General features: G+C 39.8%; 1 protein-coding gene across 1 annotated transcript; it reads right to left on the bottom strand.

Moving 5' to 3' along the window:
• Positions 1-106680: 106680 nt before the first annotated feature.
• On the bottom strand, positions 106681-546640 carry Hmcn1 (hemicentin 1). Its single transcript, XM_036202400.1, has 107 exons — positions 546209-546640; positions 439244-439314; positions 425398-425556; positions 424315-424437; positions 383208-383379; positions 380527-380633; positions 371658-371778; positions 370497-370760; positions 368368-368512; positions 364795-364916; positions 359981-360256; positions 338313-338454; positions 336696-336823; positions 334443-334556; positions 329654-329812; positions 317037-317231; positions 315172-315267; positions 313828-313955; positions 311927-312071; positions 308874-308986; positions 307210-307369; positions 306407-306575; positions 303174-303301; positions 301553-301825; positions 300238-300333; positions 297399-297593; positions 296319-296449; positions 296008-296155; positions 293892-294018; positions 291374-291528; positions 283919-284197; positions 283167-283448; positions 281995-282103; positions 280977-281146; positions 279528-279682; positions 275992-276115; positions 263834-263935; positions 262754-262930; positions 261720-261871; positions 260352-260475; positions 257112-257287; positions 248649-248745; positions 244007-244129; positions 243155-243316; positions 241076-241357; positions 238756-238923; positions 236076-236189; positions 235081-235167; positions 233984-234175; positions 232690-232863; positions 230218-230331; positions 225524-225669; positions 222353-222503; positions 220629-220823; positions 218675-218788; positions 214721-214908; positions 213158-213254; positions 204605-204766; positions 202982-203095; positions 202664-202866; positions 202281-202362; positions 202040-202171; positions 201367-201516; positions 198725-198884; positions 195764-195888; positions 195385-195568; positions 194706-194803; positions 191763-192041; positions 184950-185146; positions 181335-181416; positions 179610-179746; positions 178432-178573; positions 177211-177355; positions 176712-176839; positions 176232-176388; positions 173186-173307; positions 172844-173008; positions 170493-170600; positions 169842-169979; positions 169581-169715; positions 165685-165954; positions 161349-161539; positions 158301-158514; positions 156156-156290; positions 155226-155416; positions 153258-153339; positions 150371-150640; positions 149739-149909; positions 149449-149619; positions 145200-145370; positions 144554-144724; positions 143936-144106; positions 143616-143786; positions 141415-141564; positions 140676-140813; positions 139461-139582; positions 138518-138755; positions 131564-131626; positions 130298-130417; positions 129711-129845; positions 126722-126835; positions 125704-125829; positions 123639-123767; positions 119765-120115; positions 115763-115882; positions 109520-109646; positions 106681-108013 (listed from the first exon to the last, which is right to left on the bottom strand). The coding sequence occupies exons 1-107, from the start codon at positions 546474-546476 to the stop codon at positions 107647-107649; spliced, it is 16908 nt and encodes a 5635-aa protein (XP_036058293.1). The 5' UTR covers positions 546477-546640; the 3' UTR covers positions 106681-107646.
• Positions 546641-565649: the final 19009 nt, after the last annotated feature.

Genomic DNA, 565649 nt, shown 5'->3' with positions numbered 1-565649 from the left:
TTTGTATGCTATATAATTTCCTGCAAAATCCATTTTACTTGAATACATTTAATTGAAGTTCTTTCTAAAATATTCTAACATAGAAAAAACAAATTCCCAGTGTTTACAAAAATTATATACTAAAAATTAGATTTATATTATGTTAAAGAATAAATGGCTGGTGATAAAGTGCTGATACTGGATAAGGAGATATAAACCGTTTATTGCAGAGGACACAATTGTGAATGTAGAAGATGCTAAGAGCCCGTGAAAAACTAATAAGCAAGCTAAGCAAAGTCAAAAGACATAGGACAAAACCCAGGTTAAGGACTTATTAATGATGTGCATAAATAAAAATGATTGAACTTTCTAAGAATAAATGGTTCATGCATTGAATTCACTGATTTATTCATTTTCTCTTTCTTTCATGTTTAAAAAAATAATTTGTTGGGGATGGATGGGAAGGAGGCTGGGGCAGTGGGAGGAAGGATGAGAGTGGGATCTGTGGTTGATATGTAAAAATGAATTAAAAAATAAATAAAAAATTGTTACTTTTTAAGTGTATGGGTGTTTTTTGCTCGAGTATATGTCTGTGCACCATGTGCATGCCTGTTGGTAGACAGGGAGTCCAGGAGAGGGCATCAGATCCCCTGGAACTGGGGTTACAGAAGGTTGTGAGCTGCCTTGTGGATGCTTGAGAGCAAACCTGAATCCTCTGCAAGAGCAGTGAGTGCTCCTATCCACTGAACCATCTCTCTATAGGTATCATTCTGACCTAGACCAACCATGTAGCACAGACTGGTCTTGAACTTGCAGAGATCCTGCTGTGATCCTCAGCTTTCAAAGCACTGGGATTAAAGGCATGAGTCACCTGGCTTCACTTATTCAGTTTTGATGAGCAATAGGATTATCAAGTAGTGATTATACATTCCAGCCTCAGGATTAGTTACTGCAGATACATTTGGGTGTGAGAGGAAACCTCTGTTTTCTAAGATCTCTTGGACAAGTCAGAAATAAACAGTTCAAATATTGTGACTGGGCAAGATCATGTGGTCAACAGCTGAGGCTGGGCTTTGCCATACGTAAAATCATTGTACACATCTCAGTCTTAAAATTCAATTCCCTACAAGTCTCTGAGTTGTCTAGACCTTGGTTTCCTAGTCTTTGTGTAAAGGAGTAGCAATAATTCCCATTATTGTTTGGCATTGTAGAGATACATGAAAGACAAGACAGAATTACACTGAACATGTGATGGAGAGCCTTAATAAAGTATGGGTGTGGTTATGATTATTATTCTAGAACTTTACCTGGCTGCTATGGAAGCATAATTACCAGCTCTACCTGAAGAATTCCTCACAGATGACAGACATGTAATTTGGAGCCTGAAGGTCCCTAGGTTTAAGAACAAGGAGAGTAGCCAAACATTATAAGAGGGGGGAATCCATAGCCCCCTCTTTCACACCTCTTACCTAGTTGCTATTTAGTCCATAATAAAACTTTGGAAGGTTAGAAACAAATGACCTAATAATCATATCGACTTTTCCTAATGAACTATGTTACTACATGGCAATGTGTTTGTGATTTTATTGACCAGCCTGGTGATCTTATGGCAGTATGATTACTATTAAACCTATCTGGCACTTTCAGCTGACGTATAGAAAGGTTAAATATCTTGTTCAAGATCATGAAGCCAGAAAGCCATAAAATAGTGAATATTTTTAACTCAGACCTGTCTGACCCCAAAGCTCATGATTTTAACCAATTTAATGCCCTTAGGCTGTCACGCTTGATCCCTATCTTCTTTGTGCTCCTATACAACTCTGTTTGTATCTTTTCAATGATATCTCATTCCTCAGTGTCCATCTTTCCCACTATAGTATGAGGAAGTCAGAAGAGGGCATTAGAAGGTCTGGAGCTAGAGATTCAGGAAGTCGTGAGCTTCTTGATATGATGCTGGCAATCAAACTCTGGTCCACCGGAGAAGCAGCAAGTGTTGTTTACCACTAAACCTTTTCTCTAGCCCCAGGTTTTAGAATGTTTATCTCTTGTTCATTTTCCAAACCTTGTGTGGTTTCTCCATGTAACGGATAGTATTGTAGTTTTTTTGTTGTTGTTGTTGTTTTGTTTTTGTTTTTTTTCTGTTAAGCTAAGGCCCCTTGCTTCAAATAGACATTTTACTGTCTTGGCTCTGGTTTCTAATCTATGTTCTTATAGCTTTGTGATTATTCAAGTCCACATCTCTTGGATTTCCGAATACTGAGACATACTATAATATGTGGCATCTCAGACAAAAACATTACAATCTGATTTCACAGTGGCCTACAGCATGAGTAATTCCCACAGAACCATTTAAGTGAGTGAAAGTGAATCTGGGTGCTGTAACTCAGTGTGACAAATACTTGAGAACTGGGAAATACAGAGAGTGGGCGCAAAGCTGGGTGGGGTTGAAAGACCACAGCTAGGTGGGACAGGAGGAGAAACTCTCAAGAGACATTCAGTGAGTCATTCTGAGACTGGAATACCAGTCTGTTCAAAGAGATGCAGGGGGGTTGGGGGGGACAGGGGAAGCACAATTCTGGCTGATTGTCCAGCATTGCCTAATGATTACCTTAACATCACTTTCTCTGTGTTGATGGGTAATTCCTGCTTCTCTGATCTTTCAGCTTTTACTCTGATATCTGACTCTGGGTTTTTATTGATAAGACCAATTAGGATCAAGCTTCAGCCAGGCCTTTGTGGCCTAGGCTTCAAATCTCAACCTCAGGCTGAGGCAGGAAGAGCATTCAATCTATTAATGAGATTCTGTCTCAAAGATAAAAAGTAAGGGTGAGGCCTGGAGAGATGGCTCAGTGGTTAAGAGGACTGTTCTTTCCAGAAGACCCGGGTTTAATTCCCAGCACCCATATGGTGGTTCACAGCTGTCTGTAACTCCAGTTCCAGAGGATCCTACTTTTGGCCACTGTGGACATCAGGCACACATGTGTTGCACAGGCATACATGCAGACCACACACATATACATAAAATAAATATTTTTTTTAAGTAAAGGATGGAGAAATGGCCTACCTAGTAAAGGCTAGGCTAATAACCAACAATAAATAGTTAAAACAAAGTGGGTAGGAGAGAGGACAGCACTGGAAATATAATTAGTTCTCTCTCTCTCTCTCTCTCTCTCTCTCTCTCTCTCTCTCTCTCTCTCTCTCCCAGTGGTAGAGTGCTTGTCTATCAAGCCCTGGTCCCTAGGTTTAATTCCCAGTACTGAGGTACAGGAAAGGGATCCTGTTCCAGGATTTGAACATTTCCACCCAAATCAGCAAGAATAGGGGGTCAGCTAGACACCTGCTGGGTACCTTAATCAATGCAAAGTAGGCATAAAGTTAAACAAAGCAAGACAAAACATTGAGGTAGCTCTGACTGTTATCCTCATTTGACAACTAAGGATGCATGCATGAAACTTCCAGTAACTTTCTCTGTGAAAAGGTCAGGAACAAGAGTCTCATGTACATTTGTCAGGAAAAATGTAGATTTCTCTTACTCTTGATTTTCAAGAGAAACACTGAGTTACTAGATGGACCTGATGAGGTTTGGGGGTAATTTAATCTTTTTTCTTTCAGTTAAAAGTGGACATATTTGCCCCTTTTGCAGCTGTGTTATCCTGATGACTCTAACAGAGCAGAAACAACTCTAAACCTCGAGTTTTCTTTTTTAGGTAACTGTGAACAAACTTAAAGAAAAGCATTCATCTAAAATTTTCTATCATGAGCCAGGTGGTGGCAGCACACACCTTAATCTCAGCACTGAGGAGGCAGAAGAAGGCAGATCTCTGTGAGTTCAAGGCCAGCCAGGTCTACAGAGTGAGTTCCAGGACAGCCAGAGCTACACGAAGAAACCGTGTATGGAAAAACAAAAACAAACAAACAAACAAAAATTCACTATTCTACCTGTATAAACTGATGATATCACTTCTCCATGGTATGGTTAAGAGGGAGACTTTTATAGTGGATACCAGAGAGAGAAAGAGAGAAAGAGAGACAGAGACAGAGAGACAGAATAAGAGAGAATTGCTGTGGGATGTCTTTCTATATGCTGTGAATATGTGTGGTTCCCATTGGATAATAAATAAAGCTGTTTTGGCCTATGGCAAGAAAGCTTACAGCCAGGTGGGAAATCCAAGCAGAGATACAGAAAGAAGGGTGGTGTTGGGAGAGACACCACCACCAAAGGAGCAACAAGGTATCAGCAGGCCTGTAATGCCATGGCTGCATGGCAACATAAAGATTTATAGAAATGGATTGATTTAAGATGAAAGAGCTAGCTAGCAAGAAGCTGAAGTCATAGGCCATACAGTTTGTAATTAATATAAGCCTTTGAGTGATTGTTTTATAAGAAGCTGCAGAACTGTGGGGCTGGGCAGGACCGAGAAACTTCTGGCTACAGAGAAGAGAGAGAGAGCAGACAGGCATCTGGAAGAGTCCAGAGCTGGGGGGAAAAAGTAGACTGAACGTATCTGTTAAGTCTCACAGGCAGTGTACAGATATAGAACTGAACTCAAGCTGGACTATAAAAGGGTTTCTGGTGGCTAGAGGTTAGATAAAAGGCAGCCTTCCTCAGGAACTTATGAAACAGGTTCCCATTTGCCTAATGGAATCATCTTCCTCCCCTATAGCAGAAAGGTCCAGAGGCACTTATTAGCATTTCAAAGCACATGCTGGCCTCTAGGCGCCCTCAGTATCACGAGTGTTGTACAAATCCTAGTTGGTCTTATAGTAAAAACCTGAAGCCAGATATTGGGGTAAATGCTGAAAGATCAGAGGAAACAAGCCACAGGCACTTCTCACCTCACCAACTCCTCAGCCGAAAGGGGAAGGTCCTGTCTCCATGCATCCTCAGACTCAATACTCCTGAGTCCTGCGCCAAAAGGACTGAGTTTGTGTCTCTTCCCACCTTCTATACCTTTTTCCGCCCAGCCATATCACTTCCTGTTTCAACCTTCCTAGTGCTGGGAAATACAAAGAGAGCACGCCCGCTTATGCTCTGTGATACCTAAGATTTTGCCATAGTTTACACAGACTTTTATATATTTGTACATTTGAACTCTAGAGGAGGGAGTCATAGAAAGCTTTGAGGCTCCTCAAAAGTTTTATAATATACATCTTATAACTAACTGCTTCCCTAAACCTTTTTGTAAAATGTATTATGTACTTTTTTAGTGGCCAGTAGAAACAAACAGCTTTTCTTGACCCTAATTTCTATAAACTCCATGAACCTATATAACATGTATGGTATTTTTCCTGAATGATCTGATTAACAAATGAGCTATGAATTGTTTTGTTTTGTTTTTTAAATTTATTTATTTATTATGTATACAGTGCACATAATCCTGCAGGCCAGAAGAGGGCACCAGATCTCATTACAGATGGTTGTGAGCCACCATGTGGTTGCTGGGAATTGAAGTCAGGACCTTTGGAAAAGCAAGCAGTGCTCTTAACCTCTGAGCCATCTCTCCAGCCCCAAGCTATGTACTGTTTTAAAGAGACATAAAAAAGCACACCTTTATAATTAAATTGGAGTAAAGGCAATAAATTTGTAGGTTTATTTTCCTATATTGCCTTTATGACTTCTTTCCTTCCTTCCTTCCTTCCTTCCTTCCTTCCTTCTTTCTTTCTTTCTTTCTTTCTTTCTTTCTTTCTTTCTTTCTTTCTTGCTTTCTTTTTATGATTGAGCACAGAGCCTTGCACATAGTAGGTCAAGTATTTGATCACTGAGCTATCCCCACAATGACCATTTATGATGGCATAGTATTTCAATTCTTACTTAACATTATTGACATTTATACAAGTTATTCAACTTTTGGGCTAGTAATAATTAATGTTATAATGAACTCATTTTTTTATGTAACTAAAATTGAAAATTATCTTTAAATTATTGGAAGTGAGGTTTTATAATTCTTAACAAGGTACTGTCAGAGTATTTTGTTGTTTAGACTGCCAGTCCTTCAAAGGCTGGTAGCAAAGGTTTTCACAGATCAGCAACAATCGATATCAGGTTGAATTTGTGAAACTATAGGGCTGCTGTCCTCAGGGTGACAAGCATTATGAAACTTGTTCATTTTTACTTCTCCTTTTCCCCAACAATGGAAGTGGGTGGTTTGCGCGCACACACACACACACACACACACACACACACACACACACACACACACACACTTCATTCATCACAGCCATTAGTGGCAGGAGACTGTGACTGGTGGATGTGATTCTGGGGGTCATAAAACCCGACAAATTTAGGAAAGACATGACTTCTGAGGGGATTTTCCATTGAGTCTCCCCCAGATCTCAGAAGGGCAAGGCTCAGCTTCCCACAGAGTTGCTGCAGCAACTGCCTCTGCTGTGGTTCCCATTTTCTTATCGTAAAGTATGTTACAGATCTGACTGAGCAGATGAATAGGGAAGGTCAAAGCTTAGGCAAGTAGCCAGAGATTAATTTCTCTCCTGCTCCTTTTATCTCTTCTGTGTTTCTTATAGAAGAGGAATGTGGGGGGGATTTAAGAAGAATATAAATGCAGGGCCAAGAAAGATAAGCTCTGGAGTAAATAAATGGCGCAGCCTTCCTGAAAACCAGCTGTTGTATCTGCGAAAAAGCGCGTAGGAATCCCAGGGGCAAACAGGTAGAGAGAGCAATTTATACAGATGTCAAGGTGACCAAAAGGCCTCTGAGTCTTCTGGGACACCAACTGCACCACGTGGGCTCTGTTTTTGCATCTAGACAGTCAGAGTCACAGGAAAATACAAAGAAAATGCTTATTATATAATGTAACAGCCTGGAAAACTGCTTTCCTGAGCACCAACTCAGTTTATATCCCTGTGCTGCCTTTCAGAGCAAGGTTGATTTTGTTAAAAGCAAGATTTTGATAAGCCCTGGGGAAAGTAGCAACTGGCCAACAGGCTGAGGCTCTGCATCCCCTTAAAGAAAGGTCATGTAGGCCAGTGAGATGGCTTAGTTGAGTAAAGGTGTCTGCTGTGAAGCCTAACTTGAGTTCGCTCCTCAGGACCCACTTGGTGGGAGGAGAGAATCAACTCTAGCAAATTCTCCTCTGACCTCCATATCTGTGCTGTGGTGTGATGCCCTCTTCCCCACAGTGCACAAATACGTAGATATATGCAACAAAAAATTCTTAAAAACAAATAAAGGTAGTTGGAGGTGGAGGAAGTGAATGGTAGGTTTTGTTGCAGAGTGGGGAGATCTGGCATGGAAAGACAATAAAGCTAAAGAGGAGATTTAGATAGATTGAGAAAGACAGCACTGATGAATGGAAGCCATAAGCCATGGGGTATGCAGTACAAAGTCTCCTGTCGTTCCTTACAAAGCTTTTAATGAACCTCAATATTTATAAAAGCTTTTGATATCAATGGAGTTAGTATGGTGATTATGAACATTAAAAGTGGGTTCTCAGGCACACATTTTATTTATGATTATGGTTAGCAATGGTCAAAACGAGAGCAAGAAGAACTTTAAAGATACTAAATAATGAGATCACATCTATAGTGTACTCACTGGAGAAAAGGATGTCCTGCTTTCAGAAGAGGAGGTCAAGCTAAAGCCTAAAGACTCAATACAGTAGAGAAGACAGGTAACTCATGCATTTGAGAAAGGCCACTGCTTGGTGCAGTCTTGGCTGAGTAGACGAGGCAACTAGAGAGCATGGATAAAGGTATCTAAGAACCTAAGAGAGCAATCTGAGTTTTTGTTTATATTTCATCTGACATTAAGCAAAACAATATGTCATCATAATCTATAAACAAACCCAGCAAGTGAAAGCTTTGAGATACAGAAACTGTTTTAAAGGAAAAAAAAAAAAAACTGTGTTCATGGACTGTGTCCAATTCCTTGTTTTCTGTCAGTGATTCTTATAAATGACTCGCTGTCACAAATGGAATCATGTCTACTGGACAGAGTGACTCATTGAAGGGATGATGGGAAGTTCGTCAACAAGCTACAGCAACTTTTGGGTAATGGGTCACTTTATATCTTCTGGCGATAGCTGCCCGCCCTTGCCCTCTGCTTCTAGAATTTCACCTGGACATCCTGATCCTGCTTTCCTGGATCAAGGGAAGTCAGGCTCCATTATGACTTTTAAAAGACTCTTACCGGAAGCAAACCAATGAATCAAAGACTCAACGGGTGACCTAATTGCTAGTCTAGGCTTCCAGCCATTGGCAACCATTCACTCTTCAGATTTCTTTTTAGAAGTTGTGACTGCTAATTATTTGCAGCTGTTGCTGAGCTTGCTGGGGCAACCTGATTTGCTCACCCTAGGAGTCTGGCTGGCCAATGGCTTATGTGGAGTTATTGATCAACACCCATGAAAATCAAAGATCAGGGAAATATGGACATTGTGTGAGGGGTATCCTAAGAGAAATCTCAGTACACATATGTCTTTTGCCTAAAAGCAGCCAATTTTAGGACTGTGTGCTTTAGAGAGCCTCAATGGGGAATTGCCCAACGTAATAAAAAGTAATGATCATGGAGTGAGGATTCAGGAAGGGGAGGTTGAATCACCTCTCTGAAGTTTGCACCTAGGAAAGCAATGGCTCCCAGTTGACTGGCTGGAGGAGAGCACAAGCCTGCCTCTTTGGTAGTCCAAGAGCTAATGAGCACTCCTATGTTTTTAAAAAATAGATATTTAAGTATGTTCAAAACTGTAAGTTTTATAGTTTATGTTAAGGTAGACACACCAGTCTTTCAGAAAGTAGATAGAACCAATTCATTGTGTATGTGTGTGTTGGGGGGTTAATTTCAGTTTAGATGTCTGATCACAGATCACAGTCTATTATGAAAGTCATGGCAGAAACTATGGCAGGGATCTGGCTGCAGGAGCTGATACAGAGGCTATGGAGGGGTGCTGCTCACTGGCTTGCTCCCCATGGCCTGCTTTCTCAACAATCCAGGACCACCTATGGGTGTGGTACTCTCCACAGTGAACTGGACCCTCCCACATCAGTCATGAAGCAAGACAGTACCCCATACACTTGCCTACAGGCCAACTGATGAAGACATTTTCTCAGTTAAGATTCTTTCTTCTCAGGTGCATCTAGGTTTGTGTGAAGTTGCCAAAAAACAAAAGCAAAACAACAACAACAACAAAACCCAATCATTACAAGAGATATCCAATCCTTTTCACCAGAAAAGAAAGTCAGAGTGGATTTTCTACTAAAAAAAAACAAAAACAAAAACAAAAAAGATGGGAAAAAATTAGTGAGCCTATTCATTCTTACTAATTCCTTACATGGTCCATGGGAAGTTCGCAAGGGAAGTCCTGGAACAATGATACAGAAGGAAATCACACTGTTTTTTAAAAGTGAAATTGCACTTAATTGGCCATCTTCCATGAATTGAAGAGATACTGTGCCAACTCATCCTTGACTGTGTGTTAACATCCTCAGAGCTGAGGAAGGACCATTCTCCACCACACATTGAACTGCATTCTAAGTTTCCTAATTGTGTGGCCTTTCTTTTAGATCTATTGCTTTCTCCTCTTAAGAAAACCTGCTGTCTGTTACTGTTAGGTATCAGCCTTCAGAGATTCTGACCCATTCTCAGAGCTGTCCAATTGCCAGTGTCTGCCATTCCTGCCAAGAGGAATGTGGAAACAGAGCAATATGACTGACAAGGTTAAGTATTGCCTCCTTCCATCTAATATGATTATCAACAAAAAACCAATTCCTTATTGAAAGAATTCTCTGAACAATTTCTCAAAGTAAATTATTTTATAGAGTCAAATTTCATTTCAAGCTTGCTACAAAGAAAGGTCTTTGAAAAGACCAATTGAACAATTTTTTCTGTCAGAATGAAGATTTACTATGGAAAAAAAAAAGAGCCCACATGGTTATTAGTGGGTTCTGGTAACAAGAGTAAAGAACAGAACATCGTCAGACTCCTTGAGGGACCAAAGGTTACAGGTTATCAGGTTACCGCAAAGGCTGTTGGGCAAAGGGTGGAGATGGCAAAAAGAGGCTCAAAATTCATTAAAATCTACCAAGTAGAATTTTCATTTCTCTCCATCAGGAGCGGCTAACCACATCAGACCGTAACTCCTGGCTCAGGCCAGGACTAACACTATTTACCTTGTGTGATCCGATGGTTGTTTTGTTGTTTACTCCATTTGCGTTTTTGGACTTTACTTGTTCAACTAAGCAGAAGACACCTACATTTACACATCGTACAGAAATGTGTAAGTTGAACTGTAGCAGCAACTTTTATCACAGCTTCCCTGAGGACATTTGGTAAGACGGACTTCTCATCTTGGCTCTAAGCTCTGGGGACAGGACACACCCTGTCCTCTACTCAACAGAGTACTCAGAATTAGAAGCAGGTTTCCTGACTACTGGACTATCAATTTATATCATAAAACAAGGCACAGTAGCATAATGTTTATCGGCAAATGCAGACACAATGAACCACTTAAATATGAATTCACTCTGTGATACCTAAGATTTTGCCACAGTTTATACAAATCAGCAAAATAACACAAAAGAAGTAGTATAGATGAAGTGGGTGTTTTTTTTGTTTGCTTTTTTTTTTTTCATATAGGCTTAAAAGGCTATTTGTCTACATGCTGTGCACTAACAGGGAACTAAGAATTCATAATCTAGTTGGTACATTGTCAATTCGAATTAATTTTGAATTTTCCAAGGCTACTGAGAATATTTGTATGAAGAGTCTTAGGATACAATAACTGAATGGAAGAGTTTGCTAATAGCTAGCTATGGGGACTTAGCTGGATTATTTAACCACTTTATATCAGGAAGGATGTAGAAGGATGATAGAGTGATCCCCACAGGTTGTACACACAGAAAGTTTAACATAATAATATCTGTATGCTCATAGCATTCATTGTCATTGTTGTGTGACACTATTTTTTTGTATAACATAATTCTTTATTGATTCTTTGGGAATTTCACATAACGAATGTACCCCAATCCCTCTCACCTCCATATCCACCTCTCACCACAGACTCCCAGTTGCAGCAGGACCATGGACCCAGACATGGCCCTTGACAGCCGTTTGGCCAGGACATCACCATGGCTCCCGTGGCATCACAGGCCACCCAGATCAGTATGATCCCAGAGAAGTATGATTCTAATTAGTCTTATTAAATAAAAATCCAGAGTCAGATATTAGGGTGAAAGCTGAAAGATCAGAGAGGCAGAGCAGCCAACCACTAGAGACTTTCTTTCTTTCTTTCTTTCTTTTTCTTTCTTTTTTTTTTTTTTTTTTTTTTTTTTTTGGTTTTTTGAGACAGGGTCTCTCTGTGTAGCTTTGGAGCCTGTCCTGGAACTGGAACTCTGTAGCCCAGGCTGGCCTCAAACTCACAGAGATCCACCTGTCTCTGTTTCCCCAGTACTGGGATTAAAGGCGTATGCCACCACCGCCTAGCTGAGACTTCTTACCTCTATGAAATCTCAGACCCAATGAGGGAGATCCTATCTCTTTGAATCCTCAGACTGAATGGAAGGCCAAGATCCTGTCTCCACCATCTTATATTCCTATCTCCACCGCCTTATATTCCTGTCTCCACCTCCCGAGTGCTGGGATTAAAGGTGGGCACCACCACATCAGCTCAGGGGGGTTCTTTTGTTGTCGTTGTTCATGTCAAATCATCGATTCTCTTCTCCATTCTCCATAGCCTTCCCAAATATTCTATGATAATGATTATATTTCTTGCAATAATCTCTAAACAGTGCTACATATGTCTTTTCAGCTTAGCCATCTATTTTCTGTGACCCATTATGATAAATACAAAACAAACAAACAAAATCAAGAACCTAGAATTCGAAACTAATCACATTGGCCACCATAAAGTTTAAGATGTATTTTTAGGTTAACCAGGATTAAGAGTCTCTTCAATCACACACTTGCTCTAAGTAGAATGTAAACCGAATGATTCGGTAACTAAGCTCTTTATTATGAAATATGTGCAAGTGGGGTCTGTACACATCACTCATTGTCCTACTGCTGCATTAAATCAGGGTGAAGAGTGGATAAGAGCAATGACTGGAATGTTTGTTTCTCCTTCACGTTCATATGTTGAGATTCTAACCCCCAAGGTAATGGTGTTTTGTGGGTAATTTAGGCCATCAGGGTAGACCTTTCATGAATGAAATTAGGTCCTTCACCAACAGGAAAGAAATCTGAGGACACTCTAGGCGGCCTACTGCCATGACACTACATAATGACAAGATGGAGGTCTACACTTGAAACTGGTGCCTACATTAGCTGTATAACAAATTATACACAAACTCTGGTTATGCTGCATAAATCTGTAAGAATTATTTTTTGAAAGCAATTACTGTAGCTTAATCAGTACAGGAAAACCAGACCAACCAACCACCCACCACCACCAAAAGGTAGAATGTGAGTTGTTTCTTTTCTGGTGAAGCAGAGTGCACCCTTGAGATAAAACTGAAAAGCATTCCCATCTCTGATGAGTAATTTTATGAAGTGTCTGTGGCAACTGGAAAAAAAAAAGAGACAGAATGGAAAGTTTTTCTGGAAACAATCTAGGTAGTGCTGTCTTTTTAGCCTCACCATCCAAAACTGATCGCCCACTTCCACATTTGGAAACTCTCAAAATGTTACTATGAGAGATTGCACTGTTAGCATCCCATAAGGCATGACCATTTCCCATAAGGCATTATCCCTTTTTGTTGAGGATGTGGCACATATCTGCTTACCAAGTCTGTGGGCTCAGAAGCAGAGCTACTTCCTAACAGAAAGGAGAGAAGGGAGCTGGGACAGATTCTTAGCACTAGTGCTCTGTGGGAGGAGTCTTCCTGGCAGTCTCCGTTAGTCTCCATCTTGAATAGATCTAATGATGGGAGCTTCTCACAGGGCTCATCAAATTGAGACTGAGGGAGAAAGGAAGATGGAAAATTAAGGGACGAGGAAAGGGGAAGAAGCACCTCCCTCCAACTAAGAATCTACAGCAGTGGTTCTCAACCTGTATTAGACACTTACATAATGATTCATAACAGTAGCTAAATTACAGTTATGAACTAGCAACAAAATAATTTCATGATTGGGAGACACCATAACACAAGGAACTGTATTAAAGGGTCACAGCATTGGGTCAGTTGAGAACCATTGATCTATAGCTCTAACACAACTGAAGGAAGTTGAAATTCCCTATAAAGACTTTGCTCTGCTCCTAAAGGCGTACCAAGCAAAGATGATGAAAACAACACGCTGCTTACTCACAGCACCATGCCCCCCATGAAGTCATCTAACAATGTCACTTACAAAAGAAAATTCTTCAAAAAAAAAATAAACCAGCTTGTGTATTTTTACTTAATTTTTCAACTTTATTTAACTTTTAACTTAACCTTTAAAACTTGTTAGAAACCACACTTTTTGAACAGCGAGACCTAAGGAACCCACAGAATTGTATCTATGTCATGTGTGACCTGAAGATTCCAGAAAAAACAAACAAACACTCATGTTAAACGTTCTTCAAAGCCTGATGACTGATGAAGACCAGGGATCATGGCATGCTAGAATGTTACACATTGAGAGTCAAATTATCTTGGACTATTTTAGCCCTTAAATAGCCACTTAACCTTTGGGTGTTACCTAACGTCCTTGTGACTAGTAGGTAAACTCTTTTGGAATGCATAAAGAGACCCTTAGCACCCATTACCCAAAGGCGAAGAGAGATCTGAGGCCTAAGAATGATTTCCCATTGTGCTGTAATCTATCTACCTGGAGTACTGACCAACAAATTTAAAAAAAAAATAATGTGTTGATTTATGACTTTGTTCTGTGGCTATGAAATGGTTGAAATGTGGCATTTGGCATAACCTAAATCTGTGTTCCTGGACGATGCTCACTAATCTATTATTCTCTTTGGGGTGAGATCTGGAGTTTCGCATTAACAACAGCCCTGGTGATGACACCTAAGGACATTCCTCTAAACACCGTCACTGAAATCTAAAGCTGAACTCCCCTTTATCATAACAACCTCACTATTTGACTTCAGTCAGCTTGTCCTGAAATTCTTTTGTGCCAGGGAATCAAGGTTCAGGCAGAGTGAGGAAAGGAAGATGTCTCCTTATGCTGCTGGTAGCAGCAGCTGTGCCTCTCCCCCCAAACTTCTTACAGGACCATCATTGTGTGTTGGGAAGGAATGGTTCCAACACAAAGTCCTAAGCCAAAACTGCACACTTCTAAAAATTCTGAAGCAAAAGGTTCTCTATGAAGAGTCAGGTCCCCATTTCCTCTCAAGACTGTCCCAATGCCCCTGTCGGGAATATCAGGAGCTCCACACTCTGGTACTGGTTGACCCTACAGCCTCATCACTGATGCTCTCTCTCCCCTTTTGACACTGTCTGTACTGAAAAGCTCCTGCTTTCTCCGGTTCTCCACACTCCTTCTCAGTCGCCCCTTTCTTTACAGTTGTTCCCATCTCACAGCTGGATTTTTCCCATTTACTCATGACTTGCTAGTTGAGCAAAGGTTCCATGAGGCAGCTGATGGATGAAGGACCTGGTGCTTTGAGATATGTAATATGACCTTTACAGCCTGTCCTTAGATGTCCATTCCACCTGGAAGTCATCTGCTTAGTTGGTTCATCCATGCACTGCCAGAGCCCTGTGCCAACATCTTCCAGTTACTACACTCTATTCCTCAACTCCAGCTTCAGCTCCCATCACCACACACACACACACACACACACACACACACACACACACACACACACACACACACACACTACTCAGGGATTGCTGACAACTGAGCCCAAACCTTGTTCCTCCCCATCTATGTGTCAGATCTTAGTGCTTAGGCATTTGCCAAGTAACTGAAGAAGTGCATCTACCAGAAGCACCAAAATAAATTCTAAAATCCACCCCACCCTCCTCTTCTGTCCTATTCAGAATATTACTTTTTATGACTTTTTGGTTTTTGAGTGTTGCTATTGATAGTCACCTAAAATATATAAAATATATCTTTTATGTTAAATTGTACCATGAGATGTAGATACAGGCTTAATTATAATTAATGAACTGATTTAAATTTTGTGGTCTTGAGTGCAGAGGCTTTCACACACATGCTCCAGGGAGTATGTGGCGATCAGAAGACAACAAGAGGTAGTCAGTTCTCGCCTTCCCTGTCATCAATCTATCTATTTATTATGTTCCCATTTTGTTAAACACATTAAAATCCATTACTATTTAATTTTTATGTACATTGTGATGGACTTGAAGCTAAAAATCAATATTTTAATTTTGTACGTCCCAAATAACTATCACAGGGTTGACATAGTAGAAACTCAAAAAATACTTAGTAGATTGTGAAATGTGCCAAAAGGACAAATCAAGCCCTTCCAAAGAGAAAGAGTGCCAAGGCATCTGGGCATCTCCAGAAACCAGAGCATTTTACCATGTCCTGTTAAAGGTACTGCAGGCAGATGTGCCCCACAAAAAGGCCAACAGCAGGCTAACAAAGGGTAGACCGTGGCTCAGTACTCAGAAGGTATAACTCGATGACCTAGACTTTTGCTGAGAACAGAAAGTAGGATTGTTGGTTTAATAATGCATGATTATAGTGCAGTAATGGAGCTAGGCTTACTGGTTTCTTCAGGGCCGTTTTTCTGATGAAGTTTCAAGCTTGGGGCTGAGAAGCAAGCTTCTTCATTTGTTTATAAGTGCACTATAATAATAAGCATCTCTGCTCTGAAAGCGATTCTTGATTTTAAGCATGCATTTAAAGTGAAAACGGTGAATGATACCTAGCAAAAGAATAGCATGCAAAGAGTCAGACAGAGGCCTTCACTCTTGGCTTCCTTCAGCCTTTTCAGAATTTTGCTAATGACTCCCATGTCTGTGCCAACTTTCAAGTCCTTGCAACTGGTTTCTGGATGGACTCACATCTCTGGTTTTCTATTATGAAAAACAGTCTAATATCAAGCCCTTCCATGGGGAAAGATTGCCAAGGCATCTGGGCTTCGCCAGAGACCAGAGCATTTTACCATGTCCTATTAAAGGTGGTACAGGCAGCTGTGCCCCGCATAAAGGCCAATAGCAGCCTTGAAACGCAAAAAGAGAACATAAATGAAACCAGTCTGGGCCTCTTCACAGTGAGGGTGTAGCTCCTGGGATGCAACAAACTGCCTTGTGTGTGCTGTGATGTCCAACTGACACCCTGAGTTTCTTTGTTCTCATCACGGTCTTTTCCTGCAGGTTTATGTGGACCTTTTCTATGTGCTTAATGTGTAGCGTGGCTTTCCAAAAGCGAATAGTATGGAAGGCACTTCCAGTGCCTGTTAGGATGTGTCCTGCTCTCAAACATTAGCATGACTCCAAGTCACCTGAAAGTGTAAAACCTGACCTGCTGTCCCAGTTTGGAATGAAGCCCAAGGCTAGACTTTTCTGACAAGCACTCATGCTGTGGGATGGTCCTTCTGTACGCTGTGAATGTGTGTTGCTCTCATTGGTTGATAATAAAGCAGTTTTGGCCAATGGCGAGGCAAGATACAATTAGGCAGTACAATCAGACTGGAGACTGAGATGAAGAAGAGTGGAGTCAGGGGGATGTGAGCCAGCTGCCAAGCAAGCAGGACTTGTAGAAAATGAGATAGCAAGCTCTGAGCCATGTGACGAAACATAGATAAGAATTATGGGTTAGTTTAAGTGTAAGAGGTAGTTAGTAATAAGCCTGAGCCATCAGCCAGACATTTAATTAATACAAGCTTCTGAGTGATTATTTGGAAGCAGCCGAGGGATGGGGCAGGACAGAGAAATCTTCTGTTTACACACCCAGGTTATACAGATAGTGCAAGTCTGGGGAATATTTTGGAGATCACTTGCTTCATATATTGTACACAAACTATTTTTCAACTCCTGAAGAAGCAAATGAAAGCCTAGGTCTCATTACATTGAATTTATTGTTCCCCTACTATTTATTCCCTATTAGCATTTTTTCAGAAGTGTAGACTAAGAATGACTAACTACCCATTGAAATGCTCCAAAGTCTCACGGTGGCTTATTGTGGAAAGGATGTGACTGGCGTGGCAATGTCCATTTTCAACCACAGAGAAACATGAACTTACAGCATTTTATTGCTTCACATTGTGTCCCAAGATGATTCCTGCTCCAGCCTCCTTATAGAATGTGCTGCAATTTGGGCTTCAGAAGGTAAATGCATATCTGTTTAGGTTGATTTCTTGTTTTAATTTTATTTTTGAAAATGTATTTCTTTATTGGAGACAAGGTCTCACTAGGTATCTCTGGCTGGCCTGTATAAACTAGGATGGCCTTGAACTCACAGAGATCTACCTGCTTTCTGCACCATGAGTGCTGAGATTAAAGGCATACACCATAATGCCTGTGTATTTTTTTTTTATTTTTCTCATATATTAGCATATAATTATACACACTGATGGATTCCCCTATGGCATTTTATATATACATTTGAATGTCATTTCCCCTCCATTGCTCTTATGCCCTGTTTCTCTCTCCCTTATCCTCATATGTCTCAAATAGTCCTCCTTTCTCCTCCATGCCCTTTCTTTCCCTGAAAATTTCATATATGAGAGAAAACACATGATTCCCATTTTCTGAGTCTGGATTATTTACCTAATGACAGTCTCCAGTTCCACCCATTTGTTGAAGAAACTGACATTTCCCTTTGTCAAGATTCACATGGCTGTAATTGTGTGGGTTGATTTCTGGGCCCTTTATTGTCTATGTTGTGTTTTATGCCAGTACCATGCTATTTTGTTACTCTGTCTGTGTAGTTTAATCTGAAATAAGGTTTTGTGCTAGCTCCAATGTTGCTCGTTCTGCTTAGGGTTATTTTGGTTATGCAAGCTCTTCTCTGATTCAATTTCAGGATACTTTATAGTTTTATGATAAATGTCAGTGGTATTTTGATGGCATTTCATTGAAGGGTCACTTCCAGTAATGTGACTGTTGGAAGGATATCCGCTCTGCTGACCTCTCGCTCCTTCTGTGTTCAGCAGCCTCACAGTAGAGGACTTTCTCCTTCTGGGTTTATTCCTAAGTATTTTCTTCTCTTTGAGCTATTGTGAGTGAGTTTTTTCCTGATTTCTTTCTCATGGAGTTCATTATTGGGATACAGAGAAGCTACTGACTACTTATGTGGGTTTTGTATCCTTCTGTTTTGATGGATTTGTTTAACAAGTTACAAGATCTTTTGGTACAGTCTTGGAGTCTTCTAGTTACAGGGTCATGTCATTTGCAGATGGGAGTAGTCAGAATTCATCCTTTCCTATGTATGTCCCTTCCATTTCCTTCTTTTTTTATTTCCTTCTTTTGACTCCTTACTTAATTTGATTTTCACTTGCTGTGTTGAATGACAGTGACAAGCGTAAATATCTTTGTTATCCCTGATTTTAGACAAAAGGCTTTCATTTCTTCCCATTCAGTATGATGTGAACAATCACACATTTGTGTTGTGTTTTTTTTTTTTTTTCTTTTTGAGACAGGGTTTCTCTGTGAAACAGTCCTGGCTATCCTGGATCTCGCTCTGTAGACCAGGCTGACCTTGAACTCACAGAGATCCAACCGCCTCTGCCTCCCAAGTGCTAGGACTAAAGGTGTGCACCACCGCTGCCCGGCTTGGGGTGTGTATTACTTACTATGTTGAACTATTGTCCATCCATACTAAATTTCTTCAGGACTTTTACCATGAAGGATGATAAATTTTGTGAAATATTTTTTCTGCACACATTTAAGTGATCATATGACTGTTGTAGAATATTATTTTATGCTGTGTTACTTTTGTTTATATTGCATTGTTTGACTCTGTGAAGCTGTGTTACTGTGCCTGCCTAAAACATCTGATGGTCTAACAAAGAGCAGAACAGTCAATAACGAGGCAGGGGAAAAGATAGGTGGGGTTGCCAGGCAGAGAGGATAAATAGAGGAAGAAATTTGGAAGGAGAGGAAGAAAGAGCAAGATAAGGACAGGAGGATGCTTGGAGCCAGCCACCCAGCCACCCAGCTGCCATGGAGTAAGAGTGGAAGTAAGATATGCAGAAGTAAGAAAAGGAAAACACCTAGAGGCAAAAGGTAGAGGGGATAATTAAGGGAAGCTGGTAAGATACAAGCCAAGCTAAGGCCAGCATTTATGCAACTATTTCTTTTTCTTTTTCTTTTGGGGGGTTGTTTTGTTTTGTTTTTTGAGACAGGGTTTCTCTGTGTAGTTTTGGTGCCTGTCCTGGATCTCGCTCTGTAGCCCAGGCTGGCCTCAAACTCACAGAGACCCGCCTGGCTCTGCCTCCCAAGTGCTGGGATTAAAGACGTGCACCACCACCACCTGGCTAGGCTGGCATTTATAATTAAGAATAAGCCTCTGTGTGTGATTTATTTGGGAGCTGGGTGGTGGGCCCCCCAAAGAGCAAAAACCAACAACAACACTTTGATGCTCCAAGGTGGGGCTAGAGAAAAAGAGAATCCAACAACATGTGACTTGTTTTGTACTGTATTATTTCCATTGATTGACATACATTGAACTATTTTTTGTAGCCCTTGAATGAAACAAATTGATCATGGTGAACGGTGTTTTTTAATGTGACATTGAGTATACTTTACAAATAATTTTTGCACTTGTTTTCATCAAGGACATTAGCCTACAGTTATCTTTTGTTTGTGTGTGTAATTTTCTGGTTTTGGTATCAGAATAATATTGGATTTACAGAATAAAACAGAAACGATTTCTCACTTTCTACTTTGTGGAATGGTTTGAGGAACATCAGACTAAGATCTGGTAAAGTCAGCAATGACTCCATCTTGTTTTGAACTTTTCTTTGTTGGAAGGCTTTAGATTGTGATGGGTGATGGTGCTCTGCATGCTGTGAATGTGTTACTCCCATTGGTTGATAAATAAAATGCTGATTGGCCAGTAGCCAGGCAGGAAGCATAGGTGGAATAAACAGACAAGGAGAATTCTGGGAAGAGGAAGGCTCAGTTAGGAGTCCCCAACCAGACACAGAGGAAGCAAGATGTGAAGACAGAACTGAAAAAAGGTACCAAGCCACGTGGCTAAACATCAATAAGAATTATGGGTTAATTTAAGTGTAAGAGCTGGTCAATAAAAAGCCTGAGCTAACGACCAAGCAGTTTTAATTAATATAAGCTTCTGAGCGATTATTTTATAAGCAGCTGCGGGGTCTGTGGGGCTGGGCAGGACCAGAGAAAACTTCAGCTACAAGACTGCCTATTTAATCTCATCACTTGCTATTCATTTCCTTGGACTTTTATATTCTCTTGGTTCTGCTATTCATTTCCTTGGACTTTTATATTCTCTTGGTTCCATGTTGGTTGGCGTTAGCTGTCTGTTTCAGGATATTTGATCATAGTGTGAACTCTGAGATTGCATTATTTAAATAAAATCAGCCATAGGTCAAGAGGTGGAGCAAGCAAGTGGTTGACAGGAAGTAACTATAGAGAGTGAAGGAAAGTCAGGAGGTTGGAGAGGGAGGTACAGGAAGTAGAAGGGAGGGACATCTGGTTGGAGGAGTTTTGTTTCAGATGGCATAGGAGAAAACTTTCTTTCTAAGACAATGGTGGAGGAGGAATGTCAGCCGGTTGCTTTCTCTGCCTCTCTGAGCTAGCAGGTTTTCACCCCAGGATTTGGCCCCCAAGTCTTTATTGATAAGATAAAAGGACAGATACTTAGAACAACATTTGCCTCCCTGTGTGAGGGGCTGAGGTGGCAGCAGTGGAACATGAGGGCTCCCCAGGACCTTGGCCTCAGCCGTGAGGTGATGGCAGCTGTGGAAATGCAGTCAGGAGCTAAAGCTGCTATAGGATCAGGTGCAGCTGCAGGGCCACAGATGAAAAACAACAGCTATCTAAAAGGTGATCCATTTCTGCTAGATATCATTGGTATATGTTAGCTAGTGGTGCTCTGGCTTTCATGTCTATATACTATCCCTCATTGTTTGTAAGTCTCTTGTTAATTTGGATTCTTGCTTTTGGTAAATTTGAATAGGAGAGAATGCATCATTCTTGCTCACGCCTTTAATCCCAGCACTCAGGAGGCATAGGCAGGCGGATCTCTGTGAGTTCAAGGCCAGCCGGTCTACAGAGCGAGTTCCAGGAAAGGCGCAAAGCTACACAGAGAAACCCTGTCTCGAGAAAAAAAAAAAAAAAAAAAAAAACAAAAAAAAAAACCCAAACAAAAATCAAAAGAACAACTCTTTGTGTCATTGTTCATTTATATTGTCTTTTACAACATTTCTGTCTTAGGGGTTTTCTTTTCTTTTCTTTCTCATTCTGTGAAGAGACACCATGACCATGGCAACTCTTACAAAGGAAGACATTTAACTGAAGTACCTCATAGTTTCAGAGGTTTAGTCCATTATCATCATGCCAGGGAGCATGGTGGCCTGCAGGCAGACAATGGTTCTGGTGAAGGAGCCGAGAGTCCAACACCTTACAGGCAACAGGAAGCTGACTGAGACACTGGGCAGTATCCTGAGCATAGGAAACTTCAAAGCCTGCCCCCACAGTGACACATTTCCTCCAACAAGGCCATACCCACTCCAACAAAGCTACATCTCCTAATAGTACCACTCCCTATGAGATTATGGGACCAATTACATTCAAACTACCACATTCCACTTCCTGGCCCCTATATGCTTGTAACAATATCAATGAAAAATGCATTTAGTCCAACTTCAAAAGTCCCCATAGTCTACCACACTCTCAGCAATATTTTAAAGTCCAAAGTTCAAAATCTCTTCTGTGATTTATGCAATCTCTTAACTGGAATCACCTGAAAAAAATCAAAACCAAAAAGCAGATCGTATACTTCTAACATACACATTACTGTTCCAAAATGGGGGAAGGGAGCACACCAAAGAAATGCTGAACAAAAGCAACACTGAAAAGCAACTGGGCCAACTCCAAATTGTGACTCTCCATGTCTAATGTCAAAATGCTCTTCAGATCTCCAATACTATTCAGCTTTGTTGACTGCAACACATTTTTTTTTCCCTTGGGCTGATTCCACCACTCTCCATTAGCAGCTCTCCTTAGCGGGTATCCCATGATTCTGGCATCTCTAACTTCTTGGGTTCTCCTATCCTAAATCCAGGCTTTAATATCACAGCTTCCCAAAATGGTATCTCTACTAGGTCTCCATTCTGGGTCACACCTGACACATGCTTGGCCTCAGTGGCTTTCTTTAGTCTTGGGGGCAAATTCCACAACCTGTTTCTTCTATTGTTAACTCTAAAGCCAGAACCACTTGACTGAAGCTGCCAAGTTCTGCTGCTTGCTGGGGCTGGAACATGGCCCCATCATGCAATTGCATCCTTACCAGCCTTCTGGTTTTGATATTTTCACTGCCCAAGCTTGGCTGTCTGTTAACTTTCTCTGTAGACCAGGCTGGCCTCAGACTTAGAGGTCTTCCAGCCTCTGCCTTCCAAGTGCTGGGATTAAAGGCATGTACCACCATACCTGGTTCTAAATTTTTCTTTAATTCCTTTTTACAAATTGAAAATGTATCTAGTTGGGATTTTGCCCTGAGGTTACCACTCCCTTTATTCTGTTTCTTTCTTTTTTTGTTTTTTGAGACAGGGTTTTTCCATGTAGTTTTGGTGCCTGTCCTGGATCTCACTCTGTAGACCAGACTGGCCTTGAACTCACAGAGATCTACCTGGCTCTGCCTCCCAAGTACCAGGATTAAAGGCACATACCCCCCACCCCCACCACCCACCGCCTCCTTTATTACATTTCTTAATCTGTTTATCTCCTTGAACAGAGAACTTAGCTCATTCCACTTTCTGGTGCCCTTTTTCTCCTCAAATATTTTTTCTTTCTCAGCTTTTTCCTTTTCATTATAAATTTTAATCAGTGTTAACATAGCATTAACATTAATAACCACACAACATGCTAGGCTGTTTTGAGATTCCCTCTGCCAATGGAATTAATCTAAAACTCTTCACTTTAACATCAAGCAGACTATTTGGACAAAGGCAAAAAGCAGCCACATTCTTCACCAAAATACCACAAGACCAGTCTCTAGGCCACAGACTAACATTCTTCTCCTCTGAAGATTCTTGATCCCCACAGTTCATCAAATCACATTCAGCACCACTGTCTTCCATGCTCCTGCTAGTATGGCCCATTAAGTGGTTCTTAAAGCATTCCATTACTTTCCTAACTCAAACTCCCAAAGTCAATATTAGTTCAAACAAAAACATGGTCAGGATGGGTACCAACTTCTTAGGGTTTTTATTTCTGTGAAGAGACACAATGACCATGGCAACTTTTATAAAGGAAAATATTTAATTGGGGTGCCTTGTTTACAGTTTCAGAGGTTTAGTCCATTATCATGATGAGAAGCATGGCGCCATGCATGGTGCTGGAGAAGTAGCTAAGAATCCTGTATCTTACAGGCAACAGGAAATCAACTGAGACACTGGGCAGTATACTGAGTATAGGAAACCTCAAAACCTGCCCCCACAGTGACTCACATCCTCCAATAAGGCCATACCTATTCCAACAAAGCCACACCTCCTAACAGTGACACTCCCTATAAGATTATGGAGGTCAATTACATTCAAACTACCACAACATCTCCACTAATTTCAGTTCTGATCCTCTTTACTTCTTTTCTTCCAGTAGCTGTGGATTTTGATGCCAACTTCCTGTGCTAATGGATGCTTCTTTGTTCTTGGGGGCCTATGAGCCTGCCCACCCCCAAGGGAACAAATGCTGAGGACTATTTGCTCCTTTCTATTTATGGTGTCACTCATTAGTGTGAGTGTCTTGGGACTGTTGTTTTATTAGAAAAACCTTGTTTCCTTGCCCACATAAAACCCTAAATCTCTTTTCTGGAGTTTACCCTAGAAAGATGAGTTTACTGGACTGCCTGGGATTTGCTAGGGCAGAGCTCAGGTGTGTATCAGGGCCCAGGGTACCCCGTGAAGATCATATGGAGATCAGAGTGGCAAACTGTACCAGGAGAAGGAGCAGAACTGTTGTGGAATAGAATATTTGTTTAACTGTGTAAAACTATGTGTTGCATTTGTTTGTGCTGCAGAGTAATTGTCTAACTCTGTAAAGATGTGTTGCTGTTTCACTTTGCCTGCCTAAGGCACCTGATTGGTCTAATACAAAGCTGAACAGTCCATAGCTAGGAGAAGAGAGATAGACAAGATTGGTGGGCATAGAGAAAAGAGGAGTGGGCTAGCCAGCCGGGGGCCAGACAGACATTGAGGAAGCAGGAAAGCTGGATGGACAGTACATAGATGAAGTAAATGAGCCTCAGGGCAGCACATGGATTAATAGAAATGGGTTAATTTAAGTTAAAAGAAGCTAGTTAGAAACAAGCCTAAGCTAAGGTTGCGCATTCATAATTAATAAGTCTCTATGTCATGATTTGGGGGCGGGTGGTCCAAGAAAGCCTGTTGCACAGAACATCCCTTTACTGTCCACGACTATTGTTGTTGAAGACTCAATAACTGTTCGTAGTTGTGCATGTCTGCTAGGTGTGTCTATCTTCTTTGAATAGCTGTCCTGGGAAGCCGGTCTTAAGAGGAAAGTAGCTCATTTCAAGTAGGAAATTGTTGTTTGATTTTGCTCTTTTGGGGGACCCACCACCCAGCTCCCAAATAAGTCACACATGGAGGCTTATTCTTAATTCTGAATGCCCGGCCTTAGCTTGGCTTGTTTCTTGACAGCTTTTCTTAACTTTAAATTATTTCATCTCTCTTTACCTCTGGGCTTTTTTTTTTTTTTTTTACTTACTTCTCTATATCTTACTTTCTTACTCTGTTGCTGGTTGTGTAGCTGGGTGGCTGGCCCCTTGCATCCTCCTCCTTTTCTTCTCTTGCTCTTCCTTTTCTTTTCCAGATTTGTCCTTCTATTCTCTCTGCCTGGCAGCCCCGCCTATCCTTTCTCCTGCCTTGCTATTGGCCATACAGTTCTTTATTAGAACATCAGGTGTTTTAGACAGGCACAGTAACACAGCTCCACAGAGTTAAACAAATGCAACAAAACCAAAAGTAACACACCTTAAAAAACTATTCCCCAACAGGAAATAGTCTCTACACAAAAGGTATGCCCTTCTCTATGGTTGTATTCCTTCCGTGGACTTTTATTTTAGCAATGATTCCCTCTCATTCTTCCCTGGCATTCTACCTTCTAAAGAAAAGCCACATCTAAATGATGTTGCTAAATAACCCTTCTTTAGAATTGTAGAACACAGGGCCTCCAGTGACCTCTGGATAACATCAGAAAGTATAAAGCACCTTCTTGATCTTGTGTTCCAAATCTCAACTGACGCATTATATGTAAAGTGATGACAGATTATACTGGCAGAAAAACATGCTATGTCTGTTTAAAGAGATTATAGTGTTCCAGGGGGAAAGGAGGTATATTCCCAGATGGCACTGCAGTACCCACTGCAGTACACAGCCTTCCTGCCCACTGGACCACTGGACTCGCTTTCCCTCCCTATGAAAGCCCTGGGAGTCCCTGAGCTCCTGAAGATGGAGTTTGCGGATGAGAACCTCCTGGTGGTTACTTGTCCTTTGTAACTAAATACTCAACAAAGACAATTTAGTGAAGGAAGAGTTTATACTGGATCACAACTTGAGGGTGCAGTCTAACCTGTCGAGGAACTCATGGCAGCAGGAGATGAAGCATCCTTCAAGGCCTGCACAAAATTCTCCAAAGGAAGAGGCATAAGGGATCAATCATAACACATAAAGAGAATCATTAAAAATGAGAGTAAAAAGGTGCTGGAGAAATGTGGTTTGCAATATCGAAATGCTGGAACTTTGTCAAGCAGCCAGGGTCGTCATGCGGTCCACGCCACCGTACCTTTTGATGTTCGGACCAGCAGTGTGTGTCGCTGTGGCTGTCGTGAGAGGCAAAGTTACAGTCCAAGTTTTAATTACTAGGTCGAAGAGATCCATGAAACAAAAATGCCCAAGGACAGATAGGGCCTGAAATGCTGGAGGCTGTTGTTTATGGGAGATAACAAGCCACACGTTTCCCCTCCCCCAAACAAGTTTGTTTGACCCATCTGCACCAGATGTGCTTGGCCACATGTGGGCGGGAGGCACGTAGACAGCAAGTACTTCAGGATGTACATACACTTGCCCCTGACTGGGTGTACGTCAGGATGTATGCTTGCTCCTGATTGGATCTGATAGGACACACTTAAGGGGCTGCAAACTGTAATTACTTAAAGCTTGCTTCAAATTTGGATTTAAACTGTAATAGTGGTCTTGTTCTCAACCCTTGGGATTACCACTGCCCCTCAACCCTGCTGGCACTTGTTAATGTCATCTACCTTACTGTACTGACCCAAGTGTTGTTTTGCTGTGGTGGTGATTTGTATTTTCCTGAAGCTGATGATGCTGACATTTGTTCCCCTGTCCTTTACCGCTATCTTCTTTGGAGAAATGAATACTCAACAATTTTGTCCTCTTTAAAATTGAATTGTCTTTATTACTGCTGCTTCTAATCACTTTCATAAATATTCTTCGGGTTAATTTATAGAGTCCTTGAAAAGTAGATTTTTACAGTTTTTGCTAGTATTTAACAACTTTTATAGAGGATCTGATTTTCCCGGCCTCTCTGCTTTTACAGAAATGCTTTCCAGGACAGATTTTATAGAGTCTAGAAGCTTTTGTTTTTCAAAAGCATTTTGAACTATGGAATTGTGTCTTTACTCTCAAAGTAAATCATGGCATCACTTGCCTCTAGCTAACTTACTTTTCAGTGAACACATGATTTGAATAAAGACAAATGACAAAATCATCCACTGAAAATATAACTTCCTCAACATACAGTGGAGCTATTGACCATGGAGAGCTTGTTAAACAGAAATCCCATGTTTTTGTATTGATACTAGGAAATATGTTTGCTATAATGCTACCTTCACAAGGAGGAAAAACATTAGTGGTGATATATATTTATTTTATAGTAAGAAACACTTGCTGGTTTTTATAACACACTGAAATCTAAATGTCTTGGTTTTTGTTGGCAGAGAGTATAGGCAATATAAAATTTTAATAAAGGTTGTAATTCTCCCATAAATTTACTAGTTCCACTGACAACTAATTACTCTGTTTGGGCATTTTTTTGCCCTTTAGAAAGATGTGATTTTAAAAATTGGCACAATTGGTTTAATTTTTAAAATCGGTTGACACGCCATCAGTGTTTAACTGGTAAGCAGTCATAGTTTGCTTATAGAACTTTAGATAGTTGGAAAGATACCAGAGGCAGGCTTGCTAATATAAATTGGGGTAAAAATGAGTCCCCTCTGCCCTTCAAGATCTTTTTAAAAGAGGATTGTTTTGCTTTTTGTGGGTTTGTGGGTATGGGGGGAGGCATCTGGACTATAAATAAAATGAACATAAGACAGACTGATAAAAAGAAAAGTGTTAAATTGCATATATGCACATGTAACTAATTTTCTATAGTGTAATTAATAATTTTCTCTCTTAAGGGGTCTGTCTGGTCCATTCTTCCAGTTAAAGTTTGAAAATCAAAGAGCATATTCTTCCTTTTGGAACCCAGAGGAAAGCAGAGAAAGCCTAGCTTCGCTTGCTTTTAGTGAGTTGCTTTCATCTCCTCTGTTAGAAGCTGCCTAACTAAACAGTGAAGTCATGGGCCCCTGCTTACTTTACAATAAACACCTCCAATACTCGATCGAATCAGCTGTTTTCCTTAGAAATTTGGAGACAGCCTTTTCTAGCTCAAACTGGTTGAAGCCTCCAACCACTTCTTGTGGACCTGAATATGTTTTAATGGACAACCCTTTCAAGTTAAAGGATCAAATCTCCACCATAATGTTTTCGGGGTCTTAGGTCAGAAGTCTGACTCTCAGGTCTCAACACGTCAGATTTGCTGTCTGTCAACTTGAGAGTCCAATCAGAAAAAAAAAAAAAAAAGAGTGCAAGAAATCTGAAAGCTTGCCTCCGAGGTGCGAGCAACAGCCTGTAGAACGGAAGCACTGAATTTGGGAGGCAGGAAACAGAATTGGCCAAACTGAAGCTGTGCTAGTCATCACCTTAAGTCCAGTTCTACAGGGTTCTGCTGTTGCCCAGGAAACCACTGACTGACGGGAGATTCGTCCCGAGTGAGATGACTGCTCCTAGTCCGCAGGCAGCATTGTTCCCATCAGGAGATGACTGCGTCCAGAGCTCAGCATTCCTAGAATCTGAAATGTGCTGGGGAGGAGAAATGATCCAGAAGAGCAAAGTGGATTGAGTCAGAGCAATGACTGGGGCCTCTTTCAGCCTTAGGGAAATAAATGACCAATGACGGAGACTTCCAGGTGTCATGGCACTGATCTGTAACAAGTCAGGGTCAAAGCTGGCAGTTATAATGTTTCTGTAAATCCTAAAACATCCTACTCTTAGCCTGATGTCTTCAGCCTGCAGGAAAAGGAGGGAGATTAGGACATTTTAGGATAATCAGCCATACACTACCAGTTTTATATTCCTCAAATGAATAACATATCATTATTCAGAGGAATCTGAACTGAAGTTTAAAGTAATAAAGGAGACGGTTGTAACTTGAAGGCAGAGATGCAAATCTTTGATTTTTTTTTTTTTTTTTTTTTTGCAGACACAAGGGAAGTCACTGCTTTTAGCAAATGTTAGTCTTGCTGATGTTGCTATTTTTTAGCATGTCTCCTAGAAGAGCCACAAAGGATATGAATTTGGATACCACTGATGACCTTACCTTTCTGTAGCATTCTAAATGCTCTTTTAATAAAATATCCTGGTGCCAGATATTGGGGTCAATGCTGAATGATCAGAGAGACAAAAGAACAAGCCATGTCTTACCTCATGACTCCTCAACCTGAAAAAGCCTCTTGCTGAAAGAGATGCTTCTGTCGAAAAGCCTTTCCTTCCTGTCTCCTCACGCCTTATACACCTTTCTCTACCCAGTCATCATGTCCTGGGATTAAAGGCGTGTGTGCTTTCCAGTACTGGGATTAAAAGTGTGTGCCACCACTGCCTGGCTCTGTTTTCTCTCATAGACTGAATCAATCTCATATAGTCCTGGGTGGTTTTGAACTCACAAAGATCCAGACAGATCTCTGCCTCCTGAATGCTAGGATTAAAGGTGTGTGTCACCACTGCCTGAGCTCTGTGTTTTAATCTAGTGGCTTGGGATCTTCAGGCAAGTTTTATTAGGGTACACAATATAACACCCCACCTTTCCTTACCCACAATCGCCTTTCCTTACACTTCTGTCTAACCAGCTTCCTTCTTAGAGGTCAGACTCATACACGTATGAAAACAAAAACAAAACAAAACAAAAAACCAACCTTTTTTTTAGATTGTAGACAATTTATTTTTATTTTTATTATTAAGAAATTTTCTATTCATTTTACATACCAACCACAGATCCCCCTCTCCTTGCTCCTCCCACCCCCCCTTCCTTTCCACCCAACCCACCCCCCATTCCCACCTCCTCCAAGGCAAGGTCTCCCATGGGGAGTCAGCAGAGCCTGGTACATTCAGTTGAGGCAGGTCTAAGGCCCTCCTCCCTGCACCAAGGCTACACAAGGTGTCCCACCATAGGCACCGGGCTCCAAAAAAGCAGCTAATGCACCAGAGATGGATCCCAATCCCACTGCCTGGGGAGCCCCTAAACAGTTCAAGCTAAACAACTGTCTTGCCTATCCAGTCCCATGGGGGCTCCACTGCCATTGGTCCACAGTTCATGAGTTTCTACTGTTTTGGCTGGCCGTCTTTATGTTTTCTCAACATAAAACACAACCTTTTACCAACGTATGCTGCGTCAATCAGACTTTACATCAACGTGACAAATACCGAGAGACTCAGCTTAAGGAGGAAGGATTCATTCTGGGTCTTCCTTCCAGAAGTATCCGTCCACAGTGGTCTGGTTCCATTGCTTAGGCCTGAGCTGAAGAATGACATCATTGCAGAAAAGGAGTCATGGAGCAGAGACCCGCAGGCAGCTGGGAGGCAGAGGGAGGAAGGAGCGGAGCCCCTTGACTGACTTCCTTCTGGTGGGCCTCACTTCCTCAGTTTCCCACCCTCCTCTGGAACAACTCTAGTGAGTGTTTCATCTGCAAACCTTAGCAGATTCTCTTTATTGATGTAAATTCCATTTGCAAAAGGGGGTAGCCGGAACGAACGTCTAGGCTCCAGCTTTCTTTACGATGTCCTGGGACATGCCGGATGGCGCGGGTTTCAGGAGTGGGCTAATGTGGATGGCTCCTGGGCTCTCTGCTCTAGGTTCCTGGGAGAATTGCACTATCCTTGTGAGTTGGCTAGCCCTGGGAGGGGCTGTCTCTCAGTCCACCAGGATTTTAAGATGTGAAAAAATGATAAAATATGTAATACTTACAAAAGAAACTGTGATCAATGCAAGTGAGCCAGGAAGATCCATCCAGCTACCTTTGATTTTAAGTTGGTTTATAACAGGTTTGGCCTTAACATTCAACATCGATTGTCAGGGTTCTTTAATATTTCTACCATCTACATTGTTTAGCATACCACAAAAAACCTTAGTATTTTCAAAGAAATCTTTATAAGTTCTTCTTTGTGTAAAAATATTTTTGGAGGGACCGGGCAGTGGTGGCTCACGCCTTTAATCCCAGCACTTGGGAGGCAGAGTCAGGCGGATCTCTGTGAGTTCGAGGCCATCCTGGTCTATAGAGTGAGATTCAGGACAGGCACCAAAACTACGCAGAGAAACCCTGTCTTGAAAAAGCAAATAAATAAATAAATAAATAAATAAATAAATAAATAAATAAATAAAATATAAATAAATAAATAAATAAATAAATAAATAGACAAATAAATAAATAAATTGGGGAGCTGGGGCAAATCATTTTTTAAATCTGTAACTTTAAAGATATAATTAAAATAAGGTTTATGTCTCTAAAATCAACAGAGTAGGCTTTTGTCTGATTGTAGGCTACATATTTTTTATTTCTAAAAACCCCTTGTTTTTGAAAACAATAGATATTTAAATAAGTCCCCTGTCCTTGGGGAATGTTCTTATGGCTTAGTTATGCAATCAATGGTGTCATCTAGTGGCAATTCACTTAAATTTCAACTAGATGTCCCAGAGGGCTGTGCCAGATTACTAGGGTATGACTAAGCAAAATTCCTCCAAATTTAACGACTGTCAAATGACAGTGAGCAATTATTGAAATAATTATAGACTTAAAGGAGGTTTTAAGATAATATTATGGCGAGGGGTAACTATAACACTGAAGACTTTTTGAAAACCCATGTAGAAATGTACTACTGTAAAAACTTCCTTTAAAATATATTTTAATATATAAATTATACATACACATACAAATTTTAAATGACGTTATCTTATAATGAGAGACAAAACCCCAATAGGACAAAATGTGCTATCAAATAAAAACCCTAGTACCAGGAATGGGTTACTCCTTTTTAAATTGTTGGCTAATGGGATCTCATAGCCACTCCTGCCTCCCAACAGTACAACAGTACAAGCTATTGTACTTGGTTGCTCTTTAGAATTTGACAGTAAGATTCTGTTGCTGGAGACAACACATACTTGAAGAAATCATGAAGAAAACAAAATCATGAAGAAATCAAGCTGGTACTCATCTGGAAGCTTCATCCCTCTTGGCTAGCTTTCATAATGTAGGGAGGTGCCATGCAGGCTACTAGGAGATAAAAGTAATCATTTGTTTCAGCCAGCTGTGAACCTTTGAGCTACAGTAGTTATTGGCCTGATAAGAGATGTCCAATCGTGCCATAGTGGTACGAATGTTATAGGAATAACCACCCATACTCTAATTTGATCTAAGGACTGATCCATGAGATGGAACCCATGCCTGTCATGGTTAAAAGGGCTGAGAACCTCTGGCTATATAGGTGATAGGCCCTAAGGGAGAGCCTACTAGTATTAGTTTGCTAAATGGACATCATACTAGAATGACTCCTGATGACTTATTGCTATACTATAGACCAATATATCGTTCAGCCCTCATCAGAGAAGTTTCTTCTTGCAGTAGATGGCAGTTAACACCAGGACCCCAAACTGGTCAATATGCAGAGATAATAGACTAGGATGGTCATTTTGATAGAGATGTCCCATCTATAGCTGAGTACTTACTTACTCGGTCTCCAATTCTCTTCAAAGTATTTGACCAGTTATGCATTTCTGCATTGACCTCTGTCCACTTCAAAAAGAAGCTTGGGAGCAGCCCAGGTCTATAGGTATAAATATAAATATTTACAAAGCAGTTCGAAAATATGGCTATTAATCAAAATAGCAATAGTAACTTCTACCTTGTAGTACCAGGTATGAAAATTCCTTCTGTGTAGCAGGTCTCAAATCCAGTTAGAAAGCAGCTAGTTACCCCATAGTGGTTCTGACGCTATTGCACTAGTAGGCAAATCTTGTCTGTCAGGTCAGTATTATGGTATGCAGGGTCTAGGGCTAGGTAGGATCGTTGATGTCTTGCCACCAGAAGCTTGCATAGCACCTTCTATGCCATGAAGGCTATTGAGGAAGTTTCCAGGTTTGAGACTGATTTCTGTATGTCCTGCTATCAAAGTGTATGGTATCTTCAGCAATAGGGTCTTACCATGGAGTTACAGTAGGTAACAAAAGGCAATGGCAATAGCCTGTGTTGTTTTGGAGACCTTTATGGCCTTCCTGGCCAATATGTTATAAAGAATATCCATACTTTGTACTCTGATTTTCATTCAACAACCCTATAGTCTGGGAGCAACATTGTTTACCCATGAAGGACAATTCTGTCTGAGCTCTCTCTCTCCTTTTAAAAATTATATTTTGAAATGAGCTCACTAACTAGTAGGTTTGAATAAGGCTTTTTCAGATATTGTTAGTTTTGGTTAACCCATCCCTACTACCTCCTTTTCCCAGTTTCCCCACCACATTTAACCTTTAACCCCTATGTTCCCCTCTTCTTTCATATCACATGTATTCCATTACACACACATAGTTGTATTTTTTTAATTGGGTAGTGAGGCCACAGGCTTCCATATAGCTTTTTGTACACTTTTCTTTTGGGTTAGCCTTCCCCTTATCTCTGGGTCCCCCACACTTCTGCACCCTTCCTTGCTTGCACCTTTCCACTCCCAGTATCCCACCACTCTACGTTTGTTCTACTGATAACCTGTTCTCTCTCCTGCATTAACACATCTCCCTAACACACACACACACACACACACACACACACACACACATGCACACACACCAGGCTCCTTTCTGGCTTCCACACGTGCTCCAATTAAACACACAGAACAAGGGACTTGGAGATAGAATCTGCATATGGGAAAATATACATCATCTGTCTTTCACTTTTGGAATTTTATTGTTGCAAGAAGATTGTAAAAATGAAATCATGTCGTATGTAACACTTTGAGTCAGCAGTATGGGTCCCTGAAGACATGAGGATGTTTTCAGTAAGTTCAACGGTTTGTATTTGTTTGCTTGTTTGATTTTTATGGCTAGGGAGTTTTCCATGGTATGAATGTACTGCTATTCCTTCCATCATTTGTTGAAAATTTTCACCTCCATTTCCTTTTTCCCCAAATTCACACAAACATTCCATTACAATACTGTGAAAGTTTTCTGCTGTCTCCACTTTTCAGGATGCCTGGGCATATTCTTGAGTCATATAATAAGTTACAGTTGTTTCTTTTTTCAAGAAATTGTCAGATTATTTTCCAGATTGATCATATGGTTTAATTTTTACATACAATCTCTAAGCAATCCAGTTTCTCTGTGTCTTCACCAGCATTTGATCTTGTCACTGTTTTTTTAACTTGTATCGTAGACATATCCAAATAACAGACTGTGGTTATGATTTGTGTTTCTTTAATACCCAATAATGTTGAAAATCTTCCCACATGTCTGCTCGTCATTTGAAAATCTAAAAGCAGCCAAGACTTAGGCAGACCATGAATAACCAAGGACTTCCGTGTTTTTCAGAAGTTCCTGCAGAATCTGCTAATGATGGTTTGAAACCAGATTTTAATAAAAGAGAATGCTCAACAGCCGTCATCATGTCTGGCTGATGACCTTTTAGAGTCCCGAGCTCAAAATCCTGTACAGAAGGTAATAAATCCCTGAAAAAGAAAAAAGAAAAAAAAAGCGCATGCCATGAGAAAAGAGGCAATGAGTATCACACATGAGGGGGAAGGAACCTCAAATTCCCCCTCTTTGTCAGCAAGCAGCCTTCCCCCCTCTCCTTTCCTATAAATGTTCCCTATGTACCCACCTACTGATCAGAAAAGTGGATTTGGACCTTTGCATTCTCCATGGCCGACTGCGTAGCAGCTCCATTCTTTAAAACGGTCACAACATATGACACTCATAGTACGGCATCAGCGCACATCAGGTAGCAAGCCTTTGCTCAGCACCACACTCTTTTCAAGAAAATTTATCTTCTTGTCTTTTATCTCTTTTCTAATGGATTGCTGTCTGCTGTTGTATTTCAAGAATTTTTATTTTATTACTATTAATTTGTTTGTTTCTCTGTGTAGCCCTGGCTGTCCTGGAACTTGCTCTGTAGACTAGGCTGGCCTCGAACTCTGAGATCTACCTGCCTCTGCCTCTTGTTGCTGGGATTAAAGGCATGTGCCACAATGCCTGGCTGAGAATTATCTTTTTATTTATTTTTATTAAATGTTTATTTATTGTATGTTTGTGTGGGGGCACTCACATGCCACACACAGAACTCAGAGGACAACTTTCAGCACTTGGTTCCAGGATCAAGCACATGCTACCAGGCTCAGTGACAAGCTGAGCCATCTTGCTGGCCTTGAGCATTCTTTGTATATTCTAAGCATGAATCTTTTGCAAGGTTTGTGGTTTATGAATATTTTTTGTTTGTCTATAACCTCAGTCTTCATTTTGTTAATGGGATCTGTCATCACCATTTCTAATTTGCATGAAATCCAGTTTATCTATCACCTATTTCTTTCATGGGTCATGTTTACATGGTCAAGCCCATCCCATCAACATTTTGCCAATATCTAGTCCTGAAGATGTTGTGCTACATCACTAGGATATGACTATTTGGGTTTCACTCAGATTCTTGTCTTTCATCAAGTTTGGGGAGATTTTGCCTATGCCACCAGACCTGGCTGCTGGGGACATGCTTTAAAAACATCAGTCAGCTCAAGTCACATCTCTGTGACTTCATATCAAAGTGAAAATAAAACCAAAACTTTTACTCTAGCTCTGGATCCCCCTGTCCCTGTCCCCTCTCCCCCGCCCCAGCTCTGGTCCCCCCTAACCCTGGTCCCCTCTGGCTCTCGTACCCTCTGGCTGTGGTCCACCCTGGCTCTAGTTCCCCCTGGCCCTGATACCCTCTGGTTATGCTCCCCCTGGCTCTTGTCCTTTCTGGCTCTTCCTCTGCTTCCCACTCTCCTCCTTGTTTCTATGCTATTGCCTGTACAGGCAGGCCAGAGAGTCCCACCCCCGCCTCCATTTTTGTTCAACTCTGCCTCTAAAGAGGAGCATTTAAAATAAGAGTTCCATGTGGATAAGAACTATCTCTCTGATCACTCACTGTGTATTTTCAGCAATTGGAAGAATCTTCATTGAGTGAGCAAAGGAAAGAAAGTACCTCGCAATAAAACTTGATGCAGGATTTGGAAAAAAACAGAGCAATGAATGAAGACTAAACTGAATAAGCAATCTTCAAGTTCAACACACAAGTTAAAAAGTAAGACAAAATAAATGAAAAGAAAGCAGAAAAAAGAAACAAAAGAGAAGGTTGTTGGAAAAGATGGTAAAAGAAGGCCACAGCTACGGTCTGCAGAGAAAGCTAAAACATGATTCTCTGCAGTGTGGTTTGCTGCTCATGGGAGGGCTTCAAGGCTGAGGCTGGGAGGAGGAACATTAGCTAGAAACAACACAATGCATGGGGAAATCTAAACATGATGGGGCTTTAGAGAGAGAGGAGAGACTTCACCTTAAAGACTAGAGAGCAGCTTTAGCAAGAGTGAAGTGTGTGTGTGTGTGTGTGTGTGTGTGTGTGTGTGTGTGTGTGTGTGACAGAGAGAGAGAGAGAGAGAGAGAGACAGAGAGACAGACAGACAGACAGACAGACAGAGACAGAGAGGTCACTCTCTATTCCCTTTGTTATGTATCAAATGCTGGACTAAATCACATGATATGAAACTTCTGGCCACTTCTAAAAGGTTAATAAAGTAAAAAGCATGTAATAAAGACTAAAGCTTATTTGTTGGTAAAAATTTGAATATCTCTACTAAAATCACGGAACATTAAAAAAAAAAAGGCCTCTTACCCACTCTGAGGAGTGGATGGGGGTATAGTGGGAGGGACGTGAGGGGAGGGAGGGGGAACTTGGGTTGGTATGTAAAATGAAAAAAATTTTAATAAATAAATATATTTAAAAAAGGCCTCATACTTTCTTAACTATTTGGGTTGTAGTGAAGGTTAAGTAACACAATAACATTGTAAAAATGAAAAGAGCAGAAGAAAGAACTGTCAGTTCTATATTTAAGAGAAGCAAGTTGGTGATAACTGTCAGCACTGAGGAGCATGCACCCTACAGTGGGAAACAGTACCTGTCTCCTTGTTACCTCTGTTCCAGTGGGAATTTGGCTCACTGAATGTCTGTCTTCTAATATTCAGAGTCTCTGTAGACCAGCAGTATCAGTACCCCCTGTGAGCTCATGGGAATTGCAGAATTCCCAGCTGGACTTCAGACCTTCTGTCTCTCTAGTAAGATTCCAGAAGCTGTGCCTTACATGACTTCCAATCCTACAGACACTATGTTTTTCATTCCTGGTTTACTTTGCTCAGCTCTGCTTTGGAATAATCCTTTTGTATACTGTGAATATGTATTAATCTTATTGGTTTAATACAGAGCCAACTGGACAATAGCTGGGCAGGAAAAGTTTTGGAGATAGAGCCAGATTGAGAGAATGCTGGGAAAAAGGAGGGTGGAGTCTAGGGAGTTGCCAGCCAGATGCTGAAGAAGCAACATGGGAAGTTCATAGATGAGGTAAATGAACCTTGAGGCAGCACATAGATGAATAGAAATGGGTTAATTTAAGTTATAAGAGCTAGCTACAAACAAGCCTAAGCTATCGACTGAGCAGTTACAATAATTATTGTCTCTGTTTGGTTATTTGGGAGTGGCTGGTGGGACAGAGCATTCGACAGGCAGCCTAGACAGAAACTCCTTCTACACAAGTCCTTTCAATAACTTCTCACCTGGAGCTTAAACCTTGCCAACATTTTGGACTGCCCCAGAAGCCTCCTCTGCATCCTCTGAGTACTTGTTTCTCTTTCTGGGTGACATTTGCTTAAGGTCATTCTTAAGTGTTGCTGGTACGGCCACTCAGTGTGTGGCTCCTCTTCTGACCCACAAAGTTCTTGGAGGGCCATATCTCTTTTGTCTGCTCTTGTTTCCAATGCACAAAGCCTGACTTATGGAGTAAGGTAAACAGATGAAGGTCTAATCAAATGATACCTTTATCCTGGCTATTGAAAAGACTTATCATCGTAACTCAAACTATGCTTAGTTATATAGTATATACATGTGAGATTACAATCTAAAATGAAAATCCCCCTATTGTCTTAAACAAGGTTTTCTGTTTGTTTTAAGAAATAACAGTTTAAACTGGTGATTATGTATCCTGTGTGATCTTGGAGTCATCTGTAGGTTTAAAACATTCCAGCACAGAGCTCCATCCTCAGAAAGTCCAGTCTCATCGGCTCAGGCTCTGATGAAAATGGCCAGCCTGACATTCACATAGGTAGGCTCTCAAAGATAAAATTAACACAAAATAGCCAGAGCTGGAGAGACGGCTCAGTTGTTAGAGTGCTTGTTACTCCACCAGAGGACTGAAGTTTGTTTTCCAGCACCCATGTTAGATGGCTCACGACCTTCTGTAATTCTAGTCCCAGGGGATCCGATGACCTTTTCTGAACTTCCCAGACACCTGAACATACACAGAATATACTTGTGTGTGTGTACATGTGCATGCATGCATGCACATACACACACACACACACACACACACACACACACACACACACACACAAATGAAAATAAATCTTAAAAAAAATGTAAAATAATGGTGACCTCAGTGCAGTTTCTACAAGCCACCGTGGCTGGGCTGTGCCTGCCTGGCATTCTGAATCAGGACAACTTCTTTACTCTCTCTTCTGTCCTTTAACTTTGGATGCAACCAGAGCTACCCATGCTTTTTCTGATAGTTTGGCCTTTTTTCCATTCTTCCTGTGAAGCTCTCCTCCCTGTGATGTGGCTGCCTGCTTTCATGTGGCTGATCACAATGCCCCTTCACTCAACTATGGGTATAATGAGAAAAAGAACCACAAGAGAGGACCCTTATTTTCCTCACATCACCTGGTGACCATGAAGTGACTTCCCACGCTTTGTAGTAACACCAGAACCTCAATCATGATAGGCAAAAAATGCTTTACTTCTGAGCTATATCCTCAGACTGAAGGTATCTTTCTTCCAATAGTTTATGTAGGTTTTCTAGTTTTGTTGTCTTCAGAGGAAATCTTGGTCTGCTATTCTTGAAAGCACAAATCTATATCATAAACTCTTTTGAATATTAAAAAATGATAATACTATATGTAATGTGGTATGGAATTATGTATCTACATAATATTATGTATATATTATGACATAGCCAGAGTACGGCAGTTGACATATTCATTACCTTAAACACTTGTAATTTCTTTGTGTTGGGCATGTTAAATTATCTTCACCAGCTGCTCTGAAATATATAGTTAATTGTTGTTAATCATACATTCTTATTTTTAAAAATGAATTATATTCTCTTACCTTTAAAGTTGTCACATGACATTAGTAACTTAGATATGCCATATGCTTGTTATCCATAAGCATGAGCTGTGATCCAGTGTCTCACTTCCTGGATCCTTGCTGGAGAGTCAAAGCCATGGACTCTAGCATAATACTTCACATTTTATTAAAGGCCATCTCCCAGCACTCGCTTCGTCTTGGGGATGCACAACTCACTTGACCCACTGTATTTTCTCCTATTTTCATCTTCTTCAATTTAGAATCTGATGCTTCACTTCTTAATTAATCAGACATCCGAGTACTCATGGGAAGGAATGCCAGGTATGAACCACCCCAAGTTGAAATACCAAGTTACTCGCTTAGTCTTTGTTTTCGCAAGCCTTGTCATCAAGGAAGATAGAATGTTAGTGGTAATTTTGGAGACATTACTTCATTACAATTGGAAGTGAGGCTGTACTTGGTTTCCTTTCCCCAGACCGTGTGTGCCACTGGGCACATTTGTGAAAAGAAGGTTTATTCATAGAATCAATGTCATTTTACCATTACAAAATCCCCAAATGGGTGTGACAACAGGCACTTCCAACCTCCTAGTTGAAATAGAATTTTCTTTACCAATTGTCCACTGAAATTAATTTACATTTAAATTGAGCTAACAGATGTCTAGAGTTTGAAGAAAAACACCACTTGAAAGCATGAGACTGATGTAGCAGAGGTGGAGTCTTTCCAGTCTGAAGCCATTTTGTAGTGTGATTTCAGGATGACAAAATAGGACTTTCCAGAAGACGTTTCATTCCTCCTGCCACAGGTTTTTGTCCAGCTTGGGTTGTGAGTACTTCTGAATCTAGACCAATATCAGGAAGGGCCCTAAAAATAGATGATTTCCCAGCTGTTTTTTCTCGATACAGACAAAACACAATCAACTAGAAATAGGCACAGCGTTCCCTTAAACAGAAAAGGGACACACTTCAGAGAATGAGAGAGACATGCTGTTAACTGAAATGCTCACAGTCATCTTACTGACCGGGCAGACAGAGCAGATGGCATGCTGTTAACTGAAATGCTCACAGTCATCTTACTGACCGGGCAGACAGAGCAGATGGCATGCTATGGATGATAGTAGCTAAGAAGATGTTAAATATGGGCATTAATTATTTTTAATCTATTATTTTAAATTATTACTTACTTTTGTAAATGAGAAACAGCAAAGAAGTGGCAGATATGGTCATATGTTAAAAAGTTTGAAATGTGTCTCTAGTCACTCTAAACTTTATGAAAGAAGAATAATTTACCAAACAGAAATCACATCCATTTATGTGTTTCTTATTATACTATTTGCAATAGCCAAGACGTGAAATCATCCTTAATACCCCCACCAGCGAATGACTGGACAAGAGAAGTCTGGCATATACACATAGTGGAGTATTGTTTATCCAGGACAAGATTTTCCAGCAGACAGGATAAAACCGTATGGGAGTATATTAAGAAAAATAAGGTACACAGATACCACAGGATTCCTAAAAGTAAAAGACAGTGAATAGTAACTACCAGAAGCTGGGATGGAGTGGACCGAGGGAAGGAGAAGGTTGGCTAAGAGGTAACAACGCTCTTAGGCAGGTGAACTATATTCTAGCGGTCTCTAGGACAGCAAGGCAACTATAGCATGTGATAAGACAATCTGTATTATACAGAGAAGTAGAAGAAGGGGATTGGAAAGCTCTGAAGAAGCAATTAGACACTGGAAGGATCCCTCTTACAACCAGTACGCTTTGTGCACACGTACTGAAATACCACACTGGACATCATAAGTATGTACAATTATTATGTACTGATTGATGAGAACAAGAAAAGAAAAAGAGATCGCTCATGGGCTCCAGCAGACAGACCATGAAATTGTGATTGCTGCATGCTTGGTCTTTTCAGTCTGCCTGGGAGAAGAGTCTTTGTTCATTCCTTCCTATAGATGAACACACCAAGAAGACATGCCTTCTGCGGTTTCCATAAAAAGCTGCTGAGGGAGTAACATGACTGACTTTTCCGGTAGTGCTGCTGTGAACATGGCTAGCTAAGAATTCATAATCGACAGGTAGTGGCGCATGCCTTAATTCCAGCACTCAGGAGGCAGAGGCAGGCAGGTCTCTGTGCATTGGAGGCCAGCCTGGTCTACATAGTGAGTTCCAGAACAGCCAGGGCTACACAGAGAAACTTTATCTCAAAAATACAAACAAACAAAAAACAGTTTATTATCCTATCATCAAAAAGTTCCCATAAAATTGTGAAGTGACTCTATTTTAGTAAAGATGCATCATCAGTCTTGCAAAAAGTATTAAGGAAAACTATTATGATTTTTAGCACTTTTAGATATTTATGAATAATTCTTCTTAGTCTCTTTCAAGGACGCTGACATTTAGGATTACATGTTTTCTTAAAAGGCATTTGACTCTGAGTCATGGATGATGTACTTGCTACAAGTTAGTGATCTTTCACAGTCACCACCAACCACATGGATGACCAATTTAATACCACCTTGTGTGGGTATGTCAATGAATGAAGCTGCTCTACCCTTATAGTGCAGATGGCGCTTTGGGGTCCTATTACTGTTGTGACAAAACACTCTAAATGCAGTAGCTAAAGCAACACTTAATTAGTACCCCACAGTTCGGTGGTTGGGTGTCTGCAGCGGGTCTGCACTGCTCAAGGTATGAGCAGAGTGCATTTGTCTTTGAGGCCCCAGGGGAGTACTTCTCTTTTTCCTGTTTCTGGAGACGGCTTCGCTTCCTTTCCTATTTCCTGCATCACTCCAAACTCAGCCTCTACCATCACATCCTTCTCTCCGGGATCTTCCACCCTCCTGTTAGATGACCTGCATGACTATAGTGGTCCCACTGCCAAAGGTAAACACAGCCGGACCTTAGTGAAAATGTTGAAGACGGATTTTTATTGAGCAACTCTTGGAGGCAGAGGATGCAAAGCCAAATGCAATTCTAACATGTGCAGAAGCGACTGTGTATTCTACAGGGAGCAGGAGAGAGAGGGGAATGTGGGTGGTGGAAGACACAGAGGCGCCTGAACCGGTAATGGGGAAAAGAGCATCAGTGAGGGCCATTAGCAGAGAGGAGCCCCAAAGCTGTGCTGTGACATAGGGCTGTCAACATGAAGATTAGCCGTGAACCAGATGGGGAAGGCATTCAGCAATACATCAGCAGAGAGCAGCGACCAAATTATAGTGAGACCCTTGTGACCCCGTCACACAAGTATTGTTGACAATTTTCTTTATTTAAATTTCAGGAACACAGGTCATTTCCCCAGGCATGTATGTACATAAATATGACATGCCTATTTAGCATTGATGAGCCGCAATACGCTGTCATCTAATAATGACATATCACTCACAAGTAACTGACAAAGAGTGTAAAGGTGAGAGCCAAACATTTGGAGATGACAGATTATTTCTCAGATTGAAGTAGTCTACAAAGATAAGTGATTATGCCATCACCCAGGCACAGGTACTGACTGTGAAGAGACTCATTCTTAAAATAAAAGAAACAGGGAAAAGAGCGCAGTCAAGACATCTACATGAGCCTCTCAGAGCTGGGCTGTGGTGGCGTATGCCTTTAATCTCAGCGCTTGAGAGGCAGAGGCAAGTGGATCTTTGTGAGTTCGAGGCCAGCCTGGTCTACAGAGTTCCAGGACAGCCAGGACTACACAAAAGTTTCTCAGATGTCCCCATGCTTAATTCAGCATCTTACGCAAGCTAAGAAATTCAAACCTGAAGTTGAAAAGAACCATGGAATTCCAGAATCCTTCAAAATTCAATCATTTTCTTTGGTAAATAATGCATAACCAACTAAACCCAATTTTTCGTGAAGATTCTCCCTTTTTCATAGCTTGGAGAGAAACAGGGAATTAACTATCCTTTACAATCTGTTTCTGCCATGACCCAGCGGTACATTTCACGTGTGCATTTCACATTTCTTACTTAAACAGTAACTTCTCAATGTGTCCACCCCATTAGAAACATTTTCTTCCTCTTCAGTGAATGACATCATATCCTCAGGCGCTCAGACCATGCTGAATCTTGCTTCCTGTCACTGTCCAAATCCAGACCCTTGGGGATTTTTTTTTTTCTTGTTTATTTTCTGTCTGCTCTCCTTGAATGTAAGCTCTGAGAGAGCAGAGATCAAGTCAGTCAGCCCTGGGTATGAACACATCCTAGTGTCTAGACAGAGTAGGTATTAACTGTGTATTTATTAAGTTAAGTATTAGAAACACTGTTTTGTATACATGTGTAACCTTATATGTGAAAAATGTCCCCCTCTTATTAAACATAGATTCTTTTCTCATATAATATAATCTATGTAGAGTTTGCCCTGCCTCTGTGCCTCCCAGTTCCTTCCCACCTCCTCTCCCATCTGGATCCACTCCCTTTCTGTCTCATTAGAAAAGAATATGTGAAAATTTTAATAGACTATTTTGAGGAGTTTTCAATTCACAGAAAAATTGAGAAGAAAATACATTTTTTTTTTTTTATTTTTTGGTGCATCTTCTTGGTTGCTTTTAAGTTTTAATAACGGGAATAAAACTGAAATAAATAGCCACATACAGACTTTTCTGGGGGCACTTTTTGTTTTTAGCTACTTTGGGTAAGATTTATTTATTTTATTATCTTATGTGTATGAGTGTTTTGCCTGCTTGTATATATGCACCACTTTCATGCTTGGTGCCATAGAGGCCCAAAGAGGAAATCAGATCTTCTTGGATTGGAGTTACAGATGGTTGTGAGCCATCGCATGAGGGCTGGGAATCAAACCTGGGTCCTCCACAAGAGCAACAAGCTTTCTTAATCCCTGAGCCAACTGAGACCATCACATTGTTCTCTTCAGTGACTGAACCTTCCTGTGTTTCCATCAGCTCTGAACAAAGCTTCCTGTTATTCATCATGCTTACCAGCAGGTGGCGTAGCCATTGTTCCTAAATTTGGCCATTCTAATAGCTTGCTTTAATTTGCATTACCCCACTTTGGCAGTCTCTTCTGATTCTCATTAACCACTAGTCTCCATCTTCTTAGAATACACTAGTACAGTCTTTGGCCCGTTGGCCAGTTTGTTGCCTTATTCTTTGTTAGATGAGATCTTCAAATGGACAGAAAAGTGTGAAAATGAAATTCATAATGATTTATAATCTTGGAACTCAAAATCACTGTTAATATTCTGACATATTCTTTATAAAAAAAATACCTCAAAGAGAAAACACTGTCATACTCTTTGCAACAGATTCCTGAAAAAAATGATCTAGAACATCAAATAAAAAATATATGGTCTCTAAGATGAATTGGAGCATTTCACAGACTGCCTTAACTCCTCAGGAATGCGCCTTGTGGGCATCTGTGTCTCCAAGACCTTCAAAGGTAGTATCATTTATTCATATTTTAATTTTGGTTGTTTGAAAACCTTAGGCTGTTCCTCTGTAACCTTATAATGCAACTCTGAGATTGGTTCTCCTTTAAATTCTTCTGACTGAGTCTGAATATCTCTATGATCTGTTTTAATAAGTTTTTCTAAAACTTGTATCTTCGCACTCATATTAGCCAACTCTTTTAGTTTAGATAAAACAAAAACGATAAAACCAATAATGTTTATAATTGACATTATATAAACCCCATCTAAATTAATTATCCTCTCATTTAATTACTCCATTTTCAAACCATCCAGCATATTTATCATACAGATAATACAGACCCAACTGCCTCCATTGTCATAGTGTTTCCCATTTTTTAATGTAGGGAAAAAAACTCTCTCTTTTACCTAATTCCTCCCTGTAAGAATTTCCAATTGTCTTACCCAATCTGCCGACAATGACAATTCAGAAGATGGTGAAGTGTGGGGCTGACTCCCCTGCATAGAACAGTAGAAGCTAGAGCAGTGTTCAAGGCAGCTACATAGTATGGCAGCAGCCCAAGGAGGGGGTCCAGGGAAACCCCACAACCCACCGGGAGAGAAGAAGCCAAAGAGCCATCCGTCTGCACAGGGGAATGTGCAAAAGCAGCTAACTCCTGCAGTTTTTGGAGCCCAAAAGCCTATGGAGTTTGCTGCAGATAGGCTGCAACAGAAAAATCCCAACTCACTCAGAAGCTTGAGGGAAAGAAAGGAAAACCTTAGCTGGCAGGGTAGTGACTCTGGCCACGTGAATTCGTGCCCCAAAAGTTGGACGCCAGATATAGCGCAAATCCTAATTGTTCTTAAAACCCAGAGCCAGATATCACGGTAAATACTGAAAGATCAGAGAGACGAAGGGGCAAGCCATGGACACCTCTTCCCTTCCCAACTCCTCACCCTGAAAGGGGACTGAGTTCTTGTCTCCGCCTACCCTATATTCCTCTCTCTGCCCAGCCATATCACTTCCTGTTTCCTTCTCCCTAGTGCTGGGATTAAAGGTGTGTGCCACCACAGCCTGGCTGCCATGATTAACTAGTGGCTAGCTCCTCACTTTGATCTCCAGGCAAGCTTTATTTGTTAGAGCACAAACAAACTATCACCACATACTCATTCTGAGTATGTTCTTGATCACTAGAAGAGGGGCTACTCCAATGCTGTAATCTCTTCTTTAGTTCTTAAAGCATACTGTCAAATTACCATACAGAAGCATACTTTAGCCCAGTAAACTGAACATGAGTGCCCAATTCATTATATATGTGATTATATATGTATACATACCTTTTATTGCTAACTTAATAATGTTTTCATTATTTGAATTTTCAGTGTTTAATCACTTAGTGGTGGTGTGAATAGTCTTCCTAATGTTTTTCTCATTGATTAATATGGCTATTTAATTAAAATATTATCAAATAAATATATTATACATTATATATATATATATATATATTATATCCTCTAAATAATAATAAAATAGAGCTCCCTATGTCTACAATTTAAATTATGGAGTAGTACTTTGGAGTCTGTGAAGCCTCTTGCATTTCCTACCCTGATGTACCAGGCATCTTTCTGTGGCTGCATTAGACACTTGGGACACACAATGTGTAAGGAGGAAAGTTTTGAATCTTGGTTCTGGAGGTTTCAGCCATGGTCTCTTGCTATGACTGCTTTTTGCCCTGTGATGAATCAGAGCATCATGTGAGGAACACAGGGCACAGCAGAGGCACTCATCTCGTAGCCAGGATATGGGAATAGAGGAAGAGTGAGGGGCTGGAGGCCCACTATTCTCAGTGTCACCCCCATTCACCTTAGACCTCCCAGGAAGCCCTGCCTCCTAAAAGTTCCACCCTCTTTTGACAGTGCTGTGAGGTTCAGACTAAGCCCTGCATGTGTCTTTCCTTTTTTTCTCTGCTCTTTTCTTCTTTTTCTTTTCTCATATTTCACCTTATTTTTAAATTTTTACTTTATTTTGTTCTGAGTAGAAATGTTTGCCTGCATGTATGTCTGTGCACCATATATGTATCTGGTGCCCAGGAAAGCCAGAAGAGGGCGCTGAATTTCTGGGGACTAGAGTTAGAAATGGTTGTAGGCCACTGTCTGGGTACTAGGTATCAAACTCGGGCCTGCTGGAAGAGCAGCCATCTGTGCTTTGGACAGCTGAGCCATCTCCTCAGCCCCCCTCATGGTTTTTGTTTGTTTTGCTTTGTTTTGACTATAAAGAGCTGGCTGATCTCAAACTTGTGTGGTGATTCTTATCCTTCTGCCTCTCAAGTGCTAGGGTTACAGTTGTGGACCACCCTGCCCAGACAGACTAAGCCTTTAGTACATGGGCCCATGTAGCAACATGATACCATTTGTTACTTCATTCTACCCTGGTGAACAATTACATTATTATAGTTTTTATCTATTTCACTTGATGCAGTTTTAGACACTGTACGCATATCTTCTGATACAGAGCAGCAAAGGACATATATTTAGCAAGGAATAGCTGGATGTAGAATGCATGCATGTCTAGTTTTATTAGGCAATCTCAAATTTTTTTCCAAATGTGTCTTAAAATATACACCTGCTCTTGTGGCTATCCCTAATTAGAACTGGAGTTAGAAACACTTATTCATGATGCATTTTATTTTTAAAATAAGTGTCATCTCATTCTTTAATGATCTTAAAACAATAACCAACACAGAAACATTTGTTGCATACCTCTTATTGGTATACATTCTCAATACATTTTACACTTAAAACACACCAGAGCTCCTTGAACTGATTCCAGGTCTGGGATAGAGAATTCATGAAAATGAACTGTCCCTCTTTCTTTCTTTCTTTCTTTCTTTCTTTCTTTCTTTCTTTCTTTCTTTCAACAATGCTTCTTTTTTTCTGTAATTAAGAAATTTTTTATTCATTTTACATACCAACCACAGATCTTCCACCCAGCCTCCCTGCCCTCCAACTCATCCCCATACCCTCCTCCAAAAAGGTAAGGTCTCAGCAAAGCCTGGTACTTTCAGTTGAGGCAGGTCCAAGCCCCTCCCCCTGCACCAAGGATGTGCAAGGTGTCCCACCAGAGGTAATGGGTTCCAAAAAGCCAGCTCACGTACCAGGGATAGATCCTGATCCCACTGCCAGGGACCCCTTAAACAGACCAAGCTACACAACTGTCTCACTTATGCAGAGGGCCTAGTCCAGTCCCCAAGAGGCTCCACAGTTGTTGGTCTAAAGTTCATGAATTCCCACTAGCTTGGTTCAGTTGTCTCTGTAAGTTTCCCAATCATGATCTTAATGTTAAAAAGTGGCCTACAGAGCTATACAGAGAATTCTTAACAGAAGATTCTCAAATGGCCAAAAAATACTTAAGGAATTTCTCAACATCCTTAGTCATCATGGAAATGCAAATCAAAACTACTCTGAGATACCATCTTATACCTGTCAGAATGGATAAGATTAAAAAACACTGACGAAAGTGTTGGAGAGGGTGTGGAGCAAGGGGAACACTCCTTCATTGTCAGTGGGAGTGTAAACTAGTGCAGTCACTTTTGAAATCAGTATGGCAGTTTATCAGAAAATTGGGAATTGATCTACTCAAGACCTAAATGATACCACTCTACTAGGATCTTTTTAAAAAGAAACTGGCCAGTAGCTGGAAGACTCCTGCTGGCAAAAGTTGGTATCACTATTATCAATACTTACCATCAGTACCTAGAGTATAGCAACGGGGGAACAGCACACTGAACATATTTGTGCTCTCAAACTCATCATGATGCCAAAGCATGAAAAACACCTCAGCACTTAACTTTGGGAGTTTTAGTGAATTTTTCACTTGAAGGGAGCAAATAAAATGAAAGGTGGGTTTAGCCCGATTTATCTGCATGAAGCATTTCTTAGTATGGGCACACACAATAAGGCCAGGGCCAGCGAGATGGCTTATCAGGTAAAGGCTCCTGCTGCCAAGTCTGATGACCCAAGCTTGATCCCTGGAACCCATGCGGTAGGAGGAGAGAACTGACTCCTTCAAGCTGTCCTCTGATCTCCATAATATGCCATGTTGCCTCATCATCAATAAATAAATACATCAAAGAAATTAAACTAAAAAAGAAGCAAAAAGACGGAGGAAAGGTGATCTCATTAATGAGGAGCAACTAGAAAATCATATTCACTGATTTCAGAGTGCAGACCCAGATCTTGTTTGGAAATCAGTGAAGCAGGGCAGGGTGGTTGCTGTTCATCATCTTTCCTCCCCCCTGTTCCCAATGCTGGGAGGCTGAGGCAGAAGGATTACTGCCAGTCCAGGGCAGTAGAACCTTGTCTTTGCCCTGACCCCTGTAGTAAACACGTGAGTAAGTTAATATTTGTGAAATAGCCAAGTAAGCTTTAGTCAATTGGTTTTTAGTGGTACTGAGATATTTAGTGTTGAAATAACATGCATAATTTGCCTAGAAATCATCAGGAAGTCAGGGGGAAATGATCATGGATATAGAGGGTGCAGGATAGTTGAGGAGCTGACAAAGGATGAAATCAGATGATTCTCAACTCTTCAACTTCACATTGTTTGTAAAAGTCATTTTCTGAATCAATGTAAGAGGGCAACCCCGCCCCCCCCCCAAAAAAAAAACCCAAGCAAGTCATCAATGCCTGAACCTGACTCCAGTCTCCACTTTAGATAGACCAGGGCAGTAGCAGACCCTGAGAACAATTAAATCTTCTCTAGGCAAAGCTGAACAAGGATTCAGGACAGGCAGAGCAGACTGGACCACATCTGAGTGCTGTGCAGGAAGGGCACAGAGGTGGAGCGGGGTGGGGTGGTAGTGTCCAGAGAACCACATCCTAGATTCTCTAAAGTTGGTTCTCCCTAACCCAGTGGGTACAGCCAGGCATGTCACTGCACTTCTATGAGTCTCAGCTGCTTTATCTGTAAGGTCTGCTTTAACTTTTATGTCCCTTTAGAGAGTCTTTCCAAATTCTGCAGCATGTGAGAGTCCACACACTCGGACGGCCAGTCTTATGCTGCATCTTGTGAGTTACTATTATTTTTTTTCCAACCAAGTAATCCCTTCAACCTTTACATGGAGTATGTGTGTTTCTCACTGGCCCCTGAGCTGACTGGTATGCTCATGCTGCTCACCTCCCCAGGAAGCTCAGCTAACAATACCTGACCCAGGTATTGTTCAATACCCCAGGGGAGCACATGAATCCTATTGTGATTTTAAACTACACATAGTTAAGGAAAGTTACTGTAAACTGAAATCATGTTTTTATTGTTGCTGTTTCAGTCACTAGAGGAGAACCTGGCACTGTTCTTCTAAATGGACCTAGTGTTAAACTGACTCCTAATAACTTATTGTTGCCCGGGCAGTGGTGGCACATGCCTTTAATCCCAGCACTCAGGAGGCAGAGGCAGGCGGATCTCTGTGAGTTCGAGGCCAGCCTGGTCTACAAAGTGAGTTCCAGGAAAGGCGCAAAACTACACAGAGAAACCTTGTCTCGAAAAACCAAAAAAAGAAAAACAAAATTTATTGTTATACCCGTAGATTACTGAATCTCTCAGTCCTCATCAGAGGAGGCCTATTTGCAGTAGATGCTGATTAGCATAGAGACCTACACTGGCCAAGGTCCGGAGAATAAAAGACTTCAGAATGCTTATCCCTAAATGGGAAGTCTGTGTCATATCCCTCCTCCCAAGGCTCGGAGATCATTGTGGAAGGGTGACAGACTGGAAGAGCCAGAGGCAGAGGATGAATATAAGGAAACAGTGTCCTTCAGACACAACAGGCAAGCTGCTCATATGAATTCACAGAGACTGTGTCAGCATGCAAAAGCCTTGTGCAAGCTCAAGCCGGACCAAATCTCAGCATGGATGAGGGGAGGCAGACATAGAAGTCGTACCCCTAGCCAAGGAGATATTGGCAATGATAGCCGCCGAGAGAGGGACAGTCAGCTTTAAGAATGTTGCCACTGGAAAATGGCTCAGTGGTTAAGTGTGTTGCCTGCTCCTCTAGAGGACCTGGATTCAATTCCTGGTCGCCACATGGCAGCTCACAACTGTCTGTTACTCCACGTCCATGGCACCAGGCATGCATGTGGTATATCTGTATATACAGGCAACATACTCATACAGGTTAAATAAATAAATAAATCTAAAAAGAAAGAAAGAAAGAAAGAAAGAAAGAAAGAAAGAAAGAAAGAAGGAAAGAAGGAAATGTTGTCCCTGGTTGTCGACCACACTCCATTGGAAGACCACATAGCTGAGAATAAATGGGCGACAGAAGAATTTTACAGGTTAAAAAAATAGACACAAAACTGAGTGGTAGGGAATGGGGGCAAATCTGGGAGAAGCTGGGGAAAATGGTGAAAAAAAAAGAGCGAAAAAAATTCTGTTCTTGAGCAACAAACAAACAAAGAAAACCCATAGTTTTCCCACCCTTGCAGAATTCAGGATTACAAAATAGAGACTCATACAAACATAAATGCCTTTCAGCGGAGTGGATGTGTGGTGTGCACATGTCATGGATGCTGGGGTCAGTGGGAGGAATCAGGGTACCTGATCCCCCAGGAAATCACAGATAACTTTGCTACATTTGAAATAATCATTGTGGCAACAGCAGCTAAGCTAGTGATCTGGAGAAAAAGGCTGTGTGTGAAACCTCACGCTGTCATGTGTGAGAAAGTGAACTGCCTTCTCCATGCCTTCAGTTCCTCATTGTAAAGTGCGCCTTTTCCTCAAGGCTTTTGTGAGGATTAAGTTAACATGTGCAGAGCACCTGAAACAGTGCCTGTCTCGGCATAAGCACCGGGATTTTTATTAAATCACAGCCTACGATACTTTGGTTAGTATGCATTTTGAGGGAATTAATTCTGCACACAACTCAAACACTATGAGGAGGCATGAATCTCCTCTATTTATGAAGAATTATAAACTAAAGAGAATGTGCAAGGCAAAGCAAATAATTCTGAGGGAAAATGAAACAAATGGAGATAATTATAAAGATACTTCTGGAGGGAATTCACATTAGGTTGAAAATGAGGATGAGTAATTTAATTTGACATATTTTAATCAAATGTCCTGAATTAGAAATCACAGCTAAATATACCCATGATGCAACCTTGTTAGCTGGAAATGCACAAATGTATTATCACAGATAAACAGGCATTTTTTTCTTTATTTTCCAAAACAGATGTCCTGAGTTTCAAAGTTATTTGTGCAAATACATGACTTGAGAATATTAACATTGTCCCCTCCTCACATGAATGGAAATCGTGTCACTGGAGAACTGTGCCCTCCCTGGTCTATATTTGGGAGAACACTTTCAGATGGCTAGAACTTGAAAACATGAGACACAGTTCAGAAGGTTAAATCTTGCCCTAATTAAATCATGGTCACCACATGCTCTGCCAATCATAACAAAAACATGTGGCAAAATATTTGCAATGGAGAGCAAATGTATTCCTGGGGGACCTTGAAATGCCCTGGGATCACAGAAATGGCATCTTAGAGGAAAGCGTGGATGATTGAAACTTTAATGATGTTAAATAAATCAGAGGCTGGGTGGGGGGTGGTGACAAAAATGTGAGAGGATACTTTTAGTTTAGGGTAACATTTTAGATACGGAGAAGTGATACATCTTATGAAAACTACACACTCTCGGTCTTATGTAATTGTGCATATATATTCCTAAAGAACAATGCTAAACATAGGCAGATACTCATCCAGGAAGGCAAATGTGAAAAAAAAAAAAAGGCCAATCCCTCAATCATGATAGGGTGAGCTCCTCGAATGTCTGCTTTCCTTTCTTTCTGTTACTTTTCAATTTTAATTTAAAAATGTATGAATCACAAGGAAGATGATTTCAGGACTGTATTGAACATTTAGAATACAGTCATCTGTTCTTTGCGATGTCTTGACTTGGCAACCTGCATTTTAATGATTTGTTTCTGAAAATACAAGCTCCCTCTCCTCCCCCTCCCCCACTCTCCAGAGGTTTTCAACACAGAAGAACATCTTGTACTTTATTACTGAAGGGGAAGATGATTTTAAAATTACAGATGAGCTTGTACCTTGTATATTTTTTTCCTCCTAACGCCTACCCCCTAGCAATAAGACTTCTACAGAAACCAGAAAAATGTGGTGTGACTTGAGGGATGCTGTGGCACGTCTCTGGGATGTGTTAAATTGTTCATTCCTTCCTTCATTCATTAGATACACAGACCACACAAAGAATGGGTAGAGTTATTGATGAGCCCTGCATTAGGGATGAGTTTAACAGCACAGTGTTTGTGAAAAATGGGAACCCAGGATGGGGTCCAAAGAGGGCAGATACCATACAGTATTAAGCTATTGCTTTTGCCTGTGGTTGCCTCCCACATCTGGGAGGCAAGTCCTCATTTCTTAAGATACTGTGTACTCAGGACACAGAGCCCAGAGGACCTGAGATGGACTCTTCCAGGAGGACTAGCTTTCATGGTACCAAAAGGTTCCAAAGGAGAGAGGCAAGCAAAAGTCCTACCTGGTTATGACATATGAGTTATGACACAGTGGCACAAAGACCTTGGTAGTAACAAACAGCTCTCTTGTTGGAGTTAAGGCTCACTTGACAAGAGGAAACTCATGCCTGGTATTGGAAACCTATCCAACTACCCAGGGGCTAGTGCAATCATGGATCTTGGAGGAAAACCTACAACTGCCACTTTACTGAGTGAGCATACTTCTTAACTACATTCTGACCATTTGTCCTTATACCCACGGATGAGTGTACAGTCACGCCCATCAAAGAAATTTCTTTTTGCAATAGACAGAGATCATCGCAGAACACCACAAACAATGAAACTGCAGAGTATGGAACCAGTTCTAAGGGATGCGGATATAGCACAGCTCCTGCACCTCAGGCTCAGAGATCACTGTGGAAGATGGGGCAGGAAGATTGCAAGAGCCTGAGGAACAGGGAGTTTGCTCTGTCGGAGAAGGTACACTCATGAAGTCTGGACAACATGGCTGCCTAAACAAAACCACCTGAACACCAACAGATATGCTAACAGGGAAGGAGGAAATCTCACGGGGCCTCAAACCAAGATAAAGAACTGCAGGCAGCCAAGGCATGCCGAGAGTGGGAGAAACAGTCTTCCCCAGAGAAGAGGACTCCAGTTGGCTATCCAACACCAAGTAGACAAATATATGTTTTCATGTAAAGATATGTTACACATTACAATATATAATATAAATATATACACTATTATATAGACTGAGCACATTATATTGGTGTATTTAGGAACACACAAACACGCATAAATATAAAAACAAAGAAAAAAGGTCATGATTTTGAAACAAAGCATGTTTCAAACACAAGAGGGTTTAAAGTGAGAAAAGGTAAGGGGAAATAATGTAATTCCATTTTATCATCAGAAATTATTTAAAATAAAAAAATCATAAAAAATCCAATACTCCATGAACAGTCACTGAGCTTTCAAAATCCCAACACATGTAAATATTTGCTTATGATACCCTCAGATTTGTTCATTCATTGAATCTAGTTTGTTGGTTTTCCATTGCTCTATGAGATGACAGAAGAATTTCCATTTTTAATGTTTATTTATCTTTGACAAGCCTTTTATGCTTGGGCACAACACATTTTTTCTGTTATTTTTCTGTAATGTTGGCAACCAAACTTATTCTACTGTTACTGTGTGATTTCTGCTTCACATAATTGGACGTTTGAGCTCTTTGAAAAGAGTACACATTATACAGACACAGAGCGTTTCCCACAAGCTCTCCTGAGAATGTGATGTTTAGTAACTTCTTGACTTTTACGAGACACACAGAAATAAATAATATTGAAACATTTCAATTAAAAAACAAACAAACAAACAAACCACAGACTGGGGGCCAATGAGATGCTGACCCAGTAAAGGCACTTGTTACCAGGGCGGACGACCTGTTTGACCCCTGAGGACCTTAGGAAAGTTGTCCTCTAACCTCCATACGCATGCCACGACAGAGGGAGCTGGAGAGCTGGCTTGGTGGTAAACAGCAATTACTGCTCTATCAGCATCTTAGAGTTTCGGTGCCAGGACTCACCCACGGTCAGGCAGCTCTCAAATGCCTGGTAACTCCTGCTCCGAGGGATCCAATCTCCCCTCTGGCCTCCACGAGCTCCTGCACACACAGACAGACACACATAGATAAATAACAATTAAATTAAAACAAGAGAAAGAGAAGAAAAAAAACGTCATAGCCTGGGGGCTGGGGAGATGGCTCCATGTTTCAAGTGCTCGTTGTACAAGCAGAAGGCCTGGGTTCAGATAGCCAGTACCTACAGAAAACCTGGCTATAGTGGTTTCTATTACCCCAGTGCTCAGGGTGGGCAAGGACAGATGGATGCTGAGGGCTTGCTGGCCAGCCATTCCAGCCAAAATGGTAAGGTCCAGGTTCAGAGAGGGACCCTGTTTCAAAAAAACAAACAAAAAAAAACACCCCCCCCCCAAAAAAACAACAAAAAACAAAACAAAAAGCCATCAAAAAAAGAATTCCGAGAACTATAGAGGAAGACACCCAAATAGACCTCCTGCCTACACACACACACACACACACACACACACACACACACAGTGCAACATGATTGAAAATAATTTCCTTTTGCCTTTCTTTCTACCTGCTTTGTGTGTGGACTCCTTAAGCTCACTTGCAGACTATGGGGGTTCAGTGGTAAGGGTGCTGCTTTTGTTGACATCAGCTGTCCACATTCTTTGTTGCTTTTGTATGCAACTGTGACCTGAGGAGCTGAGGAGTCATTTCATGAAAGCTTTCTCCTTCGGGGCTTGTTTGTATGTCTCCGCATTAAGAATGGCATAGGACAGGTTAACAGCCACTTGGGAACAGCTGGGAGAAATCCTTTAATTCTGGAAGAAGGGTGGAATTAAACATTTGCATTCAAAATGGTAGTTCAAAATGAAGAGGTATCAGATATTACATCTAAGTAGCATCAGTTCTCCTTGGCAAGGTAAAGCACCTGCAGGATAATGTGAGGGAGAATTCCAACTTTGAAAGCAGTCCATTTCCTTTTCACTACGCTGTTTGTATTGGCTGGGATTCAGTTCCATGATGTGCTGGTTATTTTCTGTTACCTAGACTGGGGCACTGAGTGCCAAGACCATTGGCCAAACTTTATTCTTCAGGTTTCTCTGAAGCTGTTTTTGGGTGAGGTTGACTTCTAAATAAATGAGCAAAGCAGGTTGTCTTAGATACAGCTGGATCTCATCTAATCAGTAGAAGGCCCAAATAGACAAAATGGTGGACTCTTCTCCAAGTAAGAGAATTCTCCTGCCTGCCAGCCTTTGAACTGAAATATAGCTGCTTCCTGATTAGTAGTAGCCTTAGAACTGGGATATTGGGCTTTCTTGGTTCTGCAGCAGCTGACTGATTTTCAGAACCAAACTGGGAAATGGTCTCTGCAGTCCTTGGACTGCCCAGCCTCCATGATTGTGCGTTAATAACCTTTTTAGATTATATTGGCAGGCACTTAAGGTAAGCGCCCCCCTCCACCCCCCCCTCATGGCTGCATGTAACAATACAGGATTGATACAAGAGTGCATGTGTCTGGGAAGATGAGTAAGGAGACTAGTTCAGCTAGCCAGCCTCAGTTGTATCTAGGAAGGCTGGACCAAGGGATGCACATTTGGCACTGGAGCAGTGACACTATCAACTTAGAGGACAGTGCTGTCATGGGAAATTATTTTTCAGCAGTGACTCCTGTGTTCCCAAGTGGCTGTTAACCTGTCCTATGCCATTCTTAATGCGGAGACATACAAACAAGCCCCAGAAGGAGAAAGCTTTCATGAAATGACTTCTCAGCTCCTCAGGTCACAATTGCATACAAAAGCAACAAAGAATGTGGACAGCTGATGTCAACAAAAGCAGCACCCTTACCACTGAACCCCCATAGTCTGCAAGTGAGCTTAAGGAGTCCACACACAAACTAGGTAGATCCCTGATAAGACTTTCAAGATCTTTGCAAAAGAAACTTCAACAATGGCCATTTGTCTTTTCCACACTCAGTTGGAATGAAGATTAAGCATTATTGATTTAATGTTTTAGCTATTTTTTTTTTTAAATAGCAAACCCAAAATGTCAATGCCTTTTCACAACTAGCTTTCTCTTTCCCACATGGGCCAACAGACAAGGTTAGCCTGGTCTAGGCTGGGCTTGGTTCTATGCTATAGGTTGGATACAAACACAGTTCAGCAATATGTTTTCTTTTTGGAAAAAGACAGAAGTGAGACAAGACAGGAGAGGCTCCAGAACACTTTGGGTAAATAGGTGGATAGGTTCGTGGGTGGATGGATGGATGGATGGGTGAGTGGATGGGTGGATGGGTAGATGGGTGGATGGATGGATGGAGGGAGGGAAGGAGGGGGGATGAGTAGGTGGATGGATGGGTGGGCAAAAGTAAGAAGAAAATGATGTGGATATGGGAGAGGTAGAAAGGGGAGATGGTGACTTTATTTTGATCCTGTTTTAAGTCTAGGTCACAGAAGTGGAAGTATACTGTGTGATGGAGACACAGAGGACACACCATATTTATATGCTGCATCACCACAGTCTATGTACAGGGTCTTTCACTGATAGTTGTCCTGTCCCATGTGCATCTCACCCCAATACCATGGCCAAGGAATCAGATAGTAATAGGGGTTTTCCGTGAGGTTGTAAATGGAACTTCATTATGAAGATATGGAAAACAAACACTAGGCCAAGGTGACTAGGAGAGCAATTAAGGTAAAGTTTGACTTCCTAAATATCTGCATATTGATTCTAGGCAGAGATTTCAAAGCTTGAAAAAAGCAGGAACATGTACTTTATTAAGATAATACTCAATGTGCAGACATCAGGTTGCAAGATAAAATGCAGGCTACTCAGTTAAATGAATTATGGATAAAAAGATTAATGTGTTCTTAAGATGCCCCAGGTATGATATAGTATATATTAACAGTAATGGCTATTTATTGTTTATCTGAAATGTTTCTGCTTCCTTAATCTGTCAATTCCACATAGACGCCATTTCTCCAGGAAGAAAGTTGTGTTGCCAAAGTTAAATACAGCAGTTGCAGCACCTTTCTGCTGGTGCTGCAAGAAGTCACCACAAATCCAGTGGCTTGAAACATAATTTGATTTTCTTACAGTTCGGAAGTCGGAAGTGGATTTTGCTGAGGTAAAATCAGGGTGCTGTCAGTCCCACACACCACCTGAGGGCCCTGTGGATGACTTTATCCCTCATTCTTTTCAGCTTCTAGAAGCCTTTTGTGCTAATTGTTTCACACATATCCATTCATCTTCAATGTTGGTAGCATCATGAGATCCTTATATTCCTTTCTTCTCTCTTCCTCATACGGACCATAAGGTAACAGTGAGCTCACTGGGATAATTCTGGATAACTTTCCCAACTCAAAATCTTTTATTTAATCCACTCACCAAGTTTTCTTTATTACATAAAGGAACATATTTGCAGGCCCAGGATTAGAACATAATCATTTTTGAATTGATTCATGCATGCTAGGAACTTTCTAAAAATATTAGATTCATGGATATCAAGGCTATGCCAAATAGACTTGATATATTACATATCGTATATCATCTCTTGTTTCAAAACTGAGATTTTCCCCTCAGTTTTGTTTGGCTATGTGAAGGCAGACTATAAAGTACTGATACACTGGCACTATAGTAATGTACAGATCCAGACAGGTTGGTGTGAGGAAACTCAAATATTCTAGGGTACAAGATGGTCTTGAGCCATAATAGGCCATGAAAGGATATGATGGGGTTTGAGGCCAGTGGAAAAGACATCATTTACAGAGGCCCTTATGTTACCAATAGGATGCTACCAGAGCTATGGACATCAGCAGGTACTGTGATGTACCAAGAAGGAATTCTGAAGAATAATCATCTTGTGTTTACCTTTCCCTCCCCATCACCCTTTCTTTGCTTTTTCTCTTTCTCCTCTTTTTCCTGCTTCCCCCCTCTATCTCCCCCTCTCTCTTCCCATTCCTTTCATTTGCCCTCTCCCTGTCTCCTCTCCTGTCCTCTCCTGTCTTCTCTTCTCTTCTCTTCTCTTCTCTTCTCTTCTCTTCTCTTCTCTTCTCTTCTCTTCTCTCCTCCTCCTCTTCCTTCTCTCTCTCTCTGTGTCAGAGTCTTACAGCATAGCCTAGGCTGGCCTTGAACTCACTATGTAGCTCAGGTTGACCTTAAGCTAACATCTTCCCATCTTAGCTTCTTAAATGCCACCACCACATCCAATCTTACTTAACTTTTTCCTTTCTTTTCTTTTAGTGTTTTGGATAAAACACAAAGAAATGAGTTTCACGTGCCCTCTTCATACAGATACATGATTATATTTTGTTCTCTTTTGCCCTCTCCACAAAGCCTTTCCACCACCCTTCCTGGCTCCCTTCCTCCCTGCATATAGCTCCCTCTCTCTGCTCCCATGACCTGCACATCCCACTCGGCTTCCTAGTTCCCATCTCTCTCCCTTCAGGTGCTGTCTCCACTTTCATTCTCCCCTTTATATTTTAATGTTGTAAAAACATGTACATATATATTTAAATAAACATCTACATTAGAGAGAAAACATACATGGTATTTATTTCTTTCTAGATCTGACTTACTTTATTTAACAAGATGGTGTCCAGTTCCACCAATTTTCTTCTTCTTCTTCTTCTTCTTCTTCTTCTTCTTCTTCTTCTTCTTCTTCTTCTTCTTCTTCTTCTTCTTCTTCTTCTTCTTCTTCTTCTTTCAGAGCTGAGGATCGAACCCAGGGCCTTGTGCTTGCTAGACAAGTGCTCTACCACTGAGCTAAATCCCCCAGTTCCACCAATTTTCCTGTGGATGTCTTAATAATTTTTCTTCACAGAAATAAAACTCTAGTGTGTACATGTACCACACTTTGTCTACCTGTTATCTGATGATAGATATCTAGTCTGCTTCCATATCTTGGCTATTATGAGTAGTGCAGCATAAGGATGGCTGTGCAGGTTTGGGTGGGGTAGGCTATAGAGCTGGATTATATGGTAGTTCTATTTAGTTTTTTTGAAGAACCTCCATACTAATTTCCACAGAAAAGTCTTTTCTTTTAAAAAGAAGCATTAAAGGAGAATTTAGAGAAAGTGACTAACACACTAAATCAGAATGATGCAAAGGCATCATATGAATTTGTTAATTTCAAATAACTAGTCAATTTCTCTAGTTGTTGAGGTAATCAAACATACTGTGTCAGGCAAAGAAAAATAGTTACTTTCAGTTTTTAATAGATTGTGATCATATAACAGTTCTGTGAAATACCTGTCATATTCTGGTAGTGTGGAAGATGGTTTCACCTACTCTTTCTTTTCTCTGTGTGTATTCATGTTCTTGTGAGTGTACACATGTTCATGTGTATTTGTGGGTGGCAGGATGCACATGCATGTGTGTGTACATCCATGTAGGGGCCAGGAGTTGATGTCAGGACATCAAGCATCTTTCCCCACCTCTCTTTTTTTTTGTCTGTTTTAGACTAGGTCTCTTTCTGAACCCGGAGCTCACCAGTTCAGCTATGCTGGCTGGCTAGCAAGCCCCAGTGATCCCCACGACTATCTCTCCAGAGCTGGGATCACAGGCGTACACTGCCATACCTTCAGTCCAAACTCAGGTCCTCATGTTCCCACAGCAAACATGTTAGTAACCGAGCCATCTCCCCAGCCCCCTACAGTGTTCCCTGTACTTCCCACTACTTCCCTTGAAGGTGGGCATTATATCTACTACTCTACATCTGCAGAAACTGAGGAGTTTTCCTGCCTAAAGTGCAACAGCTTAGTATCAGACTCAGAATTTCGATTCTGGTTTGTTCTACTGCAAGACATGTTGGTTCTTTGTATCATGCTCCTAAGACATTCTCACACAATGCTTGAAAAGTTCTGGGTTTGTTGAACTGGGTGTGTTGGTGCACATCCATAATCCCTGAACATTGGAGGTAGAGAGAGGAGGATCTTGGGTTTTACAGGAAGAGCTTGCTTTAAACAAGACGGGGTGGGATGCCAGCTAGACAGGTTTTAATCAGTTAGCTGGTCTCTGTTCTCCTGTGGATGAGAGTCTTGCTGGTCACCTGCAAATTTCCTTCAGCTGTGTGAAAATAAGTAGGCAGCAGTTGCTTAACAAGGATAACAATGTCTCTCTTAAGAGGAGTACATCCCTTGCTTTCCATTGTCCTTATAGCCCATCCTCTCCTTCTTCCATGTAGCTTGTTTTCATAAGAAAATTACTTTTAGGCAATACATTCTGAATGTTGACTTTCCAGTGTTCTTTTGTTCTTTGTATAGAAAACCTTCAAGGGTATTTTCTTTCTTCTTCCTTTTCCTGCCATTTAAAAATATCAGGATCTCACTTTCCAAGGCATCTAGGAATTAGAATTTCAAGCCACTGACCAGAAAAAAAAAAAAAAAAAAAAGGCGTTGACCTCTGGTTAGATCCAACCCGATGACATAAACTAAGACCATCTTTGCTCTGCTTCAAATTTTTTTTTTTCTGAACACACCCAGATCCCCAAGGTCTTGATCTTTTCTGGGCTCCCAAGCATCAGTTTTGTTAAATAACAAGAGATTACAGAATAAGCCCAGCCTAGATTTCCAGAAGCATTTCTAGCTGGGGGCATGGCTTCTATTTAGGGCATTGACAAGCAATGTCTTTATGTGTTTGTGTGTTGTTATAACAACATACCAGAGGCTAAGCACTTTATAAGCAGAGGCTTATCACGAGGTTATGGCTCATGATTCCACTGGGTGAAACTTGCAAATGGTGTGCTGGCTGCATCACAAAATGGTAAAAAGGCACTCACATGGGCAACTGGGAAAGAGAATGGAGAAGTCCAGGCTTTTCCTTTTTATAACAACTAATCTACGAATACCAGCCCTGACCCATTCCCAGGAGACAGAGCTAATCCATTCAAAAAGGGACATTTAACCTGTTTATCACCCAGTAACCCCATCATAAAGGCCCCACCATGCCAACACTGCCACACTGATGACCATACACTCACCTTTACAGGACAAATTATATCCAACCACAGGAGATAGTGAAATTCACAATCATCCTCAGATATTTTAGAAGTTAAAGATTATTGATCCTGGTTGTCTCTGTTGAATAATTCAGAGAGAGAGAGAGAGAGACAGACAGACAGACAGACAGAGACAGAGAGACAGAGAGAGAGACAGACACACACACACACACACACACACACACACACACACAGAGAGAGAGAGAGAGAGAGAGAGAGAGAGAGAGAGAGAGAGAGAGAGAGAATACACTTCAGGAAATGCAGCGAACCTTTCCCAGGAAATCATTTCACAGAAATACACAAAGGGCTGTGGAAACACTTTTAGTGGTTTCTTTTCAATGTTCAGCCTGGAGCTTTCTTTAATAAGGAACTCTGTGATTTGCTGGTGAGGGGAGACGGCAGGCTTGTAACTTAAGCATTGACTAACACAGAAAAGGAAGATGAGCCTGTCTGGAAAATTCAGGCAAACCTGGGTTTCAGTACCAACCTTACCACTTTCTGGTATTGATATCACTGGTTGTCAATGACCTAACTTTTTACAAACTTTTTAGATCCTAGGTTTTCCCAATGATGAACTAATAAATGATTCAATCACTAAATGATTTAATAAGGCTCTTTTTAAATGCTACTATGAAGATTAAATAAAATTATAGACATGACCTAGACCATAAAAGAAGTTCAATAAATGGGAGGCACTGTTGTTGCTTTTCTAAAATACGTTTTTTTTTTTTCCCTTGAGGCAGGATTTCTTCATGTAGCATTGGCTGTCCTAGAACTAGCTCTGTAGACCAGGCTGGCCTTGAACTCATAGAGATATGCCTGCCTTTGCCTTCCAGGCACTGGGATCAAAGACACGTGCCACCACTGCTCAGCTCTACAAAACTTCTTGACATAGTTGGTTTAATCTATTTTCAAGGGAAGGAGGAAAAGATTGGATGAAGGAATGAAGGAAGGAAGGCAGAAAATTAAAAAACTTGGAGATTATTTATCAGTCTGATAGTTTTAAGGTTTTAAAGGAATAAACACAGCATCCAAAGAGATTAAAAAAATTATTGCCAAATCTGTACTTATCCTAAATCTTGTCATCATAAAATCAAGGTGCTTTGTTTTAGAAGAAACCCCCAGTGGGAATCACCTAGTCTCTCTACAGTAAAACTCTGAGTCTATAACACTTGCTTTGTCAAGACGACATAGTCATTGCTGGTGAAAGACAATACACCTTGTCAATCTAATAACAATCAGTATCAGAATTATCTTGTTACCTGTATAAAAGAAGGTTCTCATAAAACTATTCATCTTAAAAACTAATGATTCTAAGATTATCTTTAGCAATTAAAATCTTGTTTCATGAACAGGAGGTTTTGCTATTGCATTATCCTCATTTTAAAGATGGGGCACATGAGATCTAGAGAAGTTCAATGTGGGAGCTGTAAGAATATGCCATCAGAGCTCTAGCTGACATCAGCTTTTCTCTGATTCAAGCTCTGTGTTTGTGTGTACATAGATCTCTCTTCTCTGGGTATAATAGAGATATTAAAGCAGCCCTGTTCCTGGGAGACCCTGGATGTTCATGGCCATGTTGACTTTCCTAACTTGATCATCACTTCCTTCTCACCCTCTGCTCAGGTACTCCGATTTGCTCTGCATTGTGATCTGGTGGCTCTTCAAACTTGTGTCCATTTTCCTCTACAGGTGGCAATCTTTTCAGAATCCCACTCACTAATAGTTAGCTGTTATCTGCAGGAAGCCTAGAACACATACCTGAGTGAACATCTCAAATGGCTTGCCCAAGGCCACACAGTGAATAGGTGGGCAAAATTAAGTCACATGCTGGGGCTACACCACAGAGTGGAGTGAATAGTAGGAACCAAGATTGAAACAGTGGTAACCAAAACCAAAATATTTTATCTAGGTCTTCTTAGGTAGGGTTGATTAGACTGCAGTTAATAATTGCCAAGGGATCTTAATGTAGAGATTGGTTAGTGAAACCCAGCTATGGAGTTTTAGTCTTTATGAGTTCCCTTTTGGAATTTGTATGCCTTTTGTTACTCTTAAATGTCACACAGTTCAAGTAACATTTGAGTTGACACACAATCCTTGTTGTAGTTGATTAAGGTACTGCCATTTTGGTGTTAGAAGGTTGGAAACACAGGAAGGAAGGACCGCGAAGGGGGCGGGTATTCATCTTACTACTGTGGCTGTGTCTCCAGACAGCCCACTGGGGCCAAGATGAGTCCTACAAAAGCACTGAGGGTTGAGAAGCCAGTTTCATTTTTTGGTTTGCCTCTTCTGAGGGTTCAAAAACTACACCCCATATTACAGTTGAATTACAATGCATGTTGGTTACCCAAGGCCAGCCAGCTTGAGGCCAAGATGTGGTTAAAAGAGTCATACTGCTGCATGCTTTTCTTGCAGTTTTTATGTTCCTTCCACTAGGTGGGTTACTTTGTACACTTACTTGTAATCAGATTCTAGTTGCACTCTTAACTGTGTGACCCTGAGAAGTCCGTCGGACCTTCTGAATCTTACATTTTTTTACTCTGCATGAAATGGGTCACTGTGAGGGCTAAAAGGAGAAACAGAAAGAAAGAAAGGTGGGAAGGGAAAAGAAAAAATAGAGAAAGGGAGAGAAGAAGGGAGGGGGAAGGAAGGAAAAAAGAACGAGAGAGAGGAAATAGGAATTGCTCTAGCCTATTGCCTTTCTTCCAGGTCCTCTCTTTGCATCGATGTTCACTGTTCTCTGGAGTCACCGAACTGCTCAGCCCATTCATTGGTGCTGGGGAGTCTTTACTTAGCTTGGCCTAACCTTCCTTCTATCTTTGCATGGCTTCCTCTTTCTCACCAGTCCTTGGGGTGGTCCTCTCGAACTTTCCGACACAGTAGGGGGCATTCACCAACCACTTTTGAACCTGATTTCATTTTCTTTATAGCCTTCATTCTGGAAAGTGATGACGTAACTTGTGTGTTTATATCTTGTTTCAGTGATTCTCCCAGTAGGCTGAAGGATCTGAGTGGTTATAGGTTTTAGTTTGTTTTCATGGCTAAAAGTGTGCACTTGGCACATGGTAAAAGGCCATTAAATATGTTTGTATGGGAAAGTAAATGAGTGAATGGCACTAATGTGCTTAGGCTCAAAGTGGGCCTTATGAAAATATTAGCGGCTTTCCGTTCTGAAGTCCCATGAAAGACTACCCATGATTTTTTAGTTCAACTGCTTTTCCAAGAATATGTACATTTAAAAAGAGGGTGTTGAGAGACATTTCCATGAGGCAGTGAGGAGGAAGGTGGCTGCCAATAATTGGCAGTTTCACCCAGGGTCCTGTAACTAGTGCCTACTCTTTCAGTGGGGATGCTTACCCTTGTCCCTTATCCATTAGCTATTTAGATGTCACCAGATGAAACATGGTCAAATGTGTTGATAATGTTGACTTTTTACAGATCCTATGAAACAGTCTTCCCCTCTGTGTATGCTTACTTCAAAAACCACCTTTCTTCCCGTGTCCCTGATAAGCCTTCCTTGTCTACTCGTGGGAAGCTTAGACCTACAGTCTCTAAATTCTCTTCTTTGTAAGCAGTTAGAAGAACATTTTTGCCTCTGTTGATCAATGGGGTGGAAGTGTTGGTTAACTACACTGTTGTCAATGAATTCTTCTCTCCCCAAGGCCCATAAACTTTGCCTGACTTCGTCCAGTGGGCCCACCCCTCCAGAGAATAAGTCAGCCTTAGTAAAACATTCTTTGAACTTCTGTCTACCTAGGCCACCCTGCCTTCCACTTTCTCACATCTGGTTCTTCCCCATTAATGGCACTCTATAAAATAACACTCACTGAAGAGTCTTGTAAGTCTTAGAGTCCTGGTGGTCTCTATCCTCATGTGGCAGCAAGCTCTGCTGTCCTTTGTGTCACAGCCCCCACAGCCTACATACATTTTCACCTTGCCCGCATCTGGATTTGTTTTTACGTAGGAAAAAAAAAATGTCACTTTCTGATGGCTCTATGGGGATGACTTGGGCCAGCCACTGCCTAGTCATAATTCCACCTTTGGCCTGTCCATGTTGAATATATTGTCTACCTTTCCATCCCCACTGTCACCGTCCTTTATAGGCACTTGCCCAGCATCTGCTCTTGCCTGGGTCACTAACGGACTGGCTTGTGTTTGGGTTTGTTCCTCCTTAGTTTCCATGCTGCAACTGAAGTGACGATCCTAAAAAGCAAGCTGGAGCGGGGCCCTGCACAATGCCCGCTGTGTTGTGTGTGCAACTCAGACTCGTCTTGGCGTACTTTTCCCTTTCCCTTAATCCACCTGAGCAGGGAACTCTGCCCTTCCCTGCCTGGGGGGCTGGGGGGGGCGAGGCTTGCAGCATGGCTCCCCATATTTTTGTTTTTTATTTTTCCAAAAGTCCCATAGGAAAGATTCTGTGAGGCATTCTGGCAGTTCTGAGGGAGTCTCAGTGGGGAACCTGGCAATGGGTCGTGTCCCCGGGGAAAAAGAAAATACAGTAAAAGGCTCTGTCTGGGAAAGGTGACAGTGTTCTGAGGATTCCAATGTCCCCAGGGCATCTGAAATGGACTCCACATCAAGAGCTGGTATACAAGGGCGGGGGCCAAGTGAGAACCTGGGCAAAGCCAAGGCCAGAAGGCAGCACACCGTGGGCGCCAAAACGCAGTCATGCAAACAGCAGGTATCTGTAGTAGGAATCTTAAAAGGTCTTATTAAATGAAATCAAACCCAAGGCCAGTTATTGGGGTGAATATTGGAAAATCAGAGAAGCAGAACAAGCCACAGCTATCTCACCTTGCTAGTTCCTCAGGTGATTCTGTTTCCTTAGGCTGGAAGCTTCTGAGTCCTCCTCCACATGAATCTCAGCTGAACTGTCCTGCTCCAAAGCCTGAATACTAAACCAGCCAAATGCTTAACTAACTTAGTTCCTGATCCTCACGCCTTATATACCTTTCTGCTTTCTGCTATCACTCCTTGGGATTAAAGGCTGAATTTCTGGGATTAAAGGTGTGTGTCACCGTGCCTAGCTGTTTCTAAAGTAGTCTTGAACTCTGAGATCCAGCTCTGCCTCCCAAGTGCTGGGATTAAAGGCGTGCACCACCACCGCCCAGCTTCTGCTATGGCTTGCTCTAACCCATTTTCTAGCCACCATTTCTGGCTCTGTTTTAGTGGCTGTCTGTTCTCTGACTCCAGATAAGTTTATTTTGGGGAACACACAATATTTTGGGGCAACACAATACCACAGGTATCTGGGAGTCAGCAAGACTTCCTCTTCTACTGAATCAGTTCTAACAGTTATTTCACCTTGGAGCTTCAACTTTTTTGAAGATTGTGATAAAGAAAAAAAATCTTGTTGTAAGGAAAATACCCAACTCTGACTGAGTATGAGTCTCACACTGACAGTAATATAAGCTGTGACTTAAATAGATGTGATTGTGGCCATGATGAGTCAGGCGTGTCAGAGGCAGGCCCTGTTGGGGTAGATGCTTGTCAGCCGAGATGAGTAGATAAACTCTGTTTAGACCCAGACTCAGAGAAGAAATTTGTTTTCAGCTTCCTCAAAGGAGACTGAGTTGCCTCTCAGATCAATAAATCCGTAATAACACCAGCAGCACACAAGCATTCTGTCTTCTTGGTGCCAGCCTCCCATGGGATCACTCTATAGGTTTTCTTTTAGGTGATTGGGACCATGTGCCTATTTGTCCAAGACTTTTTATTATTCTCTACATCCTTCAATTTTCAATACTTTTTAGGTCTTTAGGCATGAATTTTGATCATGTCATAGCATGATTCATGCAATACGTTATTTTTTTTTTATTGTGGTTTTGATGGGAAGTTTCTTATTGGCCAAAACAGAGTGATGCTTTGTGTGTTCATAAACAGCACAGTGTTGCTTGACAATCCACTCATAGGAACTGGCATATTTTACAGTGGTTATATATTTTCCTTTATTCTTAGTGTATAGTATTGTACACAGCAATGGCCTTCACTGTGGAATTTTACATATGTATGCAATGTACTTTCATAGTAGTCAGACCCTCTCTGAGGAGGAATTCTAATTTCCAAAGTTTGTTTTCTGACATATTCAATGTGAAATAACAATTGTTGCTTTAGCTGGTCGTTGGTGGCACACATCTTTAATACTAGCACTCAGGAGGCAGAGGCAGGTGGATCTCGGTGAGTTCGAGGCCAGCATGGTCTACAAAGCGAGTTGCAGGAAAGGCGCAAAGCTACACAGAGAAACCCTGTCTCAAAAAACAAACAAAAAAAAAAAAAAAAGAAAAAAAAATTGCTGCTTTAGTTAGCCTCCTACATTGAGCATAGATGTCTGTGCATGTATTCTGAAAATAGCAAACCGAGTATTTGATTAGATTCCAAAGCAACGAAAATTAACTTATAAGGCTATCTTAAATGTTTCAACTCAGAGCACACAAAAGGCAATGATTCCACCAACCTAATTAAATGTGATCATTCACAGATGTGCATGCATGGTGGGTTTCAATGTATGTGGTGAGGCTTAACAGAATTTTTCCTTGGCTTCCCGTAGGTCTCCCACCTACTTCAGTATAAGATTACTAAAGAGTATGATATCTCATCACTTTAAATAGTCACACAGTTGCAGATAGTTGATAGTTTATTTTTAATCTGTGGTATGATACATTTTGGAAGTTGACATTTAAAATGGGGATATAAAAGAATTTGATAACCTCAGACTTTTAATTAAATACTCGGTGGCCAGAACACTATACTATATAACTGTGCCTAAATTTATGCTAAAATGACATTAAAGTGTGCTTGCATGAACATTTTTATGAAAATCCAGCTGTTTTTGGTTAATCAGTTAAGGGTTGTTATTTGATCCACCGACTCTGTGAAGTGTTTAGAAGGGGCTGAGTGTAAAGGAATGTGTTATAAAGACCAGAGACACATTCCTGGGCTGCTAGAGTCCTGCCTTAAATTGCTGAGGATTAGCTCCTTGACTTCCCAAGCCTTTGAGGTCATTGGCTGCAGTACTTGCCTCAGTTTTACTAAAGCAGGACGGGTGGGACCCTGCCCACTGCTACCATGTACTCACCATGTGTGAGTGTAGCCTCAGTTTCCAGCTTCATAGGCTTATTGAGTCTCAGGTGGGCAACAGTTGTATTTCTTTTTTGAAAAAAGACTAGATGTCCAGCATTGGTCTGCAAGTAGGTTAAAATACTCGCTTCTTGGGTATAATGACACAGGAAGAACTCAGGTGAATACGAATGTCACTGAAGAATTTGGGGGTTTTCTTAGAACCCGTAAGGCATTTGTCTCCATTTGTCCACCAGGTAATCCTTATCAGGTAAAATACAACAAGATAGTTGTCCAGTTTTGTATAAATGGAAGTCCATTTCCTTAGCTATAATCTGGCTCCTAGTTTAGAATTGATATAATAGTTTAACTCAATAAGTCAAAATTGGCTTTAGCTATGGCTTAAAGAAAAAAAAAATCATCTCAAAGAATAGTTCTGTATATGTACTGTGCTGATAGTGTTGATTTATTTAAACTAGGCTACATTTCCTAATTTTCTTCAATGAAGAGTTTCGGGTTAGTGTGGGTCAGAAAAGACATTTTGTAGATCATTTGGAAGATGATATGTAAGCAGCATATTATTATATTTGTTGTTATATTTGGATGACCAGGCAGCTCCCACACATAGTCCTGGATCTGCCTGCTCATCTTGGCATGGGCAGCTGGACATAATTAGCTCCCAAGGCTTCCTTGGTTTCTATACCTGGAGCAAGTGCAGTTTTAGTTTAATGGTGAAGACTACTAACTGCTGCTTGTGTAGCCTGTTGACATCCATGAAGTTAGAGGGTAAGAGGTTGTAGGAGACCAGCATAGCTCCTTGTTCATTTTTAATTCACAGCTATCTTTTCCTCCCCAATGCCACCCTTACTGACCTCAGACACAGCAACAGATATTGAAAAAAAAAATGGAAGAAATTAAATGTGTTTTTTCAGTGTCCACAATCACATGCAGTCAAATATTTACAGCACACTCCTACTGAAAACCTAACCACAGCTGAATTTACTTTTCTGGAGAAAATGCCACTCATACAATTTGTATGTATTTGGGTGCCCCAGCCTGTAGCCAGAATTCCTCTCCCTAAGAGAGTTTAGCTCACAAGGAGGTAAAATTCAGGGTCTATATTGAAACCACAAGACTGCTGATAGATGAAGCGACAGGAAAATAAAAAGAATCTGAACAGAAACCAACAAATGTTTTCCTAATTATGATGATTTTTTAAGAGTTCTTTTGCTATGGAAACAGGGCTCTCAACTGATTTTGTGGTAGAGACATATTTTAAAATTTTTGACTAATTAAAAAGTTTAATTTGTGTTTGTTTTTGCTTGTGTGTGTGTGTGTGTGTGTGTGTGTGTGTGTGTGTATGTGTCCTATGTGCACCAGTACATGCAAGTGCCCTCCGAGGCCAAAAGAGGGTATCAGATTCCCTGGAACTGGAGACACAAAAAGTGTTTGTGAGCTGCCCAATGCAGGTGCTGGGAATCAAACTCAGTTCTCTGGGAGAGCAGCAAGTACTCTGAATCCCTGAGTCATCTCTCCAGGCTTAGATACATCTTTCTCTTTCTCTTTTTTACTTCATTTTCTTTTTTTCATTTTTCTTTATTAACAAATTTTCTACTCACTCCACATGCTATCCACAGACTCCCTCCCTCCTCCCACCCCCAGCCCTCCTTTCCAAGCCACCCCGCATCTCCACATCCCCCAAATTGAGGTCTCCCATGGGGAATCAGCAGAGCCCAGGACACTGAGCCTACCCACTGCACAAAGGCTGTGCAAGGTGTCACACCACAGACACCGGATTCCAGAAACCTGCCCATAGACCAGGGACAGATCCCGATCCCCCTGCCTGGGTACCCCCCAAAGAGTTCGAGTCAAACAACCATCTTCTGTAGATACATCTTTTTAAAACACAAACCAAGACTCAAGCTAGAAAGACTGGACAAGCATGTGTTGCCCTGGATTTATGAGTTTTGCTGATGGGTTACATTACATGCTATTGGAAGTGGGAAGTGGGTTCAAGGCAAATTGGACCCAGACAGTTATTGTTACAGAATCCTATACAAGTCTCTTAACCTCCCTGAATCTTGTTTGTCTTTTTGTTGTTGTTGTTTGTTTTAGTTTTGTTGTTGTTGTTTTTTGCTTTTTTAAAGACAGCTTCTCTGTGTAGCCCTAGATGTCCTGGAACTTGCTCTGTAGACTAAGCTGGCCTTGAACTCAGAGATTTGCCTGCCTCTGCCTCCAAAATGCTTGGATTAAATTCATGTGCTACCACCACCTTGCCTTGAACATTGGATTTCTGATGTGTGAAGTTTGGTGAAAACATTATAAAATTCTTAGTGTTCCAAAATTGTTAAGCCAAAATGATACAAACAGACAAATAGAGACCTGAAAGTGGAATTTGTCAGGCACCACTATTGCCAAGTTCTAGCTGTCTATGTGTCACCATTTTTTTTGTTTGTTTGTTTTAAAGTTAGGGTGGGACCATGATGTTGTCTTCATTGCTTCTAGAATGTTGTGAGGCCTTAATGCTGAATACTATTTGTAATACAATGCATGAAGAATGCCCAGAGGCATACTTTGCTTCCTTATCTAACATACCTAAATTTGATCTTCACTATAGTTTCCCTTCTGGTATTCAAAGTAGGCAATCAGTCCACTATGTTTAGAAATAGAGCAGTACTGCATGAATACTATGTTTGGCCCAATGTTCAGGTGAAGAATTTCTCATCTGCAGATCTCTGGTCTGATACACTCAATTGTGTTAACCTCCAGTAGATGTCGCCATCAGAACACACAAACTGCTCTGCCATGCTCCGCTGAGGCCTGCAGACCCTGAGCAGATGTTCACCACCCTCTTGGAGGTCAGTGAGGTGGGGTTGGTCTCCAGATGACATTCCTCGACATAGAGCTCTGCTGGCTACACTTGCATCCAAGAGTAGAAAGAGAGATTGTGGAAAGCTCCAGTAAGGATGCTTTTATCTACAAGAATGGTGTCCCTTGATTGAAGGAATTTGAAGAATGCCTCTCAGAGAATTAAACATCATTAAAAAATGTTGCTTGGCTGTACACTAATTATCTCCAGCGAAGAAAAGCTGGGGACTGAACAGCATGGGAAGGGTATTGACTTCTTGCTTTTGTATGTGTCATTTGTAGTTTTTTCTTCATTAGTAAATAATCTACCCCAAAGAAAAGATTAAACTATTGTCTGGCAAAGTCTTGACAGTGTACTATTTTCCTTGAATAATTGTTCTGCTACTGATTAATGAAATTTCTATTTTTGGAAAAAAATGATAATACTGTTGGCTTTTTATTCTGCAGAAGTCTCTTACCCATTAATTTGTATTCATTAACTGGAATATTTACTATTCATTGTTGTGTTAGAAGTTGTAAAAGTGTTTGGAACCTTGGGCTTACACAGGGACATTTTGCTCAGTCTGGAAGGAGGGGACTGGACCTGCCTGTACTGAATCCACCAGGTTTAAATGACTCCCCAGGGGAGTCTTGGCCCTGGAGGAGATGGGAATGGAGGGGAGGGGAGGGGGGGAAGGTGGGGGTGGGGGCGGGAGTGGGGAGGACAGGGGAACCCATGGCTGATGTGTAAAATTAAAACACAAATATAAAAAATTTTAAAAAAGAAAAAAAAAAAGAAGTTGTAAAGGTGCCAGCATGGCGTGGAATCAAATTCACTCCATTTCCTAGAGTCTCACTAACAAGGAACAGGTTGACTTCAAAATCATCCTTGTTTAGTTTATAGTTTCTAGGCAGAGCTACAAATAGATAGGCTCATAATATGGTGCACACATTGTTATTTTATAAAAGTGAACATTTACTGTACATACTGGCAAATCCAAGTGCTCCTTTCTCGGCAGCATACGTTGGTGCAACCTCTTTTTAGGGCAATCCCATGTTGCTAGGTCTCAGGAGGCTCATAATTCCACAGCTAGAAATCATTAATAGGTGACAACGATGTATGTAGAGAAAGCTTTAGCTAGACCTACTGATGTTGGAGAAAAATAAGGAACAAAGAGGATGATTAGCAGTCACCCCTGCATAGGAGCAGGGGTGGGGCACAGGCGCACTAGTGGATGGCACTGGGACAGAATCCTGCCTGTCCTGGTGCCTTTAGGTTACTTGTATGACTTGAGTTCTGTGTAAGGTTCCAGGAGAATGGCAACCAATGGGTTCTCTGCACTTTCTTTCTTTTTTTTTTCTTTTTTTCTTTTTTTTTTTTGGTGTGTGTGTGGAGGGTGTGGATAAGGCACTGTGGAGAAGTAACACTGCACACAGTGTCTGTAATAGGGGCGAGCCTAATCAGACTGACTCCAGGTTCATTTTCAAGTGAGAGTGTTGTAAAGACCAAAGGAGAGCATCATGGCTGCTAAGACAGCCCTGCTGGGTTAAGTCAGGGATTCAGTCCTGGGATGCTGAAAGAGCGAGCCAATGAAATCAAGTCAGCTTCAGAGATCTCTGAGAAAGAAGCAGAGAGTGGCTGCCCAGCTCAGGACGAGTAAAGATTGTTTCAGTCTTAAAGACAAAGACGGTTCTGAAAGTATTAGCTTTTGAATAGAGAGTGAAGCCCCTGAACTCTACCTGTTAGCAGATACGAAGGTAAATCAGTCTCACCCTACCCCTTTGGATCCTCTCCTAAGACTGTTGTGACAAGATGCCACAGACTGGATGCCTTGAAACAATAGATATCCATCCTCTCCCAGTCATGGAGACTCAAAGTTCAAAATCAGGGTACAAACAAGCCACACTTCCTCTCAAACCTGCAGAGAAGGTGCTGCCCTTATCTTCAAGCTTCTTGTGGGGCTGTTAGACCTGAACACTTCTCAGCTTAGAGCAGCACCATGGCTTCTGCCTCTGGTCACTTGGTGTTCCCTCTGTGTGTCATTCTATCCAGGTTTTCCTTTTCTTATATGAGAAAGTCATATTATCAGGACTCTCCCTACTGACATTTTAGCTTACATTGGAAAAGACAGTTTCCCAATAAGGTGACATCCATAAGCCAAGGACTAAGGCTGCAATTGGAGGGAGAGGGTGTATTGCAATGCATGATAATATCTTATTTGTTCTTTACATTACTTAGTTTTCTTCTGAAATCTATTCATTTTTATTTTTTAAATTAAAAAACACATTCTTAAAATTTATGTTTTTACCCACAGATTTGTGCTGCTCTCAGTTTCAGCCTGAGAAATGTCTTTTATGCAGTGAGTAGTGACTGCAGAGAAATGGTCAAAGTGCTGAGTATAGAAACTTTGAGTGCAGGTCATCTATGTCAACCTCGTATCATCCAAGTCTCAAGGAACTTCTCAGAAGAGGGAAGGAAACAATGGGGGATGGTAAAGAGAGCTGGGAAATGCTGACTCCTGGATATAGCACTGCTGTCGCACACACCAACTCTCCAGAACTTTGGTTACTTGCACAAGACTTGTACAAGATCAAGCCAGTCAAACCTCTTGGCAGCTGATGACTGTTAAGAGGGAATAGCCAGTCTCCTTTGGAGATGTGGCCTCTAGTAGGTTGTTTATGTCCCAGTGGATGTACATATGAACAGCATTAACTGGACCTGGACCTGGGTGGGGTTATTAATAACCAAAGAAGGAAATAAAAAAAGGATGTGAATCTGGGAGGGGTATAGAGTGTGAACAATAAGTAGGGGTTGGAAGAAAATAGTAGTAGGTGAATATGATCAATATATATTGGATACATGTATGGAACTTTCAAAGAATAAAGATCCTTTAAATTTTTTTATTACTTTTATTTATGGTGTGTGTGTACATGTGGAAGTCAGAGGACAATTTGTGGCAGTCAGTTCTCTCCTTCCATGTGAGTACATGGATTTAACTTAGATCATCAAGCGTCTACCTGTTGAACCATCTCATCAGCCCTAGAATGCATTCTTGATTCTACTCCACCCTGTATCCATCTCTCCTACAACTACCCCACCTATGAGTCTTAAAACTTACAATCTTTCTTTAGTAGTAATAACAGGAACAACTATTTCTTCCACATGTGGATGACCCAACATAGAATTTGAAATTGACAAATGAAATAAAAAGGAAAAAAGTTAGTGTTGAGCTTAACGAAGGGCTGAAACACTCAGTTGTCTGTCTGTCCATCACTCCTTCTTTCTAGTCCTCAGCTTCCTTGTGTGTAAAACGAGCTCTGTACTCCCTGGCTTGAAAATTAATAACCCGTGTGCACAAACCAGAGGATCCAGCAGTTGGGAAGCAGAGCCTGAGGGCTAGATAGCAGGACAGTCAGAACAAGCTAACACCAGGCACACTGGAGCCGGAACCTAAACCACGTTGCCTCTTTATTTCTCTATTGGAGCGGGCACACCAACAACCTTCCTGTCATGTTGCTGGCTCACACTTTCCAGTCTGTTCAAACCATGTGTCTGAAGCAACTTCCAAGAACAGGGGCGCTGTAGAAGCCACAGTTGAATAGTCTATCAGGCACACAGCCAAGGGCCGCCTCTAGGTCTGGTCACTGTTTCCACTGGTTTCAAAGGTGCCTATTTTCCATCTCTATACCACATTGCCAAAGAGATAGAAACAATGAAGTGTTGTTCTGAAGCACACAGAGACAGTCCTGCATCAAATACATGCCCTTCTTTGATCCCGCGAGCCAGATACTGTTATTTGGATGTCAAGGGAGCCATGACAGAAGGCCAGTGAGCTGCAGGGGTTGGGCTGGGAGTGTGTCAGCTGAGGACAGATGCATGTGCCTGCCTGTCTTAGGCGAAGGATAAGGAAGTTCCAGTTCATTTGCCCTAGAAACCAGATGTGGGACTTGGTTTATGGGACTGAAGCTACAAGGCGTAAGAAAGGTTTAAGAGTCTTCATGTTTTGAGGAATAATACCCTGATGACAGAGAGCTAAATGAATGCCTACGAGGATTGTTCGTTCATTCTTCTTGTCTGTTTTGAATGAAAGCTGGCTTCTGTGTTATCCGGGAATAAAGCTACTTGCAATTATTTTTTAAAGCAGGGACATGCTTATCGTGATCATGCCAATTAAGGAAGTTCTACAGGGGCTTTTGAACTGGTGTAGTAGAGTGTAGGATTTTTTACCTGCCTATTGCAATGGCTTCCTGAACGCTACCAAAGTGTTCTTTCCTTCTATAATTCTACAATTGTTATTAATGTTGGCCTTTGACCAGAAATAAAAATTTCTATTGAAGACAAGCATCCTGTGCATCCACTGGGCATAGACCATGTTGGCCCTTCAGTGGCCAAGTCCAGGTTTTGCCAAGAAACAGTGGTCAGGCAATCTCCATAACTAAGAGGAATCAAATTCCTGAGCCACGGTAGTACAGGTTTTCTGGTGCCAGTAAGTCCTCTTCTGCTCTCCTGCTCTCCTAGACCCCCTGACAGGCTCCAGTTATAATCCTACTTGGGAACAAGGAGACTCAAACACCCCAGACTTCTTTACTGCCTGGAATAATAGCATTTTGCTTTAGGGAAAAGAGAAAAGAAAGAAAAGAAAAGGAAAGAAAGAAAAAAAAGAAAAGAAAGAAAGGAAAAGAGAACTGTATCGAATCACAAATCTCCCCATTCCTAAGTTTCCTCTAACACCCCTCAGTTGGGGTTGATCTCAATGAATTCAGCCTTCACTGGACTCTTGAAACAAATTCTGTTCCACATTGCCCTGGAAATAATGTTACAACTCCCTCAAACAATTCATGGGAAACATTCTGTTTTTTCTCTGCTTTGTTCTCCCGCATTTAGCCATATGGAAGTACTCACTCACCTAGGAGTCTCACTATTTCTTTAGAGAGTGATTGTTTTCATGACTGTTTGGTTCAGTCTCTTCCCCTTCCTCACCTCCTGTGCACCAGTTGACCATCCATTGCACTCCAGAGCACAAGGATTAAAAGCTAGAGGTGACCGGATTTATATCCAGGCTTGATGTTGTCATTATTAAGTGTGAGAAGCTTACATCACTGGTTTTTGTTTCACTGTTAATTGGCTGTAAACTGGGGACAAATTGCAAGACCTATTTCGAAGACAGGTCATGAGCTAACACAGGTTGTGCATGTAAAGCCCGTGTCTGGCTCAATAAAGGTTAATTAATATTATGAGGATTCAGGTGCTCGCTTGGCTGCCATATTTCCCACAAACCCATTAGTCCTGGTTTAGTGTCCTTCTGTGTAGCCTAATTGTACCTCGTTCTTTTCTTCATTATGTCTCTTGTCATGCAATGTTGTCATTTGGGAAAGAAGGCTACAATGACATGAGCTGGAGCCATCTGATCTGTAGATAGCTAGCTCTGCCCCAGAGGGGAAGCTCATCCCTTCCCCACCATTTCCTAAACTCACTGTTTCAGTCACTTGAAGAATTCTCTTTAGAGTCTCACATCGGTAACCCGGAAAGATATCACGTGACTGTGTTGAAATGAGAAGATGGGAGGGACGACATAGAGCTCTGCTGGCTACACTTGCATCCAAGAGTAGAAAGAAGAGATTGTGGAAAGCTCCAGTAAGGATGCTTTTATCTACAAGAATGTGTCCTTGATTGAAGGAATTTGAAGAATGCCTCTCAGAGAATTAAACATCATTAAAAAATGTTGCTTGGCTGTACACTAATTATCTCCAGCGAAAGAAAGCTGGGGACTGAACAGCATGGGAAGGGTATTGATTCTTGCTTTTGTATGTGTCATTTGTAGTTTTTTCTTCATTAGTAAATAATCTACCCCAAGAAAGATTAAACTATTGTCTGGCAAAGTCTTGACAGTGTACTTTTTCCTTGAATTATTGTTCTGCTACTGATTAATGAAATTTCTATTTTGGAAAAAAATGATATATATGTTGCTTTTTATTCTGCAGAAGTCTCTTACCCATTAATTTGTATTCATTAACTGGAATATTTACTATTCATTGTTGTGTTAGAAGTTGTAAAAGTGTTTGAACTTGGGCTAACACAGGGACATTTGCTCAGCCTGGAAGGAGGGGACTGGACCTGCCTGTACTGGAATCCACAGGTTTAAATGACTCCCCAGGGGAGTCTTGCCCTGGAGGAGATGGGAATGGAGGGGAGGGGGGGGGGGGAAGGTGGGGGTGGGGGCGGGAGGGGGGAGGACAGGGGAACCCATGGCTGATGTGTAAAATTAAACAAAATATAAAAATTTTAAAAAAGAAAAAAAAAAGAAGTTGTAAAAGGTGCAGCATGGCGTGGAATCAAATTCACTCCATTTCCTAGAGTCTCACTAACAAGGAACAGGTTGACTCAAAATCATCCTTGTTTAGTTTATAGTTTCTAGGCAGAGCTAACAAATAGATAGGCTCATAATATGGTGCACACATTGTTTATTTTTATAAAAGTGACATTTACTGTACATACTGGCAAATCCAAGTGCTCCTTTCTCGGCAGCATACGTTGGTGCAACCTCTTTTTAGGGCAATCCCATGTTGCTAGGTCTCAGGAGGCTCATAATTCCACAGCTAGAATCATTAATAGGTGACAACGATGTATGTAGAGAAGCTTTAGCTAGACCTACTGATGTTGGAGAAAAATAAGGAACAAAGAGGATGATTAGCATCACCCCTGCAACAGGAGCAGGGGTGGGCACAGGCGCACTAGTGGATGGCACTGGACAGAATCCTGCCTGTCCTGGTGCTTTAGGTTACTTGTATGACGTGAGTTCTGTGTAAGGTTCCAGTACAGGAGAATGGCAACCATGGGTTCTCTGCACTTTTCTTTTCTTTTTTTTTCTTTTCTTTTTTTTTTTGGTGTGTGTGTGGAGGGTGTGGAAAGGCACTGTGGAGAAGTAACACTGCACACAGTGTCTGTAATAGGGCGAGCCTAATCAGACTGACCAGGTTCATTTTCAAGTGAGAGTGTTGTAAGACCAAAGGAGAGCATCATGGCTGCTAAGACAGCCCTGCTGGGTTAAGTCAGGGATTCAGTCCTGGGATGCTGAAGAGCGAGCCAATGAAATCAAGTCGCTTCAGAGATCTCTGAGAAAGAAGCAGAGAGTGGCTGCCCAGCTCAGGACGAGTAAAGATTGTTTCAGTCTTAAAAGAAAAGACGGTTCTGAAAGTATTAGCTTTTTGAATAGAGAGTGAAGCCCTGAACTACCTGTTAGCAGATACGAAGGTAAATCAGTCTCACCCTACCCTTTGGATCCTCTATTAGCTCCTAAGACTGTGTGACAAGATGCCACAGACTGGATGCCTTGAAACAATAGATATCCATCTCTCCCAGTCATGGAGACTCAAAGTTCAAAATCAGGGTACAACCAAGCCAACACTTCCTCCAACTGCAGAGAAGGTGCTGCCCTTATCTTCAAGCTTCTTGTGGGCTGTTAGACCTGAACACTTCTCAGCTTAGAGCACACCATGGCTTTCTGCCTCTGGTCACTTGGTGTTCCTCTGTGTGTCATTCTATCCAGGTTTTCCTTTTCTTATATGAGAAAGTCATATTATCAGGACTCTCCCTACTGACATTTTAGCTTACATTGGAAAGACAGTTTCCCAATAAGGTGACATCCATAAGCCAAGGACTTAAGGCTGCATTGGAGGGAGAGGGTGTATTGCCAATGCATGATAATATCTTATTTGTTCTTTACATTACTTAGTTTTCTTCTGAAATCTATCATTTTATTTTTTAAAATTAAAACACATTCTTAAAATTTATGTTTTTACCCACAGATTGTGCTGCTCTCAGTTTCAGCCTGAGAAATGTCTTTTATGCAGTGAGTAGTGACTGCAGAGAAATGGTCAAAGTGCTGAGTATAGAAACTTTGAGTGCAGGTCATCTATGTCAACCTCGTATCATCCAAGTTCAAGGAACTTTCAGAAGAGGGAAGGAAACAATGGGGGATGGTAAAGAGAGCTGGGAAATGCTGACTCCTGGATATAGCACTGCTGTCGCACAACCACCTCTCCAGACTTTGGTTACTTGCACAAATCTTGTACAAGATCAAGCCAGTCAAACCTCTTGGCAGCTGATGACTGTTAAGAGGGAATAGCAGTCTCCTTTGGAGATGTGGCTCTAGTAGGTTGTTTATGTCCCAGTGGATGTACATATGAACAGCATTAACTGGACCTGGACCTGGGTGGGTTATTAAATAACCAAAGAAGGAAATAAAAAAAGGATGTGAATCTGGAGGGTTATAGAGTGTGAACAATTAAGTAGGGGTTGGAAGAAATAGTAGTAGGTGAATATGATCAATATATATTGGATACATGTATGGAACTTTCAAAGAATAAAGATCCTTTAAATTTTTTTTTTTTTTATTTATGGTGTGTGTGTACATGTGGAAGTCAGAGGACAATTGTGGCAGTCAGTTCTCTCTTCCATGTGAGTACATGGATTTACTTAGATCATCAAGCGTCTACCTGTTGAACCATCTCATCAGCCCTAGAATGCATTCTTGATTCTACTCCACCCTGTATCTATAATAGTTTAACTCAATAAGTCAAAATTGGCTTTAGCTATGGCTTAAAGAAAAAAAAAATCATCTCAAAGAATAGTTCTGTATATGTACTGTGCTGATAGTGTTGATTTATTTAAACTAGGCTACATTTCCCAGTTTTCTTCAATGAAGAGTTTCGGGTTAGTGTGGGTCAGAAAAGACATTTGTAGATCATTTGGAAGATGATATGTAAGCAGCATATTATTATATTTGTTGTTATATTTGGATGACCAGGCAGCTCCCACACATAGTCCTGGATCTGCCTGCTCATCTTGGCATGGGCAGCTGGACATAATTAGCTCCCAAGGCTTCCTTGGTTTCTATACCTGGAGCAAGTGCAGTTTTAGTTTAATGGTGAAGACTACTAACTGCTGCTTGTGTAGCCTGTTGACATCCATGAAGTTAGAGGGTAAGAGGTTGTAGGAGACCAGCATAGCTCCTTGTTCATTTTTAATTCACAGCTATCTTTTCCTCCCCAATGCCACCCTTACTGACCTCAGACACAGCAACAGATATTGAAAAAAAAAATGGAAGAAATTAAATGTGTTTTTTCAGTGTCCACAATCACATGCAGTCAAATATTTACAGCACACTCCTACTGAAAACCTAACCACAGCTGAATTTACTTTTCTGGAGAAAATGCCACTCATACAATTTGTATGTATTTGGGTGCCCCAGCCTGTAGCCAGAATTCCTCTCCCTAAGAGAGTTTAGCTCACAAGGAGGTAAAATTCAGGGTCTATATTGAAACCACAAGACTGCTGATAGATGAAGCGACAAGGAAAAATAAAAAGAATCTGAACAGAAACCAACAAATGTTTTCCTAATTATGATGATTTTTAAGAGTTCTTTGTGCTATGGAAACAGGGCTCTCAACTGATTTTGTGGTAGAGACATATTTTAAAATTTTTGACTAATTAAAAAGTTTAATTTTGTGTTTGGTTTTTTTGCTTGTGTGTGTTCCATGTGCCACAGTACATGCAAGTTGCCCTCCGGAGGCCAAAAGAGGGTATCAGATTCCCTGGAACTGGAGACACAAAAAGTGTTTGTGAAGCTGCCCCAATGCAGGGTGCCTGGGAATCAAACTCATTCTCTGGGAGAGCAGCAAGTACTCTGAATCCCTGAGCCATCTCTCCAGCTTAGATACATCTTTCTCTTTCTCTTTTTTACTTCATATTCTTTTTTCATTTTCTTTATTAACAAAATTTTCTACTCACTCCACATGCTATCCACAGACTCCCTCCCTCCTCCACCCCCAGCCCTCCTTTCCAAGCCACCCCGCATCTCCACATCCCCCAAATTGAGGTCTCCCATGGGGAATCAGCAGAGCCCAGGACACTGAGCCTACCCACTGCACAAAGGGCTGTGCAAGGTGTCACACCACAGCACCGGATTCCAGAAACCTGCCCATAGACCAGGGACAGATCCCGATCCCCCTGCCTGGGTACCCCCATAAGAGTCGAGTCAAACAACCATCTTCTGTAGATACATCTTTTTAAAACACAAACCAAGACTCAAGCTAGAAAGACTGGACAAGCATGTGTTGCCCTGGATTTATGAGTTTTGCTGATGGGTTACATTACATGCTATTGGAAGTGGGAAGTGGGTTCAAGGCAAATTGGACCCAGACAGTTATTGTTACAGAATCCTATACAAGTCTCTTAACCTCCCTGAATCTTGTTTGTCTTTTTGTTGTTGTTGTTTGTTTTAGTTTTGTTGTTGTTGTTTTTTGCTTTTTTAAAGACAGCTTCTCTGTGTAGCCCTAGATGTCCTGGAACTTGCTCTGTAGACTAAACTGGCCTTGAACTCAGAGATTTGCCTGCCTCTGCCTCCAAAATGCTTGGATTAAATTCATGTGCTACCACCACCTTGCCTTGAACATTGGATTTCTGATGTGTGAAGTTTGGTGAAAACATTATAAAATTCTTAGTGTTCCAAAATTGTTAAGCCAAAATGATACAAACAGACAAATAGAGACCTGAAAGTGGAATTTGTCAGGCACCACTATTGCCAAGTTCTAGCTGTCTATGTGTCACCATTTTTTTTTTGTTTGTTTGTTTTAAAGTTAGGGTGGGACCATGATGTTGTCTTCATTGCTTCTAGAATGTTGTGAGGCCTTAATGCTGAATACTATTTGTAATACAATGCATGAAGAATGCCCAGAGGCATACTTTGCTTCCTTATCTAACATACCTAAATTTGATCTTCACTATAGTTTCCCTTCTGGTATTCAAAGTAGGCAATCAGTCCACTATGTTTAGAAATAGAGCAGTACTGCATGAATACTATGTTTGGCCCAATGTTCAGGTGAAGAATTTCTCATCTGCAGATCTCTGGTCTGATACACTCAATTGTGTTAACCTCCAGTAGATGTCGCCATCAGAACACACAAACTGCTCTGTCATGCTCCGCTGAGGCCTGCAGACCCTGAGCAGATGTTCACCACCCTCTTGGAGGTCAGTGAGGTGGGGTTGGTCTCCAGATGACGTTCCTCGACATAGAGCTCTGCTGGCTACACTTGCATCCAAGAGTAGAAAGAGAGATTGTGGAAAGCTCCAGTAAGGATGCTTTTATCTACAAGAATGGTGTCCCTTGATTGAAGGAATTTGAAGAATGCCTCTCAGAGAATTAAACATCATTAAAAAATGTTGCTTGGCTGTACACTAATTATCTCCAGCGAAGAAAAGCTGGGGACTGAACAGCATGGGAAGGGTATTGACTTCTTGCTTTTGTATGTGTCATTTGTAGTTTTTTCTTCATTAGTAAATAATCTACCCCAAAGAAAAGATTAAACTATTGTCTGGCAAAGTCTTGACAGTGTACTATTTTCCTTGAATTATTGTTCTGCTACTGATTAATGAAATTTCTATTTTTGGAAAAAATGATAATACTGTTGGCTTTTTATTCTGCAGAAGTCTCTTACCCATTAATTTGTATTCATTAACTGGAATATTTACTATTCATTGTTGTGTTAGAAGTTGTAAAAGTGTTTGGAACCTTGGGCTTACACAGGGACATTTTGCTCAGCCTGGAAGGAGGGGACTGGACCTGCCTGTACTGAATCCACCAGGTTTAAATGACTCCCCAGGGGAGTCTTGGCCCTGGAGGAGATGGGAATGGAGGGGAGGGGGGGGGAAGGTGGGGGTGGGGGCGGGAGTGGGGAGGACAGGGGAACCCATGGCTGATGTGTAAAATTAAAACACAAATATAAAAAATTTTAAAAAAGAAAAAAAAAAGAAGTTGTAAAGGTGCCAGCATGGCGTGGAATCAAATTCACTCCATTTCCTAGAGTCTCACTAACAAGGAACAGGTTGACTTCAAAATCATCCTTGTTTAGTTTATAGTTTCTAGGCAGAGCTACAAATAGATAGGCTCATAATATGGTGCACACATTGTTATTTTATAAAAGTGAACATTTACTGTACATACTGGCAAATCCAAGTGCTCCTTTCTCGGCAGCATACGTTGGTGCAACCTCTTTTTAGGGCAATCCCATGTTGCTAGGTCTCAGGAGGCTCATAATTCCACAGCTAGAAATCATTAATAGGTGACAACGATGTATGTAGAGAAAGCTTTAGCTAGACCTACTGATGTTGGAGAAAAATAAGGAACAAAGAGGATGATTAGCAGTCACCCCTGCACAGGAGCAGGGGTGGGGCACAGGCGCACTAGTGGATGGCACTGGGACAGAATCCTGCCTGTCCTGGTGCCTTTAGGTTACTTGTATGACGTGAGTTCTGTGTAAGGTTCCAGACAGGAGAATGGCAACCAATGGGTTCTCTGCACTTTCTTTCTTTTTTTTTTCTTTTTTTCTTTTTTTTTTTGGTGTGTGTGTGGAGGGTGTGGATAAGGCACTGTGGAGAAGTAACACTGCACACAGTGTCTGTAATAGGGGCGAGCCTAATCAGACTGACTCCAGGTTCATTTTCAAGTGAGAGTGTTGTAAAGACCAAAGGAGAGCATCATGGCTGCTAAGACAGCCCTGCTGGGTTAAGTCAGGGATTCAGTCCTGGGATGCTGACAGAGCGAGCCAATGAAATCAAGTCAGCTTCAGAGATCTCTGAGAAAGAAGCAGAGAGTGGCTGCCCAGCTCAGGACGAGTAAAGATTGTTTCAGTCTTAAAGACAAAGACGGTTCTGAAAGTATTAGCTTTTGAATAGAGAGTGAAGCCCCTGAACTACCTGTTAGCAGATACGAAGGTAAATCAGTCTCACCCTACCCCTTTGGATCCTCTATTAGTCTCCTAAGACTGTCGTGACAAGATGCCACAGACTGGATGCCTTGAAACAATAGATATCCATCCTCTCCCAGTCATGGAGACTCAAAGTTCAAAATCAGGGTACAAACAAGCCACACTTCCTCTCAAACCTGCAGAGAAGGTGCTGCCCTTATCTTCAAGCTTCTTGTGGGGCTGTTAGACCTGAACACTTCTCAGCTTAGAGCAGCACCATGGCTTCTGCCTCTGGTCACTTGGTGTTCCCTCTGTGTGTCATTCTATCCAGGTTTTCCTTTTCTTATATGAGAAAGTCATATTATCAGGACTCTCCCTACTGACATTTTAGCTTACATTGGAAAAGACAGTTTCCCAATAAGGTGACATCCATAAGCCAAGGACTAAGGCTGCAATTGGAGGGAGAGGGTGTATTGCAATGCATGATAATATCTTATTTGTTCTTTACATTACTTAGTTTTCTTCTGAAATCTATTCATTTTTATTTTTTAAATTAAAAAACACATTCTTAAAATTTATGTTTTTACCCACAGATTTGTGCTGCTCTCAGTTTCAGCCTGAGAAATGTCTTTTATGCAGTGAGTAGTGACTGCAGAGAAATGGTCAAAGTGCTGAGTATAGAAACTTTGAGTGCAGGTCATCTATGTCAACCTCGTATCATCCAAGTCTCAAGGAACTTCTCAGAAGAGGGAAGGAAACAATGGGGGATGGTAAAGAGAGCTGGGAAATGCTGACTCCTGGATATAGCACTGCTGTCGCACACACCAACTCTCCAGAACTTTGGTTACTTGCACAAGACTTGTACAAGATCAAGCCAGTCAAACCTCTTGGCAGCTGATGACTGTTAAGAGGGAATAGCCAGTCTCCTTTGGAGATGTGGCCTCTAGTAGGTTGTTTATGTCCCAGTGGATGTACATATGAACAGCATTAACTGGACCTGGACCTGGGTGGGGTTATTAATAACCAAAGAAGGAAATAAAAAAAGGATGTGAATCTGGGAGGGGTATAGAGTGTGAACAATAAGTAGGGGTTGGAAGAAAATAGTAGTAGGTGAATATGATCAATATATATTGGATACATGTATGGAACTTTCAAAGAATAAAGATCCTTTAAATTTTTTTATTACTTTTATTTATGGTGTGTGTGTACATGTGGAAGTCAGAGGACAATTTGTGGCAGTCAGTTCTCTCCTTCCATGTGAGTACATGGATTTAACTTAGATCATCAAGCGTCTACCTGTTGAACCATCTCATCAGCCCTAGAATGCATTCTTGATTCTACTCCACCCTGTATCCATCTCTCCTACAACTACCCCACCTATGAGTCTTAAAACTTACAATCTTTCTTTAGTAGTAATAACAGGAACAACTATTTCTTCCACATGTGGATGACCCAACATAGAATTTGAAATTGACAAATGAAATAAAAAGGAAAAAAGTTAGTGTTGAGCTTAACGAAGGGCTGAAACACTCAGTTGTCTGTCTGTCCATCACTCCTTCTTTCTAGTCCTCAGCTTCCTTGTGTGTAAAACGAGCTCTGTACTCCCTGGCTTGAAAATTAATAACCCGTGTGCACAAACCAGAGGATCCAGCAGTTGGGAAGCAGAGCCTGAGGGCTAGATAGCAGGACAGTCAGAAACAAGCTAACACCAGGCACACTGGAGCCGGAACCTAAACCACGTTGCCTCTTTATTTCTCTATTGGAGCGGGCACACCAACAACCTTCCTGTCATGTTGCTGGCTCACACTTTCCAGTCTGTTCAAACCATGTGTCTGAAGCAACTTCCCAAGAACAGGGGCGCTGTAGAAGCCACAGTTGAATAGTCTATCAGGCACACAGCCAAGGGCCGCCTCTAGGTCTGGTCACTGTTTCCACTGGTTTCAAAGGTGCCTATTTTCCCATCTCTATACCACATTGCCAAAGAGATAGAAACAATGAAGTGTTGTTCTGAAGCACACAGAGACAGTCCTGCATCAAATACATGCCCTTCTTTGATCCCGCGAGCCAGATACTGTTATTTGGATGTCAAGGGAGCCATGACAGAAGGCCAGTGAGCTGCAGGGGTTGGGCTGGGAGTGTGTCAGCTGAGGACAGATGCATGTGCCTGCCTGTCTTAGGCGAAGGATAAGGAAGTTCCAGTTCATTTGCCTAGAAACCAGATGTGGGACTTGGTTTATGGGACTGAAGCTACAAGGCGTAAGAAAGGTTTAAGAGTCTTCATGTTTTGAGGAATAATACCCTGATGACAGAGAGCTAAATGAATGCCTACGAGGATTGTTCGTTCATTCTTCTTGTCTGTTTTGAATGAAAGCTGGCTTCTGTGTTATCCGGGAATAAAGCTACTTGCAATTATTTTTTAAAGCAGGGACATGCTTATCGTGATCATGCCAATTAAGGAAGTTCTACAGGGGCTTTTGAACTGGTGTAGTAGAGTGTAGGATTTTTACCTGCCTATTGCAATGGCTTCCTGAACGCTACCAAAGTGTTCTTTCCTTCTATAATTCTTCTACAATTGTTATTAATGTTGGCCTTTGACCAGAAATAAAAATTTCTATTGAAGACAAGCATCCTGTGCATCCACTGGGCATAGACCATGTTGGCCCTTCAGTGGCCAAGTCCAGGTTTTGCCAAGAAACAGTGGTCAGGCAATCTCCATAACTAAGAGGAATCAAATTCCTGAGCCACGTAGTACAGGTTTTCTGGTGCCAGTAAGTCCTCTTCTGCTCTCCTGCTCTCCTAGACCCCCTGACAAGGCTCCAGTTATAATCCTACTTGGGAACAAGGAGACTCAAACACCCCAGACTTCTTTACTGCCTGGAATAATAGCATTTTGCTTTAGGGAAAAGAGAAAAGAAAAGAAAGGAAAAGAAAAGGAAAGAAAAGAAAAAAAAGAAAAGAAAAGAAAGGAAAAGAGAAACTGTATCGAATCACAAATCTCCCCATTCCTAAGTTTCCTCTAACACCCCTCAGTTGGGGTTGATCTCAATGAATTCAGCCTTCACTGGACTCTTGAAACAAATTCTGTTCCACATTGCCCTGGAAATAATGTTACAACTCCCTCAAACAATTCATGGGAAACATTCTGTTTTTTCTCTGCTTTGTTCTCCCGCATTTAGCCATATGGAAGTACTCACTCACCTAGGAGTCTCACTATTTCTTTAGAGAGTGATTGTTTTCATGACTGTTTGGTTCAGTCTCTTCCCCTTCCTCACCTCCTGTGCACCAGTTGACCATCCATTGCACTCCAGAGCACAAGGATTAAAAGCTAGAGGTGACCGGATTTTATATCCAGGCTCTGATGTTGTCATTATTAAGTGTGAGAAGCTTACATCACTGGTTTTTGTTTCACTGTTAATTGGCTGTAAACTGGGGACAAATTGCAAGACCTATTTCGAAGACAGGTCATGAGCTAACACAGGTTGTGCATGTAAAGCCCGTGTCTGGCTCAATAAAGGTTAATTAATATTATGAGGATTCAGGTGCTCGCTTGGCTGCCATATTTCCCACAAACCCATTAGTCCTGGTTTAGTGTCCTTCTGTGTAGCCTAATTGTACCTCGTTCTTTTCTTCATTATGTCTCTTGTCATGCAATGTTGTCATTTGGGAAAGAAGGCTACAATGACATGAGCTGGAGCCATCTGATCTGTAGATAGCTAGCTCTGCCCCAGAGGGGAAGCTCATCCCTTCCCCACCATTTCCTAAACTCACTGTTTCAGTCACTTGAAGAATTCTCTTTAGAGTCTCACATCGGTAACCCGGAAAGATATCACGTGACTGTGTTGAAATGAGAAGATGGGAGGGATGCTTGTGGAAAGTTTTGTTCTTTCCCTTCCAGGCTAATGGGACTTCTTTTCCCACATCACTTCACTACAATGAATGGGAGATGCTCCACTCTGAAGTGTGGACCATTCTTCATCTTCTTTTTGTCTTTACCAAATGCTCCTGTGCAAAATGATACATGCTTTGCCGAGTTCATTATGATAGAATTTTCTCTCTTCCAATTCATCCAGTGGTGATCTATAGCCAGCTGTGTGCACCTCCTAGACAGGCACATCTCTCTTACCACAACCTTGTACCACTGCTTCTAATGTTACTAATCACATACTGGAAAGGTCCAAGGTTACACACAGAATATATTAGCAGCGGTAATCTTTTGGGGGCAAGTAAGTGCTTCTCTTCCCTTTGATATTCTAGGAGGGAAGAGTGAAAAGTTTGATCTGTGTCTGAACAAACATGAAAAACACAGGAAAGGCACTCAGCTCCTCCTCCTCCTGCTTCTTTGGCACAGGCTCTCATGTTTTCAGGTATCCAGTCTTGAATTTGCTATGTCACAGAAGATGGCCTTGAACTTCTGGTCTTCCTGTACTCCGAGTCCCTTCCCTCCCCTCCCCACCGCAGATGCAGTCTCCGAGAGCTTCAAGACTTGAATTGCAAAGCCCTGGTAATCAGAATGTGGGAATTTTGAAGGTTTCAGAAATGTGTGGGTTGTGTTGGTCAGGGCTTGTACCCACCACTGAATACCCGACACCAGCAACTTAAAGGAGGAAGGGTTAAATTTAGCTTATTGTTCAGAGGTTTCACCCCATGGTCAGCTGGCTCTGTTGTTTCTGGACTGTGGTGAAGCAGAGCTTCATGGTAGAGGGACATGGCAGGGCAGAGCAAAGCCACTCCCATCATAGTGACCAGAAAGCAGGGCACAGAGAGAGAGGTGGGAGAGAGAGAGGAGAGAGGGGGACATTCTCTTGGTCCCATCATCTCATCCTCTAATGTTTTTAGTACTTCTCAGAGTGACTGAGCTAACCAGGAAACAAGTTTTTACCACAAGATCCTGTGGGGGACATTTTCCACACCCAAGCACAAATGAACACAGATGTTTATGCCTCAGAAAAAAGCATAAACCTTGATCTTGAACTTCCAGCTTCCAGAAATATATGTAAATCTGATGTTTAAGCCACCCAATCTGTGCCACTTTGTTATGACACCCCTAAATAATGAAGGTGATTATTGATGAGCACATAGTCAGTCCTCTGTGTATGTATAGAAGAAGACCCTGACATGCTTTGATTTGGAGATAAGATTTTAAGAAAGACAGAAGGGAATAACTCAGCTAAGTGTGAAAGAATGTGCAGCATGTACCGAGTCCTCTCACTCATAAGGGATCAGCTCTCATGACAGAAATGACCTTTTGAGGCTGAAAAGATAACTCAGCAGTGATGAACAATTGTTTCTCTTCCAGAGGACCTGGCTTCAATTACCGGCACCCATATGGTAGCTCACTACAATGTGTAACTCCAGTGACAATGACCATGACCCCCTCCTCTGGCCTCCCCAGGCACCAGGCACACACACACACACACACACACACACACACACACACACAGACGGCGAATAGACATATGTGTAGGCAAAACCCTTACACACATAGAAATATAAATAAATCTTTTAAAAAGGGAGCTTTTCATGTGCTTGGTATATAGTAGGACACCTTGGACCCACCTGGCCTATCCTACAGAAAGAACTTAGAAGAAAGAAACAGAAGCATAGCTGGAATCATGCACACACCTTTAATCCTAGCACTTGGGAGGATCATGCCTGTGATCCCAGCACTAGGGAGGTGGAGACAGGAATATAAGTCTGGTACAGACAGGATCTCACCCCCCCCCCCCCAGCCCCCATTCTGTTTGAGGATTCGTAGAGACAGGATGCCCTTTTTAGTCTGAGATTTCATAGAGGTAAGAAGTCTCTAGTGGCTGGCTGCTCTGCTTCTCTGATCTTTCAGCTTTTACCCTCAAAATCTGATTCTGGATTTTTATTGTTAAGATTAACTAGGATCTTGATTCAGCCTATGGATTCTGATGATAAGACTCCTACATAAGCATTGATTTGTGTTCATTTGCCTATTGAAATTTTATTACCACTTGACTATTGAGTTGTCTATATACCTTATTTACTTCTTGTCTTAGTTACTGTTCTATTAACCATGAAAAGACACCATGACCAAGGGAGCTTGTTTTTTTTTTCTTTTTTAAAAGATTTATTTATTTATTATGTATACAGTATCCTGTCTGCATGTGTCCCTGCAGGCCAGAAGAGGGCACCAGATCTCATTACTAGTGGTTGTGAGCCACCATGTGGTTGCTGGGAATTGAACTCAGGACCTCTGGAAGAGCAGTCAGTGCTCTTAACCACTGAGCCATCTCTCCAGCCCCAAGGCAGCTTGTTAAAGAAAGCATTCAGTTGGGGTTGGCTGACAGTTTCAGAGGGTTTAGTGCAATAGTATCATGGCAGAGAGCATGGCAGCAGGCAAGCAGGCATGGTGCTGGATCAATGTCTGAGACCTTACATCTTGATCCATAGGCACAGGCAGAAAGAGATCAAGACCGGACCTGTCATGGGCTTTTGAAACCTCAAAGCCCACCATTAGTGCCACATCTTTTACAACAAAGTCACACCTGCTAATTATTCTTAAATAATCCACTAACTAGGGACCAAACATTCAAATATGTGAGCGTATGGGGTCCATTCTCATCCAAACTACCACACTACTCTTCCAACTGAATCTCTTCTATTTGTTGATTCCTAAAAGATCCTACCTATGCTCACACTGATTCACCCTGATGAGAGGAAATTGCTGATATGATGGTCAAGTACACAGATGTTAGTAGATATTGATTATAAGCAATGGGAAGTTCAATGAAATGCAGAGAGGAGTTAAAAGTGTGTGTGTCTACTCTGGCCTCTTTATACTTTGAATCTCCTTTTACAGTTACTATTTGTCTTGAACTCTGAAGTACATCCTCCATATTACTGTGAGATGTATGTATTTCCTTAGAAAAGTTTAGAAGAAAGAGATAAAATATCCTTTAGTCTGATCTTAGCAAGCACTTGGGTTACTCAAAGTCTGAATAGCAGTTGTCCTAGGTCACAGTGAGCCTACATGAGTGATTGAGGCAAAATACTCAACTAGCAACCAAGATCATACATTTGCCTTAGCTTTCCAGCATTCTCTCCAGAAATGGGTTGAGTGGCAAGTTTGTTGAAGATGCTGGTTGCTGGCTTAGGATCATGTCTGAATCCTCAACAAGCACTACTACAGGCCACAAAGAAGACAAGCAAATCCTAACAGAAGATGGGGGTAGAGGGTGGGGAGGTGCAGATAGATGAGGGGAGTAGCCAGCAGGAGGGCCAAGGTTATCGAAGGGGCTTGAGGAGCTCTCCCAGAATCCACAATGGAGAACTTGCAGGTTCTCAGGCTGCATCTCTGAGAATAGAAAATTTGAAACAGAGCCTTGGCTGAGTGTGGTGACTGGAAAACTACAATCACTCTGAGCAGTTATATGCTCTGCTGCTGCTTGCTTGGCAGGAAATTTTCTGACTCAGTGGAGAGGTGATCCCACTCTGAAAATGTTGGCTGCAATGTGTCCCCACTAAGGAGCCCTGGAACACAGCAGTTATTCAGCAGGCTGGTCATTGAGGGTCACTTGATGTTTTGAAAATGTGTTTTAGATACCCGCGCAAGTCTGCTGGTACATTGTTCAGTGTCCCTACAGAGTTGGAGGAGCCTGTGGCCAAGGGCCATGTCAGGCACTGCCTGTACACATGGAAATACTTTGTTTAGGGGCCTGAGCCAGAGTATGATGAGCTGGTCTCTATCCCACTATCTGACTCAGAGGTGGAAATGCTTGGAAGCATCAGGACATTGTGGGCTAAAAGATTCACAGACACTGATGGAGCCCACAGCCCAACTGGACAAGAACAAAGGGATTCTGCTAACCACATTACTAGGGTCAGAGCATGGGCCTGATAGCCCTGGCAACCTATGCCCAGTCTTCTATACTCAATAGGCCAATTATTGAAAAAAAAAAATGAAAAGCAGAAAAAATGGGCCACATTGGGAATATGAACAAAATGGTCCTTGGTTCTCTAAATTCATCTTTGGGGTCTGGACTTGAGGTTCATGTTCAACAGGGTGTCCATTATCTTCTCCCCACTCTAGTCTCTCCTGCAAGGCAGTCAGACAAGGTGTTGGAGCGGTCTGAAATCTCTTTCTGGAAGACAAGTTCCTTGCTTGGCTGAAATGAGTTTTCAGCCTTTTCCTTTACTCAGCACAAAACACCTGGAGAAATGTCACTCTCTTGGGATGTATTGTCTCAGTGGTCTGACAGCCAAAGGAAGTGTCAGCAGTGAGGGGACAGGGTCACAGCTCCAAGCTGTGTGCTCTCTGCCTCAGCAGCTTGAGGTGTTCCCTTAATCTTTCAGAAACCTTGACTGAGAACACCGAGGTGCTGGGCTTTGATGCTAAAGACAATCTGAAGCAGAGCTGGAGAATTTATAATGACACTGAGGAAAGCTCCATGGAGGAGAAGAAAAGCACACCCAAGAGCATGGGCAAAGTGTCCTAGGGAGGACTGCACGCAGGACTTTGGAAGCTTTTTAAGAATTTCATTGCTCAATTGGTCCTTAATTTCCGAGGACCTACCCTTCCACTTTATCTTCCTCACTAATTGATATCACAGGTTGGATGACAGGTTGGCTGTGGAGCCTTGCTTCGGAATTCAATCGGCTAAAATAAAGACTAGGAACATCTAAGATTACAGAGTATTTAGGACATGGCTTTCACTATTAATGGGGTTTCTGATGAGAGTCCTACAAAAATGCAGGCTTATAGCTGGGAAGGGACAAAGACCTTTAGCAGTTGTTAATTATGCTGGGATTCTTGCTTTACTGTTGGTGAAGGGTTCGAACCAGATTCCAGGGTTGGGGGCTCCTTTCCATTCTCATGTCCCCACAACTGCCCTGTTTTTCTTTCTTTCTTTCTTTCTTTCTTTCTTTCTTTCTTTCTTTCTTTCTTTCTTTCTTTCTTCCTTCCTTCCTTCCTTCCTTTCTTTCTTTCTTTCTTTCTTTCTTTCTTCTTTCCTTCCTTTCAAAGATTTATTTATTTAATATGTATACAGCATGTTTGCCTGCAGGCCAGAAGAGGGCACCAGATCTCATTACAGATGGTTGTGAGCCACCATGTGGTTGCAAGGAATTGAACTCAGGACCTCTGGAAGAACAGTCAGTGCTCCTAATCTCTGAGCCATCTCTCCAGCCACCCTGCCCTGTTTTTCTATTCTGCCTCAGGAATGGCACATGTCTCCTTAACTTTTTATTCTTGCTAGGACAGTTACAACAAGAGTGCATAATGGGCAGCCACCAGCACCAGAAAGTCAGGCAGGAGCCAAATATTGGGGTTGTTCCATTGTGTTTGAGGAATACCAGGAAAGAAAACAAACAATTGTTTTGCTGGGGCATTGCTATCATCCAGAATCTTCTTGGCGCAAAGTCTTCTCTATGGAGTCTGAGTCAAATACACTTGTCCACATTTCTCCACGTGGATCTGCAGACCCACTGTTACTCTGTAAAGCAGAATTAAAATGACCTAAGTGCTCCACACAAAAACAAACCTCAAGGAGAGGGGGAAGAAGACATTGTTTTCTTTCCCTTTTCTATGTATATTGGGTTAAGGTATAGTCTGGATGAATACAAGGCATGATTTTATTTCTTCCCTTCTCTCCCCTCCCTCCCTCTCCCTTCCTTCATTTCTCCTTTCTTTCTTTTGATAAATAAAGCCAACCCTTCCCTTGTACATAGTTTTTTGTTTGGTTTTGCATTAGCACCTTCCCTGCTGTCCATCACTCCCCTAAGCTGCTTTATCATACGTGACCAAGGCAAACACAGCAGTCAGGTCAATTCCACTCTTCCACTAAGAACTGCTCAATTTCTAACATTTTATCTCTTAATGTCTACACCATTCTGTGGATAGAACAAGAGGCAAAATAGGAAATTAACAGCTAACAACCTTTCCAAGGGCTTAGTAGGGAACATGTTTTTGGTTTTGAAGGCAGGAGTAGTAGTATCCAGATCTTCATCTTCAAGATGGGAAGGCTGAGGTCCAGTGAGGCTCGGAGAGATGGAACTGCCTGATTTTGCTCTCCGCAGTGGAGCTACTTGTGACCACAGGTGATCTCGTGCTTCACACTTTCGATCATGGTGATATTCCCAAATTGACTCATAGATTGAACTCCATTCCTTTGAAACTGTTATGGCCTCTTTTACAGAGATATAAGCTTATTCTAGAATTTATGTAGAGATGCAAAGGACCGAAGATAGGAAAAAGAACCTTGTAAAAAAGGGAAAAGGTTAGATCCCACACTTACTGATTATATACAGTTTCCTATAAAATTATAGCAATCAAATGCTCAAATGAGACTTTATAATGACGCTATGGCAAGTTGATGGAGAAAGATAGCCCTTTCCAAGATGATGCTGAGATGACTGGATGCACATGGGATAACTTTAGGCCATGACTTTTTAATTACATAAAATTTTAGCTAAGTATAACTAAGCTTAAGTGTAAGAATTAAAATTCCGATCCTTTAGAAAAAAACTCAGGGGACATCTTCGTTACCTTGAGTTAGATAAAGATTACTCAGTTATAACACCACTTGTGCAATTCAAGAAAATCAAACTGAAACTTTTATACTTCAAAAAACCCCATAAGGAAAAGATAAGCCACAGAATGAGATAGTGTATTTTCCAATCAGATGTGCAGTAAAGTTTCTATATAGAGCATACAAAGAACCATGGCAACATAGCAGCAAGAAGACCCGCAACTCAGCTCAGTATTGACAAATTCTTTGCATAAGCATCTCACCAAGGAGAACACCCAAATGGTCAAAATGCAAATAAAAAGATGCTTAGCGTCATGATTCATTAGAGAAATGGAAATTAAAATGAGGATCAATTTTAATCTGAAGGTCAGAACAGTTATAAAAAGTAAATATTGGCTATCACACTGAGAAACTGGAACTCTCAGCATAACTGAGGAGTTGAGTGAAAAACAGGTGCAGTCACTTTGAAAAACCGTTGAGCAATTTAAATTCAAAAAGAGATTTATCAAAGGACTCATAAATTTGACTCCTAGGGTTCTATTTCAAGAGGAATGAAACGTATTTTTACACAAAATATTGCAGGTGAATTTTCGTAGGTGAATGACTCAAAATAGTCAAGAGCCAGAAGTGACTCAAATTTCCTTTAGTTGAAAAAAAATGAATAAATAAAAATGATATGGCATGAAATGTGAGAACTATTGAGCAATAAAAAGGGGGAAAAAGGGATACAGCCAGAAATCAGATTAGCGGTTGTCTAGGGTGAGAGGTAAAAGACGAGAATAACCACAAATGGATGTTTCTGGAGTGGTGGAAAACATTCCCAGATAATATCATGGTTATAATTCTTAACTCTGTAACTAGCTAATCACTGACTATTATCCTTAAAATAGACAAAGTACCAGGCTTTACAAATACTGTTAAAAGGGATAGAGAACTTTAATGATTTTTTTCACCCATTTTTTCTTTCTTTCTCCTTCTGCCTAGAATCCGTCTTGTACTTCTTCAGGAACCGCTGTTAGTAGTACCATCAACTAATCTGTTGTCTCAGTAGCTTTTGTCACGTATGCAGCAATCTGAAGCATGCACACCCCTTTCCATGTCAGTAGCTGACATGTCAGTAACACATATGCAAGGTGTCTGACCTCTGTCACGCAGTTCGCAATACTTGCCGGTTTTCACGTGGATGTTTGTGATGTGTTTCTCCGATTCTGTTTGCCGTGGTTTCATTAAACAGCTCTTCTGTTAGATCTTGCCATCACGAAAGGAGAAGCACAGAAGTGATCTTTCTCTGCTGTCACAGTGGCAAAGATTTACTCATTTCTCATGCTGAAGTTGCTGCACAATCCTAGTTTTAATTTGGTGGATGTGCCTCTTTTCTCAAACTGTGCAAATCTTTCTTGGACTGTAAGTCAACATATCTCTATGTATTTTTGTTCTCATGTTTTTACATGAATGTCATTAGGCATTAATTGTACACTTGGAAAATTACACAAATGAGGCAGAAATGGCCATAATTTTTAAATTTTCCACTCAGCATTATCTCCACTAAGCCTTTAAATACTCCTAATTTTTCCTGTCTATTTTTCACAGGGACAATAATTTATCTCCATTTTTTTTGTGGGGGGGGGAAGAGTCTGGAGACCGGGTTTCTCTGTGTGGCTTTGGAGTCTGTCCTGGAACTCACTCTATAGACCAGGCTGGCCTGGAACTCACAACAATCCACCTGCCTGGGCCTCGAATTAAAGATGTGTACCACCACTGCCTGGCTGTCATCCCCATTCTTACATCTAAAACTCTCAATGGCTGGCTTTATGGACTCTTCCCTGCACTTTTATGGACATTTCCCTACCTATTTGTGTAGCCTTTCACTCTTGTGCACTGAGTTCTGTTCTCCCTAGTTTTGTAGTAGAGTCCTGCCACCAGTATCAGGATATTTAGAGATAAAGTTTCTAAAGGTGATACGTGGCTTACATAAGGTTGTTAGGGTGGACTCTAATTGAAGAAGACTTGTGTCCTTAGAGAAGACGAAGACACACCAGAGAAGCAAACCAAAAGAAGGCCTGAGTGAAGACACAGTGGGAACATGGATGCCCACAATTCCATGAAAAGACTCGGGCAACTTGACTTGCCAGCACCTTGATGTGGGACTTTGAGCTTCCACAACTGTAAGAAACACATTTCTGTTGTTTAAGCTACTTGGTCTGTGGTCTTTCATTATGGAACCCCCAGAAGAAAAAAAGCACAAGTTTTGTTTATCTGCACATTCTCTCTTAGGCTTTAGATCAGTGGTTTTCAGTCTATTGGGTCATGATCCCTTTGAGGGGTCTACAACACTTTCACAGGGTTCAAATTTACAGTCATGATGTAACAATAAAAATAGTTTTATGGCTGGGGGTCACCACAATGTGGGGATCTATATTAAAGTGTCGCATTGTTAGGACAGTTGAGAACCACTGCATTAGATGCTTCTTGTGCTGCACAGCCCCTTGCTTTATCAATGTTTTCTTCTTTACCTCTGTCTGTACTCCCAGATAACTTTTGACTGTTTCTCCTGTTACAGGCAGAGTATAAAACACAATGTTTCCTCTACCACCAAACACGCCACCATTATTTCATGGATTTTGGAAAAAGAATCCCTTTGTTGGAGGGGGGAATTTCTGAGTGAACATGTAAAGACTGAATGAAATCCAGGGTGAATGTATATTATTGACATGGGCTTAGCCATGCCAAGAACCCAATGTCTCAAACCCATGGAGGTGGCAGGCTTTCCCTGGGTCAGGTTGAGAATGGCAAAGTCTTCCTCTGGTCGAAGTATGAGTATTTATGAATGATCAATTCATGTGCGCAAAAACTAGCAACTGTAGCTTCCTCTTCCAGAATGTTTGCATCCCGAGACTGCTCCACTACAGAGAACTGTCTTGGCCAGCTAGCTCTTGTCCTTCTTGTGCTGTGCATATTAAAAGCAAGGAAGTTCTGGGTCGTGTGACATAGTTAGAGCCACTTCCTCAGGATGCACAGAACCTGTCTGACTGGAGCATTTCTGTACGTGTGTCTGTGCACCTCTGTCTTGTCTTCACTGTGGTGCTTCCCCTAGTCAGGTTTCCAGGTCCAAACTGTGCAGGACAAGGCAGATCCCTTTCTTACATTTTCTGCTCCTAACTGCCACAGCACCTTTTGGCAAAGATTTCTGTTTCATTTTCTTTTTCACGGTTATTGCTATTAAGTTGAGGATGACAAGACTTAAATGTGTGGGAACTTGTGAGAAATCTCCAAGGGAGGGAGTGTGTCTTTTCCCTCTTTCTTCCTCTTGCCATCTAAATATATGCTTTTTCTGGCTTCTGCCTGTTAGACTCAAGACTACCTTCTCCTATTTTTTCTTGGCATAGACTTTTAATAACTATCATGATGATTTATAATTGTATTCCAGTGACTTCTCACTGGGATTTAAATGTCTTCGTCTTTGCGTTTTTCATGTTTTTCAGTGAGCCTAACACAGTAGAAATTCAAAACATAATTTCTGAATGAGTGAATAAGTATATGAATAACTGAATGACTTGGGTGGTTTTGATTATTGTAAGCTATAGCTTCTTTTTCCATCTAAGTTCATTCCTTCAATTTGCAAGATATCCTTGCATTTAGTGTGTGGGGGGGGTCATAGAGCAATCATAGTGCTCTGTGCTAAGAGCAATAGGATACATGTCGTGAGTGAACTGTCAGAAAGATAGACAAACACCGTGTCTTTCCACAATGTCAGAATTTGTGGAGCAACAGGAAATTCACAAGGTACATCCCCTGGAATGCAGCAGGGGCTATACAGTTGAGTGTGACTCCAGAGATAAAAGGGCAGGACCAAGACAGGTGCTTGGATGGATGGAGAGTAGGTCCATACGGGTGAGCCAGAGGATGGGTGAATGGAAATTCAAGTAAGTTACATCCACAGTGGAAACTAGGCTGAGCTGAAACCTCTGCGACAGTTGGGACTTTTCTGCCTATTGGTCCTTGACAGGTGACAGTTTGGTACTAGGCTATTCAGCTCTTTAAAAGGTCTGAGTGGTGACAGCTAGGGTATTCACTTGCCTATGGTGGGACACCTGGTGCAAAGGGCTTGGACTTGCCTCTCCTGGATGTGCCTCCCCATGGGAGGCCTTGCCTTCTTGTGGGGGAGAGTGGGGGTGGTTTGGGAGGGGGCGGCTGAGGGTGTAGAAGGAGGGAAGAGGGGGATCTTTGATGGGTGTGTAAAATGAATGAAAGAATTTTCTTAATTAAAAAAAAGGTCTAAGTGAGGCAGCTGTTTCTTTTCCTTTATATCCCATGTTTAATATGTTTTGGGGTCTGCTTTTCCTGGAATGATTTTTATACGCCCATGTTTATGTGTAGTCCCAACTCCACCCCTATAAATTTATAATGTAATATCTTTCTACTCCAAAGAATAAGTCATCCATCAGCCTGTGTGCCCAACTGATGGTGCTGTGTATATGTGTGACACCATTACATGGAAAATAGCACATAGAAGAGAAGTGTTGGAAAATAAACATCACAAAGGATCCAGTGCATCCAGTCACAAGAAACGTGGCGGAGAGCCCCTAACAATCAAAAGGGCTGTCTTTTGATCTTCTGTGACAGCTAGAATGTCCCAAGTCTTGAGCGGCCTCTTATAAACAATTATTTACATTGCCATTTTTGTCTTTATTTTAATTGACGTAATTTTTTTATGGTTTAAAAAACCATAAAAAAAAACTCCATGCATAAAGAAAGTAGAGCTAAATTTCACTGGTGATATCAAGTCTCATTTTCTCAATTTCTTGAGAGGAGATTGAAGAACCAAAACACCCCCATTTCAAGCATGCCCCTCACTCCAGCTTAAAATAGGCATGAGTTTTGAAATTTTCAGAGCTGCTGATGTAGGTCCCAGGAACTCAAAAGTACAAAGTCAGGATGCTTGACAGACTATCTGGTAGCCACTGATTAACCACAGAATGCCCCAGTGCTGGAGATGGTCAAAAGTACAAAGTAAGGATGCTTGAAGGGCCATCCATTAACCACTGATTAACCACAGAATGCCCCAATAGCAGCAATAGTCTATAAAGTTTGACAAACAACTGGTCAAAACTACAAAGTAAGATAACAGAAATTCTGGAAAGCCCCTAAAACTTGAGTCAATCAGAATTGTACCTGTACTAGCACCCCTAACTCATATAACCTTGTGGTTTTTGCCTTTAAAAACTGAGCTTGCAGAGGGCTGGGCACCTCCTCTAGCCTCAGGGTGCTTGACGAGGTCCCTGCCACTCTGTTTGAACTGCTCCAATAAACCTCACTTTTGCATTTCTATGAGTTCGTATCTCTGGTGGTCTCTTGAGGGGGAGCGTCTCATGCTCAGGGCACAACAGAGATGAGCTAAAGTGTTAGTGACAGATCTGAACAGATAACTCATGGGTACTCATAATCTGAATCCCAGTGGATGACTTTCAAAGGATGAATATGTTTATAAGCTCAAAAATCTGGGCATCCAAGGCCTCGCTTCACTGGTAATCTTGAAGATACTTTGTCAAAACACGTGTGTGGGTAGTTACAGTTCACATCAGCACAGTAATTATGATGCTTGACTATAAGCATATTTCTGACAGAGATGGGTTATTTGGTTGGTTGTGGGAAAACGATGGATATTCTAGGGTAACTTTGATAGAGAGCAGTATCTGGCCACTGAGGGATGTTTAGTATCCTAGACTATGAAACTGATCTGGGCTGCTAAAAGAGCCTCAAGTGAAAGGGTTGGTAATGGTGGTGCTGGGGCAAGGAGGAAGGGCTCTATCTGGGTTGTCAGTGTGTAGACAGAAATAGTGGTCCGGAGTTTAGAGAGAACGTCTTGCATCATAAGTAGACCTCGGGGATAATAAAAAAGGATTAAACAAAAATTTGTGTATCTAAAAAAACAAGGAGAGTGGCTGGTTTTCTGGAGTTTGGAAATAATGTCAACTCCTACAATAGAGATGGAAGATGGGACCATTGATCTTAAATACACAAGTAAAGCTGAATGGACAGTCCCTCTGTCTAAAAATAATGAAGTAGTCTTGCCTGCAACTGTAATGGTTGCCTTGGATTCAGTATTAGTATAGTTATGGTGGTGGGGGCTTCTGAATGTGGGCACTGCTTACTATATGGTCTGTGGAATGGGACCCATAGGATGAACAGAGCTGGTTAACACGTGACCTGGGAGACAGGACAGTAGTCAAGCTGTCTCTGACTCCTGGATGACAGGGATGCTGGGTGTGCTTGTGTCAGCCTTCCCTGTTTAGGGCTTAGTTACCTGTAAGTCCTATTTCTCTATGCATGTGAACTCCCGTATTCACCCCTACCCAAGGTGAAGAGATGCTTGTTCACATTTCCCCTGGAAAAATTAATGTAACAGTGTTGGCTGTTGGTTTGTTGTTTCTACAGATTATCAGTTCGATTTTAGAGGGAAGAAGAGCCTTTATGGATAGGCGTGGGGAGAGTCAGCACTATTTTATAGGGGACTTTAGGGACAGTTATTAGAGACAATTTAGACAAAGGAGATACTGGCTTTTTCAGATACAAGAGGTGCTTCTGCTGTCCAAAAGATGACTTCAGTGTTTCCAGCATCATGTAATTTCTCTTCAAGTCTCTGTACCCAAGTCTAGGGTCACATTTCTGTTTTAATCAATGCCATAGATTTAACATTAAAGACCTTTATGAGATGGAGAATTGAATTTGGGTTGTAATTCTGACATTGGCAATGAGACTCTGTTAGGTGTTTAGAAATCCTGGCACTGCAGTTGGGCCAACACTCAACTTCATCCTGTTGTTGGACAGGGTAAAGCCCTCAGCTGATTTTCTCTCCCTCAGTTCTCCACTACACTTATTTAGACTCAGACAAGAAATCTTAAACATGTACTACATTTTTTACTAAAACTGTAGAAGAAAACCAAACCCCACAAATATGAACTGGAACCCATGGGTGGGTGGGTCTTCAAATTAGTCAGCTCAGACCTCCATACAGAAAACTCCAAATTTCTTAGCTCCACAGAAGCTTGTGTTCTTGCTGCTCTGAAGTCTAGGAAGTTCGAGATCAAGATTTGGTAAGGTTTGGCTTCTGTTGCAGGCTCTCTGATATGCAGACAAGTTCTCTCTCACACTTCCTCATATTACGGTGGTGCTGATAGGCCAGAGATGGAGTTGTCTTTTTCTTACAAGGACACTAATTGGATAAAAGTAGGTTCCACTTTTGTGATCTCATTTCACTGTAGTTACTCCTTATAGGCTTCCCTTCGATATACATTCACATTGGGGGTTATAGCTGGAGCAAGTTAATTTGGAGGAAAACAAGTCAACCATAACAGTCATGAACCATGTTTGCTCCCCTTCAAACATCAGTGATGCAGGTCTCAAGCAGGAAAAAACTGAGGCTCTTTGTCAAAGAAATATATATATATCTGGACCCATGGATTGTAGACAATAAAGAAAGATTCAGTGAGAGGCAGAATGGTGTATACCTACCATTTCCCTACACCAAACTGAGGAACCGACAGATAATGACAAGGTCCCTGACTTAAAATAACACCTAGTGTTCCTATAATGACCTTCCAAATGTGACTGCCCCATGGATACAATGTTACATCAACTTCCCAAATCTTGTAAAAAATACCTCTTGTGGCCCATAGTTTGAATGATACAGAGAAAGAAAATATAGTTCAAGCTTCGCTGAGCTGACATGGTAGAAAGAAACCAGATCAGTTGCAATTTTATGACACAAAAGAAGAGAAATCGAAAGTTATCTATGTAGTGACATGATGTGCTAGGCTTTCAACTGTGGGTCGCAACCCCTTGGGGGTGAAATGATCCTTTCACAGGGGTCACCTAAGACCATTGGAAAACACAGATATTTAAATTACAGTTTATAACAGTAGAAAAATTATAGTTATGAAGTAGCAATGAAAATAATTTTATGATGTGCACGCGGGGGTGGTGGTGGGGTAGGGTGGTGGTGGTGTCACCACAGCCTGAGGAACTGTGTTAAAGAGCTGAAAAATTAGGAAGGCTGAGAACCACTGTGCTAGTTTTGTTTGTTTGTTTGTTTTGTTTAGTTTTTTTTTAAAGATTTGTTTGTTCCATAAACTGACCCTTATTGTTTTATTTTTAGTTTTTCCTTTAATTGAAAAAATATTTTTCTCACATACTATACCCTGGTTACAGTTTCCCCTCCCTCTCCTCCCAGTTCTCCCCACCTCCCTTTCCATCCAAATCCAAACCCTTTCTGTCTCTCATTAAAATCAAGCAGGTGGGCTGGAGAGAGGGCTCAGAGGTAAAGAGCAGCCTGGTTGCTCTTCCAGAGGTCCTGGGTTCAATTCCCAGCAACCACATGGTGGCTCTCAACCACCTGTAATGAGATCTGGTGCCTTCTGTCTGCAGGCATACATGCAGACAGGACACTGTGTACATAGTAAATAAATAAAAATCTAAAATTAAAAAAACAAAAACAAAACAAAAATAAGGAAAACAAAAGGCTCCCCCTTAAAAAATTTATTTTACATACCAACCGCAGTTTGCCCTCCTTTCTCTCCTCTCCTTCCCTATCTCCACCTTCCCTCAAACCCACCCTCCACCCTCCTCTTCACCCCCTCAACTCCCCCTCCACCCTGTCAATCCACTCCTCAGAAAGGGTAAGTCCTCCATGGGAGTCAACAAAGCATGGCATATCAAGTTGAGGCAGGACCAAGTTCTTCCCTCTGCATCAAGGCTGAGTGTGGCATCCCACCATAGGGAGTAGGTTTCAAAAAGCCAGCTCATGTGCCAGGGACAGATCCTGATCCTACTGCCAGGGGCCCCACAAACAGACCAAGCTACACAACTGTCATCCACATGCAGAGGGCCTTGGTTGGTCCCATGCAGGCTTCCTAACCTGTCATCCGTGAGGTCCCATGAGCTTGGGTCAGCTGTCCCTGCGGATTTAACAGTCGTGATCTTGACCCCTCTTTTTTTAAAAAAAAAAACATTTTTTAATCTTTTTTATTAAGAAATTTTTTTCATTCATTTTACACACCAATCAATGATCCCCCTCTTTCCTCCTCCCATCCCCTCACCTTCCCCGTACAACCCACTCCCCACTCTCCCCTACAAGAAGGCAAGGCCTCCCATGGGGAGGCACATCCAATAGAGGCTAGTTCAAGCCCTTCTCCCTGCCTCAAGGCTGCACAAGGTGTCCCATCATAGGTAGTGGGCTCCAGGAAGCCGGCTTATGCACCAGGGATGGATTCTGAGTCTACCCTGTCATTACAGAGCTTTTCTCCAATGACTGATGGAGGCAGATGCAGAGATCCACAGCCAAATACCAGGCAGAGCTCCCAGAGTCCAATTGGAGAGAGAAAGGAGGGATTCTATGAGTAAGCACATCAGGATCATGATGGGGAAACCTGCAGAGATGACCAAATCAAACTAGTGGGAATTCATGAAAGTTGGTTCAATGGCTGTGGAGCCTCCATGGGACTGGACTAGACCCCTCTTTCTTATAAATCCCTCCTCCCTCTCTTCAACTGGACTCCCAAAGCTTGGCCCAGTGCTTGGCTGTGGATCTCTGCATCTGCTTCTATCAGTAACTGGATGAAGGTTCTATGATGACATTTAGGCTAGTCACCAGTCTGACTACAAGAGAAGATCAGTTCAGGTACCCTCTCCACTATTGCTAGGAGTCTTAGTTGGGGTCATCCTTGTGGACTCCTGGGAGTTTCCCTGGCACTAGGTTTCTACCTAAACCCACAATGGCCCCCTTCTACCAAGGTATCTCTTTCATTGCTCTTCCTCTCTGTCCCTCCCCCAACTCAACCATCCTGATCTCTCATCTTCCCATTCCTTCTCCCTTTCCTTCTAACCCCCAGTTTACCCAGGAGATCTCATCTATTTCCCCTTCCTGGGGCAATCCATGTGTCCCTCTTAGGTTCCTCCTTGTTATCTAGTTTCTCGAGGGTTGTGGATTGTATCTTGGTCATCCTTTGCTTTATATCTAGTATCCACTTATGAGTGAGTACATACCATGTTTGTCTTTCTGAGTCTGGGTTACCTCACTCAAGATGATTTTTCTAGTCCCATCCATTTGCCCACACATTTTATGATGCCAATTGATTTTTTTTTTTTTTTACTCCTAAGCAATACTCCATTGTGTAAATGTATCACATTTTCTTTATCCATTCTTCAGTTGAGGAGCATCTAGGTTGTTTCCAGGTTCTGGCTATAATGAATAATGCTGCTGTGAACATAGTTAAGTAAGTGTCTTTGTTGTATGATTGAGCATCCCTTAGGTATATGCCCAAGAGTAGTATTATAGGGTCTTGAGGTAGATTGATTCCCAATTTTCTGAGAAACAAACAGGTTTCTAAGGCATTCTCTTAAAATAAAGTATAAGATGAACCAATATATTGCAATAAGACAAAACAAATAATAAAAAAATAAAAAGAAGAAAAAGAGCCCAAGAAAAGGCACAAGAAACAAATATAGACCCACTTCTTTGCACACTCAGGAGTCCCATAAAACACTCAACTGAAGCCATAATATGTACACAAATAACATGTAGGTAAAAAGGAGAGGAAAATAAGATAAAAACCCAACTCAACAACCAGACGTAACATTATGAGACAAGGAACCTCCAAAGATGCCACTGAGTTCATTTTTTGTCGGCCATCTAGTTCTGGGTATGCAGCCTATCCTTAAGAGGACCTTTTTTTCTTCTATGAGAATTTCTTGGAGAAAATAAATTTTCATTTGCAAGTGGTTATCAGTTGGGGCTAGCTTTTGGTTTAGAGATAAGGTCATTGTCTACTTTTCCTTCAGCTTTAGGACACCATCCGGTGCAGACCTGTGCAGGTTCTGTGCATGCTGCTCAGTCTCTGTGAGATCCTATGTATATCAATTCTGTTGATTTAGAGGGTCTTGTTTTCTTGATGTCCTCCAATGCTTCTGGCTCTTAGAATCTTTACCCTGGAGGGACTGATGTGTTTGATGGTGACATCCTATTTAGGGCAGAGTGTTTCAAGTCTCTCATTCTCAGCATGATGTCAGGCTGTGAGTCTCTGTATTTATTCCCATCTGCTGTGGGAGGAAGCTTCTCTAATGGTAGCTGAGCAAGGCCCCGATCTATGAGTGCAGCAGAATGTCATTAGGAGCCAGTTTATTGCCACTATCTTTTAGAAGAACAGTAGTTATCTTTACCCTAGGTCACTAGGCCATCTAATCTCAGGTTCTTGGTCATCCCAGCATTATCAGGTATGGGTTCCATCTTGTGGAATGGGCTTTAAGTCAAATCAGATGTCAGTTGGTTATTCCTACAAGTTTTGTGCCACTATTGCACTAGCAAGGAGGGACACCATGGTAGATCAAAGGGTTTGTGGCTGAATTGGTGTTTACATTTCTCCTTGGGTAGTGTACCAAAGATGCTAGCACATGGGGTAAAGGCTCTATGTAGGCACCACTCGACTTGGCTTCTCCACGTTTAGTGAGTTATGTAGGTGTTGTCTTCAGCAATAGGTCCTTGCTGTCAGTTTGTAGAGAGCAACCCATAGTCTTTGGCCAACAATTTAACTAGATGTAACCCAATCCAAGTACTTCATGTGGTGACAAGAGACGTCCAGTTGGAGCTCTTTCTCCCCCTTTACTTGATGATTTCATTTAGATTGCATATATGTCTACTTCTAGTGTATAAGGTTTCCATAAAAATCCCTCACATAGCCCTTAATTTTAGCTGCACCTCCCTGTGTTCCCTCACTCATTCTCCTCTTTCCTGTTTGATCCTCCCATTCCAGTTCCACTCATTCATCCATCACTATTCTACTTCCTCTTTCTAACAAGATCTATCTGTATCCTTCAGTCCCTTACTCTATACTGAACCTCTGTGGTTATTGTTGGCTTAACAGCTAATATCACTCCATCCTGTGTATATAAGCATGGATATTAAGAATTGCAATGTCCTCTTGGTGGATTTTTTCTTTGATGAGTATGTTGTATCCTTTACTATCTCTTTGATTAATTTTGGTTTAAGTCTATTTTGTCAGATATTAAAATGGCTATACCAGCTTTCTTCTTAGGTCTGTTTGCTTGGAACTGTAAGCCAAAATGAGCCCTTTCTCTCTTAACTTCTTTTCTCCAGAGTATTTTTATCACAGCAACAGAGAAGAAACCAATACAATCTATAAGGAAGTACATCTGAGGTTCTTAAGAAAAAAAAAAGTGAAAACTTTATTTAGGCTGATTTTACTGTAATTTTCTTATAAAATAATTTTATAAAAGAGTCCATCAAGATATTATATAGAAAATACACACTAAGGTAATATATACACTTCATAAAAATAGAATACATCTTGACAATTGCTTACAGAGTCTGTTACCACCATGTACAGTGTATTGACGTTTAACATGTTAACTTGAACATATATGATTACAAATAATCAAGAAATCTCTTCTATTGATATGTCATAAAATAAAAAATATGGAATGTAAAAGTTATGGAGCTGAGTGAATAAAAGGTTATATCGAAATGTCAAAGACCATGGCATGGGCGACTGTCTAAAGAGGAAGTAACTTTCTGATAACATAGTAAGAGGTTCAGATAATTTCACAAAATCACTGGGAATATATCTTGAGTATTTAATCATGGTAAGTTCCATGTAGGATCAAACAAACTTATATCTGCACTGTATTTCAGAAATAGTTGTGTTTCTTCTTTTTAATTTTTAAAATTGAAAAAAACTTGAATGGAGATGTAGAAGTCTTATATCAATATTTTAAAAACCTTGTATTATGCCATAAACTTTTATCAAAACACATAAAAACTGGTTTTACGCTTCTAAGAATAGCCAAATGCTCAGAAATCTCTTTGAATTACTTTTTAAATATTGTTTCCAAGAGAATGATCTTAGCTACTATGTTACTACACAACATCACTGCTGTATCCTGTTATGTGATCAGAATAATCTTTGGGAAGTAACTGCTCCAGTGTAATAAATAAAGAAAATAACGAAGGACTCCACTAGACCTTACTGGAAGATACACAACCATACAGATAACTCAGCAGTACCAAGGAGCAAGCAGATAACAGAGTACAGCACCATTTTCAAGTTGCCAAGATTGCAACTGTTCAAGAGATAGTAAACTGTAGGGTTCCTTGATTGCCATGATTAATACAGTTGAAATATTTGGACTAGGTTCTGGAGTACTTCCTAGTATGGGTAGGCAGACACAGATATATAAACTATGAATGTGGTCTGATACTCAATGGTCCCATTGGCACTGTAGGATAAAGCTCGAACCTTCATGCGATAGGTCTCTGCCTCTCGTAGTGGACGGGTAGTATACACTACCCCTTTCAGGTTTTCATCCCTTAAGGCAAAAGGAACAGCTGGTTCCTCATCCACCATGAGGAAACTTGTCCTGGGATGCATCACTCCATCCTGTGTGTATGCAACCAGGCGGATTAAATCTTGATTGGCAGCTATTCCAAATGGGAGAGAGACAAGTTTATATTCCAAGGCATATGGGCTCAAGGTACATTCCAAGTCATTGGGTGGGCAGTTCTTGAGGCAGAACCTAAGGTTAGAAAATAAATGAGACACACATTTAAATAAATGGTTATGTACCTTGGAGCAGGATAAGACATGATATAGGTGATCTCAATCAATGGTGACTCTCAAAAATTTGTTTACTTACAAAATGTGGCTCTCCCATGTCCTAGATCACTAGCTCAAAAGAGATGACAGGTGGTTAAGAGAACAGTGTGCTCTACAGTCAAGTATCAATATCCCCGATCCTTTAAAACCAGAAGAGTTGGAGTTCCTGAAGCAAGCAAGACTACCTTAGTTCTTTTTTGGTGGGGTGCTGGGATTGGATGAGGGCCTTGTGCACACTAAGCACATGTTCTACCACAGCTCCAGCACGGCACAGTCCCAAGAGCACTGGCCTTAAAATAAAAAGTCAGTTTCACAAACAAAAGGAGCATTGGATGTATTTTGGAAACAAGTGCTTCTTAGAGACAAGACCATAAGTTACATCATAACATTTATCCTAATGCTGGTTGGAGGTCATTGAAATAGGATGTATAGTTATTTGGTTCATTTTTCTCAGAACAATTAAAGGTCACTTAGGATTTCTAGGGAGGGTGACTTCCTTTTTAACTTTTATTTCATATTATTTTACATTAAAATGATTTTCACCTTTCAGAACTCACGCTAAGTCATAATGACATTTAAATTATTTTTTTCTAGAAATCTAGAGGAAAAAACCTCACAAAGGACTATTTCATGAAAACACACTCTTTAGTCATAGTATGTTTTAGATACATTGTAAATCTCTATATTTTTAATCCTCTCTTTCATTTTTCCATTCCTATTAATCACAAACAGGTTTATGGAGGGTTCTGGGCAATACACACACAACCATGCTACAGTAACTTGAAGCATTACTAGGAGGGAAAAAAAGTGTGAGCTCCAGTGAGCATTTGGCAAGGAGCAGGGACTGTCTAAGATGAACATTATCCCTTGTTTTCAAGTTTCCAAGTTACTTTGGTACCTGGACAGTGTGGAGAAAAAATTAAAACAGTTTATTCAGAACCAAGAAGACTGTCAGACACCAGGAAATGTAAGGAAGACATCATCGATGGGCAGACTATTGACTCACCCTTCTCTCTCTCCTCTTGCTGCATGGCGAGTCACCATAGCAACAGAAAAAGTACATCTTTGATCAGTCTACCTGCTGACAGTTCTTACCAGTTTGAGGCAGTACAAATGGAAGTGGGGAATTTTCAAAAGAAAGGCAGGCTCTGCACCCACAAAACATTTGCTGTTGTGGGAGAGCCCTGGACCCCACACTATGTCTCCATGGTAGAAAGCCTCATCCAGGAAGGCTTGGCAATTGCAAATGATGGTTTGGTTTGCAGGGGAAGCTGCCTAATGAGTTCATCTCTTGTCCATTTATAGAAGAAGGAACACATGGTCAGCCTGCATTCCCTCATGGTTACTGATTTCCTATGAGTTAAACATGACTGTGGACAAACAGAGGTTTCCAGAAGCATGTCTGGGACAAGAAGGTGAAACATACCCCAAAACAGGATCCCGTTGATAGTTGGGTGGACAGGGTGTGTCAATGCATTGGTAGCTTCCTCTCATGTTGAAACACATGCGATTTGGCCCACAGCGCACATTCTGCTCCAGGCACTCATCTACATCTAGGGACCACACGAGGATACAAGGCATCATTAGTTGGGGTCAAGAAGGGCTATCATAGCAGTCATTAGTGTCTCACTGGAATATAGAGGCAGTTCTCATACCCTAGTCCTCCAGTGAGCTTATTTGTCATATCTAAGCTTCAGCCACAAAATGGGGAGGGTGATTCCCAGTCTACTTATTTCCCTGATTGCTCTGAGGACATGTTTCTCTAATATATGTTAAAAGTCAAAAGAAAAAGAAAAGCTGAAAAACTAAGAGGACAGACACTCATGTGTATCTTCCATTTGAAAACCAAAACAAATGTGAGTTTGTCAAGCAAATAATATTTTAAATGCACACTGACCAACCCCAAAAAAGGGCAGAGGGGCATGTAACTATGTCTGCAAAGTGAAGAATCTTTTTTACAGTATGAGCAACTCTTGTGCTAGAAGTTTGAATCGCATGAAGACAGTAAAAAACGAAAGGATTCATGCTGTAAACTCACGGGACACTGTTAGGTAAGTTAGCTCTCAAAGAGAGAGATACATTATAAAAAGAAAAACCCAAGATTAAATAAATGGCCCCCACAGTCCAAGTTTTACCAAATGGAACAGAATTGACCCGCTCTGGCAGCAGAGTCCACCCCCAGCAGTGTGGCATGGGGATGCTTCCTGGAGCAACGGCAAAAACGGCAGAAACAGGCAAATAACAGACATTGTTTTTTTTTTTTTTTTGTGGTTTCCTCATGGAGTTATTGAATGGAAACACTGATGTAATAAAAACAATTTTAAAGTAACACAGAACTGAAGGAAACTTTCAAGTTTCTGAAAAGGTTTTTGTGCCATAATTCTTAACGCTGGGTTTGTAATTGAGCACCAGAGGATGAGAGGTGTGTGGCCCGGGATTGAGAGAGATTTCTGAATGAGCGTCCACAAAATCCAATTAATACTTGAGGTATTTTTGAGATCCTAAAGTTATTATTTTGCTTAATCTTCTCACTGTGGCAATCTGAACCTGCCTGGTGATAGATACGTGAGGATTTCCACCAGTATGAAGGCAGGCAAGCATTTCAGATAACCAGTTTCATCATTTTCCATGAGTTCACCCTGCTAGCATCAATCTGCCTGAAAACTTCATGGTCTGGAGGGTTTCTTCCCTAACCTTCATTTGCCTTCCAGAGAAAGGCTGCATGAATCCTAGAGCAAAAATATGATCGTACTACTCAGCAATATTACCTATCAATAGACACAAGGCCTTTAAAAGTCATGACTACAAACCTATGACCTTAGCAATTACACAGTGGTCATCCTCCTTCAATAAAGGGAGTTAAATCTGAGTTGCAAACCTTTGGTGAGGATATATTTAGCACAGGTACATCCACAGTGGGGACAGGACTCACATCCCTTTCTACCATGTGAACAGAGGTGCTCAGCCTAGAGTTTCATCAGCTAGCATCTGAGGGAAGACGAAGGTCCTCAGGCCTTGTCAGCTACCTGCACATGGATGTGCAGCATCCTCCTTCTAAGGTAACTAAGGAGGTCCTCATGTGCAGAAGGAATGACAGACAGGAAAAGGGCTTCACATAGCTTTCCCCTGGTGTGGTCTCTCAAAGCCAAATGCTCTGGTGGAGTCGGTGCTCAGCTGCTGACTGGTGTAACTTCCCTTCATCTCACTAGAGCAGCGAAGTGCACAATGATGTTCGCACTGGACTTGGGTTAAAGCTGTGGAGTGCTTTTCCCAAGTCTTAAACTACTTAGTGTTATAGAGAGAACAGAGAGAGGCGAGTCCAAGAGGCACAGCATGAGTTGTATACAACCAATGCTGGATTTTGAAGTCTTTACCGTTTGCATTTTTGTACTAAAATGGTTTCTTTAGATGCCATTACCTGCAAATTGTTTTCTAGTAGTATTCATAAAGTAAAAAATGGTATCTAGAGAGATAAGCCATGATCAGAGTCTTGGCTTTTTAGTTATTTGCTCTGTGCAGACATTGAAGAGATGAGGTGATTTCTGCTCCTGGTTCTTTTTCTTTTACAACCAATTTTCTTACAATAAAGAATCAGAGTGTGAGCCGGGCGGTGGTGGCGCACGCTTTTAATCCCAGCACTTGGGAGGCAGAGGCAGGCAGATCTCTGTGAGTTCGAGGCCAGCCTGGGCTACAGAGTGAGTTCCGGGAAAGGCACCAAAGCTACACAAAGAAACCCTGACTCAAAAAACCAAAACAAAGAAAGAAAGAAAGAAAGAAAGAAAGAAAGAAAGAAAGAAAGAAAGAAAGAAAGAAAGAAAGAATCAGAGTGTGAAACACACTTCTATTTCAGCAGTCATGTCTATTATCTATGAGTCAATTTTTAATTTTTTTTAATCCAGTGAATGTGCTATATCTCTTTGACAAATTGAGGTTGTCTTAAAGATAAAGTAAAAAAACCTTGAGGAGAATGTGAAGGAAATTCAGTTTGTTTGTTTTTTTTTAACTTCAAAATTTCCCCTTGTCTCTAATTTTGTTTACTGGTACTGATGCAGAAGCATGGAGACCAGTAGACTGTGGCAGCCACAAGAATTGTGTTTGCGTGTGTGTGTGTGTGTGTGTGTATGTGTGTGTGTGTGTGTGTGTGTATTTGTGATAAGAGCCGTTAGTACCCTAGAGTTTCATTGCTTTAGGATGGGTCCAGAAAGAAGTACAAGGACTTGTGTATGACATGAAAGCCGAGGGGAATATTGATCGGCGTCAGTGAAGGAAAGGGAAGAGAGGCGAGGCAAACATTGACGGGAAAATATGAGCAAGGTGCAATGATATATTTTCATGAAAACATCACAGTGACATCGTTATTTTGTACACTAAAATTAATAAAAATATCATTGAATTAGTTCCTAAACACGAGAATTATTCATATTTTCCCCACATTATACATTGAGTCTAAACAGCCAAAAGTTAATATTCCTCATAAATGTTTGTATTTTGCCGAGGACTTTGGATGCTTCAAGCAAACGTGAGAAGTGTTTATTGGCCTGCAGAACTGTCATCTGTGTCGAGGAAAAAACATCTGACTTTAGTCCATAATAATGTCTGCTTTCCATAGGAATCTTTGTAAGTGCTATGCTATTAGGCAGGTGGCCCTCCTTTATCTGTGGGCTACTCACTGTGTACTTAAAAAAGGAAGGCAAAACAAAAACAATGACAAAAAGGACAAACAAAAATAGAAATGAGGCAGAGCATGACGGCGCACCCCTTTAATCCCAGCACTCAGGAGGCAGAGGCAGAGGGACCTCCGTGAGTTCAAGGACAGCCTGGGCTGCACATGAGACATTGTCTCAAAGAAAACATAGAGGAATGATAATACTCTTGTCTTCTGTAATGGACCAGGTGATGATGTCTGGCTTTTCATAAACACTGTAAGAATATTGCAGGAGAAACTGAAGTGGAGGCAATGATAGAATCATCTCTCTTACAAGGAAAGCATGATACTGCGAGCTGGAAAGATTTCATATCCACAACACTAGAAAATATGATTCATTTAGGCTATTGCTTCCAGATACTTTAAAAATAATTGAGGATAAATATACATCTGTACTGTAGAAAGCATAAGTAACCTGGACTCTTGGTAATCATGCATGATGTCTTAAAAAGCCTAGAAGCAGTGGTGGTGCACGCCTTTAATCCCAGCACTCAGGAGGCAGAGCCAGGCGGATCTCTGTGAGTTCGAGGCCAGCCTGGTCTCCAAAGCGAGTTCCAGGAAAGGCGCAAAGCTACACAGAGAAACCCTGTCACGAACCCCCCCCCCCCCCCCAAGAAGCATAGAAGACAGCACTCCTTTCAAATTCAGTGTCATTATAATATTAATTTTTTCTTCTAAAAAGCATATGCTTTTATTAATGGTTTTCAAACAAAGCATTGTTTGTCATGTATGAAAGCCTATTTGAGCTTTCTTTAAAAAAAAAAAAATATTTGTGGTGCATAAAATCAGGCTGAGGTTTTTTAGTTTCTCCTCGCTGTTCCTCAAATCTCAATTGGTCACACTTTTTGTATTTTTTAATTTTACAGCTGATGACTTGCACTTTTGACAGGCTTCTCTGTCTTTCTCCTCTCTGACACTGTCCATTGTAATTTCCCAGCTCCCACTGACAAGGCCATAGCTTAAAAAAAAAATACCCTGATGAAAACCAGCCTCTTGCTCCTTGTAAATGCCTCAAACACTTTCTAAAGCTCTAAAGAGACTCCCAGTTATTCCTTAGAGTAAGGAATTCTTTAAAAGGCAGAAATGTTTTCTCTCATGTCTTTTTAAAAACCACAAAAGTATGTAGCCCATTTAAATTGCAAACGCTTCCACGACACCTGTTTCTGATTTGCTCAGAGTATTTTCCACTCTGTAGCTCAAATGAATACTGAAAAATGTTTTGAGCTAAATGAGGGCAATTAGAAAAAATGGCAAGATTTAGAAAAGAAGAAAAATCTCTCTAATGAGTGTACCATATAACCCTTTAACTTTGTTTAAGGGATTTTGTGGTTCAGTTGATAATTCTAAACGCTTTGGTATTTGCCCTGAGTCCTTTGGTGCCTGAGAGACCTGTAGGAAGGATAGTGGTAGTTTGGGCATTGGTGCTTTTTTTTTTTGGTTTGTTTTTAAGTTTGAGACAGAGTCTCATGATGCATCCCTGGCTGGTCTCAAACTCACAGTGATCTGCCTGCCTTTGCCTACAGAGGACTGGGATGAAAAGGCATTTGCCACCAAACCTAGTAACCTTGGTGTTCTTTTAGAAAGATATCTGGGCTGAGTCAGTTCTAGAGCGCAGAGAGTCAGTACTGAACCTCCCTGCTCCTGAGTGCACTGCCTGCTGCGGCCACAGCACCGTAGGAAAGGTAAAGGCCATGGGAAAATGTACAATCTGAGGTTTGGTCTTGACTACACTAGGATATTGGGGTTCCCATAGTCACCCTAGGTAGTAGTTTTATTTGTATACGTGACTGGGAATCACATGGGTGCTGCTGACTCAAGTTATTTGTGTAAGGTGTATTCTTGGCAAAGTGCAGTGATTGATGGATGAGAATGAAGGCTTTACTGAGTTCAGACTTCTCCAGCCCCAGCATCCTAAGTGGGGGACCCCAGACAGTGTGGAGAGTGTGGGAGAGGATGCCATTTGGTACATCAGGTAAAGCCATCCTTGCTACAGGTCTTGGTTCCCAGGCCACATCTACAAACTGCATTTCAAGCAAGTCTTTTGTGAAGTCGAAAAAGGGAAAATTCAATCTCAATTTTATTGCTACTGATAAAATACTCTCTTAAGGATTTTATAGGTATATTTTTTAAAAGGATATAGTTTGTATAAGACAAATAAAATAATCAGAGACATACATCATGCTTAGATTTTGTTCATAAAATTGAGGGAGATTCCCAGAAGAGTTTAATGGGCTATTTCTTTTTAATCTAAGTATATGCTGCAGTAGAATACATCATGAAATTACCATTCTCCTTTCACGTTTTCCACACAAAACAGGGAAAAGTGGCGACTGCTATTTTTCCTTCCCATTTTCACTCTGCTGCCCTCCACCTCACTATGGAACCCATAAAATAGTATTTTGGTTTGTTTACATTTGTCTGCATTAGAATGTAAGCTCCTAAAGGGAATGACTACCAAGTCACTTGTTTTCATCCTTTACCTCCAGCAGAACTAGTATATGATTGTGAGTCTTCATTTATAGGGTCAAAGAATGATGAGATTATCACCATTTCACCACGGAGCACCCTAGAATTAAATCTAATGAGAGAAAACAGAGTGGTCCCTCACATTGTAGTCAGAATCCTAATTATTCCTCTCATTTTCTCTACCACCCTAGTTAAGTGGTGAAAAAGTTAAATTTTTGAAAAGATGTGTTCCTTTTAAGTTGGAAAGATCTCAAATAGGAATGGTGTTAATGATTCTTCAAGGAAGACCACACCAAGTCTGTGCCATTATTTTCCTTCACTGAGTCACCTCTCTCTTGCTTTTCCTACTTGCAAAAGTATTGTTTAGATACACATCTGACCAACGAGCATAAAAGAAGAGGAACAGCCAGGGGAATAATTATGCACAAAATTTTCTCATGCTTTCCACATTGTTTTTAATGTCACACTGGAGCAATGAACATTCTAGCCTCTTCTCACCTTGGCATGTTTTCCCGTTGAGCATGAGTCGATAGCCTGGCGGACAGACACACTGGTAGCTTCCAATGGTGTTTTTACACTCATGTTGGCAAGTATCTCTGTTTTGACATTCATCAATATCTGTTCAGAAAGAAAACAGAGTGTGCAATCATGCCAAATGTAAGCAGAATCTGTGACAGAGCCATCACTACCAGTGGCTGACATAAGATACATTTCCTGCTGATTTTACATTCATCTCTTAGAAGTGCTTAGAGCTATTATACATCAAAGTCTGTTTTTAGTGAAATAAATATTAACTTTGTTACAATATGCACCACACTATGTTATAATGTTCGAACATTTCTTTATCATCTTATATGCACACATATGAGCTGAAGGCTCAACTTAGTTATTTTTCTGTGTTGCTAAATTGCATTAAAATGACAGGGGTGACAGATTTGTATAGGATCCTAAATCACCAAAGAACTAACCTTGTGCTAGAAAGGTAAAATTTGCCTGGAGGTTTCTTTTTATATTAAATGGAAAAAGAGCTATCCATTTAAAAAAATATTATTTTTTTAAACACTCATGTGCATGAGTGTTTTGCCTACATGTATGTTTGTGTATCATGGCTGTGTACTGTATTTGGAGGCCAGAAGAGGGTATTGGATCCCCTGAGACAGGAGTTACAAACTGTTGTGAGCTGACTTGTGGATGCTGGGAATCAAACCCAGCTCCTTTGGAAGGGCAGTCAGCACTCATAACCATCTCTCTAACTCCTGTTTTGTTTTGTTTTTTTTTTATGTAAACTTTAGATGTCAGTCTCTCTCTCTGCATCTTCTCCCTACAGCTTCTATACATAGCTCTCCTATATGCACGTATTTTCAGGTGGAAATGTTTCCATATTTGTGAGAAATACTTCTCAATCTCTTTATATAATAGCAAAGTGCTAGCGGCCAACACACATCTATAGATGTGCTAAGCTGGGCAGCCCCTTTAACGCCTCAAGATCTCAGTCAATTCTCCTGCCAGAAGGAAACATGGAGTGCACCTATTCTGCTTCACTGGGTTTGTTGGAAGATTCATGCACTGCAATAAATGGGAAAGGATTTTATAAATCACAAGGGAGGCGCCAGCTATCTTAAAGTGAAAAAACATCACACACACAGTAAAAATACAGTGGAAGTAGATGATAATCCAAATTCAACAATCGTTTTTGTATTCCAGTTGCGATTTGTTTGGATCATCTCTTTCATGGTCCCTGAGTGTTCACTAACCAATGGAACACTGAAGAATATGGCATGAAGTAGGAACAGGAATGCAGAAGTGTAGGAATAAAGAAAAGACAAAGGGAGGCCTGGAAGATGTCTCAGAGCAACTGGATCTGTTCTTGTTGTGTGCTTTGCACATGTTGAAAATATAATTGTAATGATTCAAAATCTGTTAATGATACATATTCAGCAAATATTCACTTCCCATGTTTATGCATCATTTTAGCTAACCAAAGTATTCATTTCATAGTTTGTGTGAGTTATTTTTATCTTTCCTCTTTAAATATTTGCTTTAATCTAAAACAACAGAATTTTAAACGTCTTTGAACTGCAAGTCGTTAACATGGAGCTTCACAACATATGAATTTTAAAATGGCCAAGTGTGACTTCTGCTTTCAGAACTGAAGCGAAGTTCATTATTTCTGTTAAGCCCTGGGATCAACTGTTTAAAAACTAAAATTTGCTCAAATCTCACAGGATTCCACAGTGTCAGTTTAATCCTTTTGTGACTTGTCTGTCCCAGAGGGTTAATTAAGGGCTGTCTTTGTTTGTTGTAAGTTGCTTTTGTTAGATGATTCCAGAGCTGTCTGCAACCCCATTGTGAATATCTTTATTAGCCCCAATAAAATGTTCACCATATTTTAGGAAAAATCCAAGCTTCCTCATTGTCTCCTCAATAAGTGGAAAGATCCATAGGTTATTGAGTTATAAAAGCTTACTTTAGATTTTACATGACTGATAGGTTCATTCTAAAACAGTCATGAACAATGTATGCCTATCAAAGGAAGATAATTTTGATGCACACAGTATTGGTGTAATACAAACATCAAGAAAGAAAAACTTCACTAGACTCTATATGGAAAGGAGGGAGTTGGGCTGATAGACTCTATATGATGGAGCTGTAGCTGCAGGCAATGATAGGAATAGGAATGAGAGTATTGGATTACTAGACTCCATACTGTGAAGCTAGAGCTGCAGGCAATGATGGAAAAGAGGGAGTTGGGTTATTAGACTATATGATGGAGCTGTATCTACCAGCAATGATGGAAAGGAGGGAGTTGGGCTGATAGACTCTATATGATGGAGCTGCAGCTATAGGCAATGATGGAAAGGAGAGAGTTGGGTTACTAGACTATATGATGGAGCTGAATCTACCAGCAATGATGGGAAGGAGGGAGTTGGGTTGTTAGTATGAGAAACTTTCTAAAACTACTCTTTACCTTCAGATGTTAGAGCACAGCAATTAGGCGGTACACAATGTGAGGGTGTGGTTTAGTTCACTTACAGCATGGGCAGGAGCAACAATTTTGAGGAAAGAGAATAAAAATAGAACAGAAAAAAAGAGTTTGTCCAAAATGAAGAAAAAGTGGGATGGTGGCTGGCTACAGAGTCCTACCAGTAAGAATAACTGTTCAAAAGATACTCTGAAAGATAATATGAAGAGTGAAACGTTTTGACTAGTGAAGCGTCAGATCAAAACCGTAGGCATGGAGAGCTGCCAATCACTCAGAATGATGTGAGATGCAGAGAATTAGCGGCTGTGGGGTATTTTTCCACATTGGACCAAATGTAGAGCATTGTTAATAAATGGATTAAAGTTTGAGCATATGCCATTGACTGTGTCCACAGTTCTGGAAAGCTCATCACAGAACAAAGTTCACATAACCATAAAAATAAATTTTAAGTACAACAGGATAACTAGAAAGAAAAACATTGAAAAAATATGAATGCAATAACGAAGTATGAAGCTCAAAAAAAAGAAATAATAATAATAAAAAACAAATCAGAAGGAGAAGAAATCCTTAAAACACTAAGAAAGTTTAAGCAGAAAGTGCATGCCACTAAGGACAAGCAATGTGTAGAACACATAAAGAGAGCTGTAAGGTTGAATGGTCTGGTCCAATGGTCTGAATTTTTACAGGGTTTCTCCCTTGTCTCCCTCTTTTCCTGTTTGCTTTTTTTTGTCACCTGACAAACCAGTAGGGCTAATTGCTATCTGCTAATTTTTGATGCCTAGCTCATTGACATACAAACTCTAGACACCTACCGAAAGCTGAGTTAAACATATGGCAATGGGAATATTTACAACTTAGCTGAAAATAAGGTCTCAGATTTTCCAGGGGGAAATTACAGTTAATTTTTATAAAATTGAGTTACTGGCTTGTGAGTTTAGATAAAGATACTAAGCACACATATTATGGAGCAATGCAAACAAATCTTGCTCTGGATCACATTTTCTTTCTATTCATAAACATACAAAATAATCTAATTGAGAAATTCCATGGCGGAACTAGGGCCAACAGCCAATAGGATGTTGGTTGTTATATAGAACAGTTGTCTGAGACACTAACACTCATTTCTAAGCCACCAATTTTGCATCAAACAATCCTATGATCTGATTACTTCATATTATGTGATAATATGTATATCTTCCTAAAAACTCACATTATGGACCACACTTATGTTTATATCTATGCAAGATTTAATTCAGTAATACTTTTTGAGAATAATCAGAAAGAGAAACTTAATATAATACAAAAGAGTATCAGAATGCACACATGCAAATACATCATTTATTTAGATAAAGTTTGTAGTCTCTTAGGTGCCAGAATTTATGTCTTAAAACTTTGAGTCAGTCCAGACTTGAGATCAGACATAGTTCAGTGCACCAAACACAGGTGCTATATACATGCTTGGACTCTAGACAGGAAGTGAGCTCACAGAAAGGAAATGCAATATGGCTGACATTTACCTACACATGTGTCATGGTTTGCCTCAGAGCCTTCAGGGCAACTTTTCCTAATAGTCCTTCTAGTCCTGGAGAAAGATGCTCTGCTGTTTCTATACTCTGAGTAGGAGCTGTAGAGCTGTGAGTGCTGTCTGTAATGCTGCGGAGGCTGATAGTCACTTCTCACAGGGGAGACCCGGGCATGGTTATAGCTACTGTATTGAGTGCCATAACTCGACAGCCTCTCCAATCCAGCGCAAGATTTCCCATCCCCTAACAAATGTTGTCCTGGTGGACAGACACACTTGAAGCTGCCAGGGGTGTTGGAGCACTGATGTGCACAAGGGTTAGGTGCTTGCTCACATTCATTAATGTCTGCTCGTGTGCCATGATCCATAAAAGAGAGAGAGAAAAAAGCATATATATACACACAAAACAATCAGTCTGTGAAACAAACTAAACACATTGTATTACTCCCAACAATGGTGCCAAAGCTTTAATCACCCAGTTATGAATACTTAAAAAGAATCTGTGCCTCTTCCTATGCACTGTTTCAGATATACACCTTTTATTTAAACACCCATACTCCAGCAGGTGGCCTGGAAAGATAGACACTAATTCTGGGCATCCATCTTCCCATTCTTTTACTGTTATAGCTGTAGACCCAATGAGATGTTTCATCCTTGTCCCCTTGCCTTCAAAGTAAAACCAAGCTTGGATGTGTATCACTTTGGGCTGTGCTGACACACGTCTTTATATGTGGCATGCAAGATTGCCATTTACATATTTCATCTTATTAATGGATTTAATTATGGAAATATTATAAAACTCCCACTCAGCTTTCTGAATTAAACTAGGCAGGGACATGTTACAATATTAAAAATGTTTCACCTTTCCTTTAAGAGTAAAGATACAAAAAGCATGGAACCCAAATTAGTGTAATTTATAAGAAAACAAAAATTATTTAAATGTTTCTGTGTATGTCCTAATAAAATGATATATGCATATATCAAAATTTTCTCTTTTTGAAAAGATTTTATTCTTAATTTTTTTCTCATGTGTATGTGTGTGTTTCTTCAGTGTGTTTGTGGGTGCCCTCAGAGTCCAGAAGGGAGTCTAGGCCCCCTAGAGCTGGAGTTGCAGGCATTTGCTAGCTGCTTGCTGTGGGTGCTGGTAACTGAACTTGGCTCCTCTGGAAGAGGGGTCAGTGCTCTTAACTGCTGAGCCACCTCTCCAGCCTTTCCTTTTTCTCTTTTGACTAATAGATTCCTCAGATGTATTTCTAGCTCTCCTGGTTGGTTGGCACTGTGGGAAACACTCACATGTTTAGATCTAGTGTTTATGAATCTATAAAGACCTGCATGCTCATTTATTTATTTTCTTATATGAGTGAGCTTTGTCTTTCCACACCGATCATGGCCTTCATAACTTATTCCCTACCCAGTGGCAGAAGGGCTCATTACCAAACAAAAATTGCCTCACACCACACCTCTTCTTGTCTTCCCATTACACAGTTTGGAGAAAATCTAAGCTCTTCGCTCTGGCCTCTGTCTTCTGCCCAGCTGTGCACCAATAAATAGCCCAGGCTCTGTGTCCATCTCTGAGCATGGCCGGTGTGTACCCATCTGTGGGGCTGTGGCCTGTTTTCTCTTTAGCACTTGTTTGAACCTTCACAAACTGGCTGCCCCTTCACCCCACTCCTTGGAGAGGTGCCGCTCACCCTGGCCTGCATCACCCTCCCCCTAGCCCCGTTTGATGTTCTTAGATTGTCAATCACCATCTGAAACTGTACTCATATTTATCCTGGAAGCACCTTTCTCCCCATGGAAGGTAAACCCCATGATGACAGACCTGCTCTACAGTGCATAGAGTTAATTTCCTACAATGGAGAACACCACTCAGAACAAATTATGTGCTCAATAAACTCTGCTCGCAATCAAGAAGCAGTGAGTATTGATGCCTTGTGTCAAGTCTGGTCACTAACAGTAGAAACAAAAAGTGTCCTATAGTGAACTGTGCCTTGAGGACAGAGAAACCTGAATTTAAAAGTGGAAGGAATGGTAATTCTGTTGGTCCTCAGAGGGCTGAAACCGTATGTGGAGTCTGCAGTCAGCTATGTTCACTAGTGCATCTGGTCTTCCTGCAGTTAAAACTCTCAGGTGCATGGATACTGGCAAAACTACAAGCTTGCAGCTTTTCTGTTTTGAATTATTAATTTTGATTTAATAGTTAAGCCAAGCTCATTTTCCTCCCAGATATCAAGGGAACAAAGACACAGAATCGTGTTTTACTAAGACAAAAGTTCATCATATCTGGGAGAATTTTATAATGTTTTTCTTTTTGCTTATGTGTCAACAAATAAAGTGTTTCTTGGCAACTCATTCTGCAAATTGAAAAAATACATGAAAATCAGGGATCAAAACAAAAATCCTTTAATCCATTACTACAGTGGCAGGAAAACATTAGAAAATGTTCACAACAAAAGTAATAATTTGTTTTAAAACTTATTCTGGAAAGAAACAATTAAAATGAACATTTAAAATTCTCCAGGGCAATGACCTTTCTTTATTCCTCAGTACAATGTTAGATATGCAACTACCAATCCAAGTCCTGAAGAAATAAACATTCTACTCCATAATCATTGTAATGGCTGTTCAAGAAATTCAGTGACAAGATCTAGACATTGCATGTTATAGAATGTAAGCTATAATATCTAAACAGAAGAATAAAATGATGTGTTACACATGTATCCTATTAGTATAATAGCTTATAAAATGGTGCTGGCATGAACGTTTGCTATGTGCAAAGTACTATACCAGGAGCACTGTAAAAACAGAACTAATTGCTGTAAATTGTTTAATAGCCAAACAAGACAACCAACTTTAAAAACAGATTATAAGACCCTAAAGCAAATATCAAAACCCCATTATTTAAAAGTCCATATAGTTTTCTTACTTCACTTAAATAGTCTGATGATGAATGGCTTACTAGTTCAGCTTCTTGATTACAGATACACAAATTTTAAAAAAGTACAAGGTTACTCTGTGTGAGCATGTGTACCCACATGTGAAAGACAGAGGGGCGGGGTATAAAGTGTCTATGTCTAACACTCTCTGCCGTATTGCCTGAAAACTTTTAGGCTCATGGTTTTGGCTAGGCTGGCTGGCCAATGAACTCCCAGTATTCACCTGTTTCTGTTCCCTAATATTGAGGTTATAGGCAAACAAGGCCATGTGCAGTTGGTTTTCTTTTCTTTCTTTTTTTTAATGTGGGTGCTGGGAATTCAAACTCAAAAAGCATTCCAGGCTTGCATGAGCAAGCACTCTGATCCACTGAAACATCTCCTCAGCCTGCGGTTATCTTTCTATAGATATCTCTCACCATCTGCCTCATTCTAGGCGATTGGAAGAACTGAATGAGATATTTTTAGTTCAGAGAATGGCATACAGTGAACATTAAATATTGTAGTCAATGTAATAACTACCAGTTCATTTAAATTGTGCTCCGGTTTTAGTATCTTATGCTTAAATTTTCATACTACATATAAATATATTTTGTACTGAATAAAATGTATCTCTGTAAACATTTATGTCATGTGCATAAAGAAGTAATAAGATAATCATAAGAATCAAGTTGCCATGGCTGTTATATTGGTAGTTCACTTTGGTATATGCATTACTTAGGAAACACTCAGGAAATAGCCATAATATTACTTGAAATGCCAATATAAATTGAATTCAATGAGAAGTCTCTGAGGTAGTAACCAGACTATGTTACAACTTACTAGCCTACTTATACATCTACTGGGTGTAGCAATAGAGCATGACCATACATGTCTGCTAAGGCCAGAAACCCGATCAGCAATTGAATTACTCTGGAAGGGTTTTTGTTAACTTACCAATACAAGGTCTTCCAACTCCTTGGGACCGATAACCCCTTGGGCATGTACACCGGTAGCTGCCTCTCATGTTCTCACATATTTGGTTATATCTGCACTGATGGGTCCCATCTTTGCATTCATCGATGTCTACAGACATGGAGGCAATAAAAAGCAATATTTCTTCAAACCTGATGTCATCATATTTAGAATTCACATTCTGCTGACTGTCAAAGGTTGTGTCTCTCACTGTATTATTGAGATTATATTAAATTCAGATTTAGGACTCAGGAGTCAGGAAACCTGGGTTCAACTCTCAGCATAGCCACTATTAACTGGTCCTCCCCATCCCCTTGCTTCCTACTGTGGAAAGAGTTTTGTTCTTTGTTTTTGGTTTGGCTTCTTCTCTGTACTTCAATTCCTTTGGCCATATTATCTGTCCCAAAGGTCACTGTGTAGGCAGATTTGGAGTCGCAGTGCTGCATGGCTCCCGATCCTCAGTTCCACAACTGCAGCTGCAGGCTGGACATCTCCACTTCCCTTTTGAACTGCACTGCAAAGCCAGCATGCCCATTTTTACCCTTACTCTCTTATTTATAGCAAGAGCATTTCTATGAAGTCAACCCTGGCTGCTCGTATCGGAGTCATTTTTAAGTTACTTTTGCAGCTGGGTAGTTTTGTAACCTTCCACTGAAGCCATAGATGTCTCCATTTACATTTTCACTGAGCCAGACTTCCGCTGTCCCTTCCTAGTCTGATAGTTCATGTCATTTCTAATTATCTTAGACCTAATTATAGAGCCACTATTCTTATAAACAAACACTATTGGATGCTACAGTATGCGATGCTCAGAACCGGCTGCTACTCCACTGAAGGGAAATAGTTAGCTACATGCATAGTGTTAGAGCTACAAAGTATTTGAAAGGTGATAGTCCAGTACTCACCCCTAGACATTCCTAGGTATACAAACCCTTCATGTACCTCAATTATCAACAAGTGGTCAGTATTCTACGTCTAGCTGTTTCTTCTGAATGCAGGGCTCCCTTTCCTACAGTTAGCACAAGTTGACAGTCCAGTCAAACTTAAATTTAAATGTGCTCACTCCCACCATGCTTTTGATAGTCTTACACATGGTCGATTGATTGCTGTTTTGGTCGCAGCTCAATTTTATTTGTATCTTTTATGGTGTTTTCATTTTATCTTATATCATAGAGTTCCCCCCCCCCAGTTTTGATAGGAGAGTAAGTTGAATTAACGCTCTATTTTTATTTATTATTACATTTACTTTGTGTGTGTGTGTGTGTGTGTGTGTGTGTGTGTGTGTGTGTGAGTGAAGGGCACTCATATGCCACCATGCATGTTGATGTCTGAGCGTCAGATCTCTCCTTCCACAGTGTGGGTCCCAGGGACTGAATTCAGGTGGTCTGGGTTGGCTATAGGGGTCTTTACCTGCTGATCTGTCTTACTCACCCATTTTGTTTTTATTAATTGCTGTAGTTTTTAGATCTACTAGTTCATGTAGGCTGGTATTGGCTAGGTAAACAAAGAATAAACTTAGAAGAAATATAACTTATTTTGTATTCTAAGTTGCAAATTGATGACATCTGGTGACTTTGTAAGCTGTTATGGAACAGACAACAAGGAATAAAGTTGAGGTAAATATAATTTATTTATTTTCTTCTCCTTGATTTAATATTTAAAGTAGTTCTAGAATAATTATACTTAAAAATAAAAGTCTATAAATAAACTTTTTCTTGACTTTTCTGTGAAGTTCTAAGCAGATATGCTAAATTTCAAGTTAGAAATGGCATGAGTTAATACTAATCTACATAGCTATTAAACTTTGTAAAAACATGTTTGATGGGCAGGAGCTCAAATGGTCCTAAGTCTGCATAATGGGCTCCCATCTCCTTGTACGCCATGATGTTGGGATTCTAGAGCTCAAGCATGCTAGGACTTAGAGGATCTGATGGAAAAGGATTTTCTTGTTAACTCAATTTCCATTATCACCTTATTCTGGAATAGATACTTCCTTAGCTTGTTGGTGTTAAAGAGTTCTCTGTCAGGGAAAGAGCATGGCACTCACCAATGCATGTCCCGTTTTCAGCCTTGGTCATTCCATTTGGACAGAGATCAATGCACTTAAAGCCACCTCGGGTGTTCTTACAGTGTTGGTCTAGTCTGCACACATTCTGTCTACATTCGTTCACATCTTGACAAAAGAACAAAGGTAATACAGATGAGGTAAATGACTGGTTCCACTTCTCTAGAGAAAATAATCCTTAGGATTTTAAGGTAATTACAAATCAATAGACATGTGTATAGCATAATTGCTGCATATGATAAAAGTGCTTAAGTCTGACAAGGTACATTAATTTATTTTACTTTAAATCAGAATAAGAAAGTATTACTTCACAGCCATAAGCCTCACTTATATATAATATAAACTTAATTTGTATACTTATATACATATACACATATAGATAAACTTAATGCGTATGCATATATTCATACACATATGAATGTATTATATATATTATATTGTAAGACCCTAGTGGTTTTGTCATTCAGGTATGAAGCAGGGAATCTATAAAATGTCACATGATTCTGCTTTTTGTACAGATTACAAGTATGGGCATGGCTTGGTATTTGAATAAGTCCTAGGATGCAGCATGTACACTTAGATAATTCAACACTGAAAAAGTGGAGAGACAGCTCAGTGGGTAAGAATGCTTGATACACAAACATAATGATTGGGGTTTGATTTCCAGAACCCACAGAAGAACCTGGGTGTGGCTGCATGCGAACCCATAACCTCAGTGCCGTAGGAAGATAGAGTTGGGAGAATGGCTGGGGCTTGTTGGCTGCTTGGTCTAGCTGAAAAACAGTGAACTTCAGTTTCAGTGAGAGATGCTGTCTCAAAGGAATAAGGTGGAGAGTGACAGGCCAGGTCATTGATGTCCTCCTCTGGACTCTACACATATACATACAAGCTCGCTCTCTCTCTCTCTCTCTCTCTCTCTCTCTCTCTCTCTCTCTCTCTCTCTCTCCCCCTCACAGAATTACATTGATATTATCACTTGGATTCAAAGTAAGCATCTTACCGATGCATTTTCTGCCTTTGAGTTGATAGCCAGCTTCACATCCACACTGGAAACTTCCTATGACGTTGAAGCAGCGCTGGTGACAGGGGCTGGATTCCTGACATTCGTTAATGTCTGTCAAATAAAAGCAAACTTTCGGTAGATGTTGTTAGGAAATTCATTTCAAGTGTTTAATCATCTACTGATCTTGATGATGCTCACAGTTAAGACCTCAGACCAACCTGATACGTGCAGACTTGTCATCTCTGCTACACAATTAACACAATCAGCTGCTGGAAAGGGCTTCTTCCTCTGATACTTCTAAACATAGATGTTTATTGATGGTTCAGAACTCTGTTGGTTAAATTCTGGCCCGCTTTAAGTATTTTAGTGTGTGGCCCCCACCCCTGTTTCTAGGAATTTTTAGCTCTGGAATTCTGTTGAAAGACTGGAATGAAGGTTGAAGAAGAGAAAACAAAGCAAACTGACAAGAAGCTGGAAGGTCCTTTGCAAGTGGCCTTATTTCCCTGCCATGACTGCTACTCTCCTGACGAACCTATCATGTTGTGTCTGATTTAGCAATCTCAGCAACTCTCCTCTGCTTCTCTGTCATCACTGCCAAACTCGTCCCAACATGACCTGGCTCACAGTTGTAAAGAGGAAGAGAATGTGAAGTCTGCACTCATCAACACTTGGTACCTCCCCTTCTCTCCTTTACTCAGTCTCAGAGGAAGAGAGAGAGAGAGAGAGAGAGAGAGAGAGAGAGAGAGAGAGAGAGAGAGAGAGATCCCCCTCTTGTAAGAGAAGTCTATCTGAGCTTTGCACAGGCACCTGCTCTTTTCTCATCAATACAATGTAGCCCATCAGTTGTTCACTCCTCTTGTGTAGGTTTGAAGTCCATCTTTCTCTAGACCCCTAGGCACAGTCAAGCCTCTTCCCTCTCCTAGGTCAAATATTCTTCAATCTCCTTTCTCCTCTCTGTCGTTCTAATACAAATCCTTCAAAAGAGCAATTGCCATATTTAGGCTCTTTGTTCTAAAAATTGAGACTGTCAGTATCCCTATTTACTGCCTCTACTTGAGATCTTCTAATTTAGCTCTTGAAAGGCATGTTCATGTACATAATCAAACACTTGAAGATTCTCGTCTTGGTGTATCTTCCCTCTTTCCTTGTCCTCTTTTGTGTGGGCCCTCATCTCTTTTCACATTGCTTGCCAGAAAAGGCAAATGCCATTAACAATCATAAATGAATAACATATTGCTTCTATGTGCATACCTATATATCTACTTTCTTTTTCTTTAATTATTCTTTGTTTTCTAATCACATTATTTTATACAAATTACACATGATTTTTTTATAGCTTAATTTTCTTGTTTCTGCACAGTGGCTGATGGTGTAGAGGAAACATCCCTTTCTCTTCCTACTATTTAGTTTGGGATCTACTCTTTTTTGACTCTGTGAAAAATCCTGACATCAGTGTTGTTAGTTATTGCCAAAATTTTGAATCAACCATGGTGTCATTTAGTAGGTGAAAAATAAAAAAGTGTGAATCTTTCATATGGTGGTATGTATATTACTTGGCCCTAAAAGAAATATACTGTGAAGCCATGCAAAGAGTCACAAAGGACCTTAATTACTAAGCAAAAGAAGAGAAGCCTGTCTCAAACGCTACACACAGAAGAATTCTGGCATATATTGTTACATACATTTGAGACAAGGAAACACTATGGAGACAGTGAGTAAATCAGGGATGGACACACGGGAATCAGAGGGTTTTTAGGATCATGAAACTATCATACCAGTATAAATCTGTGCAAAAACATAGTCTGTCCAACACTGAGAGTGAGTGAGCGCTAATGTGCAGGGTGGACTCTGAGTGGTGGTGTCTCAATGCAGCTCATCAAAATGAAACAAAGGCAGCACAAGGCAGCAGGAAGCTATAGTGGAGGGGGATTCGGATACGTGAAGAGGGTGTCAGGAAATAGGTGAAACTCTACTTTCCAGTAATTAAAAAAGATTTATTTTTATTTTAATTATGTCTATGAGTGTATGACTGCATGTGGGTACATGCATGTGAATGCATGTGGAGGCCAGAAACACCTGCTATCCCTGGGGCTGGAGCTGTGGGAGGTTGTGAGCAACTCCTACATTGGTGCTGGGAACCAAACTCAGATCTTCTGAAAGAGCAACAGATATTTTCAACAGCTGGACCAGCTCTCCATCCCTTTTACTAAATTTTGATTTTAACTTCATGCTGATTTAAAAACAAAATCTCTATTAAAATAATATAATAATGAACATCCTGGTCTACAGTGAGTATTCTACTGTGGAACAGATACTATTAGATTGTGTTGTAGGATCTGCTTTCTCAAATGGTAATAAGCAAATGGTATTCAAAACTACTGTGCTAAAAATATTATAAACAGCTATGAAATAACATATCTCCATAAGAACTTGTTAAGAAACTCCAGTTTTGGAACATCCAAACTGTGGCTATCCATATTTAAGTTCTTCTGAGAGAGCGGAGGCCCATTAGCTTTATAGGTCCCAATTATTTCCCTTTTATATGGCATCTGTCCCTTTAAAGATTCAGAAAGTCTCAACCTTGGGATCAGAAGGCTGGCTTGTGGATAAAGGGCTTGCCATGAGCATGAGGACTGGAGTTTGGATCTTCAGCCCTCACATGAAAGCCAGGTGTGGCAGTTTGCATGTAATTCCTGTTCTGAGAAGGTAGAGATACAGGATCTTCAGGGGTAGCTAGCTAGATATATCAACTAAATTAGTGAGCTCAAGTTTAGTGGAAGACATTGCATCAGTAAGCAAAGTGTTGAGCAATTGAGGAAGACACCCAAGGTTAACCACTGGGCTCTACAAACATGTGTACACATGTGCGCAGCCAACTGTTCACCCACACGTACGTAAGTACACATACACATATGTGTGCATAGCACATACACACACACACACACACACACACACACACACACACACACACACACACACATTGTACCTTGACAACTGAGCCCATCAGAAGTTCTTCGGAAGCCTGTTCCACAATGGACCACACAGCGATAAGATCCAATGGTGTTGTCACAGTCCTGACCAGCATGACAAGTATGTCCACCCAAAGCACACTCATCAATGTCTACAACAGAAGGGGCCATCACATTGAGGTGAGCTTAGAAACAACTAACTTGAGATTTGCTGTCAAGCAGAGACTAGAAGCCGTAAGATATTTGAAAATATCAAAGAATAAGAAAGCTTGAATTTTTTTGGTTGAGCCATTTAAAGTTACTAATTCACAGCAGCATTCTGTGATGTATCCATAGGCCAATCACTGGATTAGACTATTTATAAATTAGGCAACTTTTGACAAGTGAGTTGTTCTCTCTGAGATCTTCAGTGAGGTGTCCCAGGCATCCCTAATTTCTAGGTGTCCTTATGAAAGCAATGGTTGGCCAGTATTCTCTTTCTTACTTTCTCAACCCTATATAAGGACTTTTCTGTTTATTGCAAGGCTATGGGCAGAGGAAACTGATAGAAGACTAGCCTACCATGTTTTTCCTAGGGAAGATAATTTTGGTCATGGGAGACTACCTTGGCAGGTTCTTCCATCGGCAGCTATGGTGAGGCCTTTGGGGCAGGAGCAGTAATAGGCTCCAATGGCATTGTGGCAGGTATGCGAGCAGGGATTCCCGGCTGTGCATTCATCTTCATCTAAAAGAAGACACAAAAGGCCATCAGTGTGTAAAACTCCTGCTTCCTAGGAGGTGCTGAAGTTCATGAGAATAACCATGTCTAGATGCCTAGGAATTGGATCAATTATAACAGAGAACACTCTAAGTGACACAGAATGGAACTGCTATGGAGAGATTAACTTGAAGTCTCGAAGTTATTGCTGATAGTGAGTATGTTTAGATTTTATTCTAAAACAAAAATGGTAGCTAAAACACATTTATATTTACTTCGACCTAAAGGCTCCTTAGCAGTTACAACTTATTCTCCAAAGCCTTCTTCAGAGACAGATTTTTATAAACCTGTTCTAATTTGCACAGCAAATCTGGAGAACAGAGGTTAAGTGAACTCTCTCAGTCACTAAGGCTATTACTGCCAAAGCTGAGCTTGAATGCAGTCTAAACACTACCTCTTGCCAGTCCACTACATTCTGCAGGTCAGTGGAAGAGCAGCCGTGTGCATGGCAACATAAAATCCTCAGCCATTTGCTAAGCTGTGACTTCCTGTGAAGGACAAAGCTGGATTCCCAGTTACTTCCAGGCTCCCTATACTGTTCTGTCCCATGACTGAGCAGTTCTGTGGTTAGGTGAGTTCGTGTGGGTTTACCAATAGCTCACATCCATTGAGCCACTGGATGGAGATTAATGCTCTTTGTTCACTCTGTTCTGTCCTTGGTCACCATCTCTGATACACTAGACTGTGGCCAAATTGAAGGCATATGGGTGTTGTCATCCCACTTAACCTCAAATGCAGTCTGCCATTTAATACTAGGCAATTTTCAGCAGTTTAACTTCTCTACATCTCCATTTCTTAGTTATCAAGTAGAACATCTGTAGACAGCTGTGATGATTAAATACCTAGGAAAATGGCAGCAGCAGTCCATTAAAGGATAATTATTAGTTGAGCCAGTGAGATGGCTCAGCAGATAAAGGTGCTTGCTGTCAATCCTGATGACCTAAGTTTGATCCCTGGAATCAGAGTGGAGACAGACAGCCTCTTACAAATTTTCCTTTGGCTTTGTCAGGAGCCACATGCCCCCTTACACACGAAATAAATAAATGTAAAGGAAAGATAACCATTGCTGACACTATTGGGAAATGAAAATATTTTATTCACTCCTATACTTACCAGCACAAAAGGGTCCCACAGAGTCTAAAGTGAAGCCAGAGGGGCACTGGTTACTGCGATCTCCTACCAAAGTGGGGAAAGCACAATTAACTGGCCTGTTAGAACACTGGCACCCATTGCTATCCAGTACAGCCTTCCCTGGGAAGATACATTAAAGAAGAAATAAAGAAAACACAGTACTGGAAACATGCAAGGATGGAGAACTTCATGTTTTTCCACCAGGAGTTAAATGAACTAGTCCAGAGATTGTTGGCAAGCTGACACTGGAAAAAGTTTTTCAGTTTAAGTTATACACAGGAAGAGAAAGAAAACAAAATAAGTTATTCTGTAATAGCTAAAGAGAACACAAAGATAACTGTGTATGCCAGGCACAGCTACAGATGCATCCTGTTGTCTTAACCATTGGTACACTTCCACTGAAGGAGGAAGGATGCTGTGTGCAAACAACTGAAAATTCATTGCCTTAATGGAAAATTAACATTCTAGGCAGGAGTCCTCATTTTTTTTTGGGTGGGGGGAGTCTTCTCCATTTGCAATATTGAGAATTTTGAAATTGAAATTCTTGTGTGTGACTATTTTCCTGTTCTGAGCAGTTAGAGCAAGGGCAATGGGCAGGTTAAGTTAGAACAAATTTACAGTAGATATCAGGAAAAAGGTCATGGGAAGAATCTCTTTCCTGAGCGCATTCAAAGCACAAGTGAGGAAGTAGGAATACGGTGAATGGAGCAAAAGCATCTGGAACATGATCTACATGATGCCTCGCAGTGGTTCTCAGCCTTCCTAATGCTGTGACCCTTTTTTGTGGGAGAATCTTTTTGTATCCTATGGATATGTGTCACTCTGATTGGTTTAATAAGAAGCTGCATGACCAATAGCGAGGTAGGATTTTGGGGGCAGAGAGGACACTGGGAAGAAGAAGTGAGTCACAAGGAGACATAGAGGAAGCATGACATGTAGGAGATGAGGTAACAAGCCATGTGGCAGCATGTAAATGAATAGAAATGGGTTCATTTAAGCTATAAGAGATAGTTAGAAACAAGCCTAAGCTATCAGCCAAGCTTTCATAATTAATAATAAATTTCCACATGGCTATTTGGAAGCAGGCTGGTGGGACAGAGAAAGATCCACTTACAACTCTTTATACAGTTTCTCATGTTGTGGTGACCTCCAACCATAAAATTATTTCATTACTATTTTATAATTCTAATTTTGCTACTGTTACAAATCATAAATGTGACTATCTGTGTTTTCCAATGGTGGTAGGTGACCCCTGTGAAAGGGTCATTCACCCCAGAAGGGGTCCCAACCCACAGGTTGAGAACTACTGGCTTAAAGGTTACTACTATCTGCTTCATTTCATTCAAACCCCCCGGCATCCTTACTGTCCTGACACCTAGTTTTCAGATGAGGTGTCTAAGAGTAACAGTTTAGAAACTGCTTAGGAGAAAAAGCTAGTGTGGCAGTCTTAGGGAACAAATCCCCTTAACTTTAAACTGATGGATTGGTGACTACAACTTATGTTCAGTTATTAACCTATTCCTACATCCTTTCAACTTAACCAGTACGTGTGTAGGGTTCTATGCTGGGGATGTACTTGTGAAAAAAATCATGTCATAGAAACATAATTCATTAGTATCATATAGAAGCTTTGCATTCTTGGATATAATTGGGAGAAATACTTTTTCCTTAGGTAGCATTTGGAGAATGTTGTGGGAGGACATTCCTTATCTGTTATTATGATAAAGAAGATTATTAAAATTCAGTGCATAGAGCCGAGTGTGGTGGCCCGTGCCTGTAATCCTAGTACCTGAAAGGGTAAGGGAGAAAGAGGGTGTGTTTAAGGTCTGTTATAGACTATTATTTTAAGACATGTTACATTTGTTTATGCTCTGGAACATTTGATTAATGATGCAAAGTGTGTTGCATTCTTTCATGTTGCATTTGTTTAACTCTGCAAAGCTGTGTTACTGTGCCTGTCTGAAACACCTGATGGTCTAATAAAGAGCTAAATGGCCAATAGCAAGGCAGGAGAAAGGATAGGTGGGCTGGCAGGTAAAGAGACTAAACAGAAGGAGAAATCTGGGATGAGAAAGAAGAATGAAGAGAGATCAAGGAGCCAGAAAATAAGGGGCCAGCCACCCAGCCACACAGTCAGCCACCCAGCCACACAGCCACACAGCCACACAGTCAGCCACCCAGCCACCCAGCCACCCAGCCACCCAGCCACACAGTCAGCCACCCAGCCACACAGCCACACAGCCACACAGCCAGCCATGGGGCAAGAGTGAAAGTAAGATATACAGAAGTAAAAGAAAGGTAAGTTGGGCAGTGGTGGTGTACGCCTTTAATCCCAGAACTTGGGAGGCAGAGCCAGGCAGATCTCTGTGAGTTTGAGGCCAGACTGGTCTACAGAGCAAGATCCAGGACAGGCACCAAAACTATAAAACTAAACCTTGTCTTGAAAAGAAAAAAAAAAAAGAGAGAGAGAAAGGTAAAGGCTCAGGGGCAAAAGATAGATGGGATAATTTAAAGTTAAGAAAAGCTGGCAAGAAATAAGCTGAGCTAAGGCCCAGCATTTATAAGTAAGAATAAGCCCCTGTGTGTGATTTATTTGAGAGCTGGATGGCAGGCCCCCCAAAAGAGCAAAAACAACCAACATTTGGGTGTTCCAACATGGGCACATAGAGAGCTGAACAACAAACGTCAGTTCAGGCTATTACAGGGAGTTCCTAGTGAAAAAAGTTTTAAAAAGAAAAGCCCAGTGAGTGGGAAAGGCCCAGGGACAGGTTTCAACAATTCTACAATGTGTAGGAAAGTCCCGACCATTTGTTCCTTGCTCTGAAAGACTTTGATGTAAGAAGGAGGCTGTAATTATAGAAACTTTGAATGTATGTACTACATACTAAACATTTGAAGCCTTGAATGCATGTACAACAAATTAAACATTAGAAGCTTTGAATATATGTACTACATACTAAACACTTTCACATTTTTAAGAAATTCAACTATCATGTTGAATTTGTATCTTGTTCTCCTTCATTTTATTCAGAATGTAACAAAGAATTCTTTAAGTTACCTCAGGTCCCCCGCCCCCTGCCTTCCCCTAAAAAGCAAAGTAGGATTTTATAGGTCAGTTTAGGCATATGCCTAGTTTTCTTTATCTAAAGATTCTCACATTAAAACAAGATATCTTATTACAAATTATTTTCCTGTATTCATTCTTTTATTTCCATGTGTATGTGTAGTGTATGTGTGTTTACACACATGTATGTTTGGGTATACTTGTCAGTGCCTGAGTGTGTGGAATCCAGCTGTTGATGCTATGATGTCTTCCCTAACCTCTGCTTATCCACCTTGCTTTTTTGAGACGAAGTCTCTCTCTCTCACTGCACCCCAATCTTGCCATTTTTACTACATTAGTTGGCCTGGGAGCCTCCAGGATCCTTTGGTCTCTTCTGTGCTGGGGATACAGGCATGTGCCTCTCTGTGTTTGGCATTTAAGTGGGTTTTGACAATCCAAACTCAAGTCCTTTTGCTTGTATAGAAAACACTCTATCCACTGAGATGTCTTCCTAGCCCAATTTTTTATTGGATTTTAATATATGTGTATATGTGTGTGTGTGCATGCCTGTGTGCCACAGTGCTCACATGGAGGTCAGAGGACAACTTGGAGAAATTGGTTCTTCCCTTCCACATTTGGATCTTCAGGTCATCAAGCTCAGTGTTAAGTACCATGACCCACTGAGCCATCTCATTAGGCCCCCAGTCTTTACATTATAGTAAAAGTAGATTATTTTGAATTATAACTATGATTTTTATCTGAATGTGGAAGACAACATAAAGTGTTTGTTTATGGTTATAATAATGGATTATAATAGTAGAAAATTTGAAAGTCTAAAGTAAAATCCCCTATAACTTTATCAGTTGGAACAAACTATTCAGTTCATTGACACCTGGTGTTTCCATCTAGTCACTATTTTAATTAATCCATGCTTCAAATGTTAAGTATGAAAATATTGACTAATAATTGCCAAGCTTTATGAATAAAAAAATCATTTGGTGAGCTTATAAAAAATATAGATTCTGGTTGGGCGGTGGTGGCACACACCTTTAGTCCCAGCAATTGGGAGGCAGAGGCAGGAGGATCTCTGTGAGTTTGAGGCCAGCCTGGTCTACCAAGTGAGTTCCAGGACAGCTGTTATATAGAGAAACCCTGTCTCGAAAATCCAAATTATATATACATATACATATATACATATGTATATTCTGGATTGATGAAATGATTCATCAGGTAAAGGTACTTGCTGCCAAGCTTGAAGACCTGAACTGGTACCTGAGGCTGATGATACAAAGATGTTCACATGGCTTTAGGCTTTAGCCTAACATGTAGAAGTATACATGGTGGGAGGAGAGAACTGACTCCTGAAAGTTTTCCCTTGACCTCTACATGTGTGCTATGACATTCATGCTTGTACACACACACACACACACACAGTAGATGCTTTGATCTTCTATAATAATTATCAAGGGAAGACAAATAAGTTTGTTCTTAATAGTATGAGTATTTCCATAGCATCAGCCAGGTGTAGAAAATGCAGGCTTTATCACAGTGCACACTGCTTTTCAATTATCAATACGGCATAAATGTTCTCTTTACTTGAGTAAACTTACAGTGGTTCTAGTACATGACCAACACTCAACAATTGTTAGGAAAAAGAATGAATTAACTATTTCTTGAAAATTGTTTCAATGAATGGTTCTTTTTTTTTTTTTTTTTTTTGGTTTTTTGAGACAGGGTTTCTCTGTGTAGCTTTGCACCTTTCCTGGAACTCACTTGGTAGCCCAGGCTGGCCTCGAACTCACAGAGATCCGCCTGGCTCTGCCTCCCGAGTGCTGGGATTAAAGGCGTGGACCGCCACCGCCGGGGTTTCAATGATTCTTTAAGAGATTATTAAACATGTGTTGTAATTTACATATTATTTCCAACTTCCAGAATGTTTATTTATTATTTTTCTATTATAAAGAACACTAGGTGAAGCCTCGAGAATAGTTATGTCGGGCTATTTCTGTGATTTTTGTTAGGACAGATTTTTGAGCATAAAAATTTGTTAAACAACCAAGAATGCAAGAGTGCCCCCTGGTGGTTACTGGGAAACTGCAGGGGCGTCTTTCAAATGTAATTTACGCGTGCAGGGGCTGCAACAGAACTGAAATGTCTTCAAATGTGTTTGCCTATATTCTGGGACCTAGACTGCTCAGTAACAATCTCAGATGGTACAAAGATGTTCACGTGTCTTTAGGCTTAAAATTTAATATTTCATGCCTCTTTCAGCAATCATGTTTTCTTTCTGAGGCACGTCCAATATTTTGGCGCTGCGATGAGATTTATTTCTCTACAGTTTGTGATCAAGGTCTTTGCAATCTGTCACAAACACGGGTGCTATAGCATAACCACCAAGGAAAGCTGTGCACACACTGTGGGGACTGCTGAGTAAAGTGAGTGAGGAATAAACCTCGTCTGTCATTGCTACTACTGTCATGAGGCAGAGAGCTGAGACTAACTCACATGAAAAGTAAAGCATAGTAAACATTCTACCTGGCTATGGAGATTTCTTTATATTAAAAAAGAACAATGGAGCTGGGTGGTGGTGGTGCATGCCTTTAATCCCAGCACTCGGGAGGCAGAGCCAGGCAGATCTCTGTGAGTTCGAGGCCAGCCTGGTCTACAGAGCGAGATCCAGGACAGGCACCAAAACTACACAGAGAAACCCTGTCTTGAAAACAAAAAACAACAACAACAAAAAAAATGGAGTTACAAAAAAAATCAATTAAAAAAACCCCAAAATGCCACAGAATATTGAAGTGACTGCTGTATGGTTTTAAAGACTGAGAAGGAATACTGGGGACCGGACCCTTCAAATAAGCACACGTCACAGGGGAGCACTTCAAGGTATGGGACTGTCTTTAGAAAATGGAGAGAAGTTGAGAAATGATCTATTACATGACAATTTCCAGGAATGAGAAATAATATTATTATAACTACTGCCACACAGGTTTTGGAAGCCATCTAAGGTAACTAGATGTTCTAATTTTTCCTGGAAAAATACCATTGCGGTACCGTCCCTTTATCATAGGAGTCGTGGTGTGGAGGAAAAGCTTCATGGCCACATCATCTAAGTCCTAAGTGCCTGTTAAGACATGTCAGTACCAACTCCTTTATTTTCCCATTTTCTCTGTGTTGTATCTCTGCTTGAGCCATGTCAGTTGACCTTCCTGAGCGACAACATCAATACACTCAATAAAGAGAATAAAGTGCTTAAAAGAAAGCAGCTTTGAGAATCTGAAATTTTCTGATTAGCTTAAGCTGTGATGTACTTTTTACATCATATTTCAGGGACTTTGAAAATTCATTGACAGATACATTATTCAAAAATAGACTTTATTATCTAAAGAAAAATTATTCAGGCAGATAGTATATATTTTAATCCTCTCTAAGAATATGTACTGGGACACTAATCCTGCCAGGCACTATGACGGGGCATCCTAGTAAACTAAACGCAACTGAACAAGCTTTACACAGGACTTACCTACAACAAAAACAAAGAGCGTAGCACACAGGAAAACTGAACTTTAGCATGCTAGGCCTGGGCCTTCAAATTACTATGTTGAATGTCTTCAAGGCTTTTAAAAGGAACAAGATGCAGGGGTTGGAAAGATGGCTCAGTGGTTAAGAGCACTGACTGCTCTTCCAGAGGACCCGCATTCAATTCCCAGCACCCAACATGGCAGCTCACAACTGTCTGTGACTCCAGTTCCAGGGGACTTGGCACCCATGGCAGAATACCAATGCACATAAAAATAATAAATAAATTAATTAATAAAAGACAAACCCCAAAAAAGAAAGAAAAGAAAAAAGAACAAGATGGCAGCAGATGTTTGGATTTTTCATATTACCTTTGGAAATTGAAGCATGGATTTTAAAACCCAGCGTCTCTTCCAGCTGGTTATAGTTAGACTCCACAGAAGATGCATGAAGGGTTTCCACTAAGAAAGGCATTTTCCCCCAGGCCTGATCGTAGAAAATGGTGTGGTTCCATGTGTAGGGGACACTGATGCCATCGATGGTGAAGAGGCGGGTTGAGGAGGCATAGAGCTGCCCAGGTCCTGTTTGAACGTAGTCCTCTGTGTAATCCTAAGGGACAGGATTGAGGGTCAACACGGCACCTGGCATTTTTCATAGTGTACTATAAGGTGTGCTGTGAGGGAGAAGAAGCAGCCTTAGAGAGTAACACCGGGATTCAAGATAAAACTGCAACTGCCCAGTAGTCTTCTGGAAGTCACTCTTAGATTGATTCTTTTCATTACGATCAGGTTTGCAATTTATGGTCACAATTTGTGGTTTAACAAGATACTGTGGTTGTAGGTCACGAATAAAGCAAGTTGTATGAAGACTATTTTCTCCACTCTGTAAGTTCACAAAGTGTTTCAGTTTTCCATGTCTTTCAAGTTAAAAAATCTTGAAATTAAAATATAATTACCTCATTCCGCTCTCCCTCTCCTTTCTCCCCCTCTTTATCGATGGTACACAAAAACTTCTTATAGGGATCTAGTCTCTTTTTCGGAAGAAAACTTAACAAGTGGCTTAATTCAGCACAGCAGGTCTTGTGGCTCAGACACACTCGGCAATAAAAACACTCAGAGAGATTTAAAAGCTGAGCCCCTGGAGATTTTTTAAGCCAAGACCAGATGGATATTTACAACCTTGCTGGAGTAGGAATTTATCTCCAGAGCAAGCAGTAAGAAGCAAAGACCCCTGTGCTCTGTCTACAGGGCTTTTGTTTGCCCCCCTCCTCCTCCTCCTCCCACTAATAACCACTGAGAACTTGCAATGTGTTACCTTCACACTGACTTCAGCAGGTGACTGGAGCTGCAGGACATAGCCACTCACAATGACATCAAGCAGCAAAGTGCCGTCAGAATCCAAGCCCCGAGCCACGTGTGTCATCCGCAAGACCTCTCCTGGGAATGACAATGAATTCATTCGCACAGCAATAACAACAACAACAACAACAACAACAACAACAACAACAACAACAACTATTATTATACATGTGGTTTGTGGAAGCGTAGAGAAGGCTGATCTAATAATATAGTTTTGTTTCAGATGTGAATAAATATGTAAGAGAATTGTTAGCACAAACATTTCCCATTAGAAAGTTAGCCTTATTGAATTGTCTTCCAAAATTCTATGTGGTAAAAGGATAGCGTTTGATTATGCAGAAGATTCCATATTTTAGACTCAAGCAATAATCAAGCATTTCTACACAATTACTGCCTATTATATGGGCCAGGCAACTACACCAGGGGGCAGCAATGCCCACAGGCCTACAGGGTTTTGTTTTTCTTCCAGAGCTTCAGCAATGTTTAAAGGGCATCTTTATATGTGGATGAGTATCAAAGGCCCCCTTGTCCTCTGTACTGATTAAACATTGGCTAAGGAGAAGCCCTCCCCCACATTCTTCCTCAAAGGTCAATCCCAAGGAGACTGGCCCACTCCAAGGAGGCTGAAATGGAGCTTTGCATGAAACTTTGTGAATACAGGAAGGGCCCCAAAGGGCTAACACATAATGATTAGGACAAAAACAGAGCAGAAAGCATTAGTGTGCTCGCCTTTGCTCCATCTGCTAAGTAAAGAATCATCATAAATAAATGAGTTGATTCATGGTTAAAGACAAGGATTTAATTAACAAGAATGATTTTCCTTTGTTATTCATGCTTTAAACCTCTTAAAGGTTTAAAGACAAAGGTACAGAAAGGAAGAGAAAGAAGTTTTGGGGTCATAAGTTTACTATTCTGCTTGATAACACAGTCCCTTACAGACCTTATACGTGTCCACTGACAGAAAAATATAAAACTGCTTTTTACATTATTCATGTAATATGCACCAAAAACTTGTAATAACTTTTCATGGGAACATGTACCATATTGTTCTTAGTCACCAAGCTTTACAGCGATCTATCTATATCTAATATAGGTATCTATATCTATGTCTATCTTCCTGTCTGTCTGTCTGTCTGTATATAGTAGACTATTACATCCACCTGACACTAACCAGTGGCAAATTCCACTTGGGTCTCTCGTTTGAAGACTGCGTTAGTGAGGGTAAAACCATTGACTGCTTCTCCTATTTCTTTGGCTGTTGTCCAGTAAATGGGATTTAGGATGGAAATGATCTTTCTCATTGCTGGACCTAAGAGAAAAAGACAAACAGAGTTACAGAGCAAAATATTGACAGTCAATTATTGTCATAGTACATTATTCACAAGGGCGGATGCTAATGTTGACTAACGCACAGTCCCTACATCTCTGTGTATCTTTTTTACTAGCATATTCTAGCTACACAAAATACTGGGTTTCACTATAACATTTTCATACATGTACTAATGTACTTGATTTCTCCCCAACCAGTTTCTCTTTGAGATAAAGACAAACAATGTATTATACCAATGACTTAATGTTTCATCCTTTAGAATCTTTAGGTGAAAATAATAAGATTAAAAAAATAAAGTATGTTTTAAAAAAGAAATGTATGAAGGACTGTGAGATGGCTGAGTGGATCAAGGTGCTTGCTGCTAAGCTTGATGACCTGAGTTCAATTTCTGGGACCCACCTTGTGGGAGGAGAGAACTAATTCCCACAAGCTGCCCTTTCACTTCTATATACATACCATGGTACACACATTAATGCGCGCGCGCACACACACACACACACACACACAAATAAATAACAACTAATTAGTTAGTTAATTCTAATAAATAAGTTTATTAAAACTCATAAATAGAGTGACTCACCCAGACTTCGAGGCACATTGGTAATCTTGGCCTGTATTATTCTTGTATCAGAGTTGGGGCTATCTGTTATTGTGGCATCAAGGAAAGCAATTCCAAACTCAACATCATTAATATTCCCAATAACACTTCCTCTGGCTCGCTGGGGTCCACCTATTGAGGGAAGGAAGCAATTCCATCAACATTACATGAAGGAAAGGAAAGCCAAAGTGCAGAGATGCTACAAATCTTTTCTCAGACATCAAAAGAGTCCTAGGGAATCCAAATTTGAAAGCAAAATTAATAGGCTTTTAAAAGATTCCACTTTCACATAACACCCATTATCCCCATAAATCTAGTATCCTTCCACTCTGTGAACATCATAGAGCTATTGCTTAAGCCAAAGAATACAGTATGTCCATTCTCACAGTCCAAATAAAGCATGTGTTTGTTGATGGTGATGAAACCATGACTACATTGAGTTTATAGAGAAAGTCACATGTGGCAGTAAACACTTCTTGTGCATTAACTCTTTTGTTCCTATCAGCAGTACTAGAAGGGAGCCTTAAATAGACTTAAATAGTTTGCAGGCTGGGCAAACAAAATTCAGAGAAATGGTAGCTCTACCATCACTACAGGTCTGGAGAGAGAAGACTGAATGCATTATCTTCTTGTCTTCAAAATGTGTTTTGGAGTAGAGACACTTATTTATCTAAATTGATAACTTAAAATTGTATGTGTTTATTGTAGATAATGTGTTGTTTTAAAATATACATTAAGGGGAAAGATGAAATTAACTAATTAGCATATTTGTCACCTCATATACCTACTGTTTTTGTAGTGACAATACTTCAAGTCTATTCTCTTTTCATTGAAGCCTCCTGTATGATTGTGGAGAAAGTAGAAAAAGAACATGGAAGTAGACACAGTGGGACAGAGGTCTCCAGTGGCAGAGGGTGAGGGCAGAGGCTTGGAGACATGCTGGTCAAGGCTACAAAGTCATGGAGGTAGAAGAAATTAAACATATTGACTGTGGAGCAAGTCAATTATATTATTGTTAATAATATTAACCCATGTTCTTTTAGACATTGTTTCCTTCTTTAAAACAGGGAAAGATCTTACCAACAAAATACCATCTAATCCTTGTTGCAAGTCACTGCTAGAATAACGTGGTATATTGTTCAGTCTAGATTAGAGTGTGTGTGTGTGTGTGTGTGTGTGTGTGTGTGTGTGTGTGTGTAGCGCATGTGCATGCACCTGTATGTACATATGTATGTGTGTATGTATGTATGTTTGTATATATACATTAGTTCCTTTGGAGATGGGAGTCTCAGCAGTCTTGAGCTACAGATAGAGCATTCATTATTGGCTATATCAATGAGACAATAATTAACTTGAGAAAATTTTGAGAAATATAATTTTGACAGCACTGTAAAATTGATACCAAAACAATTTGATTAAAGAACAAATATGAAAGGTCTCTCGTTCCTCGGTCCTAGGCAGGAGAAAGAGGAACCCGGTGGGCAGGATTGCTGATTCAGTTTTCTGAATGATTACTGTCAAGTGTGGCTTCTGTTTTAACTGAGGAGCTTGAGTCCCAGCATTGAACAGATGTTTCCTCAGTCTGATTGCCTGGTTGGGTTCCTTGAAACCTTATCGGATTCTGGGACTCAAGCTGTCCATCTATCTAGATGGGACACATCATCATCTGAAGGCAGAACTATTCTCTGGCCTCAGGAGGGAGTCTCCAAACCCTCCATGACCATTTGTGCATAGAGCGTGTTTGCTGAGTAGTTGAAGGGGTAGGTACTTAGCCTTGCAGCTTGTCCACTTACATAATAATCACTCAACGTGAATCATTCTCACCCTCTCAAATGAGGCCTTCTTGATTTTCAGGGACATTTTGTTTTTAAAGAAAACTTTATAAAGCTTTGTAAGGTCCAGTAGTATCTTCCCATTTCAACCATATGGAGCTGTCAATTTTAGTCTCCCTGTAATCTTTAGGAATATGTCCTCTGACATGAAGAATCCCCAAAGGAGCAAACAGAGGCCAGAACGCAGCTGTAAGTGCTGCTATGCAGGCACATTGCTTTTATATCTCTCCCTCCCAGAGCTGGTACTGTTTCATTCATTGTGGGGTCCAAATGGTGACTTTTTCTGCTTTGCGTGGAGACTCCACACTTGTGCTAGCTATGGTCCTGCCAAAGCACAGCTCACTTACTTACCTGGACAGGCCTGCGTATTGCATCTGGATACCTGGGTGGCATCTCCTGGACAGGAACGGCCATTTTTAGATGGTACTGGATTGTCACATAGCCGCTTCCGCATCCTTTCACCTCCTCCACAAGAGACAGAACAGTGGCTCCAACTGTGCCATGTTCCCCAGCTTCCATCCACTGTGAACAGGAACGGAATGTTCAATATTAATGAATCAGTTTTAAAATCTTCACTGAGGACACCCCCAATAGGCAAGTGACAGGGCTGTAGCGATGATCACTGAGTGAAAAGGTTCACTCCTCCTGCAGACTGGAATTAAGAAGCTCACCAGGACACATGTCAGTGTTGCACCTCTGGATCTGGGTATCTGGCCCTCCACAGGCTCTTCCTCCATTGGCGGGTCGTGGGTTGTCACATGTGCGGTACCTTCGCATCTGCCCTCCATTGCAAGTCCGGCTGCATGTTCCCCAGCCACTCCAGGGGCTCCAGTTACCATGGGCTACAATGTGAAATAATTTGACATGAAACAGAGCTCTGACAATGAGAAGTAAAAGAAACCATGACATTCATCCCCAAATCAAGGGAAACCCTTCAAGAAATAAACAGAAAGACAACCAATCAAAAAGTGAGTATCTTTCCAAAGCAGGTGACGTAGGTGATACTTTGACTAGAGACAGAAGATATATTCTAATAATGATGGGATTCCCTTCAACTGCTCTGCTATCATATTTAAACTATCCCAGGAGCTAGAGGTGATATGGGAAACACAGTCTCCATTCTTGCTGAGCAGAGACTAATGTTCAGAACACACTAAACCAAAACAGCATTTTGGCATCCTAAATGAAAGGTCAAAGAACAAGCAATAAAATACTATAACTTTAAGGTTTGGAGTCTTCACAAAGCTCTACAGAAGTGACAACATTGACTCACTGTTTCTAACACTCACTTGGACAAGGGTCACTATTACAAAAATCACTCTGGACATCACTCCCTTCACATTTGCCTCCTCCATGCTGTGGCACTGGGTCAGAACAGTCCCGTGTTCTCTTCCTGGCACCTCCGCCACAGGACACACTGCAGGCACTCCAGCTGGCCCAAGTCGCCCATTTGCCATCAACTGCATTAACAGAAAATCATATGTGCTTGGTTACGACCTGGAAACGATCAGGTTAAAAAATGATCAGAGAATCTGGATGGAGAAGTGGCTCAGATGTCGAGCGCATGCAGCTCTTCCAGGTAACCCGAGTTTGCTCCTCAGCACCCACGCTGGGTGGCTCACAATTGCCTATAACTCCAGTGCATTTGGCCCCTTCTTCTGACTTTTACAGGTACCCACACAGGTGGCACACCCCCCCCCCCAAACATAAATAAAAATAAATTTGAAAATATGAGCAGGTCAAACCTTGGTCATGTTAGGGTGAGTGACATTGTTGGTGAGGGGCAGATGTTATTAGCTAGTGACATTGTTGGGTGAGGGGCAGATGTTATTAGCTAGTGACATTGTTGGGTGAGGGGCAGATGTTATTAGCTAGTGACATTGTTGGGTGAGGGGCAGATGCATTAGCTGAGTGTGTCAACTCTGCTTCTCTCACCTGGACAGTGTCTCTCATTGCAAACTTGCATCTGGGTCTCTGCTCCACTGCAGTAGTCCCCACCAAATGATGGTGGCGGGTTGTTGCAAAGCCGTGTTCTAGTCTGCCTGCCTTTCCCACAACTTCTGCTGCACGCACCCCAAGGCTGCCAAATACTCCACACTCCATGAACTACAAACAACAGAGGCAGTTTCAAGCCATAGAACCGTATTTATTTAAATAACAAAATTATGCAAATAAATTAACTCCATAGTGAGTTAAAAAAAAAATCCCACAATCTAAAATAACTTAAATTGAACCAAAAGAAATATAACTAATGATGTTCTCTTTTTCTCATGTTTGGTTTTCAGAGGGAATTCTGTCCAGGGACATTCAGAAGGGCTAACTAATGCCAAAATAAATGCTTACAATTATTCAAAGGAGGCTATTTTATTAAAATCAAATTTAATCAAGTAACCATATGTAAACAGAACCTGAGTGTTTAAAGCCCTAGCTAAGCATTTGTGAACATTTGGTACTCTAGGGAGAGCAGAAGAGACCAGAAGCTTCTAAGCAAGTCTGTCTAACAGATCTAGATATGCTGTGGGTAACAAGAAATTTTCAACAATGCTATTTTGGACCCAAGACTACAAGCATGCATCTCTAAATGTGACCTGGCTTCCCACTTCAGTATGTTCTCGATCTTTCGACAACAGGGTGATTTGCACAGGTCTAAGTCTTTAAACAATTTTCTCCATTATGTAATGTTCATGAACTAGAAATTCTGAGTAACACACTCACCTACGTGCTAAACAACAGAAGCAAAACTGACCCGTAGTTTCCAAAGAGTGCAATTATGGACTTCCTTTTGGTAGCTAACACATTACAGCATCAGACCACAGGACTGGAACAGCCTGCCGCTTCCTACCAGGTGCGTGGGCTGAGAATCAGCACTATGGGTTCCCTTATGCAAGAGTCAGTATCGGTCCAGATTTCCCTCAAAGAGCTTTCTAGATACCATGCTCATTATGTATGCTTCTTTGATCACTAGCTTTACCAAGATATGAACCAAAAGTGAGGTTAAGACTTGTATCTAAATATTATCAACATAACTTCTAAGAAACTGCAATATTAAAATCAACCAATGAGATTATAATTTTTCTGGTTTTAAAGAAAATATTAAAATATCTTGCATTGTCTCATAATTAATTGATCTCTGACTAAGGTGGCTACTTATTCTCTTGCTTTATAGACAGCGGCAAACACAATCACATGAACCTACTGTACTCAACAAGAGTTTGTTCTCAGACAATGACTTGACTGACCCCAAGAAGCTGGGAGGGATCATTGAAGACCACTATGCTGAGACTGTAATGCTCACAGTCCTCACCTATCGACTGTGTCACTTCAGACATTCTGCAGACCCAGGGGCTTGAAAACAGCCCAATTTCAAGGACGTTAGTTAACCAAAGTCCAAACCTCTGATAATATAAAAATGTGTTATTACAGGAGGCTAGAGCTAACTGGCACTTATTTATGTCATGCCTGTCTTCTTTCTAGTCTACAATACACAAATGAGGTTTGAAACTCCCTTTGAAAATGCTTTGACTTTTTATATTAATTCACAAAGAAACCCTAACCAAGATCAGCTTTTATGACATAAGATGGAGTAGAATTGAAAACTGCTTTTATATAGAGAGACAAACAACACAAAAGAAAGAAAGAAAAGATGAGGAAAGATAATGTAAACCAGAGAAAGCATACGAAATCATGATTGGCAGATTCTGAAAACCTCCTAAATAGCCAAACCAATCCACAAAGAAGACACAGAGAGGAACTGCTAAGTAGGATTTCACACTATAGCCAGTGCATTGGTTGGAACAAGTGGAAGCTCTGTGAAGAGCAGCGGAGGCCCAGGCTAGGAATAGCCACTCTAGAGAAGCCCTGGGGCCAGAGGGCGCTCGGTCCTTATTGGCCAGTGGCCCGGCTTCTGAGTGTTATGCTTCAATACTCAGGGTGCACTGCATCTTCTGAAACCAAATCCAGGATATTTTGAGCATAATAATAGATAAATTAATGGTGTATTATGAACCCCCTGAATAATGAGTCTTTATTGATGTAAGTCAGTAAGTAAAGAAATAATAAACAAAATGTTCTTTGCAAACAGAAAATGATAACAGCTGTACAGGACACAACAGAAAAAAATCAGTATTTTATGAGAAGCAGAAGAGTAACTTATGCGGGAAATAATCACATGGATGCTGGCATTAGCAGGTGAAAGACTGGTACCATGTTTGTGTAGTTGTAAAGTGTCCCTGCACGGACATACTATTAGGGGAAACAGCAGCACCTGCTAGTTTTGTGGCATCCTTCTGCCTCCATGGTTGGCATCTTCCCACTAGGGTGGCGTCACTAAGCACTCAGTTGAAAAGAGACATGACTCTTGTTCATTGTCTGTCTCAGGGGCGCTACTAACAGCATGCCCAAACAATGGCTAAATTCAACTGGCTTATAGATTGTGGCATAACTAAGGAAAGCCCCCCCCCCACCACCAAATAGTAGATCAATAAGACGGTGGGTAAACAACTAGTTACCAAACATGGAGAGAAAAGCTGACACTTATTTTAACATAATTACAAACACCCTTCATTATAAACACTTTCATTACAAACTACAAACACTTTCATTATATAATTTCCTAAGCTGACAACGGAATATAAACTCTCTAATTAGGTATTTATATTTCCTTCTTCTTTAAATAATGCCATTACTTTAGAGACTAAAGCAAACCCTTGACATTTTACTCATGTTAAAGACTTCAGGGCAGTGGGCTTTGTTTGTCTACCTGTCTGATTATTTTTTTGGGAAGATTATAGGCATGCACCACCATGCCCAGATCAGTACTTTGTTTTTGAAATACAATTGAAATAAAACCAAACTTCTGGTAAAGTATCCCGGATCCAAGCAAATAGACTTGGGCATTGCATCAGTCTGGGTTCAAATACTCAACTAACTATGCAGCTTTAGTTAATGAATTAGTTAATAAATTCCCATTGTTTTCTAAATTTTTCCTTATGTGCATAGCAAGATACAGTACACAATTCAGTGACTGTCTCTTTTGGGGGGAGCTTTATCTTTTGTCATGATTCTCTCTCTGTTTTGCTCCACTAATGCTCTCTTTTGAGTTTATTCAATTTGCTTATCAAGGTTAAAAATTACTCTCTACCCAATAGTCTGTGTTCAACAGAACATGTTATATTCCACCCATTCAAGTGTTTAGAGATTCAGATACCATCAAATCAGAGTACGTAATAAACATTGTCAAGAGTCTAGAATAAATGAAACGTTCCTGACTAGTCCTTCCTCTCTTCTACATGGTCTTTCCTAAGAGCAACAAGGACCTCTTGGCCCAGGACCCCTTGACTACCTACATGAGCACGTCATCCAAACTGCCCCCAAAGTGCCCACCTCCTAGATTTCGTTCAGACCAAACAAGTGACAAAATTAAACTCAAACATAGTTAATTCTCAGAAGCTGAAATGAATTTCAGAGAGAGGAACTTTTTCCCTCTGAGGTCTGAGATGACCAGGCCACTGTGAACCACTCATTGCCTGTGGTCATTTTTTCCACTCATGGGAAGAAACGAATGGAAGATTAAGCCAGAGAAAAGATAGTGGAGATCAGAGATGGAAGGCACCCCAGCAGAAACATTGGCCAAATCCTTGCATTCAGTTATACCTGAAAGAAGAATTCTCTGCTTATGTAAGTTTGATTCTGTCCCTTGAATCTGAAAGAGGCATGGCATAGGAAGTTAGCAACAGCAGGAGTACAAACATCTGGCACAGCGCTCCTCGGCAAGGTAGAAGAGTAAGACAGTAAACGAGAAGATGCAAGCATGCTCCTTTCGTTAGCACACTTCCCAGTAAGTATTTAACCCTCCAAGCTCATTTCCTTCCTTGAAAATGGATGGCTAGATAAGCTGTCACCTGAAGTCCCCACCTTTCAAATTTCTGAGTTAGTATATACTTAAGTTTCTGTGCATGATTAAAAACACACCAAGTGCAGAACCACTTTCCTGTTCTGTGGAGTGAGATATTTTTCCTGCAACACAGTCATTTCATTACAAGGCTCTTTGTAAAGCAGGAAAAGAACACAGAGAGGGAGCAGATTCCCGAAAATGGAAGCCAAGACATCTTTTCACAATGAAGAAAGGATCTTAACTCTAGGACAGGAATTACTATACAAAAGCTTAACTGGTATGGGTCCTCACCTGGGCAAGGCCTAATGTTACACATGATGATTTCCACAGCATGCCCCTCACACGGCCGTCCACCATGCTGAGCCGATGGGTAACTGCAAGTTCTGGTCCTGGTTTGGTTGCCATGCCCACAACTTCTAGTGCATTCTTCCCAGAAACTCCACTCTGACCAGTGACCATCCACTACAGGAAGGTAAAACCATTACACCATCAGGTAAATTCAAATGGCAAGCACTAACCCGGAGGCAGCCCAGAGGTAAAGAACAGACGCTCCAGTCCATTAAACACCTGCGGAAGTATACCTGGACACAACTTATTTTGACAGTGTCGTGTTTCTGAGTCTGACCCTTGGCATGGCCTCCCACCGTTGGCTGGAAGTGGGTTGTTGCACAGCCGACTCCTCTTCTGGATGCCTTTTCCACAGCTGACGCTGCAGGGCCTCCAGGCAGACCACAGCGAAAACCCACCATGCACTGCAAATGGAACATTGGAGAGTTGTCTCAGGTTTGTAAGTGAAATCTTCGAAGTCTACTTTCACTGAGTTTACATGCCGGCTGTAGAGCTGCGTGCGATTGCTGAGGAACAGCTATGGAAACTTTGCTTTAAGGGTAAAATTAATATCTAGAAGTGAGAGATTAACTCAATTAAATTCCCTCTCAGATCCTCTGCTGATTCAAGTGGTCATGGCTACGGGAAAAACAAAAGATAAAAAAGTTTCCATATTTCTTACCCTTCCATCTATACATATGTATATATATCATATACATCACGTTCTGAAAATTTTTGCTTAGTTTTGAATGAAAATTTACTTTAGGGTTCTGAATGGCCAGCATGGCCTTTGAAGACTCTAAACTGTCTCGTTTTAATCGTATTAGCTGATAAACCAGAAGGAGACTGGGAATCTGAGCTGTCTTGGGTTCTGCTCCCTACTTACCTTGGACGATGACAGGCACTCTGACAAGGACAGAGCCCATCAAGTTTCGGGCAACGCACTCATATACAGAGGTATCTTCCTTGCGAGCAGCAGCGATGTATAAGGAGCTGTTGGAAAGCATGGTGAGTCGGTTATCCCAGGGGATAGGGTGCCCTTCGCGGGACCACGTGACGGTTGGCTGAGGTTCACCGGTTGCTTGACAGTCCAATATGACTCTGCCACCAGCATCCACCACAGTCTCCACTGGCTCAAGAGTGATAATAGGAGGGCCTGTAGGAAAGTAGACAGTGACCCTTAGGTGCTAAGGGGCTATAGAAACATTTTATCTGATTAAAATGTGATGACTTTATTTCGAAAAGAATGATAGGGCTTTGATATTGAGTAGTATGACCTAAAGAGAAGAAATGAGGATTGTGGGTTTTGAGTTGGGCAATAAGGTTTGTGCTTGGGTAAGTCAATAACACACAAATGAAAGAAGAGATCTGATGGGAGGCAGTGGGGAGTGGGTGGTGATTTGCATTTTCTTTTAGGACACTGACCTTGAGATGTCTATGAGACATTCACATAAACAGGCCTAGATGGCAGGCAGAGTCAGATACAGCCACAAAGAAATCTCAAAATCGAGATTTTTGGCAAGGAATGTGGATCTGTTTTTCATAATTGGATGAGATTGCTTCAGAAGAGAAAGTGACATGGTAAAGAGATGATGTGACATGCATACAAGGGCATGAAGAGATGGGCAGAAGGCTGGTTTATAAATGATACAAAGAACTGACCACCGAGGAATCAAGAGAGAAGAAACAGGAATCCTAGCAATGAAAGGAAGGAGCTTCGGGAGAAGGGAGAGGCTTCTGTCAGCATCTGGACAGGAACAGCAAACCCAAATGAAGTTCCTGGAAAGGAGCAGATGTGTTAAAAAAAAAAAAAAAAAAAGAAGAAGAACAGGTACTTTATGAAGATGTCTGGCCAAAGAGCACATGCACAGACCTCTAACTTGATTGACTGTCAGAGAAAGAGAAAGCCAATGAGTAACCTGGCGAAGGCATCCAACTAGTCTATTGAGAGTGTGACTTACAGTCCTGAGACTGTAAATTCTGACAAGCACTTGGGGGTAATGTTGGGCAGTATCTAATAAAGTTTAACATACACTCACAGAAAAAAATGGTTTTCAGATGTAGCTGATGGCAGGATGCTTCTTTCTGTATCATTCTGCATACCTATAAACTTAACTCAGGAGAGACTTCCTCAGGGAGGAAGATCTTGAAGTACATTTTCAAAATTGAGGCTGGTCCCTTCAGCAGGGAGAAGACACCTCCATTTGGTGAGAGACACAGCATGGAGTTAGACTTGGCATTTTCATGACTAGAAAGGATGCTTGACTCAGGGCATGGGGTAGTAGTTCACAGCGTTTTTCAGCGCTTGCTAAAACCTATGCTTTCCTTTCCCCCAAGAATCTCAGACACCTTTGCAGTTGAACGAGTGAGCGGAGGCCAGCAAGGACATTGTGGAAAAGGAGAACTGTGGGATGATCACACAGTGATAGTGAGGTTGAACTGGGAGGGGGCGGACTCACTCAGTGACAGGGGGAAAAGCCTTAGATCCTTCTGCATGGCGACGGCCCATTTAATATAGAGAAGTGTGCCATCCTATCTAAGTATAAAGCAAAATGGAAGCCAACACATTTTGTTGTAACACTTATATGCTACTGTTTTAGAAGGCATTACTGACACATCTTTGAGAAAAAGTCACCTCCTCACCTTAGCTCTGCTGTCTTCGCAACTGTCCCACAGCACTTTGCTCTTCTATATGTACCGTACAGAACCATGTGTACCATGTAGAGCCATACCACTAATTCACCTTTCAACCAATGTTCACATCCATAGAGAAACAGCCTCTGCTTTTATTGACTTCCTCACATTTAGATAACATCTATACTTGCAAACTAATGCCAAATAAAGCAAGTACCTCGGGTTTATCATTCCCACTAAATGCCAATAAAGTTACTAAATAAGCTTGTCCACTCATGATACCAGGGCCAAGAGAACTATGCCATTCGACTTAGAATCTTAATTTGATGCCTATAAAGCTATAATGTAAAATAAATATAAAATTCCATGTGTACATATTTCATGGTCAAATAAAGCACATCATTTACAGAATCATCAATCAAATGTAAACATTTTATCTGAATGAAAACACTGCTCTGTGCTTTGATCTTAATGTCAATAATATTTTTGGCCTTTTGATGTTAGGTGTTGAAAGGATCCACTGTCAAGATTTGTATGTTAGCGGATCTGATGACGTTTTTCTTGACCTGGGTCAGCAGAACTTGTCATGTTTCTCTAATTTTGGAAACTCTGATTGCCAATGGCATTTACTGAGGGACTCCATGAAGAGTAAAGAATCCCACTCAGAAAACACAGCTATTTCATGGGAGAGGGCTGCCAATCCGCCTGGAAGCCCTTTTGAGATCCTTTAAATTACTCTTTATTTTTAATACACACGTTTCCTTTTATTGAGAATAGATTTATTTCTCCCATAATATATTTAGTTCATATTTTAAAAGCATAAAAGGATCTCTTTGTAAGCATGTGGCAAGAGTCTAGTGAACCACAGCAGGCACCCACTGTTGTCAAAGGTTTGACACCAGGACACTGTGACTCTATTACCAACTGTGGAGGTTAGCCAGGAGCAGAAAAGGATTCTACAGAAGTGCATCAGTGTTATGGCTCATGACCACTGCTCCATTACCATCAGGAAAGGAAACTAGACACACTGTGAAAGTTACTGCTCAAGGAACGTGTTACGGGGTTTAAAGGAAATGGTCCTTCTCCGTTGGGCAACATTCCTGCTCTTGTGCTTTCGGGAGAGGGATGCAGCAGCTTACTTTGCAGAGTCAGGCTCATGCTGCGCTCCACCACCCCGGCCTCATTGGCGGCTACACACGTGTAGTCCCCGGCGTCTTCATTCTATGGAAACAAGTGTGCTTATGAGAACAGGGGTCTGCAGGCCTTGTTGCTTTTTTAGTATGGTAGCTCATGTGGAATTTCAGCTTTGGGAAAGCATTTTCATGGAAATAGAAAACCTCACCTATGTCTAAGTTTGAAAAATGAGAAGAAGAAGAGGAATGGGGGAACAAAAAAGAAATTCCAAAATTAAAATTGTTCATATGATAGTGAGTCCCGGCAAATCAAACTAAAAATAGCATCATTTTATAACCACCTCTTTAAAATGAAAGAAAAGTATAGCTGCTATGATTATGGCCATCTTAAAGTCCATTAAACCAGCCAGTACAAATGAACCAATACTGAGTTCTTTCTAACTGGAGGTTTTGAAAATGTATCAAGCTGGGTTCCTAGGGAGTTTGAAATTAAGGAAAGTGAAAAATGAATTTACTCATCATAATAAATTACAGACTTGCATAAATATATATATATATATGATACAGAAAACATGTACTGTATGATTTCACTTATTTATAATACCATATGTGAGCTTAGTTTGAAGTTTCAATATATTATACATATGGAGGTTTCTAGTAGGCAGCTGGAAATAGGACTTGGAAGTCTCAGGGCCGAGGCTACATATTTAGCACCATGTAGTTGTATAATTAAAAGACTTGGCAACAACATTAACAATGGTATTTATTCAAAGAGTCCCCAAAGTTTGAGAAACAGTAATAGTTGTATAGAAGGAAAAGACACCAATGAAGAAAATTGAGACTTACTATGACATCACTTAAAATGAGAAAAAAAAAAATCTCAAAACTAAAGTATCAACCAATAACAGCTAACATTAAAAAAAGAAAAAAGAAAACAAAGCCTGGGGAAAGGCCCACTGGATTAGGTAATGGTGTATTTTGATTGTTATTTTAATTAAGAATGAAAGCATCTAAGAGAGCTCACCAGGTGTGAGTTAATGAACTGTTTGTACTCGTTAAGAAATATTTAGATGAACCTCTCTTTACTGAATAATGAAGTACCAGCAAAGCCTTGTATATTTATTAGTTTCCTGATGAAATTTATCCTATAATTTACTTATAAACCATGTTTATAAATTTTTGATCTTCTTGTTCTAAAATAGATTTGAGAAGTTTCTCTCCTAAAATTAAATAATAGATCAATGATTGTGGAAAAAGCAACAAAATTATCTTATTGCTTTTACTTATTTGAAAGAACAACAGTCTCACCTTATATTATTGTTTCATAGTTTCAAAAGAATTTAGTTACTGGATGAAATAATGTTACACATACAAAGGAACACTATTCAGCAGTAATAAAGTCTAGAATCTTGTCATTTGTGACAAGACTGATGGAACTGGAAATCATTATAAGTGACACACATCAGGTACAGAAAACTAAGTCCTGTGTGATCACAGAGGGAATATACAAAGTCAAGAGGCAAACGGTGATTACCAGAGGCTGGGGGTGAGCGGGAGCGATGGCAAACCCATCATCAATGGGTTACTTGGCTATGGTTAGTAAACGTGGAAGATTCTAGTGTTTTATTGAGCAGTAAGGTAAATGCAGATAAAAACAAAAAGCTAAAAGAGAGGGTTTTAAAGGTCTCCATCATAACATCTGATAAATGTTTAATTTGATAAAAACATTCCACAGTGTACACAGATTGAAACACCTCATGCTATACTAATTATTAGGTACATTTTAGGCTTACATATATCAGTTAGGACATACATTTAAAATACTTAATTTTAATGAACAGATTAAAAGAAGGAGTACACTAGTTGAGATATCATGATGTGCAGAGGACCGTAGAGGAAAGTTTTCTCATCTTCAAAGGGCATAGACAAAGACACAGTGACACAGATAGTGTCAACAACTCCAGTGAAACTTACCACAGTACCGTAGATGGCCAAGGAACCATTACCCAGCTGTTGGATCCTGTGGCTAATTTCTATGTCTGCACCCTTCCGGCTCCACTGGATAGTTGGGGCGGGGTCTCCTCTCACCTCGCAGTTTAGAATTGCATTACCACCCAGTGGTTCAATCCAGTTAGATGGGTAATCACCTTTGAAGACTGGAGGCTCTGGGAAGTACCATAAGACAGGCAGGAAGGAAAAGCTGGTGCTGAGTTCCTGTGTGACTTTTGACTCACAAAGACCTATAACTTAGCAATGAGGGGAAAGCCACTTTCAAATGTCCTGGGTTTTTCAGAACTGTCACTCTTACTAATCTCCAGGTAGTATCGCCAATTTTAGTCCTCATCTGGGGACGACCCTACTTCATGACAATGATCGCTTTGTTTACCTTTTTCTTACTTAGTGTGTGTTGTGCATGTGTGGGTATGTAAACATGTGTATAGGTGCTCTTGTGGCTATGTGTGTGTGTGTGTGTGTGTGTGTGTGTGTGTGTGTGTGTGTGTGTGTGTGTGTGTAGCCCAAATTTGACACTATGGATCTTCTTCAATCACTCCTCACTTTATTTATTGAGGTAGAGTCTCCTTCTTGACCTGGAACTCACCAATCCCAGCTAGGCTATCTAGCCAGCTCTCCTCTGGATCTCTTGTCTGTCTCCTGAGTGCTGGGTTTGTATGTGGCTGACACATCTGCTTGGGTTTTACATGGGTTCTGGGCATCCAAACTTGCATTCTAATGCTTAAAGCTCAAGCATCCTATCCACGGGGCCATCTCCCCAGCAACTCTCTACCTGTAACTCTCTAACTGCAGCAACTCTCTAATTGCAGTCATGTTGTATTACTTCATAGCGAGGAAACAAACTTTCATTATGAATAAATGACAAAGGGACCATAGAACAGTTTTACCTACCTTTCACATAAACAAATCCAATCGCTTTCACAAAGCCAACGCTGTTCTCCGCTGTACACACATAAGTGCCTGAGTCCTCTGTTGACACCTTTTCAATAACAAGTTCACTGTGTCCATTGACACTGTCAAAGTGGGCTGAGGAAACAGATTAGGAAACAACACAGATGCCTCTCAGTGACCTAGGAAAATGTCACAGCAGCATAATATTTTTCAGGTTAGATTTATGAGCGAGTCAGCAATTGAACCGTAACTGGACAAGAGAGCCCTTAGCACAGAGCCTCCCTTGAGCTATTTACTCTGTCTATAGACACTCATTTGAAGAACCCAAACAGCCCACAGAACAGGAAAAGAGAATGAAAACAAACCTCTCTCAAGAGTATTTTATAGTGTTCCTTTCATCTCAGCCTGTTGCTTAGAGCTGGCTCATGATGGCTCTGAGTTTCAAAAACCCTTCCTTCAGAAATATGGCATTTTCCATTCCATTTATCTCCCCACCAGTTTTCTTCCCAAACAATTTACATCAATGATGGGCACACCTTTTCAGTTGTAATTCAACTGACTTGGCAGGTTGTAGGGAAAACATGAAAATATATCCCTGGTAGGTAATGACAACATTATGATCAAGTCTAAAATAACTTAAACTTCCCCATAAATCATAAATGCTGAGGATGTAAATATTTACAAAGCAGCTATATTATTCGGATGAGAACTTAATATGAGAATGCTCATCCTAAAAGAACTGATACTAAACATGCTGCTACCTGATTATGTATGGCTACTTTGTATGCATTCACTCACTTATTTTTAAAGAACTCATTCAACCATATTGAACAGCAAATTAAGCTCACAAATGTAAATACCAGAATTAGCATTTGCCTCAGAAAAGAGTTCTGATTTTTAGACACTGCTTTTCTTTATCAAGGTATAATATGTTCTTACAAAGGTGATATAGTTGATGAATTTCAATCATTCACATAATTCATTATCACAGAAAAATCTCAAGCTGTTACCGCTCCTCTAGTAAGGTGTGTGGTAGATGCAAATCAGAACTCTGAGGACTGGGCAACCACTCATTACTGACAGTATCTTTATACTTGTTATTGATGGCATCTTCCATGATGAAATCAAACAAGTAAGAGCGATGAAAAGAGAGAACCATGAATTTGAAAGAGAACAAGAAGAGGTCTAGGGGAGGATTTGGAGGGAGGGAAGGGAGGGAAGGGAGGGTTGAAATGATGTAATTATACTGTAATCTCAAAAATAAAATAAAGTAACCCACACAAGTATATAGACATGTGTCTTCCAGGGATGAGTGTCCTAGGTTTAGCACCAACTTAACACTCAGAATACACGGTGGCTAGACATTTGCTGTGTCAATTAACCTCGTCTTTTCTGAGGTTGATTCACCCAATGAGAAGCACTGTGTTCTGTAAGATAAGTGAATTTGTGAGCTGGGCAGTAGGGGTGCATGCCTTTAATCCCAGCACTTGGGGGGCAGATCTCTGTGAGTTTGAGGCCAGCCTGGTCTACAGAGAGAGTTCCAGGCAGCCAGGGCTACACAGAAAAACCCTGTCTTGAAATTTTTTTTTTTTTAAAGTGCATTTGCAAGTCTCTATCAGCAACCTCTTAACCGGCTGATGAGCATTGCAGGGGGTCCATCAGAAGCAAGTTTAGATGCCTAAGATACAATACTATCTCCTTTTGGGGAGAGGGTTTTGTTGTTGTTGTTGTTGTCAAAAGTTTTGCTTGTATCATAGACTATATAGTTCTTGTGATCCAGTTATCTTTTCAAAAGGATGAGCAGTGCATCTGTACTGGGAAAAAACACATAATTTTACAGAATCTTATTTGTTTTTTTTTTTTGTTTTTGCTCTATTTATTTGCTTTATTTAGTGATAACATCTCCTATGGCAAAGGCTGGCCTCTCGCTCACCAAGTAGTTGAAGATGACCTTGAACTCCTGATTTTTCCTGCCTCTGTCTCTCAGGTGTAGGGATTGCAGGTGTTCAAGAACTTCCAACCCTGTCACAGGGCAGAGTCAACTCTATACCTGTGACTCCTCAGTGACCTCTAAGAGGATGTAGAGACTGGGCCACACAGCTGAATGGATGCATACATTTAACTATGAAGAATTAAATCACCAACCTGGAATGATATTGTTGTTGAAGGTCCATGTTAGTTTGGGCAAAGGGATGCCAGTGGCTTTACAACTTAACCGTAGCTGTTCGCCTTTATTTAATGACAGGTCTCCGGGAAGTTCAGTGAAAGTGGGAAGGGAATGAACAGTGAGTGTCACAGTATGTGTATCTTCACCAGCAACATTGTTAGCAACACATGTGTAGGTACCAGAGTCCTCCAGCTAAATAAACAAAACAGTTTTCCAAGTGTTAATATATTACAACCTCCAAAATTCTAGCCCTTGTTCCCCAAGGAGCACATTTACTTAATGGCAATCTAAGTTTCCACCTTTTAGCATAAACCGTCAAATTAGATTTTTGCATCCTGTGATTTAAAATGTATGAATTTAAGCATATAGCCCATGCCACACAGAACTAGACCAATCATGTCATAAGATCTTAGAAAACACCACAGGGTCTGCTGTTATTCAATGTTCTGAAGGGCAAAGAACTTCTAAGGTTGTTGGCATCTTGACAACATAGTGGGCCTTCTGGGTAATATGATCAGAGACCAAAACCATCAGAGGACATGGTGGGAAGAAGGCCACTGTTCCCTGTAATTCTGGAGTCTCCCTTGCTGAGTCCCATAGCCAACTTCATCACTCGCTGTACTTGACATACTGGCAGTAGTAATCTGAGTTTGAATGCCTTCACTTGGGTATCACTCTGATAGCTTCCCAGCTAACACGCTCTCCATCCATTGTTGTGGTTTCCCCTCAACATCAATGTCTTCACGTTGACTTGTGCGAGACTCAGTCTTTAATCCTCTTTTAGTCTCTTTCTGCACCCAGACCCCTGAGGATCTCATCTAGTATAGTGGTTTTAAACACCACTTACATGTTGACAATTCCCAGTGTCTCAAACCAAGATTTTATTTCAAAATCCTAATAAACTGTGAATTTGTTCTGATTTCTGCTTGAACAACCAGTGGATATCAGATGGCCGCAGGTGCAACGGGCGAGACCAGGGAACTGACATTGCTCCTTTCTTGTCACGTGCAGCTATTTGCATTTTCATGGAAGGCTGTTCTAGACTTAGACTTGTAGACTCATGTGATTGAGTTCTCCTTCATTTTCACCTTCCCCCACACCAATGAAAATCTCTCCTGATGTGTTGATTTCAAAGCACGCGTGGAACCCAAACTTCTCACTCTACTAGTACTCACCAATGAGTTCTGCCATCTGACTTCTGACCCTCTTCCCCACATCTCTCTGCTCCTAGCTCTGCATCCTTACTGTTCCTTTTCTTTATCATGGCTGAGCTGGCTAGCTTTCTGAACACTTGACACAAGCTAGAGTCCTCTGAAAGGAGGGAATCTCAGTTGAGAAAATGCCACAGAAGTTCCAGATGGAGTGCCTTTTCTTAATTAGGAACTGATTGGAGGAGGGATGAGCCTATTCCAGTGGTGCCAATCCTGGGCTGGTTGTCTTGGATTCTATAAGCAAGCAGTCTGAGCAAGTTATGATGAGGGAGCCAAGTAAGCAGCTCCCCTCCACAACCTGCATCAGCTCCTGCCTCCAGATTCCTGCCCTGCTTGAGTTTCTGTATTGTATTCCTTGGAAGATGACCAGTGATGTGGAAGCATAAGCCAAACAAACCCTTTCCTCCCCAGTGTGCTTTGGTCATGGTGTTTCATTGTAGCAATAGCAACTTTGACCAAGGCAATGACTGAGTCGAATTCTTGAGAAACATAGAGGAAATAATATCATGCCCCTGCTGGAACCTGAAAGGAATTCTGACTTTCACTATGAGTAGGAAGAATCCTTGTTCATTATCTCCTTGATGGTACCTGGTATGGCCTCCATTTTTCTCTGATTCCTTTTCTCATGCTTTTACTGGCTGCCAGTTTCTCAAACATACCTGGTCCATTCTCACTTAAGTTCCTTGATGTTTCTCAGTGTTTAAATAAACCAAGTTGCTCAAAGAGAAAGTGCTTAATAAATATGAGATGGGTTGGTTGACTGTTTCTAAATGGACTAAGGTTATGCATCTACTACTGATTATTTTACTATGGTCTAAAATATTAAGATTTTTTTTACTCAAAGCAATGACAAATTGGAAATAAAATATTTATCACATTCAGTATTGAAAGAATTGAAGTTTGGTTGCATGCCTTTTTTTCAGTGAAAACACATACCACAAACTGTCCCAGATTGTGTGAACTTAAGTTAAAAATCTGTTGTTATGGAAATAAAGTATTAAAACATCTTGTTCATGTATATCATTTAGAAAAAAAAAATTCCACATATTACTCAAGTCTCCCATCTGCTATGTATAAGGTGTCTTATAGATGGGGTCCTTTAAATGTATCTGAGGCATTGTCTCCTAAGTTTTAAATATTTTTTCCTCAGGGCCTCGAAGAGTGATTGTATCCCAAAGCAGATTTCTTAAGTACAATCACAATGGAAGTCAAGCTGTTTCCACTTGATGGCTACTGTTCTAGAGACCCCAAACAGGATGCCCAGGGCATCCAATATCTCATTTGCATAGCTCCGTAGAATTTCCATTTCATAAGCCAATTATTAGAAAGGGTTATTTAAAAACCCTTTCTTGGCATTTTCTTCATCATACCTCAGACATCTACAGGAGTGTCTTCCGTCACATCCTCCAGACATAGTTATTATCACCAAGAACAGCACAACCACTTAGGAATTTCCCACAAAAATAGAACAATCATTTTAGGAGAAGGCCACTTACTGGTTTCAGTTCTTTTGTTAAATACACTTCTAATTCCAAGGATATAAAACAAAGTGCAAGATGGCTGATGTGTAAAATTAAAACACAAATATAATAATAATAAAAAAATATTTCCTTCTGAAAAACAAAAACAAAAACAAAAAGAAAAAAGAAAAAAATCCCAAAGGGGGGAAAAAAGAGAGAAATTAGTCTTATGTTGAATTTATAGGTGTATTTCCTTTCAGTATTAAAGGAAATACTTCTGAGCTACATTGAGAAAAAGAAGGAGGTAAATTAATCACTTGGCTCTGCTGCATGTATTCACATCCATTAAACTTACCAAAACATTTTCCAAGATGAGCTCTCCATATGGCTGGGCAGTGTATTTCCCTAACAAGTTGGCTATAAGAACACTGTCTTTTTCCCAGTGAACTGCAGGCGTGGGGATTCCATCAGCAACGCATGGGAGAACAGCTTGGGAGTTCTCATTGACTGTGTAGTGTACTTCTGTACTTTGGATCCTAGGAGGTACTATGAAGAATTTAAAGATAGTCACCCAGAACATTGAGCTCATACTGAAAATCAACACACAAAACACCCCTTTGAGGGTGACTTTGCTAGGAATATGACAAAATCAAAGAGTATGAAATAGTCTATTGTTGTATGAAAGCAACAAGTTCTTAAATAATATTTCTTATTTATTCTTTGTTCATAAAAACATTATTTGTAATAGCTAGAACCTGGAAACAACCTAGATGTCCCTCAACTGAAGAATGGATAAAGAAAATATGGTACATATACACAATGGAGTACTACTCAGCAGAGAAAAACAATGACATCATGAGGTTTGCAGGCAAATGGATGGATCTAGAAAAAAATCATCCTGAGTGAGGTAACCCAGACTCAGAAAGACAAACATGGCATGTACTCACAAGTGGATACTGAATGTAAAGCAAAGGATAACCAGACTACAACCCACAGATCCAGAGAAACTAGGAAACAAGGAGGACCCTAAGAGAGACACATGAATCATCTTGGGAAGGGGAAACTGAGATCTCCACGAGTAAACTGGGAATGGGGGGGCAATAGAAAAGAGGGGATGGGGGATGAAAACATGAGGAATGGGATGGTAGAGCTGGTGGAGGGACAGAGTAGTAGAGCAATGAAAGAGATGTCTTGATAGAGAGAGACATTATGGGGTAAGGGAGAAACCTGGTGCTAGGGAAATTCCCAGGAATCCACAAGGATGACTCTAGATTAGACTACTAGCAATAGTGGAGAGGGTGCCTGAACTGATCTACTCTGGTAATCAGATGGATTGGTGACTACCCTAACTGTCATCATAGAGCTTTCCTCCAGTAACTGATGGAAGCAGATGCAGAGATCCACAACCAAGCACCAGGCCAAGCTCTGGGAGTCCAGTCGAAGAGAGGGAAGAGGGCTTATATGAGCAAGAGGGGTCAAGATCATGATGGGGAAATCTACAGAGACAACTGAACCAAGCTCATAGAAACTCATGAACTTTAGACCGGCAGCTGTGGAACCTGCATGAGACTGGACTAGACCCTCTGCATATGGGAGACAGTTGTGCAGCTGGATCTCTTTGAGGATTCCCTGGCAGTGTGATCAGGATCTATCCCTAGTACATGAGCTGGCTTTCTGGGTCCCATTACCTATGGTCAGACACCTTGCTCACCCTTGATGCAGGGGAGAGGGGCTTGGTTCTGCCTCGGCTGAATGCTCCAGGCTTTGCTGTCCCCCCATGGGAGGACTTACCCTGTTGGAGGAGGAAATGGGGGGGGGGGTGGGATAAGGTGAGGTGTGGGAGCAGGAGGAGGCATGAGATGGGGATCTGTGGTTGGTATGTAAGATGAATAACATTTTTTCCTAAATAAAAAAATTTCATACATGTATACAATGTATCTTAATCGGGTCCATTCTTCACCCCCTATACAACTCCTCCCCAAATTCCCCCAAACTTCATGTCCTCTTTCTTTCCTTTTATTGAAAATCATTTTTTTCACATAATATATCTTGATTATGGTGTTCCCTCCCTCTCCTCCTTTCAGGTCCTCCCCACCTCCCTTTCCATCTGGACCCATTCCCTTTCTGTCTCTCATTAGAAAATAAACAGTATTCTAAGGGGTAAAATAAAATAAAATAGGAAGATAAAACAAAAATTAACACATCCGAATTGGACAAAACAAACTAACAAAAGGAAAAGAGTATAAGAGAGTCAGAGACCCACTCATTCACACACTCAGGAATCCCCCAAAAACCCACTAAACTGGAAGCCAGAATATATATGCAGAGGACCTAGTGTACACCGGTACAGGCTGTGTGCATGCTGCCTCAGCCTCTGTGAGTTTATATGAGCTTTGATCATATTGATTTAGAAGGCCTTGTTTCTTGGTGACCTCCATCCCCTCTGGTTCTTACAGTCTCATTCTCTCTCTCTCTCTCTCTCTCTCTCTCTCTCTCTCTCTCTCTCTCTCTCATCTATCTACCTACCTACTTATCTAATTCATCTAAATATTATTTTTTAACTCACTGAGTTCATGACGGCTGCCCATGAGTGTATGGATGTGGGGACATGGACATTCACTGGGGCACGGACAACTCATCACTGGGCACCCCAGCCAAGAAAATTAACTCTTCCTCTCCTAGCAGCCATCAACTTCTAATGACTCCTCATCTGCGGACAGGGCTTAATAGTTGTTCCTCGCCCATGCTAGAATTTTTAACTGGTTTTATCTTGTGCAGGTCATTCACCATTTGATTTTAAAATTATGTTTTATTTATTCTTTGGGAATCTTATGCAATACATTTCAATCATATTCACCCCCCTTTTCCAACTCATCCTAGGTTCTCTCCTATGTGTCTACCCATCCAACTTCACGCTCTTTCCTCCCTGAAAAAATAAAACAATGCAAAACTAAGAAGAATAACAGCAAGAAGAAAAACTTCATGGAGTCTAGTTTGTATTGGCTGAGTACTAGGTGTGGAGCCTGCTCTGGTAGGGGCTACGGGCACAAACTTGTTTATTTTTCTTGTTGTTTTGTAAAACTGGGTCTCTTGTAGCACAAGTTGGTCTCAGACTCACTAGTAGTCAAGGATTTGAACTCTTGATTCTGTTGCCAAGGCTTTCAAGTGCTTGAATTTCAGGCCAGTGCTACCATACCTTGCTCATAGTAGGTTTCTTTTAGCTCTTTATTTGTTAGAAATAAAAAATTAAGGCTATGACTTTATAGGTGACGTTAACTTTGTACTTTTAATATCTTGGCCTCATTTCAGAAGCAGTTTATAAATAATTTGGAAAATAAACCACATATCAAACCTACTTATTAGCTAGAAGAAGTGTTTTTTTGTTGTTGTTTTGTTTTTTTTGTTGTTGTTTTGTTTTGTTTTTCAATCGCCCCTATGACTAGGGTTTTGGTTTTAATGGTTTGTTAAAAAATGTCTGCCCTTATTGTATACCTTGATGCACAGGTATTAAGGCTTATATTTTAAAAATGCATTAATGGTTTGTTGTTACCTGACACATGGACAATTTTGATAAAATGTCTACAGATATTTGGGCAGACCAACTTTTTTGCTTAAAGATTAAATGCGTAACCCCTAGTTCAATAGATTAATTAAAAGTAAGAAAGTTAGTTGGAAAACTCATGAAAAATGATTTTTAACTTGAGTACATTACTTAATTATAAAGAATTCTACTTAAAATAATCATTCTTGCTATGAAGTTTAGGCAAAGTCAGATGTACTTGGAAAAATATTTTACGAATTTTTAATAAAGTAAAAAACAAAAACCATTTATTAAAAAAAAGTTACTCCAGAAAAATAGTAGTTGGAGAAAGTTTAATTTGCTATCATTTCCTACCAGTGACTATTAGAGATTCTATGATTAGTCTTAAAATATGCAGTAAAATTAACATTTTAATGCTGATATTTATTTTAAAAATATATCTAAGGATTTTATACATGTATGAGTACTTTGCTTGCATATATGTCTGTGCATCACACTTGTGCCTAGTGCCCATGGAGGCCAGAAGAAGGTATTGTAATCCCTGGACTGGCGTCACAAACTTCTTTGAGCTGCCATGTGGGTGCTGGGAATTAAACCAGGGTCCTCTAGAAGAGCAACTAGTGCTTTTAATGGCCGAGCCATCTCTCCAGCTCATCACGCTGATATTTAGATATTTTGTTATATATCTTAATACAAAGTAAAGAAAAAAGAATGTACAGATGAATGTTGGTGCTACTTAAAGATAATGAATCAAAAAAATCTTTAGTTCTTATAAAGTTCAAACTCCTATATTATCTGGGTCATATGCTGATTATTTTTGAGCTAAAATGACTTGAAGCTTCAAGAAGTGAAACAGAAGAGCCACAGAATGCACACGGTCACCACATAAGCCAGACAACTCCAACAGTCGAAGTATGAAGGGGGTGTCAGCCACACACCAATTTTCCTGGAAATGCTGATGTCATCTCTCACACAGATGTGTGCATACACAAGAAAACACAGCTTATGGAACACAGACTTGAGAGTCAAATACACAGGCACTCTTCTCCACACACACTGGTTTTGAAGTCCATCCCATTTGTTCTTGGTGATCTTTTCTCATTGCCACAGTGGTACAGCAGATGGAAACAAATCATGTTAAACCACCTACCATGGACAGTGAGTGTGGTGCTCACACTGCTGGATCCCGCTGCATTAGCTGCCATGCATATGTACTGCCCAGCATCATCAGGCTGAGCAAATGCAATTTGCAGAGCGCCTGAGTTCAGGATGTGCTGGCGGATAGATTCGGTAAGTGCCTGCCCATCTTTATGCCAGGTAATGTCAGGTGGTGGGAAGCCCTCTGAGTCACACAGTAGGGAGACAGGTTTATCCACAGCAACAACATATTCCTTTTGATGGGAACTAATGGCTGGAGGAACTAAAAGACAGAAGGTTCAAACTGAGTGTACAAATTACCTCCGATGGTCCTGCTGCAGTAAAGTAAACTTCGAGGATGCAAAGCCCCACATCGTCTATACTGTCAGAATAGAATGCTGTAGTTTAGTTTTGTCTGGAACATTAAAATTCATGAGCTTCTTTCAGAAAACTGGTCTGTATAAACTAACAAAAGTAGGTAGTAGTCAATTTTAAATGAGATAAGCATGGATTCAGAGGTTTTGGAAGCATCTCATTCAGAACAGTATTTCAGGGAGTCATGAGGGTCTAGAGAAGTATTTAAATGTACACAAACTTTGTGATTCCCTTTGAGTACTTAAACTTCTAAAATGGACTCCTTCAAGCCTTGTGAAATACTACACTGCTCAAAGATACTTTCACCCATGCATTTTTCAGAGAGCTTATTATGGTGTCTCAGCACAGTTATAATATTTACAAATGAATGCACAGATAAATGGATTATAGAAAATAACTGTATGGACAATTTTTTTTTTTCCATTTCAGACCTGGTAAGGATTCTCTCCCCAGGATTTCCAACAACCAGTCCCTGCTTAGGATTTTCTACCAAGACTTAAATCATCCACCAAAAGACTCAAAATACTTATGAATGTCTGTGCTAAGTGCCTAGCATTACCTGGCTGAATTTGCCCTTCCCACTACACACTCTATCTGCAAGGAGAACCCTATCCAGAACCTCCCAAGCTTCTGAGGTCTAGTTATCTCTCCCCATTTATGTGTATGTGTATGCGTGCGTGTGTGTGTGTGTGTGTGTGTGTGTGTGTGTGTGTGTGACTGCAGTGCATTCAGAACAACTCTCTTCTTAAACATTAGTCTCCTCCAGCCTCCAACCAGGTTTCCTCTGCCTCCCCTGTGTATTCTCCTTTATCAGAGTTCAAAGCAATGCACTGTCCCAGGACTTTGTCCTTAGCCTTCTCTGTCCATGACCTCTCCTTAGGGTTTGATAACACTGACTGTATATGCGCTTTTATCTTACATTATACACCTTCTGTGAACTCTAATATACAGTCAATGTGCTAGCTGGCATTTGCATCAGGGGTTTTAAAAGTTTCCTGCATCCAATGTGATTAAGCAGAAACCATGGCTTCCTTCTCCTAGTGTTCCCTCATGGCCCTTCAGTCCCTCAAGCTCAAACTGGAAGCTTAGGAAACAAGTCTCTTCTGCTCTTCAAATGCATCAACAGTCTTGACATTTTACACCTTCAAAGACATCTTTAATCTATGACTTCTCCTAACTCTTGGGCAGCTCATAGCCTGGCTCCCTGTCTCAGACCATGGTCCTTTGAATTGACAAATCTAACACTCTTCTAGCTCCACTCTTTCCTATCCTCAAAGGTATTTTCTACACCGCATCCAAAAATGTCTAGTCCACACCACACCACAATCCTGGCTACACCCTTCCCATTGTGCAGAGAATGAAAGCCAACTCCATTATAGTGTGACTGCTCCTTCAACAATGGCCCTGCCTGGGTCTACTCTTCTTCATGCTTTTCTGTCCTATCCTTGCTAGCTAATGTCTGGTAACACCAGCATAGACACTTTAGCAAGATGGCTTGTCTTTATTCGTTGTTGGTCTGTTATCTCACCCTTACACCGAAGAGTAGCCTCCTAGCCACTGAGCTAATAGCATGGCCCAATTTATCTTATCTCCATTATTTATCATTTCAGTCTTTGGTTTTCTTTCGTTCAGCACTGACCAGAATTAATTATCATTTCACTTATGAGTGGTTCATGTTTCCTTCTCCGCTCACGCAATAAGCCTAAGAGAACACACGTGTCTGTAATGTTAGTGTGCTTCCCAGTAATTGGTGTTGAATACATACTGGAAATGATGAAGAGATTAAGATTTCAAATAACAGGAATGTGAGCTTCAGGTGTCTGTTCATTCTCTATAGGAAAAACCACACTTGAGGAAATTCAGTATTAATTCATTTAAATTCAGTATCTTAAAACTTATTACCATTTTACTTCATATTCTAGAAAGTTCTCCATTCAAGATATAGAAATTATATCATGGAGCTGCCAGTTTAACAAGGAAAATTATTTTCCTCCCTCCCTCCCTCCCTCCTTCCCTCCCTCCCTGTCTCTCCCCCTCTTTCACACATACACACACAATCCCTGCTTTTTCATCAAGTTAGTAAAGTTGTGGTTGTAGTTATTAAAGTGGATATTACACATATTTCACAGTGTAACCGAAGTAGCAATGTAGAGCTTTATTATAATTTAAAAATTATGTTATTATCATTTCTTTGTGTGTGCATGCACTGACATTGCACAGCTCATGTGTGGAGCTAAGAGAACAAATCGTGGGAGTGAGTCTCTCCTTCTATAATGTGTTCCAAGGCATCAAATTCAGGTCATTAGGCTTGGTGACAAGCACCTCTAATTCAGTGCCATCTCAACAGCTTCAGGTTGTTTTGCTTGTTCAAAATCCTGTTAAAAGGACTAGATAAATGACCTTGGTGGTTAAGGACATTTGCTGCTCTTGCAGAGGACCAGAAGTCAGTTCCCAGCACCTACACTGAACTGCTCACAAGTGTCTGTAACTCCAGCTCCAAAGGATCTGACATCCTTTTCTGCCTTCTATGGTCATCTCAGAACTCATGTGCACATACCCACAGACATACAAACAGACAGACAGACAGACAGACACACACACACACACACACACACACACACACACACACACACACACAAATGAAATAAACCTAAAAACAATCTTACTGAATATGCTACCATGAACAAGAACAAACACATTTGTTCCACTTTCTTAGTAGATATATTGCAAGACCCTCAGTGAATGTCTGAAATATGATACTACAGAATTCCATACACACTATGTTTTCCCTATACATATATGCTTATAATATATATATTTAACTTATAACTTGGGTGCAGTAAGAGGTTAATAATGGCCCAAGACAAAGTAGGACAATTGATACACTGCCTGGCTGTGGTGTTTTATCGTCCATTCTTTCTTGAAATGTCACACTGTTCTTTAGCATTTTTCACTCACAGGAAATACCGTTCAGTTGGGTGGCATATGTGAATGGTCAATATTGCAACTTTTGTAGTTAAGGCTGCCTTGAAGTAAAAAAACGGTGCCTAATCACAAGTGCTAACTCCTTGACAGGTGATCCGATGCTGGGCGAAGAGACTCGGTTTGTGAAACAAGAATATGCTAGTTAGACTTATATTTCACATTGAAGGTAATATTTCATTGCACTCTTCCAAATAATTGAAAACTTACAGGCTATTTCTTTCTAGGATATTCCATTCCATATTTAAAAACCATGTTTAACTATGAGTAACTAGAGTCACAGAAAGTGGAGCCATAAGGAAGTGGTGATTGTCTCAAGTAGAGTTTCATAGATGTTTAAAAATAGGATGGAGGTCCAAGTTTTCTCATACGGCATGAAAAGAACTTGTTACACAATCTATAGGAAGGTTCTAGGGGAAAAGGTAAGACACTACAATCTAAGAGTAAAGGTAGCTGTGGGAGGGGCTAGCATAATGATTACAGATGAACAATATATTGGTAGATATCATTACACACATCTTTGAGGACAATGAGGATGAATCACTCAAGTACCTTGTACATTCAGCTTGATTTTGCCCAAGGCTGTACCAGCAGGGTTCTGAGCCACACACATGTAAGTGCCAGCATCCTCTCGAACAGCTCTGGAGATCTGTAAGCTGCCACTAGGAAGAACAGCATGGCTTTTGCCTACACCATAGTCAAAAGCAGAGTGAAAAGAAATTTTATTTTCACTTTATAAAAAGTCATACAGGTTTCTGAATTACAAAGCACTACATATGCTGCAGTAATCTACATTGAAATCGTGGTAGGTACCTGAGGCAATGACATTGATGCCTTCTTTTTGCCAAGTAATGAATGGACTGGGTATTCCGGTTGCTTCACATGGAAGTAAGATGGGGTTGTTTAGAATGACATCCAGTACACTTGGCTGGGGCTGAATGACAGGAGGGTCTGCAAAAGACAACCAACAAAAAGAAGAGCACTGCTTATTATAAAGCAGAATGGCCTGCTATAGTGAAGAGCACCAATGTGCTAAATCTGCAGTCGGCAAACACCAGGAAGTTGATTGTACAAGAGGAAAGCTATGATTGGCCTTCTTACATTCTTTCGATCTTGCTATATAGCAGCTGTAGTAAAAAGAACTGATGGAAAAACCATTGTTGAAAGAGATCACAAAAACCAGGGAAGAAACACATTTGTAGGTTGTTCTGTGTGGTTTGTCAACCATGTGTAGTTTTCATCTATTGAACAATATCTTTACATATTCCTAAGACATTACTATGATATAATACCACCTTTTAAAAATAAACGTGACAATAAAATCACAAATAAATAGTTATCTCTACTTCCAAGATCAACAAACTGTTAGTGCATGGTGCTTAGTGCAAGCCCCAGCCTTTGCACATGCTAGTGAATAACTCCACCTATCCAGCAAGATTTTAGTGAACAAACAACTTTCCCTACCTTGGACATGAAGGGTTACATGCCGATGTGCTGAGCCAGCTGCATTTCTAGCAAGACAAGTGTATCTTCCTGCATGGTTTATCTGAGTAGCAAATATCTCAATTGCTCCTAATAGGAAAAAGAGTGTTTATTTTTTTTCCTGTTTGTTTTTGTGACAGGGTTCACAAAACAAATTTGCTTCACAGTCCAGACTATCCTGAAACCTCGTATGTAACCCAAGCTGGCATGGTGCTTACTGTCTTCCTGCCTCTGTCTCCCACAAAAATAATTTAATATAGAGTGTATCTTTATTTTCCAAATTCACTAAGTTGTGTCTCATGTTTCTTTTGAAGTCATAGCTTTATTGATGCACACTTTACTTGTCACAAAGGCCATCAAGTATACCATTTAATTAGAGTTTTCTTTTTCGATATTTGCAGAGTTAATTAATGATAACAGCAACCTAATTTTAGAAACCTTTCCAAAAGACTAGTGTCTGTTTGTGGTCACACCCAGCTTCCAAACTCAGCTCTGGGCCACATCCACTTACCAGCTGCTTCTACAGATGTGCCTTTTCTAAGCGCTTCATCAAGGTAGAATCACACACTCTGGTTTTTTGCTTTGTTACTGACTAATTTCACTGTAGGCATGTCTTTGAGATCCATTCATTTTAGCAAGTGCAATATCGTATCCCTTTTTATACCCAAACAGATTTCCTGTTTGTGGACAATAGGACGTTTGTGTATCCGTTCACCAGTGGATGGGCATCTGAATAGCTTTCTTTTCTAGCTTGTGTGTAGATGGGATGTCACGGGTCTTGGGCAGAGGCCCTGGATGGAGCTGCCAACTTCATGGCAACTGTACCAAAAAATTCTACACTGTTTTCTTGTTGTCTTTCTTTCTGTCTTTCTGTCTGTCTGTCTGTCTTTCTTTCTTTCTTTCTTTCTTTCTTTCTTTCTTTCTTTCTTTCTGTCTGTCTGTCTTCCTTCCTTCCTTCCTTCCTTTCTTCCTTCCTTCCTTCCTTCCTTCCTCTCTCTCTCTCTCTCTCTCTTATTATTAAGAAATTGTCTATTCATTTTACATACCAACCACAGATCCCCCTCTCCTCCCTCCTCCCACTTCCAGACTTCCTCCATAACCCACCTCCCTTTCCCACCTCCTCCAAGGCAAGGCCTCCCACGGGGAGTCAGCAGAGCCTGTACATTCAGTTGAGGCAGCTCCAAGCACCTCCCCCTGCACCAAGGCTGTCTATACTATTTTCTAGCACAGAACTTTGTGATTACACTGGTGTAGCCACCTTCTGTTTTATTTTTTTTATTAAGAAATTTTCTACTCACTTCACATACTATCCACAGATTCCCCCTCTTCCCTCCTCCATCCCTCAGACCTCTTTCTTCTGTTTTATGATAAATTTCTAACCAGTCTACTTATCTACCTGAGATAGCCTTAAAATATTCTGCCTTAAAACCAAAGCGATATGCTGAGAGTTAATGTCCTATTATTTCCCAATACTAAAGAAACATATAAATTCTCTTAGGACAATATACACACACTCCTGAAATCTCAGGGTGAGTTGATAGTCAATCTGTCTCTGGTATACCTGCCCAGGACAAGATCTATTTTCAGTGAAAAGCCCCTATATTTTCATTTAGTTAAATCATCTTTCCCTCACTACTATAAACTGTACAAAGAATGGCTATCATAACTGTCAAAAAGTAAATTATAGTATTTAGCACCCAAACTTTTTTGCTAAGTTATATGAACCTTAAAACAAAAAGTTCATTTTAGTCATATAGTCTCAAGATAGTACAATTCTGTCTTCAGCACTACATGGTGGTTTTTTGGTTTTTGGTTTTTTTGTTTGTTTGTTTGTTTGTTTTTTGAGACAGGGTTTCTCTGTGTACCTTTGTGCCTTTCCTGGAACTAGCTCTGTAGACCAGGCTGGCCTCGAACTCACAGAGATCCGCCTGTCTCTGCCTCCCGAGTGCTGGGATTAAAGGTGTGCGCCACCACTGCCCGGCATAGTTTTTAAATAAACATTTTAATTGGTCAGTGGAATAAATGTGATTCTCAGGTAAGGAGAGAATTTGCCAAGTCTGTAGTCTAGTGTACACAGGACCATGTTTATTAGATCAGTTTTAAATATTACATGTTATATTTTGTTTCTAGGCTCTTTAAAAAACCAAAACACACAAACAAACAAACAAACAAAAACTACTCCCCCTTCTTACCATAATTGCTTTTGAGGAATAAAGACTTCTTTTTTTCTTTTCAATTTTCACTATGTTGTAACAAAAGGCTAGGCAAGGCTGCCCATTGCTAACTACTCCAATCAGTGAGGGTGAACTCACACACAGAATGTGCTTTGTTACCTGAGGACAGAATCCGATAGCCGTCTCCTCTGGGAAGCAGTCTGATGCCATTTTTAGTCCAGTGAATGGAGGGAACCGGAAGTCCGGAAGCAGTGCAGGTCATGACTGCCGGGGCCTCTCTGGTTACCAGGACATCCGCAGGCTCGTCAGCTATGGCAGGAGGAACTAAACAGCAAGAGGAGAAAACCCCACATCTCCATTCCATCGCTTACACATTCCCGAAGCCATTCTGCCCCGATTCTTCCCCATGCTCAGAGAGAGGGTGTCAGGTAGGTATAAAAAGGCTGTCTGGTGAGAAGACAGCAGGATCTGTCATTCAATCTACTTTCCGGCCAGTTCTACCTTGGACAGTGAGGTCCACGGTTCTCTTGTCCTCTCCAGCATCACTTGTCACAGTGCATTCATAACTGGCAGTGTCATCCACGGAGGGGGAAATAATTACAAGGGACCCTGAAGAAAGGAGCCTAGAAGAGAGATTCCAGACATGAGGTTCCATACATCAGTGTCCATGTGTTCTGCAGACTGTATAGTGAGGTATCAAGATTAGCTGAGGGAAAGAGCACCTCCTTCATGTTAAATGATCATCATTTGCCTGATGCAAATTTTGCATGTCAAAACTTAACTTTATGTGGTAAAGGGTCTAAACTTGATGTGAGTGAAAAACAGCTGCCTGGAAGAATTACCTGAACACCAAATCTTGCATTTTCTGAATACATGTATCATAATCACAGTACTTCTACTAGTGGTCAAAATCTACTGACAGCCACTGTTCAATAGCATAGAATGTATCCCTGGCTCCATCTGAAATGCTTCACATAAAGCATCTTAAAAATCTATTGGTAACTTTGCTGGTAGATATTTGGTTACTTATATCACATATGTAAGTGAGTAGAAGTCCATTCTTTCACTCTCTTCCCTGCTTTACACACCTCTTCATATGTCATGCTACTTTGGAGATGTACCGTGTGTGTGTGTGTGTGTGTGTGTGTGTGTGTGTGTGTGTGTGTGTGTGTACATATACATATATGCTATATATACATGTATATGTATATACAAGAGGTATATGCACATAGCATATATGTAATGCATATATTTAACATGTGTAATATATGTATCTTCATGAATTTTTTGGTAATCATTCCTTAATTTGTAATAAAAAATAAAAATCAATGTTTGGGGGGCTTAGAATAATTCACACACATTAGACTTAATGTATGTTTAAGTTCAAGTATCACTTTTCTTCAAACTGTGCAATACTGGAACAGCAGTAGTTTGGTGTGGCTCAGTGGTTAAATCACTTGCTTCACAGATGTGAGGACTAGAGGTCAGATCCACAGTAATCCACATAAATTTCCAAGTGGACACAGTGGCTCACCTGTAATTCCAGACTTGGAAGGCAGAGACAGGGATCCCAGAATAAGCTGTATAGCAAGGATAGATGAGGATCCCGGAGTAAGCTGGCTAGCAAACATGGCTATAGGTAAATGTGTTTGATTGAGAGATCCTGAGACAGTGAATAATCTTATTTACTGAGGAGAATTCCTGACATCAGCTCAGGCTTCTGTCTGCACACCTGGAACCTCCCCCCACCCCACGTACCCATATATATGTAAATATATGTATATATGTGTATACATGCACACTTGAGAATGGAAAAATAAAAAGGAAGTGTGTTTGGTTTAAAGGAAGTGTCTTTTTCATGCTTCCTACGCAATTCCCACACAAGGTAGACTTTTAAACCACGAGTCCAATGTCAAAAGCTAAAAGGATGAGAAAGACAGATCTGACAGACTTTCAGTGGAATTACTCTTTGTGTCCTCTATCCTTGTCAATCACAATTACCTTTTGTCGAAGTATCACTGTGAGAGCACCTGGTGTTAATACTCTGGCAGATCCCTTGACAGGATAACTGTTAGCTGAATGAGGTAAGGGATGTTGCTGCCTTAAACCGTCAGAAATTCTCAGTGACTTAAAGTCTAGTCCTTAATAAACGTACACTGCCATATTGTAAGCTCGGGCAGGAAAGTTTGAAGAGTATAAGAATTGGAGAAAATGCTCTTTGCTACCACCTACCCAAGCAGCCAAACATCTACATTATATGTCATGGCATTCAATTTGCTTTTCATTTTACAACTAAAGCTTGGATTGACTTTCACAGAACAGTTTGTCTTTTATGCAAAAGGTGTTTATAGCCATTGCCATTCTAAAATTGTAGAGAGTAATAAATAAACAAGCTAGGATAAACATGTCTACAGGCCTCACCAACAACAGGGCTTGTGTACAGAAGAGTTGCACCTTTTATTTAAAAAAAAAAAAAAAAAGATAGGTTAGAAATCCAATTCCATATTAAGGGAAAAATATTCTACCAACTGGCTAATTCTTCATTCTTTATATATTTATTACCCCTATTGATGGGGTTAAAATGTTGGTTATTATTAAAATGTTTCTAAGTGTTAGGTTAGATTTTTCAATGGAATTATCTTTACTGCATTACGCTAACTCAAAGTAGCCAGACACAGAAAAGGTTCTGTTTGTTCTCATTATGTGTTGAAGATAAAAAGTTGAGGGCAGGCGGCGGCGGTGGTGGTGGTGGTGGTGGTGGCGGTGGTGGCGCACGCCTTTAATCCCAGCACTTGGGAGGCAGAGCCAGGTAGACCTCTGTGCATTAGAGTTCAGGGGCAGCCTGTTCTACCTACACAGCTAGTTCTAGGACAGCCAAGGCTACACAGAGAAACCTTGTCTCAGGGGGAAAAAAAAAAAGGCAAACAAAAGAGCTGGGCTAACAGAAGGATGTGATGCAGGGGGACAGGATGAAATTGGTACAGGAGTGCAGTGCTCAGAGGAATGTGTCTGATGCTAATTATCCAAGCATTTCAAAATGGCTTTTAATGTTCTCAGCACAGAGAAGTGTAGTGGGTAGCCATCCCAGCCTTGGCCTGGGAGTTCCAACTCCCATTGAGGCTTCGGTAATGGTCACGCCTACAAGGCGGCGGGGTGCTGAGAGAGGACACTGAAGACCCAGGATCCAAATGAGAGGGATCTCTTGATGCCCAGACCTTGGACGCTGGAGGTAGACCAAGCAGAGTTCTCCAAAGAACATCACCGGGCTACATCATACCTTTGCCAGACCCTACAACCTACCTATCCCTTCATTTGTAAGTTACCCCACAAAATAACCCCCCCTTTTAACTATGTGGAGTGGCCTTGATAATTTCACTGATAGAGAAGTATTCATGTATGGGGTGACAAATAGATATGCCATATCCTAATCTAATCATTATGCATCATACAAATGTACTGAAATATATAGTACCAATAACTATATACAAGTGTGCCAGATGAAAATGAAAAAAAAAAAAACTATTTAAAGTAAATGAATTAATCTTACCTGTATGAATTTTGATTTTGATCCACATTAAGAAGATGCCCATTTTTTCTCCAGTGGATTGATGGTTTTGGTATCCCAGTAGCTTCACAAGCCAGAGTAGTTTGGACATTCACTGTTACTGTTACATTGGCAGGACCCAGAGCTATAGATGGAGGAACTAAAGAAAATAATAATAAAAAAACCAATAAGAGGGAAGCATACCCAGAACATGGCAAAGTATTTCTGATGACCTGAAATTTGTCATTAGTGACTTGCCATATGACTAAGTCACAGCAGTGTCACAAACTGCACAATGGTGATATAATCCACACCAAAGAAACAGCATGGGTCTTGTTTTGTTCACAATGCAGTGGAATATGCTTAATTAGCCTTTAAGGTCCAGGTCCTCATGAGCTGACCTAGTTTCAGTTACAATAAACAAATAAACAAAACAAAAACATTTGACCCAAAGCCTGGATGATTTTGTAAATGCGTATTTACCATGGACTTGTAAATCTATCCGTCTCCGGTCTGTTCCAGCCACATTGGTCGCCATACACAAATACCGTCCAGTATCTGTGACATGTGCTGACTGAATTTGAAGGAATCCGTTTTCTAAGATGGTGTATCTAGGAGAAAGATTAAAGATACGTCCTTCTTAATCAATTCTTTTCAATGATTTACACTGTGACTCAGATAAGCATTAAAGACTTGGTAAAATCTACTGTGAGTCTTTTTCTGTTTCAGGTGACACATATTTATAGTGCCCTTGGAGGAGGGTTAGGATGCAGTGTGAAGGTGTGTAGCAGCAGGATTGTGTTCTTGATGGATTATAATCATAAGAATTATGCTTGTAAAATACTAAATTTTGATTCTCATCTTAGGATGAAAATATTAATTCTAAACACAATAAGATCAAAATAATGCATTAGAAAAATATGTGAAGATTCATATTTCAATTTCTCACGACAGCATTTTTCTTCCCTTTTTGAACTGTTACCTTGCATGGCTCCCAGCTAGCACAGTCCCATCCTTTCTCCATGTTATCCTTGGGGTTGGCACACCTTCAGCAAAGCATTCCAGTACAATTGATTTATTTAAGAGAGTGACAAGACTCTGGGGACCACCACTGATGCTTGGAGGAACTGAACAAGAAACAAACAGAAATCTAGTTAAAATAAATAACTCAGCCTTCACTAAGGATCTGGAGATGTAAGGAGAACTTTAAGTGAAGTGATTAGCTTTGTCTACACTAATCTAGGTTAGAATAAATAGAATTAAAGTCTAACTCTTGAAGTCTTACTCAAGACATCCTGCATTTGAAAATAAAGAATAAACGGTGAGAATTTAAATCCCTGATTTAAATCCCTGTGAGAGAGGCGTGAGTAAAATTCAGCTTCGGTCTGATGCAAATTAAAGTTGATATTTCTTATTTCTCTTTAGCCAAATAATGGTCAAAGAATGTTAATGCTGGAACAGCTTCACTTTAAATAAAGAACAGAAAGTGGGCTGTTTTAATGAAAAGCACATCTGTGGTTAATCATACGAGTCCCAGAACAGGCATTTTATTAATCATAGAGTTCATGTGGGAATACACAGCCTGAACTTTAATTTTAGTATTAGAGATATTAGTTGTGTGGGTCATCCAGTACATTGTAAAATTTCTTGTGTTAAAATCCAAAGGGATTGTTATGGAGGGAAATCTACATATCTTCCTGAATATTGGCAAGTTTTGGCACCAAGATATGCATATTTAAGAAAATTACAGTAGTATGGCAGTGTTTAAGGAAACTATCACACTGTGCATAGTACAGTATGCTATCAAGCCACCATCAATAAAGGCAAACTAAATAATGGGCCATTTGTTAGACACAGATGTAGTGTGATGGTTTCCTCTCAGCTGGATGGTGCCGACCATCTGGATCTGCTAATCATTCTGTGTGTGCCTGTATGCATGTGTGGTGTGTGTGTGTGTGTGTGTGTGTGTGTGTGTGTGTGTGTGTGTGTGGTGTATCCCTCTATGATGTTGTATTATACCTCTAGATCTACATTTTGAAGCTGAATTAATTTGCAATACAGATCTAATATCAGTTCCACAAGGTGCTCTTTCCAAGTAAATAACATGACCAAGGATTCATTTAATAAGCTCCAGAAAAACATTATTATCTCTTCTAGTACTGTTGGTGAAATAATCAAATTGTGAAACAGTGATTTTCCTTACCATTTACAGTGAGGATAAATTCTCTTGTAGTCTTTCCTGCGATGTTGCTGGCCACACAGGTATAATTGGCGGTGTCTCCTAGATCTGCATTATTAATTTGCAAGTATCTCCCTCCAGACAGGATTCTTACCCGAGGTGTTGCCTGAATTCAGAAAATAAAATCTATCATCAAAATGGCAGTAAAATAAAATAAAACATTATTTCATTTAAAGCTTTGTGTGTGTGTGTGTGTGTGTGTGTGTGTGTGTGTGTGTGTGTGTGCGCATGTGTTTGCATGTATAAGGGGGTATACGCACTATGTGCATGTGTGTGAGGGTGCCTATGGAGGCCTGGAGGGGTTACTGGATTTCTGGAGCTTGAGTTACAGGTGGTCGTGAGGCACCCAGCATAGGTCTTAGGAGCTGAACTCAGGTCTCTTGAGAGAATAGCAAGCACTCTCCAAACACAAGCAATATTTTATAGTAACAAAATGAACAAGAATGAGACACAGACTTGTCATCTGACAAGTTTTGTTCATGTAACAACTAAAGTCCCTTTCACGGTTTCAGTGACTTGGGGTAAATCAAGGGTATAGTGCCTCCAATTCCATTAAACAAGCAAGGCAGGTTGGATGATTCAAATCAAGCCTTTCTGAGTTCTCTCAGTTATGACTTCTTCTGGAAACCAGTAACTACCAGAATAGGATAAACAAAGCCTTCAAAGCCAGCTTTCTTTTGGCTGCAAATGGCTGGTGAGAATCCTGAGCTGATGCTCTGTTGGTGGTAGGCATCACCTACCTAAGTGTAGGGAGCTGTAGGGAATCTTTGACTGCTCCTTAGGATTCTGGTCCCAGAGACCTGAGGTGGGGGTATTATAGATGTGTCAGCCACTCCTGAGCCTGAATTCTAACCAGGGAAATTCAGTAACAGCTCCATCCTGCAGAGACGGTAGACCAGTTCTTCTGAGCCCTTGATGGTTTCTAGCCGCTTAGTTAAACCAAGAGCTGAAAATTCTGTGTTTTCAGCCAAATCAACTACTGAGCAAAGACTAGAATGGGAAGACAGTTGCCTGAGGGCCCCTGTGCCTGCCTGTGTGATTGAGACTATTAAGTGGAAGTGATTGGAGGTTGACTACTTAGCAAAGGCCCCTCAACTGTTTTGCCTTTCAAAAATGAATCTGTGGAGTCAAGCAGAAGGTACCTGTAACCGCTCCCCATTTCTGAGCCACATGACCACAGGCGGAGGTACTGCATCCGATTTGCATTCCAATGTCACCTGTCTGTTCCTTAACACAGTGAAGTCCTGGGACTCATCCATTCCAGCAATATTAGGAGGCACTAAGCATGGGAACACAATATCAAGTGCATTTGATAAACTGGATGTAAATGATCTATCAGTGTCCAACAACAGTTAGGTTTCCTATGTGATAAAAGGCAGGAACTTCAATTGTTACTCATTCAATTTATGGTGCAGATAATTAACAAACTGAATCTTTATTATTTAGCACTTTTATCAATTAAATAATAAACTATTTTAATTAAATTAATTAATTTAATCAATTAAATAATGCAATCTTTCCAACAATGACATGGATAATGAGATAACCACATTATTACCACCATTTGACATGTGATAAGAAAATGGACCGACATAGGCGTCCTTCAGTCAACATCTACACTGGGCAATGCTTTCCCCCGAGTATTAGAAATGGCCAAATCAGGCTGGGTGGTGGAGGCACACGCCTTTAATACCAGCACTTGGGAGGCAGAGGCAGGAGGATCTCTGTGAGTTCGAGGCCAATCTGGTCTCCAAAGTGAGTTCTAGGAAAGGCACAAAGCTACACAGAGAAACCCTGTCTCGAAAAACAAAAAACAACAAACAAACAAACAAACAAACAAACAAACAAAAAGACCAAATGAGGAACTGTCCATGACAATACAAAGAAATGCATCCATTTTTATTGATTTACACAGATATATTTCTTAGTAAATTATACTTTGGATTTACTTAGGTATGTCTAAGTTTTGAGTAGGGATACCAGGAACACTTCAATTCCAGATAACCTGAATGCCTAGACATTTAGGCTCTGAAAATTAAATATCTGTTTAGTTTTCAAACAATCCTCCCCATGAAGGATGATTTAAATTTATATATAAAAGTAATACTCAAGAGGGTCTAGTTAATATAAACTTTCTTGAAAGTAATAAGGCAGTGATTTCCAAAATCCTTAAAAGTGTGTATGTGCACATGCATGCATGGGTAAACAAATTAGTGTATTACAGAAAATTTCCAAGTATACATAAAAAGGCAGAAACTGCCTAAATATCCGCCAACAGGGAGTCAGATATAGGGCAACACGCAATCCTAAAAGTGATGCTATAAAATATATTTACTAACATAAGAATGTTCATCAGACCATTAAGTGAGACATAATGCAAATTAAATTCTTTGTTCTCTGCTATCACTTTCTTTTTTGATATTTAGAATCTTTCCGTGTTTCCCCAGCCAGTTGCAAACTCTAGGCTTAAGCAATCTTTCCACTCAATGTCTCTAGAAGCTGAGATGACAGGTGTATGCTATTAAGCCTAGATTTGATCACATTTTTGCAATAAAATGTTCACATGAAAAACACTGTATTCTTGTGTGGTAAGACTAAAGATTATTTTTATTCTCCTCCCTATTGTAATTCATATTCTTTTATTTTTAAATAAACAAATGTGAATTGTTTGTGTAAAATCAAGATAAATAACAGAAAATATCACTGAACTACATCCCAAAGAGCAGATAAGTTATTAACAATAAAATTTATAAAATACATATTTCTCAATTTATAGACCTATGATGTGCTGTGAAATAGCCTGATCTTCTCTAATATAGTTTCTAACTAGGTTTGTGTGTGGATTAGACATAAATCACAAAATTTACCATGTACTCTCACTAAATATTCTTTATCGTCATCCCCTGCAGGACTGGATGCCAGACAGGTATATCTTCCTGTGTCCTCCACCTACAAAACCCAAACAAATAAATTATAGAGTGTTAACATACTAGTGTTGGTGATGGAAATGAAAATACACTAGAACTAGTATGATTACCAATAGAGGCAAAATAACACGAGGAAGTGCAACAGATGAAACTAACATTATCATTATGGTTAGTGCTTTGATACTGCACGTTGGCTGACATCTCTGTTATGTATACAGCTATGTTTAAAGGAATTTTGGAAACTGATACAAAAATATCAAAAAGGCACATATAAGTATATAGTTACATATGTCTATGTATGCTTATAAATGATCTAGTGCCAAATATGCACCATAAATTGAATGACTAATATGCCAAATAGTAGACAAAATGCTCAATATTAAATTTGAGGAAATATACATGTACAGGTTCAAGTTGCAGACCATAAATTTCAATTATTCTCTTTTAGAAGGAAATGTAGCATATCTAGAAAAGCATCTGATAAAATAAAATAAAATAACAAAACACAAGATAACTAAACCAAACAAATTAATACCACATCTTGAGTCTATCATTGAGATACATGCTGATAGACTACAGTTCGACAACAGGATCTACTTGGCTCAAACCTGAACCAACTACTAAAAAATCCTCATGAATGTTTTATGCTGGAAGTTGGTTTACAACTGTATGCATGGACACCACCACATCTGGAGATATTATTCTGGCAAACAGGTGACCTTACTATTAACAAAAGCATATTTTATAAATATAAGGAAAGCTCTAGCCATCTCACTTACTTTACAACATAAACATCCTCAGAATATTGGCATTTTAAAAATTCTTATATTCAAAATTGACTTTACACGTTGTGAAAAAGATTTTTGTTAGGTTGCACACATTCCTTTGGAAAAAATTGAAGACTAGAGTGTTTAAAAAAAAAAAAAAACGGTTAAAAATACTTTAGATAAACGTTCACATATGCCTTTGATTAAGAATTAGGAAATGGAGGTCTAAGGGAGATAACGCCATGTGGAAGAGCACTAGCCATGACAGCATGAGGACCTGAGTTCAAATCCCAGCAGCTATTTAAAGAGGTACAAGTGGCTGCATGTGCCTGTTACCTCAGTACTGGGGAGCTGAGCTATGAGGCCTGAGAGTCCTCTGGTCAGCTACCATAGCTGAAAAGGCAAGTTCACAGCTCAGTAACAGACACATCTCAAGCCAATAATGTGGACAGTGATAGAAAAGCACACCAAACACCTGACTTGGGCCTCCACATGCTCTGCAAAGTCCCATGCATGTGTTACACACAGACAGACACATTGCACACACACACACACACACACACACACACACACACACACAGAGAGAGAGAGAGAGAGAGAGAGACAGAGAGAGAGACAGAGAGAGAGACAGAGAGACAGAGAGATCATTTTCTAGAGAACCACATTTCCTTTTTCTCATCATCTCTTTAAAACCTTTAACTCTTCTCTGTCAACTCTTGTTCATTCCAGATGGATAAAATTCCTTTCACTTGTCTCCAGTTTGTCAAACTTGAAGCATCACCAGGGGCTGCTCAAACATCACTTCCACCAGGAAATATTTCCCAACAATTTGTTTCTTTCTGTATACCCAGAGTCATTATTTATGGCTAGAGGTTGAAGTGTACTCTGCTGATAATAGGCTTGAAATATGATAAGTAGATACACTGGAGAGTTGTTGACATGTGCTATGCTTCAGGAGAAGAAAGTGTCATGACAAAACTGTATAAATGTATTTGATTATAGGATGGACATCTCTTGCCTTGGAGCAAGCCACAGACTTAGATTTTGATGGAAGGTAATTCAGGAAACTAACATCTATACCATTCAATTCAGAATTTGCGAAGCAGCCATTATGTGTTAGGCATAACGATATACAGCCAAGGAGTCCATCAAAAGATAAAATTCAGAATTATAAAATCTAATGTAGGAAATGCTATACAAGGTGTGCACAGAGTGCCAACAAGATAACAGGAATAGCAGAAGCCGGGGCAAGCTTGAGACTTGTTCATGTTTCATTTCCCATCCTGATGCTGTTTCCAGTGGCTGGTTTGTCTCACATTTAGTGGCATCTTGCATGAAATTTTATTTCCTTGAGGCAGAGGGGAAGTTCTTGAAGGGTTTTGATTCAGTGCATGGTTTGAAGGTTTAACCTACCCTTTCTGGGTTCCCACTATGTTTGGAATGAAAGGAGAAGAAGGTATATATCTCCATGACACTGATGCTGAGCTGTGCTAAGGTCTACTGACTCCATTACACACTTTGGTGAGTTGCTGTGCCTCTTTCAGGATTACATGCTGGAAATGAAGATTCCACATCCCCACCAGAATGGTCAGAAATGTGAAGAGTATGACAGGGCCCCAAGCCTAACATAATGCCAATAGAGTGGAAAACACATCTTTCTTTCTTTCTTCATCCAGTTTGCTTCCCCTCATCTTGTTTCCAAGTAAACAACAACAACAACAAACAGGTAAATAATTTGTCACACAGAATGATGATTATAACAGTATCAAGAATTCTAATTCTTTTACCTAATTTTTGTTGTTATATAATGTATTTCTATGGCACCAACACAAATATATTATGCCCCATTATATTTTGGACTCCCCAGAATATGCAATTGATGTTATTCATTATTATTATTATTATTATTATTATTATTATTATCATATTATTATTATTATTATCATTATTATTTCCATTGTTACTTTATCTGAAATTTACAAATGAAGGCATTAGGGCTCTGATTAACAACCTTTGTAATATAAAGTTTGCCTTTATTATTAATATGAAAAATATTTTTAACATGTTGATATTTCTGATCAGTTTCTTTAAACGTAAGCCAGAAGAACCATTCTATTTTACTGAAAGATCATCACTTAAAACACTGTTTCTTCAGTCTTCCATGTTGGCTAGTTCATTTGGGAATCAAAAGTGCTCTCTAAGCTGGATTTTTGGAGCCTATTACCTATGATGGGATGCTTTGCTGAGCCTTGATGCAGAGGAGAGGGCTTGGTTCTGCCCCAACTGAATGTACCAGACTTTGCTGGCTCCCCATGGGAGTCCTTACCCTTCAGAGGAGGGGTTGGGGGTGAGAGGGTGGGGGAGGGGGGAGCAGGATGAAGGATGAGAGGGGGAATCTGTAGTTGGTATGTAAAATAAATAAAAAATGTCTTAAATAAAATAAAAATAAAAAAGTGTTTTCTGAAATCTCACATATATATGTGGGATTGCTTTCTGCTGATTAGTAAGGAACTACATAGAAAAAGGTAAGAGATTAACACATGGAGGTTTGAAAACATGCTCAAGTTAATGAGAAGGTATCTTGTTTTCTTCAAAAGTTATATTAGAGTCTTCTTCTTCCTCCTACTCATTTCCCCAGTCATGGATATTATAGAGGCCATCCACCCTTGGCAAAGAGCTGTGGAGATCAGTGTTGTATTCAGAAGCACAGGTGCAAATTATTCAATAGTCATCATACACTAGGGAATAAGAAGGTAAAGCAGATAAAATAATCATATGAATGGTTTACCTGAGCACTGGATATTCGAAGGATGGCCCCTCCTTCAAGAATCTGCACTTGATCTGTCTGTAGAAAAGGCCGGCCATCTTTCATCCAGGAGACTTTAGGAGCAGGGATTCCAGAAGCTATGCAGGACAGCTCAAGTGGATTATTCACAACTACTGATACCTCTCCAGGTCCTTCAGATCCATTGATGTGAGGTGGTTCTAAAGACATAGAATCAAACAATAGAAAAAGAAACTTGTTGTTTGACAAAGTATTCCTGATTTAAAGTGCTCCCAAAGAGAATTCAACTCAAATTTACATGCCTATGACATAAATCAATTGGAATATAGAAACTAAACTGATCATTCCTAGATGGTCTTAATTCTTCTCGCTGGCAAGATTCCAAAAGACTGGGGAGAGTGATTTCTGCACGGAACACATTTGTTATGTCTAGGCAGGAGTAGCTTCTCTTTCACCATTTATACTTCTACAATTCCTCCAGAGAAAGTTAGAGTCTAAACACTGGGAAGAAACAGTAAGGATCTTTGGCTCAACTTCTCCCAAATTCAATCCTGTAATAACAGACTTTTCTTACCATGATCACTCCAGTGTTCAGTGAAAATTTCCGTAGTTAGAGCTTTCGGCTTTTGGGTCAGAAGGCAGTCAAAACAGATGTTGGGCAGCTCCGAAGGGCGAGCTGAGGGGTTTTCGTCTTTTATTTTGTTTTAAATCAGGCACACAGTTCAGACTCTGACTCATACATAACATAGGACCTGATGTCAGACTGATTTGAACTGAGCACCCTTAGTTAGTTCAGTGGAGCTGGACAAACCTTCAAATGGAGGACAGGCATCATGGGATACCTTAGAGCATCATAAAGATTCAGTGAGACCCTCATGTTTTTTTTTTTTTAAACTTATGTATTTTAAATTAGTTGCTTTAAAAAGATGCAAGCACTACTCTCTCTATTATTGTTATACCTTACATTATTATTGAAAGTTTCTTTTTAAATCTAGTGTCATTTTCCTGTCTAGAAGAAGAGAACACAGCAAATCTATTCTTTTGTCACTCCAATTAGGAAGTCTGCATGTCTCACTCATGGTCCCAGAAGTTCCCCTTTACACTTCAACCTACCCGACACATGACTGTCGAAGTGTATTTTACATTCATCATGACACTGATCTATGTTTTCCTCATTAAAAGATGATAATGGCTCCATGTAGCTAACTGAATTAAATGAAAATCAGCTTCTAAAGCTTGTAAAATTATCTACCTTAATACACTTCTATGAGACCTGGACTCCAAATTAGGTTACTTTTCTCCTTCAATTGGTTCCTCATTTGATGCTTCTCACAGTCACCACTACTCACTACCTGAGCTTGTTGAGGTATCATCAAGGTTCTATGAGCGACATGAAGCTTCCCTGTAGAAACCAAATCCTGTTTTGTAAACTCTCCACTCTCTTTCCATTCCATAGTATGGTACTTGTAAGAGGCAAAAGCACTAATTTGGCTCTCTAGTTGACTAAAATCATTACTTCATTATTTGTTCTTATTTATTCCTGGCTATATTCCAGTCATATAGATAGAAATATTCATTAGCCACCTCTTCCTGCTGAAAAGGTTGTGGTCACCAGGTTAGGGCAGCACCAACAGCAGCATGGTTCCTACTGCTTCAAACTCTAGTCTGCAGATGTTACATGTGTTAGGTGAAGGCCAACTATTTTACTTTGTACTTGCCCCATATGTCTTATACTCAGGAAAGAGTGGGAATCGTCCCCACTCTGACCACTCAAGAATTTGTATTTCCTGTCTAAGTACAATTTTTGAGCCCTAAAACAATAAATACTATCATCAGCTAAACAGCTCCATGTCTACATTTTACATAAACACTCCAGATTTAGCTGGCATTTAGACAGCTGTTTTGGTTCATTTCCCAGTATTCCTTGCACTTGTGTGATGGGTCTACTAATCATTTAGTCACACAGCCTGGAAACTGAGACTCACTCTTGATACAGTCACATCATCAACGCCACATATGAAATCCACAACCAAGTTAAAATAATCTGCAATTTTTTCCAGAAAAAAAATAATTTCTGTTATTTCCATCACTATAACCTGAGCTACAATACTATTTATGGTAGCTGGTGCATCTTCCTTTCTGTTTGTAGGTACCTCCCCCAGCCTCTTCCTCATTATTATTATTCTTACCATTACAATTATCATTGTAAAACCATGTCTTAACTGCTGTGTGCATCTTTTGTGACCTTGGTTTTTAATATAACATCTTAAATTTATTCTTTGAGCGTTTCTTACATGTCTACAGTGTATTTTGATCGTATTTGATCCCCCCCTCTTTTTCCATCTCCTCCTGGACCCCCTCACATCTTCCTTCTAACTTCATTCTCGTTCTTTAATTTATATATGACCCACTGAGTCCAATTAGTACTACACATGCATGCATGTGTGTGGGGCATGGTAAATCTATCAGTGACCACAACCCTAAAGAGAACTTTCATTCCTCTAGCAGCCATCAACTAACTGTTCATAGCTCCTCCATTAGGGGTGGAGGTTCGTATGATTTTTCTTCTCCCCATGCCTGAATGTTGACTGGCATTCTCTTGTACAGGTCTTGTGCAGGCAACCACAGCTGCCACCATCTTGTCCCAGTTCTCCATAACCCCTAGCTTTTATAATCTTCTAACAACTTTCCCATGATATTCTACGTCTTGTGGAAAGGGGACATAATACAGATATCCCATTTACCTACCCAGCATGATTTCACTATTAATTGCTTTTTAAGTGTCCCCAATTTTGTTAGCGTTAGCAAAGTGGTAAATATTCTAAGTCATTTAGTGGATATCAGATGGAATGATATGTATAGCACTGTTGACCAGTGAGGTTTAAGTGCTTTTCATGGAGCTTCTAAGAAAGTCCATGAAGACACAGCTCCTTGTAGATTATCTTCCTATTTGTCCTGTTCTACTCAGTGCTGAGCTCTACTTGAGGTGAGGAGACATTGTAAGGTCACAAATTGACCATGATGTGGTGATCAGGAGAAGGGCAAACATCTCAACTGCCCACCCAGTGCAACAATGGCCACCCTCCAGACTTCTCACTTACTGAGAAAAGCAAATGTTCACAGGCCTGAGGGTGCCACTCAGTGACAGTGCTTGCCTAACATGCTCAATGCCCTGGGCTCACCTCTGCATCTTGGAAACGAGTTCAGATCTTATTCAAGCCCAAGACAATTCTCAAGCTAGGAAATATTAGAATCACACTTAGTTTTGTAAAACCATACTGTGACAGGAGGAAGAATAGTCAGGAAGTCTGACAATGACAAACCTGGTCTGGCATGTGTCACCATGTCTACACTGCTCTTAATAGCTAACACTACAGTTCCTAATAACACACTGTTCTCAGAGTCCATTCTTGACTTAATCCACTCCTGACTCTTTATGGCCAGACTGCTCTTTTCAAGTGGAAGATTTATTTATGTTATTGTACTTACTAAACTTGTGATGATTTCTCATTTCTAGAAGATAAAACTGAGGCTCTCTTTCAGGATTTACATAGACGTTTGAACTTTATTTAACTTATCTAAAGTTTGGGAAGTTTTTACAAACACATGATGCATTTTGATTAGATAAACCCCCACTCCCTCTCTCTAATTTCCTTTACACCCTCCCCTGCACCTTAACTCTCAATTTCTCGTGTTCTGCTTTCAGACCTGCTGAGTCCACTTGGTGTCTGCCTGTAAGTGCGCTGGCAAAAGACAATCCACTGGAGCATGGGCAGCCTCTCAGAAATCACATCCCTGAGGAAAACTGACTTTCTTTTCTCCATCAGCCATCAGTTGCCAATTGCTGCTCAGCTAGGAGCTGGAGCCTCATGAGTCTCTCCTATCCATGCTGGGATTTTGCCAGCCTTGATCCTGTGTGGGTCTCATGCACATGGTTACAGACTCTGTAAGCTCATGTATGCAATGGCCTTGATATGTCCATCAAATACTGGTTTTCTTCAGATGTCCACCACCTCTGTCTCTCACATTCTGTCTGACTCTTCTCTGTGACAATCCTTGAGGCTTTGGGGAATGGGTGTGACAGAGTTGTCTCATTGAGACCTGATAACTCCAAGGTCTACTATTTTCTGCATTTTTAGCAGTTGTGGGTCTCTGCATTAATCACTTTCTACTGCAAAAATAAGCTCCCCTGATGAGGGTTGAGAGATACACTATTGTGAAAAATTCCTAATTGGCCGTGACATCCTGGGTCCTGCTAAATTCATAGCCTCACAGTTTTTGATGTCCTCTCCTGCTTTCAGTGTTCTAGCCACAGTGTTCTTTTTCAAAACCTCTAATAGATCTTGAGACCTCCCACCACATGCAGAGAGTTGAGTGCAGCAGTCCCCAAGTGGAGACATTTGAAAGCTGAGAAGTGGCGAAGCTCCACTTGAGGAGCTGTGCAGAGCTTTATGGGATTAGCTTTCAGCAGATGCTGACGCTTCTCATCTTTATCGTCTCATCATAATGCTTCTGTTTCACAGAAGTCTTATCCTGTAAACTCTTTGTCCTGCAGGGCAAGCATCATTGCTGTTCCCGCCTTTATTTGCTGCAGTGATGTTTCTGTCTATGCTTCTGCTTCGAGATTCTCTCTCCATTGTCACAGGCAGACTAGGTCCTCATGTTTTCAGGCCTCCGTGAACATGGCATCTTCTTCAATCTATTCTTTACTCTCACCAGAGAGACTGTCTAAGTAGCATATTCCTGCTTAAAATTACCCTTGTTTTTAGTGAGTCTAAACTCCTTAGGGTGTTGTCAAGACCCTTTACAGATGCCTTCTCCTTGCCTAGCCTCACCTCACCCACTCATACTCAGTTTCCATGAGTACAAATGCACAATTAAGCTTTAACACCTACAGGTAAAACAAGCAGAAATTCAACCCTGCCTCACCACTACAGTCCCACCATGCCAGGCTCAGATGGATCCATGGGAAGATGTAGTTTAAAACTTACTGCCCCACAGAGTGTTATGTTAACCATATGACCCTCACCACAACCAAAAACAATTAAGTTTTCAGTTTCTCTGCTTCTCACTCCAGATGTAGGAATTTGAGGGCTGAATTCTTATCTTTTTTAATCAATGATAATTCAACTGCCTGACAGTCAGTGGATCACATAGTAGGCCTTCACAATTGATATATAGCAACATGCCCAGCACATAATATATATATATATATGTGTGTGTGTGTGTGTGTGTGTGTGTGTGTGTGTGTTATATTATGTTATATATGTAACAATTAATACTTAATATATGAGTAGTAAAGACTACTCATAATCTCATCCATTGATACTCATGTTGGCAAACTGATGTGTAGGGATTTGTAACCTGTCAGCTCAATTGCACGACTTCAAACAATTTTGTGTTATTTTACCTTTCTAAATAGCCTGGAAAACTTTCCTCCTCTACCACCTTTCTCTTTTGAAGATTCAGATAGACCAGAACATCTCATTAGGTTTATTTACATATTGTTCTGCCTCCCTCTCTGATTAAAATTCCCATTAGCACAGCTTAGAAATATCTAGTTTGGTTTCCATTCAATCCAACAAACACACACTAAGAATTTCTGGTGTGTCAGACATCATATTAAGCACTGGGCACCAGCAATAAGTAAGAAGCATGCTGCGTTCACCATCATAAAACTTAACTAGGGATAAAGACAACTTTCAAAGACACATAAATAATTGAATTTTAATAGGTGCTCTGAGAAAGATTACAGAACACTCTGAAAACATATGCTAGCCCTTCCTAAACCAAGTCTCCTGCCAAAATTCTTTTTTGCTATTCTCAGTAGGGGATGTCTATTCTGTGAAAGGAGTATGGCAGTTCCCCAACATCATAGTTGGGGGAAAAAACCAAAAAAAAATCTTGACTATTGTAATATGTAATTTTATTTATCCTCTCTTTCTGTCCACTGTCAAGATGTTTGTTACACAGAAAAACTGTATTTGTCTTAATGCCACTTTTTGCTGGTAAGATGCTGTTATAAACTTAAAATATTTCCTTTTAATGTACACATGAGTAATTAGAACTTGGCTATTCAAAGTGATTGTTTTGACTATAATCTTAAAATCAGATAATCTAAGACTGTTTGGGATAATGGTATACATGTTACCCTATTTTATCCTATTTCCATTATCAAATGTGCATTTAATTCTTAGAAAAAGTTAAGAAGTCATCTCTTAGGGCCTGGAGAGATGGGCCAGTAGGGGAAGCTGTTGCTTTGTAAATATGAGGAGTAGGGTCAGGATCTTCAGAACTGTGAAAGCAGGGCAGGCATGGTGGCCACCTGTAATCACAACTCTCAGGGGACATGAGTGGGGGATCCCTGGGTGGGACAAGATGGCCAGTGATAATCCAGGTCCAGAGAAAGATCTTGCCTCAAAAAACAGGTGGAGAACAATTGAGGACAATATCTAACATTAGCTCAGGTCTCTGCACGGACACACCTCCACATCTGCACACACATGTGCACCCACGTATGTGCAAACACCCAAACTCACACACATTGAAAGCCCTGATATTAATGGAGTATCATGCTTTCCAATGAATAATTTCTTAGGAATAGGAATTTTTAGATTTTCAAACAAAGATAACTCATCATTCGGTTTCAGCATGTTTTAGATGAATTTAGGTGAATTACAGAACAGAAACAGAAATGCAGTGAAGTTTTCATTAGTTTGCCCCATAAAGAATGATTCTAAGAATTCTACTCATTATCTAAGTCTTGAGTGTAACTGAATTCTCAAATGTTCTGTACTTGTCAGAAGAGGTATGTACCTAGGACTTTCAGGACAAAATGCTTGCTGATTTCTCCAGCATCATTCGAGGCAACACAGGTGTACTTTCCAGAGTCTTCAGTCTCTGCCTTGATGAGCTGCAGGACCATTCCTTGAGTGCTGGTGGTCAGATGAGCGTCAAGTACCAGAGGCTGGCCATCCCTGAGCCAAGACATACTTGGAGCTGGGGTTCCATCTGTAAAGCACGTCATAGAGGTAGAACTGCCTTTGACAATTGTGATTTCCTCTGTTCCCATTGCATTGTCCATATTTGGTGGCACTACACAAAAAATAAAACAGGTAAAACTTATATATCTATTGTACTTTGAGATGAATTTATACAACAGTATTCAAAACAGCATAATCCTATGCTATATCTGCATTCATTAAAACAATGTGTTTTAACATAGCATAGACCAAATTAATGGCTTTATTGGAAACCTAGTTATTGGTTAGGCTAATTATTAATCTTCCACAGATTAGCAAAGAAGCCTCAAAATTGTTTTCCTATTGAATGTATTCAATGTGTATTATATTTTGGTTACATTTTCAACTTGATAGCATTGTCTCCTTAATTTGTTATGATGCTACAGTAGTTCGTTTAGCAATTCAATGGTATATTTTCAATGACTTTATGGAGAACATAGTAATAAAGTAAGTTTTATATACATCACAAATTTTAGTTCCTAGTTACTCAGAGTTGTTCTAAGATGTTCTTCCAAATTGAGAAATGTGGAGCAGCAATCCACAGTATCCCATAAATGCAAATGCATCTACTCAAATTTTATATCTATAAATGAACTGTTAATATTATTAGAAAATTCTAAAATTATTAGAAAACAGTTTAATTTTTTTCTGTGTGTAGGAACCAACAATCTTCTGTCTGGATTTAAATATTATTTTTAAAACATTAGTTGTGTTTGTTTAACATTGAGTACACATGAGTCCAGGATGCAGGTGGCTTAGGGGATGCACTGACTGAATGGGGAGGGGTAGTGCAGAGGGAGATTACTGAGGATGGACTGACTTGGGCAGGAAGCGAGCTGGGGGATGGCGAGATGAGAGTGAGGGCTGAAGTAGATTAGCCAAAATGAAGGGCATATGAAAAAGTCACATAGAAAGCTACTATCCTATAATCTAAATTTAAAAAAACACATGGAAGAGAGATTGAATGGAGTTATCCTGCATGGCTAAGTAATGATGCTCCTAGAAACAGCAGGTACGAAGCAGAATTTGCAGTCCCAGAAGTGAGATGCCACCACAGTAATTGGCTAGGCAGGCTCCAAGGCCTCCCTAACAATTACGCTCTTGTCAGTCCTTTTGGTGGCCCACCAGAACTAGAGTATTAGACCATATTGCTACAGACAACACAGAAAAAGCAAGCTAGAGAGGAGATGAAAGTGTCCTCCTTACTGGCTAGCTATCAGGGTGCTAGAAGGTTCAAGGCAGGCTGCTTGGGGGAGAAAAGGCAGCAATTGTTTTATTCAGCTGTGAATCCATCCTCCAAACTGAGAAAAACCAACTTGCTGGGCAAGATGCCACCTATGCAAGAGTGGCACAAATGCTATAGGGTATACCAACTACTTGGATTACATATAAGCAGGGGTTCATGTCTGGTATTGTATGCTAGGTTGCAAACCATTAAGTGAGGAGGTTGTAAGCTCAAATAGAGAACTCACTACTGCCATTTAATGAAATCACATCAAACTGCCTTTTAAATATCTATCACTATGCCATAGAAAAAATTTACAATTAGCCTAAATAAGAGAAGTCTCTCCTTAGAGTGAAAAGAGATGAATTCAGACTCATAATTACCTAAGCTGCTGAGAATAAGTTAGGGCTCAGTCCTAAACAAGTCATTTTAAGATCCAGAACACTGCACAAGAAGAGGCCTTATTCTGGTTAGTTTGTCAACATAAAATAGTCACTTGGGAAGAGGGAACCTCAGCTGAGGAATTACCTCCACTAGATTGACCTGTGGGCATGTCTGTGGGACATTTCCTGGATTAATGATTGCTGTAGGAAGGTCCAGCCCACTGTAGTCAGTGCCACCCCTAGGCATGTGGCCCTGATTGTATATGGAAGCAAGCTGAGCAAGCCATGGAGAACAAGCCAAGAAGTAGCATTTCTTTGTGGTTCTGCTTCAGTTTCTGCCTCCAAGTTGCTTTTGGACAGCGTTTCATGATAGCAACAGAGAAAGAAACTAATATAGGAGGGGCACATGGAAGAGTTAGAAGATGAGGGAAAGGCAAAGGGATGAAAATACCACCTTCTAGTCTCAGTGTCACCATTTCCATCACAGACTTAGAACTGAAGTTGACTACCCTGGACCCACACAAGACTGGCCCAGTCAACAATCAGCCCGGCCCTGTCAACAATCAGCCAAGGAAGGAAGAGGGGCTACTAGGGGCTTAACTATTACCACTAACCATAGGCTATTGGTAGATTCTACAAGAGGAGTAACTTATCTTTAGTTGTGTACCCTCTGCCTAAGTCCATCAGGTTCCAATGGATAGCTTCAAACTCATGACTTCACAGACAGCTTTGGCTGAGTTAGTGGGTCACAAAATAAAACATCAGACAGGAACATGAAGAAGAGATCTGGAAGAGGCAGTAGTGGGCAGGTGATAGGGGTACATGAGAGGATGGGGTATGAGAGTGGTCTGTGTGCATTATGAAAATGTGTGACACTGTCAAAAAATTAACCAAAACCTTTATATCTGATTTAATTCTGTATTAGAAGAGAATTTTGACAGATGGTATGAACCAGTAAATGTGGACTCTTTGAGGGGGAAAACTCCCTAATAGTGAGATACTTTTCACCAATTATTTTTGACAGAGGAAAGTTGAATTTACAAGTCTGTGAGGAAGTCAGCTCCTAAAGGCATGTTGCTTAATGCTACTGAACTTGCAGTAAAGCAGTAGGGTCATTTCTGTAACATACCGAAGACTTGAAGGCTGTAGTGTTTGCTATCTACACCAGCTCTATTGGAGGCCACACAAGTATATACAGCAACGTCAGACACCTGAGCTCTCACAATCCTGCAAAACAGGACCCAGCATTTCATAATCAATCCCATTCAACATACACAAATAATTAGGATGTATAAACAGAATATTGAATGAAATTTATACTGAAAATTTTTAGATATAAAGCATGTGACCATCATCATCAAACTGCAACTGCTTGTATAAAAGTGACTATGCAGTCATGGCAAGCTACTAAGAATACAACACAACCGGCAGAGTGAATATTTTTCAAACAAATTAAAAGAGAAAAACGATAGCATGGAAATCATATGAACATCGTCAACATTCACCTATCTTACCATGTACCACAGTGCTTAAGATATAGCTCTTAGAAACATAAACTTTGTAACAGTCCCTTGCTCAAGACCCACTGTGCACACATGTACTAAAACATGAGCACTTAAATAAGAATACAAAGCCATTTTGATTCTCCATTCCTTATCCTCCCTCTTCTAAGCACACACTGAATGGTGTGGTACAATAGGAGCCAACGCATAGCGAAAAGCATCTCTGAAATGCTGGACCGGTGAAGGAAGAGTTGACAATGACTGTTACCATAATCCCTGAGGAAATGACACACAATGCAGTCTAACCTGACAATCTGCCCAGCTGACAGCAAGCGGATATGGGAGGAGAGGGGCAGAGGAAGGCCATTCTTCAGCCAGTTGATCTGCGGTGGAGGTGTACCCATGGCTTTGCATTCAATATTTACTGACGTGTCCACCAGAGCCATCAGTTTCTCTGCCTCTTCTTTATTATCTCTGATTTTAGGTGGAACTATGCGATGCACAGAGTGAGTGAGAGAGAAGACATGTGAGTTCAAATCAGTGGACTGTAACTGTTCCTGCTTCTGCTTTGTATCCCGAAAGGAAATACCATTGATATTAGATTTCAGAGAAATGTTCACCTGCGGCCCATTAATGGATTCTTAAGGTAGCAAAGTCAAAACTTTTGGTGGCATTTCATATTTACCATAGACATTCAAGTTAAATATTCGGTCTTCTTCTCCAGCGGGATTAGTAGCAACACAGGTATACTTTCCCATGTCAGATGTGAGAGTTCTGTAAATGTTTAATGTGCTGCCATCTGCAGTGACACTGTAGAAAAAGCCATGACAGAGGTGCTGAGATGTTAATGTAGGGATAGGATCTGGAAAACTCATTTGATGCTAAGATAGCCTCTAAAAATATATACCATCATAATGTAATGCCTTCATCTTGAATGGAACGATTCAACCCTTGTTCACAAATATGGAAACATAGAAAAGTCAGAGCCACAGAAACTGAGGGTGATTTCAGGAAATGAAGATTATATGGAAACCATTTTCATATCCATCACATCCTTCTGAGAAAAAGGTAACAAAGTTGGATGAGGGACGTGGCAGTCAGGGATGTGACAGGCCTTTCTCTCACTAACAGAATGTTATATTCTTAGTGACTGATATGAGCTATCAAGTCAAATGAGAATTTGAAAGTTCTGTTATGAAGACTGAAGAACATACTAATCTGAAGAAATTATGAATAAAAATTAACTGTAAATACCTTAATTATACTTTAATGAAAAAGAAAAAATAGTATAGTTTACCTAAATGATGATGCTTTGTACATACATAGATGTATTTCAAATTTTTTTCCCAAGTGGCTTAAGTGTTTCTTTTGAGTTACATAAAAGTAACTGATAAATATGAAATTAGGTAATAAAGTATATCTAAGTTAAGATTATTACACTATTCATTTTATCCACATACCATTAATTATCAAACACAACTTCCTATGCTTTTTAAAAATATTATCTACAACTATTCTAAGAATGGTGATTTCATCAGCACCTCTGATTGTGAATTTCTACTACTAAATACCACATTTTGAGACAGATATTGAAAATAATTTATCTGAATATTGGTACTTTTCTTAAAATGTAAAATTTAAAGTTCCATGAATTTAAATATATTACAAATTAAAATTAAAAGTTGCCACAGTCAAAGCTATTAAGGTGACTTTGAAAAGGTGACCTTGGTAAATTGTTTTACCTAGCCATCTATCGCACCCTGAGACAGTGATGAAGTCAACAGCTGAGTGGTGATAGCAAGAAACAACTTTAGGGATCTAGAGTTCCAACTTCCCAGGTACAAATACCTTAGGTCCCATCAAATCTGAAAGATGGCCAATATCCTCTTAATGAAAATAACTAAACACTTGTTAATTATTCATATATGTTCACATTACAGAAATAAAATTCCCAATATTTCTGAAAATATTATCTGGCAGCTTACCCAATCTTGTAAAGGGAACAAATATCTAATTTTAATACACAATAAATACAAAGAAAATGATGATTATTTTTTTAAGTTTTATGAATTCAATTCACTGACTAGAAAATATACTCAAATTATTAAAATACTGGTTAAAATTATAAATTTAACAGTTCATTAGTACAATATTATGCCTACCTATGCATATATTATTCTGGTATATGTGTGTAAATATGCTTATGTTGAAATATCTTTATGAGATACTAGATTGTTCATCTGAAGGAATTTGTCCAGGTTGCATGAAGCTCCTATTGCATTGCTACTCATCTCTTTGTAGAGAGGGAAATAAGGATCAACTAAAAGTGGGAAGTGAACAAACCACTACAAAAAAAGAACTGCAATATTATATCTTTTCCCATAACTATCAAATCAACCCTGCATGCATGCAGTTTGCTAACTTCAAGATAAAAAGCCCACAGCTAGGAATATTGACTCTTTTGTTGGATGCTATCGGCTTGACTTTAACAGGAAAGAATTATTTTATGACATGGACTTGTTATGGACGTTCTAAAACTGGAGGAATATATTCAATGACAGTTGTATAACTGCAGATGGACATTTCCTGTCCTGACTTCCTGGTCCCAAATAACTGACTCAGAGGCTGAATCTGAATTATAAATGTTTAGCCGATAGCTCAGGCTTGTTACTAATTAGCTCTTACATTTTACTCATATTTCTTATTTACACTCTGCCACATGGAAGAACCTTTATTAGTATGGTACATTCATCTCCTGCTTCCTCTGCATCTGGCTGGTAACTCCTAACTCCACCCTTCTCTTTCCCATCATCCTTAGTTTGGTTGTCCCACCTATACTTCCTGCCTGGATACTAGCCAATCAGCATTTTATTAAACCAATTCAAGTGATAAATCTTTACAGTGTATAAGAGGAACATTCCACAGCATATAACATTGTGATGGATGGGTGTTTGAGATTTTAAAATACAGAACTGATGAATAAGGATCCCTCTCTCCCCTTTTCTCCCCACCCCCCCACACTGACATACACACATAAACTTTAGAGTGTTATCTAAAGAGAATTTCTATATTCAACACTATTATGTGTGAGAACTACATTGTTCTCTTTTCTTTTTGTAAATAAAATGATAGCTGAGGTCTAATGACACAGAAGTTGTGCTTGTTGTTTCTTGTCAGCTTTACCCAAGCCTAGACATAGCTGGGAAGTGGGAACCATAATCGAGAAATTGCCTCCATCAGATTTTTCTGTGGACATTTATGGGGGCATTTCCTTGATTAATGATTGATAGGTGAGGGTCCAGTTCACTGTGGGCAGTACCGTCTCTGGGTAGGTGGTCTTGGGTTGTATACGAAAGCAGGTTGAGCAAGCCATGAGGAGCAAGCCGGTAAGCAGTGTCCCTCCATGGTCTTTGTTTCAGTGCCTGCCCCCAGTCTCTGGTCTTGATTTCCTGACTAGATTTCATTTCATGATGAACTATAAGCTATAAAACGAAACAAACTCTTCCCTCCCAAAGTTAGTTTTGGTCATGGTGTTTATCATATTAATAGAAAGCAAACTAGAACAGAAATAAGTATTATTTGTGTGAAATCTGAAGTGCTGTGATAGACTATAAATTTATAATGCAGGGATTTGTCTTAAACATACCTGATTCTTTCTGTTCCACCATTCACTATGGGTTTTCCATCTCTAAGCCACTGAAGATGTGGGGTGGGAATGCCATCTGCATTGCAGACCAACTCAACATTTTCCCCAAGAAGGACACTGACTTCACTTGGAACTTCAGCACCAGCAATGCTTGGGGGGACTTTAGAGAAATAAGATTTTCATTAGCAAAGTATAAGGATATAAATGCTAATGAATGTGACAGAATAATAGAACATACCATTTATTTTTTTTTTGTTGTAACACTTGTGTGTGTGTGTGTGTGTGTGTGTGTGTGTGTGTGTGTGTGTGTATGTACCTGGGCATAAGTTGCCCTCTGGTGAGTTCACATACGCAGAGGACAGAGGAAACTTGCGGGAGCTGAGTATCTCCTGATACTATGTGGGTCCCAGGGATTGAACTCAGGTCATTAGGTTTGGTGGCAAGCACTTTTATCTGCTCATTTACCTCACTGTCCCAGAACATGTCATTTCAAATTCCGAATTCTTCCTCGATTATGACTGGCCTATTGTTACCTTTATGAGTTATTTTTAAATGAGAAAGACAAAGGTACCAAATTACTTCAGTGTTCCTGATATTCCTGAACCTGTTCAGTCATAGGAACTGGTCACAGATTGATCTTGTGGGTAATCTGTCACTAGTTCCTATGATTAGACATAGATGGAATGATCCACAGATTGAGACTCAAATGGGTTATTTGTAATGTACACAGTTCAGGACAATCAACTTTTAAAACATTTTGGTGTAAAGGTCTCAGGAAAGCTTGTATATTAATTATTTGTCTATTATCTAGTTATTATTTATTCTGAAAAATTGATGAACATATTATGCTTTTCAATCTCTAATATTTTCTGTTATTTTTATCAAGTCATCCTTGGTGTATATTAAAGATATTAACAATGATCAGAACGCCAGGTTTGACTCCTAGCACCTACATGGCTGCTCATAACCATCTATATAAATCCAGTTCCAGGGGATCTGATGTCTTCTGGGCTCTGAGCTTCTGGGCTAAGGCGTGTATGTGGTGCAGACATACACTTAGCGAAAGCATCTATACACCATAAGTACATTTTCTTAGCAGTCAGAACGGAACACATTTGAGTTTCTGTTGTACAGAGTTACAGACATGTGCCAGGAGCGGCTCATATTTGATCATAGGAACCTATTGGGCATGATTTCCTACCCCACAGTCACTGTCATTATGACAGATGGAAATAGGTCAAGCTGGGCATACACACACCAGGAAATTGACACATCATGGCTACATATCAGGACCTTTTTGTTGGGAGAGTTAATTATTCAATATTTACTAACACAGCACTGTGTCGTCCTTCTAAATGCCATGTTAGTCAGCAAGGGATAATAGTAAAAAGTTGGCAGAAGTTAGGGTACTAAAGAAGTTGTCACTAGATATACTAATGAGACTTGTTCTAATTAAGGCCCGTGTTTTGCATTATCCCTAGTTTTAAGACATTATGTAAATATATTACAAAAGAATTTTAAGAAATGTTTGGTCAAACCACAACACCACATACTTCATGATTTCTATCATTTATTATTGATGTATATGCATAAGTAAGTATGCAATTTATTTATTTTTCTTTAGTTTTAAATTACATTTTATCTATTTTGCATATGTGTTTATACGTATGTGAATACACATGTGCCATGGTGCAGGTGTGGAAGTCAGAGGACAACTTATGGAAGTTGTTTCCTCTTTCCACTGTGTGGGTCCATAGACTCTAACTCAGGTCCGCAGACTTGATGGCCAACGCCTTTTCCCACTTAGGCACCCTGCCAGCCCGAGTAAGATATTGGATCACAGACTAGCTACTTTCCCCTTTCTGTCTCTGAAGTCTCAAAGGTTACTTCAGAGAGTGTTAATCAAATTTGTGTCTATATTTCTAGGGAGCTAGCTTTAACACAGCAACAGTAGACATATTCTATTAAGATCAAAGTTATAATTCATTAGACATTCTTCAGCCTCAGTAATGAAATCAGGAAGCAAGACTTCCATGTCATTTTGAGTCAAATGTGTCACTGAGAGGTTCAGTGAAAATCAGAAAGTAACAAATTCTCCCAACAGTCCTCAACACTATGCCACAATTTAAAGCAATGATGAATAAATATTTACTGGGTGAATTAACATCCCTTATTCTCAGTACAAAATTGTGTAAGATTCATGATCATTTGAAATTTACCTATTCTCACACCTATGATTAAACCATAGCACAATCTCACAAATTAAATCTTACATACCTTTAAAAATAAGAACAGGTTTATCGTTTCCATGTGAAAATAAATTATACCAAATAGAGAATTGCAGTTCCATAGACTATATCAGAGTCATGAAATACTTACATTAAAAATGAAACTAACAGAGATAGATATCCTAATTTCTTTTATGTTTTCCTTCACATATTTGTGTGCTTTTCCATGGAAACAGAATCCACTGGTAAATGCAGCACAAAAAGGTGTCAATATTTTCAGTGACTATAGATATCTGAGTCTATGATCAAGAGCCTCTTTTAATACAGAGCATTTTGTTGTCTAGATGGAGTGCGACAAAGAACGGGGGTGGGGGGGGGGGGGGAGAGGGGCAGACCACAGTGCACTCAACATACCCTGCAGAGAAAGGACATAGTGTTTCTGAGCCTTTCCCTCTATATTGGATGCAACACAGGTGTAGTTTCCGCCGTCAGAACGCTGAGGTCTGGCAATTTGCAGTTTGGTCCCCCCAGACAAAATGTGAACCTCAAGGGGGTCAGAATTTTCTACAAGTAGAAAGAGGGAAAAAAAGAGAAAGAAATAGCATTTAAAGCCATTCTCTTCACACAACAAATATACAATTTTTAAAAGACTTCCCTTTGATTTTTAATGAGTTTTTTTTTGAAACATGAAAATTAAAAAAAAAAAAAAAGTATTCCTTTATAGTGGGACATTCAGGTCTATAGTCCCAGCTAGTTGGGAGGCAGAGTCAAGAGTATTGAAAGTTCAAGGGCTGGCCTGGGACACTTAGCCAGCTCCTGCCTCAAAACAGAAAACAAAACTCTTGGAAATGCTGGGGTACACTGTAGTGGTACAGACCTTGAATACACAAGGCTCTAGCTTCCATGTGCAGTACCTCAACAAAGCAAATGTTTAGTCAGGTGTCCAGTTGATAAGTTTATATTTCAGAATATTAGGCTTTCTTGAACTAACCGCAGCCATGAGCACAAGACTGAAAATCTGCTAATTTATAAGTGTAGGAAATCAAGTGCCAAACAAGGCAACCACAAAAATGTTCAAGTGTGTTACCTATAGGCTTGTGGCTCTTCAACCATGTTATGGTGGGAGGAGGGATCCCAGTGGCATCGCATTTCAATGTCACTGGATTGCTGATCGTCTCCACAATGACTTCTCTTTCAGGCCCTTCAATAGTGGGAGGCACTGTAAAAAGACAGAAGGAGATCACACACCGTCATTAAGTTAATTCAAGACACGTTCTTTCATTTGCATGTCTAGGGGAAAGAGAGTTGTATTAGAGGCAGATGCTCACCATATACATTGAGGTGGAAATTTTTATCATCTCGTCCTGCTACATTTATAGCTCTACATACATACTGGCCTGTGTCAGACACCTAAAAGAAAAAGATACTATTGTATGTGCTCCATTACATGATAGATGACCAATCACAAGGTTCAGGAGTAGATTAAATCATCAGTCATCTTTATGTTCTACTGCCCCACTTCTAATCGCCTTCAGAAATCCTGTTTCCTTGTTGTTGTTGTTTTTAATGAAAATCAGTTCAATGGTATGGACCATGCACTTTTCCATGAACAGCACTGGTCAGTGTAGTAAGGGGAGTAGGCCTCTTCCAGTTAGCTTTTCCACAATCCCACCATGGAGGGACAACACTCAGACAAGGACCAAAGATGCACCTCGGCTCGCTTGATGTGCAGCATCTGTCCACCAGTTAAAATCTCCACGTGGGTAGAATCTGTGATCGTCCGCCCATTCTTAGACCAAGTGATGACTGGGGGAGGGACAGCATTTGACTCGCATTCCAAGGACACCGAGGTCCCCTCTCTTACATTAACTACAGAAAGAGACTCGCTGCCATGATCCTTAATGCTTGGGGGCACTGAGGTGGGAAACAAGAACAGAATATTGAAATGTTTTTTTTTTTTTCATTGCGCTGCTTAGCTAGAACATATGAAATGAAATGAAATAGTATGATAGAGAGAGTAAACACACACCGTGGACAGTCAGGGAGACTTTCTTCTTGCTTTCTCCAGCTTGGTTGATAGCGATGCAGGTGTATTCACCACCATCAGATACCTTGGCCCGAATAATCTGTAGAGTTCGACCACCTGGGGCAAATATAATGTAAAGACAGATACAGAGTTTGTCTCAAGTTGTGTTGTTAGTGCATTTGTGTGTGTATGTGTGTATGCGTTCACGTGCATGTGAGTGCATGTGCACACAGCTGCTACAGTACATGTGTGGATGTCAGAGGACAACTTGTGGGAGCTGGTTCTCTTCTGCCTCGTGGGTCCAGGGAATTGAGCACATGCTTTCTGTGTTCAAATTCCCCACAGTGCAGAGGTGACAGTCTGCCTTTCTGTAGTCTGTCATCTGTCTATCTCAGGTGAGTCCAGCTTTTTACATGATGTCATATCTGCAAATGTTGAGCTGTACTCATAGCAGTCTTAAGGTGCATGTGGGGCATAAAGCTATAGCTTGACAACTGAATTCCATCTGTCCATTCAAGTACATATTGTTCACTGTCTCTTCTTTTTAACTGTTATTTTTCACTTATAAATTTCTCTTTGGAGGAGGTATGCCACAGTATGCAGAAGTCATACTGCAGAAGTTGTGGGAACAGTTTCTTTTTTCCACCATGTAGGTCCCAGAAATTGCATTCAGGTGGTCAGTCTTGACAGCAAGTGCCTTTAACCTCAAGCCATCTTCCTGGCCCTCACTCTCTATCCTATCTGTATCATCTACCTTTGTTTTTAACTGCCTATCATTTATACCCAGGAAGACTGGAACTGACTGAAAACAACTAGTAGGTTTGTACAGTGGCTATTCACCATTTACACTCAGGATCACAACATTTTTATGATGCTTAATTTCATATTTGTTGAAAAAGACCCCCTTACTGTACATTTCCACTGAAGTCATAAAAGTCTATTGTTGTAGAACATTATTTTAAGATATGTTACATTTGTTTATGCTGTGGAACATTTGTTTAATGATGCAAATTGCATTTTATGTGGCATTTGTTTAACTCTGTGAAGCTATCTAAAACACCTGATGGTCTAATAAAGAGCTGAACGGCCAATAGTGAGTCAGGACAGAGGATAGGTGGGGCTTACAGGCAGAGAGAAAAAATAGAAGGAGAAATCTCGGAAGAAAAGAAGAAAGATGAAGGAGGAGGATTTCAGGGGCCAGCCACTCAGCTACACAGCCAGACACAGAGTAAGAAGGAAATTAAAGGTATACATGAATAGAGAAAGATAAAAGCCCCAAGACCAAAGATGAACGGGCCAATTTAAGTTAAGAAAAGCTGTCAAGAAACAAGCCAAGCTAAGGTCAGGCATTTATTATTAAGAATGACTCCACATGTGATTTATTTGGGAGCTGGGTGACAGGCCCCTACCCCCAAAATAGCAAAAAACAACCAACAACATTTTGGCATTCCAAACATGGGGCCATAGAAAGCTGAACAACAACAGTCTATACTCTAATAGCTGTAGTTGGGTACTATGGACAAACAAAGGCAGTGAGGCTCAACTTTGGAAAGAGTCTAAGTTGAATTGATCTTTGTTTTAAAATGGGAGAAAATGGCATGCTTATGAGAGTTGTAAGTTTCTTACCAGGCACAATGAGAACATTTGTATTTGGCTTGATGGGCTGTTCATTCTTGAGCCAGCTGAGGTCAGGAGCAGGAAAACCAGAAACCTCACAGGTCAAAGAGATGAAATGGTTCACCACCACAGAGAGATGTTCATGGCTAGGTCCAATGACACTTGGAGGAACTGTAAATGTATACATATATATATTAAAAGTGAACTTTGACAATATCAGAAACACGTTTTCTAATTCTTTGTGGTTTGTAAAAGTAACAAGCAAATAATTCTGCTAAATACCTAGTGGTCTTTATTGGAATCTCTAATGACATCATTAAACCAATGTTCATCAAATGCTTTCGTAATTGAAAGAGTCTCAGAGTTTTCAAAGTCAAAAAATTTCAGTGCATGTCTAAAACTGTAGTTTTCAAAGTGCAAACAAATAACCTAATGTTTTAAAATAGTTTGGATAATTTTATTTTTAATATAATATCTTTGTTTTTACTTCTTATTATGGTAAAAAATAAAGGTTTAACTTAATAGAGATTATCTTTAAAGTGTAAATCCATGCAACTTTCAAGAGGAATACAAATATTAAGTAATAGACAACACTACTGCTTTTTGTTCAAAACAACAACAAAGAATAAAAAAAATAAAAGTAGTAGAGAGAAAAATCAGAATAAGAAAGATTAATATAAATGATTCACTGGCATTTATGAACATTATAAAATATGCAATGTGAGACTTGATCTTTTATAATAAAAACACAGAGTGCCAGATGTGCTGGCCTTTAATCCCAGCCCTGGGGAGGAAGAATTAGGTGGATCTCTGTGAATCTGTGGCCAGCCTAGTCTACATAGTAAGCTTCAGTATAGTCAGGGCTACATAGTGAGACCTTGTCTCAAAGAATATAAATGATAACATCAACAACATCAAAACCCAAAGAAGGCATCGTATCACCCACATTAGAATGGTTTTCTATGAAGGGGAAAGATTTCAAAGAGCAAGAATGAGGCATGAAAGCAAATGAATACAACCATAAATAAAAGTAGAAATGAGTCTTGGCTGAAAAGAGGAAACAGTGAATGGGAATAATAAACACTGTTGTATCTACTCTATTATATTAAAATTGAGGTCTTAAAACAACATCAAAAGCCAAAGCAAAATGCCAAAAAGGCAAACCGTTTTGTTTCTTTTAATGTTATATGGTTTTGATTGTTTCAGTCATTGATTAACTCTAGTATAAGATCATTGACTAAATATTTATTGCATTCTTAATGAATTGAGGACCTTGTACTGGGTGGCACAAGGTGAATGAAATATACAGTAGTACATACAATTAAAAATCTGATGGAAAGAGAGCTGAAGTATTCTTGGTTGCTGGATCCATGCCAGGCACTGTGTGGAACATATATACTTTCCATTGAATTTTCACATGCTATGAGCTAGACACAATTCTTTTTTTTTGGGGGGGGGGGGTGAATGCTGGAAGAGCAGAGAAGCAGAATAAGCCACAGCTTCCTCACCTCGCCAGTTCCTCAGCTGGTCTTGGTTCCTCAGACAGGAAGCCTCTGAGTCCTCATATCTGAATGGGTCTCAGCTGAACTCTTGCTCCAAAGCCTAAAAGCTTAACCAGCCAAATGCTGCTAGTTTCTAGTCCTCACTCCTTATATAATCTTTCTCTTTCTGCCATCACTCCCTGGGATTAAAGGAGTGTGTCTCCATGCTGGCTGTATCCTTGAACACACAGATTCCCACCTAGCTCTGCCTCCCAAGTGCTGGGATTAAAGGTGTGCACCACCACTGCCCAGCTTCTGCTATGGCTTGCTCTGACCCATTTTCTAGCCACCACTTTTGGCTCTGTATCTAGTGGCTGTCTGTTCTCTAACCCCAGATAAATTTATTAGTGTGAACAATATTTTGGGGAACACAATACCACCACATGACAGACCCAATGTTGATGCATCTTTTGGATTTTAAAACATCTTTCGTATTAAAATTTTTACTGTTTTTTTTTTTTTTGAGATAGTATTTCTTTTTTTTCCTTTATGATTTTTTTACATTCATCTTATAAATTTTTTCTTTATTATTATGTGTTTTAAATTTTATACATCAGCCATGGGTTCCCCTGTCTTCCCCCCTCCCACCCCCCCCCCCACCTTCCTCCCAGCCCCTCCCCTCCATTCCCATCTCCTCCAGGATCAAGGCACCCCTGGGGATTCATTTAAACCTGGTGGATTCAGTACAGGCAGGTCCTGTCACCTCCTTCCAGACTAAGCAAAGTGTCCCTGTGTAAGCCCAAGGTTTCAAACAGCCACCTCATGCACTAAGGACAGATCCTGGTCCCACAGCCTGGGTGCCTCCCAAGCAGATCAAGCTATTCAATTGTCTCACTTATCCAGAGGGCCTGATCCAGCAGGGGGCTCCACAGCCTTTGGTTCATAATTCATGTGCTTCCATTCATTTGGCTATTTGTCCCTGTGCTTTTTGCAATCTTGGATTCAACAATTCACGCTCTTGCAGACCCTCCTCTTTCTCGACAGTTGGACACCTGGAGCTTCACCTGGGGCCTGGCTGAGGATCTCTGCATCCACTTCCATCAGTTATTGGACGAGAGTTCCAGCACAACAGTTAGGGTGTTTAGCCATCTGATCACCGGAATTCTTAACATCATAAATAGGGAAGCTGATTCATAGGCATATTAGCATCGTTCGTAAAGTTTCTCAGCTTGTTCCTGGAAGAAACATCTGAAAATAAAGTATCCAAGGTCTCCTCGTCTTTTGCTTAGCCACTTCTCTAGAGCGCCCAGGAATCAAAAGTGTCATGAATGTCAGGTGGGAGAAATAAATGTAGAACCAAATGTATCCTTCGATACAAAAATGTTCATGCCTGAATTCCCAGACCAGGTGTATTGAGAACTGGATCTTTCAAGGAAGTTATTAATGTCCAATGAGGTCATGGGGGCAGGGCCCTAATTACTTAGGATTACTGTCCTTTAAGGAAAGACACCCTACATCACTCCCATCAAGGAAGATCCTTTTTGCAGCAGGAGACCATTACAGAAAGCCAGAATTATTCAAATGCAGAGAACAATTGACTGTAAGACTCCTGGCCCCCACTGGTACATGTGCAACACAAGGCCTGCATGTAAGGCTCAGAGAGCATGAAAAGGGGGACATAAAGATTTTAAGAGCCAAAGGATCCAGAATACTGTGAGACTGTACCTTCTAGCTGTAACAGGAAAGCTATAGTCATGAAATATCAACGAGACGGCTACCTAACAAGTTGTGAATAATTCTTTTCTTTCTTTCTTTCTTTATTCATTCTTTCATTTATTTATTTATCTATTTATTCATTCATTCATTCATTCATTTATTTATTATGTTTACAGTATTCTTCCTACATGTATGTCTGCAGTCCAGAAGGGGGCACCAGGTCTCATTACAGATGGTTGTGAGCCACCATGAGGTTGCTGGGAATTGAACTCAGGACCTTTGGAAGAGAAAGCAGTGCTCTTAACCTCTGATCCATCTCTCCAGCCCAATGACAGTATCTTTTGCATTACAGAACCTTTTCAGTTTCATGAGATCCTATTTATAAATTTTTGATCTTATTTTTTTTTCCTTTTTTTTAAGGTTCGAGGGAAAGAAAGCTTAGGGGAGCAGGGGATCCCAGCTGGATCAAGAACAGAAAGGGAGAACAAGGAATAACAGACCATGATAAATGAAGACCACATGAGAACAGGAATAGGCAGAGTGCTGGAGATGTCCCCAGAAATCCACAATGATGCATCCTCTGTAGACTGCTGGCAATGGTCAAGAGAAAGCCTGATCTGACCTAGTCTGGTGATTAGATGGCCAAACACCCTAACTGTCATGCTGGAACTCTAATCCAGTAACTGATGGAAGTGGATGCAGAGATCCCCAGCCAGGCCCCAGGTGGAGCTCCAGGAGTCCGATTGTCGAGAAAGAGATGGGACTGTAAGAGTGTGAATTGTTGAGACCAAGATTGGAAAAGCACAGGGACAAATAGCCAAACAAATGGAAGTACATGAATTATGAACCAAAGGCTGTGGAGCCCCCAGCTGGATTAGGCTCTCTGGAGAAGTGGGACAATTGAATAGCTTGATCTGTTTGGGAGGCACCCAGGCAGTGGAACCCAGACCTGTCCTTAGTGCTTGAGCTGGCTGTTTGAAACCTTGGGCTTACACAGGGACACTTTGCTCAGCCTGGAAGGAGGGGACTGGACCTGCCTGTACTGAATCCACCAGGTTTAAATGAATCCCCAGGGGAGTCTTGGCCCTGGAGGAGATGGGAATGGAGGGGAGGGGCTGGGAGTAAGTTAGGGATGGGGCAGGAGGGGGGAGTCAGGGGAACCCATGGCTGATGTGTAAAGTTGTGAATATTTCTAACAATAGTTGACATCTTAACATTCATGGGGGAAATCACATGGAACTCTACACTTAATGAAGAGCTACAAGCAATTAAGAACTGCTGAGAGAGTGGATACCCAGATTATTTATCCACTACAAAGTGGTCAGCTCTAGGAACATATACATGCAGGCAACACCAAACGGACCCCAAAGGCTGCTTTCATGTATTTATTCATTTATATGGATGTGGCTATGTAATAACAACGCTTCAAGAAGATGAGAGCATGAATTTGGGTGAGGGGGGGGGGGATGGGAGGGGAAGGAGGGAGGAGAAAGGGAGGAATGATGTAATTATATTTTAATTAAAATAATAAGTAAAATGAAGAGACCCTAGACTTGCAAACAAACTCTTCCCTACAAGCGTGTTCACAAGAAAGACCAAGTGAGGGCATGTGAGGACAACCCTGTAATCAACATGTGACCTCTTCAGAAAACAAAGACTTCCAGTACCTTCCTTAAACTTCCTAGCTCTCAAAACTATAAGAAAATATTTCTGTGGTTAAAGCTACACAGAGCAGACTACATCAAGACTCACATGACATTTGAGGGAAAGGTAAAGGTAGGAGAGAATGGACATGAGGTAATAAGACAAGAAGAGTGACCTACACAGTAAAGAAGGCCTAGCTCATGGTGGAACTATGAATGTCTCTCTCCACCAATATTCCTGACTCCAAGGTTTCCTCCAGCCATGGGTAGTGACTTTGGTGTAGATACAGTGTAGATGTGAAATTCAGCATATATCACACACAAAAGAATATCCCAAACAGAGAGCAACGAATTATTTAATGTCGTGAATCAACCTGCCTGTGTAGAATGCTGACTATGCATTTGTGAATGATGTCACTTGGAGCATGTTTCTTTCTTTCTTAAAAAATAATGAATTAATTAATTCTATGTGTCATTTACATCATGTATCTTGACCCCATTCATTTCCCGTCCCTTCACACCCACTCTCTGCCCCTATACCTCCCCCAATAAGACAAAATTTAAGAGAAAAAAGGAAAAAATATAATAAAAAGGGGTAAACTTAAAAATCTCATCATGGAAGCTGCAGTGTGACACAGTGAGTCATGCTGTGAACCCCTTTGTCCATGTCTTTACAGGTGTTCATTGCAAAGAGTCATTGGTCTAGTTCAAGGTCTCTGGTTTCTACTACACTATTGATACTGAGCCCTAGCTAGGACTCCTTCCCGATAGATATCCTGCTTTTGCCCTGTGTTGTGGAGGTCCTGCAGCTTTGGGTCTTCAGGTCAGGTCCTTTCATGTGCTCCAACAGATCATAGATAGGGTAGATGATTGGGTGGGCCAAGTCACAACCTTGGGTCTGGGCCTAGGCAGCTGTAGGGTTGGTCATCAGATGTGAAATGGGGACAGCTCTCCCATGCTTATAACTTCAGGGCTGGCTCACCTGCACCTTCACTAACAGAGCTGGCTCTCCCACTCTTATGACCACCACAGGGCCAGCTCTTCCACCTGCCTCAGGCATTGATGGGCAGGAGGGAGTACATCATTCCCCAACTCATGCCACCACAAGACAGATGAAAAGTGGAGATAGCTCTCCCATGCTCACAATTTTGGGGGTGGCTCACCCACACCAGCACTAACAGGGTTGGTGGAGCATGTTTCTTAAGCTCAGTGGTCCTTACATTTTCATCTATGAGAGGGGAATCAAAAGCCAACAAATGACTGAGAATCATTGAGATCATTAGTAGAGATAATGGGCAAAAACCACTTGATTTAGTACCTTGTACCAATCTAGCAATGAGTAGGTTGCCACTTGCTATTTAGAGATTGGGACTTTTGCACAGCATGTGATGAGGGGCCATGGGCTAAAGGAGATAGTGCAATGTTGTTCCATGAAAATTAACATGTATGTGATACATGCTGAATTTCACATCTACACTGTATCTACACCAAAGTCACTACCCATGGCTGGAGGAAACCTTGGAGTCAGGAATATTGGTGGAGAGAGACATTCATAGTCCCACCATGAGCTAGGCCTTCTCTACTGTGTAGGTCACTCTTCTTGTCTTATTACCCATGGCCATTCTCTCCTACCCTTACCTTCCCCTCAGTCTTCTTTCCTTCCTTCCTTCCTTCCTTCCTTCCTTCCTTCCTTCCCTTCCTCCCTCCCTCTCTCCCTCCCTCCTTTCCTTCCTTCCTTCCTTCCTTCCTTCCTTCCTTCCTTCCTTCCTCCCTCCTTCCCTCCCTCTCTCCCTCCCTCCCTCCCTTCCTTCCTTCCATCTATCCCTTCACTCTTCCTCCTCTTCCTCGCCTCCTCCCCTTCCTCTCCCTCTCCTCCTTCTGCTCCTCCCTTTCTTCTCCTCTTCTTCTTCCCCCTCCTCTTCCTTCCCTCTTACTCCTGCTTCTTCTCTTCATCCTGCCTCCTCTTCCTCTTCTCCTCCCCCCTCTTCTTCCTCTCCTCCTCTTCCATTTCCTCCTCTTCCTCTCCTCCTCCTCCTCTTCTTCTCTGTCTTCTTTTCTTCTTCTTCTTGCTTCTCAGTGACCTGAAACTAACCAGTTTAGCAAGACCACTAGCCAGCTATCCCCAGGCAGCATCCTGTCTCCACCTCTCCTGGGCTGGGACTACAGATATTCATGGCTACAGTAAGAGGTTTATGTGGGTGCTGGAGACTGAACTCATGTGGATTTTCCTGGCTGAGCCATCTCCCCAGCTCCTCAACACATTTTTAAACCTATATTGTACTATATAGATTAGAACATGTGCTTTTACAACAGTCATATTTGTTCAATTTATGCTTCCTGGGAATTCACACTTGTTTCTGTTTAGGTCAGATAGAAGATCAGGGATCTAGCTCAGAAGTAGAGCACTTGCCTAGTATGCTCAAGGCCCTTGGTTTGGTCCCTAGTACTGCAAAAAGCAATGAACAACTTGCCCAGTTGAGAGTTGCTCACTAAATACCTAAAAGTACTGATACTGTGTTAGTGTTATAAGTGTGAAGAATATAAAGGTAGGAGTTTTGCAAAGATATATTACACCAATAGCAAACATCATATATGCAATGTGCCATATACATCACACCAAGTAAGAACATGCTATCATGCTAAATGAAAACCTTTGAAAACAATTTTTAAAAATATTTTAATTCTGTGTATTTGTATGTGGAGGGCCCACATGAGTGTGGGTGTCCATGAAGGTCAGAGGTATCCAATTCAGCTGGCATTTGAATTACAGGCAGTTGTGGGCAACCCAGTGGGGAGGTGCTGAGAGCTGAGCTCAGATCCTCTACAAAGCAGTTCATGCTCTTTATCACCAAGCCATCCTTCCAGCCCCAAATGAAAGCTTTTTGAGATGATAAAAAAAGATAATCTTTAGATATTCCTAAAATGAACTAGAATTTCATGCAAAGTGGATCTTCTAACAATTTTCATCACTCTAATTTCATACTTTGGAAGCAGCTGTATCTCATAAAAATTGCCTTTTTATGATAGACATCCAATTCCCTTTATACTTTTTCTTAATAAAAATCAATATTTATAATAATAGATTATTATTATGTGTGAAAACTTAAATTTAACACAATTTAGGTATGGTTTGCTTTTTAAGAGGAATTATTTAACTCTACAAGGTGGTTTCTTCTTAGTCACAGAGCATACTGCATACTAGCAGAATGTAGTCAATGTAACTCTGCACTTGAAGACAGGAGCAGGAGTAGATACATCTGGGAGCACAAGATCCACAAGTGATGCGACCTTCACAAGAACACATAGTCTTTTGCATCTGCTGAGGCAACTGCTTTCTCTGGAGGGATGAAAATGCTACAAAAATGGGCTTAGATAGCCGGGTGGTGGTGGCACACACCTTTAATCCCAGCACTTGGGAGGCAGAGCCAGGTGAATCTCTATGAGTTCGAGTCCAGCCTGATCTACAGAGTGAGTTCCAGGACAGGCTCCAAAGCTACACAGAGAAACCCTGTCTTGGAAAAAAAAGGGGGGGGGGAGCTTAGACTATTTGTATTTTGCAATTCTTTCTGGTTTTTGTAGGAGGAAATGGAGAGGAGAGTGAATGCATGCAGCTTCACACACTGATGAAGTTAAACACAGAACACAGGTTGTGGGATCTGAAGCCTGGGTTCCCTGCTTTGTCATGCAGAGCCTGACAGATGTCCAGGGCACTGCGCTCTCACCTTGGATGTTGAGGTTGAAGTATTTCTTGGCACTCCCAGCTTTGTTCTCGGTGACACACACGTACCTCCCGATATCTGTTATCTGAGCATTCAGAATCTTAGGGGAAACAAAGAAATGGCAGATGAAATCGCTAACAAAGGAGCTTGTGATATTCTTCCACTGAGAACAAACAAAAGGCATTCCTTCTAGTGAATGCCAGCCATAAATGCAAGTAAACACATGGAGCTGCAGGACAGACCATCCCTGTGCTGTTTTCAGTTAGTTAGGTCAAGCAAACATGTAACAATTTATAAAACTTACAATCAGAAAAGGTGATTTTTTTTTTTACACACATCTGTTGAATTTAAACTACAATTTATCCTAAATTATTCCCCACTTTCCTGTCTGTGAGTCTGAAAAATAACTCTGAAGTCCCCCCTAAGAGGTAGATTTGTGAATGGCCAGGAGAATTTCTGAGGCAATGGTGCTGTTCACTTCAGTTAATCGAAAGTGTCTGCACTGTTGCTCGCTTTATTGGAAATTTTGCCACTACCATCTCTAAGGAAGCATGACTTGCCTGCTGGAGGGTGTGATCATGAGGGACAAAAATCAGCTCCCATTGTATTCTACGATGCCAGACAGATAATCCCAGTGGGCATTCAACTCACAGCTTTGCTGACACCTGAATAAATTGAGATCTGAAATACTACCTATAGAACCAGTGGACTTAAAATCTAGAAAAATTCTGATTGTTCTAAGTCATTAGGTTTTGGAGGAATTTGTCTTAATGTATCCTGTGTAGTTAAATAATATACAGCAGAATGTTTATTATGAAGAAACTTCTACTCATCACTGCATCTACAGCCCTAGATATAAAAAAAAATTTAGGCATTGTGGTAGAGGCTGTGTGGTCATCAAACAGATATATTCAAGTGTAGATAAGGCTCTAAATTTCAAGTTTATTTATAAGCAGTGAGCTTGATTTTTTTTTTTTTTTTTTTTTTTTTTTAAAGAACAGATGTCCTGTGCTGGATCCACTTTTATGCTTGGATTTATGAGCCAAGGAAACATTTTTATTGTGTTCACTGGTAATTTAATTACACTTTACCCTAACAAAGGCACTACTATGTGTCTACAGACTACAACTTTCTTTTAGGACATTTGAATGGACAAATGAACATATCAATTGACAAACAGCAGTACAGTATATTTACAAGGTTCACTTTATGACTTCCCACTGCCTAGGCCAACAAAGGATGAATCTAATCTATAGGAAGCCTTTTATCACCTAGAATGTTATCATTACATACATAAATAAAAAAATATGTTGTTAAACTTAGGGGTGTGTGTGTGTGTGTATAGATATTCTAGAAGAATTTACACAAAAATGTCACTGTGGTCATTTCTAATTGTAAGGGAAGAATAGGGAATAATTTTGTATGCTTTTGATAGTTAATTATAAATATCAATCTTGATAGTTATAGATAAACAAATATGTTCATAACTTAATATTTTTACTAATCTAGAAGACAACCATCACAATGTCCAAAACACTGTATTAAAATTAGATTTTTTCCTTTTACCTGAAGAATCCTGCCATCAGATAGGAACTTATGATGTTCATCTTCCAACAAGGGCTGTCCATCTTTCTGCCAGGAATTCCTCGGTGCTGGGTTACCACTGGATGAACATTCCATCCGTGCACTCTTATTAACCAGCACAGTGACTTCTTCTGGAAGATCACCTTTTGCTCCCTTGATAACTGGTGGCACTGAGAAATGGTTGTGACAGAGACATTCTGATGGGCCACAATGACTTTAGTAAGTCATGCTACACCACTTTGTCATCAGGACAAGCTGGATAGATTACAGATTTTAGAGTGAATTTGTGCTGTTAAGAGTTAGTCTTTGTAAGGGGATAACCTGGGCTATTCCCAGCTCCAAGAGCAGCATCAGGGGAACATGTATCAGCATCTCCTGGGAGCTTAGTTAGACTCATATTCATGGACCTCACCCACACCTCTTCCATAGCCATCTCTGAGGATGGACAAGGAATGGCTGGCTGAAAAAGCTCTCCAGATGTTCCTTAAGCACATTAAAGTCCTAGAATTTCACCCTATATTCCCCAACACATTTAAAACAGTGCTCTATAATTTATATTCATTTCACTTATGAAAAATCACACATTGTCTGTAGAATAGAAACTGGAAAGGTTCAGTCAAATAGGAGATTGCGTTGGCAACACTCATAAAACCAGATATTTATTTTCAAAGTAAGCAATCACTGTCAAGCTTGATTAATTTTTGTTGCACTCTGTTAAAACACACGAGGTTTTCAACAACCAGTGCATGTTTAATGTAGACACAGCCTATGGTATTTGGTTCTCCAACAATTAGGTTGAAATTCTCTAAAGAAAATAATCATTACTGCAAAGCACATGGCAGAACTTCAATGTTATTTTGCATACACTCACATTTAAAGTTAGACCATTTCACTGATATTCACTGCCTTCCATTTCTGGATCCCCAATGCCCAGCACAGGACCTGTTACACACTGAGCAGTCAACTGATAACTGTCAAATAAATATGTCCAAAAATATGATTTTAAGTTTAATATTTTCTGTCTTCTACCTCTTTTTTGGTCTTTTACAGACTGCTCTTTGCATAGAAATGTCTAGTGCTCCCACCTTCCCTCTTTATAATCAGCCCATCAGCCTCTCCTCAGGCTGCTTTCTTCATGCCCAGCCCCCACCCATAGTGGGTCACTTAAGTGATGTGTTATGGTGCTGATACTTGGAGCTCTATTGCTCCCTGGCACCCACAGTGTAGACCTATGACATCTGTTTCAACTTCCAGACAGGCCATACCACTATCTCTATCATCTATGTATGTATGTATGTATGTATGTATGTATGTATGTATGTATGTATGTATCCGTCCATCCATCCATCCATCCGTCCATCTAATATTCCTGCCTGCAGAGTTCTGAGGGTGGTGACTGAAAGCAATCACTGAGTCAAATGGTTCCTACTATAATCATCAGATCCCCATAGCCACCACCACTGCTGACTTTCTCTGTTTGCCACAGGCTGGCATTCCAAGCCTGCCCCTGTTTGTTTTACACTTATACTTAACAGTTTTGTTAAATATATTTGATATGTGTTTTGTCATATCCTCTTTCTTTCCACTCTAATATCTCTCCATATCCCCCAAAGGCTTATTGCCATCTCAGTTCCTTGTTCCATTATTTTGATACATGCCCTTGGCTCACGATGTGAATTCCTCCACCCCTGCTTTCCACACACATTCTTGAAACTTTAATGAGCCTCTTTACATTCATTATTTCCTGCCCTTGGCCTATGGGTAAGTTGAAATCTCTTAAATTTGCTTTCCAGCCAGCTCCATTCTATGCCCTGTCTCTATTTTATTTCATTATGTCTAATGCATGATCAAAAATTATCCTTGTTCTGTGGATAATTGATGCACATCACATGACCTAAATTGTTCTGTTAAACCTCACAAACAGACTTGAAGATTCAAAGCCAAAGGCTTTTGCTTTCTGAAACTCATTTTAACATTCAGCATTGAAAACCCATTCATTGACAACTTGTTCTAACAGTCAGAATCTGGGCATAACTGTCTCCTGGGCTTCCCTCATTCCATGATTTTCCTCTTCTATTATGTTTTCCTTCTCTTATCCACAAATGTTTCCTGATGATATTCTTTGGTCAAAAAGTATATCCTTTTTTCCTGTTGGAAATCTTGTCTTTAAATATCACTTGACTGTGGGCAGTTATGGGATCTATAGTCTAGGTTTAATTCTTTGTCCTTTGTAACAGTTCCTATTTCTATTTTCTTTTCTTTCTTTCTTTCTTTCTTTCTTTCTTTCTTTCTTTCTTTCTTTCTTTCTTTCCTTCCTTCCTTCCTTCCTTCCTTCCTTCCTTCCTTCCTTCCTTCTTCTTCTTCCTTCTTTCTTTCTTTCTTTCTTTCTTTCTTTCTTTCTTTCTTTCTTTCTTCTCAAGACAGAGTTTCTCTGTGTGTAGCTCTGGCTGTCCTGGAACTCACTCTGTAGACCAGGCTGGGCTCAAACTCATAGAGATCCACCCGAGTACTGGGATTAATCTAGAATCATGACAGATTTAACATACCTACCTTCTCTCCTTCTTTTCTTCCTCCCTCCCTCCTTCCTTCCTTCCTTCCTTCCTTCCTTACCTCCTTTTATTCCTTCCAATCCCTCCTGCTTTCCCTTGATCTCTACTTTTATTAACCTTGCTATCACTGTCTCAACCACCTGGCATGAAAGTCTCAGTTATACTCTGAGATGAGTGTCTATTCCCTCACACCGTTTCAACACTTCTGCATAAAAACCTTTCATTTTGACTGTGTGTTGGCTAGTTTTTATCAACTTTGCACAAATCGAGGCATAGCTGGGAAGGGGGATCCTCAATTGAGGAGTTGAGAATTCATCAGATTGGACTGTGGGCAAGCCTGTGGGACTACTTTTCTTGATTAGTGATTGATGTGGAAAAACTCAGTTGACTCTGGGAGGTGTCACCCAGAGGCAAGTGGCTGTGGGTTGTGTAGAAACCCAGGCTGAGCAAACCATAAGGAACGATCCAGCAAGCAGCATTTTTGCAAGGTCTCTGTTTCAGTTCCTGCCTCCTAGTTCCTGCCTTGAGCGCCTGCCTTAGCTTCCCTCAACAGAACGAGAGTTGGGATATGTAAGCAAAGTAAACCCTTTTCTCCCCACGTTGCTTTTGGTCATGGTTTTTATCATAGCAATAGAAAGCAACCAGAATATCCTTGTGGACCCTTCACTAGCTTAGTCTACCAATGCACCTACATCCTGCTTCTAGTAAGGCAACTTGTCTTAAGGAAACCGTACTTCTTCCCCTTGATGGCCATGTAGCAGAAGGAGCTGATTCTGGCTCCAGAGCAGGCTCAAGAAGTAGATCTATCTCATCACTAGAACACCAGACTCTTGGTGTCTGTGGTGAATTCAAAGATGCATATGTGGTCACACAGGGCTGAGGAACAGTCAGTTCTAGGACTCTGCCTATAAACAGTAGACAGGAAAACTGTCATTCAGTGTGAAACCTGGAAGAAGTCAATCTAGAGCTGCTAAGGTCCACCTTGCTACCCCAGGGAACCGCTTGTCAGAGAATGACATTAACAACAACAACAATAATACAAGGTCAAGAGAAATAGAAAGGTAAAATCTGGATAGCCTGGACCTCTTTTGAGCCAAGGAAGTCAGAAATGATTGATTGCAGATTACTCCACTCTGAGGCTTTACAAGTTTGGGACTCAATAATCATTCCCTACCTCCACCTCTCTCTCCCATTTTGTCATTTGAGCTCTTAGAAGTCCCGACTGATGTACTAATGCATTCTTAGTTTGCACACAAAACTAAGAAGTATCAATTTCTGGTTACCTTTATAGTTTCTAATGTGCTTAGGGTAACATCTTGCAAACATTAGCCACTGAAAAATATTTCGGAGTGAAAAGTGCTTAATCAACAAAAGAAAACAAACTTACAGAGTACACGGATGTCATACTGAAGGGAATCCTCCCCAGCCTCGTTCACAGCCACACATGTGTATCTCCCAGCATCTTCTACTTTGGCCCGGGGAATCTGCAACACTCGCCCTCCTGAAAATATAGCCTAATATGTTACTTCTCCAAATGTTAGAGCAAACGCAGATCATGGTCAGAGTTACACTTTTTCTCCAGGTCTAATGAATTACATTTATTTATTTATTTTTGTCAATGTTCCCACTTACTTTAATCACTGAGATTTTATCTCAGATAATATCTATTTTCATTTAAACCTGGTGGATTCAGTACAGGTAGGTCCAGTCCCCTCCTTCCAGGCTGAGCAAAGTGTCCCTGTGTAAGCACAAGGTTACAAGCAGCCAGCTCATGCACTAAGGACAGGTCCTGGTCCCACAGCCTAGATGTCTCCCAAACAGTTCAAGCTATTCAATTGGAGGAGATGGGAATAGAGGGGAGGGGATGGGGGTAAGGTGGGGGGGGGGGCAGAGGGGGAGGACAGGGGAACCCATGGCTGATGTGTAAAATTAAAACACAAATATAATAATAATAATAATACCAAAAAAGTTAACAGCAACATTGTACTGAGTTTTGTAAGTAGTATAAGTAAGTAAAATAAAGTTTTTCCTTCTTAAATAAAAAAAAAATATCTATTTTCACAGCAAATATTGGATTGCTAAGAAGTTATCCAATTCTGTAATACAAGTCAGACTTTTGGAGAAATGGATGTCGGGTGTCAATTCTCCTGGAGGAAAGAAGGCTACTCTGTACCCTCCATCATGTTCTGGATGGATGGAACGTTACTGGGTGGTGTTGCTTTCTTTGTGCAGTTTTTGAGTATTTTTAATTATCTTTTTCAATGTTTCCTACCAAAACTCATTTGAAGACATATATCCAGGGATCTAAAAAAGTAAGGTGTACTTTACTATATATGTTTTGTTCAAGATGTCCTGTGCAATCTCAGGGGAAAAAAAGCTCTGTGTATTTGTAAAATTTTTAATGTTGCTAATAAGATTTAGAGGATAGTTGTAACAGTTACAATAAAATTTGCATTTCTGTATTCACCAATAATTAATGTTACATATCATTTTATTTATCTCTTGTATCATATGGATAGAATATTTTCCTAAACCATTTCATTAAGTTGGAGGCCTGATGACTTCTTGAAACTATATACTCACAGATCTCAATTTCATAGAAATAATTATAATCCTTCATGAAACTATAATACAACAACCAAAACCAGGAAACTTGGAGTTTTGAAAAATCACTTGTACTAAATCTATAGCCTCTTTTAGATTATTGTCACAATATTCATTTCATTCATTTTTACTAGACCTAGACCCAATTAAGGTCATATATTACATAGAGCTACCATAGCTATTGCTTCTATTTTCATTTTTTTTTTACTTTAAAAAGATATTCTTTAGTTAATTTGGGTTCACTTTGCACTACGACATTGACGCTAATTGACCCTAAAGTCATAATTTTTGAGTTTTAACAAATCCTGGTATTTGTATACTGAAACCTCAAAAATATTACTCCCCAAAAGTTAAGCATCTTTTCTGTCAGCAAATTATGTAATAATTAAAGTACTTGCAACTAAAAATCTTTACTATTACTGCTCATAAAAATACAATCAATATAAACAATAACTATTTGCAAACATACATTAGAATTTATATTAATGTTGCATTGAAACCAAACTGACTAAAGGAACCAATAGAGAAGAAGAGGAGTGAGGAAGTTCAAAGCTTTGTATAAACTGATAACAACTGTGGAACAGATCTGGAAAGTGAGTTCAAGTGTTCGACTGTCAAATTCTCCAGTAGACTCTTCTATATAGGGATGAGTGTTGGTTAAATTAGAGTGAACTGGGCCAATAAATGAGAAGAGACACACCTGGCAGAGATTCCTGCCTTTACATGGCAGTTTTTACCTGGTAAAATCAATACTCGGTCACTGGATGTCAGAGGGCGGCCATCTTTGTACCAAGTCAGAGTTGGGGGAGGAGCAGCATTTGTCTCGCAGTGCAGAGAAATGGGATTGTTGATGATTACATCTTTGGCCTCACCACTCCTGCCGGTGTCTAGCATGTTTCCTATTTCCCAGAGTTTCTGAAAACTTGGAGGCACTGTGGAGGGAAAGCATGACATCTCTTCACAGCGGGACTGCCACTCTTAATACATCAAAGACTTTTGACGGCATCTTGACAAATATATGTGGATTTTATAAATTAGACAATGCCAAAATATTTTTAAGTATGTATATGTTTTTCCAACAGCAGCCAGACAGAGAGTAGCCATGGGTGGAAGAATAAAATCTATGGGACTCAGAGTCAGCACTTGTTTTAGTAGTTCCTCTCGGAAGACCCTGCCACCTGAGTAACACTGGGACCCAAGAGGAATGTGGCAAGAAATGTGATGCTGCAGAAAAAGCTAATTTTAAGGCACACACAGAAAAAAAATATATGGGCTCATTTGATGCCAGTATCAATGATCTGTCTTACTAAGGAAGTTAAATAAGATAAACAATCAGGACTAAACTATTAAAAATAGGGCATTCTCATTCTTTTCTGATAGCAGGTGTGAGCTTTATCAGAAATAAATTCTCTGTACACTAAAGGAATTTCAAGAGTGTGTGAGTTTGGCCTGAATTTTCAAGTTTTAGACACATATGAAAAATTAAAGATGTATGAAAATTTTGTGGATCCAGATGTTAGGTATAGTGTTATTAATAAATAATGAAAACCTGGAGACATTTCACTGTAGGAGGCTGGTTATATTAATATTTGAGTATACAACTGATGAAACAGGCAAAGTTCTTAAAAGTTATGTTGAGGGCTGGGGTATAGCTCAGAGAGAATTTACTTAGTATGAATAAGGTCCTAGACTCAATCGCAGCACTGACAAAAATAATTCTGCTGGATAGCAGTATCAACAATAACAGATATTATTTTTAATCACTTTGGGTGCCTTACCTCATGCATGATTCTCAGCATTCCATCAGGCATTAATTTTAAAGACAAATGATATAGACTTAACATAGTTTGGTAACTTGTCCAAGACACAAAGATTATAGGTGTACTCAACCAACTCAAAAGGTGTCTGCTCTGAATTCTATTATTACTGCTTTTACTGTATTTCATGCAGTAATATTATATGATACATAACCTTCATGATATAATGTTAGGGCAATGCTAATGTAAGAGAAGGCTATTGTCTGTCATTGAATTTTGGAAATGAAACAGTCCCTTCAAATACCAGAAGGCAATACAGAAACTAAGAATGAAAGGGGTTGGAGAAATGACTCAGTGGTTAAGAGCACTTGCTGCCCCTGTAGAGGACCCAGGCTCAGTTCCTAGAACCTACATGATGCCTCACAACCATCTGTGATTCCAGTTCCATGAGATCCAACACCCTCTTCCATGGACACAAGGAATACATGTGGTGTGCATACATACCATGCAGGCAAACACTCATATACATAAAATCTAAAACAGGTTTATGAGATTGTTCTCTTCTATAATTTCTTGTTTAAAATTTCATGATGAATTTATATTATTATGAGAAGAAAAGATTTCAAAGTAAACCAAGTCAAATCTCATTTCCATTGCATTAAACGAGCATGGAAATCATTCTGCAATAAGCATAGTAGTATTACCTTGGATATTCACATCAAAATCCAACTCATCTTCGCCTGCAAGGTTAGATGCAACACAAGTGTATCGTCCAGTATCTGATATTTGAGCTTCCTTGATTTGGAGAGTGTGTCCATTTGCAGCGATGTTAACATGATCATCAGACTTAAGGGGCTGTGATTCAATTATAATAATGTCAGCATGGAGCATGCTAGTAAAGCTAAGATACCCTGCAAATGATGGGCATTATTGTTCTTTAATAAATGGAAACATGTAAAATATCCAAGATAGCAGTAATTAATTTAACTTGATCAAACTGTTTTCTAAGTAATACAAATTTTATCTCTTACAAATTATAGCTGATAAGGTTCACATTTTACAGCCAATTGTGGGAGACACATTCATATGTTCTTTATGACAGGAAACATGCTCTTAGTACAATGTCCATCTACCCATTAAAGCAGAAGGCCTCCAGCTAATATTAAGCATTTAAAAAGTGTGTCTTGTTGATAGTTTCATAGAAAACTATAATAAAGAAAACTTTAAAAGTTGAGGACATTATTACCATCTGATTTGATCTAAAATTATTGTTATTAATGCAGAGACATCCTTAATTTCATATACAATCTAGGGCTTGTTATGTTATGATACTTTGTTGAAATGGGCCTTATAGATCTGCCTTCATTATTTGAAGATTTTATTCTTGATCCACTGGCATTCATTCTAATGATATGCCCTTCATTATTCTTAGTGATTTCAGTGCCTACTGCCAATCAAAGCCATATTCTCTCAGCTTTTTGACTTCCTCTCTTAACCACAACAGCGTCTATTCATTTCTTCCCACTAGATAGTTTCATTCTTATAGGAGTGGTTCTTGTAGCCTACCTCCAGATTTTCTGAGGCAATTTACAGCCAACCATTTAAAAATGTTTTCTATGTGAATGGTGTCTAATTTTGTTCTCTTATCTTCCCTTGAATCTGATCCAATCAAACCTTTGTCTTCTCTACTTGATGAGAAAGACAGTCAAGGTCACCCATGACATCCATGTGGCTATACTTACCATTCATACTACTGTCCTTGTGTTTTCTTCTTGGTGGTATTTGACATAGTGGAACTTGTCTTCATCTTGAAATAGCTTTTCTCCTTCTGTCATTTGAAACACTACAGTACTTATTCCTCTACTCTCAAAGGCAGACATACATATGTGTCTCTTGTCATAAATGTGCGTGCGTGCGTGCGTGCGTGCGTGTGTGCGTGCGTGCGTGTGTGCGTGTGTGTGTGTGTGTGTTCATGAGTGCAGGTGTATGTAGAGGCTAGAAGAGGCCATAAGCTGGAGCTGGAGTTATAGGCAGCTGTGAGCTGAGTTGTGTGTGTGTGTGTGTGTGCTCTCTGACTAACTTTTCTACCCCATCTGTCACATTCTGTTTTACTGACTTAATTCTTTCAGGGTTTTATTTGTTTGATTGTTTGTCTCTGAAAATTTACATGGGCAGAGAATTTTGGCCTGTTTCTTTCTTGTCTGTATTTGTTGTTCATAAATAATACCTAGCAAACTGTTGAGATTCAAATAATTTGGGATGCAAAAAACCCTTATTAATATTACATCACAAATAAACATACCACAGTTTAAAATCCTTGTATCAAAGTAAAAATTTCAGGGCATGGTTAAGTAAAATGTAAGGAATATATTCAAAATTATTATACCTTATATTGTCAATATCTTTTGATGGTTTTCTAAAAAAATACTACTTTATTAAATTTTGGTTAAAGAAGAAATACCTAAAAAATGATATGGAAAACTATTTATTGAAAATTTGACTTCTTACTCATAATTTAGGAAACGAACCCAAGCCTTTAAAAGTTAGAATTGTCAGTCAGTATAATTTCAGAGACTGAATTTGAAGCTGTAATTTAACAACTCTTAATGAGTTTTGAAAGCAGTCTAGTTTCTACTTAAAATCTGGTGTTTCCTTAGTTCTTACATTTGTGGCTCTCTCTATGTGTAGTAACATAAGGGAAGAAAAGGCTTTACAGAAAATTAAAAACAAATTAATGATATAATTTCAAAGGACAGGGAACTTATTTGTTTGAAAGTAAGGCTTTACAGAATTGACAGCACATCTCACTGTGCGCTTACACTCTGAAAAGCCAACAGAAGCCGAGCATGGTGGGAGTTCTGTATTTTTCCTTTTGCAATGGCTTCCAGATGATACGTGCTTATTTTATAGGAAAAGATCCCCCTGGTCCCCCACTGCTGATATAGCAGAATCCATGTGGGATTGGAAGAAAACACGAAGCCACATCTTTCTTGCCTCTTAAGTCATCCTATGACCTGAACTTCTACAAGTGGAATTTAACTGACATTTGGTTGATTATGTGTAAAACCGGATAAGGCACAGCTTAGCTGTTTCACATCTGTATTTAGGAGTGTTAACAGCAACTACAGAGTCTCTTTTGGCCTCCGAGCATCAGCACATGTGTCCTTACAGCATGTGAGAAAGAATAGGAAATGAGTGAGGAATAGGGGGTGTCTTCTGAAGCTTACATCATAAACAGAAGGACCTGATTTTTTTTAAATGTAAGGGATTATTTTTAAAAACCATTTTTAATTCAAATATAATTATATCACTTCTCCTTCCACCATTCCTCCCTTGAACCCCTACCGTGGCTGCCCCTTCACTCTCAAGTTCATTTTGTATTTTGTATTTCTCTTTGCCCTAGGGTAATCACAGTGTGCCTTTATATCTTAATTTTCTCATATTTTAGGATATAAAAAATGCTATCTTTTGTAAAAGAGTTAAAGATTTTTAGAGAGAGTTCTGAATAAATTTAGTCCTTATTTTGGGATCATACATGTGCTTTTTCTCTATAACAATTTACTTATTTGGGTAACACACTGTTCCTCTAATTCTCCAGCGGGAGGGCAGCCAGATTTTCACAGTCAAGTGCTAATGTACACAAAACCAATCTTGCTTACCTCTAAGTAGTGGAACAATACTAAAGTTATTGAACATGGATATTTTTCATTTTATTTATTTTTTAAGCAGTTTCAGATTCAAGGGGCATAGGATTGACTACTTTTAATATCACAGTAGGTGGGGTCAATCTCTGAATCACCCCTGCCTGTTTCTTTTTAAATTGGTATTTTAATCTTTAAGAAATAATCAACAAACAAAACATAGTTGTGACTGGCCTGTCCATCCTTGTACCAGCGGAGCGAGGCAGAAGGAATGGCATAAGTTTCACACTCCAAAGTCAGGCTGTTGTTCACCCTGATCTTCACTTCTTTAGGGGAAAGGCCTGGCCCCAAAAGGTCCCCTTTCTTGATGATGGGTGGAACTACACAAAACAAATATTAAAGGGTTAAACACTGTTTTTTTTTTTTAATTCACAGTCTACCACAGAAATAACAATGAGGAGCAATTAACAAGGTCTCAAGGAGATGAGGGGCATTTCTTCACAGGCCTTCCATGAAAGACCTCAGTTAGCACCCCAGGAAACAGGAGTTTTCAGACATACAATATGGAGAAAAATACCATTATTTTTCATCATTATAAAACTTCTAGAGAAGTCACATATTTTCATCTGATCCAGGCTCACATAGTCCAACTGTGACCCATAAAAGATACTGTATTGGTAATTATTGCACCAAGTCAAAGTAAAAATGACAAGCAGAAAAATATGTTTTGTTTATAACATAACAGCAAGAACACAGGAATCTTTATTTACAACGTGGCCCCTATTAATGATAGTATGAGCTTTGCCTTTTACTTATAGGCTGGGGTACATTGTGGTAACCCTCAAATACTTTTGATCGCATTTGGAGCTCTGGAGTAGGCACCTGCATGTAAACAACATTCCAGCAGGTAGATAATAGAGTGGATCCAATGGACTCTTCACAAATGTTGTCTGCACACATATGTGTGATGGTGTGGGGGGAGCACATGTGCACATGTATGCTTTTGTACCCCCAAGGTTGATGCCAGGTGTCTTCTTCAATTGTGCCTTACATTATATATTGAGGCAGGGTCTCTTGCTGAACCCAGAGCTTACTGTTTTGACTAGAGTGGCTAGCCAGCTTGTTTTGGGCATTTCCTGTCTGCTTCTTAGGTACTGGGCCTGCAGGCATGCCTCTATATCCATTGGACATTTACATGGGTTCTGGGCTTCTTAACACTGGTCCTCATGCTTGAGTAACAAAACATGTTAGTCACTGAACCATCTTAAGAGGTTCTTCACATCTTTAAGCAACTGAGGGCATGGACATGATACTTAATGCAACTTCCATCCTTGATGGGGCAAGCTAGATAAGTAAGAGTGTCAGTATAAATAATTAGGAAAAATGATGAAAAATGGGGTTGAAAAAGCTAGAAATCACAAACTGAAAGAAAAAAAAAAAACATGATCATCTCATTAGATGCTGAAAAAGCCTTTGACAAAATCCAACACCCCTTCATGATAAAGGTCTTGGAGAGATCAGGAATACAAAGAACATACCTAAACATAATAAAGGCAATTTATAGCAAGCCAACAGCCAACATTAAATTAAATGGGGGAGAAACTCAAAGTGATTCCACTAAAACCAGGAACAAGACAAGGCTGTCCACTATCCTTATATGTATCCCCACAGTACTTGAGATTCTAGCTAGAGCAATAAGACAACAGAAGGAGATGAAAAGGATACAAATTGAAAAGAAAGAAGTCAAACTTTTGCTATTTGCGGATGATATGATAGTCTACATAAGTGACTCCCAAAATTCTACCAGGGAACTCCTACAACTGATAAATACCTTCAGTAATGTTGCAGAATATAAGATTAACTAAAAAAAAACAATCACTAGTCCTCCTATATACAAATGATAAACGGGCTGAGAAAGAAATCGGAGAAACATCACCTTTTACAATAGCCACAAACAATATAAAATACCTTGAGATAACTCTAACCAAACAAGTGAAAGACCTGTATGATAAGAATTTTAAGTCCTTGAAGAAAGAAGATATCAGGAAATGGAAAGATCTCTGTGGTGATAGTATGTCCCCTAATATATTGTGCACCCTAATAAACTTATGTGGGGTCAGAGAACAGAACAGCCACTAGATAGACATAGAGGCCAGAAAATGGTGGCATACAGAGATCCATCTGGATTTCTGTGTGTTCAAAGCCACACTGGAAATGGCCAGGCATGGTGACACATGCCTCTAATCCCAGGAAGTGATGGCAGGAAGCAGAAAGGATATAAGGTGTGAAAACCAGGAACTAGAGTCTTGTTGAGCTTTTAGGCTTTTAGCATCAGTTCAGCTGAGATCCATTTGGATGAGGACACAGAGGCTTCCAGTTTGAGGAAACAAGATCAGCTGAGGAATTAGCAAGGTGTGGTTAGCTGTGGCTTGTTCTGTTTCTCTGATCTTTCAGCGTTCACCCCAAAATTTGGCTCTCAGGTTTGCTTTTATTAACAAGACCTTCTAACAATTCATGCTACAGATCTCCTATGCTCATGGATAGGTAGAACCAACACAATAAAAATGGCAATCATACCAAAAGTAATCTACAGACTGAATGCAATCCCCATCAAAATCCCAACAGAATTCTTCGCAGACTTGGAAAGAACAATACTCAACTTCATATGGAAAAACAAATAAAACCTAAGATAGCTAAAACCCTCCTTTACAATAAATCAACTTCTGGCATCTTGATCCCTGACTTCAAGCTCTACTATGGAGCTATACTAATAAAAACAGCTTGGTACTGTCATAAAAACCAACATGTGGACCAATGGAATCGAATTGAAGATCCTGACATTAAATCCACACACCTACGAATGCCTAATTTTTGACAAAGAAGTCAAAATTGTGCAATGGAAAAAAAAAAGCATCTTCAACAAATGGTGCTGGCATAACTGGATGTCAACACATAGAAGATTGCAAATAGATCCATATCTGTCACCATGCACAAAACTCAAATCCAAGTGGATCAAAAACCTCGACATAAATCCAAGCTACACTAAACCTGATAGAGCAGAAAGTAACAAGTAGCCTAGAATGCATTGGCATAGGGGACCACTTCCTAAATATAACACTAGTAGCACAAACACTGAGAGCAACAATTAATAAATGGGACCTCTTGAAACTGAGAAGCTTCTGTAAGGCAAAGGACATGGTAAATAAGACAAAATGACTGCCTACAAAATAGGAAAAGATCTTCACCAACCCCACATCTGGCAGAGGGCTGTTCTCCCAAATATATAAAGAATTCAAGAAACTAGACATCAAAATACCAAACAATCCAATTTAAAAATGGGCTATAGATCTAAACAGAATTCTCAACAGAAGAATCCAAAAGACATTTAAGGAATTGCTTAACATACTTGTCAACATACTTAGTCATCAGAGAAATGCAAGTCAAAATGACTCTGAGATACAATCTTACACCTGCCAGAATGGCTAAGATCAAAAACACTGACAACTGCTTATGTTGGAGAGGATGTGGAGCAGGGGAACACTTCTCCACTGTTGGTGGGAGTGTAAACTTGTACAGCCACTTTGGAAATCAGTATGGTGGTTTCTCAGAAAATTGGGAATCAATCTCCCTTAAGACGCAAGGATATCACTCCTGAGAATATACCCAAGAAATGCTCAATCATACCACAAGGACACTTGCTCAGCGATGTTCATAGCAGCATTATTCATAATAGCCAGAACCTAGAAACAACCTAGATGCCCCTTAACTGAAGAATGAATAAAGAAAATGTGGTACTTATACACAATGGAGTATGACATTATGAAATTTTCAGGCAAATGGATGGAACTAGAAAATATACTCCTGAGTGAGGTAACCCAGACCCAGATAGACAAACATGGTATGTACTCACTCATAAGTGGATACTAGATGTAAAGCAAAGGATAACCAGACTACAACCTACAGCTTCAAAGAAGCTAGGAAACAAGGAGGACCCTAAGAAGGACACATGAATCATCTTGGGAAGGGGAAAAAGAGATCTCCATGAGTAAACTGGGGATGAAGAGGGGGCAATAGAGAGGAGGGGATGGGGGATGAGAACATGAGGGAACAGGACAGTTGAGCTTGGGGAAAGACGGAGTAAGAGAGCAATAAAAGAGACATCTTGATAGGGGGAGACATTATGAGGCAAAGGGAGAAACCTGGTGCTAGGAAAATTCCCAGGAATCCACAAGGATGACCTCAGATTAGACTACTAGCAATAGTGCTTGAACTGGTCTACCCTGGTAATCAGATTGGTGACTACCCTAACTGTCACCCAGTAACTGATGGAAGCAGATGCAGAGATCCATAATCAAGCACCAGGCTGAGCTCTGGGAGTCCAGTCAAAGAGAGGGAAGAGGGATTATATGAGCAAGGGAGTTTAAGATCATGATGGGGAAATCTACAGAGACAACTGAACCAAGCTCAGTGAAACTCAAGAACTTTAGGTTGACAGCTGTGGAACCTGCATAGGACTAGACTAGACCCCCTGCATAGAGGAGACAGTTGTGTAGCTGGGTCTGTTTGAGGGGCCCCTGGCAATATGATCAGGATCTATCCCTGGTGCATGAGCTGGCTTTTTGGAGCCCATTACCTATGGTTGGACACCTTGCTCACCACTGATGCAGGGAGGGAGGGGCTTGGTCCTGCCTCAACTGAATGTGCCAGGCTTTGCTGTCTCCCCATGAGAAAACCCATTCTTTTGGAGGTAGGGATGAGGGGGGTGAGGCAGGGGGAGGAAAGATGAGGGTTGGGTGGGGAGCAGGAGGAAGGATAAGAAGAGGATCTGTGGTTGGTAGTAAATGAATAAATTTTTTTAAAAATAAAAATAAAGAAAGAGCTAGAAATCTTCAGGCAGAGGTGAGATAAAGTGATCTTTTGGAACTTACTGTAGACTTTCACTTCATAGTGCTTTATCATTTCCCCAGCCTCATTAGTGGCCACACACGAGTATCTTCCAGCATTGTCTTCTTGTGCGTTCAGTATCTGCAGAGTGCGGCCTCCTAAAATATTAAGGAACATAAAAGAAAGAAGTGGGCAATGTACAAACTGCTATAACCTGCTATAAATTTATTTTATTGAGAATATTGATTCTTTTTGTCTTTTCTCTTCTCCTCCTCCTCTTCTTTATTTTCCTTTTTTTTTTTTTTTTTTTTTTTTTTGAGATAGGATCTCTGTGTAGCTCAGGCTGTCCTGGAACTTTCTCTGTATACCAGGCTGGCCTTGAACTCAAAGATCTACCTTCCTCTGCCTTCCAAGTGCTGGAATTAGAGATGTGTACCACCACCACCTGGCTAAACATTGCTTTTTTTTTTTTAAATGAATGTCAATTTAGTGGTAGATATTTGATGTAAAATAAACCACAATACACATGGGGCCTACATAAAAATATTTTATTTTCAGTTCCAGTTTTGTACAATGTATTCTGATCATATTCAACTCCTCCACAGCTTTCCTGATCAACATACCTTCCTTGTCCACCCAACTTTGTCTCCTTAAAAAAAAAAAAAAACAGCCTTTGGTTCATAATTCATGTATTTCCATTCGTTTGGCTATTTGTCCCTGTGCTTTTGCAATCTTGGTCTAATTCACGCTCTTACAGTCCCTCCTCTTTCTCGACAATTGGACTCCTGGAGCTCCACCTGGGGCCTGGCCAAGGATCTCTGCATCCACTTCCATCAGTTATTGGATGAGAGTTCCAGCACAACCCTTAGGGTGTTTGGCCATCTAATCACCAGACTAGGTCAGATCAGGCTTTCTCTCGACCATTGCCAGTAGTCTACAGTGGATGTATCATTGTGGATTTCTAGGGCCTCTCTAGCACTTTGCTTCTTTCTGTGGAGCCCCACAACTGGATCAGGCCCTCTGGATAAGTGAGACAATTGAATAACTTGAACTGTTTGGGAGGCACCCAGGCAGTGGGACCAGGACCTGTCCTTAGTTCATGAGCTGGCTGTTTGGAACCTGGGACTTCCACAGGGACACTTTGCTCAGTCTGGAAGGAGGGGACGGGCCCTGCCTGTACTGAATCTACCAAGTTGAGCTGAATCCCCAGGGGAGTCTTGGCCCTGGAGGAAATGGGAATGGAGGGGAGGGGCTGGGGGAAAGGTAGGGGCGGGGGTGGGAGGGGGGAGGATAGGGGAACCCATGGCTGATATGTAAAATTAAAACTCAAATATATAAAAAAAAAGAATCAAAACATAACAGAAAAAAAAGCAAATCTCAAAAATATTCAAGACAAATTTGCGCTAACTAAAATAGTTTGAGGTGTGTGGTCTTCCAACTGGACTGAGGTTGACTCACCAGGGACAGAGCCTGTGCAAGCCCAAATCAGAACAAGTTTCAGCAGAGAGGGCTAGCTGGGCACTCAGTCCCACCCATAGCCATGGAGCAATTGGCAATTGTTAGCATGGAAAAGGAAGGTTCCACATTCTCTATTTCATACTTTCATAAGAAGGTCCCTGCCTTTGCCACTGTGTTCCTCTAATTGACCTGGCCTATCAGATATTCATTTTGCTAAAACACAGTTTTGAATATGGTACTTTTCTCCCTAAAAACTGTCAACAGGGGCTGGGGGAATGGCTTAGTGGTTAACAGTCCTTGCTGTTCTTCCAAAAGTACCTGAGTTCAGTTCCCAGAACCCATGTTGGGTGGCTCACAATTGCCTGGAATTTCAGCTCTACAGGATCCAATGCCCTCTGGTAGATTCTTCAGTTACCCCCACATGTGTACATGTATGCCCTCCAAGTCACATATGCATAAATAAATATAAAATATATCTTTTTAAAAACTTGTCAATAGTTTTCAACTGTTCATTGTATGAAGTTAAACTAATCCAGAGGTCCAAATAGTGTTCAGCTTCCTCCCTCACTGTCTTCAGGTTTCTTCACAATGCTTCCCCATAAGTGGTGACTGCACCTGGCCATGCTCTTCCCACTTGCTGTCTTTTGTCCACTAGTCATCTTGTTGCATCTGGAACCTCTCCCAACTTATCACCAACCAATTAAATTCTAATACTTAAAAAAAAAATTAGGCCCATATTCTGGTTAAGCAGTGAAGATTTTTCTGACCATTTAAGTCCACAATGGCCACTTTGTCTTCTGAATTTTTATAAAACTTGACACTACCCCATTTTTCATAGCCCTCCGCCGTTCATCATGCACGGTTGTTTTCAACTTCATGGTGATAATAAGTCTTCACCATTATCTCTCTTCCACAGTAGGTCAAATGTCTTAAAGACAATAATTACAGTTTTTAGTGCTTTCTCCTTTCATACACACTGGCAAGTATTAAAGAGGAATAAACTCAGTCTACATATTTACTCTTTCAAGGCTAAATTCTATCAAAGTGAATTTCCATACCTGGAAGAATGCGGATATTCCGGTTGGATTCTAAAGGCTCGCCATCCTTGAACCAGGTGATGGTAGCCGGGGGATAGGAATACGCCTCACAGACCAGAGAAGTGGGGCTGTTGAGGATGACAATGACATCTTCAGGGCTGCCGTCGCTGTCTACACCAGCAATTGTTGGAGATACTGAGAAGATTTAAAGTTTTATTAAAGAAACATTCTTAGAAATTTCTCTAGGTGTGTGTTCCTGAATTGCCACTGTGCTTATCCAAGCCATCCCAGTTTTTAAGAGTCACAAAATAATTAATCATTACTATTCTATATGAAAAATCAGTGAAAAATGTCACAGAGTAAGGGAGAAGGTGATATATACAAAAGAGATGTTAATATACTGTGGTAAGTGGAACACAAAGCTCCCAGGCTTGACTTTGATTCATATGTATCCTCCTGTATAAAACTATGTCAGTTCTGCCTGTAGAGATAGTCTTGTACATGACCTACTCTTTATAGATGCTACTACTTGATGCTATTTATTTGATGGCCTTCTCATCAACAAGTATTCTGGTGGAACTTTTTTTCATATATGCATATATACATGTAAGCCATTTAGACGGTGACCTTTCTTTGAGGCTCTTTTATGTGGGAGTATGAGAGTATTTGTATATATGAGAATATTTATGCACTCTCCAAATTATGTAGGAATAACTACAAAAATAATTTTAAAATCTGAATATTTGTATATTCACATACAGCTCAGTTGAGTTGAGTGTGAGTTATTAAGTATTGGTCATCAAATGTAATACATTTAGGTGGTGCATGTTAGATTTGAAAAACTGAGTAGAAACTTAGAATCCATTTCAATTACATGCTTGAGACATAAACCTAACTCAGATGCTGTAGAACTAATGTTGATGCATCAATACATACAGATGTTTAATCACACCCAGGGCACAACCTCCAATAAAGGCAGAGGCTCAGGGAGAAAGGCCAGGGATCCTAGGCTGAGACTCACTGTTTCTCTGCTTCTCCTTGATCTGCTGACAACTTTCTCCTTCACTATTGATATTTAATGTCTAACTTGATCCTTTTTCCTTGCACAAAACATTATGCCCGAACATAATTTATTCCATAGCAATGAAAGAATGAAATAAAAACAGCCTACATACACAAGTGCTGGTATCCTTCACATAATGAAATTCTATGACAGAAACAGAAAGAGAGAGAGAGAGAGAGAGAGAGAGAGAGAGAGAGAGAGAGAGAGAGAAAACACTGATTTTTCAAGGTTTGAAATGAAGTTCACACCTACCAAACACATTGAGACTGAAACTTCTGCTTTTGTCTCCAGCTGTATTAGAGGCCAAACATGTGTATCGTCCTGTGTGTGACACTTGAGCATTGGTAATTTGAAGAAACCGGCCATCAGACATCATGTGGTGGACTTCATCTTCTTGGAGAAGCTGTCCATCTTTGTGCCATGTGATCTGTGGCACAGGGTTCCCTGTTAAGGAAAAGCCTTTTTTTTTGAGGGCAGCTCAACATGACATACTATAAATGGCCAACACCCAAAGAAGACATTGTCACATATTTGCTGTGTTTACCATAGCCCACTTTTAAAACAATGAAGTATCTATTCTTTCTGAACTAGTGTCAAAAATGAAATTTTAATGTAACAGTGATTACACTATGGCGAAAAAGACATAAAAAATAGAAATCATTTCAAATGTAGGTTACTTTTTATCTGTAAATGATACTAAACATTGGTCTCTGTGTTTAATTATAGGTGGTTTAGCTCCTACAATTAACTATTTTCACAGTAAATTACACTTTAAAAGAGTGAAGCATATGTCATTATAAAAAATACTATAAATTATTTTCTATTCATATGAAGACCTTTTTTGTTCTTTTGAGAGAAAACTGTAGAAAAGTAAAGCATTTAGTTCAACAAACATTTTGTGATGTATTATGATTCTTCCCAAGAATTTAGAGATAAACTAAAATAATTATTTATTCAATATTTGTAGTTGGTAGAGAACACCTTAGAAAGTTCTAAATGGAGACACCAATTAAATATTATTTAAAATTATTCAGATGACTTCTTGTAATTTTAAAAACTATAAAAGCAAGTCATGTTAACAAAGGTGGCTGGAATGGACCATTAAACCCAGAAGCTTAAACAGAGAATGCTGTAAATTTGGGCAAAGACAGGGAGGGATGCAGGGCAGGAGGACTGAAAACTAGATACCTTTTTCCTGCCATTTGATACAACTGTTCTCTAAGGCCAGCGGCAGTGGCGAATGCCTTTAATCCCAGCACTCTGGAAGCAGAGTCAGGCAGATCTCTGTGAGTTCGAGGCCAGCCTGGTCTACAGAGCGAGTTCCAGGATTAAAAGAACTGACTCTTTACCTGTTGCCTCACAAGTCAAGGTAACACTCTGTTTCTCTTTAATCTTCAAGTCTTCCAATGTATTTTCACCCACAATATGAGGAGGAACTAAAACAAACACACAAAAACATGGGAAAAGTAAGTTACAGCTCCAACAGCCAGGCTGTGATGTAAGTGCCAAAGCTTTAAACAAATCTTCATTATCCAGTGACTAGAATGTCAAAGTATTGTATTTTTTGGTTTTTTTTTTACAAATTCTAGTTTTCATTTTCACTATAAAATTGTTACAAACCCAATTTTAATGAATGAAATTATAATTTAAATCATAACTATGAATAAAATGTGTAGTGGTTATATTTAAAAGTTAATTTGACACTATCTCTAATCCTGTAGAAAAGGATTTGCAAAGAAGAACTGTGTGAATTAGGCCAGCCTGTGGAGGATTGTCTTAATTATGTTAAGTGAGGTGAGAGGACCCACCCACTCTGGAGGGCTCTAGTCCCTGGGTTGGATTCTGTAAAAGAGGACAAAACCAGCTGAGTTACATATAGGCAGGCATCTAGTCTCTTTCTATTCTTGACTGTGCATGTAAATGATTTCAACTTTCTGCTCCCTTGGCTTCCCCATGGTGATGGGCTGAGACCTCATACTGGGGTTTAAAATACATCCTTTCTCCCTGGAGTTACTTCGGGTTGCTTTACCACAGCAACGTGAATTAAACTAAGACAGAATGTGTCCACAAACTAATGAGTGAGCACTCTCGTTTTAAGCCACCACACCACATCTCAGAGCATTTCTGAGCAGTTGTGAACTGGCACCATAAAGCACTTTTGCAGTTGAATCGGACTCATTTCCTCCAAATAATTGTAACGCTGAAACTTTGCCAAGAATCATAGTCCAGGGGCCAAAGACCACATAGGTATAAATTCCAGCTGTGAATAAATTTGAGCTCTGTGTGCAGAACGCATTGAGGCCAATTGGATTTTCCCTTTACATATTGCAAAGTACACAAGTACCTAATACTGAGAGTCCAAACATTTTCCTCTCTTCACCAGCTGCATTCCTTACAATACAAGTGTACTGGCCAGCATCTTCTGGTTTGGTCTGCATCAGCCGCAGCATCCTGCCTCCTGGAAAAACAAGACAGCACATGACTTAAAGATAAACACAGTTCTGGGTGACCCCGAATGAGAGATGAAGTTTTGTAGAGAAGGTAAAATACTGCTATGGTTGAGTATGAAGTTATAGAGGCAGAGGGTAGGGATAGCAGAGTATGTATGTATAAAGAGGTGTCGGGAATGACAAGAGGCAAAGTTGGATGAGGTTTGGCCAGGTTCTGGGTGCCCTTGGATGTTACACTGAGGAATTTAGTGTTTGCTGAAAGTGAAGGGGGGAGTTACATGCCTAAAACAAGGCCACGACCTGATTTGGTGCTTTCACAAGTCAGTGCTGACCTGATGCTCAGGAAAGACTGTGAAAGGGGGCTGAATGACAAAATGGGAATGCCAGCAGGAGGACTAGATTGGGGATCCAGATTTGTGTGACATGGATATAAAAGGGAGATGAAACCATGAAGAAGGACTGACTGGCAGCTATCATGTTAGCTTCTTGGAAATCCTGGTGTCATCAATGACAGGGTTACAGGGTCACCTCAGGCACAGACACAATGCTTCCTTGGCTTCTTCCTGCATTTTGAATTTCTGTGTTTTCCTTGAGGAGGAAATGCATACAGACTGAGACAGGCTGAAAAACGGAATTTGGCAGGAAATTTCTATTAAGGACTAAGGCAAAGGAGTCAGCATGTAAGATGAAGCACAGCCTTTTGAAGGCAAATCAACACACTGGAAGTAGAGACCTCCGAATGACTTATGAAAAATCACAGAGAAAAAAAAAAGCACTGCTCAGATTTATAAAAACTTTTTAGGTGGGCATATTTTTGCTTAGCACCTTGGATTTGTACTAAAACTTCTAATGGATACACATAAAATTCTCGATTAAATAGTCACCTGGGTCTGGCTGAGGCGCTACCATCTGCTTTCAGTTTACAGGGAGACAAGACAGCAGGGCTTGTCCAAGCAACAACGTCCCTGCCCTCAATTCACCAGAAGGCGAATTTAGCAATATCTTATCTGAGAAAAGTAAAGCTGATGTCTTGTACTGAATTGTGTTTCTCCCAGAAAAACAGAAGTAAACAACATAAACAGGGTTTTCTTTTTAAACACTTATGTCAATTTGGAAAGGAGTCACCCACTGGTTGCTAGCTCAGATTAGTGAGACCGCAGTTGAAGGGATATTAAAGTGATACAAAGTTTATGAACCATCACTGGGTCCACAATCCTCAGTCAACCAGATCACATCTTTGCTTCTTGATCCTCTCCCATAATCTTGTGAAAACCTGAAATGAGCATGACTGCTATTTATACTTATATCAAGATATCTCTAGCTTCTACCAGATTGGTATGGCAGTTGCCTATTCTTGGCAGATGACTCTCTGACAATGATAGGGCCATCACTAAAGCCCTGCGTGCAGACAAGCCTCAGGAGGATTAGTCTTCACGAAACAGAATTGTGCAGCAGAAGAGCAGTGAGCAAGTCACATGCCATTCATCTGCTTCTCATTTATTTATCCATCACACAAAACACATCCAGATTGTAAAGCTGAATGAGCCCTTTGGCAGTCATAAGGTGAAATACTTTTAATGTGCTTTGCTCAGGGATCTCCAGCTGCTGGTCAACCAAAACAAAACTAAACAGAACCAAAACACCACTCCTGTAAATGGGTAAGAAGCCAGCCGGAGCACTCTGCCATACTGTTTTCATTTCTGTGATCTTTGATGTTATCACATTTAATAAATTCAAACTTTCCAGACCTGAAACTACTTAAAAAATGAAGATAATTTTGAGAAGAGAAAATAATGCGCTCAAGCTTTTGGTAGCCAAACTGTAGCAAAAAGCATCTTTGCCACTACTCTCTGCTTCATAAGGACATGGAGCTAGGGTCCTATGAAATGAAAAGCATCATAGGACAGAGGAAGAAACTCGGGGAGTTTCCCAAGATCTGGATTGAGTATTGGTGCTTTAGCAAGCTCTGTGTTAATAACTGAACGTAATATAAACTCACTTCAGTTTAACAAAAGCCACAGGACACAGATGCTGCCAGGGTTAACAAAGCTCCTCAAAAAGCTGAAGAAAGATTATCTTTTTAGTGTATATGACAGCCATTATCAAAACAGGCCGACTGTAGAGTTCTTGTGATATGCCTCAAAAACCTTCCATCCAGGCTTACACAGACCTATGGGTGATAAGATATCCAGGTTTTCCTACAAAATTATCAGAAGCTGAACTAGTGATAAGGTCACAGCACCCAGGAAACTCACTTCCCAGTGATATAAGTACCATTCAGACAAGTCATGCGTCATTTGGCATTCTTAGTACAAGGGGAATGTTATATGATGCTAATAAGACAACACCAAGTCCTTTTTAGGACAAGAGTTAGGAGATTAATTTAAAGTTTTCCTGATATTCATATACCCTTCTGTGTTTCAAATATGTTTGGGTAATATGATGAGTAGGTATCATAATAAGTGCCTAGATCAGAAAGAAAAATGAAACAACATAAACACTGAAAATGAACTAAAGAGAAACGATGTTCGCACAAAGCCAACCAGATGATCAAGCTATCCGAATTGTGAATACCTGAGAGAATTTTCACAGAACTGCCGAGGCTGATGGGCCAGCCATCTTTCAGCCAGGTGATAGAAGGCAGGGGGATGCCAGAGGCTTCGCAAGTCAGGGATACGGAGCTCTTTTCCACCACACTGACATTCTCAGGGATTCCTTGGTTCCCTATGATGCTTGGAGGGGCTAGAAGATAAAACCAAAGTGACTGGAAATAGAAAAGAAGAAAGCCAAATGCATAATCCTTGACAGTGTATTTGCAGTAAGAGCCTTCTATTTTCTTGTTAATAGTAATCAAAACAAGCAATCATAATATTGCCACCTCTGAAAATAAAAAAGCATGTCACTGCTTTCCAATTTTGATTAATTTGGCCTTGCTATGCCAGCAATAGTGAATTAGTTTATGAGTTAGATCTATTTTCTGACAGATTGATAATAAAAATTCACAACCTTCTTATAGACAGGATTCTATAAAAATTGCTATAATCTTATAGATTAAATTTAATATTATTTAACATTAATTAAGATATTTAATATTAATTTTCTTTTTTATCCTGTTCCCTTCATCTTTGGCATACACATGGCTATAAACATAGGAAATTAACACTAAGCTTCAACCATTTCCTTTTTGTTTGTTATGAGATGTAGTTTTGTAACTCATGTTAATCTGGAACTCCCTATTGAATCAGGCTGGCTTTGAACTCACAGTCCTCCAAATGCAGCCTCAAAATTTCCAGTATCATAGACATACACCAGCAGACCTAGGTTTATTAATGTATTAATGGTATTCAAGCTGTAAAATTTGTGTCTATTAAAATTCCCATTGCTTCTATAGATTAAAAATTACACCTCAAATTGCATGAACACAAATAGTTAACTTGGAATGTGAACATGTCTGGTCTCTTCCTGCCCCCAAATGTGTACTTTATTCATCAAAATCTTAAGTCTGACTTTAATACAACTCATATCCAAGGGATACTGAGCAGCAAACTTTAAAATAGTCTTACTTAAGACTTGAATTTGAAAATTGTATTATTAAAGGATTTAGCCAGATGTGGTAGTGCATGCCTTTAATCCCAGCACTAGTGAGGCAAAGGAGGTTGATTGATGTCAGCCTCATCTAGACAGTGCATTCTAAGCCAGCTGATTACATAGTAAGAGCTAGTCTTAATTTTCCCCCACTTTATTATATGCATCCTCAAAAGAACACTATGTGGTTGTCTCAGCAGGTAACATGAAGTCAGGTGTAGAAAGTTAAATGAGGAGACTAAATAAGACGTAAATATGTAGAAAAGGGTGGGCTCTGTGAAACACGGTCTTGCACTCACAATCTCACACCAGCTGTAGTTACCTAAACAAGAACTATACATGATCAGGCTAGTCAAAATTCATGCACAGATGATGGACTTAACTCCAGCCTATGCTCCTTATTGAGGAGCTATTGGCAATCAATAGCTGCTGAAAGGGAGAATCATTCTTCTTGGAGGGTGTGGCCAGCAGAAGCTTCCCAGTGCTTCACGGTCCCACACCATGAACAGACGGCAGCACTAACTGGACTTAGTAATATATCAAAAAGGGGGGGGAGGGAGTTGAGGGATAGGTGTTGGGGGAGATTCAGGCAGAATTGGAGATGAAATGGATGATGGGATATGTAAATGGTCACATTTCTTAGTATATATTCATGAAATTCTCAAAGAATTAAAAAAGACAGATGGGATATAAATAGAATCCTTTTAGATCTGAGGTTATGCTCCCAGGGGTGGAGGTGAAAATTACTCAGGGTCTGAGAATCTGAACTTGCTTTACCCAGCAGGGCTGCATCAGGGGATGATTTGACCACAGGCATGGTTACCAGGTGTTTGGAAGGGTCTATACTTGACTGTGCAGTGTGCTTTGATCTAGCAAGGGGGAGGTCTTTTGCCTCACCCCTTGGCATTGTTATAAAAAGCACTTTTGAATAAACTAAAAAGGCCACTGGGTATTGACCCAGGTCCTCCCTATGCTATCCTGTGTTTCTGTCTTTCTCCTCTTGTCTATATTTCTATCTAATATATATTTGGTTTTTTTGAGACAGGGTTTCTCTGTGTAGTTTTTGTGCCTGTCCTGGATTTCACTCTGTAGACCAGACTGGCCTTGAACTCACAGAGGACCTCCTGGCTCTGCCTCCTAAGTGCTGGAATTGAAGGCATGCACCATCACCACCAGGCTCTAATATTTTCTTATCCTTCCCTCCTCCTCCTCCTAAGAACCCTTGAAAAGGTGGGAGCTGGCCTCCCACACCCAGGCTACTCAATTGTATCATCCTGTGACCAGATCTGGGGGGTCCCTCCCTACTTACCATGCACACTTAAGTCATATCTTTTGTCAGTCATTCCTGCTACATTCACGGCGACACACACATAACGGCCTGTGTCAGACACGTGCACACTCTTCAGCTGAAGGACGCGACCTCCATCCAATATTTCCACTCCCTTTCCTGCGCTCAAAGGACGGCCATCTTTCATCCAGGTCACTGTTGGTTGAGGAATACCGTGCACCTCGCATTCCAAGGAAACACTCTTCCCACGGATAACGATAATTTCAGAGTGGTGGCTGCCGCTGTTGGCTATAGATGGTCGAACTTTGGGTGAAAAGACATCATGAGAAACAATACAGGAAATGTTTGCTTCACTTCGAATAGGAGTTTACACACTGAACTGTCCATCTTGCTTCTATTTCTAAAGAACTGTGATAACAAGGAATGCACCACCACACCCAGGTGATGTGGTTAGGGCATGAAAGGCAGGGCCTTGTGCATGATAGGTAAACACTATAAAGTGAGTTACATCCTCAGTCCCAAGATAAATGCAGTATTATGTCAATATATTAGCTACTAAAAGAGACTCAAAATAACAGACCACATTACTATGTAATAAATTATTAGTATATTGAGAGATAGAATTCTTCTCTGTTTTTAAGTAGGGTTAATACCTAAAAGAAAGCTATTGACCCAGGAGGCAAAGAATGCTATATTCACTCATTTTTGGAGAAATAATACAGTAATTGTACTTATCAATTACAATTCTGATTTATAGAAGTGTTCCAAGTACTACAACGGATACAGTAGCTTAGGGTTTCTTAACTTATTTCACTAGTGATTCCTCTTCACCTGATAAAGCTTTATGTAACACTGGATATATAGGCACATAAAACAGATACACAAATGAAACACTTACTGATAATAAATCATAAAGAAACTTATCTTAAAATAATTCTTTAGTATGCATATAATTTACTGCTTTCTAAAGACAAAGGCAAGTTTGCATATCAATGAAATGGACATGCATGTTTATTTTTATATCATTCAAGCCTTTAATGTTTCAATAGAGGCCCTACAGGGGCTGGGTTCTCTTGACATAAAGCAAAATATTAACACCCTTTCCTTTTCTTGACTTCAGTGTGCATTTGGTGTCACAGATGCAGCAACCCTCTTAACACCATGAAGGAAGGGCTAGAAAAATCACAGAGCCTCTGTCTTGTTAGGAATGATAAGGTGACCATCTTCAGAGACTAACTGCTAGCCTCGGATGTCTCCTTACATGCAGAAGTAAACTGCCAGCTACGCCCCTGGTAGCCAGTCATTCTATTTCTCTACAGCTGAATCCACCTAATAGATACTGATTAGAATTAGGAATGAGGCCAACTTGCACTCCTATGTGTGTGGAAAGGAAAATGGGCCAGGGTCAGTAAACCTGTGTTCTGGGGACAGTTCAACTATACATAAGCCACATGACCTGTTCAACCTTGAGGAGGGTCTCTGAGTTTGAGTTCCCATGTGTGCGTGATAGAGGCAACAGTTATCCCTCTTGTAGACATGCACATATAGATGAAGTTATACCATGCATATTTTCAAACACTCTAAAATGTTGCACAGGTTATAGTCTACATATCCTTTTAAAATAAAATACTTTCCTGGCATGTATGAAGCATGTATGCTAGCACGTGCCTGTAATCCCAGCATCAGGAGATGGATGAAGGAGGATAAGAAGCTAAAGGTTATTCAACTGTGCACCAAGTTTGAGGCTAGCCTGGGCTACATGAGAACTTATCAAAACAAACAAATAACAAAAACACCACCAGCAACGGAAACTATAAAGTATAGTCCCCTCCATTCCCTTTCTACACATTTCCCCACCCAGCATATTGCAACCACCTCGATGTGTCTGTTACTGGTGAGAGGATGGGGATGAGTAGCTGTATTTCTGAGTAAACAATCACCTGAAGGAAGAAATTACTCTCTGGTTATGTCAGCATGATTTATACCATGGTCTGGCTGTTACTGTGAATGAACCTTACAGCTCGAAAGCCAAACGGAAAGGAAATATAGGCATCTTTAGAAGAAAGTTGTGCCCGGAGCTTGAGGAGGTCAATAACTTACTGTACACTTGCAGATTATAGTCTTTATTTGCAATTCCAGCCACATTGGATGCCACACACGTGTAGGGTCCTGCATCAGCTTTCTCGGCAACTGAAATTTGTAACCGCCTGCCTCCAGATAAAATTCGAACTCTTCCCCCAGAGTCAGCCGACACCAGAGAGCCTGCAATAAAACCCGAATAGCAGAATTTGAAGCAAAAAATGTGGCTTTTATAAATACATGTCCAGAGAAGAACTTCTTTATTACTTACTAGTTTAAGTATCTTAAAGGTAGACAATCCTGTGAAATAATCCTTTTCTTGTGGGCAAAATGAAAAACTGGATGAAGTAGAATTTTCAATGGTTTATTTTATGTTTAGTGGGCATGTATAAATATTTACTAATGAAAATCTACTCAACTACAGACTTCAGCCCTAAAATATGTTGCAAAACTTCCATAAATGCAAAAATGTCTATTTTGGAAAATAATTTTAAGAACATTTGTAAAGAAAAATAATTCTTTGGTAGACTTTTGATAATTATAAATGTTTCATTACACATTTGATTAAAAGCAAGGACATAATGCAGAAAGTTGATTTTTCTGGGGAGCAGTTAGTCTGATAATGTTCTTCAGTGAAAAAATACTTAAGTATTGCATGCTGAAAGTTAATACAAAGCAATTTTGCTGTCTAGCATTTAGAACACAAACCCAAAAGGTTTCTGTTGTTGTTTTTTTCCTTTTACAAATTGATATGTTCACCAAAAAAAGATATTCACTTCATCCATCCATATCTATCTATCTATCTATCTATCTATCTATCTATCATCATCATCATCATCTCTATCTCTTAAACTTTTAGTGATACAAACTGACCTTTCTTCTTCCAAGTAAGATTTGGGGGTGGAATTCCACTTGATTCACACAGCAGAGTGACGAGATTCCCTTCAATGGCCGTAAGTTGCACAAGCTCATCAGATCCATAAATGCTAGGTGGTACTGAAAGGAAGAAAAGGCATTGATCTTACAGTGTTTGTGTCATGTAGTTTCCCTAACACTCCACATAGTAGAAGGGGCTTCTTCCCAAATGATGGAAGAGAAAAAGCACATAAGGTTGAAAGTCACCTCTAAAAAAATACAATCAGTTCCAAATAACAGAACCCCCCACTGTCACAGAAATCCTAGAATTGAAGTACTCAGAGTGGCATGGTTTATTACTGATAACTAGATATCACGCACGAGAGTGTTGACACCTTCCAAATGGAAAGTTAACCCAGACATTGATGCCCAGCCAGCTTTGCTAGCTCAGATGCTGCATAGGAGTACATTAGGCATACAATGTCCAACAAAAAACAAGGCAAGGGGCTTCACCTAAGAGGCAGACATTCACTTACTTATTCTAGATTGCACACCTTGTCCTTAATTGGTCTGCAGAATTCATCTGGAGCCCTCCAATTTCAGTCTTGAGTAATAAGTTTCTCTCAAAGGGGTTGCAGCCGAAAAACACTAGCTAAATCCCCCACTCCCAGGACACTGCAGTATCATCCAGTGGCAGATACCCATTCTTCCAAGTTCCTAGGAGTTGAGTGGTCATAGAATCCTTTTCATGCCCCCTAAAGGATCAGTCCTTATTCAACTACCTCTGTGCAAACAATTCTCTTCTTCTGAATCTCATGAGACCAGTCTCGTTTCTTTTTATCACATCTGTGAATCTGCCATTCATCTGTTCACTGATTGGCTGCTGAACTTGTTTTTGTTCTTCCTCTTCATACCAAGTCCTCCCACCATTTTGTAGAATATCCACATGTATCCACATGTAAAGTATCCACATGAGTAACCAGTCTAAATGCCATAGGGTCAGTTCCTCTGTCTGCTCTTCCCTTTCTCCTTCAGAGACAATACAATGGCCTTTATATCATCTAGAAAATTCCTCCTATGTTCATAAATTCAGCCATGGTTTGATGATTGCTCCATTCTTGCTTTCTCACTCAAGTAGGCTCAACTCTCAATTCACCATCCTAATTAAATATTTTTATCTCTCAAATGTCTCCATGTTCAGCTGTTTTCTCTTGATTATTGACCTCTCTGCACCTTAGATTTCATAATCAATCATTTCGGTAGCTCATTTGCCAATACTCCCAATTGTCTGACTCTTCGTTCCTCTTATTGAGCAATATTGCCATCAACTACCCAACAGTCAATGAGTTACACAAAAGAAAATTACACAAACACAGATTGACACTACTCTGAGCTCATAATCTCCACTTTCAACTCTATCCTCAGCTACTCCTGGTGGCTTCTGGGAATGTAAGTAGTTATAAATATAATGAAGACTCTATCTCGGTCTCACAGCAAATTGGTTCTTCACATGTCACATAGGATGCTCAAGAAGCACTGTCAAGCTTGATCTGTCTGGAAATGAACACAGCAGCCTTTGTTCCTTCCCAAAGAGAGACACCACCATCCACAAGCCCAGCTGACTGAGGAACACAGATATGCAGCTTCTGCTCATCTTGATTGAACTTCTTAAACACATCTAGAGTATAGTTGCTTTCTTTAAATATACATATTTGAGCACCCTGGTTCTTCTTTAAAACTCTTTAATATGTTCTGAAACACTTAGAATTAAATACATTGAAGTTTTGTCGATCCATCCCCATTGCCTTTCTACCACATTTCCTCTTTCCACTGTACCAAACTAGTCAATAATGAGCAATGTTGAGTTCAATGAATGAGACAGTGTACTTTAGTCCTTTGTATTGCTTTCATCCTGCTCACAGTTAATGCCTACTCATGCCTACAGTCTCAAATATATGGCGTATTATGAACACATATATCTTTCTATCTAACTTAAAGTAGATCTTTCACTTAAATTGAACTATTTATAGTTTTCTAACCTGGACTCTTCATCTTTCTCATTAGCCACTACACATGGAATAGTGATGGAACAGAGGAAAGAATCCATATTTTCAAGTGATTCTATCTCTGACAACTCAAATTTCTCCACTATCATTCATTAGCATATTTATTGCACTCTACTTTCTATTGTTAAACCCCTTTTTTCCTAAAGGCATTAGTTTATATATGAGTAAAGGACATCTTAACGTTTATGTCTAGTGACTTCTCTGCAATATGTAACATTGCCCATTAACTCATCCATCCACCTATGTGCAGCTTATTCATTGCCCACTTTATTGTTCTTGGGACATCACTATTCTTCATTTCCATGCCAGCATTTTTTTTAAACATAACTTTTCATTGATTCTTTGGGAACTTCATATCATACACCCCAATCCACTCACTTCCTAGTCCCTCTGGATCCACCCTTCATCCTTGTAGCATCCCTTCCCAAAGGAAAATTTAAAAAAAAAAAAAAATAGAAAATCAGTTAAAAATATTAGATAGCAAACAAACAAACAACAACAACAACAACAACAAAACACTTCGATCCTCTGTCTTTCCCACCTCTTCATTTATCTTAGTGGCCTTGGGAGCTGTGGTGCATTACATAGATCCTTTGTCTTAACAGCTTTACTTGCAAATATACATTGCACAATGTATTGTTGGTTAGGGTCAAGGCCTCTGGCTTCTGGTACACCATCAATACTAGACCCTCACCCAAACTCCTCTTGGATATCCTGTTGTTGCCTGGAGTCATGGAGATCCTGCAGCTATGGTTTTGCAGGACCAGTTCCTTCACTCACTCCAGCAGGTCATAGATGGGGTAGACATTGGGGTGTGCCAACTCAAAGCCCTGGATGTGTGCCTGGAGGTAGCTGAGTTGGTCAGTCTGGGCTGCTGGGACCACCCCCTCAGAAGATGGACAGAGCTAGCTCTCCCATGCCCATGGGGTAGAAGGCAGCTATCCTATGTGGGGCAGGACCAGCTCTCCAGTGCCGGGGTCATGGGTGTGTGTGTGCTGCTATCCCAGGACTGGCTAGGGTTGGGGTCAGCTCTATGCCATCACTTTTAATAGGTTTCTTCCAGCCTCTTTGGCCGCTTCTTCTCAGTTTCCCACGTAGGGTCCCGCTTTCTATCCACATATTCATACAGTGCTCTTGGCAGCCATTCTATATAGCACTCTATACTACACATTTCTTTTACCTATTTAAGGAAACTCAGCTTCTACCTACACATAGTTATGACTCTAACTTTGCTTGTATTTCTGACTGCGTGGAGGATAACTTCACACTGTTGGTCCATAGATACCTCAAAAGCTTCATGTCTCCACCTCACTCGTTTTGTTAATGGCTTTCCCTGGGTTTTCTACTACACATGCATCATCTTCTGTTCACGTCTGCCTTGACCTCCATCCTGCCTTCTGTTGCCTTCTCCCTTATTTCCTTTATCCCAGCCCTCTTCTCCTCCCTAACAGTCAACTCTCCTCTACTTTCATGTTTTCTGTTTGCTTTGGTTTGGGTTTCCACATTTGAGAGGAAGTATTCGACATCAGGCTCTCTTCTCATCTCACTTTGCAGGTGGCCAGGACTCCTAATTTCCCATCTGCAGCCTCCCCCTTAACCTTTACTATACTGCTTTTAGCTCGGGGTCTTGTACAAATTGGGAGATAGGAGAATGTTTTTCTCATTTGAAAGAAAGGAAAAAGAAAAAGATGAAACAGAGAGGGAGAAAGAACGGGAAGAGCTAAAAATGGAAATTGATGATGTACAATTCATATGCAGTAAATATAAATTTTCTATATGACAAACTGTACCATTTAAATACAAATTCATCTTTTTACCAATTGGGCAATAGCTTTTCTTATAACTTACTGCAATGATTATTAAAATGATAATTATTTTTAAAGTTATTTTGACACACACATATGCTTTGAAAATTAATTTGTCCATCAAAATTAAGAAAAAAGTGTCCCTACTTTTTATCACTTTTTCAGGTGAGTCAAATGTAAATTTCATTTCATTATTTCAGGAAGTGAAAAGTTTAAACAAATAATTAAATAATTTAAATGAGATTTTAATGTCACAAATAGATCTAATGTATTATTTAAAATAATGGTAAAATGTTGGAGATGAGAGCATTTTTAAACAATTAGTACATAGCCACAGCCAAGGCACTATGTACCTTAGTAGCAAATGGTAAACATTTCAAGTGAAAATACCTTCTCAATTAGCACGGCAATCTCCTATGCTGCCTTACAGGGCAAGAACACAATTTGCATGCGTAACATGGCCTTCTACTTTACTCTCACTGGACAAACCATCACTAGTGTCTAGAGAAAGCCCAATCAGTACAAGCCCTGGCTGTCAAAGCTAACAGGGATGTTAGGCAGGAGAGGGGAGCCACGCTACACTGAAGTCACAATGATGAGCATGTTTAGGCTCAGGACATCCATCCATCCATTATGTATTTTGGATCAGTTCCTTGAGTGGATACTTGGGAAACTGATCATTTCCATCTATGCAGCACAATGTATGAATGCCACTTGAAAAACTGACCCAGTCAGTACAAGCAAACCACAGGCTGACTGCTCTGTTTGACAAATGCTCCTTACACTTACCCCAGATGTTAACATTGTAGTTTTTCTCTGTTTTTCCAGCGACATTTGTTGCCTCACAGGTGTAACGACCAGTGTCTTGAACCTGAGCATCTTCAATCTGAAATAAAAAATAAAAGTCATGCTTGGAAACCAGCAATGTCTCCCCTACAACCTTCCCTTTTGGCCCTTCTTCCCCTCCTTTTTCAGTTTCAAGACAAATTCTCATTCTATAGCCCAGAGTAGCATGGAAATCAGTAGGCCATTATTCAAGAAGGTCTGAGAGTCACATCAATTCTCTCTCAGCCTCGCAAGTGCTGGGAATAATTACTGGCATGAGCCACCACACTTAGCTTGAAAAATTGGGGTTGTATATTAATGCACATCATCGTCTCTTATTTTTATTTTTTATTTTATACATTTCTAAACATATAGAAGTAGATAAATGGTAAAATGAATGCCCATCACCCAGATTCAACATTTATCAAGGCTTAAAAATACTCATCTATGCTACATTTTATTTTAATCCAGTTTATACCAGTTGTTAAACAATACAAAGATCTTCTAAATAAAATTTAGATGAAAGAGCAAAAACAATAATCACAGTTTCTGATAGAGTCAGCTTTTCAATGTATCATCCTTACATATCCAGAAAGGAACTTAATATGCTTGTGATTGGTTTGTTACATGTGTTTCCTCTACACTGGCGCTGTAACCTTCTTTAAGCCAAAAAATATATTTAATTAGCCTCAATCATCAAATACCCAGTTCAGTAGTTAATCAGTAACTGAATATCAGTAAAATATTTTCATGGGTGTATGTGCAGCACGAATCAGTATTCATTCATCATAACTTTGTATTACTTAGCCAATAACATAAATTTTTGAAAATTTCTAGATTTATTTATTTATTTTATGTGTAAGAGAGTTTGTGTATGCAAACCACATATGTGCCTGGTATCAAAGGCCAGAAGAGAGTGTCCAATCCCCTGGAACTGAAGGTACATGGTTGTGAGGTACCATATGGCTGCCTGGGATCCAAACCCAGGTTCTTTGGAAGAACAGCAAATGCTCTAACCACCAAACTATCTCTATAAAATCCACACAAATCTTATTCCATGTGGAAGATGTAAACAGACACAAGGCACTAAGTAATTCCTCATAGTTTCTGAGTGTGTATTTTAGGGAGTGTACACAGCATAGAAGAATAAATTAATAAACAAGGTAAAATGACAATACAGGGTCAGAGGTACTGCACACTGAACTGTTGCTTGCATATAAGCTTGCCACCAAAAGATTCGAAGGACTCCAAGGAAGTATGATGATAGTTCCTGTGATTATTGGGAGTATTTGCCTCAGTCAGGGTACACAGCTAACAAGATTGGAAAAGCACAGGGACAAATAGTCAAACTAATGGAAACACATGAATTATGAACCAAAGACTGTGGAGCCCCCAGCTGGAGCAGGCCCTCTGGATAAGTGAGACAATTGAATAGCTTGAACTGTTTGGGAGGCACCCAGGATGTGGGACCCAAACCTGTCCTTAGTGCATGAGCTGGCTGTTTGGAACCTTGGGCTTACACAGGGACACTTTGCTCAGCCTGGAAGAAGGGGACTGGACCTGCCTGTACTGAATCCACCAGGTTGAATTGAATCCCCAGGGGAATCTTGGCACTGGAGGACATGGGAATGGAGGGGAGGGGCTAGGGAAAGGTGGGGGTAGAGGCGGGAGGGGGAGGAAGGGGAACCTATAGCTGATGTGTAAAATTAAAACACAAATATAATAAATAAAAAAGGAGAAAAATGCAAAAAAATAACATGTCAATCAACTGATCTGAGTTTGGTGGAATACTGAAGAGGTAATTAAAACCAAACCTTCTCATTTTATTGATAGAGAAATTTAAGTGCATTTCTTAGCTCTATGTGGCCAAAAATCATACAACTGATGGCAAACCTATTTATTTTTAGGACATAAAATCAGTAAGCATGGGCCTTATGTTACAGTTTGAAGTATATGTGTCCCCCACAGGTTTACTCATATGAATACTTGCTTTCCAGCTCATGACACTATTTTGAGAGGCTCCAGAACCCGCAGAGAGGACAAAGCTGGTAGGCCACTAGGAAGAAGCTTTGAAGGTGGTATCCAGGCTCTGTTCCTCACTGTCTCTCTCTGCTTCTGTACATTGCTCTGAAGAGTCTCTTGGCAGAACATGTACCTGCCAAGTTTTCCTTCCTCGCTATGATGAGGAAAACTGAGACCCTCTGATGCCACAGTTCAAATAAATCATTAATCCTGTAAACTGTTTCTGTGAGGTATTGTGGTCACAGTAACGGTAACACAGTAAATCACAAATACAGAAGTGGGCTCATTGTTGTGACTAAATGTGACGCCATGGCTCTTAGGCCTTTGGACCTGGAGTGTATGAGAAATTTGGAAGAGATTGGGGATGTAGGCAGAGAAGCCTTGAATACTATAAAAGGAAGTGTCATGAACAAGTCTGGTGGGATCTTTGAAGACCAGGATGCCAGAAGAAATGCAGACAGTAAACACTGCGCTTCTGCCATTCAAGATGAGAACACGTGCTCTATTGGGAACTGGACTAGAGGCGATTTGTGTTACAGCTGGGCAGATAATGTGTTTACATCTTGTTTATATCTTGACAATTTGAGTGAGGACAAATTCAAAAGGAATGGAATAGTTAACTTGGCAAAAGAAATGCCAAGATAGCAGAGCATCCAGGCTGTGGAATGGTCTAAAAATTTTATATTTATTTATTGCTTTGTAGAGTGTGCGTGTGTGTGTGTGTGTGTGTGTGTGTGTGTGTGTGTGTGTGCGTGTGTGTGTGTGTGTGTGCGTAGGTAAGAGAACAACTTGAGGGGGAATTAGGTCTCTCTTTCCACTAAGTGGGTCCAGAGACTGGACTCGGGTTGTCAGGCTTGGTGGCATGTGCCTTACCTGCTGAGCCATATCACTGGCACCTGTGACAAAGTAATTAACGGCTGCTCTTAGTCCAGTTTACGGTAAGAATTAGCAGCAAGAATTGGCACAGAAAGACATGAAAATGTGCAGGCTAGCCCAGCAGTTCTCAACCTGTGGGTGGCATCCCTTTTGGGGGTCAGACAGCCCTTTAGCAGGGGTTGCCTAAAACCATCATAAAACACAGATGTTTACATTATGATTCATAAAAGTAGCAAAATTACATTTATGAAGTAGCAGTGAAAATAATTTTATGGTTGGGATCACCATAACACGAAAACTGTAATACAGTGCCACAGCATTAGGAAGGCTGAGAACCACTGCTCTAGCCAGAAAAGAAGCTCAATTCCATAGAAAACTGAGGACAAAGTAGTTATCACTGTTAAACATATTAGTATTATCAAACATACATATTAAAAAGAAACTAAGCAATTTGAACTGAGGTAATACAAACTGTAACTTGAGGTCATTTCAGAAATTAATAAGAATCCATAGCCACAGGTGTAGGAGGTGTTTTCCTATGCCAGCAGCCACTCTTGAATAACCACTCAGAAACTTAATATTAATTGTAAATGCTTGGTCAATCGCTCAGGCTTGGTACTAGATAACTATTACATTTTAAATCAACCTTTTTTTTTTTTTTTAAATCTATGCTCTTCTACGTGGCTCATGGCTTATTACCTAATTTTTTACATGTCCTGTTTCCTCTGCATCTGCTGGTGACTTCTTCGACCCCACTCTGCTTTATCCCATCATCCTTAGTTTGGTTGTCTGGCCTATATTTCCTGCCTGGCTACCAACCATTGAGAGAAATACATATCCACGGTGTACAGAAGGATTATTCCACAGCACAAAGGCTTTAGTGTATAAAACTATAAACTCACTGGAAGATTCTCCTCAAAAAGACAGTATTTTAACCTCATAGAGTTGCCCAAGGAAGTGCTTTCCCAGGTTCAAGCCAGGCACTAAAAGGCTGTGCAGCCATGGTCCAAGGTAGGGCTGGCTACTTCTTGGCAGAACTTGGAGTTGTCCATTTGGTTCTGGTTTTACAGGTGTGCAGAGGGTAAGAGTTATGTAGTCAAAAAAGCTTGCACTAAAGTTTTTGAGAAAATCCTGTGGGGTCAGACAATGTTTAGCAAGCTTAGAATGCTCTTTCCAGGGTGCTGCATGAAGCTATGAGAGTGAAGCTGATATTACAATGGATACAGGATGTTGGATATGCCAAGAGCATATGCTGAGGAAACTTGCAGTCAATGAATGGATTTAGCCCAATGCTGCAAATGATAAGGCCACAAGAGTGGGGTTTCCCAAGCTCATGTCATGGAACCATGTACTCCAAAGGTTTAAAAAGGAACTACAGGAGTTATTCTTTTCTCCTGAATTTTATTCTTATTTTTCCCATCTTTTCTTATTATACCTCCCTTCTCCACTTTTAGAATCAGACTGCTTATTTCTTGTCATAAATTGGATCTTCAATTCGATTCCATTGGTCCACATGTCGGTTTTTATGCCAGTACCAAGCTGTTTTCATTATAGTAGCTCTATAGTAGAGCTTGAGGTCGGAGATTGTGATGCCTCCAGAGGTTGTTTTATTGTACAGGATTCTTTTGGCTATCCTGGGTTTTTTTGTTTTTCCATATGAAGTTGAGTATTATTCTTTCCAGATCTGTGAAGAATTGTGTTGGTAATTTGATGGGAATTGCGTTGAATCTGTAGATTGCTTTTGGTAAGATCGCCATTTTTACTATGTTAATCCTGCCTATCCATGAGCATGGGAGATCTTTCCATTTTCTGACATCTTCTTCAATTTCTCTTTTCAGGGACTTAAGGTTCTTGTCATATAGGTCCTTCACATGCTTAGTTAGAGTAACCCCAAGGTATTTTATATCATTTCTGGCTATTGTAAAGGGTGATGTATCTCTGATTTCCTTCTCAGCCTGTTTGTCTACTGTATATAGGAGGGCTACTGATTTTTTTTTTTTAGTTGATCTTGTATCCTGCAATGTTGCTGAAGATTTTTATTAGCTGTATAAGTTCCTTGGTTGAATTTTTGGGGTCACTCATGTATACTAACATGTCATCTGCAAATGGGGAGAGCTTGACTTCTTCCTTTCCAATTTCTATCCCCTTAATCTCTTTATGTTGTCTTATAGCTCTGGCTAGAACTTCAAGTACTATATTGAATAAGTAGGGGGAGAGGGGACAGCCTTGCCTTGTTCCTGATTTTAGTGGTATTGCTTTGAGTTTCTTTCCATTTAATTTGATGTTGGCTGTTGGCTTGCTGTAGATTGCCTTTATTATGTATAGGTATGTTCCCTGTATTCCTGATCGCTCCAAGACCTTTATCATGAAGGGGTGTTGGATTTTGTCAAATGCCTTTTCTGCATCTAGTGAGATGATCATGTGGTTTTTTTTATTTGAGTTTGTGATGGAAGTGGATGCAGAGATCCTCAGCCAGGCCCCAGGTGGAGCTCCAGGTGTCCAACTGTCAAGAAAGAGGAGGGTCTGCAAGAGTGTGAATTGTTGAATCCAAGATTGCAAAAAGCACAGGGACAAATAGCCAAATGAATGGAAACACATGAATTATGAACCAAAGGCTGTGGAGCCCCCAGCTGGATCAGGCCCTCTAGATAAGTGAGACAATTGAATAGCTTGATCTGCTTGGGAGGCACCCAGGCTGTGGGACCAGGACCTGTCCTTAGTGCATAAGCTGGCTGTTCGAAACCTTGGGCTTACACAGGGACACTTTGCTCAGCCTGGAAGGAGGGCACTAGACCTGCCTGTACTGAATCCACCAGGTTTAAATGAATCCTCAGGGGAGTCTTGGCCCTGGAGGACATGGGAATGGAGGGGAGGGGCAGGGGGGAGGTGAGAGTGGGGGCTGGAGGGGTGAGGACAGGGGAACCCATGGCTGATGTGTAAAATTAAAACACATAATAATAAAGAAAAAAAGAAAAAAAATAAATTGGAAGTATGTCACTTTAAAAAAATGATGGAAGGCTCTCAGCCAAGAGATTGCATTCTCTTCAGAAGAGACTTTGGGCTTGGATTTTGAACAGTGCTGGAATTTAAGATTGGTGGGCTCTGGAAGTTAGACTAAATACATTTTGCACAGTAAGATAGACATGAGCTTTGTGAGGTCAAGCTCCTTTTGTGAGTGCGTTTTCACCAGCTCCCAGTGCCAGCATGAATGGCTGTGGAATCCTTGTCGGGGTGTGTCTCTGTGACTCAGGATAAAGCAGTTCACTTTGAGTGTTCCCTGAAGCTTATACCTGGCCCCAGGTGGCTCAATGTCTCTTGGATTCTTCACAGCCTCAGTTACGCAATCCAGTGCCATTCTCCATCATGATAGGATGAAATGGTTTAAAATGATATGCCCAGATCTTTTTTTTTTTTTTTTTTTCTGTTTTACTCAGGTTGTTCTGTCCAACTACATAGTCACAGAAAGGAAAAGGTAACTAACACACTGTAGAGCTCACAAAAAGCTTTTGGAGTGGGGAGGTTGGTAGATTGGAAAGCAGGGATGAACATTTAATGGAGTGCTTTGTAGACTCTTAGCAAATAAAATGTTAAAATTCCATGATTTAATTTAGCCAAACATGTGTGAGAAAAATGCTGGGTATGCTCTTAAGATGGTATTAACTAGCCAGTTAGGGTTGGGTTCTGTTGACTGTTTCACTGTATTGGTCTCTCTACTCCTCCTTTGGAGGTTCCTTGCCTCATAATGTCATGTCTGGGCTTATCCTTTTTTGTTGTTGTTGTTTAATTTAATTTAATTTTATTCTTATTTCTTTATTTTACACACACACACATATATATATATATATATATATATATATATATATATATATTTTTTTTTTTTTTTTTTTTTTTTTCTTATTTTTACCCTACAGGTCCTGTGTGTATATATTACGGCTTCTAGGTTAGTGTTTTTATGGGATTCCTGAGTGTGCAAACAAGCGGGTTTCATGTCTGTATCTTTTCCTGCATCTTTTCTTGGGCTCTTTCTTTGTGTTTATTTTGTTCCATTCCAGTGTGTAATTTTTGGTTTATCGTATTATATTATATTATACTGTTACACCTTAGGTGTCTGTCTGTTTTCTAAAGACAGACAGAAGAGGGTAGATCTCTGGATAGGGGAAGGACCTGGAAGGAATAGGGGGAGGGGAAACCATAATCAGTATTTATTATATGAGAAAAATGATTTTTAATAAAAGGAAAAAAGAAAACTCAGGATATATATATATATGTGTGTGTGTGTGTGTGTGTGTGTGTGTGTATTAGTTGCTTTTAGACTCTAAGGAGATAATAAACTCCCTGAGAGAGAATAAACAAAGCAACAGCTTTGACACCCTTGCTATTAGCAGATGGGTATTTAGACCACAAGGAGATGGGACACAGGCAGAACCTGGTGACCTCTCTGAAGTAAGAAGCCATTCCAGAATTAGGACTCGATTTTGAGAGAGAACAGGGAAGTGGGTGGGGATCTGAAAACCAGTTTCCTTTCAAGGTTTTCATTAAATAGTGTTTATTATGGGCATACAAGGAAATCACGTAGGGCTAGGGAAAAAAAGATTTCAAAATGATTAAAGTGAAAATATCTGGTGCTCAACCAGAGCTGGGAGTAATATGTCCTCAATAGCCAGAAGAGAAAAAAAAAACCCTCATATCATGTGGGGACTACAGGGAAAAGCATTTCCTAAGGAGCAGGAAAGATGCATCTGACAGAGGAAGACAACTATGTCAAGCTTGCAGAGTAGTTTTCAAGTTTTCATCAGGGTTGCCTGTGAGCCCATGAATTGTTAAGGTTCCTGGGACTTGTCCCCATACCTTATTTTTTTCTTTTCTTTTCTTGGTAGGGTCTCACTATGTTTCCCCGTCTTACTAGGGTTAGTGTTACTGTGATGAAACACCATGACCAAAAGCAAGCTGGGAGAAAGTGTTTATTTTGCTTATACTTCCAGGTCACAGTCCATCACTGAGGGCAGTCAGGGCAGGAATTCAAGCAGGGTAGAAAACTGGAGATAGGAGCTAATATAGAAGCCATGGAGGAGTGATACTTACTGGTTTGTTCCTCGTGGTTTGTTCAACCTTCTTTCTTATAGAACCCAGGACCACCAGCCCAGGAATAGCACCACCCACAATGGGCAAAGAAATCATGGGTTCAAGGGTTCATTCCAGTTCATTCACAGAGGAAACCACTTTGAAATTTATGAGACACATTTGTTTTGAATTCTCTTAAATCTATTGTGTAGATTCAACTTCATCTAGAGGGGTACACAGGTTTTCTCAACCCAAGACCAAGGTCCTAGTGTTTTGTTTTGTTTTGTTTTTATAGAAAAAGTGGTGATGTCCCAGAAATAGGAGCTCTAGAACTGGGTTAGGGATTTAGCGCAGTGGTAGAACACTTGACTAGCAAGCACAAGGCCCTGGGTTCGATCTTCAGCGAGGGAGGGAGGGTGGGAGAGAGGGAACCATGTACCTGGGAACTTGAGATGATTCTAGTCTTACCTTTAGCACACTGCCATTTTCAGAGATACTGAGGCCTGGTTTCTTCAGCAAAGGACGGCCATCCTTGAACCACATGAGAGTAGGTGGGGGAACAGCATCACTTTGACAAGTTAACTCCACAGTTTGGCTAATGAGGATAGAGACATTCTGTTCTTCTCCCATAATATTGGGTGGAACTAAGCAAAAGATGAAGTTTTCTTCAGAATAAAACAGGCTAGCATACTATTAGTGTCCATTAATCATCAAGATACAAGATACACATTGAGGAACTCTATTTTTGTTTTCCCTTTTTCTTTTAGATAGAAGAGCACAATCAGTCTTGTGTAAGCCATTGGCTTTATTTTATTCAGAGTCAATGTTAAATTACTGATGAATGTATTTGTGTGGAGCAGAGATTCTACTCACCAATTTTTCATTTTTAAAGAGCTTTTCCAAGCCAAAGTTCTTGCCAGTTACATCTAAAAGCTGCATAGAACTAGATGGCCCTCCTTAGGGTTTTTAAAACAACAAATCACCCATGAAATATTTTTGAACCAAGAATGAATTAAAAGGAAATATTATTTCAGTATTTAGCTATCTTCTGCAAAAGAAAGAAGTTTCATATTCATCAAGGCAACATCTTTCAAAGCATCAGGAAGGGAATGTAGAGATCATCTTTCTAGCCCCCCACATCCCAGTGTGAAAATGTAAAATAGGTGATGGGTCAGGGTTTACACAAAATGCTACAGCTGTTGACAAGGCTGACAGTCCACACACGTGTCGTCTAGGGTGCTCTTCTGTGCCACCCCAGCTTTCTACGGCTTGAAAGACTGTGCAGGGAAATGGACACGAGAGAGAAGTCGCTAAGTCGGTGGCCAGCTGTCCGGCACACTCATGGTTACACGGAAGGAGGCCGTCAGCTGAAACCCCAGTGGGATTCAGATCACTCTCCCGGCTCTCAGCCTTGTCAGACACTGAGATGTGGTCCGACAGACACTGAAAGAATCACCTTCCCTTGAGTGTGTGGAAAATAACCTTTCTCAGGTGGCTTAGGTGCCACTTTGTCAAGAATAGGCTCCTATCATAGCCCATCAAGGACTCATTCAGGCCTGTATACATAGACCTTCGGAAAAGGTAAAGAACAAAACCGAGTCGGCTACAGGAGGGCCACTCTGAAAGAGCGTAGGGGAGATTTCCTTGGCAAACTCTCACTAAATTCCTTGACAACTCTGGACTATATTTACAGTAGTTTTTTGTTTTATTTATTTATTTATTTATTTATTTATTTATTTATTTAGTGCATGAGCTGGCTTTTTGGAGCCTGGGGCCTATGCTGGGACACTTTGCTCAGCCTCGGTGAAGGGAGGAGGGGACTGGACCTGCCTCAACTGAATGAATCTACCAGGCTGAGCTGAATCCCCAGGGGAGTGCTTGCCCTGGAGGAGATGGGAATGGGGGGGTGGATTGGGGGGAGAGCAAGGTGGGGGAGGAGGGAGAACAGGGGAATCTGTGGCTGATATGTAAAATTAAATTAAGTTATAAAATTAAATAGTAATAATAAAATAAAATACAGTTGTTTTTTTGTTGTGGTTATTGTTTGGTTTTGGTTTTGTGGTCACACGAAGAACTTCTCTCCCTGTATTTGGACTGGCGTCTAAAAGGGCTTTCCAAACGCTTTGGTAGAAATAAGATTGTGATAATAAGGAATGTTCCTGCAGTCTAAAGGCTGGTGTTCCGGGGTCAGTACTCCAGCATGTGGTAAAGTGATGATCAATGTAGACTGACTAGCAACATTCTGTGCCTGTAGTCATCAGAGTTCTCTGCTACCAGATTGCTTCAGAGGGAAAGAGGAAACAAGGGGTACATCTGTGGGTCTTTAGGTGTATGGCTTGAGTTAACCATGAATGAATGGACAATAAAGGAGAAAATACCTCATACAATGTATGGAACAGAGTAGGGGAGCATCTTTGCAGGGATCTGTGGCATCCCTGGTCACTGAGCATCATACAAGGTATTGACGCATAGTGAGCGTAAGGCAACTTCTGAGCACCAGAAAACATTGGGATTGATTTTTGTAGGTGACACACTAGGGTAAAGATATATGGATGGTTCAAGAATACAATGAAGTAGTAAATAGGCACATTTAATGGCACTGTAAGGACCCATGAAAACAGACACATTCATATGCTTTGGCCAGGAATCTATATACAGAATGGCCAGTTCTATAGTTTGATCAAATTTTGAATTAAGTTTGTCCTTGTTGGATAAAAATTATCATAACTGTATATGTTTGTCTTAGGTTTTCTGCAGAATTTTAAAAGGGCATGCTTTCTTTATGGCTGTTTACACAACAAGGTATGCCAAGCTGTAGAATGACAAATACCATCTCTGAACTGAGGCCAGTGAAGCCCCAGCATTATTCTGGGGGACTTATTCTGAGATGGAATCTACCCCCACCTAGATCATTTTATTGCATTGTGAGTAGGAAAATTATAAATTTTATCTGAATTCATGTCTAGCTTAATTTATTATTTCTCAAACACCCTACCACTCAAGAATATTGGCCCGATAACAAAATAGGTCTCTTGTATAATTAAAAGCAATGAAGCATGGTTTTGAGCAAAATACATAAAGAGAGCTTTTTCAACAGACATTTACTATAGTTAAATTATGTCTTCCTATTTGTTGAGCTGCTAGTTGTAGTCATGGTCTTCTGAATGCTTTAAAGAATACCCTACACTATACACTATGTATACATTTGAATTAAAATTTTATTTCTGGGAGTGTGTGCCACGTTGTTATATGTAACTGGGGTATATGTGTATGGCACAGAAGCCAGAGCAGCATGTGAGCTGTCTCTATTGCTCTCCTCTAATTCCCTAGAAACAAGGTCTCCCACTGAACCTGAGCTCTCTCATTGGCTACACTAGCTGGCCAATGAGCTCCTGGGAGATAGCTCTCTGTTTCTAGCACCCAACATTTAGGTTATGAGCACATAAGACCATGCAGCTTTTTACGTGGGTATCAGAAAGTTAAGCTCAACAACCTCTCATGTTTACACAAGTACTTTGATGCTCTGAATCATCTCCCCAGCCCCAATATCTTAGAACGAAAAAGGATTAAAATGAATCAGACTCAAACATAAAGCAGAAATAGAATTTGATTTGAACTAATTTAGCAAAATCATCATTTTATCTATTTCTCCTTCTCATCAACAATCTCCCTCAAGACCTATTTCAGCACACAGCCAGCTTGTCTTACCATATACTCTGAGGTCGATGTCCCTCTGTTTCTCTCCAGCAGCGTTCACTGCCACACAGGTGTACCTTCCTGTGTCACTCATTTGTGCACTGGTCAGAGCTAAGATGCGACCCCCAGAGAGAACCTGCCAATAGAAACAAAGCCAACTAACCAATACACCCATGAAAATAGTAGGTGTATTCTTTTTATCATTTACACAAATTTTCAAGGAGGAGATCATGAAAAGCATACCTAAGAGAAGAGGGAATAAAAAGAAGCCATTCTCCAAGACTTTCTTGGCTAAAATAGTTTAAACATCACAACAGTATTAACCAAAAAATAAAAGTCACATTCATTGTTATATTATCCCACAGATCTAGCAATTATCTTTTAATATTGACTTGAACTTCATGTCTTTTATGATAATCAATTCTGAACAACTGAATTAAAAAATAGAATGCCAAAACTATATTCTGTGTTGGGCAAAATAAGTTAAATTTTATATCAACACAAGCACCTATTAGAGGTGCTTTGAGTTAGATTTCAGATCACTGCAAGGACAAAATATTGTAACAAAACAAGCCATACAGAATGGTGGCTCCTCTGTGTGTATTAAAGTGCTAGCCTGTAGACTATTAAGTGTACAATAACATTAAGTCTAAAGCAGAGTATATATTTATCAGTTAAATACTATTTTGTTGCTTAAAAGCATCAGTGACCATCTGAGCTGCTGGAAAGGGGCTGAGAAACTTACTCAATCCACAGTTGGCACAAAATGTCCATTTGTTAAAAAAATAAAAATATAATATCTTCAATGGAGCATGAAACAAAAGCACAATAAAACCAGGAATGTCTGTGTACAGGCTTCTGTGTTTCTAACTCAGAGCCAAGGGTGCTTCTGTGTTTTTAACTCAAAATCAATGGACTGCTTTTATAATTTTCAGAGACTCAGATTTCATTTCTCACAATATTTCCATTATGATTTTCTCTACTTCATTCTTTGATGTTTTTATGGACACACACATGCCTCACTGATTCATTATTTCCAGACATTTAAACAAAATCCTACCAGAAATTTCTTGTGATTTTTGTTGATGAGTATTCCGTATGCCAGGAACAGAAACAGGCATGGGCAAGAAAGAACAGCTATCTAATGGGTTAAACTTAACACCCACCTGTGAGAGATGGGAACTCATATATACACATATATGAGTTTTATATTATGTACACACACATACACACACACACACACACAGGCATTTGTGGGTGCTTGTGCACACACTCTTATTGAAAATAACACTTACTAACTCTTGTTCTCCAAATCTTGTCAACTACATCATGAGTCTGAGTAGCCTGTGTTGAACATGTTGGTCACAGAAAAGAAGATACCTGTACTCCGTTAGCGAAGCTAGAGACAGGGCTCCCATCTTTCAACCAGGTCAGACTGGGGGCAGGGATGCCCCTGGCTTCACATTCCAACCTTGCTAGATTATTCACCACCACCTCCACCATGGAACTGCTACCTGAGATCGAAGGAGGCACTGAAAAGAAGAAAAAAAATGATGCATGTTGTCGCCACAGGATAATGAAGACCATACATAATCTCCATAATGATTTTTTTACAGATAAATTTCTTCCTTATTTGTTTTGGCTGAGTGTTTCACATCTTATCTGAGATCTAATCACAGTAATCCTGTATGTAGAGCAAGTATCAGTGTCGCAGTTGCCAGACAAACTGTGTGTGTGTGTGTGTGTGTGTGTGTGTGTGTGTGTGTGTGTGTCTGTGTGTCTGTGTGTCTGTGTATATGCACTCACATGTTTCTGCTGGGCTGTGTACTCCATGCTAGATGGCTCTCGAGCTTCAGAGCGATCCTCCTATCTCTAACACCCATTTTGGCATAGGAGTGCTGAGATACCAACTGGGTGCTACCACATCAGGCTTTTTCATCCAAATTCAGGGGATTGGTTTTATCTGTTCATGAGTGAATTCTTAGATATGAGTTATTAATTTCCAGAAGTGTGTGTGTGTGTGTGTGTGTGTGTGTGTGTGTGTGTACATATACTTTTCTCCATTACATCTACTGCTGTATTCTAATTATCAATGCCTCTTAAAAAGTTTTCCTTGAGATAATTACTTAGACATAGTTTTTTAACACCCATGAGTGTTAGAGTAATTAGAAAAGATGGTGTTGCTATTAGCTGACAAAGACATCACTGGTTATTTCAACAAATAATCTAAAGTTGAGGTTCAACAGCAAGTGAAAACTGGGCATTTAAATAGGTTTCAGGAATAAGAATGTTTATCCAAGTAAAGATATCAGTAGCAAACTTCTGTTCACTATCACACAAGAATTTTATAAGAGCATATGGTCATTATGCAGGAGTCATTAACCAAAGATGAATCTGAGAGATGTAGCACTTACCATGAACTTGTAGGCTGTAAAACAATTCTGTAGCTCCAGCAGAGTTGATGGCTACACATTTATAGATGCCAGCATCCGAGATTTGAGTCTTTTCAATATCAAGGATCTGCCCTCTGTTCAGGAAGACTACACTTGTAGAACCCGAGAGTAGGTGGTTGTCTTTGTACCATGTAATAACTGAAGGGTGAAGGGGAGAAGTAAAATTTTTCTTTCAAAAGTCAATCTACTAAGTTGGATCTGAAATAAATATACTAAGATACATCTAACTAAAAATGCCTTATTCTTATACTTATTGTTTGAGTTTAATTGGCTTAAATATCTCTTGAGGATTGATTTTTAAGAGAAGATAATCCTAAGAAATCCTGGACTACTGAGTCCAATCAATGAGTTTAGGAATTGAATCAATGAAAGACATTCTCTACATTGTTTCTAATATGTCAACACTGCTTGATGGTAAAATTTTTAGCTTATTCTATTTATGTTATTGTACATTTCCTACAAAATTGTTGACATGTTAAATCAAAACAATATATCATGTATAATATTGGATTCAATGTTTTTACATTGTCATCAGTTCACAAAAACAGCCCACCAGTGATAGGGAGATACAGAAAAAGTGACAGGTCATTAGAATGATTATAATTAAGAATCAGCTTAGTTCATCCAACTCCATTAATATTCTTTTTTTTTTTTTTGAGCTGAGGATTGAACCTAGGGTCTTGCACTTGCTAGGCAAGCGCTCTACCACTGAGCTAAATCCCCAACCCCTAATATTCTTTAAAAAAATTTACAGTATCTTTTTCAAAATACATGGACATAAAATACAATGGTAAGCTTTGTGACCACAATACAGACAGGATGATTAAGGAGTTTAAAAGTTCTACATCAAGTGGAAAGATTCTTCCATTGAGTTAAAAGCTATTGAAAATTTTAAAATATCATCTCCCTAATGAGACTACCACGTGAAATGTACACTATTACTTTCCTTTGTTACAAATTGGTACATTATACCCACACCAACTTTTCTATTCTCAGAAATGCTAAATGTTAATCAGTTGCAAAGAGGCAAAGCAAACATACCAGGAACAGGATTGCCTGCTGCTCTACACTCCAGTTGAATGGGGTTGTTCACCACCACTGTCTCATTCAGCATCTTTCCTGCATCGTCCAGGCTGGGAGGTTCTGCAAGGTCCAAGCATACAATGAGCTCACACAAACATGATATTTAAACTGAAATTGTTATCTAGGTGAAAATTATATGCTTCTGTCTTCCTCAAATAGTTGGGGCCATTTGGAACAAAAGTAAAGTGTACTATTAAAGAGAATTGAAAAACAGGTAAAAGATTGTATAGATTTCTGGGTCATCTCTTTCTCTGTGATCAGGCAGGAAAATAGAATTCTAGTGTAGTAAAAGAAAATTGAGAGGATCAGAGAGTTTGCTGTGAGGTTATGTCTCCTAGGAATGTCAGAAGCTATATCCATAAAGTCTCACCAACATGACTGCCTACACATGAGATGAACACGGACATCAACAACAGACATGTCAAAGTGGACAGAAGAAAGCCCACAGGGCCTTAAGCCTAACACAGAACTACAGGAAACTAAGAAATGCTCAGAGTAGGAAAATAGTCTTTTCCAGGGAAGAGAACACCAACTTGTTATCCAGCACCAAATGGTCAGCCCTGAAAACATATATACGAGTAACATTATACAGACTGAGTAAGGCTAAATGTAGAAATATTTATGCATATGCATATTCATACACACATACATACGTGCATGTAACAATTAATGAAAAGAAAAACAGGACATGAATTTGAAGGAGAACAGGAGGGTGTACGGGAGGGTTTCGAGGGAGGACAGGGAAGGGAGAAATGATGTAATTATATTATAATCCCCAAAGTAAAAGAAAAAGAAACAAAGTTAAAAGTATAATTTTTAAATTCAGTTCACCTGACTGAACTAAGGATGAAATACTTTCGTAATTAGGTAATTTACCCATATGAATTCTCCCAATGAAAGAATGAATGTGCCTGAAAATATCCAACTTTATTTTGTGCAAGACTTTCCTAATCTTTTTAAAAATTAGAATAATTTCTGTGGGAAAATAAAAGGTTTTTCTTTTTTATATAAATTTAAAATGAAAAAGAACATTCCAACTTTAGGCAATCACTATTAATGCTGCTGCTGTTATTTTGTATTCATGGAAAACAGAAATTCACAAAAAACAACTTGGAACATCAGTGTGATATCCCAATAATAACTCAAGAGGTGTGGGAAGATTTCCAGGGTAAGAATCTTATGATCTCTTCTTACTCGGGGATGAAACTGTAGATATAAATTGGCATTCAAATTTTTAGAAATAATGTGTTTTACAGATTAGAATACAATGTTGGTGGTAAAAATCTAACAAGGAAATAAATCAAGATTGCAAATTTAAGTTAAATGTTTTTAATTAATTAAAATAAATTTTTGTTGTTGTTTTGTTTTTCAAGACAGGGTGTAGCCCTTGCTGTCCTGGAAATCACTCTGTAGATTAGGTTGGCCTTGAACTCTTAGAGATCCACCTGCCCCTGCCTCCCAAGGGCCAGGATTAAAGACATGCACCACCACTGGCTTTGATTTTTTTATTTTGAAAAATTAGGTTTTAAAATTATTTCCTTTGAGTTAAAAGTACTTTTCAATTTATTCCAGGTGAACACAACACACACACACACACACACACACACACACACACACACACACACACACATGCTTCTCAAAAAGCATTAACATAAAAAATTGAATGGAAATAAGCCCCAGACAATAACTGGACATTAATATACAACAAATTAGTATGTAAACAAAAATCATTAAGCATGACAAAGCAACTTGCTTCATATTCATTAAAGTGTTATAATTCATGAACAGTCCTTCATAACTACAATGTTTTATGGGTTGAACAAATACAAAATTCAAAAGAACACTCAGAAATCAACTGTATAGTGAAATGAAGATAGAGTGATAGAGGACTATAAAAATCAAATTACCCATGTAGATTTATTAATTCGTGGACATAGTTGAAGGTACCGGAGAGTAGGCATGCTTTGCAAATGCCTCGAGCTTGTTAAGCCACGAAATAATGGTCAGTATGAGCACATTTAATGGAGTTACAATGAAAGGAAAAGGAATCAGTATCAAAATCATTAAACTATGTACCTGAGATTTAAAAAAAAAAAAAAAAACCCATTAAAGATAAAATCAAGACAAACTTGGTATGTTTAGAAAAAAACATAATCAGAAAGAGGTCAACAGATACTGGAAGCTGCTGCTGTCACCATAGCAGGGTATCATATCAGCAAACTCTTAAGTCCTAATTAAATAATGGAAATAAATATTCTAAGTTTTCAACTCAACACCTAGGAAAAGACCAACACAGTAAACTTAAGAGGCTAGGAATAAAGCTTCTTAGTTTATTATAATTAATTTATCACAACAAAGCAAAAAGCAGAGATTACCACCAAAGAAAAACAAGAATCTGAGAGACAAGAAGATTCAAAGCTGTTATCTGATAAGGTGATAATAAAGTTTGTGATCAGAGGTAGAGTTCTCTGGGAGGCAGACGTCTGTTTTTCTGGAGGTCAAAACTCACCCTAGAACTCACTTCATCACTCCCATACTTCCTTTTGCATTCCTGTAGTAGTTCAGTGTTTTAACCCTTCCTGTTTAGCTTTGTGGGTTTTTCCGTTTGGTACACTGAGTTCTCATTATTCACCCAGAGTTTAAGAATGAACAACGCTCTAAACATGGCTGCCAGAGCTACCTGACTTTTCCAACTGTGAAAAGAATAACAGCCAGTACATGGCACATTCCCCACCACACTCACTAAAACACTTGCTTAAAGCCTTCTGGACTGAAGTGCTGGGTGACGGCTTTGACAGTCACAGCTGCTACAATAAAGCTATGGTGGGAATCAGAAGCACCGGGGCTGTGGAGTGGTCTGGCCAATTCTCACATCAATAGCTCAAGAAGAAAAAGATTGAATTTCAGCAACGATGAGAGAGGACGGTCTTGGCAAATCTATTCCTCAATTAGGGAAATAATAACATTGGAAAAGTTACCAAAAATCAGCCTTTTCAGAATTCGAAAAACTAACCCAAGTTGTGTAACCACTCAGAAGTGAAGTGTTTAATAAAAAAACAAACAAACAAGGCCGACTTCATTAAAAATGCTGAACTTGTGACTTTTTAACTCACCCCACTCCCACCACTCACCACACCTCATCCAAACTTAAAAACAATTGGTCTGGGCTGGAGAGATGGCTCAGCAGTTCAGAGCACTTTTTCTTGCAGAGGACCTGAGTTTGAGTCATATCACTCACATTGTGGCTCATCCCTAACTCCAGTTCCAGAAGATTCCTATGCTCTTTTTTTTTTTACCTCCAAGGGACCCAGGCATGCAAGTGGTGTACACACACATATGCAGGCAAAACACGAATACACAAAACGGGGGGAAAAAGCCAGAAAAATTAAAATCAAAATCCCAAAACAAATAGTCCACTCTCTCAGTAGGAACATTAGGGCAGATACCAAAGTGGGTAGAATGTCCACACTCTCAGTGAAAACATTGGAGCAGATATCAAAGTAGGTAGAATAAATTTGAAGCTAATTAAAAACTTCATGAGGGAGCTGGAGAGACAATTCAGTTAAGAGTACTGACTGCTCTTCCAAAGGATCCTGGGTTCCATTCCCAGCACCCACATGGTGGCTCACAACCACCTGTAACTTCAGCTGCAAAGAATCTTACACACTTTTCTGGCTCTGCAAATTCCAGGCATACATGTGTTGCACAGACATACATGTAGGAAAAACACCCAAACACATAAAATAAAATAATACAAAAACTAAATCCCATCCTTCCAAGATAGCTGCTATCATTTGTCCTGGGACTCATTTGCAGGATTTGTCATTATTTAATTAGACTTAGAATTCTCTTAGTGCAAACTTCTCCTCTCAGGGATATTATAAACAGACTTTATTTGATTTGTTCAGAGAGGCCACTAAATTACTTTCTGTTGCTTCTACAGTTAATCATGTTTATAGCAAGACAGAACTGCAGGTCAGAAGTTCAACACAGCCTCCTTAGGTGCAAACCAAGGTGCCAACACAGCTGAATTCCTCTCTGGGGAAGTAAAAGAGGATAAGCTTTTTCCTTGGCTATTCCTAATTGTAGAGGTCATCTGCATTCCTTGGCGGTGGCCTTCTTCATCTCTCATTGAGGCCGGTCATACCAGTCTGAGATTATACACACTTCTTCTCCTTTTAGTGATCCTCATGATTACCTTGCCTCCTTCCAAATAATCAGGGATACATCCCCTACTTAAAGTAGAGATGATTAATAATCCTAATTTGATCTTCCAACTTAATTCCCTTTTAATATATGACTTCCCATAGTAACAATCTCTGGAATCAGAATATGGACATTTTGGTGACTATCAGGAACTACACACTCACTACATTAACAGGGAACAACCAGAAAAGTCTTGGCAGTGGCAATAATAAGAACCACAGAGGCACGAGAATAGGATTTTAAGAATTAGAACTGTCACCATGCATTATTTTAGATGACTTTTCAACAAAAGCCAAGATGGACAAGGAAAATAGAGCATGGCCATCCATGGGGCAAGAAGCAGAATAGGCTCTTTTCTAGAAAGTCCAGATAGTGGATTTACAAGACCACATTTTACATCAGCTCTTCTGTCTTCTCCTAAGCCCCCTCTCTCCAAAGGTCTAAGATGCTTTGCTTGGAGAGCTAAAGGAAGGGGGAACATAGATTGCACTTTATGAAACACAGAGAGCTAATGAAGGGATGGGATTGATTTAAAGAGCCAACTAGAAACTCCGGAGTTCCAAAATTCAATAAGGGCTCAACAGCATGTTTGAGAAGCACATTGGAAGAAGAAATAGTCCGTGGATGTGAAGATAGGTCAAGTGGGATAACTCAGTTTTAGAAGGGATAAATATGAAAAATGAAGAAAGGTGCACAAATCTTTTGACATGTATAGGACATTATCAAACGTAATGGATGGTCTTGAGAACAGGAGAGAAAATGATTCAGAATTACTTAAAGAACAAGTGAGCCAGGTGATGGTAGCACATGCTTTTGATTCCAGCACTTGGGAGGCAGAGGCAGGCAGATCTCTTGAGTTCTAGGCCATCCTGGTCTACAGAATGAGTTCCAGAGCAGCCAAAGCTGCACAGAAAAACCCTGTCTTTAAAAAAAAAGAAAAGAAAAAGAAAAAAGAGAGTGGCTGAATCTACCAAGTCAGAAGAAAAGCATTTATTTTCACATTTATAAACTTAACATTAGTTTTCATATTTGATAAGCTTAATAAACTCCAACTTAAAAAACACCAAAGACACCTGTAATATAACCACACCTGTTTAAAACAAAAGGTGAAAGAGAAAAATCTTAAAATCAGCATGAGAATAATGACTTACATACTGGGATCCCAGGAAGTATGGCAGCCGTTTTCCCATCAAAGTACAAGGAGACTTGAAGGCGGTGGACTAACAAATTATAGTACTGAAAGAATGTGATTATCAACAAAGAAGTCACTAGCCAGCAAATCAGTCCTGGGCTTTTAGGATTTCTCTAGGTAATCAAAACAACAAAATCTCAAACAAACAAACAAACAAAAAACCCATGTGCTAGCCAATGTCCCATAAGAAGTGTTGAGAGAAAATTCAGGGCAGCAATTAATATGCAGGAATAAATTCAGGACGCTGGTGAAAGTAGCAAGAGAGATGAAGATAAAAGAGTGGAAACTGTGAATTCGGAAGGTTGTCTTTTCTTATTTCTCATAGGAGCAATAGCAGGAACTTGACTAGCAGACAATGGGAGAAGGGCATTAGCGTAAAGGAAGGGAAGAAGGACGCTTCCTGGAAGCAAAAATGATGCACAAATAAATTTAAAATGCTATTCATTGAAAAATATTATTATGCTTGAAACATATTGTTTATTTAGGTGCTAGCTATAACCCTCAGTGCACACCCTTAAAAATAAAGCTAAAAATCTGTATCTCAAGAATGTATACCATTGGTGACTCCTCAGAAACCCACACCCTTTATATGTGAAAACAGCTGTTTCCTTGAGATAGCTCTTTCTCCTGAGACCCAAGCTTATGGCTATATTGAAATCTTCTCACAATACGCTCTAACTTTGATTAAAAATACATGCCAGTTACAAAAATATATACATATAACAACAGAGTCCCAATATGGATTGATAAAAGGAAAAATTATCCTTAATAATTGGAGACATTAATCCCACACATGCCTTTAATCCCAGCACTTATGAGGCAGAGCCAGGTGGATCTCTGTGAGTTTGAAGCCAGCCTGGTGTACAGAGTGAGAGCCAGGACAGGCACCAAAACTACACAGAGAAACCCTGTCTCAAAAAAAAAAAAAAACCCAATAAAATAATTGGAGACATTGATATCCTACTATGAATAACAGATAAAAATAAGGAGACAAATAAGGAAGACATGTAAAGTTGACCACTGGAGACCTCATATATACACAGGTGACTCCACCTGCACATATAGGTACATATATGCATACACCATAAACACACACACACACACACACACACACACACACACACACACACTCAAAAAGCTGAAGAGCAAAGACCTCTTTTCAGGTATGCTCTTTGGGTGTGGTTAGCACCCCAGGCTGACAAGAAGCAAATGGATTGGAAATCCCCAAAATTTTTGAATGGATTATTTGTCTTTTGTCTAGGGCCATGTCATTCTGAACACGCTTGATCTTGTCTGATTATATGCCTGAGAAAATACAACCCTGTCCACAGGAGTGTGCGATAGCTCATTGCCTCAAGTGACAGAGAGTAACATCATTAATCTGTATAATATCTATAAGGAAAACCCAATATTGAAGATAAAAGTAAATACAATATAAATTACATTGTTCCTCTGTAGCATTTAAATGACTTGGGAGGCCACTGTTCTGTGCATGTCATCAATAAGGAGACAACATCTCATGCCAATGGTAAGATATATGAATTCCCGAGGCAGGAGGGTGATTGCAACTCAATTTACTGTCCTTTTCTCATCTTTTCTTCTTCCAAACACTGCATGTGCACATCATGCCAAAACCACAGTACCTTCTTGAAGCATCATGAGCTCCACTCTGTCTAGTCTTATAGTCATTTGGGATATAAACCGACTGTGTCAAATCCTAGTTAAGTCTGAGTTGGTTAAAACTGATGTTAAAGTGACTTTTGTAAGTTAATCCACCTTATTCACTAATGTTTGAAAATAGTGGAAATAAATTAATCTACATCGAAAACATAGTTCAGTAGAATCCTGTCCTCAACTTGGCCATGAAGAAAGAAACAAAACAGTTCTCTAGAACACTCCCGAGTCTCCACTAGGCCACAGGATAGCTATTAAACAAAACACAGAAAGATAGAGAAACCTTGTTTGAGTGGGTGTTAGCAGATGTTAGCCAAGCAAAAACTTTTAAAATATAAAATAAAAATAAGGCATCCTCCTAATGTTTTTATGAGACAACTAATACAGACGCAAGAGGGTTCCCAGCCAAGGGGAAAGGCAGCAGGTCTTCAGTCTATTTGTTAAAAGAGTACAGTGAGAAGGGCCAGGAGCCAGACATGTGTTTTGCCAAAAACGGTCCTCATGCTGCCATTTACAGATGCTGACTGTGAGACAGGCACCAGGCTAAGGCTTTCATGTGTTGTCTCTCATTTAAACTTCAAACAGCCCTTGTGACTATGCAGCATTATTACCTCTTCTGCCTTACAGATGAGATTCTTAGCCTTAAGAATATTCACATCTAAGCTTTGTCTTACAGACGTTAAGCAACAAGACAAGACCCAAATTTGAAGCCTATCCTTTCGATACTACAACCTTCTATTTCTTCTGGGTGTATCACCTTGGATGATTTTTTTTTCCATGGGAAATAATTATGTGCAGATGAAATGAATGCTTGAGTTATTAGACTTCAAATAACTACTTGTTTGTAGAAACATCTGTCTCACTTGGCAAATATTTGGGGTTTAGATATAACTTCATAGTTTGGTCTAGAGAACAAAAACTTCCAAAATTATGAAACTTTGACGATCAAAAAAAAAAAAAAAGACCACCTACTGAGGGCTCCTGCTGTTTATAACAGACCGAATCCCTCCCTGGAAAATTCCATGAGAATGTTCCTCTTCTCATGGCCATAGCTTGGTGATATAGTCCAAGAGACCATGCATCCTTACTTAATGAATCCTTAATTCAACTCCTGTTAATTTTTTTACAATGATAGAAAAGAATGGAATTATCTAAGATATTTTTATGAGAAATGACAGTACTGAGAAACTGGATTACTGAATATTGAAAATCGAACATTTTGTGTGACAACTATAATAAATGTCCATTTTCAGAATGCAAGGCCCATCCATAAAGATTGGCTAGACAAACCTTAACTAAAAATGACCATTGGGTTTGTTATATAAGTTAATAATGAAATGAAACTAAACGATTGCTTTTCTATATATTTTGTCAATTCTTCTTTAAATTGGTTATCATCAGAGTTGGACATAGTAATTTAAAGGTACTCAGAGTAAAAGTAGAAAGGCTATCATTTCTCCCTTATTCTTAATGCATTAGTTTCTATGACTGAGCCCTTTAGGAAGTCAAATTTGTATCTATAATAACTGTGGAGAGCCCAAGTCCAAATAATATGCAATTGTTTCAATATGTGCATCTTTAAGTAATTTCTTTCAAAACCTATTTTATTGTCTCTCACATTTCCTTAGATTGTCCTCTCAAAATTTGAGGTCTAGTCAAAGCCTTTAATTAATAAATTTCTTAGAAATTCCTATATTTTCACACCTCTAATTATCATCATGAGTATTAATGTATGCATACTAGGAGACAGACTCAAGTTTGGAGCCTGAGTCTTCCAATGGGACGTTGCTGTCCTCAGTGCTAAGAGGAGACACCTTTTGTCTGGATTCCAGGCACAAACACACATCCAACCACTTGCTCCAGGTTAATCATTACAAGTTCACTTCATCATCCTTCTCCTTTCAGGGAGATGAGCTGTTTTCCAGACACACAGGTACCACAGCAGATGGGATACTCTAAGTTCTTGCTCCATCTTACCTCTACGTGGTGATTTGTGTGAAGGAGATGCAATTGTGGTCTCCATCTCACTTGGCCATCTCCACTAAGCCCTTTCAGTGACTAAGCTCTGTTTCTTTCTTTGCACATGAACTCATATGTTTTCCACTTGCCTCCTTCTCTTTGAAGATTTTCCGTGTAGAAAATAATAATGATGGAGACACAACACCCAAACTGTGTCTTCTGATAGCTGACCCTTTGCTACCAACTTCAGACCCTACATCTACAGGCTTGTATTTCTCTTAGGTGCTTTTTCTTTTCATTTGGTGCTTTTTCTTATACTTTAAATAAATGTTTTTCACTAGTATATCTAATAATGGTATTCACGATTACATTTCCAGGTATATGTGCCATTGTACTTTGTTCTTATTTGATGAGGTATTTAATTTCTTCCAGGGACTCTAGTTTTTGGTTATTCTGGAGCATACTGACAAACCTCCCTCCATAAGAACCTTTCATGTCTGTCTCGATATTTCCTCAGGCACTGGTGAGCACACTAGTGGGACCAGAGACACTGTCTGAGAGGAACTGAGGTTCCATGCAGGAAGCAGCCATTGGAAAACTTTTAAAATCACTCAGTTTACTCTTTTGTATGCCAAAACTTTTCAATATCCTACTATGTACCTGGAATTAAGTTAGATCCCCGGATGTGATTCTAGGCTGGATTCCTCAGTAAGTGTGGAATGAATCTATGGATTAATGAATATCTAAAGAAATAAAAAGTTGGACAAGAACCACATGAATAAAAAAATGGATCATATGTATATGGAGATGTCAGAGCACTTCTGCAAAAGCCCGGACCTTGTTCCAATAAACCTCTGGAGAACCAAAGCCTTCTACTCAAAGTCTACATCTTCCAAGTTTATAGTAAAGCTGTGATGTTAATGATGTGCTCCCTAGCCACCCAGACACTTTATGAAAGCTCATAGAAGATTCCCAAGTCAAGGTTAGCTTCCATTCACAAAATAAAAACTGTGTGAGAAGATTATAGACAAGGTTGAGGCGCAACCCTGGAACTTTGTTTGTTTTTTTTTTCCAACAAAATCTCCATAAAGGATTATTAATGAAGGTGATATGAATCACTTAAAAAACATTGAAGAATGCCAGAGATGTCTCAAAGGGTAAAGAATTTGCCATGCAAGATGAGGAATCAAGTCTGGCTCTGCAAAACCCATGTAAAAAGCTGTACAGATGTGGCAGCCTATGGACATCTGAGAGCAGGAAGACAGACATGGAATCCACATAGCAAAATGGCTAGCCAGACTAGCCTAAATGGTGAGCTCTGGGTTCAGCAAGAGACCCTATCTCATACGTAAGATGGTGAGCAATGGAGAATGACACCTACTATGAGCTTTGTGCTTCCACATAAGCACAACAGGTATTTATGCTTGCACACATGTGAACATACACACATATGCCTCTACACATGTGAACATATACAACATATATACAACACATGTATGCACTCATAAAAATTTGAGCATACTATTTAAGAACTTGAAAACTGAAGATATTTACCAAAAACTGTAATTACGGTGAACTATATAGTGCTTTTCATATAGATGAGATTAACCTTTTCTTTCTATATTTGCAATTAATAGAAAATATGTGTTCTCTTTCCCTCTATGCTTCCCCACAACCAGTTAAAGAGAGAGAGTCATAAAAGTGGGAATGTTAGAGACTGCTTGTGGTAGGCCAAAGACGGATGGACGCCCCAACGCTGCAGAGGAACTTTGGATAGTGTCGGCAGCCAGCTGTTTCTGTCATTTCTCAGGTTTTTGGAAGTCACTTGCTTACACTTCCTGCTTACTCAGGTAATATTATTTCCCTCTTGGATCTCTGATGGAGTTGAAGACTTTATAGTTATAGTTTTCCTTGATACCAGATTCAGAAAAGAACTTCACTAAAAAAATGTAAAGTGTATAAGGTTGAGAGACATTAAGAGATAATTTTGATAATGCAAGCTAGAATAGAAAGTAATTAGGGACAACCTTTTGCACTCACCACAGTAGGTTAGATAATGGAGTATTTTTCTGAATTTGTCAAATGTTTATGGGCTAAAATTGTTGATGTATTTATTGCTTGTATATAATGTATGCATTTATTGTACTTGTATATACTTTTTCTTATATTAGTTATACCTTCTTTTTCATTTTAGACAAAAAGGGGAAAATGTGGTGATATTTTGTTTGTGCTCTAACATAAACAGCTTTCCTGAAGATCAGAGGAGCTAGCCATAGATGCCAGGCAGTGGTGGCACAAACACACCTTTGATCCCAGCACTTAGAATCTGATGCCTTTGATCCGAGTATTTGGGAGGTGGAGACAGGAAGTAATATGGCTGGGTAGAGAGAGGAATATAAGGCAGGAAGAGACATGAGCTCACCCTTTTTGTCTGAGGATTTGGTAGAGGTAAGAAGTCTCTCTAGTGGCTGGCTCCTTTACTTCTTTGATCTTTCAGCATTTACCTCAATATCTGACTCTGGATTTTTAGTATTAAGATCAATTAGAATTTGTGCTATAGTTTGTAATCCTACTGTTTGAGAGGCAGAGACAAGCAGATCTCCAGGACTGTTTAGATAGCCAGCCTTGCCTAAGCAGTAAGTACCAGGCCAGGTGAGAGACCCTACCTCAAAAATAAAGGCAGTTTAGGAAAATGGCAACAGGAGATATATAAAGGCCACATTAAATAGGCTTAGCATATGCAAATGTGTTTAACCATAAATAGTTATAAAAGAGGTCATGAGGGAGTGCGAGGACATAGGAGGAGCTAGAGGTAGGAGAGGGATGGGTATATTGATGTGAATATAAGACATGTATTAAATTCTCAAAAACAATCAAAATACTTAAATTAAAAAAACCAATGTTGGTGGCACAGCCAAAATAGCACAGGCAGTTGACCTGCGGCCTACATATGTGTGTTCACACACACACACACACACACACACACACACACACACACACACACGTGTGTGTGTGTGCAACCTTCTGCATGCACTCATACACATGCATACACATATACAAGAGAAAGCCATGAAAATACTCTTACCGTGCACATGCAATTGAGTGTGCTGCTGGGCTTCTCCAGCAGCATTGGTAGCCACACATGTATATCTGCCAGCGTCTTCCAAAAGAGCCTTGGCAATTTGTAGAACTCTACCAGAAGACTGTATCTAATTGGGAACAGAGAGCATGGCAGTATTTTGTTTGGATCTAAAAACATTTGCTGAGATAGAAAAGTTCGTTTATATGTATAATGTTTAATTGTAGTTTTATATCTCAGTTAACTCAATATTTGAGAGCCAGATCACTTCATTATGCACAAGAAAATAAGCTAATTTGATTTTTAAAAATGTATTCTTATTCATTTGATGACACAAAATAAAGTAACTTAAGGCTGGTCTCCTGGTATAGTCATAAAACCCCATTGAATAAAAGACTTTCATGCGGGACTATGAAACATGTGATGAAAATTTAAACTCTCTGAAAAAAAAAAAAAACCATGACCACATTTATGTAACACTTCATAAATGGTTTTAAGGCAACAATATTTTTTGACGAAATTGTCACAGGGGCCAGAAAAACTGTAAAAGTTATAAAAACTGAATAATAGGAATGCCGATAAATTCCTGCTTTCTCCTTACTCCTCTCTGAAATCCATTGCAGCCAGGACTCTGCCACTTTAAAGCCGGTGAATCAGAGGTCATTATTTAACACTGATTATTCCAAGGTCACCAGTAACATCCAATCGCATTGACCAGTAGCCCACAGTTAAGTGCATAGTCTCTCTTACCACACACAACATTAGATGTCCAGACTTCTGATGGTCTGTACTCACAGGGCATCACAGAGAGAGCATTCCTTAGCCCTTACACCCAGGCTCTCCCAGGACATTATGTTTAGAACCTGCTTCCTCTTTCAGCTGCACAAACAGGAAACTTAACTCTGGTATTTTCATCCAATCTCATGACTTAGATGAAAAACCCTAAGCACACACCTGAATTTACAGCTTCAGCCCCTGCTGGTCTCCTGAGCTCTATATTCATGGTCCTAGGACAAGTTAACACATGAACTATCCAGAACTATGTTTGTAAATTATTCCTTCATATTCCTAAAACTGACTTGTCATTGCATTTTCCCAGTCTTGCTTAATGGCGCCCACAATTTTTCCAGTCATTGGGGTTTTGGCGCCCACTTTGACTTCTATTAATTATAGTGCAGCCGTGTGTCTCAGATCCCCTGTTTTCCAGTTCCACCACAACTGGGGGATGATGATGGCTTCTTAACTGATATTCCAGTGTCTCCGGCCTCCCCAGTTGTTAATCTATCTTGCACACTGTTGCCAGAATAATTTATTTAAGATGGAAATTTGATCTCTTCCCCCTTCCCTTCTCAAACCTCATTCATGGCTCCCCACTTTGCCCAGGAGGAAATTTGAACTCAGCATAGCCCTCCAGGCTTACCACATTCCGACCCCAAATGATCTCTCCATGGTCCCAAGTGAATTCCCAGTTAACCTATTTTCCAGTCAAGCTGCACTGAACATGCTAAGGAACATATCCATGCATTTATTTTCATCCCTACAATTTTGTACCTGGCTTTTAATGTCACAACTCTTTGTCACTCGGCACTAGTGTGATCTTCTCTCTTTACCCTTTACTTCTTTACTCTTTGGGACGTATTTGTGCCCAAAGCTTGAAATATAAACACTGTGCCAATAATTCTAGCCATATCATTCTATTTATCTCCATGGCCATTTGCAATAACCTACTGCCATGTCCACCATCTCTACCAGTGTATCTCCAACTGATGTGAACTACAGAAGCCTGAAATTAAAAATCACAGTACTTTCCCTTATGTTCTTCCAGAGTGTCCCATATCACTGGTGGTCAGTGTCATCCATATCATTATTTAGTTTAAAGTCTCAGGAGTTTTCCTTACACACACAGCCCTCATCTTTAATAAACTGTCTTTCATCAATCTACAATGACTTGACTACTGCACCAAAATATCTTTTCTGTAACTAGTGTATATTATCAACCTTCTACCTCCATCTCCTAGAGAAATGCATATTGGTTCTAACTGGTTTTACATATCTACTCTTGACCCACCAACTTAATTTTTCAGAAAGGATGCAAGTAACTTCAGTCATGTACCACATAGCGTGCTTTGGCAAATGGTGGACCATATAGATGATGACACTTACTGTCTAGTCAAGGTGTACCCCAGGCTATGCTATCTGGGTTTGTGGAAGAATAGTATAAAGTTTTAACAGTGATGAAAGTGCTGAGTTACGTATGCCTTTCTGGCCATATATCCTCATTGTAAAGTAGTGCATAACTATATTTAAAATGGAAACCTGGTCATGGCACTCCTCTCTTAAAACTCTGTTATCCCCCAATTGCCTTGGTAAAGATAAAATAATTAGTATTGTGTAAGTGCTTGTTACTGCCTCTTCACTTCTGTACAACACCAACCCCTCTGCCTTTCCTCTCTTCCTCAGCCTTGCTTTCAAATCCCTAAGAGGACACAGACTCTCCTTACTGTGTTCGCCTGTATACATACTCTCTCAGGAGTGTTTATTTCTTTCCCACTTGATCCTATGCACTCTTCAGAACTCTGCTCACAGGCTTTCCTCAGATGCTCTGTATATTCCAACTTTAATATACTCATTAAATATTCAGTTATGTTTGTGTAACCAACTGATAAATCTCTCCCTCCAAGCTAAGCAATCATTTACTTGAACTGTATTTGAAGTCTGTGTACTGAGTTTTTCTTTCCTATAGGGGTGTGGGATCAGTTCTACCAGTTGTGGAGTATAATTAATAACAAACAGATATCTATATCATTTCTATTATGGAAAGAACTCAAGACCTATCTCATATTGAAAACTTTTAAGTAAAATTCAAGACACCATTTGTCAATTAACTTAATCCTACTAGAAAAGTGTATTAATTCTGCTTTTTTTGTTTTTTTTTTAAATGGAGATTGAACCCAGAGCCTTTTGCATGCTGTACAACCACCCCATCACTGAGGCACATCTCTGACCCTTTCTTTATGCTCTTATTTTGAGACAGGAATTCACTATCTTGCTTAAATTAGGCTCAAGCTTGCACTGTCGTTAAGGTAGGCCTGAACTACAATCCTCTTGCCTCAGCCTCCTGAATAGTTGAGTATACTGGCCTATACCACCAGGTCTGGCTACTTCTGATTTTTAAGTGCATCAGTTAGGTTATCTGGGTTAGAAATCTGTCAGCTATTCATGTTTACCTAGTTTCTAATTCTTTAAATAGTCACTAAAACATAATTAAATGCCAGAGGGCACAGTCAGCATGTGAGAAATTATTTTTAGTCATTCCCAAGATATCAATTTTTGAAGGCATAAATCAAAATAAATACAACTCCTACACTGAAAGCTACACCAGCAAGGGTTTTTAATTCTATTGAGAAATGAAGGAAAATGTATTTTAACCAAATTTCTGCCAAATGTGTCTTATAGGAAAATCTATAATTAAGAAATAATGAGATGATAGAGTTAGCAAGACCCATAGCTGTCTTAATTTAGACTCAGTGTCTTATACTTACTCTGAGGTTTCCTTGGGCAGTGTTCACAGGCTGGTCATCCTTCAGCCATGTAATGGATGGGTTTGGAATGCCGTTGGCTATACATTGCAAGGTGACTGGCTTGTATCTCACCACAGTCTTTTCAAGAAGGTCTGAGGACTTGATTGTTGGAGGAACTAGATGAAAAGAAGGGAGAGAGAGAATGAAAACCTCAATCAATGACATCACAGACCTAAGATTATGTGTGAGGCACCCATGATAAATGGATAGCACAAAAACACTCCAAGGTTATATAAAGAAAACTCCTCTGGGGCATAAAGTTGGGATATGTGTGTGGGGTAGATCCAGGAGGGGGAAGAATGAGGAATGAGTGTGTATTATCAAGTTACATTTTATGTACACATAAAATTCTCAAAGGATTAATAAAAACATATTTAAAATATGTTTAAGGGACTTGAAACTCTAAAATTAGAAAAATTAACATTTTTCACAAACAATGAAACAACTTTATCTGTTTAAATTTTTATTTAACTTACAATTTTAATTTGTATTTAATTTATAATTTTAGTCATTTTAGATAACACTGATTTTTAGTTCTGGCTTTAATTATTTGAGTAGCCAAATGTCCATATGGTTACTGCAACCTAACATGTATGCTTGGCTCAAGCCCATTGACTTATTTTTCCAATTGATAATTAACATCCATTTCTCTGGAATGACCTCCTTAAACTAATGCCAGATTCAAGCAGTATTTAGGCACATGACTTTGTCCCTAGTAAGGCTAACTAAACCTGGGGTTATAAGGTGATTGAATCTGGGCTTGCCAGATTCTTTCTCTAGAATTCAAACTGTGGACTAGATCTGTCTGTATTCCACATGGGACATGGAAAAACAAAATTTAAAAGAGAGTCTACAGAGACAGGGGGAAGAATGTTGTTGCTATTCGCAGATTCTGTTCCTGTGCATATCAAACGACTCTTCAGTTTTTGATTCCAGTCCCCTCCTTCTCAAGTTCTGCTGGCAAGTAGGACACATAATGCCCTGGCAGAGATTTGCTCTTGTCATTAAATTCATGGTCATAACCTTAATGTGCCAGCTCTGTAAATACACTTATGTTCTTGGATCCCACAATTATACCCTAAGTCTTGCTTCTGGAAAACACTGTTCATAATCACTCCTGTTTGGAGTTTTGGCCATGCTCTTCTATTGTAGTCTAGCTCTCCACCCTCTGACACCAGGTAGAATACACTTGCTAACAACTACTGTTGAATCTTATTCACATGATACTGTGGATGAATCGCTGCCCCAGAAAATAATGTAAATCTGTTATTATTTAACTACACTTGCCCTTTTTCTCACTATTTTATACAACACAAGATTTTTCCACATGACTCTGCTCCTATCTGAATGAGATAGTGAATAAAGCCCAGAGCAGTTTAAATGCAGCGCACCATCCCTTCCTTGGCATACCATGAACGGTCACTTCAAACTCCTTCCTGTGGTCCCCTGCAATGTTCGTTGCCACACACTGGTAAAGGCCTGTGTCTGACACTTGAGCCTGAGCAATAACCAGTTTGCGTCCATTTAGTAAGACCTTGAATCCATCTCTTTCATCAATTAACTGACCGCCTTTTAGCCACCTGGAGAGAAAGGCAAAAAGAATTCTAGATACATATTGTAGATAAGCAATTTTCTAGAGGGTATTTGTGTGGTGTATTTGTTCTCTCCTATGCATTCACCTGATCTCCTAATTAACCGCTCTGTAAAACAGGATGCTGAAGAGAAGTAAAAAGGAAGCATGGTCTCTCAGAGAGGTTGGCATACAGCTGGAATTCAAGAACTCTGTAATGAGTTCGTTATCATTCTAATAAGTTAAGGTTACAGAAAGGGATAAATGATACTATTTACTATAGTATTTAAATGTTATTAACCAACAAAAGACAATGAGCTTCTAATGTTTGCAAACCAAATACACTGAAATCAGAGTTTTATGGTTTTGTGGGCTATCACTTTATAATGTGTGAACTGTAGTCAATCAACTTTTCTTTTGCATGTCTCATACCATTTTGGAAATAAAAATTGTATATTCAATAATGCTTTGAGAACGTAGGAAGGAGGCCAACCAGACAAGACTATGAACGTGCTAACCTCCCCATTTCTACACTATTTCTGCTACTCTTCTTATTTAATAGTCTGTTACACATGTCAGTGCCTCAGAAAGCTCTAACACTAATAGTGCATAATAGTCTATATCTTCTGACTGAAAATAGGATTCCTAAAGTAATACAAAGGATTGTCTCCACTTGTACCAACATGTGTTCTTTTTGAGTGCCAGGTACCCGCTGCCTTGTATATAGACCATATCTTTTCCAAGAGGAATATGATTTTGTACTGATTCTCCTCAATGTCAAAAATCCTTTAGGACAACTCCAAAACACTTACATTAAAAAGCGAGAGAGGTATTTAGAAGACATACCAAAACGCTTACATGATTGTTGGTGGCGGAGAGCCTGTGACCTGGCACTCTAACTCCAGCAAGTTATTTGCCATCACAATGAAGTAAGAGGTTTCATCTCCTCCTTCCACAGCTGGTGGTACTAGAAGAAAGGAAGAAAGAAAAAGACAGAAGGTAGCAGGCAAAGACATGTTTACAGGAACGAATCCACCCTGACAGCTCAGTAATAGCTAAGAAAACTGATGTTTTTCATAGGAGTTTGATACTCCAGGGGATTTGAAATTGTAAATGAATTTGTCAGTAACTTGCTATGATGAACGTGCTCCAGTCACTAGGAATTTTCTCTGACACACACTATGGTGCCATAGATGCTATGCTAATGTAAAGTTTATCCATGTTTTATTTTGTTTATTTTCATAATAACACTCATTTAAGAATCTTCTGGCTGCAGTTACAGTCTCAAGGTTGCAAGATGGTTTTCCAAGGTCCAGAGACTATTACCTGTTGTCTGACACAGTGCTATGATAAAAGAGCACCTTGTGACTCGCTGCAGCCAGAGGTTGATATAGTTATGAAAATTTCCTTGCAAGAACAAAGCACATTCATCAAAAGCTATGGAAGAGCTGCATAAGATTTAGATTATAGGACTCTGTTGAGAAACTCACCACTTGAACAGACTTGAAAAGCTGATTACACCTGAGTTTAGACTGTGTCATTTCTATATGATCTCAGATGTGTTCAACAATCCAGTTATTACTAATGATCTCAGATATGTTCAACAATCCAGTTATTACCACAGGATCTCAGATGTGTTCAACAGTGCAATTATTACTAATGATCTCAGATGTATTCAACAATCTAGTTACTACTAATGATCTTAGATGTGTTCAACAACCCAGTTATTACTACATGATCTCAGATGTGTTCAACAATCCAGTTATTACTAATGATCTCAGATGAGTTCAACAATCCAGTTATTAGTACATGATCTCAGCTGTTTTCAACAATCCAGTTATTACTACATGATCTCAGATGTGTTCAACAACCCAGTTATTACTACCTGATTTCAGATATGTTCAACAACCCAGTTATTACTACATGATCTCAGATGTGTTCAACAATCCAGTTATTACTAATGATCTCAGATGTGTTCAGCAATGCACTGCTGTAAATCTGACAGTCCAGGTAGTAATATCCTTACTTACCTAAGACATCAACTTCATATTTGATTTCCCTTTCTCCTGCCACACTGGTAGCCACACATATATATTGTCCCCGGTCACCTTCCAGGGCACTCAGGATTTCAAGTGTCTTCCCACCGGCTTCTATGCGGATGTTGTCACTGGCTTTCACAGGTACACCATCTTTTAACCAAGTAAGAACGGGAGGAGGGTTGCCAGCAGCTTTACACTCCAAGATCAATGACTGACCAATAACAACTTGCTTATTTGAAGGCATGGCCAAGTCACCTTCAATTATTGGAGGAACTAGGGGAAACAATAGTAATATTTCAGGTAATTCTTTTCCCAGTCATAAAAGAATATCTTAAGTAAATAAAGGGGGAATTTTTTCTCATGCTTTGACTACAGGAGCTTCCCACATTCCTCTTTCCTTCTAAGCTGGTAAGGAAAGAATTTCTTGGTTCAACTGATCTACAACTATTCTGATTATTCTGAGGTGCTATGGACTGTCATGATACAAAAAGACAAAGTTATCTTTTACCATATTGCTAAGAACCAAATGGTTGAGATGCTCCAAGTTCCAAGGGGAAGAGCTGGTTAAAGGAATGAACTATGATTTGCTAACCTTAGTTTTGTAAGAATTTTTCAAATTATAATATTCTTCCAATTATTATCCATATAGAATGAAAAAACCTCCCACCAAGGCTTCATTAGTGAATAATCTAGATGTTAATATACTAGAAAGGCACTTGGGTAAGATATCTATATATCCTTACCATAGATTTCAACATGGAATGATTTTTCAGCCGTTCCAGCAACATTGGATACATGGCATGTATATGTTGCTGAATCAGAGACCTGTGCTCTTGGAATGTGAAGAAATTGTCCTTTATCAATATAAAGCGCTTGTGAGCTGGATATGATGACCTGGCCATCCTTATACCAGGTAATGGTAGGCACTGGAAGCCCCCGGGACTCACATTCCAGTTTAACTATGCTGTTGAGCAACGCCGATATTTCTGTGGTAACATTCCCTCCTTTAATACTAGGTGGAACTACAAAAGATTTCAAAAGGAACACAAATTTAGCACCTGCATCATGATAGTAAGTAGCTCAGGTTTTTAGTTTAACATAAATATATATTAATGACAGGAAGTCTGTGTCCTCTACAGATGATTACTTCCCTCTCTGATCCACACAGTCTCTGTCACCTTCCTTTCCAGTTCCAGCTTTCAGTAAAACAGTCAAGTAAGTCACAGTCCGGTTTTAGTAGCTCATGGGATAGACCATATTGGAGTAATCAAGCAAGTTAGCTTCAACAAACAAAGCAATCCAAACCAAAGCCTCACTTAATGAAGGCACATTAAGTTCAAAAACCATGCCAAAGGAACAAAAAGGTCAGAGGTAGCACTACTGCATGTCCTCTCCCAAAATACAGAAGCACCTCTGAGTGCTTTTAGGACCAGCTACTGGTAGCAGCTGTGGAGTCTCTTCTTTCTTACTAGTATTAGTTTTGAACCGCCTGGAGTCCATTCATTCAGCTGCACATAGCTAATCGGCTCCATGGGTAGCTTCCCCTACATCATGGCCCCATGCCTGGCCTCTCAGGCCACTGAGGACTGGGATTTTGGGGGAAAAATGCTGTAAGTTGCACATTCTCAGCTACATACTTTCAGCATGATTCTTGCAAGGTACAATTGCAACAATCTGAAAGAAATCGAATGGCATGCATCTGCAGTGGAGTGCCTTAATAGAATTTTAATTAATTGTTAGGGTTTAGAAGAGGATGTTCTGTAGAACTTCCTTCTTGTGGTTAAGCTAGGGCTCAGGGTATTGAGAGAGAGCAGTGAGAGGTGTTGTTCCTCTCCTCACATGCTACTGCAGGTAACTGATGTAAACATGACCGACTGCTGATGTTGTCATCCTGGCTACCTGGCTAAGGGCCATGTTTGCCAAGTCCCTGGACTAGGAAGATGCTTTTTCCCCCACTATCCCCTGCCTATGTGAATGGCATAGGCAGTTATATTTTACTTTGCTGGCAAAGGAATATCTTCATAATGTATTTGGAATTCTATATGGGAGACATTATCTTCCTACCCACTTTATATATCTAATTCATTTATTTCTATCATTATGAAGTTTTAAGAACTTATATTATACTTGGGGATATAACCAATACTACATTAAATTAAGCAGTCTGGGCAACCCAAGTTCTCTTAGTTAGCTCCTTTGATACACCCACACCATCTTATTTTACTTTTGCACTTCCTTAATAGAGTGTCCTACTATACACTCCACATTCATCTTTTATAATCCTGCACATCTCTAGAGTTAACTATTTCTCCAAGGAACCTTTAGTCGAAAAGGATATTGATTGGAAAATAAGATTCTGGTGCTAATAGAATAGCGTCACACTTTCTAGAAATCTTCCCGAGAATTACTTCAGAGTAACAGACACAATCCAAGTCGTGGCCTACAATGTTTATGGGTGAATTTGATAGTGGAATCATTTTCCTATAAGTACATTTACTTTAAAGCTTGGGACCAGCCAACTTTCAAACAGGCCAGGGGATGCAGAGTTAAGACTGTCCAATGTTTTGTTAGAATACAGTCAAACTCATTCATTTGGGTATTGGCCATGGCTACTTTCACTGAATAGTCGTAACAAAGTAGCTGCAAATGGCTACTCATGTGGTGTGCTCATTGCTCCTTTTGCTACTCAGTGTGTCATAAGCTTAGTGACATACTTGTATCCTGCTAGCATTTCAAGCGCCATGAAAGTAGTAACAATGTATGATTAATTTTGTCCCTAGTGCATATTCCTCATCACAAAACAAGAAGAAGAAAGAGGAGTGTCACAGTGTGGTGTGGTCTCTCTCACGATAAGATTAAAAGGCAGAGCTTTACATATACAGGGATGGCACTACAGCTCTTAAAGCATAAATATAAGCAGACTAAGCACTCATCCCAATATTCCTAATTCAAAGATAGGCCAACAATTTGAAATATTAGAATATGCGAAATGGGATGTTTCAGCCTAATAATTTCTTTACAAAAATCAAAAAGTTAAAAAAGGAGAATAAAACAAAGTAAGTTCCTAAGTAGCATGTTAGGCAGCAAAGAAGGTCATTTTTTTTCAGTGGTGGTATAGTTAAATTAATTATGGTGCAGCAGCTGAAGACATATATCCAGAGAAAATCAGTTTGTTGGTGATTGACAGCTGATGACTCTGGAGGCAATATGAATAGTCAGTTTTAAAGGGCAATTTCTTCCATGGACTATTCTTGCCTTTGACACTCTTGACAAATGTTACCAAGACTAAGCTGTTTGGGCTTATCTGGGGAGTTGGTGCAAAGTTTGACAACCATGAAGAATTGGTCTCTAAGAACAATCTATGCAGAACAAATACTGACAGAAAATATCCTCAGTGAAGTCCAAGCAACGCTAGCTGGAGTGCAGTTTGCTAAGATTTGTCACAACTGATGATGGTAAAAACAAATATGTGAAGTACAAAAAAAAAAAAAAAAAAAAAAGAAAAGAATGAATGAAGTATACAGATTTAAACATCTGTGTTCCATGACTATTATTTTTCAGCAAGTGCTTTGCACAGAATGGTTGTGTGTTAATGAGCCCCTAGTGCCAATGGTGTGTTTCATTTGCTGTTATTGATATGAACATCATGAGTTCCATGACCACTTCTGAGAAGCAGTTGCAAGTTTTAATATTGCTAAAGTTTTGTGTTCATGTTTAGTGAGTTCAGGGCTGACCTTGAATTTTTTTCTGAATGAAAAGTGTCATGCTTTAATACTGTTATTAAATATTGAAGAGTTTGGGAAACTTGTTTTTCTTCAAATGGTGTTTTCAATTTAAAATTACAGCACAAGACACTAAATATGCAAATTAGAATTATAGTAGTTATACGATTCTTTCAAACTCATGTAGTGTGAGGCTACTTACCACATTTCTCAGGCTGTCAAAAGCTCAAACCAGAAGTGAGAACTTGATTCACCCACATATTTTTACTATATCTTCTGAACCCAAACAACTGTTCTACCAATGTTTGACATAAATGTGCAAATCTCCACATTCAAGACGTTCCATTTATCCTTGCAACAGAACCTTCCATATAGCTTTCAACTAGAACTGATTAATTGCCTGTTTGCAATGGTATATTAAAAAGCAAATATCAAAAAAAGAATGTTATGAATGATTTCCTAGAAATGAATATGCTCAGTAAAAACTCCTGTTAAAAATTAACAGCAGTATTGAGCAGGGCCTATCTATGGGAAAAACATTTTAAAAAATACAACAAATATAATCTCATTACCAATCATCAATAGTAACATATGAACACTTGTTATCAATTTGGATGACAGGAAAAATAGCCCTATTAAATAATTTTGTCCACACATCCCTAACACTATGCTGAGATTTTTGTCTGTTTTGAACTTCTGCAGGCCTTGTGTATGCTTTCACAGCTGCTGAGCACTGATAAATGCAACTGTTCTGTTCTGTCCAGAAGATACTGTTTCTAGATGTTATCCACCACCTGTGGTTTAACTATCTTCCCACTGTCTCTTTAGGGAAGATCTCTGAGTCATGTGGAGAGAAGTGTGATAGATATGCTTCACTTAGTGATAAGCACTCCACAGTCTATATTCTCTATAGACTGACCTGTTGAAAGTCACTCTATTAATTATCATCTACTGCAAGAAGCTTTTTTTGACGAGTGTTGAGAAATATATTGATCTACAGGTATAGCATGTTTTAATACTATGTGGGATTAACAGAATACTAATAGGCATGGGGTTGGATTCCATTGCATAGAATATGCCTTAGATCCAAACAGAAAGTTGTTTGTTACTACCATGACAGTTGTGCTACTGTTGTGCAGTGAGTATAGCTCATCAGGCCAGTTGTTAATGTAGCTGGCAGGGTTCACAACTGGGTAACATTGATAATGACTTTTCTCCTGTGGTATGGTGCATAGCATCTTCCAGCATCATAAAAGGTATCCAGTAGGGATAAGGCTTCTGGGTCAGTACCAGGTTGACTCATCCATGTTCTATGAATCAAGTATGAGGTGTCTTCAGCAATAGGGTCATACCATTAAGTTTTAGAGAGTAACCAAGAGTATTAGCAGTAGCCTGTAATGTTTGGGGTTCTATGGTAACTCACTGGCCAACAACTCAAAAAGAAGTAAGCCATTTTTAGAAGTAGGGTTTTATTTGCTAGCATGTGGTGTTTAGTTGGGTATTATCTCATCATTATAGGGTAACTCCATTTAAACTCTTTTTATCAATGCATCATCACATCTTAGGAAGCTACTACAGTAGTGTGTTCCATATGGATTTTTCAAATTACACACTTCATTCTTTTTGTTTATTCAGATACAATTTTTATGTTCATTTCTATTGTTGCTCATCCTCATGTGACAATATGAGCATGTAAATGAGGAAAACAATCAATTTTAGGGTGAAATAGACCCTCAATTTGAAATCTACATACACATTCAGATATCTAGAGTACAGCATTTGTGTTTTTTCATTTTATGAGAGTCATATGTTCACAAATGAAATAAAGTAAGCCTAAAGCTACCCACTTGACAGCATAGGGCAGCTTACTAGAAAAGCAAGGATATGGTTTCCCAAATTAGAATACTCAGAACTTCTCAATACCACAATGCCTTTCAATCAGAAAATCCAAGAAGCCCTCTCTTCTGGGTGCCTGAGGGCATCACACAGAGTGAACATGAGGATCTGAACTGAATAAATCCAAGCCTCACAGAAATGGGAGTCTTACTGAAGTTCCAAATTGTATTCACAATAACCTCTGGCAACAATACAACAGCCTGGGAAGGCACTGTGCATGTTGTCTCAATGGCTGGCTCTGCTGGGACAGCAATGATGGTAATAACACTTTTGTTTAACTTGGCGTTTATGTAACTAATCTTTGAGTGATGGCACTTTTATAGAGGGCATGTTTTTTCATGACTGATTTTCCCAATAGACTTCCAATAATACACATAAATGATTAAAAATTCTGCTTTAAATACAAATTCTTGGATTTAAAAGTGGTACTAAAAATTAAAATAGACACCTATATCTTAAAATCTTATTTTATATTTTTAGTTGTGAGCCTAGCCTTTAATGGCTGAGCCATGTTTGGGAGGCATCCAGACTGTGGGACCGGGACCTGTCCTTGGTGCATGAGCTAGCTGTTTGGAACCTTGGGCTTACACAGGGACACTTTGCTCAGCCTGGAAGGAGGGGACTGGACCTGCCTGTACTGAACCCACCAGGTTTAAATGAATCCCCAGGGGAGTCTTGGCCCTGGAGGAGATGGGAATGGAGGGGAGGGGGAGGACAGGGGAACCTATGGCTGATGTGTAAAATTAAAACACAAATATAATTTTAAAATATTATTTTAAATAGAATTGTTAAAGTAGAAATCAAGCTAACTTTGAGCTAGATGTGATGGCACACACCTGCAGTCCTAACACTTAGTAATCAGAGGCAGGAGGATCACCATGAGTTTCAGACAAATTTAGCCTAAGAGTGAAACCCTATAAGAAACAAAGAAAGAAAAGGAAGGAAGGAAGGGTATTGCTAAATGGACAATGATAAAAAAAACATATATTGAACCCTTACTAAATGCCAAATAAAACTTTTCTAGCATTTTATACTCATAGTACTACTGCTGTATGGGCACTATTACTAAATCCATTAAGAAAATAGAAACTCAGAGGGGCAAGGGAATCCATATGAAGTCACAAAGTGGCAGAGCTTGGGTTCAAATACAAGTTTGTCTCTAATGCCCACATTCTTATTAATTACTGAAACTGCTATTCAATAAAAACATAACTTAAACCACATATGTAATTGGAAATTCTCCAAAGGCCACATTGAACGTATAAAAAGAAACTAAGGAAGTAGTTTTTAAGAATACATCTTACTTAGCCCAATATATCCAAAATACAAGTTTAGAATATATCGTAAAATTATTAACCAGATATCTCATATAAAGCTTTCATACCATATTGATATCTGGTATGCATTTTATTCTTAAAGCACCTCTCAGGCTGGACGAACTTCTCACTAACCACATATGACTACTTGCAACGCCTTGCTAAGAACCACTAACCTAAGAGTTCTATTCCTCTCGGCTATGGAAGCTGTTGTGTCTGTGGCATAACATTCATAAAACTGACTCTGAAAGTCACTTTCATTGGTGGTTGAAATTTTTTGTGAAAATAGGGCTTACATTGTTTGGTGCTTTATATGAGAATGGTCCTGGTAGGCTCAATATTTGATTGCTTGACCTTCCGTTTGGGGACCTGTTTGGAAATGATTATGGGGTGTGGCCGTGATAGAGAAGTTGTGTCACTGGAAGTAGGCTTTGAAGTGTCAAAAGCCCATGCTGTTCCCATGTGCCCTCTCTGCTCCAGGGCCATTAGTCTCTGCCCGCTGCCGTGCTCCCTGCCATGATGGTTATGGACTCTGACCTCTGTAAATGTAAGCCCCACATTAAATACTTTCTCCTATAAGATGCCTTGATCACAGTGTTTTGTCACAGGGATGGAAAAGTAACTAAGACACATTATTTCTGGTAGGGATTCAGTGGGGCAAAAAAGAACACATGGCATTAAAAATATTATCATATGGTCAGGATAAAAACCAAGACAGAATAAAAATGTAACAATTGAATTGCTGGTATACTAGTTGCTTTGGTGTATTTTATACATTTATATACTCTTTAAAGTATTTATTTATTGATTGATTGATTGATTGATTGATTGAGACAGTATTTCTCTGTGTAGCATTGTGCCTGTCCTGGATCTCGCTCTGTAGACCAGGCTGGCCTCGAACTCACAAAGATCCGCTTGCCTCTGCCTCCCAAGTGCTGGGATTAAAGGCATGCACCACCACCACCTGCCCTAAAGTTTTTCCTTTAACTCTTTAAGGACATAGGCATTTTATTTACACTTATACTAACCAATTAGGGAATACCTCACCATATCAAAATTACTAAGTAATCTGAATAAATCCACAGATAAGGATAAACTGCCTTAAAAAAAAAAAAAACTGAATGCATTGTTAGAGTTTAAAACGTAAAGGTAGACTCCTCTTTGCTTGAACAGCATTCCTACATATTCAACATGGAGGGAAAGGACAAAGAATATTAGAGCAAACTTTTGTTCTCGGCCACGCCAGGAGAAAAGTCACACTTACCATAGACAGTCAGTTTTATGTCCTTGGCTTGCTTGCCTGCTGCATTAGACACGGTACATTGGTAGCGCCCCTTGTCACTTCTTCGTGCAGTTCTGAGATGTAAATTTTGTCCTCTGTCCGAAAGTTCAATGTTGGGATCTCCCAAAAATAAAGGCCTAGAAAAGAAATTATTTCAGAGGTCCGTTTGAACTTTTCCGTGTCTCCTGTGTTACAAATTACAAAATTACATGGTATGAAGTTAAAATAGGAGACAAAACTGATTTTAAAAATGCACTGTGATTAGTGTGTCTACTCCACAGACTGAAAAGTATTAAACCACATTACTAAAGGAGCTGGAAAACTACTTCTTTGAGACGAAAACCTTTCCCTTCCCATCCTTAATCATTCAAGCTGGCTGTTTGGAATCTTGGGCTTACACAGGGACACATGCTCAGCCTGGAAGGAGGGGACTGGACCTGCCTGTACTGAATCCACCAAGTTTAAATGAATCCCCAGGGGAGTCTTGGCCCTGGAGGACATGGGAATGGAGGGGAGGGGCTGGGGGGAAGGTGGAGATTGGGACTTGGGATGGGAGGGGGGAAGACAGGGGAACCCATGGCTGATGTATAAAATTAAAACACATAATAATAAAAAAAAGGGAAAAAAAGAATCATTACTTTAAAGTTCCTTAATCTATTTCTCATAAAAAAGCTTTAAAACATTTAATTATATTTTTTTAAAACAGTGACTTAGTCACATAATAAACTATTGAATGTGTTGGTAGATTATAAGCCAGCATCCAGTGTTCTCAATAAGTGAAAAAGACATTAATTTTGTAAAGTATTATCCTTTACTATTCTTTGGTATGACATTGTATATAACTTGCCTAAAAGTTAAAAGTACCATAGTTTAGGACAGTGGTTCTCAACCTTCCTAATGCTGCAACCCTTTAATACAATTCTTCATGTGCTGACACCCCCCCAACCATAAAATTATTTTTGTTGCTACTTTCTAACTGTAATTTTGCTACTGTTGTGAATCATAATGTAAATATCTGTTTTCTGATGGTCTTAGATGACCTCTGTGAAAAGGTCAGTCAACTCCACAAAGGGTCGTGACCCTCAGGTTGAGAACCACTGGTTTAGTTCATTTGAAGATTTTTTTTTTTAAGACTGAGCATTTGGGGGACGGAGACTTTTAAAAAAGAGTGAGCACTTGATAAGGTGTTACTTAAATTTATGAAACACTGACATTTTGTTCATTATTAATTATAAAGTTGACATAAAATTTAAACAAATAAACCTAACCGTTCCTATTGGAAAATCATTCTTGATCTGTTGCCACAAATGTGACTCTTCTCTCTGACTTCTCATCATGTCAGTTTGATTTTTATCCACCTGTTTTCACCAGACAGTCTTCATTCATACAGGTATTCCTGAAGAAGTCTACAGTTTATTGCAAATGACACTGTGCTGTTCCCCTGCATTGCCCTGCGCTGTTAGGGCAGCTGTGGAGTTACTTTGGTATGAATCCCTTAGTCTTGTGTGTCATCTGTCTCCTGACATCTGGCACTGGCTAGTTTTCACTCTGCCACTGCAGTTTGCCAGAGAATATCAGCAAATGAACTTCCTGTGGAACATGCATGTCTGCTGAACTGTCTGCAGAATGGAGATGTGACCCCTGAATGACAGCATCTGAACACTGTAATTTTAATACGCAACATCAAATTGCCTCTAAGGACATAGCTTTATGATCTCTCCAGTACTGCAACCTGACTTGCCACATCCAGACGACTCTTGATATTTTCAAACCTTTATTTTTAAAAGTGACTTATGAGAAACAAAATTTTATTTTATATATATATATACATCATATTGTTGAGGATGAGAATCTTTTAATGTTTCTCGTGAGCTTGTATATATACTTCTAATTAATTTTTCTGTGTTGTCAATCTTGTTAATTTCTTGGGAGTGTAAATGGATTCTGTATTTTATACACAGCCAATCTAGCCTCCCTGCTGCTTAGTCCTTTAGCTATCTTCCCCTCGGGCACACAGACAGTGAGAAGTAACATCTCAAACCACTATAGATCACTGTAGCCATATCCGTGTGGGCAAAGCCCTTGACACTGGCACTCTGGGAAGTGCAATTGCTCTCTGTGATTCTCACTTTAGGCAGACTAGTCTAGTCTGCACACTCATTATATTGTCACTAGCACGTTTCCCTTCTCAGTAGTTCAATACCTTGGAAAGACATGATTATCTCTTCACTGAAATCTGTTTTTTACTGTTAATATTTGTGCAGAGGACTTTGGTGTTCAATAATTATACATTAATCTACTTCTATAATAAATTCCCCAAATTTATAAAGGGCTTTGTTATTTGAAAAATGAAAGATATTACAAGATTTTTTAATACATCATTTCTCCTTCAAGGTCATTTAACATATTTTTTAAAGTGATTAAAAGGGGAGGTAAGCCTTACACATTGATGTATCTCTTTCTTATAAATTACACTCTCAGATATAGACATGACACTCACTTTCCATCCTTGAACCAGTGAATGGCCGGGAAGGGAGTGCCTCTGACATGGCAATGCAGGGTAGTGTTGTGGTTAAGAACAACCGAGACTTCATTTGGGAAGCTGGCACCTATTATGCTGGGTGGAACTTGAACAAAGACATTTCATCATAAAATACACAATTTAGCACAAAGGTCCTGGGAAGAAGCAGGCAGTCAGTGGTTATCAAAGTATTTCAACAATAGATTAATGTCATATATAAAATATCCCATGATAGCTCTCTTTCACATCACACTGTGTGCCCAAACGTTAAGTTTAAATACAGGAATATTTTCATAAAATTTTGTTAGCAGGACAATTACCTTCAAGCATAATGACAGAACAGAAGTCTTTTTGAGGCACATTAAACTTGTATGCAAAACTCACGGAATGAGTTGAGCAGCAAAGTTCATCTGATCTAATGTGTTATTGACATACATTTTAGATAGTGAATGTCATAAACAATGTCAATCTCAAATGGCTCACAAATTCTAAATTCATATGGTCAAGTCTACCTTAATCGTTTTTTGAAGGATGCCTATACAACACTTGGCATGAGTATGATGTACAACATGAAAAAGAACATATTCATTTTTGTCCTTGGGATTAATCAAATGAAACTGTTCATGTATATTTTCCTCACTATCTAACTTTCTCTTTTGTATTATGTTAAGTGGTCTGATATTCATCTTCAGAAAATTATTAGGCAGCATAGGGTTTCAGTGGGGATGAGGTACGGCAGAATAATATATTTATATGAGGACCTCACTGGTTGCTGAGTGAAGAATGGATCAGATTAATGATGACTGGGTGCAGAAAGGAAGTTAAAGGGCTGTTATAAATTAAAACACGCCTTCACCATGGAATGGAAAGAAGTAGATAATATGGGTAAATTTCAAAGCAGGGGGAGCGTGGAGACGCAGGTCACTCGGAGACCCCAACTTTTAATGGAGAAAATGGTCACTGGGGTCTTTCAGTCTGACATAGCACCAAGGTATTCAGTAACATGTAGAGAGCGCACTCAAGCCAACATGCTAAGGAAACATGAGCATCATAACACATCTGTAGTCCTAACATTTGGGAGGCTGAGGCAAGGAAGATTGCAAGTTTGAGGCCAGTGTGAAATATGAGAGAGACTCTCTTAAAATAACACAAAATTTTAATAAGTAGATAAAAACATAATAAGATAGTAAGGTGAAGACTAATTTTTTTTCCTAGTGCTTAAGGAATTCCAAACTAGACCTGGGGATCATCAGCACAAAGATGGACTTCATGGAGAGAATGAATATCAGGAGAAAACAATGCCAAGACCAGTGATATGAAAAATGGCTGAGGTTTTTTTAAAGGGCCTGTGATTAAATATAAATATAACTGTAGGAAAAAGACACATATAGTTCAGGTTTGGGGAAAATAAGGAAATTGATTATTTTTGTACTGATGAGTGCTAACTTTTATGAACACATCACTTCTAGGCTTCATTTTTACTAGAAACAACCAATTATAAACCTCTTTTGATAATAAAATATTGAAAAAAGAAGTTCATTTATCACAAAGTGAACTTATGTGACATATAAATTGACTAAAAATTAAACTAATGACAGTCACTAAAATTATTTGTATCATAATCTAGCACAGTGATTACCCACTTTCAGAATTCTCTTCCTGCCATCCCATTCTGTCAGATTTCTCTTCCCCTGATTACAACCAGGGCTGATTTTGCTCCTCTAATTTATTAGATTATAGTGGAAACAGATGTATGACCTTTTCCAGTTCAAGCATTCTGCTAGCTTCAGGAGATGTACATTGATAATCACATTGTTGCACAGCTACCCATGTACCTAAATACTTCTCTCTGTAGCTACTGCCTAGAGAATTATCTTAACATACAGTGTACCACTTTTAAGTTTATGACACCTTGGTATATATGAGTCAAAGCCATCTTTATATTATAAATAATTAAAAATTAAGAACAACATAATAAATGATTGATGTAAATGGTATATCTCCTATCAATTTATTTTTTTAATCTCTCTATTTTGTCATACCATAAGAAATGTATCTAACCTGTAGGATTGTTTTCTAAAGCGGTTTTCCTTACCTAGTACATCAACATTAAAGTACTTCTGAGAGGTTCCTGCAATATTAATTGCCTTGCAGGAATATCTTCCTGCATCCTCTGCAGACACTTTGAAGAGTTTTAGTATCTTCCCATTGTTCACGATCTGAACAGTACTGCTCTCTGTCACCTGCATGAGACAAATTATTGTTATTTTCCAAGCTGATAAAACTCCACCATTAGAAAAGAAGTGTGGCATTTGTTATTATTGAGAAGAAATTCGTATCTGCACCATTTATTTCAGGCACAGAGGCAGGGAACTGTGCATACTATGCACGGTTGTCTCCATGTACCTGGATGTCATCTTTATACCACATAATGACAGGCGATGGAGTTCCTTCTACTTCACAATACAGACTGGCCAGCTGGTTTACCAGCACGGAGACGTTTGTCACATGTTCCTTATCTTTAATTACCGGTGAAACTGCAAAAGAGAAAGTCATGACTAGACAGTCTTGTACTCAACAGCAGCTTTCAAGTTTCTCCATAAAGCCCTTTAGAAACTTCACATGCAAATGATGGCAAAAAGCTAGTGATATGCAAGCACATACTTTCTTATGAAATGAAATGTGTCAGCTGACATGCATGAATAAAAATCCCTATGTAATGTTTTACTTTATGTCAGGGTTTTAAGTTCAGGAAGAAATTTAGGATAACGTTAAGAAATAACATTTCACATATTGAAAGTTTTAGGGAATGCATTTAAAAAATATAGTACTCACTACTTGGCTGGTGGAAATGAATGTCACACATATGGAAGCCATCATCAACAAAATCTAAACATCACATACTCTTACAAAATAATACAGGTTCAAAGTTTTCATTAAAAGTTTAAGTAACTGTAACTATCTGGTAACAATCTGAATAGTTATCAGTAGAGAAAGTTTAAATATGTCATATGAACTCATCTAATGAGATGTTATAGATAACAGATAGGGCCCTAGAATAATTCACAAGACAGATTGTTCAATGAAATAGCCCAGGTATAGAGAGCAGATATAATATTCTATCATATATGTTCTTTTCATAAGGTTTTCATACTTATTTGTGCCTTAAAACAGTCTCTGAGAAATCACACACACGGTGTATGGAAAACTGGTTGCTTTGCTCTGGAGAACGCATGCAAATCACTTATCAGGATAAGCAGGCTTTCATGCCATATCTTTCTCTCCTATTTAAACTTTGAGAGATGTAAAGTCTCAACCAGAAATTGAATGAAATTTTGAGCAATAAATAAATGTTAACCAATTTCCTATCTTCTGTTTGATATTAATATATTCACAATATTAAGTAATAATATATTGATTAAACATACAAAAATTAGAAAGTAATATTCTTAGTTACTTAGTTTTAACGTTTTCATCTGGATTTACCATGAACTTTGAGGTGATATTTCCTTTCTGTCGTCCCAGCTTCATTGACGGCCACACAGATGTACTCGCCATTGTTGTGTGGTGTAAGAGAAGCAATTACCAACAGCGCACCATCTTCCAAGACAGAGACACCAGGCTCTTGCCCAGTCACCTCTCTTCCATTGTGTAACCACTTGATGGTTGGTTTAGGAGTACCTACACAGGAAATTACAGCCCTTTTATAACAAAATTAGGGGGAAAAGTTAAAAAAAAAATCAAATACATCAAGAGCATCCAGAGGCACTGTGCCACTTTCAAGAAGAGAGTGAAGATACTACAATTAATGGTAGCTAGGGAACAACTCTAATTCCTGATCAGTTTTCAGACCTGGGGCTTCTAGTTGATCAAAGCTGCTTTTAATCAGAAAACTCAGAGTATAAGATACAAAATGTTTTCCTGGTGAGTTCACTATGGTGACCAGAATGGGGGAAAAATGTGCACTCATCAAATTGATAAGCTAGAGGAGGAGACTGGGAATGAAGAAAAGAGGAAGCAAAGGTGAGGCACTGGCATGGGTGTATGCCAGGAACCTGCCCAACCAGACAGAGTGCAGAGGGAAGTGTAGAAATGGTGGCCTATAGTTACTTGGGAAAGGGCTCTATTTAGTAAACACACAGAACTTGCACAACCAACACATACTTTCCATCTCATCTGCTTATCAAAAGACAAGAGTTTGATTCTTTAAACATAGACAATGCAATGAGAAAGAAATAGTCTTCTAGATTTATTTATGAATAGCAGAGTAGACGGCAGCAACATGCTTATGGGTCAAAATGATAAGAACTGTATTTGAATATCTATTAAAGCCACAGGGGATATTATGGACAGAAAAACAGTAACTGTGCTGTGAATGTTTTATTTGGAAAAAAAAAAATGTAAGTGGCACTATTTTAAACACCTCAAGGCTTGATTGATTCCTATACTGAAGACAAAGCACATGAAACAGAACTAACATATTTCCATAAGATGTCATTAGCAATCAATACTAAAGTAATAAACATATCAAAAGTAGTACATACAATCCAAGATAAGGGCACAAGGATGGCAGAAACAGATGCGATATACTGGTGAAGCTAAACCCAATATTAAGTAATGTCTCATAAAAGTGATTATGAAAGGCATATTTGTAAGGAGAAAAATGAAAAAAAATCAGCCAATTTAATCTTGATCAGTGTAAGATTTTTACTAACTTGGAAAAGACAGTAAAACTGATCATCTGTCTGTCCACGTTCTGAGGGAACCTCAGAGGTTATAATCATTTTCTTTCTATGTTCCTACTCTTTCCTTTGTGGACAACAGTCAGACTTTGCAAGTAACGTTTATTGAAGAAACTCATAAAAAGTAGACAGACAAACAAAGGAAATCAGAGCATTGACTTTTACCTATGAGTACTAGAATAACTACTATCAACATGAAATCTCCAGCAAAGACAGCAAAATGCGGGCCAGTGAGATGGCTCAGTGGCTAAAAGCCCTTGCTCTGACATCTGATGACTGCCTTTGGTCCCCAGAGCAGACAGTAGAAGGAGAGACCTGATTCCTCAAAGCTGTTCACACACACACACACACACACACACACACACACACACACACACACCGATAAAATAAAAGACAAGGAAAACTCCCTTAGCCACTTTTGCACGCACCCAAGAACTCTATTTCAGAAGGAAATGAGGACCTAAGAAAAGATGGTTCCTTCATGGAAATGGGAAGTCAAGGAAGCTAGCTTGAGAGTAAGGGATCCAAGCAGACTGAAAAGCAGCTATGCCACAGGTAGGGTCAAGGGGCAGCTGACCCCACAGGACCTACACAAACTCCCACTATTCTGAAGATGCCTCTTCTCCAGGTCTTGTCTCTCTAGTTGCCAGTGGCCCTGAGAGCTATTACTGCCAAGTTTGCAGATGTCTGAACAATCTGTTAAAGTTACCTTTCTTCAGATACTGGAGGTAGCTATGGATAAAGGAGGGGAAGTGGTTGCTACCAAACACAGGCAGCTCTGCTGGCGTTGACTTCTGCCCTCTCCAGGGACAACTAAGAAGAGGTACACGTTGGGGCACTGTTGCTGGCAGCTGCCTGGAGCCCTCCTGCCCAGGCCAGAAGGGCTATGCAAAGAACACTGCTTGGACTTTGCCAGTACTACCACAGGCAAGTTTGAGTTATTGTAGATGGATGCACGTGTGAGAGAATGTCTTTAATGTGTGCTTGGCACCCAGAACAAAGAGGGCAGGAAGAACGGCCCCTATGGACAGAGACTGGACCAGCTCCTGGCAGAAAACATGGTAGTATTTTTAAAAGGGTTTGTAAAAAGCCACTGAGATACATGTTACCTATGGCATGGTCCCAAAATTACCAGTGTGAGTAGACCTAGGAAGGAAAAACGGATTAAAATAAAAGTGCCTCAGACAGAGGATAACTCTGATTTATACCCCTTACTAATTGACATTAGTAGGCAATGTTGTGAACAGATCAAATGCAACCTTTTAAACAAGAAAACATTTCCAGAAAGAATACAGTGCAAAGTAATTTTTAAAAAAGACTGGAACAGTCTTGAAAAAAAAAAATCCTAGATTAAGCAAGCTTGAATGATTGGGAGATCCTTTTACTGAAAGAAATAAAACATGGATGATGGAAAAATACCAATCCAAAGAATTATTTGAAGGAAGAGCATTTCCATTATGTTCAAATCCTTGTAACAAAGATTAGCAGGCAGAAATTTAGAAATTTCAGGTGGAAACTTAGAAATGTGTCCATATCTCATACTCACAGCATTACCCATGCCTGTATCCCTGAGTATTACATACCTTTTACAGGGCATGGAAATGAGATGCGCTGATTGGCCAGTCTCTCTTGAAATGGAGTGTTAAAAGGAGGTTGCAGGTCTTCCATTGTAGGTGGTTCTAGTACAAAAACAAATACATTGTCTCTGGCTTTCCTTGGACACTCTCCCATTCCAATTCCCTTATTCTTTGATGTGGCTGTTATGGTCACCTACTAATTGTCTGCCCTTCTCCTGTCTCCCAACAGGAATTGCTGCCAGTGGTTCAATCATGTAGCACCATGTATGTTACCATATCTGTATCTTCCTATCGTCACACTCCCATGCAAACCTTTACACATTTTATAGGTTTCTTATAGATATACTATTATCAGGTACAGACCTATTTGGATTAATATTCAATACAAGTTCTGTGTAGAGTCTATAATGATTTATCTCTGAGATTCACAAGAATATTAGAAGTGTGTATCTTTCTCCTTTCACTCTAAATGTGGGCACTTAGTAAGGTTTATTGAGTGAATATTGAGCTAGATAAGCTCTCCAGTAGTGTCCTAGACACTCATACCCTAGCAATTGTGATGTCCCATTTATTAAGTGCTAAATGTTGTGTTGATTTCTATACCCACTCGTCCTCACTTCCTGCCTTTGTATGGTATTCCCTCTAGCAGAGTGAGACAGAAACCTTCTAGTACTAGTTCCTGCCAGCCAGTAAACCCTCATCCTAAATACTACTCTAGAGAATTACATAATTCCTAGCTGGCAACCCAACCCAAACTAGTCCATTGCCAGAACAATATCCTATTTTAATTTACCCACCATACTTTTCCTTATCTATGGACCTTGTTCCTTTCTTTGCTTGTTTTACGAGAACAGCTCAAGAAAGCTTTCTGTCACTACTTCATCACTGTTGCCTAGAACATGACAGACACTTGGCCCAACCTCAGCAACAAAACTCAAAATAAAGCCAATAACAATAGAGGAGCAGTGAGCCGTGACCTCTCAGGGATCAGTTGAGGTGAGGTATGAAGGGAAATACTATTCCAACTAGCTCCAGCTGCAATTTCTCCCAAACCAGAAATGCTGGGTGGCCCGTTACCGGAGGACTACTTCCATTATATACACCAGTGACTTTAGCTTCAAAAGTAAACATAAAAATTTCGCTCAGGGTTAGCAACAGTATCATTTGTTTGCTTCTGGATAATGCTCCCTTCAAAGTTAAAGTTATATGTAGAACTCTCCCTAAAGAGATCCGTGATTGCACATCCTGTGTAGAGCCCAGGGGTCTCACCTCACTCTCACCCTCATTCTACCATATACACGTTTCTTACATCAAAACCCACCTTGGACATGCAATGTCACCTCCACCTCATCACTGCCGGCTACGTTCGTGGCCATACATGTATATACCCCCGCGTCTGAGATCACAGCCTGCTCGATGCTCAGGGCTCCATCCGGATTGCTAGGATGCTGCACTCCCTCAATTAGCACAGGCCTTCCGCTTTTAAACCAGGTCATCACGGGAGGTGGAGACCCATGGGCATTGCATGGGATGTCTACTCTCTGGCCGACTTTGACTTTTATGTGTCTAGTTCCATGCTGTATTTTTGGAGGAACTAGAAATCATAGTTGAGCATTAATCATCAAATATTTTTAAAATCTCTCTATTTTTTTTTTTACTCTGAATGAGAACGTCTTACCACAAAGTCACACAAAAAGAATAGAATAATCACTTATTAGTTGTGGGATATAGGGCGTGCCAGCAAGCCTCTTGAGGCGTATTTCTTTAACAATACAGGCAAAATAAACTGTACAGGCACGTACCAATATACTGCAAGAATTATAGGAAATGACAAATACAATACTCCTAATCCCAAACTTGATGAATAGTAAGCATTTCACAGTAGTAAGTAGTTTCCTTTAGTTTATAAGTTATGTAAGGGTAAAAGCCCTTTCAGGAACCTCTCTAATATGAGAGCAAAACAGAATTCTCTCTGTGTAGTCAGTTTGTCTGCCCTTTATGGAAGACAGGCACTATGAAAATGCTCTTAAAGCTTTTTTTCCTAATTTTAGAGACAAAAATTACACACAGCTTGTATTGTCTCTCCAGATGTATCTTCCTTTAGAAAATTTACTGATGCACCTTTCTCACAACACTAGAAAAAGGCCTCTGCACTGTGCACTATAGAGCCACGAGTCTAATTAGAATCCATGCCATGTAGCTCTCTAAAAGGGCCCACTCTCTTTAACTTGAGTTCCTTCTCAGGGTCATCAGTCACAAACCCTTCTAAGTGTGAAAGCATTATTATCATTTTTGTGAAAAAAGAACACTAAAGATAAAATAGCTTAAGTAATACACCTAGTGTCTGAGAGTTGGTCAATGATGGAACCCTCTTCTGATGTCAAAACTCTAGTTCAATGGGATGCCATTGTCATGGGATGCCATGGTATGGAAATGAAACCAGGACAATACCATCTCAGATAATTTCCTCTGATATTTAGATGTCTCGTATTTACACATACCTGACATGGAGACAGATAATTAGCACTGAAGGGAAGAATAATTAATTGGTGGACTGTGGTAGATTAAAACGCCTCAGTTACAGGAGTGTGAAGACCTCAAATAATGATAGAAAGAAGTCTTTTCTCAGCTACTGAGTTCTTTAAATGCCAAATTAAAAAATATCATGTTCTGTGAAAATACAGTCTGCTCTCAACATTTTAAACACACTTCTCTGCACTGTATATAAACAATAGAGATAAATGACCGGACATCTAGAAAAACCGAGGTCCTAAAATATCATTAATTTGTAGCTTGATAACAGGCCTTTCAGAGGAAAGAAAAAAAAAACCACATTCCAATAGTTCAGCACTCCTCAGTTAGTCTACATACAATGTAGAGGTTCACTAATCACATAGGCTCCACTATGGGCCAGTGGACAAAGCTGGCCTTTTAATACTCACCATGGACACTTAATTTAACAGACTGAGTCACATTCCCAGCAATATTTGTGGCAACACAAAGATACATCCCACTGTCTGAAACGCGAGTTTCTGTGATCTTCATTGAGCCAGAAGGGAGGAACGTGTGTCTAAAGGGAAAACCCACACATCAGACCATAGAACATGAGAATGCAAACATCCCCTGCACAGTCCACGTCAGTGTGAAGCTACCGTGCTGCAAGCAACTTGGGAAACAGCCCTCTCCACCATAACACACGTCTGTGAGCCAGAAAAACAAGGTTTTCATAATTCTCTTTTGTATTCTGTCTGATTCTCTTATACACAGAAAATCAGTTTTCTTTTACCTTTAAATCTAAGCTAGTTGTCTAAAGTTACCAAACAACTGTACATCTCTGTGTTTCAATAGGTTTCAGCCACACAAAGCAAACATGTATTGTAAAATTTTCAACTCATTTTGAGCATTCTTCTTCTTCTTTTTTGGCTTTTTATTAGCATATTTTATCAAACACACTAACGGGTTTCATTATATGTTCATATATTTATTTAAGGTATTTTGATGATATTTATTCTGATCACAATTCTTTTATCTCCCTCTAGCTTTCACCAATATCCTATACCTTCTCAACTAGTGGTCCTTCTACCAATGTGTGTGTGTGTGTGTGTGTGTGTGTGTGTGTGTGTGTGTGTGTGTGTGTGACTCAGTGAGTTCAACTGGGGTTACTCACAGGAGCATGGCTATAAGGTTTTTTTATAGAGGCATTGGGCAACTTTACTAGAGATTCCATGACTGAAACATTTTTTTTCCAATGCTTCACAGATAATTCAGTGTGTTTCAGTAAAAGCATACAAAAAGTACATCTTTTCAAATATATCTTTAATATCTTCCTCATTAAATAATTGTGTAGTAGGTGTTATTAAGTATTATTAAAGTTTATTGAAGTCCTTTGAGGGGCTGTCAGAACCACACAGACTACCTAGTACCAAGGCTTATTACATAGACAAGTTAAACTATAGTAACGAACAGAGACATCCAAAATGATATGCGCATGCATAAGAACACATGCTGTATTCAGTATTAAATGGACTATCTAGAAACACTCAGAGAGGGTCTGGGAATGTAGTGCAGTGGTAAAGTGTTTATCAAGAATTTTTAAGATCCTTGTTTCAAGCCCAGAAAACAAACAAAACAAATGCACACCATAAAGTAAGGATTGACTATGCAAAATGATCATGGGTAACTGGCTTTCCAAATCAGAAAAATAAACTAGATTGCAGTACTGCTTAATATCATACCCACTATAAAAATTCAGATGGAGTAGAGTCTAAAATATGAAAAATAAAACTTTAAAAAGAGTATAAAATATTTCTGGTTTTGAAATTGATTTTGAATATAGTCTCAAAGACGATACAAGAAATACACATCTACAAAGAACAGGTTAATTCTTTGAGCCCCTTGAAGCATTGAAAACATATCCTCAAACAAATACACCACTCTGAAATAAACTTAAAACCACAGTAACTGACTGAGAGTGACAGATGACAGTACAAGACAGACAAAAGCTTGTTATCAAAAGCAAACATGGAATTCCACAACCAGTAGAAAAAGGGAAGCCACCATAAAACTGTGAAGAGCGTTTCTACGGAGAGACAATTCAGACAGCACGAGTGATCCACACACAGGCACACGTATCCCACATTCACTTGAAGTCAGTCCCATGAAAATTAAAACCACTCAAATATCCCACTTCACACCCACTAAACATCAGAAACATCTAAACCATTCAAAGCCTCACGTTTAGTAGGAAGTACAGCCTGGCCTACGGCATCCTGTTAGTGCAATGGTTCTCCATTTGTGTACTGTGATTCCTTGGGGACGCAAACAGACATAGTACAAGGTTTTCATTGAAAACACTTGTGAAAAGAAAGCAATCCACAAGAAACAACATGCAGCCCACAGCATCTACAAGGAGAATAATAGTTAAATAAAAGGCAGACTGCACGTAGGCTGGCTGAATTTGAATATGCAGACTCTACATGTATACTAGTGAAGGCGTGTAATATAATAAAGCAAGGAATAAAATAGTAATAATATATGTCAGAAGAACAAATTAAAAACAGACAAGAAAAACAAAATTGATAAAAGCCATTTTGGGGGGCTACTCAAGGATGAAAGTTTGCACAGTGAAGGAAGGAAAGACATCCTGACTGAAGAAAGATGCAATGGGATTGTTTTATTAGTAACAGTCTATATTTCACTTTATGATTTTCAGTAAAATTCTTTCAAACAAAGAGTAAAATTATGTAAATTTGTTCCTGTCAATTTTCCTCATCAGCAATACACTCATATAAATTCATGGCTTCACCATTATATGCCAACAAGCCTAACATGGTAGCGAACAGCTATCATTAATTTTTAGAATTATTTATTTTTATTTTATGTGCATGACTATTGGAATATATGTGTGGGCACCGTGTGTGTAGCACTGACAGAGGTCAGAAGTTTGTGGCAGGTCCCCTGAACTAGAGTTACAGATGTTAATGAGCTGCCATGTGGGCTATGGGAATTGAATTGAACCTGGGTCCTCTGCAACAGTAGCAAGTGCTCTTAACCACTGAACCATCTCTCCAGCCCATTATTATCTCACAGAACTCTCTCAGGTAAATGTCATCCCACTGTGCAAAGAAAAGACATGAAATTCTGAAGTGTCCCCTGGGAAAAAATGTCAAACATTTAGGTCAGCTTTAGGTGACAAAGATAAGTTTAAACTCATATCTGGATGGTAACAATGCTTGTGTCCTGAAGCCCTGGTATTCTTGCTGTGTCACTGAGCCTATACATTACATCATCTCAATGGACCTTATTTATGGATGAGTTTAATCAAGAAGGTTTACAAAACTAACTAATGAAAGTCGAGTCCTGTATATGACAGTTCCAGTTGTGTATTACTGCCTCTGAAAGTAACAGAATTCTGTGTGCTGCACACAGGGCCGAGAGAAACCCCCACACAAATCTGCTCCATTTTAATAACTACCTAGTAAAATGCACCCATGGGAAGCGTGGCAAAGCTGTGTTAGCATTTACAACCTTGGAAAATGATGTGTAAGGTATACATAACTCAAATGGGCATGTGAATTAGCTCAACTGTAAAAGTTACGTTTTGGTACATTTGCAAGGCTTAACAGGCATCATCCCAGTAGTCTCCCTGTATTGCTGGTCACCCCAGATCTCCTACCTTGGAGAAAACGGAGAGATGAGTTGGCTATCTTTGGCCCAGGTAATGATGGGTGGGGGTAAGCTCTTAGCTTCACAGGGTAGCGTCACCTCTTCCCCAGCCAGGACAGAGATCTCCACAGGCTTATCCTGAGACAGTCCTCTTTGGTCCCCAAACACTCTGGGTCTTACTAAAATAAATACAGGATGGATGTAGAAGGGGAACCAATGAGTTGAAAACAAAGTGGTTTCATTTACATTAAAATACAGGCTTTTAATGCTCTTAAGTAATTTACAAGAAGATGTTGAGTCCCAAGGTTTGGGGTATACCTAAAACTTCCTATGAACACATTTATAGCGGGAACTAAAATGAAATGAGGAGCAAGCTTCAGTGATTCCTCTCAGCACACCATGGAAAGGTCAGCTGAGATGTCCTCAGGTCTGCCCAGAGGAGCAGCAATTCCTGGAGCAGAAGGCTGCTACCCAAGACACAGGCGAGACTTGGCTTCATATGGAGTTTTAACTAACTGCTGTCCCTGCAAAAAGTTGGATGTGGTAAGCATACTTCTTGGGAAAATAGCATGGAAGTTTTCCAAAAGGTTATACAATGACTTCCCTGCTAATCAGAATCTCAGCAGAGGTGGATTGGTTGGCAGTGCAAATAAAAGTGTGGTCTTGGCTTACATAATGTCAACTTGGGGAGGGGGCAGATGGGAGGGCTTCACTTTGAGGGTGCTACCTTCGGGTACCTTACTGTGGAAAAAATGATGAGCTCTGGTATGCATAGGCTATTTCAAAGGAACACCTCCCTTGGGTGGCTCTCACCATAGACAGTCAGCTGCACTTTCCTCTTGGCATAGCCAGCTGCGTTGGTGGCTGTACAGATATATTCCCCACTCTCCTCGCTTCCTGGTGACACCACATACAAACTCCCGTCAGCCCCTGCAGAAAACTTGGCGCTGCCAGTTGAAATCAGCTCTCCTTTCTATAAACACAACAACACATAACTGGTTTTGCATATTTTTTAAAGATAATCAAGGAATAGCTTTCTTTAGATGAAGAAGACAGAGAAAAATACCTCCAAGGGGTGAAAAACTAGGTTTGAAAGGGGCTAATTAGAAGGGAGTTGTTTGTAAGAGAAATTAGACAAACAAATGCACTAAACATGGTATTCCTCCATCCTGAGCCATTTCTCCTCTACTGTACAGCCATCAAAAGGACAAGGGTACCATGACCATAGCAGAGGTGAACGGCACCACCACAGCCACCAGTGTGCAAGACACTAGCAAGACAATCTTGTATCTCATATGAATTAAGTGTTTGAACACTCACATAGTCTTAGAAACTGCTGGACCCTCCAGTTTCTAATTCAGAATCATACTGCACAGAGACAAGAGAGGAACTCACCCCAAATACAGTCAAGAGGTGAGCTTGCCTAAGAACCCCAGAAGTCAGACCCTTGAGTCCAAACTCTTATCTTCCGTTTGGCTGGAGCACTTGGGAAGATCTCGATTCCTGCATTTTCCTCAAAGTGGCACGTTTCTGCAAGGTGCCAGGTGCTGTGCAGTTTGAGACATAACTTCACTATTGTAATTTTGTGTCCAGGCCATAAAAATGGTATATAGATGTTATACAGATGATAGCATCAATGTCTCCATGTTTCATAGATTTTTTAGATGACAAAATCAGATAGAATGACAAACCGTTTGGTGGTTCTCATTATATGATAGTGCATTCTGTTATTCTGTCATAACTTTATAGTACATTTTATCTCTTAAGATTTAAGTTAATTTGTTGGAAATATTATGCCCTTTGTGACCATTGTAAATTAGGGTTGCATCAATGCAAGAACACTAGCAAAAGCTCGACCACATGACAGGAATGCAGAGGGACTACATGAATTTGCAGAGGTGTCCTACACTCTTCATTCATACATGGAATCCATGCATGCATCACTACCCCTGGGGAGAGACCTTAACACGTCTTTGATGCAGTTACCTACCAGATGTTTGAAGCACATTAATAACACGACAACAAATACTACTGTAGGAAAAAGGCTGTATCCATGAATTGTTCTGAACACTTTACATCTGTAGCGGAGTCTTCCTGGTGACCTCCCCTTGGTCCTCTTGATTTCACAGAAGCCCCAGTGGGCAGCTCCACACAACGCCTGTGTTTCTCACAGTCTCCACCTTTTATAGGCAGGACAGCCAAGTACGCAGAGGTGTTAGTACCTCTGGGAGGCACATGTCCTGGACCAACACCCTACTTCCTACCCATCAGAGGGATACTTCTGAAACACATCCATGTGATTCCTTGGAGGACATCCAGTACGCTGAAACTTCATGCCAGCCGTAGAGGAAGCCCGCTCCGTGAGAGCCTGGCTTAACTTCGTGCCCTCCTGTGTCTCCCTCTCTCAAATGTGATGTCACTCTGCAAGTCATCCCGCCCACTGTATTACAGGAGATGCCACTAGATCTGTAATTTACCTTTGACCAGGTGATAGACGGCTGGGGAATCCCACTTGCTTTGCATGGTAAAGTGACTGGAATGCCTTCAATTGTGCTGAGCACCTGCTGTCCGTGCTGGATGGTTGGCAGAACTGGAGATGGAAGGAAGGCTGGCATCTGAACACCTTTTCTCCCATGTAGTATCACGTACTTACAAATGAACATTTTCAATATGTTCTTAAGGTTTATGAAAAGAGGCAACTTAGTGTAATCTTAGTGAGGGAATATATGGCAAAGGAATACAACAAGTACAATCTGCACAGATCTAATAAAAGCTTGAAACTGAGTGTGAAGGGATGTCTAACGTTGTGACCTCTCTAAATAAAACACAAAAGGACTGAATAAAATCCATTATTTCCTGAAAAATCAAGGTAGATTATACTCTAACGGTTACACACATATCTTGGGGACCCCTCTTTGGTTACTGTCCACTACCTGTTAAGCTTCAGTGAGCTGATATAAGCCACCTCCAAATAAATGAGCTGCTTAACCACTACTTAGTAAACATATCTGATGTCCACAAGAGCCACTCAGGGCTTTACTAAATTTAACTCATGAAAAGGAAGATTTCTGAAAAGGAATTTAGTAAAACTAGAGAGATGTTGAGAGTTTACCTTTAAAGTGATAAAGAGCAAGGCGACATTCTCCAGTTAAGAATAGCATGCCTTCCATTCCCTATGGTGGGACACCTTGCTCAGCCTTGATGCAGAGGGGAGGGGTTAGTCCTGCCTCAACATGCTAAGCTGGGCTTTGTTGACTCCCCATGGGAAGCCTTCCTCTCTCTGAGGAGTGGGTAGGGTGGAGGTGGTGAGTGGGAGGAGGAACTGTGGTTGGTATGTAAAATGAAAAAAAGAATTAAATTAAATAAAAAAAAAAGAATAGCATGCCTTTACCTTTAGGAAGCCAGAAAAAACTTAGCAGCATATGTATGAGCAGCCATGAAAGGCAAAGGAAAACCAAGAGCCTGCTCTGTTCCCTTTGTTCTTAGTCAGAACCAATAGACAACGAAATGACCAATACACAGTATCTTCAAAAATAACAATTGTGATGAAGGCTTCCATACACAAATGTTTTCTAACAAAACGGACACAATGAAAGTCTGTTGCATCCTGTGGGAAGATGAGACTAGAACTCTTCCCCAGAGCTCAATTGCTCACCACATTTTTTGCTTAAAGTCAGAATTTTCCAGAAATGTCATACTACCCTGGAATAGAAATTTGCTATTACAGAAGATACCACAGACCCCCACCCCCCACCCACTGCAAAAGCTCCTTGGAAGGCTGAAATGATGTGTCCTACGCACTCATACTTTCCTATGGCTGGCATTATAGTCTTTAGCTAATTTTGTCTTAAAGACTTGGCAGCAAGTATCCAGCTCTAAACGAGAACATCGAGCTACTCATGAAAGCAAGAAATTTAATTTCCAGGATCATGACAGAGTACGCAACTCTCAAATATGCTGTCAATTTGTGGCAACATAAGGGAATGTCATGTTTTTAAAGCCGTATTAAGTTAGACAGTAGTGAAGAAAAGTTGCAAATTTGGGTCAGTTTTGAAGCTTGATGACATCTGGGTAAGGAGAAGCAGCTTCTCTCCAGATCGTGAGTCTATGTAATCAATGTGACAATTAAATTTTGTTCTTTTCATCTGCATTTATATTTGATTCCTTCATGTTTTTTAATGTCTTCCTTATAGAACTAACCTCTCATAGTTATTCCCAAAAGCAGATATGACAAAGAAAGAACCAAGAGTTAACCTGAAGCAACAGCCTCTTAGCTTTTAATCAGTAAAATGTTGTGTGTCTCCGTAAACCAGGCCACTGGGTTGTCTGTCCTCTCGCCTCTCTGATACAGCAAACATGCAACTGATCCTATCCCCCGCCCCCTGCAAGTGAAAATCTGGGCTCTGCAGCCTTCTCACAACTGCTTAGGCAATGACTAGGGGGAAGGGGGAGATGACATGAGGGTGTCCCAATGCTGCATCCTGAAGGCAGTCCACAGCACCCTACAGGAAACCTGTGCTCTGTTCTTTAAAAACAGTCACACAATGGCATGCAGCCCGACACGCCTTTGTTATTTGAGGCGACAATGAAATTTAAATTATCTGAGGGTGTTTCTTTGAAACCTCTCATGAACATGTCAAGTGATGTCTGTGGCTATTGGCATAAAGCTGGAAGAGGTGGTCAAGCAGGATCCTATAGAAGGAGATGGTTTACAGTCACTGGAACTTTCAACAGACAAAACAAAATGTGTAAGCTGGTAGAGTTCCCAATTCATGTTATAAATAAAGACTGAGTAAATGAATGAAGAAACCAAGTATTCTCTGTCCCTTCCTCCCAAGACATTCATTTGTTGTATATAAATCTGTTTAATATTACATTATAAAAATAATACAGCAAGCTCTTAAAAACAAATATGAAATGTTAGGAAAATTGCTCAAACTATGCAGGTGTCCATTATTATTTGGATATTTTTTTTAAAGCCTGATCTTTGTGACAAGTAGAAAGAAAAAGGCTGCCTTTGCCTCTAGATTTTCTTATTTGTGACCTTTAAATTATTTAGCATGCAAAAAAGATTGTTTGGAACACATGACACATAAGATGACCTTTAGCAAAGCTTAGGTCATTTTTAACTCCAACACAGAGGGGTCATTAGTAAGGACATGCTTGAAAAAAAAAAAAAGAGGCAATTTAAGGCAATTTCGATGGTACAATAAGTTCAGCTTGCCTGAAATTAAAATTTATTTTTAAACATGATTTTCTGAGAGCTGAATTCACTTTTATCAATTAAGAAACCACATACAAAAGCCCTTGGCCAGACTTGGTTTGTGACTCCCTAAAATGTATTTTTGTGTACATAGGAAAGGGAAATCTGGAAACAGTATTAACAATGTAGAGCTTGTTCAAGAAATATAAAATAACAATTAGGAGAAAGCTCTCCTTCTCGTAATTAGAGAACCAGAGTTGTCTGATTAAAACCTATGAATCCTGTTTTGAACAAGGTTTGGAAACAATTATGTTGGGTCTCTCTTACCATGCACGGCCACAGAGGTTGTCTTGTTATTGGTTCCAGCAACATTACTGGCCACACAAGTATATTCGCCTCCATCCTGAAGCCGAACTCTTTCAATATGGAGACTCCCGTCGCTGCGCACAGTTATGTAAGGGTTTTGTACCAACTTTCAAAGGAATAATAAAAAAGTCATTTAGTTTTCATCAGAAAAGGCAAAATTTTGTCTAAGCAAAAATCAGATCTGTTTGTTTTTCTCAACTGAATTATTAAATGTATTATAGAGCAAATTGAGGTTTTTAGCTTCCTTAAGTTAAAAAAATGATCAGCATAAAATGTTCCTAAGAATTTATCAGTCATACTCAATCCTGATATTTCTCCAGAATTAGACCCACGATTTGCCATCAGAGCGTTATGCACATCCCTGAAAGGGGATAAAAGAGATACCACTGATCTGGTGTTTCTATTTGTTCTGCTGCTCAGGACTCACATTTCACTGGTAGTTTTTTCTTTTAGATGAAACTGCTCTTTCCAGGAAGGTTTCATCAACCATTAGCAAGCTCTTTGATATTTTGGTTCTGACACGTACACATTTATTTACACCAAGGGAAAGCAACTTCATCTTAGCACCCATCCCTACCAGCTGCCAGGCTCAAACAGCAGTGGACACAGAATGATGCAGAAATCATGCCAGAGAAGGCTGACAATATTTTAGCATACACGTGATTATTTCTAAACCTGTACCATTTTACATTAGTGCCCAGCTAGCTTCATCTCAAAGGGCATTTATTTGTCCACCAGGCATTCTTTTTTTCCTCACATTTTTATGTAAATATGAGTAAGCTTATAATTCCTCATATGGAGGCAATTCACTTCTAATGAGTACTCCTAGAAGACAGTGAGTCTAGATTCTCCAGAAAACAGAGGAAGTGGTCTGAACTACATGGAGTTCTGTCTCAGTAAAGTTCACATTTATGGAAATTTTTCATAGAACTGAAATGCTGCCCATATCCTTCCCTAATTAAAAATTATATACTGGCATTCAATAACATGCTAGGGATCTACCTTGCTAAAATAATCCATCGAAAAAGAAATTTAAAGCTCAACATAAAAAAGAGTAGTAAAAGAATATTAATATTTAAAGGAATACTACTATTTCATAATGTTCTACACAGAATGGTATAAAATATTTAAGTACTGAGCAAATATTATTAGCTTAAATTTTTTACATATTCTGAATGCAGTTTATTAGTAACATTAAATTTAATGTGAAATTATAAAAATTACACTACCAATTATTTCTTAAAAATTAAAACTTCAGATAATATGAATGGCATAAACATAGTAACAAAAAAGGAAAGGCCTTGGAGCCAGAGAGATGGATCAGCAGTTAAGAGCACTGCTCTTGCTGGGCGGCAATGGAGCATTTCTTTAATCCCAGCACTCAGGAGGCAGAGCCAGGCAGATCACTGTGAGTTCGAGGCCAGCCTGGTCTACGGAGCAAGATCCAGGACAGGCACCAAAACTACATGAAGAAACCTTGTCTCGAAAAAAAACAAACAAACAACAAAACAAAACAAAACAAAACAAACAAACAAAAAAGAGAGAGCACTGCTCTTGGAGAGGCAGTGGAGTTCGGTTCTCAAAACCCATGTAAGGTAGCTTCCAACTGCTTAGAAGTCTCTCTCCAGAGACCTGACACCTTCTTTTGGACTCTTACACACACACACACACACACACACACACACACACACACACACACACACACCAAATAAATAAATAGACAGACGAAAATTTTTTTTTCAAGAAGAGCTTTGGTATATACTTTTAAAACATGTTTACATGTTTATGGAATCAGGCTTTCAGTGTTTGTGATGTAATGCGTTCGTTCTTAGGAGAAAAATCAATAACAAGGCATATATTACCATGGCTGAGTTCTTCATCCACCGCCGTTCTGGGATGGGATTTCCCGCCAACAGCGTACAAGGCAGCGTTAGTTGCTGTCCCTCGATCACACTGGCCACAGAGGGGCTGATGCCAATAAGGGGGGCAACTACATCGAAGAAAGAACACTCAGCTTCATCCAAAAAGGGGTGGGGTGGGGTTATTATGAGCAAGGTGACTACAAATCATGTTGTTTGAAACTGGGGTTTTCAGGAACAGAAATTTAAAGTGAAAATGGAAAAGAGCTTGAATGTGCAAGGAACAGGTCCATCTAAGCAGAAGGAATCCGGGGAGCATAGGTGGTCCTGTAGAAATATCCAGAGGAAGGAGGAAAGCCTACATACAAAAGGCCAGCAAGGTCAAGGCAAGATGCTTGTAGCTACACATCAGGATGGAGAGTATCTGGGAGTACTTGTGAGTGGAGACACGGAATCATCAGAACCCACTCTCGTGCAAATAGCCAGAAACAGAAGAGACTAGGTACAGGAGGGACCATCAGGAGCCTGCCACAACAGCACAGGCAAGTTAAACCAAGGTGAATTTGCTGAGATGGAATAGTAAAGAAGCATGGTAAAATTATGCTTTCCTAGAATTTTAACAATTAGACAAAATATGAGAAATGACCACAAAATCTTTAATAGATACTACTCAAAAGGTATAGACAGATGAATGAAGACACACAGAAAATTCTATGAAACAGTATTAATGAGATACATACAGTAAAGTATTTAAAATCACATTTAAGACTGTAATAATTTGAACTATATAATACCAGGAAAAAAACAATTCCAAGGAATAGATGCAGATATATAAATTCAGCATGAGAATAAAGGAATGGTTTAACCTGTCAGATATGACTACTCAATAAAATATATTGAATCAAATACCTCACCACGTGGAAATAAGTTGTATTCTATTCTAACTTCACGACTCATAAACACAATTCTATGTGGACTGAAGTGATAAACTTAAGTCAAAAGCTATTAAAAACACAATTTGTTTGTGTGTGTGTGCACATGTGGTATGTGTGTGTGTGTGTGTGTGTGTGTGTGTGTGTGCGTGCACACACGCGCGCGCGCGCGCGCATGTGCATATTTTAAAATGACCAATAAAGTTATAGAAGATGAGGAGCCTGGAGCAGATGCTCTTTAAGTTATTTATAGTTGTAACATTGTATGAAATATGCCTTAGGGACACAGAGACACAAAGGTCTACCTGGTTTTAGAATAAATAAAAATTGCCACACACAAGGGATGACATCGTCAACATCAAAGAGGTCTGAAGCTTTTGAAGAACGTAGCCTCTAGAAAGCTAATTCATCTTACCAAGTCCTGTCACTGTTACGGTCGCTTGGGACTGTATTTTTCCAAACTGGTTTTCAGCTTCACAGATATACGTTCCTTTATCACTTGCCCACAAATCTAGAAAGAAGAACGCGTTTATTCATTCAGGGACATTATGAAACCTTGACAGTGCACCAGGGACGATGCTGAGATCTGTGACAGAAAGCACGTGAGCACCTTCTGGCCGCTCCCTTCTAGGGAAGGGGACAATGAACTCAGCCAAGCCTGCAGGGTAACAAACTCTCTATGAGCTTTATATGATGAGCTGTGGGAGCATTGATGGGAATGACTGGAAGATCATATGTGGGGGAGTTAGAAATTCACGGCGGAGTTGAGATCCCAAGTAAACTTTGAACAGCATCTGGACATAAAGTCTCAATGACATGACTGCCCAAATGTGGGCTGAGAAGGATGACACCAGCAAACATGCCAGATTGGACAGAGAAGAACCTATCAGGCCTCAACTGTACACAAAGAACTATTGGCAAGTGAGGAAAGCTGGGAACAGAAGAGGTTCCAGGGAAGAGCACACCAACTGGTTGTCTGGTGCCAAATATCCATATACGTAACATTATATGGCCTGAACAGGTTATATTTAGGAATATATATATACAATAAATTAGATTTAAAAAAGGAGGCCGTGAATTTGAGGGAGAGAGGAGAAGGATATATGGGGGTGGGGTGGAGGGAGGAAAGGGAAGGGAGAAATGTCATAATTTAATTATAAGCTCCAATTTTCTTAAAAAATTAAAAGGGCAGGTAGAAGACAGGAAGAGCCATCCAATCATGGTAAATGATAATCAAAAGCAGAGCTTGAAGAAAAGCAGGATCTGTTCAAAGAGTAGGAAGCTAGGCCACCCTGGGTACACTTACACTGTTTATAGGGGACATGGTTTAGTTGCCCCAGTAATGGACAGAAACTGTTTGCATTTAGGGAATAAAAAAACTAGAGAGATAATACACAGAGTAGATTCATAGAGAAATGGTGTCCCAAGTCTGGCAAGAATTATGAAGGGTCAACTAGAAATGTGTAGATTTGAAATATGTTTATAATCATGCAAGCCTAACCCCACATAAGGAGAAGACGTAGCTATTCAGTTGGCTGGACAAAACTACTAGATGCTATATTCTGTGCTGAACTCTGGGGTCCTCAGTGAAGGGGTATAAACTCACATGCATGCTGTAGAGATACCAAGTATCCACAGGTAAAAACACATCTTTGTAATACAATTTGCTTTTCCCATCCTTCTTTTTACAGCATGTTGGATATTGATGTAATTTTTATTATGTCATCAGAACAAATGCATAGAATTGTTTTCCAAGATCACAAAGAGCATCATGGAGGATGTGCAGCTAACGGCTGCATTGGGAGGAGTTGGGGTAGCGTTAGTAACAAGCTGGGAGGCATGATCAGGAGGATGAAGCCAAACCTTTAAGTGTAGTTCTTAGCTTGTAATCAATAATGAAACCAAAATAAGGCTTTCAAATACAGAAATGATTTTAATCTGATGAATATTGTAACCAAGCATGTCCAGTTTAATCTACTAGCAAAATATGAACATACATATTTGTACGTAATATAGCCTGTCCTGGTGGCACACAGTAGGCTGAGAAAAGAAGATCAAGGGTCAAAAGCCCTTCTGAGCTACCATACTGAATCTTAGTTTTAAAACAAGAAAAATAAAAAGCAAACTAAGTAAAAACAAAAAATACATATGTAAAAAACAATGTGTGTGTGTGTATATACACATGCATGCACACACACACACACACACACACACACACACACACACACACGCATGCACACACACGCGCACACATGCACACATGCACATCCTTTAACCTACTTGAAATAAAGAGAGCGCCTGTTCTCAGGTGGCTGATGGAACTAACTGAAAAGGGTCTTGAGAAAACTGGCATGCTGTCCAATCTTCGCCATTTGATCTTTGGCTCTGGATAACCCTGGACATAACAAGGTAATGTCACATTGGAGCCAATTTCCATGGACACATCAGAAGGTTCTTGTATGAACACTGGAGGTGCTGGAAGACACAAAACACAAAACGTCACTGGTTTGGACGGATTAAGAACAAACCTTATTAAGTTATCAACAGGTTGAATTTGAAACAAGTCATTATTCATAAAATATGGTAAATTTACCCAATAGTTATTCTGTCTAACATATGATAGATGCATTTTTTCTTTATGAATGGACATTTAGAATAGACACTCAGCTCTTGCCCTAAGGTTGTAGGTGATACAAAGATCATCTTAAAGAGAATTATTATAGAAATTTGTTTTCAATATGAGTATATGTTGTAGTGCTCAAACCTTATACTCTCCTAAGTTGGCTTTATAAGCCAATATGATATTTCTGGTGTTTTTCATGATCTCATTGGCTGGATTTTTTTGCGCGTGTGAACAGAACTATTTTGTTTATTTATTTATTTATCTATTTATTTATTTAAATCCCAAACAAAGTTTCCTTTTCCCCCCTCTTCCCAGTTGCCCACTCCCACCCCAACTATTCCTCCACTGTTTCCCTTCAGATACAGGTGGGTCTCCCATGGATACCAGCCAGCCATGGTATTTCAAGTCGCAGTGAGACTAGGCACCTCCTCTTATATTAAGGCTGGACGAGGCAATCCAGTAGGGGGAATGGGTCCCAAAAGCAGGCAACACAGTCAGAGTCAGCTCCCATTCCCACTGTTACGAGGCTCATGTGAAAACCAAGTTGCACCATTGTAACAGCTATGCAGAGGGCCTAGGTCAGTCCCTTGCAGGCTCCCTGGTTGTCAGTTCAGTCTCTGTGGGCCCCTGTGAGTGCAGGTTAGTTAGTTCTGTGGGTCTTCCTGACATCACTGGCTCCGACAATCCTTCCTCCCCCTCTTCTACAGGATTCCCTGAGCGCCACCTCATGTTTGGCAGTGGGTCTCTGCATCTGTTTCCATCAGTTGCTGGGTGAAGCTTCTCTGATGAGAGTCGGACTAGGCACCTGTCATGTTTATCTTTCTGGGTTTGGGTTACATCGCTCAGGATGATCTTTTCTAGTTTCATCTATTTGCCAGAAAATTTCCTGAAGTCGTTGTTTTTAGCAGATGAGTAATACTCCATTGTGTAAATGTATCACATTTTCTTTATCCATTCTTCAGTTGAGGGGTATCAAGGTTGCTTCTAGTTTGGGGCTTTTATGAATAAAGCTGCTGTGAACATAGCTGTGCAAGTGTCCATGTGGTGTGGTAGAGTGTTTTTTGGGTATATGCTTAGGAGTGGTATGTTGGCTGGATTTTTAAATGAATTTAATTTGTACCAAAGTATTTCTTTACTAATCCCAATCTGATACACCAACAGCATTTATTCCTGAATAATAATACTAAAGTGTACCAGTGTTTGGTACTGTATCCTTACTCCTTATATCTCACATTTTTAAGTCAGAAAAATTTAGTTTGAGAATCAATAATGTAAGTTAAAATAGCAGAACACATCTATTTGGTAAGAGAGAAGAGTAAGTACTTGGCATCTTGAGGAGAATTGAGACATATAAAGAATTCTATAGATTTATGTAATTCTAGTAACTAGGGAAACTGAGAGGAAGAGCTGGAAAAACATGAAGGGCACACTGAAGAAAATGCAGGACTGCAATACAGAAAGAATGCTGTTGGGAATCTCTCAGGGATGAGGCTCTCAGAAGCTTATGAATAACAATGCTTGAGACATCAGGTAAGAATAAATGTATGTGTTTCTGTTAGAAGCATTGGGAGAGACCAACTCATGTAAAGTTCTAAGAGATGGGACACTGAAAGCTAAGCATGTGCCCAGGTTTTTGATGGCAACACCTGCCATTTTCAGAGCCGAGTCTTCTGTCAAATGATTTCAGTTGTTTTCAGTCTTCAGGATGACCCCACCATGGTTTTATATATGAAAATCCTCAGTTGATTTGCTAAGTGTGACATGGAGTTGTGGCACAGCCATATCTGAACAGAAAGGCAGAAGTCAAAAAGACAGCACAGCTGCTTGACAAAGATCCAGCAGAGCTGAGCTGCATGATGGCCGCCATGACACCTTTGGTTTTCATCTCCACACATTGCATAATGGGACACTTTCAATACTTGTGCACTTTGGGCATATTAGATGGATGAAAACTTCCTTATGACTCATTTATGCCTTCTCCCAGGAGTATTGCTTCTAAGTTTCCCTAGGAAAGTCTTGAACATACTAGTCCCCCTGCTTTTAGGGAGATACCCTTATCTACTTGAAGGTCTTCCTTAATGCCTTGGAGGTTGTGACACATAAAGAAACCAGAGGTCTCTTCATGAGGCTATGATACATTCTTGAAACATCTGTCCCTGTGCTTACACAGGAACAAGATATTTAAAACAAAGTGAACTTAAAAAGGTCAACAAGATTTGGTAGGCTAGAGGAGTTGGCCACAGTTCAGATTATAAGCCTCTTTCCACTGTACACTCAGACAATTATGTGGCATACAACTCTGCCCTACATGGAGACATAGTGATGAGCAAAGTATGAAGTGGAAAGATGATAAAAGTATGAGATTCAGGACCTCCCTCTCTTAGATAAGTTAGCTCATATAGAATGACTATAATGACATATGATCAAGGAACAACAGAATGCCAGAATTAGACATATAGACAAAGTCTATAAAGATGTTAATGTGAAAATTGATTATATTATGCCAGAATTTGAATAATAACTACAGCAGCTTTGGCCTGAGGATTTTTCCTGGGCATTCTGACCACTAAGAGTTAATAATACACTGCTTGAGACATGGCAAAATGCCCAAGGTAATTGAAGATTTTGCTTTGGTCTAGTGTTCCTGAAGCAACCAAAGCAACCAGACTGAGAACAGGCTGTTGTATGCCTCTAGATTCTTAAAAATTAGGTTATGGGTTTAATGATTAAGAGTGATAACTCTGTTTATTAATGATGTCAAAACTTGAGGAAAAATGATTGGTAATGATAACTCTGTTCTGTCATAGTTTTTTAATGATGACTAAAAGATGAGCAAAAGGAAGTGAAACACATGTCCAAAAACAAAAATGATATGATCTATGTTTTGGAACATTATGGATGTATCCGTGCTTACTAAATTCTGTATAAATAAAGAAACACTGTAGCTGCTAGTCAGTCAGGCTGTAAGATTCTCCTGATCACCATGGCCTGGTTCACTTCCTTCTCCACTGGGGATGGCTCTCAGAAGAGTTAAATGAGGAAGATAGGGTTAAAAGCTAGTTTCCATGTCAGGCTCACAATCTTTTGTCATTTTATTGACCTATTCTTTTCTACGTGTTTTAATAACTATGCCTGGACATACTGGCTAGCAGTCTCATTTTAAAAAGATGAGGTAGAAATCGCTTCCTTCCTTCCTTCCTTCTCATCCCACATCTGCAGATTGGATGTGCAGCTGTCTTCCACCAGTGTTGGTGTTCTTATTTTAGCCTGGAATCGGCCACCTCTCACTCTGCAGCTTTGTTTCCATTACTTCCTACACTACACAAAGCCTGCCCTCTGGAAGTCAGGAATCCTTGCTCTTCTTCATGTAAGAGCTGACTTTTCTCATTGTAGAACTTGTGTTATCACCTCCCCTCCAAGGGTAATCTGATGCTGAAATACTGACAATCTTTTAACTCAGTTTTCAAAAGACACTTTGCAATCATGTCATCCCTAGTCATCATAAATGGGCATCATGGCTTCCCTCTTCCAGATTTAATACAACCCTCTCTATCAGACCCATTAAATTCTCCAAATACAAACGATCACTGGATTATCTGTTGCTTTGTTTTCCAGACAGCCTATGTTTACAACCATAGTTTTATTCTTTAACAGCAGCTAATATATTACATGATACATTGTGTGTGGCCAATGGACACTAGTGAAAGAATTATTGAGTCAGTGTGAAAAGCTATAGTAATAATTTAGACTTGGGTGTATGTGTACAAATGTTCACATGATGGAATACCTCAACCCAGTACATTTGAACTTGCACTTTTGAAAGAAACATGACAACCTGAAAAGCCCTCTTAGTTACAAAATGTAAGATGAAAACCTCAATTGAAAATATGCTCTAAGAAGAGAATGGTTTAGTATGTTTAGATTATTTTTTTCTTAATTCATATACATAGGAATTCAACTTAAAATGACAAACATTTTAAATAAAGTTAATAAAGTAACTCATTGTTTACTCATATCATTTCTAAATTTGGAATTTGGTTACATTTTTTCCTAGAGCAAATGTAGTTAATTAATCTTAAATATGAAGCTTGTGGGGCATGGTAATACACTCAAGAGGCAGAGGTAGAGGGATCCCTGTGAGTTCAAGACCAGAATTCTATGATAGTTTCAGGCCAGCCAGAGCTACATAATGAGAACCTGCCTCAAACAATAACAATAACAACAACAACAATAATAATAATAAATAATAATATTAAAAATATTCTAAAATTAAATATTTTCTAGAGAAAAGGAAATTAAGTCTAAAATCTCAATATGTGCTAGGCTTGTATTTGGGGAAGATAAATATAGCAATGGACAGAAAATAAATTTAAAAACAGTAAAAAAAAAAAAAGTGTTGGAATTTTGATGGGGATTGTATTGAATCTGTAGATTGCTTTTGGTAGAATGGCCATTTTTTACTATCTTAATCCTACTGATCCATGAGCATGGGATCTTTCCATCATCTAATATCTGTTTTAATTTTCTTCTTCAAAAACTTGAAGCTTTTCTCATATAGGTCATTTACTTGCTTAGTTAGAGTTACTCCAAGGTATTTTATATTTGTGGCTATTGTGGAGGGTGTTGTTTCCCTGATTTCTTTCTCAGCCCACTTGTCATATATATATATATATATATATATATATATATATATATATATATATATATGAGGGTTATTGATATTTTTGAATTAATCTTGTATCCAGCCATTTCACTGAAAGCATTTATCAGCTGTAGGAGTACCCTTGTAGAATGTTTGGGGTTGGTTATTTATACTACCCTATTACCTGCATATATCGACATTTTTACTTCTTCTTTGCCAATTTAGTCTCCTTGGTTTCCTTTAGTTGCCTTATTTGTCTATCTAGAACTCCAGTTATTATAGTGAATAGATATGGAGAAAGCAGACAGCCTTGTCTTGTTCCTGATTTTTGAGTTTCTCTCTTTACAGACCTTGAAAGAATAAGTCTCAACTTCATATAGACAACCAAAAACCCAGGATATCTAAAACAACCCTATACAATAAAAAAAAATTCAGGAGATATCATCATCCCTGATTTCAAGCTGTATTTACACACACACACACACACACACACACACACACACACACACACACACCTGTAGAAAGAACTGTAGTTTAAAAAAAGCATGGTATTGGCATTAAAACAGACACATTGATCAATGGAATTGAATCAAAGACCCAGACATTAATACATATGGACACTTGATTTTTGATAAAGAAGCCAGAAACATACAATGGAAAAAAGAAATTATCTTCAACAAATGGTGCTCGTCTAACTGGATGTCAGCATGTAGAAGAATGCAAATAGATTCATATCTATCACCCTGCACAAAACTCAAGTCCAAGTGGATCAAAGACCTCAACACAAAGCCAGATACACTGAACTTGATAGAAGAGAAGGTAGGGAATGTCCTTGAACACATTGGAACAGGAGACAACTTCCTGAACAGAATATCAGTGGTGCAGGCACTAAAACCAACAGCTAATATATGGGACCTCATAAAACTAAAAAACTTTTGTAAGGCTAAGAACACCATAATTTTTTGTCAATAGGACAAAAAAAAAGCAGCCCACAGAATGGGAAAAGATTTTCACCAACTCCACATCTGACAGAGGGCCAATATCCAAAGTATATAAAGAACTCAGGAAATTAGACATCTGTTAGGGACCAAGATGTCAGGAACCAAACATGAACCATGGAAAGTACTAGCTAGGCCAGAGAACAAGTCATAAGCCCACTGCCCCTTCCCAGAGCAGTAACCAGAGGCCCCCAAAGATAAGAGAACATCCCACAGTCAGGTGCCATGACAACCAAACGTAAAGAGCATTCCATGGTGAGGTAGCCTAGCAACAGAATAAACGGCCCCTGACCAGTTACCTTAGCCGACATCTTGCAGGTGCACGATCTGCCTCACACATCTTGCACCCCTTCTATGTTCTGCATGCCCCTTTTCCCCTTCCCTCCTTCCTGCCCCTTCCCCTCTTATGCTATATAAGCTTTGCGGAGTAAAATAAAATTGGCAGCTTGATCAGAATCTTGTCTTGCTGTCCGTCTCTCATGCCCTCTGTCCCTTTCATTCGCTCCCACAGGTGGGTTGCCCCCGTTGAAACCCTGCTGGCTGGGGCAGACATCAACAAACAAAATAATCCAATTTGAAAATGGGGTACAGTTCTAAACAGAGAATTCTCAACAGAGGAATCTCAAATGGTGGAAACACTTAAAGAAATGTTCAACATCCTTAGCCATCAAGGACATGAAAATCAAAACTTCAAGATTCTGAAATCTTACACCTGTCAGAATAGCTAAGATCAAAAACAGAAGAGATATCTCATGCTGGTGAGGATGTGGAGCAAGGGGAACACTCCTCTATTGCTGGTAGGAACACAAACTAGTAGTTACTATGGTAATCAATATGGCAGTTTCTCAGAAAATACCTCAAGACCCAATTTCACTCCTGGACATATATCCAAAAGTTGCTCCATCTTATCACAAGGACACTTGCTCAACTATGTTCATAGTAGCTTTATTCATAATAGCCAGAAACTGGAAACAACCTATATGCCCATCAATTGAAGAAAGGATAAAGAAAATGTGGTATATTTACACAACGTAGTATTATTCAGCTGTTAAAAACAATAACATCATGAATTTTGCAGGCAAGTGGATGGAACTTGAAAAAAAGTCATCCTGAGTGAGGTAACCCAGAACCAGAAAGACAGACATGGTATGTACTCATTTATAAGCGGATATTAGCTGTAAAGTAAAAGATAATCATTTTATAATCCACAGACACAGAGAGGGTAAGCAACAAGGAAGGCTTAAAGGGGGAACACAAGGATCTCTTTGGGAAGGGGAAAGAGAATAGATTCACAGGTAGACTGGGAGCAGATAGGGTTGGGAACAGGAGGGAGCAAGTGGTGGGGGAGGGAGAAAATACTAGGAGAAATGACTGGAATTGGGAGCCACTTCAGCAGCGAGGTGGAAACCTAGTGCAATAGAAACTCCATGGAATCTATGAGAGCAACTCTAACAAAGACTCCTAGTGATGGGGGACATGGATCAGCCATCCTCTGTAACCAGGCAAGGCCTCAAGTGGAGGGATTGGGATAGCAACCCAGACACAAAACCTTCCATGTACAATTTGTATGTGAAGTGTTCTGGGACCAGAGCTTAGCAGAATCCGCATCAAAAAGACAAGAGACTTCACTCAGAGAAGACTTCACTGATGGGAGACCCACTGCCAAACATTAGGCCAAGCTTGGGAAATCCTGAAGATGGGGAGGAGATAGCAGGAAAAGAGTAGGAGGAACCAGAAGGGTCGGGAAAACCGGAGAACATGACCCACAGAATCAATTGACTGGGACTCATGGGGACTCAGAGAGATCAAGGAGCCTGTAGGGGTCTCACCTAGGTCCTCTGCATATATGTTATGGTAAAGTAGCTTGGTATTCTTGTGGGACTCCTAACGGGGATGGTAACAGTTTTTGAGTCTTTTGCCTTCTTATGAGACCCTTTTCCTCCTACTGGGTTACCTTATCCAGACTTGATGTGACGGTATGTATCTGATTTTATTGTAACATATGATGCCATGTTTGGTTGATGTCCCTGGGGAGCCTGCTCTTTTCTGAGGGGAGATGGAGGGGGCATGGATCTGGGAAAGAAGGGAAGTGGGAGGGGAGACTGGAGGGAAGGGAGGTAGGGGAAATTGCAGTAGGCATGGACTATATGAGAGAAAAATTTTTTTAAAAATATAGAAGACCGAAATCCCCCAAGGAAGATTTCCTTTTATTGAAATGTTAAAATATAATTATCAACGAAAAGTGATACACTAGCATGTTCAGAAGTAATAGAGGAAGGGAATCTGGAGTCAGAAGAGAAAAGCAAACTCAAGTTACACTCACAAACCTAATCAAGATGGGAGAAGTCATGCATTGCAAAGCAGATTCTAGAAAAGCATCAGGCACAAGACATCAGAGCAGGGCACATAAGCACTGAATCTCAAAACAAGAGGGAAATGAGAACACCAGGCCTGAGAGAGCAGCCAACACAACATCCACCGCATACAAACTTCCAAAACGAAGCTAGCTGAGCCAAGAAGATTGAAATACTTCCTCCTCCTGACTATGGCCAACACAGCCTCCAAGTGAGGTGTTCTGGGTGAGTTGTGACTAGATTAGCGAAACTAGAGACCAGGAGGGCAGTAGTGACCGGCTGACAGTACACATGGCACTTTTCTAGAAGAGACAGTGTAACTTCAAAGGGTAAGAAGTTACAGAAAGGTTTCAAAGGGCAGTTCTGCTGTTTTTAGTCTGTGATCTTGGAAATGTCATTTCACCCCTCTCTCTGGTTTTAGTTTCTCAGAGAACATAAAGGAAAAACAGTATTTCATATTTCAGGTTGTCAAAAGAGATGATATTTACTAATAATGTAGCATGAAATAATTACCTCAACACTAACTGTATTAAACATGAAAATTACAGAGTTAACTTATTAGATCTTAGTGCTGGAGTTTGATATTTGCATCTGATTTCACTTTCGGTCCTTCATACAGTCTCTTAGGATAATGTTGGATCCCTGGTGATTCCTTAAACATCTGTGCAGCTCATTAAGATATGCTTGAGGGTGGGGGTAACACCACAGTGCTGTTTATTGTCCATAGAGATAACTATAGCTGTGCAGACTCATTGTTTTAAAAATATAGAAGTCATAAACCAATTTGCCATCTTGCTGTAAACACTATTCTGAATTATTTTCCTTGACTCCCAAGACAGTTAAATACATATTCCCTCTGTGGCAACTCTTACATTATGTCAGTCAGAGATTTTCTTTCCCCAAATGACTAGACACATTGCTTTGGTTCCACCAAACCACAAGACACAAAACCACAGTCTAAGACTCAAACCCTGTGTGGTGTGGAATGCTGAAAAAAAATTACTGCCAGGCCAACATTTTGTTTGATGTTTCCAATTCCCTCTTCTTCCAAATGACTTCACAAATCACTACCCCCTTTTCCAGGGATGAAAAGCATTGGTAACTTTCCCTGTTGACCTGAAATGTCTATAACTTTAAGTCATGATAATGAGAAACAGGGAAAAGGGTGCTCACTACAAGAAGCTCAAACTCAAGAACAGATTAAACAGTCCTTTTGTTATTTTTCATCTAGTATTGCTGCTGTGAGGTAATGGGTCCACAAACATAAGCTCAACGCCCAAATAGCTACATGATATGGATGAAAGCATGGCTTTGTTCTTAAGTCACAAGCAACTCAGAAATATGCCCAATAATTTTGGAACTCAGATGAATAATTTTATGCACTACTAAGCTTAGTATTTTTCTCTTAATTTGACTAAAAAGAGTCAAATTAAGACAATGAGTTTCATATTAAAGTCCAAAGTCTAATCTTGAGTATTGAGTCATTTTATGTAGGCATTCCAATATCATTTTTGAGACTCAAAGAAAGAAAATAATCATGACATACATGAAATTATACACAAGATATATGTTGCATTTAGCAATCACATAGGTAATAGTTAATATGCCAGTGTATATAAGTGATAACATCTCATTTTATCTTTCCAATTCACCTGTAAAGTAAATGTCATTTAATCTATAAAATAAGGAAAGCCAAGGGACAACCCATTTTCTCTCAAGTGCCTATTTTCTTAACCACTATATTAGTTCTGGAGAAAGTTTCAATCCATGGTGTGTTTTCATTTAAGACTCATACTGAAAATCACAATCATCTCTACAATCATGGTTTGTAGCATGTACACAGTACATCTGCTCCCATATGTAACCACGGTCTCTCATGAGCAGGTCAGTCTACTCACACCTTATGAGCTGCTCTAAGAAGGATATAATGAAGAATCTGAATATTATGGTACAGCAGAAGCACAATGGTGCCAATGTCAATATCATGTGCCAGCCATTAGCAATGGTCAATGTCACAGCAAGCAGATGACTCATTTCTGTTGATGGTTCATTCAGAGTGATCACTGGGATCAAAACTGAGAAGCTTGTTGCTTTAGAAGAGTCATGAATGGTGAGGATCTTGAATACAATGGAGCCAAATCAAAGTTCAGGTACACTCATTTAAAGAGTAACATATCAAAAGAAGATACTTGTGGGGAAGTTTCTGGTTATGGTTCATCTTCCCTGTCAACATAACTGGATTTTCAAGCACTTGGGTATGTCTGAGGATGTTTCCAGAGGGGTATACCTGAGGAGGTAAGACCTATCCTGAAGGTGCATGGCACTGTCATGTGGACTTGGGTCTCAGACTCAACAGAAAGGGACAAAGCAAGCTCAGTGCTAGGACTTATCTGTTGCTACTTCCTGACCACAGACACTCTGAGATCAGCCACCTCATCACTCCTTCTGCTGTGTCTCTTCTGCTGTAATAAACTATGGATGCTCAAACTGGAAGAAATGAACCCATTCTACCATCAGATATTTTTTCAAGTTTTTTGTCATAGTAATGAGAAAAGTCACTAACGTATCACCACAAGACACCAAGAACAGATATCACTAGCCTTTATATATGGTGCATTGCTGGACAGTAGAGAGGATCTAGAAAATGAAGAAGCAGAAAAATGATTAAGAAGGAAACAGTCAGTAAGCAAGGAGTATGTATGTGATACTCAGACTTTCTCAACCATTGGTAATGTTTCTAAGGGATCACTATTTTATTACTAGGAAAAGTTACTGAGGCCATTTCTCTGCCCCTATAGAGCTAGAACGTGTAAAAGAATGCTGTGTAAATATAAAACATCTCCATGGGAAGCAGGGAGAGACAGAACAGGAAGGTGCCAAGAATTGGAACTTTACCCTTACTGTGTTTCTTAAAAACAAGAATTATGTATCTAATGGCCTCCCTTACTTGAGTCTTATATTTCCAAAATCATTAGTATAGTTGAAAATCTTCCAGGAGAATCAGAGACCCCCTCCACCCAACAGTTCCAAGCTTATTTCCAAGGTATTTATCTTAATAATAACATAGTTCAGTTATTGTTAAAACACCATCCTGGACATTTTGCACCACTCTGGACCATTTACAGTATTCTATATTAAAATTTCAGGGCATATTCAGCAAGAATGAATAGTGTTCAGCAGAGAACTAAGGGCAAAAGACCAGGATCACAACAGGTCTCAGGAGGGAAGAAAATTATTTTCCATGAAACAAAATATCAAGCACTAAGGACCATAATTTTCACTTAAAGGCTTAAGATAATGGAACTAAAATGGTTTGTAAAAGATTCATTTCTTTTCACTTGTGTTTAAAAAAGCAGTTTGAGCATGACAAAAAAGTTCTTGTACATAATATACAGAAAAGAAAATATACTTTAATGATATTCTATACTTATAAGTTTGAAGAGATGTAAATATTTAATTATCTGTGAAAATTAAGCTGCCACATCGTTTTCCATGACAAACAAGTTCTGTTTTACTTTTAGTTTCACCACACTGTGTAGAGAATGTTTTTCGTTGTTCGTTGTTTTTCTAAAGAGATGTGAAATAGATGATGAAGTGAGAACCAAACTTCCTGAGAACACAAATACAGTTGTCATGCACACGCTGCATCTTCCATGGTGACTGACATTCATTTGTAGTTGGTACTTTATTTCAGACACCGGGGAGTAACTCCTAGTGGATTTTTGAAACTAAAACAAAAGACTAATCTGTTACCTTTGCTGTCATCAACATCTCTAGATGATGGTCCAGGGCCAAACTCTACTTTCTGGCCTCCAGATGTTAATAATTGGGAGTCTGATGGCAAAATGGATGACTACTGACAGAAAAATGGCAATAGATGACACATATGGGCGACGCCTACAGTCTCTGGGGTCAGATAACTTGCAGTCAAATACCCAGGCTCTGCCCCTCCCTAGCCTTGCAGCTCTGGTCAAGTGGCTCAGCTTATAGAAGCTCTGTGTTCTTATATTTGTACAAGACATACGATAGCATCTCCTCTTAATAGGGTTGAGAAAGTTTAATGGGATATCCCATAAAACATTCTTGGCACAATGAATGGTGCATTGAAAGCTCCTAGGAACTGCTAGCCACTGTTATGATGTTAGTCATCTGAAATGCCCATGCTGGATTTGCCATTCTGACAACTATTTAGACCAAATTGTTTCACAGTTGATCAACATGGAAAATAACAACTCAGTGCCAGAAAAAAAAAAATGCAACCCATGGACATGAAAGCTTACAGCCTACATCCAGAGTTAGTCTGCCTGTTGCTCTTCCAGCATCATTGATGGCTGCACAGGTATAATCACCAGCATCCAGATCTTGTGTTCCTTGAATCTTCAAAAGTCCCATGAGAGGGTCAGTAGTGAGGAATGGTGAGGGCCTCAATTCAAGATCTCCTAAATCAAAACAATGGGAAGAACATTAAATACAGAAAATTTTACCTGGTTTACACTGCCACTGATATGATTTTGAAATTTCTGAATAAGGATGATTGCAATGTTTCAAATTCCAGTTGCACAACAGAGATGCTTTACTTTCTGTGGTCTAGAACCTGGACCTGTAATGAACTGTGTACAGCTGCTTCCTCCATTGATCGACATCCAAATAAGATTGGGTTCTTGGGAGCTACATGGAAAGCTAGGGCAGGCTTGAAACCTGAGCAGTGGCTTTGCTCAGTAAAAGTGGAGCTAGGAAGGTGGGGGCTGATGAGAGGCTTCTATTGTCATTGTGGCATGAGGCATTCAGTGATCTTGGAAGTGCCTGAGGTATCAAAGGTATTAGCTTGACTCTTTATCGAATGGCATCAGTTATCGTTTGTCCTGTGATAAGTCTAAACTGGCTGAGAAATTCATATTTCTCAGGCCAAGGAAGAGGGCTGATTGGAAAGGGCAGGGGAAAGTTTGCTGAGAGAAAGAATAGAGTTTTTATTAGTCTCTTGGGTTTCCTCAGCCAAAATCTCATTCATTAAAAATTTGAATTAGGAGTAATAGTGTGTTTGGAGGAAGCGGATAGGGATCTCAATGCAAGGACAGGATGAACCAAGAAAGACTAGTTACATCTGGATCGCCTCGATATGTGGTATGTCCTAACAGAGCCTCTGACCCTCCAAGCACCACTTCTTATAGAAGGAGATAATACCTCAAAGAGTCATAAGGAAGATTATGCATGCATCTCCTTTGCTTTCCATATTCCAAATGGTCTCCTAGCCAAAGAATGAAAATAACTACAATGACCAGTAGATTTAAAAAGCACATAGCATTGGATATATAATGCCACCTAGTGCATTTTTTTTTTGTTTCATTTGTTGTATTAAGGATGATACAAAGGAGGATCTAAAAATCCCTCAGGAGGTTTGGTGGCCCATGATCTTAGGGTTTAATGGCATTCCCCAAATCTGAAAGATACTTTCTAAAATGTCACATATCAGTCATGTACCCTGGAACTGAGGATCACATACACAACTCCCTGCTTCCAATAGGCAAAGAGCCCAAGAGCAAATAGCTCTCTAAAAGGATGCTACAAACAGCACCAACCAATGAGATGTAGCAACATGTAGACAATTCTCTTTTGTTTCTATAATTTTCTGAAGAGATGATGTCAAAGAACCTCTAAATTTGAAAACAACAAAATTTCAATAAGTAAGCAACTGTCAGTGCCTCAAACAAAGAATTTTCCAGAATTCCAATATTTCAACCCCCTAGGCAGCCTTACACTTGCTACTACATACTCTACTCGCAAATGAGAGAGAGACGCAGCAAAAACTTTGTCTGAGTGCCTCTGGGAGATTTGAATAAACAAAAGCAGATGATGTTGACATAACTATCCTCCTACCAGAGGAGGATGCAGTGTGACCTCACTGTTCTTCAAGCGTTAGAATGTTTGGACTAAGATGCATTTAGAATTTTGTAATTTACTTCTTGCTTTTAGCTTATTCCTGTATGTCAAAAGACACCATCTGTGTCAGAAGATGAAATAAAGACCTTGTACTGGCAGCTTTTGTTCCAAGTAATAAGGTTGAAGGGATGGTAGTCACAAAGAAAGAAAAAAGAAAGAAAGAAAGAAAGAAAGAAAGAAAGAAAGAAAGAAAGAAAGAAAGAAAGAAAGAGGAGGGGAGGAAGGAAGGAAGGAAAGAAGGAAGGAAAAAGAAAGAAGAAATTGGAAAGCACAAGTCCAATCAAGATTGTAATTTGATCACATTTTGATAGTCTTCCTTCTCTTGATTTCAACTAAAAATTATTCATCAAATTATTAAGAAGCCAGAGAAATACAGACAGAGTTCTTCTCAGATGGAGTTGTGATTGGGATTATTTAATTTTAATATTAAATACAATTAGAAGAACATCGTACTTGGTAAGATAATGAACTTTCAATCATCTGTTCTAGGATTTTACAATCATCATTACTGAGGAAGATACTCCCATTGCTATCATCTCAATTCAATTCTGGACCCTGTGGATGTAAAGTTTAACACTAGCACTTTGCAAATAGTTGATGGTAGTTAACGTGTATTTAATATTTCAAAAATCAAATTGGGAAGTTTAAAAATATGCACATAACTTATTTTATTTAAAACTCATGATATATTCTTGCATAGTAAATACATTTTATAAAAATAATATTTTCCCAAACCAGAAAAAATTAGTAAGAAAAGCGGCATTGTTTTACATTTTTGTGAATTTCCACAGTGTCTGATGTCCAGCTTAATAGAAGACAGCTGAGTGTTCATACTTGCTTCTGCCTTCTCTTTATTGAATACCATACATCATGTAGCCTCCAGAAACTCCACTACTCACTCGGAAGACAATGAAAGTAAAGAGCCAAATAACATTTCAGTGTTATTATGAAAATAATTTGGAGCATGTGGATCCCTTCAAAGAATAGTGAGGAACCCCCAGAGATTTCAAACTACATTTGAGAACCATCAATCTCAATAAATAAATCCAATTTTATATTTTACCACAAATATCCTTTTCATAAGATTTTAATAGTGTCCCTGATTTTCCCTTAAAACCACTTCATACTATTCATTTCTAGCAACAAAAGGCCTAAAGTCTTGGAGGGTACTTTGCCTCATGGGATTTCTTTTCTCCAATGGTCTGAATGAGATTTAAAAAAAAAAAACAAAAAACAAAAAACCACTACCTTATTCAAGCAGAATTGCCTAAGAAATGCATTTAAGGAAAAGTTATTCTGAGGGTAAGGCAGGAACTCTTCTACTCCTATGGTTCCTATGAGGTCAGATTTCCTGACCTCTCTATCACCTTGTCCCCAGGACACAAGAGCCCCCCTGCCTCCGACTCTTCATGTTAGAGGCCAGTCTGCATGAGGAAAGCTTTGGATTCTAGTTTTCTCCCAGTGATGCTGACCTCTTATGCAATAAACTGCCCACCTGTGGCTGGGAGGGTGAGCTGGCCTGACCCGGCGTTCAGGGAAGTGCGTTGTTCATAAGCATCAGACTGTGTCTTATGGTACGATGTATCAGTATCTCATGCCCATGTGGACTGGAATCCACGGGATGGGTGAGCTGGCCTGATACGGGGTTAAGGGATGTGTGCTGTTAATAAGCGTTTGATTGTGTCTCACAGTACAATGCATCAGTATCTCATGGGTTAGAATCCATTGGGATGTTACTAATTGAACCCACTGATTTGCAATATCTATGGTGGAGAGAAGAAACAAGAGAATCCTAGAGTGTTCCATGTGGTGGCTGCAAGGTTCCCTAGCGCCTCCTTGTTTTTTGTCGGGCAGAGATCGGCATGAAGACTAGGCTTTTCAGATAAGTATGTGAAGAAAGTCTGGGAACAAGGCTTCCCATGTGACTCTACATGAGGAGGCTCCCACAGCTCTGTGGAGTTTTACTGTCTTCGTGGACTGCCGAGTCACTAAAAAAATGACTTTCTGTGTGCTTCACCACAATCTGAGTTTGAAGTTGTATGTTGATTTAACTGGGAATTCAAAGATTTAACCATTTCTAATAAGTAAAATTAGTTTGTAGTCAGTGAAGTAAGGAACTCATTAAGGAACTTCAACAAGGAACAAAAACCAGAATTTTTTTTTAACCAAGGAAAACATACAAACTGAAAACCTTTGAGCCTAGGAAAGTAAAGAAATGGCATTATATCTTTACTTTTGATTTATATTATTTAAAAAAATTTTTTACATAAAGCCTTTTTCTTTTAGCCTCCTGTTCCCTAAGTTTGAACCCGAGGTAAATTCATAATTTTGTGATTATGACATCAACCTGTTGCTATGGGAACATCTATGATTTAACAAACAGAATCATAACAACAGCGCTTTGTGCTATTTAGCATTTTTCATCTGAAGATTAAAAAGTATTTTGCAAACAGCATCTCAATAATCCTAGCAACCTCTCTTTTAGAATGTCTAAAATGTTTTCTTTATTTTGATCATGTAGAAGCAGAGGGTTTACGTAGATGCAGACATCATCATCTGTGCATAGGCCAAGCTTCACTAAGGCCCAGTAGAGCATTACTGCGCTCTCATTATAGAATCAGGGGTCTATCTATACATTAAAATGTAGATATCAGTTCTACAACTGACGGGCATATCTTGACCAGGACATACGCTTGTCTGTCAACTTCCTGAGCCTCAGTGTGTATCTGCAGTTAAGCAGGTTACAGAAGGCATCCTTGAGGATCTGGCATTTTAAAAGTGTGAGCACTCATCTCCAAGAAAAGTGAACTAAAACCAGGGAAGCTATTTTAAACGTCAACTGAATATTCTTGGACAGTTTTCTACAGGAAACAGTCCTAAACTAACAAAGAGAATGTTCAGCTGGGTTAGCAAGGCAGACTTCTCCTGCTTTGATTTCACGGGCCTGTAATCCATACCAGATGTCAAATCCTGAAATTCAGAGTTCAGAATTTTGAACTATTGTCTCCAGTGAGATCATAAACACATTTTATAGGCCTGCTAAGTCACACATCAAAACAAATTTTTAACAAATCATTTTTTTAAAGAAAAAAAACAAAGTGAGGCAAACATGAATATACTGAAGAAATATACCTTTGAACCACTTTACTTGAGGTGGAGGAACCCCAGAGGCTTTACATTCCATGACGGTAGTATCCCCAAGGGCCACCAAGAGCTCACTCTGAACTACCACTAACTTAGGGGCTTCTGAAAAACACAAAGATACAAATAGTCAACATCTAGAAAATGCCATGTGGGCTTTAAGTTTGCTGAATGAATCAACGGACCTCACACTTACCTTTACTTATAAGCAGAAAGACACCCTCATACTGTGCATGTGTACACATGCATATGATGCAAATATGTTGAAGCCAAAACAAGGATATTGGGCAAAAATAATGACAAAAACTTGGAAGATGACTAGAAAACAAAGGTGCAAAATGTAGGAAAGTAAATAAGGGCTTTTGCTGAAAAAGCGATCTATAAGGAGACTGGGCTCAGACGAACAAATGCACCCTGCACCCACAACACTAAAAGAATGGAAGAGAAGGGTAATCCAAATCAAAATGGAGTTGAGAGAGGGATAGTGTTAATATTGTCAGCTAAATTAAGACATGAAGCTAATACAATTACAGATTAATTAAAATCGTATTTCCTATGTGATTTTTTTAAGGGTGTTTATGTTGTAATCTTATTAATTTTGTCTTTTTTTTTTTCTGTTTTTCCCCCGCCATACTAATGGTGCCCATTCCTATCATAAGTTTATTTCTTTATGTTTATGGGTCATGGCGTTTTTCTTAGTGTTTCTTGCTTTATCCCTTGGCATTAGTTCACTGGTACACTGTCTCTTACCTAAATGATTCGAGTCCTTCCTAACTCCAACTGCCGTTGCTTTAAACAAAACTAGGAGTTTTCTCCCTAAAGATCACATCATTCCCCTGCTAAATCCCTCCAACAAGCCCTGCTGCTTTCAAGCAGTTTGGCTTTCAAAGCCCATAAACTGCTTCCTTTTCAACTTCACCTGCATCGACTTGCTGGCTTATCACTGGGTACAGAGCTCTACTTGGGAGCCCCAAACACAAAGCTCTCTGCTCTTTCATTCATTCTCTGCCTTTCCCTTCCTCCCTCTTCCCCAGACTCTCCTTCACCACAGTGGCTCTTCAAATTCCACTCATTCTTTCAGATTTAACTCAAATCCTATTTCCTTTGGGAACTCTGACATTCCCCAGTCAGAATTCATCTTACCTCTGCCGGACGCTGACCCCACATCCCCGAGGTAATTGTCTGTGCTTTGTTTTTATAGTTTTATGTATCAACTCCCGTTACTGGAGCCTTTAAAGAGTAGAGGCTACTACTGTGGTATTGAATTTGGTTGGTTGGTTGTGTTTTAGCATTCAGTCTCCAGCAGAGATTTTTGGCATGCCTTGGGTGTTATGCAGCAAAGAAACGTGAATATTTTGGCTTCTCTGTGAAAAACACAAAATTCACTTCTGCTGTGTAGAATTCTGTGTTCATCACTGAGTGCACATGCTCATCCTCGTCTACCTCTTTACCTGTTTTCTGTGAACATTTTTAATCCAAGTACTTCTGAATTTAAAGCCACCTTCCCTTAAATAATTACTCTGCATGTGCTTGTCTGATACTCACTTCGTCCAGGCTCCTGTGACATGACACTTACATTCCTCCATCACCTTGCATGCCAACTTATTCTCTGTTTCTATTGTGTCTTTCTGATACTTCTCTCCTCAACACTGACAGTTTTAATGTCTTACCATGTTTGGAGTCAAGTTAAAGTGAGTGAAAAGGCAGAGTATTTATTTATCCAAATAAAGTATTCACAATCTGCATCCTGACACTGAACACATCATGATATTTTCAACCAATATTAGAAAGTCCAAATTAAACACAGATATGCTCTAAAGTGATATCATTATATACACCTTAATAAAGGCCTTACTTAAGTTTGGAAGGGAAAATGGTAGATGAAATATGAAAATAATATACCGTCAGTTTTGATTATAAGTAGGTAAATATAAAATGGAGGGTGAGATGAGAAAAGACATAGACATTTTTATTTTTAAAATGAAGTATTACTGAAAATAAACCATGGTAGGGTATAATTCTGGACAGTCTAGAAGTCTTTCACAACCTAGACACTTCCTTGATTTCTGTTGATACATTTCCTCACTTATATACAATATTTGCTTTAATCAATATGTGACATGAATGATAAATTACAATATTGGATACAATTGATCTGTAACATTAGTTCTCAGGAAGGATCTTTCCATCACTTGTGAGAATATTCACCCTGTTTTCATTGCCTTTTAAACTGATTATACTTGCCGATGTATCTGAGAGTAGAAGTCTGCTTATCAGTTCCAGCTGCATTGCTTGCCAGGCAACCGTAGGTCCCTGCATCTTTGGGAACTGCATTCTTGATGAATAAAGTGCCTTCTGAGGTCATCCTATACCTTTGGATTAAAAAAATAACATTAAATTAAAAATCCTGCAATAGTAGGAGGACACTATAGTACCCTCTTCAAATATTTTAGAGTTACAGTTTCATTCACTTTAGACATCATCAAGAGCATCATGTTACAAAGAAAGATGTAATAATAATAATAACATCCTATTTTTGAGCCTAGTTTCTCTGATAAAATATGCTGACAAAAAGCAACAGGGGAAGGAGAGACTTATTTAGCTTACAATTCCAGGTTATGCTCCATCATCACGGCAAAGCCGAGGTAGGAACTTGAAGTAGCTTTCACATCCCATTCATAGTCAAGAGTAGAGAGAGAATGAATGCATGCATGCCTCGTGCTTAGCTTATCTCTTCACTCAGAGAGTTCAGGCCCCAGCCCATGGGTTGTGCTGCCTACATTCAGAGTGGGTCTTCCCACTTCAATTAACCCAGTTATGAAAACCCTCTCAGAGGCGTATGCATAGCCCGATCTGATCTAGACGATCCCCTCACTGACCCTCTCCCCAGGTGATTCTAGACTGTATCAAATGGACAAAACCAACACAGATATCATGTGTCCAGAATTGGCTGTGTACCAGAAACTGTTTCAGAAGACTTCTGTTTATTAAAATTTCCATTCTTCCCAATGACCAAATGACCTTGATAACGTAAGCATCTTTGTTTTACAGATGTGGGAGGAGGTTGCACAATTTGCTCAAAAATCAGAGTTATTCAATGAAAGTACTGGAATTTGCACACAGGTAGTCTTGGCTCCTGTGGTGAACTGCCCAGCAAAGGATCCTTCAACATGAAAACCTGAGAGATGCAAGACCCATATATCACCCACAGAATCTGTTATGGTTCTGGGAATAGAATCTGGCTCAGTTTGCTGGAGCAAATCTAAGGCTCCCTGTCATGCCAAACCAGGGGTAATGGAAGCCTGATGGCCAAAAGTCCTTATGTTTCTGACCCATATAGCTACTGCTTTCCGAGCCTAAGGGACTCTTTAGGAAGCAAACAGTAGCATAAAAGAGTCCTTAGTGTACTGTAGCAACAGGGTCAGCAGCTCTCAGGGACATCTGCAGCCTGCAATGGGACTTCTTTTGTGTCCTCCAGTCCTCCTGCCTTCCTCTTTCCCTCTAAACTCATGGCAATGCCTTACATGGGTTGGTTATAACTACATCATTTTTCCCAAGGTAAAGTTTATTGTCCCATTTCAGCTCGAGCTCAAACATAACAAATCATGGTGTCATGTGTACAATTCAAAAGACTGGAGAACACTTGATCTTAGCTACTGAAATTAAGGATTAATAACTTCCAACTTTTTAAGATCACGATTTGCATTATTTTTTTGACATTTCCTAGCCTGTTTATAAAGTATAAAGCTGTAGATTTTCATCAAGTTTAATACTAAGGATCAGGTCTGATTCACTTAGTCTCAAATTTTCATCAGCTTTTCTCATTCAATAAAAACAAAGAAGATGATACAAACCCAGTACCTGTGTGAACCCATGATAAACATCTCATTAATGGTCCAGACAATCTTTGGTTTGGGATAACCTGTTGCAGAACACATGACGGAGACTTCAGACCCTCCAGTGAAAGACTGGTTCTTGGGCATCACAGTGACTTTGGGTTTTTCTGTAAATAAAATGAAAGTTTCATCGTGAAATGCCCATTTATATTGACATGAGATGGTGGGCTTTATCAGGAGTTGCTGAAGCTTCCACCAACTACACTTTATTATTTGGAGGAGAACCCCACCATACCCCAATCACAGGTCTGGAGTCTCAGAAAAAGAACGAGACTAAAGGAAATGAAAACCAGAGAAGCAAACTTCCCTTGGAAAGAGAATGAACTTGATCCCAATGCTGCCATGTTTCTGTCTCCACTGGTTACCATGAGCTGCCTCTAGGTTCTAGGTTTTGTCTGCTGTTCTGAAACTTCCCATTAAACTTTTTTTTTTTTTCAGGTAAAGTCCTCCAATGGAGGCTCAAGCTCTTTTTAAACAGAGAAGGCAGATTTGGAGATTCAAACAACCTGTCAGCTTTGTTTGAATCAATCTTTCTCTTTTGATAGAAAGTCTGAGACCATGTCCTTCCTACTATACGTCTCCCATTATCTTCCATTTAACATCTTAGAATCTGCAGTGGACTGGATTGAAAAGATACTTAACACAGTTGATGGACAAACAGCCATTCTTCAATCATAATAACTGCCAGCCCCTCTTAAGAAAGACCTGGCTATAATGGTCATGTGACTCACACATGCACACCCTCAGACCCTCAATATAACAAGAAATGGCAATGACTCGAATTATCTAAAGTTTTCCATTTGTATGGACAGAAAAAACACCTTTGAAAATTAAACTTGAAGCCTGCAATTTATTGTCAACATATAACTGGGATGTTGACACAGCTCCTTTGCTCTCCCCTGCTTCCTGTGTCCGTACGTTAGGCTGCAAGCATTCCTCTCCAAAGACAGGGCTATCAAAGAAATCATAAACAATTCTCTTAGGAAAATCCTCCAGCTGATTGAGCAGAAGGAAACAAGCTCCCTTTCCTGGTGTTTGAAGAGCCCATCAGTTCTGAGAGAAGCAAGCTAACTCAGTTGGGGCTTGCTTCTGCATAGCTCATGTTTTCGTACACAAACCAGGAACTGTGCTAACTTGGACACATGTGGCTTTCTATCTCCGCACTCTGTTTCATTGAGCTTTTATTCTAGATGACACTGAGAACTCCAATTAACAACCTAGACCTAGATATGTTTATGGTGCATCACTCTACTGCAGGCCGGTGTGCAAATTGGGGCTTACTTTCACTAGGAGAAATCAGTCTCTGGAAGCCCTATTCACTCAAGGGAGGTAGCCGTGAGGCTCCTGCATAAATGAAGAACTAATTAGTGATTAATTGCTAGCAGCTTAAGATCACCCTTCTCCCTTTATTTCCTGTTTACATTGCAGTTCTCAAATTATGATCTAGTCTTTGAAGTCAAAGTTTAAGGGCTCTTTCCGGCCCGTGGACATGGTTGATCCCTCATTATTCCACAGACTCTTCTCAACGAACACAGGGCTGAAGAAATGCATGGGGTCAAGAGCAGCCTGGCCACAGCCAGTCAGTGCACACTGTGATTCCATCTGGACTCCATCAGCTCTGAAAGGCTGAGGGACTACACATGGAACAGGGGTGTCCCAGACAGTCTTCGGGAGATGAAGAGGAAGAGGAGCAATCCTTTTCCTTTTCCCAATTCATTGGAACTCCCAAATTTATTTGGTCCCACCTTTCTAAAGTAAAAATGTTTCTCGTGGCTAACTCCTGTTCACATGGGACTGCTGCGTCAGGCGGCTCTCAAGATCTTTGTCTAAACTTGGTGCCAGACCCTGGCCTGGCATGTATCCCAGCAAGAATCCCACTGGTAGGCTCTGTGGTTCAGATATCAAAGTAAAAATAAATGTCAGTTACTCAAACCAGGATGCAGGGAGTGAAGAGGTTATTGAGCAAATAAAGCCTGGATGTAGGGTGCTGCCCGGGGTCATACAAATCTTTCTGGGACATACAGATGGGATGACCTCATCCCACCAGAGGTGAGAAATTTACCATTGCCCCGTGAAGACTATCCCTGCTGGTGATAAGAAAATCAGAAAGGGCATGAGCAAACACAGGGAGGCAAACCTGGCTGCCCACCAATAGAGATGGTGAAATAATTCCCATTTTTAGTAAAGTAGCGGAAATAGGACAAGAGTATGCCATAGAGGAACCATAATTTAACTCTTTGGTGCAATGACCTCTTTAACCCACTAACAAATCCACACCCCCTTATTTATAAAGTTGGCCCCATTTTAATGGGAAAAACATATTAGGTTGGATTCAGAAGCTAAATTCCAGTCTTAGGTCCTGGGGGTAAGTGGTTGGCTTTTATTTTCGGCTTTCTTTCTCATTTCACAACTTTCCCACCACCACACGTCACCCATCAGTACCGCCATCTTCCAGGGCAGCATGCTGATGTTTTATTTCTAAGTTATAACAAGACAAAATATAAATCTTAAAAGTAATTTCTCATCAATGATTCAAAAAAAATATATATATATATATATATATATATATATATATATATATATATGTATGTGTGTGTGTACATTTGATACATACAAATAGTCTTTTAAGTCTTGAGTGCCTTTATGAACTATTGGAATGAATTATAAACAGCCATGAAAATAAGCAGTATTCTACCTACTAGGATCAGCAAACTAAAAACAATCCTCATCACCCCTTGGAAATTGCCAGGGTCATCCTTGCAGTAGGAGGTGTATATTCTAACTGCAGCAAATGGTTTGTTGTTCTTGAGCCACTGACTGGGAAAATTTCAGAGACCACATCTAAGGACTTTATCTTCAAGGAGATTTAATCATTAATGACAAATTAATCAGCTAACGTTAGTGCATTAACCTAAGTAACTACTCTCAATATTTAACTACCACTGGCCTATTTAGAGCATTTCGACAAATTTCTATATGTACTTTATTTATTTTCACTCAACATTCATTTATTGAGAATCTACTATGTTTCAAACACTTTATACTGTCAAATATTTCACACACAGAAATGCATTGTTTTGTAAAATTAAAGGCTGCATTTCTTTTTACTGTCCATTTACAACTTGCTGTCAACTTAGTCAATTTACTGAAGTAGAAAGGTAGGCTTAATATCGTGTGCATTATTTGCACAATACTGAATGCTAGACTCACTTTACAGATGAAAAATTAAAGCTCAGAAAAGTTTAATTTTCCCAAAGTCTTTGAAAGGTAGAGTTAGGAATAAACTGGTCTTGCTGACTCCATGTTGTCTATACTTTACTAGAAACAATATTACCTACTGCAGAGGGTTATGCTGGGTCAGCTGTCTGTAAACATAAAACAGCAGTTCCTGGCACCTAGATGCTAGATTACTGTCAATTTAATTGTTAATCTTCCATTATTTGGCAAAGCATGCCAAAATAAGTAATATGGAATTTTAAATACACCTGTGCATGCATACTATGAAATAACAACCACTATCCTCAAATTCTATTTACCTTATCCAACTATTTGTAAGAAATGCTTATTCTCATGAAATTTAGGATTATCTCTTGATACTTAAAATTTATTCTAGGTTTAAGTAAAAATTTTAAATCATTTCTCAACTTTACAGACAGGGAAAAAACATGCTAATACCTATCTATGTAAGCTAGCACGTGTTAAGTAATGATGATGCAGTGAACATATGTTTATGCTCATGCAAATTTCAGACTCAGTGAAGTAATTCTGGTGATCAGAGATTTACTTCATCAATCTTTTATTGTGCTATTGTCTCTGGTGACATGGACTACTTCATGAGAGATATCCACCCTCTCATAACATTATAGAAAACATACTAATCCACCTAATGGTCCAATATAAATTGCATGGAGGAAAGCTGAAGGCTGTGTTTGATCCTCTGGTTTCTACATGGCAGTATGTGGTCCTGCAGCTGTAGCTACCCACTGAATCTGTGCAGAGGAGGGCAGGCCTCCTGTGTTGTTCTCTGGCAGGAAGCATCCTCCTTATGGGGAGCGGGGCATCTAAGAGACTCCAAAGCGGGAGACTGTTTCAAACAGTACTATAAAATTAACATCATACATAGAAATACATCTCATCACTTTTCTAACTTATAAACTGGACCAGCACAAGCACTTGTAAGTTTAGCAGCTACTGAATCATATTAAAAGTTTTTTAGAAATCACTTTAGCCTGTTGTAAAACTTACAAAACTTGCATGCCATATTTCCTGAGTTGGGGTGAACTAATTAAAACAATACTTAAGAATAACAGCTTTGTCATTGTTTTCATGAAAGAATTACCAAATTATATTATAAGTTTGGGTTGGAAATGTAAGCAGTAATATGTTGGCTTGTGCTACAACTGGAAAAGAAAACACTTACATAATGAAATCTAAAACTGGGGATGTGACTCAAAGAAACCACTGGAAGCTAAGGAAACATGAAAGGTCAGGTGAGGGACCCAAGACAACACAGTGAAGACCTACATTCAACCAAACCATCCACCTGATTTGTAGTTTTGAAATTAATAGCTGATTTATTGTGTTCCTATATCTCCTTTTCATTGTGGATAATACATGTTGTGAGCATGTTAAATGATCTATGAGATTCTCATGAACAACACTACATGAAAAACTGGAAAATAATTAGCACTGAATTTCCTAAACGGATTTCTACTGTATCATACAACTGTAAAATGAATTCTATGGAGTCTGATCTTTCTTCTAAAGAACTGTACTTGTCGTAAACAAATTTCAAAAACATCACATAATGACAACTACTGATTGAGTTTTCTGAAAATTGTAATTCGTGGCTGTAGCCCATCCAGGTAAACGTTTATCAAACCTACTGATTCAAGTCAGTTTCTTCAAAACAAGTTGACATTGTTCTCAAAGGAATAACTTCCATTTCTGATTGGGGGAGTAATCCCCACTAGTGTGGATGCTGCCTTGAATGCATGAAGCTTGCAGAAGGAAAGTGACATAATCTCACAAAGCTTGGATGCTGCCTTGAATGCATGAAGCTTGCAGAAGGAAAGTGACATAATCTCACAAAGCTTGGTTTCTAAGAGACAAGTGTTTACCCCTGCACTTGACCTTACTTTGCAACTAGGAGAAATAGCAGTGGACTATATTTCGATATTTCAAACTTTTCCATTGTCTACTAGAGAAGTCCCAGGAGTGGCCAGGGAGCCCTTCCAAAGAACCAGGGATGACAACCAAAACCAGTCAGTCAACCAACCAACCAATCAATGAGAACAAAAACAGAAATCAGTTGCCTAGAGAAAGAAGCCTGTCTCCCGAAACCCCAAAGAAGGGGGTCAAATTAAGTGTTCCTTGCCTTACACAACAGCACACACCTGTAGTCCTAGTATCAGAAGGCAGAAGCAGGAGAGTTACAGTCTTGAAGCTAGTTTGGGTTATATAGCAAGACTCTGTCTCAAAAACAAAATAATCAAAAACTTTCTCGTCTGTAAAGTGAGTCTAGCATTCAGTACTTTGCACACAGTACACACAAAACCAAGCCTACCTTTCTACTTCAATAAATTGACTAGAAAGAAATGCAGCCCTTAATTTTACAAACAGTAAACTTTCCAAATGGTACCTCACCAATGGAAATACGAAGACAAGGTTGAACCATCTTCCAAATGGAAATTATTTCCTTAAATGATAACAATCCAAGTGAATTTGAATCATGGTTTCTTAATGTGACAGCTGCAGTAAGTTTCCTAAAACTTCTTTGCTGCATCTGCCTTCCTTCTCTCCACAAATAGAAGCTTCCACACTGTCCAATATGGTAGCCACAAATCCCCACTCTTACCCAACACTCTCTCAAACTCATGACCTCTTTCTTTAATTATTATCATTACAGATATATACATATAAATGTATAAATACAACTTACTGAGTCCATTTATTGTTGTTTGCATGTACATGGTTTTAGGGCTGACCACTTGGTATTTGATAATCTAGAGGGTTTGTTCTTGGGAAAGACAAATTTTCTCAGCTACAGAGGAAGTATTAATCTCAAAGGGAAGAAGGCCTATCCATTGATTTACCAGTAGGTGGCGCACTGGCAACAACCACACAAGCAAGAAGCTAAACAAAAATCAAAATCCATCTTGACAGATAAATGCTGAATTTGCCAAGAAGTAAAAATAGTTTAAAAAAAAAAAAAAAAAAACACCCAAATGTCAATGTTATTCTAAAATTCAGCTATTAAGAGAATGGTGATAGTTTCAGATACATTCAATGATAAATTAAGACTGGATTCCACATTAATCATAGAATCTTCACGTTTAAAAGAATCTGAAACCTACATTTTATATTATCCAATGCTATAATAATTTCATTTATTTGATAGTCATTTAGCTAATTCCTAGCAATCATTTACATGCTAATATTTCCACTTAGTGCTATTTTTTCCTAACAAAATAAATCACTCATTTATATAGGTATTGTTTGGGACAATATATGTCACGATAAAAGAACATGATGGAGAAGGGAGATGGAGTTTAGAGAAAATTTTCTCTAACTTGTAAACTCTTCCAATAAATGATGGCTCACAATAAATATTACAAGGTCTTTGTTTTGTTTTGATTTGGTTTTTTGGATTTGGTTATTCAAGACAGCATTTCTCTGAAGAGCCTTGGCTGTCCTGGAACTCAATCTGACATGTCTTTTTTTTTTTTTTTTTTTTTTTTTTTTTTTAAGGGGTGGTTTTACAACAACTTCTCTAAATCACTGACTTTTCAAATAAGACATATAAGGCCAAAGTTGAGATTCATATTTTCATTTGGCCTTTAAAGAACAGCAAATAAAAATGTGCACTATTGTTTTGTGGCATACTAGGCTTCTGAGGCTTTACAAAGGTGTCTGGTGTCTCTAAACCCACTCTTGGTTACATCAAATGTCGGCTAGTGCATAAAAAAGGATCACGTCATACAAACTCACAAGAGTTGGGGAACCAAACACAGCTCCATAGGATTTTTTGAAGGAACCTTTAGAAACTAACAACCAACTTTGTCAGTAGACAAATTCATTTGCTGCCTCACTTACCTGAATGCAGCCATCACACAGTTAGAGTATCTGTAATGGAAGTCTACTGTGAGATTACAACTCCCCCATACTGTCACTTCGTCAACACACACACACACACACACACACACACACACACACACACACACACACTTCCATCTTTATCACAACCACAGCGTTCAACTTTTCTTTATATTCCAATATAGTAGACCATGCCTGGAACCTTTTCCTTCCTTCTCCAGCTTTATCCCGACAGCGTCCCTCAACTATTTTTCCCTCTAGGTGTCTTGCCATGGTACAGAGGCGATGCCATAAACTCTCAAACCTAAGTGATGCCTCCTATTCTGTAAGAAAAGGGCTCCTGCTGGGTGTAGGGGACAGAGGCAGGTGGACCTCTGTGAGTTCAAGCCAACCAGGCCTATGTAGCAAGGCCCTGTCTCCAAAATGAGTAAATAAATAATTTAAATAAGTAAAGAGGCTACAGAAGCTGGAGGTGAGAGATGGAACCGCACCCCCAAGAGGATGGCTTTCTGCATCGCACTGGGTGCTCCCTCTGCAGGCTCACATTTCTGTGGTCCCTCCTTGACTAGGCACGTTTCTCCACTTGGAAAGACTTTCCAACCACTGGTATAAGATGACTTACTCTTCAGGGAATTCCATAGGCATCCTCTCCTGCATCTGTCTCCTGGAGGAAGTCCTTAGTCTAGACAGCATTCTAGGTAGAGTTAAAGGCTTTAGAAAACCTTGGTGGTATTCACAGTGTTGTAAATACTCATTTTAATTCCTTTATTACCTTATGGCCATTGTTTTTGCAGGTGTTTGCACACACGTGTGTGTGTGTGTGTGTGTGTGTGTGTGTGTGTGTGTGTGTGTTCATTGTTTTAGGTGCTGGGGATAAAGCAAGAAAGATATCCTTGTGCATACTGTCAAGTGATCTACAACTCGATATACAACCAGCTGGCATTACTGGGTTTTAGAGGAATAGAATATCATATGCATTTACAGCAAGGGGTATATTGCCAAAGAGTTAATTCTTGAATAACTAAACGTATAAACAGATAACCAAATAAAATACCATCGCTAACTCATTCTAACAAGGCATTTCATGTATTTCTGCATGTTTCATGTGAATAAAAGTATACCTACTACAAAATAAGTTTGAGATAGTGCCTTGTATCTCAGCATCAACGAAGAGCCCTTCATGAGTATCTGGTAGCTTTGCTATCACTAGGCAGATGATCTTAACACACCATTACTTCCTTTGGATGCAGCAAAGAAGGTTTTACTATGTGGTATTAGCTCTAATACTGTCCTTATTTATAATAGTCAAATATCACACCTCCTCCCCCACAAAAAGAGCAAGTTGCTTATGTTATTTCCTGCCACAAATCCTAATCTTGTTTTCAATCAGACACTTAAGACGTTAGTCAATACTGGGGAAGATGGGATTAAATAATTTTTAGTACACATGACATTTATACCTTTTATACTCACAAGCATTCTCTTGACTAAACATTCTGCTTCTCATGCAGTCTTTCCACGCATGTGCAGGGAGCGCATTAGTACCCTGGAAACTCCAGACCACTTCATCCTCCATATTTTGCTCTAGGCATTTCTCCCACTAGGCTGTTCCTGAGTTGTATTTGTAGGAGGAAAAAACACCTCCCTTTCCTACTCACACTCAATTCCTCATAACACCCTGACATTATATATGAGAGTCCCCTCTCTGCCTGCCACATACACACATATACATGGAGGAAATTCAACTCAATTTAGTTAAAGGCCCAGCCCTTAACACTTCCCATTTTAGATAACAAATTTGTCATCATATATACTTCAGAGAAACCAGATGGAAATCCAGGGTTAACACTAGCACCTTCTCAAATTGGGTTACTTTGCTAGAGAAGCTCACAGAACTCAGAGAAACAACTTACATGCTGACAAGTGGGTGCACAGGAATCTAGAGGCCATGTTCAGGATCCTTTCAAACCTTTTACTATGTTCCTCTTAATCTAATTGCTCAAACATCCTTTATTAATAAAACAGCAAATGCAGAATGTTTCTTCTTTATCAGTATTTATCAGAATTACTTAAAAGAGGTTGTAAATTACTAAAGAGTACTTATTAGTATTACTTAATCATTAATTGTGAAAATGTCCTACTGAGTTCGTGGGCCATGTTAGCAAACTACTGCATTCCCAGGAAGTGCTCAACCTTCTGACACATACTTGGCTGATCAGGAGGCTTGATGGTTGATTCACATCTGAAATGTGTGCATTCTCTGGGAATGAGCCCTTGACCTGTGCATCCAATGCTATTCTGAAGCAGCATCAAAACTGAATATATTGATGTCCAAAGACATGGAGATTTAGTTGGCAGGAATAGAAAACCCCTACAGATTCAGTGTCTGAAGTGTTGAGAATGAAAAGAGACCATGATAAACACAGTCTGGGAGGGTCAGGTGCACAGTTTTCCGAGCACTTTTCCAGTGTTAATTAGCAGTTCTATAATTTAATGAGTTGACCTGTTTGCTGACTCTTCATCTGCTCCATCTCGTCACAGCAGTCAGGCACTGTATTGGGAAAGAAGTACCTTTGTCCTAGCTCGTACTTTCACTCCAGCCTTTACCCTCTCCAACATCTGGATATTCTTCCTGCTAGCTCTCTCACAGGGTTTGTGTTAACGCTCATTTTCACGTGGTCTGTCCTTGCTGAAAATTCAAATGTTCATTGTTTACAGCTTCTTTAGAACAATTTTTTATACACTTGAATATCTACTAAACCATCCAAATCCTCTTTGCTTTACAATCTAAATAAATCTACTTCTTAAGCTTCTCCTTGTAAGTTCTATTTAAAGACACTTTAGTGTTTCTGTCTTTCAAGTTTTAGAGAGAGATAATTCTTTCCATCTAGAATAGAGTTCCCTAACATCTTTTCAGAGCACAGACACTTTAGATAAAAGGCACGAGGACATGAAGCATATGCTAGTTACTGTCATTTGAATGCATGGAGTTGGAATGTGTTGAAACAGAAACTTGATCTATGGAGACAGTAGGCTACATTTAGCAGATAAACTGAATGTTAAACTTTTATTACAAGAAAGCCAATTTAGTATCTACTGAAATGTTGCACTTGCTTCTTTTATTAGACTTCACTTTTAGGTCAGAAAGGATTTAAAGCAGCTTAGTCTGTAATTCTCTACTGCAAAATTCTATATCCTTAAGTTTTCAAATACGAATTTTCGTTCATTGAATTGCTTCATGGCACTCATATGAACAATTCTCTATTATAGCTATTTTAAAATACATAGAATACTTTCTGACATTTTGTAGATACAAGATAAACTCTCAGATATGATTTCTAGGTAAAACTAATCTTACCTGAACTCTAAGTGGGACCATAATCTCAACTCAAGAAACTTCACTTAAATGCCTTTTAAAAATAAATCCCATTGTGTTTTTAAAAGGGTTTCACAGAAGAAAAGTCAGTAGACTTATGAATACAGTTCTAGATGGTTACTGTGGTGACTTGAACGACAATGACCCCCATAGGAGCATATGTTTGAATACTTGGTCCCCAGTTGGTGGAAGGGATTGGGAAGGATTAGTAGGTGTGGCCTTACTGGAGGTGTGTCATGGGGTCATCTTTCAGGTTTCAAAAGCCTATCTCCACCCTTGTGTGCTCGCTCTCTCTCTCTTCTCTCTCTCTCTCTCTCTCTCTCTCTCTCTCTCTCTCTCTCTCTCTCTCTCTCAATGCCTCCTGCTTATGATTGAAATGTGAGTTCCCAATGTGACAGCATGCACAAGACCTGAACAGATTTAAACCAAACAAAATCCCAGCATTGAAACAATAAACAAACTTCCACGCCTAACCAAGAAACTATCTGCAATTGATTCCTCTGGGTAAGGGAAAACCAGTTTTCTCCAATGGAGTGCCACTGGGTATATCAAAAACATTCCAGGGCAGATCTCATGCCTTAAAAACAGCTGACCAGAGACTTCGATGACTCCAGAGCAGAAGAGAAAACTCAGCCACAATATTTTAAGTATGACAACTTTGAAATGACAAGAGAAATAAAAATCAAAAGCATAAGAAAACATGAAAGTAGCTCATCAGAAGCAGCACTGCAGATACTCTGTGGCTGACCTTATTTTACACTTACATCAAGTGACAGATCCAACATTAATATAATCACGTGAGTTTTACATTTCTTTGTTGGCTTTCAAAAATCAATAATTTTACAGCATGAATGGCCAATGCCTCAACAATTTACGTTTGGAAAGAACTTCCACAGCTCAGGATGCACTGACAAAATATGTGTCATATCTTTAATTCTAAGCAAACTATTATTGCCTACAAATAAAGTTTAGGAAGACTTCCTCTCAATATGACAAACTGCTTAAAACTAAACTTTTTATTAAGAAAAATACACTGGATCCTCATTTTATATTTTATATTCTCATTGACACAAATGAAGACATAGTAAACAACACCCTCCATGGCCTCTTTGTCAGTTCCTGCCTCCAGGTTCCTTCCATGCTTGAGTTCCTGTCCTGACTTCCTTCAGTGATGAACAGTGATGTGGAAGTGTGAGTCAAACAAACCCTTCCCTCCCCACGCTGCTTTAGTCATGGTGTTCAATCACTCCAACTAAGATACATCCCAACACTTCTCTGATGGATTGGTAATGATCCTGCTAAGAGTGGCTAAGAGAAAGTTGGCAGTCTGTTATATCTCAGTATCCTTAATTTTGATTTATGTTTCTTTTAAAAATAATTTGGGTACTCAACTCTCATTTTTGGTCAATTATTTTAAGAAGGCAATAGAGTTGGTATTTGCCCACAACTCTTGAACATTTCAGAGTGCTCCTTTAGAAGGCAGACAAATTAACCAGATTAACATTCTTGGATCCACTCTCTCATTCCCAAAGTATATGTATCCTTCCCATTATTGGGCCAGTTGCAATTCTTAGCTTCAGACAGCAGCAACATCACAAGCTAACTTTAAAGAAACTCATTACAAGTACACGTTTGTTTTTTGTTTTGTTTTTAAAGATCAAAAGAAGATTTAATAACACGTAGAAAACAAGACAGACAAAGGATCTCAGCCAGCCAACACTCAGATTGATGGTGAAGGGTCACTGGGACATTGGTTTCTGACATCACTAAATTCTGCATCCGATGATACTGCCAAGAGTAAAAGCAACAGTCAATGTCCCCACTGGGACATATGAATCTGACTATGTGGCCTGCGAGGGGACCTGGAATGTGGTCTCTAATCTCTTTTGTTTTCTACTTCCCATCAAGATAAAAAGCAATTCCTCCTAAACTTGGGGAAAGTATTCTGACCCTAAGAGACACTCATGAAAGACTATTGCACCCATTTTGATTATCTTCTAGCTTATAATATATTTGATAAGTCTGATGTCAGTATGCTTTTGGAGCCTTCTGGTTACAATGTATTGACATTGTTTGCCTGTTTGTAGAGGTTTTGATTCATACCAGCAACATATTTCAGCCAGGATGTATCAAAACGAAGCTCTCACTTCATTGCTTTGCTTGAATTGGTTGTCTCTGGACAATTTTCTCCCCAGGACAGTTTTCAACTCTATTAATTATTTCTTTGGTTTCATTAGACTGTGTTTCTTCAATAGATATAAATATTAGATGGGATTTCCATTTTAAAGAAAGTCTTGTTATTTAAGTATCAAGTATTTATCTCAGTGCTCTGAAAATGTTTTAACTTTATTCACTATATCCCTAATTTTATTTTTATATACTGTTAGTGCCTCTAGGTCAGATTTTTCATTCTATTATTGTATCTTTTCATTTTCTTTTTTTGTTTGTTTGTTTGTTTTTTGAGGCAGAGTCTTTTTGTACAGCCCTAGCTGTCCTAGAACTCACTATATAAACCAGGATGGCCTCAACTCACAGAGATCCACTTACTTCTGCCTCCTAAGTGCTGGGATTAAAGGCATGTGCCCTGATGACTGGCCAGGCCATCTTCTCTTTTAAGTGAAACAGATTATTTATTCATCTGTGTAAGGCACATTATGATAATTTAATGCATATACAATATATAATAACCAAATCGGGATAAGAAACATTTCAGTCTTTTCAAACATGAGTCATTTTATGTAATTGGATTTTTATACTCTTATAATCATTTTGAAATGTATCGTAAATTATCTTAATGGAAAGATATCTTATTATACTTAATAAAAGCCAGAAGTAATTCTACCAGGCTTACTGTGTTTTTGCAGTCCTTGTTAAATTTCATTTCACGCCCCCCCCTCCCCAATGCTCACACACATACTCCTCTTAGTAATGAACACTGTTGAATGCAGTTAATCTATGAGACTGTCTTGGTTCCACAAATGAGTGTGAGTATTCTTTGTCTATCTCACTTCACTTAATATAGTGACTTCCAGTTCCATCAGGGTGCTACAAATAATGGTAACTGTGGAGTCACAATCGCTGGCTAAAATAGCATTAGATTAAGGCACAGCCACTGTGTTGAAATTAAAACAACACTCATCCTCACAAAATTTTGTGAATTTTATCTATTTGGTGATAGCTCTTCTAACTTCAGTGAGATGATATGTCACTGTAGTTTTGCATCTTCTGATGATTAAAGAAATTGAGCATTTCTTTATGCCCTTGGAGATCATTTGAGTTCATTCTTCTGAGAAATATCTATTTACTTCTTAACATCTTTCTAATTACATTAAACGTTTTGGAAGTGGGGTAGGTGTTTCTGGTTTTGGTTTGATAGGGTGTTTTGTTTGTTATACAATTTTGGTATTAATATGTTTGTGTTTCTTATATATTCTGGATAACAATCCCTTGTCATATGAGTGGTTTAAAAATATTCTTTCGTTACCTCTGAACTTCATTTCTTTTACAAACTTCTTAGTTTAATGTAATCCCATTTGTCTGTTTTTAGCCTTTGCCACCTGTGTCTTTGTGGTCCTGTCTGCAAACATGTCCTATTCCAACATCTTGAAATGTTTCTCTCTTTCTTAAAAATTTTTTTATCTTTTTATTTTATTTTATAATTTAATTTAATTTTACATATCAGCCATGGATTCCCCTGTCCTCCCCCCTCACACCTTCCCCCCAGCCCACCCCCCATTCCTGTCTCCTCCAGGCCAAAGACTCCTCTGGGGATTCAGCTTAGCCTGGTAGGTCCAGTCCCCTTCTCCAGGCTGAGCAAAGTGTCCCTGCATAAGCCCCAGGTTCCAAACAACCAGCTCATGCACTAAGGCAGGTCCCGGTCCCACTGCCTGGGGGCCTCCCAAACAGTTCAAGCTAATCCTAATCAACTGTCTCACTTATCCAGAGGGCCTGATCCAGTTGGGGGCTCCACAGCTATTGGTTCATAGTTCATGTGTTTCCACTAGTTTGGCTATTTGTCCCTGTGCATTTTCCTTTCTTGGTCTCAACAATTCTCACTCATACAACCCCTTCTCTTTCTCACCAATTGGACTCCTGGAGCTCCACCTGGGGCCTGGCTGAGGATCTTTGCATCCACATCCCTTAGTCATTGGATGAGATTTCTAGCACAACAGTTAGGGTGTTTGGCCATCCAATCTCCAGAGTAGATCAGTTTGGGCTTTCTCTCGACCATTGCCAGTAGTCTACAGTGGAGATATTTTTGTGGATTTCTCGGGACCTCTCTAGCACTTTGCTTCTTCCTATTCTCATGTGGTCATCATTTATCATGGTCTGTTATTCCTCGTTCTCCCTCTCTGTTCTTGATCCAGCTGGGATCTCCCGCTCCCCTAAGCTCTCTTTCCCTCGAACCTTGCCCTTCATTACCACCACTCATGTCCAGGTTGTTCGTGTAGATCTCATCCATTTCTCTGTCATTGGGTGATCTCTGTGTTTTCTTAGGGTCCTGTTTTCTAGGTAGCCTCCCTGGAGTTGTGTAGCAGTCTAGTCATCTTTGTTTTACATCTACTATCCTCCTATGAGTGAGTACATACCATGTTTGTCCTTCTGAGTCTGGGTAACCTCACTCAGGATGATTTTTTCTAGATCCATCCATTTGCCTGCAAACCTCATGATGTCATTGTTTTTCTCTGCTGAGTAGTACTCCATTGTGTATATGTACCACATTTTCTTTATCCATTCTTCAGTTGAAGGGCATCTAGGTTGTTGTAGTAATGCATGCATTATTTTAACATTTAGATCTTTGGCTGGCTTTGAGTTGGTTTCTGTACATGTTGAAAGGAAGGGAACTATTTTCACTCTGCACTTGCACAATGCTGCCAGCACCATTTACTGCATAGACTGTCTCCTTCAGCTGCATGTTCTTACAGCTTTTGTCAAATATCTGCTGGTGGTTTGAAAATGGTAACGTTTTTATTCTTATTCCATTAGTATTTATATCTATTTTTATGCCAGAGTTCTGCTATTTTAGTAAGTAAATTTCTATAGTATGTTTTGCAGTTAAATATTGTATTAACTCCAGCCTTTGTTTGGTTTTTGGTGTTTTTTTTTTTTTAATGAAAGTCTTTGGCTATTCTGGACCTTGTGTGGTTACATGTGAAATTAAGATTTCCTATTTCTATAAAGGAAGTAATTGGTATTCTGATGAGAATTTCATTTAGTAGCATTGTGCATAATATTAATTCCACTAATCCATGAATATGGGGTATCTTCCCTTTTTTTTTTTTTTTTTTTGGTGTGATCCATAATTTCTTTTATCAATGTTTTGTCATTTCATTGCAAAGACCTTTCATTCTTTTGGTTAAATATACTCCTAAATTCTTTTTTCTTTTTTCTTTTTTCCCCCTCCATTCCCATCTCCTCCAGGGCCAAGACTCCTCTGGGGATTCATTTAAACTTGGTGGATTCAGTACAAGCAGGTCCAGTCCCACCTTCCATGCACACACGCATCCCGGCTCCAGCAGGGACCGAGGTGGCAGGAGGGACCACAGAGAGGGACCGAAGGGGCGTGTTTTCCAGAAGCCACTGCCCATGCCACATTAAGGCGAAAGGGAAAAGTTCTGAGACATGGAGGAAAAGAATGTGATGTTCGGAGTTGCCTAGACTAGCGGTTCCCTGGCTGGCACGTGTATTCCAGAGCCTAAATATTTTTGTAGCTCTTATAAATGATATTTTTTCTTAATTTTGTTCTCAACAAGTATTTTGATTTTATTTTAAAATCCTACTCTGAGGGATTTCCAATAAGGACCGATACTAAATTCCACAATCCCATTAACATTTACTTTATCTGAAACCATCAGTGTGTTGAGATGGCCCCAGAGCTCTAGTAACTCTAATGCTGAGTGAATGGATTAAGATTATTTTCCGGGTCATCACGTGTAGAAATTTATTGAACCCTTTACAAGAACAACTTCGCTATAGAGGCATTTCCAGATTCATTAACAATAGATGTCCCTTACAGTTACAAAAGATACCTCGAGGACCACAGAGAAAACATCACTCAGATGTAGAGTATCTTTCACAGTCTCTGCGGTTTCTGTTTCCTTCTGTAACAATAATGTAAGTCTTGAAATGGTTGTTCTCTAACATAAGCTTTCTGGAAAGTTATCTAGGTTTTAAAGCTTAATATTCAATGCAGGCAGCTATCAAATCTTCCAACTTAATGGTGAAAAGGTACCAAGAGTAATTTGCTAATTACTTTAAGACTTTCAGCAAGTCTGTAGGCACTTAGATGCCAATAATTCTATACAGAGAGAAACTTTGGAGTAGTTTTAGGTCTTTATATGGTGGCTCTCAACAACAACAACAACACTGAAGAGTAGTTATTAAACTGAATCACTAACACACCCATTTTTAGTGATCTGAACACTTAGTCTCTTCAGACTTTGCTTTCAGTGAATGCCTTTATGATGATCCCAGCAAGTGCAAAGCTCTGAAAGTGGGCAGCAGAGGCCCGTGGAAGACAAAGAAGACATGGTACTAAGGGAAGGACTGTTCTGATGCTGGATACTTGTCCAGTACAGGCTCAGCACCACATTAAAACACGTTCTGTGTCCAGAAGTTCAACTGAACAGACCTCTGCTCCTGTCTGGGGTTCCTAATTTTTGAAGACCCCCAAAGAAGTCACTCAAACAATACTTCACCCCCCCCCCTTTTTTATGTTTTTTTTTTCTTTTTGAGTTTCTACTTGTTCTCTTTTTATTATATTTTAGTATTTTTATTAAAGTACGTTGTTAAGGAAGATGCCAGAACATGGGAAGACATCCCATTCTCTCGGATCTGAAAATGATTGTATTTCTGGAAGTAATCTGTAGATCCAATGTAATTTCAGTCAAATTTCAATGGCATTCTTCACACCACTAGAAAAAGCAATCCTAAAATTCACACAGAGACACAAAATGACCACAAATAATCAATGTGATGTTACTCAGAACAGCACTGGAAGCATCACAGCATCTGATCTCAAACTACACTATAGATCCAGAGTGAAAACACACCATGGTCTTGGCAGACAATGGGGTAAAATAGAGAACCCAGAAAAGAACCCCCCCCCCCAGCTAATCCTTGACGTGTGTGTGAAAAGCATACACTGTGAAAAAGACAGGCAACAGATATGCTGGAAAAAACTGGATATTCACATGTAAAAGAATGAGGTTATAGTTCCTAAACTTCATGCAAATCAATTCAAAATGGATTCATGATCATAACGTAAAAGATGAAGACTTAAAAATTTTAGGAGAAAATATTTCAAAACGTAATCATAAATGTGAACTTTCTGGAAAGGACCCCAACAGTGAAGAAAATAATTCCAAGAATCAACAAGTAAATGGGGTTGTATGAAATTGGAAAGCTTCTGTATAGCAGAATGACCAAACAGCCTACAGAATGGGAGAAATTCTTTCCCAACTATACATCAAATAGGGGATTAATATCAAGAATCTATAAAGGACTTTGAAATGAAATACAAAAAGGAAGCATCCAACCAACAATGGGATACTGAATTGGATGGCTCTGAAAAGAAGAATTACAAATGGCCTTCAAGGTGTACCATGGGAGAGATGTAAAAGGCCTGCAAATAAAAATATTTAGTGCTAGCTAAGGCTTTTCAGCCAGCCATAGCAACTGCCCAGGCTCCCTTGTCTTCCAAAATCTGAAAGCCTCCTGGTTCTGCTTCAAATATGGTCAGAAAGGTCATTGGGCCCAGGTATATCCAATCCCTCACAACCCATTCTTACAATAATACCTATGGTGCCATCAAAAGGGACACTGGGCTGATGACTGTCTTCACGTCTCTCATGGCATGGGGACATCAGGCCCAGATCACTCTCCAGCTGACCTCCTAGGTCTTGCCATGGTTGACTGAGCGGGCCTAGATTCCTTTGGCCAGACCACTGCCATCTCCAGGGAGCCTTGGGTAGTCATCACAGTATCAAGGCGCTTCACCTCCTTTCTGCTGGACACCAGGGCCACTTTTTAGGTGCTGATGAAATTCTGGGGATCCATCTTTACTTCTTGATCCACTATTGTTAGACTAGGGGATAGCCTTATAAACTTCCCCAAGCGCCATGATTAGTTATAGCATTAGGAGTTTTCCCTTTACCCACTCCTTTCTTGTGGTACCCATCTGCCCCATTTCCTTGCTGGGAGGGAATCTCTTAGCCAAAGTGAGAGCCTCTATTTCTTTTTTTCCCTCCATCTGCTTGACCCCAAGCTTGCCAGCTGTCCACCTCCTCTTTCTCTTCCAAGTCACACAATATGACAAACCTTTTCCCTTACCAGCGTCCCAGGCAGGTTCCTGGGTATGGGACACCCCAAGCCCCTCTATAGTCAAACATCATCCCCTTTTCATCATTTAATTATAAACCCCCACCAAATATATCACCTAGGCTCAATACCCACTCTCTCTCCAAAGCCTCAGGGGACTTAAGCTTCTTATTTCTGACCTCTTAAGAAAAGGCCTTCTGGTCCCCACATCTCCATTTAACACCTCCACACTCTCAGTTGAAAAACCCATTAGAACCTACTGCTTGGTTCGGGATCTCTAACTTACCAACCCAGCAGTGGTTACTCTTCACACCATAGTACCCAACCCTTATACTCTCCTCTCTACCATCCCCCTCATTCTCCTGTCCTAGACCTCAAGGATGCCTTACTTTCTAGTCATCTTGAACCCCAGTCAAACAAATATCCTTGCCTTTACTTGTACTGACCCAGACACTCACCTTCTATCCAACTCACTTGACCTGTCCTAGGCCACATCTCCTGGGCAATGCTCTAGCCTCTGACTTACTCTCTTCCTAAATCCAAGCTTATACAATATATAGATGATCTTCCTTGTAGTTCATTGCCACAAATTAGCCAGGCTGACACCTCTATCTTATTAAACTTTCTGTCTGGCTTGAGATACAGGATTTCACCATCTAAGGTCCAACTGTCCACCTCTGAGGTTGCTTATCTGAGACTATTACTCCAACTTACAAGTTATTACCCTAGGTAAGAAACATCTAATCCAGTTGCTGTCAATCCCCACCACAAGGACAATATTCTATCCTTCCTAGGGATGACTGGCTTCTTAGATTCCTTCTTTCTCTCTTTTCGACCACTGCTTATATGAGGCAGCCCTGAGCCCCTCACAGAAACCCCTCCTCATGCCCATTGCCAAGCTCTTTCATAAGCTCCAACAGGCTCTCCTCCAGGCCCTGGCCCTACATCTTCTGGACCTAACTTGCCCCTTCTCTTCTCTATGTAACAGAAAAGGAGGCATATGCCCTCAGGGTCCTGGGTCACCAAGTGGGACCTTCCTTAACTTATTAAAAAAAAAATAGATCATAAAAATGGCCAATAAATATTTGAAAAAAGTTTTCAATGTCCTTATCCATTAGGAAAATTAAAACAGAAACTCAGCTCACCTGAGTCAGCATGACTGCCATCAAGAAAACTAATAACAGTAAAAGGAATTTAGGAGGTGGAGAAGGAGAAAGCCTTAGTCATCGCTGATAGGAATACAAACTTGTACAGTCACTAAGGAAACCAATAGGCAGGTTGCTCAAGAAATTAAAAATAGAACTACCCTGTAATCTAAGTATACTGCTCCTGGTCATGTGACCAAAGAATTCTAAGTGAGCATAGCACTAAGACTCTTGCATACCTATGGTAATTGCTGTATTCTTCTCAATAGCCAAGAAACGTAACTAGCCTAGAGGTTGTTTGAAGATGAGTGGATTTAAAAATCAATAGTATATAAACACAAAGGAATTATATGCACTTATAAAGAAAAGTGAAGTTATAACATTTACAGGAAAATGGAGAGAACTGGAGATTATTATGTCAAAATAAAATTAGACAAATTAAAGGAGATATGTTACATATTTTCTCTCATACATGAGATTAGATTATAATATCACACACACACACACATATGGAGAGAGAGAGAGAGAGGAGAAATGGGACTGTAGGGGGGAGAAAGATCTAAAGAGAGGAAGGGAGAGAGAGCAATGGAATATATGTGTCATGAAGGCAGAAGAAGTCTATTAGGAGAGGAAGAACTGCAAAAGGAAGAAGGGGGATTGGAGAGGGCACTGAGGTGCGTTTAAGAACAAAATGTAAATTATGTATGTATATATGTATGTATATAGATATGAAAATGTGCTACTGAAACTCACTTGTTTGAAGTCTAACCAGAATTTAGGGCTGCACTATATTCTCTGCATCTATGTTATGGTTGTTGGCTTGGTGATTTGGGGGGACTCCTTACAGTGGGAGTGTCTCGGACTCTTTTGCTTGCTCTTGGGACCCTTTTCCTCCTGCCAGGTTGCCTCATTGAGCACTGATGTAAGGGTTTGTGCCTGGTCTTATTTTTATCTTGTTATGCAGTGTTCAGTTGATATCCCTGGGAGGTCTCCTCCTTTCTAGGGGGAGATGGGACAGGAGTGGATCTAAGGGAGAGGGGAAGTGGGAGGGACTGGGAGGAATGGAGGGAGGGGAAGCTGCAATCAGGATGTTTTGTATGAGAGAAGAATGCATTTAAAAAATCTAAATTAACAAACAAGTAAATAGAGATTGGCTCAACTAATGAGCACCACCACAAGGGCCACTACAAATAAATAACTAAAATAAAATATACCAGTATAACTTATTAAATTTAATTTAAGACCAAAAACTTAAATTAGTTATATATGTGCTAGTATAACCTTTAAATAAAGACTGAATCCTTGGAGGCAATTATGAAAACAATTAGAATTTTACTGAAATTCACTTGAGGATTGTTGAGGACTATACCACCCTGAGAATACCTGATCTTGTCTGATGTCCACATAGTAGACTAAGGACTTGAAAACATCAAAACATCCAGGGGCAATTTATATATTCTCTTAAAATGAACATCTGCAGCCAGCAGGTCCAGTTATGACTTCTACTTATTTTTTTAGAGAAATTTTAGTTTCTAGTTTAGTCACTTTGAAACAACTGAACATCCCAAGCATTCTTTGATTCAAAGGTCACTGTTTGGGTAGACACTCTAACCCTTTTACAGCACTCTTACAAAGAGAGAAGCTGAAGAAGGAAGATGGAAGGACACCACTGAGTAGAAGTTGCTAGAAGGACAGTACCTTGCACTGTGAGGAAAACTGAAGCTGTTGCTGATCCACCTTCACTGGAAACCACACAGCGGTACTCCCCAGCATCACCAATTTTCACACTCCTCAGCTCCAGCGAGAGGTTGGCCAAGGTCCTGATTCTTGACGAGTCTGCTAGACGGACGTCTCTGCCACTCCTCTGCCATGTCAGATTGTAGTCCGCAGCACTGATGACAAGACACACCAAAACTGCTCTTTCTCCAGGAGCGACTGTAACATTATTAGGCACTTGGATGATCGGAGGGGGCTCTGTGTGAAATCAGAACACTCAAATCAACAGACCTAAAATCAGTTTTGCTCACTTATACATGTGGCTTAAAAACTGTATATATAAATGTGTGTTGAAAATGTGACAGGAAGGTTTCGGTATATAACAGTAATTATTGACTAAAGCCTATGTCAATGAGAGCCCCAAATTATCACCTAGTTACAAGATATTTTAGAAGGCAATGTACCTGTACATACCAAATTTAGATCTCTAAGTTGTAAATGTGAGAGTTGAATTGGCACAGCAAAAGGATATAGCTGGAAGGACTTGGAATTACGGAATAAAGCAAGCTTTTTTCATTTGTTTTGATGAAAGTAGCACTCACTGGTTGTTTACATTTAAAAACAGATATTGAGTGATTTAAAAGAACATAGCACCCAACAGATGGTAGACATAGCAAGATGCAACACCATCACCTTTCAGAGGGGTTGCATTCTTAGTAAGAAGAAAAAGTACAACAAACGAGTAAGACAGACCCTCTCCTAATAAAGATGAGGAGCAAGTTCATCTTAGAAAGCTGAGTGAATTGATGGGACAGATTTTTAAGAGTACCAGGAAGTCCGCTGTACTATCGTGTCTTCCAGAAATGACAGGGAAACTACCCATGATGCCTCGACAACATGGCTGCCTAAACAAGACCCAAACAACGCCAATATCAACAGATATGTTCATGTGGGTCCCATCTCCAGAAGAAGAACTGCAGGCAACTAATGACTGATAGATTAAGAATTTACCTCCCCCCAGGGATGAGTCTCCTAATTGGTTATCCAATATAAAGTAGTCAACTCTGAAATCATATACAACTTCTGAACACAGCTCGTGTCTGTCTTCTGTCCTCACTTACAGGTGCTTTCCCCCAGTGAACTCTAATAACATTTGCAGCATGCTATGCCTCACTCTATTTCCTCCTCCATAAAAGTTAAAATAAGTGAAATGACATTTTAAAAATAGTATGTGTGAGCCAATGAAGTTTGAAATAATGAGACAGCATACTACTAGTGCACAAATACATAAAGATAGTGAAGATTGCGCACATTAACATATTTATACATATGGGGACAGGAGACCGATAAGAGGGATTTTGAACCAGCTTATGGAGGAGGCTAAGGTTATATGTTACCAGAAATTATCTGCATCTACAGCATAAGGAACACATACAATTAAGTAATACTATGATTAAAGGTAGGGTATAGTGACCAGAGAAGGGAGCCCAGTCACAGAGGCAGGAAACACAGCATGCATAGTCTGGGGGTGTAAAGCAAGGGACTTAGACCAGATCAGAAGACCATGGATATACCCTTCTATATGTATCTCTCTCATGTGTCTACCTGACCATGAATGCTCACTCTGGGTTTCTGTTTCTTTGGCTACAAATGATGAGATGTTATAATATTGTTTTCAAGCCTTTCCTTGTTCTAAAAGAATATCCTACAATCTTAAATTAAGATTTACTCTCATTGCTTCTCAGCCTTTTGGCAAAAATCAAGTGATGATGTACTCTTACTGAGAAGAGAGAGATGGCTCAATGTGAAGAGCACTTGCTGCTATTATAGAGGACTTGGGTTGGGTTTCTGACACCCACATATTGGTTCACTACCATTTATAATTACAGTTCTGGGGAATCCAATGCCCTTTTCTGATCTCCACAGGCCCTTGACATGCATGTAGTACACATAGAAACATGCCAACAAAACCTACACATAATAAGATAAATAATTCTAATTTTAAAATATTTCCTTTCACTGGAATGCCTTGACAGAATCTCTATTTAGAATTTCACTTAATGCCAGAATCTTAGTGAATATAGTTTTTTATTAATAAAAATTCAATACAGAAAATTAATATACCTGTAATAGTATTAAACTTAATCTCCAAATATTATTAGAAAGGAATGGGTTGTGCTCAGTTGTGTAGTTACAGTCATTGGTATATGCATTTATAATTGATAAATGCTTTATAATGACAACTTTGTGTTTAAGATGCAAATTTAAATACCTATCTTCTCTTTCAAACAATCAATAACCAACATTAGAAAAGAACCCCAAATTCTCAAAAATGTCAATACAACAAATTCCTAAAAACCAAATGAGGAAACATGCTGGTATAAGTTTAACTTTTCTTCAGATGTCTATTGGATGGTCTTTGACTCTATATAATAACAAGTATGGTGACACAAGAATATCACTATCCATAATGCTCATTTGCTAATACTTCTTTATAAAAACATGAGACTGGGCTATATAGTTAATCAGCACCTGATTCTAAGCTCTGGATAAATAATGTCTATACGGTGGCTGAACAGGGACTTTAACCTAGGCAAAGGGGAACTGAGAAGTAGGTGAAAGCTAATGGCCAGTATGTTAAGCAATAGCTATCCTTGAAAGAAATGCCCACTCTTTCAATCCCCAAGGAGCCCTTGTTTGCTACTGCTGCTCTTAAAGCCATTGCCATTACCACTGATGCTTTCTGGCTTCTTTCACAAGTGACTAAATGGAAAGAATTCCTGGAAGTTGGCTTGGGAAGAGTCCAGCTCCCTCGTTATGCCACTGACCAGCTGGCACAGAGGACAACTAGTAGGACGGGTGCAACAGAGGCAACAGGAAGTTCCTGGCACCAGTGAGCCAGCTTCGTAACAGTCAGCTCACACGTTCCTACTGGCATCTCCCAGTTACTTAGCAAGATGCTGGAATCAACTCGCCCAAGTCTCCTTCCCTCCTGTTCTCTTAATTAACATTGCTGGGAAGAATACTCAAGTGCTCAAGTGTTTGCTTTCCCAGAAGCTGAGGAATGTTGACATAATTCCAGGGCTTTTCATAATTTCTGGAGATGAAAAAACAAATATTTTGTGATGTATGTCAACTCGCTATTTCAGAAGACAATCTTTATTTTCCTAATAAGAGAATACAAATAGTTTCACTGAAAGAATACGCCTGCCTGATTTACATGCCTCCCTTTCCAAGTTAAGCTTGGATACAATAAACCCTAGGATTCTGAACCATCGTCTAATTAAAACATTTCTTCTGCCTTAAATTATCTCAGGAAAATACACACTGAAAGCAGAAACGAGCTCTGTGGTCACTTAAGCAGCCATGACACTAGGCTAGGGTCAGACTAGGATACAATTAAGTACAGAACAACGCAAGGCAGGCATAGAATAATTCAGTTGAAATGAAATCTCTGGGCTGTGGATTTAGCTCGGGGCAGAGAGATTGCTTAGTGCTTGCCTACATGAGACCTTGGGTTGAATCATATATATATATAACACTAAAATTATAACTGGTTTGATCCTGATCATTGATCACAGTCTCCTCCCCCTAATTATTCTGGAGAAATTAACGGACAATGTTTTTTACGAACGTATTTTACCCTATAAAATATTATGTACTGTGCCTACCACCTATTCCTAGGCATTTGCTATCTCAATGCAAAAGAACTGGTATCATGTTTGTCCTTCTTTACACTACACTCTATCCAATAAAGCTCTGTGTTCCTAGCCCATTTTCAGCTTCATTATCATCTTCAATCTGGAGTTCAGAATCGATTTGGGAAAACACTGTGGTTGATGACGTATGTAAACATGAGAGAAAGGAAAGGTGTATTCCTCTTGTTACCCTCAGAATAGGTCAATTCTTTAAATCGTATTTTCTTGAAGGACAATGCCATGTGGTTGTTGAAGTGGTTTCAATGAGAATGTCTCCCATAGGCTCACATATCGGAAAGCTCAATGCGCACCTGGTGATCCTGTTTTGAAGGTTTAAGAGGTCTAGGCTTGCTGGGTACAATGAGTCTATCACTGAAGTGGGATTTGAGAGACTCCTGTCATTAACGGTTTGCTGTCTGCTGTGTGCTTACAAGTCAGTGAGCTTTAACTTGCTCTGCCATCACACATGCCACTTGGGCCATGCCTCCCCACCAGGAACCTCTGGAACCATGAACCCAAACAAACTATGGTGTTAGCTATTAGCAACATTAATACCACCAGTAGGCCTGGAAGGCTCGTTAAGTGGTTAAGACCAGGCACTGCTCTTAAGCAGACCAGAATTAGGTTCCCAGCACCCAGGTTGGACAACTCACAACTGCCTGTAACTCCAGCTCTAAGAGATCTGATCCACCTGGCTTTCTCTGCAGGCATTTACCCTTACATACACCACCACCACCACTACCCTCACACTTATAATGAAAAAATAAAAATAAAATCTTAAGTGGTAAAAACAATAATAACTGTTTATTAAGTGCTTCTACATTCCAAGTGACCTTCTAAGCACCTTGAATGTAAGAAAGATATTGCTTAGTCCTCTGTAGGATAGACATTCCTCTATTTTCATCCTTTCAGAGTTAGGGAACTAAGGTATCAAGTCCTTTAAGATAGAGAGGGAGAACACAGGGAAGCTGGCATCTGTGTTCAGAACATAGTGAAGTGGGTAGATAATCACAAATGATCACGAGGGGAACTGTATAAACTCAGGCGTCTATCACCATCTCGTTTCCATAGGTTCACTCACAGACAGGAGACAGTTACCTGACACATCAAAAAACGTCTGTGCCCGTCCAGTCCCTGCGCTGCTCACAGCAACACACTCATAGGGGCCTTCATCAGACAACATGACCTTTTTGAAATCCCAGCTCACACTAGCAGATTCTCTGAGGACAGGAAAAGAGAAGGCTTTCAGTGTCCGTCAAACAAGAGAAAAGCGAAAGCGATGATCAATGATTGGCTTTGAAAGACTTGTGCCAGCGAACAATGTAAACAATGTAAACTAAGTTGGTAGGTGAAAACTACAGATTCAATTTTAACTTAAAATCACACAACTTTCATATTTTAAACAGAATTATGCTTCTCTCTATTCTAAGCAAAATCATATGAGAGTCAATAAGCTGTAAGAATGAAAATTTATCTTTAGGAAATTTTTTCTGACTATATAAAGACATACTTGAGTTGATAAACACTGATGGAATGTCTCCCTTTTCTCCTAGACTTTTCAGTTTGGATTTGAGAATCCTGATCAAAACAATGATACATGGTCATTTACAAATATGAGGTTAAGACAATAGCTTTTTACTTGGAGAAAATATGTTTTCCTTGACTTCTTAAGTAAGTTACACCTAGAGGTATATATTATACCTGGTTTAGCCTACACATAAAATAATAGATGTGAAAATTGAAAAAAAATACATTAGTTCTATAAACAAACTCACGCATCTATCCATTTAACAAATATTGATTCATTCACTGCTACAATTACTTCTTATTTTCTGGGACAGTCTAGTAGATATTTAATTATTGTGTTAAAAATTCCTAAGGCCTTATCCTTTAAAAATATAGTTTAAATATAAATATTCTACATCTCTCTATTTTATCATCTATTGTTATTCATAACCTTTTGTGGGAAAAGAATGAAGATGCATATACACTGTAAAGACTTCTGCAGAGTCAAGACGCCTGACTGGCTTCTCATTGTGGTTTAGGCTCCACATCTCTCCCCATCCAAACACAACTCAACAAAGCAACCATGAATAGCTTACTGATCTCTGATTTCATGGTCAGTCCTGGTATAGGGGTTGGAACAGTAGGTTAAGCATAGGTTCTTATCATCAAGAACGCGCGTGCCTAAGCAACCATGGTTCTATGTACTGTTGTAGCTTGGGATACTTCAGCTAACATTTCCTGTCCATTCTGTGTGAACTGTATTATACCAGTGGAGCTTTCTGTTCATATCAGAAGCAAACAGTCTGACTTAACTGTGCGCTGTCCTGGAGCCTCAGGCTCTGTCTCAAACACACAAATTTGCAAATGCCCTTCTTTCTCTAGGAGGTGCTGTCAGCCACAGGAAGGCAATAGTTTGGAATGCTTCCATCTTAGCCATTCTCTGCAATGCCTCCCTCAGAGCTGAGCACACGTCGGGGTTCACCAAATCTTAGGCTCATGGCAATTTTGGAACAGAAAATGAAAATTCATCTAGTCTCCAGTCCTTCGTTGTAAAAGAAAAGTGGAATGGCAATTATTTTGTCTAAGGTCACACAATCAGTTTGCAAATTGATTTAAGAATACTCTTTACAGCTATCACTGACTTGTAGCCCTCTTATCTATGAACTGCTACAAGAAGGAAAAACAAAAGTTCTGAGACAAGTTCTTACTACGTAGCGCAAACCAGGCTCAAACTTGTAATCCTCCTGCCTCAGTCTCTCAAGTGCTGGGATTAAAGGCGTGTGCCTATATGTCTGATTTAGCAATTCATTTAATGTAGCCTTCTCCATGCTCGTAAGCATTCTAAGGCTAAAATAAAGAAAAGGGTCTCGAGATGTGGACTTTAGAACAGGGCAAAGAGCCTGTCCAAGAGATGTGCACACTGCAAATGCAAACTGACTTTTCTCTAACATTCCCTGACGGCCCAAGTGGCTGACACAAGAGAAGATTAAGTCCCATGTTTCATATTACTGGGAATCTATGGCAAAGGCATGCAAGTGAACTGGGATTAGAGTGTCAGTCTATCATCACCCACGAATTAATACATGTCAGCAAGGCCTGCCCCATCTCAGGGCCACAGCACTGGAAACACGAGAAAATGAATTTTTGTGGCTTACCTCCCAGGAATTGTGCGGAATCAATGAGTTCATGTTTATAAATAATCTCAAGTGTCTTTGAAAGCTGTCACTATTTAAACAGGAAGCAGAGTTACTTTATTTCATCGGCTAGTTATGTAGCCCCATCATCTGATATCCTGCTCTGTTATGTGCCTGGTTATAAAGCAGGCGACTAAGTAAATCATCAAGATGTTCTCTGTATGGAGTGGGCAGCTGGTTGAGAACGGAAAACTTTTTGGATATGATTAATTTTCCAGCCACAAGCATTACCTAAAATGAATCTCCATAAAGGGATTATATAAATTAAGACTGTCAGATAGTTAACATTTATAGAACTATGTTAATGTTGCATCGGCAGTGTAAAAGATTGCTAACGTAATTCTTAGACGTTTTTACTTCCAAATCTAGTCAGGTTTTGTAGTAATTCAAAAGGCAATACATTTTCCATAAATAATTTTTTTCAAGATCTATGTAATCACTTTCAATGAGATTACTTACATTTATCAATAAAAAAAAAAAAGGTCATTCAACTTTAGAAGGCAGAGTTGGTACCTTCTAGACAACTCCTGTTGATTTCTCCACACTGTAGGCACACATGCTCCTGGTGAGCCATGCCATTCTACCCTCAGCACCCAAGGAACTCCCAGACCTTGTTGTCTTCTACTCTTTTCTTCCTAGATGGCTGAGATGCACACACACACACACACACACACACACACACACACACACACACACACACACACACACACACACACTAGCTTCATTTCTGCCTTCCCTTTCCTGCCCAGTCATGTGGCCTCAGTGCATTTCCGTTTACTGGTGTGTGAAATTTTCCGAGGATATGTGATCTCTCCCAGGACATGACCTCTCTCACCATCCTTAGGGGTTGGCCCCAAACTCAGAGATCTGCCTGCCTCTGCCTCCCAAGTACTGGGATTAAAGATGTGCACCACCACCACTCCTGGCTTCTCATCCAGTTTTGAATTTGCTACTTGAAACTGAAAAGTTACATGTTAATTACCTACCGAGGGTTAATATTTCTAATTAAATAATTAATTTGTTTTCTCATAACACTCATCAGATTTGCTAATTATAATGCACTTCAAATAGAAGTCATAGACATTTTTAGCCCAAATTCAATGAAGCTTAATTTTCTAGGGCTCTCCTGTAAAAAGTGCCTTCTGAAATGAGCTATCTAACATTGAGTTCATAATTCTGTACTGCTTGACTTAACTTAGGACCTTCAAATTATATGAAACCTAGACTATATAAAGCCTAGAATATACCAAATCTATTCTAGAATATATTATATCATCACAGTATATTTATTATCTGTTTCCTGCCTCCTTCCACTACAACCTGAGCTCTGCCAATGCCCAGACTTCAGTCTATTCTGTCAGTCCTGTATTCCAACATGGTAAAAGCAGTAAGTGATTGTCAGGGAAAGAGTAGAGAATTGAATTTCCATGTGTATTGCTATAAACTATTGCTAAAAGGAACGTTCACACACTTGAAGTACTGGTCCACTCCCAGTGCAATTCCATTTCTCACGAAGCTCAAAGTGAAGGGCAAAAGACTCTCAACCGAACAGAAGATTTGGCCTGGCTGCAGGTAGTATCCTGGGGTCCTCGGGAGCATTGTAACTTTGGGAGCATCTAGGAAGAAAAGAACACAGGTAAGATAGTCACGGTGACAGCAAACATTTTCGGTGAATCCACCTACAAGCGTTACACTTGAGTGATTCTGATAAATCATCAGAATCACAATGAATATAAATTACTAAATTTGGTTAACTATCTGTATTCAAAGCAGATTCATTTCTGGATATCACCACAGGCCCTCACTATGATATTTATCAAATTAAAGACTCCACTGATTTTTAAAATGCACAGTTTTCTCCACTACCACACTAGGAGAAAATATCAAATGAACTACATTACATCATCAACTATAGAATAAATTCTTATTCCAAATATGTAAAAATATGAGAAGAATCCACTCATCTTAGAATGCAGGGTAATTCTTTCCTAAAAGGAATAATGGGACGTATTTTTTAAAGAATCCAACAAATATCATACATTCAATATAGGGGCAAAGCCAACTCCCTTGAATGTTAATGTGAGGAAATCTTGAGGTTGGTTCTGTGTTCATGATTGTACAATCACTGAACAATAGCTCTTGAATTTCCAAATCCCAACCTCATACATAACAGATATGCTTCTAGCTCCTGCCCAGCTTTATAAACAACCTTTTGTAGGGCAATCTTGAAGTTACTATATAAAGTTTTAGTAAGAATGGATCATTTCAAAATCTCTCAGGTAGAGATAAACAGGGAACTGATGCCCCCAAGTCATTACTATCTTGTAACCACATCTTTATACAACATGAGACAAATCAGGATCTAGTTTAGTAATTAACTAACCAACTAATTTCCATATAGAATTATCTCCATTTGTTCATAGTCTACTATTCATGGAATAGACGGTGCTTGGCCATTGTATATAAATGTTTAACCAACTTAGACAATGAAAGAATAGAGGAGAATAAAAAAGGAACTATAATTCCCCATTGATTAAAGTTACCAAATTTTCAAATCTTATCATAAAACTCTAGAAGTATTATTTAAAAGTTAAATATGCATGCAATAGCAATTAGTGAACAAAAGAGGCCAAGAAGAGGAAGGAGAGGAGGCAGAGCATATGAGAGGGTTTGGAAGAAGAACAGGGAAGGGATAAATATTATAATTAGAGTATAATCTCAAAAATAAAAAGAGAAATGTTTACATAAAACAATAACAAACAAAGAAAGTCCTTTTTACAGTGAACTGAGGCCATTACAGAAAGTCACAACTAGTTGTAATGTAAAGACGAATGGAGCATGGGAGCCCAGCCCCAAAAGATACATCAGAAGCACAGTGCCTACACCCCAGGCTCAGGGACACCATGGAAGAGGAAATAGGAAGACTGCAAGATCCAGAACACCAGGGAGTCTGCTGTAAGAATGTATCTCCTAGAAATATCAGGGAGGCTGCACCCTGATACCTCAACAACATGGCTGCCTAAACAAGACCTGAATAACGACAGTATCAATAGTCGTGCTAATGCAAACGGGAAAATCTCATTAGCTCCCATCCCTAGACGAAGACCTAAAGGCCACTAGTGACTGCTGAGAAAAGGAGAATTAACCTCTTGCAGGGATGAGCCCCCAGTACAATACAAAGTAGTCAGCTCTGAAACCATCTACACAAACCAAAGCCACAACAAATCGACTCAGAAGTTGTATCTATATACTTATTCGTCTCTGTCTGTAACAGTAATAATCAAAGAAAAAGAGGCCATCTATTTGAGAAAAAGTGAGGGTGAACATGGAAGAGGTTGGAGGGAATAAGAGGAAGGGAGCAGTAACATATTTACATATTTTAAAATTATATATATATATATATATATATATATATATATATATCACCACAATGAAAAATGAAAGTAAAGAAAAACCAAGTTATCTGCATGTAATGCTCAGCAACCTGTGACAGAGTAGTCACACGAGGATATTAACTTTTAGCTTATACTCCATTTTTTCCTTGTGGCACAGTCCCCTTAAGTCATCAACATTCCAGTGTTGAGTGAAACATTGTCTTACCTGGGACAATGCTGGAAAAGGAAACACTGGACACTCTCTGGAAGAGATAGTCATCTTTGTCATAGCCTGTCACTTTGAGAAAGAAAGCTTCATCTGGTGGAACAAAGTCAGAAATATTCCAGATGCCATACGGTTTTCGATCTGGGTAGTGTTTAACAGGAAGCGTCTTAAGAGACCCGCCTGAGATACTCAGAAGCTCGAGGCGATCCACTCTAGCTGGACTGGAGATTCCAGAAGTGTTCAGTAGCACATAGGTAGGTATCCCTGTAAGAGAAAGGTATTGTCATTTACAAGCGGCACACAGTTGGGGGCCATCCGTGAAATACGCACCAGCACTATAGCAACATACCTGCACTGTCAGGGTGAGCACTGTCCACTACCCTGAAACTGGTGGTCTACGTAAAGACAGACACTTGGGACAGTCTATATAAAGATCTCACAGTATTTCAACCTTTCTTAGACAGAGAAAATCAGAATTACAACTATTATGTGATAGCTGATTATGTGACTACTTTTAAAGATTCCCTTTTTCATCCTTACTTAAAACTGCAGCAATAAAGATAAGTTAGCAACCATCAGGAAAGGATTCTGAAGGTCACAGTATGGCTGAGCCTTGCCTTTAGTTGTAAGACAATAAACCTTAATGGGTTAATAAGATAGGTACAAGAACAAGCTTTAAAAATCACTAATAATTTCATCTTTGAACATAAAGTAATACACTATATATATATATACATACACATACACTTCATCTTGACCATACACTTCATCTTGACCAAGCAGTTGATAAATTATTAATATTAAAAATTCACTAAGTAGTTTTCTAAATGTAGTTATGTCAAAGAGTCAACTGGACTGCTCACCTAAAACTCATGCACCTAGGCCCCAGCTTCTGCAGTTCTGATTCAGAAAATCAAAGCAGCGCCTGGGAGTCTTAATTTTTAAAAAGTCCTATGAGCCTCACTTGTTCTCAGTCATTCACTGGTCTTGGATTGTACTTTGCAAAACACAAAGTGGGCCAAAAAAAAAATAATCATGGTCATGTTAAAGAAAGATGATGTCCTATCAAACTGCAATAGATTGCTATGGACCTACACAGTCACACCTCAGGTGAGGCATAGATTTCACCAACACCAATTTAAGAGCCATGTGCATACTAACCTTGCACGGGTCTGCTGATTGTTTTTTTGAAGTCCAGCGTGGGCTTATGGGAAAAGCCAGCTCGGAAATCAATAGTGCTGAGACCAGTGATACGAATGGAATGTCTTCCACTGCTGGAGGTCTAAAATGTATAATGACAAGCCCAGTCAGGAGCAGGTAACAGCAAACGCCATTGGTGTGGCAAACCACAGAGCGTTTACAACCGATGTGCCGGAGTCACGGCTCTGACTGAGATATTCCGGCTGAACTTATTTGTGATTCTCCATTCTAAAATGCATGTTTTGCAATGTGTGTCTCATGTAGCTTGCTCTAATGTATAATTCAGGAAGTACGCCATACCCAGTAGTCAAAGGTAAATATTCAGTTGCTGATAAGTGAAACTTAAAGAAAATCTAAAAGCTCCATGAATTTCTGGAGTTTTCCTCTGTTTTCTGCTGTCAAATGGTAGATGTTCAACAGACACTGATGAAATAAAACAAAAAATAAAATAAAATAAAAACCTAAAATTTCCCCAACAAAACACACTCAAGTTCAATTCTGGAAAATGTTTCCTTTTTCTTTTTTTATTAATTTTCAGTTAAAATATAATTACATAATCTTCCCCTGTCCTTCCCTCCCTCCAGTCTCTCCCATCTACCCCCATCCCTGCTCTCTCTCAAATTTGTAACCTCTGGCCTCTTTTTCCTAATCATGTACATACAAGTAACATTTATAGAACTGAGCAGATTGTATTTATATATTTAGGAATATATACACTGGCCCATTTTCTCTGCCTCTGTGACATCACTGTCAGAGTAAGCACAAAAGCTGACAATTTCTTAGATTTTAACTATCTGGCACCCTCAACCCAGCAGCATTCTAGCAAAGGTACCTAGTGCTGAAATACAAATATGAGAAAAGCATGGTGCTCACACATTGACTACTGGGGGAGAGAGACGGAGATGTGGGAATATTTAATATAATGCAACAAACACAGTGATAGAAATATACAAAAGAAAGATGAGTTAGTTTGTTCAGCTAAAGGGATGATGCTGGACTAAATACTGAATAAAATTAAGCACTAAAGTGATGAGCATGTGCATAACTAATAAACAATTTGGATTTAGTTCCCAGGGTGAAATACTAGTATCGCTTTAGTGGATCTTTCCTATGGACTCAGTGTATTTAAACTCAATGGTTTACTCAATTTTATTGTGATCTTCTCAAAGAAACATAATCATCCTCAGTAGAAAGATGACAACTTTGTGGCACTAAGTTGATGGACAATTTGCCCAAACACATAAGGTTTGCTAACTGTGGAGACAGATCCGTAATTCAATGGCCAAGTGCCAGCTTCTCACCGCAGCATGACACTGTCCACTAAGAATCAGCATGTGCTTCCTGCCCAGTTTCTCGTACAGGAGACTCTGAGGATCTCTTACATCAGCATCTACACCTATACCTGACTATTTAAGCTGGAGCTCAGGACAGGTGAGGCAAGGTCAGCGTTTGGTAAAGATGACTTGACAGTAAAACCTCACCAGTATCCTGTAATTGTGATTGCATAGCCTTTCCTTGAAAAGAAAATATGGCAAAGTGAAGAGCAGGGTGGATCAGAGTCTAGATGTCTGAATTCAAGTGAGATTGCCAGGAATGACGAAGAGCCCGAAGGGCAATAGAGCGAGGACCATGGAGAGTTCCAGGGGTGGTGGGGAGTTCCTCCTAGGGTGGTGGGGAGTTCCTCCTAGGGTGGTGGGGAGTTCCTCCTAGGACTTACTCTAGCTCAGTTCTTCCTAGCCACCTAAGGCACACTGCAGATGGATCTAACCAACTTAAGGATGATGGTTTGCTAAATCCCTACCTACGTTTAAAGCCCCTTCAGGGTACTAACATGGCACACCCATTACATACAGAATGCTACTCAATAGACACAAATGGTATTTATTCCAAGGTCAGTGCTCCTGCCAAAGTACCAAAGACCACAGAGAGGAGTTAAGGATAACAATTTCTAAATAGCCTCGGACTCTGAGGCATGGGAGATGATATTATTCTTGAAGTTTGCTGTAGCTGTTGTAGGGTTCTAACGATTCCTTCTGTTCAACGAGTTAGGGACTGCTGATAAACATTTCTGTGAAAGAAAGATGCTCTATATTTTTGGACTTAAAAAAAAAAAAACAAACAAACATAGGTTAGTACACCGAACATGCTACTTTATAGGTCCCAACTTGATGTCACTTAGAATAATGAGCAAGGTAAGTGTATGGGTGATTTTCCATGAATCACCAAGAGCCAGCTGCAGCATGTTATGAGGCCACAGTGACAGTTCTGGTCCATGGGTTATAAATAGAGTGTGTCATTTCTGAGTTGGAGCAGACCCCTTCCTTTTACTCATTCAAGGCACGTTCTGCTGTCTTTTCTTCTGCCAAAGTGAATTCAAATTTTACAGGTGAAAATTCAAGTGGGTCATCCATCAGCCAGAGTTTTTAACTAACTGCCTAAAACAGGGCTGTCGGTCAAACTGTGTGAATATTAATGAGAGCAGAACCTCCTTATAGTAAACCAGATGAGAATTCCTAGTAAAACTAATTGGATTAAAATTTAATTGATAGAGCTGGATTTCATTTCCTGCTGTTAAAGAGTTGTAATGTTTCATAAGACAACAAATTTACTCAAAGCTAAAGTCAAAACAAAACCTACAAAATAATTATATAAATACATGAATTCAAACGAAGATACAACATATGGCGTACATATTCAAGAGATAGTTATTTAACTAATTAATCTACCCATGTGGCAACAATCCTTTAAATACTGTTTTCCAATTTCTCATTCAGTCATGAAACTATGAAGTAACTATTATGTTCTTCAGACTTTAAAAAGTTAAGGAATACTCTGAGATCACAAAGATAATGAATATGGACCTTGAACTAAAATAGATATCCACTTCTTTTCAAATATTTGCTCTTAAACGAGACCCCATTCCTTCCAAATTAAAGAAGATGATTATGTTCATCATTTTTTCAGTGAGCACTGCTGTGATATAGGCATTGTGTTAGCTATAAACACACAGCAATACCAGCTCACTCTACATACCAGTCTACTGGGCATTGCCTCATTGGATGAATATGCCAGAAAGGAAAGAAATGGAGTCTAAGCATAGAAGAAATTCAGTTTAAACACACACACACACACACACACACTTGTATACACACAAGTTTGTCTCTGCTCAAGTGAACAGATCTCTTTTTAAGTAAAAACATTCCATGTAGATAACATTTTGATATTGGAAGGCTAAAATAACTGGATAGTTTTCTAGGAAAGGGCTATGATAAAGTGTTCCATTAATGCTGCAGACAATTGTCTACAGACATTCATAGCTGCCAGGTGAGGATAATTGGAGGACTCTCTTGGGTGGTTCTTTGTAGGCTTGAGAGTGGTTTACCACTCTTAACCACACATGCCAGTTGACTATACTGTGATTTACAAAACATACTATTTTTCATTAAAATATTCAAAAATTAATAAATTAATGACAATACTTTTTATTTGGATACACTAATATTTCCTTGTTTGTAAATTTTATGCAGTTATACAGATAAACACATAGAAATCATTTACAAAGTTTGCATAGTGGCTTCTTTGATGTCAGCAAAAATTAAGGTCCAAGTATTCGACTGATGCTGAAATTATAAGCAGTTAAGACACACAGATATTGAACTTCAGTACAATTTCCAAATATTACAATGTTAGGGAACAAAGTACTTTTTACATTTTGAAAAATGTTTTAGATAATTCCACGCATGAGTATCTTTTCAACTCCTCCCTTGCCCCTCCAACTCTTCCAATGCCCCCCTATCTTCCAATCCCCCCCCTATGTCTCAAATTCATGACATCTTCTTTAATTATTAGTGGTGTGTGTGTGTGTGTGTGTGTGTGTGTGTGTGTGTGTGTGTGTGTGTTTAGGTATCAATACAACCTGCTGAGTTCATCTCTAAATGTGTTTTTACATTTTAGGCAACTGGTCCCTGAAGAAGACTGAGTCCTTCTCTCTCAGCAGCCATTAGTTGCCTATAGCTCTTCATCAAGGGGTAGGGCCTTGTGAACTGATGTTGTCATTGTACATGTATTATTTAGGCAACCATATTACCCTGTAGAAAATGCATTAGTATGTACTGAAAATTATTATAACTATCTAAACCAAAATATTTCTTCCAGTCCTAGAATCTCAATATAGTAATGTGATATGGAATATTCTCTTCTGTACTTAGGGGATTATCTAGGGACAGTTTATCCAAATTTACTTATGGAAACATCCCCCAGGGGATGTGTTAAATTACAAATGATTACACTGATAATCCTAGGATAATAGAAACATTTGTATTATCTACATCTATTATTTAATATCGTCATAGGGAGTTTCCCTGAAGTAGAAGGAGACAAAACTTGGCCCAGGGAGTTTCAGTGGTAATAGACTTATATTCTATGTAGCTATATATTAGCTACAGCTGTCTGAATGGAAAATTCATATTGCTTCTCAGAAATAAGATCCAGGATTTGTAGTTTCCATATAAATGGAAACTTGAGGGCATAAGACGGCTTTCTCTGCTGTTTTTAATAAAATTTTGTGTTCTTTTCAGTTACCTCTGTTCAGTATATTTTACCTACATCAGAGGCAGATTAAAACATTTGCATCATTCATATGATTAGACAAAGGAGTTGACTCATTGTATAAAGAAAGTGCTCCATATCAGGTTGGTTGAGTTAGGGGCAGGACGGAGGGAAAGAGTAATAAAAGAGACATCTTGATAGAGGAGGCCATTTAGGGGTTAGTAAGAAACTTGGTGCCAGGGAAACTCAGAGGACTCCACAAGGATGACCCCAGCTAAGACTCCTAGCTATAGTGGAGAGGGTGCCTGAACTGGCCTTCTCCTGTAATCAGATTGGTGACTACCCTAATTGTCGTCAGAAACCTTCATCCAATAACTGATAGAAGCAGATGCAGAGATCCACAGCCAAGCACTGGACCAAGCTCCAGGAGTCCAGTTGAAGAGATGGAGGAGGGATTGTACAAGCAAGGGGGGGGGGGTCAAGATCATGATGGGGGAACCCACAGAGACAACTGACCCAAGCTCATGGGAGCTCATGGACTCTAGACCAATAAGCTAGGAAGCCTGCATGGAACCTACCTAGGCCCTCTGCACTTGGATGACGGTTGTGTAGCTTGGTCTGTTTGTGGGGCCCATAGCAATGGGATCAGGACCTGTCCCTGACATCTGAACTGGTTTTTGGAACCTATTCCCCATGATGAGATGCCTCACCCAGCTTTGATGCAGAGAGGCTTGAGAGGCTTGGTCCTGCCTCTACTTGAGATGCCATGTTTTGTTGATGCCCTTGGGAGGTCTTCCCCTTTCTGTATGGAGAAGGAGTGGATGGGATGGGAGGGTAGATGGAAGGTGTGGGGAGGGAACAGCAAGAGAGGAGGGAGGGGAAACTGTGGTTGGTATGTAAAAAAGAAAAAAAATAATTAAAAAAAAGAAAAATAGGTACCCCAAAACATCACAGTAAACTGTTTGCATGATAAAACACAAAAGAAATGGAATGGCTCCTCCAGCAGATCGAAAGAATGAATAGATTAAAGTCTCCCAACCCAATTCATGAGCTGTAGGCTAACTAAATCTGCCACGTTCTTAGATACCATCAGGGTAAACATCAATTTTTTATTCATAAATAGTTATATAGCTTCTATGTAGGCACTGTGGCCTCTCTAGTAATAAAACTCTAATCACAATAACTAGAGAGAGAAAAATCTCCACAGAAATAATCATGATATAGGAGAAAAATTAATCTAAGAGAGGTATAGACAGCCAGAAGGACAAGATGGTATTTTAGGCAACATTTGACAAGACTTGACATTTGAGTTGAATCTTGGAGGATAGTTGCAAGTCAGAATGAAAGGAAAGACATTCTAGGAAGGAGGAACTACTAGAAGAAAAAAAAAGAAAAAGAAAAAAAGCAGGGTGTAGCAGTGGCACAGGATTGAAGAATCCTAATAGACAGATCTCCATGAGTTCGAGGTCAGCCCAGTCTACACAGTGAATTCCAGGATAGCCAGCCCTACATAGTAAGACTCTGTTGAAAAACAAAACAAAAGGCATGGAGCAAAGGTGGGAACAACAGGAGCAGCTTAAAATTAAATGACTCAGTTTGACTGGAGTGTAAATATAAGTGATACAGGATAACCAGAAGAGTGGCTAAAGCCAGATCACATGGCCTTCCAGCATCTCTGGTCATAAAACAGACTGTTTTTCATACTTGGGATAAAGTGCTATTCGAAACATTTAGAAGTCATTATTAATTTGTCTGATAGAGCAGACATCTTCCAGATAGCATAGGGCAGAAGAGATAGCATGCAGGATACACTATCTAATCTCACTTCTCTCCTTGAGAAAGCACACATGGAGAACGTTTGTCATTCACCAGCTGTCCAAAAGGGAGACCCAGTGTCAGCAGGAATATTTATGTTGGTAAATGTAGCTCTATTTACTTTGTATCAGGCTGATACAGTCTTCTGGCATTTCATCTAGCAGAAAAAGAATTTCATTCTCTGTCAGCTGCACTCCAGTGCTTATGTCTTGTTTAATTGTTGCTACCATTAGCTGTGAACCAGGAATGGTGCTGAGCAGAAGAGGAGGTTCCTTGGTGAGAACTAGAATAGATTTCAGGCAATGTGGTAATAGACTCTGTGCCTTTTTAGCATCCTCTTAATTATAGGAGACTGAGCGTAGACACTTGTCTAAACAGAGATTTTACTGCCTCATCATCTTTTTCTTACTCTCTTTGCTTACACGCTAACCCTTAGAACTCTTCTGTTTTAATTGTCAATTAAACGTGCTTAGTGCACACTAAGCAGATCATATGAAACACGGCCAAAAGCAAATGCTGCAAGTTGATGACTGAATAAACAGACATGCCAAGCACAAGACTTACTGCAGCTATGTTGGAGCGCTCCTCTGGGCAAGAGTTTCACTAGAGGAAAAACCATTGGTGGCAATCCAAATCACCTGGAAACAGGTTCAAATGCCTCACAATGAACTACTAAGAAAATGGTACCACTTGCATATATCTCCCAGCCAACAATGGATACCTTATTGTTACAATTCAGGAAGCAACAACAGAATACTTGACTGCCAACTTAGGGCACTGCTGGCTTAGGTCTTGCTTAAATGAAATTATTTGAGGGATAAAGAGACTAAACTCTCATAGTTCTTCCTACTGTGGGGAAAAAAAAGCAGACTCAGCATGAGTCACATTTTGGGCACATTAATCAAAATAACATTAACATCAATTTTAGCCATATTTATTCAAAATATCATACTAGAAAAACACTTCTTTGCTGCCATCAAGGCATCCAATACATTCTGCACACCTACTATGTGTGAAGAACTGAGTTAATAAAAACAGGTGTGACCATTTATGATCCATTCATTGAGAAATTGCCAGATTGTATTTACATTTCCTTCGCCCCTATACTCTCACTCAAGATATCTACTCCCCAAATCTATTCTACCCTTTATAGTATCCCTGCAGAGTATAGAGCTCTGAGAATAAAGAATGTTCTGGCACTTGAAGGGAGTTACAGCGTAAACTTTAATTTCTTAAAATGAGAAAATTAATGTACATAGTCTTTGAAAATTAAAAATCAGCCCGGCATGGAAAATCTTCCTCGAATTCCTGTGGTGCACCACCCCCCATGCATGTTCGTTCATAGCACCCCTGTAATTTGAATGGTGGTCCCATGAAGACCATTTTATTACTTAGGGAAGTTAAGGTGAGGAAAGAGAGAAACACTGTTGCAGGTATCCTCACAAGGATTCTGGAGCAACAGCTTTCTCACTAGCTAGCTGCTCTGGGTGTTTCTGGGAAGAGGAACATGGATGCAGGAAAACACACCACCAATGAGGCACACTCTGTTAAGCCTGCTCCTATGGTGAGCATTTGGGGTGAGTTTATGCCTTAATGGTCTGAAAACAGCTTCTGAGAAGTGTTAACACTGCAGCAGAACAACCTTTTCTTGTTCTCAGGGAAGCCCTCTCACACATAAAAACACAGACACCTGAGCTGGAGGAAGGCCAGAGCATAATGAAAAGGCTGAGAAACACTGGCAATCACTCAGATTGCCCACCACAGCCAGTTACTTACATAATCCACAACAAAATCACATCTCTGATTTATAGTATTCTGCATTTTGACTGTATGTTACGTTCTTGCCTCCAGATTGACTATCCGACCCTTAAAATAATTCAAGGAAACAAATGCTTTTTTAAATTAAAGAAAATAATGACTTATATCTAACAAACAGTAGCAGCCAATGGTTCTTGAGAGCTTGCCTTCTAAGAGAAACTGCACTATTTCTTATATATGAGCCTACTTTCATCTCAGCCCACCCCTGAGGTGTAAAGAACTACCACTTTCACGTGACAGAGGAGGACAGCAAGGGATATCAAAGTTCTGCTCCCAAGAGGTCCAGCCTGCAAGTTTTGTTCAATCCCAGGTAGTTCCAACCAGAGCCCACAGACCTAACTATTGTTCTCCACTGGCTCCATATCTGCTGATTTTGGAAGCAAGGAATGAATGGTACCATCAGTCCACTGATTTGATGATAGGAAAACTGCCTGAGAATTTTAAAACTTATTCCAGAATATCACTGATGTTCATGGTCATCAAAACAATACTACCTAGCTCATGAGCGAGCTAGAGACCTCCCACACATGTACTTTCATTAAATGTGTTCTTCATGATTGCAAGAATATATAAATAAGCTATTTTATATACTTTATAAAGCATGCCAACTTAAAAATAAAATAACAAACAGACTGTGAAATAACAGTACCTTCACTGTCCACATTCCAGCTTCTGGCTCCTTGACATTCACCACTTTGGCAGAGTTGTGGATATTTAACAGCTCATTCAAGCCAAATCCCTTTTTTATCAGCTTCCCTGAAAGACAAAACAAAGGTAGAAAGCACAATTTTTCTCCCAGCTAAAGAGATCAGCCAATTTAACATAAACAAGTCTCAGAGTATGATCAGATTTCAAATAACATAGAAAGATTTTTTTCTAAGTATGTACATATATCATTTGACAGATATTTGTGTCCATAGCTCAAAATATTGTTTTATTTGTATCTAAAATATACATAATTGTAGGCTTCTAGACACCGCAACTGAAGTAATAGATGGTCATCATTTGTTATGTGTTTGATAGTAAAGTGAGAATAACAATTGAAAAAAGCATGATGTTATCTCTAAAGCTGGCCTGGAGAACAATTGCCGTGTTACGAAGACTTTACATGCAGTCACTAGAGACAGGTTGATCACATCGGGGCTGAACCCAAGCCAGAATACAGGTCTTTCTGGAGGTTAGTGCAGATGCTACTGATGTAAGCATCCTGAGCAAGTCTCTGCATGAAGAGCAAGACTTTAACTAGTTTTCCATTAGGTGCAGGAGAAAGCTGTCTCTCAAAGGATAGCTAAAGAATAGCATTGTAACAAAACACATGGGACCATCTCCTATCTGCCTGAAATTTACTTCCAATAACTATTAGTTGGGATCTAAGGAGAAGAAGATATAAAATGGAACTGAGCCCTAGTTTTTCACCTCTGGCTTCTCATTGGACTATTTACTCACGTATGTGTTTTAAATAATTGAAGGACTGACCATCATTGTGAGCCCATTGTGAGGGATTTTTAAAGCAGTTGAAACATGACGCAATGAGCATACCCTCGCGGGGCAGCCTGGGAGTTGTTACACTGGGTGGAATTTGGCTGCAGTAGACAAATGCACAGCCGAGACCAGCTCTTGAAAAGGAGGTTTTACCACTTTGTAAATTCCAGTGTTTCACTAGTGTGGATGAGGGACTCTGAGCAATATTTCATACGCTTATAGGAATCATTTCACACTCTTAAAAGAATTATTTGCTTCAATAATGCAGATAAAAGAATACAGTTAACCTCTTCCCCTTTGTAAATATTCACAAGCAGAGAAAAGGTATGGGGCAGATACCAGCAGTATCTGTAGAAATCGAACTATTTCATGAGAACCGGTGGGTACACTTAATACAAATGGGAGGGGAAATGAGGCTCCTTTTTTTTGGATTTGCTTTTTAGTGTGAGTCTCATCATTTTCAACCAGCAGTAGAATTAGGAAAATCTTGTCATAAAATACAAGTGAGAGAAAAGTAAGTCAATACATTCATTTACCTACTAAGAATATAATTTCTGTTGGCAGTGCTGAGAATTAAGGTGAGACCCTTACACATATTAGACAAGTGCTCTACCACTAAAATTTAACCAGACTAAATTATATTTATTTATCTATTTGTGCCTGTTTGTGTGTGTGTGTGTGTGTGTGTGTGTGTGTGTGTGCATGTGTATGATGTATGTGTGGGAGGTGTGCATGTGTGTGTATGTTAGAGATGTGTGTGTGTGGTGAATGTATATATGAGTATGAGTGTGATGTATTTGTATGTATGTTTGATTTATGTGTGTATGTGTGTGTTATGTGGTGTGTGTGTGTGTGCGATGTCTGTCTGTGATGTATGTGTGTGTGTGGTGTGTGTGCTGTATGTGTGTGGTGAATATATATTGTGTGTGATGTATGTGTATGTATGTGTATATGTGGTGAGCATGTGCATGTGTCTGCATGTGAATAAAGGCACACAAGCAGAGTTGAGAGGTCACTTCAGGTGTCGGCCGGCCTTTCATCTTGATATTTTGGTGCAGTTTCTCATGGCCTCTCACTGCTGCTCATGGCCGGTCTCCATGACTTTCAGGAACCCTCCCCTCTGCCTCCCATCTTCCTGGGAGGACCAGGGCTGCAGACATGAGCTGCTGTCCTCAGCTTATTATATAGGCTGTAAGCATTCGAACTCAGGCCTCGGCAAGCACATTACCCACTGAGTCACTTCCCTCGTCCATTAAATTTGACTTTTAGGAACTATGTTCTTTAAAATTAAACCTTTCTAGAAAATGACAGTGAAAAGTTAATTTTAGAAATAGTTATTTTAGCGATTTGTTCAAAAAATTAACATAGGTCTTAAATTTTACAGAACAAATTACTATAAAATATATACAAATGAAAACATTGGCCTGAGGACAGAGTTCAGAGGTCAAGCAATAGACGACAAGCACGTATCAGACCCAGGGTTCAACCTTCAGTACTGAAATAATATTTATGACATTGTGTATAGTGTTACAAAAAATTACTATAATATAACATTCAGATATTTTTTCACATGGATAATTTAACTACAACAAAATTCATGGCTGTAATTTCTTTAAATATGAGAAATTTGAATCTGTTAATTCTCATGTTAATTAGTTAAGACTAATTAATTAATGAGTTAATAAGCTAACTAATAAGTTAAAAACATTCTCCCTTCAAACATCTTCTGCGGTCACTTTTGAATGCTTTGAACTTTATATTTATAAAGATAGAATTAATTGACAAAGTGTGCAAACAGTGACTGTGTCTGTTCTTCATATTTAACAATCAGTGTTTGATTCATCTTACCAAAAGGATTGCGAATTTCAATCGCAGGAGAAGGGCCACTCAGGGACACAGTGACTTCTTTGAGGCTGGGATCAAATGGAATTTTCCAAGTATGTACAGCCTGTTGCAAATGGTCGGTGGATAAGAGGTGAACCTTAGAGGCCTGAACTGCTTCTTCCACCCACTTCAGCACCTGTGATGGGGAAAGAAAAGTGTGAATGGCGGGTGCCTGAGACTTTTGCAGGTTACTCTGCTTCTGGCTCAGAACCATGCTCCGTGAAGCGCTGAGTGGGAGGCACTTCCTGCGCATGTGCAAGGCTTAGCTCAAAGCTTATCCTTAACAGACACACCTTCCTCTCTCTGCCTGTGTATGTTGTCATCTCAAAATAAAACGCTAGTTTAACCTGCGTTCCAATTCGAAGTTTTCCATCTTGGATTGGTATTAGCAATTAAACTTCAGGGTTAAACACCATGAGGAAAATCCCAAAGGGGTGTTACAAATAATCTTCTATATGTGAAGATAATCTGTTTTTTAAAAGGGATTTATTCAGGGTTTTGTTCATTCTAGGAACAATTTTAAAACCATATCACTTTAGCAGATTGCCAAATGGGGTTTTGGCAGGTTTAATATTGTCAATAATCCGAAAGTAGTCTCAGTATGCTGTACTTACTATTCTACTTTTGAAAAAAAAAAAAGTTGCATTGTCAACAATATAGTCCTTTCTTACAATAAAATGAATAAATACCCCAGATAATGGGGAAGGCAACCAATAAATTTAAAAAGAACAGAAAAATATTTCAGCTTCAAATCAACTCAAGGAGTGCAATAGAAAAATAATCCTTGTTACAGGAACACGTTACAAAATTTAATTCTAAAACAATGTGAACATGGCAAACATCAACTTCACGTAATTTTTACAACAACAAACACAATCTCCCATTAGGCAAATGGTGTGTGTTTAGCTAAGTACCAATTCACCAATCTTAATTCAATCAACTCTCAATCATGGCCATGCTTATCTACATCATGTCAGTGTAGGATGTTCCCCTTGAGATCTTAGACCTCCTTGTAGTTAGGCACTGGACTCTAAACAGCACTGACTCCTAAGCAAAGTTAGAGTGTTCAGAAACATTTCTTAAATTTCAGTGTAAGCAGTCATAAACTAAGGAATCAAGCCACAATACTGAACACTTTTTATTTCCTATAAAAACATTCTTTTCATTTTCCTTCCTCTTTTCCCCCAAAGAGCATGAAAGAAGGGAAGACACATTAGCACAATTAGCAAAGTGAGACAGTTATATTCGTTTTAAAAATAAATGTGTGTTGCCTAAGGCTCTCTCCCAGCTGCTTTGAATTGGTGGGCATACTTTTATTCAATATTTAGTAATAGTTCTTCTCTGGACTAGTATTTGCTGAATTTTTTTACTTTATTATATATCATTTATTTTTCACACATACCCCTGCCATTGCTCCAGATTTAAAAATCATACATATTTCTGTATAGTAAAGGTGACCTGTATTTTAATGGTAAAGAGATTGGTTATTATAATGATAAAATTTATGTATTTTGTCTGTTGAGATAATGTCTCAGATATCTCAGCTGGTATTGAACTCACTGTAGAATTAAGACTTGCTATAACTTCTGATCATTCTGCTTCCACTTGCAAAATGATAGGATTATAGAAATACCACCACCACTGCCAGCTTGATATCCTTCTTAAATAAGAGGATGCAGGAGGAAACATGATATGGTTGTGAAATATGGGAGCACCATGACATTACTCCCACATAGCTGACACTCAAATATTAGTTTGTACTTCCCCAGATAAATATTCTATTCTTCCTCTGATTATATCATAGGCAAATAAAACAATCTATGAAAGACAAGTGGTTTTTATAAATTAAGAAAAAAGCAAATTCACCCTAGGTAGCAGGGAGGGTATGAACAAATGTACAAAATTACTACAGATAGGCTAGAAACAAGAGTGACTCCATCTCGGGAAGTGTTCAAATGAATGATAAGCTGAAGAATTCGAGGCAGCACACACCAGAGACGCTGCATATCCTTGTTTATTGCAGTACTGTTCACTGTAGCACAGATGAATGGAAAAGAAAATGCAGCATGCATACCTAATGAAATTTTATTCACAAGGAAAAACAACTAAAATTGTGCCATTTTCAAGAAAATGGATGGAACTGGAAGATCATTGTGTAAAGCATAAATCAGCCAAACTCAAGACAAATATCACACGCTTCCATATGTGCTAGCTATGTCTCACACACACACACTTTCACACACACACATACACACATTCACACACACACATACACACACACGTACATTCACACACACACATACACACATTCACACACACACATACATTCACATACACACATACATACACACACACATACATACACACACACATACATACTCACACACATACACACACATACATACACACACACATACATACACACACACATACACACATACATACACACGCACATACATACACACACATACACACACACATACATACATTCACACACACACATACATTCACACACACACAAACATTACATGAAAATGGATTATTCAGGTGATGAAAAGGTCTAAAGGTAGATGGAAATGAGAAGAAAGGATAATGAAGGAAGGAAAGACAAATATTGCTTGTTTTTTTCTCATATGTAGATTTTAGATTTAAGTACACACACATTCATGCATTTATGACACAAAAGTAGAAAGAAGCCTATAGGGACATAGAAAGGGACCAAGAGCAGAGGAAATGGGAGAAATAGGAAGACACTGAGGGGGAAAATGTAAACAAAATAAAATTATATGTGTGTGTATATATATATATATATATATATATATATATATATATATATATACACACACCACTGAAACTGTTCATTTGCGCACTTAATAAAAACGTAAAAGAACTGGGAGAGCTGTTTCCATTACCCATCTGTCTTGTGGCAGCATGGGTGGGGGAGAGCACCCTCCCACCCACCCCCACCCACCCATCAATGCCTGTGGCAGGTAGGAAAGCTGGCCCTGTGGTCATAAGAGTGGGAGAGCTGTGCCTGACCCCCATCAGCTACAACACTCAGGAGAGAAGGCCCTGCACCTTGCCAGGGCAGCACCATAGATTCAACCCTGTTAGCACAGGTGTGCAAGAGTCAGCCCCAAAATTGTGACCATGGGAGAGCTCTCCCCATTTCCCATCTGGTGGACCAACTCTACATCTGCTTAGGCCCAGACCCAGGATAATGACTTGGCCTGCCCCAACATCCACCCCATCTATGATCTGCTGCAGCACATGAAGGGACCTGAACTACAGACCCAAAACTGCATAATCTCCACAACACAGGGTGGCAGTAGGATGTCCAGGAAGAGTCCTAGTGGGGGCCCAGCATGGAACATGTAGTGGAGACCAGGGGCCTTGTACCAGACCAATGACTCTTTGCAATAAATACTTGCAAGTAGAGACTTTTGGAGAAAGAGGTATATGGAGTGATTTGTTGGGTCTCACTGTAACTTCCATGATGAGATTTTTTTATTTTTTCCCTATTTTTACTTTTTTATTTTCTTCATTTTTTTATCTTGAATTTTGTTTTGTTGGGGGGGGGCGTGTAGTGGCGGAGGGCAGACGTGAAGGGATGGGGAATGAATGGGATCAAGATACATGATGTGAAAGATACATAGGATAAATAAATAAAAAGGATGGACAAAAATGTAAAAGAACAGTGACATTGGAAGCATCTCATAAATATGTGTTCATAAGTTGAGGCCAGGCCTTTGGATTTCTTCACAACTTTCAATTTTCAAAAGGACTCTTGAAAATTACTAACATACTTAAAGTAGGAGAGTGAAAGCGGCATATTTCAAAGAAAACCTTGTCCTGTCATAAATGAATTCAAAAGAACATGTGTTCCATAAATCAAATACTATATTTCCTCCATAAAGCACCTGTATTTTCCATATGAAATTACAAATACGCCAACACAACTTTGCGAAGAAGCAGATGCTTGACCTGGAGAGTTTTTAGTAATCTTTCCTGATTGAAGATGAAAGTATGACTGGTTCAGCTCATCAAATCTCCCCACATGACAACAGACACCAGGCCGATTGTAACTAAGATTTGACATCTCTAGAACATATGAGGTAACAATCAGTGTTGACATTTTTATGAAAAGGGCTATAAAGATTTGCTTTGCTCCAGAAAAAATACAAAGGACTGATTTAGTGTCTGGGAAAGCAATCAATAAATGTAAGCAATAATAAAAATCTATCTACGGTCTGACAAGGGGGAAAGATGGAAAGAAATTGGGCAAACCAAAAGAACATTTATTCTACAGGAAAGACCAGCATGGTTATGACTGGTTCTCAACTAAAAAGTGGGAAAGGCTTAGGGAGCAAGGACCACTGAAAGTTCATCACATCTGTCAAGGATGCAGGGAAAGGAAGGAATCCACATACAATGCTGGAGAGATTGTAAGTCAGTGTAGCCTCTATGGATATCAGCACAGAAATTTTTTTTTCAATCCTAAAATATAGAAGCGTCATATGATCTAGCGACCACATGAATCACTCTTAGGTATATATCTGAAATAAATCTAAATAAGCATATCACAGGAATTCCTGGACATCCATGCTCATTGCAACACTGGTAACCATTACCATGCTATATAACAAGCCTATATACCAATCAGCAGATGAATAGATAAACAATGTGGTGCTTATACACACTGGAATCTTCTTCAGCTGGAAAAAAAGTGAAGTTATAACATTGACAGGGAAATGGATGGAACTTGAAATCATTATACTGAGTGAGATAAGCCAGATTCCTAAAGATAAATATTATACCTATTTCTCATAGGTACTTGGATTCTCGATATTAAAATAAAAAAGTCTGCAAGACATGGAAGTAGAAAGAGGACTATTTGGGTGAGAGGAAGGACCTAATGGGAGGCTGAAATGAGAGAGGATAACAGGGGAAATGACAGACAAGTGTCATATACTAACTCTCATATGCAAAATCAGAGTTAAGGTGGATTCATATAAGACATTCTAGCAGAATCAGGACCATTGAGGAGGGGAGTCCAGTGGGAGAGAAGTAGGGACAAGAGATGGTGTTAGGATGGTGAATATGAGACAGTGCCAGAATGAAACCCTTTATTTTATACCCTAATTTTTATGAAATATTTTTAAAGAAGTACAAAATAAAAAGAAATGCACAGGCCAGGCGGTGGTGGCTCATGCCTTTAATCCCAGCACTCGGGAGGCAGAGCCAGGTAGATCTCTGTGAGTTAGAGGCCAGCCTGGGCTACCAAGTGAGTTCCAGGAAAGGCGCAAAGCTACACAGAGAAACCCTGTTGCAAAAAAAAAAAGAAAAAGAAAAAGAAAGAAAGAAAGAAATGCACAGCATCTCAAGATTAATAATGAAGTGATTCCATTAAGTAGGAACATAAGTGAAATAATTTTTATATGTAGCCTGCAGTAAGTTAACAGTTTGTCTCTGGGTGCTTCCACAAACATATCTATCCCTTGAATACAATGTAGTGACATTAGATATTACTGGAAACATATCCAAGTCCTAAGCATTCTTCAGAAAATGATGGCCTTCCTTAAAGCAGATTCATTCTCCTAGAGAAAGTGTGTTCAGATGCTGTAGAACATAATCAGGTGTTAGATACATTCAATATCACTTCCAATTCATCAACAAAACATTTATGGGATTTTCACAAAAAGATTATCCTGTATCATAACAGTACATGTTGAGAAAAGACATGTTGCAGACGCTATCAGGAGCCTCAAATAACTCTGTTATCCACCCCAAAGAAAAATCTAATTGAGAACAGATGCAGCCCATTGTATGAGGAAATACAGATACTATCAACATGTGAACAAAAATATATCAGTGCAAGCTACAGAATGCGCCCTGAGGTTTCTAGCTTCTCGGGTTGCCAAATATAAGGGAGAGAACATCACTAATTGTCTGACAATAGGGAACATTATCATGAGTTTGGGAATGATCTATTATAATGACAAAGGAAATAAAAGTAGAATAAAGTGAGAGCCTCTGGACTGTGCATTGCTATCAACACTGTGCTTTTTCAAGCCACTAGGGAACCACTGATAGCACTTTAAAGGTTTTAATGCAAAAAAATAGCTAAAAAAGTTATTCCTAGCAATTTATATGTATATAGGACCTTGGAAACAAACCAATGAATCCAGCTCCTTAATTTGATAGATGAGAAAAATCATATCTAAAGTGAGTTCATGTACTGTTTTCATCTTTCTGGGCTCATTCTGACTCAACAGCTACATTTTTCTTTAAACTCCTTGTGTTCAGGAAGATGCTCTTGCAGTTCAAAGATTTTACAATCTATACAAAGATCGATACTTAGGCCTAAGTTCACACATTTATTTAATTCTGGAACAAGGCACTGATGTTTGAAAGTGACCTGTGTTGCTATGTATGATGAAATATAAAGTAGGAATGAAAGTGAATTTTTGAGCACATATTAATGAGCAGAACTTGAGTAGTTTTGTCTGGAACATGTTCTAGTTTGATGTGTGATACTGTGATAAAACATTGACAAGAGGCCACTTATTGGAGGAAAGGATTTATTATGCTATACTAGGTCTCAGTCCATCAGGGAAATGAATAAGAACTCAAAGGCAGAAACTATGGAGGAATGCAGCTTTCTGGCCCGTTCACTTCTGTCTCATGTTTCGCTTGCTTTCTTATCCAGCCCAGAACCACTTGCCTAGAGTTGGTGCTGCCCACAGTGGGCTGGACCCTCCTGCATCACTTAATAGTCAACACAATCCCCAACAGACATGCTCATAGGCCAATCTGTTCTAGGCAATTCCTTGGAGACACTTTGTGGAATACTACTACTTAGCACCAGGTATATCTGCAGTTCTTATTATATGCAGATGCCCCCAAGAGCTTTGCACTGATTGTCACAAAAAGCCATGGACATAACTTCCATGCACAATTGTCTCTATTTTATAGATGAGTAAGAGTAAGTTCCAATGCCTAAGTTCATTACCAATGCCTAAGTTCTTTACCAATGCCTAAGTTCGTAAGTTGCACAATTAGCAACAAAGCAACACATGACCTGTGGCCCTGGTGTTCTTGTGTTCCCTGTTCTGTTTACAAACAGCAGTTCTCAAGAATGAATCAGAGATGGGGGGGGCATGCCTTTAATGCCAGCACTCGGGAGGCAGAGGCAGATTGGATCTCTGTGAGTTCGAGGCCAGCCCAAAGCGAGTTCCAGGAAAGGCACAAAGCTACACAGAGAAACCCTGTCTTGAAAAACTAAAAAAAAAGAAAAAGAAAAAGAAAAAAGGGAATCAGGGAAGAAGAGGAGGAGGAGGAGGAGAGGGGAAAACAGCCAGTGAACCAAAAATCATTGTAAATGTTTTAAAACAAATGGCATGCAGAGTATAATGATTTAACTCCTGTATATTTTGATCCCATTTTAACAGCAAATAGGCAAGAATTAAACAATTTAAAAATATTAAAGCCTTTATGTCAATACTGTGTTTAGTGTGAGGAAGACTGGCTATAGTCCAAGACTATGATTTTGTTGAAATTCTGCATCACAGTGTTGGTGGACCTCACTGGCCCACTTCTGACCTACCTCAGAGAGATATGCTTTTCTGGATGACCAGGAGATTCCTTTGGTCTGGGTTCAAGTTCACTATTGTTTTGTAGTATAACATGGAGCCTACGATCAGAATTTTCTTAGAAGTCACTAAGCAGCTATTGAAAATTTGTGTGAAAACTCTATGCATCAAGGAGGTGATCAGAAAGAGGGACTGAAGTGCAGCTAGAGGGACTGAGATCATAAACCAGATCATGTTCTGGTTGCATTGCACTCTACTATGAACTTAGAAAAAATAAGGGTGTATGTCATCCTCTGAAAATATATTTTACAGATCGTTGCATAATGACTCAGAACTGAACTTTAGAGTAGGGTTTTTTTATTCTGACTCTAGGAAAATTTCAAGTTATGATTTATCCTGCATATACATATGCCCATAGACAGCTAATGCACTGCTCATGTCCCCAGGAATGTCCAGGTGCATAATAAGGATATCACTGACTTTGTACAACACTGTTGAGAGCTTGGTTCATTTGTGCCTATTTCTGAGGATGTGTTCTCTAAGAGTGATTTTTTAAAAATCCAATGTCACAGTTTAAGACCTCAGTGAAGTCCATCAAAGGGGTTGGGGATTTAGATCAGTGGTAGAGCACTTAGCAAGTGCAAGGCCCAGGATTCGATCTTCAGCTCAAAAAAAAAAAAAGTTATGTCTTGAAGTCTTTAGTGGGGATCTTTCACAGAGAATACCAAATTATATCACCCTTCCCACTCAAATTGGAAAAAATTTACAATGAGCTTTACTGAAAGTAAGTGCCATGAACAAGTATGGTTGGTGACTCAGTGCAAACGTGATAGGCAAAATAAATAATTTGTGGACTAGAGAGGTGACTCAGCACATAGAGACCCCTGTTGCTGAGGCTGGTTACTCAAGTTGGATTCCCTGGAACCTACATGATGAAAAGAGAGAGAGAGAAGTGAGAAAAGAATAATGTAAAAAAAGTTTCACAGCACAACCAAAATTGTATCCAGTTCACAAAGTTAGAGCAAGATTGCTAGTTCGAAAAGGTGTGATGTTTAGGTTTGTCCACTTGACACTATCTAGCATCACCTGGAAAATTCTCTCAATGAAGGATTGATTGTGTAGATCAGGTTGGCCTTGGGCACATGTTCAGGGTGACAAATTGTGGGATTGCATTCATTGATGTGGGAAGACCCAGGCAACTATGGACAACATTGTTCCCTGAGCTCAAGTCATCATGAACTAGTAGGTAAGCAGGTAAGCATGCACTCAAACAGTTCTCTCTGCTGGAGACTATGGGTGTGATATGACTGTTTGAAGTTCTTGACACTTTGACTTGCTTCCTAAAGTTGTTTTTTTTTGGGGGGGGTGTCGTGGGGGGGAGTCAGGGAGTTTTATCACAGTAACAGAAATGAGGAGAGGACAGAAGCATTGAAAACACTATGGCAATGGTTGGAAACTCTGACCATGCAAGAACGCTTGAATTATATCTCAATAAAGTTCCTTTTCTTTTAAAGAAATGTGGGCTCAGTAGGGACTCTGGAGATGACTTCAACTCAGTAAGCACCTAAATCTTATGTAAAGTTGCCATACTTCCCGCATGATGAAATCACATTACCATGCAGCAGCTGACAAAACAGAAGTACACTTCAGACATGCTCGAAGGGTGAAGTCATTCCCACCAGTTATTTTTAAAGCATCGCAGCATAGTTCACTAATTTATCTTCATAAAATTCTTGTGTCACTGTTTTAACAAGTTAGAAATGATAAAGGAAACATAGCTTGCCAGTGTATTTAAAATAATAAAATACATAAGACTGACTTTATCATATATTTCTGTCATTAAATCATTTTCTTTAGAGTAGGAAAATGTCAGAGTTCAGCCATCCCATTTTCACTCTTACTGGTTTCCAAAGGAAAATGACTTTTCAATACATAATTAGATATGTTCATATACATACTGATAGATGTTTGTGTATGTGTGTGCATGTATGCATTCATACAACATACATATACAATTAGGCTTTCATTACCAAATACCCTAAGAGCAGGTAGAGAAATTCAGGCTCTCTGTGAATAATAAATTAACTAAATAAATAACTATTCAGGGTCTCTACAAGTAATAAAAGAATACTTAGTTAGGGAGAATACTTGAGGATTATTGAAGCTACAGCTTCTTTGCCCAGGCTATATTTCACCTTCTTTGTTAATCTACACACACACACACACACACACACACACACACAAACACACAAACAATGCATAGAAACACATGAAAGGCCATGCCATGACAATTACTAACGTGGAGCCCATGCATGACTTCAGAGGCAACTCTATACTTTCTGAAAGTATGTGCAGAATTATACATATGTGTGACAAGAAGACAACTTATACTGTTGACTGGGAGATAGGAGGGGAAGTTTAAGAATAATTTACAGATGCATATCTCTTCTCTAGAGCCATGTTTTACATAACCAAGTTTAACTTTGTACAAAGATAGTTAAACACAGTATGAGATCACTGGCAAAGAAATGCCTCACTGAATAAATGGGTACAAGCCTCAATTAACTGACTTTATTTTTAATGGAGGGAGAGAGAGGGGGGGAGAACTATGTTAAAGAAATGCAAGTTACTAAAATAAATGGTAATTTATAATAACCAAATAAAGCAGATATTCACCCACTCTGTTCTTCTCTGTCTACTCCTCAACTGTGGTCTGATTATCAACAGTTCTCTGCAGGTTGTTCAACCGGTTAGATCTAGTTGGAAGGAAAACTCATTCTTTGGAAAAAGGTGTAAATGCATTGACCTCAGAGGACTAATCCTGTTACTGAGGGATCAAGTTATTGAATCAGGACCCTACTCACTGGATTCCAGAATGGAAACCATAAGTGGGTTAATGTTTTGATAGCTATTCCTTAAATAGCACTTACACACCAAGCTCTATTCTCAGAATTTGGCAAATTGTAACTCAATTTTTTATGCCCTAAAAGTGTGGTACTTACATTTTCAGAAATACATTTCTAATCTGACTTCAAGGCAGCACAGTAACTAAAGTTTTATGCACTGGCCACTGTAACATTATTGTGAGGATCTAGTCCTCTGTGTACTCACTATGCTTCATTTCTACCTTTGAGAAAAATCTTAGATTCTACCAGGAAAAGAAGTAAATGAAGGAAGGAAAGAGAAAGGATGGGAGGAAAGAAAACAAATTATTAGGTTTTGAGCTACAGATTAGTCTTAGAAATTTAAAATTGACTTAACAAAATTGTTAGCACAATTTTGATTTGCAGTTTTTCAATTATCTCTACTTGAGATGCAAATTCACTTTGCTCTTATGTGTTTACTGAGTTTCAAAACAAGAAAGAGGAAATTATTTAGGTGCATTAAACATTAAATCAAATTCACAACGGAAGTGTTCTTACTAATGAGGTGGAAAATCTTATTAGTCAATAGACAATAATTCTTTCATCACTAATTAAAAGCTCACAAGTCTAAAGTGACCCTACTCTGTTGATTGAGGCTCCCTCACCTTAGACAGAGCTTGATCAGCACTGTAAACATTTGTTTCAATGACTTAACTGTTTCTAAGTTTCCAGGTGGAAGTGAATGCACTCTAACATATTCTTTGGATTATTTTTGCATGCACAAGTCACAGGAGAAATTCACTGTTTTGTGATGCTTGACATTTAAAAAAAATATGCTTTTATATATCTCTGTTCTGATGTGTATTGATTTTAAAGAGAAATTGCTAAATTCTCACAATCTCTATGTATCTAATTATATTTAAATTTTAAAATTATTTTAAATAATAAAAACAAAAATAAAACCACTCCATAATTTTTGAGTATTGATTTTTACTGTGAATGGTAACTTTACTTGACCTGATTTACAACTGAAATACCCAAAGTACAAAATTATCATACCTCCCTGTCAGTGTCATGTATAAGTAAGAAATAAAATCTAACGTTGCATCCAAAAACAAATAAATAAATTACCCCTAATCTTGAAGTTTCTAAATAGGCTCCTACAAATGAATAACATCTTCAAAGCCAAGGACCTTTGGGAAGGAAGGGTTTGTTTTGGCTCACAGCTTGAGGGCACAGTCCATCATGACAGGGACATTATAGCAGCAACAGTTTGAGCCAGCTGATGCCTGTGTGTCTGCAGTCAGGAAGCAGATAGCCATGAATGCTGGCGCTTAGTTCATATTGTTCTTTATATTGAGCTCAAGATTCCACTCCATTGGATGGTGCTGCCCATATTTAGAGTAGGTCTTGGTTCCTTAATGAAACCTATCTGGGATCACCTTTATTGACATACTTAGAGGTATTTTCTAAATCCACTCAAGTTGACAATGAAGAGTAACACATATGTTATCCTAGCTTCAGGTAGCATATTGCTAATAGGTGGATTTATAAATGTCAGAAACCTTCTTTGTCACCTGTGTGTATTTAGCACAGAAAACAATATTTGGTTTAAAATGACTTATCTACATGCTTACTCACTTAATACAAAACCATTTTATAGGCTAATACATGGGGATAATTATTTTCAAAACAAACAGAAAGAATGTTGATTCTAAAGTCCCTAATGGGCAATGATTTGAATGTTTTGTCTTTTATCTCCTCTCTTCCCAAGGCTCTTCAAAATGTCCTCTGCCCCTGCTTCATATTGTTTTGAACCTCCTTTTTCTTGTACATATAGAACAGTTTCTGCTGTGCTGATCAGTCTGATTTTTAATTGGATCCATTGCTTTTCTTTACTTCCAAGCTATAGATTCTTACTTTCACCTTTCTCTTCCCCCTTAGGACTTCTAAGGTTCATGGGATTGTTTTCCATGGTCCTCTCTGAAGTGATGATTCAGTTGTGAGGAAAAATAAGATTTTCCTGTAATTCCCTAAAGATGTTTGGCAGTTGCTGAATAGTCACCTATATTATTGCTAATGTTACCAATAAAATTTAGATTGTTACATCAATTGAAGGGTCCTGTCTAAGATTAGAGAGAATCTGGAAAGAGTTAGTAAGATTGTTTTGCATGGTGCCAGATTTTAAAAGCTGTGTGGTGTTGAATATTTTTCACTCCCTATAGAGTTTCCTGATGATGGTATCTGCAGGGATGGTTCCTCTCCTGGACTGCCTGAAATGCACATTGTTCTATTATTGATGTCTCATGGAACCAGTGAAAGGCCCTAAACACACATGCATGTGTAAGATACTAAATGGACTCCATAGTTTATATGTGTGTGTATAACAATCATAATTGAAAAAGAGATCATCAATTTCAAAGAGAATAAGGTGGGGCATAGAAGGAGTTGGTGGGTGCAGAGAGAAAGAGAAATCATATAAATATAGTACTCAGATAAGAAATTTTCAATAAAGAGAAAAAGAAAAAAGTAAGAAGTAAATGAAACAAGGATCAGGAAATTAATAGCTTACAAGTCTCAGAAATTTCCTGAAACTTACAAGAATCACAGGACCCTCTCAATAAGATTATATGAGCAGTACATGCTGCTAGGGACATAAAACTCTCTGACTTGTTGATCTGCTATATGTGATGATTGGAGCTTCAGGAGTGTATCTTTGTGAAGTATCATCCAGTCTGGAGTGAGTTGTTTGGTGATGCAGCTGCTTTTGTGTTGTCCAAGCTCCTGTAAATAATTCTTCACCAATACTCCTTTAAGTAGCCCCAGTAAACTCTCTGTCTCAGTAAGCAAAACATGAATATAATCATTACTTTGGTCTGACATTGGTGGCTTATCTGATGTAAAGAGACATTTGTACATGTATCCCTTAACAAAAGTCATACAAAATAATTGATACCTGAGCAGGGACTGAAAGAACCCAAAGTGGAGTTGGGGAGAAGTAGTTGTATGGTCCCTAAAACATGCAACTGAGATTGATCAATTACCTTTCTCTGTGTGGCATGGGATGGTATACCTCCCTGATACAGTGGTAGCTGCATGTTCCCTGAGATTGGTGATATGATATGCAACCAGTCCTTATGCAGAGTCCCAAGATGGCTGTCTTCCATGTGGTATGGAATAGTTCAACTACTTAGTGAATGTGACATTGTTTGATTATGGGTAGAATCTGGGAACAACTGAAGAATGAGAACATGCTTTTCAGTCACTAAGAGTCATAAGCAGATTGTCAGGAAGCTCTTGCAGATAATGCATAAATACTGCTAATCACAGTAGGTGGTGAAACTGAGGCCAGGATGGCTACCTGGAGAAAACTTCTTACTCAAAGGGAAAATTACAATAGTAAAGGGACATGTATCCAGTGTTTTTTATGTTAGACTCTTATTTGATAGAACAATCAGATAAAACAGTGAAAGAGTTGGATATGTTATCTTACCATTTTTTCCTATGGCTAGTAAGCTAAAGAAAAAAGAGTAGAGAAGGAAAAAAGGAGGAGGAGAAGAAGGAGAAGGAGAAGGAGAAGAAGGAAGAAGAAGGAGGAGGAGGAGAAGGAAGAAGGAGAGGAAAAGAGCGAGATGAAGATGGTAGAAGATCATCTCAGGCTCAAACATTGATGCAATGCAACTGACAGAGCTATAATTCAAGATGCAGATGGGGGACTTCATAATGGTCTAGCACAAGAACCATGATAGTCAGGCATGGTAATATACTTCTAAACTGCTTGAAGATATAAAAGAACCACTCATGGCCTGACTTGTGAGGCTGTAGACATGAGGGCAGAGGGGATCAATGTGAAGGACATGGCAGCAGAGAAATTGAGTTATAGAATTACCCATTCCTCCTTGAGACAAAGACTGGATATACTGAGGAAATAAGACAGCAATCAGTCCCTGGTGGACCGGCTCACTTGAACACTAGGAGCAGTTGGCTATCAATAGGTGAGGTTCCCCATGAAGATTAGAACTAAAGACAATGGAGGAAGGGCAGAAAGTGGAGAGCAAGGTAGAAGACAGTGTTTCATAGCCAGCTCACCGTGTTAGATAGAACAGTGCTCACAGGAGAGTTAATAAAGGGGTTAGTTCAACTTAGAACTACTAGGTTCTCACTCTGTGAGATTGGTGACACTCCGGTTGATCTGGATGACTTGGATGAAGACATACATTGGATCCAGCACACAAATCAGATCCATAAAGTGGTAAAACAATCTTGTAAGAAGAACAAGTCAGAAAAACAGAATCATTCCATTCGACCTAAAGGTAAATGTGGCAATATTTGTACTGAGCCAAAGTGGCTAGGAAGAAAAAATAGAAGAAAGGTAAATGCTGTGATTGTGAGTATTCATAAGGCTTTTAATCTTGAGCAGCAGTCCATAACACATAAGTGACAAAATAATGCTGATGAAAAAGATTAAACTTGACCAAGGGGTGGGCAATAATTCCCCCAGAGTGTATGATATAAACTATAATGGGGTAGGATGGTTCACCCACCCCTAGCTTTGTTCATCAGGAAGATGTGGCTGATAGCAAGACAAGGGCCAGAGGCTGGATGGGCAAGAATCTCTAAGAATTAAGGGGCTGGCTAGCACAACAGATACAGCAAATGAATCAGATGGCCTGTGCAAAATGTATGTGAATCATGGAACTATAAATAAGGTAGTGTCCCACATGTATTTCACTGTATCTAAGATTGCTCTTTTGATAAAACAATTAATGAGTGATGAGATCCTTTTCTAACATAATAGACTCTACTAATGCTTCTTTTTTTTTTTTTTTTTTTAGCATTCCCTTAACTGTTTAAAACTAGCACATACTTGGAGGGGATGACAGTGGGACTTCTATAATGCTAACCTTGAGTATGTTACAGAATTGTAAGAGTAACTGAAAGATCAGTAAAGACAAAACTTTAGGAATTTAAATATATGCACAAGAAAGGGCATTCTGAAAACACATGTGTGATCCCATTGCCATGGGTAAGCTACTTCTCTAGGAAATAGTGGCAATTAAGGCCTCACAAACTAGGAAAGCTATTACCACTGATGTTGGTTACAGAAGTCTATGGTAAATCAGTAATACTGAAGATGTCACACACGAGTTGAAAGACATGGAGAAAACAGCTGGGACTCAACTGGGAACAATGTGCCTGCTGGCTGTCTTTTTATAGTTTAAGGAAGCACCAAGTGGACTTCTTGTGGATAACTGTCACCAATAGACCTTCTAAAATTTGAACCACACATACTACAGAAACAACATGCCAGGCGATAGATGCACTAATGCCATAGTGGGATGTCTGTTATGGGTGCAACCACCTGCTTTCCTATGAATTGTCTGCTCCATAGTAGGGAACTCACACCTGGTACTGTAATCCAGGACAAAAGTCCATGATTGGGGAAATGATAGTTCTTAGTGAGTAGATCACTATTACTATTTTGTTATATGGTTGTGATATGCCTATCAAATTGCCTTTTTAACATTTGTGTTTTTTTCCCATAAGCCACTGTGCTGTCTGCCTCAACTGGTCATAGAAGGAAACTGTTTTTGTTTTTTTTTTTTTTTTTTTTTTTTTTTACAGTGGAAGATTACTTCAAAGACTCAAAACTGGTCAAGTTCCTGTAAGTTACAATTGCTGTGTCTTAGGAGCCTGGTATTCTGCCCTTGGTGGGGAGAAGTAATCAGACATCTATATCGTCTCAAAATTTGTGAAAGAGTGGCAGAAAAAAAACATAAGAACCTGAGGAAAATTTAAAATTTTGTATAGCAATTTCCTCCAAAACAAACATTCAATTCCATTCCTCTCACAGAATCAAAAATTTCAACCTGGAGAGAAGCTTATTAAGACTCAGGAAGTAAATGAAAAAAGGTTTCAGGGTAAACAACTTATAAGTCTCAAGAAGTTCCTGAAATTTACAAGATTCACAACACATACACACACCCCATAAGGTTGTATATGAAGTAATAACTATAGGAGTGAGGATACTCTCTGATCTGTTGAGCTGCCTGAAAATCACTCAGGAGCTCCAAGGATGCAACTTTTATGAGGTATCACTCAGGCTGGAATGAGCTTTTGGTTGATACATATATCTTTGAGTTGTCCCTGGTTTCCTAAGTAATCTCTCACCCATATTACTGTAAACAACTTCAATAAACCCATTTGTTTGCCAAGTTAGACTTTGGTGGGAATGTTGCTTTGGTCTGTCATTGGTTCCATACCTGGTGTGAACTGGCATTTGTTCATTTCTCTACAGGAAAGGTCATACAGCATTCACCCACATACTACACCAATCAAATTGCAACCATCAATGCCAATATTTTCTTGTAGCCTGAAGGCATATCCACAGTTATTTTTACTATATTCTTTGCTTGATAGAAACTTAAAGTGGAATCCCATTTTCAGAATAAGAGATGAATAATGTCTAAGGGCTATTTTGTCAACCAGAGGGTTCTGTAGTCTCTAAAATGGACTAAACAAGTTATGTAGAGCACTGTAGAGATAGCACTGTGGACAATTTTGTGATTAAAGAGTTTTCTTTTCATGTTCCTTTCATAAGCTAAAACTAGGACTTATTGCTTATACATAGGGTCTGCAAAAGCATGCTAGAACCAGGACTTTCTGAAACCCTGACTGTTTGGGTGGGAGCACCACCTCAACCCCTGGCACCCTGGCATCCCTATACCCAAAGAGTTTGGAATGTTTAAAAGGAGTCTGGTAGAAGATCCACCTCAACTCCCCTCCCCTGTCTCTTTCCCTAAACCTGCCCCTTCAAAGCCTGCCAAACACAGCTCCTCTCCAAAAGAGGCTCAAGACCACTCCCACAGGGGATATAAGTGACATTCCTGAAAACAGACATGTGGTTCTTCTGGTCTCGTCCTATCTCCTTTCTGCAGGACAGGGGAATCACCCAGGAGTGCTTTACCCATTAAACCTGGGCTTTTCCTCATTTGGTCTGATTTGGTTTGTGACAATGGCAGAGAGGCCTTTAGGAGGCCTAAAACTTATCATTGACCATCTGCCAAGGTACCCACAAGCTAGAAGCCATATCCCATGATGAGTTTGGAACTCTTTTTAAATGGATGGGATTTTATTCTAGTTGAAAGAATATGTTTCCTTATATTTTAGTTGGCATTGTTACTTTCACATTCATTGGATTTCCAAGGCTTCATTCCTCTTCAGACCACAGACAGGGCTCTGACCTCCTGACTCTCACAGTGATGAAGAGAATGACTAAGGCCCTTTGTTCATTGTCCTAATTATCCCTCCTATGAGCCCTTAAGCAACTTAACTTGGTAAATCTACTATCCTAGATTAAGAAGAAATAGGAAGACAACTCACGTAAGACCTTGTTTCTTTTACTTGTTTGGGCTCACATAACTTGAAACACACCAGATTCCTCTACATTCTGATTGCCTTGTTATATCCACTGATATAAGTTTCCACTATCAGGGGACACTCACCACCCCCAGCATCACTGCCTATGACTGGGTGCCCAAAGAACCTAAACTAAGGTGAGACACCTAAACCCCTCTAATTTGCAATTCAGTTTTGGCATTGATAAAACTATTATAATCTCCATGGAAATAAATACACTTTTCCCTTCATTTTTATGGGATTATCTGGAAAAATGGGTAGAATGGACGGATACAATATTAAGAATGGTCTTATGCAATATTAAATATTTATGAAGAGGAAAGATGAATTGGATAAGTGAGACTATTTTAACTCCCAAGAGGAAGACCTTATCTCTTACACATATTATATTATATACATATATATATATATGTATATATAAATAATATATGTATGTATGTATTTAGGAGAGAAATCCCAAGATAGAAAGCAACTTTCAAGAGCTTAGTAAATATACTATTTCAAGGCAGTAACTTATTGGAGCAAACATAAATACTATTTTTTCTAATATTTGATAAAATTATGTATATGTGTCAACTGAGTATATTGACAGGCACAAAAGACAGTTAACTCTGGTTTGTTTTTTCCAAAAAGGGTAACTGTTCAAGCACATTTGAAACTAAGTATTGAAGATTGAGCAGGAGTCAGATGGACAAGCAGAGGAAGAGGGTTTAGAACAGAAGAAATAGAAAGTTCAAAGGCTATAAAAATGTAAGGTAGACTATCTGAAGACACTACAGTGTCCATGGTTGGTATACATGTCAAAGTGGTAAGGAGTTAAGGTAGAAAGAGTCTGGGAGAACATACTAAATAAAAGACCTTATCCTAAAGAACTACAGAAGTCCCTAAAGGATTTCAAATACATAGTGTTTCAATTGAGTTTGTAGAAGGATAGGAATGATGTATTTTGGGATTGTCAGGGAAAGATCTCAAGAGGACCAGTAATGTGGCTAAACACACAAGTTAAAACCTACCAAGAAAACATTATCTATTACAGAGAGAAATAATGAGGAATCAATGAAAGAGCAGGAAATGGACTCTAAAGATGGCTGGTAGTAAAGGTGTTCAGGTGGCAATTTAATCTGAGTTATGAAAGAGAAAGTAAATTCTAGAATGACTCAGCCTTCTAGACTAAAACACAAAATCATTGGTGATACCATTCATCTGTGACTAGAAGTGCTAGCAGGAAGTGGTGTCAGGAAACAATACCCGCAGAGGTCAAACCCGGGGAGTTTAAAGAGAGGGAGAAATTAAATTAATATATGCATACAGTTGAAACTTAACTACAATGACAAAATATGGCACTTATTATAAAGAACACAATAAAAATTATATATGATAATAAACAAATTCAGACAGCAGATAAGCTTAATCAGTTTAGTTCAACTAGTACATGATTTTATATTAGAATAATCAGGAGAATGCAAGTTTCCCTACAGGCTAACTCTATGATTCAGTATGACCAAAGCTTTGAGGGATAAGTTCCTTGACTCTTTCTATTTCTGTACCCAATATAAGTCAAATTTTTTATTAAAATGTATCATATCAGTAATATGTAACGTAAAAAAATAGAAAGTGAAGAATCAAATAAGTAAGCAAAATTACTGTAAATCCTGCATAAAACATGTCTAGTTTGTTTGACCTATTTAGGAGACATTTGGGGACGCAAAAGAAACTAGATAATGTTCATTTCCTGAAATACATTTAAATAAATGAAAACATAAAAGTAAACTCAACATGGGCATTAGAAGACTAACCAAATACAGCACATTGTAAGTTATGAGTTAATCCACACCCAGTCTACCAAGGGAGAGAGCAAAGCTGAGTTAGATAGGTGCTCTTCACCCGACAACACTGTAAGGAAGATCTTGTATGTGCTCATTTACAAAGATGCTCCTCTCACGCAATTCATCACTGACTGCAGAGCAGAGCACTTAAGAGTTCCAAGACCACAAAAGAAATAGTTGGGAATCCTCATGGTTCCACAAACCTGTTGTACTGCTCCCTTGGTTCATTTCCTAAGGTGTTGTTTTGCAAAAGGGAATAAATCTTTATTATTCACAAGACATAATTAATTTTTATTGTAATTAACCATATAGTCTGTACAAACCTCTGGAATTAAGTAGACTGATGTCATCGTTTTTTATTTTATAGCAATTAAAAGCATATAGCTTCATGATTCAGTAAGAAACCAAATGTCTTGGCCTAAACATAAGGGAGAAAAAAATATTGGCAAGAAGAATGACCACAGTGTTTCTTTCAGCAACCACAGGGAAGAGAATTGGAATTAGAGGCTAATTACCTAATACTTTAAAGACATAGAATGTCTTGGCGTTTGTGAGAAGTCAGTCAGAACCATTAATTCATTAGAGACTTAACACAGAGACTTCAAATCCTTTCACTTGCAATGCATATTCACAATGAGGGGGGATGGGACTCAAATGTTTGATTTCTCACTTTGTAAACCCGATAAATAATGCCAGTGCTAACCCAAAGTGTGCAAAAACAATTAAGTGATATTACTCCAAAACAGCCACCAGTAAAATATAAACTGTAGTATCCCCAATTCACAGACATTAGCATAACTTAATCTACAACTCAAGAGTTACATAACTCCAGGGACTAAATGAAATGACTGGTCAAGTTCACAAAGACAGCAGTGATTCCAGCTAGATGTCAACAGGGAGGTATCACCAGAAACAGCCTAATCAGCAGTGTCAAGAAAAATCACTCATAGTAAGCATTGCTAATTGGATTAGACACTTTCATGCAAATCTGAAGCTTAGTCTAAAATGCTTATATTCCATAATTGTCACCACATGCTGAAGGAATAAATCCACAAATTTTTCTGGTCATATTTTTTGGTCTATACAATAAAAAGGGCTAAGCCCACATGTAATTAAATTAAAACTAATGACCACATGCATGTTAGCCCAAATGGCTAAAGTACGGGACAGAAAACACCAAAAATGGTGTAGATAAAGAACAGCCAGGACTTGAAGATTATTGGTAGGAGTATGAGTTGGAAACAGCTTTGGGAAAATGAGGTGGCATCTGCTAGGAGTGAACAAATTAGACCCTAGGACCCACTCACAGTTCTGTAACCAAGAGAAGGTAGGATATATGTCTGGTGAGTGGCATGCCCTGGCGTGCTCAAAGCAGAGCACTTACAGTCAATCAAACTGAAAGTTACCCAAATATACACTAACAGCAGAGAAACAGACTGTGGTATACATTCATAAGATGGAATAATACATATTAATGAGAAGAACCGATTCATAACTACATGGCAGGTTGTAGACAAACCTCAGAAATAGAATTTGGACACAAAAGCCAGCCACTTAAAATGCATAGATTGGATGATTTCCATTTACACAAAGAGAAAAACATAACAAATTAATCTGTTTTTTAAAACCACAAAAAAAACCAAAATATAATAATAAAACTATGTGACCAGAAAGTTCTATGAAGGTAGATTTCTGAGGTCTTGATCATGCAGTGTTTGTGAGTGTTGGTGCCCCAGGGAACTTTAGTTTGAATTAATGTTGTATGCAGGATCTCATGTGTACTTTTTGTATATATATAATACCTCAGTGGAAGTTTGAAATAAAAGAAAACTAATAATAATTCATAAAAGTACTTCTGGGGATGGAGAGATAGCTCAGTAGTTAAGCAGTACTGGCTACTCTTCTAGAAGATCTGGGTTCCAGCTTGGACTACTAGAAATTGTGGAGAGGGTGCCTGAACTAAACTGGCTTACCCTAGTAACCAGACCGGTGAATACCCTAACTATCATCATGGAGCTTTTCTCCAATGACTGATGGAAGCAGATGCAGAGATCCACAGCCAAACACCAGGCAGAGCTCCAGGAGTCCAGTCAAAGGGAGAGAAGAGGGATTCTATGAGCAAGTGCATCAGGATCCTGATGGGGAAACCTGCAGAGACGACCAAACCAAACTAGTGGGAACTCATGAAAGTTGGATCAATGGCTGTGGAGCCTGCAGGGGACTGGACTAGGCCCTCTGCATGGTGAGACAATTGTGTAGCTTGGTCTGCTTGGGGGGCCCCTGGTGGTAGGATCAGAATCCATCCCTGGCGCATCAGTGGGCTTTTTGGAGCGCACTACCTATGATGGGACACCTCGTGCAGCCTTGAAGCAGGCGAAAGGGCTTGGACTTGCCTCTGTTGGATGTACCTCCCCATTTCCCCCCATCTGTGGGGGGGAGTGTTCATAGGGGGAGGCTGGGAGAGGGCAGGAGGAGGGAAGAGGGGGATCTTTGATTGATGTGTAAAATGAATGAAAAAATGTTCTTAATTTAAAAAAAAAAAGAAGATCTGAGTTTGATTCCCAGCATCCACATGGCTGCTAACCACTGTCTATAACTCCAGTTCCAGGGACCTGATATTGTCTACGAATACTGCACACAAGGCAGTGCACAAACATATATGCAGGCAAAACATTCAATACATAATTTTGTTTAAAGCATGCTTTCCAACCAAGTCTATGCAGTGTATCCATTATTAATTTAGCTTAACTGAAATAAAATTTACTAGTTTCAATCAAGAAGCTGAATTATACATATAGCATTATAGGATATCCAAAAGAGGTAATATAAAAACAATATATTTCCATAGTAGTAAAATTTTTAATGATGCTAGACAACACACCATGTTCCCCATTTGGAAATATTAAGAAACTCCTAGAAATAATAAATAATAAATATAAACACTGCTTTTCAACTCCTGTTACTACACATAATAAAATGTACCATTATTTTATCACCAGTTAGAAAGGGAAACATTACCAACCAATATACGACATGCAAATCATAAAGTAAATTAAATGTAAGGAGTGCTGTTAATTTTTTAAAAAACGACTCTCAGAATGGATGAGCGAGTATGTCGTAACAGACAGAACAGCACCACAGAAAGAGTAGGGATACAGTACAGTGGGGAAAATTCATGTGTCACGAGGGACAAAAGGTGATCCTTGGAAGAACTTAAAAGCTGGAAGGCAAGGTCGTTCCTTGTTACGGGAGCACTAATGGCAGAAAAGTGCAGAGGTAGCAGTGTGGCACTCCTGTGTGGAGGCAGGGAGAAAGATTAATCAGAGTGGGAAGAACTGTTGGGAGATACCTGGAGATATGTTTGGACGGCAAGGTGAGGAGAGATCACAGCAAGGTTGGAATGCCGAGAGAAAACAATTTGGACATGGTTCATTTGGCTGGGAGGGTCAGTTTTTAGAACAGGAGGGAAAGTGGAGCGTGAGGAAGCTTTGCAGGGACGGGAAGAGTGGAAGATAAAGGAATGATGGCTAAAATACAGGTGTGACGTGATACAGACCTGAGCTGGCGTGCTGACATTGGGGGAGTGTATTAAATAAAGTTTCACACAACATATTCCTGGGATACATTCCAGATATACAACCAAATACGATGGAATGAACATAAATTCCAAAAAAAAAAAAAAACCACATGATTTTTTAAAATAAGATTGGAAATTTGAACATAATTTTGATGTAGAAATAGAATGTGTTTTCAAGTATGAGATGAATAACTATCCCCAGCCACCCCAAAGGATGTTCATTCTCACGTTTTCTTAAAATTCATTAAGATAATGCTTAGAAACATCTAACCAATGGTGCTCTTGAGTACTTATTTACTTAGTGTGGGTGTTGGATCTAACCTTTATTTAGATGACACAGCTCTAGGTATTAGAGCATGTAGACAATTGTATTAACCTCCCACTCTCTCCTGCTCTCATCTACCTCTATGCTTTTGCTTCACAGGTCCTTAGACATAACTATTTATTATTCTACTAATATTAAACCATTTGGCAGTGGGGGTCAGTGAGAAGGCTTAACACACAGAGGTACTGCACTCAGGTGTGACCATCTGTGTTTGACCCACAAATCCCCCAGGAGAGAAGCCACTCCTGAGAGATGTCCCCCAACCTCCACATGTGTGTGCGCACACCTACCTGCATGAATGCACATGTGTGCACACACACACATGTAAATTAAATCACTGAATTAATTAATTAATTAAAAAATTTGGCAAAGTGTGCTGCCCAGAGAAATGGGTAAATCAGTATTCACTTTTGAGTTATGCAAATGATTATTCTGGGCATAATCACAAAGATATTTAGGCTTTTGTTATATTTTATGAGGAGTGCTTTATATTGGTAACCCCTTACACTGATTATAAAAAAGTAAAGACACTACTTTTAAACTGGTCTTGTTAACATATACCACGGAACCCATCCCCTGAGCCATAATACAGGAAAAGCACCACACTGATATAGCAACGAAGACTATTGGAACTCAGTGTTCTTTGTAAATTTTACAGATTGTGAAGTGAAGACTGGCTATTTTCTGTCCTGTACATGGAGTAAAGAAAATGAAAAGGGATCATATGTCTGGCATTGAGCACCAGCATGATCTACTCATCCAAAGCTGTACAGCCCATACCATTACAGACACATATATAAGTGTGTTTATCAGTTTTGTTTACAGAGCAGGAGGTACTAAGCTAAGCCCTAAAAGGTATAATTCAGGAACTATATATGGGCACAGTCATCTACAGTAATGTCATGTAGTGTAATTGTGCCCTTGGCTTCAGAAGAAGAAAAGAAGAAAATATGTGGAGAAATTGGTCTCTTAAAGAAATGATGAATTTTTTTTTAATCAGGGTTAACAATAAAAGACCTACTTTTTGCCTATGTAGCATGATATCAGAAAGAAAATGGGGCAAAATTACCTGGTTCTTTCCTTCAGTGATGTTGGTTGGTGTGGTTGTAAATGATTGTCAATAATTTTCAAACACTATTAATCATAGTATGCATAGCTGTCATCTCTATATAAGTAACCCATAGTCATTCCTACTCCAATTGAGACATCTGTCTTTTTCTCTATTTTCATTTTTCCATCTTCATTTTTAAAAACCATGTTTAGTTTTCCTATATACTAAATTCTTAATTCCTTTTAAAATGTTTGCACCTCTTGAATTTCTTAAAATTTCCCCAGTTCTCATGACAAATAAGACAAAACAGAAAGTAAAATCTTTTCAAGGGTAATATTCAATATTAGTGTGACATTATTATTTGGTTTCTCAACACTTTTAGATGATGGCTCTTCTTTCATTTATGAGCACCCTATTTGACCAATTTGTACATAATAACTTATATTGTTCTCCTCTAATCAGTAATAGTCAATCTTTTGAAACACAAAAGGCTGTTTAATAAGCTATATTTTTCAGAATGATGAATACATGATAACATAAAGGATAGCCACTCTGACCACCACAAAGGTACCATGCCCTTTTTTGTTTGTCTATAAAAGTCTCCTGTAACATATTTTCTGCAAAATCCATTTAGAAATAAGTAATTGTATTTGATTGATTAGTTTGGGAATATGCTATAGGTACTTTCAAATCAGTTGTATTTCATGAGAATACACAAAGTTTAAACTTATCCACCTACAAATAACTAAACTCCCTAAGAAAAATGTGGAAAACAACTGTTATTAAACATAATTCAGCCAACAACGCAGGAACACTACCCTTGAGAGATGAAAAATGAGATAAAGCCAGAAGGCAATGTCTAGTCTAGAAACCTAAGTGGAAGAGACCAAGGATTTGAGTCAGTGAACACTGAAACACCCACAATTTTAAGTGCAAAAGTAAAGGAAGGAGCTAGGAAGGCAAATGTATGCAGATATTTGTCCTGGAGGCCTCTTCCATATTTGCCTGAGTAACAGTCTGTACACACATAGGCTATATCTTATGAAGTTAGGACAGAACTTCTGTCCACAAAGGAAAACATACTTGAGACCTATAGTACAAAAACTCCCAAACCCACACAGGTCCAATAACTGTATGCCTTCTGTTCACAGAGGTGAAGAGACCTTGTCAAACACAAGGTGAGGTCAGCAGACACTATATGAGTGCTGCACGTCATAAAGAGCATTTGGTAAACCTGAGAAGAGGAGGTTTTACAAGCATTCTAAAAAACTTGAAATCCAAGCCACGGCCAACTGCAGATCAAATAAATCCATGAGTAGTCCAATCCCACGTCATAGGACAACTGAAGGACTTTCTACAAACAGGACAAAATCCACTACTCACCAATAAATACAACATTAACAACACCCAGCCTACCATCCAAAAATCACTAGCTATAGAAAGGGGCCGGTATGCTATTTTGTTTCCCTGTTAGTGCAATAAAACACTGACAAAAATAAGCTTAGCAAAAGGGAGGGTTTATTTGGCATAAAGCTGAGAGGCAGGAACTCAAGGAAGGAGCCGGAAGCACCAACTGGAGGAGACCATGAAGAAATGCTGCTAACTAGCTTATTTCTCCTGACTTATTCAACTTCTTTTCTTATGTAGTCTAGGCCCACCTACTCATGGATGGCACTGCCCACAGAGAACTGGGGCCTTCCTACATAAATTAATAATAATAATAATAATAATAATAATAATAATATAAAAAGGCCCACAGTAATGCCCACAGGAGACAATCCCTCGACTGAGATTTTCACTTCTCAGTTGTGTCAAGTTGACAGCTGAAGCTAGCCATGATGACAGGGAAACAGGATCTGAAACTACTCAATTGAAGTGAACGCCCAAATGACAGATTTGGTAGATGGAGCACCATCAATGTCTGGATGATCACCAGTGTCTGGATGAATGTAAATTGAAAACACAATGAAATGAAAAAGTCTATCAGAAGAGCTAACCATCAAAGCATGCAGACAACTGGAACTCATACACTGCTGGTAGGCACATGAAATGGTATAACCACTTTGGAAAACACTCTGGCTCTTTCATATGAAGTTAAACATTTACGTTCACATAACCCATCAGACTGATGCATAATTATGAACTCAGGAAAAATGAAAACATGTGTCTGCACAGAGAACCACACAGCGATGCTCATAAATTCTATATCCACAGCAAGCAAATGCTGAGACAACTGATGCTGATGCCCAGCAATAAAGGAATAAATAAATAAATATATATATATATATATATGATTAAATACACTGAAGAGAAAGGAATACGCAGCAGTATGGACAGCACACCAAATTAAAAGAAACATACACAACATAGGCATCTCCGAGAAATGTGACACTCAGAACAATGCTAGACCCTAAGGTTTCCATTCATATGAAACTAGAAGAGAGTAAACCAATCACATAATGGAAAGAAACCCAGTGATTGACGGACTGGAAAGCTAGGCAGCACATTTTTAAATGATAGAAATGGGCTTTATTGTGACCGCTGTAGTGGTTACCAAAGTGTGTGAATTTCTCAAAATTCATTAACATATACACTTAATATAGCTGCATCTTAATTTATGTGAAATCCATTTGACCTTATTATTTAAGATCTGTAAGAATACTTACATCTATATAAATTTATATGAATTAAATATATTTATATTTAAGAATATATAGCATGTATAGGAATATGATTAGTCAACAAAAATTACAAAGAAAAAAGCATTATAGCCATGCTTCCTTTGTGTTCATAATGGGGTAAAGGAACTACATACATACACACATATATACAAAATTATATTCACGCACATACAAACACGTGTAGACACATACACACAGAGATTCATACACAAACACACATACATATACATACATATATACATGCAGATGCACACAGACACAACATATATACACAGAGACACACAAATATACACAAACAAATAAACATACTCACACAGACACTTATGCAGATACATAGAGGCACACAGACACATACATATGCCTGTGGAAACATTTATACACTAACAGTCTCATTCACATACACACACCCAGACTCAAACACACACATACACTGACACATTCACTCCCATTCACATATGCATGCACACACATATATTGCATCCATTCAATTCTTTGCAATTTAAAAAGTATAGCAATTGAATGTTATAGTGGAATAAAATGCTGAAAGTGTTTAAGTCAAACTTCCCACCTCTCTGCTCCCAAGAAGCTTACGGTCTACTCTAACAAAGAGCAGACAGACAGGAGCTCCCAGGAAACAACGAATTACATGCTGTAAAGGAAGACCAACTTCCACTGTATTAGTAACCGCCCTTGCTCATCTGCTATGTTGGTGGGATCTCCAAGCCTGGAGGACAGGGGAAAACTTACCAAGAAAACACTTGGCAGAAGGAAAGCTTTCTTTCAGCCACCTTGGAGAGGATCAGTCTGTGGTTGGCTGGTTCTGCTGCTCCCAGGCCTCAGACAAAGCAGAAACTGAGGAGGGAGCCCAGGGGAGGAAAATTCTTCACTTTCTAGCTTTCAGGAAGCAAAGGGAAATAGGAAGCAGCAAAGGACCTATTGATAGTGACCTACTTCCTCCAGAGAGGCCACACCTCCTGAAGTTCCTAGGACTGGAACAATGTGACAGCAAGAGAGCTCAAGTCATCATCAACACAGATGCCTGTGAGGGAATATATATATATAAATGAGGGGAAATTATGTGTAAAAATCCTCATGGTTTCATGTCAAATCAAGCAAATATTTTCCTCTTGCAATCTTTGAAATACTGAACACATTATAAATAAGTGTTTCTTATGGTCAGAGACCCAACTGATGGTAGATTAGTATTGGCATCAGAAAAATAAAACAGAACATTCACAAAAATATACTTGAGTTGGTATTTCAGTTTCAAAGAACATATGTTATTTTGCTATTACTTTGTTATAAATGCTTACATGGGAAAATGGGACATGGTTTTAATAAATTAATTTCAAAAAAAATGTCTTTGTGGCAATCCACCCACATCAATGCTTTTCAGGATTCTTTATAAGCAAGTAAACAACAGAAAATAAACAGGACACTAGGAAATTGCACTAAACTTAATAAGGAAAACAGGTTACAAACAAACTTTCCAATTGAAGCTGAATGCAAGGGTCCTTCAAAGAGCCAAGAGCTACCCCAGTTCACTAAGCTGCTTAATCTAGAGGAGAACATTGTAAGACCGCAGAATCTTTCCCTAGAGTTTGCTGTGGATATCACTCTGTATAAAAAAAGTGGTGATTGGCTAGTAGCCAGGCAGGAAGGATAGGGTAGGTGGGACAAGGAAGAGGAGAAGGCTGGAAACAGGAAGGCTGGGAGGAGAGACTGCCAGCCGCTGCTATGACAAGCAACATGTAAAGACACAGGTAAGCCACAAGCCACGTGGCAAAGTATAGATTAATAGAAATGGGTTAATTTAAGATAAGAGAAGTAGATAACAAAAAGCCTGCCACGGCCACACAGTTTATAAGTAATATAAGTCTCTTTGTGCTTACTTGATTGGGTCTGAGCAGCTGTGGGCCTGGCGGGTGAGAGAGATTTGTCCTGACTGTGGACCAGGAAGGCAAACTCTAACTACAAGAGTTCTATCGTTCAGGGCAGAAAAGCTGGCATTGCTCAACTAGTCTGTTAGCATGGGGTCACCACATAGCCGCACACCTGTTATGCACATCCAGGAAGTCCACTGTGCAGCAGCCATAAGGGTTGATGAGCCCTTTAGAGTAGGTTTGTGTGCAAATCTTCTACAACAGCCAATGTAAACTTCCCAGGAAAGGTAATTCGCATTGGAAACTAAATTCTACATGAATGGTTTTCCAGTTAGGCCGCTAGTCTTCCCTAACCTTTCAGCTAGTCTTCTTAAGCTGGACTCTTCAAAAAGAATGACATTTTCTTATGGATTCTGAATGTCAGTTCTCAGGCTTCATCTAAGAGAGGAAGGCTAAAAGTTGAGTATTGAGTGAAATAAGGAAATATAAAAGGTTTAATGCAAATATCCTCAGAATTATAAAACAAACACACACACACACACACACACACACACACACACACACACACACACACATTCAGGATAAATTTGGAGTGAGAGTACAAACTTATTTATATTTTATAAAAATTGGCTCTTTATACTGAGTTTATCTTGGAAATAACATTTGAAGATGAATTTCATTCTGTGTAATTTTACAGATTGAATTAATAAATGATTCTTGGTTTAAACTAATGTACTTAGTCCTATGTCTTATCCCAAATTTCTAATAAAAATTGATGAAACTACAAAAACAAGTCAAAATTAAAATCCAGATGCCAGGATTAGTATATCTATCCCTTTCACATTTTTCCTACAGCAAAATATTTGAATACATGACATTTATCTCCTAAAGAAGAGAAAAAAGTAAACTCATTAGCAAAATCAGACTGATCTTATTTCTGGGTCTTTTCCTACCTATAATTTCTTTACATAACTATCTGTATAAGACAGTACCATTTAGGTTTTTTTTTGTTGTTGTTGTTGTTGTTGTTTATGGGGTTTTTTTGTTTTGTTTTGTTTTGGTTTTTTGAAACAGGGTTTCTCTGTAGCTTTGGAGCCTGTCCTGGACTAGCTCTGTAGATCAGGCTGGCCTTGAACTCAGAGATCCACCTGGCTCTGCCTCCCAAGTGCTGGGATTACAGGCGTGCACCACCACCGCCCAGCCTAGTATTTAAAAAATAAAAATAAAAAGTATTCACCATTGCCAGTTGATTCACTGGCTTTCTCCCATTAGAATAACAGATTGTGTTAATGCCATTATCACTAGCCATGACTCCTTCATTATCATACATTCATTGCAGTATATGAAGTAATCTGTGTAGCAAATGTTTAATTTCTGTGTGACATCTCTACATATTATTCATTATCCTCTTAGGAAATGTAAGGAGTCTTCAAGCCAAGAGAAAAGTACATCCAGTGGTAGAAACAGTCTTAAAAACTGAACCTCAAAGCCAGGCCTAGTGGTGCAAGTCCCAGAAATCAGAAGGAAAAAGCAGACAGATCTCTATGAGTTTGAAACCAGTCTAGTCTACATGGTGAGTTCCAGGCCAATCAGGGCTACATAGTGAGACCCTGTTGGGGCAAAAAATTTTTTTTTAGTTCTGTGTATTTAAAAGACAGTATCATCTGATGAGCAGGCAAAATCAAGTGAATCCATTAAAATTCCAGAAGGTTCCCAGAGATTCCATTAAAGACAGTTTTATTCCATGGTGGAAAATAATACTATAGAGAGTTCTGAACCTAGATTCTAGGCTAATCTTAGGCCTAACCTCTACATCCCAGCTTATTCTGTACCTACTATACTTGGGTATAAGCCATCCCTACACATGAGAAAGCAATCTCTGCAAGGCAATTCCCCAAAAGTTGACACTTTGTAGTAGGTCACAAATTTATTCCAGTTTCTCTGAATGCAAATTTTAAACTTCAATACCCTCTTTCCTCTCTTTAATTACTCATTTGATTGATATTAAGCATTCTCAGATCTACTAAACATCTGGCTCTCTAGCAGGCAGAGAAATATTTAATACAAGCAATTATTGCTAAGTAGGAAATTGAAGCAGGGAGTGGAGAAAGGATGGAGTTGTTTGGAGGAAGAACATCATACATAGTATTAATGCTCAGAGTAGGAGGGTTTCACAAAGCAGAACTGTTCACAAAGTCACATTCTACAAAGGAAAGGAAAGGCTGACATGAGAGCCTTGGAACACATGCGCACAGCAATTTGGATTTGGGTAGGAGTCAAAGATTACAGAATGTGTAAGTATGTGAGGATAGAAGGAGTAATCACTGCTCAGAACGTCTGGTGACCAGAAGGGCTGAACAAGAGAAAGAAACAAAAACAGAAGGTAGAATTTGGTTCGTGGTTTCTTCTTCATGGAAATGCCTTCAATATTTTTCATTGCTAAAATGACACTCATTTTAAACACAAAAAATACAAACATATAACAGTGAGTAGGGACCTGGCTCAGTTTGTAAAGGGTATGCTGTGTAAGTACAAGGACCTGAGTTCAGGTTCCCAGCACCCATGTAAAACCCAGGCATAGTCATGGCAACTGTAACCTCAAGAGAGATGAGATCCAAATCAAGTGTAACCCTGTAACAAAAGATAAGGTAGAGAGTAATTGAGGAAGACACTGATGTCCACCTCTTGGCTCCACATCCATGCATATGCATGTGCACCTCCACATACCCACACTCACATACTCACATGAACATGTACGTGTACAACAGAGACACTAAATAAATTTTTAAAAAGTCATCTGTGATCATACTCTCAAGTGATTGCCACTGAAACACATTTGGGTACAACTGTTTCCTTACAAGCTTTTCAAGAAACATTCAGAAATATGCATATACTTACGAATATTTTTAACTGAAGTCTTAGCAGATACAAAATTTTAATAAACACTGCTTAAATGAATAATTATATTTACTATTATTATCAGTTGTTGTATTATTGCATTAGAGTAATATACTAAATATCATTAAAAGGACCACGACCAAATTTTCACAAATATTGTCATTAATTCCTAAAGTTTTTTTTTTTTTTTTTTGGTTTTTCAAAACAGGGTTTCTCTGTATAGCCCTGGATGTTCTGGAACTCACTTTATAGACCAGGCTAGTCTAGAATTTATAAAGATCCACCTGCCTCTGCCTCCCAAGTACTGGGATTAAAGGTGTGTGTCATCACTGCCCAGTCCTAAAAAGACTTTCTTATTTCAATCTACATATCTTTTTCTAACTTCATAATAAAAACACAAATGATTCAAAGATACTTTAGTGTAAATAAACCATGTCTATTTAAAAATCATAAGAACTTTACATGATTTTTATTTTCCTTCTTTACTCGGTTACCGAAGGTATTTAAATAATGTACTATATGACTTTGACATTCATTGTTCTACTGCAAAAAAATGACAAAAATCCAGTTTGTAATTTTTATCACAAAACCACATCATAAACCAAATGTTCCTTAGTTTTTTCTAAAGAATCCATATCTCTTACAGTCCCTCCTCTTTCTCGACAACTGGACTCCTGGAGCTCCACCTGGGGCCTGGCTGCGGATCTCTACATCCACTTCCATCATTTATTGGATGAGAGTTCCAGCACAACAGTTAGGGTGTTTAGCCATCTGATCACCAGACTAGGTCAGTTTAGGCTTTCTCTCAACCATTGCCAGTAGTCTACAGTGGATGTATCATTGTGGATTTCTGGGGACCTCTCTAGCACTTTGCTTCTTCCTGTTCTCATGTGGTCTTCATTTATCATTGGAAAAAGCACAGGTACAAATAGCCAAACTAATGGAAACACATGAATTATGAACCAAAAGCTGTGGAGCCCCCAACTGGATCAGGCCCTCTGGATAAGTGAGACAATTGAATAGCTTGAACTGTTTGGGAGGCACCCAGGCAGTGGGACCCAGACCTGTCCTTAGTGCATGAGCTGGCTATTTGGAACCTAGGGCATATGCAGGGACACTTTGCTCAACCTGGGAGGAGGGGACTGGACCTGGCTGTACTGAATCTACCAGGTTGAGCTGAATCCCCAGGGGAGTCTTTGCCTTGGAAGAGATGGGAATGGAGGGGAGGGGCTGGGGGGAAGGCGGGAGCGGGAGTGGGGAGGACAGGGGAACCCATGGCTGATGTGTAAAATGAAAACACAAATATAATAAAAAAAAATTCATATCTTTTCTCAGGCCCTCCCTTCACTAACCCTACCACTGTCCATTTATGAGGAATGCATAAGGAAATAGGAAAGTATATGAAGCACAGCCTCATTCTCTTTACTTATCCTAGGTCACAGGGACAGTCCTCAAACAAAACATCCCTTATGTTGACTCTCTTTCATCACCTCTTTACTATGGAAAAATTAGAGGCAAAAACTAGATTGTCCCAGGTGGACATTTTTATTTATGTTGAACCAATAGGAAAAAATTGCTTTTTATTCTACCATTGGTGTATGCTTTTTCTAAACAAAAAGCTTTAGAAGGCAATGATTTAAAATGTACTATAGAAAATATAAAGGGCATATGCAAATTTCTGAGTCTGTATAAAAAATGGCTCGTTAAAATAGTATTTTGTCTCAACACTGTTAGTGTTCTCTGAGTTCCTCGTGGCCTTTGCAGGTCCCCCAGAGTTGACTCTTCCAAACTGATTCGCTGCTAATTAGCTGTTTCAACTCTAGATGACACACATGTGTGACAGCCTTCTCCCCACTCAAATCTGTATTTTCCATGACAGTGCCAATTAAAAAAGAAAGAAACTCAGCCACTAAGTGGGGAAGATGGCTAATCTCCTTCAAGCCATGTGGAATTTAAATGCATTTTTCAGACACTTCAAAAGATGTGGTAACTGTGGTAGTTAGGGGATCTTGTAAATCAGAAGCAGCTATGCAAGAAATCGATTTGGTTTGGTTAGCTCTGACATAGTTGAACTTGATAGTTTATTTTAGCTTCTAATCAAAATAGCATCAGCCAAATGGACAGATTTATTTCTTTTCCTGTGTGTTTTGGTCCTGTTAAAACCATGCAACTCACTGGCCAGTTTATCCTCAAACGACATTTCTTTTCCCTTCTAAGAAATATTCCTCCAGGTATTTATGTCAACTACTTCCTGTGTTGAGATGGTTCTTCTTTCTTTATTTATCGTTTGTTAGTTTGATGTGCATGCACGCGTGCCTGCATGCTTGCGCGCGTGTGTGCGTGTGTGTGTGTGTGTGTGTGTATGTGTGTGTGTGTGTGTGTGTGTGTCTTAATAAGATATATTACTGAGGGGTATCCATTCTTCTTTCTGCAATTTGTAAGCTTGGATACCATGACTGTCTCTTTGAGGGACTGTGAAATGACTTTCCTATTTAGACTTAGGTCTCAAAGGCTGTGAGTTCTGCTCACTCTCAGGGACCTCACTGCTCATTACAAAATGTGTGGCTGCAGTTCCTAAGACAAGCTTCAAACAGTCCTCAGAAAACTACGCAAAACCAGGAAACAAGGCAGAGGTTCATTTTGCAGGGCTTCTCGTAAACAACGTGTTCTCTGCTCCCATCTCCTCTGCTCCCATTTGTGGCTCACACAACAGGGCGAGCATGCTTCCCCTTTGATGTATTTAACCTAAATGAGACTCTGATGAGAACAATCACATCCTCCCACCATTTTTTGATGAATATTATGCACTATGTATATTTCAAATGTCACCATGAAAAAATCCACATGTTCATAAGACTACAAGGTCAATTTTAATAATAAATTAATGGTTTTAAGTTTTGTTCTAACTAAACAAATGGAAACGCAACATACATATGGCTTTATTTAGCCATATTAGCAACCAATAAAAACTTTGCCAGGTGCCTGGAGCATGTGTTCCTAAGGCAATCACCAAAGCAAATGTCAACCTGAACATGACATTGGAATAAGGAAAGCATTGTATTGGCACTAGGTAGATGGTGCTGCCTGATGTGTTTGTGGACAGAGACACAGTATCTACATCATTTTAATGGATGAGGTCTGAGCTCTGCACTTTATTTTTGACATTTAATTAGGTGAATTCAAAGAAGGGTTGCTGGAAACATTTTCACATCATCTCCACACATTTCCTGTCACTTTCTAGAATGTGACATCTGTCTCAGATATATTTTCAAACTCCAGAGGAAACACTTGTTTCTACTAATTTTCAAGGTCAGCAAGAAGGCAGTATTTTGAAATGGTATCTGGAGTGAACTTCAGAGTAGAGAAGAACAAAATGGCAGATACCTCATTTCCTATCACTCATTATCCGAAACCCTGAGCAATTCTCGCAATTAAGCCTGTAGGGAGAGAGCTCTTCCACATTCTAGTCAAAAGTAGCTGTTCCCAAAATAGCGAGAAACAGCTTGCCAAATTCATACTCTAGCAAAGTTTATAGTCTCTCTGGTCTAAGTACTGAACTCAGGGAACATGAGTGCAGACCCAGTAGAGAAAACTAAAACCAGATGATCTCTAACCTGTGAGGCATTTTGTTGCCAGGCTGTCAGACTTTTCAAAGATGGTCACTTCATTTTTCTCACTTTAGTTATTTCCTTGAAATACCTAGTGAAATCACTTCTGCACTTCCCATCAGACATTCTTCAGTGGGGACAGGGAAAATGTTACCTTTAATGAAAGGTCCCAGTTCATGGCACAGTGAGAACAGGGGATCATCTTGTCTGTTGCCCAGCACAGTAACCTGTGGACCTGTCCAGCTCAGCCCCCTGGTGCACCTCCAGCCCTTCACCTGGCTTCTCTTACATACTAGCTAGAGCTTTGATACCTGTTCCTATCCTCTAGGTGACTGCACCTATAGGCATCAACTCCAGAAGACTGTAGGAGAATGAGTTGTTCTTTCCAAAGTTTCCGAGACAACCTAGCTCGAAAGGCAATTAAAGGAATGTGCCCATCAGAATGCATAGGACACAATAATCCCTCTATCAGAGTTATTATTATCACTATGACTATTATTATCACCATGTTATCATTCTTTCTATAAACAGTTAAATTCTTCATCTTTTAACAGTTTTATACTATGATAAAGAGAACAGCAAATTTTAAATGCAAGGTATGAGATTAAGAGTCTTCCAGGATTCTTCAGTAGTTCTAGGTCTATTCCCCTCTACGCATTTACCTGGGAAGATAACACTTCCCAAATAGCATTATCCTTCAGATGATTCTATAGGATCAGGGTGTCATCCAAGCAAATGGCTGATGTCCTTTTGAGCAAAAGAGAAACCCCTGTCTTTAAGGAATTTTGGACCAGATGGCTGTTTCCATTTCCATGGAATTCTACGTAGCTCACTGTATTTCTCATTTTCTTTCATCTTTACAATAGTATGATGAGGCAATGGCTGTGCCCTGTTCACATGAAGGAGCATAATTCCAGATACGCTGTAGAAAGTTTTTCATAGAAAGGCAGAGAAGTCATTTGAATCCAGGTGCTTCTGGATCTGAAGGCCCAGCATTTCCAAAGCAGCATACTACCCTTGATCTCTCATCACAGATTTGACACACACAATATATATTTCCTTGGTTTAGGATGTACCACTTTAAAGATAATATTACTAGAATATTTGAACTAGAATGCATCACTAAATAAAAAGAAAACTATTTAATACTTATTTATACATCTTCATCTGAAAAAGCCCACAATGTAATACTGATGGTATTTTTCTCATTTCACAGTTAAAAAATACAACTAAAACATAGAAAATTGTCCAGCTTGTTTAAGGTCTCATGCCTGAGGTGTGAATCATGGTCGGCAGCCTGAAAGGTGATCTACCACACAGTTCTGTTTGTTGTACATCTTTGTCCCTCTAGGACAATTGTTTAGCCATTTCCACACCCTGGGTTGCTTATCTTAGTCACTGCCTTAACAGGACCCCTGAATTCTGCAGTTCAGTGATATTTAGTGAAATACAAAGGGGGTTGATACTTATCCCACAGGGATTCAGTTTGCCTACCTCAGGGCACAATTCTTCATGAGTCGTCAGTCTGTGTTTCATTGGGTAATGTTATGTTTCTTCTTCCTCTTCTTCAAACTCAGGGAGAATATAGGTAGACACATCTTACTACATCCTTTCTGCTTCATTATTACTTGATGGCTACCCTTAGGCCTGACCAAACTGTGAAATACTGTCATTCATTAAACAACCTTTGGTCTCTTTGAATAAATCATGTCCTCTACTGCAATGGTTACTGATAACCCTGTCAGTAAGATATAACATCTACAGGGAGGTTGACACTTATGAGAGTGGGAGAAACCCACCAGGCAGAGATATCCAGGAAGAAATGTTTAACGAGGGTGAGATGGTAGAGGTCATGACCATGGGAAGTGTGGAGTTAGGTTGGGGAGCTCAGGACAGGTGAATGACCTAACGCATACTTTTTGCTTGCTTCTCTGACACAGCATATTGCCTTTGACAATTTTTTTATATCAAAGCAAGCATTAATTAGGATGACAACCACCCAGCTTTCAAGTAATGAAATGGTACTGTAAAGCTCGGTTCCTGTCTTCAAAGGTGAAGTAAGATATGTATCTTAACCTGTGTTTTCAAGACACAAAAACCACCACACAGTGAATAGAGGTCACTGGTATTCACCCAAATAATTCCACTTTGGATTTCCTTTTATATTAAAAATAGATGAAAGATAAGATACCTAGTTCCTCCATATATCCCTCCTAAAAGAACAGAAAATGAAAACTTCAAATGGACTGAAGCTGTACTCCCATTAGGTTCTGAGACTGGCTAAGTAGATGATGAAGAAAAACACACAATACTCTTAAGTTTCCTTTAGAAAGAGTACATGAAAATTTTCTCATGAATAAAATGCAAGGACTCAGTGTCTGGGGTTTTGTGTCTGTGAAATGAGTGCCTAGCATGAAAGCATCTATTTCCCTCAGAATTTGTAGCATTTACAAGATGAAAGAATTTAGAACAATTAGAAAAGAAAAATTACTAACTTATTATCCCAAACTTTTGCAAGTCCTCTTTGGCCAATGTTACACTGCTTCCTGTTAACAAATCCTCCATTCTGGTGGCTTTCTTTATGGTATATATTGATGTAGACAGTTTTGGCAAACTTTTACATCTTCACTCATGAACCAGAAAAAAAAAAAGAAAATTCCCAGGTCTTCCTGGGTCCTCTCACTCAGGGTTCTTTTCAGCTGTCAGTTCTCCAGCACGCGTGGTGGCACAACGCCCTCAGTGAAAAGGCAAAGCAGCACCCCAGAGTTAGAGTGCCTGCCTTAGTCACTGTCCTTTTGCTTTGAAGAGATGCCATGACCAAAGTAAACTCATAAGAGAAAACACTCAGTTCAACTGGCTTACAGTGTCAGGGGTTTGGTCCAACATCATCGTGATAGGGAGAATGGATGCATGCATAGTGCTGGAGCAGTAGCTGAGAAGAGCTTTATATCCACAGACAGAGGGAGAGAACTGGACCTAGCCCACCGCCAATAAGGCCGTACTCGCCAATCTTCTCAAACAATGCCACTCCCTGATGACTAAGCATTCAAATATATTTTGGGGTCCAAAACAATACCAGTCAGCATTTAGTCATCACATACCCTGCACAGTACCTTGTACAGAACATGTCACCCACATTCTCTTTTAATGTCATAGTCCCCCCCCCCGAAATTGAAATTCTATTATCTCCATTTTATAAACAAGGCAGATAGCCATCACAGAGCCCATATCACAAAGAAATATAAGATTTCTGGATTTGTTCAGTTTTATGTAACAGACAACTTACTTGGCCTAAGAAAAGCATCCTTTCCATAACTACAGACACTTAGCATTAAAAGGAGCTAGGAGACTGAACCCAGAGACTGGGCTTTCTTAGCTGTTCAGCATCCTTTAGTTGTTTAACTGGCAAGCTGCCAGCATCATGGCAAGATCTAGGAGCAGAGAATTTCTCCGAGTCACCCCTACCAAAACGCCTTTGAGTCTCAGTAGTCTCAGTGATCCACAATAAAAAAATAATAATAATAACCACCCTTTCCTGAATTAAGCAGCAAGGGGACTGGAGAGGCACTGACTGACAGAGAAGCCAAGACTCATCCTTGCTCCTATCAAACTCTATTTTACAATAAGTAAGTCAATAAAATAAAAAGAATCATTTTAGCATTTTTTTTTAAATCTGATCCTGCTATAACTAAATGTAAAGATCTGACCATTAGTTGATGTTCTGGGAAACAAGTAAAATTAATAAACCAGTGAGTTGATTTTCCCCCCCATTGGTCTGGAACTCAGCTGCTAAAAATTCTGTGGCTCTTCTCTTATTTTTGGAGACCATACACTGTATTTGACTGCTCACCAATGGGGTGGAAGCCCTGTTCTTTCCAGGACTCTCCAAGTCCTCTGTGCTCATGGTAAGTTTTCTAGTATCTTCTCTTCCCCAGTACCTTTAGCTATGAACCACCATGACCACCAGGCACTGCTGCAGTTTTCTATACACATTCTGTCCCAGCGAACATCATCATCACCTCTGACTCACAATCTCATCCAGCCTTAAGCTGCAGTGTCATCACTGATACAAGAAACAAGACTCTTCACCTGTCCCCCCGTGCAGGAGATCCTGAATGTGCCCTAAGGTCTTCCAGCGTCTAGGTTAAAAACAGCTTCAACCTGCAAGCTTTTCATTTCTTTCAAAGAGAACCTTTCTCAGCCTCTTAATCACAGTGTAGGGGATGAGACAAGATGTTCAGCTCCTGGGAGCCCTGTACTCTTCCCTAGTTCTGTCCCAGGCTTCCTACTTTGCCTTTGGATGTTTTTGTTTTCTTTTTCAAATTAACTACAAGGGACCATCTTGTAGTTGTTTGGCATTGTTCAGGAGTTTATGATCACTAATGGGGACATAAGATGAGCTTGAGTTATTGCCCCCTCAATAGATACATCTTCTAAGAAAACTTTTAAAGTAACTATTCAGGTTTGTCTCATAAATAGTTGATAAAAGTATTTTTACTGAATTGTTTCTTCTTAAGAGTTGTGATTTTTTTATTCATTCCACTGTGATATAGTGAGCATTTTATTAGAAGAGAGCTCCTGAGCCACCTCATTCAAATCACAAAGATATCTGTCACAAAGTCTGTAGATACTGTATAGATCCAAAGACCAAATAATCTAAATATGAATTATACTCTCTCAAACTTTATCTTTGTTCTAGCAAGTTCCTAGAAACATAAGTAGAACTGAAACAGATAAATTAATAGGTAAATACAATGTTATTATGACAAGTAAAGCCGAGGCAAGATAATAGAAGGAAAGAAAAAAATCATAACAATTAGACCCATCTCAAGGATTTTCTCAAACAATACATTTTTCTTACAATGATTTACAGAATTTTTTGGTCAGTCTTTTTCTAACTCTATAGTTATTGGTCATAGATTTTGGATTTTTAGCATTGAATAATAAACCTCATTGGAATTTTGCTTGATAATTAATTTTCTCACATTCAACTTCAGTAACAGGCCAAGCCTAATTTTACCTGTTAATTGAAAGTTATTCATCAGGAACACCAACTCACTTTTCAAACAACACAAAGTACAAAGAGATTTTATTAAACTAAGTGAATGTTGGATCTTTAGCACCTAAATGTCTTGTTGCTGTAACATTATTCAGTCTGGAAATTAATATTAAATGAATCTGTCTCAACATCAGTTCATGTCAGTTCATCAGCTATTGACCCATGTCAGGCTTGAGGATAAGATCTGCAGGTTACAGCTATTTTAGAACTCAAACTCATAACAGTTAGAGTAGCCTAGGTGATTTTCACAAAGTAGCCAACAAAGTAGACCTACTTTACTCAACTGACCTCATTCACTTGCTTTTTGTCCAGATGGAACACTTGACCAGAACTTGTCGATGCAATTTCTTCATAGACTTTGTATCCAATATGATTCCTGTCATCACAGTCTCCAGTGAGCACAAACACCACCTGGGATTTGTAAAGGTGGAAGAGAGTTTGATAGATTTGCAGAAATCAATATATATTGATTAGCACCTATGATGTGCTAACACGTTAGTAGGCAAAGATGATGTGAACGCATATGATAATTACTAACCTGATACACTGGTTAACCACGGGCCTGCCAAGGAACATAGTTACTTATATTTCAGACCAAATTTGGCAATTGAAGTGAGACCATAACTATGCTAGCTTGCCTGGTACCCTCAACTCCTCATCTCATCATGCATCCATACACATTGCAAAGAATTTTAAAGCACTTCTTATTAAAGAGGTATTGTTTATATTGTCATCTTTGGATCTGAGTTTGGCCATCTGGCTTAATTGGTCAAAAGCTTGAGGCAGAAGAAACATTCTATAAGTTCTGTGCTTCAACTCAAAAGGCCTTTTGCATTTCTGTTCAAGCTATGTTTCCGCCATGGCCACAAGAAGGGCATGCCTAAACTGACCTCCTTAATCTCAAAATAAATATGTAAAGAATAGCCGGTATACTCAAAGCACCTAAACATACCTAGAAAAGCATTAGTAGCCTAGGTTAACTAAAGTGTGCTAGCATGGGAAAAGTAAAATGCTATGCTGAGTTTTGTTACGTGTCAGTAACTAACTGGTAATACTGAGTATATAACCCAGGAAAGACTCTCCATAAAAAGTGGCATTTGAAATATAGACCTAACCAACATAAGATGTTAATAAGCACTTTAATTAATCTGTAATCACTTCTTCCTTGTAGTCAAAACCAAAGTATCAATATGCTATTGATAAATATGGATTTACTACATTAGAATTAGATGACATATACATACTATGTTGGTAGATGTGTGGTTAAATGGTTATGACTATTGATATTTATCACACAGAGAATAATCAAAAGAGATAAGCAACCTTCCGTGCTTGTTCAGATAAGCAGGACTGGGGACAATGCCTACTTACTTGGGATTGTTTCTGCTGAATAAGCTGCAGCACCTCATGAGTGAGCCGGTAATCCTTGGATCGTGCATCAGTGAAAACGTAGATGAAAGAACCAGGAAGGGAAATTTCCAAGGCAATTTTTATAGCTCCAATACTCATTTCTGGACAGTCACCACCACCCTGTTGAGCAGAAAGCAAGATGAAATCATTTTATGAAGAAATGAATATTTTTGTCCTAAGTGACTTTAGGAGTTTAAAAATCAAACAATCACTCTTCACTTTTATTTTCTGTCACTTTGATCCCAGATTAATCACTTTAGTGGAGAGAGGATGAAAAAATATATAAATTGATACAGAACTGGAAAAGCTCTGTACTTATGGATACATTTTATTCTTCCTTAAGTTGAGATAACACACCCTCCCCTCTTTCAAACTTGCTCTTTGTCTGTGGTTTGCTGACCTACTCTCTCTTCAGGTACACTCCAAATGCTTTGCATTTTAAGGGTACTTGATATATTTTCTTTTATATCACAGTATTTGAGTGGTTCTTATTGCAATAAATGACCTTGAGTGAGTGTAGAGTTGGGAAGTGAACAATAGTCATTACTTGTGTTAGTAACTGGTACCTGAGATGTTAACTGTCCCTTAGTTACTGTCATCGGGTTCTAAGAAAATGGAAAGGGTGTTCTCTCTGTAGGCCAAACAGATCTCCAGGGGTACAGGACTAGGAAGACTTAGTTACCTTGATCAGTTAGTGCACAGAGGACACTCGGAACCCTTCGACTTCAGCACACATTTTCCCTAGGAGCATCCATGGCTGACTAAGTCCTCAGGCGTTCCTACACATTACCAGGAGCAGACTTTAAACTACTCCAGATGGATCTGCCACAGAAAGATCCTTCCAGAGCCCAAACTCATCCTAAAACTGAATTGAGCTCTAAAAAGTATCCTGCACTCAAAAGGGACCCCTAGCTTTTCACCCTATAAATGTGGATGAAGCAGTTACAACAACATATTTAATAAACAATGTTTTCTAAGTACTGGAAACACCATCTTGTGGAAAAACTCCACATGACAAGCACATGTGAAGGCTCAACACTGGCTAATAAACAATACTGGGAAGAAGTAGTGTAAATTTACACAGTTCAAATTGTGCAAGCCACAATTGCAAATAAAAGGTGTTCTGTGTAAAGAAACAAATTTCTTTATGTCATGCTCTTCAAAATGAAAGTTTCTTGAGCTTTTATGTAAGAACAAATGTAGAATCTCAGAGGAGTCAGAAAAGTTAGGAATATCTAGTAAAAAGGAAATATTTGAGTCACATAGGTCAAAGGAACTTACATTTTAATTTTTTTTTTTTTTGCTCTGGATGTAAGTGCATTTTTATAATTTAAAATGATGTTTTCCCTGACTTTCACATTTCCACACACCAATTATATTGGAATCATATATATTTCTGTTATTCTCAACATATTTGGTTAACAAAACACTCAATTATGGAAAATCCATCCCAAGTCACAAAGTTATCACATGAAGAAGCAGAGACTGAAGCCAGCTCTGCCTGCTAGGAGACTTCCACTGACTTCTCTTCTACAAAGCAGAGGCGTGCCTAAGACGCTGTCAAATCAGAGGAAGACAATTCTCCTTGTTCAGGGCACCCACCAAACACTGTTCCTTCTCAGATTGTCATACTTATTGAGTTTAATTATGACTCATGCTTCCTTCCATATAGAAATATACATGCAAGTACATATATATGTACCTATATTTCTATACATATGTTTATTATAAGCAGTATATGCAATTTTTTCCTTCTTTGCTCTCTTGCTCACTCTCTTTTCCTTTCTTCCTCCTCTGTCTCTCTCTCTCTCTCCCTCTTCTTCCTCTTTCTTCCTCTTTGTGTTCCCTCCTTTTTTTCCTCTTCATATGCATTGAAGTTTAATATATAACAGGAGAAAATAACCATGAGTGTGTAATTTAAATATGTCACCAAAGCCACAGCAACATTCACCTACACAAATTAAAGATAGCATAGAGACGAACTACATAACACAGCGACTTGAAAGATTCCAAAAACGTGATAGAAGGGGGTCTGCTTTCATGAACTTTTGAGTTTTTCTTTGAACTTTATAACTAATCATTAGCAGTAGGAGCATTCTTTCTCAGTCTTCTGAGCCTCATTTTGGCTTTATAATTTTACAGATAGATACAACTTGTTAAGTTGCAGAAGATACTTCAGATGTAAACATATTTACTGAAAACAAATTAGAAGCATGTGACCTTTCAAAAGTGAATGTTGCTTCTGGAATAAACTTTGAAAACATCACAGTCTCAGAGTTACAGCTATGTTCAATAATGAATTCCTGGAAAGCAAGATTATACAATGCGTGGAAATCTTATCAGCGGAGGAAGCAATAAAATACAGATGATTGTCTCACTGCCTTTCCTAAACACGGAACAGGGTGGGGAGAACGCTGAAATAAACGGAACCTTTGACCTCCGAGGAGTTAGAGAAATTTGAGGGATCTTTCCAAACCCTAAAGGGAAGAAGTTATCAAGTGAAAGGTCAAGAGACAAGGCAAGCCAGCTGCAGGGCAGGCTCCCCCACCCTGCCTTGCTTCTCATCAGCCCACTTCAGTTTTCCTGGTCTTTATTCTTAATGAACCAGGCTTCGTTTCCTTCCTTCCTACTGCTTTCTTTCCTTCCTTCCTTCCTTCCTTCCTTCCTTCCTTCCTTCCTTCCTTCCTTTTATTCCCTTTCCTCCCGTTCCTTTCCTTTCCTTTCCTCCTCCTTTCCTTTCCTTTCCTTTCCTTTCCTTTCCTTTCCTTTCCTTTCCTCCCTTTCCTTTCCTTTCCTTCCTTTCCTTGCCTTTCCTTTCCTTCCTTCCTCCCTTCCTTCCTCCCTTTCTAACTCAAAGTTGTCAAAAACTGACAAATTCCAAAATAACTCTTTTTAAAGACAAGTTTTCTCTGTATAGCCCTGGCTGTCCTGGAACTCACTTTATAGACCAGGCTAGTCTAGAATTTATAAAGATCCACCTGCCTCTGCCTCCCAAGTACTGGGATTAAAGGTGTGTGTCATCACTGCCCAGTCCTAAAAAGACTTTCTTATTTCAATCTACATATCTTTTTCTAACTTCATAATAAAAACACAAATGATTCAAAGATACTTTAGTGTAAATAAACCATGTCTATTTAAAAATCATAAGAACTTTACATGATTTTTATTTTCCTTCTTTACTCGGTTACCGAAGTTATTTAAATAATGTACTATATGACTTTGACATTCAGTGGTGGCGCACGCCTGTAATCCCAGCACTCAGGAGGCATAGCCAGGTGGATCTCTGTGAGTTCGAGGCCAGCCTGGGCTACCAAGTGAGTTCCAGGAAAGGTGCAAAGCTACACAGGGAAACCCTGTCTCGAAAAACAAAAACAAAAACAAACAAAAAAAAAAGACAAGAGTTTTGCTCTATGGCTCCAGCTGTCCTTTAATTCATAATCTTTCTGCCTAGGCCTCTGTAATGTTTGAATTTATAGGCCTTCATCACCATGCCCAATTTGAAGAACTTTGTAAAGGAATTACAATGCTTACCCTTATTCTAACATGATTTTGTTCTGCTGAATTTTGAGCCTGGTCTCAAAGTCAGATTATAGTCCCCCAGCACAGAATCCACACGCTGAAAGGGTCTTACCTGTGCAGTTTCCACTTTACATGGAAAATTAGACATGAAACTCAGTTTCAATGAATCAATATTGTATAACCCTCAGGTATAAATATCACCACTGATTTCAGACCAAGAGAAGATAATGCACATGTAGAAATGATTAGGTTATATTGAATATAATTCTAAGCTGTGTCCAAAGCAAGGTTAAAATAAATCTGAACAATTGCAGAGTTCACTGGCACATGTGCTGCCCTTCGTCCCTGGTAGGAAATATGGCAAGGATGTCCTCAGAGACAAGAAGAATCCTCAGAGTTCCCAAACCATAGCAATACATACCACATATCCAGGAATGTCACATACCCAATATGCTACCCTTTGCTACAAATAAATGATGAAATAAATTTAAAGAAGGTGGGTTTCACATTAAAGCCTCAATGACTGACCTTTATGTGGGATGCCCTAACTAATAACAACCATGCTTCTAGGTTGTCAAGTGTCAATCAAGAATGATTACTCATCTGCAACTGACCTTAGAACTTGTTGGAACTTCTATAGTAAGTGAAGCTTCATTTGTAGAGTCCCAGAAGAAGATAAGTTTATTACGATTTAAATATTCATAAAGAATAAATGATGTTTCAGGCACCTGATACTTTAAAGAGGAATTAAGAAAAGTATGTACTTTAATATTCCCATAATCCAGGGGCTTTTTCTTATTTCACAAGTTGTAACAGCAAATAGTCCAGGTAGTACACCGCCTCACTCCAAAGGCATGTAGAGGTACACAGGCTTGACTGTAGGCAAAATGTGAAGCTGGAAAGTGATCTTTAGGTAATCCCAGTTCTCATCCTTGGTAGCACCCTCCCCTCCCACCTGTACCTGCTTCTTATAGAATTTCTTTCTTTGTTCTTCAATGATCCTACGCTGTTTTATTATGAACTCTTTCCCCATCAAATTAAGGCAAGAGTTCTCTAGACAGAGTGGATCTTTGATCATGCTTCCTAGATGGCCACATGTGCTCCGAAGACAAGACCCAGAAAGCAGCCAGGCAGGACCAGTGCCATCCTCGCAGTCATCATTATTGCACTAAAGATTGGGCATTTGTGCTGCCAAAACCTACTTGGGGGTGGGGGCGCTGGAGAGATGGCTCAGAGGTTAAGAGTGCCAACTGCTCTTCCAGAGGTCCTGACTTCAATTCCCAGCAACCACATGGTGGCTCAAAACCATCTGTAATGAGATCTGGTGCCCTCTTCTGTATACATAATAAATAAATAAATCTTTTTTTTTTTTTTCCAGAGCTGAGGACCGAACCCAAGGCCTTGTGCTTGCTAGGAAAGCGCTCTACCACTGAGCTAAATCCCAACCCCATAAATCTTTAAAAAAAGAAAGAAAGAAAGAAAGAAAGAAAGAAAGAAAGAAAGAAAGAAAGAAAGAAAGAAAAAGGAAAAAAGGAAAAAAACCCTACTTTGGGAAGCCTGGTTTTCTCCCGGCCTCTGCCTCCTGCTGGTTCCTCTGTGCCACTTCCAGCTGTCTGTGGAAGTCTCTCTTCCTTCTGCTTCAACACTCACATGCAGGTTTTGAATGCTTTGTGGTACACTTGGTAATCTTTTTTATTATAGGTTAGTCAATGAAGATGGTAATATTGACTATTTTCCCTAATGTGATAAAATATATATTTATACTGCATATTTTTATGGCTTTGTAAAAAATGTATTAGTACAATTCATTTTACTAATAAAGCTAATTTTAAAAGTTTATAATTTGTAAAGATTTCACATGAGGAAGTTTTATATAGACAAGGTTCATGGTCACTAAATATCCAATAAAAATAATCTGCTAAAATGGGGACCACATATATAATACAGTAGACAAATGAGGATTATTAAAAATCAACACATACAAAGAAAGATGGAGCCTTGGTTTAAAAGTTTATATGTGGAAACCCAAGGGACTTAGCTGATGACTAGACCACTATTCAGTAATGTGATGTGTCTGCCAAAGAGAGCAGATACAGGGCTCCAGCATCAGCAGTGGCGCCCAGATGTTGCTATACGCAGGTCCCAGGTGTCATCTTCAGACAAAGGCCAGGACTGAAATCTCTAGTTAGAACTGTTTAGGTCTGGGGTACTGATAGCACTCTGGAAAGGACCCAAGCATCTGACAGGGTAATTGCAAAGGCAATATTCAAAGTCAATTCCAATTCCAAGGCTCCAAAACTAATCTTCAAGACTCAAGAAATTGCAAGATTCAAGAAATAAAAATAAAGGTCTCTTGGAGAAATAATTGCTTCTGATCTATTTAGACTGAGAAGAAACCTCTCAATTTTCCTTTATATTAATTTCATTAGAAGAAACATTGTCACTTTACTATAGTAAACCTACTTTTGCAAGGAAGCCTTTTGACTTCCAACCATTATCTAAAACAGACAGAACCAGATCTATAAATTACTGTGGGGAGCAGACAACCCCCTCCGTGTGTTAAGTGGTGTATATGGAATGAACCAAGGCATCATGTTAGTAGGTTGTTTTCCACAAGGAGACTCAAATGTAAATTTTGGAGTGCATCATGCATTTTTCCTCAAAAACAGTCTCACACAGGTGCTCTTTGAAAGAAAGCTCAAGAAACTTCCCATTCTCATCAACCCTGTCTAGCCATCTGTAAACTCCGTTTTCCAAACAAGCAGAATATGCTTCTGTAATCTTTGTCCTTCAATGTTCACCCAAAAGGTCATTTTAAGAAATCAATCATAGGCTGGAGAGATGACTCAGAGGTTAAGAGCATTGACTGCTCTTCCAGAGGTCCTGAGTTCAATTCCCAGCAAGCACAAGGTGGCTCACAACCATCTATAATGAGATCTGGTGCCCTCTTCTGGTATACATGCATATATGCAGGCAGAACACTGTATACATAATAAACAAACAAATCAATCAATCAATCATCCATTTAGTTCTGGATATGGTACCAGAATGGGTAGCTAAAAATGAGTCACACATTTCTACAGGTGCCCTCCAGGCTCAGATTCTCTCATTCACCCTGAGGACACATAGTAGTCCTCAAGGAACTTTTAATCTTTCAGAAACTAACAAAAACTCTAAGATGCAAACTAGCTGTCAAGATGTTTCACTAGCCACAGCAAAATCATAATACTAAAATATCCGTCAGCATCAGCATCACACTACAGAAAATGCACCTGTAATCACTCTTAATAAACTTGGCCTCTCTGATTCAGTAAAAATTTTCCGAAGAGAGAAAGTAACTTTCTAATTTTAATTAATTTTGTCACTTTCCTGCTCGGTAATTTTAGGTAAGCTCAAGAGAAGCTGGGAAGTGGGAACAGAGGTAAAAATAATTGAGTAATGAATTCATTTGGATAAAGATAAGGTCAGTCCTAGACCCCCCAGCTGCCTTTAATTATCTACTTTCCTGCTTTGAATGACAATAAAAGGGAAATTGTGTAAATAAATGTGTTAATTTGATTAGATTAATAAGGTTACTTAAAGCGACAGTTGGAAGGAAAGCTGCAGAATGACACAGGCTGGCTTAGGCATTAAAAGCCCCTTTGTTTGGTTTGGTTTGGTTAATAATTTTTGACATCATAATTATCACTTCTCCTTCCTCTTTCTTCCTCCAAATCCTCCCATGTACCTCCCACTTATGCTCTTTTAAATTCATGACCTCTTTTTCTTCATTGTTGTTATATACAAATATACATATATGTATAGATACACATATGAAATGTGTCTATATAAACACAAACATTACATATATATGTATATGTGTATAAATGTATAGTGTGTGTGTGTGTGTGTGTGTGTGTGTGTGTGTGTGTGTGTGAATATATGAATGAGATCAGCCTTGGTACTTGAAATTTGGGGAACTAAGTGTAATATCTCAACACTGGTGTTTACTCATTTGTAAGACGAAACAGTAATATTTGGGTAGTTTTAAATTGAAATAGTGACTTTGAAACACTTGCAAAACTTTCCCCAGGGCATACATTCCATAACTAATGCACATTAATGTCCTAAGTATGTGGAGACTGTTTCCCTTAAAGAAACACTGCAGGTAGCAGCAGCAACAGTCACCAATCCGTCTTCGCATCAGATGCCACAATCTGCTCCTGAAGCCCATGCATGCATTACAAATTGGACTCTTTAACCAAATTATTTTCCCCAAATTAAACAATTAAGTACAGGCCATTCTTCTTTACTCCTAGAGAAGTCATAAGTACACTTGTTCACAGCTGTGTTTCTTAGAAAACAAGAAGTTACATAAAGTGTTTCCTGTCTGTCACAGCAAATTCTCCTAAAGTTGGCATTATCTTGGCCTCCATTTGGGAATACTGTTTGCCAGCTTAGCTGTAGTGTTTCCTGGTCTCTGTTGGCAAAGGATTTTAGTATCAACCATTCTTCTGGAACAACCAAACATTTCCCACACACATCCACGGCTGCACTTGCTCCTTTTGGCTCAGCCCTGCACTCATCCTTTTTGTTCAGGATGGAGGGAAATTAGACTGCACCCTGATCTTCCTATAGCTCTATCCTCTTGCTTAGTGAACATGGATGTCCTGCGTACATTAGGGCTTTCTAAAAGTCCATCCCATTAAATGCTACAAAAGAAAGTAAGTTCTGTGGAGAACTTTGCACTGGAGAACGGTCAACAATATATGTGAAAGTTGTGAGTGCCATTTAATTATGTAGCCCTCTCTTGGATATTATTCTTGTGGAATTTTTTCTTGGTATTTCAAATGTTTGACTAATGGGCTTTTTGTTCTTTAAAACATTTGGATAAAATACTGAAAAGCGTAACAGTGCCAATAATATTTTCTAAAACTCAACAGGCTTTATAATTTCTTATAAAGAATGTGACCCAAGGCAGCACACTTCCCTGAATATTTACAACTGTATTAATTGCCAGGCTCTGTGTGATCTGAATACCATTGGTTACCATTTGTCTTTTCCTCCTTCTCCCCAGGGAGAAAGTTCAGTTGCCTTTAAACTTACTTCTCTGTCATCAAAATGGAAAGGAATAAAATACAATCAATGCAATAAACTTAATGATGTAAATGTAGTAACTTGCGTCAATTTTTCTTAGAAATGTTTAGATTAGTTTCCTTATTCCATTTCTCTATGGGAAAATAAACTAAGACAGATGCAGTGTTAATGGACAAGTATTTAATGTACTTCAAACTGAATTCCCCCCCCCCTTTTTTGTTTTCAAAATCAATTTAGATGTGAAAGGAATGTTTTCTGATGTTTGCTTTCCCACAAGTCCAAGTTGAATTTTAATAAGACAGCAAGCTTTGCTTTGTTTGATGCCTGTGATTTGTCAGGGGTGGGGGAGGTCAGGAATTAAACCCCAAACAAAATCTAGTATCCTACACTAAACTTTTATAAAATAAAAGTTGCTCACACTAATTTATGAAACAATAAAATATTATCCATGCAAAGAACAAAAAGAAAATAGTACATATATCTTAGATTAAATGTAAAGTGCTAAGTTGCTTTTGTTTTTTGTTTTTTAATTTGGCCCTTACTTAGTACAATGTTTCCCTTAATTGAAAAAAAAAAGGAAGTATTTACTAGAAATATTCAAATTAAAATACTCCCATGGTATCCTTGATGTTTGTAATAGTGCCCAGTATTGAATGAAAGGAAAAACTAAATATATGATTTCTTTCTCAACAAGATATTCTAATTGAGCCCTTGTGGATCTTAGGACAACACAAGCCAAAACAGGACGGCAATAAATAATAATAATAAGATGTGCCTCGCCCAGGGTAAATGTCCAGAGACAAGGACACCAGCTCTAGTTCCAAGAGAAAGAGATTTTTTTCTAATGGAGGTAAAAATCAAACTACCCTAAATACTGACTGCATCCGACTCAGTTCCAGAGGGTGTTAGGAAGAGCTCTGCCAAGAGAGTCAAGGGGGTGTGAGTCAGGAAGCAGGATCCTTCACCCTGGAGACAAATGGCACGGAGAATACAGACACTCCCTGAAGATCCTTCAAAATGCAAACGGGGAGAGGCAGGAAATGGCAGTGTGGTGCCAGGTCTTCTTTGGAACGTGGCTATTTTCAGTCTTTTCAGACATTTGTGAAGATAGTTTGTCTGTATTCTTACAGAGAAGAAGGTGAATACAGCAAGTCTCCCCCTAATAGGTCCTCAGCTTGAAATCTCCCTCAAATGGCCTTTCTGGGTCTCTACAATGTATTGAAAACTGAGATTGGGTTTTCAAGACATCTTTGCACCCGATGAGTTTAAATCATCTTGATATAATGTTGCAGCTAATGAACATTTTTTAAAAGAAGTGTCACTCATTTATGCAACAGCTATGTAAACCACACCCTAATACCCTGGTTAATCCCCCAAAAGGCGCACAGGCTACAGTGAGAACTACAAGGCTCTTGACATTAGGGGTTCACAGTAGAATGAGTGAATGTAGCGACTGAGGCAACCACGAAAATGGAATTCCTCAAGTCATAATCCCTTAGCAGAATAAACAATTCTATAAGTTTTTTTTTTCCTGGGGAATCTCAACATCTGTAGATTTTTCCTATTCTTTTATTTTCTTTTTAAGAAATCTTTTATTGACTTTACATATCAACCACAGATTCCACTCTCTTCCCTCCTCCTGCTCTCTGCTCCCAGCCTTCCCTCCCCAACCCACCCCCTAATTCCCTTCTCCAAAAGGTCTCCCCTGGGGAGTCAGCAGAGCCTGGTACATTCAGTTGAGGCAGGTCCAAGCCCCTCCCCATGCATAAAGGCTGTGCAAGGTGTCCCACCATAGGTAATAGGCTCCAAAAAGCCAGGTCATGCACCAAGGATAGATCCTGATCCTAGTGCCTTAAGCAAACCAAGCTACACAACTATCTTGCTTATGCAGAGGTGGCTCAGAGATTAAGAGCACTAGCTGCTCTTCCAGAGGTCATGAGTTCAATTCCCAACAACCACATGGTGGCTCACAAGATTTTTGTATTCTAAGGGAGAAAAAAGTGGCTAGGAATTAAGCAGCAAGTCAATGACTATTGTAGCAACAAGCTATAAGGGCAGAAGGATGAAGGATTGCTGATAGGGAAGGTGACAAAAGGAAAATTCATTAAAACATAGGAATACTTGGGATACTTGTGCAAATTCATTTACATATTCATGATTATAATTCAGTTTGGCAAGCACATCAAGACATGCACAAAACAGAAGCAACCTTAGCGTTCCCAATCAAGCTGTTCACCAAACACTGCAACTAATTAGACATTAATACTTTAAAATGTGTTTTGAGCTGTGCTCATGTGCAGATTCTGGCATATCTGCCCATCACTTCACTCGAATCCCTATGCGAGCATACTGTACATGTCAGGCATTTTACCCCAAGAGTTTAATAATAATGTATGATGTATAATGATATCAAACATGTTCTTCTGATGTAAATATGCCATGTGTTCTATGACCAAGAGGCAGTGAGATAAGAATGAGCCTGGAGGACAGAGCAGGAATCTAGGAAGAAACCATATTCAGAATGAGACTGAGTATTTTAAAGATTGTAAATTCTATTAAGGGAGTGCAGAGTGGGGATTTAAAGACAGGAACGCCCTGTGCAAAGAGAGTAGCATATGCAAAAGCCCCGGGAGAAGGATGAGGACACAGAATGGGGAGGATCTATGCAAGTCTCCTGAGGCAGAACCCAGAGCATGGGGAAATGCGTGGCCCCAGAAAGGGATGAAAGGTGGACGGGTCTCAGGCATTCCAACTTATGAGGAGTATTTATGAAGCCCCTGCAGGGGTCAAAGTTCAGAGATATGTTCTGAGACTTCCATCTACAGATTCGAGAAGGACTGAAAAGTAAAAGCCAGGGCAAATTCAAAAACATCAGTTAGGTGCTTTTCTCCACTAGTTCAGTAAAGTCACTGGGATTCAGGGTAGTGTCAGGAGAGAGAAACAGTGAATTTTAAAGACATCTATGAAGTTTAAAAGAAGACTTTGCCAAAGTTCGCTTAAGAGGTAGGTGAGAGGTGTATTAACAATGAATCAAATATTCGGTTGGCTAATCACAGTGCCACAGCAACATCTGCAAAGCTGACAAACAGGAGACAGAGACCAAGGGTTAAGGGTCAGGTTTGGAGAACCATAGAAGGAACTTCCCTGAGTCTCATTTTAGAGAGCCACCTTGACATCCAAGAGATTAAAATGAGGACCTGTTCCTCCAAAGAGACTAAGGCTCAAAACAAATGTGATCACGTGCAATTTTACTTTAAGAGGGGCCATAAAATGAGGAGAAAGTGGGATCCAGTTCCTAAAGCTTGAGGAACCCCAATGTTTGCTGGTCAATTTGAAGGTCAGAGTTCCCAGGAGGTGGCACAGGGAAAGTGGGAAGAAAAATAGGAAAGGGGATGAGAGAAAAAGGGAGTGTCAACGAGGAGGAAAGGGACAATATTATGAAAGACAAAGAAACCAAAGGCTTCGTTTCTATGAGCCTGTACATGAAACCAAAGTCAGTCACTCGCTCTGAGGAGAACACTTGCTGAAACAGCCTCTATTATAGGATTTCTAATAGTTATAGAATAAAGGTTTAAGGAGAGTGAGAGAGACTTTAAATTGTCAGTAAAAGGAGTGAGGGGTTGAACTGAGTAAAGATACACAGCAGAACTGTGAGAGGACAAGAAAGGTGGTCATGGTCTCATCGCGCCCTCCTGCAGGAGCTTCATCAAACACTCCCACAGGTTGGAATGCCTGAGACCCGTCCACCTCTCAGCCCTTTCTGGGGCCACGCATTTCCCCAGGCTCTGGGCTCTGCAATGGACTTGCATAGATCCGCCCCATTCTGTGTCCTCATCCTTCTCCCAGGGCTCTTGCATATGCTGCTCTCTTTGCACAGAACGTTCTTGTCTTTAAATCCTCACTTCTGTGCTCCCTTGGCAGAATTTACAATCTTTAAAATACTCAGAGTCTGATCTTGAATGTGATTTCTTCCTAGAGTCCTGCTCTCTCTTCCAGGCCTGTTCTTATCTCACTGCCTCTTTGTCACAGAGCAGGTGGTATATTGTGCCACGTGGTGAGACGGTCACAGCCCTTGTCAACTGGTGGATAAGCATGAACAGTGTGGATAGTCAATTCACTCAGAAAAGACGTTTTGCCTTCAGAACAGAAAAGCACTGCACAGGGAAGACAAAACAATGTTTTAAAATGATAAGTCTCAGGACTCAAATTGGCAGAAAGTGAAAAACTGAAAGACCTAATGGCCTGGGAGAAGGCCTAGGAGCCACTTGCCTGGAGTTCCCGGTGGATGTAAAGAAATGTAAGTAGCATAAGAAGCTGCCTCAGTATCTCTATGGACAGTGTGTTGATGGAGACTGAGATGCCTGAATTAGTTATTTGGGAAATGGAAGGCTTGAAAGAGTGGCAAGGTTCAGAATGTTTGTGGGAATTCAGGACTAAAGCACGGTGAAGGTCCCCTGAGATGGGCTAGTAAGTCAAGGAGTAAGGAGGTGCTATTGAACGAGGATAGGCTACTACTACACACATTGAAGTCACTTGGCATGGCACCAGCCCTGAGGAGAAACTATGAACAATGAGTCTAGATGAATGCTGGAAAGTGTCGAAAAAGAGTCTATAGATGAGAGCAGCAGAAGCCGCTGAGAAAGTGTAGTAAATACAGCCTCACAGAAGCAAATTCTCCTAATGAATAGATTTAGGGACAATCTCAAAGCAGCGGGAAAGGGACAATACACACCCACTCATTCTCCAAGTACTGCCTTCAGAATGATACTTGAATGAATGCTACTGGCCTTTCCTAGTCACCATATGATATTTACACTCAACCGTTCTATACGGGCAATTCAGAGGAAGGAGAATTACAATGACCTTAGTTCTGTTCTTTATGTTGTGAGAAAGAATTATTAACTGTTTCTTTGGTATCAAGGGGAAGGGACCTTTCTAGGACAGGGTTCAGCAAACAGTTTCTGTAAAGAAGTCAAATAGTCTCTGTCCCCACTTCTCAGATCCATTGTCACGGGGCAAAGGCAGCTGTTGGTGCTGCACGAACGGACTTAGAATATCAGATTCTGTATCTATCTATTGATTCATTCTGGACATGGGTGGGAAGAGGCCATGCCATGATGTGTCCTGAGTCCCCTGAGAGAATGGCTACTTCCTTCGGATTCTAAAGTGAGGAAAATCAGCCAAAGATGCATGGTTTTCCCCCTTCACTCACCTGAACATAGAGCTCTCTGAGTTCATACTGAAATTTTTTGGGATCTGTGGTAATTGTCACTGGACCGATTTCTGTGGAGACAAAAAAAAAAAAATGGCATAGATCAACAAACTGTAGCCAATAACATTAAATACTTCACTATGTTTGCAAATATCTTTTTTCCATGTACTAAATAATTGTTGACTAATAACAGCTAAAGACTCATTTGATAGCTACCAAGAGATAGTTCATAATTTGCTATGAATTTCACATATCTAAAACAGTATATTTTCAACCTTAGGAAATGCAAGTGGGGGTAAAACTGGCACAAGATCTCGGTTCTTTCTAACTTCATCGGTCAGAAAATACTCAGCACATACGTGGCTGCTGTTAATACGTAAATGAATCAGTCACACATCCATCCTGTAATTCAATTTCCTACATTGTAGAGAAAAAGCCATATCAGTTAGTTCAAAATACAGTACATGGCTAAACAAAGAGGGGACAAAGAAAAGAAAAATGAGCATTCACCACCCAGCCTACATGATTTCTTAATAACTTCAAGAGGCACAGACACAAAAGCACTAGCCATGCCAGAAAGAGTCCCTACAATTTCTTTCCCTATGGCTGGGATAGCTGGGTCTCATTATCGCCACTCTGCTAAGCTGGCTTGGACCACAGTTACCTTCAGAGCTGTGTTCCCCCCAAGACTTCCTTGAGGTACAGAGCAAGCCACCACTCTAGTAGGAGTAAGTCATGGCTCCTGCTTCCCATGCAGAGTCGCGACTTGTGGTTTGAGTTAAGTGCAAAGAAGCAATCTGGATATCAGCTTGTATTAAGATGATTATAAACATACATGCACACAGATGCACACATAAATACACACATTATTTTTGGCAAATGCAACATGGTTGCTTGTAAAAAAATATTTTTCAGTACCTAAAGCTTATTCTTTAAAAAAAACTTTTAAAATACATAATTGAAATACACGTTTAGATACCTTTCATCTTTGTGAGAAATCATCCATGTATTTGAGTAGTAGTACTGAAGTTCATCTAGGTATCACACACAAATACATAACATTTAAATTCCTAGAGCAGATGAAAAGTTTTCTATTTTATGTAAGGAAGATCTAGGATGCACTCAAAATTATAGTGTGTAATAGCAACACAAAATTAGAAAGATTCTTAGTAATTAGCTTTTATAAAAGATGGTCTAGTTCAGAAGCATATTGGATTTTATACTTCAAAGGATAATAGCTAATTAGCCAGACCTTCTATAACATGCTACATTATGGCTTGAAGCAGGCTGTAGAATTTGAAAAATAAATGAGATAAATTGGAAAGGAACACAATTTCTCTGCCATGATCTGTGTAATTTTTCTTAGATATGGCATGAGAAAAATATCTTGACCCTTCTCTATAGATTAGACACCTTGCAATTTTCAAAAGGAATGGCGAGCTGATTGGCTAAACCATGTGAAAATGCAAACATCTGCATTCCATACAAAGCAGAGTGGCCATTAGCCATGTTCTGAGTGTATGGAAAAATGAGGGAAGCCGAGTCCCTCAAGACTAAACAAAGGCATACTTTGTAAAGGAATGCAAAACAGTGACTGGGCATGCCAGACAGTTACACCCTGACAGATGAATTGTCAACAGCAGTGTCAAGCTAGTCGTCTAGGTTCCCGCATGGCACACTACTAAAGTCATTCGAGAATGTAGAAATACAAAGACGATGGTGGGGTGGAACTGTGTAAGAATAAATGGAAAGAAGAATAAGGAATGTAGCTTGTAAAAGTAGCTCCTCTAACTCTACAAAAAATAAAAGGGCCTGAATACATGTTTTTCTTTAAGAGTCGGGGTCAGAGGTGCTATTCCAGTGAGAGAACTGATTAGCCTTCATTTAGTTACCCAGAGACTGTCAAATGTACACCTGTTTTCAAGCAAGATCAGAATCTGCTCTAAAGTTCATTAATAAACATTTTTGCAAACTACTCTGGACAGCCGAGATAAATCTTTTATCATTTATGAGAAACGCTCAGGAGAGGGAACTGCTTGCCAAGCTGCCATATTCCTCCAGCTGGAAGCATCCTTTCCAACTTTTAAAACACTGAGCGATCTGAATGTTTGGCAAAGCCAGACCTCCTCCCTTACAGCCCTCACTTCCATTCCCCAGTCCTTCTCTTTACTTAACAGAGCCCTGCATCTGTGTGTCACTGGTAATTTCCTCTTCCTTTTCACTCACGTTGGCTTCGTTTCCTGCCAAGCTTTCAATGATATTCAGCAGGTACAACTTTGTCCCCTCCTCCCACCTGAATGTGGTCCTATACTAGTCACAAAATTTCATGGGAACTCTCAAAGACAACCCACACTCTCCTTCCTCCAAATTTCAAACTTTGCTAGCATCCCTTAGCATGAGTTTAGTGTGGTTCTCACCATCCCCAAGGCCTTTCCCCGACCTCCGTCTGCTCACGTATCTCTCTATATAAGACCTCATTTAAATCCAGTCCCTCCAATGCTTTGCCTTTTCACTAATGTCCTTTAATGTTATCTCAATAATTTGACTCTAATAAAGACAATGGAAGACTAAAAGTGAGTATTTAGCAGAATGCAGAGGCATCCTCTGCATTACTCTGTAGACTGATAATGGTTTACACTGAAAATTCAACCCAATCAAAACAGTAAATGAAATAACCAACCATCTCACAAGAGAATTACAGAGCTAGGAAAGTATTGAAAGACAAGAGGGAGGGAGAAAGAGAAAATAATAAAGGTTAAGCCAAGGCTTGGGGGCCTAACTTTTACATTTTCTCCATAAGACCATCACGGGGCTCCTTTGCTAAGCTAAGATCAGTGATAACAGACTCATCAACTGAAGACTTCTCATATCCAACATAACCACAATGTTCTGTCCTTTGAGTAAATGATTGGTATAGCCAATATTTTAATTCCCACACAATTAATTTTTTTCTTTTTTCTTTTTTTATTAAGAGATTTTCTATTCATTTTACATATCAACCACAGATTCCCCTGTCCTCCCTCCTCCCCCCGCCCAGGGTTCCCTCCCCAACCTAGCCCCTGCATTGTTCCCACCTCCTTCAAGGCAAGGTCTTCCCTGGGGAGTCAGCAGAGCCTGGTACATTCAGTTGAGGCAGGTCCAAGCCCCTCCTCCCTGCACCAAAACTGAGCAAAGTGTCTCAGCATAGGCGCTAGGTTCCAAAAAGCCGGCTCATACACTAAGGACAGGTCCCGGTCTCACTGCCTGGGGGCCCCCTAAACAGTTCAAGCTAAACAACTGTCTCACTTATCCAGAGAGCCTAGTTCAGTACCATGGGGGTTCTTCAGCTATTGGTTCACAGTTCATGTGTTTCCACTAGTTTGGCTAGCTGTTTCTGTACTTTTTCCAATCATGGTCTTGATATCTCTTGCTCATATAATGCCTCCTCTCTCTCGTTTGGACTCCTGAAGCTCCACCTGGGGCTTGGCTGTGGATCTCTGCATCTGCTTCCATCAGTCACTGGATGAGGGTTCAATCATGACAGTTAGGGTGTTCGGCCATCCAATCACCGCAGTAGGTCAGCTCAGGTACCCTCTCGACCATTGCCAGTATTCTATAGTGGAGTCATCCTTGTGGATTCCTGGGGACCTCTCTAGCACTCTGCTTCTTACTATTCCCATGATGTCTTCATTAATTTTTAAAAACAAACCATTTTGGTAGAATGTATAAAAATGTAAGATACATGTCACAATTCTGAAGACCCCTTCTGATTTAAAAAAAAAAAATCTTAACCCCTAAGAACTTGCCTCTTCTCAATAATTTTGCTCTTTCCTGTTTCCTGGGGCTTTATCAAAGGCATTGGATTTTGTTCCAGCATCTCAGGCATTGTTCTCCTAATCTGAGTTGCTGGACCTACTTGAGAAAATAATGGAAAGAAATTCACAATGTAATATTTTCTTACATTGCTTCATTTGGCAAGACTGATGGCCAGCTCCTCGCTTCCTTTTTCCTTTCCACACACAGATTGCTGGCCCTTGGAGTCTTTCCACTTTGCTCAGAGCACTTTCTTGATAATGACAACCTCTTCCTCACTGCTGCCTTCTGGGGGTCTGCTTGATTTCATGGCTGCAATCACATTTTGGGCTCTTTCCTCTCAACATTATGTTGATAGTTGCAAGTAAGAAGGGAAAAGTGACGAATAGCATCCAAGCATTATAGGAGAATCAAAGCAATATGTACCAAACAGGGCTGGGCGAATTAGAAGCCCAATTCTAGTTGTAATGTACAATAATAACCGGTATCTTAAAAGAAGTCTGAACTAGCATCTGCAAAGGGCCAAGTGAATAATACACAGAATGGCAGAAAATGTTCTCAGTGTCTGAGAAAGACAGAGAGACCCTAGAGCTCTGGGGGAGCTTTCAGGGGAGACACCAGGAAGGGGCCTGGTGTGAGTGGTAACCTGAAGAGACTACCAGGTTAGCAGAGTGACAGACGGACAGCAGAGTGCTAGGCCTCCAGACACAGCCGCCTCAAATTTCCTCTCAGCCTAAACTGAACTTGATCCACTTTGCAAAAATTGTGTTCTCCATTTAAGACAAATCAATTCTAAATGGTTTAGTGTGCAAAAAGACCAGTATACAGATACACATTCAAAGCATTCAAGTTTATTTTTTCCTGAATAAAAAGAAATCATGCTTCCTGTTGGGAGATGTGACAGAAATCAGATTAATAACTATACTCAGTTGAACTACAGCATTCTCCTTCTGGGTTCCCCCATCACTGTCTTGAACCATTTGCAAGTGATCTGCATCAAATTGCCAAGAACAGAACTGACAGGTGAGTCTGAGCTGAGCACGTGCCAAGTCCGTTTCAGAACTCATTGAGTTGAGTGCATTCCTCCTCACATTAGAAGAGGCACCTGTAAGGACCACTGATCGGCCCTTAGTGACTGTCTTGGCCATAGAGTGATGATACATTTGGTGCATTTTCTAAAACTGGACTCAAGAGATGGATTCATCAGAAACAGGTTATCTAACATTGACCAGATAGCATTCTGTTCCACTATCCAAAGAGAGTATCCATTGAACAAATGAGTTGTGTGATAACCTTCAGTACACGCATTCAACAAAACTGCAGAGTGTGTACTGTGCACAGATTGGTCCAGCCCATTTGTTCTGTGCTGCTGTACAGGATGCAGAAAAAAATTGTTTAATGAATTCAGCAATGTTACACAGTGCTTTAGAACAGGAAGCGAAGAAGAATGCCTTCCTAATGGACCTGGACGGTGAAGTATGTGGAGCAGGTTGTTATCGCTCAGACTGGATTCTGGCCAGGGCATCAGCAAATACCTTTGTACAGACAGCCGTGGGATTTTTAACGGCAACAAAATTCAGACTTTCATTTTTTTATTTTTTATTTATTTATTTATTTGTTTATTTATTTATTTATTTATTTATTATGTATACAGCATGTATGACTGCAGGCCAGAAGAGGGCACCAGATCTCATTACAGATAGTTGTGAGCCACCATGTGGTTGCTGGGAATTGAACTCAGGACCTCTGGAAGAGCAGTCAGTGCTCTTAACCACTGAGCCATCTCTCCAGCCCTCAGACTTTCATTTTTGTATGTATTTCTAAACATAAAATTAGACTTTTAGCATTGACTATGTCTGTGTGTTAATAAGGATAAACAGGAAAATGTAAAATATTTTAAACTCACCTATTTAATAAGATTTAATTAAACAATGTTTCTAATATGATCAAAGTATTATGAAAGCAAAGAAAAATAAAAAAGTCATTTCCAAGAACACATCTTAATTTAAATAACTATATTATTATACAGAAACCTTTCTTAAATTTTAGAATTAAATTTTTGAAACCTTTTGTATGAGTGTGTATGACTGTGTGTGTGTATATGAGTGACTGTATATGATGACTATGTGTGTATGAGTGTGTGTATGAGTATGTATGTATGAGTGTGTGTATTGTGTTAGTATGTGTGTATGTGTGAATGACAGGGTGTGCATAAGTGTGTGTGTGTGTGTGTGTGTGTGTGTGTGTGTGTAGCAAAAATAGGTTTCCATGTGGATTAGTCAAACATGCTTAGCCATCTATTAACCCTATGAACTTCAATAATAACCAACATGGCATACTGCCAACATGCCCAAAGGTACAACAGTGGCACAAACACTTGCTGCTTGGATTTAAGGTCCAATCTTACTCTGCTAAATGGACATAGTGTCAAACTCCAAACCTGTATCTTTTTAGGTATAGATTAATACAGATCTCAGACCTCATCGGGGAAGGCTCCTTGTGCAGTGGACTGTGGTTAGTTCAGGGACTCACTACTGGTCTAATGGCAGAGAACATCAGTGGAGCACTCACCCACAAATGAACTATCTATAACACACACGCACGCACACACACACACACACACACACACAAAGCTGAGGAACCAATGTGAAAGATGGGGCAGAGAGGTTGCAAGAGCCAGAGACCAGGGAGGACCAGAGTTTAACAGAGTGTTCTCAACATTATAGGACCTCTGCACTCATGAACTCAAAGCAGCTGTGGCCACTCACACAAGAGCAAGCCGGTCACCATTCTAGCATGGATCTGGGAGGGGATCACAAGACTCTACCCCGAACTGAGGAGGCATTGACAGCTGATGGCTTCTGGGAGGTCCACCACAGGCCTGTAAATGGCCCCACATTTATATAGGCAGCACAAGTAGAACTCAGTGGGTTAAAAATGGAGGAGGAGGAGGAGGAGGAGGAGGAGGAGGAGGAGGAGGAGGAGGAGGAGGAGGAGGAGGAGGAAAAGGAGGAGGAGGAGGAGGGAGAGAAGGGGGAAGAGGAAGAAGAGAAAGAGGAGGAGGAGAGGAAGACGACAGCGCTAGGGGATGTAGGGGATGGGAAGCGAGGGTAATAGTTAGGGGAAGCAAATGTGGGTGACTGTAATCAAATTACATTGAACTTCTCAGAATTAAATACTGAGATGACAAGCATGTGTGGGCACACATGGCAAGATTATGATCCTGATTATTTTGGGGCAGAACCCTAGAAGGGGGCTGAAGAACAAGGGTCTCAAGTTGGAGGATAGCCTGAACTACATAGCAAGGTCCAAGGCCCTGTCTCAGAGCTAGAAGAAAGGAAGGAATGGAGGGAGGAAGGGAGGGAGGGAGGGAGAGAGAGAGAGAGAGAGAGAGAGAGAGAGAGAGAGAGAGAGAGCGAGCCAGGCAGTGGCGGCTCACGCCTTTAATCTCAGCACTTGGGATGCAGAGGCAGGCGGATCTCCATGATTTCACTGCCAGCCTGGTCTACAAAGCAAGTTCCAGGACAGACAGCCAGGACTGTTACATAGAGAAATCCTGTTCTTAAAGAAAAAACAAAGGGAAAAAGACAAAGAAAAGAAATGAAATAGATGGGAATTTCATAAAAAGAGGTGGGACCGCTGAGTCACGTGGTAATTCTGTTTTTACTTGTTTTTAAGAGCACCGTACTGTTTTGCTCAATGCTATCAAGTTTTACTTTTCTATCAATTGTGCACAAAGTTTCTAGTTTCTCCAAATCAATCTGCCATTTCTTACTTTTCGTTTTTGTTGCTGTTCTATATATTAGCCATTCTAATGTGTGATGGTATCTCACTATAGTTGAGTTCCCCCATGATTAGATGTTGAGGATCTTTTTATGTGTACTTATTGGACACTTGCACCTTTTTGTAATGTTTCCTCAAGTACTTTGCAAATATTTGAAAGCTGGTTGTTTCGTTGTTGAGTTTCGGGAGTTCATGCAGACCCTACCTTCTAATCTGCTGTCCCATATAGAATATCGTGTTCACCACAAAGGTTGTCTCTTTCCTGTCGAGAGTTTCTTTGGATACATAAAATTTCATTGAGGACAATTAAAAAAAAAAAAAGACTGAAATTCATTTTAAAGCTTTAATTGCTCTGTTAGGAGACTCACTCACAGCAGGTCCTAGGGCAGAGAGAATAAGCGGCTGTGGCATACCTAGCCATACATGACCATCCAATAATACCCCTTCCCTCGGAGGACAGAGATCATCATGAAAGAAGAGGTGGAAAGATGGTAGGAGCCAGAGTTAGTAGAGGACTGCTGTGAAACAGGGTTCTGCAGCCACAACTGGAGCGTTTCACCCTCACACTGGCTAGGATTGTATTCCTAAGACCATCACAGGATCAAGCCAGTCAAAATCCCAGCATGAATGGGGAGGGGTTCACAAAGTCCCACCTCTAGCTGAGCAGTTCCTGGCAATTGGTGGCTGCTGGATGTGGGAAGTCAGAAGAGCTTGGATGGGGCCTATGAACATGGGTTGTTCATGTTCCAAGGGCTGCCCTATATCCATGTACCTACTAGCAGTACTAAATGGACCTGGTGGGTTTAAAGTACATGAAGTTGGAAGGAAAAGTGGTAAGGAGTATAGAAGAAGGCAAAGGATAGAAGTGGGAATGGCTTTGACCAAAACACATTATATTCATGTGTGAAATTCTCAAAACTAAGATTTTTTTGAAACAAAAGGTAATAAATAATAAATTGCTATGTTAGACAATTCTTCAATATTTAAAGCCTTCAAATAAATATACAAATCAGTTCAAGCTAAATGAAAAAGAAAATTATAGAGAAAAAAAAGAATCACTAGTTAAGAAAAAAAGGTATGTATTTCCAAGTCTTTACAAAAGAATCCACTCTGGTTGAGATTTCCACATGTTGGGAGAAGAGGCTAAACTTCAGTCTTGATTGTTTCCATAACAATCAAACCAATGTATGGAGCCTTCCTATGGTGTTTTCAAGAAAAATAAAAATGTAATTAGTGATCCAGAACCATATTTGCAAACATTTTATTTGTAAAAATACAGGGGATGCATTAGCATATGCAGACAGGCAAGGAGATGACCTGTATGTGATTTCTCTCTAAATACTCACAGCAGTTCCAGCAATGGGAACCACAACCTTAGGGATGGCCCCGCAGACAGGAAAAAGCACACGCAAACAAATGACTTAAAGGAAGTCTTGATTATAAGGCTCAGAAATATCTGGGTGTGTCTAGGCAGCTGCCTGGATTTATGGCCAGTGCATTTGTGCACAACCCAACTCTCCACAGAGCCCCGCCCTAGAGTTTAATGCTTCACAGCCATTACTCTGAAATTACTCTTTTTTCTTTGGATTTGTTTTGTAAGTGAAGTTCTATGGAACAATGGATTTAGACAATGGGGCTTTGAACCCTGGTCAATGCCTGAGACTGACTTTCCACCATCTTCTAGAGCAGGTTCCCAGCCTCCGACTCGCCTGCTTCCACATGATGCCACCCAGGAGTCCAATCAACTCAGGCCAGCTGTCATTTTCAACCCCACAAGGACCAGGACTTGCACAAGGATCAGGGGCCCTCAAACATTAACAAGGAGCAGTGCGTGGAGAATCTTCCTCTGGACCAGCAGAACTACAGAAGTGGCTGAGGCCAAGTCCTAAGTCCTCAAGACTTTCACGCACTCTGGATCTAAACATACCCGAGTGCCCAGGTTTTAGACGGCTCTGAGTTACCTGTTCATCAAAGGTTGAGGCTGCTGGGAAAGATGTCTGGCTCAGCTTCACTGACTGAAATGTTTGGGGTACAAAACATGGGTCTCAGGGCTTGCAGGAGGGGTAACCTCACATGGCAGATCTGCCATGGGTCAAGTGCATCCCACATGACTAAGAACCTTCCAGTGCTCGTGTGGTGCTTCCCTTAACCCAAAAGTAGCCATGTGCCCCAGACTGCCGGTGGAGCACTATGCCCAGAGGTACAGGGTCTCCCTTAGTGCTTCCAACCCTCTAGAACCTGGTTTAAATTATTAGCATGGATTTTTACCATCCATCTTTATTTTGTGGAATAAATGCAAATATCAGAGCATTTGACTGGTATGCAGATTTACTCAAATTACATAATTCATATTTTGTGGCTGATCCCAGATGGCATCCACAGCTGTCCAAAAGAGACAACACAAGCCAGATTAAGGAATGCAGAGGAAGAAACTGTTTATAATCCTAGCCATAGTATGAGCATTCCAGGTTTATCATGAAATTATGTTAAGCGGGACTTCCAATGAAAAGGCATAAACCACTTTTAATGAAGAGGAAAACATAAAGTATTAAAATACATGTATTCTGAAGTTCCTTTATTGATTTAATATATTTAAATTATTAAATATATGTTCTCAAGAACGTCATGCTATATTTTAAGAAATGGCGATATTATTCTTAAATTTACTTTTAAAATAGTAAAGGCAATTAGACCAACGAAAACCAACAGAGAAAACAGTGAAGGACCTCCCACCTACCAGTAAGCTAGAAGACAGGAGCGTGGCTGTTCAAATAACTATGGAACAGAACAGACACACCTCCAAACGAGTATTTCGAGACAAGATCAAACAAGAATCTTTACTTTAAAAATCTCTAACTTGGGACTTGTGAGAAGGCTCAGAAGGTAAAGGAGCTTTCAGGAAAGCTTGGTGACCTAGAACCCGAACCACAACTCAGCAGAAGAGAGCCAACTCTCAGAAACTGGCTTATGAGAGGTGTGCTCTTTCACACACACACACACACACACACACACACACACACACACACAAATACATAATAAAAAATTTTAATGCTAACTTTAATTCATATTTTGCAGTATACAGTACAATAATCTCTAAATGTATTAACTGGGTAATATAACCATTACATTATATTTTTTGTTGTGAGCCTAGCCTTTAACAAAGCTGAGCCATCTCTCCAGCCCAATAACTATTATAATCATTTAACGAAACCTAAATTAGAACATATAATTAGAATGTGTGTCTAGATTCTACATACATAAATATTCTGTGAAAAAAAAAATACCATTCCCTTTCTCCAGGCAAAATCAGGAGAAAAGACTTACAGATAGGAATATTTGAAAAATAGATGGATTTTAAAAACTGAAATAAAATGTGAAAATAAAATTGGGAAACATTCTTCCTAATAGTTAACATAAGTCGGACTATACACTGGAGCAAGTGTTCCAATTGATAAAAGGAAGCAGTGCATTAGCCAGAACACAAAAGGAGGACTGCTTAAGAGAGAAGATGTGAGTGTGAAAGGGATGCAAAGCGCTACGTGTCTGAAACACACCATGGTGTGGGGTGGGGGTGGGGGGAACGGGGCTTTTTTTGTTAGTGTTTCTCAAGCCAGTGTCAAGATGAACCTGGAACATTTGTGCTTCTGTTAGTATTGTGGATAGTTACCATTGCTGTGTTGCATGTATTAGAGGTCTCATAAGTCATGCAGGTACTTGTGATGAACCCATTTTCCTGTTCGAGTTCACTGGAAATAAGAAGATGCTGACTTTATTAGGATATGAATGGGCAGCGTCAAAAACTGAGAAGTGATTAAACTGCACAGTTTTCTAAAGAAAGTCAGACTGTAACGATGTATCGTTGCACGGGGAACCCAAGCCAATGTTTATCTATAAAATTAAAAAGCCAGTAGAATTGCTCATGTTAACTGAAATTATTTGCAAAGGCACACAGTAAGGACAAATTCTGAAAGGTAACATCAATAAAAACGGATGTTTGGAGTTGGTGGAATAACAAATACTTTTTTATTTTTCAAATGTTTTCTAAGCGGGGGCTGAAAAAAATGGCTGAATATACGATCACTTGCCTTGCAAGTGTGAGGAAGTGAATTTTAATTGCCAGCACCTACATAAAAGCTGGACATGGCTACTCAGGCCTGTGACCCTAGCACTAGAAGGCAGAGACAGGCAAATCCTGACAACTTTCTGGCCAGTTAGAGTAGCCAAAACAGCGTGCCACTAGCTCAGTGAGAGACCCTGTCTCAAGAAAATAAGGTGGGGAACAGGATCTGCCTGTCTCTGTCTTCCAATGCTGGGGTCACAGGCCCAAGTAGCTCTGGTCTCAGCATGCACAGACATAAATGCATACACTTGCATACTCATATGCACACACCATAGACACTTGCACCAAACACACACACACACACACACACACACACACACACACACACACACACTTGAAGATTTTTCTAATCATTGTACTCACAACTTAAGAAGGCAGAGATTTCACTTTATATCATCTACAAACTTGAGGTCGTGTTTGTGACTATTGGCTGTGTGGAGTTATTAATTTGTTTATGATGGTTATTGATGCTTTTATCAAAGCTATTTCTCAGCATTAGGTAAGATAACAAAGAAAGCATTAATTGAGGCATCATCACCTGTCAAAGTTGTGAGTCTAAGCCTTTTAAATATTTAGAGTTGAATGTAAGCGGTCATTTTTCAGCTAGTATTCTCTCCCAATCCCCTCATTTCTCTCTTTTGTCTCTTTTAAGGCCATACCTGTCCACAATGTTATCTTCTTAGTGATTAGTCTTTGGCCATAATAAAAATAACTTCTGTTGATGGAATGACATAAAATACTACTCAGGTTTATAACTCCGAAATCCAAGCACAGCCTGATTTGGGTTCTTTTTCTTCAGATTATCAATTTTTATTTTCTTTGCATGTTCTTACAGTTACATGTGTCTATTTGTAAGCAAATGTCTTACTTTCGTATCTTCATTGAATGGTAAAATATGAAATAGTTGGAATAATGGTAAATATTGAATATGAAACTGAATTGTTTATGTGAGCACCCATTTTAAATTTAAATATTTCTGCTAACATGAAGAGACTCAGAATATTTACCTTAGCAGATTTAAAACAACTCACTTTTGGAAGTTGCCTAAGTCTCTTTAAGGTCAGTAAGCTAATTGCTTTGTTTCCTTTTGCCCTCTATTGTCTTAGTTTGAATCTTTTCCAAAGCCTTCCTGTCTAAGATAAACTGAGCATCATGGTGTTGGGATAACGAGAAAGCGTCCACTAGGTCCTCCCAAACCACCAACACACTGCTCCAACAGCAAAGAGAGGCGCGCGTGTTCCCACAAATGCCCTGGCGCGTATCCAAGACGTTTCAACAACTCTAGAGAGGAAACAAGGGCACTCTGTGCCGTTTTCTCCTGCCACAACCACCAGTCCTCTCTCACCAAAAGATACCAACGAACCTGAAGCTTTCAATACCTCTGCTCCCAGTTCCCACACTTCTCTCCTTCACTTCCAAGAACATCCCCGCTAACTGATGGTATCGAGCCATCCCTTTCAAACCTGTGCTCCAAAACGCAAGAGATGCCATTCTTCATTACACGCTCTGTACTCAGACGAAACTCCAGTAATTAACATGTGTGTTACAGGCGTCCATTAATAACAATTAACACGACACCAAAAGAGGGAGTGGGCCAGCAAAAGCTCCCAGCTAAATTGAAAAAAATGTGGCTCAGATTACTGCTAGTGCGCAACCTGATGGAAAAAATCTCCTGAGCCCAGATGAAAAGGCTCAAGTTGCTGAGAGGTGCTCTCCCGCATGCCCAGCCCCCTCCAGCCCCCCCACCCACCCACCTTGTTAAATGTTTAAGCTAAGACATTGCTTATTCTTTTTATTGGAGCCCAAGCAAGCAACTTCGGTTGAAATCAAGAGTCTGTCACAGACTAACTTCGTTTTAGAGTTCTGTCAAATCCCTTGCTGTTTCCTTATCTGAGAACCACACAGCATCTGTGCCACAGGGCCGCCATGAGCACCCAGTGAGGAGAGAGTGCATCTGTGCCACAGGGCCGCCATGAGCACCCAGTGAGGAGAGAGTGCATCTGTGCCACAGGGCCGCCATGAGCACTGGCATGGCGGAGTGACTGGGGGACACAGGGCACACAGGGGAAGTGCAGCCGCTGCTCCTGGTTTCCAGTGGTTTCCATAAGAAGGTATGGTGCTGGGGGTTATAGCTGCTGAGTAACAGTCTACAGCATGATATGGGGGTGGGAAAGGGGAGCCTTGACTTCTGGAGTTAGAAAATTTGTTTCCTAATTAGTGCCTAAGAGGATTTACTGAATTCCAATTTCCAACACAGAAAGGACTTAGGCAAATCATATCCTTATTCAGTCACGTCTTTGTACATCTTTACCTTTTTACAGTCCGTGCAAGGGGAAAGTTTAGACTGTGATCATTTGGCAGTTTTAGATAACTAAAATTGTACCTCTTGCTTTCACAAAACTGAATTTTATTAAGCAGTTAAAAAAAAAAAACTTTCCTAGCCTATCACTGATTAGATCTTCTAATTTTACATTAGAAGCTAAGAGATGATAAGGCATTCCACAACTATGGCTTCACCTTTCATTTATACTTTATAATATTTTTAAATTTCATAAATACTCAGGCATGAAGGAAGTAAAGCCATGTAGCAAGAGTCAGCATCTGATCGGAGTTTGCTAATTGGTGTTTTAGCTGTGCATAGTACTAGAGACCCAATGAGGATTTGCAGCTATCTCCTGTGTCACTGTCTTGAATGCCCCGTAGAAAATGGCCACTTCCTCACCTTTGTTTAAAATATTTTTTGCTATTTAAAATATATTTTAATCAATTAATCAATTAATTTAATTACTAAAATATATAATTTATTATATTATACCATGTATAATCTCCTCCCACTAGCTATGAACTATCTAGATGTTTGTTTCTAACAGAAGAGGGCAAAATGACATCATAGCCAACACTGGGGTACTAAAAGACCATGAGTCCTGTCTTGTATTCCCTCGCTGGCCCTCTGATGGGAGCCAGCCATGAGAAGTAACTGTGTGATCTACCCCCTTACCCCACAGAGAGAGTCACATGGCATAGACCTAAGGGCAGCAGCTTCTGCCCCAACAGCCAGAAAGCACCTGAGGTGCTCACAAAGCACTCAGTCGTACCAACAGGCGTATGAGAAATCAGGATCTGGTTCATTAGTCTATCAAGTTTTGTGATGGTTACAGGTTCAGGCAGCAACTTCTTACAGACTCATGAGAACCCCCGGAACCAGAGGACCCACTAAGTGACATTGAGATCCTCACCTCACAAAACCTATCAAATTAAATAAATGTTATCTTCTTCATTTGTTTGTTTTTCAAGATCGGGTTTCTCTGTGTAGTTTTGGTGCCTGTCCTGGATCTCACTCTGTAGACCAGGCTGGTCTTGAATACAGAGAGATCCTCCTGCCTCTGCTGGGACTAAAGGCGTGTGCCACCAGCACCCGACATGTTTTCTCTTCTTAAACAGTAACGTTTGGAAATTGTTTACAAAACTTACTGAAACACAAAATGGCATGCAGCAGGAGAAAGCTTCATTCATTATCTGCACAGTCTCCTGGTAAAAGCAACGGTGACATTTTGAATCTCCAGAAATTAGATGTGGCCCTCGCTGATAAACTCCCAAACGCAGACAATTATTTTAAACAGTATACACAAACCACTGCATTAAAATTGTCACGCAGTAATTTAGAGAGGAATCTGTAATATAACTTGCAAATGGAGAAACTATGTGTGTACATATGGTCATATGGGTGTATATGGTTGATTACTATAGTAGAAAGATGCAGATACATAAGTAATGTCTTTAGAAGTGAGCACTGAAGAAATAATTAAAGGAGTGAAAACTGGTATGTGGTGAACTTAGAAATCATTAGTATGGCCATATTAAAAGAAGGAACTTAGAAACTGCAAATACAGTTAGAAAAACTCTTACAATATGGCAGTTACTTAATCCCAAAAATATTAAGAGAAATGGAGAATATTAATAGGATACTGAAGTCATTCCTATAATATCTAATGAGCCCTATGCATCTCATCATACTAATTAAGTTTTCAAATCAAAGAGGCGGATGAAAGACGTGAAGCAAGTTCAAAGCAATTGGAACCGCATTCAGAACTCTGAAGAAGTTCCTAATGAAGCAGTACGCCCTGCCAAAGAAAAAATGAAAAATTAACATCTCTAATGGCAAGCATTCCTCTTTTGATACTTTGAATTCAGCAAACCACTTCTAAATCCCTATGAGGTAATCGTGTCCTGCCCTGGAAGCTGGTGAAAGCCTCAAGATGGCTCATACTGTATGCAGCCCAGTTCCTGGGTAAATATGTTGTTGTTGATCCTGTAAAATCAACCCATCTATTAGTTCAGTATTTAAAAAGACAAATTTGTTTGACCTATAAGGATGATTTTGTTTTTACTTTCTTTTTATTCATTGTTTGGTTTCTTTCGCATCTTGCCTCCTAATCCCATCCATCTCCCCTTTCCCCCAATAAAACAAGAAATTTAAGAGAAAAAAAAAGGAAAGAAAGAAAAAGGAGAAAGAAAAAAAAATCTCATCATGGAAACTGCAGTGTGAAACAGCAGATAAACCCATTTATCCATTTATTTTTACATGCAGGCCTTCATCCCAAAGAATCATTGGTCTGGTTCAAGGCCCCTGTTCTCTGCTACACCATCTACACTGGGCACTCACTGGGACTCTTCCTGGACATCCTATTGCTGCCCTGTATCATGGAGATCCTGCATCCCTGGGTCTGCAGGACTACCCCAGCCCCTCCCCATGCTCTAGCAGATCATAGATGGGGTGGATGTTGAAGTGGGCCAACATATAACCTTGGTTCTGGGCCTCGATAGTTTCAGGGTTGGTCAGCCCACCAGCTCTCCCCTGTCTTCAAGACTAGGGTGAGCTCTCCAGCATTGCCGTGGCTAGTTCATCCCTTGCAGCAATGAGCAAGGGGAGAGGCCAGTTCTCTCACTTACATGTCCTCAGGTTGTCCCATACCCACACCTTCAGGGTCAGTGCTACTGTGTTGCCCAGGCAAAATGTAGGGGCAGCTTTTCCGAGTGCAGCAGCTGATGAGAGGCAAGGATGACAACGATCCTACTTTTATGACCTCAGGGCCAGTTCTTCTACCTGCCTCAGCTGTTGATGGGTGAGAGGAGAGCATCTCTCCCCTACCCATGTCACCACATGACTGATGAGCAATGGGGACAGCTCTCCCATGCTCACTACTCTGGGGCTGGCTCACCCACACCACCGCCAACAGGGTCCACTCTACGGTACTGCCCAGGCAAGACACAGGGCCCGTTCTCCCAAGAGCTGTAGCTGGTCAGGGGTTAGGTCAGGTCCCCCACCTGCTGCAACTGTCAAAGAGAGGAGACCATCTTTTCCTCACCAATGCTGCCATATGGCAGATGAGAGGGGCACTTCCCCCATTCTCACACCCTCAGGGCAAGCTCACCTAGGCCCCTGCAAACAGGGCCAACCCTGTTGTGCTGCCCAGGTAAGATGTAGGGCCCTCTCTCCTGAGTGTGCCTCAGTAGGTGAGGTGTGGGGCAACTCTGCATAGCCCTATCCTCTCTGCCTTCATCAGGGTCACAGACCAAGTCATGGCCTTTGGCAGGAGCCCAAACCCAGACATCTGGCCCTGGGTGGCAGTAGGGTGTCTGCATCAGCCCGTTCCTCATTACCCTCGCCTCTTCAAATCTGCCTCTCTCCCATGCACACGACTCACTCTCTCTCTCTTTCCCAAATTGCCACAATATATTCACTCACTCCTAGTTGAGTTCTGCCCAGCCAGCCACATGGCATGGCTTGGAGCTGTTGCTGTTGCTGTATCCTGGCCCCTACAGGATGAGTTTTAAGACTATTCAAAGTGTCTTTTCTCTAGAGAAGGAAGAGTACGACTGGAATAGAACATTATCATGGGCACTGTGCTTGGTGCAAGGGGACAACTGTGAAGAGGATAGTCACTTTCCCCATGAAATTCACAATCTTTTAAAGGAAATAGGCTGAAAGAAACAGAGACTTTCCAATGAGAGGGAGCCAATGCCCCACACTGCCTGGAGGGCCAGGAACTGAAGACCTAGAATAGAACCAAACACAGCTGGAAGAAAAAGTCAATGAAATGATTCCCAATGATACTCTCTCTGCTGCTATACTCATAGACCATAATTGTCATCATAGAGCAGAGCCCAGCATAATTGTCATCAGCAAGGCTTCATCCAGCAACTGATGGGAGCAGATGCAGAGACTCGCAACCAAACATTAGGCAGAGCTCGGTGAATCCTGCAGAAGTGAGGAGAAAGGATTGTAGGAGCCAGAGGGATCAAGGACACCATGGCCCACAGAATCAACTAACCAGGGCTCATAGGGGCCCACAGAGACTGAAGCGACAATCAGGGAGCCTGTATGGGTCTGACCTAGGTCCTCTGCATATATGTTATGTTTGTGTAGCTTGGTGTTCTCATGGAACTCCTAACAATGAGAGCAGGAGCTGTCTCTGACTCTTTTGCCTGGCTTTGGGACCCCTTTTCTCCTACTGTGTTGCTTCATCCAGCCTTACTATAAGCAGATATGCCTAGTCTTACTACAACTCGATATGCAGCGTTTGGTTGATATCCCGGGGAGGCCTGCCCTTTTCCAAAGGGAAAGGAGGAGGAGTGGATCTGGGAGACAGGGGAGGTGTGTGGAGGGACCGGGAAGAGAGGAGGGAGGGGAAACTGCACTTGGGATGTAATATATAAGAGAAGAATAAATTTTTAAAATGTTACAAGATAAAATGCACTGGTATAAAGGGTTAAACAGAAATAATTGAACAGGAAGGGTTAAATTATGCTGGGAGGGAAGGCAGGGTGGAAGAGCGAGGGAGGAAGGGGAGAGAGAGATAACACTAAAGTTATACGGACTTTAAAAAGTCATATGGAAACCTACTACTGTAGAAACACACACATGCACACACACATGTATACACACACATACACACACACACACACACACACACACACACACACACACACACACAAAGAGTTAAAACGGAGCTACCCTATAAAGAAGCAACAAGGCTGCTATTAAACGCCACAGGCAGAATAAAAAAGCCCTTTGCCAGGAATAAGTGAAATCTTTTGAAGCTGTTTGCTGGCCTGTGGTGTCTCATAGACCCCAAAACATTACAGGCGATTGTCACTGTTCTTGATCATCCTCCAGAATTTGACAATAAGACCCTAGTGCTGAAGACGACACATAAGTAAGTCACAGAACATGGAAAAAATCAAGCTGGTACTGACCCGGAAGTCCCATCCCTATTGACTAGTTTCATAGTGATGGAAAGTGCTATGCACATTACCAGAGGAGAAAAGTAACTATTAATCTTCCCCATCCGTTAACTCTGCAAGCTCAGTGACTGGGCTAGCAAAATCTACCCACTGGTACAACATTAGCCCAAACATCATGGGAGTAACCAACCGTGCTGTGATTAGATTTAAGTCCTACTTCACAAAATTAAACTTATACCTGGCTCCATTATCAAGCCAAGAATTATGGCCTAAACAGATCACACACCATAGAGGAGAACCTACTACCATTATCTTGCTAAATGGACATAGTATTAAACTAATTCCTAATGATTTATCATTTTAGTCATAGACTAAGGCATCTCGAAGCCTCACCAGAGTAGCTTTGGTTTGCAATAGATGTTGAATAACACAGAGATCTGCAACTGGCTGAGTTACAGAAAGTAAAAGATTTCAGAATATGCATCCCTAAATGAAACATACACCCTGCACCCCTTCCTCCTAAGGCTTAGGGGTCATTGAGAAGAGGGAGTGGGAAGAGTCTATAAGAGCCAGAGGCAGTGGATGACTATGAGAAAATAATGTCCTCCAGATACAGCAGCAAAGCTGCACATATGGACACACAGCAGTCACACCATGTGTAAAGACAGAGGCGAGCCCAAGTGAGAGCAGATCCCAGCTTGAAAGGGAAGCTGAAACTAAAATCCCACCCCTAGTTGTGGAACTATTGGCAATTGTTAGTTGCTGGGAGAGGGAAGGTCAGTTTTATGTGATAGTGTAGGCTCTGGTAAGCTGACCATGCTCCAGTGGGAGGCCACATATCCAAAAATACTTGGGCTTTGTAAATTGTTAGAGAGAGAGAGAGAGAGAGAGAGAGAGAGAGAGAGAGAGAGAGAGATAGATTAAGTTGGTTGTGGGGAAATGGGGTGGATATGGGAAGAGATGGGGGGAGGGAAGTGAATATGATCAAAACACATTGTATAAAACTCCCAAAGAATTGATTAAAAAAATTTAAAGAAATAAGTAGATTATCAAGTCCAAAATAATGCACTGCTGCATATGACACAGACAAGGTAGACATGTCATCTTATTTCCTTTGTGTAAAAAAAAAATACATGTTCAGAAATTTCATTCTTTTCATACTGGAGTTCTTAGATTTATTGTATCAAAGCATAGCATGAATCTTAAAAGGTCTTATTAATAAAATCAAACCCAGAGCAGGTTTTGGGGTGAATGATGCCTGATCAGAGAAACAGAACAAGCCACAGCCACCTCACCTTGCCAATTCCTCAGCTGATCCTGTTTCCTCAAACTGGAAGCCTTTGAGTCCTCATCCAGAATGAATCTCAGCTGAACTGCTAAAAGCCTAAAAGCTTAACCAGGCTCTAGTTCCTGGTCCTCATGCCTTATATACCTTTCTGCTTCCTACCATCACTTCCTGGGATTAAAAGCATGTGTCACCATGCCTGGCTGTTTCCAGTGTGGCTTTGAACTCACAGAGATCCAGACAGATCTCTCTGCCTTTGGAATGCTAGGATTAAAGATGTGTGTGCCACCATTTTCTGGCCTCTGTATCTAGTGGCTGTTCTGTTCTTTGACCCCAGATAAGTTTATTAGGGAACACAATATCACCACATCAAAGTATTGAAGCCTTTAATATAGTAAGTAGATTAGTTTTTATCTGTAGTATAAAATAAAAAATAAAAAAGTTTTATCTGTAGTATTTTATCTGCAAAAGGAGAGAAAGGAACCCTATGGTGTTTCTTATAGTGATTTTGGTTTGCAGAAATGGTTTGCTTTTATGTAGTAAGACTTAGTTATTTTCTATGGTTCCTGATTTTGATCATAGTTAGAAAGTTTTTCTTCATGATAACACTGAAAAGAATTTTCTATGATGTCTTCTAATGTTTTTATAGATTATGTTTTACATATTCATTTATGTCCCATTTGGAAATTATACTAGTGTAAAGTCTGAGGCATGGATCTATATTTTCAAGACAGCTTGCTGGCTGACACCTTATTGAGAACTCACATTTTCCCATGCATATTACAGGCTACTTTGATTCACATATGCATTCTATATTTTATCCCACTAATCTTCACTTCATGCCCAGACTAAATCCTCTTAATAACTCAGAGTTAACAGTATGTTTTAATATCCGGTAGAGCTAGCCCTCCATCTTGACTCTCCTTTTGATGATTTCTCCTGGCCATTCTTGTGTGCATATTTTTCCATATTAACTTAAAAGCAACCTATCTAGATCCAAAATTTTCCTGATGGTATAAATTTATATAAAGAATTAGGAGATGCTGACAACATGCTGAAAATGTTCATGGCATATTATTTCAATTATTATAGCATTCTAATTTGGTGAACTTCAGAGGTCTTCCAAGGTTTTTGGTTGTTTTTTTACATATATAATTTTGCACATTTATTGGTAAGTTTAATGTTAACTGTTTTCTCATTTTTATAGATATGGCAGATTTTTGTCATCTGAATGGGTTTTTGGATATGTTAAGACTACTGATCTTTGTATCATTTTTTTTTCATCCACTACCATATGGAATTCTATCTGTAAGATATTTCAGCTGATGTTTTTATCTTCATGGTATATGATCATGGAAGTTATAATTATCACTCTGGATTTTTTAATTTATTTATTCTTTGATAATTTCACAAACAAACACAATTTATTTGGTTACACCCAGCCCTCCTTCGCTTCTTCCAACTTCCAAACCCTCTCACATACAACTTTATATTCTCTTCTTTGTTTATATACAACTTACTGACACCAATTAAAGCTGCCCCAATGCATATAGGTGTAAATGCAATTTCTTTCTCCTGTATAACTGCATTGGTTAGTACTTTGGAACAATGTTATACATTAACGGTGATAATAGGCATCATTGTTTGTTTCCTAAAATTAGTGTTTCTAGAGTTCTCTCTAGTAAATATGACAGCAGTTTGGGGAATTATTACATACTCCTTATTGGGTTAAGAAAGCATTCACCTATTAATACTGCATTGGATCCTTCCTATTTAAATCAAGTATAAATTTTAAATTTTGTTAAAAGGCTTTTTCAAACCTTAATAGATTCACTTGTTCTTCTTAATATTAACAGATTTCCGTTTATTGAACAATAATTTAGGATCCTGAAACAGATACCCTTAATCAGGATGTTTCATTTTTTTTAATATGTGCTATACTCTGTTGGTCAATGTTTTACTTAGGATTTTGGAAGTTATTTGCATAAATATGAATATGAATGACCTGAATTTTTCCCTTTTTTGTTAGTTTTTTTAAGTTAGCATTCAGAGTAGTGACTTTCTTCATGGCATCTTCATAGGTATGTCATTATCTGTCCCTTTGAGCTTTGTCTACCTGGCACAGCTTAAAGTTAGTCGTCTGAGAGGAAAGCCCCAGCTGAGGAATTGCCTAGATCAGATTGGCAGGTGGACATGCCTGGCTGTCAGGGGGCTGGAAGGGAGTGTTAACTGTGTAGAAGGGCCCAGTACAGTATTAGTTAAGACCATACACAATCTTCAGCATAGAAAAGCAGTTGTCTCCATTGGAGTCTCGCTGGTTATACTAACCACACTTTGGGACACACTTCATTCCCAGGGGTAATTAGACAACACAAAATGAACTCAATGGTATTTTTGTAGACTTTCTGTCTCATTTTGTTTTGTTTGGGCATTTTTTTTGTCTTATTGATCTTTTGCTTGTTTATTTTTATTTTCATTTTTGTGATTTTTGTTGAATGGAGGGGTATTTCTTGTTTTGTTGGGGTTTTTTGTTTGTTTTAAGGAGAAAGAGGGGAAATGTAAAGTGGGGTGGGTAGGGAGGTTGAGGATCTGGGAAGAATTCGGGGAGAGAAAAACATGATCAAAATATATTATATGAGAATTCATTTTTCAAAATAAGGTATACAAAAGCAAGCAAGCTAGCTAAGCATGAGCCCAGGGGAGCAAGCCAGCCAGCAGCATTCCTCCATAGGTTCTACTTCAAGTTCTTGCTTGAGTTCTTGCCCTGGCTTTCCTCAATGATGGACTGTAACCAATGGAGACTGGAGCTCCTTCCTCCCCTACCTGTTACAGTCAGAGTGTTTTGTTGAAGCAACAGGGATGAAACTAGGAACTTTCTGAACTATCGCCCCGCTCTTGCTGCTTCCCTTATGCCCATAAATGGCTCCTGTTTCTTTCATGTCACATGCATCCTATGACCCTTTCCTTCCCCTTCCCAGATGATCTCTTCCTTCCTCTCACAATGGCCTTTCATACATACTGCACACACAGACACACACAGACAAACACACACACATGCACACACAGACACACACAGACAGACAGACAGACAGACACACAGACACACACACACACACACACACACACACACACACACACACTTTGATTTCTAGTTTCTTCATATGAAAGAAAACATGCTATTGTGTGTTTTGCTTGAATCTGGTTTATTCTACTTACTATAGCCAGATCGCTGTTTCTGTAAATTTTTCCTGTAAATGTCATGCCTTTCCTTTTCTTTATGACTGAATAAATTTCTATTGTTTTTAATGTATGAATACCATATTTCCTTTTTCCATGTCTATAGTTGGGTATTTAGATTTGTTCTACTTCCTACCAATTGTGAATAGTCCCGAAACAAATGTGTATGTGCAAGTATCTCTGTGATATAATGACTTAGTCAGCAATGGTGCAGCAGCCTCATAAAGTGCAATCTTTATTAAATTCTGATAGCAATATTATGCTCAAGTCACTTTAAAATTTGAGAAACTTCTCTTTTCTATTCTTGGGAAGAGTTTAAATATTACTGACATTATGAAGACTTTTTTAAGCATTTGTCAATATTCTCTTGTAAAATCATGGAGGCCTTGATGTTCTGGGTAGTAGTGGAAACATATATTTCTGTTTTTCTGAGTTCTTTTTTTCCAAGTAACTTGTCCTGTTTCTACACACACACACACACACACACACACACACACACACACACACACACACCTCTTACTTGTAAATTTAAGTTTTACATATAAGAGAAAACATATAGCACTTCTTATTGAGTCTGGCTTATTTGAGTTAGCATAGTGCTTCCTAACTGTAACCACTTTCCTACAGATATCATTATTTCATGTTTCTTTATGGCTATATAAAATTTCATTGTGTATATAAACCACTGTTTTTATCATCCATCTGCTGATGATCATCTAAGCTAGTTCCATTTCCTGGCCATCATATCATGCAACAGTAAAGACAGATGTGCAAGTATCTCCATAATACATTGACTTAGGGTCTTTGGGTGTATACACAATAGTAAGTAGCAGGGCTGCATTATATGGTACTTTTTGGTTTTCTATATAAATATTTATTTTAATTGTGTGTATTTGTGGCTCTGCGTGAAAGTACATGCAATTGAATGCAGGTGCCTATAGAGGCCAGAGGAAGGCATCAGATCCCCTGGAGCTGGCATTACAGGAATTGTTAGCAAGCCAAAATGGATGCTGGGAACCAAACTCAGATCCACTGCAAGAGCAGTACATGGACTTAACCACTGACCCATCTCTTAAGCTCCTATTTGCAATTTTTTTGAGGAATTTCCACACTAATTTCCTAGCCAGCTGCTGCTGGATCATGTGGAGATGGCTCTGGAGGTATGATCCAGGATAACAGCAATTTTTCTCATGATATGTGGCATTGTGTTTGTTGTTTTGGATTTCCTCAGCAAATGAACAGGGCGTCTGTGGAGGGGTGAGTGTGTGTGTGTGTGTGTGTGTGTGTGTGTGTGTGTGTGTGTTTACTTGTTTCCACTACAGTAGAACCTGGATGCACTCCTTCATCACTGCTAGAAGGAAAGCAGGTCTAAGAAAGTTGCTCTGTGGCATACCCCACTTGTCCTTTTAGAAACAGAGCTCAGACACTGCTCCTATGTCCCTCGTGTTGAAAATGGCTCGCTCAGCTGGATCTGCTCTGTCAGCCCTGTCTCCATGTCCTATGCTACTGTAACCACTGCTTGAGGCAGCCAGTCTGCCTTCAAGGGAAGCTGAGACTTTGCAGTCTCCTGTTTCACCTTGCTGATTATGATCACTTCTGGAGAGAGGAGAGGATCATGTGACCTTACACTATTTCACTCGATATGGAAGTCCTTCCCTAAATTCTCATTTTCAATCTTAGTTGAATGTCCTAAAAGCACATATATCCCTTATTCGTGTTTGAAGTTAGAAATTGAGCTGGAAGTACCAGGATATACTGTTCACCATCTACTTCATGTCCAACTCTGTGCATATCCATACTATTATCTTACTGTGCCTTGTTCTGGACAGCCAAGCACATTGGCTATTATTGTCTTCTTGTGAATGAATAACACAACTCAGATTTCCACACAAATTGCTCTGACTCTGAGGATTAAGATCTTCACTCTGAATCACACTCAAGCAGATTCCTATTCTCCAAAGATAATTTTTAAATGTTTAGTTGTTGTGGAAACAAAATAATTCCTAATTGATTACACTGTGGGGTTATTTCTTTGTTTTGGAGTCTAGATGTTTTTCGGTCTTCTCCAAATATTTTTTTTTAAACCACTAGCTCCATATAGAAGGAAACTTTGAAAACAGAACTGGTTGCATGCTATTAAACAAGGACTGGACTTCCTAAACTGTAAAACCGCAAAGCCCGGCATAACACAAGCAATATGCTGTTTGGTTCTGTCCCCTAAGCAACTGACCAAACACTACTATAAATTTGCCTGCCAATGAATTTGACAAAGACCAAGAATGTTAATACATCCTCTACCTAACACAAAAATAAATAAATAAACTTTTAATAAACACAACATAAAGAACAAACCCTTGAATCCGAGTTACCATGTTAAGCAAGATTGCAAATGCTTTGCTATGGGCACAATTAATTGTAATTATTTCATGTACAAGCTGAACTGGTTGTATGCACCCAAAAGTCCAGACACATTGAGTATTTCAAACAGTTACAGATAGAAATGAGCAATTGCTACCACACTTTTCCTGGCATTCAAAACAAAGTACGCCCTGCACACACACTTTCTCCGCTCAAGATAAGATCTTATTAAAATTTCACAGATAATCTCTAAAGATAGCACGAAAGTAAGTTGTAACAGAAAGAGTATTGTATTCTAATCAAGGCCTGTGTTTTTATTCCACTCGCTCACTATTGATGGTATTGATTTGGAGAAGTTACTTAATTCTCACGTCTGTAACATATGTTCCTGGGCATGATAAAACCCTGTAGGGAGGCCCCTTATTTTCGTGTGGCTAATACCTGTGTAAAATTAGTTTCACAGTTCCTAATATGTGCAAAGTTACCATCTTACCCTTTCTGTTGCATTAAGTTCTCATTGAACAGTAGTAACGAAACTAGCAGTGTTTCCCAAGGGTGCACTGGCCACTGTGGTTAGACTTAGGTCTCAGAGCCCCATGTGTTTCTCCTGTCTTTGGTGGCCACATAGAAGCAAGAGTTAGCTTCAGAGTAAGTTAGAAAAGTTTCTGTGCTACTTCAGTGCTTTCCCAAAGACCTCTGACGGGATAAAAACACTGGAGAGCAAAGTCCCTACCTTTTTGGAAATAAAGCAAATGTGAATATCCACCTGGCTTTCCCATGTGCTAACTACAAGAGGATATTCAGTACTTTGGAGTCTGCTTGCCTTCATTTGCAATAATCTGGGTAGAATCAGACAGGAAGAAATACATCAAACAATGCGCATGGCAGGCTTTCCCCTCAAAATTGCACATACCGCTCCAGCTCTGTGCCTATGGCCAGCGTACGTATCCTCTCACCCCCAGGCCTGAGCCAGAGCCTAGCCTACAGTTGGAATTGATGAACAAGTATTTATGACCTCCTACTAGTAGACACCACACAGTCTCTGAGGCCTCTTTCTTAGGAAAGACCTTTCTGGACTTGTTCGGAGGAGAAATCCAGCCACAGCATAAAGTCCAATACCCAGGACATGTGTGTTGTTAATAGCATCATTCACATCATCCAAGTCTCCCAGAAACCACAGGACAGATCTATAGAGACAGATTCTGTTTACAAGAAAGATATTCTGCCTCGATTTCCCATAGGAGATTGATTATGGCAGTCAAACAAATAAAATATACTTTATTTGCGATGAGTTTCAAGGTGTTCGGGTGTGTTTGGAAGAAATAAAAAGAATGAAATAGCAGCGTAGTAAAGCAATAAAAATAAAACAACACACTAGACTGAGCTATAAACTTAGGTAATCTAATTACTGTGCCTAGAAGTCTGGCTTGCTTCAGTTTTGAATTCAAAACACTGCTTCTTGCTTACATTTTAACTTTCAGTCAGAAACAGAAAGAAACAAGGAAAGACACACAAGTCCTTTGGGTGGTTTACTTTTCCAGAACAGGATATTTTATTTCGGTTCTATCTTCTGGCATTCAGTCATGTGAACAGCTCAATGGAGTTCCACTTGGATTTCACTGAAAGCACAAAGCCAAGAGCTGGGCCCCTGGGAGGCTTGTGACCGATCGGTCATAAAAATAAGAACCCTTGCCAGAAAACTGTAGAAACTTCGAATTCAAGGCAACATCAAAATTGCAGTCAATTGAGAAAACCAGAGCAATGAAAAAAAATCTCAATAAATATTTATGATTTGTGACTGTGGAATTCACACTAAACATAATTTACACTGTATCATGAATTCCACTCCGACACTTGTCTCCCCTGTTTGCCTTGGATATGATAAGAAGATTATAAAATAACAGTATATTGACTTAAAGTTTTGCTAATATTGATGGGAAAATAACTATCTTTTCCCATAAAATAGCGTCTCTCAAGATGAGAATGCTTGCTTCCAAAATAATCATATCTAATCAAAATTTCTATTTAAGGTGAAAAGTCTGGGGCTGGAGGGATGGCTCAGGAGTTAACAGCATGCTCTGCTCTTAAAGAGGACACAAGTTCAATTCCAAGCACCCACATTGAAGAGTTCTCAGCAATTTATAACTCCAGCTCCAGCATATCCAGAGGTCTCTTCTGGCATCCACAGGCACCTTCAGTCTTGGGCACATATCCATAGATGGGCACACACATACATGTAAAAATAAAATAAATTTTAAATATATTTTTAATGTTGAAAAAATTGACATGTGTTGGTCCATGGATATCATTTTCAGTAAAGTTTAGAATGATAGCAATGCCTTAGGAAAAATGTTATGGTACAAGGTACAGAAAAGTGAAATATGAAATAAAATATCACAGATAATCCGCATCTGACACAAGGGGAAAAAAATGAGATGGATGGTGGGGGAGGGGCTAAATTTTTTAGCAGTGAGATTGTTAGAAATTTGCTCATTTGGATTTATTCCTCCCATTTTTATAAAAATTTCCTAGTTTTTTATATAAGTATAAATTGCTTCCATTAACACACAAAATTTCTTAAATCTGAAGTATTCTTGTGCTTTTCTTAATCAAGAAAAATTTCTGCCAAATTCTCATAATATTAAGTCATAGGTAGGAAGGACTATGTTCTCAGCAAGAAAACTGAGATGCATTAATACCATGTCGTTGACTCTCCCTGAGACCAGTGTATGATGACCCGCAATAATCATCTTAAACATTTGACCCTTTATTCCAAAACACTTACTGACAGCAAGAATGTACTCTTGGATAACAAACTCAACTGCATACATCAATGTAGCCAGGTGAAAGAGTCGATTCATTCACCAAGAATATTACCAAATACTCTCTTTGGTCAGGTAGGAACTTCAGTGAGATCTGGAATGCATCCCAAAGCTAGCGGCTTGATCCCCAGGGAGGCACTATTAGGAAATGATGGGACCATTAGAAAGCATGGCCTAGCAGAAAGTCTAGATGACTGGGATTTTTCAAAGAACACAGTGAGACTCCCCTTCCTGTTTCTCTTTGGTATACCAGCCAGCCACGAGTGAGCAGGCCTGCTCTGCAATGTACTTCTGCCTCCTATAGACCCACAGCAATGAAGCCACACCATCAGGAACTGGAGCCTCTGAGGTTTCATATTCTCTTTGCAAACTGATGACCTCATGTGTTTGCTATAGTAGTGCTGGGGAGGCAACTAACAACCCAGTCTCTATGTATTGGGCCTCCTACTTCCCTGGCAGAGTGGAAAGTATACTTTACTTTTAAGACAATTTTTAGTTATTTCAATTTCACAGGAAAAATGTCAATAATTCCACCACACAGGCACAGCCTCATTGAATATCAACATCCTCCATGGTGCACTTTTCAGACTGATAAACCTACATTGATTCATCATAACCATACAGAGTTTATTGTTTTCATGCAGGGTTTACTCCTAGTATGATGCATTCCATGAGTTCTGACAAGTGTGTGATGAGACGGGTCCATCACTACAGCATTGTGCAGGGTACCATCACTGCCTTAAGAATCCTCTGCCCTCCACCTCTTCATCCCCTACCTCCGTCCCCTGGCAACCAGCAACCTTTATTACTTTCTCTCTAATTTTACCTCTCACGCAATAGTACGCACTAGCAGTCTCTAAACATCATGCAACTTTTCTTAACCTTACTCAGTAAGAAGGTGAGAGCCCTGCTTGCAGATCAGGGCACACCCCTCTTGCCCCTGCAGAGTCATGTCCATTCTTTTCACTGCCTGTCCTTCTCAGCTTTCCTGAGCCTTCCTCAAGCTCAAGTTGGCCAAGCAAAGGGGATCCTGGTTAGGCCCTGCTTCTGAAACATTCTCATTAGCTCAAAGAATAAAATACAACAAAGTTGGCCCAAAGATTCCCAGGAAGGCGGACCAAGCTGAAACAGACCAGAACTGAAATTTAGTACATAATCAGACATGGAGTAGAATTGTCATCAGGCTTTCACACGCTTGATGAATGGATTGCTTTCTAGACAGTTGGTTTGCTTGCAAGTTACATGTACTAATCCCAGAGAACAAAATCATCCCTTGCTGTTGACAAGTCAGTGTGGATAGCAGTAGGCTGCCCTCAGCTTGATTAGCAGTTTTTAGTTTTGATTGGCACATGGCATGAGTATAAACTTTTACAAACCTTTGATAGAGTTTACATTCATAAAGTAAGTTGTTTTCTAAGATCCAGCATATGTCAATGGCATATAGTTCTATGAATTTAAATGAGACAAAACAAAACTCAAAACTAACTTTTTCATAATCCCTTCTGATATACTCATATTTAATTAGGTTAAACTCAAGCCTTTATATTGGTGAACTCTACATGTAGTACATAAATCTCAAAAAGATGCACAAAAATGAGCATTCGAAGAAATGTATGTGTGTATGGATTTGTTTCAATTACTCATAATTTGGAGTAGATTTTTATATTGATTTGATGTGTGTGTGTGTGTGTGTGTGTGTGTGTGTGTGTGTGTGTTTGTACAACTTTCAGGAATCTGTTCTTTCCTTTCACCACCATGTGGCTTTCAGGGGGATCGAACTGAGGTGCTCAGGTGTGGCAACAACACCCTTACCTGCTGAGCCCTCTTGCCAGCCCAATTTTTTATATTATAAAGCTAACAATTTATTAGAAAAATAGCATATATGTGAATCATGAGTTAATACACTTTTATTCTAGGTTCATATTCAATATAATATCAGGTAGGTTTTTTATTTTTATAAAGATAAAATTTGTCAATCAGTTTTAATGAAAGAGATACTTATGTAAAATGTTTACAAGTGAAAATCAGCATGTAATATTTACCTTAGCAAATATATTTATCCAGCTGAAGGTTAAAAACGGTTCATTTCAATCGAAATTTATGGCAAGTGCTCCACAGCAAGAACATACTACAATTCAGGGTTGAGATGTTATATATGCTATTGACATTGTTTCCCACACAGTGTTCACTGATGGTTCAGAAGGTTTTCACCACATGCTTTTATTTTTGTCTGAATCAGAACTGTTCCATAAATTGCAGCTGCAAAGATTATCAGGCATAATTTTAAATATTTTCTTCAGATCACGCTTCAAAATTAACGTTTATGCACTTAATGGACTCGTAAAAAAATAACTATTTTAATCTGGGGGGTGGGGTATAGACGATTCCTGTGAAACTGAAATCACTGGGAACCAAGTATCTCATCCATTCTGAGTAGTCAGGTGCAGATCAATTCTACCAACTAAGGACATCTAATATTTGGGGATCTCTCTGCTTCCTGGTTTTAAACTCCAGGCTAAAAGCACAAAGGAAGAAAGTCGACATCACAAATCCAGCTCTGCAAACTCTGGTGAGATCCAAGCAGAGTGTCAAGAAAGGGATCTATGCCACCAAACTCCTTTTGTTTCTTGGAGGATAAGGACTAAGTCACCTGGGAGAGGACATCAGCACTTCCCCGTGCTCAGTTTCTAGTCAAAGATGAGTTAGCATCTGCACATTGTGGGGGACTTGGTTTCATGAGCATTTTAGTGTGATTTGTCTTCCTAAGAAATCCTTGATCGACTTCCTGCCCTTTCTGTATTGTGTCTCACCTGTGCCTAGAAACATCTTTAAGAAGTCATGTCAAACATGCTACAAGGCATGGTACACTTCCTGTTAACATGAGGAAAATAAAACTAGATTTCCACACGTTGGCTGGAAGTCCCAGTGCTGAGTTGTTTGATCTTGTCAAGGTGGTGCAGCAGGACCCCTTCTTTTGTTGTGGATTTCTCTCGTTTTGAAACACATTGAGCAATCCTTCATAAGGCTGCTCCACTTCCCACTTCATTCCAAGCAACAAAGTAAGGATATTTTGAGAATGAAATATTGAAGAAAATTGTAAGAGATATAATAAAATTATTATAATCAGAAAAGCAGGTATAAATTCACTGAAAAGACGGGAAGAAACACCAGCTAATTTGAACCAGATAATTTTTCTACAATTTTTTTACTGAACCATATTTTAGTTTCTAAACAGATACAGAAGGGCACATATTTATGTAATACTGGAGAGTTTATAGGACCCATATATAGAGAAATAATATGTATTATTCTATAAGATATGCAGATAGATATAGATATGAAAATGTTATTTACCCAAAGGAGTTGGAGACACATATTGGAAAGCACAGGAGCACTGGTAAACCTAACTTAATTTAAACTAATTTAATTTAAACTCAAGAAGATGTCTAATCTGGACTATTTATAAAAAGATGTGGTTGCTCTCGACGTGAACCAACATGCGAACCGCGCTATAAAAGTTGCCTTAAATATAAGGTGAGCTGGGCTGGAGAGATGGCTCAGAGGTTAAGAGCACCGACTGCTCTTCCAGAGGTCCTGAATTCAATTCCCAGCACCCACATAGTGGCTCACAACCATCTGTAATGAGATCTGGCATCCTCTTTTGTGTACATAATAAATAAATAGATCTTAAAGGAAAATAAAAGAAGCAGACAGTAATTTGGTACACTTAAATAAAAAAAAAAAAAGATGTGGTTGCATGTGAATAAAACTAAAAAATAAATAAAATTAGCAATATATCTCTTTCAAACACAGCTCCCATGGAGCTAGATCAAGGAGCCACATGAAGTAGCTTAATGGGGAGGGGGGTGGGGGGGTAACTGAAAGGGGTTTTTTGTGGTTTTGTTTTTGTTTTTGCAAAGACTGAGAAATTTTAGCCCAATGAAAGGTTTTTAAAATTGTAATTTTGTTAGGGTTAGGTATATATTTTACATTAAGTTTCCAAAAGTATAGGGATGGTGATTTGCTGCTACTGGTTCAGATCAACTCAGTTCCATTTAGAAGTTCGCAGACAATCACACATTCTGAGAGAAGTTAAGGGGCCAATGGGAGCAGGTCCATAGAGGCACTATCAGGTCTTGAAGTCTCTTGATCTGCAAGCCAGGGCTCATATGAATATCTGTGAAATAACCATGTGCAAACAGCCATGCCATTCAGAAGGAAAAGAACAGAAGGCATGCTGGGTAAAAGAAACAAATAAAACTGAATTCAATGGGTGAAGCATTTTCTAATATTTGATAGTCCCATTATGAGCCCATCATCTATCCCTCCAAATATGTGAGGGAGCTCAGGGAAAGCTATCAAGGGACAGGTAATGGCTGAGACAACTGATCAGTTCTTATGATAAAAGATAACTACTGTGCCCTGAAAGAACAGTGAATAAGCAGGTGCAGACAGGATTGTGCCCTGCCTGTCAGAGGTGTGGAAGGTGAAGGAAGGCTTCTGTAGAAGTCCCAAGTAATGAACACTGGATGGGGATGGACGGCTGACAGAGAAGGGACAGAGGGAAACCAACCGTAAGGACTGTGTAGGACACGTGTGAAAGAAAGTAACAGTGACAAGGGACTGGCAGTTTTAAACCTGGCTACATTTTCCTACCAACTTCTGAGAGTCTATGAGCCAAGACAACATTTGTGTTCATGGCATTGACTGGCCATTTGTGGACTTTCATAATCTTCCTTCCCATGCTACCAAAGCTAAATAAAAAAAAAAAAAAAACCAAAATTATAAAAACCTGAATGTTGGCAGACAAATGAAAGGCAAGGACCCTTCCTAGACTTCTTTGTAAGATGTATATAGGAGACATTACATATTCTCTTGTGAATTGTGATTGAAACAATCAAATCAGCAATTTCTCAGTAATATAACATGGTCCTTTAATATTTTAGAATTGGCTACTATTCAGACTCTTATGTGTATAGAAACCACTACTTCTCTATAAAATCACTGCTGGCTAAAGCAGAATATGCCTTATTGTGGCCCTGCCTGCTCTCCGCAAATTAGTCCTGATTCTCCTGTCAACCTCCTCTCCTGCTCTCTCCCCCTCACACACCTCACCCCAAGCCCACCCTCTTTACTTGTTCTGTAACTATGTCCCAATGTGTCCACATCCACTTTTACTCCAGCTGTCACCTCAGCCTGGATGTACACACACACACACACACACACACACACACACACACTGCGCACACACACACACGCATGCACACACATACACTGCATACACACACACACACACCACAGACACACACACACTCACACACACACACGCGCACACACACGCACACACACACACTGCGCACACACACGCGCGCACACACACTGTGTACACACACACCACAGACACACACACACTCACACACCCACACACTGCATGCACACACACACCACAGACACACACACTGCGTACACACACACACACACACACAAACACATAAACACACACACAAGCACACAGACACACACTGCTATTATATACCATATATTAATACCATATTCTTTGAGATCTAAGCTAGAGTCCATTATCTCTGGGGAGCACTGTAGGTCCAGTCTACCTCCCAGCTAGAAGGACTTCAGGTGCCATATGAATCCATAGCCCTTGGGAATATTCTGCTATAAATTCTATATACATATATGCCTTCCCTGTGGGACTCTGGCTGGCTAAGTGAAGTTTTTCATTTATATTTTTCTCCCTGTCACACTCAGTAAACACTTTGTACAGAACAGTCTTTCTGAAAATTTATTTCAATAATTTATTCACAAATTTACTGAGCTTCTACTGTTTAGTATTCACTGTCCCAGACATTGAAAATCCAAGAAAAATATATATACACTTATACACACATACATACATGCACATGACAGAGAGAGAGAGAGAGAGAGAGAGAGAGAGAGAGAGAGAGAGAGAATAGAAAATAAAATAAGATGACAACAATCTCTTCCCCAGTGAGTCCTCCATGTGGAATGGAAGGTTCCAGAAAGAGCCTCAGCCTGCAACATCTTAGCTCGGCAGGTTCCACTCAAACCTTATGGTGTCAGTGCCGAAGCCCCCTCTATGTTCACTTTCTGTCTCTCGGCCTTCCCCCAGCTAGAACCAATTCCAGGTGCTTGCTCTAATGAAGTTTCCAAAAATCCTAAGACAAGATGTACTTAAATGCCTCGACCCACACACCAGGGTAGTGGTCCTGAGTCACTCCTGCTAGGATGTTACCCAATGCTGACCACTGGTTTTTCCACCTCGTGTTCCAAGCTGCCTTTACTGCTAATGTGATACAGATGACAGGAGCATCCTAGTCATACACCATTATCGAAAACTTATGCTATGATGGACCAAGTGAAGATAAATAAACTTTTTAATCTCTTAGCCTGGGTCCAACTAACTGACATACATCAGAAGCTACCATGGGAAGCACACTATCTGTGAAGTTTGGAAGCTGGAATCCAGACCCAGTAATGTGAAATTCTGGTTACCTTTTTATCAGTTAAGACACTACCAGCATCCCTATAGGTACTAAAATCGTCGGCCAAGTGCTCCCCATGCAACTCTTCAAATGTTAAAGTGGCAGAAGACAACGATACCCACACTACAGAGTCAGCTGAGCATGTGGACTGATGGACCTTTGTTAGCAGATGCCTCAACGCTGCTCTTCTTTTGAGTCCTTCAACCTTCCTCTCTGGCCAGTAACTCAACTCACGAAAATGGGAAATAAGTCACTTTGTTTTCTGGGCATGTCCAAAGAATGTCTTACCTCTCCACTTTTGCCTGTGTGAGACTTAGTCAATGAATTATTGCCTGAATGCTGATGCCGGCTCCATCCAGGACACAGTGCCACGTACAAGTTAATACGAAAGGAAAGGAGCATTATTGCCAAGGTACTGTGCATACACGAGCATTTGAAACTATGGGAATGAGCACAGTGAACGAATGTCCAAAAATATAAAATAGCAGCTATTTTAGCAAGGAATTCAAGCCATCTGCAAGTCTTAGGTGGCTATATTGTAAGCAAAGACAATCTGTGAAAAGGGGTAATAAGCTCAAGTTTTGAAATGGTGTGTTTATAGATAACTAGGATAATAGAGCCCAATAGCACTCCTGTCTCTTATACTTACTGTACAACTCTATTTTCCATCACTGTAGTAAAAATCCTGACACAATCAAGTTACAAAAAAAGAAGGTTTGCCTCAACTATCAGTTTGGGAAGTCACAGTCTACAGTTGATTCTCCCTGTTGCTTGCTGGACCTGTGAGGAGGCAATGGTACATGCTAGAAGAGGCACACAGTAGCACACAAGTGATCACTTTGTGGACAGGAAGAAGAAAGAGGAAAGATAAGGGACTGGGTTCTTCCAGTGACCCGGAGCCCTCCCATGAGGCTTGGCTTCCTTAAAAGCTTCAACAACCTGGAATAATACTAATCTGTGGACCAAGCCTTTAACTTAGAAACTTTTAGGGTGCACTTAAAATCTAAACTGTAGCATTGACCTCCCCCATGGATTACTATACACATATTTTTGAAGTTGGGGGATGTTTAAATATTTGCCTGAAATTGACACATCTTGTTATTGAACAATTAGGATAGGTTGTTCCCCCTACCTTATATAGCCAAGCATGCAATCATAGACATGAAGACCTGGATTTCTTGGTTTGATTTAAAAAAAAAAAAAAAACTAGCAAAACTGTCTCTTTAGCAAATACCCCATGGAACAGAAGCCGACTTTAAAGTTCTTGTAGGATATAAAAGCATGCTTTCGTTTAACAAATCCTCCTGGGATATTTTCTATCCAATCACATTTCTAAGCAGCATGGGTGAAGAAACGTAGTATGTACTCACAAGATTCCTATATGATTGAGATAGTGACAAGTTCATTAATAAAGGAAAAATGAAAATAATAATTTGTAATGTTTTGGAATTCCATTTATCACTCAGAGCAAAATACACAGTCCTTTTCAAAGTGAACAAAATGCAAGAAATGTAGAAGTGACCTCACAACTAGCACCATCAAAATCCCTAGCAATCTATCTGGAATATAGCCACTATGTGGTCACATTTTCTCCAAGCCAAGCCTAACCTTGACTTTGTAGTAATATCAAGCATGGCTCCTGGAGTGTCCTATTAGTATATATTGAAAGAAAACAAAGTATATTCTGGTAAGAGTATACCTGTGTCTATGATAACAGAGCTAAGTCTAGAAACAAAAAATGCAAAAGAGAAAAAACAATTCCTGTTTCCTATTAAATTTCAGACGATTGTTATATTACATGTACAAGCTAATATATATGCTTCATAGTGTGATATACAAATTTTCTTGTAAAATTATTCATAGAATTTTGGTTTCACCAAGTGAGCCCACCCTCTGGAAGCCTCCATTTCTTATTCAGTTTTGGAGTACAGTGCCACCTGCTGGTACCTCTAGATCCATAAACCTTTCTCAGGCCAGCTCATCTTAAACTTGTGTTTAGTCAAAAGGCACTTAGAGAGGTATGCTTTCAAAAAAACAATTAAGATTTGTTTATGTTTTAAGGTAAAATTGTATGAAAATATGCTATTGAACTAAATTTCTCTTCAAGAAACATTCATTACCGTATCTTTTTTTGTATTTATTAACTAGAAATTTGTACAAATCTTTACGAAGATTTTATATTTTTATCTTTTAACTATACCATCAAATAAAACATCAGAAATTAGTTTACTATATCCCTTGGACCCCTTTAATTTTAATAAATGAATTAAAGTTTCATAAGTAGGTGGTATGTGGTCACCTCTTCGTTTTTCATTCACAAATATCAACTGAGAAGCTATTATGGGTCAAGTTCCATGTTGGTATCTGGAAAGCGGAGCTGACAGTGCAGATGTGGTGTTTATAGTAGAGTTATGGAGAGAAGTTGAACGCGTGCCTACTCAGGTTGTTGCTATAAACTTCAATCAGATGCAGTGAGGAAGCCATCAGGAAATGCTCTCATAAGAAAAGCACGTGGAAATTGCACTCAAGTACATTTACGGAGAAAATGTGCAGTACTGAGAACCATGAAACCACACCATTGTAAGCTTGGAAACTTACTGCTATACACTTTCTTACATTAAAACGGAGGAGTTTGGACTTCACCTTATTGATCCTGATGCACACTAATGAAGAGAATATGTGCATGTGGGTTTGTGCATCTATGTATTTAGATTCCAAGAAAATGTCAAGATGGGGATAATTAAGAACCTAGAAGCGATTCCTTGGACAAATAAATTGCCAAAGTCATGTTCAATGCTTTCCCCCTCAATTATTTAGTGAGCTGTTTCATTATTCTTATTTTATATATAAATAGCACTTTTTTCCAAAAGCCTAATACCTGCATTAAATATTTAACTTTAAATGCTCACAAAATGAAAGCCAGGGGCTGTGGCTCAATAGTGGTGCTCTTGAAAGCATCTCAGCCTGGTTCTAGCCCAGTACTACAAACGAAGGCAGAGCTCCCCATGTGGCTTTCTTTGTCAATGCAAAACAGATCAAACAGTTTTTACTTCTATGGTCTCAAATACTATGTGCCACGTAATCAACAGATAACCAAAGAACATGACAACATGAATGCTATTCCAAATATTTCTTTTTTTTTTTTTTTGAGTTGATACATTAAGTCACTTTTCTTTGGTTAATGAGACAGCAGCAGTGAGTTGGGATTATATTCTTTTCCTGCAAGTCAATCAGCTTTCAAGATGATCCAGTCTGTTTTATATGTTCTCATTAGTTTGAGTACATGAGTGTATGTTTGTGTTAATTTTTCAAAACACATCAAATATAACACAAAAATTAATGTGGCAATAACAAGATGTTCATTGAGAAGAAATTGATCAAACAGCCCAGACAAAGTGTAACAAGCTATTTCTGTTTATCATCACAATTTCTCCCTAATATATATATATATATATATATATATATATATATATATATATATATGCATTATTAAGTAAATGTAAATTTATTAGCACTTTTTTTTTTTATCTTGAGAGTTTCATAGATGGATATAATGCATTCTGGGAATATCCATCCTCCCTCCTGATGTTCCTGAACTCCCCACAACACATCCTCCTCCCAATGTCAAGTCGTTTTGTTGCTGTTTTATTTTGCTTTTTTGTTTGTTTGTTTGTTTTTTTAATCCACTGTATCCAATTAGTGTTCCTGCACGGTTGTGAGTGTGAGGTCACTCGCTGATACACGGGCAACCTACCAGGGGCCACACCCTGAAGAAAAATGACTCCCCTCCCCTATAGCCATCAACTGTGACTCTGTCCTCAGTTAGGAGTAAGGTCTCATGGGCCCCTTCTCCATCTATACCATAACCTCAACCCGCTTGATCTTGTGCAAGTAAACAGAACTGCTGTCAGGTCATGAGGGCAACGGCTCTGCCACATCCAGACAACAGATGCACAGCAGTCTTCCGTGACCTCTGACTCCTACAAGTTTCCCACCACCACTCTCTTGGTGGTCCCTGAGCCTTGGGGAGAGATGTGATAAGAATGGACAAGTGTGGCAGAATCCTCCACGGTCACTGATTATCTGCCAGTTGACCAGTTTTGAGTCTCAGTATTAATTGCTCCCCACCACACACAGAAGCTTCTCTGGTGAGGCTTGAAATTTGTACTGGAGATGTAAACTGCCTGTCTGAGACAACTGCATGTTACCCAGACACTGGCTGCTTTGCTATTGGCTAAGTACTCTGAAGTCCTCATCGACAGGGTTCACTTTAAAAGAAAGGGGGTGATCTTTATGAACACCATTGATGATTGCATCTAGTCTCCTACCTCTCACCATTCAAGGAAAAGCCCTAGAAAGCACTCACTAAGGCAAGCCCAAGGTATCTAATGAGGTCTAAAAGGAAAAACTACAAAAGGATGTTAAGAAGAGATAGCCAAATTGTTTCAGTGTATTCACCATTTTCTTAGTTAAAATAATCTAGTGAAAACACATACATACATGCACCTATATATTTTTAAAGCAAGAAAAAACAGTGTCTTTTCCTTCTCTCTCTAGTTTTAATAAGAACACCAGCCGGGCGGTGGTGGCGCACACCTGTAAACCCAGCACTCGGGAGGCAGAGGCAGGTGGATCTCTGTGTGTTCGAGGCCAGCCAGATTATACTAGCGTATGTTCATATACTTCCACCAAAACCACATTTCTCCATTTCATGCAGACTGGGGTGTCAAGGGTAGCAAATGCTGTACACTACATAAATATATTGAGTTCAGTTGACGGAACACTTTTGAGAAGACAGAGGACACATGCCTCTTGGTACAGGCTATAAAGTGTAATCTCTCCAGTTTCTCTAATAGCTCTTCTGCAGGTTGAAACTCTAACGTGACTCTTTTTCCCTTTGCTTTGTGAGGTTTATTTAATGCTATAAAACCATTCCTATCTAAAGTCTTAGATGTCAGGACATGTGGAAATGAAATAAACAAATAAACTAAGCTTATACATATACAAGAATTTGAGATTGAATTTCACGACAATTGAAAAACATTCTTTGACAAACTAAGCTTGTTTGAGAGATGGGGGTGTGGGGTGGATTTGTTTTTTAATAAACAAATACAGATGTTGTGGGGAAAACGTTTAGATTTTTGACACTGCTCTTTGCTAACACAATTGCCAAATGTTTTCCATAAGCAAACAATGTTGAAATGTCTGAATGTTTTTTCATGAAACCACTACCCAGATGAACTTTGAAAAATGGAATTTACCAACTTACTGTTAATAAATTTATGTATTGATATTTCTGATCAATATATCTGTTATATTTTTATTTCCTTCCCATGTGTTTTTACTTAAATAGTTATGGGAAGAATTCATGATCTTTCCATATTGTGTATATCTCCGATATACACATACAGTTGGAATTCATTCAATTGTCATCAGTCTTTAGGAGCATAAAGTTTCATGTAAACTAATTATGGATGCAATAGTCTATTTTACCATATACAATAGCCTGGATCCATCTTTATGTAATTAACAAAATGCAAAATTGCTCTGCCATGCTTGATAGCACATATTTGTAATCCAGCATTTGACAGGCTGACCCAGGAGGATCACCATGAATTCCAGAAGAGCCTGGAACTGTTCAGTTGTTAAGGGATAATAATCTAAATTTCATTTGACAAAGTTACTCTTTGTAAGTGAGAAGAGGTCAGCGATCATGAAAAAATGATAGCTGAGAAGGGTTCATGCATAAAAATTTAACTGTGGAACGTGTCTCTCTTTACTCCATTTAATAGTAAGATCACGGCTCAAATACGTGTGGCCCTTTTTCTTGGAATACTTTGCAAACTGATCATCCCTGTAAACAGCGTCAACGTGCTCACCTAGTCCAGTTATGATTCCCTTGCTGTACATCTTCTCACTGGAGAGAACCAACCAGAAGTAGAGCCAAAGGAATCCCCAAATGCCGACTAAATATTGATACTGAGTAAGACAACTCTATAAAGAGGATCTAAACTCTGCAACAAGAGCCTTCTGACAGGTAGAGACAGGGGTGGGTATTGACAAAGTATCATAACCTCACAGGTAATCAGTAGCAAAGCAATTCACTAAGTCCTTTAAGTGCAGCCAAGCTCTGAGTGGCTCTAAATACTTCATGCCTGTATGGCCCTATGATTCTAATATCAAAAATTAAGCTTCATCCATCTCCTTATGACCTCCAGAATTGTCGCTTGAAAAAGAGAAAAAGTTCACCTTTTTACAAACATTACCTTCCTGCCTTCATCAACCAACCAAATAAAGGTAGACAGTTAAAATCAGAAAAAAGATACATATATGTAAAATGGTTTTGTGATTAATATAATTACATTTCTCTCTTCCCTTTCCTCCCTCCCATCCCCCACACACTTCTTTTTGCTTTCCTTCACTAATTGCTACTGCATGTATATATGTATATATATACATATATGTTCCTAAATATAGCCTGCTTAGTGTCTATAATGTTGCAATACATAATGCTTAGAAATTTATATAAGCTACATGTGTACAATCATATGCATTTGTTTTACTCAATATATCAGAATAAAATGTATATATTTTTAATCATGAGTATTTAAAAAATTAATAAATCATATTAGAAGAAAGTCTTTCCAATTAAAATGATTTGAGGAAACTGCCAAAAAAAATTTTTCCAGAATATAGTCTCCATCACGGTCTGAAAAATGGGGGTTCTCCTATGGTAAATGAAAATATTTGGCTTCTAGTTCCTTCTTAAACATGCATTAAAAATGAGAGACATATTAATAAAGTGCCTATATGCCCTTTGGGATAAAATTCTATACTGTAAGGTAAGTCAAGTCATAATTTGACAAAAGGTAATTATCCCTTAGAATCCTCTGGCTCTGGATCACAGAGGAGAGTCGGTAAAGTAACCTTGAATAAGTGGTCTGCTCTAAATTAATAGCTCTCCATTCCAAAGAGCTGATCCATTACATACTGCCTGTTGCTATTTCCCTTCTGAATTCTTCTGAGTCTTGTGAGAGTTACCCAAAGATCTATGCTGGATGCCATCACATCATTAACAGTCAAAGAGAGAAATATTGATCTGCCAAGAAAATGGAATAGCTAACCTCTCATATCATTCAGATGCCTGGGGAGTAGAGAAAATAGAATATCTTTGAAGGAATCCCTTATTTCATGGAGTTTACCAAGTTATAAAGATCAAAATATAATATGAAATACAGCCATAGATTTATTCCCACAAAAGAAAATTGTGTGTGAAGCACCACAGCCCATTCAAAAAATTCATACTTTATAACAATATGAGAATGAAGGTAACTCAAAGATAATTTAGCAAGCTTCATGTTATTTTTTAATTAAATATTTTTATAATTATTTGGAAATTTCAACACCAAGCAGGAACTTCTGTGTCCACCCAAAATTAAATCAGAAAGCTCCATGTCTTAAATGTTTTCAAAAGACAATATTTTTTCGCTTGCTTTACTGAACATAATGTTTCAAAAATATTTCCATTTTAGACAGTTAGTAGCCTATACTGCTTAATTTGTTATCTCTTATCTTTCAGATTGCACAGAAAAGAAATCTTCTTGTCATAAAAGAATTTTTCAGAAAGGATCCAATGTAGAAATATATAATTTATAAATATGTAGGACGTGATGCTAAAAGCAGGAATGCACGGCTCATTATGACAAGTTATAAATAATGTCAAAAGGTTGTTTTCAAGGAGTTAAACACCAAACCAAAATTGGCCAAAGGAAGCCTTTCAGCCAGAACAGTTCTTTCTTTAAAAAAAAAATGTGTGTATCTGGAGAGATGGCTCAGGGGTTGTTAAGAGCACCATCTGCTCTTCCAGAGGTCCCGAGTTCAATTCCCAGCAACCACATGGTGGCTAACGATCATCTATAATGAGATCTGGCACCCTCTTCTGTATACATAATAAATAAATAAATCTTTTAAAAAAATGTGTGTATCTGAGCACGAGTGGTGTGTGTGCATGTTGTTGTTGTTGTTGTTGTGTGTGTGTGTGTGTGTGTGTGTGTGTAGATACCGTATTTATGAGTGTGTGAGTATGGGTGTGTATATAGTAGCAACTTACCTGTGTATAGATGTGTTTCCACACATGTATACAAGCACATAAATGAAGCTACTAGCTTTCTTTCCTCAATCGGATTTATCATGCATGTTCTAAGAAACTGTCTACTGAACGGTGAAGAATGGGTTGTGGAGTCAAAATATTATCCAGTGCAAGAAAGCACACAAAAGTCGAAGGAATGACACTTTGGGCCCAAAACATGACTTTTGATTTTTTTTAAGACTTTTATAGCTTTTAACATGGAAAAAAATCACAAATCTTAAATGTTTTTGTATCATTCAAAATTTTTGGAATATTCTCAAGTAGATTAAATACTTTCACAGAAAATGTGCTTTATTTTTAAATTACCAACACATAAGAAGCTCAAACCCTAAGCATCCAACCTTTTGATACCTACTGTAACAATCATATTTCAAAGGCACTTAAATGCGGAAAGCCTAATTTTAAGTATTTTCAATAACTGAGAAATGCTCTATCATGATCACTGATAAATTAAGAAAAATATTTCTAAAACAAAAAATGGGACTGGGATGCTCCTCAGAAGAAGGCTAATTAAACCTTCTCTGCCTACCATTTGCATTCAGTTGGGCAATTTACAGTTGCTTTCATGATATTAGATCAATACAAATATTTACAGTGTGTTACTTTTAATTTAAATTTAAATTAAGATTTTTGTTTTCCTAAATAGGATGTCACTTTGTAAAACTTAGCAAAGATGTTGCTGGATAAAACTCCTCAAGCATGAGATGCAAAATGGAGAAAGGCCCTCTGCATTAGGGACAGAAGAGTTTCCTGCTAAAGAACGGGGGTTCTGGAGTCTGGCTCTTCAAGTCTGTATCTTTTCAGTTGTTCAGCTAGTTAACATTTATTGACAATTTCTTCATTAGTAAAATAAAGGCAATAGCAGAACTACTTCATGGGGTCATTGCACATTTAAATGAGTTAACAAACAAAAGCATTTGGAGCTGTGACAGTGTTTTAATAAAAACCAACTTATTACTATTATTTTCAGTATGCCACTTGTATGTATATGCTTGGGCTCACTCTACAGTCAGCTCATATTTTCTTCAGCCAGCATGCCTGCTATAACGAGAAACATTTTCTCCAGGAATAAAAAGGATGGATCCTCTTTGGTTAACCCATTTTTCAGTGGAATATGAGCCATGCCTCATCTATAAATGTAGCCTCAAATGGGATTGATTAGAGCTCATGTTTGGCCTGCCCCGGGATCAATTCAAGTCCTGACCCTACAGGAGCCTTTCAGACAGAACAGGGGGCTGATGTGCCGTGCTACCCAGAAGGTTTCCAGAAGTACTTATGCTTCAAATACAGTATTGGACATGTGGTAGAGAGACAGAGACAGTGGCAGAGAGTGGAGGGGGGGGGAGAGGAAGCATGAGCTGAAGCAATATCCTGCTTCTCCAGAGTAAATTCACAAAAGCTCACACACTTAAAATATTTGTTCCATAAAAATAAGCTTGCTTAAAGAGTTTTCTGGGGGAAGACACAGATACTAAGTTTCTCCTTTGTCCATAAGAAGGTTTGATGAAAGTGTTACAATATGTCCCATAGAACTTAGAATCCTCAGTCAAATCCCACACCTCACAAAACTCAGTGCCTCTCACGTATGAGATGAAGACTCTACCACTGAGCTAAATCTCAAGTCCCACCAGTCAATTTCATTTGACAATCAGAAAGTTGTCATTTCTACCTAGATGTTATTATGTGATAATAAATTATTGGCTATTTCCAGAGGGGAAATTCTTGAACTCTATAGCCTCTTCATTTGATAACTCACAGGTTGGGGAGAAAACTTGGTATTCCTTTCATAAAGATCTGGGAGTTGGGTGAAATATAGAAATACTACAAAAGGGAATAAATCTCACCACAAGCATGTGTGTGAAAAGCATTTGAAGGTCTTCAGAATATGAAAGATGTCAATGCATCTCAAAAGTATTTCATGTCTGAAGCGCAATTATGTTTAGACAAAAAGGGGGAAATGTTGTTTGATATTTTGTTTGTGTTCTAACAAATAAAGCTTGCCTGGAGATCAGAGAGCAGAGCTAGGCACTAGTTAACCATAGAGGCCAGGCAGTGGTGGCACACACCTTTAATCCCAGCACTTGCGAGGAAGAAGCAGGAAGATCAGGAGTTCAAGACCACCCTGAGGTACACAAGATTGAACCAGTCTAAAAAACGAAACAGTGCTGGGCAATGGTGGCTTACACCTTTAATCTCAGCACCTGGGAGGCTCAGTACTTTGATCCCAACACATAGGAGGCTCACGCCTTTAATCCTGGCACTAGGGAGGTGGAAACAGGAATATAAGGCAGGTAGAGACAGGATCTGCCCCATTCAGTCTGAGATTTCATAGAGATATAAACTCTCTGATGGCTGGCTGCTCTGCTTCTCTGATCTCTGGGCAAGCTTTGTTTGTCAGAACACAAATAAAATATCATATACACATTTTCCCAGTCTAAAGCAAACTTCATTGACCTTCAATAGAAGACCACCATAAACGTACAGAAAATCTGTTCTTAAATTAAGTAAACTGATGCAAGGTATACTTCCTGATTCTGTCAGCTGTACAGTCCTTCTCCAAGAAAATCTCAACTGTGTTCTAACAAAGCAGTTACAACATGTCAATAGGAAGATAGTATCATTTATTGAGAAAAGCACAGTGTGTCCATACAGTTTACTTCAATACAAGGCACTTTACTTTACAACAGCAGTAACCCATGGTCTCGCCGTGACATTCTGATCCCCTCTGAAGTTTAAAGGGTAAGGATTTAGAAAGACTCTAAAGGAAACTGCTCCGTCATGACAGGAAACAATTAAGACATAAATAAGAATTTCTATAGAAACAAGGCAAATAAGTACATACTTGAGGATGTCCTAAAGGTGACAGAAACAGACATATAACTAAGTAATGGGATTGAAAAAAGGTGAGAGATTTATTTCTTCTGATTTTTTTAACCTGATGGTGAAATACAGGTTTACTAAGCTGTATCTATGTGGTTCAGTGGGGCTTGGTCTATGACAAAGTTATGTATCACTTTGAATTTAAATTGAAAAATACACATCGTAGAAAAGAATGTATGTCTGAATATGCAAATGCTTTGAGCTGAAAGCCCCACAATTATTTTTAAAAATCTTAAAAGTTCATAAAATCTCCTACAGACAATGATGTGTGAGACTGTTGATCCACTTAAGATCTGGCACGAGCTGACGTCACATTGTGTAAATTTGAAGTACATCAGACTGTTTTGCCAGATAGACAGTGAAGCCCTGACTAGATGTGCAGAAGAAAGAGATCTAGATTCCTGACTTTGAGTCAAGCTCTCTCTTTCCTGAACCACTTCTCACATCTGGGGCTCGGAGTGGATACTTGGGGAAAAAATATAGTTTATTTTTGTTGACAGCACATGGATCCACAAGGACCCATCCTGAGGACAACAGCGTGACAGCCAGCAAGCCATGATCAAAGTGTACTGAATCCTGGCATCTCAAATTAGGAAGAAAATATGAGTACAACTCATTCTAACCCTTTGTTTTATAAGCAACGCTGCTGGAGGGTTGACTTCTACCAAGCTTACACAATTTACTCTTATGGGAAATGAGAAGAACAATTTAATGGAGACCAAAGAGAAAAGTGCATATTAAAAAGTGGTATCTGACATGTTTATAAGGAGATTAAAAAATAAACTAGCACTATGCTTAGTCACACTCCCCTCTTCCTAAGCAGGTCTGTCTTCTCAAAGTGCTTTTCCATCCCATCCTGTTTTATCCCCCGCCTCCTCCACGTTGTTAGTGATGGAAGAACATTGTTCATTAGAGATTTACATTTCAACTCCATCTCCCTGCCACCACAAATCCTTTAGGAAGATAAAACAGACTAGGACAGAAAAAAAGATGTTATTAGAGAAAGCACAATGACTGTTTCTTCTTACATGGATGGCCACATAGGGCCCAAATACCACAGACAAGGGCCCATGTTTGTGTCTATAGGCTTGAATTGCTAGGGTGAGTTTATGAAAAGACTGTAACTATTAAAGTGTCCAAAGAACTAAATTAAGGTGTTTATGAAGGATGAAATTAGATGTATTCCCTTCCTCCTCCTCCTCCTCCTCCTCCTCCTCCTCCTCCTCCTCCTCCTCCTCCTTCTCTTCCTCTTCCTTGTCCTCCTCCTCCTCCTTCTTCTTGTTTTTTGAAACCTCACCCAGGTTTACTTCCCGAAGCCATGACCTCCTTGTTTTGATGTTAGTTCTGTTGATTTTAATAGAAACACTGATAAAGACTCTTTTCCATAAATACATGTTACTGTGGAAGGGAGCCAAGAAGTACACAGAGAATCCTGGCATCTGCTTCTGACAGGTTGGTATAAACAGATAATCAGAATCTAGGGACCAAAGGGAAAAGCCAATGATACACCTGACGCTTGGAGCCTTGGTTTCTGATGACATGACCTCTCTGCCATGCAAGGTGATTCTCCTTTCATTAGTTTTCAAATTCTTCAAGACTCTACAACCTAGAAACAGGACAGGAAAACAACAGAACACCTCTGTCCCCTGACTCTCCTTCCTGCCATTCCTTTTCTTGACTCCTCTTTGCCCAAACGTCTTCTTCTGATTAAAGTCCCAGCTGGTGTCAAATCTGGTTTCTGCCCTCAACACTTCACTAAAATAGCCTGGAGTCAGTCATGGGCGATCTTCATGGCACTACACCAGGCAAGCTCCGTTCTGTTTCCATCTCTGATCTTCCAGCAACATTTGGCATTAGTCTGTCTTCCTGAATGGTCTCTGTCCTTACTGATGCATCATCCTGGCTCCCTCCCTCCTCTTTTATGGTTGTGTCTTGGGTCTTTCTATGGCTGACTCTCTCCTCCTTACTTAGTCAATAAAGATCTTGTAGTTCCAGGCGATCTTAGTTGCATTTTTCTGGTGTGATTTCATCCTTGGCAAAGCCTTCAGTTAACAGTCACTGCAATGGTAGACTGCGTGTCCCACTATGGTGCCTCATATGTGTACATCTCTCATCTAACACAGCTTCACTGCAACATCATCTGTCATGGTGTCTGGCCCATGTATACTAAAGTGTCCTGCATCATCTCCAATAAAACATCAAAACAAAATATTACAATCTTACTTCCTTCTTAGAACCTGTCTGTCATATCTGGAAAGAGTATCTATGTCCATCCAGTTAGCCCAATTCAAAATGTAGGCAATATCACTATTCAACCTATGCTCATCCACATTCCTCCCATACCCAAACCACCACCAATCCACATGCATTTCTCCTACTAAATAGCTTTTCAATATTTCCAGTGCCATCTCATCTCCTCAGCTACAACCTTGGTTCTAGCTCCATGTCCTCCATTTCCAAAGAACCGAGACTATGGGAAGAGACCCTGACAGTCCTTCCAGAAGGCACTATGAGGACCTCTTTAGTCTATTGCCTACTGGGAACAAAGTGGACATAAGCTCCATTACATTATAAACCAATTAAATCCCTCCAGAGTCAGGATGAAACTCCAAAGCACAGACTACAGTGTCCAACGTGGTCTGGCTCCCACCTATCTGTGCCTTTTATTTTCTCTTACTTGGTTTGCACATTCTTATCCCATCGGATAGTTTCTTTGTGTCTTTCCTAAACTGTCCTTCCCTCTGCCGTTCCCCGGATTAATTCCAGTTTATTCCTGGTTTGAGGTTTTGTCTTCCCTCCTTGTGAAGAAGCCTTGCCTGCCTCTCTCAACTAATTCATACTCTCCAAGCTACATTTTACATTTTCAACTGTTTAATTTGACTATTTAATCAATTTCTTTCTCTGCAGACTGCTAGCCAAAGCGGGGAGGGACTACATCTGGTTTTCGTTTTCAGCCACCCCAATGCCAAGTGAGTGCCTAGCACATTGCAGAAGTTCGGGATCTGCTGAATAGAGGAGCACGTGATGGAACTCGAAACGCAGAGTGCTGAGCCTTTACAACAACCTGCAGTTGCTGGAGACCCCATGAAAGAAACAAAAGAAGAATGCAGCCAGTCCTTTGGGCTGTTATTTTTCTAGAACATTTATTTTTCTTAGCACGCAAGTGATAATATCCTAGCCAACTGACTTTTTCTCTGTTTCAGCACTCATCACTAATATGAATCATTCTGAATTATTGACTAAACCCTAACTATGAAAACCTTTCATAAGAGCAGTGTACAGTTTTCTTCTGGCAAGGAGTATATTATCCTGTTCAGTATAACAGGAGGAGGAAGAAGAGGAGGGGGAGAGGGAGGGAGAGGAGGAGGAAAAGAAGGAAAAAGAAAAGGAAGAGGTGCTGTAGAACTGAGCGTATTTTTATTTGTTTTGACATTGCCATGGAGTTACTTTGCTTTTAAACGTACTTACAGTAACTCACCTTTTACCTTGTACATGTTTTTAAAACGTGCGAAGTTCAGAGCAATGACCCAAAAAGAGTGGAAATAATTTCTTCATAAAATTATTAGAATGGTCATTTATTTTCCTATCAGACATACAAATGTATATTTTTAAATACGTTCAACAAAAACAAAACAGAAAAGATGTTGTCAGATAGTTGTGTCTCATGTTATCCAACATATGCCCTGTAGCATGAATTTATTTTCTCTTTTAACAGGAGAATTCATAAATAGTAGATATCATTCATAAACTGATTCACGATTAACACAATAACTGTAGATATAGAAATTTTATTGAAATATCTAATCCACCCACAAGAGAGTTTAAATCAGAAACAACTGTGATTGCTTCACTTGTAATTGTAATTACCAATTAGTAAATACATCCTATGGGTTAGGGGTTTACCATGAACCTTCAAAACAACCTGCGAAATATAACTTATGTTTAATTAAATTATGAAGTTGGACACTGAAGCCTGAAAACATAAAAGATTAAACAGATGGCTGTGATTTAAACAAGGACTGGGAAGTTTTCTGTTATCGTCTTTGGAAAAAGCACATGCTGGCAGCCAACTGATTTTCAGCAAGGGTGCTAAGAACAGGCATTGGAGAGAGAACAGCCCTTAGTAAGCAGTGCTAGGAAAACTGGCCATCTCTGTGCACAAGGATGATGCTGGACCCCCGTCTTTCAATAGTTACAAAGATCAACTGAAAAATGGACTTGACACTTAGATGGAAGACCTGAAACTAGAAAAGTAGCAGAAGAATACATAGGAAAATTACTTGAGAACATTGGAATGGACAGAGAAGTGAACCCCGCCCCCCCACAAAAAAAAACACAGGAAACAAAGGCAGAAATAAGTCAACAGCATTACACTAAACTAAAAAACATAATCACAGTCAACCTGTACATGAGATTCAAAAGCTGATCTCACCAGGCACAGTGGCATATGCCATTATTCCCTGCACTTGGGAGGGAAAAGCAGGCAGATCTCTGTGAGTTTGTGGCCAGTTTGGTCTATGTGGTGAGTTCCAGGAGAGGCAGGGCTACATGGTGAGGCCTTGTCTCAAAAATAAATAAATAAATAAATAGCTGAAGTCCTAGAGATTGTAGAATGATGCTTATCAGAGGCTGGGGAGAGCAGGAGGCAGAGAGGTATGGAGAGAGCTGATCAGTGACTGCTAACTGTAGTCAGGAGTAAGTGCTAGTGAACTATTGCATAGAATGGTGATTACAGAGTGCAACAATGTACTGTGAATTCCAACAAGCCGAAAGAAAGGTGGCGTTTGGAGACAAATGATAAGAGTTTGAATACAACACAGATATATTTAGCCTGAGCTAAAAACTGTACAATGCATGCACACATCAGTGTACCACAGTGGCTTACCACATTTGTTTTTGATTTTATTTATTAGTTTAAAGTAAACTTAAATATAAAATACAAAGACAGCATAGCTATGACAAGCACCACTAATACTATTTAATTAACCAGCATTTCTTTAATGAGCATCTACTATGTGTTAGACTGTGGGATGCAATAGTGAACCACATAGAAACAACCCTTCACTATCATTTACATCTTTTCAAATCAATAAGGAATAAAGCCGTGTCAAAGGTTAAAAGGGAAACCCCGTGGCTGATTCCTTAAGCAACCATCTTTTAGGATTAGAAGCTTTAAAAGAAAGACTCTTCTTTCTCATCCCCTGGACACGGTTCTCCTCATGACCTTTCAGTGTAAACAGATCACATTTGTTCCTGAGAAGGTTCAGCTATCAGGACAAGTGTATACATTCGGGACATTCTCTCAAGGAGTTGTTAAGTAGAATCTGGCAACAGAAGTCTCATTGCAATTCCTTGAGTTGCGTCCTTGGCACAAGGGCATCAAGTGAGTGAGCTTCTACGAGGTCATTTCAACAGTCAGAAACTGATGAGCTGTGACCCAATCGACTCAATGTACAGCTCCTTGGGGGGGTGGGGGTGGGCATTTTCTTGGGAAGAGATTTCAAAATAACTATTTTTTTAGGACTTAATGGTTATATGAAATAAAAATATAAAAATGTATATTTCTTGGACAGCTGGGCAACTGAAATATTTGAGTTGGCAACTGAAATAAATAAGTAAATCAAAGGGACCACAGCGTCTGTCAACTAATGGCTCATTAGTATGGGAAAGAAATCTCAGAGGCTTAACTATGGCTATCTTTAGAGTCTTGTACTTGAATCGACAGCATAGGACCTCTCTTTGAAGTTCCACTATACCTAGAGAGCTCATTGAGGTTCTCACATAGGCTCAAGCACATACACACACACACACACACACACACACACACACACACACACACACACACACACTATTCCTTCTATTGCCAAAATCAGACAGGAGATCTTAATGAGGGGTAGAAACACTCTAAATATAGAGGCTCAACTTCTTATAAAATCGGTAGTTTGGCGATATTGTTATGACAATTTTTTAAAACTAGTATCTTACATACATTATCTAAAACTGAGCTAATTCTGCAATTCGGGCCTTAGAATGTGTTACATTTACACTCGTCAGAATGCATCGCTCAAATTCAACAATGTTTATAAAGATATGTCTTTTCACACAGAAGAAGAAAAAGCAAAAGAAGTCATCAAGTAAAGATAAGATGCTGTATAATTAAGTGAACTGTAACATTCTCCAGAGCTTCCTACTTATCAAGGAGCCTCACAGAAATCAGGGACAGCCCTGGTGGTAAAGTCAGATATCATTAGCATTTGAAATAAAGGGACATAGCCCATATAAACACTTCATGGATAGACCTTCTCACAGTTCTTAACAAAAAATTAACTGGCTCAGAACTGCTCTGTAGGTCTTCATACACTTCATCTACACAAGGCATCACAATCACCCACGTCTCTCATTCCCAGTAGATTATAATTCGGTCTTCCCAGATCCGGAGATGGCAATGCCACCTTACCCCTCACAAAGAACACATAAAATAGTTTCAGAAGCTCACGTTACTTCAAAAACGTCCCTCTCTGAAGCCTAGATGCTTCTTAAGATGCAGGTCCATCTTCTGCCTCAAATATCTGTAAACATGGTTTATCTTTTTGTCTATTTATCATCACTTAAAGTGTTAGCTAAAATAACTGAACTATTAGTCACTGAAAACACATGTGAGTAACAGGCTAGGAACCCTCACCACCCCAACCATCCACATCCAGATCCAAGAACCCGAGAAGTAGTCTGAGATGGGAAGAATTGCCCAGACGGTAGATTCATCACAAGAGATTTTACAAAAGAGAGAGAGAAAGTCAGAGAGGGAAATATACACAAAAGCAGAAGTTGAGGACAATGCAAGGAAGGGGCTGTGTCACAAGGAAATGAAGGACAGAGGGAAGAGGCAAGGGGTAGCTCCTGGCAGCTTCCGGAAAAAGGGGAGTTACAATAATTGGACGTGTTGATACTTGGACTTTCAAAACAAATAGATAACAAACTACAGGTTTTTAGAGCATTAAATTTGTGACAATTTGCTAATGCAATAATAGGAAATAACCAGAATTAAGAAATTAGAGTTCTGCCAAAATTTTTATAGAATGTATCAACTGGAAAGTAAGAAAAAAAAGATTATAAAATTGTTACAAAATAATATGAGGGGTGATGGCTTACTGACGATTTGTAAGTGTTCACATGGCACCCTCATCATGAGTTAGTATGAAACAATATGAGGCCCGGTCTAGGGGTGATTATGAATTGATAGTGACCTAGACAGAAAATTCTGTTATCTTAGTTCATGAAATTACAGTCTGAGGTTTCATCAAGAAAAAAGAACACTCCATAAGTGTATTCCTTAGTGAACAATAACGGATTTTTAAATCTTGTTCCTTTAAAAAATAAAATATGTGCCAACAGAACTCTGAGGCTGGGTAGGTCAAGCCTATGTTTTGACATGGTATCCTTTGGAGCTAAGACATGAACATGAAGCATGTCATTCGGTCAAACAGCTCTGCACATTCTGGGAAAGCTATTTTCTACTCAAAAGACACTGAACTACCAACAAAAGCTTGGTGGACAATTTAAACAGCTTTCCTCAAAGTCCTAACGATTTACACTGTCCATTAAAATTCTACATCAGTGTCTCACTCAGCACAAGGCTGCAACTGGTAACACCATTTACAGCTCTGGAGTTGTTGGGTGCTATGCAATCCATTCGAATACAGATATTCCTACTTACCGGCTCTGTGATGGAGCCTTCCAAAGTGAACCATTCCTTCAGATCCTTAACCCACCCTCAGAGTGCCCTTCTACAAAGACCTGACCATTGTTTTTTGGGGGGTTATTACAGCTATGTCTAGTTCCTCCTGCAGATGGTGCATCTCTGGAGGGCAAGATTTATTGTCTCCTCTGTCTCTATGTCCTCGCTATTTGGCAGACAGTAGGCATTTGTAAATGTTTCTTCAATTAGTCTACCTACCAGTACCCTTCAATCTTATCTGAGCTTGTAAATGAGCAAAGCGTATCTTGCCACAAAGGACAGGGAAATCACCTTTCACAAACTCACACTTTCCCTGGGTATATCCAAGCTGGTAGGGCTGTCCCACACATTTGAGACAGGCTAAAATTTGCATCATTTAATTTGAATATGTGTACTAATTATAATCGACTTCAATCTCTGAACACAGCAGTTTCGTTGTTGTTGGTTGGTTGGTTGGATCTTTAATGTCTTCTTTGTTTGTTTTTTAATAAACCAAGCCAGAAGTATACTCTTGGGCAAATTAATAAACTGAATAAAATCACCAAATAAAACATTAAGGGGAAAAAAACTCTTCTGGTTTTAAGGCTTAGCTAAAAGGTTATTTTTAAACGTAAGTCTATCCATATAAAATTAGTGAGATGACACCAAAGTAAACATCTTTTTTTTAGCTTTCTGGACCACAGAATAAGAAAACTACGAAGACCTGTGGTCAGTGATTTGTCATTGACAAACTTATAGCGAACTTCTGAGAAAGTGAATCGTAATCCCTGACCCGCATTAGATCTTCACTCACACCTGCAGAACACAGACTAAGACTGTAGAAGCAGCAGCAGATCTGCGCATGCTCCCCCTCCAGCGGCACCTGATAGCTGCCTATAGATCACGTGGCAAAGGCTGTGTCTGGTGCTAACTGCTGAGGTTAAAGGGAATGGAGAGAGCTGCCTAGGTAGTGCAAGCCTGTCATCCCAACACTGGAAGGTGTGCACTCAGGAGATTGAGGCCAGCCTGATCTACATAGTGAGTTCTAGGCCAGCCAAGATTATACACTGAGACCCTGTAAAGAAAACAAAACCTTGGTGGTACATACCTTTAATCCCAGCACTTGGGAGGCAGAGGCAGATGGATCTCTAGGCCACCTTGGTCTGCAGAGTGAGTTCCAGACCAGCCAAGGTTACACGGTGAGACCCTGTCTCCAAAAAAAAAAAAAAAAAAAAAAAAAGAGGAAATAAAGAGAGGGGGAAAGGGAGGGAAAGAGAGAGGGAGGGAGGGAGGGAGGGAGGGAGGGAGGGAAGGAAGAGGGAAGGGAGGGAAGGGAGGGAAGGGAGGGAGGGAGAGAGGGGAGGGAGGGAGGGAGGGGAGGGAAGGGAAGGAAGGAGGGAGGGAGAACTGGAGCCATGCTCACAGGACTGTTGAAAACAGTAGAAAGAGCCCTCCTAAACTTTGAGTTTGCTTGAAAGCATCTTCAGTGATAAAGCTAACATTCATCGACTGTGCTGAGGTATAACTTGCTGTCTAGTCCTTGACTTTGCTCTTGTGAACTCAGCCCTGCATCCTTCCCTGATTCCAATCTTCTGAAATCATTTTGAATAATCCCAATCTCTCGTGTTTCAAACTCACTCTGGGGTTTTTGAAAATCGTTTCAATAGAAAGTTAAGTTGACTAAAAACAATGCTCTTTCTGGCCTCACGCATCGCTGTGTGCTAACCCAGGCCAGGTCATTTATTCTTTGCCAGCTCTCCCTCACTGTCTGCACAAGAAAGCACAGACCTTCCCCCCACACCTGATGGTTGAAACGTTTCTGCTTTCCGCCTACCTAAGTGTTTCCCACCTCCACAATACCTTTCATCCCTTTTGTTTAAACACAAATATTTCTTCACACTATTACATGTTATACACAGCTGCTGGCACGATCAAAATGATAGCTTTTCTCACATGGACTGAAAGGCAGGCACCAAACACAGTGCACTGCAATGTGATAAATGTAACTCGAGCATCTAGGAGCTAGTTTATACCTAGAAGCCCAAGGGATTAGGTCTGAGCTGATTCTGAAATGTGAGATGGAGCTTCTTGAAGTACCAAAATTTCATTTCAATAAAAACAAAGTCCTGGAAGGGGGAAGAACTCTTTGGAAACATATAAACAAGATAATACAATATGGGAGATGTACAGTTTGTGATGGGTTAACATAACGCCAGAATGAATACATCACATTGTTCTCAAAAATAATCACAACGATAAAGGATGAACGGCTTCGGAGGAATAGGAATAACCCCCAGTTACCTCTGAACACAGAGCTACGCCAGCCCCACACAGAACATCTGGGAATGAATGTTGAGGCAGTTTGGGGCTGACACAAATGGAGGATGTAACCAGCAATGGATGCCTGGAGGCCAGGGATGCCAAGCACCCTGCCGGGCCAGGGAGAGTCCTTCCTTGGGAAGAACTATCCCACCCCTATAGTAACAAGGCCCCCATTGAAAAAACACGGCTCTAGGCCTTGTGGGATCAAACATTACTCTCCATTCTTCTCTCAGTGTCTCATGAGCCAGAGACCCAGAGCTTCAGTTAAATGCTGTTTACAAAAGGTGAAGGTCACGACTAGTTTCACATCACACCCTGCTCCATTCATTGGATAGCTTTTATTTTTATTATTTATATTACTATTATTATATTGATCAGCAGTAAAAGGAAACAGAATGGAGACATGGCAGATAAAGCTAATAGATAATAAAACAACAGTATGAAAGTCCAGGCACAGAAGATGGTATTTTAGAAAGAACTGAGTGGTTATCAACAGCACAGGCTGCAAAAAAATGATGGCTGACCAAATCACTGTGTGGGCCTGCAGTGACCATAGAAAGGTTGTAGCTCTATCACAAAGAATACACATGTAAGACTGATTAGGGGCTGTAGATTTCAAGTAGACTTAACACATACTTTGAGAATATTTGACAATGAATGAATGAATGCATGTTGCTTTGATGAGATAGCTAAATTATTGCAGCAAATATGTGTCCCAACTGTCTATGTCAGGGATTATTTGAAGGGAGCTATCTGGTGTGTGTGAGAGAGAGAGAGAGAGGGAGGATCATATGTCTGTGCACATGCATGCTTGCATATATGTGTGTGCGTGCATGTGCCTTTCACAAATAAAGTGATAACTTCTTTGCAAGTGCCAGGCAAGACTGACTGAGGGAAAGTGTCTCAACAGGATGGAAGCAGAACACACACTTGTCAGGGGAAGGGATCTGACACTTTTAAACACTGAGACTCTGAGCAACCTCTCCCATTCTGCGCAGGTAGAGCTCAGGGGCGGGGGTCACAGACATCATGGCTGCACCAAGAGTCAGGAAGCTGACAATTAGCCATGACCCTGGCACAGAAGCTCTGCATCTAGTCACAAGAGCAAGACAATTGCCTCGAACAGAAGTCAGGACAGAGGCTCTTGGATACTGAGAGATGTCACAAGGGCATTATATCACCGTCACAGGAAGAGACTCATTCAGGCATGTGGTAGAGAAGACAGTCATGTCCTCCATCACTCCTCTGATCCTGCCATGATTTGTGGAATGATTTAGGTAAAATTGATAAGAACATCTATGCTGCACCAAAGTGGCAGTGTGGTCAATGCATGCGACATGCTTCCTTATCAACATACCGCTCATTCTTTATTACATCATAGGAAGGCTGTGATTGTTCCAAATGCTTCCGAGCCTCTTGCCAAAATGTCCATAGCATGTCATGTTAACTCTTTGGTTCCATTTACCAGTGTCTCGATGATTCCTACTGAGCAACCCCACAAGCCACCTGGACATAACGTGAGCCCAACGGCACCCTGTTTTCTCACACCCACTCCCTTCCACACTGCTTGCCACTTTTCTGAATGGGAAATCCTTTGACACAACTGTCAAGAGCAAGGAACACTAAATGTCTGTCAAGTCACATGCAACAAAGCACCACTGCTGAAAAACTGCTTTATAGATACAACACTACACGTGAATTTAAACTTTGTAAAAGTAACAAGTTTGGATCATTTTTAATGGAAACAAATGTAATTTATGTTTTCATATGTGTGTCTCAAATGCTTATTATATTTTATTCTATATATCTCAAAAATTCTAAGTTTAAGTTGTTTTTTTTAATCTGTTGCTTTGTTGCATAGGTATTAAAAACCAAATAATTAAATTCCTATGATTTTTTTTTCAAAGTCATCATGAAACACTTTTACTGAAGAACTTTGTTCAAGTTTTTTTTTTTTTCTGAATACAGTTTTTTTAAAAAAAAAGTCACTGTAAAGAAAAAGGACGTTTAGGGATGGTGTCGTATCATCACAAAATGAAATAAAGGCTCTGTTCTTCTAAGTGTAGGCTTGGAAATACCAATGTACTGTTCAACGGTCTCAGAAAACATTTCAGAGGGATACCGTTGTCCCTTGAGACAGTTAACTTCAGCTCGTAAAAACGCTAGTGTCTGAGGGCAGAAAATTACAATGGCTTCCTGTTAGAGCCTCCTCTAAGCTCTCAGACTAATTTAAACAATATGGCAAAACTCCAACCCAACTTCAAGCACAGACTTAAAAAGCCTGTTATTTAAAGACTGATCTGTGCATTTATCTGTCAATAGGACCTCTCTTCTCCTCTTCTATTTCTAGTCCCGCGTGTTTTATTGCCTCGAATCAAACAAGAAGAAACGTTAGTGCACTGTGATGCAATGCTAGCCAGCCTTCCTTTCTCTCCGTGGTTTCTGCCCTGCCTTGGAAGACAGCGGGAGAAGGCTGAACTCGACGCCTTAGAGATGGGTAGGGATGTGTGAAACTGGATGTGTTTGCAAAGCCACTTAATAAAAGCGCTGGTGGAGCTACAGCCTCTTTCTTTGTCTGCTGTGTCGACATTAGAGAAATGGGAGAATATTGCAGTAACTATGACGTCTTTTAAAAAAGAAAATTTCAACTATAAAATAACATTTATGTATCTCAGACATGCCAAACTGTCGTTCTGAAACTAATTTAATTCACTATCAATTAAAAGTTATGTACCATAGAGAAAAAACAAAACTAAATTTTATTTAAGACAAATGGACCTCCCTGAGTATCGGTATTTGGAAGTGGGCAGGTGGGAGAGAAAGATATAGGACACACCAGTTCAAGCACATATCCTGAATCCTGACTACCACTCATCTGCTGGTTGGTCACAAGTCACCTCATGTGTCTTATGTTGTTCCATTATCTATAATATAATGAAAACAAATAATGTACAAAAGTAAATATAAATATAACATAAATATCACATACACACATTCATATGTGTAATATAATAGAGGAAAAAGTAATCACTAAAACCTCTTCAAAGGACTGAAAGAGAAAAGGCACTGAGAGGTATGAAGGGTGTTCCTTCCCATCCACCTCTCTTCGCCAGCGTTCTCTCCTTCTGCTTTGAGAGGCAGAAACAAAGCATATTCCAGCACTTTCCTAATTGAGGATTTCAGTCAGAACAGCCTTGGCATGGCAAGCTGGGAAGCTATGATGGAAGTGTTTCGGAGTTTTATGGGCTTTTGTCCTCCTCATTCCCACAACAGTGACCTCCTTCCTCACACATTTTGCTGTAAACTCTTAGGTGACACAGCAATGGGTCTTGCAATGTTAGCATGCCTTGTGCTTCTGCAATTGGCATCCTGACTGCTCGATCCATTCCTGCCAACCTCTCCCAATTCTAATTCACTGCGGCTGCACATGCTGGTTCTCATTCTCCCAACCCAAGGTCAAAGATCAAGCTGTTGAAAACACCTTACCAAGGGCATTCTCTACTGGCCGAGTCCAACCACACCTCATCCAAACTCCATCTATTCCTGGTAGAGGAAGTACTTCAAAAGGTACATGTTTTCCATCTCTCTCATAGAATAATTTTTCATCACGAATACTCATCCTGTAGCACAACCACAGTTTTCTGTCTCCCACTCTGTCACACACACACATGTATATACACCCACATAAAACACATTCAACTTCTACCTTCAAATTTGAAATAACAGACTTTAGTTTGTTAAACTACATGAAGATGGTAGAAGATAAGTACAGAGTATTGAGAGTTCTCGTACAACTAAAGGCAAATCTACAAAGTATGTCTTTTCATTGTATACTTGGTTTAGTGTAAGCCTAAAGAGCCAAAAGGATCCCTGTGCAATGTTGGCAAAGGCAGAATGGAAGGGACATGTAGCACAGAAAATAATGATGATAACCACAAATTGCAAATTAGGCAATTACCATTACCCAAACCTAGAGTCTGGGGGAAACTCAAGAGTTTTAGTTGGGTTCTGCCATATTTATTTGTGTAAAAGTTTCGTGTTGGCTTTGCGGCTGGAAATGTGTTTGTCTTCAAATAGTTGTAACATTTATGCTTCAGATTGAAATACGTGATTAAGTACATTTTAATAGAGTATTTGTAGCTAGCAAAGGGTTGCATGATGATACATTACACCTGCTGGAACTTGGCTGAGCCATAGAACAGATTCCCGAGGAAGTCAAAAGAAAGCCAAGATACCAGAGGAACCCAGATGAGGCAAAGAAAGCCAAAATACCATGTTTAATACAAAACCCAGCCTCTCTTTGCCTGTAAGCATTTTCATAATCAAAGAAATTAGTATTGTTTCTAAATCCCCAAATAGTGAGAGCCCTCCAAAGATATAAAAGACAGAAGGGGTAATCATCCCAATTGGGGGTGGTAGTGGGGTCAGGCTAAATACAAAGCAATGGGGTCACAAAGAGACCATGAAAGAATGTGGATTGTGTGGATGTTATGTTCCAAATGCTGTGTCTTCATTTCCGTGGAAAACCTCACAATAGGGAAAATTATATTCTGGGCCTTCAAATAGGGAACTGAAAGAGACCTCCTTGGAGCCTGATGAATAACAACATCAACACGATGTTATAAACTCAAATCACATTTTTCTAAAGTATCTAAAGTATCTCAGAATCTCCTGCAGACGTCCTTTTGTTCATCTGCAGAGGATGCCCTGAGATGCACATGCACCCTTTTGCTGACTGAAGACAATGACTTAACAACTGTGGATGAAGACACAGGACTGGATGCTGGCCCACCAACTCTGTGCAACACACCTCTGTCCAAGGGGTGATGTTGTTCTCAAGTGGACAAGTTCTCAATAAAATCACTCAAAGCCTCTTAGGAAGAGTGACTCTTGTGTTTAATACATCCCACGAGAGAAGATTGCTCAGAACTAAGCCAAGATTTGCTTATGCCAATGATAATTACATAAAGTCTAATGATATAGAGTCCCCTATAAGCTATAAATAGGATCCCATCATAGTTGTCACAATCCCTAATTGGCTTCCAAAATAGCAATCTTAGAATTCTGGAGGCAAACCATTAAACACTGTAGAACATCGAGATACACTTGACTTTAAAGCACCTGCTTGCCTTGGAATGCACATATTGAACTTTCAGGGTGGGGTAGAACCTTAAATTACTCAAGCAAAACTTTTATATGTTCCTTGTTGGATAGTGGACATGCAGGGAATTGCAGGCTCTTCCTTTCCATATATCTAATAAATGAACAAAAGGAGTCAAATTAACCAACAAAAATACAGAAGAAATAAAAAGTATGTATGATTTTAACATCAATTTCTTAAAAAGTAGTCATTAGAGAATAAAAATAATATTCTACAAAATAGAAGTTATCATGAGGCACACACCTCATACATATCAGAATAATCAGGAAGAGAAGTGGAAACAATTCCTATATTTTTTATCAATATCCCCACCTGATTTTTTAAGAATCAGGCTAAGCAATATATCTAACAATAACCAAGCAATTGTGTTTCCAGATATTATATAAGAGAAGTAAATATATATATCCAACAGAGATATTATACAAAGTTGTCTACAATAGTTAAACCCAAGAAGTAACCTAAATACCCCTCAACAGGAGAATACACAAATGTGGCATGCTGATAAAATTAACATTAGTTAGTAATTAAAATTATCAATTTAGGCAAATCATTGAACTGAATGAAAGAAGTCGGACACAGAGAAATATAAAGTCCATGGCTCTAGTTGAATGCAAACTTAATCCTTGGTAATTGATATCAAGCAATGCATGCTTATGCAGAGAAGATGTGTCAGAGAACAGGCAGGGGAAGCAGGAATATCTCTACCAACATCCTGGGCTCCATGAGTGTACACATTGGTCAAATGTATCATATGTTAAGATGTGCAAATGTTGCTACATATAAATATATACACCAGGTTTTTAGGGTAAGTAGGCGATAGTCCAGGCAAAAGGCATGGAAACACTTAGAGATTAGTAAGGCCTTCCTCCCACCACAGAGATTCAGAGATTTCCACTGAGTCCATCCTACTCAACTTTTTCTGACTAGAAGAAAGCTAAGACAAAGGGGCAGAACTACTAAAATCAACCCATTAAAAACCTCTAGCAATAAAGAGCTGTGATCTGAGAGATGGTAAAGGGAAAGTAAAAATCAGACAGGGTTATTGAAGAGAATGTGCAACTTTCAGCAAGAAATACACTACCAATCCCTATGGCTGTCTCCACACCTCTCTGGGAACTTACAAACTATGGCCAGAACCCACAGTTTTCCCCTCAATGACTAAAACAGGAGCTTCTGGATAAATCAGAGCATGTGAACATCTGTCTTTGAAAGCAATGAAAGTTCTAGAGCATCACCTTGACTCCAGAAAACTATCTGAAACCCACAGGAATAAGAAAGTCCCTAAGTGAGTGTAGTAAGAACACCTTCGTGTGTGCTAATGGCTTCTGATAAACAGAGGGTCTTGATAAGAGCTAAGGTCATCTGAAAGGAGGGGACCTCAATTGAGAAAATGACTCCATAAGATTGGGCTGCAGGCAAGCCTGGAGGGCATTTTCTTAATGAGTCATTGATGTGGGAGGGCCCAGCCCATGGTGGGTGGTGTTATCCCCGGGCTGGTGGTCCTGGATTCTATAAGAAAGCATGCTGATCAAGCCATAGGGAGCAAGCCAGTAAGCAGTACTCCTCTGTGGCCCCTGCATCAGCTCAGATTCAACCACTATAACCTCTTTGACCTTCTGTTCTTCCCTGTCCACACAGCGTCATCACAAACTAAAGCACATTGAACATCCAGTGCATCTAGTCCTACAAGACCTCAAAGCAGCTGGAGGCAAGAATTCATCAATAGCACCTTGGAGGGCAATGGAATTGCCTACATCTAACTTAAATGGTACCCAGAAAAAAAAAAAAAAAACATCATCATGCATCAAGATTTTTGTTAGTATGCATTCCAGCAAATTAATAGTCCAACTTTATCATTAGGTCAAACATCTGAAGTTGCAAGTTCTGTTGAAACATTATAGCTCATGGAACATAAGTGATTAAATATAACCAGTAAATGACTAATCAAAGTTTAGGGAGATAAAGCGTTCTATGGTGTTATCTTTGAACAGACATTGATGGAAATGAATTAGCAAGTCTTTTCTTCATTCTTGTATATTTCCTTAACACAACTTATTGATGGGAAAAAGTGGAAAGGAAGAGTGGAAAGAAGTGTTGAAGTTTTCAGCAGGTCCTAAATACTGAAAACCAAGCAAATAAGCTATAGTAACTGTCTTAGTTGGGGTTACTATTGCTATGATGAAATTCCATCACCAAAAGCAAGACAGGGAGGAAAGAGCTTATTTGGCTTATACTTCCACATTGTAGCTCATCATCAAAGGAAGTCAGGACAGGAACTCAAGTGGGGCAGGAACCTGGAGGCAGGAGCTGATGCAGAGGCCACAGAGGAGTGCTGCTTACTGGCTTGCTCCCTATGGCTTGATCAGCATGCTTTCTTATAGAACCCAGGACCACCAGCCCAAGGATGACACTACCAACAATGGGCTGGGCCCTCCCACATCAATGACTCATTAAGAAAATGCCCTCCAGGCTTGCCTGCAGCCCAATCTTATGGAGTCATTTTCTCAATTTAGGCCTCCTCCTTTCAGATGACCTTAGCTTGTATCAAGCTGACAGTACCCTATCCAGCACAGTGACTAAGTTGTCCTATAATGGCCCACTGTTTTCACTTTTATATGTAAACAGTAAGTTCAAAGAGTAATGTACATGGTGTTGCTGTATTCTTTTGTTCTGGTTGTTTAACTGAGTTAATTACAAAGCCAACGCAAACCTCATTCTTACCAAAAAAACTAAATGGAGCTCACCAAGACAAACTAGCAGTTACAAAAAGAAAATCTGTACAGTCATAACAGTAAGAATTCTACCTGAAAGGACATAAAAGAAAAACAATATCTCAAATAAGCAATCACCTAAATAGACAAATACGAAGTCAACATGCCCTTCATAATATGCATCTTATGTAATCAGGCTTCCTGCTATCACAAATTAAATAACACACCTATGGATGCTAAAAGCTTATATATTTTCTCTCGCGCGCAATGGCTCTATTATTTAATCAAGATTTCAAAACAATTTATCACTGTCAAAAACTGTGGGAAGCAATTAACTTCGAGAGATTTTTAATTACAGAAAAAGGAAGTCATGAGAACATAATCACTTAAAAATGATTTGTAGCTCCTTAGACTTATTCTACATCACTATGTGGTTATTTCATTAATACTACACACAGAGTGGGGGGTGGGCATACACAATCATTGTTGAAAGTGAACATCAATCACCACCTGATGTGTGTGAGAAAACTCAACTACAGCAAATGACATTCATCCAAGAAGCAAAGGCCCCATAGAGCCGAAAACAAAGTAAAACAGAGAGAGACATCTATGCTCTTCCATAACTGAGCATGAGAGAAAACTCAAAATTTTAAACAAATCTTCAAGAAAAAAAATGAGAATGAGCTGACAGTGTGTTTAAATAAGAAAATAATAAATGAGAATATAAAATCAATAATAATAAAAATGAACACCAGTGGCTTATCACCAGCAAACCATATACTCTGAGCCATGACTGGAGTCCCACATAAAAACAAACGGGCTTCAGAGTGGTACATTCCATAGACAACTGTCAGTAAAATCTCAACGTGGAAAACGACAACTTCTCTATCTATCACTTTCTATTGTGGCAATGTCAACTACCACAGAGCACAGCAGAGGTTGAGAAACACGCGGCTGATCTCTTTCAACAATGTTAGAGCTTTCTCCAGCCCAGTCTAATAAACACATGTTCCCAATAATTCCCCCAAAGAATAAGCCCCTTTCAAAGGGGAAACAGGACTCACATGAACACTAACCTCTTGATTAAAATGTCTACTGGCTCAGTGGACTGTGAAGGTCTCCCCCAATACACAAGCTTCGGGCAGCATTCACAATCAATTAGTTACATCAATTCCACTTTTGTTTCCCTCCAGTGACTTTTTATCACCCTGTTACTTGACTCCCAAACAACTGCCTCACCTGGCTTTCTGCCAGATTCCCCACAAGCATGGCCTTCCCAGAAGACATCGGCCAGCCATAGAGAGTCTCCATAACATGGTAAATAGAGAAATGTCTTCAGAATAATTCCCCAGGCCAACAAAGGCATTTACAAAATATTTGTTTAATTGAAGAGGTTCACATTTCTTTTCCTCCTCATTGCCTTAAGTTTTTACAAAACTCCTTCTTTTTTCTCTCCACACATTTCAGAACTAAATGATCAGCCCAGAACCCTGGTTCTAATCTGCTTAGTGCTAAAATGGCCACCTGACCTTAACATCTGTCCTTACCACCTCTGAAACACACATTCTCTCTCCACAGCACTGGTTCCTAGCTCTCCATAGTTGTGACAAATATCCTCAGTAAACAAAACACATGGATGGTTGCTTTAATTGGACTCATTTTCAGAGGATTCAGTTCATGATGTCTTGAGGCTGTGGTGATACAGAATGTCATGGTAGAGGAGGGTCATCTCTCTATGGGTGCCAGGAATTTGGGGAGGGCTGGGGTCCCCATCCTTTTGAAGGTCACACACCCAATGACCCAACATCCTTCCACTGGACCTCACCTAACAAAGGGTCCACTATGTTCTAATAGTACAACAGGCAACGAAGGCCTGTGGGGATCATTTGGTATCCAAACCATAACAAGGGGTGGTCTAAATAATTCTCTCAACTGCAAATGGGACATATATGTCACCAACTCCCTCTGCTCCGAGGTTCAGGGAACATCATGGAAGAAGAGGCTGAAAGAGCATCAGAGCCCATGGCCAAGAAGGATGGCAAGAGAACAGCATCTTCTGAGAACAACTGGGCCACAGCACTTATGAACACATAGCAGATGTGGCTGCTTGCTCAAGACCTACACAAGATCAAAACAGTCAACTCTTAGCACGGACAGGGGTGAGGGATTCACCAGGCTCAGGGACTCTGAGCTTTGCCAGGGCAAAAATCACACACATATGATGATTGGGTCTATCACAAATGTATGAGATTCAACTCCAGCTGCTCAGCGACCCATTTATTCATCTCTCCCCTGTTCCTCTTTCAATTGCCTCAGCATAATTGTTACAAACTTTGATCACCCAACTCCCAGCACCAGACTCCCTACTTTGGCATGTCTCATTCTCAGCTGTCAACCCTCAGAAGGAAAGAAAAACTTAGAGATGCAGCCCTCGGCTCCTCCCTTCTTTTATAGCATCTATGTTCTTCCTGACTTACTGCCTACAGTGAACAAAATGGTGTTAGGATTGCTTCTTTCAAAAGCTGCATCCCTTCAGTGAATGCAGCCTTTCATGTCCTTTCAAACAGGCACCTTCAACTGATTTCTCTTATCAATATTGCTCTTCCACTATGGGGATTTGCTTCCCCTTAACGCTTAGGATATCTGCTCAAACTTCCCAAGTTTTCAAACCACAAGCGAACTTTCTTGAATTTGGCTTTCGCAAAGGTAAAGATCTCCACGAACTATAGTCAAACAACTTCATCCCAGGGATTATTCTTTAGTATGAGGCAAAAGGCACTTCCCCATAGAGTGCACCTTGCCTGAAATGCCATACTGCTTACCAGGCTCCACACATAGCTTGTGTGGCTCCTTTAAGTGAATCTTTCAGCATGCCATCCTCTTCTGAGCCTCACAATTAACACTTGTATTCTAATGGTCTGCTTTTCTTGTATTTCCTCCTTGCTCTCTAGGCTGTGTTTGAATTACAGTATCAGTGCCAGGACTACACCTATCATCTCTCTATAAAATCTTTCATAACTCAAACTCACTTGGCTTGACTGGTTCTCTAAGCCTCGATACGACATTTAAACACTTTATTTGGTGCTTTCATTTTGAATCAGAATGACCCTCTCAGGTAGGGTGTCTAAGGGTACAAGTAATAGGAAAACACTGAGTTCTGTTTCAGGCCGTACATGAATTTGTAACTCCCTCTAAGAAGAGGTAAAGCAGCTAGTAGGCACTGTTCAGATGTCCATCAAAGCTCTGCGCCTTTTTCTCTTCCTTTTTCTTGGTTCTTTATTCTACATGTTTCTTTCAGCCTCAAGCTGGTGGCAAGATGGATACAATAGTTCTATGTGTCATATTCAGAGATGACATCAACCATAAAAAGAAATGTACCACTTCCTCTAAGTGAAATACTTCATAGAAGCTCCACCAACTTAGATCCACACTTACCCCTAAACCAAGTATTAATAAATAAAATGTGACTACTATAGTTATTGCAAAGCAGGGTTTCTACACTTGGAACCAATGGTACTTAGGGACAGATAACTCTGTGTTGTGGGGACTTATGCCATGCAACATGGATGTCTAGAGGCAACACTGACCTCTTTATATTACCTGCTAGCAACAACCCCTACTTGTATAAATGAGAATTGTTGCTGTGGCCTTAGATTCAGATGTAGGAAATTTAATTCCCAGTGCAATAGTGTTGGGAGGAGAGGTCTTTTCAGGTGGTGGGAGGCGTTTAGGTCAGGAGAGCGGCACTCTCACTAATAGATTACTGCGCTATAGAAGGAACTGCCAAAACGGAATGTGTTCTCTCTTCCTTTTCTTCTTCTGTACAGTGTCTGTTCAGGCCCATCCTTCTGCTGTTCGAGGAGACAGCAAGAAATCACTCACCAGATGCCAACAGCTGGCCTGGGACTTCCGAGCCTCCAACACTCTGAGAAGAGAAATGTCTGCTCTTTTGAGGCTCTCAGCCTGCATCATTCTGTTACAACGGCACAAACAGACTTAAGATCAGAAGTAATTAATACGGACTAGTGCACTGTCAAGACACAAAGTATATTTATTCTTCTAGATTATTATCAGTTAACACGGAAGTCTCTACTGAATGAACGAACCCGAAGATCTCTAACATCATGGTGATGCCTTCTTTATTGCCTGTGGCCAGACACCAGCAGCGTTTACCAGTACAGTCTCTAAAGCGCCCAGTGAACTCCGTCTCTCTGTCACCACTGCGGCCTGAGTAGCGGTGTGATTCAGGGCCTACTTCACTTGTGCACTTCCAGACACTGTGCACTTTGCTCCTCCAGTCTTAAACGGTGTGTGCAAGTGTCTCTGAGAACAGGAGATACTGTAGGAATATCTCCAGACCTGAGAGATACAAATAAAAGATGCAACCAGATCTGAGAAATAAAGCTGAGGCAATATGTCCAGAAGACAAATGAGGCATTTGTGAGTGCATACACACGTGTGATTACACAAGTTGACAGACCAGAGGAGAAACTGAATGCAAAATAAACAGGTCAAGGTGCAGAAACCATCTGGGGAGAGCCACCAGTGGATGCATAACTGCTTTTAGTCTGTCGCCATATCCTTTAATGCACAGGCCATCTATAAACTGGGAAAACAACGTGTATTTCATGAATAGTTAATGTGTCATTTCATAAGGATGTGGGTTCTTTGACATGGAGGCTCCATCTGAAAATCTTTGCTAGAAAAATAATCATAAGATCAGAAAGAAGCCTGCAAGATGTTTCTGGATGACCTGCAGCCCAACGTAAAAGACTAGCCACAGCTTTTTTTATGTTTATGTGAGAGGATAATTTCTAAAAACTGTGCAGCACCTCTATGAAAACATAAAGATATGTATTTACACTGAAAATGTTTATATTAACAAATGGTGTTCCTGTTGTGATTATACAAGTTAAAAAAACTACTTGTGGGAAGGTTCTACCTAATTATACCAAAAATATTCACTGTGAGATTTAAGTTAGAACATTAGAAATCTCTAAATCTTGTATCTTCATTATTTTTCATACTTTCTGCACTATGGTTTCCTGCTTAAAGTTTCATTTCAAGTCAGCAAGTGTACAACAAAGGATGAGTTGCAAACAAATGCCATCTACCCATGCATTTGGGCACAAGCAGCCACCCTACAAAGAACGCCCATGTTTGGTACATCTACCAAGGCAGGGCCAACACAACATGCCAGAGGCATTTGGCTCAGCTTGATTCCCTTCTTGTGAAGTCCCACAAGCTCAAAATTCAATTCAAAATTGTAATCATAAGCCTCATTGGCACTGTCTTGAAGAATAGAGATTATCTGACGGCAGTTTCTGAGGTCTGTGTTCCAAAATATCTAAAAACCATCTGCTTTTCACCATGTGAGGGAAACCCTGAACAGAGTGAAAAGTACCTGAGCCATGAGCCAATTCATACATACCCTCTGGTCTACCATAGGGAACCTTAACCACATTAGCCCGTTGGCCATGGTAGAAGAGAGTCAGTATTCTAGAATGTTCTGGTTCCAAGGACTTCGTTTTAAGAACCACAAATCAATCTCTGTAATATTAGAAACACAGTGAGTACCCACACCACATTGCTAAATCTTGTCTCCAACATGAGATTTGTACATGGGTGCCATCACACTGCCCTGTGCTCTCTGTCCTCTAGGCTTCTATGTAGCCTTGTTGGCCAGCAACAGCCCAGGAACAGCTTTCAGCAATAACGGCAAAACCTGCTACAATCACCCAGAAAGAGGAAACAGTAAATCAGAGTTCCTGGACAGAGTGTGACATGGCTGTGTGCTTTGATTAACATGCTGTTGAGCACAAACATCACTTTTATAAGGTTCTATATTAACTATGCCTTTTATTTTTGGTTCCTGCCAATCAACTGGAGTGGAACAATTGCCCCTGCATCTATGATTTCTCCACAGTGGAAGCAAGTGAGTTCTGAGGGGGGGGGGGGACATATACAGTATAAATTCTGAGGATGGATAAGGCATATCTCCACGCCATCATCACACATAGGCAGTCTGCCAGGCAAAATAGGCTTGCTTGTGTGCGCTTTCTCTCTCTCTCTCTCTCTCTCTCAATAAATGGAATAAAAACCTTCTTTAAAAAACATTCCTGTAGTCCACTAAGTTTTCTCTATAATGTTAAATAACTGTTTTAATATTTCATTAAATTTAAAACTTAAAGCTCATGAATAAAGCAACACCAGCTCCCTGTTTACTGCTTTTCTGGCGTTCTTCCCACACCCAGCTCCAGCCATGCCTCACATCCCCCTGCAGGGAACCTCTCCACAGTGCTCTAAAACAATGACTGATTTTGATGCCTGCTAGAAACAAATTTGTAGGGTTTTTTTTTTTTTTCTTAAATTATCCTTGCTGTAAAATCTGCTAAAACTTACTTCTCTGCTGTGGAACACTGCAAACAATGGCACCAGTATTCCTGCTCTCTGGAAGGTGGGGGCTTTTCCGGAGATGACTGGCATGTGGCTCAGCCAACAGCAGGGGAAAAGCACCCAAATGTAGCTGTTGCTATCGACAGGCTGGGGTCCCAGACAGCTCATCTAAGAAGAGGGGCATTCATGCCACACTACTTTTTCCCTTCCTACTGTCCACAGATCTCAGACTCCAGATTCTTTAGTCCCTAAAGTAGGTCTGTACCATGAACTCCCATGGGGCTTGCATAATTCAACCTTGGGCTGAGGCTACGTCATTGGTCCCTCTTGTTCTGAGGCTCCCAGATTCCTGAACTAGCTACAGGTTTCCCCAGCACTCCAGCCTGCAGATGTGGGGTCACTCACTCTGTAATCATATAAGACAACCCAATAAACTCCCTCTTTCAATTATGCATATATTCTGTGCCTCGGAAAACTGATACAATATCAAAAGAGTACAAATTTCCCAATAATCAAGTATTTAAGGTAACATTAATACAATCATCATATAATATAGAAATAAGTCTTTACTATTACTTTAAGGTCATAACCTACTATGTGTCAAACACTTTGTAACTATCACTCTGTGTGTGTGTGTGTGTGTGTGTGTGTGTGTGTGTGTGTGTGATGTATACATGTGGAAGGGGGGTCCTCACCCACGTTTCCCATTTAGTGATTCTGACCAGCAGAGAACCCTCAAGATCCACCTATCTCTACTCACCAAGACTCACTCCAATCCCACATCCAGCTCTTGTGTGGCTTTGTGGATCTTAACTCAGGTTCTCATGTTTCCACAGTAAGCACTTTACCCCTGAGCCATCTCCCCAGCCCGCCTCATTTTTTTTTTTTTTTTTTTTTTTTGGTATGTGGATTTGACCTATAGCGTTCAAAAGTGGATGGCAAAGATAACACTCAAGTTCATTTCTTTCTGATGATAGAGCCTGTGGCGGTTTTGTTTGGGGTCAGGGGTGTTGGGTTGTTTTGTTTTTCCCAACTAAAATTTGTAAGTTCATCTCACTGCCACTTGAGCACATGTGACTAACTTCCCTTTATTTCCTAACACCTTCAATTGAGTGTTTGGCAGTGACTTGCAGAGCAAACTCCTTAAGTGTTTCCGTATTTTAGTCACTCATTCAAGTGGCAGATGTGGCCCAAGAATACAGTGCTTGGCCCCAACACTCCCTTGAGCACCCATTCTCAAGATCTGAGAGAAATGTCAATGTCGAAGGTCTACCTTCTAGCTTCTTTGCCATCTCAGAGGTCACCATATTGGGTTAAATCAGTTCCTCCTACTCCTTGACATATATATTTTCCTGGAGAACAAATCAGCTATCTCCCCTAAACCCACTTACGTATTCTAGACTATATTCTAACCAACAGCTGAAGTAGACAGAGGAGGACACAGAGCACAGGAATCCGAATTTGAAAACATTAAGTAGTTAGGTCTAAGAGGCCAACTTCCAGCAGCTATGAGTTCCCCACCACCCGCCCACCCGCCCCTGTCCTTGAGTCATACTAACTGTAAGCTTTCTTAACAAAGTCTGTTCTTCCTTTCCACTTTGACATGCTGGGTGTTCAGTAAACGAATATTGAGGAACAGTAACGCAAAAAGTGGAAGCCGTCACTCCTCCCTCTGGATTAACGTTGCATTCAAAGGAATTATCTTTTACGGCATTTGACTTGAACTGTATGTTTTTTCCTTGCTAAGGGCTATTAACATGAATATTGCACCATCGAGGGGATTTTTGTTTTTCTTCTGATAGCCATCTTTCAGCAAGTCTGGCTACAAGTTAATGAGATCAGCAGTTCAAGAGCCAACTATTGTGTGGCTTGCTGCCTGTACTTGCTGGGCTCTACTCTCCCCAGTCTGCCTCTGCTTCTATCACTGACTTTATCTTGTACTGAAAATTAATGCACTGATTTAAATGAGTGATAGGAAATATGATCTATTCTGCCTGCTGGCACATAGTGTGTTTCACCTCATTACCACATTCTTAAAGAGTAATTAGCATCCCCAGGGATGAATTGGATATGACATAGCCAACATCTGCAGATACCTTTACTCACAGTCAGAACACAATGGCTCTATCCTTCCCACATACTCAGCCTCAGCTGAGAATTTACCAGTTCAGAAAACTAAGGTGATTTTCTGAGGGACATAGATTGTATGACTGTTGTGTCACATGCATGTTTCCAAAACTGCATCTACTATCTTATCTTTGCATTTTCCCCAAAGTTATTTATACCCTTCAAACACTGAGAGTTCATGAAATAAGATGGAAAACTGACAATACTTAACAAAAATATTCACCTTCAAAATCCAAGCATTCATGACATACAGGCCAACAGTAAAAGGCCTTTGCTCAGTTTATTTATCTGTATCTGTATTTCAAATGGATATGGAAAGTGAAATATAAATTTAATGTATGTCTAATGCACTTGAAATTATCTTTATATATTGGCAATTTAGAATGTACAGTTAATCAATTATAGTTCTAAATTGATAATATTATTAATATTAACAGAGGATCTCCCTATAGCCCAGGTCATCCTTAAAACTGTAATCCCTCAATTCAGATCCTGGGTAGCTCAATTGCCTCCTGGGTAGCTGGAAATATAGATGTATGCCATTATGTCCAACAAATCCAAATTTAAAGTTAACTACATAAATTATACCTCACAAAACCTCATCCAAAAAGTTGATGGTTGAACATTACAACCTGTATAGGTTAGTAATGGGGCTCCCAGAAGCCACAAGTTTTTAAGTGAAAAATCCCAATACCAGACATGGGATACTTCCCTGTGAGCTGTTTGCCAAAATGCCTCCAGAGGCCCCCAAAGCAATAAATGTCATTGCCATCATTCTATCAAAACTATAGAGTAAGATCCTGAAACCCCGTGTATTTTGGATGCAGGATATAGAGAAATTACACTGGAACATAGCTAAATCCTTCCTATGAAAAGGTGCTATGTAGGTTGAAGAAAAAGTCATCAAAGGTCTCTCTCAACTATGGACCCCTCACATGACAACACCAACCTGACAGACAAGATATACTCACTGATGCAACAGTTTCAAGACAGTTTAGGGGTAACCACTCACTTTCTGATTAGGTGAGAGGCCTGCTTTAGAGAACAGAGTGCATACCTGGTACTGTAAACTTGGTCAAAAGCCTATCGCTGAGAAGGTCACAAGTCCTAGTGGAGAAGGTACTATTGTTGTACTAGTGTTGTTCTCTCTGGGTTTGGAGAAGTTTCTACTTGCAGAGGGTAATGATTAGTATGGAGAGTCACAACTGGTTAAACTGCTGACTCTAAGTGACTGGTGAAGCTCAGCTCAGAATGTGATAGCCATGCCACCCTTCAAGACTCAGGAAACAACACACTAAGAGAGGGCAGAGAAGAGATGGTGGAGAGCAGAGTGGAGTGCTATCTTCTGGTTATGGCATGGTGATACAATCATGAACACACAGAAGCTGTATCAACCTACACAGACAGGAGGTTGAATAGTTGGGAAAGGAGGCATCAGCAGGAGTAGGAGAGGAGAAGGTAATGGGGTAAGGTGACTATGAACACAATATATTCTATACATGCATGAAATTGTCCAAAAATTTTTAAATGTTTAAAAAAAAAAAAACTGAAGCAACTGCTTGTGATCCCAGTAGTCAAGAGGCCAAGGCAGGAAAATTGAGAGTCCAAGGCCAGCCTGGGTTGCACAACAGTACCCTGGTAGAAATAAGGGAGAGGGGAAGGGAACTTAACCAAGGCTGTTCTCAGAGGAAATACTTCCTCTCTAGTGTAATTTGTCCACCCCTCTTGGTTGAGCTTCTTTGATGTCTTGCTTCTCTAGATGCTATTTAATCTCCTATCACTAGGATTTTGATTTTCTGTCTCCTAAAAACATTTTAGGCTGGCTTCACTTCTCTAACGAGAAGGTTTTGCTTTATGATCAATATGAAAATTATTGAAATCTTGACTTCTTGTGGACCTCCTCTGGTGGTCAAGCATCCCTCTGAGTCTCCCATCTTATGCACAGAACTATCTGTACAAGTTACTGGAGGCCAAGACTTAGCATTTGACACACACACACACACACACACACACACACACACACACACACACACACGGGTCAAGGTTTGGCTGAAAGTTCCCAACAATTTATTTCGTTTAGTACAATCTTTACATCATCTTCTATTCAGCATTGGAATACTTTTTGGTTTTGAGACAGGATCTCACGTAGCTCAGGCTGACCTTGAGCAAACTATGTAGCCAAGACTCGACCTGTCTTCACCTCCTAAGCCCTGGGATTACAAGTGTGTGCCTCCACACCCAGCTTACTAAAGTGGTTTCTCCAGCAGTGCCCGTGAGGATGGGAGGGAAGAAGAGTCAGCTTGCAATTCTGTCTCACCCTCAGACAGCAGCCATTAGGACCCCAGGTTTATTCAATGATAATGTCTCCTCTTGGACTCCGGGTGGGCCCTTGGCCAAGGTAACCAGGTTCTGCAGCCTAGATGACATTGAACAAAAGTGGCTTCAATATGTTCCTCCAACCTTTCTGATTTCTTATTTTACTTTGAGATTTTTGGCCAAATGGTTTCTGATTATTACTGGGCTTTTGCTTTCTGCTGCTTTTGATATATCTATATATCCTCATCCCAAATTCTTTAGCCATTTACAGTAAGAAGACTGGCCTGAGAATGGTAGCCTCTTGGATTTGCAAAACTAGAACTTGCCTTGGTTTAATAGGCCTCTACAGTAAACACATGGCAGATATTCACTGCTTATTTGAATTGCAAGTAACAAGCATAGCACAAACCGTTGATGTAGCTGGAGGGAGAATGTGGGTTCAGAAAATCCAGGAGCAAGTGAACAATCCAAGCCACCAGAAGAGCAAACACTTTTTATCAGGGGCCACAGAGTGACAGGAAGGGCAGGAAATGGCAGAGACTGCAGCATTCGTGTGACTCAGACTGTAGAATCAGAATTATTTGGAGGGTATTAACACAGACGGCAGGGCACTACCCCAAGACTTAAGTATAACCTGATAAATTTTGCTCCTAATGAGTTGTAACTTGGTGTAAATGGTGGTATTTAGGCATGTTCTTCTACGTCCACAGCTTAAGAAGTTTTTGAAGTCACACTACTGAGCTCCCAACTAATAATCCACCTGCCACAGCTGTGAACTTAGATGTGTCATCATGCCATTTTTCTGCCTCAGTTGCCCTCATCCTGATGACTCGGATTCCTCTCTCATTCATTAGGAAAATGGTAGGACTTTCTTCAATGTGTATGTTGATGCATTTGTTACTGTTCTCACTGCTGAGACAAAATGTCTGACTAAGCACCTTAAGAAAGGTTTTATTTGACTCACAGGTCCAGGGTACAGTCCATCATGGCAGGAAATCATGGCGGCAACAGTAGAAGCCCAGCTGGTCATGTTTTGTCCAAAGCCAGGAAGCAGAGAGTGAATGAATGCTAGTGTCTGTTCCCTTTCTCCTTGTCGTTTTCTGAGATCACCATCCGTGAAATGATGCAGCCTCTATTTAGGATGAATCTTCCTATCTCAGTGAATCCAACACAGAAACTTCCTCACAGATGTGCCCAGAGGTATGGTTTCCTGGGTGATTCCAGATCCTTCCAAGTTGGCAATCAATATTAACCATCATAGTTGACATTAAATGAAATAGAAGTTGTAGAATTCTTGGAATAATGACTAGTATTTAAAAGCACTTGGTGGTATCCACTATTATTGTTGTTGTTATTATTATTGTTGTTGTTGCTATTATTATTACCAGTTTCCCTCTCTTTCTCCCAACTGCTCTTCCTCCATCTCTTATGCTTAAGATACTCCAGCATAGCATACACTGGCTAAACTCTCCATCTCTACCATGACTCTCTTTATTTTGTGGGTTCTCTCTTTCCAATCTTTTGAGTTAACTGATGGCTATGATGCCCTAATTTTGTCCGTATTCCCCAGTATAAATTGCAAAAAGACAACCTGAGCGTGCCCAGCTTGTCATCTGGTATAATGCCAAGTCACAAATTACCAAGCAGCCCATGAAGATGCCTCCCTTACCCTTAGGCATCTCCCCTATCCAATCAGCAATGCTCATGTTCTTCATGGACAGTAAGAAGAAGAAAGAGGCTGCATAATGCTGTCTTCCAGAAGTGTCTATGAATAGGGAAGAGTCACTTAAAATTTTCTAGGTATGGGGTAGACACTGTGACTGATATACCCATGAAGTATGATTGATTGTAAGTTTGAAAAATAAACATTGCTCATCTGTTCTCATTAGAGCTAAATGTCAAAATCAAATCTCCTTATATCAAATTACTTACAATTTATGCAGACTTTAATCAGACACAATTGAGTCCTCATTTATGTGTTTCACACATGGTCAGGTCATTGGAGGCTGCCAGCAGTAAGCAACACAGTACTTCTGCAAGTGAGCAGTAGGAGACCAGTGTGGGGAGCTCATCACATCACAGGATGAAATGACTAAAAATTTTTTATGTTAGCATTAGACCCGTCAGTCAGGAGGCAGGAAAGAGGGGATAATTTATATACACCTTTCAGCAATGTGGTGCTCAGAAGAAAGTCTGTGTTATAAACATGAAGCGCATAGTAATATTAATAAAGATCAAAATGTGGACAATCATTTCCAAAGACAGCCTTGGATAATAATTCTATAGAAATGTGTGGTTTTAAAAGCACCACCTTGAAATATTAGCTACCACAATCCCAACTCCTTCCACAAATATTGGTTATAGATCCATCAACTATGAATATATGAATCTCTACTGAGCCTTTTTTGTACCACTGAAATACATCACCCACAGGTGGAATGTTTCCCCTTACCTTCCGCTTCATCATACGAAGAAGCAGACAATTACTTAAGTCTCCCTTCTCTGTTAGCACACTGATTGGGTATAGGCTTTCCTTTCCTGTGTTTAACTTATTAGACTCTATCAGTTGATTCAAGAAGTCAGTTAAGGGAATTATAAACTGTTTTAAAATGAAGACATTTTTCTCCACTCAGGACACTTGGCTCCTTCCTTCATGGATATGAACTTACATCCTCATGGACCTGTCTCAGGATCAACACTCAGTTTCATTGTCTAAGGGAATATTTCTTCCTTTTCTGACCTGAGTAAATGACTTGCATGATCCACTATACATCATATTATGGGTGATCATGTTGTGTAAATTAAACATGTTTTAAATATTATAGTACATAAAACAGAGCCCAAGTCATTATGTCACAGGGAAAATAAGGCATGAATAATTTTAGGTGATTCATGTAATTTCTCAACCTTATCTTTTCGACTATGAAATGGGCATACGAGATATTACCCATCTTGTAACAAGATTATGAAACTCAAACAAGATGACAGACATGAGCCCTTGGCTGGGGTTTTGATTTTGAGATGGCTGCTGTGTTCCTTTTTTCTGTAATACACAGTAGGTGCCAGGGTCTTACCAAAATGTATCACTCTGTTGTGCTAGGCATTTTAGAAAGAGATACTGTGGCGTCCCTAGAATAATAAAGCCATCCTTCAGCCAGAGAAGGAGCACCAGTAAAGGATGTCACTTTAGACAGAAATTGTTCCTGATGTCTTTCCCTTTAGCTTATTTTGAGCCTCTCTGTCTTTTCAACCACCAACACCTCACATTTGGAGTCAAACTTTGTTTCTCTGAAATTCCTGCAGCTCTTGGCCATCAACTTCACTTGTGGGACAGACCCCCTGACACCTTTGTGCTCATCAGACTGGCTCAAGGGTCTGCTTTGATGTCACCAAGGGCTTCTGAGATCCTTCATATTTTGCTGCAGAAAGGCAGGCATGACCAATAGATCAGCGACCCCTGATTTGGGGGTCTAAGCACACTTAGAATCAGTGCCAAGTTTTCCAGACACTTCCATCCACAGCATAGATGTCTATTCTTCTAACATCTATAACCCTGTTTCTCGACCTCTGAACTCTAGGAGTATAAATGAAGGGACATGAAGTTAGTCGAGGAAGGCACGTCTGTGATTTGAGGAAGACAAGAAGGGGATTACATGAGAACATATTTTAAAAGGTGTTTTACAAACTGCAAACATTTGTGAAGTATCTTTAGTGCTGAAATGCCTGGCATCAACCTTTGATCATAACCAACTTTGGAATCTCTTCCGCACTAAAAGCCCTCAGTTCAAGCTGCTAAGGTGATACATCTGTTATCACAGCCAGTGTTAAACTGATCCATTGATGACATAGCTTATGCTTATGGTCAGTACTGCTGAAGTCAGTCTAGTCCAGTGGTTTTCAATCTTTCTAATGCTGGGGCCCTTTAATACAGTATCTCATGGTGTGGTGACCCTCAACCATGAAATTATTTTCATTGCTACTTCATAGCTGTGATTTTGCTGCTGGTATAAATCATAATGTAAATATCTGGTACGCAGGACCATCTTAGGCAACCCCTGTAAAAGGTTCATCGACCCACAGGTTGAGAGCCACTGATCTAGCCTGTCTTGTTACCCTCTCTATGTTGTGGAACATTATTTTAAGATGTGTTACATTTGTTTATGCTGTGGAACATTTGTTTAATGATGCAAAGATGTGCTGCATTCTTTCATGTTGCATTTGTTTAACTTTGTGAAGCTGTGTTACTTTACCTTCTAAACACCTGATTGGTCTAATAAAGAGCTGAATGGCCAATAGCTTGTCAGCAAAAGATAGGTGGGGCTGGCCGGCAGGGAGAATAAATAGGAAAAATCTGAGATATCAAGGAACAAGAAAGGAGGAGAGGAGGACACCAGGGGCCAGCCACACAGCCACACAGCCGCACAGCCGCACAGCCACACAGCCACACAGCCACACAGCCACAGCCACACAGCCAGCCACACAGCCACACAGCCACACAGCCACACAGCCACACAGCCACACAGCCACAGCCACACAGCCACACAGCCACAGCCACACAGCCACACAGCCACACAGCCAGCCACACAGCCACACAGCCACACAGCCACACAGCCAGCCACACAGCCACACAGCCACAGCCAGCCCTGGAGTAAGACTGAAAGTAAGATATACAAAAGTAAGAAAAGGAAAAGCCCAAGAGGCAAAATGTAGATGGGATAAATTAAGAAAAGCTGGCTAGACATTGGACAAGCTAAGGCCAGGTGTTCATAAGTAAGAATAAGACACTGTGTGTGATTTATTTGGGTGCTAGGTGGTGGGACACCCCCCCCCAAAAGAGCAAAGAACAGAGTAAAGAGCCCAAGAGAAAAAAAAAAACCAACTACATCTCTGCCTGGCCTTTCTTACTCAGAAGACCACAGCTTCCTTCTCTGATTAGCCTGGCGATACTTCCGTGCTCCCCCACTTTTCTTGTTTGTTAGAAAGCACAACTAACAGAGCTACAGCTTGGGGGTTAGCCAAAAATAACACAAACACTAACTTCATCCACTTCAATTACAGTCGGACCCAAGAAAAGTGTGAAACCTCACACACGCTATTAGTGTGGAAGGATGTGCATCAAGCACACAGTGGCATCCCTGAATGAAAGCCCAAATGACTTCTGAAAAATCCTTCTTCAGATGAAACTTCAGCTTCACTGATACAAACGGTTACAGTTTGTAACTCTCTCAACCCCCTAAAAGTTCAGGGAGCTCTGGATTAAAGTTATACAAGTAATCCCTTTTGAAAACTAAGAATAATGTCAGTTTTTCCTTCCCAGCAGAATACAATGTAGGGTAGAGTGTAAGACCTTCCCTAGAAACAAAGGAAATCGCTGTTCTGAAATATCCCTCTCCTTCCTCTCTGCCAGTGTGCAAATTACAGAAACTACACAAAAATGCAGCTCTGTTTAGATGCAGCGACAGGCCAGGAAACTATTGTTGTGCCCAGACAATTTTCTAAATGGATAGCAATTTCAGACATGAATTCTTATTTGGCACTTTTTCTCATACTAAAACATTTAAATTTAGCATTTTTCTGAGATTAATTATACCACATTATTAGTAGTAACAAAGTTAGAAACACTCATTTTAAAATTACCACCAGAAGTCACAGATAAATTATCCCCAGGTTCTATATCCTTTAATGTTCCACCTCCTACATCACCAAAATGGATTAACTGTCTATAGACCAAGCAATTGCCATTTAATTGTGTTTTTTATTCCTTCTTATAACATTTATTATATATAGTATTTACTTCTTGAGCCATGAAGTGGTTTGCTAAGCTATTTTTCATTCACTATATTTTCTCATTTCATTTCATTCATTTTCTATATTAACTTAATCCTTTGTTGGAGAAGTTAATGACCAGTAAGTAAAGTAACACTGAGGAATAAGGAACTGGTCAGGACACCCTGTCACACCACACAAAGTCTACAGGAGAAAGGATCCAAAGGAGCTGACTACAGACACACAAAACCAAAGAAGAATATGATCAGGAAAGGTAGCTGGGTATACAGAATCTTAGAAGAGAGGGCCTTGGCTAGTAATAAGATTCCAAATCTGAGCATCTTTGGCATATCTCCTTTGGGTCTCAGTAGAAACTTACACACCAACCATCAGAAACAGGTCAATCACTCCTCCTTGAATGTCTGACTGCACTCCAATTTAATCATTTCCCTTGGACCTCTGATTTGTGAATGTGCTAGCTCTGCCCACTCCCAATCCCTAACAGCCACTCACATATACTTTTTTGTGTTCCTTCACCTAGGTCTTATGCAATATCCCTGCTTAGGAAACCTCTTCTTGGCTACTTGTACTAGATCCAAACCCACTTTCTACTGAAGACTGGACACAATAATAGGCAGTTAGGGATGTGGAAGAACATGATTACAAGCATGGATTCTACAAATAAAAACTGGATTCAAATATTGGACCTACTACACTGGTTGTGAAATATTTCCTGGGCAATGAAAGTTCACTTCTTCATACAGATAACAATAGTAATACTTACTCTAGAGAGTAATTATGATGCTCAAATGTGATAATGCATGTGAAACACTAAGAGGCATGCCTGATACAACCACGTATCAACGACCATAAGCCATGTGACCCAGATTCCCCATACCCAATTATTACTATTAGTGTTAGATCAATATCAGTAATGCTGGTGTTATCTATTTTCTTAACAGATTCTGAACTCTATATGGGATAGGACCTTCCGTCTCATTAGTTACTGTATTCCATTCACCAAGTACAACTTCAGGCACACAAAAGAGGACAAGTAATAAATATACATGTGCACAGAAGAATGAGTGAATATCGTCAATGATGTTATCATTGTGGTTCTATTCTTCCACTGGAAGAATGGGTGCTGTGTCTTCACAAGCCTACTGCCTGGTATCAGATGTATGTCTCCTCCACTCACAACCCTCGGGGTCTCCACTGCTCTAGAAACTCCCCAACCTCTCTCCCCCACTGAGTTCCACTGTGCACTGCCCCTGAAGATTTATTTACTTGAATGAATGGTTAAAATACCTTCTCTATAACCTGATATTGGCTTTTAGACTAAACTACATGATTCTTGTACTTACTCGATGTCTGGACTTGTTTTCAGGATTGTGTGTACAACTGTGTACCTAAGCAGGACTTAAGAAATATTCTCCTCTAGTTTACCACTTGAAAAGAAAAATGTTTGTGAAAATGTAGACTATATTCTATCCCCACCTGTAAGTAAGAAAATCAGCAATATAGCACTCAAAACTAGCTCTGCCTAAAAATGAGGTAGCTCTAACAGAAAATAACATATATATATATATATATATATATGTCTCACAGGGCTGGAGAAGTGGCTCAGTGGTTAAGAGTACTTATTGTTCTTGCAGAGGACATGGGTTGAGTGCCCAGCACACACACAGTCCCTCACCACCACTTATTAATCCAGTTCCAGGGCATCAAGTGCCCTCTTCTGACTTCTGCTGGTACTGCACACATGCGATGCTCATATATATACCAGGCATACACATACACATAAAATAAAACAAAATTTAGAAAAGAATATCTGTTCTGAGGATCTGTTTTAATTTTATTAGTTTTTAATTGTGTCTTTATAAGAATACAATAATGTCAGTAATGATTTGATTCAGTATATTAAAGATCATTTCCCTCTGTGGTTTCTTAGTTATGATGTTAAAGAATCTTCTGTATTCACAATCATATGGCATTGTCTCTGCACCTGCAGAAAACATTTTATACAAACAAAATCATGGAATGATATTGGAGGGAGTGATATACAGCAGTCCCAATGAAAGATGCTACACCAGACAGCTGTTATAAAAATTTTCACCATTCCTACAGTTTCCACATACTAGTATAAAGTCTAGAGATGTAAAGATGAATAAATAATAATCCATGCTTCTGCAAATATAGGTTAACAGTTTAAATTTAGGTTAAAAATAATACACATTTGAAATAAAAACGTAACGTCCCAAGTTTGTTCTTTACCCTTAAAAGTGCCATTTTCTTGGCCTGGAAGAAAAGCTGTTGAAACAATAGAGTCTATTGTTTCTACTAAACCACCTTAAATGTACATAAGACACATCCAAAAGGACCTTCTGTTTAATCAGTAATGAGGCCTATCAGAATGGTTTCTGTTCTGCCTACTAAAACAGCTTCAAGCAACACTGTGGGGAGTAACTGGAATTAAGGGTTTGAGAGCAGGAAAAAGCAGATGTGACTCCCATCTCCACCACTTGCTGAGATCATGGATTCACTACTGAATTTCTCTAACTACTGACAAAATGGGATGAAGATGTCACTCTGGTAGAGCTGGAGCCTTTGCCTACCATGTTCAATAGCCTGGTTTCTGTCCCTAGTGCTGGGGTGGGGGTGAGGACAAGACAGGAAACAATAGATTTGATGTGAAAGTTAACTGCTGTGGGATGTTCTGTATGTCAAATGTGTTGATCTGATTGGTTAAAATAAATAAAGTGCTGATTGGCCAGTAGCCAGGCAGGAAGGATAGGGTAGGCGGGACAAGGACAAGGTGAAGGCGGGGAACAGGAAGGCTGGGAAGAGAGACTGCCAGCCGCTGCCATGAGAAGCAACATGTAAAGACACCAGTAAGGTAAGCCACAACCCATGTGGTAAAGCATAGACTAACAGAAATGGGTTAACTTAAGATAGAAGAAGTAGAAAACAAGAAGCCTGCCATGGCCCTACAGTTTGTAAACAATATAAGTCTCTATGTGTTTACTTGGTTGGTTCTGAGTATCTATGGGCCTGGTGGATGAGAGAGATTTGTCCTGACTGTGGGCCAGGCAGGAAAACTCTAACTACAGTTAACTTTAAGAAAAAAATGACACAAAGCTGATGATATAGGCACAAAAGGAGAGAAGACAAGGAGGAAGGGAAGTGAGGAAAGGCAAAGAGGAACTTTAAAAGAAGGAGGAAAAGGGTAAACGGAAAGGAAGCAGAGCGAGACAATGGAAGAACTATTGACTCATGAAAGGCATAGAGTGTGGGAAAAATGTAATCTGGCTTCAAAAGTTCACCATCCCTTAATGCAACCGTCTCAGAGTTATTACCTGGTGGTTTCTTGAGGTGCTGTGTCTAAGAAAATAAAGTGAGTTCATTTCACAAACATTGAGCTGAGAAGACAACATGAGACTGAGGACCGTCCTAGAGACCATCCCTATTCTTCAAAAAGCTCATCTCAATCCAAACACTACAGCTGTCAACACATGTGGAGAAGTGGCAGTGAGGAAAGGTACAGCTGTTCTTAGTGTAGTCTCGTCTATCTGTATTCTAACAGATCAGGGAAACTTTATCATGTGTGATCGACCCATGAGTTCAACAAATATTTAATGAACACTTGTTCTCTAATTCTGTTCCCTGGTATCCTACAGTCTAGTAGGGCATACCTAACGATATATACAAAAAAAAAAAAAAAAATGCCAGGAACATGACAATATTGAAAGAAATGCATTCTGAATAGAGTACGGATTCCAAAGAGGGGGCATTGGAGTACTCTGAAAAGACATCCGAAAGATAGTATTTATTCATATATTCACCCATGCATTAAGTAAATATATTTTGGCATTTGCTCATGTGTCAGGTACTATTTAAAGAGTTAGAAACACTTAAATGATCAAGAGAGATGAAACATATACTCTAAAGCGGAAGAAAATAACAATCAATCATAGAGAGTTTAAACATATATAGTAACCAGTTAGATAATTACAATGTTTTTAATAAATCAAAATAAGTAAACTAATGAAGAACAATTCAGGGTAGGATAAGCAACTTCAGGTAAGTGGATAAGAAAGTTTTGTTTTGTTTTGTTTTGTTTAATTTTGAACATTTGAGCGGAGACCTGGAAGCCCTTTTAGCAAAAAGAATAAGACCAAGCAGAAAGATCTTGTAGCAAAAAGAATAGCGTGCATTTAGCACAGCATTTGGAAGAAGGCTAGAGGGAAGGAGAGAGAGAGCAGGGAAAGGTATTCAGGGGACAGATCACATGGGAGTCCTCATGGGAAGAGTTTGTGTGAACTAAAAACTTATGGGAAGCTGTTGATAGGCTCCTAATTTATAGATGATATTTTTAGATAGCATGGTTACTATGTCAATGGGAGAAGGATTGGCAGAGACCAAGAGGAAAGCTATTGCAGAAGTTCAGAGAATGGTGACAAGCGGGAAATGGTAGCAGAGACTCAGAATTGGACCTCCTCAACGTGTGACTTGGAAATAAGAAGAACAAAACTTGGTGTACGTGTGCTTGTGTGTGTGTGTGTGTGTGTGTGTGTGTGTGTGTGTGTGTGTGTGCATTCGCGCACGCTTTGAAAGCAGCTGGCCTTGAACACTTAGAGAAGTGATAAAGAGGAGAGATAAAGAATAAAGGGGTGGGAAGACTTGATCAATTACTGGCCATATGCTGTCAGTATTTCCATTTCTTTTAAACCTCATAACAACTTACAGAAGAGGATGCTGTGAGCACCTTTTCCTTTATCCTTTTGCCTCAGAGGTAAAATTGAGACCGATGGACACACCCAGAGAGAGGAGGAAAGTAAATAAATTGCCCACATTCTCACTACTTCGTGAGAACAACTCCAGATCTGGCTTCTTCTGACTCAAAGCTGTGTCTTCTCTTGACCTGTGCTCTTTCCCTGGGATCCTAAGAAAGGCTAGGGGTGGAACAGGATCTTGAGGTCAGTCAGTCTGACTGAAGAACACATGTATGAAGGGGACTCACTGAAAGTTAAACTGGCTGTTGGGCTGTACAGAATTATGGATTCCCTTTGCTCCCCATGTGGGAAATCCCTTTAGTCACATCTTCTCCCTGGATCTCCACTGGTTTCAGAAACCCCATCCCTGAGGAGTCTCCATACCCTCTGATCTCATCAGGTATGCCTGGCTTCCAAACTCCTCAGCCCACACCTGAACTCCAGATGTACATTTTGGAACAGCTGGATCTCTTCAGACAACTAATGAGGCAATATTTGAGGGTTTTCATTTAGGTTTCCTGACCTCATACAGGAATATCCCAGTAGCTCACAGTGGTCTTGCAGCAGCTAAACTCTCCTTGAGATTTACCCTAGCACCACTACATCCTGAGGCCAGCAGCACACTATAGTAGAAAGCTGGTGACATGCCCTGGCCCAGGGATGCCATGGGCTATAGGCATCTTTGAGCTATACTGAGCAGCTTCCTAAGCAGGTTACAGAACAAGCTGCTTGTAGTACAAGGTATGACTTTCAATATCCACAGAGATTAAGAAGAGGCCTGGGATTAGATGGATATTAGCATGTAATAACAAAATGAATATGTACTAAGTACTATAACTTATATTTAAGTTATATTTACACATTACAGCTTTAACACAGTTAATAAAGGTGGGGTAAAGCACCAATTGAAAAGCATATTATAGTAAGTGGATTAAATATATCTCTACCACAAATTGATTGGTTAAAAAAATAAAAGTTGCCAGGTGGTGGTGGCACATGCCTTTAATCACAGCACTCGGGATTATCTATAGAACAGCAATGTTTCCAGATGGCAAATTTAATTTAGAATGGCCCGGTTTGTTAAACATTGGAAATATATCTTTGCTGCTACTTTTTGTCTAGCTAAAACCCTGTAGAATTTCACCACAGTCTGCCCGTTCCCTCCAGCCTCTGTTAACTCACCCCTACTCTTGGTATCTACGGATTCATTTGTTTAAGATTCCATATATGAGTGCACACATGCAGTATTTCTTTTTATGTGCATGGCTTATTTCACTTAACATAGTAAGCTATTATAAACAATGCTGATATTATAAATAAGTTGTTTGTAATCATAATAATACATTTATATGTGAATATAATATATTATAAACAAGCTATTTATAACATAATATAAACAAAGCTGCTGTTATAAATAAGCTATTAGAAATACTGCAATAAAACATGGAAGTACAACTATCTTTTGAACACTTTGGTTTCAGATCCTCAAGACAAATAACGTAGAAGTAAGATTGCTAGATCACATGGTAATTCTAGCTTTTTATTTTTGTGGAACACAGTTTTCATAATGGGCTGGACTACTTTTTTTGCCTACAAATTGTGCAGAGGTTCCTTTTGTTCCATATTTTCACCAAAGCGTGTTATCTTTCATCATTTTGATAAAAGCTCTTCAGACGGGTGTGGCAAGATCTCATTGTAGTTAACCAACATGCTAGTTATAATTAAATGATATCACAAATACAGGAGACTGAGATCATCAAGTTACAACTAAATGGTTCGTGAAAATAAATATGTTAAAGCTAAAGCCTTACATTAATTACAATGAGAAAGAAAAATATTGAATTTTGTAAGTTAAAAAGGAACAGAAAAAAAACTAAGGGTTGTAGAGGCTAAGCAATAAAAAGTAATAAAAAATAATAATTAAAACAGAAAGCAAAAAAATCAGATGATTAAAAAAAAACTTCAAAGCTGGGGCAGTGGTGGCATGCACCTTTGATCCCAGCACTCAGGAGGCAGAGACAGGCCAATCTCTCTGAGTTCGAGGCCAGCCTGGTCTACAGAGTGAGTTCCAGGACAGGCTCCAAAACTACACAGAGAAACCCTGTCTCAAAAAAAAAAAAAAAGAACTTCATAAAGTTTTCCTAAAACTAAGAAAACAATCTAAGATTCTCATGAGAAGAGAGAAGCACAAATAATAATAGAGATGAAAACTAAAACATTATTTAAATGTACTTACATATTCCTCATACCATGTTTTAATCTTCACTATAACTGTAAAAAATTAATGATTAACTTGCACTTTTGAAGGTATTGTTCAGATTAAAGTAGTTATGTGCATTCCTAATTTTGCTGATGCTTTGTGTGCTAATCAACATGTATAATTATACCAGATACTATATGTACATATTACACATATGCAATATGTGTATATATATATTACACATATGTAATATATACACATATAGTATCCAATTGATTCTCCTTTTATTCGCTAATATTATAATTATTTCTTTTCCAGTGTTAAGTAATCTTTTGGTTCTTAAGATAAAACCAGTCATTGCATAAGCTCCTTTTTATATATTGTCTGATTGGTCTTTTATAATTCACTTGAGGATTTTCTCCTACAGATTTATGAAGGGCCTTTTCTTTTCCATAGTCTCCTTTATAACACAGCTGACACTAGTGCTGTGCTAGCATTGTAAAAAGCATTCCCTTTTTTTCCATTGCCAAGAAATACCTCTGTAAAACCATGGCTCTTTCTCCTTGATGGTGCTTTCCTGAGAAGTCATCTGGGCCTAGGGATTTCTTTGCAGGAAGGTATTTTACAACAAAGATCTTTTTTTTTTTAATAGAAGAAATTTGGGTATAGGAAACAAATACAGAGGCAAGGACATGCACAGAGCTATGGGGCGTGACCTTTAGTATTATGACAGACTACAGGACATGAAAGATCTTCCTTCCACCAAACAGAAACACTAGACAAAATATAAATTTTTCTTTTTAATCAATAGCCAAGTTTGGTGGTAAGAATAAAGGGAAATCTCCCAGATGCCAGAAATAATAAGGGAACTCAAGCCAGAACTAAACACCCGTTGTTACCATGGCAGCACAAAATCCTGATACAAGACTTAGCTACTAAGATTTTAATGTCCACATGGGTACTGTTTTTATGGTCACAGCCTCTTGGGGTCAGAGAGCTATTATAGAGTGTCCTTTTAAAACAAAGCCTTATCGGTAAAACAGGGCTCAGCAGAAATTCCTCCTACTAGCCCAGAAAATTGGCAAGAAAGCTTGGCAGCTGCCCAAGTCTTTAGAGAAAAACAAAATCTCCTAAGCAAAATTTAAATCCTGTGTTGTACATGAGTCATAGTCTGAACAATTATCCCACAAACTAATTTTAGGATGCCTTCAAAAGCAAACACAATCCCTTCTGTAAACTATATTATAGACACAGGAGTCCCATGAACCATAGTCAATACTCAGCAGGTATACAGGGGAACAAGCCACAGCGAGGGATAGCAGCAGACCCAACAGCTAGGAAAATCACCAATTCTAAAAAGACAAAAGTAAAGAACAATACGAAACAGATTGTAGCAGTGATTAGCATAGGATAAAAAATGAAACAAAGATATGAAAAGAAAAAGAAGAATCAAAATACAGAACAACGGTCATTGAAACTGAAAATCCCATGGGCGACAGAGGAAAGATGAGAGGAAGCTGAAGAGATGGCGGCCAGTCACGCTTGCTGCTCTTTCAGAGGTCCTGGGGGCCACTCCCAGAACCCAATTTGTCAGGCTCACAACTACCTGTAACTCCAGCTCCAGGAGATCTGGTACCCTCTTCTGGCTTCTACAGGTACCTGCATGCATGTAGCATACACACACACACACACACACACACACACACACACACACGCACACACACACATGCACACACACACATGTATGCAACTGCATGAAACTAAATCTTTAAGAGGAAAAAATGGACAGAACTAAAGAGAAGTATAAGAAAGTTTTAAAGAAATCACCCAACATAGCAAAGGGAAGAAATGTGATAGAAAGATTAAAAAAAAAAAAAAAAAAGAAAAAAGCTTAAAGACTAAAATAGCAATATCTGAAAGCAATAAGAATTCATATGGGGGTGATCACAAAGAATCAGGAAAGGAAATATTTAAAAGATAAGGATTATCTGGGGCTAGAGATGCTACTCAGTGGTAGAGTGCTTGCCTAGTGTGTACACATGTGTAAGACCCTGGGTTCAATCTCTGACATCTCCAAAAACAAAAAAGAAAGTCTCAAGACTTTCTTTTAACAAATTAAAAAGTACCTTTTGTTGTTAGCTGGATCAAAATTTTCCCAAAATTAAAAATTATATTATTAGGAAACAAACATTTTAAATGTTTTCTTTTCTAAATAGGTTAAAAATTACAGCAAATAAATTAATGTTTTACTCAAATCGCTGCTTTAGAAATAGCCGCCACCCCATCAGTGGCATTGACAAGTTGTTGAAAAATCACAGTTCCTTGTGGGTGAGTCTGCATAATTAAGCATGTCAAGTAATAAATACATTTGCAAATATTATACCCTAAAAGAAACTCCTCCCTGAGAAGCCAGAGGAGGGAGAAATGATGACATTGTACTGCCTGTTGAGGTACAGACAGCAAAGTCAAAGCAAAGCAAAGCAAGACCACGAACAAACTCCCCCAAGTCATCACAAAGTAACTTGAAATGACTTAAATGCATGGTTCAAATGTATTTGAAATTCACGAAGCATAACGTTGGGAATTTTACTGTGCTGATATGAACCCCATTGCAAATCTGCAGAATGCAAGAATTTAGGAAGACAAAGCAGGAGAAATAAAATCAAGTCTGTGTCTACACACAAAGAAGCTGCAAAAACGTGAAGACAGAGAAACAAACAGCTGCAGAGAAAATGTAGCTTATCTTCAAAGGAATAATATTATTAGCCTGAGGGAAGACAGCAACAAAGTTTAAAATAATAAATAAAACAAATCTATGAAGTACAGAATTCTACAGCTAACTGTTCACCAACCTGAGGTATTCACTGCATGCCCTGTGGACTGGTCACAATTAAAAAACTAAAAATATCAAATCGTGGTGAAATACGAAGCCACTAAAATACCTGAAAATTACTGACAGGAATACTCAATGGTACAACCACTTTGGAACATAATTTCGATGGTTTCTTATACAGTTAAACATTCTTTTGACTCAGGAGTGGAGAAAAGTCGATGCCTCACTTATGGATAAATGCTCACAGCAATTCCATCCTTAACAACTGCAAATAGGAAACAACCAAACATCCATTAACAGTAGGTGAATGGATAAGGAAATTATAACCATTAAAGACTACCCAGTAAGAAAAAGAACTACTATTGTATGCACAAAATATAGACGAGTTTGAAACTCATCATTCCAAGTAAAAGAAGCTTGGGGTGGGCAGTGGGCAGGGTCAGAGTATTAACAAGGAGGATTAACTATGTGAGGACTTGTAGAAAGGTTTTTGGCCTGACAAAAATGATAACTACTTTGTTGTTGCATAGATCTATCAAACTCATCAAATCTGTCACTTACAACTTATGAACTTTATTGTATGTAAGTTACTGGAGAAAAGCTTGTTTTTATAAGGCAATGACTGTATTCATATATTAATATAAGTGTTAATATATTATGAAAGATGGTTTTCAAAAAGAATTAAGGTACTAGTCAATATTATCAAATAAAGACCAAAATGATTTCCTACTTGTAGATTGCTTTCTGTTACCTAACTAAAACACAAAATATTAATGAAATCACTTTCATTAATATTTATTGAGTGCCCCAGGAAACAAAGTCCTGAAATCTTGATTAAACCAACCTGGGTGAAGAAAGGATTTCTTTGGTTTGCATGCCCATGTCCCAGTCCATCACTGAGAGAAGTCAGGGCAGAAACTCAGTAAAGCAGGAACCTAGAGCAGAAACTGAAGCAGAGACCATGGAGAAAGGCTGCTTACTGCCTCCACCCCTCTGGCTTGCTCAGGTACCTTTCTTATACCATCCAGGGCCACCTGCCCAAGGATGGTATCCACAGTGGGTTGGGCCCTCTCTCATCAATCAGCAATTAGGAAACACCCCCCAGACATACCCACAATGCAGTCTGATGAAGGCAATCCCTCAGTTGAGGTTCCCTCTTTCCAGGTGTGTCAGGTTAACACCTAAGATAACTAACAGGTCATTCCTAATTTTAAAAATCTACTAAAGGACGAGAGAGATGGCTCAGTAGTTAAGTGCACCTCCTGTAGTGGATAGCCATCCCAGCATTGGCCTGGAAGTCCCAACCCCCATTGAGGCTTCGGTAATGGTCACGCCCACAAGGCAGGGCAGAGGAGGAAGCAGAAGACCAAGGATCGGGAAGAGGTCTCTCTCTTGGTTCCCGGACTCTGGACGCTGGAGGTAGACCGAGCAGAGTTCTCCAGAGAACACGGCCGGACTGCACTATACCCTTGCCAGACCCTGTAACCTACCCCTTCATTTATAAGTACCCCACAAAATAAACCTCCCTTTTAACTACGTGGAGTGGCCTTAATAATTTCACCAATAACCTCCTGCTCTTGCAGAAGACCAGAGTTCAGTCCACAGTACTCATGACATGCATCTCACACTGCCTATTATAACCACAGCTTCCTGGAAATCTTAGGGGCATTATGATTTGAATACAAACCACTGACTCGTGCGTTTGAGTACTTGGTCACTGTCCAGTGGCACTGTGTTAGGAGGTTGTGGAACCTTTAGGAAGTGGAGGCTAAGTGAAGGAAGTGAATCTCTGAGGGACAGGTCTTGAGTTATAGCTTGACCCTGCTTCCTGTCACGTCTCTGCTTCCTGGTCCATCGGGATAGAAGTAAGCATCCTTACACACCTGCTGTCACAGCCGTGAGTCACTCTCACCACAGTGTCTTCCCATGGTGAGAGGGTACCCCCCAAATCAACCCTTCCTCCTTAAAGCTGCTTCCTGACAACCATTTGACCACAGCACTGAATAAAATTAACTAATACATTTAGGAAAAAAATTCATTTTCAAGCCGGGCAGGTGGTGGCGCACGCCTTTAATCCCAGCACTTGGGAGGCGAGGCAGGCGGATCTCTGTGAGTTCGAGGCCAGCCTGGTCTACAGAGTGAGTTCCAGGAGAGGCACAAAGCTACACAGAGAAACCCTGTCTCGAAAAACAAAAACAAAAACAAAAACAAAAAAAATTCATTTTCATCATTAAATATTTATGGAGTGCCCTGGGAAACAAAGTCACCAAAACTAAATGTTTGCCTCCATGTAACGTCCATTTAGTGAAGGGAGTAGAACGTAAATAAATATTCACTTCATCTCTAGTGCCAAGCAGGTTAACCTAATAGTCAGGGGACACCGTCAGACTGGCCAGTCAAAGAAGGCTTTGAGGAGGTGACATGAGCCAGGAGCCACAGGAAATAATGGCATGTCACATGGGCCTGTGAGGAGGAAGAGAACATCAAGAGTCGGGGGCCCTAGAACAAGCTGTGCCTGACAAGTGAGAGACAGTAAGGAAGCAATCTGCTAGCCGTGAGCTGAAGAACGGAGAGCTGGAACTCTGCCTTGCGTTTTGAAAGGGTCCTTCTGGCAGCCCTGGGGAGGAGACCGGAGGGACCAGTTAAAGCGTCTCAGGCTACAGGACATCAAAAGGCAGGAAGAGCAGCCAAGTTATCTTGCAAGTTAAGCCAAGAGATTTTGCGGAGGGATTATATGTGGGGTGTGAAGAAAGAGAAGTCCCAGATAACTCCAAGGGCTTTGCCCAAGTGACTACGAAAACTCTGGTGCCTGTACTGAGATGGGAACACTAGAGAAGACATGAACACACGTGGGATTAAAAGGAGGTGTTGATAATTGTGAGATGCCCACTGGGTGCCTTATGGAGGTTTAGGTAATTGTGAGGTGCCCACTGGGTGCCTTATGGAGGTTTAGGTAATTGTGAGGTGCCCACTGGGTGCCTTATGGAGGTTTAGGTAATTGTGAGGTGCCTACCGAGTGGCTCATGGAGGTGTAGGTATAGAGTACCTTCCTCCTGTCTCACTGTGTTAGCGATGCCCTGGGGGCTGTCCAGCCTCTCTCGTGTTTAGATTTCTCAAAAGTGTTATCCGTTCAGTTTTTGCCCTCATGGGGCTAATTCTATACTCACAAGTTCTGCCCAGAGAATTCAATTTCTAAGCAAAGATAAGCTAACATTTAGAGAATGCTAATGGCATTAAGTCTTCTCACAACTATCGTCTCACATAAGCATCCCCATTTCTGGAAGGAATTTGAAGTGGTGAGTGGGAGATGATTAGGTATGTCTATTCCCAATGCCACCTGCACAGGCACCCAACTAGTCTGAACCGCTGTGCGGAAGTACTAAACTAAGGAAATCGGCACATGCTACAAGCAGAAGGTGTGTTCTCCCATCCTCAGCTTCATCACCACACCATGGATTGAGTCGTGCTTTGTACAGGAAACTGAGACCCTAAGAGACGCATCACCTGCATAGTTATAAAGCCAGGTCACAGGGGTCTCCACCTCACCAACCGTTCCCTTGCTAGCACACTCTCGAGTCCTTATTCTTCACCAAAGAATTTTGCATGTATTTCTTCTAATTTCAAAAGATGATTCTATGAGGAAAATATAATTGTTACCCTTTTTAATGTCAGCAAACTAAGTTTTGAAAAGTAAGAAAACTGCTAACTTGTAACACATATATAATTACACTAGTTACAGCCCAATATTGTCCTATCTGACATTAGGATCTATTCACTCCAAGCCTATGTCATTCTAGCTGTACTAAAATCTATTTATCAAGATAAGTCAAATCCACTATTAATTTTCCTTATGTTGTGTAAGAAATAAAGAAGAGAGAAGTCATCAAGGGCAGAGCAGACATAATAAATATAAGGAGGTATCTCAACATTAAGAATATCCTACCGGGCGGTGGTGCATGCCTTTAATGCCAGCACTGGCAGGCAGAGGCAGGCGAATCTCTGTGAATTTGAGGCTAGCCTGGTCTACAGAGAGAGTTTCAGAACAGCCAGGGCTACACAGAGAAACCCTGTCTTGAAAAAAAAAAAAAAAAAACCCAAGAAAAAAAAAAGAAATATCCTTTGCTAAAACTCCAGGATGATTCCTTAGGAGATGTAAAATTGTGGGTAATCTTTACATAGAGGAGACCATGAGACTTCCCTCTTGGATGTGGTTAAGGAGAAAACTTCAAGGCAAAAATGTAAGGACCTGATCACAGCATCCATGGGGATATACACCTAAGAAGAACAGGAGGGAGCCTCTGGGGACCAGGAAGACAATAGAACTGAGGTTTCCTGTGTGCTCTGGCAACACTGTGAACCAGAAGTAACAAACTAAACAAAAGGCAAAGCAGATTCCATTTTGACTCTCCAAAGTGTACTACTTCCCAAGCTGGTACAGTTTCGTGTCTGGAGTTTTGCTCTCTAACGCTAGGGAACATGGTATGTTTTCTAGACCTTCTACTTGATAACAAACATATTGAAGAGTGGGTCGCATCTCCTATGTCTGTGGCTACCCAGCACCTGAATGCTCATCTAACCAGCCTCTCCTTGCACGTCTTGGCAAGAGCAGCTAAGGGCTACCCTGAAGCATTTTCAGTGGCAATGTGCTTTCCAGCCTTGAAACATCAAGGAATCATCCTACCTGTTGTAAAACAGTGTTAAAAGAAAGTTCTCTAAGATGTGGTACTAACGGGAAAATAAAAAATTCCAAAAAATTCCAATTAGTGTGTTTGAAGTTTCCAAGAAAGAGATCTGAGGTTATACAAACTCAAACTACTCTGGGGCCTACATACAATTCACAGAATGCCTAGCCCCTACACAACTTCCACCATTTCAAAATTAAATATCTAAAATTGTTTTTAAAAGATCAAAAAGACTTTTATTAAATGTCATGCTTTACAAGCAAAATAGCCACAGGCTTCTTAATGAAAATTATTTCAAGGGTTTGAGCAATCCCATGCTCATGATTACTGTCTCTCTCTGCAGCTGCCAATGAGGACTCTGCTCATACCCAAAAAGAGATCAGAGACTGGAGTCCAAGGTAACGTCTGATGCAAACATCGGTTTAAGGAATTTATAGACCAAACATTGAAGTGCTTTAAAATATTAATGTTAATTGATAGATAATCTGCTATAGGTGGAACTGTGACTCCAAAAACTCCTATGTTGAAATCCCACCCCTTGACACTTCAGAATTTGACCATATCTGGAAATAGGGTCATTGCATGTATAATTGGTTAAAATGAGATCATACTTGAATATGGGGGTCATTAATGCAGTAAGACTAGTGTCCTCCCTCAAAAAAATAAAAATAAAAATAAAAGGAAGTGGGAGGCATAGAATTGACACAGAACACAGAAAGAATACCACATGAAGTTGAAGGCGGAGATCTGGCTAATGAACCTACAAGCCAAGGACTACTTAAGATTGCCAGAAACCACAAGAAGTTAGGGGGAAGACATGGCACAGATTCTCCACACAGCCTTCGGGAAGAAACAACACTACTGACTTCATTTTGGAATTTTGGATTTCCAGTCCTCAGTCTAGTAAACACTGAATGGTAAATTTCCATGTTTCAAGTGACCAAGTCAGTAATGTTTTGTTACAATCACTCTAGGGAACATTTTTGCCCTGCCTTCTCAGGCACTTCTTTATTTCACACATTTATCTAAACAAAACATTTTTTTATAAAAATTGAAAAAATAAAAAAGAACTTGTGAAAATCTACTTCTCTTCAAAAACTATGGCATATTTTGTGAGGCCATATAATCCTTAGTTATGAGGTATGTAAAATAAAGAGCTGCCATTTTTCCCACAAATGCATGGAAAAGAATCCGTGACACAAAACGCCACATCCTCTATCCTCGTGTATCACTTGTCTGTAACTCTGCCTGTCCATGCTCTGCTTCTCTCTTCTCAAACTGAACTAAAGGTCTTTACCTGCCAACAACTCATCCTTCTTTGCCACCTCTCTCTTCTCACTTCTTTTAGGTTCTGGTTCTATATGCTACCTAGTCTCTCTGCTGTCGTTTGCAATTTTTTTCAATTATGTGGAGAACTTTTAAACAGTACTTAAATGCTCTTTTCTCCTTACCATCCAAAGTCAAAACATCCTTACACAACCCTCAGATCCAATACCCAATGGCTGTTGAGCCATTTACTGTGTGCAAGAAACTGGCCATCTATTATAAATCAGCCCTCACATAAACCTTATAAGGTACATCGCATTAAGCACAAAAAAATGGTAATTCAGCCAGCCATAGGAGGATCCAGGCTTCCAAGCTAGGGTTCAAACTCCAGAGCCTAATCTACCTATTATGTGATATCTCATAAAAGAAACTCCTTGTACTCACTAGATTCACTTTCTTGCCTACCACTCAGCCTTCTGGATTCACGGGTATAATGAGAAATTATAGTCCCATAACCAATAAGGTTATTAAGAAATAACTTTAACATTATTTGACCTTTACCTTCATTAATAATGAGTAATAATAATAATAATAACAGTCTTATAAATGGAAAGAGTTGACAGCTTGCTTACAACCTCTGACCTTTGTTCTTGCTGTGTTCATGGACTCTCCTTTTCAGAATGCTCCATGAGTTTCCTTTCTTCTGTCCTCTGTTTGCATATTCCATAGTTCCATCCAGTCTCTTTTCTCAGTCTGCACTCTCCTTGGGTGATCTCACTTATTCCAAAGGCTTCAACTGTCATCTGTATAAGTTTCACGGGGATGGAACATCAACTTGGCACATTCAGCTAACACTGACAGCTAGAAATGCTGGGAGTGATACCTGGAGACAGACAGGCCACCCAAACAGACCCACAAGGGAAGCATGGACTGTGAAAAATTCGCCATCATTGACTAGTATCTGGCTCTCAGATACAAAACCTCAGAAACTTGAGCATGACACTATCACAGTATTTTAAACAAGGGAGGCTGATGTATACAACTGGTATGCCAAAATATGAGTTACCGACGAAGAATATGACTGTCTGGTGAACCTGATGTATGTGTCTGTCTGACTGGAGTATTCTCTCCCTATAAAGAAATGGCATGAGGTTACGTTATCAGAAAGCTGTTTAAAGTGGATACAACCAGAACAAGGACAGTTAATTGTATGGTGCTAATGTGAAATGACATCATTACATATTTATAAGGAAAAACAGTCCATCACCACAGTGGAATCTTGGTTATTCAAGTGCAAAATAAATTAGCACATTGAATTTATTTTATAACCAAGTTAGAACTTGGTTGGACACTGCTCAAATATGTTTGACCAGTTTTTGTTGCTGACCCATGAACTTCTGGTTGATGTTCATTTCAGACAAGTTATGCTATGAAGAGCTTTCTATCAGGATTCACTACCCTGGGAATGACATTGTCTCTTAGAGGAAACATTGCATCATATCTCTTCTCTCCTGCTGCCTGCTAATTTTAGTAGGTAATCATTTTTATTTTTCCCATATTTGTAGGACCAAGTCAAGTCAATTGTACTTCCTTAACAACTCACAAATCTATCTTCTTCTCCTGGTGTCCAGGCCTCCTCAAGGTAGCTTCAGGATTTCCTCTGACTTTCTACCATGGCCTCATCTCTCATCTCCCAGCTCAGAGGACTCCCTTGCTCTACTGTGCCAAGAGATAAAGTTCTAAATTGAAAATGCAGTGATGCCATGATAATCCTTGCAATCCTGCCAGCTCTCAAGCGCTTTCATCGTGAAATCCAAAACCTTTAATACATTTTGATCAAGCCGCTTGTATTCATGAACTTTCCTCTGATTTCAGCCCAGATGGCACTTCTTCCAGAAAACCTTCGCTAGCCAACCCTGCTTGAATTCACGAGAGTGGAGTACTTCGCGTTTCTTTCCACTACAGAATATGCTGTGGTATGTTATATTGTCACACTTCCCCTGCACCCCTCCCCATAGACCATTAGCCGCTTCTGAAGCTTGTCTCACTGTTCTTCAATCAACACACCTATCATGATCCTTGACATTAGTAAACAATAACAAACGTGTTGACTAGTGAATAAACGAATACATGGATGAATAAGTAACAAGAAAGGTTTATAATGGAGTATTTCTAGTCCTTTGCAGGTTTCTCTGTGATGATGCAGTGGTGTAGGGTCAGGGGAACACTCAGTATATCAGAACAGAGCTGAGGGTGCACTGGTTTGAACTGTCCTAGCCCATGTGTTGACTTGTAGCCTAGTCATCAAGCAGACATCCCTTAGTTCTCTCCTCTTGCCATAGAAACACTGCACATCTTCTCCTGGAACTTCATTTTCTTCTTCAATTTCTATGGAGAAAGGTGACTTTGAGCCACTCATTGTATAGTACATTGTATTGTTAAAAGTGGGTATTTGAAAATTACATCTGCTTACTTATTTATTAGAGGTGGGACGGTGGTCTATGTGTGGCAGTCAGGATAATAACATTCAGGAGTTGTCTCATTCTACCATGTAGGACCTGGGGACTGAACTCAAGTCAGGCTTAGCAGTAAATGCCTTAACTTGCTGAGCCATCTTGTCAGCCCTCTGTGGTGCATCTAAAACATTTTTACATGTACTGCTTTATTTAACCAAGCTAATGCCACTAGGGTGAAGAGAGCTGACATAGTTGTACTCTTATTTGGTGCCAGTTTCATTATTTTCTGTTCTCTATAGATATGGAGAATCCTAACAGAGTTGACCACACAAAGAACTGAAGTTGACAACCCTGTAGACTTGTGAAAATAAAAACATGGTGTGGCTCTTTTATTTGTACAGTGCTTCTTGGAAATCAGTTTATTTGCTGTGACACTCCAGCAGTAGGTCCAGTTAAAATTGGAGAGTAATCAGGCTGCCTGAGGGCATGTTGCTGAGACATTCCACATGATAGACACACACCCCAGCCTAATCAATTGCTTATGCAAGCATTCAGTAACTACCCAAGAATCGAGCATTTTCTAGATCACCATCTTCCTCCTTGATCAGGCTTAAATAAGAGCTATATTATCACTGAAATACTTAATTGACAAATTAATATGCTGGAAGTTTTGGTTTCATTAGTAATGTGCGTTAAAAATAGATTCACAGATGTGAAAGGCAAGATTTAAATATGCCTAGTAGCCCTTGCTTCCACGGCTAGAACAAAGTACACAGAGAAATTTTCTGTTCTCTAACATTCATGCATTTATTCATCCATGCATCCATTGAAGAAATATTTCTCAGTTATCTGTTGTGCTGTTGAGCCTATAAGATAAATGAAGTACTTGGGTTGAAAACACCAAAAATTACATTTTAATCAGAAACAAATCATAAAGAAAGCCCAATTCTGTTTGATTAGCTAGAAAATAAAGGGTTTGTCCTCAGTTTAACCAAAAACAAACATGAAACACCTTCATTCTGTGGTAACCTGAGCAAATATTTCATCAAAATCCAGTGTCTCCTACCTTTGTATACTATTATCCTTCTTATTGTTTTAGAGTTTAACAATGTATATAGATAGGCGTGTGCTTCTGTGTGGGTGTGAGCACATTAATGCTGGTGTGCAGAGAGGCCAGGGGATAGTTTCAGATCCCCTGGAGCTGGTATTATAGGCGGTTGTGAGCCACCAGACAGAGGATTCTGGGAACTGAACCCAGGTCCTCCGTGAGAGAAGTAGGAACTCTTAACCAGTGGGCCTTCTCTCCAGCTCCACTCTTTTATCTTCTCGAAGTTTTTATTATGCACAAGTAAAGCATCTCTACTTAGCCTCAACACTATCTACTAAAGCAGTATCTATTACCTCAGGTTAAAACATTTTATCCTGAGAAACAAATTACCATTGTTCACCCAAAACCCCTCACTCTGGGGATAAGGAGTGGAGATTAGAAACAGAATGCTTGTCTTCAGTGACCAGAACTGAAGGGGGGGAAAAAAACCTAAAACCCTCACTGAACTGTTAGTGCAATTTCCTTAGTTCCTCAGATCTCTCTCTCTCTCTCTCTCTCTCTCTCTCTCTCTCTCTCTCTCTCTCTCTCTCTCTCTCTCGAGTGTGTGTGTGTGTGTGTGTGTGTGTGTGTGTGTGTGTGTGTGTGTGTGTGTGTGTGTGTGTGTGTGTGTGTGTGTATTTCTCCTAAACTTGTCCTGCACAATGTGTTAGAGGCTGGAAGCTTCTTGTTTTCCTATACTTACTGAAATTGAAATCATTCAACTTCAGGTTCAGTTCATATAAGAGCAGCTAAATTTTCTGAATGTATGTCATCTTTCCTTGTAAGACTCTTCCTGTTCATTTTGGTTTCAAGTAAGTCTGCTGTTGGCCAGAAAAAAAAATATTCAAAGAATCTTTATATTACAAAAGTCTTGGGGTACTTTCATAACACTCTACAAATCTGACCAAACCATACAAAACCATTGGGGGTTTATGGGTTTTATTAAAATGAAACTCTTAAATATAAGAGACATGTAATATTGATATTTCTTCCAATGAATCAAATCCTTTATATTTCCAGTCTCTTTAAAATCACTTAACTTTCATTGTGATATGACAAAAATGTATAGTAAAAATCACTGTCTGGTAATGACGAGGCATTAATTTTATAGACAGCAAAAGAGGGGTCTGTCAATATTATTAAACAATTTGCTTAAATGAGAAGAATAAGGAAAAAAACACATAAGTTTTCCATCTCCAAATCGACGTTCATTCTCTTTAGTTCACTCCATACAGGCTTCCATCACTTCACGAGACTTCTCTTCTTGAATCATCAATGGTTCCACATTGCTGAACTCTTTCCCACTGACCAGTCCTCAAGACAGAGCTTCCTCGGCCTCTCTGCCTCCAGTTTCTCTGGATGCTTCATTGGTTATCCGTCACCTCTCTAGTTAAGCAGCCCTGTGCCTGAAGGCGGAGACCTCAGACCTTCTCCCTTACCTGAGCACAGTCAGTCCCTTAGTAGATTCATAGTCTGACAGCCCTAAACACCATCTTCATGTATGTCTTTGGGTCTGAAATTAATATCTCATTTGGGTCTGAAAATGAAATATCAAGTTTCCCCCTTGAACTCTTATGTTATATATATATGACTGCCTTCTTCCATCTCCACTTACATGTCAAGAAATATCTCAAGTTTATACATGTTCAAAAGTGAAAGCCTCATCCTCCCATCATTTCTGAAGCCTATCTCTCACTCATTATTCTCCACTTCAGGATGTGGCCATGCCACACATCTATTAACTCAAGTCAAGTTCTCAGAACCCACTTTATCTTCTGTCATTCATGAACTCTATTTCTCAAAACACCAATAGCTATCAACTCCACCCAAGGAATTCACAGTCTTCTAGCTGACCCATTTCTACTCTTGATATGCCTTCCATTACCACCTAACAATAGAATGATGCTGCAGATGTATACGTCAGATTGTGTCACTGGTCCATTTAGAACTCTATAATTGACAGCTGAAGAGATGGCTCAGTGGTTAGAAACACTGGCTGCTCTTCCGGAGGACATGGGTTTGATTCCCAGCACTTACATAGCAGCTCATAATCTGTATACCTCCAGTTTCAGAGAACTCAGTGCCCTACAGATAGTGCATGCACATGGTATAAAGACATAAATGGAGACAAAACACTTATACACATAAATTAATATAGAAAACTCTAAAATAGCTCTCCACATCATTTGTGGTAAAAACCAAAGTCATGGAGGACTATGAGTCCTTTCTTGAACAGTTCTTATCATATTTCAGGCCTCATTTGCCATTTCCCCTCTATCACTTTCTGTGTCAAAGACACTCCAATGCCTCACTGTTGTTAAACATGTCAAGATACTCTTGTCACAAGGATATTCTACAAATAGTTCGTCTGCCTATAAAAAGATATGCTCAATGCTCCCTCCTTCAAGAATTTGTCAAACTGAAATCTCTTCTTTTGGATGGTGCCTAGCTACTATATTTAAAATTCTAACACCCTCAGATCCACCCTGAACACCTCATGCCCTCCTCCTGCTTTTTGTTTTCTCCATAGCAATCATAGGCATCAAATGCTTGTGTGTATTTTAATCATATCCTTTATCACCTGTGTTCCCCTTTCTACGGTGGAGTGTAAGGTCCATAATGGCAGGAGCCTTCTTTTTGGTTGGATTTTCTTTTGGCTCCTCATTACATTAAGTAATGCCTGAAACACAGTAAGTAAGTGGTCAAAGAACACAGACCAATAGGAGATACTCCAGAGAGCGAAACGTAATTGTCCAAGAGAAGAAGGAGATGTCCACTCATTAAAACACACTGTCTATTTTCACTCCTTCTGTCTCTGGAAATGACCTCATAGAGCACGGGGGAAATGAAACACTGAGTAACCAGAGGGGCTGCAATCAGGAGAGACCATCAGCAATCCTCAGTCTGTTCAGAGGAAAATAGGACTGAAATTTGAGCAATATTAAAAACAGCAAAACTTAATACATACTCTAATAATTGACGACATGTTGATGAAGCTATGAAGAAACTGGATCTCATACATACAGCTAATGTGATCATAAAATGTTGTAACTGCTTTGAACAGTAGCTTGCCCACCCCATCAGCAATTAAACATATACTTATCACAACTCAGAGATTCCACTTCTAAATATACACTCAGAAATAATGAAAACATGTCTACACAGAAATGTGTACGTGAATATTCATAACAGTTATTCAGAAAAGGGTAGGGAATATCTAAATCTCTATCATGGACCAGTGGATATGATATAAGTTGTATATTACACCATGGAATATAATTTGGTTGTAGAAAAAATTGATGAACTGATACATGTTTCAATATGAATGAACCTTGAAAGTATTGTTGACCTAAGTAATCCAGTCACAGAAGACCATATATGATTATAAATAATATCTATAATATATCAACCCAGAACAAGAAAACCGAGAGACAGAAAGGTGGGTTCATGCCTTACTTAGAAGAAGAATACTTTAATCAGTGGATAGGAAATTGACAACTAAATGGCATAGGACTTTTTGGTTTTTGGTTTTTGGTTTGTTTTGTTGTTGTTTTTTAGGGGTTTTGTTTGGTTGGTTGGTTGGTTGGTTGGTTAGTTGGCTAGTTTTGGTTGTTCAAGACAGAGTTTCTCTGTGTAGCCCTGGCTATCCTGGAACTCACTCTGTAGACCAGGCTGGCCTTGAATTCACAGAGATCCGCTTCCTTTGCCTCTCAAGTGCTGAGATTAAAGGCATGGGCCACCACTGCCCAGCAGTACAGGACTTTTTTAGGGGTAAGGAAAATATTTTAAAACCAACTGATGATAGTGTCACCTATCTGTGAACATAATAGAAATCATGAAATTACACACGATAAAGGGATAAATTGTATGATTTATCTCAACAAAGCCATTACAAACTCACACAGTAGCCAGGTGTCGTGGTGCACACCTGGAATCCCAGCACCATGAATCAGATGCAAGAGGATCATCCAAGAGTTCAAGACCAGCCTGGCCTACATCATGAATTCCTGGAAAGCTGGAGCTACCTAAATGACCATGTCTCAAGAGTAAATTAAGTAATTTAAGTTAATACAAGAAGCATGACTTTGGGGATTAAAAGGCTCCTTCAGTACAGCTAATTATCATTAAAAGGCCAGCTTCTGCTTCCACGAACTGAGGCAGTCCAGGGCAGCTGCGTCACTTCCCCATGTGCTGCTGATGTCACTGGATCTCTTCTGCATGAACATCTTCTAATGAGCTTTATCACCACACTGCCCAGGATTAGGATCTCTGTTTCCCATGTATTTTCAAACTACCACCATTTGGAGCCACATACCTTTCCCTAAATTGTCCTGTGGACCCACAGAATAATCATCCCCAAAGACTTAAGACTTTATTCAAAAGCCTCAGAGCATGTCCCCCAAATTAACCCATTATTCCATCTAGCTACATGGGATGGTAGGTATCAACAGAGCAAGCACTCAGGTCTTTAGTGTCATTACTCAAGTTCAAAGCTAGATGTTATTTCTTTCCACATTATTTGTTTCATTCAACTATACAAATATGCACTAGAGACTACAAAAATAATAGCCACATATAAAATAAAGAATCACAAAATGTCACAGTTAGAAGTGTCCTTAGGTATGTTCAAATCCAGTTCTCTCACTTTGATATGAAACTGAGCTTCACAAAAAGTAAACTGACTTTTCCCTAATGTCAGTAATATAATCAATCCCCATTCAAGGTCCTTCCTATCATTCCATCCTGATCATCAACAGAAAGAGAAAAAAAAATTCTCAATGAACACGCACATGCATGAACACACAAAGAGGAAATCAGAAAAATCATCCAAATGGTAATAATCTGTTAAAGTGAATTTGAAGTTAAATGTTAATGGTGTATTGTAACTTCCACTTCTCTATCTGTAAAAATTTTTAAATACTCTTGGATAATATAAACCATTGGCCATTCCTCTCTACTTTTAATCATAATGGAAATATAATCAATATGTACATTGAGTTATAAGCAAAATTTTATTAAACAAGTTTAACTGCTATTTTCTCATACAATTACTTATTTTTTATTTTATTTTATTTTTGAGACAGGGTTTCTCTGTGTAGCTTTGGAGCCTGTCCTGGGACTCACTCTGTAGATCAGGCTGACCTCAAATTCACAGAGATCCACCTGCCTCTGCCTCTCAAGTGCTGGGATTAAAGGTGTGTGCAACCACCACCCGGCTTTCTCATACAATTTAATTCAAAAAAAAAAAAAAGCTCTAATTTGATAAGTCACCTGTAATTAACATCCCCAGTTTCCCCCCACTTTGAATTCTGATTGTTAAACTATAGGAAAATCAAAGACAGTGTGCAGATTTTCTAACTGGATACCAGTTGGGAAGGCAGGGCATGTTATACAATTTGTTATAAAATATTTCCACATCACTCCAAACTATGGTAGTTCAGCTTCCACTTATGAGATGAAACATATTTTATGTTTTTTCCAGCAACATAATGTCACAATGTTTTTTTTGGATGGAGGCAAGCAAATTGTGGTATAAATTAGCAAAATCGGTTTTTACTTTATATTTGAGCCAACTTCAGACTCATCCCTATACAGGAAATATATTTAGGCTATTCCAAAATTACAAAAACCTTAGACTGCGGCATAAGTGGCCTTGAAACATCATGACATTTGAGGTGTCTTACTGAGACAGTAGACACAGCAAATGACCACCTAACTCTTGATTCAAGTGGTAAAGCAGGGCATATGTTGAAATGCATGTGTATACTACAGAAGAACAGGACAGTTTATTGTGGTCATTGAAGAACAAGAAAATTCCAGAAAGTTCTAGTTCCCTCTCACTGTATCCCAATGACATCGTTTTAAATAGCTGAAACATACCATATTTAGTAACTAGCAGTAATTAGAGTCTTAATATGTTTGGCAAATGCACAAGGAAGGAAAAAACTGGTATCTTCAACATCATGCTCTCATTGTGAAAGAGACTATGCCAAAGTCTAGAAGAGAGAGGGGGCGGGCGGGCGGGCGGGCGGGGAGGAGTGGGGGAGGGCTTCTAAGAAACCACTGTTTTATTTCTTCCACCGAACAGCTACTTGCACTAATGAAACTCAGGTGGACACAAGACAGCGAGCCCCAGGGCTGCCCCTGTAATGCTACCCTCAGCAATGACAATGGGGGCTCCTATGAGTCTCACAGAGAGGTGCTACTTTAAAAAGAAACTGAAGAGTAAATAGGATCATGTTACAGAGCCGCAGCAGAAACCCACAGCTTCAGGGCACAACATAAAGTTATTTTTCTTCAACGACCTTTCAAAAGCACAGACACAGCAAATTGCATGCATTTGTACTGCCCTGAGACTCGGCATACCGTTTACACACATCTGTGGATCTAACCAATGATGACCCGGTGCAAAGATGAATAGAGCCGGTTAAGAAATGAATGGCTTCTGGCTCTCATTTTCATGCCTTCAGTTCCACTCCTAGTCACTATTTAGAGACGTGCCCTTGTGTCACACTGCAGGTTTGCTTCCTTCCCTCTTATGTGGGGTTATCCTTAGAGTGTGCCTGCTCTTAACATCCAGTGCCCTACTGTTGAATTCCACGTCCCAGTCTGCCTTTGCAATTAAAACAGTATTTAGACTTAAAATGCAGCCCAGCTAACTCTTTGCTGCGGTTGCTGCTGCAGATTCCTGGGTCTGATCTTCAGAGGACCACATTTCCAGGTCAGGGCACCACTGTTTAATCTCCCTCAACAAGCCATCTATTCCATGGCTAAGCCTAGCTGAGCGCTAGGGAGGTATGAGAGCAAACCCAGATGCCAGCGTGCAATTCTTTGTTACAACTGCATTTGGCTGCATATTCTTTTTTAAAAAAACTCTTTTAAAACTTTGTGACAATAAAACAAATTCATAGCATAAGAAGTAAGAAGAATTATGAATCACAACAAATACAGAGCGTATTTCCCTTACCTGGGTCATGGAAAGGCACCAAAGCAAAGTTGTAAAGAGGTCTCTTAGGTCTCTTCAAAGACGTCTCCAAAATTTTGGAAGCCCCTTCAATAACCTGAACTAAATCATCATACATGGAGCCAGTCACATCAAACACAAAAGCTAACGTGGATGCCCCCTCCGGAATCTCCTCAGCCCTGCTCTCCGACTCGGGGGTCCCATCTCCAGCTAGGGAAGAACGAAGAAGAGCCACCAGGAATACTGTGCGGACCACTTCCCAGGCAATCATTGTTTTTTTTTTTCTTGTTTGCTGGCTGCTTTGCTCTTTACCCTAAGCTCCTAAGCACTGTGCTTACTCCTCAACAGCAGGCAGAGGACTTCCTCTCTGGTGCCTCATCAGCTTTTTGCAGTCTCTGAACTCAAAGTTTGCAGCGGAGAATGAAATGGGGACCAGCCCGGAGCCCGGCTGCCTTCCCGGGCTGGGCTGGGCTGGGCTGGGCTGGGCTGGGCTGGGCAGCGCCGGGATGCCGCGCCTTTTGTCCGGCTCTAGGCGGCCGCGTGCAGGGCGCTGTGAGTAGCCGTGCGCGGGCAGAGCGCGGGGTCCATGCCCCTGGGGGGGACGCTGCAAGCCTGCGGTGCTGCCTCCGCCGCTGCTGCGCTCCAGGCCAGCGACTGAGCCTCCCAACTTTCCACGGCTAGCCCCTCCGCCGCGAAGCCCGGCTCGACCTCGCCTTCTGATTGGCCGGCGTCCGTCCCTCCTCTGCTGGAGCCCCCACCCGGGAGGGCGACTTTCCCCTTTCTGAATTCAAAGTCACTCCGGGTACCAGGGAAGCTAGGAAGCGCTCGCAATGTCAGCTCCTGTGTTCCCCTCAGAGTTATCCCCCGCCCCCTCCAAAATTCCCAAGGTAAACAATGGTTTTCAAGAATGCATGGCCCGGTCCCAAATTCGGGGGCATCGCAGGAGCTAGCACAAAGGGAATTGGTGCACTTTTTTTTTTTTTTTAAAGTGTGCAGCGCTGCTACTTCAGACACTTCTCTCATAATCCCCCACCCCACCCCACCTCCAGAAGCTGAGACGCCCCAGCCCAGCTTCCTGTCCCTCGACCCACCATACAGCCCAGCCAGAAGGGGGAGCTGGAAAATTCTCTCCTCTGGGCTGCAGCCTCGGGAGGGTCCTTTGATCTCCCTTGGGGAGTGTTTAGCTGAGAGGAAGGCAGGGTGGAGAGTGCTGTAGAGGCAAAGGGAAATGTAAGGAGGTGGGAGGAAAGTAAGAGACATCAAAAAGTCACTAGCTATGCTGGGAGACTGGAGAAAGAAGCTGGGTATCAATAAAACATTGACGTCCAATAGAAAGAATGGGGGTGGTCGAAAAAGAACGAGGCATACTGAATTCATATTAGAAACCCGGGGGAGTTGTAATTTCATTATCAAGATTCACTTTGCTCAGCTGTCTAAACCTCTGCGATGCATAGTGATGCAGAATAATGTCCCCATTTTGCATATCCTCTTGTACAACTATGTATCAGGTCGCAAGCAAAGATCCCCTAAAACGTTGTTCCCCTCCATGGCATTTTCTTGCCAATACTTAAGGAAACTTTACCGTGGAAAACATGACCATGTTCTTCCAAGGCGTAATCATTATATACATTAGAGCCGTATTAACAGATTTAAGAAAGTAAGCAAAGAAAGTCAGTCATGAGCTAACCATTCTTTGTTTTCCTTCAATAAATACTTTTTTTTTTCCTGGAAAGGGGGTCATTGCATGCAAGTATACAAAGAGCACACAAGCAGCTTTGTGCTGACTGGGACTGAGTGTATATGAGACCACCCTCCAACAGCGGGGGCAGCCTGAGGAAGGGCCAGCTCCCACCAGCCTTTTATGCTCTGTAACTGTCTTCCCTTTCAGACCCACCAGCTGTGGAACTTGAGTTTATGATATCTATAAGTCATGTCACTTAAAGGAAGCACATGGGCCATTTGGTCTGGGTGGGAATACGAGAAGAGGGGGAGAATGTGTTTCCTTTCCAAGGAGTATTTAGAGAATGTTGAATGCTATTTGAGTAGTCCATTCCTTTGTTTATTTAAAAAGGATTTCATTCTAGGTCATAGAGATCTGAGCTATTCCAGGTGCTCCAGGAGGTGGGTGAGTACTGCATTCAAGAGACAACCCTGGTGCTAAGTCCTGCATGCTGCTTACTAGCTGTGACCTTTAGCGAGCTGCCTACACTTCTTTTATTCACTTGTGAATGGAAATGGTGGCCCTCGCCTAATCAGGATTAAATGATCTATAAATGTTCCAGATGCACTTGGGGAAAAAAAAAGGTGCTGTTGGGTAAAAATTCTCTAGACCCTTACTGATTTATGCCCAGTGTGATCAGTTATTGCGAACAGCATTGAAATATAGGACTCTATGGATTTGCCGTCTTCTCGAAGTCCTGTGAGTACATTTTGAAGCTTTGTAACCAAATGTAGTTGGTATTATGTCCTCTTGATTGATAAACGTATCTTGAGCATTATGAAGCAAACTTCGCTTTCATTGATACTACTCTTTTATCTGAAATATACTTTGTCCGATATTAATACCAGCATTCTAACTTTCCTTTGACTAGTGTTGACATAGTGTGTGCTTTTGTCCTTTCATTTTTAACCTACCTGTGTCATTATTTGTAAAATGTGTTCCTCGTACACATCATACAACTGGGTCTTTTTAAAATTCCAACACAACAATCTCTGTCTTTTCAGAAGTATAGTTAGTCCATTTACATTCAGTGGGATGGAGGGTATGGTTGCACTTAAAACAATCACCTTTCTATTTGGTGTCTATCTGTTCTTTCTTGGCTTTTTCCTACTTTCCCACCTGATTTTGGATTGACTGGTGATTATTATTATATCTCCATTACTAGATTATTAACTATTACCTTTTGGTTAGTGGTTGCTGTAGGGTTTCTAATTTGTATCTCTAATTGATCACAGCTTCCCCTCAAGTATATTACACATTATTTCATGTAGGAAAAACCTTGGACTGTGACTGAGCAAGTAGCTCAGCAGTCGAGTGCTTACCTGGGTGTGGGGAGACTCTGGCTTTGATCTTCAGCACTAGAAAGAGAGAGAGAGAGAGTCATATGCTTCCAATACACGCCTCCTGAGCCACTTTGCTGTTATTATACCTATTTTAATTTAAAGTGGTGCTTTTTAAGGTCCACACTACTTTCTGTGATACAGTTCGACTAGAAATTGGTTGTCCCACTTTTGTGCATTTGAAAGTCTTTATTTAACCTTTGTTTTTTAAAAGGTAGAATTTCTTAACTGATATGTTTTTGTTTGTTTGTTTGTTTGTTTGTTTGTGGTACTTTCTTTCACTCAATTTCCAGTGAGCAAACTCTGTCATCTTTCCAGGTGTTCCTCTGCATGAACCATGTCTTCTCCTTTCAGTGGCTTTAACAGTCTTATTGTTATCATTGTTGGCAGAACTTTGATCATAGGCCTTGATACTGTTCGCCTTGTGTTTCCTGTCCTGGGAGGTTTTGAACCTCTTCCATCTCTCGTCACTGAATTTAGATATTATAGAACACTATTACTTTTTCTGTCTCCTACCTCACCTTCCTTTGGGAACTTCAAGGAGATACATGCAAGACACATGAAGTTGTCCCACTTCTCACTGATATTTCTGTTCCTTTTCCTTAATTATTACTTTTTTCCCTGATTTCATTTTTTAATAGTTTCTACACTATTTCTTTAGATTTTCTTAGTCTATTATTTACCGTCTAATATACCAGTGGTCTCTCTCATATACTTTTCTTCACAAATGTTTCAGTTTTCATCCATCTCCAGGAGTTCAATCAAGTTCAATAAAGCCTTTGATGTCTCACTTTCAATCAACGACTACACTGCATGCAGGTACAATTGTTGGTAATCGCTTGGTAACCCTAACAACTGTCTCAGCACATGGTTTGTTTTTCTCTCCGGATTCAGATTCTTGAGATACCAAACTCATCAGTTTTACTTTGAGGGGAGAGCTCAGGATTCTTCCAACTATTCCTGAACTTTGTTCTAGGACGGAATTAAGAGTTTTGGAAACAGTTTTATCTTGTTTTTAGAATTTGCTTTTTAACTTTTTAGGTATAACAAAAAACAGTTTTCTGTCTAGAACTAATTATTCCCCATAACTAAGAAAGCAACTGTGTCTTTTGCCCCAATACTCTGCAAATCATGACCAGTGAAAATGGATCACCTTTTTACCCCACCCGTTTACCTTTCTCCTTGAAGAACACAGCTTTTGGATACCTGACAGTTCTGAGGGATTGAGTAACTAGTAGCCATTGGCCACATTGAGTAACTAGTTAGCCATGGCCATGGTCACATTCACAAAGCACTCATATAGGCCTCCTCCTTGCTTTGTCCTCCACTGCTTTTCCCTACCACAACTTACACCTTCCTTTTTGCTTTCTGGGAACTTTGGGTGATATTCTCATGGACGGGGATAGCTAAAACAGTATTAGAAATAATTTAATGTGACCTGATGCTGAATGACAGAACTGGTGAGAATTGGCAGTATATTTTCATCCCTGGGGACCGTCACCTTGAATCACCTTAGGTGTGTCTTTCCTGAGCCGTGGGTGTTTTCCTAACATGGACGTACTGGCTCTCTGCAAACCTCTAAAGTTCTCTATCTACATGGCACCTTTTAGTATTGTCTCCTACACATTCTAGCAAAAGCTTGGGCAGTCTAATAGCCCCCACTATAGTCCTGCCTCCATTCATCTTCAAAGACCTGGGAATTCTTCCAAGATGGTAGACTAAGGAAAGCTATAGGTTCTACCTCAGTGGTTTCCATTTCTGTGGGATTGCTTTCTTTTTTCAGAGAATACCATGAAATAGTGCCCATGACATATTTAGCCCAGTATCTAGCAATACTCTCAAAGTTTAATTATATTCACTATCATATTTAAATGGCTTTGAGTGTTTGAATCTATGTACATTTACAGTAAGAATACAAGGCATGAAAAGCGATGGATAACTAAAGAGACTGCTTATTTGTCTATGGAAGTCTTCAGTAGCTGTTACAGCTTGGATATTGACCGCCTCCCACTGGCTTTGCCTCAACATGCGGTGCATTTGGAGATGATGGAAGTGAGAAGGGAGAACAGGAAGTGATACCTTCTGGAAGGAAGTTAGGTCAGTGGGTCTCTGTCCTTGAAGGAGATATAGGAACCTCAGCCCCTTCCTGTTTCTTTTATTTCCCTGCTTTCATAAGGTGGGCAATGTCCTCTGCCTTGATCTCTACCCTGAAACTGCACCTCCCCAGGAGCCTGAAAAACACAGTAGGCCATTTGAACATGGGCTGGTACCTACAAAACTGACCCAAGCTAAGCTTTCCGTTCTCGTGAGTTTACTCTCTCATGTATTTTGTTAGAATGACTGAAAGCTAATTAGCACACAACTTCTGTACCATCCTGAAACAAGTGTATGGTACTACTTCAGACTGTGTTGAATGTCTGTAGGACACTGCTGTTAGAAAGAGGGAGAACACAAAAAGGAATATTCAGTTCTTCAAAGACATGTTTATTTGTACATGCATTTATACAGAGACATGCATGCATGTACCTTCTATAATCTTAGATGTGTCTCTCTACCTTGCCCGTCTGCATTTCATGATCCAGTCCGTGGACAGAGCAAAGGCCCCCATGATCCCTGTCATTCCTTTCAATAAAATCTGATTCGTGTTGAAATGTAGGTCTCCAGAAACAAGCCAGCACACTAGACAGAAATTTTATTTATTCTTTAGAGTGAATGAACATCGCAATGCATGTTTTGGCAGCAATCACTTGAGAAAAACCAAGATTATAAGCTGAGAAAAGGTGAGGTAGAAAAATTGCACATCCAAGGTTGAAGGTAGGAAGAGATAGGCCAAAAAATAATTGTAGAACAGTGATGTTCAGATCAGAGTATTTCTCAGAAAAAAAAAAAAAATATATATGAATATATATATATTCTAGCCTGTTCTCTGCCTTTGCTATTAAAAAGTATATACAGTTGGAAAGAGCAAGTCTGTGGATTTAATCATATTTTAGCCTTTGTTTCAGCCCTGTCATTTACCTGCAGGACACACAAGTAATGTCTAAAACTCTTCTAGCTATAACTCTCTGAGAGTCTTGCCCTAGGAATGATCCCTAGAGTGTAAAGGAGGTACAGGTTGCTAGAGGTAAAGGAGTGGAGGGCCAGCCTATGAGTGCCCTAGGAAGCCAGCTCTTGCTTTGGGCTCATATTCAACCCCACAAAACTATCAAGTATCTAAAACCTGTTCTTGAAAGAGAAAGAAGAGTAGAGGGTGAAAAGGGGGGAAGTCCATATCCACTGGGACCCATCCCCGATGGTCAAAGTCCATGAACACTTTGGGCTCTCACATACAAGGGTACTGACCTGGTTTGTATGGCATCCTGCACCAAGACATTAACAGACAAACACAGGACAATACAACAAGCCTATAATGAAGGCTGAGGCAAGAAACTGCCCAAGTATAGCTATGTCAACTTGATCAGACCTGAGTAGAACCCTGAGTCAGATGAAGCCAAGAAGATAAAAGGAATGAGTAAGAGGTGGCCAATAAGTTGACCTAACCCAAAGAATTCTTGGATGCTATCCAATAATATCCCTTATTTGACAGCACAGTAAACTTCATGAACTAGCTCTGCTGTCTATGACTGCTAAGCTCAACTTGATGATTTACTTATCCATTTGTCAAGAAATTTATGGAGGGGCAAGAGAGATGGCTCAGTGGTTAAGAGCACCGACTGCTCGATCTTCCAGAAGTCCTGAGTTCAATTCCCAGCAACCACATGGTGGCTCACAACCACTTGTAACGAGATCTGGTGCCCTCTTCTGGCCTGCAGAGACACATGCAGGCAGAATACTGTATACATAATAAACAAATAAATAAATAAATCTTTTTAAAAAATTTATTGAAAGTCAAGCGTGGTGGTTCATACTCAGGGGACTGAGGTAGAATTATTGCAATGAGTTAAAGGCCAATTAGGGCTACATAGTAAATTCAAGGTCATTCTGGGCTACCTAGTGGGGGTCTTGTCTGGCTGAAAGAAAGAAAAAGAGGAAGAAAACAAAAGATCAAAGGCAAAAAGAAAATAAATGAAAATCACTAGCACTTGTTATTTGTGCACAACTTATGTGAAGTACTAAACAAAGTGTGTCCATTCCCTGCTCCCAAGGAACTTAACAGTCTAGTATAGAAGAGAAAAGTATAGGATGCTTTAAGAGATAAAATCTAGCACTCCAAGAAACCACATAAGACAGGCACATACCTTAAGAAAAGCAGGTCAGACAACCATCCCAAAGTATGGCAGATGGAGTAAGTGTAGAAATCACCAGCATTAGTTAGGGATGTGGGTCAGGGATTAAGGACGTGACCTTTCCTAGGCCCGCAGATCTGGTTGGAATGTGAGGTCATTGCAACAGGAATCCCAGCATACACCATCAGCTGCGAAGGTTTGGGTTACATGTTGAAGGCACACAAAGACGCTGAAGGATTTTAAGCTAAAGAACAAATATTTAGTCAGACTTGAGCAAATCATCAAATTTTGAAAGATGGAGTCAGAGATATTAATTAGAAAAAAAGATAACAGCATGTTGCATTAATAGTAATCATAGCATCCTCTGTCTCCGGAAATTAGGACTTGCCGAGTTTGACATCTTGCCTAAATCAAGGATACAGAGAGGTAGTCTCCTGTTCCAAGCCTACGCTCTCCACTTCTCTCCAGTGCTGCCCTCTGGCTGTATCTTAGGAGGACATGAGCTAATAAGCCATGTATAATACAAGGAGAGGCTGTGACAACAAGAGAAAAATTATTTGCAGCTTTTTAGTTGTTTTTAATGGCAGTAGCTGCAAATGGAACCCTAAAATAAAGCATCTACAAACAGCCTTGAAAACTCTAAAGGAAGAAACAGAGACAAGTGGAAAAAGCAAAAGGATGCCTCTGTTTATCTCTTCTAGACCTACCTTAGACCCCCCCTGAGAGTTCCTGGAGGCCAGGGTGGGAATGGAGACAGGCTACAAACACCAAAGCAGATTTTGCCAGAGCATGCAGCAGACGACTGGACATGGCCAATTTCTTGCTAATAATCACCAAATTCTTCTCAAAAGTCCTTACCTGTGTCCTCATTAGTTATGTACTAGGTGAGGGAGAGAGGAATACAGTATATGAGAAAGCACCTTTTTCTTAATGAGTCTTGCACATTTACAGGCCTCAATATAAAGATCTCTCCCATTCTCTGTTTACCCTTGAACTTCTTCTGTATACCGTGAAGCAGACAAGAATGTTTGGTGGTTGAGTATTTTACATGCTCGTCTAATTGGAATCATCAGTCATACTGGGCCTGATAAAGCCAAGCTCGGGCATACACTGACTTCATGAGAGCTGTGAATGATTCTACAGCCTTTTGCAAATCTCTAAATGGCTTCATGTCATCCTCAATGATCCTTCCCCAAGTGCCTGCTTCTCTATGGAAGGAGGCCCAGCACTCTTCTTTGTTTACTTTAGCACATTTCTACAGGAAAAGTAACTTGCAATTACCATCGAATTAAGTATAGAAGACTTTTGTATCGCCATAGAGGTTATAATTGGCACTGCAGTTACACACACACACACACACATACACACAAATTAAAGTTAGGTTTGTCCTTCCCTTGTCTCCCTTAAGAAGGAAATAAAAGGACAGAAAGTGTGTGTTGTAACTGGAAAATTAATCACATCAAATATTCTCTATACTAATCAAGTTATAAGTCTGGAATGGACTTATATAAAACAGATGTTTCCATTCTTGCTCTCCTTGAGTATGAATGTCAAGAGAAGAAAGCACAGAATAGCTATGTCATGGCATACTTGGAGGAATGTAACACTTTGCTTTTACTCTTTTTAATGAAGCCACAAAGTCTGTGGTCAGGGAGGGGAACAGGCCAAAGCGGGGAAGCACTGGGGGGCCTAATCTTCCAGACCTTATATAGACAAAATTCTTTCTCTTCAGTGATGGAACAGGAAATGTGCACTGCCTCAGGAAGAGGGAACGGGCTCCGGGTAGGAGGAAGCAAATGTCTGGAAGCTTGTCCCCGGTGACTGGGCTGAGACCCTGGTTTTCTAAGGTTTGTGACTCTGGTCGGTGTTTCAGCCATGGCCTTCTCTGTAAGGACTCAGCTCTCTACTTCCCTTCTTCTGGAAATAAACACCAAGAGATCTACATGCTGTTCTCACAATACTTCAGGAAGAATCCTATAAAACCTAATTCAGTGTCTAATGAGGAAAACAGGACCATGTGCTAAAGACTTGGTCACCAGCTTACAGCGGTATAACCTTGGGAGGTGGTGCATTGTGGGAAGACATTAGGTCATTGAAGGATGCCCTTGAAGAGGATACTAAGAAGCTGGGTTCTCCTCTTCTCTCTTGCTTTGGCTCCTGGCAGCCCTGGGATGACCAGCATCTTCTATGTGCTTTCACATGAGCTGCCACACCCTTGCAGGCCCAAAGCAACAGTGGGCCGAAACCCATGAACCCACCAGCTAAAAATCAATCTTTCTTCTTTAATGTGGGTTATCACAGAGGTTCTGTCACAGCGCCAGAAAGCTAACAAAGGACCTTCACTAGACAGAGAGAAGACTGGGGTTGAGAGAGTGTTTTGCCTAAGATCCAAAAAGAGATGCTTGAGACAGGGCTGTAGGTTTGTTGGTCCCTCCTGACGGTCATCCCCTCACCTGAGGTACCACCTGAGACTTGTTAAGTCTAACTACAACCCGGGCACTGTTTTGGAGCTTGATACATATTAACAGACTTGACCACTTTTACTCTTTATTCCGAAACTATGACGTAATCAAAATAATAACCTTTGTAAGAGAAAGTAAAAAAGGACACACAACAGTGAGGTCACCTGTCGGACTTGTCACAGCTTGCCTTTTTCATCACTTTTATTTCCTGCCTCTCGTCCAAACTGTCCCTGTCATTTGTTGTGAAATTGAAATTGTTGGTGGTGACACTTAGAATATACAATGACTTGATGTGATACTGCAGGGCTTTATTATACACTGTTGCAGACTGTTCAGGAGACAATGATGCTCCATTTTTATTTTGCTGTGTGAATTATTCGTGAAGTTGTCTTTGACTTTGGGCCTTTCCTCCTGCTCAGCATTTTTCTGAGTTCTCTTTCTTATTAGTTATAAATTAAAGCTAATTTTATATTTCTACCACAATGCCATGAATTCCTTTGAAATAAGGCCTGCATTCTCATTCATTCTAATGTAGTAGGAATTCAATAATGGTTCTGTAAAGAATTGCTGAATTCACTGTGATTCATAGCAATGACAATAGTAACTTCATGTGAGGACTTCAAACATATTCTTAGACATAAATGTAATTATGTGCATGAATACATCTAATATCCCCAACTACTTTATAAGATGAGTATTTCTATAACCATTGTGAATATGAACAAACAATACTCAGGATGACAAGAAGGAATCAGTGCTGTGTGGACAGCCAGAAACAAACCCCAGGCCTTTTGATATGATTGCCAGTATAATCTATTGTCATAAAGTTACTTTATAATTAGGCTGCCCATAAAATTCCTGAAGAGCCAAACATTCCAAAGAGCAAGTTGATGAAATCATCTTGTTTAGGTGAAACCTAATCACTTACCTTCAAGCAAGTAATCATGTGCTCTAAAAGTGAAGATAATTTAGCAGAATTCACTGAAGTTAAAATGAAATCTCCTTAAGAAAAATAATAGTATGAACTCATTGCCTGTATGCTAGGGGCAAATCCTCATAACCTGAGATCACCTCCTGTTGACCATATGGTCTATTTTTAAAGGGCATTAATATGTTACAATATGAATTTCTTGATGTTCCTTGAACAATATGGAAATTTATTCAAATTCGGGTAGTATTCAAGGGCATACAATGGTATATAATCCATTTCCTTCTGACACCTTCATTCAGATATGTTTTAAAAGAATAACCTTCTTTATTATCTTTCTGCAGACCCACCTCTGAGTCTTCAAAATAATGTTCTTCCTAGGTTCGGGATTTAACCATGCTCTCAAGAATCTCATCTTAGGGCGTCAGAAAGGGGTTTTGAAAATCAGAACACCTACTATTCTAGACAGCTGGGAACCTAGCCTAACTTAGAAGAACAGAAGAAACCCTACCTTTGTAGCTTACATTTCAGCACTCGGTAACTCTGTCAGAAAAGCTTCCCTTGTGTTTCTTCCAAAGCAGTTTGAGACTCTTTCCTCTTGCTCTGTTTTCAGAAAAGCTACAGCTGCTTACAGCCTTCCACTATTTCCCCTATACTAATTAATGAAAGGAGGAATGAGCTGGACCCCTTCCAACTGCCTTTACTTTTTTGTAAAGAGCTCAGTCCTGTTTAAATCACATTAATGAAGACAGTGAATAACTCCAGGGGTCTCTGAAGAAATAAGAAACTACACCATGACCAGCCGCTCTTCTTTCCTCCCTTCCCTTTATTTTCAGTGCACACTGGTGAAAACAATTTCAAGTAAAAACTTGGCTCCAGAAGCTCGAGTGATGAACCTGAGGTGATTGAGTGGACTATATTGTGGGTATTTACCACTCTGCTCGAGCAGGATGGGCGGAACCTGGGAGAGTGGAGCCCAAAAATGAGGCAAAGTCTCCTGCCATAACCAACTTCATTCAGAGCATCAGGAACTGTATAGTCTGAGGGTTAAGAGTCACATGAGTAAATTGTCCAATCACAGGGACAAGCCACACATGGCAAAAACATGTTTTTCCGTGGAGGCATATAAACACATAACAATAGCCTGCTTTAATGAATAATCTAAAGCAAACTCGCGCCCATCCGTTACACCTGAGAGGGGCACAAAAGCGTGATCCAGGAACAATTCCATGTTTGGAAGAAACTGAGGTCACACACATTCAGAATTCTGGTCTTGTTCTCTTGTAGTATTGTCACACGCATACAGAATTCTCCTCACATGACTCCATTCTGGGACCGTGTTTACAAGTAAGTATGACCTCATGCAGATCCATATAAATAAATGGACACATGCACATTAGTGTGTACATACATTTTCTTTCTCGGTCAGCCGAAAAACTCCAGAAACAATGGTACCCAGCATGACCAAACATACCAGGAGCCCAAATCTTTGACAAGATTTTCTTTATGATTAAAAAAAGGAAGCAGTATCTTTGGAGAAATGATTTATTTGAAGGCCAGAACAGAAATATATTACATGAACCCGGTGTATCTTTAGGGTCAGAAATTAAGAAACTTTAAAAAAAAAAAAAAAAAAAAGAAAAGAAAAGAAAACTATACACAATAGAGTTCATCACAAGGGACAAAAATTAAAAGACTTTCCAGTAGTCAAAACTAGAAAAAAGTTGAGCAATGCAATGAACATTAAAGGATATAATAAATGTGCTGAGGACACAAAGATATAAATAAATAATTGAAAGGAAGCCACTGGGCATGGTGGCACCTGTCTGTAAATCCCAGCACTTAGGAGGTACAATGAGGTAGATCAAGAGTTCAAAGCCAACTTTGGCTAGAAACAATTTTGGGGTCATCCTGAACCATACAAAACCACTCTCAAATAGCTAGACTTGAAAAATCTCACACATGGAAAAAAAATTGCAAGTATTATAACTGGATTCTCCCTGCTTAAGAAGATAAGGGATAAATATCTATCCCATAAGTGTGCACTACAGACGGATTTGCTCCCAAATAATGTGATAAAGGACAAGGAAGAGCCGTACTTCAGGGAGAGACCCAGCAAATGCTACCTTTGACAAATGGCTGAGATTAAGATCAGCAGTGAATGTTCATGCTGATATGTCCTCTCAACACTGGAGAAGGAAAGCATCTCTGTTCTTCCTTCCAAGAACACTCCCAAGACTTCTTGTCGCTGTTTCAAGAAGTTTAATGTGTAATGAAGTAGTCTGAAGGAACACAAACCAGAAAATACAAAACTACAAAATGCGAATAAAGCGTTGGGTTTGGTTAATGATGGTGGACGGGTGTTGCTTCCTGTGGGTTAATGATGGTGGATGGGTGTTGCTTCCTGTGCTGGCTCGTTTTGACTTCGGCTTGACATGAGCAACAGCCCTGCGGGAAGAGGGCACTTCAACTGAGGAAAGGACCTCACCTGATTGACCTGTGGGCAAGCTGTGGTGAGTTTTCTTCAGTGCTGATGGATGGGGGAGGGTCCAGCTCACTGTGGGCAGTGCCGCCCCAGGGCAGGTGGTTCTGGGCGCTATAAGAAAGCAGACAGACAAGCCATGAGCAGCTCCTCCGTGGCCTCTGCTTTAGTTTTTTGCCTCCATTTTCCTGCAGTGCTTGAGTTCCTGCCCTGGCTTTTCTTCGTGTTTCCTGGAAGTGCAGGATGAAATGAACCCCTTCCTGCCAAGTTGCTTTGGTCGGGTGTCTCACCACAGCAACAGAAACCCTAAGACAACCCCCTAGATGTAAAAAAGTACAGCTAACCGCAGTGCACGCCTTTAGTCCCAACACTCGGGAGACAGAGGCAGGAGGATCTCTGAGAGTTTGAGAGCAGCCTGGTCTACAGAGTGAAATCCAGGACAGGCACCAAAACTACACCAAGAAACCCTGTCTTGGAAAAAAAAAAAAAGGACAGCTTACCAGTGTAAGATGTCAGCAATACGGGAACTGGGTTTAGGGTCTATGTGAATTTACTCTTGTCTGTATTCTTCTATAAATCTAAAACAGTTATAAAATTCAACATTTATGCATAAAATTAAAGAAACTGTAAGAAGTAGCCCTAAAATATCGTCATGACATATAAATACTAGCACATCAAAGGCAGAAGGTCTTTCCTGTCTCACTTGTCTCCCATAGAATGAAGTGAATTAAATAGGCCATCACAGATCATGAGCGTGCTCAACAGACTGGAGGAAGTCTTACACTTTGAAAACAGAATGTTTGAAAGAAATTTGGTTGGACCTAGTGCAAATCAAACTGAAAATACCACAGAATGTAAATGTGGCGAGTGTCTCCTAAAATAGTAATACCACTGTTGCTCACCGTCACCTGGCCATTCATTACCATGGAAACGAGGCTGAGAGAGTCTACCCTAAGGTTATGCAAACACTAAGAGTGGAAACAATTTGTGAGATGTGTGTGTGTGTGTGTGTGTGTGTGTGTGTGTGTGTGTGTGTGTTTTTTACTCAGAGAGATTGCTAACGGGACTAGTCAGTAGCCCACAGATCAGTTAGTTCGGCTATATTTGTGGTAAGTTCCTGCTCAGTGAAGGGACTCTAGCAAGCCCAACCATGGCAAACAGCTCTGTCAGGCCTTGTCCTTCTCCCCATTCCCTCTGCCTTGCTAAAAAACCATTAGATTACATTCCTAAAGCTAGCCACCAAGGTCCATTCCCTTGTTTGGCCACTTCCTTCTCCCGAGGCTGACCACCCAGGTCCAGCTATCAAAGCATTGAAGTCCAGCAATCAAAAGGCCCCTTTGGCTGTCCGAATTAACATGCCCAATTAAAATGGAACACCTCATCCTAACATGGGGTTACCCCTTTTACCTTTCTAAACTGCTATTATCCTGGGGGCTACATCTGTCTCCTCTCTATCCAGAGGCAGTCCTTTACACCCCCCCCACACACACACACAAATATCCAAATATCCCTGCCCCCTATGCCTTGCTCCTTTCTCCCTTTTTCCTCATCCTCCATCTCCTGCCTTTGTTTCTAATTCCCTGCCCTCTGTCTCTCTGGGGCAAAGGAATCTTTTTTGTGCTGAGAACTTGGTCTTGGGTGTCTTGTACCAACCCTTCACTCCGTGTGTGCCTCTTGCCTGGCAACTGTTAGTGCAGCCCCAGAGCATACCTAGAGCAGCATGGACTCAAACCCTTCCTTCGGAAACCATTTAAACAACACAGCTTGTGACTGGAGATGAGGGGTGTTGTTTCCTTGCTGAACTTGACCAGCATGACCCCAGGCAAGGAACCTGAGCAGAGGCAGAGTGAGCTCTAACAAGCATGGTTCTTGTCAGAAAACTTCAATATGATTTGATGAGCTAATTTCAGCCAAAGCCTCCCACTTCCACTGAAGTCGAGCCCACTTGGAGACGATGTGATATACAGTCAACGGATTTCCATTCATTTCTTTAGCTGAGATTTAGAAGATGGAGAGAGTGGCCAGGAAAGTTTAGTGTGTTAGGAAAGGTTTCTTCCCAGTTGTCTTGTACTTAGTGCCTTAAGGTTGACTTTCTCAAAACAAATGCACAGTGAACTGGTGCAGGCATTAAAATTCATTCAGTCATCCCTGACGGGCATTCCTGAATGCCAAATATTTAGCTATAGCCTGAAACTGAGAGTATAAAATTAGAAACATATTTAACAGATGTTGAAAAGAAACAGGCATGGTGCCAAGTAATGCAAGCTTCCAATGTTGCTGCTATCAGCCTATGTAACAAAATAATAACGAAATAATGATATAATTGCAAATTTAAAATCAACAAAAATAAGTTTGTGTGTTTGTTTGTTTTTTAATTGGGCTGGGGAATGGCTCAGCCAGTAAAGTGTTTATCTAATAAGCATGAGGACATGAGTTCGATACCCAGATCTTCAGGGGGGAAAAAGATAACAGCGACAGGGATATGACTCACTGGGACTTACTGGACAGTTAGCCTGGCCAACTTAGCAAGTTTTAGGTCACTGGAAGCCTACACACACACACACACACACACACACACACACACACACACACACACACACTCAGATATCTGTTCACAACTTCCATTATATCTCCCCTAATTCAGATTTCAAAAATCCCATCCTTTTCCTGACTTTGGCTTTGTCAAGTGGCTATTATCTAACTCAACCAACAACTGATAAACATTGTTGCCATTTTTCTTTTCAAAAGTCCAGTCTAGACAAATACAGTTGCCAATGCATATGAAGCTTTGGTCTGTACAATAGAAAGCCAGCCAGTGGCATTCGTCTGTATGAAGACAAAGCTATAGAAACTAACCTCCCTGATTTAAGACTGCCCTGACGCTAGTGGAGAGACCAGAAAACACTCTCAAGGATCCTGTCCGAATTATTCAGTGAAACCAAGAGCAGAAACAAGGGCTTTCTAATTGAGACTAGGGCACTGGTTCTCAACCTTCCGAACGCTGCAACCCTTTAATCCAGTTCCTTGTGTTATGGTGACCCCCAACCATAACATTATTTCTGTCCCTGCTTCTCAACTGTAATTTTGCTACTGTTATGAATTAAAATATGAATATCTGATACTCAGGATATCTGATATGTGACCCCTGTGACCAGAGCTCTGGACTAGAGTGACACATGTTCATTCTTCCCTCGCCCGCCCCCCCCCCACCCACCAACCCCACATATTCGCTAAGCACTTGTCTATTTAGTAGAGATTCAGAGCTGGAGTTCCTCAGCTACACTAGAATCAGCTGATGCCTTGTGTCTTCCTGGCAATAAAAACACATAAACTCGACTGGAGTGATAGCTCAGTCAGTAAAGCATGAGAACCTGAGTTCAGATCCCTAGTACCCGCGTAAAAGCCAAGTACAGAGAGGCACATGCCTATAATCCCAGAGCTGGGAAGGAAGAAACAGTGGATCCCTGGAGCCCATTGCTCAGTCAGCTGAGTGGAATCAGTGAACTCCAGGTTCATTGAGAGGCCGTCTCTCAAAAGCTAAGGTGGAGAGTGATTGACAAAGAAACTCAACATTAACTTCTGACCTACACACATGTATACACACCCACATGAACGTGTACATACACCACACACAAACTAAATAAATAAATCTGCTTGATTCTTAGAGATGCTGGAATTTTAACAATCCTCACTGCCGCTTTTTTCGGAGCCTAAGATTTCTACCAAACAGCTACTGCAAAAATTGGTGCTTTAAGAGCAGTGGCATACAGAACGTTTGAAAACTAATACTGCCCTCTGCTGGTCGTTCTCTGCAGTGAGCCGTATGCATGTGTATGGCTGCTGTTGGTACCTTACTTCTCAGTTTGTGGGTATCCATTTTGACATTAAGAGATTGGAGTTTGTTTCTCATCAGAATTATTTGGAGTCCTTAGGAAATAAAATGCAAAATGTATAGGCCATGGCAATAAGTGTCTAATCATTACCACCAAAATAAACACCTTTAAAGATATACCTCTGCCGTAAAGATGGGAAACACTGTCTCACAACTTAATGGTTCAAAATCCATGATGTCAGAATTGCATCTGATTGAACATAAATTTAATGATCCAATAATCTTAGTTTCCTGCTAGCAAGACAGTTCTGGAATGTACTCAGTCCTCATCAGGCAATAACACAATTCTGCCCCCCTCTCTCACCAACGGGGTAGATAAACTGATTACTGTCACTCCGCTGTGTCATGAGATTTGGGAGTGTGAGTATCTCAGGACATTTGTTTTATAAACCCTACAGCAGATGGTGCTATGTTTGAGGACAAGAAGCTTCATTGAAACCAAGGTCCTTGTTAATTAAAAAGGTAAATCATGGTGGAGGTACTCCTGGCATTCTCTACTGAACCCTTCTCTCTCTGGTGGTAGAAATGGACATATAAAATCAGCTTTGGTCAAGACCCCTTTGAGAATGAGTGCTGTCTTATTTAACCTTGGCATTTCTAGTGCTTACTTAGCACTGTGTCCTCAATATAATATGCACTTAAGGCTTATTAAATGGAGAACTAAATTACCCCGTTTACTATTTTAATCAATTTAGACCCTTTTCTCAATAAAATGCTTAGGAGTGAATGAAGACGGGTTTGGGAGAAAGAGTGTGTGCTTCTGAACTCCACAGACTTGGATTTAAATCCTAGCTTTGATACCCAGCTATGTATTGGGAGCAAACTTAACTTCCCCAAGCTGTGGCTTCACCATCTATAAAATACAAATTTTTTCCCTCCTTCTTCCCATAGGGATACGAAATGAAATGTGTATCCTGGAAAATTCTTGATGCATAATTGCTATTTCAGAGTTTTCTTCTCTGCCTTCTCAGATAAATTGCTTATTAATTTCTTTATAATCAAAACTATAGATTACAGTGATCTTGGATCCATCTTGAGAAACGGACAAAGAGAATCTGAGGCTCCTACACTGTCCACATTGCTAAGTCAGGAAGAAGAAGCATGTATACATAACCGCCCCTGTTTTGCCATTTGAAAGTTGCTACTGATTCCAAAGAACGTGGTTGGAAAAGGCAGTCGGGGGCTTTGTTTCACTGCCTGACATTTTCCAATTACGCAAAAGTGGAGAGTTACGGCACCTTCCATGCCATCAATGATCTCCAGACTTCGAAACACTTCCATCCACACTCTCACTCTGTCACGCATCAACCCTCAGGTAAAGCCAAGGAAAGGACCGTGGGAGGGCAGACCTGCCAGATGTGTCCTGACTTGTCCAAGCTCCTTTGTGATCCTCCTTGCAGCAACCGCTCTGGACTCACCAGCGCCCTCTAGGCTCCACACCAGGCATTGCATTCTGAGATCCTGCTTTCTCCTGCTGCCTGGGGCACTGTAGAGTCTAAGACAACCAAGTCATGATGAGTCCTGATGCTCATTTCCCCACTCAGTGACTCACAACTAGCATGTGGTGAGTTGTTTGGAATTAGCTACTTTCCCAAGGTTTTGTACCAAGCTTGAATGCCCTTGGTGATATTTTTAACAATTCCGGGGAAGCTCTCAGTTTATTTTGAACATTAAAGATGCTACAATGAGTGTAAGCAGAATGGAAAAGATGAAGCTCTTGTCTGTGGGGCTACAGACTTAGAGTCGCCATTGGAAACAGCTGTTCCTGTAAGCTTTCTTCTCTGGTGCAGTGTAGTCATTGTTATGTTCCCAGTGCCAGTGGTGGCCAGCTGTTCCCACCAGAAATTCCCACACCATTGAGGAACGGTCTGTGTAAAGATGTGGGCAACACCTGTCGACTGCTGTTTCTGTATCAACTCGAGCTCCACATCCAGCCCTTCTTACATCATTTATTCTCATGCTGATCACACATCCTTCCATAAAAGTGTTGCTGATCTTGGATCCCTGTACCTTCCAGAAAATTCTATACCCCTGAAATAGGGGGGGGGGGGGGTTTGGAAGTGGATACTTGATTGAAGTAGTACTTTCAACACACTCTCAAATGGATTCATTCTTTACAATGGAGGTAATGAAGATTGGTTATGGTGGACAAGTACACCATATTCCTCCTCACTGCAAATAAAATAATTGTTTCTTCTCGGTCAACCATGGGAACCCTCAAGGGCTAAATTTAAAATTAAATTAAGTAGGGACAAAATACAGAAGGGCTGGAGAAGTGGCTCAGTTGTCAAGAGTGCATATTGCTTTTACAGAAGATCTGAGTTTATTTCCCAGTGTGGACACTGGGGGTGCTCACAGCCACCTGTAACTCCAGCTCCAGTGAATCTGGTGCCC

Source organism: Onychomys torridus, chromosome 11, assembly GCF_903995425.1.
Source record: "Onychomys torridus chromosome 11, mOncTor1.1, whole genome shotgun sequence".
In the NCBI taxonomy this organism is placed as follows: domain Eukaryota; kingdom Metazoa; phylum Chordata; class Mammalia; order Rodentia; family Cricetidae; genus Onychomys; species Onychomys torridus.
This window is presented reverse-complemented; position numbering and strand designations above follow the sequence as displayed.

Coding starts and splice junctions, on each gene's coding strand:
- Hmcn1 (XM_036202400.1), bottom strand. CDS start 546,476: ATGATTGCCTGGGAAGTGGTCCGCACAGTATTCCTGGTGGCTCTTCTT. Junction 262,931..263,833: donor AGCAGGCAATCCTGTTCCTG/GTATGTTTGCTT, acceptor TTCACCCTTCAG/TTATTACATGGTACAAAGAC. Junction 141,565..143,615: donor CAATACGCAGGCCTGTCCAG/GTAAGTAAGTGA, acceptor TTCCCTCAATAG/GTGGACCCCAGCGAGCCAGA.